At 41.0% G+C, this 576716-nt stretch overlaps 1 protein-coding gene across 1 annotated transcript; it reads right to left on the reverse strand.

The window, feature by feature from the left end:
• Nucleotides 1-1315: 1315 nt before the first annotated feature.
• KLHL1 (kelch like family member 1) lies at nt 1316-481357 on the reverse strand. The gene is given in 13 exon segments (XM_030566357.1): nt 1316-1425; nt 4688-4859; nt 11854-12066; nt 33915-34077; nt 81586-81810; nt 123830-124016; nt 190405-190617; nt 264630-264742; nt 264745-264781; nt 264783-264825; nt 309214-309369; nt 342119-342301; nt 480915-481357. Coding segments are annotated over 13 exon segments (2208 nt in total). The 3' UTR covers nt 1316-1365.
• Nucleotides 481358-576716: the final 95359 nt, after the last annotated feature.

Here is a 576716-nt window from a genome sequence, read left to right on the forward strand (position 1 = left end):
TGGGATCCTCACCCTCCATTAGGTTTTAAACTGATTCAACTGAGCAATTAGAAAATATGAAACTCAGCACTATTGCTGACTCAAAAGCATGATGTAGTTTTATTACTGTAGTTGATAAACCTTAACGGGAAGCACACAAGGGTCTAGTACATTTTCTATACAGAATGCATTAGCTCATGATGGTCTAATATTGTCTTATTCTACTTGCATACATTTCTAATCCATCCCTTACTTGCAATAACTTTCAGTAATAAAATGGAAGGGTTTTATGGCATCTAGAATCAGGTAAAGTTGAGTGTATGGTTTTGAGAAAAAGAAAAAACAATGACATTTTTATCCCTCTTTTCTATCTGCAATGAGGCTTCTGTCAAACTTAGCCAAATGAAATTTCCATTGCCGAGTCATGTTTCATCTATTAAATGATAGAATAGAATAGAAGTAGCTGTTTTCCAGGCTTCCAGAGGCTTCTACATGCAGAAGATGAATAAAAAATTTAATGTGCCCAGAACCCACATGCTTTATTTGAATACAAGATTAAGGTAGATTTATGAGACAGGTCCTTGGACTCATATTTTTTGCAACAAAGTCTCAATGGGACTAAAAAGCTTGCTCTTCTTTCTGCATTGAGTTTGTGCTAATTCTCTGGATATGATTTCAGGGCAACCTCTGATTCTCAACTCTGACAAGGAGGGACAGTCCAACGTTACTGAAACAAGCATTGTGTTGTTTTAATTTTTTCATTTACTTTCCCTCAGACTGTAGAGAAACAGTTTAATCATTTTAAATGAGTAGGAGTGCTCACATATTCAGACCTTTCAACTTATCCTCTTTACTTTAATCAGAACTGATTCCCTCTTCTTGTCTAACCACATGTCTAAATGGGAAAGCCATGACCCCTTTGAAGATAAGATTTTGACAGAAAAACATCACGTTATGTCTACTTTTCCTATTAATAAAACCAAAGTTGAAAAAGGAAATGAATGTGCTGTGATGGTTCCACAGTCAAACCTCTTTGTTTCATGAAAACTGTTCTCCTATCCCTTCTGCTCCTTATGAAGAGCTAGCCCTGGGTGCTTCCAGTTATGCAGCTCTGCAGTACACATTCTCAAGAACAGTACCTGAACTTACTGCGGTACGTTTACACATTTGCTCCTACAACAGACTGATTTTTTCTTGTTCACTGACTGAACAGTTTCGAATGACTGGACAGGGAATAAATCCTTAATCTTTCCCATTTTCAAATTTCCTCAACTTTGTGATCAACAGAGTATGAAAATCCTTCTTTTCACAAAGTTATCATTCTTGTTGTCTGATAGAAAAATAAACATTTCACAGTCAGTAAAATCCAAAGCAGTGCTGACAAAGTCACGGTTGCTTGATGACTACGATGCAGGCACCAGCTCTTCCAATATTTAGGGAAGCCATCTGCATTAAAAAATATGCAAATTAACAGAAAATCACACAAGAAATGGCAGAAGTATTGTGGCACATATTATTCATGAACTGTCAACATTAATAGCAGCTGAACTACCAAAAGTAGACAGAACTCAGTGATATCGTAGTACTGTAATTTTCAAACTACTTGCTTTTATCATACAGTACTCAGCTAAAAGTATAAGGAGGATAGGGAGGCAGTATGGTTTTACGATTAGGCACTAGACTGGGACTCAAGAAGTCTGGGTTTGATTTTGAGCAAGCTTTTTGTCTGTTTTGTTGTAAATTCTTTGGAATAGGGATTATCTCTTATCTGTATATTGTACAGAGCCTCCGATCTCAGCTGGGAGCTATAGCCCCTACTATAATACAACTAATTCATTTTAAAAAAACTAGCATTTTGGGTTTAGGGGATAGCTCCCTTCCTGATTATTTTTGATTAACTGCTTTTCTCTTATTCTTGCATAGTATATAAAATATGTCATGAAATATTTTCCATGGAACTGACTTGCTTTCTATTGTTTTTGAAAGACATTTAACACAGTGTAGCAATGTTTACATTTCCCCACAGCTATCAAAACTGGTATTTGCAATACCAGTGTCCATTTATACTTAGGATGGAAAGTGATTGGGCTACTGCTGTGGTCTTTGCAAAAGTTACATTTTAATGGCAATAACTGCCAGATACAGTGATGACTCATAGCTTCTGCTACTATGTGCTTGCCACAAATTCTTGTAATAACACTATTTTGTCTCAATGATTTAAATGTTGTGGTATTTTAAGGTAACACTTGAGAGTCCACTTGAGGTGTTTTTCTGCCAGCTAAATTTATGTAACATACAAACCCCAACATTCCATGATGGAATACAGTGCTATGCAATATGTGTTAGATGGCAGAATCAGCTTTACCACTAAACAGACAAATAGCGGGAGAAAAGAAGTATTTTACATGTGAGGAACTGAGGTACAGTGAGAATAAGTAATTTGCTCAGGGTCACACAAGATGTCACAGCCTAGAGTTAAAGACAGACCTCTTGACTCTTAGTCCAGCACCTCAACAGCAAGACCATCTTTCTTAAACATGCATTTTAGGTCAGTCTGTGACACCAGAATTTTAAGGGACAATAATTACGAAGAAAGACGTGACACTATGCTGATTCGCTGTTCTTTTTTATAAGAACATAGTAAAGTCTATTCTCACCTCATTAATTAAGGACCAGATTCTACCGCTTTTCCTCATGTCTATTATACTTAGTAATCTCATTCAATGGAAAGATACTACACAGGATGAGGAAAGGTGGTAGAATTAAGGCCTAATGGATTTATGCCTGACATTCCCAAGAGGATTAGTGGGAAGTACCCGCATTAATCTTGTATCCATCAGTGGGAGACAATAAGATTTATTTTTAATTACACTAAAGCACAACAAAATCCTAAAGTATACAGTTCAATTCTTGTTTTATAATCTTTTAAAATCCAGAGTTAGAAAAAATTTCACTTTGACAAAAACAGGTGTCTGTGCACTGATATATGCACAGGCACACATATTTATCAGATTACTAGACTGTGCGATACTTCACTCATGCTTTCCATAGCAATTTGTGAAGACAACTTTTAACCAGGAAAAAGAATTCCCAAGATAACTATATCAATGTTCACATACATTGATTGTCCTCTGGGTGAAATTAACCCACAGTGCAGAGGGTTGAAGCAAGACTTCTGCAATACCTGATTCATTTGGTGAGGCTGCATGAGGTGTAGGATGAGAACAGTTGCTAAGCCTTCCATATTCTGAATACTGTGGAGAAAGTCTCCAGTCTGATCCCAAGCAGGCAGGAGCCAGATGTGTAAAAGTCAGGGTTACTAGTTTCAAAACCATGTGGCTCCAGTGTTCCTAACTTGACTCCTACTCTGTATGCAAGGATAATGGGGCTATTGCTTGCTATTTCAACCCATGAACAGAATTAGTTGCTGTAGGAGGGTGGGGCTGCAACGGCATGGCCTGTGGAAGATTAGGTGGTTCACTCATTGTTCTAGCACCATCATAATGGCTACTCCAGAAAAAACTAAAAATCAGAAAGCTTTCTTATTACTGAATTCTACAAAACCCAGTTGCTCAGACTTTTTTATGGGGACTGTTATACCTTTATGCCTTTTTGAAATTTTTCTTCCTCATTGGCCTGTCATATCACAGGATGCATAATCAATAAATCATATGCTGGTATTTTCATTAGCAATAAGTGATGACACAAAGAGACAGAGTGATAAGAAACAGAACTTTTCCAAAATATACTAGAAAGCCATTGCTATGTGTCTCCAAAATATTCAAGCATTCGTAAATCATGCCAGTCTATGTTTCTTCTGCCATCAGCTTAGTTCCACCCATCATACCACAGCTGTATATTCCATATTTCAAGTCACATTTTTTTATACTTCAGCATTCATTGTATTTCATAGTGTCCATTAAATTAAGACAATGGTAGGAGAGAGTGAATAGAAAACTCTACATGGTAAAAAAAATGGAACAAACTGCTTTCCCAGAAAGAAATCTGCATGACCTATGTGTCACCAAACAAAACACCAGAGCCATTTTTGACAACTACAGATTCAGTTTCAACCAGTATACTGAAAATTCAGACTGAAAATACCATTGCAACTGAAAATTAGACAGATTAAAAACTTTATTAAAAGCATAGCTAGATAATATTTTTAGCAACGATTTTATCTGTCTCTTCTTGGTTTCATAGGAGAGACTTTTTTCTTGTTTCTTCTGGGGAAACTTGTATCATAATAGGTGTTGACCTATTAGCAGGGCCGGCTCTACAGTTTTCACTGCCCCAAGCAGAGTGCTGAATTGCCCCCGCTGTCCGTGGGGGCAGTCCGTGTGCCCTTAGGCCGGCAGGCGCGTTTCCGCGGCGGCGGCAATTCAGTGGCAGCTTCTATATTTAGCTGAAGCCACCCTGGGCAGCTAAACATAGAAGCTGCTGCCAAATTGCCCTCACCACGGAAATGCGCCTGCCGCCCTAAGGGCACACGGATTGCCCCCACCCTCTGCAGCGGCAATTCGGCGTGCTGCTTGGGGGCAAAACAGGGACCGCCACCCCTTGCAGAATGCCGCCCCAAGCACCAGCTTGGAATGCTGGTGCCTGGAGCCGGTCCTGCTATTAGGCATAATTTTACAGCTATGGCAGTGTCAGCTACTTACGAACGTTAATTCATTGTGAAAAAAAAATAAAACAAGTTTAAAAGTACCAGCGTCCATTCATTAGTTTGAGGGTCATATGATTCCATAGTGTTCAGGTATGTCTGGCCATCATATCCACCCACTGCATATAATTTATCACCAAGAAGACAGACACCAACTGCATCTCGAGGCATACTCAATGGAGCCACCATTGTCCAAGTATCAGTTTTTGGATCATATCTGAACAAGAAAAAAGGAAGATGCAAGCTTAATGAAATTCTAGGTATTAGCTCATATCCATATTTACAAAAAATCTGTCCTTAAAAAACTTGTTTACAAGCATCTTATCATAAACAATCTTTTCAGCAGCAGAAAAAAAATAATTATGTGCTAGATTCTGATACTTTTATGTTGAATGGCAATTTATTCTGGGAGTAGTCCCTTGGAAATAAATGGTCTATTTGCAGAGTAAGATGCTGTTTAACATGACTATGACTAAGAATGGCAGAATCTGGCCCAATGTAAAAGAAACCCAAACTTGTTAAACTGTCCTTCTATAGTATAATGGAAACTACTTTTCCTAAAATTAGACTGAACTCTGCAGTAACTTCACTAAAGCCTGTCTGAGAAATCAAGAGATGTTTCATGCTGTATTGTGCCACTATTACTCATGTTAAGTAGCACTACTAAGAAGGAAAGAAAGAATGATCTAATGTAAAAAAAAATAGTGTTTATCCCAGTGTAATATGACTGGGTACGATGCTCAAAAGTACCTAAGAATTTAGAAGCCTAAGTCCAACCAAAAGTCAATAAGGGCTAGGTTCATAATAAGTCACTTAGCCATAGATTCACAAAGATACTTCGGTGGTGTGATGGTTTTATCTTTTAGGTGCCTAGAAAATCACAGAAATACAGTGATTCACAGAGCCTGAGTTAGGTGCTTATGCTCCCCTATACAATGAGTGGGGAGAGATAGGCAACTTAGAGTGGGATTCACAAAAACCAGCGCACTAGGTGAGGAGTCAGCTATACAGCCTATTGGCAATGTCAGAGAGAGGTGTGTGTCATAAGCCCTGCCCCACTCATGGAGATAATCACCTGAGCCTGTGCTGCAGGGAGGTGCCTGTCTCTATTTTTGATCCACAACCATGAACCTTTTTTGGAGTTAGGAACCTAAGGCAGTTTTTGCAAGAAGTCAGGGGACAGAGGTTGAGAAGATGAGAAGGAGGACCCCATACATTATCAATGTTAGACTGTGGTTTGGGTAGTCATCAAGGATGCAGAAGACATCCTTACACACACATACACTGTTGAGGAGACATGATTTAAACAAGACTCTACCACTCTCAGGTGAGTGCTCTAACAATTGGGCTTTGGAATACTGTAATGTGGGGCTCCCTCAGTCTCTCCTGTTGAAGCCATTGCACCTTGGAGAAATATTTAAAGTGTCATTTTGGCCAGAGAAAGAGAGAAACAGAGAGCACCAAACCATAAGAATGACTACCCAGGATCCTGTCCTTCTTCTCCAATGACTCTTTAATTATTTATCCAAAGGAAAACAGCTTCAGCAGAAAAGTTGAAGGGGGCCTCATAATAAAATATCCCATAGCCCAATGGATAGAGCACACACCTGAAAGGTGGCAGAGTCCTGTTCAAATCCCTTAATCTCATCAGGCAGAAGAGAACTTGAACTGGGTCTCCCACATGCCAGGTGACTTCCCTAACTATTGGGCTAGATGTTATGAGAGAGAGAGCTGCTGCCACCACTCTGTTTTGTGTGAACTCACCTAAGAGGTCGAATCCAGTAGGCAGTCTCTGAGTATGCATACTGGATTGGGTCCCACATGCAAGTTAGGCAGCCAATTTTTACCTGACTTGCGAATCATTGTGAAGCTTAGATGGGAGATAGTGGGGCAGCTGTGCACATGCCCAGTGACAAACACACGTGCACCTAGGGAACTTTTTATTGAAAAAATCTTAGATGCAGAATGAGTTTAGACACCTACAGATTTCAGTGGAAGTTATGTGAATTGAAGTAGTGCCTAAATCTGGGACTCAGGCACCTAAGCACAGACTTAAGTGCCTAAAAACTTTTATGAACTTAGGCCTTAGGCACTTCTGAAAAATGTATCCACTTATTATCTATGCCATTACTTCCACTAGGCTAGCTGTTTCTTCCACTTGCCTTTAGTTTGCTATGACAGACATTCTGGCACAGCCTGCTCAAACCTGCTTTAATCAAATCTCCATTTTCTCTGTCAAAACACAGACTTGCTTTTTTTTAAAAAAAAATCACTCTATGAAATTTATCAAAATCTGATGACATCAGCTTTGATGCTTCTATGTAATGATGTTAAATCCTGATGAGTAGAAACTGTGAATCAGACTTCCAATTTCAACTATCCTGATTTTGGTATGTATGTAAGGGCTTTTCCCAATCAATTTGATTGTTTTAGAGAAAAACAAAAAGCTATATTTCTTTGCGTATCTTTCCCAAATCTTCTGCAGATGGAAGTAATACTGCATATTATTATTTTATTAGCGGTGTAATAAAAATACCCAGTATTTTTCAGTTACCAATTATATTATTTGGGGGTTATTTTGACCATTTTTTAAAATAGCATTTACTCCCAAATAGGTGATGTTCAGGATATAATGCTGTTAAAAATATGAGCAAAAACTCAGTAGCTTCTCTCTTTGCCCTAAACTTGACAGCTTCCAAATTATTTATTTCTATATTTAGAAACTTTTACGGTATCCCCTCTCACCCTGGAGCACATGAAATTGCTACAAAGATGAAATGTACAGCTGTTTTTCACAGAAGAATGTAAGAAAATGTAAGCATTTTCCAGGCAATTACAAATAGGGAGCTCTTTTTTTCCAGTTGTGTTTTGTTGACAGAATTGAACTATAAGCATTCGATTTAGACCCTGATTACCTGTTTATAAAAAAAAAAAAACAGTGATGTTCTTTATTTTTAGCTTGCCTGTTTTTTCAACTACTCACCTTGACCCTTGCAGTCAGAAAGAGAATACTGTATCATAGAGTCTATTAAAGTTTATTGCCCTCTGGGAGGTGAAGACACAATGCACCCTTGGTAAAGCTGGTTGTAAAATGAACATTAGCTAGAGGCATATGGTGCTTTTGGAGGAAAAGTCATAAGAGTCTTTGATAAAATCCATTCAGAATTAACATTTTGGGCTTTACCATATGTGTATTTTCCCTTCCAGGTCTTCAGACATTATTATAATCCCCATCCTCCCATAATTAACAACAATTAGGATAATACTGGTAGATATAATAGATTTCTTGGTCTTTAGTCCTTTAAACATTCAGTCCTTTAAAAAAGATGGAGGAGGAAAAATGTATTATAGGAATATTTTAATTCTCAGCTAGACAGTACAAAAACCTGCTCAATTTACTTATCTGAGTAGTTCCAGTGAAGTCAATAGGATTAATAAAGTCAGTTAAGTGAATACATGTTAGCCCCAATTATATGTTTCACTTAAGAGACCAGTTTAATGAAGGTGAAAGTAAAGACAAATAATTCTTTTAACACCAAATTAGGAGAATATTATTATGAACTGCAAAGCAGTTAAGAGGGCACTAAAACCCTGTTAAAACATTTAACAAATATTTCACAAATTGCCATCTTTTAGGTACAGTATATGGGCTCTGGCACTATCTAAGTTACGTCCTTCTTAGAAAATACAGTTAACTGAGGATGACAGTATAGATGTGGATGAGACTTTTTTAAACAACTAACAAAATCATCCAAACCACTGGGCTTGGTGGTAACGGAAGACTTCAACTACCCAGGCATCTCTTGGGAAAATAATACAGCAGGGTACAGATTATTCAACAAATTCTTGGAATGCATTGGACACAACTTTTTATTACAGAATGTGGAGAAAGCGACTAGAAGAAAGGCTGTTCTAGATTTGATTCTGACAAATAGGGAGGAACTCGTGAAGGTTTGAAGATGGAAGGAAGCTTGGGTGAAAGTGATGATGAAATGATAGAGTTCATGATTCTAACGAAAGGTAGGAGGGAAAACAGCAAAATAAGAACAATGGATTTCAAGAAGGCAGACTTTAGCAAACTCAGAAAATTGTTAGGTAAATGGGAAGCAAATCTAAGGGGAAAAGAGTTCAGGAGAGTTGACTGAAGAGATCTCTGAGCCATTAATGACTATCTTTGAGAACTTATGGAGAATGGAAAAGATACTCAAGGAATGGAAAAGGGCAAATATAGTACCAATTGATAAAAAGGAGTATAAGGACAATCCAGAGAATAACAGACCAATCACCTTAACTTCAGTACCCAGAAAGAATAATGGAGCAAATAAACAATCAATTTGTAAGCACCTATAAGATAATAAGGTAAGTAACAGTTAACATGGATTTGTCAAGAACAAATCATGTCAAAGCAATCTAATATCCTTCTTTGACAGGATAACATGCCTTGTGACGGAAGGAAGAAGTAAATTTAATATATTTTGACTTTAGGAAGGCTCTTGATCCCATCTCCACATGACCTTCTCACAAGCAAAGGATGCATAGCCTAGATGATCATAATATAAGGTGATGGAAACTATATCCAGAGAGTAGTTATCAGTGGTTCACAGTCAAGCTGGAAAGCACAGTGAGTGAAATCCTTCAGGGATGCATCCTGGGTTTGGTTCTATTCAATGTCTTCATAACTGATTTGGATAATGGCTTATACACTTATGAAGTTTGTGGATGCGATCAAGGAGAGCGGATGCAAGCCCTTTGGAGGACAAATTAGAATTCAAAATGATCTTTACAAACTGAAGAAATGCCCTGAACTAAATAGGATGAAATTCAGTAAGGACAAATGTAACGTAATAGACTTGGATCTGGGTGTTATAATTAGGATGACCAGATGTCACATTTTTAAAGGAACAATCTCATTTTGGGACACTTTTTCTTATATAAGTGCCTATTATCCCTGACCCCCATCCTGTTTTTTCACAGTTGCTATCTGGTAACCCTAGTTATAATGGATCAAAATTAAATATGAATCAAGACTGTAATATTATGGGGAAAAAAACCAAAAATTATTCTGAGATGCAGGAATGCTATAATCAAGACATGAAAAGGAGTTCGAACAAATTGGAGAAAGTACAGATGAATGCAACAAGATTTAAAAATGGGTTGTTTAGTCCGGAGAAGAAAAGACTGGGAAACATGACAACAGTCTTTAAGTACATAAAAGGTTGATATAAAGAAGTGGTTGATAAATTGTTATCCTTATCCATTGAAGACACTACAAAGAGTAATGGTCTTAAATTGCAGCAAGGGAGATTTAGGCTAGACATTAGGAAAAATGTCCTAACTGTAATGGTAAAGCACTGGAACAAATTATACAGGGAGGTTGTAAAATCTTCATCATTGGAGGTTTTTAAGAAAAAGTTAGACAAACACATGTTAGGAATGATCTAGATAATACTTAGTGCTGCTTCAGCGTGGGGGACCGGACTAGATGATCTATCAAGATACCTTCCAGTCCTACATTTCTATGATTTTGTAATTCTTTGTGTCAGTGCCTTTGGGTCTAAAAAATGCTTAGAATCAAGTCTTGTGCAGGTTACATATGCAAATAAGTTTGGTGTACAATTATCAGTTTTTAGGCAACAAAAGTCTAGAACTACAAGAATGGAGATGTTGCAGGTCACAGTTATGTGGAGAAGATTCTAGAATACCTGTTTAAAATATGCTTGGCTCAAAGCAGTGCTCTAAATTCCTCACTTTCATGTGCACTAAATTAACCCACAACTTTTTTTGATATGGGTTTATTTAACATAAACAGTACGTGTATGTGAAATGACATAAAATACTATTAGATGTGCCCATATTTTTTTGAAGGAAAAGTGAATTAAAATTAACAGAGATTAGGTTGTGTCATATTTCAACACAAAAAAAGGAAGTACTACAATTTGTTTCCTCAACTTCTTTCATAATGCCTGGTTATTAGATAAGAGTAACATTTTATATAAAGTGACAAATTCAACCCTCAGTTACATGCTTACATTCCCATTGATTTCAGTGAGGGGAGAATTCAATCCAGAAATAAGGGAGTAACCAGAAACCATATGTGGCTGATAAAGAAATGAAGTTCACACACTTCTTTTTTTTCAGATTCCAAAGTAACGCTGCTCCTATATGACAGCCAATACAGATGTTAGAAAAGTAAAAGGTGTTCTATCAGTTTCACTCTCTGTTTTATCTAATTCATGAGCCTCAGGTAAATCTAGGGGTTTCATGTCCATGTCCACTTCTAAAGATTTTGATTAACTTTATCCTTGGAAAGGAGTGGCAGCTTTAACTCTGTATGTTCCCACTTTCCTGTTTAGTCCTCCATTTTAGCATTATAACTTTTGCATACCTTTGATATGTTAATTTTCTTAGTTTTTTTTTTAAACGATGTAAGTAACTAAAACCTCAATTAAATGTAGAAGCGTATCTGCAAATCAGGCAGGATAGATCTTAATAGCTCTAATAGTGCCCTGGTGTCCTATTAAACTCTCTTGATTCACAAAATATTTACTTGTGAAATGCAAAGTACTGGCTATATACTGTAAATACAGTGTCAGTCAATAACAGTCCTGCTGAAGGAACCACCATGGTGCAGTGTGCATCAGCATTACTTAAAGAGCTTTGTTTTATTACTTGCCTGACTATAATTTAAAAATTGATAAATCTAATTTGGTATTACAGGTTTGCTTTCATGCTGAGCTCTTGTCTCTTAAATAAGAAAATATTTCTGCCTTAGATACAGAAGTTTCCAGTGGAAATGTGAACAGACCTTAGTTCTGCTTCTGTGTTAGTGTGCTACTAATGCAGTGGTTCTCAAACTTTTATACTGGATGCAAAGCAGGGTTTGGGGTGGATGCTGACAGCTCACAACCCCCATGTAATAACCTCATGATCCCCTGAGGGGTCCCGATCCCCAGTTTGAGAACCCCTGTACTAATGAAACAAAACACCACAAGTATTGTTTTCTATAAGCCCACTTTTGTATGATAGTTGTTATTGTAATAGATTATATTTATCTTATTAAAGTAGTTATATATGGTTAACAACATTTTTTTGAGTTCACTTGTCATTTAGTTAAAAAAGCATACTTAACTCTTACAATTTTTAGGATACAGACAATTGTAACCTGTTTTGCATTCCAAAACAGCACATGTAATTGTACACTAAATGGATACCTTTCTACATAGTCCAGCAGTCGGGAACAGTGGTTAGAAGCAGGAGCATCATGGCCTCCAACTGCATAGAGAAAGCCATCACATGTGGCCACACCTACACCTCCTCTTCTCTTACACATCGGAGCACACATATTCCATTTATTTGTGTGAGGATCATAATACTCCATTGAACTCAAACAAGAACTTCCATCACGACCTCCCACTGAATATAACCTAAAAAACACAAAACCCAAAACATGCAAATTTCAGTACAAGGAGTTTGATAAGCAAAACTATAAACAGAGAAGCTTTGTTTGCTTTTCTCATCTGTCGTCTGAAATGAAGGGACTACGGAATACGTATTGTCAAATTTCAAGTTCACAGAAGTATGACAAACTGGAAAATACATTGATGTTAGTACTATTGCCAAATTCACATTCTTCTTTGTGTTCTGCCAACGCTCAGTGGAATGGAAGTTATTTCCTGATTAATCATTTGGGAATAGATGGTTTAATTCACAGCTCAAAATGCATACAACTTTCTTCTGCCTCATGGGCCAGAAATCTCAGGAGAACTTGCTTCTCCCACGATTTCCAAACCACAGAAGCAGGGTTGCTGCACAGTTGCCCACCATCTGCAGAGGGAAGGGAAAAGAGCAAGGAAAAGTGCAGGTGCTCAGTCATGCTCGGTAATCTAGGTCAAATAAGATCTGGGTAGACAGAGGAATGGGTAGAAATTGGTTTAGATGAGGACAGAAATAATCTGGCTGAAAACTACTGTACAAATTTTATAATTGCAGTTTTAGAACATAAGTGGAGGGAAAATGGATTTTTGAAATCATAGACATTTTTTTGTACAAGCTGCTGTGTACAATTTAGAAGAGGAAAAAGCAAATTATCCAGTCAGAAAGCAGAAAGAATATCACCATCTTCCCATACACAATCTATTCACCATTTTCTTGACTGTCCTCCTGTTCTCTGCCCTTGAACTCTAGTCTTAAATGGCTCCATAATAGGATTCCCTTCATCCAGCCTTCATATATGCCCATACCATCTCAGCATCCTCTCTTGTGGCTTTTCTCTGATGCAGCAGACCTAGGCCTCATTCCTGATGAGATCATTCCACAAGTGACCCAGCAATGGTCTTCTCAAGTGCCGCTCTTTTGTCCCTCATGTCTCCAATCCCAATAGAAGAGCTGTTATTACCATAGTTTTGTGTTGTTGTTCCATAAGTAGTTTCGGCATTTGTTGATCATAAATCATTCCACTTATCTTGTACCAGACTTCCCCCTAGTCAGCAGCCTTCCCTGAAGTTTGCTCTTGATTTGTCCATTTGTCAGTAACCAACCCTTTAGGAACTTAAACAAAGAAACCTGATTTAGGAACTGACCCTAATTGTTGATATTCAACTGTCTTGATTCCATGGGAGACCCCACCTGACTTCTGTGGTTTCTTTGCTCATTTTGAGACCATAGTTTGTTAGTTCTCTGTTCCAGGCATCACTTGACGAGTATTCATCACTATCAGCCATTAGCACAACATTGTCTACAAAGTTTAACTCTGTACCATATTCTATTTGGAATTGCTTACTTATGAAGCCTGTCACAATTATGAATAGTAATGGATAAGCACTGAACCTTGATGGAGCCCAACCTTCACCTCAGAACCCTTCATTGCACCTAAGGGTATCTGTACCTTTGTCATGGAACCATCCTACAAAACCATCACCTTCTGGACAAGGTCCTCCAGTACCCCACAGAATTTCAGTGGAGGCCTCAGCAGTCACTGAGGTAATTTGTCAACTGTTTTCTCCAAATTTAGGAAAGCCCACTCTGCTTGATGTTTACCTTCAGCTTCTTTTCGGCCAACTGTCTATTGATCAGCATATAATCTGTCATCCCTTTTCCTTTTCTAAAACCAAACCACTCCTTTCCTAAAATGGGCTCCACTATTCAACAAGTATGACTATGAATGATTCTCTCTAATAGTTTCATGCAGTGGGACAGGATTAATTGTTTGTTACTTTGAATAGTATTGTATGCAACCTTTTGTTTGTATATAGGTACCAGTATAGACTTTCTCCATTCTTCTGAAATTTTCTTCTCTTTCCAAACTGTGTCCATCAATGTCTCTCAAGTCTTTGATCATAGCTGCCACGACTTTATCTGGACCTGCTGATTTTCCAGGTGCCATTTTCAGAAATGCAGCCTTAACAGAAATGCTTCTGACAGGCCATTGATTATCAGTTCACACAACGGTAGCTTAGCACATAAAGGGTTCTTCTCACTAAGTATTTTGCCACCTTTTATGTGCCATGTTTCTTGTTACAAGCAGTCTGCCCCTGCATCCCTTACAAATGGCATCTTCCATCTTCCCTCCTTTTGCTTCTTCTCCACATGATCACATATCTTTTCTGTCTGGCAATCTGATTACCATTGTTCAACACATTATACAGCTCACCTAAAGTTAGGGTTCTCATCATTCTGATAGCTTGATTTGCTCCCTTGAAGGCTCTGTAGGCAGCAACTTTCTTCTGATGGATTACTTTCCATCACTTTATGACTTTTTCCTTATTTCTTACTCCTTTTTGCACTTCCTCATTCCACCAGCAGTTTTCATGAGATATCCTCACTGTTGAGCTTAAATCGACGATGAAGAGCATAATTTTTCTTATTATGTCTTAAATGTAGATATCTAAAATGTATGGTAAAGTCCTAGTTTGTTTTCATAGGCTTCTGATTGAACTGGTAGAGATTCTGGTCTATGTAATATGCCTAAGGGATAGTTTCAGGGAATAATACATGCAGGTACTGTTTGTTGATTTTGTTCAATGACACATGATGAATGTATCAGCAAGCAAGGGCTGATTTATGTGTGGAAGTCCTAGAAAAACTCTAAAATCTATTTTCAAATTCCAATTATGAAAATTCTGTTGAATTACATTTCAATTCTGCTTGTAACTGTTGTAGGCAAATGAAAATAATTTCCATCTCTTATAATGGTTCCTATGATGACATGATTCTGATTTCATTTTTCCAGTGTTACCCATGCTGCATACATTTTTATATGAATCCTTTTCCAGTCCACTGCCTGTTCTACAGTCCCCACAGATTAATTAATAGAAATGTGGGCTAGTTTAAAGTCGAAGCACTGAGCAATTTAGGATGCAAAAGTTTCCTGCAGTGAAACAATTATTCATTTGGAAGCTTTTATTGTTCTAAATACTCCATGAATTCCAAGCTCATTAAATGTTCATTTACTGTTATGTTTCTTTGGCACTGAAGTTGTTGTCCTGAACAAGGAAGCCCAATTCTACCACTAATCTTTAGTGAGTCCATAGAACTTTGAGGTATTGCCTCATAGACACCCTTGTACGGTAACACAAGTAGGCAAGGGAACTAGACTGCATTGATCTATCATGTGAAGCGGATGTCAAATAAAGCAACAAAGCAAAAGTATAAAGTAATTCTCTTACAAGAATGCCTGCAAACTCAGTCTTAAGACACTTCTCTTTTCATCTGATTTCTATTGTTCAAGGTACCTGAAGTCTGGGGTCACTATAAACTGATGTTTCCTGCACGGCTAGTATGTGCAATGCATTATACAGTAGTTCTGCAAAAGTTTGCATGCGGGGAAAAATTCCTTTTTGAAAGTGAAATGCATAATATAGATAATAATGTATTCACTCCCAATCTCTAATTCCATCATTGTAGCAAGACTATATTATAGTGAGCAACAGTAGGTCACAAAACACTTTCCACTATAGCCCTGTTTTCATATGCAAGTGCAGTTAAGGTATTTAGATGTCTACCTGATATTGGTAGTGGTAGAATTGGGCTTCCTTGTTCAGGACAACAGCTTCAGTGCCAAAGAGTGCAGGTAAATGAGATACTAAGCTTTAAATATCAGAACCAAGATTTTCAAAGGTGGGAGTCAAAACTTAGTGTGAAATCAAAGTGTTGCTTTAAAGCTCTACTTACAATGCTCCACTCTGGCTATGTCTAAGCAGCTCAGCTATCAGTTCTATGAATGCTTGATTGTGCATGACTCTGTCCTGACATGGAGAAGGGCGTAGAGAGAGCAAAAGAAATCACTCCTGTATTTGCATCCGCTAAGTTTAGTTATTTATATTGTGCTCATCTCCATGCTATCAAAACATCCCTGGGCACAATCACAGTCATTGTCATTATAAAGCTAGGCTCCCAAGATATTACTGAGGAGAGGACTGAGGTATTGGCTCTGCTCCTCCTTTGCATAATCTGGGTAGGTGAACGCATACTAAACTCAAATAAAGGGTAGTGCTCTGGCCGAATAATGGTGGTAACAGTGGCTGAACAATAAGAAAAAATCCTATTTGCAAATATTTTAATAAAAACAGTGTATAATTCAAAAATATTCATGAGTTGTTTTCTCAGCTTTATAAAATGAAAATATATACAGTCATTTTCACATTATCCTTAGCTTGTATTTTGGTAGCACCCAGATACTCCAGCAAAGGTTAAGGTTCCTTTGTGCCATACAGAGTACAGAGTAATATTCAGTCTCTGCCCCAAAGAATTTACAATCTAAGTACATAAAACAGCGAAAGTGTTATTATTGGTAAACCCAGGGTTGTGAGTTCAATCCTTGAGGGGGCCATTTAGGGATCTGGGACAAAAAATCTGTCTGGGGATAGGTCCTGCTTTGAGCAGGGGGTTGGACTAGATGACCTCATGAGGTCCCTTCCAACCCTGGTATTCTATGACAGTGTTCTATCCCCACTTTACAGATGGAGAACTGAGGCACAAAGTGAGTTGGTCACAGAGGAAGTCAGTGGCAAAATTAATATCTGATATCCTGTGTCTGAGTCCGATGCCTTAACTACAAGATGATATCATACTTTCAAGCCAGTCTAGGGTGATCAGATGTCCCAATTTTATGGGGACAGTCCCAATTTTGGGGTCTTTTTCTTATATAGACTCCCATTACCCCCCGCTCCCATCCCGATTTTTCACATTTGCTGTCTGGTCACTCTAAGCCAGTCATATATGCATAGTATGTATATGTGTCCAAACACACACATATTAGGCAGACTTGGATTGTGAAATATAGTTTAAGGGCTTCTAATTATAAAAATAGTTTATTTTCCTCTGAATAAAATTTGTTAATGGATCCTTGATAAGGTTTCTTTATTCTCACTCTGTTAATTATGCTTTAAACTGTTCTGTATTGGCTCATGCTGATTTTTATCCTTTGGTTGAGTTTATATTTTACAAATACTTTTTGAAAGTTATTCATGCTTTGCTGTGTTTGCCTCTTCCTCTGTATTTTATTTGCAAAGGAAAGAAAATAACCAGAATCAAATACTACAAATCTCTCAGCAATCTGATGTGCAGGAAATAGAGGATAAATTTTTAAAAGTTATTTTCATCAATAATTGCTTTTAAAAGCAAATATATCTATTCAATTTAACTGTGTAATTAAACATCTAATTATGCTCAAAATGCAACTCCACCTTAACTAGAAGGCTATGCCTCTAGCCTGACCCATTTGTTTCTGTTCTCTCATTATGGGATGCACTGATTTTCAGCTCTCCTGTGTCACATGCAAGCACATCTATCTGCTTGCCTAGTTATGCCAGATATTGAGGGCAAAATAGGGCACAAAAATCCTGCCCTGTGCTATGTGGATACATAATGGGAGAAGGAAGATCAGAAAGCCTCTTGAATTGCCAAATAGCAGCAGATAGAAGTTGCTTTCTACCATGCAAAAGATCACTGCAACTGACTGCTGCACCACCAAAGAGCAGCCAGCTTTGGGTCCGGTATATGCACCTTGTGTCCCTGCACACAGGCTCCAGTATGTGGCAGCTGTTAAACAATGGAAAACATTGTTCTTGTGTAAAAGGAGCAGTTGGTTGAGCCAACCTGCCCTGAGCCATTTTGCCTTGCAGTACCTGGCTGGCTGGTAATGCTTCACACTGAATAGAAAAGCAGGATTTTTCTCTCAATATGCATACTATTCTGCTAGAGCAAATATATATTTAGCTGGATAAAATATTAGAATTAAGCACTGAAATTATTCTTTTAATGTCAAATCACAATCTCAAAGTAATGAAACCACACAGACAAGGAGGCAACCAGAGCGTCCTAATGATTTCAAGGGTAAGAATGACAGGGCTGAAATCCCCATATGCAAAATGAAAACAGATGCAGCTGGATGGGAGAGACACATTATTTTTAAGCTTCTAAAAGCATAAAAACAAACAGAGAGAGGGAAAAATATATCGAACTATAACTAATTAATTGACAATAGATTCAGTCCTAACTCAGACAACACCTTCATCATTTCCACAGGAGCTTTGCCTGAGCAGAGACAGCAGGATTGGTTCCTAAAATAGCAGACACACTTTAGTCAGTAGAAGTTACAGGTTAATGGTTTTCTTGAGGGTTCCCATAGTTATTAGTCAAGTCACCCTGAAGAATTACTTGCTTTGAAATTTCCCTTTGAAGCAGGGTCGTGCTGCCAATATTTTAATAGGGGCTCCCACATAAGCATTTTCCACTAGCCTGTGATATAGCCGGTGTCTCAGGGATGCCTCTGTTTGCAGGAAAGAAGGGTGAAGAATTAAGAAATCTATTAATTTGTTTTCCCATTTAAACAGACGAGCAATCCTCAAGGGAGGCAACACCAGTGCAAACATATTCAATTGCATTTGCTAAGGGGAAAAAAATTGACTTGGTTTCTTTAAGAAGTGCAGTATGGGTTCCATAACACTGTATGGTCAACTCATATTGTTTGAAGCTGGGCCTGTGTGTGAAGCCCTTGTAGAGGAAGAACTGGGTCCTTTGGCATCTCTCCCTGGGAAATTTTATGAAAATACTTGACATTTTGTCCACTCCAAAGGGAAAGCATTTGCTCTTCAAAAGGATTTTTTAATAAGCTGAAGGGATAAATTGTGTCTGGCATGGAAGATTTAGCAGTATCCAGAGCATGAGTGAACTCCATCAGAGGAAGGGAAATTATCCCAACTTTCTCTTCAATATCATGACAGAATTTTAACATAGGGCTCCCAGGAGTTCCCCAGGAGTTCCATGCAGCATGATGCCTTCTACTCAGTGTCCAGGTAAGATTAGAGAATCATAGAATCATAGAATATCAAGGTTGGAAGGGACTTCAGAAGGTCGTCTAGTCCAACCCCCTGCTCAAAGCAGGACCAATCCCCAGACAGATTTTTACCCTAGTTCCCTAAATGGCCCCCTCAAGGAGAAGAGCACTTCACTTTTCAAAATTGTCTTTTTTATCTCTGCTGAAATACCTATTGAGACTGATTGTTTCAGTGGTTTTCAAAACTTCTTGTTTTGGTGCAATCACAAATAACTAAAAAGCATCTTGTTTTTATCCTTGATGAAATGGTGACTCAGCCACCTTCATTATTCATTAAATCATCTACCAAATGAATTCAGACTCCATTCAGACTATATTTGACTCCAGTTATTAATGTTTGTCATGCCTTGCATCAGTATGGCCAGAATTTTCACGAGTACTCAGCACCCATAATCAGGGCCAGATTTTCAAAAGAGTTCAGCTCCCATTTAAGTACCGAAATAAGCGGCCACATCTGCAAAAGAGCTTGGCATGATTGGTATATAAGACTTAAAAATTAAGTATCTAAATAGGTGTCAGGTTTACTGAAAATCTGGCCCCAGTGATGAGTTCTGAGGAACTGAACACCTGATTCTTAACCTCTTTTGAAAAATCTGTCCGTAAGGGCTTATCCAACAGTTAATGAGAGTAGGTCTTCAGCACTTTACAGGAATGAGATCTTATAGGTCATCTACTTACATTGGTTAAAACAAAATAATAAAATTCAGTAAATAATTTCACCTATAGAGGAAGATGATGGTCATGCTGAGGCCCACAAGAAGAGCTCTATAGCAATAATAAAATCATCATAAATATCATCATGAATATATTTGTATATACGTTTAATATCCAGCAGGATAAATTATCTCCACTACCGGATTCCACAGTTCATCCCATCTTTGATGTGTTTGATTTTTAGACTGTAAGATCTTAGAAGCAAGAGCTATCTATTATGCCCATTGGATAGCTTGAAGTATAATATCTGAACTAAACAACTGATAAGAAATAATAGCAATAGTAATATAAAATAATTGTAGTAATAAAAGTAACCACAATAGCTCATAATAACACTGCACTTCTTACAGGAAGCGGTGAGTAAACGACTGTAAAAGCATTTATTTTAACATGAGGTGATATATCGTTAGTTACAAAGAGCACACAAACAAATGACCTATCAATGTCCAACATCTTTTACTTACTCTCAAGGACAAACATTAAAAAGGAATAAAAATGTCACAAACCATACTTTTTTGCCAGTATTCTTCTTGGCCTTGATTCTCTGCCCATTGAATTTATTTATTTTTTTTTTGAGGGAAATAGTTGCCCTTGACTTCAATGGAGCAGTATCAGACTCTAAGATACATATTTTTTTTCTTTGACAGCAGTAATCTTTGCCTAGGGACCGTTTTACCTTGACCTCCTATTTATACAGAAATTAATCCTTCATTGTGCAAAACTAATCAGTCACAGTCTCTCCTTATTTAAAAGGAGACTGTGGAAAGGCTTTAGAATTTCTCCCTTTTCTGAATTTCTCTAATTTTTGGTTAATCTCTCATTTACATCCAAATTATAGTTGGTTTTTCTTTCCCCTCAGTATAAATGTAAAAGATTTAGCATGGCTTTAAATTTACTATTTGGACATTGCATTTTTATTATGATGGACTTTATTGGTGCTTTTTGGAGCTTATCTGCATTAGATTAGATTAATATCCTATGATTTTAATTCAATTTTAAAATTAGAAAGACATGATCCATGTACAAATAAAACTGAGGTGTGGGTACTTCTTCTGTTCCCTCATATCTCTTCATGGCCTTTGAGTATTTACAGGATTGCAAACTTTTCATTTTGGACCATGTATGCGACTTTTTATGTTTAAGGAATTTATGTGCTTACAAAGTGGATAGCATAGTATATGCTTCCGTAAAAAAAAAAATCTTTATTTTCTTAGCTGGGAAAAATCTCAGTGACAGTGCTTACTGAACTCATTTACTGGGGTATCATATTAGTAAGACCCAGGGAAATGGTCATTCCTTTTTCAAGCATTGATTGGTCGGAGCCACAAAGAAAAAACAAAGGAATCAGTCCTGAACGGCTTGATTTATGTCAATTAAAGTAGAAATGTTGCCTCAGTAAGGACTGTCTCAATGATTTATGCTCCATCCTATTCTAGTATTGTGATGAGAGATGAACTTAAATGAAAACCCAGTCTCAACGCCTCCCAAACTTTGGATCTTCGAAACTTCACTTAGCCTCATCTCTAAATTTTGAGGAGAACAGGGAATCCTAAAATCCCTCTCAAAATAGAAATGGACAGAAACTGCAAAGTAGCCTCTAAAATTGAAAAGTGTTAAGGAAAGTCATGACTGGTTACTTTGGAAGTTTTTACGTCAATTATGTAAAAGCAGCAAAGAATCCTGCGGCACCTTATAGACTAACAGACGTTTTGGAGCATGAGCTTTCGTGGGTGAATACCTATTTTGTCAGATGCACGTAGTGGAAATTTCCAGGGACAGGTATATGTATGCAAGCAAGCTAGAGATAAAAAGGTTAGTTCAATCAGAGAGGATGAGGCCCTGTTCTAGCAGTTGAGGTGTGAAAACCAAGGGAGGAGAAACTGATTTTGTAGTTGGCAAGCCATTCAGAGTCTTTGTTTAATCCTGAGCTGATGGTGTCAAATTTGCAGATGAACAGGAGCTTAGCAGTTTCTCTTTGAAGTCTGGTCTTGAAGTTTTTTTGCTAGTACCTACGTGGCCCTAGAATTTGAGTGAGGTGTAGGAAGCAAATATCCACCTTTGTCACATCCTCAGGCATGCCAAGAGATGCTCCGTTGCAGCTAAGAAAGGAACACGAATTCTCTGATGGTTGGACTATAGGACCAAGACAATTTATTAATGGTTATGCCAGTGTGCATTATTTGGGGTAATATTTCCTTTGTTTGGCAATGCAGTATAAGAATTAAAATGGATTAAATATACAAGAAGCTGGACAAAGAAAAGAAACCATTTTTTCTTAAAAGAATTATCCTGGCATCTAAGAAATATTTATTGATATTTTGCAAGCAATTCAGAGAGTGCTTTCCCATGCATAGTTGCATAGTTGCTTAGCACAGCTCATATGACTTGGGCCAAAGTTTAGTTCCTTTTGGTAAAAATAATTTCCTCTTGACAAGGAGTCCTGTTCAAAGCTCCATTGTAAAATGGGGAGAACACATACCTACCCTAAGACCGGTTAATGTACGAGGACTCCATTAACTGGAAAAGTCCGCTCCAATATCAGGTCAAAAGCTGGCCGACACAATGCTCAGCACTATCTCTATGAACAAATAATTTACTATAGAGTAAGAACATTTATTTACCCACTTATTTGTAAACAAACATACTTGGTGAGTCTGTCTTTTTTCTCAAGAGATCATTATCGAACTCACAAAATGGTTGTGTGCTAGGGAGTGCTATTATTTTAGTGATATTTATCTCCTCTGTCAGATCAGTCATTTTAGATGATAGCACTGTTCCTCCTCATTCTGGCTCAAGTTTATTGATCGTATGATTTTTTGTCTGAAACATTTTAAAATGCACATGTCTCCCTGAAAACTCTACAGCTAAGAAAGAAAATGTTCAAGGAGCATCTCCTCTTCTCTACAGCAAGAGGCTGATCAATTGTCCTTTTGAGGAGTGATAGTTTAATCAAAAGCTGGAGTCAAATACTCCATTTATAAAACATCAGTGGTTTTGATACTGTCATGAAAAGAAATGGAAATATCTGGCATATAGCATAGTAATAATGGAGAATAAAATAATGTGTTATCAATGAATCAGAGTTCATTTGATAAGCGTTCTCATTCTGATTAGTTATGAGCTAATTCTGCAATCCTTATTTAAGCTTTACTGAAACAAAAACTCTAATTGAGACCAGTAGGTTTTTTGCTTGAGAAAAGATAACTATTGTTCCCTATGTTGTGAGAATTAGTCAATATGGATAAAGCTCTTGAAATTGAATAGCACTCTAACACTGACTTTCTCCTCTTTCTAGTTTGGCAGGTAACCTGAGCCCCCCTACTGTAAATTGATTTGTGAAAGCAGGCAATATTTTGATACAGGAAACCATCATTGTATTTCAGCAACAGGAAAATATTTATAACATTCAGTAAAATATTCTTCATTTGTATGTCCTGAGAAATGTACTGGACAGAAATCATACAGCACAATACACACGCTGTCTCTCTCTTTGTGTGCCTGTGTACGAATTGGCCAGACTGTGTGGCAGTGTTTCTCTTGGTGCACATGGACTAAAGAAAAGAAAGATCAAAGAAATTGGTTCTTGAATAAAAGTGTAATAATTTCAAGACCAAACAAATAAGAAACAAAACTAATATAAGCAGCAAAGAATCCTGTGGCACCTTATAGACTAACAGACGTTTTGGAGCATGAGCTTTCGTGGGTGAATACCCACTTCTTCAGATGCATGACATCTGATATACTAAAACTAATACACACACACACACACACACACACACACACACACACACACACACACACACACACACACACTTATTCTAAAAAAAAAAAAATTGTGCAGACACATTTTCTGATTTTCCCAGTTCTAGTGAAATCATGAGGTGTTATTTTCCCTTTAAAGTTGCAATTACAGCATATTTATTTTAATAGTTTACTTGTAAAATAATGCAGCTTTGAGCAAGTTTCTCAGTGTTCACTGAAGTATGAAAATTAGCAGAGCATTGCAATTATATGGATGACTTGGAAAATGCCCTGAGTAATCATTTAGTCTGCGACCTTCACAGTGAATGAATCCATCTCAATTTACTCAGTAATGAAAATAAACTGAACACAAGTTGATCTAGCAGTTCAAAAGATATTTGATGTCACCCCAAATATAGAGAGTGTAGGGAAATTTATGGAGATCCCAAATTGGAGAAACAGAAATATTAAACACCAGCCAAGATGGTTGGGAAAATCCATTCACAGAATGTGGTAGATATTTCAGGCCTTCTGTAGGAGCTAGGTATAAATGAGACAAGTATTATATATCTATATTACTACTTCAGATTATAACCATGAAAGTGAATCTGTAGAAATTTGGATCAAGGTACACAAAGATGTAGTGATTAAGGAATAGAATTGGAAATCAGAAGATCTGCATCCAAATTCCTAGCTTTGTTGCAGACGTCATCTGTAACTTTTAAAGGGTCAGTCACCAAAGGCTGGGATTTCCAAGAGTGCTCACCTTCCAGTTAGGCACCATAATACATAAGTAGGGTTTAAAGAGTGTAGCAAATTAGAGGTCAAGCTCTTGAAAATTTGGCCTAAAATGCTACAAAGGAGTTGCTGGATTTTCTACACTTTTGAACATTTGGCCCCGGATGTAAGTGCTGAGAATCTGAAAAACTGGCCCTTAATCTGTCTGACCCTTACTTTCCCATAAGTAAAATGGTTCTACTTCCTTTCACACACACACATGCACACACACACATGCACACATCCTTGCCTATTTTTACTATTTAATGTGTTAGTTTTTTGGAGCAGGGATTGTCTTTTGCTTTGTGTTTTTACAGCATCTAGCACAGGGGTCAGCAACCTCTGACACATGGCTCACCAGGTCAGTTTGTTTACCTGCTATGTCAGCAGGTTTGGCCAACCACGGCTCCCACTGGCCGCGGTTCGCCATCCCAGGCGAATGGAGGCTGAGGGAAGCGGCACGGGCTGATGAATGCACTGGCCGAGACTTCCCGCCACCCCCATTGGCCTGGGACGGCAAACCACAGCCAGTGGGAGCCGTGGTCAACCGAATCTGCCGACGCAGCATGTGAACAAACTGGCCCGGCTTGCCAGGGTGCTTACCCTGGCGAGCCACATGCCAGAGGCTGCCGACCCCTGGCCTAGCACAATGCAGCCTGAATCTCAGTGAAGGTCTTTGTACTCTAATGCAATACAATTAATAAATCAACTAGATTATTGATCTCTCTGTAATTGATTGCTGTTGATTACTGAAGACCTTTATTATTTAGAAGTAACTGAGATAGTCCAAATGTGTAATCTCTTCTAAAGAAGCATACGGATGTTTTCAAGGGAGTATTCCTTCCCCCTTCCTTCTGTGAGCAGCATATCTGTTTTTGGCCTGACCAACAAAGAGCACTCCCCTTACCTGATGAGGCTGGGGGAGGCATTTCCCAAACATGAGCTTTCCCACACCTTTCCTTCTGGGAACAGTACATTCTCCCTACAATCTAACCAAATGTTTCATCCACTAAAATGGGGAAGGGTACTTAAAATGTTCCAGGGAGGCTATTTATGCTATGCTTGGCATGGTGTGTCATGTAAAGAGCGTCACACACTTTGGATGTCTTGTTTAAATGACTTGATATCTGTATTTTGTCCAGTGATTGACAAACCTCAGAGCTTTGATTCAACTTAGATATGGCCACAAAAAGTTTGAACGTTGTGAAATGTACTGAATCATTTCAGGTGTAATCTTATCTCTCCTTCTTTGTGTCCTCACTTTTTTCTTCTCAGCTCATTCCTTTTTTTCCCTACATCTGGGCAACTACAGTCCACTCTGTAGCTAATTCACCCTGAACTTAATCTAGTGACTGTTCCCCCACATTGTTTTTTTTTCTTTCCCCCAACAGACACCATGTCTTTGCTAATATCATGACAAAGATGTTGGTAGGGAATCTGTTAGAGGATTTATGTTCTTTATATCTTATGTATGCTTGGAACCAGAGCTGGGGAACCAGAGCTGGAGAACCAGTAATATAAGAATCTAAAGGGACTTCATTATCCATTTTAGCATGTACCTAAAAAGGAATTGCATACTGAGGACAAACTCTTTCCATTAATGGTAGGAGCTGAATGGTGGAGTGGTGCAGCTAAAAAGTAGAGTAGTGTCAACTGTGTATAGAATGTGGTCCAAGAAACAGCTTGCTCATGCAAGGTGATATGGTGAGGGATGAGAACTGCTTGATGGTACCCAATTTGCAAGTACTTTGAAAAGGGGCATCACTGACTGTTGAAATATATACACATTGTAACACATGAGCTATACAGTTGGGGGCCTGATTGACACACTTGAAGACAGGCCATGCTCCCTTGGGATTGCAGTGTACCAGTGAGTGTGGCGGTTGGACACCCCTTTGAGCTATCTCAAAGTCTAGTAGGAAGTCTCCTCTGCTGTATGCATAAGTGTGCTAGGATGGAAGAGAAGGTGCCCCTTTACCTCCTCTCCCCATTCTAACACATATTTAAATAATTTTATCCTCAATTTACATAATTTTACATCCCTTCCTTTAAAGTTCCCATGTATTTATCTGACTTTCATCTCCTCTTAAATGTATGGTTTGATTAGTCTTTAGCTGGCTAGATGTAACACACCAAGTTAAATCTGACTTAGGAACTGATCAGTTTTAAAGTTCTAAAAATCAAATAAAGAAACCCCCCCAATGCACATTGTATTATACATCCACTGAGCTATATGGGAGCTTTATGCAAGAAATGTGGATTTGTGTGCAAAAGCACAAGAGATCAGGTTAGAGCACTGAATTAGTAATGAGCCCTAATTATTCTGCTAAGAGTAAATAACAGATTCTTTACTGTGTGATGCATGAAAGGCAGAAAAATAGAACTCCTTGAGAAGGCTGAAATCAACCATACAATCAGCAAAGGTAGGTGGAGATATCACATTCATATGTTGCTAATTTTCTTGGGCCAAGTATTGAATCACCATTAAGGACTTCGTGACGTCAATTAGCAATGAATATGTCATAACATAAAATGGCTAACCCCAAACAAAGTTAGGTCAGCATAAAAATCAATTAGCAAAGCTACAGCCCGAACAATGAATGTGATTGCATATTATATGAAAAATGCTTGTCTTTCTGACAACAAAAGTTGAGGATGTTAATTAGGAAATGAATTAGTAAAAGTACTAAAGATTCAGAAATGTACTAGCTACATAATGAGATTTATTCAGTTAAAGCTATTTCCAGGTACACTGACTCAACATTGGTCTAAATATCATGGATGAGATCCTGGCCCCATTGAAGTCAATGGAAAATTTGCCACTGACATTAATCAGGCCAAGATTTCACTGGTGAAATCTAGGGCCAGATGCTCTTCGACAGATCAGCTCACAGAGGGAAGCAAAAGCTTTTGGAAACTGGGTGGGAGATCTGCAAGATGGAGAAACAGGGGCTTTAATACACATTCTCATCCTTTCTAGAGCGTGAAGAAACCAGTCCTCAGTCAGGGCAGTTGTGGCTTTGCAGATTACAAGGCAGCATTGGAATTCAAGAGGGTAGAGTTAGGGAGAAGTGATTTTCCTGGGATTGCATCACTCCTAATGCAGAGAATTTCCAGGAGGAAATCTATATGCTGCAGATACGACCATGTAAGGGACACATTCTTCTATGGAGGACCCAGAAAGCTGTATGCACAGGACTGCTCTTCATGCAAGATGCCCAGCTAATCTCTAGGAATTCAAGAAGGCCCTGAGAATTTCTGGGCCACACTCTCCCCTCCCCTTTCCCCATCCCATGATTTCAAGAATGCTCCCTCAAAGAAAGCAGAATAGAAGGGAATTCTATGAGCAAATCTTTAGTTCCCAGCTCACTTTTCCCCAAAGCACAGGTTTTGTTTTGTTTTGTTTTGTTTTAAGAAGAAACAATTGGCCTCTCTACTAAATAGCTTTCCCTTCCAAAGCACTAAAGTATTCAGCAGCCTTACATAGATGCGTCTTGTACTCCCACACCAATTCAAAAGATTTATATGGGAAACCCTCTTTCTTGTCTGGAAGGACCGTTAGGCCAAGCGGTCTCATTCTATAGCAATAACTTTTATTTTACAGGTAATGGTTTATAAACTAATGCAAAGACCCAAAAACAAAAAGTAAAGCTGCAGTCAGCAAAAGGTGTTTTCCTCAAGGGATAAGAAAATAAACAAGAAAGGATAATAAACTAATCTATAATATTTGGAGTGTCCATACTCCACTCCATAAGCAGAAAAGTAAACAGAAAACTCCAGTTAGGGCTTCAGGCCATTCCTCTAATTCTGAATATGGCACTATACTTTCCCAAAGGCATTCTCTCTTTGCCTTCAGAGAGCCACTTATACCCCTTCACCTGACCACCTGTGCAAGGGACTTGTGGAGGAGAAGCTTTTTTGAAGTTAACCCTTTGTCCCCAGGATCCAAGGGAACACTTCTACACTTTATCAAACATTTATTATAGGTGGCACGGTTAGTGATATCTATTGTTAAGTTTGCTCAATACTTTCCATTAGTTCCCCTCCACCGTTTTCAGTTGCTTATAACTTTCCCAAACTTAAACCATTAGAGCTGAAATTCCCCCTAATCCCCTCCACACAAACACCCACACATAAATAGCTGAAAATTTGCACCAAGACAATGATCAAATTTGTGGAAACCTAGTAATAAATGAATCCATCTAATGTCAATCTCCCAGAACTGAATAAACCTAGCCAAATGTATACAAAACCCCAAATGATTTAAATCAGTCACTAAACCCTTGTCCACAAAACAGTGATTTGTTAGAGTACTCAAAAATACATTTGCAAAATAAGAGTGGAGTAGACAGATAATGGAGAAATGATTTTTTTTGTAATGCATCATTATGTTCTACTTTTGTGATTCTTTCAGCAAAATTAATGGGACGTGGAAGCTACACCAAATTCAATTTACTGCAACCGAACATCAGAGAAAAGAATTGCTCATAGACAGTCTGATCATGAGTGTTCTCATGATTTTGGCAAATACAAACTCACAGATTTATGTTGGACAGCCTCTTTAGGTGAAAAACACAAGTGAGAAATAATTCAAATATAAAAATATTAGGTTAACCAGAGCAGTCAAAGGCTTAAAGTGGGATCTGAAAGGGACAAGGGTTAAATCTGTGATGCAAAGGAATAATAAATATTCAGACTTGAGATGCCAAATGAAAATGCTTTTGGAACTAATTTATGATATCTATCATGAGGAAGTGGAAGGATGTGGCATTGGATTAGGACTCAGTAAATGTGGTCAGTGCCGCCCAGAGATTCAGGGGGCCTGGGGTAAAGCAATCTTGGGGGCCCCTTCCATAAAAAAGGAGTTGCAATACTATAGAATACTATATTCTCATGGGGCCCCTGCGGGGTCCGGGACCTGGGGTAAATTGCCCTACTTCCCCCCCCCCCCCGAGGCAGCCCTGATCTGGGCTCAATTCCATGCTTCTGCCACAGGCTTCTTGTGTGACTATAGGCAAGTCATTTTCTCTATGTGCCACAGTTTCCCATCCCATGTATAAAATGAGGCTAGTAACAGTGGTTCCTTATATTTTGGCTGCACATTCCTTGGGGCTATTACTATGTGTATTGTGCAGTGCCAAGAATACGAGGTTCTGATCTCAGTTGGGGTCTTCAGGCGCTCCTTTAATAGAAATAATAATAATGGATTGCTACTTCTGTGTCAGAAGAACAGGGTAAAAACAGCTGAACATGAATAGGGAATATTATTCACCTACAACACTCTTGATGGCTCTTTAATTCTTCTTCAAGCAAAGCAAATCCTCAAAAGAAAGTCCAAATGCAAAGGTCTATTTTTTTCTGAACCCCAGGGGAATTAAAGGGGATTTGAAAAGAAAGTAAAAAAGTAGTTTTACTCTTAAAAGTTAAGATTAAAAGATTCCTCACTTTTCTTTGTTTGTCTGTGATCAATAATAGTCTGTGATATTTGATATAAACAACACCAGCAGGTGCAACTGTAAAGTCCTCTAAAGCACATCTTTGAGTATGAAGTAATCAATAAAGGGCAGAGGTTTTTCTCCTCAGTTCTGGAAGACTGTTACTGTGGGTGGGTGTTGGTTCCTGTGGTGTGCTGAAGTCATTACTCATGACACTCAGCTTGGTATACCTCTGTGATGTTCTGCGATTGTCAATCAGCATATCCTGTTAGCAGCTGCGTATTTTCACTTATGCAGAATATTTATTATTGATGCCCCATTAAAGACACACATAATTAAAGGTCAGTCTTTTTTTTTTTAAATGTGAAATACATAGTTGTTTAACAAGTGTAATGCAGAATGAATAGATTCCAAAATACGGTTCAGAAATCAGGAATAATTTTGAAAGGGCAATTTTAAAAGCTACAATAAAGCAGGAAAGTCTATTTGACTTTCATTTGCAACTGTGTCATACAATTGTTTGGAATATCATAAATCTCTTTGACATACGTAGTCTAATAATAAAATATCTCAGCAGAAAATGTATTGTCTTAATCTTTTTACTTTTATTATCCCTCTCACCATAATATTTGTTCTGTTATGAAATGTGTAAGTTAAGTGTTCTTGGATCATCTGTATTTCAAATAGTAAAGACTTCTTTAACAGCAAATAAATAAATAGCTAATATGGACTGGAAGGCAAACACATAGTAACCCACTGAAAGGTACAGAGAAAGGCAACAAAAATGATTAGGGGTATGGAACTGCTTCCATACAAGCACATATAAAGAAGAATGGAACTGTTCAGTTAAAAAGAGATGACTAAGTGGGGATTTGATGGTGATCTATACAGTCATGAATGGCATGGAGAAAGTGAATAGGGAAATGCTATTTACCCCTTCATATAACACAAGAATTAGGAGTCACGCAATGACATTAATAGGCAGGTTTAAAAACAAACTAACAAAAGTACTTCTTCACACAACACACAGTCTATCTGTGGGACTTGTTGCCATGTGATGTTGTAAAGGCCAAAAGTATAACTGAGTTCAAAAAAGAATTAGATACATTCGTGGAGGATAGACCCATCAATGGGTATTAACCAAGATGGTCAGGAACACAGTCACATTCTCCAGCTATTCCTAAATCTTCAACTGCCAGAAGCTGAGAATGGACAGCAGAGGATGGATTACTCAATCGCCATGTCCTGGTCATTCCCTCTGAAGTATTTGGCACTGGCCACTGACAGAAGACAGGATACTGGGTTAGATGGACCATTGGTGTGGTCCAGTACGGCCATTTTTTTGTTCTTTGATGTCAATCAGGATATTGATGTGTGCATATGCATGCTATTTTCTCTCCACAGCATCACAAGGATCTGCAGAGTACTGAGAAAATCTGCCAAGTGGAGAAATTGGATTGATTCTCTCTTGTTTCCAGGCAATTTTCTCATGTTTCTGGAGATGGTTTCAGAGGATTGAAATAATCTAAAATGGTCCTGGTAACCTGTCATAGTTAATACTCATGCCACAACAGCAGTTTTCTGCTTCCTCTCTGATGATTGGGCAAAACCCATAGATGGCATTTTTACCAAGGTGTTTCTCCAGTAACACTATAAGTAGGGCTCTACCAAATTTACGGTTCATTTTAGTCAATTTCACAGTCATAGGATTTTAAAAATTGTAAATTTAATGATTTCAGCTATTTAAATCTGAAATGTCATGCTGTTGTAATTGTAGGTGTCCTGACCCGAAAAGTAGTTGCGGCAGAATGTGTGTGTGTGCAAGGGCAGTACTGCTACCCTTACTTCTGTGCTGCTGCATGTGGCAGCACTGCCTTCAGAGCTGGGCAGCTGGAGAGTGGTGGATGCTAGCTGGGAGCACAGCTCTGAAAGCAGAACCACTGCCAGCAGCAGTACAAAAGTAAGGATGACACAATATGGTATTGCCATCCTTACTTCTGCACTGCTACCTGCAGAGCTGGGCCTCAGACAGCAGCCGCCACTCTCCAGCCACCCAGCTCTTAAGACAACAGTGCAAAAATCAGGGTGGCAATACCATGAGCCCCCTAAAATAATCTTATGACTCCCCTGCACTCCTTTTTGGGTCAGGACTCCCAATTTGAGAAACATTGGTTCCCCTGTGAAATCTGTACACTATAGGGTAAAAGCACACAGAAGATGAGATTTCATGGGGAACAGGGGGGAAAAAAATCAGATTTCACAATCTGTGATGCATTTTTCAGAGCTGTGAATTTGTTAGTGCTCTAACTATACGGAGAAACATCACCTGCCTCAAAGGAAAGATGGTACTGTGTTGAGTGCAACTTCTGAAGAGTAATCAGAAGCTGGACAAGGGTGAAGGCTCTGATCCAATAAAGGTTCTTTTTAGAAAATTGCTGTCAGCTGGATGCATTAAGCTCAGCCAGACACAATGATCTCTTAGACCACATCATGAGCAGGGGAGATTTTTGACTCTACATCAGGCTCTCCTTGGCTGGATTTGGAAATAAGAGCTATCGAACTCAAGAGTGGAACCCTGCATTGGTAGCAGGGAAGCTTGGAAATATGCTTCACCATAAACTTCTGCAGGCAAAAGATAAACTGGGGTCTCCCTGCTGAAGTTAGCAGTCAGCATAATAAAGTTCTGCTTTGTGATAGGTGTATGCCTTTGTCACTCAAGTGGAGAATTGTTGCTCACTGGTTCAGACTGGGGTAGGAGGTTATGACAAGAAACTATCCACATTAGGAGATAATGTGTGTTATGTCAGAACATCAAGAATTTAGGAGGTTGGGAAGTGATCAGCGAATCACTGATTTATTTTTGAGAGCTTGGATAATTCCCCTATTCTTCTTTTAGAACACCCTCATTTAGACAGAAATGTAAGTGGGTAGTTCCTTTATTTTTAAGTGTAATTCAGGGTACCATTATCTTATGATTCAAGAAGACAATCAAATGGTATTACATTAGCAATTCGCATTATAGATTTTAAAGGAGTTCTGTTATGTTTTTAAATTTGGCTTAAACTGTAGGAAGGGAAACCCTGTTTTCAAATATAAATGGATCCTTGTTTGATTTAATAAGAGTCAATCTTTGACTCCATAACATCTGACACTACTGCTACCAATTGACTGAATTATGGCTACAATGTTTACTAGTGTAGATGCAAAAAAATGTGCAAATTTGTTAAAAATGACAAAATGGGGCAAAGGGTAATAATTGGGTGTGAACCTTTTAAACACTCAATGTTTCCTTACATAGTTTATTCCTAAGCGAAGGTTAGTGTGATGTATAAAATAACCAAAGCATAAACCAATCCTGAGTTTCTTTGATGTATCAGTTATTCAAAAGTAGTCACCAAATACTTTAGATGAACCATTTTCACACTAAAAGATGCTTGTGAACTGTTCACTTCAACTATTCTTTATTTGCTTTATTTATGGTGCATATCTAATCACATACTAGTAGTAAATTCTGCAAATTAGTTTTTACTTACTGACTGGAGGACTGAAAGTTTGTAAATAGGCAAATGACTAACCATAAACAGTAAATAACATCTAGAACTATTCAATCAGCTCTTATTAGTGCCCTACATTTGTCCAATCAAGAAAGAAACAAAACCAAAGAGGGGAAGATCCTACAGGTGGTGCTTAGAATGTGAGCAGATTTTGTGACCTCCACAAATGGCAGGTTTAGTGCACACAACAAGAGACAGCTGACACAGCGAGAGGCACTTTTCCCTTTGGTTCACCTGCTAGAGCTGCTGCCTTCAGACCACAAAGGTCATGTGGTTTAGTTTTTGACTGCCATAATATGCAGAATGCATATAAAGCAAGTCCAGCTACTAGGGAAATGACAGTAGCAACTGGGTAAGTTGACTCTGCTGAATAGAACTAGCACACACAACACGTAAAGATCAGCTTAGCGAACTCACGGTGTGTCCTGGCCAGCACTTTAAAAATGTTCCCCTGTACCTCCTGGAATTATAATATACACAGTTTGACTTCAGCTCTATGTTCTCAGATCTTTAATGTAAATCATGAACTTATTACTTAAAGACACATTGAGATAATATATTTTAATTTGCATGTGCATATGGCAACAACCCTGTGTCTAGATTTACTTCCAATGATGCCCTCTAAGGTAATACACCAAAAGATATTTACTGCTGTGCAACAGTTACTCATCCTATAGAAAAATGTGTTTTAAACAGAACAAGAATACCCTACTCACTTGCCATTTAATGCTGCCACTCCAACAGTGCTTCTGGCAATTGACATACTTGCCACAAATGTCCACTGCTGACTTTGTGGATCCCACCTCTCAACCGTGTTCAAATAGCTCCAGCCATCATGGCCACCCACTGCATAAATAGGCCCTTCAAGTACTGTAACACCTAAAATTAAAGAGAGTGAGAGAGAGAGAAGATAAACATAGATTATCTTACACTACATTCTTAAATAAATATTTACCATAACAAAGGTACCAAGTAAATATTTATATTCCCATATACTCCTGGTTGAATAAGAGGCATAGCAATCATCTCACTCCTTATCTCCCTCCACTCACACTGCATTGTTTTTCTTGTTAACTGGCAAATGGGCTGAGTCCTTAACATGACCTCAAAAGAATATAGAGGCTAGAGTGGTTCAGAAAATGGGTTTATTTTTCTTCCATGGAAAAGGTCTACATTTTATTGAAAAAGTTTTTTGATAAAATGTTGAAATTTTCTGTGGAAAATAAGAAAATAATTTAGCTAAAAGCCCAGTTTCCACTGAAGAACAGTTTTGATGGAAAAATTTAAACCAGCCTCGAGTTAGTGTTCAATGTCACAACCCCTCTCCTGAGAATTGAATCGATTGGTAACTTAAAAGCAATAACACAGCAAACTTCAGCCTAAGTTTCCTCACCAGTATTGCTTGTTCCTATGTAGAACTGATAAATGAAATTGTTTTTAATTGTTCACTTTATTAATGTAACTTCTGTTCATCATTCACTACACTTGCCTACACTGTAACTTCTGTTCCATATTGTAATTCAAACCCCATTTTAAAACACTCACTCCATTTTGTAAAAGCTTCCTCCAACCTTCATTTTTGCAAACCCTGCTGTAATCTTATTAGTTTAGTTTAGATGTGTGAATGAGGTATGTGTGGATGACGGAATCAACCTCCAGCCCCAGCCTGTCCTGATGAGATAAAGTTCAAATACCAACGGCTGAAGACCTAGACAACAGCCCTAAACAAAGTAAGAAGCATCCACCCTAAAAAGAAAAGGACAACAGAACAACAGAAGGAAGATCAAAGCCGGGTTCAAGGCTGAAAGTCACGCCTGCAATTGATGGGTGATCAATCTAAACCCAGAGGCAGCGTGACACAGCAAGACCTATAGACTTAGGCCATGTCTACATCTAAAATTTTGCAGCGCTGGTTGTTACAGCTGTATTAGTACAGCTGTATAGGGCCAGCGCTGCAGAGTGGCCACACTTACAGCAACCAGCGCTGCAAGTGGTGTTAGATGTGGCCACACTGCAGCGCTGTTGGGCGGCTTCAAGGGGGGTTCGGGGAACGCGAGAGCAAACCGGGAAAGGAGACCAGCTTCGCCGCGGTTTGCTCTCGCGTTCCCCGAACCACCCTGCAAACCGCAGGGAAGGAGACCTGCTTGCTCGGGGAACGCGAGAGCAAACTGCGGCGAAGCTGGTCTCCTTTCCCGGTTTGCTCTCGCGTTCCCCGAACCACCCTGCAAACCGCAGGGAAGGAGACCTGCTTGCTCGGGGGTTCGGGGAACGAGAGAGCAAACCGGGAAAGGAGACCAGCTTTGCCGCGGTTTGCTCTCGTGTTCCCCGAACCACCCTGAAAACCGCAGGGAAGGAGACCTGCTTGCTCGGGGAACGCGAGAGCAAACCGCGGCGAAGCTGGTCTCCTTTCCCGGTTTGCTCTCGCGTTCCCCGAACCACCCTGCAAACCGCAGGGAAGGAGACCTGCTTGCTCGGGGGTTCGGGGAACGAGAGAGCAAACCGGGAAAGGAGACCAGCTTCGCCGCGGTTTGCTCTCGCGTTCCCCGAACCACCATGCAAACCGCAGGGAAGGAGACCTGCTTGCTCGGGGTTCCGGGAACGCGAGAGCAAGCCGGGGAAGGAGACCAGCTTGATTACCAGAGGCTTCCTCCTTCCACGGAGGTCAAGAAAAGCGCTGGTAAGTGTCTACATTGGATTACCAGCGCTGGATCACCAGCGCTGGATCCTCTACACCCGAGACAAAACGGGAGTACGGCCAGCGCTGCAAACAGGGAGTTGCAGCGCTGGTGATGCCCTGCAGATGTGTACACCTTCAAAGTTGCAGCGCTGTAACTCCCTCACCAGCGCTGCAACTTTCTGATGTAGACAAGCCCTTAGAATCCAAACTAAAAGCCTTTAAAAAAGAAGAGTGAGTTGAGAGACTTTGGGTAACATTCTGCTGCCAACATGGAAGGACATCAGTGCCTGTCCAACAGAGATCCAGCTTGTCCTTGTGCCTGGCTTTCCTGGCCAGTTAGCCACCACAAGCTACGTACCCAAGCTACAAAATCAAGCTATGAACTTAAGCTATCTTCAGGACTGGTAACTATGCAGCAGCTGCAGAACATCTGATGGATGTGTGTGTGTGAATGTGTGAATGTGTGTGTGTGTGTGTATAGGTATTAGGTATAATGTGTGTGTATAAGAATTAAGATATTAGTTATTAGTCATAAATCAAATTGTTATCATAATAAATGTGGCATCTTTGCCCTGTCCCCTTTAATAAGATCCTGCTGGTTTTTACTGGTCTAATATAATTGGTATAACACCTAGAGTTTTCCTCTGGGATTTCCTCTATCCTAGCTCCCCAATTTCATCTGGTCCAAAGAGACTCTGGTACCATTTCTACATCGTGGCTTGACCCACATGCCAGCATGACTCGGCAGTAGTGTCCCTAACTCTTAATATAGATAACACAAGAACATGGACCATCCAGTATGGCATTTCCTATCTAGTCCAATATTCTGATGGTGGCTAGCATCAGATGCTTCAGAAGCAGGTGAAAAACACTTTACACTAGTTAGGATAAAATCTTATTGGGAGCAGATTATCCTAATCCCTAATAGATTGCTTTAGGACACCAAACATGGGATATTTATCCCTTCCAAACTTTTTGTTACACTTACTATAACAATTCTGGATATGCCATGTATTTCTCTTGATAAAGATATGATCCATCTTTGAATCTTGCTAAATTCTTTGCCTCAACAACATCCTGTGACAACAAATTCCACAGTCTAATTACACATTATGTGAAAAACAAGTAGCTTTTATCCATTTTGAAACTTTTCCCTTTTGATTTTACTGAATGACTCCTTGCTCTAGTCTTGTGAGCCAGAGAGAACAGTGGTTCCTCGTCAATTTTCTCTTTATTTTATATACTTTTTATGGTTATATACTAACCATTCATTGTATATACTTTTATCATGTCCCTTTTTATTCATCTCCTTTCTAAGATAAACAATTCCAATTCTTTTCAATCATTCTTCATATATTGTCCTTCTCTGAACTTCTTCAAATTCTGTAATCTTGTTTGAGAAATAGTCACTAGTACTGTACATAGTATTACAGACGTTTACTGAACAGAAAATTTCAGTGAGTTCTCTACAGTGATGACCAGGACCCTTTCCTGAATTGATACAGATAAGTTGGACCCCTACAGAATGGATGAGTAATGGGTTCCCTGCAGGGCCCTCCTGGCTCCTGTCCCCATTGAACTGAGAAAGTCACACACAGACCTTTCGGTGCAGTGCTCACCTGGTGCTTTTATTTACAGGCTGTGCTCCCACCACCTTTCCACTATATACGTAGTCCCCTTCTTACAGTCCATCAACAGGAGAGAGGGGGCAAGCTATCTCTCTCTGCTTCCCCTCTCTGCCTTTCCGCTACTGCAGCTTCCTTCTGTCCAGCTCCTTCCTTCCCCGGGGGCTCTTATCCAGCCCCAGCCTGATGAGACAGCAGATGTTCCAGCTTCCCTAATCAGAGCCAGGTGATCTACCCAGCAACAATTCACCTCCCTTAACTGAAGCTGGACTGACACAGGGTTGGCTAAGCAGTCTTCTGCTTAGCACCCTGTCACAATGAGTAATACATATTTTCCCTCCAATATGCTTTACTTTGTATTATCAACATAGTACTTCATCTGGCATCGTGTTGCCCATTCACCTCACTTTGTTAGGATGTTCTGACATTGCTCAGTCTTCTTTGAACTTGACTAACCTAAATAATTTGTTCCATCTGTGAATTTTGATACGTCAGTGCCCACTCCATTTTCCAGAGCATTATTAATATCTATCAAATGAACTCAATAAAAAAATTCTATATTCGCATCTGCCACCCCGTTACATTTACATTTGAAACAACCCCCTCTTTGCAAAGCATCAAATGCTCTCATTCTCCCTGTAATTCCTTCTCAAAACAGTCAGTCCAGTTCTTGCCCATTGCATTTTAAAATATTGAACAAAGAAAACTATGGAGTGTAGAATTTCAACCCGTTGTTGTACAGTGATGAAAGTGTACACTGCAAAAAATTATTCGTTTAAACATTTTGAAAGATATATTCATATCTCCTGACCAGCTCATTAGTAACAAACAAAATCCAAGATTTATTAATTCAGACTGATTCTGATTTGTGTTCTACTGGGGTGAATGGGTGTGATACTAATTGAGCAACAGATTCTGCCAACCCTGTTCACAGTGAGTAGTGATTTACTCCACAAATATTCCCATGGATATTATTGGCTAGCACTACTGTGTGTATAAATAACTTGAGCTCAATAGAACTATTCATGGAGTATGTTATTAGTCAACATGAGTAAGGCTGGCAGAATTGTGTGACCAGTAAATTTACACAATGCTTTATTTAGGTAGCTATTTTTTCCATTTTAGGCTGTCAGTGGGAGAAAAGTAGAAACATGTAATACTGGGGCTGTGTAATATATCTTGAAACTGGAAATACAACAGCCTTCAGCAAAAATGAGTCATCATAGTATTTGTAGTGATTTTTATATTTTCCTAACCCATCAATATTTTAGTTATGCTTTTTTTTCCATGTGGTTTTTAATCATACTGGAATAAAATCAGAAAGCTGCAACAGCTAGCATTTCCATGGAACACTTCAACAAGTGCTATCTTCTGACTGCAGGAAAAAAATCCCATGCATTCTGATTATTTGCCTTTCTCCAAATCATCAGGACACTATGACAAACCAAGTACTAGTATAATTTGTGAACTGAGTAAATCATATCTGATAGATAGAACATTTCACATATCACTGATTTGTCTGCGCTCATACGAATTATTCCAGGTATTGCTTTTATATTACTTCCATACATGGCAATTTGAGGGACTGCATATGTTGCATGCAAATGTGTGGGGAGAAGGGGTTGGTGGGTTTATTTGGTTTGGTTTTCAAATTAAGAAAGAGTGCTTAATATAAATCTGTTTTGCATAAATAAGCAGATGGAAGAAGCAATGGAACAATCAATGTGAAAATAAATTGTAGACCTTTCTAAGAACACAGTAAGCCATATCTTTGCTTGGATGAAAATGAAAAAAAAAAAGAGGGCTAAATTCTGCCTTTTAGGCCAGAAATTTGTGCATCCAAGGTAGCAGCATGTAGCCAACACCTGTCTAATACAAGAGACACCCTGCAGTCACATTGGACTGGCACACTGTAGGGTACTTTTTTCTGCATTTGTCAGTGAAAACAGTATGCACTCTAATAAGTGCTGGCACAGCTTGCTACGCTGTTGGCAGCATATGGGAAAAATTCAGAAAAGAACAAGAATTACTGACAATCTGGAAAACCTGCTTTACAGTGAGATATTTAACATCCACATAGCTTACCCAGGGTGTGTATCCAAGAGGTGATTTGATCATAGTTTACAAGTATGACAGACTGACAATGTCCTGGACAAACCTTAAGGAATGGAATTAAGGAATTAAGTTAAAATTTACTGAATTAAGTTAAACCTTATTGAGTTAGAATTAATAACTTTGGATACATTATGTTAAAATGCAATTGTGTATTTCTTATTGTGGAATTGTATTTACCTCCTCTAGGAGGTGAAGGATGCTAACGTAATTTCTCTGGTTATCAGTCCTTTGAAGCCTCTCCCACCTCCCCTGAGAGGTTTACACTGGATTCTCCAGGGACCAACAGACAAAGAAAGGATAAATAAATAAATAAATAAGATAAGATAAGATAAATCAAATTTTGGATAAATAGCCTGATTTTCAACAGGCTACCGACCTTCTTCCTTGTCCAGCAAATAGACAGGACCCCTGTCAAGGTTCCTTCCCCACTCTGAACTTTAGGGAAAAGATGTGGGGACCTGCATGGAAACTTCTAAGCTTAATTACCATCTTAGATCTGGTATCACTGCCACCACCCCCAAGCACTACTTTTCTTCCCTACGTAGTCTTGAGAGACTTCACCAATTTCCTGGTGAACTCAGATCCAAACCCCTTGGATCTTGTAACAAGGAGAAATTAACCATCCCCCCTCCTTTCTCCCACCAGCTCCTGGTGGATCCAGATCCAACCCCCTTGGATCTAAAAACAAGGAAAACATCAATCAGGTATTAAGAAAAAGGCTTTTAATTAAAGAAAAGAAAGGTAGAAGAAAACTCTCTGGAAGAGATTAGCATACCAGCTATTCTCATAGACAACAGATTCAAAACACAGAGGATGTTCCCCTGGGCAAAAATATTAATACACACAAGAATACCCAAATTTGATAATTCCCTTAATGGTACCAAGAAAATAAACATAAACCTATTTATCCCTTTCTAAAACTTACTACTCTGATAAAAGGCTGGTTCCTTGATCTTTTTCACTCCGGCTGAAACTGAAACTCTAAACAAAAGAAAACTTCCCTCCTTCCTTTTGAAACATCTTGTTCCCTCATTGGTTCCTCTGGTCAGGTGTCAGCTAGGCTAGGTGAACTTCTTAACCCTTTACAGGTAAAAGAGGCATTAACCCTTTACTATCTATTTATGACAACCCCGGGTCCACATAAGGCCCAATCCTTTGAGAAGGATTGGAAGGACTGGGCCTACTGAGGGCCCATACGACTGCAGGCATGTTATGAGCTGAAACTGTGATTAACTTGTAACCACAAGAAACCCCATGGGTGAAGTGCTGAAGGACTGCTGTGGGAGCAGATCCCATGTTAGGATTAGTAGATGTGTAGGCTCTTTTATCATTTTTATTATGTTGTCTTTCTAGTGCTTTTACCTGAGAATAAAATAGGCTTGCATTGGAAGAATTGTGTGATAACTTATAACTGTGGGCAGACCCACAGATCTCAGTCTCTGAAGAGAAAGCAGGCCCATCTGTTTAGGCAAACTGCTGGGAATAACACAGGGAAGGCAGGGAACTGTTTGGCTTGCAAACAGGCCAGGAAGGAGTGAGATGTGTGTATCCACCCAAGAAAGATAACAGCCAGGGAATGAGAAGCCTGAGAGTGGTGCCCTTGCTGAAGCACTCTGTATTTAAGAGGAAATACAGGTGCAGTTGCTCTGACGGGGCAAGAAGTAGCTACATGGGGAGAATATATCTGATCAACAGGACTCTTGAACCTGGTTGATAAAGGCATACCAAGATTCAGTGGCTAGAATCTACAACTTGATGAATTCAGACTAGAAATATGGCTCATTTTTTCAATATTGAGGATAATTAAGCACTGGAATGGTTTACCAAGGGTTGTGGTGGATTCGGACACTTGAAAACTTTCAATTTTTAGAATTATTGGGTGAAAATCTATAGTCTGTGTTATGCAGGAAGTCAGATTAGATGATCATAATGGTCCCTTCTGGCCCTAAAATTTATGAATCGGTATGCATTTGCCAAATTGCAGCTTCTAAGCCACACTTCCTTTGACTACGGTGCCTTAAACACTAGAATATGGGGTAGTCTGAGATGGGTCTTCTGCAATATCTTCTGTTGAAATTGTTCCACTTTGTGTGAACAGCTTTATAGTAACTGACTAACAGCATCTACAAGAACGACTCTATAGTTCAATGGTTAGGACATGTACCTGAGATGTGGGAGACTCAAGTGCAAGTCGTGCTCTACTGGCTTAGTCATGAGATAGGCACCAAGTGTTAGGACAGAGGAATAAGTGCACACGCCGAGCTGCAAAATCTTAGGTGTCTAGAGGACTTTAACAGCAGAAATATAGGTGCCAGGGATGTTAGGCAGCAGCTGAGCAGTAGTTTTGAGGATCTCAGTGGTGTTTAAATGTTGGATTTAGTTGCTGACAATAACAGTTATGTGCCTATATCCTTTTATGCAAATCTGGGCCCTAGGGACTTTAGGCACCTGTAGGGTTAGCCAACACCTGAGTGGAGTTTTTGAGGATCTAAATTTTGGATTTAGGCACTGAAAATCACAATAAGGCACCTAAATCCCTTTGTTGATCTAGCTCACACTGAACACTGCCCTTTTACTCAAGTTGTGCCAGATTTGTTTGGACCAACCACGCTTTTTGAACCCTTCCAGTCACTGGAGAGCAGGCTATAAACAAAAAGTACTACCTCCCACTGTTAAACTAACAAATATCACCACCAGGTTAGAGATGCAAGACAACCTACTATTTCCAGTTTAGTATGACTGTGAAGTAATGATAATTTTCACTATTTTTCTTTCTGATTAATATGTTGTAAAATGTCCTCTTTTTTCCCCCTGAATACGGATTATTTAGCCAATAAAAAAGTGACAATTTCTTCTTTAAATAATCAATTAGATACAGAATTCTATGGAGATAATTGAGTAGACATATCAGTCTGATTTGATTCTAAGCTACTCTGAGATATCAAAGATTGCTTTATAGTATATTTTGAAAAATATTGGATCCCCATTGTGCAGAAGCAAACTCTTCTGGATTTATTCAGTACACCTCAACAAGATGCCCATAGAATCAAGAAAGAGCTTCTTCCAAACATATAACAATGTAAGTATGAATTATTACTCCTAAGGTAAGGAATTTTCATAAAGTTGAAATAGACTAAGAAATTCCCTGTTAATAAATGTACATATATTGGTCTAAGAAGGGTCCACAAGTAATTGAAATACATGTGAAGATCATGAAAACAAAAAAATTAACTGAAACAATGGCACTGCCAGGGGGGTACAGAATCTTCTCTTCATACTCTGGCAATGATGGCACAGTTCTAAAATGTGTAGCTAAAGGTAAATGAGTATTAGTTGAAATTACATTTCTCAGTTACAACATGAAACATTTACTAGCTGGATTAAACAACTTTAGAATTATACTGGAGATATTATACCTTAGTCAACATACTTGGCTCCTGAAGACGTTACTACAAAGAGGCTGCAGTGTTTGCTGTTGAATAGAATGAATGTACATTTTTGCTATTAAGGGAGCAGACCTACTCTAATAGAGAAATAGAGTTTGTGTAACTAGAATTGATTGGTCAACAAACACTCTGCTTGCCTAATTGGTGTCCTTATTCCCTTAAATAACCAACAATTTTCCTTAAGAGCCATGAATAAAATGCACATCCTCAATCACAGATAAACAGTTTTGTAAATTGACCTGATGGAACTTTTTGTAAAATCTAATCAATGAATCTTGCAGGCTGTTACATCTACAATTTCAATAAAAGGCTTTTGTTCCCTCTTTGCTATGTAATGAGTTACACTATTAATTACTATTAAACAATCATTTATATAGCTGTAGAATTGCAAACAGCACTTTAGCTAAAAATACTCCCCTAACCCCACCCCAGATGAAACAAAATGCCCAGCCTCAAAGAGCCTCCATCCTTAAGACATAAATAGCAATAGCACAATCAAATCAAAGGTGGCATGAGGATTTTGTCACAGGTAGGCCTTGAGCATAGCTGAGTTTCAGATGTGATCTGAAGAAGGAGAGGGATTTGCATACATTAAATTGGGAAGCCACTTATTTCATACAGAGAGGACTGCTAACAGTTATGAACATTTAAAATGGTTGATGTTATTAGGGTACCTATAGCCAGATATGGGGGATGTAGACTCTTCTGTACTTAGGACTCAGACTATTAATTTTTATTATTATTATTTCAGAAATGTAGCTTTCCCTAATTCTTTCAGCTACCCAAACAATTCTATATATTTTCTTCTGCAATTATTGCAAATAATGTGGAGATGCTACATTGTGTACTGCTTAAAAAACAAATACAGCAATTCCTAAAACATACTGGCATAATCATTAAAGGCAGAGTCTGCCAATGACTATATATGCAAAGGACCATATACCAGCTAGGGATAGTCAAAGCACAGCAGTTTTACCTACTCTCTTTCCTCCATGGCATGCCCCCTCCTCCAGGGACTTCAGGAACAAAGCTGGTTATGCTGATTCTGCACCTGCTGGGGACTCCTTCGTCTTGGAGAAATACCCAACAAGGGAATTGCAAGTGTTTCAGACTCCTGAACAGAACTATCTGCCCCAAAGTATAGATTGTGGACTCTTGTCTTTAGACTCGTTTTGTGCAGCCCTCCAGCTGAAAAGGGTGGACACCTTTCTATTAAATGGTTACATTTTAAAGGTTCCCTGGGCTTGGACCACTTTCCCTTCCTCTTTTCCACCCTTTCAGCAACCGTTCGTTTTCCATTAGCCACACTTTCTTTCTAATGTAATATATTACACTGGGAATACTGAACAGATACCAGTTTAATTGTCACAAGAGAAAGTGGGTTGAAAGTGCTTAGAGGGCCATTAAATGTTGCTGGTCTCTCTCCGGATCATTCTGCAAGCTCCATCGCTTCTTTTCTTGCTTCTTTTTACTATCAGCCTGCTTCTATTCTCTTTTCCCCACCCATTCAATATGAGGAGGATAGAGATTCTTTCCTGTGAAACACTGGGAGATGGTGCCCGGACATGTCAATCAAAAGCACCCAACCAGCCAATCAGAACATGGGTCTGATGTTCATTAAAGTCAATGCATATACATCAGTTTAAAAACAGTGAATTGTCAGAACTAGGCCTCTTGAATTTGGCAAGATCAGCATCTCAGATATAGTGTTGCATTAAATTTAGTTTTTGCACAGAATACACTTATGACTAGAGTGCAGCATGGACATTACAGGTAAATAAACTTAATCTGATTTTAACTGAGATTGTATTCTTTAGGCTGTAATTATACAGCTTCCAGAGCAAAACTATATTTGTGGTAGGGAGTAGTGCAGCACCTTAACAATGACATTTGTTTAAGAAAACACATCTGTTCTATGTATCAGCAACAACTGACTGCAGATACTGAAGTGTCATTAATAAGGAATATAGTCATTTGTGCAAGGCCTGTAAATATACTGTACTGCAGGCCATGAATATGAATAAAATGTGTTAATCAATTACCTTCATCAAATTATGGAGCAAGTTATTAAAACGCACAATTAAAACAGACAAAAAAGTCTTCTAGCAATAATCACTGCTCTAGTGCCATCTGAGCCCATTCTTGTGTCTTCTCTTAAAAGCAAAAGCAAATAAAAATTGAAAAATAATACTCTCCCAAGAGCAATTTTCCTTTCCTCCTTGTCCTAACTATAGATCCCCATTTCCTCTTCAGCCCCCATGGTCTGGCTTTTTCTTTCTCCTCCCCTCCCCTCAAATTAAAAGACCAGTTCTGCAAGGTGCTAAGCATCTCCTGAGACGTACTGAGTGCCATCCATTCTCACTGAAATTAACTGCTTGGATCCAGTTCTGCAAACATGGACTTGAGTAAAGTTGCACATGTGCGTAAAAGTGTTTTTAAAATCAGGCCCTTAGACTGTAAACTCCTAGGGGCAGAGAGCTTATTTTCTTTCTTGTCAGTAAGGAGCTGTGAATACCTATGAAACCAAATAGATTAATAATAATAATAATTTTATAGTAACTAAAAGTGGGAAAAGCTTTCTGCTAATCCTGACTGTAACTCCTATAGAAAACTCATTTCACACGCAAGCATTCCCAATCCTTTTGGTTTGTTCTCAGAACTTAGATGACGTATTTGTATCAGAACAAGATGTCACTGGTACTAGAAGGTCTCCAAATCTACCATACCTTCTGGGACACCTTTTACAATTTAACAGGCCCTCACACAGCACACAAAGCAAAATATTTTCAAAGAAAATTGACAATAGTCTAGTCTCCTGACATTTTTGGTTAATTTGTTTTAATATACAGAACTCAATTTATTTTTAAATAGTTTGTAGTGAAATGTCAGAACATCATTTCTACCAGCACACTGAATAACTTCTGCTCAAAGAGCAAAGGTGATAAATTCCATACAAATTTTATTTTTCTTCTTAGTGCTCCTGATTTCAGGGCAGTTTCTTGGGATTAGGATATGTTTGCTGCCTTACTTGATGCTATCTGGTTACACAATACTAAGGAATTTCTCATTTTATCTGTTTGTAAACAAGGCATTGAACAGATATGTTAGAAAATCAATTGCCAGAGCTACTTTCTGAAACCAGTTATACACTATTTCATGCCCACTACATGATTCCTGCGGTAATGTAGCATCAGAAATTTTTTTGGAGTGTTCTATATACACTAGTGCATCTAAGATAATAAACATTCCTGTGTAATTTACTGAGGCTGACTGGAGATCAAGAAGTTCTTCACATATACTAGGTAGAGAAAAAAATTACCCACATCCAAAAGGGGCATGAATCGCTGAGATGAATTGAGGGAAATAATTCCCATGTAGTGCATACCTGAGGTCCTATTGATGCTGTGATGGACTGCCAGGGGGGGCAATTTGGAACTGGGGTACTGCTGACATACCAATCTGATTTACTAGCATGGACTTCCTCTCACACAGTTCTGCTGTGATGAGCTGCAGGCCACTCCCGGTCCCCTGCACTGACACAAACCTTTACACGGGGAATGACACACTCAGCTACAGTTACATGAAGGCTTCTCCTCAGCCACTCATGAACTAACAATAGAGAGATTCCAACTGGCTCACCCCACCCTCAGCTCCCCAGCTTAGGACCCCAGAGCTGTACTGTCTTGCCCTGGTCAAAAGCCTGATCAGTATAAGTTTATTACTCAGTTCGTCCCTCCCTCAAAGTGGAGAGGACAATGCACCAATTTTTGCTCCTCAGCAGATTCTCCAAGCACTTCTAGCAAAACACACTTTTTTAGGTTAAAAAAAAACCAAGACAAATGTATTACCTACAGAAAGATAGATTTAAAGTGATTATAAGTAGTGAGTGTACAGATCAAGGCAGATTACTAAAGAAATAAAACAAAACTGAAATCTAAGATTTTTAAATTAGATATGATTTGAATCAAGCACTGTCAGCTAGTACAAGCAGGTTACAGCTTTGTCATACACAGGCAGAAATTCTTCTGTCCCACCTGGGACCCCCTTCTGCAGTTCAGTCTTTGTTCCTCCGGTGTTTTCACGTGTTGTGTTGTAGGGAGAGTGATGATGTCCCTTCCCTCTTTTATAGCTTCGTCCATGTGGAGGGAACTTCATTGCCCAAACAAAGCCCCCAGCACTGTTTGTGAAAAAGTGCAGGCACCAAAATGGAGTCCAATATCACATGATTTAGCCACATGTCCTCACATGGTTTGATGAAGGAAGGGATCTCCTTCCTTAGAAGTTTTTAAGGTCAAGCTTGACAAAGCCCTGGCTGGGATGATTTAGTTGGAGTGGACTAGATGACCTTCTGAGGTCCCTTCTCACCTTGAGATTCTATGATTCTATGAGTCATGGCAGGGATTACCCATACTTTGGCTGTAGCATCCACGAAAAAGTTTGTCAGGTGAGGCTAAGCTTTACCCATAACCCACTGTTTTCACTGATGGGTCATTATAGCCCTTTACAATGTGCTGGCTAGACTGGATGTAAACTAGTTTGTACGTGTTACCCAGGAACAAATACATTGGAAATATAGATGCATGGGCAATATTCATAACTCCAGATACAAAAATTATACATGCATACAAGTTGGATAATCATATTCAGCAAATTATTACTTTTCCAATGACACCTCACATGATATATCTTGAACAAGATGCATCATAATTACATCATAATCATATCAGTATGGTGAATATGGGGTGCAGAGTGTTACTTTGGGCACAGAGTATCACAGATGCATACAGGGATGCACCCAGAAATAGTGTGGTATACTGTCATCTCTTTGAGGCACTAAGGGGGAGGGAGGAGCACTAATATGAAAGAATTGTGCCATATTTTCTCCATATGTAATATTTTCATACTAGAGGAATAATAAAACATAAATAAGGCAGTTATTTGATTTACACTACTCAACAGGTCATAAGAGGTATTGTATACTTTATCAGATCCAAGGATGTTAATATATGGTGTCTGATGATGGTACTGTGGTAATGAGGTGAGTTAATGTTATTTTATGTTTAGGTTTGTGGAAAGTAAATCTTGTGGTTGGACATGAGCCAGTGATTTAACATCTGAAGACTCTGAAAAGGCCTGTTCAAGTGCTAGTAGTTGAGCGAGGACTGGTGGAAGGGAAAGTTGATATTTGCTGATTAGAAATGGATTTCTCCAGCACCTGGTGTGACAATCAGGATCCAGACACCCCAAGAAAAGAGCACAGGATCTGAACCCCAAAGAATAAGCAATTTAATCAATTTATTGTATATAATGTTATTGTGTATAAAATAAGTTGAGTAAAGTCTTTTATGAAAGCTTGTAATATTCTGAAGTTGATGGTCATTCTGAGATATGCATAAATACTATAGTTATGAATCTATTAATATAGAAAATTGTGCTCGTAACCCATACAATTTCAAACACAAATCACAGCAAGGAGGTGAACCTCCCACACTGGGCATTTACACAAAACCAGATGCCAGAGAAAGGCAACAATGGGCCAAAAATGTTACCTGAAAGATATTTATAATAGGAGATTTCCCCACTTTGAAAACCAATGGTGACTTGAGGAAAAAAAATCCTGAAAAAAAAACATTTAAAATGGAAGTGAAGTGAAAGGCATCCAGAAACTCAGGGGTAGACAGTTGGCGAGTATGTCTGTGAAACACTGAGTCCCATCCAGAGCCAGGGGTATACTGGGAAACTGTTCAGATGGAACAGGTAATTTGTCTTAGAAAAGGGAGTTAATCTAATTTGGAAGTGTAAAGCCTGAGGTTGTGTCTTTATGTTTGTTTTCTTTGTAATGTTTGCTTCCTTTATTATTTCATCTTTGAGTCTGTGGTTTTTCTATTAAATAAACTTTTGGGAAGTTTAGGTTTTTTGTTTTCTTTTTTTCACCCAAGCAGGTCTCTGTTGTGCAGACTATGTGGACTGTGGGCGGCAAAGTGAGCCGATAACCAGAGGGCTCATTGCACACCTTCTGGGGAGACAAACCAGAAGGGAAGAATGGATTTGGGGAGACTTGAGATTTGAGGGGTGTTGGTTTCACTCTGCAAGAAGTAATGAGGCTGGTGGAAGGCAGTGTCAGACCTTGTGCTTAAGGGCACGCTACTGGTGTCAGGGCTCTGAACCAAAGCTGCAAAATATAAAGGCTCCCAAGGTTACAGGGCAGGAAGAGACAGAACCCCTTACCAGTCCAGGTGATTCCTGAAACATCACAGTTGACTGAAGTTTCCTGAAATAGGCTCTCAAGACATCAGAGACTAGTTCATTTGGGACTGTGTGCATCCAGGTTACCAGGAAGGAAGGACACAACATGTGGCTGGTGAAATGAAGACAGTCTGAGAGCTAGGTCATGGGCACTTGTGAGCATGGGGTGAGCTGCTCAATAAATGGGCTGAAGAAAAGATTTGTGCAGGGCCTGCCCAGGTAAAAGCTGCAGAGTCTGTTAACAAACTGAGAGAATCAGGTAAGAGTCAGGGTCAGGCTGGGCCAGGTTCTTGCACAAGGGTCAGCAATGGTCCTAAGCTGAAGACAGTAAACCAAGATCAGGGTTGGGAGCTGGGTCGAGGTAGGGAGCCTGGGATTCAGATGAGTTGGAGAGAGTATACACCACACAAAAACACCCCAGAGCTCTGCATTGCCAGTCAGACAAATCCTAGAAATGCCCCCCTGGTTTATATGAAGAGTGCTAGTCAATCAGAAAATCATGGAGGGCTGTCGCTCATGCCCCTTAGGGCAGTCCTTCCTGCAGAGCTTAGACTCTGAGTACTTCTCAGTGGCAATTCCGCATGGGCCCTGATGGTGATGAGAGAGCAACACTTGTTACAAATCCTGGTTCTAGATGCATAGGTTATTGCTGGGAGAAACAGGAAGGGGTTTTTGTTTTTCATTTTTTTTCTCTTAATTTCCGGGTATTCTACAAGGAAAAACCCACAGTGGGAGGAAAACAGCATGTCACCAGACCACTGCTAGTTCTTCCTCTGCCTCCATCAGAGGGGCCCTTGCCAGACAGGCATCTTGACTATGGTGGCTTCTAATCAAGTTCTGATCTTGATTTGGTGGGAATGTAACCTGCATGTCCCCTCTGACAAAAGTCAGCCACCTGGTTTGAAAGACGTCTGTTGGTGGAGTCCCTCAAGAAGCAGGTAAGAGATCTGCAGGAGGAGGTGTGTCTTTTGCATAGCATTTGAGAGTTCCAGGACTTAACTGATAGGATGCACAAAGAAACATCTGGGATGGAGGATGCTAGTTAACTACAGATGACCACAGCAACACCATAGGAGGAAGAACTGGCTGCTCTATGGGGAGAATACTGGCTGCTGGCCACCTGTGGCAGTAGACATTTCACCATCGCCTCCCAGGTCACCCTATCCATCATGCTCCAGAATCAGTACACTGTACTGGCAACATAAGATGAGGAGCAGAACTCAATGGTTGAGGAGGAGGATCCATCTGCCCTCAAGGGGCTCACAAGCACTACACCCAAAAGGAGTCATAAGGAGCTGGTGGTCAGGATCTCCCTTCTGAGATGGACAAAAGCATCCATCTGCTGATTTGACATGATGTCTCGGGAGGTGTGCTGCTTACTTGGAGCCCATATCTGAGACAGAAAGGTTGTCTAGGGTCATCTATCTCTCTGAGACCTACCCTATGCCGTTCATCCATTTGGGTACTAATGATACTGCCTGAGCAGATCCATTGTGACTACAGAGCTCTGGGAGTGAGGGTAAAGGAGTCATGGACACAGGTTTTGTTGTTGTCCATCATCTCAGTTGAGGGTAAGGCTGCAGGCAGGGACACACATATGCTGGAGATTAATCCATGGCTGCCCAGATGGTGTTGGTGGGAGGGCTTCACCTGCCTCAACCATGGGATCCAGTTCCAGGTGGGAAAACTCCCGGAAAGAGATGGAGTTCATCTGACCAACAGGTGGAAGAGCATCTTCATGCACTGGCTCACCAACCTAGTGAAGAGTGCTTTAAATTAGGTTCAACAGGAGCAAATGACAAAAGCCCACAAGTAAGCATAAAAAAGACAACCTTAACAGAGAACTCATTTTGGAGGGGACATGGAAAATTAAAATAGTGTCATAGGAGCAACAAGAGGTAAATTAATTGGGGAATCTACTCAACTTCCTAGATGTTACACAAACTAGGGAAAGATAGCCTAGAGGAACCTACTGCTAGGAGGGTGCACAATTGGTTGGAAAACGGTACTCAAAGAATAGTTATCAAAGGTTCACAGTCAAGCTGGAAGGGCATATCAAATGAGCTCCCACAGGGATCTCAGTCTGGTTCTATTCAATATTTTCATAAATGGTTTAGATAATGAAATAGAAAGTACATTTATAATGTTTGTGGCACATACCAAGCTGGAAAGGGGTTGCAAGCACTATGGAGGACAGGAGTAGAATTCAGAATGATCTCGACAAACTGGAGAAATGGTCTGAAATAAATAGGATGAAATTCAATACAGACAAATGCAAAGCACTACACTTAGGAAGCAATAATCAATTACACAAACAAAAAATAGGAAATGATTGCCTGGGAAGGATTACTGCAGAAAAGGACATCATTCTGGGATGTAGTAGAAGGAGTGTTTTAAGTAAGATTTGAGAAGTAATTCTTCCACTCTGCTCTTCAATGACAAGGCCTCAAATGGAGTACTGTGTCCAGCACTAGGTACCCCACTTCAGGAAAGATGTGTACAAAGTGGAGAAAGTCCAGAGGAGAGCAACAAAAATGATTAAAGGTCTGGAAAACATGACCCAGGAGGAAAGATTGAGAAAAAAGGATTTTTTTTTGTTTTACATACAATTTTCATGTATGTAAAAGATCATTATAAAGTGGAGGTTGATAAGTTGTTCTTAACCACTGAGGACAGGACAAGTAATGGGAAATTTAGGTTAGGCATCAGGAAAAGCTTCCTAACTTTACGGATAGTTAAGCACTGGAACAAATCACTAGGGAAGTTCTGGAATCTCCATCATTGGTTTTTAAGAATAGATTAGACAAATACTTGTCAGGGATGGTCTAGATAATAATTAGTCCTGCCTTAGTACAAGGGACTGGACTAGATGACCTATCAAGGTTCCTTCCAGTCCTATATTTCTATTATTTCTACATCTATATACAAATGCATGGACTGGAAGTATAAGTCCATTAGATAATTATGACTTAATTGATATCACAGAGACTTGGTGGAATACATCTCATGACTGAAATACTGGTATAGAGGGATACAGTTTGTGCAGCGAGGACAGGCAGAGAAAAAAAGGAGGAGGTTTTACATTATACATCAAAAATATACATACCTAGAGGACAAAGTTATAAGGAATATCCAGAATGGATTTTTCAAGAACAAATTATGAAAAATAAATCTAATTTCCTTTTTTGACAGTTACTGGCTTAATGGATGAGGGGAAGCAGTCCATGTGATATATATTTGTATTAGTAGGGCTTTTGACAAGTCTGACATGACATTCTCATTAGCAAACTGTGGAAATGTGTTTTAGATGAAATTATTATAAGGTGGGTTCACAGCTGGTTAGGTAGTACTCAAAGAGTAGTTATCAGTGATTCGCTGTCAAATTGGGAAAGTTTATCTAGTGGGTTCCCGCGGGGTTCAGTCATGGGTTTGTCTGTATTCAATATTTTCATCGGTAGCTTGAATAATGGAGTGGAGAATATTCTTATAAAATGTATGAATGATACCAAGCAGGGAGGAGTTGCAAGCCCTTTGGAGGACAGGAATTAGAATTTCAAATGACATTCTCAATTTAGAGAATCAGTCTGAAGTCAACAAGATGAAATTCAATAAAGACAAGTGCAAAGTACTTCACATAGGAAGAGAAAATCAAATGCATAACTACAAAATGGGTTATAACTGGATAGATGTTAGTACTGCTGATAAGGATATGAGGGTTAAAGTGTATCACAGATTGAATGGGTCAACAATATGATGCAGTTGCAAAAAAGGCTAATATCATTCTTGGGTATATTAACAAGAGTGTCATATGTAACACATGGGAGGTAATTGTCCCACTGTACTTGGCTCTGGGAAGGTCTCAGCTGGAGTATTCTGTCCAGTTCATATTTTAGGAAAGATGTGGACAAACTAGAGAGAGTCTACAGGAGAGAAACAAAAATGATCAAAGTTTTAGGAAATCTGACCTATGGTCAAAGGTAAAAAAAAATGGACATGTTTAGTCTTCAGAAAAAGATGACGGAGGGAGGATCTGATAACAATCTTCAAATATGTTAAAGTCAGTTATAAAGAGGATGGTAATCAGTTATTTTCCATGTTCACTGAACATAGTACAAGAAGTAATGGGCTTAATCTGAAGCAAGGAAAATTTAGATTAGCTATTGGAAACCCTTTCTAAATATAAGGGTATTTGAACTCTGGAATAGGCTTACAAGGGATGTTTACCTGACCATCTGCAGGTATGGCTGCTGGCAGCTCCCAGCAGCTTCAGTTCACCATTCCTGGCCAATGGGAGCTGTGAGAAGTGGCATGGGCCAGGCCATCACGTCCCACAGCTTCCAATGGCCAGGAACGGCAAACCGTGGCCACTGGAGCTGCGAGTGGCCGTACCTGCGGATACGCAAATAAACAAAGTTTCTCGCGGCCCACCAGGGGCTTACCCTGAACAAACCATGAACCAAGTTTGGGAACCCTTGCTTTAGATGAACAGTGAATGAGTTCATTCATGCATTGACTTGTAATAAATATAGTAAGAGTTTGTTAATTGAGTCTAGAGTGAAGCTATGGTGACTGGGATTTTCTGCAGTGCAGCACTTACTATTTTTATCAGTGAGCACCCTGCTCCCAGGAACAGGTACCTTGGACTAAGGAATAGCATGAGGAATGACATGACATGACATGAGATAACATGACTTTCCAAGTTCAAAGCTTGGTGGTGGTAGCAGTTACTTGAGTGTAGGAAAGCTGGAGACATGACTGGTTCAGTAAATATTTTTTTTATATCTATGAATTTTGTAACAAACAAAATTAAGGCCTGAATTGTAATGTTTAATCTCACTGAAAATAAGAGCTAAGAAATTAATAAAACCATGTGCACTGAATAAAGAGAGAATGCAAATTTAAATTTTGTTTTGAATATGATCAAAAGCTTAATAAACCCATGTTTGTTCCCTCTTCAGGCAAGCAAAAGTCAGTAACTACCTGTCTCTTTTGTCTCCTGAAATGAATGCCTTTTCTAGGGAAAATATGTTCCATTACATAAAAATATAGTTTTAATCCAACTCAATTATAGCTCAGCATTGTGCTGTTTAAGAAAATCATCAAAAGGATTTAAAATTGACATATCCTTGAATTGGAGGAAAATTTGAAATGAATAAAGGAAACGGTACACAGAGGGGGAGAAAAAATGGTGGAAGGAAGTATGATGATGAATTACAGAGTTTCTTCCATTTTCTTATTTCCTAACAAGAATGAGATGTTTCTGAAAAAAAGATGCCTCCTTCTCCACCTCTATCACTTAGCTGTTAGTCTTTCAAAGGGCAAACTGTGCTATTTTTCAAGTAAACAAGAGCTAAAAGTAAACACTGTTCAATGGGAGGTCACTTGTACTTTCCCTTTGATTATTAATGTTACCTTCAGGGAGCCATTGATGTAAAGCATGAAGGGAAATTCTATTATGTTTAATTAGCTGATGAGGTCTATATGGCCTAATTATTTATATTGGGAAATTAGAATGGGATTTTTAAAATGTTTTTTCTGAAGATGTCAAAAAGTAGAGCATTTGTATCTTTTACTTGCTCTTGATTTCACATATTTGTTGGTCAGATTGAAAGACTCACATCATGTGAACATTTACAAAGCTTAATTATAGACTGCAAAAGTCCACATTCCTGACTGGACAGGCAGCTGGCTGTAGGCAAGTTGAAGGAGTTTGACTTGAAGGGTTAGGGCAAATATTGTTTTTATCCTGATTCTTTTATAGGTACCTGTGAATGCTAAAAGACAAAGAAATAATTCTCTCTAAAGTTAGATCTGCTATGGCCTGCTGCAATGCCATCTCTGACAGAGAATCTTAAATGGGACGAATTACCTTCTGCCCAGGTAAAGTACCACTGTTTCTGGGGTGAATTCCAGTAACTATTTAACACAACAGAGGAACACTAGGCAACTGTTAGTCAGGACAACACAAAGAATATTGATGTATGTTATTCAAACATCTGTCTTGAGATAAAACTGCCCAAGCTTCACTCCCATATTTTTATTTTCAAATATAAGTTTCTGCTCTTTCCAATATTTTACTGATTTTTCACTAATGACCTCCCCCAATTCCCAGCCTTCATCCTGGCCCTTTTACATCTCAAGCCATCTCTCTGGCATAATAGCTGTCGGGAACATGCTGAAAAACAGTAAATTGTGGCTTGCTTCAAATTATACAAAAGAAGCATGGTTAATGGATGTGTAATTTGTACAAAACATGACCTTAAAAGGCATAAAATATTCAGAGAGACCCTGTGTAATTTTTGGAGCACTACAGACTCGATCTCTGCAAGAGGCCTGCACACTGAACTCCCCCTGGCCTCAAGGCGTGTTTGATGTGCTCAAGGATTGGAGGATCAAGCCTAAAATGCCCTTTTAGTAAGCATTCATTAAGATGTTGTTGAAAATGCTTTGTCCTGAGGGAGGTGTTGAGATTTGTCCCGAAAAAGGGTTTGAAGCTGATTAAATGGGTTATGAAAACACCCACCTGCTTCTCAGGGGCCAGTAGACCCTGTACAGCTATGTTAATGGAGCAGAGATTTACAGCAGTGCCTCTTTATCTTCAGTTCAGTTTTGTCAATGAGAAACCAGATGCTCATCTGTGACACAATATTACCCTGGGAACCTGGCTCAGAATTTTTTATAATGGATATTGTTATGATTAGTTGGTCTTTAGTGAATTTGAACATGATCTACTACTTAACAAGGGTGCAAATAACAATGAAAAGGTACTTTATGATTCAGAGAAATAGTTCTTCAAAACTTGTGCTGATGTAAAAAAGCTGAAGTAAAAATCTAGTACACAAACAAATCAATATTTCAGAGAAAATATGTTAAAAGGAGTAAAGCTAGAAATGAAATATTTCTCTTGTGACTTTGGCATAAAAATACAGCAATAATTTAACAAGTATCTTTTTGCTGCTATGAAAACACAGAGATACATAACACTACTGAAAAGCACAATGTCTCCAGCAACATCCTGACTCCCAAAAAATCTAAAGGAAAGAGATGCCCATAAAATAAGCCCTGCTACCTTGACAGATGCTTCTCCCCCTTCCTCTGTGTCTGACCATTTTGATACCTGGTGAAGTGAACTTTTGCAGGAGATTCATGGTGAACTGATTTAATTTAAGAGTAGAGATTTTAAGGATGGAGTTTGCCAGATTAGCATGATTCTGTTCGTGCAGCTGGGGAGATTTTGTATTTATATGTAATAAGTAAATATGAGTGTGCATGTGTGTTAAATGTGCTCCTGAAGACACAGGCTGCTAACTGCTCATTACACACACCATTTTCTTTTAGAATTGGCAAAGCCCCATAAAGTCACATTGGTTGCACTGCTTTGGGTTGACTTTATTTTTCTGATGGTGCTTTGTCATTTTACATTGAAAAGAAAGCATGTTTAATGAACACCTAGCAGTCCCCCTTTATGCACTCACAAACAGCCCAGTGGAATGAGCAAAGTTCCCTTCATGAAATGCTCTGTTACTTTTTTAACATGACTGAAGTTTCATTAGTTGAAAAAGTAGCAATGACAAACTCTCTCAGAGATTTATCATTACATCCGCTTTCTTTTTTAGAGTTCTTTTATTTCCAAATAGCTGATGTACATCACACTCTGAACATTACATTCAAATTAACCCAAAACAACTTTAGTTTTATTATTGGCCATTTGATCAGTCTCTTTGGAGGTATTAGTGTAAACTTTGTCCTTCTGAGTTCAATGATACTTGTTCCTGTAGCATCTCTTCTGTGACTTCCAGTCCCTAAGGACTATCTTAGCCTCTCCATTGCTCTTTATATCTTCTTTTCTCTCGTTTATTGGGTTTTTGAAATGGACTGCACTACCGCCTCTCGGGCTTGGCGGAGATAACGGCTATTTATCTGCAGGCATTTACTCAAGCTATGTTAGTAGGCCTAGATAGGAACAAGCTGTTTACTAAGCCAGCTCTGTAGTTCTTTAATTCCACTGTTCAGATTCTACATCACTGCATCTTGTGGTACATTTAAAAGCTGGAGCTGCTTTGCTGTGTGACCAAGTATTGTTGCCCCTTTTTGACCAGAGTGGCTAGTCAGAGTTTGGGGCCTAGGAATGTTCCCGTTGGGAGTAGAGACTAATGATGGAGTCTGGTATTATCTTTGATGCAATCTTGTTTATTTACAAGGAATGTACAAAGATCTGCTTCAGCAAATGGTAGAGCAGGGATTGGCAACCTTTGGCATGTGGCCCGCCAGGGTAAGCATCCTGGCAGGCCGGGCCAGTTTGTTTACCTGCTGTGTCCACAGGTTCGGCCGATCGCAGTTCCCACTGCCCGCGGTTCATCGCTCCAGGCCGATGGGGGCTGCGGGAAGCGACAGCCAGCACATCCCTTGGCCTGCATCGCTTCCTGCAGCCCCCATTGGTCTACAGCGGCGAACCACAGCCAATGGGAGCAGCGATTGGCCGAATCTGCGGATGCAGCAGGTAAACAAACCAGCCCGGCCCACCAGGCTGCTTACCCTGGCAAGTCGCGTGCCAAAGGTTGCTGATCCCTGTGGTAGAGGAACCAAAGGTAACTAGGAGTAGTTTCTTAGCTTACAACCCCAAGCCTCTTTAGCCAGCCCAGACCCAAAGTGCCCTCTTTAACTTCCTCTAGGGCCACACAGTGCTTACAGGCTCACTCTCTGGTTCTGTGTTCACAGACACACAACACCCTTATCCAGAACAATACTCAGCAAAACCTATTTGTTCACACAATCCAAAATTCCTGGCCGGGTTCACATGACCCTTTTAGTCTTTGATGGTGATTTATGATTAATTTAACCTGAAAGTTATGGTAACTGAATAGGGTTGCCAACATTTCTAATCGCACAAAACCAAACACCCTAGCTCTGCCCCTTCCCTGAGGGCCCGGCCCCCACTCACTACATTCCCTCTCTAAATGGAGGTGCGGACTCTGGGGTGGGGCCAGAAATGAGGGGCTCAGAGTGTGGGAGGGGGATGTGGGCTGGGGCAGGGTGTTGGAGTGTGGGAGGGGCTGAGGGATTCAGAATGTGGGGCTGCAGGTTGAGGCAGGGGGTTGGGGTATAGGAGGGAGTACAGGCTCTGGGCTGGGGGTGAAGGCTCAGATAGGGCCAGAGATGAGGGGTTTGGGATGCAGGAGGGAGTGCCAGGCTGGGGGGTGGGGCCAAGAGATTTGGAGTGTGGGTGGGGGCTGCGGGTTGAGGCATGGCGTTGGGCTGCAGGAGTGGGTGAGGGCTCTGGCTGGGCTGGGAGTGTGAGCTCTGCGGTGCATGAGGGAACTCTGGGTTGTGGGGGGCTCAGGGATGGGGGTTGGGCAAAGGATGTGTGGTGCAGGCGAGGGATGTGCTGGCCGCGGCTTCCCCTGACCCCCATTGGCCTGGGACGGCGAACCGCGGCCAGTGGAAGCCACAGTCCGCCGAACCTGCCGATGCAGCAGGTAAACAAACTGGCCCGGCCTGCCAGGGTGCTTACCCTGGCAAGCCACATGCCAGAGGTTGCTTACTCCTGCTATAGTATCATGATCAGTGGAACTGAAGTCAGATGGACCATATTCGCTGGAGGGACTGTTTTGGATGAGACACCAGTGGAATAGCAAATGTGGGGAGTTATACTTGAAGGAACTCAGCCACATGGACAGAGTAGTCCACAGAGTTTAATAAAGTTTCACCTTTTCAACTTAACCTGCATTCAGTATCACTCTTTGCTAATGGAACATTGAGACATGATGAGAGCTGGGAATTCTATGAAGTGCAGTGGAACACATGCTTACCACGAAAGAAAATGCCAGTGGCACTATGTAGTCCAGTTAGCAAGAAGCTCAAATGTCTGCAAATCAGGGGAATCATAGCACCCGTCGAGGCTAGTACAGCCTGAATAAGAAGCATGAATCATAGATTATTAGGGTTGGAAGGGATCTCAGGAGATCATCTAGTCCAACCCCATGCTCAAAGCAGGACCAATCCCCAAATCCCTAAATGGCCCCCTCAAGGATTGAACTCACAAACCTGGGTTTAGCAGGCCAATGCTCAAACCACTGAGCTGTTGTTGAAAAGATATCACTCTTCAAAGCCCACAACTGATGACATCTACCAGAACTTTCCAAAGCCAAAATCTTATGGTCTGCAATGTGATGAATGAGGTTTGGCACATAAGCCTGGAAAAAGAGTCGAGCATGCTGGCAACTTTGGCGGTACCATTTGGTCGCTACAGATGGCTTCATATTCCAATGGGCTTAAGCCCAGCACCAGACGCGCTCCAGAGAAGACTCATCAAAGTACATGAAACGCTGCCTGGGCTGAAAATAATTGCAGTTGACATCCTCATTGTAGGTGAAAGGAGCAATGATCCAGAAGCTGAATGAAACCATGACAGAAAACAACAAGCTTTTCTACATCAATGCAGGGACGTGAACATAAAGCCAAACTCAAACAGTGTGAGTTGACATACATTGAACATGTACTTGCAGCAGAGGGACTGAAGGAGGCACTGTCATAAACAGATAGCTAAGGGTTAATGTCTCTTTCACCTGGAAAGAAGTAACCTGAAACACCTGACCAGAGGACCAATCAGGAAACAAGACTTTTTCAAATCTGGGTGGAGGGAAGTTTGTGTGTGAGTCCTTTGTTCTTGGTCTTCTGCCTCTCCCTCTCTCGGCTATGAGAGGATCTCTGTTTCCTGCCTTTCTAATCTCCTGTTTCCCAGTTGTAAGTACAAAAGATCAGATAGGGATTTATATGTTTTTTGTATTTACGTGTGTAGTTGCTGGAGTGTTTTGAATTGTATTCTTTGTGGATAAGGCTGTTTATTCATATTTCTTTTAAGCAATTGACCCTGTATTTGTCACCTTAATACAGAGAGACCATTTTTATGTACTTTTTCTTTCTTTTTATATAAAGCTTTCTTTTTAAGACCTGTTGGAGTTTTTCTTTAGTGGGGAACTCCAGGGAATTGAGTCTGTGCTCACCAGGGAATTGGTGGGAGGAAGAAGTAAGGGGGAAATCTGTGTGTGTTAGATTTACTAGCCTGACTTTGCATACCCTCTGGGTGAAGAGGGAAGTACTTCTGTTTCCAGGACTGGAAATAGAGAGGGTGGAATCCCTCTGTTTAGATTCACGGAGCTTGCTTCTATGTATCTCTCCAGGAACACCTGGAGGGGGGAAGGGAAATGGTTTATTACCCTTTGTTGTGAGACTCAAGGGATTTGGGTCTTGGGGTCCCCAGGGAAGGTTTTTGGGGGGACCAGAGTGCCCCAAAACACTCTAATTTTTTGGGTGGTGGCAGCTTTACCAGGTCCAAGATGGTAATTAAGCTTGGAGGTTTTCATGCTAACCCCCATATTTTGGACGCTAAAGTCCAAATCTGGGACTAGGTTATGACAGGAACCCAGCAAAATGAAGGCAGTTAGAGATATGCCAGCTCCATTGGATGTTGACAGGAGTTTAGTGATTCATAGAAATGATATATTTTCTGTCCAAATTCTGTTCACACCTGGCTGCAGCAGCAGAACCCATACATCAGTTCACAAGGTAGGATATTGAATGGGATTGGGCAGGTTCCCAGTACAAGTATTTGACATGTTGAAATAAATAATAATGAATGCTCCTGTCCTCAAGCACTACTAGTCAGGAAAGGCAGACAGTCCAGTGTGAATCATCATAAAAAGGGCTGATTGAGCTCTTTTGCAGGAGCAGCTCATTGCTTATGCTAGTAGAGCCTGTCAAAGACTGAACAGGATATTCACCCAAAGAGAAAAAGAGCATCTGACTGTGGTACACCCATGGCCACCCAGTGATAATGCAATCAGACCCCAAACCCCTTGACACAATCATGGCAAAGCTCCATCTTAGTGCTCCAAACAAATGACAGCACTTGTTGTGCCTCCTGTGCTACCAGGAGGCACAGATCAGATATTGTCCAGGGTTTCCTGGTGTTTGCTGACACCCTGGGCAGGAGATATATAGCTAGTCTCAGAAAGTTAGGGGAAGGGGGTCAGATATTGAATTCATCCGTATACTGCACTCTCTCCCAGTTTCAACATAAAGTTAATGGGTGGCCAAATGACAAATACCAGTAAGAACAGAACCATATTTTCAAATGAAAGATGAGCTGAGTGTGCGGGGTAGAATCATATTTCAAGGACAGAGAGCTGTTGTCCCTGCCTCATTATCTAAGCACATTGTAACAAATTTTGCATGCAATATCTTCGGGGACCATACTGCATTAAGTTTACAAATGGTTTATATCACTGTGAGCTAGGGACTGTAATCCATTCCATGGGAGAACGTTATCACACCTCCTCCAAGAACCAAAAGCAGTGGAAGGAGATTAAGGTGAATAATTCATGTTGTAAACATCTCCAGAGAGGAACCACTCCCTGGAAAGGCTGACCTATACTGTTTCAAACTGGATTTTCCAGAGACCAACTGATAAAGAAAGTGCTTTTGAAATGAGTTTAAACTGACTCAGGCCTCCTTGTGGATTCAGCAAATGGACACAAACTTCTTTCTGAGGGGGTCCCCAATCCCTGCAGAAGGGTTGGAGAGACCTTGGCCTACTAAGGTCCCATAAGACTGGTAAGCTTTTAACATTCCTCTAGGAACTACTGCTATATTATGTTTTCTGTTTAGTGCTTTTACTTTAAGAATAAATGTACTTTATTTAAAAGAGTTGTGTGGTAACTGCTGCCAGTACACTGTTCATAGACCTCAGAGAGAAAGACAGCAAAGCACAGGTGCTGGCTTTAGGCAACCTGACTTGCTGGGGATATTGCAGTATAAGTCATGCAGTTGTGCAACCTTGAAAGCCCTTGGTCACAATGAAGTGGGAGAAAAATGCCTAACAGAAATAGGTGATGGCTGGAGACCTGAGACCTGACTAGAGATTCTTGGATTGGCCCCCAGAGGTGTGGATACAGGTGCAGTTAACCTGAAAATGTGACAGATTACATGCCAGCAATATATGCCTCAAATCAGGCCACTGACAGCTGTTTTATAAGCACTCAATAGTGTGTTCACAGGCTGGAAATCAATACATTTCTGCTTCATGATATAAGGGTTTGACAACTGCCAGTTATGTGATAGCCGCTAGCAGAGAGAGACTTACTACATGAGCTTCCCTCCTGATCATGGGAAAAGATGGGAGCAGACTTATTTACTGTGAATGAAAAGCAATACTTGATTATATTCACTTACTATTCAGATTTCTGGGAGGTCAATAACCCTACCTGACTGGTAAACTAAGACCCATTTTGTGAGATATTGCATTCCAGACATTAGATCACTAACAACAGATCCTAATTTGCACTGGAAGAATTCAAGGCATTTACACATAAATGGGAGATTGACTACCCCACATTCTTCCCAATATACCCACAGAATAATGATACGGTGGAACCCGCTGTGAAAACAGCTAAGTGATTGTTACACAAGGCTGTTTCTTTTGGTTCTGACTGATTGGTAGAATTTTTGGTGCACAGAATTATCCCATCACTGGGGTGCCAAAGCAATCCAGCACAGGCACTGATAGGATGAAGGACCAAAACGTTGCTGCCAATGGGAAAGACCTGTTGAAGCCAGAAGGATAGAGATAGTACCAAGAGTAGATGGTCAACAATTATAGAAAGTAGGCCCTAGAGTGTAACAGATCAGCCAAGGCCCTACCAATCTTGCAGACAGGCACTCCTGTGAGGTGTCCATCATTAGAGAGACACCTGAAGGAGTGGACTAAAGTCACAAGAAGTGATATGAAGGGACAGTGCAAGGGGGACAAGTGATCCAAAGGAGCAGGAGACACTTACAAATCAAAAGAAAGAGCATCCAGAGAGAGTCGATAGAGATCATCAAACAGAGAGATACAGAACCATCCAGAACTCGACAGCACAGGGAGGGGAGAAGTTCCACAGTGAGAAAGTTTGCTAGCTTTGGAGACAGGGAGACAGAGAAAGGTCACTCCTTGTGCGGTTGCCTGATGTAGGAGTCAAAGTCTCTCAAAATCTATGTACCCTGGCTGAGTCTGTGGTAAAGATGAGACTCCAATTCAAATATGTGCTAGCAACCTCTGGCTGAAGGGACATAGGGTGGGGGTCATTATTGTGTTTTTTTTTAAGTTTATATTAAAATGTTTGTCCAGTAGGGAAGATGCATCATGATCAGTGGCACTGGAGTCCAAAGTACCAAATTCCCTAGAGGAACCATTATTAATGGGACACCAAGGGAACTGGAAAGCTGTTTAGCCACATGGACAACACAATCCTCAGGGTTTAATAAAATGCTACTGGTTCAACTTAACCTGCAATCGATATCATTCTTTGTGAATGAAACAACGGTGAGAACCACATGGGAGCAGGTGTGCACACACATGGTATTAATGCAGGAGCAAGGCATTTATTTAGATTTGCTTTTCTGCTTTCCAATGCTTTGTGCTTTGCCTAAGGATACTCTGGACTTACTGTCATGATAAAAATTAAAGATAAAATAAAATCTAAGTTTATTTCCCTTCTGGGTAGATTGTGAACTCTCTGATTAAGGCCTATGACAGGAATCGACAACCTTTGGCACATGGCTTGCAAGGGTAAGCCCCCTGGCGGGCCGGGCCGGGCCAGATTGTTTACTGACCTCATCCAAAGGTTCGGCCAATCGCGGCTCCCATTGGCCGTGGTTCACCATCCCAGGCCAACGGGGGCAGCAGAAAGCAGTGGTCAGCACATCTATCAGCCCGTGCTGCTTCCTGCAGCCCATTGGCCTGGAGCAGCGAACCGCAGCCAGTGGGAGCCATGATCGGCCAAATTTGCGGATGCGGCCGGTAAAGAAACCAGCCCAGCCCGCCAGGATGCTTACCCTGGCAGGTCGCAGGCCAAAAGTTGCCAATCCCTGGCCTACGATTATATTTGAGTCTTGGACAGTCCCTAACTCATTTTCATTGCTTAACAAGTATGGCTAAAGTTGCTAAAATAGAAGCCTAAAGTTAGGTTACCATTAGCCTCAAAGTCACCCTTCCCCCTAGGTCCAATGAGCATTAGTACTGATCTTGCAGTGTTCACTACTGGATAAGCAATGTCTTTCAACTGCCAGAAAAATGGTTTTCCTAAGTTACCACTTTTCTTATCTGCTATATCTGTGGAGCTCATTGACTTTGTGTTATTTCTGCTGAATATTTTACTAAAAATGTGTCTCACTGAACCTAGTTCTTCATAAGGTTGCATAGAGTAAAGATTCTTTCCCGTAAGATTTATTAAGTAGAACAGTGTCCATATTCACCCCATAAATTGCATTTTTACTTTGCATAATTCCCATGTTCAATCAGTTCCTCATTATAGCCTCTCATTATCAAACTGTTTGAGATCTTTGGCTTGAGCGTTACCTGTTTCAGTATGTTCTAGTCTGTTTTTGCTCCAGTAGACAGCTTTACTGGAATTTCTATATCTATCTTTTTATTAGTTGAACAGTAGGAGTGGTTACATTATTAGTTGTGAATTTTGGCATTTAGTCATAAAATAATAATTTAAAAATAAAGGGTGTTTTTCTTTTCATTTCACCAAACAGTTGTGTTTTAAAAATTCTTTCATTCATAATACATTTTTTTCTGGTGGCCAGAAGTAACTAATTTATTGTTATTTTGACTTTATTTCCCTGATTGAATTTATGATAATTTCCACTAAGGCTTAATGCCGGATTAACAGATAATAATATGCTGATGTTGAATAGTAATATTTTGTTTTTCCACTTGTCTTAAATCTTTAGAATTAATAAATAAAATTGAAACCTCTATCTTGTCTTTATCTAAATGATGACTTTGTTTTGAGTCTTATACTCTATTTTGTATTTTTCACATGACCTCTTGAATAGACAAAATAGTTTTAGATGTTTCCAAAGTGTATAAATAAAAATAAAAAAATGCGCCAATGATTTATTCTTTTATTTTTAACCTCCAATCATACATACACATCATAACATCCAATCATCACATACAACGGGGTTGGCAACCTCTGGCACGCGGCTCGCCAGGGTAAGCACACTGGCGGGCCAGGCCAGTTTGTTTGCCTGCCACGTCAGCAGGTTTGGCCAATCGTGGCTCCCAGTGGCCACGGTTCACCATCCCAGGCCAATGGGAGGGGGGCGTGAAGCGGTGCAGGTGAGGGATGTGCTGGCTGCGGCTTCCCGCCACTCCCATTGGCCTGGGACAGTGAACCGCAGCCACTGGGAGCCACGATCGGCCGAACTTGCTGACGCGGCAGGTAAACAAACTGGCCCAGCCTGCCAGGGTGCTTACCCTGGTGAGCTGCGTGCCAGAGGTTGCTGACCCCTGCTCTAGAAAGATCTAAGTTACCTCAGCATTAATAAAAAGTTGCAGCTGTTCATTCTGATTCCTCTCCATAAAGAAATCTGTTTTAATTGAATAGTGGAGTTAATATGAGAAATAAAATCTGCATCTAAAAGTTGTGGACTTTTTTCAAATGTTTGAAAATTAGCATTTCTAAAATGCACTTCCATCTCCTGCTTACAACCTAAAAACTCTCTCAGAAGGGAAAAAAAAGCATTTTGCCTCTTTTTCCCTCAAGTGCCCCCCTCTTCTTTTTAAGACTGGTTTTAAATAGGACTATACTGAAATTTCTATTCAAATCAGTAGTGGGCTGAATTTCAACCAAAATTGCAGTATTTGGCTTGAAGTACTTTAAGTCTATTAGGTAGGAAGAGATCTCGGATCTCAATGCAATGCCTGTGCTATGCCTGATTTTGACACGTATACTCTTTACTTCGTGGCTAGAGATGATGGTGCTCCAGGTTAGCAAGAAGATTTGTCCCACTTCCAGAGGACCAGGCACTTATTTTCCCTTTCTTCTCTGTGCCAGTTCATTTCACATTACCTCATTCTATTCTGTCCACTTTTGTATTCCAATCCATCGCTATGGTATATGACTCCGGCTGCTTCTCACTGTTTTTCCTTTCCCACTCATCTTCCCAGAAACAGAACTCTTTGCTGCTTATGAATGAAATCAGGAACACTGGCAAAATGCAGGTTTGAGGTCTACCCTACAGCCTGCAGGCACTTCTCATCTCAGCCACAATTCAAGAAACCATCCCTGTTCAGCAAAATACTTAAGCATGTGCTTGAATATGCAGTTAACTTTAAGCATGTGCTTGAGTCCCATTAAAGTAGATGGGATCCATCTACTTTAATGGGACTCAAGCATATGCTTAAAGTTAATCAAACATGTGCCTAAGTGCTTTCATGAAGTGAGGCCCTCTCACTGTATTCCATACTTAAAATTCTTTTTTCTCACTATCAGTAACTTTCCTTAAAAGCAGATATGAATCTCGTAGGGAGACTTATTAATATTATCTTAACCCTATATGTCAACAGTATAAGCAAATACGTTTTTGAAGTGCAGTCTTCAAGCTTTCCAGTGTGTATCAGCCTACTGTCTATTTTAGAAACAGAAACAATATCATTTAATAAGAGAAAAAGTTTTATTTTCAGAATAGAATTGTCACAATATCTTTATAGAAAATGGAAATACCAAAGTTAATTATGATTAGGGGTAGAGCAGGAGTTGGCAACCTCTGGCACGCAGCTCACCAAGGTAAGTACCCTGGCGGGCCAGGCCAGTTTGTTTACCTGCCGTGTTGGCAGGTTCAGCTGATCGCGGCTCCCACTGGCCATGGTTCGCCATCCCAGGCCAATGAGGGTGGTGGGAAGCAGCGGGGGCGAGGAATGTGCTGGCTGCGGCTTCCCGCCACACCCATTGGCCTAGGACAGTGAACCGCGGCCAGTGGGAGCTGCGATTGGCCGAACCTGCCCACGCGGCAGGTAAACAAACTGGCCCCACCTGCCAGGGTACTTACCCTGGTGAGCCGCGTGCCAGAGGTTGCCGACCCCTGGGGTAGAGTAACATTTTCATCAACCTGTTTAATCAAGAGCACATTCTTCATCTTAAGTGTAGCTATTTGCTCCAAAATCTTATGATTACAACAGCAAAGATTTTTTTAAAATCCTGTAGTGTAGTGGGTTGGGAGAAACGTAATTGAAGTGGGTGGGTGTAATCACTGGCGTTCATTTAAGATAGCTATAAGAAACAATTAAGCAACTTTCCAGCAGCTCCCATCTAAAACATAAACATATTAGAGTTTGCCCAGGAAGTAGAACTATGTGGGTGGAAGTCTTCATTGGGTATTTTTGGGGGGGAAAGAGAAAGTGAGAGAAGCACCAAAAAACAGACACAGAAAGAAGGCCCAGAGTCAGCAGACAAACATCGCATGAGGCCCTGGGAGAAGCCTAGAGAGAGTTTTGGGGTTAGGTGCTGTCTGAGCCCACGTCCAGACTACCCCGCCGTATCGGCGGGTTAAAATAGATTGCTCGGGGATCGATATATCACGTCTAGTCTAGACGCGATATATCGATCCCCGAGCGCGCTTACATCGATTCCGGAACTCCATCAACCCGAACGGAGTTCCGGAATCGACACGAAGAGCCGCGGACATCGATCCCGCGCCATCTGGACGGGTGAGTAATTCGATCTTAGATATTCGACTTCAGTTACGTTATTCACGTAGCTGAAGTTGCGTATCTAAGATCAATTTTCCTCCCCTAGTCTGGACGAGGCCTGAAAGAGGTTGGGAGCTGAGAGCAAGAAAAAAACTATAGATCTCCTGTTTTATTCCTCCTATGTTCAGGAGAACAGAACTTAGTGCATTCATCAGACATAAACAAAGTGACATCAAAGAAATACCTGGCTCAATCACCAACTGATGCAACCTACAAGACCCCAAATTTCTAGGTAGCCACTTGGGTCCAAAGGGGTTACAAAAGGAAAGCTAGTACGTAACATTTTCAATGAGTCTAAATGACTTAGGAGCCAACTTCCCATTTTCAAAAGGGATTTAGGCAGTTAGGACCCTAATGTGAGATTTTTAAAGGTATTTAGGCACCTAACAAAGCAGGTAGATATGTGATGGGATTTTTAAAAACACCTCAGTACCTAACTTGCATTGATTTCAATTGAAGGTAGTCACGTAGGTGCTTCTGCAAATCCCACTAGGTTCCCATGGGCTTCTGTAGGAGTGTAAATACTTTTGAAAATATGGCCCTGAAATCCCACTGCATTTCAAGTAGACTTAGACTCCTAAATACCTAAATCATTTTTTGAAGTTGGAGACTTTAGCGATTTTGGGAAAAAAAAGGTACCCCTGTCTAATTAGTATGTTCGGTTTCATGAGGATGTCTACCTGTGGGAATTTGTTCTTTTATTAAAAAGTGGTAATAGTACTAACATTCTGCAGCACTAATAATCAAATACATGTGGCTATATCATTCACTGCTCTATCAGCTCTTCAACTTCTCATTTAGCTTTGGCTGTATCTCTGACACTGGCAGACCAGGTGCCAGCTAATGCCAAGGCCCTTAGGCCTCAACTGAACATTGACCAATGAATAGCTGGAATCCAGTCTGGCTCACCTCTGTTTTAGTATTGGTAAAATATGTATCAGAGTTATAAAAAATGTGTTTAGTGTTTAAACTATATAAAATGCTTGTAAATTGCTAATCTCATGTATAATATCTGTATCCTATGTTATACCGTAATATTTAAGTGTTTGCTCTGAAACTGTAAACTCACACTGTCAGGAGAGAAGCATTAACAAGTGTGAAATATTAGTTTGCCACAGGAAGTGCCAACAAAAGAAGACCCATAGACACCAGGCAAACTATTGTGGAACATCAGAGGACAAAAGACTTTGATGATTGCTCCTCCCACACCCATGTAGAGGAGACATGCACAAGGACTCATTTCACATCTTGAACTCTGGGGAAAGAGGACAAAAATCCCTGACAAGAAGGAACGGATCTCTATGCTGCTGGAACTTTCAAAAGGCTAGATTTCTAAGCATAAGCAACGAACGACCAGCTACGTAGCTTGGACCTCTAGAGGACATATAGAGCTTGCATATTATAGCAGCCTCTATTACCTTTTGAGCCTAAGACTATAACTTGTGTTGTGTGTGTGTATTTATCTGCAAATAATGCTCTTATTTCTCTTTCTTAGTTAATAAATCTTTAGTTAATTTATTATATGATTGGCTACAAGCACTATCTTTGGTGTAAGATCTAAAGTACAATTGATCTGGGATAAGTGTCTGGTCCTTTGGGACTGGGAGTAATCTGAATTTTGTTGTGATTTTTGGTGTAAGGGTCCAAGGGGCCATCTATCACAAAGTCAAGCTAACCTGGGTGGCAAGGTAGACTGGAGTACACAAGAGTACTGTCTGTGACTCCATGTTAAAGCTGTTATAGTGCCTGTGGAATTCACACTTTATCATTCATTGGTGAAATGTAACTAGAACTCACAAACAATTTGGGGTGTGTGCCCTGCTTCTTAACAGTCTGTCCTAAGGTTAGCACTCATATTTCTGAGACTCTCCAGAGAGCTTGATGATATATATTAGCAGTTATTCAGAATTTTGCTGAATACTAATAGATAATTTGTTATGAGTGACATTCATCACTGTGCATAGTACCAGCACCAGGTCTAAGTGCGACTTAAGATCTCAAAATGAGTCTTAACTAGAAAATAAGGGGCGCATAGGACTTCTGTGGGCCTTTTGTATATAGGGTGATTTTTACCCTTACTACCTAATGTATAACAGCATTGGCCTCAAACCCATAAACAGTTATGCACATGCATAACTTTAGCATATATGTAAACCCAATAGAAGTTCTCATATGTGTAAAGTAAAGCTTATGCATCAGTTTTTGCAGGATTGGAGCCTTAATGTGTAACCATAGGCTTGGTCAACACTACATACTTCAGTATAACTACATCATTCAGGGGTGTGAAAAATCCACACCCTGGAGTGACATAGTTACATCGAGCTTAAGTTCCCGGGTTGACAGCGCTATGTTGATGGGAGAACTTATCCTGCTGACATGGCTACTGCCTCTTGCGGAGGTGGAATTATGGAGCCTACAGGAGAGCTCTCTCCCACTGGCTTAGAGCAGGGGTCGGCAACCTCTGGCATGTGGCTCGCCAAGGTAAGCATCTGGATGGGCTGGGCCAATTTGTTTACCTGCCACGTCCTGGGACGGCGAACCGCAGCCAGTGGGAGCCACGATCGGCCAAACCTGCCAACACGGCAGGTAAACAAACTGCCCCGGCCCTCCAGGGTGCTTACCCTGCCGAGCCGCGTGCCAGAGGTTGCCAATCCCTGGCTTAGAACATCTTCATTACAGCGGTGCAGTTGTGCCAATGTAAATTTGTAGTATAGGACTGCCTTTAGTTTCATTTAGAACTTAGCTGGGTGCAATGTTTGCGCGTGGTGGTGGTGGTGAGTTAATGTTCATGCCTCTCTTTTTTAATTCAGAGTCTTAGTCTAAATACCTTTGTATTAGGTAACTCACTTTAAAAATACATTGCATTAAAATATATTTATTACAGAATATTCAAAATATTCTGCGAGAAGTACTTTTACATAGGCATGAACATAAAAAGAGAGAACATTTATAAGTAAATAATTATACTTCCTTTGTAGTTTTTTACATATCACTTGCTATTATTGATAATTTTTATGTCTTACTATAAGCTGCCTAACTTGAAGTCCAACTTTTCTTACTGTTTGGTGGTACAATTAACTCATAATCCAAATTTCACTAGTTCTTTAGAAAAGATTCTGAAATCAAAAATTAAATACAGCAGAGTATGCATATGTGATGGGTTATAGAAGGACATAAATGCAATGTGCACTTTCCTTTATTCAGGGAAAAGTTACCAAGGGCAGTTGGATATGGGTGAGTGCTGAGAAGAGAAGGAGCCTTTATTAAATATCTGGGCCCTGAGGGTTTTCAAAATAAATTAAAGAAACTTCTGAATTCCTGGGAGAATGATAACATTGCAGACATGTAAAATTTGCCTAATAATTCGCTTTATTCAGTAATACTGTGATTGTATTTTGAGTAACAGAGTCTCCCTAATTCTATCTGTACCTTTATCTCAGAGTTTGCCTAATGGTACTGTTTATAAATTAATATACATTATGGGATCCCACAATGAGCCAAGTCAGAGACCTATTCCAAAGAATCTGTGGGGAGCAGGGGCAGTGTGTGTGTGTGTGGGGAGAAATAAAGATAAATCCTCCTCCTCTTCTTCCCTCCTTTTACCACTGCCCATTGTTGTAATGACTATTCTAGAAATTAGTTACATTTTTCTGAAAAGCCAGTTTATGCTATGTGGTTGTCTGAAAGCAAAGATGGGAAACTTTAAACTGTGCAATTTCAGTGGATCAAGCCAAGCATTTAGCAGACTCCCCTCCATTAGGGGGTTGGTTCCACACCATGGCTTCCTCAGCCCCTGCTTATTACTCTGGTGACAAAGCCAGTAACACAGGCCTTTCAGCCAAAAAAAAAAATCCTAAAGCACATAAACCCCAGGCAAAACTCTGCCTTCCGTGCATCTGTGTGATAGATGAGAAAGAAACAGCATAGCGGCACAGCACATTACAACCTATTGCTCAAAGGATTGTTATTATGGAAGACTAGCTGCTATGCTTGCTTATCCACCGTAGTTCCAGGAAGCAAACTGGAGCATGGTTAGATTCTTGATCCCCTTGAATTTATGCGGTGGTGGCAACATGAACCCACAGAAGTTGCAAGATGATTCTTCTCAAAGCAAGTGTTACGTATGCCTCACTATGCATTTTCCCTTGGCCACTATGGACCGTTCTGTTCTGCAGTAACAAGATTGCATGGGTGCCTACAGTGAAAATGACCTCTTACCCCTCCACTCCTTGTGTGACTCAGTAAATAGCATCAGGACATTGCTGTAGATAAAACAATGATTTCACCCACCCCTGAAATTTACTCTTCTACAGTGAGGCATATCAACTATTCAACAATGTAGTTAACTATTTAACTACAACAATACACACCAGTTTACTAGGGTTGGAAATGAACCATAATTTCACATATTGAAATTAAAGAGAAAAACTTTAGATATCCAGAAATAGCTTTTAGCCAAAACACCTAGCGATGTCACCTCTGCTCTTGTTGACAGTCCCCAAGATGGTCATTAGAGATGTCAGGATGTTGGCTTTATGTTTCATCTGATTGACAACACTTCTAGAGGCACAGTGCCTCCAACTGACTCAAAGGAGTAGATGCCATCCTTGTCATGATTTCCTATAGCGAGCGGGTTTTCACTGGACATTTCCTTTCAAAGTATAGACTATGACAAGCCCTGTGTTACATATGGGGTATGACATTCTCCTGATGCTGTGAAATCCCTCCATACTCCCAAATGCTTCAGGTTCCCAAGGATATGTTTTCCTTCCTGGCCTCTGAACAATTTCCATTTTCGTTATTACTTGCATATTTGAACCTCATCTCTTCGTGAAGTGAGTGACCTGTGGTTGCTAGCAATTATGTTACCTAATATTAAATTAAAAAACAGCAAACAAACAAAAGCAGATTTATTCTAAACTACTGAGGAGTTTATGAACATATAATGGACTGCAATAAGGGCTCTCTTCAAATTAGACGGCAGCAGTGCAACCATACTTAATCAATAAAAATGACTAGAATGGCTACTAGAATGAACTCTGTGACCCGGTCAAGTGCAGTAAACCAAACCAGGTCTACTCACTATGTTAAACACACCCTGAAGTGTCTTCCACTGTGAAAATGGTTCTTAAAAATGAATGAAAAAGTGAAAATGTATGTTAAAGAAAAAGTCTGCTGAAAATAAAAATCATTGTCATTTAATCTTAAATATATGTTTTTTACAGTTTCAGAGACCTGGGATGATACAGTAACTTCTCACTTAACGTTGTAGTTATGTTCCTGAAAAATGCAACTTTAAGTGAAATGATGTTAAACTAATCCAATTTCCTCATAAGAATTAATGTAAATGAGGGGGTTAGGTTCCAGGGAAATTTTTTTCACCAGACAAAAGACTATATATATATACACACGAAGTATGTTTTAAACAAAATGGTACACAGTGATCATGATTGTTAAGTTTGGTTGAGGTGGAGGAATCAGAGGGTGGGATATTTCCTTTACTGCTAACTCAGGGGTTGACAATCTCTGGCACACAGCTCACCAGGGTAAGCACGATGGTGGGTCAGGCCAGTTTGTTTACCTGTTGCGTCGGCAGGTTTGGCGGTTCGACGTCCCAGGCCAATGGGGGCTGCGGAAAGAGGCACAGGTGAGGGATGTGCTGGCCATGGCTTCCCGCTGCCCCCATTGGCCTGGGACGGCGAACCATGGCCAGTAGGAGCCACGATCGGCCAAACCTGCCGACGCGGCAGATAAACAAACTGGCCTGGCCAGCCAGGGTGTTTACCTTGGCGAGCTGCATGCCAGAGGTTGTTGACCCCTGTGCTAAATGATGAACTAGCAATTGGCTGAGCCCTCAAGGATTAACTCTCTCACTCTACAAGGCAGCAGCAATGGAGGGAGATATGAGCATTTCTCCTTTAAGTACACTGCCTTATTAATTAGATTATCTTGCTGAGACCACAGCTGCTAGAAGCTTCCTCCATCCTGAGCCCTGGTGTGTCCCCTCTGCTCTATGGAAGACGGAGTAAGTGGGGTGCAGGACCAGGGGTGAGGGGGACACCCTGACATTAGCCCCCCTCTTCCTTCCCTTGCCCCGTGCAGCAATCAGGAGTCTCGCGGAGCAGCTACATAACAATGAAACAACTTTAACCTGGACAACTTTAAGTTAGGAGTTACTGTACTGTACTTTAGTGGTCTCACTCTACCTCAAAGTGGGCACTGGACACATTGCAAACAACCAGTTTGACACCATAGCCAGGGTCTCAATAGTGGCCTTGTCTACATTGGGAAAATTAGAGGTATAATAAATCCTTTGGTTGAGAAAGATCAGCTAACAAGTTTTTATATACTGTTGACTTTGTCTACAACTAAGTGCCAAGTGCTATTTAATTAACAAGTCTTTGCTAGCTCATTTGATAAATACACTTTGTTTTTCAAATATGGATAAGGCATGTGTGTCCTTGTATGTGTTAGGACAATCTGAACTACCATAGTAGGTTTTTTTTTCTTCTTTTTAAGCTTCTGCTTAAAATTCATTGCAAGCAGCAACATGGGAGGTGGGAAGCCATACTTTACCAATGCCAGTCAAGCTCCAATCTTGCTCTCTATGAGTTCCTACAGACCAGCAGGCAGGCAAACAAGCCATGGAGCAACCAGAGTGTCTCTCTTCCCTTCCCTGAAAGGCAACAGGTGGGAGTAGGGGTGTTGCTGAGTAGTTGCAAGAGAGAAAGGAATGGAGCTGCTCAGAGTACTCTCAGCTCACAGTAGGTCGGCAATTCACCTCAGACAAGCACCTTTGAGGCACAGGTCCTCAGGGGCTTCTTGTTCTTGGAGGTTAAGGGGGCAAGGGGAGGAGAAAGGAGGAAGACAGGAGGGAATAATCTGCTACATCCCTATTACAGGCCACAACATTTTTTCTAAAACAGATGGACAGATATCAAAACATTCTTGTTCAGAAATATCTAAGTGGACTGAAACATTTTAAGAGCTACCCAATACATGGTTTCTACCTTCATATTCAGTGTGGTTTAAAGGTTCTCTAATTCATCACTAGCTGCATTATAGATTTTTTAAATATGTAAATTTTTTTATGAGACTTGTCAAATAGCAAGAGTAAAAGTAAAGCCAATAGGAACGAATTACATAAGCGAATCAATGTTTTGTCATTTCACACTGATGAAAACATAAGGTTAAAATTACATCATTTTGCTCATGCTCACAATGTTTTCTTGTTGATTCAGCATAAGGAGCAAGTGTCATCCACATGTATAGCAGTGAATGCTGCTGAGCTCTTTAAACAATTGGTGATAAAGAAATAAATGATTAGACTATGTTCTCACAGCATGCAGATTTAATCCAGTGCAAACACTGACAGACTTCCTATCATACTGTTATGGACTGTGATTACAATAATAAAAAAGGAACAAGAAAATTGCTAACAGCCATTAAGAACTTGATTTAATATGTAATAAGCATTTCTTGGAAGAGAATGAAAGGATCATTACAATTATCTACTACCAATTAACTGAAATAGACATAAAATATAGGAATTTATGCCAAAGGAATGTGCACTATGCTAGAATTGCCACAAAATATTGAAACAACAAGGGAAAAAATTGCTTTCCAGGGGGCTGATTCATCTGAGACCAGTAGAAAATATTTAAATTAACAAAATTTTCCCTGCTAGGAATCAACTGAAGATTTCTGCATAATGAACCTGATGAACAAGCTTCTTAAACCTGTTTCATAAGACTCATTTTCCTTTAGTTGTTAGGGAAAAGAGATGTTCTCATCTCTAGAGAGGGTATCAACACTAATTTTATCAGGTGGAATTAAAATGCCCTGCCTATCTAACATTTTAAAAGTGTTCTCCAGCTAAACCATATCCATAGCAACACACAGTGATGAGACTACTCTTTACCAAGCCTAATCATAATATTATATATACACAAACATTACAGTTTGAGTCTTACATTTCTAACACCCCCAAAACTACCAGAGAGTTCAGTTTTTAATTGGCTGGATCCTCAGCTGGTGTAAATCAATTGAGGTTAATGAAGCTAGGTTGGCTCATGCCAGCTGAGTCTCTGGCTCTAAGTATTTGAATAAAAACAGCTGAGTTCATTAATTATGTAGAAACACAGAAATTGCCCAGCAGGATCAGACTAGCATTCAGATCCATAAATGGGATCTGGACTCAGTGTTGCAATACCTATCTTTTAGGCATGCTGCCACCTAGGAGAATCTACCAAGTCAGGTGCCCAAAATCCCTATACAATTCATAAGAAGAGTTCGGAGCCTAGAAGTAAATGCTGAGGGGAGGATTTAGGGACTGGATCCACAAGAGACTTAGGTGGTGTGGTGGTGCCCATCTTATAACTTTTAGCTCCCTGATTACAATACTTATTGAGGATGTGGGGGAAAAAATCCCCCCTTTGGCCTGAGAGGAAGAAAGAATTTCAATAGGGGTCTCTCACAAGAGTGTGCTAACTGCTGCTCTATGAGATATTCTGATGGGCGACTCCCTCAGTCTCTCCTGCTAAAGCTGTTCCTCTGTACACTGGTACAGAGAGAGTGAGAATGACACTATATTCCAGTGATTAGGCACCCACTAGGAAGTGGAAGATCTAGGGTCAAGTCCCCCTGCTCAGGAAAAGTCACTGTAGATAGTAAATGTTCTCTAGATCATTTCCATAGATATGTCTATACTTAATATAGAGACAAGATGGGCAAGGTACTGTCTTTTATTAGACCAACTTGTGTTGGTGAGAGAGAGAAGCTATTAAGTTTACAGAGACCTCTTCTTCAAGTCTGGGAACCTGAAAAAAAGCTCTGTGTAAGCTCGAAAGCTTGTCTCCCTCACTAACACAAGTTGGTCCAATAAAATATATTATCTCACCCACCTTGTCTCTGTCATATCCTGGGACCGACAACACTGCATATAACTTAATAGAGCTTTTTTTCTATTGTAAATATATTATTTTATCCAGAAATTATTTATTACTAATAGAATAATTGTCAGTTTACCCAGAATGCTGATGGCATCATTCACAGGCGCAGACTTTTCAAACTGCAGGGGGATGCTCAACCTCTGGCTCTGCTCCATGCCCCGCCCCCACTCTGCCCTGCCTCTTCCTGCTCCCGCCCCACACCAACCTCTTCCCGCTCCACCTCCGGCCCGCCTCGTCCTGCCCATTTCTGCCCCCTCCTCTGAGTGTGCCACATCTGTACTCCTCCCTCTGCCTCCCAGCCTCCCTCCACGATGCAAAACAACTTTTTGTGCTGAACAGGAGGTGCGGAGAGGAATGGGGGAGGTGCTGATCCACAGGGTCGCTGGTAGGCGGAAGGCGGCATGGGAGCAGGAACGGATGGGGGGCTGCCAGTGGGTGCAAAGCACCCGCCATTTTTTCCCCATGGGTGCTCCAGCCCCAGGGCACCCACGGAGTCGGTGCCTATGGCATCATTAGATATTCTGTACAGTGGTTCTCTAAAACACAGAGCCTACATTCAGCCATATTCTCATATTAATATATTATAGGACAAATTGTCATTGCTATATACTATGGCTTAGCCAGTCAATTTCTAATATTCGTAGGACCAATTTCTGTTCTATTACACAGGTGTAAATCTGGAGTAACTCCATTGAAGTAAATGGACTCACTTGAGATCCACACCTTTCAGAGAGTATTTTTCCCTTTGTGAGAGTTGTCCATCATATCTATGTCTCAAGGCATTCAATACACCTCTAAACTCCTCTATTTTCTGGTCCAGTGTAATACAATAATGTTCTCATTTACTAACAGATTATCTTCAGTGGAGGTCAACTACTGATTATTTCAGAAAATTAGTAATATGACATTTTGAAATGGATATCATCTGCTCAGAGGTAATGTGCACAGGTAGTCAGCCTATGCTCAGCCTGTAGCATCAGATTATACACATATATTCTAACTAAAAAGCACTAGGAAACCATTGCATAGTCATTTAAAAAAATAAGATGATAAAGAAGAAAAAGCTGTACACAGAACACAAAGTTCAAAAGTAATGCAAAAAGAAAGACAGTAGTACAACTTGTAATTCAGAGGGATGGACAAGCTGACCTAACAGGTCTTTTCCATTTCTAGATTTCATGATTCTATAAAGATTCTATCAAACTGGGCAACTTTACCAGAACACAGTACAGAAAGGTCAGTTTTCCCATAATTTATATGTTATATTCTGGTGGCGAATGTCCTCTGGACTCTAAATTGCTCTAAGAGAAAAAATCCTTTGCTTAATAGCAGAGAATTAAAATTAAAGGATATTTTTGAAGCTTACTTTAAAATGTTGTAGCCTTTTTTGATCCCTTTTGTTTCTCAAGCAGAGTTAACTTACACTATTTCAAAAGTTGTGTGTAATCCCATTTATATCATCAATGTAGCTGAAGTCCAAAAACAAAACTAATTGGAATGAGATCAGGATACATTGCTTTCCATTAGGAAAAAAATCAATATTTGCCAATGGAAACCAGTAAACTTAGAAATATATTTTATTTTACAGATGAATATACATTTTTGCATATAATTATTCCAAAGGATTACTAATAAATTAAAATAAAAACTCAAACTTTTTTTTTTAAAGTATTCAGTAGTTTTGTCTTAATTTCACTCCAGGAAGGGCAACATGTCACCCATCTCCTGCCAACTACTAATACTGACAAAAAATAAAAATATAATAAAACAGTGTTAAGGTAAACTGGGGATGAGGTGGCTCAAATAAATGGCAACCTTCTACCTATAACTCACAAATCCAGATCCAGCTCAGTCATTACTATGTGACAACTCTATGTTAGCCTTCATCCAGCTCCCAGTGGAGAAGTGCATATAACACAAAACCATCAGCGTGGTTGGCATACTTCCTGACAGTGTCAGGAGAAAGGTAAGGGATTCAATAGACAAGAAAACAATTATCCGTTCACATCTATAAGGTGGATAGAAAGCTGGCTAGACCATCACTCTCAATGGGTAGTGATCAATGGCTACATGTCTAATTGGCAGCCAGTATCAAGTGGAGTGCCACAAGGGTCCGTCCTAGGCTGGTTTTGTTCAATATCTTCTTTAATGATCTGGAGGATGGTGTGGATTGTACCCTCAGCAAGGTTGCAGATGACACTAAATTGGGAGAACTGGCAGATATGCTGGAGGGTAGGGATAGGATATAGAGGGACCTACACAAATTAGAGGACTGGGCCAAAAGAAATCTGATGAGGTTCAACAAGGTCAAGTACAGAGTCCTGCACTTAGGACAGAAAAATCCCATGGACAGCTACAGACTAGGGCCTGAGTGATGACGCAGCAGTTCTGCAGAAAAGGACCTAGGGGTTACAGTGGATGAGAAGCTGGATATGAGTCAACAGTATGCCCTTGTTGCCAAGAAGGCTAACAGCATTTTGGGCTGTATAAGTAGGGGCACTGGCAGCAAATCGAAGAATGTGATCATTCCCCTCTATTCAGCATTGGTGAGGGCTCATCTGGATTTCTGTGTCCAGTTTTGGGCCCCACAGTACAAGAAGGAAAAATTGGAAAGAGTCCAGCGGACGGCAACAAAAATGATTAGGGGGCTGGAGCACATGACTAATGAGGAGAGGCTGAGGAAACTGGGATTATTTAGTCTGCAGTAGAGAAGAATGTGGGGGATTTGATAGCTGCTTTCATCTATCTGAAAGGAGGTTCCAAAGGGGATAGATCTAGACTGTTCTCAGTGGTACCAGGTGATAGAACAAGGAGTAATGGCCTCAAGTTGTAGTGGGGGAAGTTTAGGTTGGATATTAGGAAAAACTTTTTCACTAGGAGGGTGGTGAAGCACTGGAATGTGTTACCAAAGAAGGTGGTGGAATCTCCTTCCTTAGAAGTTTTTATAGTCAGGCTTGACGAAGCCCTGGATAGGATAATTTAGATGCTTTGAGAAGGGGGTTTGACTAGATGCCCTCCTGAGGTCCCTTCCAACTCTGATATTCTATGATTTTATGATCTATGGTTATTTCAGGGAAATATAACTTGTGCTAATGATGCCTATATTTTACTATACAGAAGAACCTCAGAGTTATGAACACCAGAGTTACGAACTGACTAGTCAACCATACCCCTCATTTGGAACCACAAGTACACAATCAGGCAGCAGCAGAGACAAAAAAAAAAGAAAAGAAAAAAAAGGAAATATAGTAAAATATGTGTTAAATGTAAACTACTAAAAATAAATTGAAAGCAGCATTTTTCTTCTGCATAGTAAAGTTTAAAAGTTGTATTAAGTCAATGTTCAGTTGTAAACTTTCAAAAGAACAACCATAATGTTTTATTCAGCGTTACAAACATTTCAGAGTTATGAAGAACCTCCCTTCCCGAGGTGTTTGTCACTCTGAGGTTCTACTGTACCTACTCTGTGGATAAAGAGAGGACTTCAATCTTCCAGGTAGCCAATCTATCAATCTTCACATAATATTATGGGCTAGTTTCATTCTTCAGTTTCAATAAAGAGTAACTCTAACAATCTCCTGGAGTTACTCTGATATAAGACAGATGTGAAAGGAGAAAGAGGTCCCGGATCTATATGCTACTGAACATAATGGGCCTAATTTTGACCTTTCATCAGTTGTACAATGGTGTAATATCATTGACTTCCACTGAGATGAGAATATGTAATACATAATATATAATGTAATATACCATATTCTCACATCAGTGGATATAAAAGGAGTTACATTGACAGAAGTCAAAATTAGGCCCAGTATTTTCAACAGTATACATAGATGCACATATAACTAGAAAATATGCTCTCTCTCTCTCTCTCTCTCTCTCTCTCACACACACACACACACAAACACACATTTTGATAATCTAGATGTTTAAAGGGATATCCGAAGTCTTCAGATAATTGGAATTTCAGAAAACCAAAATTTGGCTCGTATACAGATTTTGAATTCTGGTGAATTTTTTTTTTTTTTAGTGAGGATTCAGATAATCAGAGTTTACTTTTCTATATAATTATTGATGGATTGTGAAGGGTTTCCATGAAGCAGGAATGTGACTGTAAGCACTCTGGAGTGCAAAGGCTTGTGCAAGCACTAATCCCCCCCAGTAACACTTATCCGAGAGAGTCATGCAGTGCTTGCTACACATGCTACAGGTGCTATTACTGCTGATGAATGCCACTCTTGCAGGTGCTTATAAAGTTATAAGCCTTTCGCCATTGCTACTAAGCTGATGTACCTCCCATCCGTATCGTCTATCATAGCTGGGGCTCTCCTAAGACATGAGAGAATGCAGTGTATTTTGACTGTTTGATCAAACACAAAAAATAATTCAGGATGTCAGTGACTACACTTCAGGGTCAATCTTTGCAAGTTTCAGTTTCCTTTTCTTCTCCTTACTCCATCCAAAATTGTGTTTGGTTATTATTTTTTTAATTTTAGAATTCCATATCCAATTTTTATTTTTCATATATAAGCACACCACAGAGTGACTGAATATTGTTTTTAAATCTGCATACGAAACATTTTGGCAAATTACATTTCTTTTGCATTGCTGCAATTCCTGGCAACATCCACCAAACACACATCATTACTTATTGCATTGTTCCTTTAGCTCAAAAATACTGAGGTTTGCAGAACAAATTATACATTTCTAAAACAAATTATATCTCTTTAAAACTTAAATTTCTTACCTAAACCATGTCTATGTGTTGACATTGGGGGTAAGACAGTCCAAGCCTTGGTTTTTGGATTGTAACATTCAACAGTGTTTAATGTCTTTAAACCATCCCGGCCTCCAATAACAAAGAGTTTGTCATCAATGACAGCCACACCAAACTGCAGCCTCCTGCCATTCATCACTCCAGCCTGGATCCATATATTTGTCCTGAGATCATACTTCTCTATAGTTGTAGCACCTGATGAGACATATTAATGGGATAATGTATTTACTGTATATGGCTTCAAATACCCCACCGCTTCCAAAAGGTGAGAGCTTCGCTGTAGCTGTCAGCTTGTTTCATGAGTCTTATCAAACTTTTTCTGTTTATTTAGAGCTGTTCATAAAATGCCCATGAATGAGTGACTGACGCATCTTTTCTTGGAAGTGAAAGAGGACCAATTCTGGCCAGTCCAGAATTAGAGTATCATTAGTTTGAATAACATTATGTACTAGCTTTATGATCTCGTTTACAGTTTGCTGATATATCTCCTTAAGATCACTAACATCATTACATTTGTTCAGTAGCCTACATAAAAAACCCTGTGAAATTAAGTATTATTTTCATTAGAGATGGGAAGTTAGTATTACGATCTAGGTCTATATCTCCTTAGATTTTTTTAGTTCAGATCTATTTTTTTGTTTGTTTCAGACCAGCTATGAAACCACTGAGTGTCACCTAGAGACTTACAAGTAACGGAGTTAAAGCAGATTTATTTATACGTCCAACAACTTTTCCTTCTGAATATGGTTATTTGTTTTACTTACACATCTGACACCAGAAGCTGCAAAGAGCAAAACATGTAAAATAATTAGAAATCTTGTCATGATTAGCTGGTAAGTTAAGAAGCTCCTGCTGCTAAAAGTAACTTGTACATAACAAGGAAAGATGAGAAATGCAATAAACTTGGTTATAAGAAACACAGAGATAAAGGGGGCATAATTAACTTAAACAAGTACCAGTCTAACAGAATAATGCATTCCATTAATTTAAATATGCATATAGGAGAGGTTAATCTAAATCTAAATCACAAATATCAAAATGACAGATGGTTTTAAAGTAATCCACAGGAAAGTTCATAATAATTAATATAATCTGTACACCTTCAGTGTTTTATTTTTGTACACATTTGCACATCTAACAATGATTCATCACTAATGATTAAATATCCCTAGATAGAAAATCAACATCATTACCCTCTTCAGTTAAGCTTCACTATACTATTTTATTTGAACTGTAATAAAAGGTTACAATTCTTTGGAAAACAATTCTTTCAGGAGTCATTCCTTCTTTGGAACAGAAGAAGCAATAAACAAAACAAAAACAAACATTGTGGAAGCAGTAGTTTTGTTAATTGAACTAAAACAGATGTGATTTAAATTCTGTTTGTATCCAAGTTTAATAGAGCAATAATAATGTGGATGCTCAACTGGATATATTAAATCCCCTGTTAGTTTTCTGAAGCTATAAAAAATATGAACTAATTTCCACAATCAATTAACTCAGGGTCAGTTTTTTATTTCTGCAGACCTTAATTTAAAATTGTGAGTTGCATAAATAAATTACACTAAAGATCAGAGAGAACTTTAATATAGTTGTTTGGTGATATTGCATGGAATATTAACATAATACACATTGCTGATGTTGTTATAACAAATTCTTGTGTTTGCATTACTAAAAAGTGTTTTATATGCTGCAGGTATTGATTTTATAACTGACATGGCACTCTAATGTACAGGTTTTCTATCTAGCAGTTAAAAAATACAGTTGAGATATTTTGCAATTTTGATGGCAGCTAATACCAAGTAAATATTTTTACATTATGGTCAGTTGCACAGTTTCCTATTTTCTAATCTTAGCTGAGTTTTAAAGTTTGACACAATATTTTATTTAAATTCTAATTTGAGTGTTTGATTCTACAAGTGTTTCATGAATGGTTGGTTAACTGACATTTTTCAAGCAAATTCATACAGAAGCTAGCCAAAGGCCAGCCATAAGATCATCTGATTGAAGCTAATATCCTAGACCCAAAATACTCTGGAGTCAGGACAGGGTATGGGATGGAAACAGCTTTAGTTAACCTATGAATGATCTCCATCTCTACATGGGTGTTGGGTAGACATCCGTTCTCATCCTCCTGGATCTCTCTACAGCATTTGACTTTGCTGACCTGGAGACATTGCTTTCCCACCTGAGAGGTGGCAGAGGTCCAGAAGAATGTATTTAAAATGGCTTACATCCTTCCTGCAGAAACACACTCTCAGAGAAGTGATGGGGAACTGCACTTCTGCCATTAGCCTGCTTCCTGTGGAGTCTCACAAGAATAAATTCTCTCTCTTGTACTGTTCAACACTGACATGCAGCTACTAGGTGAACTGGTCAGATGACATAATCTCAAAAGCCAGGAATATGCAAATGACATACTGCTCTTTCTATCCTTCATAATATATGTCCATACCACTATTACCAAGATGGTTGGGTGCTTGGATGAGGTCTTCTCATGGACAAAGGACAGATGGTTGAAGTTGAACCTGAGTAAGACAGAGGTTTTTCTGGTAGGCAGAGGAAAACTCTTTGTGAAATGTGCAGCTATGGTGCAGTCAACTCTGGTTGAAGGTACACACCTGATTGTCAGTTCAGTCCATAATTTAGGGATGCTCCTAGATTTCTCACTGATGCTAAGCTCCCACATTGTAGCATTTGTGAGTAATGCTTTTTGCCATCTTTGCAGTCTCTGACCCATCCTGGCACACAAAGTCCTGTTCTTCAATATAAAACAAGAGATCCCAAACTTGGTTCATGGTTTGTTCAGGGTAAGCCCCTAGCAGGCCACAAGACACTTTGTTTACCTGGACATCCGCAGGTACGGCTGGTCACAGCTCCCAAGGCCGCAGTTTGCCATTCCAGGCCAATGGGAGCTGTGGGAAGTGGCCCACAGGCTGGAAACTTACTCTGAACAAGCTACATACCAAGTTTGGGAACCCCTGATATAAAGGCATTTGCAATGCAGTGCAATCTGGGCATGAAGCCATCAGCTCTTAGGAAACTCCAACTACTAGAGCAGAGGTCGGCAACCTCTGGCATGTGGCTTGCCAGTGTAAGCACCCTGGTGGGCCAGGCCAGGGTGTTTACCTGCCGTGTCGGGAGGTTTGGCCAATAGCGGCTCACAATGGCTGCGGTTCGCCGTCCCAGGCCAATGGGGGCTGTGGGAAGTGGTGCAGGCGAGGGATGTGCTGGCCGCAACTTCCCGCTGCTCCCATTGGCCTGAGACGGCAAACCGCGGCCAGTGGGAGCTGCGATTGGCAGAACCTCCCGACACGGCATGTAAACAAACTGGCCCGGACCACCAGGGTGCTTACCCTGGCGAGCCGCATGACAGAGGTTGCTGACCCCTGATTTAATTTACTTACGAAGCACCAATATTCTATGGTGGTGGGTCCTATAGGCCAAATCTTCAGATCAATAAATATACAGCATTATTGATTTTTTTTCTCTTAGTGTTCAGACATTTTTAAGGTCTGCTGTGCAACTATTCTAGAAATCAAGAGTTTTTATAACAGTTCAAGTGACAACACAACAAAAATGTTGAGTGGATTTTATAATTTTGGCAGAACTAAGCAAACGCAGAACAGAACTCTCAATGTCTCATTGTGATAATTACACACTGGCAGCTTTGTGAAATGAACTGTAGGCAACATTTTGTACTTAAAACCTCCAAAATAAAATCTTTCTATGAAAATCTTAGCTTGAGTTCTCATTAGCTTGACGATTGGAGTTTTAAAATTAATTATTCGTGCTTAATTTCTCCAAACTACTACTATGCAGACTACTACTTTATTGAATAGAAATGAATACTGATTAGTGTCTCTAAAAACCTTCTTATGTCTCTAACTCTTCCTCTCTCCTTTCGGTTAATCCTCATTGTAGATATATATGGATCCTCTTTCCGTCAACACTCTCTGCTCTTGACTTCCTTATTTTTATTCATTTTTTCATGTTCCTCACCAATGCTCATGGCCACTCCACTGAACTCATCATGAGCAATGCCCTTTCTGCCTAATCTTATCTAGACCAGCCATGTGTTAATTATATTTGAACAATTTTGCTGTTGACCACTCCTTTGAAAACTTACTATCTCCTCTAAACCTACTATTCAGATTCTCAAGGATGATTTACTTTCTTGGTTCCCCCTTTCTGTCAGTGATTTGCATACAATGCCCTTAAACAACTTGCTTCATGGTAGGGGCAATGCAACTTGTTAAATTCACATATACCAAACTGCGTGCTAGATATCTGAAAAGTACTATCTCAGGATATTAGGGCTTTAGATGGAAGACTCTGCCTTTCAACGGTACTTTCTATTATGTTTTATTTTACATGAATTGACAAAATAACACAAATGTTTTATCTTATGTAATTACTCTTTTGTAGTATTTCTATGCCTCAATTAGCCATCTGTAAAATGTTGCTATTATCCCCCTCCTCCTTATTACAAAGTGGAACTCCTATTGATATCAGTGAGTCAATGGGACAAACAAATATCATGGTGCATAATAAGCAAGGTAAGACAGAGTTACGTTAAAATGAACATTTGTATAAACTTTTGCTTTGATGGAAGTTTCAGCTCTTTACTGCTAGTAATATTTTGATAGCAATAGATAGGTTTTCTCTCAGTCATTCTTAAATTCTTTTATTTTTTGAAGAAATGCCCCCTTCCCTTAGTGCTATCATGCCAGCTGCCAAGCCTGCTCTCTAGAAACTGATAAAATATTTACATGACCTGCAATGGAGGCAGTGTGCAGATTCCTTGTAGCAGCTGTTATGATGATTGGAAGGAGGTAGGAGACCGGAAACAGACAGAGTACAATAGGGACTTTATCCAGTATCTCTCCAGTAAGAGTTTTCATCCAAATCACTGAAGAAATCATAATTAGCTCTCTATAACTTCCAACAATAGAAAAGTTTTCTGCTGCATGATTTTATCACAGAGGTATTTTTTCACATACAGTGAAGCTAATTAATGTAGTCACATGTACAAGTGCTGGCATGCTTGGAAGCAGAGCAAACATGTTTGCACCCTCTCTCAGAGGTGACACATTGGAGGGATGCACATGGGGTCACGTTGCCCCCACATTTTTGGCTGTACCCCTGCAACTGGGACAGGCTGCGTGGCCCGCTGAGATGAATCAGGGGTGGAGGTTGCGCTTCCTTGCTGTGCCCCACCAGGCGGGGTTGACCCCATTGAGCAGGCCTGGCCCCAGAACTGACATCTGTATTTAGGGGACCTCAGACTTAATAAAAATATTTGTGGGCAGAGAATATGGAAGTTAGACACACAAGTGTGTGTACGGGAAAAGGTTGTACATTCACCCAATCAGAGAACAGAGGCAATGTGGTATGATTTATCTGCCCATTCATTACTAAATAACACATCTTGATATTTGTATTTTGGGCAATCCAGAATGCAAACATTATGACAAGGTATCTGTTGAATAAATTTGAGGAAATTATGATCTGCCTCTCTACAGCCCACGAACAGGAAAACATGGCTCCACTTGCTGAATAAGTTATTCACTCAACTCTATTTAAAATCAGAAGTTTGAAGTGGAATAGACATATCGTGTTATCATGTTTATCCCCTATCAGACCAGAATCATGACCATATTCCAGTACATTCTTGTGTTCTTTATCTAGTCCAATTTCTTGATAGGTAGGGCTCTTATCATTGCATTTTGGGCACTATTCAGCAGTGTAAAAGGCCTCTCGATTCACCTCAAATTTCCCTTTGCTCAGTTTCACCCCATAAATCTTAGTTGTAGTTCACTAGCATTACCCTCATTCAGCCAATCTCAAATTTGATCCACTGACCTTTTCCTGGCAGCCCTCAGCACAAAGCATTTGAGGGGATTGAGCAGTTAGGAGTGCAGGTCCTTAGAGGCATCTATTTTGTATGAAGTTGTGCACTTAATGAAAGAGCTGGAAAACCTGCTGTAAACAACATGTTGTGAGAGACAAATCTCAGATAGTTCAGTTCAGATATTAATCCAAACTTTTTTGTTTTACAGGATCATACTAGAAATTTCATAACAACAAGATTTGTGGTGCTTTCTGATTGGTTAGAAATACTGCAAGAACAATCTTTCTCCCACAATTATTTTGTAATTTCTGTTTCAGGTTCCAGCCACAGCCTGGAACTCAGAGGGGAAAAAATGGAAAATAGAGGGAAATAAAAAGAAAATGTTAATCAATCCTTAAAAAAGCTCTATAGCAGCAGAACTGGACAAATTGAATTTTTTGGTTTGGTTTCCAAAAGCAAACATTTCATTTCAGCTCCAATGAAAGGAAACATTTTATTCCTGTATGGGGTGTTTTATTAACTTCCTTCCTTTTTTTTTTTTTTTTTAAATTTAGCTAAATTTTTAGACAGAACATCACCTTAGAAGCAAAAAAGCCAAGAGGCCCCCGGAGAAAGAGAGAAGAATTTCATTGGCCTTCAACAGGGACAGCAGCAGAGTCTGTTCTCCGAGTGATCATATCCCCTACATAATCCCCCCAAGGTGTTTGTCTGCAGCTTATTGGCCAGAGGCTTCCCCTCCAGGTTCTGGGCAATAGTGTCCCCACTCAGGGCAGCGATGTCACTCCTGCCACGGGGCTGGCACCATGCTGGGGGCAGCTTGCGGCCAAGCTTTCCCTTTGCTCTTGGTCCTGAGCTGCAGCAGCTGCTCTCCTGTGAGTCCCCAGGGTCCTGCCTGGAGTTACCAGGGAGGCTCTGACCACCCAATCCTTGTGAGGAAGTTTCAGTGGCCTTTAGATGCCCCTCCCGCTTTCCCAGGAGTTTGCCTGGATACACTCCAAGTGGCACTTGGGGATGCAGGGGAGCAGGAGCCCCCAGCTAGGGGAGGGAGCCCCTGGAGACCTGGCTGAATCTTATTTTAAGCATGTGAAGAATCAGATTGAATATCCACTAAGCAGAGTCACACAATGATTTTCTGCAGTGCCACAGCATATTCCCCAAAGTGACTCTCTAGTTTGAGATTTTTTTAGTATTAATAATTCAAGGTTTCCATAATTATCATGCTTTGCAGACTTCCATTCTAATTTATGAAATAACCACAGTGACTGACCAGTAATATTTCCTGTTGAGCACTTTTAACAGCTGTCTTCTAATGATGCTCTCCCTAATGATGCTACTGTAAATGAACCATCCTTTGCAAAACAATACAGCCTTTAAAGATAGATCTAAACAATTGTAAGAAGAGATACTTACACACTTTAGAAAATTGAAAACCTCCTGAGTATGGTCATAGTCTACTTGCTATAGTATCATCTCCAAATGCATGCACTGAGGTAGCCAAGGGCTAAGCAATGAGCTATTTGTTCATGTTCATCCTTAGTACCTCAAAAGACAACAAAATTGCTGCTATTATTGTTTATATAGCATTAAGCATTTGCTAGGTGCTTTACATACAAATATGAAAAGAAAATTCCTACCCTGGAAAACTAACAATCTAAATAGATTTGGATTTATCTAAATTTGCCATCTGGACGGTGGATAAAAAAAATTCCCAAGTTTGGGTCTCTTCAGTTTGCCAATGATCTGTTATAACATAATTTAAGGAATTAGATTTTGGTGCTTTGTAAATCATTTGAAAGTCCCTTCATTTTAAAGTGTTCAGAGGGTACTACATGATGGTTTTACTCTGTACTTGTATGACCTTAGGTAAACACTGGTTTGAACATTTCTTAAAAATATACTAACATAAAATTTCCATAGCCACCATATGGAATGTTTCACAGCTACTGACCCACAGCTGTATGGCAATTTTTAAAGTTATGCAAATCCCTGTGGCTTGATTAATTACTGGACTCAGAACTCCACATTAATATGCCTTTGCCAAACATGGCTACCTTTCTCTCTCCCCATCTGTTTCCCTACATGCTCTGCTTCTCTAAGCTCCTCTCAGCCTCTTTGCAATTACTGTTTGCTCACAAAAAAAGCTGATCTCTCCACCACTAGAAAGAGTAAATTATTTTGGAATTAAATAACATTTTCCCCCAAAAGCTCTTTTCCATCTCTCTTTGATAACAGCAACATTGACCACCATTCAGCTTTTTTTATAAATTTACAGAAGAATTTGGGGAGGGAAGAAAATAGTGGTTAGAGAAAGGAGATGAGAGAGAGCAGAGAAAGGGAAGCAAGAGGGAGCAAGGAAGGCATCAGAGAGAAAATGGGGAAGAGGAAAAAACATGGGTCTGGCAGGTATTGGGGAAATAGTAGGGATTGCATGAAAGGAAAAAAAAGATCATATTTCACTGTTATAACCTGAGTTTGACCCCCTGTTAACTTGGTAATAACTGTATTTTATTGGAGGAGGAGATTAAGGATGCTCAAGTAGTTAGAGGGTTAGCCTGGATTTGGGCGACCTGGGTTCAAATCCCTACTATGCCACAGACTTCCTGTGTGACCCTAGACAAGTAAGTTAGTGTCTCTCTGCCTCAGCTTCCCTATCTGTAAAATGGGGATAATAGTACTTCTGGGCCTCCTGAAGGTGCTATGAGGATAAATGCATTGAAGATTATGAGGAGCTCAGATCATGATGAGGGCAATAGAAGTCCCTAAGACATACATTAGCCTTGCGATTCATTTTCCTATAAGCACCTCAGCTTTCTGGCATTGAGTTTAGATCGCTCAGGATATTGTTGCAGCTTCATAGAGGAAGTACTCTTCAGTTATCTCAATTAATATATATGAGCAAGAATTTTGAAGATAGGGATCTGCCCCGAAACGTCCATATTTCTAAGCACTGTAAGTATTCTCAGCAGTGCTAACTTTTGTAGGCAGAATGAAAAATAGAACAATAATCTGAAATATTAAGGAAAGAGGTCTGATACTATTCTCTCAACTTCCAGCCATACACTATCATGTAAAGAATATGGAAACATATTTTACTTTTTGCTTACAATACTCTTAAACTATTGAACAAAAATCTATCACAAAAAAGAAAAGAAAAAAATAGCAACAACTCTAGACTCACAATCAGAAAACTTCTAAATTCAAGCTAAACCCCAAAGTTATTGAAGGGTGGACTGATGTTAACTACACTTTTGGGGTAAAGTACAAAACAAATAATACATGGAACCATAAATACAAGGATTTCATATATTTCGTGTTCCCAGTAAACAGTCTATGAATGTAAATCCAAAGCTTATGACATTTTCACAAAGAAGTATTGTATCCACATTTAAAAAAAGAAAAGCTGGCAAGAGAAAACTTTTGTAAACAGATTTGTTTCAACTTGTTATATTTTTAAAAGTCTCTGGATACAAATAAACTGTTCTTGCTCAATATTTATTATTGTTTTTCTTGTATTAAAATAAGAACTGCAAAGACCTCAATAAATAGATGGAACATGTGTCTAGTTACTGTAGCTTCTGCAAATCCTGCTATTTAATAGGATCCATTGTGAATTGGTTCCTGGACCTATGCTATTTAACAGTGATATGGAAGAAATCATAAAATCATCATGGCAACTTTTCAGATGAGATAAAGATTGCAGGAGTGCTAAATAATGAAGAGGACATAGATACTGAGCATGCTGAATCGATTAATAAGCAAAGAATACGTAACAAGCCTTGTGGATAGGGGGAAGTGGTAGACGTGGTATATCTTGATTTTGATAATATTTTTGTTACTGACACGTATGACCTTCTCATAAATAAACTAGGAAAATGCAATCTAAATGGAGCTACTATAAGGTGGGTGCAAAACTGGTTGGAAAACCATTCCCAGAGAGTAGTTATCAGTGGTTCACAATCATGCTGGAAGGGCATAACGAGTGGTGTTCCGCAGAGATCAGTTCTTGGTTCTATTCTGTTCAATATTGTCATCAATTATTTAGATAATAGCGTACAGAGTCAGGACTGGCGCCAAGGTTTCTCGCGCCCTAGGTGCACGGCCATTTCGCCGCCCCCTGCGCTGATCCCGCAGCTCCGGTGGAGCTGCTGCAGGCATGCCTGCGGAGGGTGCTTTGGTCCGTGGCTCCGGTGGAGCTGCCACAGACATGCCTGCGGGAGGTCCACCGGAACCACAGGAGCAGCCGACCATCTGCAGGGATGACTGCGGCAGCTCCACCGGAGCCATGGACCAACGGACCCTCTGCAGACATACCTGCAGCAGGTCGACTGGAGCCGCCTGCCCGCCTGCCCCCCTCCCCGGCAAAATGCCGCCCCCTCAATAATTCTGGCACCCTAGGCGATTGCCTAGGCTGCCTAAATCATAGTGCCGGCCCTGTACAGAGTATACTTATAAGGTTTGCGGATAATACCAAGCTGGGAGGTATGGCAAGTGCTTTGGAAGATAGGACTAAAATTCTAAATAATCTTGACAAACTGGAGAAATGAACTGAAGTAAATAGGATGAAATTCAATAAGGACAAATGCAAAGTACTCTACTTAGGAAGGAACAATCAGTTGCACAGATACAAAATGGGAAATGACTGCTTAGGAAGGAGTACTGCTTCCATATGTGGGGGTTATACTGGAGCACAAGCTAAATATGAGTCAATGGTATAACGCTGCTTCAAAAAAAGTGAACATCATTCTGGGATGCATTAGCAGGAGTGTTGTAAGCAAGACACGAGAAGTAATTCTTACGCTCTGATTAGGCCTCAGCTGGAGTATTGTATGCAGTTCTAAGTGTTACATTTCAGGAAAGATACGGACAAATTGGAGAAAGTCCAAAAAATAGCAACAAAAATGATTAAATGTCTATAAAACATGACCTATGAGGGAAAATTGAAAAAAATGGATTTGTTTAGTCTGGAAAAGAGAAGACTAAGAGGGGGCATGATAACAGTTTTCAAGTATGTAAAGGGTTATTACAAGGAGGAGGAATAAAATTTGTTTTTCTTAACCTCTGATGATAGGACAAGAAGCAATGGGTTTAAATTGCAGCAAGGGAGGATTAGGTTGGACAATACGACAAATTTCCCAACTGTCAGGGTGTTTAAGAACTGGAATAAATTGCCTAGGGAGGTTGTGGATTCTCCATCACTGGAGATTTTTAAGAACAGGTTAGACCAGGAGTCGGCAACTGCTCGCACGTGGCTAGCCAGGGGAAGCAGCTTGGCTGGCCAGGCCAGTTTGTTTACGTGCCGTGTCAGCAGGTTCAGTCAATAGTGGCTCCCACTGGCCATGATTCGCCATCCCAATCCAATGGCGGCAGCGGGAAGCGGCGAGGTATGTGCTGTCTGTGGCTTCCCGCCAGCCCCATTGGCCTGGGACAGCGAACCATGGCCAGTGGGAGCTGCAATCAGCCGAACCTGCTGATGCAGCAGATAAACAAACTGGCTTGGCCCACCAGGTTGCTGACCCCTGGGTTAGACAAACACCTTTCAGGAATGGTCTAGGTAATTAGTCCTAAGGGCTGGGGACTGGACTAGATGCCCTCTCGAGGTCCCTTCCAGTTCTATGATTCTATAATTCTATGTACTTTAATATAGCCAATGTAAGGTCAGACATATAGAACAAGGAATGTAGGCAACGCTTACAGAGTGGGGGACTCTATCTTGGGAATCAGTGACTGAGAAAGACTAGGGAGATATGATGGATAATCAACTGAACATCGGTTCCCAGTGTGACACTGTGGCCAAAAGGGCTAATGTAAAAATGGGGGAATCACAGGCACGAATAGGGCATTTATATTATCTTTTTATTTGGTAATGAAGCCAGTACTACTGGAAACCTGCATCCAGTTCCGGTGTCCACAATTCAAGAAAGATATTGACAAATTGGGTAGGGTTCAGAGAAGAGCCGTAAGAACGACTTACAGTTATATACTGAAGGAGCTCTATATATTTAGTTTAATAAAAGAGACAGTTAAGGGGTGACTGGATTACAGAACAAAAGTTTGATAGAGGGCTCTTCAATCTAGCAGAGAAAGGTAACACGTGATCTAATGGCTTGAAGTTGAAGGGTTTTGGTGGATTCTCCATCTCTGGCAATTTTTAAATCAAGATTGATTGTTTTTTCCTAAAAGATGTGCTGGAATTGTTTTTCTTGTTCACTAGCATTCAATTTTCTAATATTAGCAGATGATACCAGTTCAACTTCACTTTACACTGGGCCTTATCCTGTAGTCTCTGCCTAGGCAAAAGTACCATTGAGAACAATACTAAAAGAAGATTGCCACCATTGATGTTGAGATTTCTAAAACTCCCAACTAGCACATTTTCAGTAAAATTCCAATCATCTGGTTGAATCTCGTGGGAATTTGATCTGCCTTTGACTAGAGAAGCCAGCCTGGGAGTCTATTCCATGACTTGGAAGTCCAGGCCAGGTTTTATAGAGATTTATAGGCAACACATGGTATGCTAGTCAGTCTTTGCCTGGTGACAAAATAGTTGCCTATGCATTCTTACAAGGAGACATAGGTGGTGGTGGAACTAGGGTTCTGGGGGTGCTGTCCAGGCTTGAAGTCGTTTCCATCATATACAAGGTTTACAGTATGGTTCAATGGCTCTCAGCACCCCCACTACAGAAATTGTTCCAGCTCCCTTGCAAGGAGCTTTGCTTCAGCAGCACTAATTAATTCAGGAAAGAAAAAAATAGATCTAGTGTGAAAATTCCTTGTGTCAATTGAATGTAAATTCCCATGGATTAAATTAAGCCCCCTCCCTAACATTTTCCAACAATTTAATTATCTTATTATAATATCTGAGATTATTATTATAGTGAGGCTATATTTTGTAATATGTCTTTTAGTAGTAGTTGTCTCCTTGATTCAATATAAATTTGTTCCTGAAAATATTATCTAGGGCATCATAGATATATAAATTAAAAAATAAAATTCTATTACTAAATATTGTTTAAACTACTTCCATTTTGTGATTCCCTCATCCCTGCTAAAAATCTATTTTATTTATAGACTGCATTAAAAAGGCTTCTGAAACACTTCTAAAGGTTTTTTTTCTAATGGGTGGATAGACAACAGACATAAAGGAAACCAGACATTGAGCTTGTTATCAACTACAGTAGCTACTTATCTATGTTTACATTTGAAGGAAGCATACACTTTACAAGGGACCATTCCAGGTCATCTGCTCCATTTGAAAAAGTGACAGAAGTAGTACTTTCAGAGGTTAACTATAAAACAAAAAAGTCATCAGAAATGAAATGTAAACTAGGCTTTAAGAAACTATCTGCAGGCATTACAAGCTGGCATTTTTTGTTCAGAAAGCCATATTTTAATCAAAGTACTGTACTGTAACTGTTAAATGGCCTATGAGAGTGAATGTAAGAAAACATATTAAAACTCACATGAGTGAAAAGAAGCCATTAATAATGTTAATGGTCATGGGGAACTAAATGAGAAGGGGATTTTAAAGTAATTTATACATTTAATTAACTCATCAGTCATTAACAAGTGTATTTCATATTCCTATGGTGAAGTAATTAACCAAGATCTACCTCATTGTGCAATAATGGCACCAATATTATATCATTAATTGTGATTAATCTCTACTGAACATTATCTTGCCAGCCAAATAAAACATACATATATGCTTCAGCTATTCTAAGGCTTAATTAGACTTTCATATAATAGAGTACATCAGATAAAACATTATGTTACTAGCAAAAAAAAATCACAAAACACACATAATATTTAATGGTTCCAAGTAGAATCTCATGAATTAGATAAATTATATTTCTTGGACACATACTAAAAAGAATGAAACTATACTTCCATACAACAGATATTCTAAGACTTCTAAAAGTAACTGTCTCAGTTTCTATATAAAAAGAGCTGATGGCTGAATTTTAACAAGCAGCTACATTTATATCTGTTTCAACTGGAGTGTCTTCAGAGATGAGTTGGGCTGTGCCTTTAAACTACAATTTGTAGAGAACCACCAATCTACTTCACTTATACTTTCAAGATCAAAGAAAGAGGGAGGCCACAGGGAAAAACAATCAGCAGGGGGTGTTCTGTTTATGAAAAAAAAATAAGGAACTGTCCTGACATGTCTAAGAGTACCAAAAGATACCCTTCATCCTTCACTATGGTGATAAGTAGAGAACTTGTTTCATGGAAAATAGATCACAGCCTACTTGGTGAGCTATACTATCAGACATGACAATAACAAGTTAAGTAAGTCTAGGTTCTAAGGTCCATGTTATTATTTTATTTTACATGTAATATAACCATTTGTTTCCAATACTTATCATTTAAATCTATACCCTTTCTTAAATAAAATTTTAGTTGGTTTCACTGTAAGCATATCTAAGTGATGTATGTTAAATGGAGTGATGATCCAGAGGTGAAAGAGGTAAGGTGGTATGTACTGCTTCTTTGGAAGTAGCAGGTTTGTGAATTCCAGTGGATCAGCTCTTGCTCACTTCATGGGGAATCCCAGGGTGGTTGAATTTACAGGAGTTTTTAAACTAAGAGCTGAGGAAAAGTTGACAGGTGTGGAAGAGCACGCAGTTCTGACAAAGACACCCCTTACAGAAAGATATATTAAAGATATATTATTTACCATATCCAATAAAGAATAGAGGATAGAAGATCATAAAGTACAGGTAGGAACTGAAGAGACAGTCAGATGAAAAAGAGCCCCATTCAATTGCATCACATGATGCAACTAAATATTGACACATTTTATAAGTTGCTTGTATACAAATGCTACAAGTCTAAATATTAAGATGGGTGAACTTGAGTGCCTGGTATTAAATAATGATATTTATATAATAGATGTCAGAAACTTGATGGGATTTTTATAATCAATAGGACACCATGATATCAGATTACAAAAGATATAGGAAAGACAGAGTATAATCACACTGGTGGGGGAGTAGCGTGGTATGTAAAAGAAAGCATAGAGTCAAATGTAGGAAAAATCTTAAATGAATCAAACTGTACCATAGGATAGACATTCTATGATTGAATATTAAGAGTATAGCAGTAGGAATATATTACTGACCACCTGACCAGCATGGTGATGGTGATTGTGAAATGCTCAAGGAGATTAGAGAGGCTACAGACAGAGAAAACTCAGTACTAACAAGGGATTTCAACTATGCCCATATTTCCTGGGTACATGTCACCTCAGGACAGGATGCAGATGTAAATTTTCTAAACACCATTATTAATGACTGCTTCTTGGAGCTGCTAGTCCTGATACCCACAAGGGGTGAGGCATTTCTTGTTTTAGTCCTAAATGGAGCACAGGATCCAGGAGATGAATATAGCTGAACTGCTAAGTAATAGTGATCCTAAAATAATTAAATTTAAAATATTTGTAGGAGGGAAAATACCAAAGAAACCCATCTCATTGGTATCATAATGGCACTATATAAATCCATGGTAGTTCTAGTTGCCCCATCTCAAAAAAAGATATATTAGAATTGGACAAGATACAGAGAGGGGCAATGGAAATGATTCGAGGTATGGAACATTTTCTTTATGATGAGAGATTAACAAACTGGACACTTCATCTTAGAAAAGAAATGACTAAGGAAGGATATGATAGAGGTCTATAAAATCATGAATAGTGTGGAAAAAGTGAATCAGGAAGTGTTATTTACCCCTTCACATAACGCAAGAACAAGGGGTTATCCCATGAAATTCATAGGCCGCAGGTTTAAATCAAACAAAAGGAAGTACTTCTTCACATACCACATAGTGAACCCATGAAATTCATTGCCATGGGATGTTGTGAAGGCCATATATAAAGCTGGGTTAAAAAAAAGAATTGGATAAATTCAAGGAGATTAGGTCCATCATTGGCTATTAACCAACGTGGTCAGGAATGCAACGTCATGTTCCAGGTGTCCCTAAACCTCTGAGTGTCACACGCTGGGACTGGATGACAGGGGATTGGTCAGTTGATAATTGTCCTGTGCTATTAATTCCCTCTGAAGCATTTGCCACTGACTAGCTACACCACTTGTCTGATGCAGTATGGCAATTCTTATGAGTGTTGGAGTATGCCTATTGTTAACTTGCAGTGGGACAGCGGAGCCTGTGTAGGCTGGGAGAGGAGTGCTTGTGTTGCCTGTGGAATCAGAGAACTCGCCCTCATCAGGCACAGAAAAGGCTTCCTCACACTAACGGCAGGTCGTTGCAGGACTCCTCTCAATCTTGGGTACCCTGGGAAGTGTTATATTCATCACTTGTCTTGAGAGTCTATTCCAAAGATATTAAATCTCACCTGTAAATCTCATTGTTCCTGATATCCACTCCAAACTCTATATTTTCCTTTTAGTTCAATCCATTACTTCTAATTATGCAGCCTTTACAATTGTAATTTAACTATAAAATTGGAGTTTAGGTAGTGTGCCCTTAGTTGTGGTGCACCTGATAGATGATCTCCTTTTTGCTATATACTATCTCAGTTCTATGTCCTGGCCTGAAGTCTGGGCAGACCAGTCTCTAAACTACAGAAGCAGTCTCTAGGCTACAGTAGCTTAGGCAGAACTGGAATGACCTTTGCTGAGCTTTTCAGATAACTTGCCCAGGAAATTAGAGGCATGATACTGCACGGTAGCTGGAGAGGTTGGTTGCATTGAGTGATACTTTCTTAAGTACTGGCCAGACTATAGCAAGCTGGGTTTGGGAGTTGAGTGGAGGCATTTTGGGTTAACAAGGAGATTCACAGTCTGAAATAGTTCAGTGGCACACAATTTAGCAGCAGTTGTATCAGAAAAGAACCTCTGTGTCTGGAATAGTCTTAAATCCAGTGTACAATGTTCTCTTTCTAGTCATGCTGATACTTCCTGAAAACCCACTTCTTCGGTGAGAACCACAAATGCACACAATCATTCTTCATGAAAAGAAAAGTTACATCCAACTTCCCTGTTGTCTTTGTCTTCTCTTTAATCATTAAAATATTTGTTTTTAAGTAAGCTTCAAAAAACCTACTGTAACACGCATGAAGGAGAATGGCCATGCAAATCGAATTCTGTTTAGCTCTCTCCCTCCAAGCTATTGCTAAAAATAATAATGCATCTGACTTTGCTGAACCCAACCAGAAAGTAAGAACTCTATTTTTCTCCAACAATGTGGGGGCTCGTCCGGGATGGCAACACCTAGTGAGACAACGGCAGCTGCTGCAGACTGTTGCCCTTCGAACCCCATGACACCACAATAGAGGTAGGAGACCTTTTAAAATCTCTGTTGGGGTGTCGGAGGAGGACTGTCCGTGGTGCCATCTGTCCCTGTTGGGCTTACGCCATCCAAACTTGTTGACTGTGCAGCAAGATCAGATGCAGAGCAGTGCTGAGGAACTGTTTTGCTGCCCCAATAAAGTTAGTTTAAAGTGGCACTAAGGATTTAGTTTGCCACCCTCAATAAGGTAGTTGTATGAGATACTGGGGACAATAGTTTGGCTGCACCCAATAAGGTTAATGCATAAAGTTAATGCATACGGTTAAGGCACCAGTGCTGAGGGGTTTTACCGCCTCAAGAGGGGTTCTAACTGCCTCAAATAAGAAAAAAGAGTATTCAGTCTGGACATAAGGTAAAGATCCATCATGGTATTTAGAAATAGAGGCCTTGGTGTGTGTGTATGTACACAAATGTGAATAAGAGTTGCCAAAAGACGCCCAGAGTTTTCTGCGAAGCTGGTGGGATCATGACCAAAAATGCTCTAAAGCAAGTCTGGTGACTCCACCTAGTGGATCGGTAAAAGATCCGACCCAAGGTGGGCTGCCTCTGCCTGGCATCGTCTGGTGAGGGGCCTGCCTGGGTCTAGGGTTGTGTGAACCCATCTTCCCTCCCCATTTCCTCTCCATGTGAGCCTCTGACTGGTCTGACCATCTCATTGGAAGCAATGAAAGTAAGTGGCGCTGTCTCTTTGAGACTAGTCGACGCTCTTTGCTGAAGGGAGGTGTAGAAGGTTGCGGCCATCCTTGTTAACCTTTCCTGTGTGAGTGATCTGTGGTGTGATACCCTTAATTTATGGGCCGCTAGCAGGCAGGGTGCCCTCCTTGTGTGTGTGATTGGGAAATGGGGGGGCTGGATGCAGTCTAAGCATTTACCCTCACCCTCTAAGGGTACCCCAGCATATTACATGTATGTACATTATGGTCCCTGAACCTGCAGGTATTTAAAAAATTGGAATTTTTGCATGTGTAATAATCCATCTAAATAATGTCCATTAGAAGGTACCTTTGATTTAAATAAACTCACATACCTCAGAGGAACCTTTATATCACCAAAAGCCTCTGACACACAGTGGAAGCAATTTGTCTATATCATCCAGATGCCTCCCTACCCAAACCATTTTATTAACTCCCTTGGCTTCTTTATATCCCCAAGTAAGGTAGGGCTAAAAGCAAAAAGGAAAAAAAATGGGTTAATTTAAAAAATCACCTTAGCCCAAAAATTAAAAAAAAGCTTCTCTGCGTTCAAGGTCAAGAATCAACACAAACCATGCCAAGTACAAAAAAAAATGCTTTCAGCCCCAGCTGGCTGTAAAAAATAAAAATAAAGGTAAACCAAAGGAAATACAAGTTATAGGACTAAAATTACATTTGCAAAGCTTGGCTGCCCAGTAAGACCCGCAGTCTGCATTTGCAATCCTGGAGCCGATATGGTTTGGGGATGCTAAATAAGCCACAATCAGCCGGCCTGGACTGGAATACCGAGCTAAGAGTCTCTGAAAGAGATGCCCCAGGAGACCCCAGGGCATAAAAAACCAGCCCTCCCAAGAGTGAAAGCAAGTTGGAGATTGCACAGCGCCTTCTCTGGACATTATACACAGACATGGCCAGTCTGGACGTATGTGTGTGAGTATGAAAGTGGCTTAGGGCTTGGGGCATTAACGTTTTTCTTCCCCTGAGTGATGTGGGAATGTTCCCAATATTCTCTGTTGTTATTTTATTATTTTATTAATGAAGCTTTGAGATTCAGTCATATGGTGTGTTTTCTTCACCTTCCCCCAAAGATCCTGAGGTGTCAGCCTAATCACCTGATACGAGGAATAGATTGGTAACAGGAATCTGTCACAGTTTTGGTGCACACCATCTATTTGTTTTGCCCTTGTTATTTTATGTTTGCTTTGCTTGATATTGTTGGTATTATATGTTAAGAATTGCATAATTAAAGGTTTGTTCTCTCTCAGCCACAGTAGGTCTGGGAACCGGAGAGGGGTTAGCAGTCCTCTCTCCACTCCAGTTGACGGGGAAGGGTGGCAGGTGGATTTATCCCCGGTTGTAGCAGGATTGGAAAATAAAGGAGTTGAGGAATAAGGAAAAAGATGTGTAGCTGACAGTTAGAGAGAAAATTGAACAGTTAAAAGCCAATTGGCTGTGCATTCTGTCCAGGTGGCAAGCCTCACAGGGAATAATTCGGGTGACCCATGTAAATAATATTGTTAAAAAAAATAACAGGAAGGGTAGGGGCTAGTCAAAAAGCCCATCCTTTTTGCTAAGTTGGTAATGAAACAAGCCTGAGCCCCTGGGAAGAAACGATTCAACAAAAAAAATAATAATTGGGCCCAAAAAGCAGACAAGCAACAAAAAAATAAGTTAACTCTGTAGTTGCTGAAAAAAATCAAGCAGTAAAACTTGGCAGGAATGTCTGTAAGTAATCCAGGCAAAAGGTAATTTAAGTGAAATCATTCAACTATAAATAAGTTAGTTGAATTTGCTGAAGAACACTCCTGCTGTGTACAATCTGTGCTTTATAAGTTTAAAATGAATTGGAATTTTTTTAAAGTTGCAAAACTAAGAATACTTTTGCCAAACACAGGAAACTAGTGTTGTTTAATGTGGTATTTAGCATTTAATCCTAAAGGTGACTTAATGCTTTACAAAATGTAAAATGTTTTAAATAGAGACCAAAGGTTGTGTCTGCAGCAGGGTAGCCAAAACCAAAACAAATAAAAACAATTAAATTTGTTTTTGGGTAACAAAATAGAAAATAAAAAATCTGGTAAAAAAAAAAAAAAGGACAGTGCCCCTGGCTCTGTGTGGTTGTGCTGTCACTTTACTGGGAGTGCATGGAGATTTTGTAAGCACAATAAAAATCAGTTATACCTTGTGTAAAAAATTAATGTGACTGGTGTTATAAAAGTTAAATTATGAAGGAAATGTGCATTTTCCCCAGAACATGTGCAGTGTATATTGTAGCAAAAGTAAAAAAAAAAAAATGCAAACCTACTATGCTATTTAAATAAAATCATATTAGAACTCCAAAGGGAGCCACAATAGGTTGTGTTGTCTTGTTCAGATCACTGTGTATTTAGAAACAAAAGTTAAAAATTATAACTTTGATCCAAACGCAAGCCGAGAATGTCTGTGTTAATGCAAATTACCTAAATAAAAATAAAAGCCATTGAAACATGGGCTGCCTATACATCAAATACAAAAAAGTATGTGTAATTCCTCTGTTTTACCTTCAATTAATAAGAGTATTTGTATAAAAAGAAAATGTTTTAAGCAATAACTGACTGCCCCAGAAGGCAGTCTTTCCTTTTGTCTTTCAAAAAACCAAAAAAAACTGATGCCAGCTAAAGAGCAATCAACATACCATGCATTTACTGGCACAATAGAAATTACGTTCTGTGTTCTATGTCCTGTCTTGTGGTATTTGTCTTGTGGCCAAAATTGTTGTGTTTAAAATTTTCATAGAACAGTCTAGTTCAAAATTAAATAAAAAGTTTAAATCAAAATGCAAATAATTGTTTTATTGAATTTGGAATACAAAATGTTTAAATAATATATTAAAAATATAATATACTGAAGTCTAATACATTTGCTTAAGGAAAATAAAAAGACTTCATTGTCCAGATCTTTTAATTAACAATTTTTGTTAAAATTTTGTATACCAACAGTCTTTGGAAGCAAGGACATGACAGCTTAACCCACTACCCATATTGCACATGAAATCCTTCTGGCTACCTCAAATTTCTAGCCAGAGGGCTGGGGAGGAACGAAAGCTATTGGACACCAGAGGTTATACCAAGTAAACTCCTCAAAAGTGGGTGTGATTGTCCTGGCTTATTGCTCCAAAGCTCGTTAATAAAGTTATTTTACTGGAAGGGTGAAAGTAGTGTACATTAAATAATAAGACTAAAGTACTGTATAATGGCAATATGTATGTGTTCATTGTGAAAAAAAAGGTGTGTGAGTGAAAAGTAGAAGTTTCCTTTGTAGGTTAAAAAAGCCAAAAACAAACAAACAAACAAAAAAACAAAACAGTCCAGAGATAAGATGCTGGTCCCATTCACGGACACTGCTCACGGCTGGGACTTGGCTCGAACCAACAAAAGGGGTGGGGGGTGTGCTTGAATGTGCCCAAGCAGCTGTAAAATCTGCAAACACTGCCAGGCATTAATGAAATGTGTCAGGTTTCTTTTCTCACAGGTAAAAGAAGCGTTACCTAAAGACCCTAGCAGCCCAGCCATCTACTGAAACCAAAAGACTGAATCTAAGTAAGGTCCATCAGTGAAAGACTTCTCTGGCTCCACACTGGAAAGGCCCGTACCAAGTCCTGCTAACTACCAACACTGCTGACTGCCTGGACTCACGCTTCTCACTGCAAAAAAGCCCCCTGCACCTCAAGATAATTCCACTCCTACTATTGATCAGCCTGTCTCTTCTTTTGGTATTTCTTTTCCTCCTTCTAAACAGCAGGAGAAAAGGAAAAGGTGATGTGCTGGCAACCTCTCTCTGTCCATTGACAGAGCTAACCTGCTGTCATAAACAGATAGTTAAGTGTTAATGCCTCTTTTACCTGTAAAGGGTTAAGAAGTTCACCTAGCCTACCTGACACCTGACCAGAGGAACCAATGGGGGAACAAGATGTTTCAGAAGGAAGGAGGGAAGTTTCCTTTGTTTAGAGTCAATTTCAGTTTCAGCCAGAGTGAAAAAAATCAAGGAACTAGCCTCTTATCAGAATAGTAAGTTTTAGAAAGGAATAAATAGGTTTATGTTTATTTCTTTGTAACCTGTCTTGTGCAATTAGAAGTAGAATCAAATTGGGTATTTGGGTATTTTTTGGTGTAACTAAGGTTTTGCCCAGAGGAACATCCTCTGTGTTTGGAATCTGTTGTCTGTGAGAGTAGCTGGTATGCTAATCTCTCCCAGAGGGTTTTCTTTTACCTTTCTTTTCTTTAATTAAAAGCCTTCTTTTAAAAACCTGATTGATTTTTCCTTGTTTTAAGATCCAAGGGGATTGGATCTGGACTCACCAGGAATTGGGTGGGGGGAGAGGAAGGGAGATGGTTAAATTCTCCTTGTTTTAAGATCAAAGGGATTTGGATCAGTGTCCACCAGTGAATTGGTGGACGAGTCTCTCAAGGCTACCCAGGGAAGGGAGTGCTTGAGGTGGTGGCAGCCAGACCAGTTCTAAGCTGTTAATTGAGCTTAGAGCTTCTCACGCAGGTCCTCCATATCTGTACCGTAAAGTTCAGAGTAGGGAAGGAACCTTGACACCTGCATTCAGTATTTGCTACAAAATACAAAGCACAACAGGGTGATGTGCTGATACCCTCTCCCGTGTATAATGCTAAGCCACAATTGCTTCAAAAAATATATATATATACTCGTTCCACTGAAATTCTCAAAATCCAGTAATTCCTAAATACAAAACACATTAAAAACTAACCCTGGTTAAAAAAAAAAGAATTATACACTGGGAGAAAAAAACTTGTGGGACCCATGCTTGGGAATGTGGTATTAATTGGATTTTGGGATTTATTCTACAGGCTGCGCCCTGTGTTTTTGGATGAGTACCTTCAGCCTGCACTGCCCTCCCTAATTGGCTTCCAAATAATGACTATCAAAAGCACCTTGCTACTACAAAAAATTACCCCCACCAGCGTCTTGACCCTTGCCACCACCACTGTAATTTACCCAAATACAAACAATACTGTAAATACTAATCTAACCCATCGGCCAAGGTCTTCACATCTTAGTGATTTATTAAAATTTTGTTCAAAAAAAATTATTCTTTAAGGTTCAGAATAGGTTGTATAAGCAAATAATAAAGTAAAAAACCCATACATCGGTAAAAATAAAAATATATGATATCACTACAAATAAACCCAAAAAATCTGTAATTAAAATTAATGGGTTCTAGAGCAAAGTAAATATGATGGCTGTTCCTGAAGTTTGTAATGTGTTACATAAAAAGGGCCCTTATTGTTATTTAGTCACCCAATTACTAAATAATCAAACAAATACCCAAAGAGTTTGTTCTGCCACTGGGAACTTTATCTGTAAAAAAACTATTCCAGTAATTAATAATGTAACCTGTACCTTATTACAATATACCCCCTCTTATGACATTAATATTAACTCCCAAAAGTACATAAAGGTGTACAATCAACAAATGTAGTATAGTACTACACTCCAAAAAATGTATTAAAATATCAATGGACTGTAATTTATACACTAGGGACTGTCAAATTTGCATTGCTCTTATCCATTTTTCAGATCACCTCCACATACCCAAACTGCTCACGGGGGGCTGCCATTAAATTAGCGCAACAGAGGACCTGGGTTATTTCCTCTAAAAAGAAGAAGGACTTGACTGAATCCCTATGGGATGGGGCCAATAGCGCAGCAGCAATTTGAAATATTTTTAAAAGCCAAGAACATAATGAAAAATCAGGGCAACTAAAAATGGCTACTGGCCTTATTTCTGGAGTGCAGCTAACCCAAGTACAGGCTGGAGTTGGTGAGTTACATGTTATTTCCACCCTTAAAGTTACTGACAGAGATGGTATTGAATATCACTGAGGCTGGGAAGGCATTGCAGTAGGATGTAGCATGTTCAGAAATTCAGAATTTCCTGAATGACCAGCTAATGGCCATTTGGAGTAATCTAGAGCACCACATGTGACCAACTGCCATTACAGACACTTCAAGAGTACCATCTGATCTGTGGGCATAAAGACATACCTGGAGATTTTCTAAGTGGAAGTGTGGATGTTCACAGTGCTCCTTCCAAGCCAGTTAGTGGGGTGTGGGATCCCACATACCGAATCCTGTAAGGGTTCATGGGGAGGATGCATGTGGGACTGGGTAGTTCACCAAGATATTTGGGAAATTAAACTACCTGGTATGCCTAATCAATTTCTAGTCAGTGCTCCTGGAATAACACCTAACATTTGAATGGGGTTAGGGAGTCAATGGACATTTTGGCCGTCAGAACCTCCACAGATTCAATGTATACGTAAACTGAAGCCAGGAAAATTTGTCACTATTCATGAGAACATTTGCTGAAAGGGTAAAGGACAAGGAACTACCCTAACAGGACACCGACTTTTTCAAGCTATTAATAGCTATGTGTATGTTGAAGGCACCACATTGTGTAATATACATTTTAAACTCACTACTGCTGCAGGCAGTCATATTGTTTACTAACCTGTGAATAAAATTTTATAAGTAGCCCTTAGGTTTCAAATACCTTTCAGCTGAATTAGTTTAGTACCTAATCAGTTTCAAAATTTGCTTTCACTATTACCAGAGAGTCAAAGAATTTCTGAATTATAAGGGCAAATTCATATGCTTCAAACTATATATCAAGTTAAAAAAAATGCCTGTCATACAGCTTATAGCAGGGTTTCTCAAACAGGGGTCATTGCTTGTGTATGGAAAGCCCCTGTTGGGCCGGGCTGGTGTGTTTACTTGCCCCATCCGTAGGTCTGGCTGATCACAGCTCCCACTGGCCTCGGATCACTGCTTCGGGCCAATGGGAGCTGCTGGAAGCAGTGTGGGCTGAGGGACTTACTGGTCGACACTTCCAGCAGCTCCCATTGACTCAGAGCAGCGATCCATGGCCAGTGGGACCCCCGATCCGCCAGACCTGCGGATGGGACAGGTAAACATATCGGCCTGGCCAGCCAAGGGCTTTCCCTACACAAACGGCGATCCCTGTTTGAAAAACCCTGGCTTATTGAGTGTCTACTTTATGTACTAAGTATAATGTATTATGCTTTGTGACTAAAATTGTACAACAACCCCATCATATTATTACCATGGAAATGTTACTGTTTGTATTGTTGTTATTTAGTTTAGAATTATGTTATTGTTGTAAAGGATGTAATAATAGTAATACCGCTTCATGTCCATGCTAATCATGGATTGTCATTGCATCCAATCAAAACCCCTAAAGTTGAAGCATTTAATGTAAAATTTGAAATCCAAGGCTTAATGCAAATAGAGGTTTAAAGATGTTAGTTGTGCTGGAAGCACAAAAGGCAGGGATGTAAAAGTGAAAAAAGAACTGACAGGGATTTAAAGGGGATTTCAATGCTAACAGTTCCCTCTGTGAGCAATTGTCAGGTTAAGCTGTAACCCTAACATTCGTAGAACCAAAAATTGTGTAAGGCAAGTGGAAAAGAACTGTGTAAAAAGTTGTTGAAAACTTAAGTCAAATAAGTATGGAATGTAAACTATAGTTTAAATTAATAAAAACAATAAAATATCAAAATGACCTATGTATAAACAAAATGCAGCTATTGCACATTATTGTTTGTAACAAAAGGTATAAATGCTTGCTGTAATTGTTTGTCAGGGAGATACCTGATTAACTCTCTACCTCCAAGCAATTGCTAAAAATAATAAAGTATCTGACTTTGTTGCACCCCACCAGAAAGTAAGAACTCTGTTTTTCTCCGACACATCTGAGGATCTCAAAGTGCTTGTTAGAGAAGAGTGGTTGTGAGGCTAATGTAATATGATTACAATTACTTTACAGATAGACTAGGATGCAGAAGGGATGGGGACTTGCCTAAATCACTGACAAAGGCTGGACCCAGGAGTCCTGTGTTCCAGAACTCTGCACTAATCACTAGACAACAACTCTGCTAGAATGAGAAGCAGACATTCAATATAAATATTAAGGGAAAGGTCAAATCAATAACCACTTCATGCAAGACAGACAGCCACCATGCTTGAATGGAAAAGCAGCAGCACAAGAGTGAATCTAGAGGAGATTAAAATACATTTAAATTAGACAGTATTCATTCTTCTGTGTACAGCGAGCCGTACATGAGTTCTAAATCATTCAAAACAAACATTTATATGAAAGGTGAGAGATGTGGTTCAACGAGCTTCTTTTTTTTACCATCCTCCTTTTGTTTGCACTAAACTGAAACAATATCTTCCTGAATAGGCATTTTATAATTGACCCACAGAGAAATGAGATTTTCTGTTACAGTTTAAAAACATGATATTTAGCAAAGGTATTATTGATCTTACAACACTTTTCTGAACATTTAATACATAAAATTGTGGTAAATTGATGGCATTTTCAGGGAATTAAAACATATCAATTTTGCATTCATTCAAATGCATTTAAACCTTCTGCTTCTCCTCAAGAAATGCTTTGTTTTGAAATATGTCTAAAATTAAAGAAGGGTTAACTTGTACTTCTGTAACAGTTGAAGTAATAAACAACTCGTATAGATACAGGCCAGCAATATGACGCATAAAAGACAGTGGGCTTAGATTTCGGTATCTAACTCTCAAGGACTATTCTTGTCCACATCTAGAACAACTGATTCATTTCTCCTGATAAGCCATTTTCAGCCCCCACACTTTTGAGATCTTTCTAGTAAGTTATGTTTATGACAGCAGGTTTTTTTAAAGATAAAACAAAACTCTTCCAAATTTTTTAATTCTTCACAAAGTAATGTCATGACACTTAACTAACAATATATGCAGAAGACAATCTATAATTAAACCTTCCCTAGCCAGGAGCTGATGTACACACTGGCTCATGCAACAGCGTGAACAGAAATAAGCACTCCGGTTCTTTCCATTCAGAAGCTTGTTACAATATCTTACCATACTGGAGACTTAATCTTTGAGAGGAAGGCCTCAGTAATAAGGGGAACATAAATAAATAATTTATAGTGAAAGTGTGTCTTTCTATAAAGGCCAAAAATAATAGGTCACCTCGGAGAGGTGGTCTGTAACTAGAGTTTGAACTAAATTGTGCTGGAAACCTTAAAGCTATTTTAAAACTGGTAGCTTAAGACAGGATATGCCTACTGGATGTGGTCCTTAGGACAGGTTTCACTATATGTATAGTATGTTAATATAAGCACTATACATTCAAACTTTACATACAAGATATCCACCAATGCACACTTTTATGAGTACCTGACTTAAGGACTGCATCCTGCATTTTCAACAAAAATGTGAAATAAAAAAGAGTTAAGATGAAAAACTAGAATTTTCCTTTATGTTAGCTAAACACTTCAAATTATGGGAAATGAGGATTATCCATCAAAACTGTTTTATGTATTTGATGATGGAGTGGTTTGTAATGATCACTATGAACAAAATCTTGGGGGTCCTTATACATTTTTTTTCAGGCAAACTCTAACTGAAATCAATGTAAAGGAAATAGATTTTCAAGGTGTGATCTCATCAGGCAATTCAGAAGGAGGACACAAAAGGACATAAGATCCAGTCCTGCAAACAAGAAACTTTAGTTAGACAAGCAGTCCCAGCAGACTTCAAAAGGACTACACGGAGTAGTATGACCAAAATATTGTCTGGTTCCAGAATAATTTACAAAGTTTGTCGACATGGTTACAAAAGAAAAGTTACAAGGTCAAAAGGTCTGAATGAAAAGTATAGTATATGTTTCATATATAGAACAATTCAAAATACTGCCTTTTTAAAAAAAACCTTGAAATCTCAGACCATGATAAAATCCTTATGATGTCATGCCAGATAACAGAACTGTAAAATTATTGCAGAGAAAAATATACCTTAAAATGAAAAGGGATTAATAATTTAAAAGTGTGATAGAAAAGGCAGAATACTGCCTATGGGAATTTGCTAAGTAAGATCTGAGTACAAAGTGATTTCAGGATATCAGTCTATATGGCTACATTTGGAATTTCAAAGCGCTGCCGCGGCAGCGTTTTGAAGTGTGAGTGTAGTCAGAGTGGCAGCGCTGGGAGAGAGCTCTCCCAGCGCTGCATGTAAACCACATCCCTTACGGATGTAGCGCTGCTGCCCTGATTACACTGAGGCTTTACAGCGCTGTATCTTGCAGCGCTCAGGGGGCTGTTTTTTCACACCCCAGTTGCAGCGCTGTAAAGTGTGAGTGTATCTTCAGACTTGATATCAAAGACTTGTATAATTGTCCGATACAGATAGTAATGGAAGAACTCTTTTTTTCTAACTTAGGCTGATACACACTGATAATGCATTTTATATGCCTGCCCATCAAAAAGTAATTTTGTTGATAGTTTTTGCATTTGATCACCAGATTAAGTGAAAAGATAAATTTGAAATAATTGTTTCAATAGATCAACTTTTATCTCTCTCCATGATTAACCTGTCTAGTTTGTACAGGAATGTTTCTTGACTGAGTTATTTTTAAGTTTGTCTTTCCTTGTGTTGCTTCAAGACTATGATTCACTAAAGATTGAGCTAACCCCAAACTTTAGGTCCAAGAGTTATACATATCTATGCATTTCAACCACAATTCCTCTGACAGTATTACCTTTTTTTTTCCTGTGGCTTAGCAGAGTCCCTTGGTATTCTACTTGCTGGAACAAATGAGGTACATTAGAAAACTTGATGATTGATCAATAAGTATTCTATTTTTTCTATAACAATATTCAATTATTTATAGTATCTCCTTTTACTCAGAAAGGATATTTTCCTCATAATAATCTCACAATATACTCGCTGACATAATATACCATCTAAGTATTGTTCTGCATTTGAGATTCCAAGACGTCTATAAGAAGTCAATATTTTCATTCTTCTAAAGAGACACAGGCTACCTCTTCTACTCAGACCTATTTATTTCAGTCTTGCATCTCCTGTTCACATGAACCTAGACAATAATGAGCCCTAATCTTGCTAGCCTGACTCACAAAAGGCAATGTAACTATTTGTGGTTAAGGTGTATGAAATTAGGTCCTATTCATGTCCCTAAGATTCATGTTACTTTTTTTGATTACATTGATGTGCCCAATGATACTGAATTTAAATTTTCCTTCAAAGACAAACTATTGCTTCTCAATTTCATACATGTATATGGGCTTTTCATTCAAAGCTGAAAAAAATCTTTTTTTAGATTAAGATTATGAGAAAAGAAAATTTTTTTACACTACAGAGAGCTAAAAATTTACAATAAAATGAATTTGCTCCTATTGATTTTGTAAAACTATTTCTGTGCTGTAGGAATATTGATTTATTGTTTAAGACATCATAATACCAGTCACTTGCTAATAGGGTTTAATGTTCTGTTCCTATGAGGAAGAAAATAATTGCAGCAGGGATTTCAAAATGAAGTTGTCTTATCACACTACACTATTGTTATATGATCTCCAATGTAACCTTAAAATAATTTCATAATATCTAGCACCAACCTCCTGCCTTATGTGCTAGGTACTGAATTGCTAACTTGCTTAGCACATCTAATTCTTTTACATAATAGTTTTCCTCCAGAAATGAAACAACAGCTGGTATTATAAAGTACATATTTGTGAACAAGCAGTACACTATTCCATTCATATATTTTCATGAGGAAAGTGGAAGAAAAGATCAGTATAACTTCCACACATAAACCTTTGATAGGGTGAAAATACATTGATAGCATCATCATACGGATGAAAGGGTAAGAGTCACTTTATGAATTCACAGCAATTGTTCAAAACACACAACCTTCTCAAATATTTACATGCCTTGATGCCACTTCCACTCTTTTTCACCTTTTCCTCAATGTTCTTTTATGTAGTCATAAACACAAAACAAACAGGTCTGTACAGCAAACCAACAGATACGCAGTTGTACCTTACCTAGCCTTCATGCCATCCCCACCACACCAAATAGTTATTTATAGCCAAGCTCTTAGATAAGTTTCCAGCAGTGAGGAAATCTTCAACAAGCACTATGACAGTTAAGCTGGCACAGGTTACACCAGGGGTCGGCAATCTTTCATAAGTGGTGTGCTGAGTCTTCATTTATTCACTCTAATTTAAGGTTTTGCATGCCAGTCATATATTTTAACATTTTTAAGTAGGTCTCTTTCTATAAGTCTATAATATATAACTAAACTATTGTTGTATGTAAAATAAATAAGGTTTTTAAAATGTTTGAGAAGCTTCATTTTAAAATTAAATTAAAATGCAGAGCCCCCCAGACCAGTGGCCAGGACCTGGCAGTGTGAGTGCCACTGAAAATCAGCTCACGTGCCGCCTTTGGCACATGTGCCATAGGTTGCCTACCCCTGGATTACACCGTAAAAGTTACATGACAAGAAATCAACATACATTCTGAATTGCCCAGAAGAATACTTGTAATGGAAAACTATCAATATGCAACATAGTAAATTTGCTGTGGATTTACATCCTGCAATTCCTTTATATACACACACACACACACACACACACACACACACAAAATCAAAGCATACCTGATAACACCTAATTAGAGATGAGATCCAAAAGATCATTTCAAAACTACCTCTGATTTCCTATTACCAAATACCAAGTGACTGGAGATGATTGATGATACCCAGGGCCGTCCTTAGGATTTATGGGGCCCTACGCAGTATTATTAAACTGGTGCCCCTATGCCAGATGGCAGCCCAAGCTCACAGCCTGGTGGGGGAGGGGGAGGAGGAGGAGGGACTTGACAGCAAAGGATAATGAGATGCCCAGCCTGCCTCATGGTGGCGGAGAGTCACAGTTCCCCGCAGAGACTTCCATGCCTTCTCCCTCATGCAGAATGGACATGAAGAAAGTACCTAATTAAAAGCACTAAAATTTGGGAATAAAAAATGTCAATCACAGGTTTTTTGATATGCCCTGAAGTTTGTCAGAGATTTATTTGCAAAAACTTCATAGTAAGGGTGAGTCAGCTGTCCTGCTGAATACAACATTACATATAATGGAATACATGATACAGCTCTTTTCTGTTTTACATTTTCTTCATCAGTATTTCTAAGTTGAATTTACATTTTAAATGTACTCAAATATTAAGCCAGCATTCCAGATTACTACATATTTAACTCACTGAAACAAAGACGTTCTTTTAAATTAATCAGAGAGCTTTAGTGTGTTCATAACAATGTTCATTGCTTTTAGAAAAAGGGAACAGTAATTTACGTTGTGTGATCTCCATAACAAGAGACATGGTTATGAACTTTCACCAACTTTAAAAAATATATGTTTCCAAAGATTTTAGGTATAACAAGGATTTTGTCTTACTACGGTACTGATTTTGCTGGAGGGTTCTTTTAAAACTAGTTTGTTGGATAGTCAGAAGTAAAGAAAGGGAACTCTTTGTCCAGCTATCTGGAAGGGAAGGACTGTTGTCCCTTTGAGGGCTCTCTTCACTGGGGAGTGGGGGGAGAGGTGGTGAAGGGATGGACAGAAAGGACAGGAAGACTTGGAAGCAATTTTTTTTAACTATGGTTATTAAAATGTGTATTTTAGATAAGGGAGGTCTTTTGAAGGATTTATTTAAAAAACTATGTCTGAAGATCCAGGCATTTAAGGCTAAAGATGATTGTGCATCTAAAACTCTATGCAAGCATTTTTTAGAAATGTGATTTTATAATCTTCACCAGCTCACTAATGAAATATTTTTAAAGCAAATTTTAAACTAAGGTCATGTAGACCGACATGTTCTGTGAAAATATTACATTAATGCACAACTGTTTTTGTCAGTAAAGTCAGAAACTGACAGTATAAAAATTTATTTGGGCATAAGCTTTCGTGGACATCTGATGAAATGGGTTCTAGTCCACAAAAGCTTATGCCCAAATAATTTGTTAGTCTTTGAGGTGACACAAGGACTCGTCCTTGTTTTTGCTGATACAGACTAACAGGACTACCACTCTGAAACCTGTCAGTATATACCTTGGGGTTGGCAAATGCCTGTTAAATGGCTTTATTACCCCTTGAATGTCTCTTTAACAGTTTCAGTGTTGTGCTAATAGGTCTGGCAGGCTGGAGGTTTTTTCACTTTTAACTACTAGATTCCCTCCCAAGGAAGACTCGCCAGGCTAGAGCAGCCATCTGTGGGAGCCTGCAGGAAGAGTCAGAACAGGGATAGGAAAACAAGAGGGTGGACACTAAGACCCAGTGGTGCCCCAAATTTTCAGGTGCCCTACGCAGCTGCCTATGTTGCCTATGTCTAAGGACGGCCCTGATGATACCTGTCCACAGTGTACCAGTGACACCACATCCTGAAGTACCTGAATTTCAAGGAAGCTCAAATCATAGGCAGGTGCACCCTCATCTGAATTCCATAAGATCCTCCAAAATAAGCCCTGAATGTTAATGGTGCTACTAATCTCTAGACTGACCCACTATCAATCATCAGCCAAGAGTCAGTTCAGATCCCTTGTTGGCTCCTAGGGCTCAGTTTAGAAATTTGTCCACAAAGTGTGGAAATGCCATTATTAATCCCAGGCACACGCTTAGCAATAAAGGTGTTATAAATTAAACAGCACAACACAAAGGCCCATTTTTCTGCTTAAGCCCTGTGTGATCCACAAACCAGGTAAAAAGAGGAGCTCCCTTGCCTATCTTGCCTATGGGGGCCCAACCCAATAGACATGCTGACATAACCTTATTCCCAGATTTGGACCTTAGCGTCCAAAATATGGGGGTTAGCATGAAAGCCTCCAAGCTTAGTTACCAGCTTGGACCTGGTACTTGCTGCCACCACCCAAAAAATTAGAGTGTTTTGGGGCACTCTGGTCCCCCTGAAAAACCTTCCCTGGGGACCCCAAGACCCAAAATCCCTTGAGTCTCACAACAAAGGGAAATAATCCTTTTTCCCTTCCCCCCTCCAGATGCTCCTGGAGAGATACCCAGACACAAACTCTGTGAAACTACGCAGAGTGATTCCCCCTCTCCGTTCCCAATCCTGGAACAAAAGCACTTTCCTCTTCACCCAGAGGAAATGCAAAATCAGGCTAGCAATCCAACACACAGCTCTCCCCTTGATTTCTTCCTCCCACCAATTCCCTGGTGAGTACAGACTCAATTTCCCTGAAGTAAAGAAAAACTCCAACAGGTCTTAAAAGAAAGCTTTATATAAAAAGAAAGAAAAAATACAAATGTTCTCTCTGTATTCAGATGACACAACACAGGGCAATTTCTTAAAAGAATTTGAATAAACAGCCTTATTCAAAAAGAATACAAATTAAAGCACTCCAGCACTTACATTCATGCAAATACCAAAGAAAAGAAACCATAGAACTTACTATCTGATCTCTTTGTCCTTACACTTAGAAACAGAAGACTAGAAAATAAAAAGTACTTCTCCAAAGCTCAGAGAAGCAGGCAGACAAAAGACTCAGACACCCACTTCCCTCCACCCAAAGTTGAAAAAAATCCGGTTTCCTGATTGGTTTTCTGGTCAGGTGTTTCAGGTGAAAGAGACATTAACCCTTAGCTATCTGTTTATGACACGCCCCCCAAATTGCAGACAGTGGGGAAGCTCACTGGCGGCAATTTCCTTCTAGAACTTGAAAATAAACAGATTAATACAACACATGCACCTTTACATATACTACTAAGTATATAACTAACAGACTTTTACATTTTAAGAACACTTTTTAACTACTGGATTCTGGGAAACTCTCACGGGAGAGTGCATCAGCAACTTTGTTAGAAGCTCCTGTGATGTGTTGAATTTCAAAATCAAAATTTTGGAGAGCTAAACTCCACCGAAGAAGTTTCTTGTTGTTCCCCTTGGCAGTATGAAGCCACTTTAGTGCAGCATAGTCAGTTTGTAGTTGGAACCGCCGTCCCCAAACATATGGGCGTAGCTTTTCCAGGGCGTACACAATGGCATAGCATTCCTTTTCACTGACTGACCAGTGACTTTCCCTCTCAGACAGTTTCTTGCTGAGAAACACGACAGGATGGAAGTTGTGATCTGTTGCTTCCTGCATGAGCACTGCTCCTATACCACGCTCAGATGCATCTGTGGTTACTAGGAATGGCTTGTCAAAATCCGGGGCCCTGAGCACAGGGTCAGACATGAGTGTTGCCTTAAGTTGGGTAAAGGCTTTTTGACACTCATCAGTCCACTTAACGGCATTTGGCTGGGTCTTTTTGGTCAGGTCGGTCAATGGGGCAGCGATTTGGCTGTAGTGTGGTACAAATCGCCTGTAGTATCCGGCCAAGCCTAAGAAGGATTGGACCTGTTTCTTTGACCTTGGGACAGGCCACCTTTGGATAGCATCCACCTTGGCCTGTAGGGGGTTTATGGTTCCTCGACCCACCTGGTGCCCCAGGTAAGTCACTCTGTTTTGGCCTATTTGACACTTTTTGGCCTTAACAGTTAGTCCTGCCTGCCTGATGCGCTCAAAGACCTTTTCCAGGTGTAGTAGGTGTTCGGGCCAGGAGTCTGAAAAAAATGGCCACATCATCGAGGTAGGCAACTGCAAATTCTCCCAGTCCAGCTAGTAGACCGTCTACCAGCCTCTGGAAGGTGGCGGGTGCATTTCGAAGGCCGAAAGGAAGGACATTGAATTCATACACCCCCGCATGGGTGACGAATGCTGACCTCTCCTTGGCAGGTTCATCTAGCGGTACTTGCCAGTACCCCTTGGTTAAGTCTATTGTAGAGATGAACTGGGCACGTCCCAACTTTTCCAATAACTCATCGGTACGTGGCATTGGATAGTTGTCCGGACGAGTTACAGCATTTAGCTTACGGTAGTCCACGCAAAAGCGTATTTCCCCATCTGGTTTGGGTACCAGAACCACTGGAGATGCCCATGCACTGGTAGATGGGCGGATTATACCCATCTGTAGCATGTTCTGGATCTCCCGTTCTATAGCAGCTTGGGCATGAGGAGACACCCGGTAGGGTGGGGTTCTGATTGGGTGAGCATTACCTGTATCAATGGAGTGGTATGCCCGTTCAGTCCGTCCTGGGGTGGCTGAGAACAATGGGGCGAAGCTAGTGCACAGCTCCTTGATTTGTTGCCGCTGCAGACGTTCCAGGGTGGTTGAGAGGTTCACCTCTTCCACGCCACCGTCTTTTTTTCCATCGTAGTAGACACCGTCAGGCCACTCAGCATCATCTCCCTGGACTGTAAACTGACAAACCTGTAAGTCTCTGGAATAGAAAGGCTTGAGAGAATTAACATGGTACACTTTAGGCTTTAGTGAGGAATTGGGAAATGCTATGAGGTAGTTTACAGCTCCCAGGCGCTCTTGGACCGTGAATGGCCCTTCCCATGATGCTTCCATCTTATGGGCCTGTTGCGCCTTCAAGACCATAACCTGGTCTCCTACCTTAAAGGAACGTTCTCTGGCATGTCTGTCATACCAGGCCTTTTGCTCTTCTTGAGCATCCTTTAGGTTCTCTCTAGCAAGGGCTAAAGAGTGTCGGAGGGTGCTTTGTAGGTTGCTTACAAAGTCCAGAATGTTAGTTCCTGGAGAAGGCGTAAACCCCTCCCATTGCTGCTTTACCAACTGTAATGGCCCCTTAACCTCGTGACCATACACAAGTTCAAATGGTGAAAACCCTAAACTGGGATGTGGTACAGCCCTGTAGGCAAACAGCAACTGCTGCAACACTAGGTCCCAATTATTGGAGAATTCGTTGATGAATTTTCTTATCATGGCCCCCAAAGTTCCATTGAACCTTTCCACCAGGCCATTGGTTTGATGGTGGTACGGGGTGGCAACCAAGTGATTCACCCCATGAGTTTCCCACAGTTTTTCCATGGTCCCTGCCAGGAAATTAGACCCTGAATCTGTAAGGATGTCAGAGGGCCAACCTACCCTGGCAAAGATGTCTGTTAGGGCCAGGCATACAGTGTTAGCCCTGGTGTTGCCTAGAGCTACTGCTTCTGGCCATCGGGTAGCAAAGTCCACTAAAGTCAGTACGTACTGCTTTCCTCTGGGCGTCTTTTTTGGAAAAGGGCCCAGAATATCCACAGCTACTCGCTGAAATGGGACCTCAATTATGGGGAGTGGCTGGAGAGGGGCCTTGACCTGGTCTTGAGGCTTACCTACTCTTTGGCATACCTCACAAGACCGGACATACTTGGCAACATCCTTGCCCATCCCCTCCCAGTGGAAGGACTTCCCCAACCGGTCCTTGGTTCTGTTCACCCCAGCATGGCCACTGGGATGATCATGGGCTAAGCTTAAGAGCTTCTCCCGGTACTTAGTTGGAACCACCAACTGTTTTTGCGGCTGCCATTCTTCCCGGTGTCCACCAGAAAGAATTTCCTTGTATAAAAGTCCTTGGTCTATAACAAACCGGGATCGATTTGAAGAGCTGAGAGGCGGTGGGGTGCTCCGTGCCGCCGCCCACGCTTTCTGAAGGCTGTCATCTGCTTCCTGCTCAGCCTGGAACTGTTCCCTTGAGGCTGGGGTCACCAGTTTTTCCTCAGACTGTGGACTTGGGCTTGGTCCCTCTGGAAGCGATGTAGGTGATGGGGTTGTTTCCGTTGCTGGTGAACCGCTCTCCGCTGGTGCACCTGAGGGTATTTCAGGCTCTGGCTGAGCCTTTTGGGTATGGCTGTCTTTTGCTTCTGCCAGTTCTGGCTTGCTGGCGCCCTCTGGCGTTGAGTTTGAAGATGTGGTTGCACTTGCTGGTGCTGGTTGCTGTTCCAGTTCCGGGCCTGGGACTGGAGATGCTGTGGCTGTTTCAGTGGTAGGCATGGAATCCGGGTCCACTGCCTCTGTCTGGGTCTCTGGTAACACAGACGGGGCTTCTGTGGACGGCTCAGGAACAGGAATGGGTCTGGAAGCTTGCCTGGTTTGGCTACGGGTAACCATTCCCACTCTCTTGGCCCGCCTCACCTGGTTGGCCAAGTCTTCCCCCAGTAGCATGGGGATAGGATAAATGTCATAGACTGCAAAAGTCCACATTCCTGACCAGCCTTTGTACTGGACAGGCAGTTGAGCTGTAGGCAAGTCTACAGCTTGTGACATGAAGGGGTAAATTGTAACTTTGGCCTTTGGGTTGATGAATTTGGGGTCAACGAAGGATTGGTGGATAGCTGACACTTGTGCCCCCGTGTCTCTCCACGCAGTAACCTTCTTTCCGCCCACTCTCAAATTTTCCCTTCGCTCCAAGGGTATTTGAGAGGCATCTGGGCCTGGGGATCTTTGGGGTGATGGTGGTGTAATGAATTGCACTCGCATGGTGTTCTTGGGACAGTTGGCCTTGATATGTCCCAGTTCATTACACTTAAAGCATCTTCCATCTGATGGGTCACTGGGCCGAGGTGAGTTACTGGAGACTGGTGAGGTTGAAGAGTAGGGTATTTGTGGCTTTACTTGGGTGGTATGTAGGGTCTTTGGCTGTCCTCGGTTGTAGGGTTTATGGTCTGTGTGCCCCCTGGGGTAATTGTTCCCCTTGACAGTAGCTTTTTTGCTTTCTGCCAGTTCCATCCATTTGGCTCCAATTTCCCCCGCCTCAGCGATAGTTTTGGGATTTCTATCTTGTATGTACCGTGTGATGTCTTCAGGAACACCATCCAAGAACTGCTCCATTTGTATGAGGAGGTTCACTTCTTCCAAGGTTTGAATGTTGTTTCCTGTTAACCAGGCCTCATAGTTTTTTGCAATGTAGTAGGCGTGTTTGGGAAATGACACCTCTGGTTTCCATTTTTGGGTTCTGAAGCGCCGACGGGCATGATCTGGGGTTATCCCCATCCTGTATCTGGCCTTGGTTTGAAAAAGTTTATAGTCATTCATTTGCGGCTTGGGCATTTCAGCTGCCACCTCTGCTAAAGGTCCACTGAGGTGTGGCCTTAATTCTACCATGTACTGGTCTTCGGGGATGCTGTACCCAAGACAGGCTCTTTCAAAATTTTCCAAGAAGGCCTCGGTGTCATCACCTGCCTTGTAGGTGGGAAATTTCCTGTGCTGTGGAGCAATAGTTGGCGCCGGGTTGTTAGGGTTGGCTGGCACATGCAGCCCAGCTTTTGCCATCTCCAGTTCATGTTTTCTCTGTTTTTCCTTCTCTTCATTCTCTTTTTGTTGTTTTTCCATTTCTTTTTGTTGTTTTTCCATTTCTCGGCGGTGGGCCACCTCTTCTTCTTCTAGTTTTCTTTTGTGTGCTGCCTCTTGGGCTGCCTGTTCTCTTTGGAAGGCTGCCAGTTTGAGGCTTTCTTCCTTTTCTTTCATCTCCATCTGTCGCCTGTGTTCAGCGTCTTTGATTTGTTCTTCGGCGTCAATCCTTGCCTTAGAAGTCATGGTTCCTGTTTTCTTGTGTTGGGGTGCCCTCCGGTGTTTATCTTCTGAACTGCAGGCTCTCTGTTGCCTCCTGAAGTCTGCCTAGCAACAGTGCTTTTTTCCTTTTCTCTCTCTAGCTAATGTTCAATTAAGGGAAACCAGAAAAACCACTTTATCTGCATGCATATAAGTGCTGGTATTTGCCTCCTAATGGGAGGGCTATTGCATGACAAAAGACCCTTAACAGTCTTCTCGCTTAATATGCAAACCACAAACTGCTAGAGAGCAGAAAAAAAAAATTCTCTCTGGTTCCCTTTTAAAACCAAACTGTTTCTCTCTGCTAAAAAGCCCTTAGCAGAGAAAAGAAAAATATAATATTCCTACTGGCTTCTGGATTCTGTCTATATCCCGCCGCTGCTACACCATGACATAACCTTATTCCCAGATTTGGACCTTAGCGTCCAAAATATGGGGGTTAGCATGAAAGCCTCCAAGCTTAGTTACCAGCTTGGACCTGGTACTTGCTGCCACCACCCAAAAAATTAGAGTGTTTTGGGGCACTCTGGTCCCCCTGAAAAACCTTCCCTGGGGACCCCAAGACCCAAAATCCCTTGAGTCTCACAACAAAGGGAAATAATCCTTTTTCCCTTCCCCCCTCCAGATGCTCCTGGAGAGATACCCAGACACAAACTCTGTGAAACTACGCAGAGTGATTCCCCCTCTCCGTTCCCAATCCTGGAACAAAAGCACTTTCCTCTTCACCCAGAGGAAATGCAAAATCAGGCTAGCAATCCAACACACAGCTCTCCCCTTGATTTCTTCCTCCCACCAATTCCCTGGTGAGTACAGACTCAATTTCCCTGAAGTAAAGAAAAACTCCAACAGGTCTTAAAAGAAAGCTTTATATAAAAAGAAAGAAAAAATACAAATGTTCTCTCTGTATTCAGATGACACAACACAGGGCAATTTCTTAAAAGAATTTTGAATAAACAGCCTTATTCAAAAAGAATACAAATTAAAGCACTCCAGCACTTACATTCATGCAAATACCAAAGAAAAGAAACCATAGAACTTACTATCTGATCTCTTTGTCCTTACACTTAGAAACAGAAGACTAGAAAATAAAAAGTACTTCTCCAAAGCTCAGAGAAGCAGGCAGACAAAAGACTCAGACACCCACTTCCCTCCACCCAAAGTTGAAAAAAATCCGGTTTCCTGATTGGTTTTCTGGTCAGGTGTTTCAGGTGAAAGAGACATTAACCCTTAGCTATCTGTTTATGACACATGCTCAGAGCATGGCTACCAGATTGGGCCCCATTCAAAATCTAGCCTCAATGTCTCCTGTTGAAACTGTTCCACTTTGGACAAACACATTGTGGATCCCGGCCTCAGTGTGCTATATGTTCTATAACATGGCTTTGAGAACACTGGTTTCCCTATGCATATACACACACACTCACTCCTTCAGTTCATGCTGCTGAAGATGCAGGACTCACTTGTGACCAAGGGATTAGATGAAAGCTAGGTTTCCACCCCCATATACAGAACAAAGAGATAATATCTTGCAGTGGAGGCAGGGGCACTTGCAATTTGTCTCTAAAATTAAAAAAGGCCCCCATACCTAACAAAAAAAAATCATGGCATGGGCAGCATGAAAAAAAACATAACGATGAGATTTAAGTAGCTGACAGAGATTATACTGAAGTTGCTGATTTTTTTAACTTTACTATATAATGTACTGTACATTCCAATATCCTCAGAGTTCTAATCAGAATTCTTAGCATAATATCAAACTTGTAACATACCATAGATGATTACCATGCAAATCATGGGAGATGTACAAGAATTTATGCTTATTTTCTTTCAAATGATCAATGTCTGGCCCACTTTAAGTTCTCAAGCTTCATTAGCAACAGTGCTTTAGTATTTTTTTTCCAGATTAACTCTAATCTGTTGCATACTCATAGTCTGTGAATATAGACTTTATTGATGGTGCTTTTATATATGGGGCAAAATTGTTTTGTGTGTGTGTTTTTCCATAGGTGTAAGCCAGTGGTCTGAATGAGCTGTCTCCTGTCATCTATTGATAAATTGGGGGAAAAGATCTCAGAAGCAATTAGAGCCCCACAAATCTGTGGATATCTATTTCATACCCACAAATATTCATGGACCATATCTGCATATCATGGATTGGATGCGGATACAAATTTTGTATCTGCACAGGGCTCTATAAACCATACTTGCATGGAGTACTTTGCTAAGGTGATTAGCAGACCTGCTTTGCCAGGTTGATCAATTTTGATCATTTTGGGTTAAAATTCACTTGTCTTGGCTGCAGGGGTAATGAAATGTTGTGATCCTTATTGTATGACTGCAGGGCTCTAATATGCCCTAACTGAGAAGTCACCCTAATTTTAAATGTCACTTGCTAAGTGTAGAGTAGCAAAGTGAAAGTCAGAGGAGGTGGGAACAGGTGTTCCAACTGCATTGTGAGGATTATGTTTTAAGAATTCTAGATGCTATTTGAACCTCTCACTCCAGTACTTAAAGACAGAACTGATTAGATTCAGTTGAGACCTTTTGTTCCTTCTCAGAGATCACCAGAGCTGAAATCAGAGCTATGTTTGTCTAGAGAGCTGAGTCTTAGGCCTGGTATAGAGACAGTGTTCCAGTGAAAAATAACATGGAGGGGACAGGAACAGTGAGGTGTGCTCCCTCTCCTCTTAACAAAACTTTTATTTTTGTTATATGCATACTCAGTATGTGTGAGTGGGGAAGTACTGCCTATTAAAGGCACAAAGGAGAAATATTTACTTTTTCCAGATTTCTGAGTGGAGGGTCAAGCCATTTTTGTTTTGTAAATTTAAGAACCTCTAGATACTGAACCTGACTCTTGTTGCTTCTAACAGGGTTACATATGACTGGAGAAGAGTTACATATGACTAAAAGAAACTTGATGAAATTAGAAGCTGTGTAGCTATTTAAAAACACTGGACACTTCCAGGGTTTCACAGAAAATGTTCAAACGTTATACAGAATACCAGTAGCCATAATGCGTGATTCATTTTATTATACAATCCCATGGAAGTATGACTTATCAGTACTGAAGGAATGGTCCTATTTACAGTATATACACTTGTGACAGTGAATGTACATTCCAAGAGTTTAGATGTGAATTGTGAAAGGCATATATTTTATCTTATATTTAAACATTTTCTTTATTGACTGTACTAGAACTGATGTCCGAAGATATGATCTTCAGCCTAAAGGCTGGCATGAAAGCGGAGGATACTGTGGGTTTGTCATTAGTGAGCCTTTAGAAATGCAAGGAAAGCCTGTCTCATTATAAAATCTCATTATAAGGCTCTATAACACCATTTTAGTGCAATCATTTCCTTAGTTTCAAAATAATTAGATCACTTTGATTCCTTTACTGATTTTAAGGATACAAAAGTAATATTCTTAAAATGTTCACCACAAAGACCGCTTCAATTTTCATTGCTTTCTAATTTCTCCACTTTAAATGATTCCTGGCAAATATAATCCTTATAATGAGGCAAGGCAGCAAAGCTTCAATTTATTTTCTCAATTAACAAGTAATTTTATCTTCATAAAATTAAGTATTGTAAAAATGGTGATAACATTTTATTAGCCCCATAAATGAAAAAATAGAAAAGATTTGTAAGTAGTACCTTCTAAAAGGGGAGGAAACCATCTTGATGATGTTAGGGCAAGTAATTCTCAAAGAATACTCAGTGGAATCCCAAATATCATGTGATATTTATTAGCATAAATTTAGGTGCATTTCAAGACTCAGTTGTTGGGAATGAGTCATTCCCCATCTGTTAGAGAGAGAATAATCCCATCTGATAGCCACATTTTGCCTCTGAAAACTAGTGGAGTTTCTATAAGCCAATAGCCTTAAAAGTTACTTCTGGTTGGATTAGACCCCAAAAACCTTTGAACAGAAAATTATTTCATTATTTGTCTTCAGACAAATTATAGTCACAGATGCGAAACATATCCTGTTTAAAGAAAAAAAAACAACAATCATCTAATACCTTTGTTGTTGTCCATTCCTCCAACAGCATACAATGTTCCAACTGTAGATTTTCTAGGTTTAGTCCTTGGACTTTGCATCAGAGTTCTTCTTTCTGGTAAAAGATGGTATTTCATAGCTTCCAGAATTAGCTTCTGACATTCCAAGTCATCCTTAAAAAGTGCATGATTTTCTAGGTCAGCCAATATCTGTGAATGACACAATCATGAATCAATAATGATACAGTACTCCTGGATAATTAGTACTATGCAAAGGGAAAGCCACCAGAAAATTAACAATATTGATTACAAAAGTAACACTAAATGTATCATCTTGTTGCAGGCAAGATTCTGTCAAGCTTATTCATTTCAAAACCTATTATACAAGAAACGGGCAATGCTTTGTGGATAACGAAAAAACATTTGGAATAGTTACTTCCCCACAGCATATGAGATATAGGAGGTATTTACTATTCAGAATTTTGGGAAACACTCTTGAACACCACAGCATGGTAATCGGATAAATGTTGATTTTTAATGGCTCCCATTATAGGTAAAAACATTCATATTTAAATGATCACAAATATACTAATTAGTCAGAGTCCTTTGTTAACTTTCTACAGTATTTCACATAGTGGTTTACAGAAATGTACTCTAATTGTTTTCAAATATATTATTTAGCTATTCATTTGAAAGTTTCTCATGGCTTTTCTGAATTATTTCAGCTTCAGCTGTGTATGTTAGCTGCAATCTGATTTCACACTGCAGACACAGATGAACACTTATGCCACTTTCAGCTAAATTTACAGTAATAAAATGACTGCATCTCTTGAAACTGGCACAGGAGTTGTAATCAATATTAATGGGATATAGGTGCCTGATGAACTAGGTTACCCAAATCAATAAGAAAATTTAAAAAGAAGTTATAGCATGGTAGGATCTGTAAATGTTTAGAAGGGCAGGCATTGAGTTGAACACTTGAAATATCTGTTGCCTTGAGTTGAACACTTGAAATATCTTAGTTATCTCCATGGTGCCTTTCACTATGATTATGTCAGAACCAAAAGATGCACTAGAAGAAGAAAAAATAGTTAATTGAGAATACAAATAAACACAACTAAACACAGGTAAAATCCAATTATTTGAATGTCTAAACACATAAACCTCTGATTATTGGAGAACCAGACAAAGGAAATTTGATTCCTATAAACACTTCAGATTTAGGGAATAGAAACAATTTTTAGAAATCTGAAATTTGGATAATCCAGGTTTACCTTATATTTACTTGGTGCTTGCATATTACTATTTGTGTGGATGGATTTTGTGGGCACCATTTAGGTATTTCTAAATATATGAGTATATGAACTAATTTAATTTTACTAAACAGTTATACTAAGAGTAAGTTTTGACTGTTTGGTCCAAGAGCATTAGAAGTGTTGTAACCCTGGACAATGGGTATGTGGCCACAGAGAAGGTAACAAACTACTAAATCTTTGGAATTCATTTTATGTTTCCATTTATTGACAATGTCACTCAATGAATGAGTATTAGGCAAGGAAAGCCTCACTACATACACTCATTACTAATGTATGTTTTATTTTTACATGTAGCAAGCTCCTGGGGCTGTATCAAATTACTTGCCTTTCACACACAAATATCCTGCTTGATATGTCAACACTTTTTTTAAAAGTTGACTATTACATGCTGTATATCACAGCCACTTTCCTCTTGTCTTCTTTTTGCCCTCTCAAAGAGTAACAGAAACATATCTGTATATCAAAGTTAAAAGCTAGTAATTTAGGGAGAACAGACTATTAAAATTGGTTAGAAATAATGGATCAAGTACATAAAAAGAGCTCTGGATAATAAAAATATTTATGCAAACAGGAACAGTAAGCTATTTTTTGTTCAAGATGATAATTTTAAAAGAATTGGAAAATCAAGAGGTTAAAACTGAGTGAAATGAGAGGGGGAAATAAGGACACTGGACACGTCTGTCTTTGAACTTCAGAAAAATCAACATAAACCCCAAAAGGAAGCTGGAGTAATCAGGTGAATGCAAATTTAATTTCTCTCCTTTTTAATAAAGAGAGAACAGAAGAGTTCCACTGACATTGGTAGGAAAGAAAACCTATTTGTTCACCCTTTTAAATATAAGAGGGAATCAGATAAATATAATTGGAGAGTGGGGAGGAAAGTTTGGGAGAGATTCAGTTTCCAGGGGCAGATCCTCAGCTCATGTAAATAAAAAAAGCTGTGCCAGCTGAAAATCTTCCTCCATGAGTCTGTTATTTTGATCCAGTTTGGGGCTCCCCACTTAAGAAAGTTTGTGGACAAATTGGAGAGAGTCTAGCAGAGGACAATGAAAATGATAAGGGGCACATGACTTATGAGGAGAGGCTGAGAGAACTGGGCTTATTTAGTCTGCAGAAGAGAAGAGTTGAGTGGGGGATTTAATAGCAGCCTTCAACTACCTGAAAGGGGGTTCCAAAGAGGATGGAGCTAGGTTGTTCTCAGTGGTGGCAGATGACAGATGAAGGAGCAATGGTCTCAAGTTGTAGTGGGGGTGGTCTAGGTTGGATATTAGGAAAAAGTACTTCACTAGAAGGGTGGTGAAGCACTGGAATGGGTTGCCTAGGGAGGTGGTGAATTTCCATCCTTAGAGGTTTTTAAGGCTCTGCTTGACAAAGCCCTCGCTGGGATGATTTAGTTGGGGTTGGTCCTTCTTTGAGCAGGGGATTGGACTAAATGATCTCATGAGGTCTCTTCCAACCGTAATCTTCTATGATTCTGTGATCTAAAAAGCAATAAAAGTATCTCCATAAAACCAGAGAAGGAACATATAATTTGAACCTGAACAAGCTGTAAACTAAGCTTGGGAACCCCTGGTCTAACCTATATCTCCTCAAAGCCACTCTGTGAGATAGAGCAGTGTTGTTATCCCCATTGTACAGATGGGGCACTGAGGCACAGAGAGACTAAGGGCTAGATTTTCATAGGCATGTAGGCACCAGTGGAATTTTCAAGAGAGTCTAGAAGGTTAGGTGCTTTGTGAACTCCACTAGATGCCAAGCTGCATCTTTGAGTGACTAAAAACCTTTGAAACTCTGTCACTAGTCTGAGATCATACAGGAAGTCCATAGGGGAAGAAGGGAAATGAACTCAGGTCTTTCAGGGCTAGCACCCTCTCCACTGGACCAGCCTTTCTGCTGCATACTGCATAAATAGAGGGCTCTGATAGATGGAAGAAAAACCAAAGAGGCCAGTTCTCTGAGACTTTTAGGCAGTTGGCAAGGATGTCATGGTTGACATCATAAAAAGAAGCACAGAGGTCAAAAAGGATGGAGAAAGAGAGAGAATGAGAGTCAGATCACTTAACCCCCAAGGGATGGCAGGTTCTGCCTCATGCTGAGTTGTAAAGCAATGGCTGATATGTAATTTTACATTTTAACTGAAAACTGTTTTGCTTTGTCAATTTTTGTTCTGAGTTTGAGAAAAGTAAGAAAGGAGAACATGCCATATGAGTATCCGATGTGTTTATGCCTCAAATTCTTAGGGTTTCAGATGTACCCAGGCCAATTCCAGAACAAAGAACAGAAATTGCATGTACAGTGTCCATAAAGTCAGTGATCATGGTCATGATTTGTATTATTCACTGGGCACTATCTGTGTGTTCAGCACAATTCAGAATATGCCAGAAAATGTAGTCCCTGAGCCAATGCATAGAAGATGTGTAGCCAGGAGTTTCATCTTGCTACTCTTCAGAAAGCACAAAGCAATGCTGGCAAGGCTGTGCTTCATGGCTGGGGAGCTGATTAGGTGATCAGCTCCCCTATCATGAAGCAGAGCCCCTGCTAGTAGCACAAGCCTCTTCCTGGTGTGGGAGCTGAGAGGGGCCTTAGTTCCCTCCTCCCTGTCATAACATTTCTTCCCAGATCTGGACCTTAGCGTCCAAAATATGGGTGTTAGCATGAAAACCTCCAAGCTTAGTTACCAGCTTGGACCTGGTATTGCTGCCACCAGCTAGGAATTATACAGTGCCTAGCTCACTGTGGTGTCCCCAAAACCTTCCCTGGGGGACCCCCAGACTCAGATGCCTTGAGTCTTACAACAAAGGGAAATAACTCCCCTTGTTTCCTTGTTACTGCCTCCCAGGCTCCCCTCCCTGGATGACCCTAGGAGATTCCCTGCTTCCAGTCCTGGAAACACAAGTACCGAGAGATCTAATCTCTCTTCCCCCTCACCCAGAGGGTATGCAAAGTCAGGCTTAGTAAATCTAACACAAAGAGATTTTCCCCGACTTGGTTGTTAGGATTGGCTGGAGCATGCTGCCCAGCCTGTGCTAACTTCAGTTCATGTTTTCTCTGTTTTTCCCTCTCTTCACTTTCTTTTTGTTGTTTTTCCATTTTTCGGCAGTAGGCTGCCTCTTCTTTTGTTTGTTTTATTTTGTGGGCCACCTCTTCTTCTTGTAGTACTTTTTTGTGGGCTGCCTCTTCTTTTTCTTGTTTCCTTCTGTGGGCCACCTCTTCTTCTTGTTGTTTTTTTGTGGGCTGCCTCTTCCTTGGCTAGTTCTGCATTAATTATCTCCATCCGTCTTTTATGTTTATTTTCTTTGTCCATGGCTTGTTGCCGTGCTCGCTCCTGTCTCAGGCTTTCCTTGGAACTCATGGTTCCTGCTTTCTTGTGCCGAGGTGCCCTCTGGTGTTTACTGCCTGAAATGCAGGTTTTCTGTTGCCTCCTGGGGTCTGCCTAGCAACAGTGCCTTTTTTTTCCTCTAGCTAATCTTTTAAATGTAAAGTAAACCAGAAAAACCACTTTATTTGCATGTGTATTGTGCTGGGTACTTGACTCTCAATGGGAGTGCTATGTTTAACAAAAGACCCTTAATCACAGCTTGATAGTTCCTTGCTTAATATGCAAGCTACTGCCAGGAGAGAACAGAAAAAAAATCTTTCTGGTTCCTTTTAAAACCAAACCTCTTTTCTCTCTGCTTAAAAGCCCTAGCAGAGAAAAAGAAAATAATATTCCTACTGGCTTCTGGATTCTTCTATCTATCCCACTGCTCCCACCATGTCATAACATTTCTTCCCAGATCTGGACCTTAGCGTCCAAATTATGGGTGTTAGCATGAAAACCTCCAAGCTTAGTTACCAGCTTGGACCTGGTATTGCTGCCACTAGCTAGGAATTATACAGTACCTAGCTCACTGTGGTCTCCCCAAAACCTTCCCTGGGGGACTCCCAGACTCCGATGATTTTCCCCCTGACTTCTTCCTCTCACCAATTCCCTGGTGATCTGCAGACTCAATTCCCTGGAGTCCCCACTAAAGAAAAACTTCAACAGGTCTTAAAAAGAAAGCTTTATATAAAAAGAATGAAAAAAGGACATAAAAGGATCTCAGTATTAGGGGGACAATATACAGGGTCAATTGCTTAAAGGAAAAAAAATGAATAAACAGCCTTATCCAAAAATAATACAATTTAACACATTCCAGCAACTACACACATGTAAATACAAAAAAAACCAATATAAACCTATTGTCTTACTATCCTTGTATTTACAACTCGGAAACAGAAGATTAGGAAGCCTGGAGATTCCTGTGGTCACTCTCAGAGCCGAGAGAGAGAACAGACCAAGAATAAAGGACTCACACCCAAAACTTCCCTCCACCCAGATTTGAAAAAGTCTTGTTTCCTGATTGGTCCTCTGGTTAGGTGTTTGGTTCCCTGTGTTAACCCTTTACAGGTAAAAGAACATTAACCCTTAGCTATCTGTTTATGTCTCTCCCCTCCTTGCCACAAGGCTTGGTCCCTTTCAGAGGACCTGCCCCTGCTCCTCCACTCTCCCCTGAGGCCCCACCTCCTGGCCAGTCCAGAAGCCAGAGCTGGACCATGGAAAGAGCCACTCAGTGAACCTGAGTCACTGTGGGGATACCCCGACCCTCCACCTGTCCTGGGCAGAATGCCCTGGTGGGCACAGACATGGGCTGGGGGCTGCTTTCAGGCATCCTGGCTCCCCTGCCCAGGGCAGGTGGAGGGGCCAGGGCTACCCACAGTAGCCTGGGCTCCCTGGGCAGCTCTTACCATGGCTCAGCTCTGGCTTCCATCCAGGCACGGAGTTGGGCCTCAGGGGAAGAAGAGCAAAGGGTAGGGCCAAAGAGAGGGACAGGCCTTGTAACTCTGCACGTCTACCCAGTTTCTGGTGCTCTTGTGTGTAGCCCTGGACAAGATGGCGCAGCTATTTCATCATGAAGTGTATCGTTATTGAGCATATGCTAATATCTGTTAGTGGAGGCACTGACAGAAATGGAAATTTTATCTGATTAAGGACCAGAAGATTTGACCCTCTTTTTTTTCGAGAGGAAGAGCTGCCCAGAGCTCCTATGCCTGTTTATTTTCCCTTCCTGCATGCACTGGCCCTGATGTACCTCAGAAGACTAATTTTTTCCCCCTTAACTTTAAAACATGCAATTTTCATGGTGTTTGGTTTTAAATATTCTCCTGTGGGAACTGTAAGTCAATCATTGTAGTGTTGTGTTTAAGAGTGTTCTGGCCCAAGTAGGTGCAGTATAAACTCACAAGTCCTTTTCCTAGTAAGATGTTTCTAAAAGTTAAATGATCTATTCCGAGTTTGGTGAACTGCAAAAAGTAATCTAGATTGTTCTACAATTGTTTCAATTGTTGTATTCAAGAGTTAGTTAGTAACAAAGTAAGAATATATATTAAAAATTTAAACCTAACTAGTGGCCCTTAAGTGACTTGCCACCAGATGTCAGAACATGTTAGTATTAAAGCTGTTTATAATATTTATTTAATTTTCTTCATGTATATAGGAATTAGATACAGTGCTCCAGTCAGCTAATTTCTAAGTTAATATCTGAAAAACAATCAATCAGAAAAAACTCTACAGTTTCAGTTGCCTAAGTAGCCCCTAGAATCACAGTTAAAGTTCGTCTCCCCTTCCCTTCCTCCCCCACCAAAAAAAAAAAAAATCTGAAATGGTGCCTCTGAGATTGAATGGCCTAACTTGCCTTATGCATGTCTAACTTCTATTATTCCAATGTTTCTCAAACTGGGGTCGCTGCTTGTGTAGGGAAAGCCCCTGGAGGACGGGGCAAGTTTGTTTACCTGCCCCGTCTGCACGTCCGGCCGATTGCGGCTCCCACTAGCTGTGGTTTGCTGCTCCAGGCCAATGGGAGCTGCTGGAAGCAGCATAGGCCGAGGGACTTACTGGCCACTGCTTCCAGCAGCTCCCATTGGCTTGCAGCGACGAACTCTGGCCAGTGGGAGCTGCAATCGGCCGGACCTGAGGATGGGGCTGGTAAACAAACCAGGGGCTTTCCCTACTCAGGTGGCAACTCCAGTTTGAGAAACACTGTATTATTCTGTTCAGTATATTCTCCATTATTGTTACAGCAAAAGTGTAAATGAAATTCCAATTAAAGATCACTGATTTAAATGCTTGATATGAAAATCTCTAAAGGAAAGGTTAAAACATGTCCTGACCCCAAGGGTCCCATGAGGGCTGGCTAAAGCAGCTGTACCTGAAAGTTTGTTAAGAGTGAAATTGTGTGGATTAAATACCCTCTTTTGTCTGGAAGGGCACTAGCAGAGGGATCAACCACAGAAGACATCAGGCTTTCTAAAATTCCTTTGTGTTAAAAGCAGCTGCAAAAAGAAGTGTTATCACTCATGTCTACCTGACTTAAGCCATGTTTAGCTTTGGAACACAAGTGCCATTTAGCCAAATGCTAGTGACATTAGGCTAAGTGGATGGCTATTTGAAAAGTACAGGGCATAGATAGGAGAAGAACAGACAGCATGCAAAAAGCAGAGCAAAAGCAATGTTTTCTGATGATAGGACTTGATTCAGGTGTTTCATCAGGGCTTTCTTCAAGTTGAATTGCTGATATGCAGACTTGTTTAATTACACTAGAAAACACCCTGATTTTGTTTTAACAATGTATCTTCCCTCAAGCAACTGGTTTGCTGTCCCAAAATCTGCTAAGAGGCAACAGTATTGTAATTTCTTCCGAAAGCACATCAATGTTCATATGACATTGGAATATTTGTCCAGTTAGACCACAGGGGGCTTTAAATGAAATTGAAAGGCAGCATATTTAAAACAGGTCAGAGAAAATACTGTTTTAATTACACAGTACTGTATTCGAAACAGCTGGACTCAAAACAGAATTTGAAAATTATATAGAAATTGAGGGCCATCTATTATTACATTAGCTCGGATATTACACACAGACACATGCACACAAGACCTACTATTTAAGCGTGTAAGTCAACTACAAATTGATGAGGATTAGAAAGAGGCTTCCCTAATAGGCAAGTTATTCCATAGTTATCCATTATGGGGAGTTTTGTAACTGTAAGAGGTGGATGTTGGACTAGATGGACACTGGTCTCATTCAGTAATGTTTTTGGGGTTTTTTGTTTTGTTTTGGTGTTTTTGTTACCATAGAGTTCGATTTTTATAAGTGCTGAATACTGTCCACTCCAAATGAAGTCTCAGGGAACTATTGGCGTTCATAACTCTGAAATAAGACCATCACATAAATTAAAAGCAAATTTGACCTTTAAAAGAATGAATGGTTCTTCTGTTTGTTAACACTAAAGGAAATAATATATTTCTGTAATATATCAAGTTAGGCGGTTACTGCTTTACAGATTCTGTGCATTTCATTTTGATAAAAATGATGTTGGAGCTTTAAAACCACATAAAACTTTCAGAATGAGTCTGTCATAGAAAGTAAACTGCAGTAATTACTCACTAAGACAGCAGTTAAAAAGAAAAATATGTCTTCTCTTGCTAAATGCTTTATTATCCAATCAGAACAACTAGACCAACCATTCCCCTCAACCCTTTTCACTTACCAGAAATGAACCACAACAAATTTAAATACCAGTCTATCAACTTTTTCCTCCATATGAAATCTGAGATAGCTGTATTAATATAATTTTCAATGATTTATTAAGATCTACTATAATTAATATCAAGCTTTTTTCCATTTTAAAAATGATATAGACACATCATAACAAATATATCATGTGCTAGGTAATAGAAAAAAGTATATCACAACTGTATAGGAATCCAATTTTCAAATCTAGTCACCTCAAAAAAGATACCGAATTTTTACATTTTTGGTGCTAGGATCTGCACTACAACAACCACCTGAGTACTTAAGTGCTGACTTGAGCACCCAAATATGGAATTAGCTGTCTTAATATAGAAAAAATCTTATTTATAGGATTTGGTGTATCATTTCTTCCTCCACATGTCTGCCTTGTCTTTAGGTGTGTTATGTAGATAAAATCCCAACCACAACAATTTCTATAAATCTGTGAGTCAATGATCTACTTACAGTATTTATCCTCATTATCATGTTATTTGAGCATCTTAAAAGTTCATAACATCCGCAATAACTTTAAGAACTATTGAGTTTTGTCTTTTTTCTCTTTCCTCTTGTGTTGTAGTAAGAGGATCATCATCTTCTTTACCATATATGTTACTTTCATTTATTTATTTATTTATGTGGGATGGACAGAGAAGGAGATACTGCTTTATCAATATAAAAGCAGACCAAAATATATTAAAACGACAGAAAGCAAATAGGTTTCCCAGCATTGCTAATCAGTTGAGTGAGTTGGATGAGACAGAGGAGGGGAGAGACTGGGTGTGTGAGTTAATCACAGGCTGACTATGAGGCACCAATGTAATGTGGATATGAAAAAGGCAAATGGGATCCTCGGCTGTATTAGACGAGGCATTTCCAGTAAGGAAAGTATTGATGCTCATTGTACAAGACATTGGTAAGACCCCATTTGGAATACTGTGTATAATTCTAGTGACCTATGTTCAAGAAAGATGAATTTAAACGAGAACAGGTGCAGACAAGAGCTATTAGAATGACTATGATGATTATGAGAGGGGACTGAAAGAGCTTGGCTTGTTTAGTCTTGCAAAAGGAAGGCAGAGAGGAAATATAATTTTTTTCTCTATAAATACATTAGAAGGAATATACCAGGGAGGGTGAAGAGTTATTTTAGCTAAAGGACAATTTTGGCACATGAACCAATAGATTTATACTGGTCATGAACAAATTCAGATTGGAAATTAACCATTAACTGATGATCAGAGGTCTGAGGTTCTGGAACAGCCTAAAAATACCAGTTGTGGGGGCAAATGACTTAATTAGTTTTAAGAGAGAGATGGACAAATTTATTAGGACAGCTGTATGACAGCTGTATGTGATGGTGTGGGCTGGACTCACTAGCCCTGGGACTCACTTGTGGTTTACAAGCAAGCCCCTTTATTTTCAGTATAAAACGACTTTTACCGGAAAAAAAAATCCAGATTTTACAAAAAAAAATTATTCATTTTTTCTGATGTTCATCTTACTTTTGTATCATTCAAATATATATAAAAACTTGTTTCATTAGGAAAATACAATACAATGTGTGATGTTGCACTCCATATGCCTTACAAAAATATTCTTGGTATGTGAATGTAATGTAACTGGAATATCCTTTATTCAAAAGGTCTCTTGTAAGGTATCATTGCAAAGTTTATGATCTACTGAGTGTGTTCATCCTTTTTGTATATATGTATATCATTCTTGTATCTAAAACTAGAAATATGAAGTTAACTCTGAGGTCCTATTGTAATTATGCAAAATGTGGGCCATTAATGGTGGTTTAGAATCTTGATGGCACCCATTTACTAGCACAATTGGCTGTAGATGGTTTATTGACCTGCAAGCTTTCTTGTGGACATGGGGGCCAGCCTGTGGGTAATGAAGAATGAAGTCTTACAGTGACATGTGGCCATGTCACCTGATACTGGAATCCATCTTAAATGTGGTGCTTTTCCATTTAGAGGGAGGGGTGGGAACCCAGAGAAACAAAAGATTCCCGCCTTGGGCCAAAACTATAAAAGGGGATGAAAGAGAACAAAGGGGGCAACCAGTCATGAGAAATCCCCTAGTTACCACCTAAGTTGGAACAAGAATTGTACCAGGGTAAGGGATTGGGCCCAGACTAGGACAGAGTCTAGTCTGTGAAAGAAGCTTATTGGAACATCTCTGAGGGTGAGATTTACCTGTATTCAGTTTCTTAAATGTATTAGGCTTAGACTTCTGTGTTTTGTTTTATTTTGCTGGGTAAATTACTTTGCTCTGTCTGTTATTACTTGGAACCATTTAAATACTACTTTTTATTCTTAATAAAATCACTCTTGTTTATTATTGAACCCAGACTAAGTGATTAATATCCGGGGGAGCAAAGAGTTGTGCATCTCTCTCTATCAGTGTTATAGAGGGTGAACAATTTATGAGTTTACCCTTTGTAAGCTTTAGTTTGGATCCCATTCAGAGTTGGGTGTCTGGGTGCTGGAAACAGGAGTACCTGATGAGTGGTTTTCAGTTAAAGCCTGCAGCTTTGGGAACATGGTTCAGACCCTGGGTCTGTGTTGCAGCAGGCTTGCATGTCTGGCTCAACAAGATGGGGTTCTGGAGTCTCAAGCTGACAGGGAAAAATGGGCTCAGAAGTAGTTTCAGTACATCAGGTGACAGTCCCAAGGGGGTCTCTGTGACTGAACCCATCACACAATGTATGAGATATATGTATTATGATAATACATTAGACTGTGTGTATATGCAAAGCTGCCTGTTGATGTAAGGCTATGTATTAGTCTAAAAGATGCACACAATAAACAAACAGGCACGCACACAAGCTCTGAAGTCCATGCACATCTCAATGTATTGATGAATCTCACACCCACTATGTATATATTTCAAGCTGTTAGCAGATAATGGTTTAAAGATATGACACACTAAAATGGGAAGAAAATGAAAATTTGATTCAGAATACGTTTCAGAACACAAGGAAGTATTCAAAAGTTTAAAAAAGAAAAAAAACAGGAGAAAGGGATGAAATTGAGTGTATGTGCTGTGAATGATGTGGCCCAATTATTAAATGTAAATATTTGTAGAATAATAGTTCTAAGTGTACAAGAGTAAACTGTTTATTAAAATGAAAAAGTTTTATTTGGGGATTACAGATATATTGTTTACAGATATTGTGTTTTGAGTTCTGTTTTAGTTCTGCAGCAAATCACACAGAATTCCATTCACCAACGCATTAATCTATTGAATATCTTCCCCACTTCCCCTCTGTCCATCAAAATAAAGCCTGATATTTAGCCAGAAAAATTATTAATATTTTTTCTACAGAGTTTCACCTGTTTTTGTTGTAGCAGTAATAAACAGTGATAAATTCCCAGGAACAATTAAATAAAACAAAAACAGAAAATGAAGGACCCTATTTATAACTTATGTTGCTTATGACTTCAATTTATAACATGTTTCTATCCCTGCCTGTAGGTATATGGGATCTTGAGGAGCAATTACCACACAGGTGGGGTGCCAATTAATTTCTTTATTAAAGGAAAAAAGAAGTGGTGGGAATTTAATGATGAAATACGATGGGATGGGGAGTATAGGGTGTTTACAATAGACACTGATGGGGGGGTTCTTATTGAACAGTGTAGGGAGTTCTAACAGTGGAGCACAGTAAGTGGGGTTCAGCACAATGGGATACAGTACAGTCAATAAGCGTATCAAAAGAAATTCAAAATAAAATGGTAGTTTCTATATAAAATGGTCAACAATCTTAGATAGAATGTATTAAGTGGTTAGTGGCCTTATACACAATGTAACACAATGGTATCAATGCAAATACAAAGTATATCAGAAAAGTGGAAGCAACCAATGGGGTTTTATAATTACAAGTAAAATGTGAATCACAGTGCAATAATACAATATGGGTGATAAGTGAAATTATGCAATGTAACGGTATAAAAGAAAATTAATGACTTCTGGGTCAAGGAACAGGAGGGGGGAGGGGAGTGAATGATTAGTGGCAACTGATGAGAGGAGAATGCGGCTGGAAGCAGCGAGAGACTCTGAAGCCCTGCAGGGTAAGGACAATGGAGCAGTGTGATGGTGATCTTCGGTAGGGGAGGGGCAGTGGAGAAGTGTAAAGAAGGGCTAGAGAGAGGTTTAAGCAACAAGCGGACACCAAAAACAAAGGAAAAAAAGCAGCAAAGGGTTTGGGAAGTTTCACAGGGGGAGAAGCAGCAAGGGGTTTGGGAAGTTCGGAGGGTGATGCAGACGCGGGGGGGGAGCAGCAAGGAGTTGGGAAGTTCGGAGGGAGTGCAGATGCGGGGGAAAAAGCAGCAAAGGGTTATAATAGGGAGACACGGAGAAGCACACAGAGGGGGAGATTGGAGTGGGGGAAAAACAGACACGGGAAAGTTCAGGGAGAGATCGGGACAGCAGGAAGACGAATTTAAGCAGCAAAAACCTTATCTATAGACATGCAGAAGTACACAGAGGGGGAGATTGGAGCAGGGGAAAAACAGACACGGGAAAGTTCAGGGAGAGATCGGGACAGCGGGAAGACAAATTTAAGCAGCAAAAATCTTATCTATCTTAACCAACGACTAAGCAAAACAACAAATATCACAATTCTAAGCAAAACTATAACAAGTAACTATACGGAGCAACAAAACAGTAAACTATAACAAGGCAGGTGAACTTACAAGCTCTACAACCTTAACAAACTATGACTTATTAAACTAAAAAAACCAAAACCTATGGTGCACCTTATGCTATGGGGAAGTCACAGAGGGCAGAGGGGTATGTGCCCAGGATACAGCTCCCAAGGCAGCCCCCAAGGAAGCCAAGGGATGGTGGCTACAGCAATGGATACAGCTGAAAGCAGGGAGCAGAGCTTAGCAGTGGCACAAGCTTATTTTTAGCGGCAAAGCGCCGCGGAGTTTAAGAGAGGTTTTTTAAGACACAGACCAAGGTTTAGCTTGAGTCTGTGTGCTGGGGAAACAGAGCCAGCAGCTAAAATAATAAAATAAAAATAGGGAAAGTTTCACAGAGGGATTCTTACCAGTCCCCAAGGCAGCAGCAAAGGCAGAAGCAGCAGCAACATCAGAAGAAGCTAGGAGGGCTCGGTATAGTCTCAATAATCAGGAGATCTCTCAGGTAGCAATTCGTTCTTTGTGGGGGGGGGTGTTAAAAAACCGTGGGTACACTCAAAAATAAAACGAGAGCGGAGAAAGGACCCCCCAAAACCCCTGGCTGATCAGACCAGTCAGCAATGCAGGAACCTTTCTGATGTTTGTTTCAAAAATGTCTGTTTTTAAAGGCAAACTCAGGCAGTTTCCCGCCAGTGATCCTGATAGGCTCCCTCTTTCACAGGGGAGGAGGCACAGAGAAAAACTGCAGGTTAAGCACAGAAACATGTCTGGGCAGAGTCCTGTACAATAGGTGACTCAAAAGCACATGAGGCCTATGACTCATGCCCAGGATCTTAAAAACACATTAGGTCTTGCAGCTCTGGACATTGCCTGCCCTACACCAAGCCCAGGTTCAACGAGGTGATAACAGGACTAACCCTTTGAACAGGACAGTAGTCCCATTTAGCACGCAGCACAAGTGGCCATCCCTTTGAGAAGGGCAATGTCTCTTGTTAAATAACTTAAGGGGCCCTCCCTTTGAGAAGGGCAGTGGCCCTGGTAAACAACTTAACAGCCAGGGAAGGGCGGCCACAGAAGGAGAACAAAAACAAAACGGAGTATGGGGACAGCTGTAAGAAACAATATGGAATAGGGGGATAGCTGTAACAGACAGTTTCAAGGTTTCAGCCAGCCACCTGCAGGGTCAGGAAGGGATCTCCCTGCCTCTAAGGTAATCTGAGCCGTTTTTCTTATTTCCTTTCTCTGAAGCATCAGGGATGACCAAGGCACTGAGAAGTCTCTCTCTCAGGTGCTTGGCTGGCTGGTTCTTGCTCACATACTCAGGGTATAACTGATCACCATATATGGGCTGGGAAGGAATTCCACCCCACATCATATTAAGAACATAAAAATGGGCATAATGGGTCAAACCAAAGGTCCATCTAGCCCAGTATCCTGTCTACTGATAGTGGCCAATGCCAGGTGCCCCAGAGGGAATGAACAGAAAAGGTAATCATCAAGTGATGTATCCCCTGTTGCCCACTCCCAGTTTCTAGCAAACAGAGGCTAAGGACACCGTCCCTGCCCATCCTGGCTCATAGCTATTGATGGACCTATCCTCCATGAATTTATCTAGTTCTTTTTTGAATCTTGTTATAGTCTTGGCATTCACAATATCCTCTGGCAAGACATTCCACAGGCGCATTGTGTGAAGTAATACTTCCTTTTGTTTGTTTTAAACCTGTTCCCTATTAATTTCATTTGCTGGCCCCTAGATCTTGTGTTATGAGAAGGAGTAAATAACACTTCCTTATTTACTTTCGCCACACCAGTCATGATTTTATAGACCTCTATCATATCCCCTCTTAGTCATCTCTTTTCCAGGATAAAAAGTCCCAGTCTTATTAATCTCTTCTTATAGGAAGCCATTCCAGACACCTAATCATTTTTGTTGCCTTTTCTGAATCTTTTCCAATTCCAATATAGATTGGAGGTGACCTGGGGGCAGAGTTCATTTTCCCCTGCAACATGTGGGTGTACATCACTGGCCAGAATTATCTGAATATATATCACTTAATCTTACTGGCCATTGCAGGGGTCTCTAATACTGGTGCACTATGGTTCTTCCTGTTCTTTGCCTGTGGCAGATAATAGTCCAATCTCCTTTGGTTCTCATTTACTTTGGTCTTATTTGCTTTGATGGGGTTACTATGTGGGTGATGGGTGGTGTTGTGGGCTTGCGATATAAAAAGGTCACACTAGATCATCTAGTGGTCCCTTCTGGCCTTAAAATTTATGTCTCTATAAAAGATTTTTGCTTATTCTACAATAATGTATCGCATTACCAAAATGGTCTATAACTCAGCATTCCCTGGGATAAAGAGGTCTGCAAGGAAATGTCTTCAAATTAATTGTGTCTGAGACATATTTATGGTCTAGAGCAGAAAGTTCCTTATAGATCAAAAGCAAAGTTGTAAAAATTATAGCACTGGTTTTATGGTAAAGAAACTGAGATCCAACCAACAAAGTGTTATATTGAGGGCTGAGAAACAGATGGGAAAGTAAGCCTGTGTGTCCCAATGGTGTATAGCTTTGAAAAACTGAGAGCCACTAAATCATTAGATTAGATCACTTTTATGGTCCCTTCTAACCTTATAATTCTGTGATGAAATAGAGTAACAGAGATCCACAAAATAATCCTTGTATGATTCACTGACATTGTGTTGTGACAGCTGTCTCTTTATGATGATGAGTTATTGTGATTTAACATCATGACATGCTGGTACACCACAATATTATGTCAGGATTCTGTGTTGTGATTAGTCTACAGCTTTCTGTCTGCTGTGTACTATATCCCCTTTGTTATCTCTTTCTCTCTTCCCCCATAACTAATTGCTTTGAGAGGATTTTCTCTTCTCTTCGCTTCCAAAACTTCCTTCCTGGCCACTTTTAGGAATGTAAGGCAATCCATTACTCAAACCATCCATCATGAGACCAGGTAGCATGAGAGGAAATCTCATAAAATTCATATGATCTGCTCATTTAACCACAGGAAGACTTGCGGTCAGAATATTTGGGTTTGGTTCTGGATTTGACACTGACTCCCAGTATGACCTTGACTGACTAAAGAACTGTTCGTGCGCAAGTTCTTGTTTGCCATTTTTTGGCTTGTGTATTTCCTCATGCCAGCTGAGGAATGAATGTGTCTCTGAAGGTAATAGGGCTTTTCTATTTTTGCATTCAAAAATCTTTGTCTCTGAATCTACGGATTTTATTTATTTTTGCTTCCTGGTTTATAGCTTGGTCCTGTTGGTGTCACTAAGCATAACCCTACGTAACTCGGGAGGGTGGAAGGCCACAAAAGTATGGAGCCTTCCTGGTTTTAGGCCTCAGCAGACAAGAGTTCCTCCATGTTTGAACTTTAATCGACCTAAAAGGCCAGGTGTAACAGCCGTTATCAGTTGCAACAGTTCTAACTGGTCTAAAGCAGAAATAATGAGGCCTGTGCACCTTTAGCAGAAGGACAAGATAACTTGCAGAAGGAAAACTTACTAACGAGCTGCCGCGGCCAAGACTACTTAATGCACCTGCGCTTACGTAATTTCTACAGGGGGAGGAAGGAGAAGGAGGGAGGGGGAAGACAAAGAAGTGTGTGTGAGAAAAGAATGCTGCAGCCGGACAGAAGAGGGAGGGGAAACGGGGGATTGCTAGTCAGTGAGAAAAGTTCTCATGGATATAAAGGAACAGACTGCTTGTTTTAGGTGTGCTTGATCTGAGTCAATCTCCCTGCACCGCTTTGAGATCTCAAATAAACTTGGTTTGCTTCTCCACCCTGGTGTGTTTATTGGCGTGGCACACCAGGCGACGGACCCCCCCGCTGTTGCTTCGGCCTCAGGCAGTTATCTGCCGGCAACAGTCCTGTCTTCTGTAAGTCACATGTTCATACGTAAGTTTGAGTAGTTTATGCAGAAATGCCTTTCTCTGAATCTGAAGAGAGAATCAACTTCTATGTCTACACTACAAGTGCTACAGCAGCATAGCTGCACTGGTGCCACTGTGCCACTCTAGCACATGTAGTGTAGGCACTCCAACACTGATGGAAGGGGTTTTGCAATCAGTGTAATGAATTCACTTCTTCAGGATGGTAGCTGGGCCAAAGGAAGAATTCTTCCATTGGCCTATCTGCATTCATACTGGGGTCAATCTAGTTTTTAAATGTTGAGCAGGCCTAAGTTATAAGGCAAAGTCACAGTAAAAGAGTTGCAACAATTAATTGGAATCACTCCTAATTCTAGAGCAGTTACTCAAGCACTCCAGCAGAGGGATTGGCATCACCTCGGAGTTAGAGGTCACAAAATAAATGTTATGTTCTATCTTCAAAGTGTGGGGGAAACAGGTGGAAAACACTGGATTGATAGAGCAGATACATACAGGGGAGGAAATAAGAATCCTATGAACTACATTAACTTATTTATCATGTCATGGTATTTTACTAGTATTTATTTTGATGCTGTTCTTATAGTATAAGAACACAAAGAATAATGGTGCAACAAAGGAACGGACACAAATATCACCTTTTTTTGTTATCATTTGGCCAAACTTTGTAGTAGAATATTTGCAAATGGCAGAAGCATAGAACACACGTGTTAATAAATTCTTCATGTAAAATGTGTAAAGTACTTACATAGTTTAGATACAATGTATTTTAAAGAAAAAAATGGAGCATTTTTTCCACTTTACTTCGACAGTTTGCTTGTTTAAAGAACCTAACACTGTAATGGATCACGCTTTATTATTAGGCCATCTTTTAAAAAAGCATTTTTAGATGTATTTTTATTGGTTTTCTCCTAATTGTAATATTCATCTTCTTGTAAAATCGAGTAAATATTTCAGAGTCCATGTCCTGGCCTTGGCAGTGGCATTTGAAAGGGCAAGGGTGAGTCACAGAAACTACAAAGACATACATGCAACATCCCTTTAGGGCTACAAAAATAGCCATACACTATGTATTAAGCCCAGGGTAGCAAGTTGGTTGCTGTTTTCCCCTTCCTCCTTGGGAGGATGAATGCTTTTCCTAGCACAGCTCACCCTCCTCTGAGCCAGCTCAGCTGTGCTGGCCGCTGCAGTCAGAGGTGGGAAGTGGAGTAAAGGCTTTACGCACTCTCTGTCCCTGACTGCACACTACCTGTGCACCACCGCAAGTGATGGATGTGGAAGTATTCCCTTTGCCCCACCCCACTCTTTTCTGCGAGTGCATAGACTGGTTTCTGACTGAGCCTGCATATCCTAATTCTATTAGGTTAAATCTCTTAAGTACAATACTATTAATCACACTACTTAGGAATGGTAAAAAATACTGTTGAGAAAACAAAATGCATATCAGGCCATTTAGGAATTTATGTTCTCTAAGTTCCAGTATTCTACTCCTTTCTGTACTTTCTTACCTCTCCTCTGTGACAACAAGATAGACAGTACACTTCCACTGAATCAGGATGTACTTGATCAGGTAATCCCGTTAATCAGGATGTTTCTCACGGAAGGAAATTAAGCTCAGTGATACTTAATGTTTAGGACTTCTGCTTAATTAGGATTCTAATTTATTCACACCGAAATAAGGATTTCTGACCTTTGTCACACTCAGAAGCTCATGGTGCTTTGTCTCCTCTCAAAGGACCACTGCCAGTACAGCTTAGTAAAGCAAAACTGTGTATTGCTTTCCAGACATTGCTTACACTTTTCAGAATGGCAGTATCATGAGATTTCTCAGCTATTTTATGATACTGTATTTCTCTATTTCAATTCCTTTCAGATTAAATTTGAGCCAAACCACCAAGCTTTTTTTCACTTACAGTTCTAAGTTCCCTTTACTGCAACTCTGTAGTGAGTCAATAGGTTTAATGTGAATGAAAGAAAGCAATCTGAGAACTTCACTGAAAGTCACTCCCATACTTCTGAGAGGTAAGTCTAGAGGAAGACTAGAAGGTAAGAACTCCACTGTTACTACTGTGTGGTTTTAGAAAATCATTTTGCAACATTTTACTTCCTAGATGGCTGAAGTTAGCACGTTAAAGATGTGGCCTGAAATTCATGCCATCACCTTAGACACCTAAATAGGAATTTAGTAGCCTATCTTTAGGAACCTAGGGTTTACATTTTGGGCCTTAATCTCATTACTGACCAATCTTACTTCCAACAAGTCAGATGGATTTTTTGCCATTGATTTTGATGGGAGCAGGTTTGAGCCCATTATCTCCATTTTCTTACCTTCAAAATGGGATTATTACTAATTTCTACTTCCCATGGATACTCTGAGGAATAATTAATTGCTTGTTCAGCTCTTTAAATATTACATGAGATAAATATTACTATTTCAAAAGGGCACCCTCCCAGATCTCATTTTCTCCCTATGTTAAACAGGGATAATGGGATGTAGCTTGCCTGTTAAAAATTTGTTTTGGAAAACTCAAACAATTTACCTATCTATGAATTTTCACACCCATAACCTCAAAATGTACATTTAGTGACAAGTTTAATTTTATTGCACCATCTTTCAGAAGCAGAATACTGCCTTTTTATATGCTTACAAATATTCTCTGCTCTTATGAAAATATTGAAAAAAGGATTCAAGTGGAAGTTACAATATGCAGAATGTGCATAGATGAAATTATTTTAAATGCACAGTAAATTAGCCCTGTAGTGTCAGTTGTATTTAAAGTCTTCTAATTACTCATAAATCTAGAAATCCCTCATGGGAAAAATCAAAGGTAGACATGAATTACAGCAGTACAAAATCCAGTTCAGTTGTCACTAACAAGTAGTATCAGATGGGCTTCTTTTCTGTGCTTCAGCCTCTTTGATTGTGCTGTTATTCAGCTCTGCTTGTCCTGTTAGATGTCAATTATTTTTCATCTTAAAACCATCAGTGTTTCGTTTATTTAGAAGAAGAGTAATAAACCTATGCCCTCTTCCATAGATTTTCTTTCCATCTTCAACTTCTCTGAGCTCCTTAATGAAAATCTTTTCTTTACCTTTGATGAAGTATTTAACTATGGAAAGAATACTTGTCTGTCAATATTTATTTAAACGTTGTTGGCACTTAACACGATGTGTAATACTAAAATATACTGACAATTACAGCTGGGCAACTTATTCATAGCAAATGTTATATTTGATGTATTTCTCTCGCATTTCTGTTCCTGAGTTGTTCAGGAACAGTCTTATATGTAGTAATTTGTTATTCAGCTTATTTGACAAATGTTTCAAGTGAACATATTTCAACCAATAGATTTCTCACACACTGTGTTCACCATGTGCATTCACTATTTGTTATTCATTACTATTACTCTGATGTCACTATAGGCGGTTGGTCGTAAACATTCCCTTATTTTGAATAAGTGTAATTGCAGTGACATTGGGAAAGGCATGATCAATTAGTGAGACTTTGATTCTCTCACACAGAGCATGAGAGATGTTTTTGGAGATAGGAAGTGATAGGCCTAAAGGATAAGAGAATTTTAATACTTTAGATCCCCTTCAGTCAAATCTTTGCTGAGACACTAATTACAAGAAAAAAAAGATGCTATTGTTATATTATGTTTATTTTGACTCTGTATAATATATATTTAGTGGATTCTTTCAGCATGCACTTCACAATTATGCATTGTTTGTTATGTGTGCAAATTGAATCTGTACGTCAATGTTTTTAATGAACACTAAGGGTAATGAAATATATGTGAATCAGCTTAATTCATCTCTTTCACACTTTTTAATTACAATATTTTATGTAATTTTCATTAATACAATATTAATCAAACAAATGCATGTTAAACAACATTATTATATGGGGATTTCATATGGTTTCTCTTCTTTTTCTTCAATAAATTTTAAGAGTCCTGAATGCTAAAATCTGTTATGTGGTGAAAGCATAAAATCCAATATGGTGCTAATCAAATAGAAGCTTGCAGGTGCAATGTATGCTGAAAGGAAATAGAGTAGACTATGTTTTTTTCTTGTTAGTTCACTCTTAGACTTAGAATGATCAAGGGGAGCATATAATATTCCACTCCACTGGAAAGAAGAACCCAGAAGAGGACATAAAGCTACGAGAAGACAACCTTTGCCCCTCTCTGCAAATCATCTCCCCTCCTGTAAATATCTTCTCTATACATGCCCCCTCCCCACAACTTACTCCTCTATAACCAGTCTCTGAGCAGGTGCTCCCATTTTGCAGAAACAGCATCCTGCAGGTAAGGCCCGACCAAATGGTCTTCCTTGAACAGATATTGGTCTTTCAGAGGTAGACTGCATGCCTTCTAATGATAAGAAGTAGCAGCAGCTTATCTTAATGCTGGCTTACCCCTGTGGTGAGCTCAGTCTGGTCAAGGTGTCAAAATGCTTATCAAAAATCTTATCCCCTGCAACATTTATTTAAATTTGGCCTACACAGGCCTTTCTTCCGTAACAAACCCTTCCATCCCTGTCCTTCCTTGATCTAGTGTTTCCCTCTCTGCACTGCCTTCTACCCATTTTCCCTCACTCATTCAACAAATCATCACTTTAGTATTTCTCTCCAAAACCAAAGGATAATATTTAAATTAGATATTTAAACAACTGTAGGGATACCACATAATAAAATTCTGCTTAGGTTACATAGTGAGGCTTGAGACTGAAGGTAAATGAGTTCAACTACTTTAGAAATTATATTAGATTTGATCACCACATATCTGAGTTTCTTAATAGTAATATAAAATGCCACTTTTTTTTACTCTTTCAGTTATAAACAATTTTTATTTACATACTGGTCCTCACAATTCCAAGCCATGGTAAGACATCTATAATGTACTGTATCTAGATGCATTCTTGTTTTTGTTAATTGCTTTTTATAATTATATAATTAATATAATATAACATAAATGAATATAATTAATTTATAATTCATTTAGACTACCTGTACAATTGACTGTTAATAGGATACACTAATGAAAAGGACAGCATGACACTACCTACACCATTGGCATCAAGAAGTTAAAGACTCTAATGTGTGCAGTAGGAAGCACATTCACTCTAATGAAAAATATGTAAAGTGTGTAGGTGTTTTCAGTAAATCTAATTACACTAGCTTTTTCCTTCTAGTCAAAGATTTCAGACTTACTAACAAGCAAAGAAAACAGTTTTTTTAATAATAATCTTAGATTTATATGTTATCTTTTATCTCCAAATTATCCCAATATATTTTACAGATTGTATATCACTACTCCCACCACTGAAATTCAACCACCTCTGGAACGGAATGTGGCAGACACCACACAATAGTTTCTTGGGAAATGAAATGAGGAATACATTTTTCATTTGAAACTATAAGGGGGATTTCAGGTAGGCATAGCTGTATTATTCAGAATGGAATTTATCTAGAAAACCAGGTAAACATATTCACCGTTGTGAAAAATACTATTTAAACCTTAGTGTCCATGAAAGCTGTGAATCACAATTTAATGTCTCATCTGAAAGATGGCGTCTCCATCAGCACAATCACACTGGGACATTGGTTTAGCAGTGTGCCCTTGTTGCCAAGAAGGCCAATGGCATATTGGGTTGTATTAGTAGGAGTGAAGTGATTATTCCCCTCTATTCGGCACTGGTGGGGCCACATCTGGAGTACTGAGTCCAGTTTTGCTCCCCCTTCTACAGAAGGGATGTGGACAAATTGGAAAAAGTCCAGGAGAAGGACAACAAAAATAATTATCGGGCTGAGGCACGACTTACGAGGAGATGCTGAGGGAACTGGTTTTATTTAGTCTGCAGAAGAGAAGAGTGAGGGGGGATTTGATAGTAACCTTCAACTACCTGAAGGGGGATTCCAAAGAGGATAGAGCTAGGCTGTTCTCAGTGGTGCTAGATGACAGAACAAGGAACAATGGTCTCAAGTTGCAGTGGGGGAGGTCTAGGTTGGATATTAGGAAACACTATTTCCTAATATGTCAGATGTCAATAATTTTTCATCTTAAAACCATCAGTGTTTCGTTTATTTAGAAGAAGAGTAATAAACCTATGCCCTCTTCCATAGAGGGCATATGTCAGATGTGAGGGTGGTGAAGTAATGGAATGGGTTACCTAGGGAGGTGGTGGAATCTCCATCCTTAGAGGTTTTTAAGGCCTATCTTGACAAAGCCCTGCCTGGGATGACTTAGTTGGCCCTGCTTTGAGATGGCCCTGCTTTGAGCAGGAATTTGGACTAGGTGACCTCCTGAGATCTCTTCCAACCCTAATATTTTATTATTCTAATTTTAAGAAAAAACTACCACCTACTAAAGCAACATCACTTTCTGAAGAAGCTATGCTTTCCATTGAAATCTCCCAGACAAGGACTCACATTTGAGATCATGAGATCTGATAAAGGTAGATCTGGTTGAAAAATGAAACATTCTGTCTCACAATGAAACCATTTTAATTTTGAAGTATTCAAAACTAAACATTGTTAAATTATTTTGATGCATTGTTGTGATTTCCCTCCTAAAAAAAATTGTACTGAAAGAATTCTCAAAATTGTTAGATTAATCACATTAGAGTTTTATTTCTTGTAGTCAGTTGTTGTTAGGGATAATCATACTGCAGGAGCTAAAAATTCCAGAGGAGCCTAGAGAGGGGAAAGTACATTATTGGGTACTTCATACAAATGGAAATGAAGAGTCAAAAATCCATTGGTCCATACTTTTAACAGGCTCGGACTCACCCCGTGGCGCCTCCTGCTGGTGACTTCTGGGAATTAGCTCAATCCTAGCCAGGAGCACCCTCTGCAGGCCCATGATCTACCTGTCCTCTTGTCCCTGTGTCCCTCCTTGGACCCCAGTGCCCTTTTAACTAAGGTGCTGCCCCTGGCAGTACCCCACCAATCTGGGTCTCCCCTCCCTGGGGAACCCCCAACCCACTATCCCCACTTTGCCTCTGTTTTGGCTACTGCCCAGTCTCCATCAAGCCCCCAACCACTGGGGCAGACTGAAGTATCAGCCACTCATCATAGGCAAAGGGATTTGGACCTATTGCCTTTGCCTACCCCTGGGCTGCCCCCTGCAATCCCCAGTACTTCTTGGCCTTACCCTAGGGCTTTCCAGGAAGAAGCTCTCTGCTCCTATGCCTTTCCCCAGCGCTGCTTCACTCAGATACCATGTGTCTAGCTCTCTTCAACCAGGCCCTTCTCCCTCCCCACAAACAGAGAGAGACTGTTTGCTCCTGGCTTCCTTGGCCTTTTTATACAGGCCAGCTGTGGCTTGATTAGGGTGTGGCCCAACTGCAGCCACTTCCCCAATCAGGCCAGCTTTTAGAGCTGCAGCTTTCAAGCCCTCCCAGGCCACTTTTTAAACCCTTCAGGGCAAGAGCGGGTAACCACCCCGCTACAATATTATTCTCAGGGGCCCCTGCCCCGTAGGCCCGACCGCCCCCCCCGACCCTTCTCCGCAAGCCGGCTGCACAACCTGCAGCCGGTCCGTTTCCAAGCCGCGCCAAGGGAATAGCTCTACACGCTCGTGCTCTACACCCTTCACTTCCTCACCCTCGTGTCCCGCCCTGATACGAAGTGGCGGGACCTCCTGCCACCTCTGGAGGGTGAGGAGCCCCGGTGGGCCAGCCTCTACTCCACCCTGGTCCCAAGGCCCACTGGGGATATCAGTTGGCAGCTCCTCCATGGGGCCGTGAGCACGGGCGTGTACTTGGCGCGGTTTACCCCTGTCCCGGACACCTGCCCCTTCTGCGGCGTGAGGGAGACCCTGGCGCATGTTTACTTAGAGTGCGCCAGGTTGCAGCCCCTACACCGGCTCCTCACAGCCATCCTCTTACGTTTCTGGTTACACTTTTCCCCTCACCTCCTTTTGTATGCACTCCCTATCCGTGGCCCCACGAAGTCCCGGGACCTCCTGGTCGACCTCCTCCTCGCCCTGGCGAAAAAGGCCATCCACGCGACCAGGGAGGGGAGGTTGGCCGATAGAGATTCCGGTGACTGTGGGGCTTGCTTCCGCTCCATGGTCCGATCACGCATCCGGGCGGAGTTCCTCTGGGCAGCGTCCACTGGCTCCCTTGACGCCTTCGAGGAGCAGTGGGCGCTGTCCGGGGTTCTCTGCTCAGTGTCCCCGTTAGGTTCCCTCCTTCTGACCCTTTGACCTCACTCCTGTCCCTGTTCTTTTATTAGTTGTCCCCCTACCTCAGTGGGTTCTGTGGTGCTGTGGTTCCTCCTCTTAGGTTGGGGGGGATCCTTTAGCAGTGGGCTTCGCCCGCCCATTCCCAGACACCCAATAGATACAATACTATTCTCAGGAAAATATGATAGTGGACTGATATACATCCCATGTTTAAAGCTGAACAGTATACGTGTGTTATTCAAGCCTATTAGAAGTACTGTCTACATCTATGGACAAGGCCGTTATTAGAAAACATCCTTTTCATAGCTGATAAAGAAAGGCAAAAGATAATGTTTTGCATCATTCTCATCTCATTTTGTTGACCTTTAAATAAAAGCATTTTGATTTGTCTAATGTACTGGAAGGAATCAGTTAACTAACATTTTATATTTTTTAATAGCAAGAAATTGCAATGACTATATAATTGAAGATTACAACTTTCTTCAGATTTACTCTGATCAAAGCCTGACACATTTCTTGTGAGAACTGTCAGTTAAATAGACTTTACTGCAAACATGAAGAAGAATAGGGTCTTGCATATTAATGAAGGTTTTTAAAAATTCTCTGGGGCAAACCTCTCTCTGTTGGGTACAAACCAACCAGCTATAAAGTATAGATCTTTAAAAATCTCTTTACGCATACCATCTTTACCTAATCTCATCTAAACTTGTTTAGGTAAACAAAGTAGAGAGATTCTAAAAGCAGTGAGTTTAGTTACTCCTGTTCTGGATATGTGTCAGCTTAAGTGTTTGATAAAATGTTCCCTTTTAGCCAATATTTCCCCTGTTCTTCCCTCTAAAACAGTATACTTGCTTGACCTTTCTCAGCAAAAATTCAGTCTGATCAGCTAGTTTCCAATTATATTTTTCATAGGTTAATTGGGTAGATATCTTATTATCTGGAGGACAGCCTATGTATTTGATCCAACTCTGCAATGCATTTTAAACAGTTATTTGTTTTTCCTTCTCCCACAACAGCCTGATGCAAAAGCTTAAGTATGTTCACCTCAGTCAGACCTTACAGCTATAGCACACAATGCTAAGAGTATACTGAATAGTTATCCCCCTGCAGGAATAAATGTATAGATGCTTCAATTAATTCAAAATTCTGCCCAAAACAAAATATCAGTGTCTCATCTCAGAAATAAAAAATTGTCCAATATGAATAAGACTTCTGGGTACAGTCAACAGTTAATACATAATCATTGGCCACTGTTAAAGACAGATAAAAATTGATGAATGATCATTTAAATTCTAGTCTCAGGAAGACTGATTAAGTGAAAAATTATATGCAAATATTGTGAAATATTTAGCTTTCACAGTTAAGGAATCAATATCTAGTTAATAAGCTAAGGTAACTAACTTTGGGCCCCATCTCAAGAACTGATGAAGGCTCAGAGTTCTCAGTGAAAGTTCCATAGAAGCTATGGGTACTCTGCATGTCACAGGGTTTGTCCTTTACTATGAGATCACAGAAAGGTTTACCACAATAGTTACCTGTACGAACATTAATTTCAGTATTTGAATCTCTGCCAAAAATTTACATTTTCTGTTGAAAATTTAGATTTTGTTTTTATTTTTTGAGTCACATTTTTTTTCTGGGGAAACCTCCTTTCTCCCACTTTTTGTCCAGCTCTAACACCACCCTCAGACCTGCAGATCCTCTCTTTACAGTGTTTGTATGCAGCAGCCTCTGAACTTGAAAGAATGAATGGAAGCATGACACAGAACCAACACATCCCCTCTTTCTATAAGTTAAAGGACTCATTTGTTTCTTTATCCTCTCGCTTGGCTTATGGTAAGAGAGAGGTAATTATGAACTTAGTAACAGAAAAGCACTTGGATTTTGGAGCTAAAATATGTCTTGTCTTTTTCAACCTCCTTTTAACTTTGCCTCTTATATGATTAAGCAGTGATTTTTTTCCCCCACAGCACTTATATCAGAAAGGAACATATTTTAATAAGATAGAATTATGGCTCTCTTGACAACATGATTTATTCATTTAACATTCTGTATTATAGCCTTACATGGTTTCCACTAATCACATAGATTTTCTGATATTCTTAGAAAAAATGAGCAAGACATTTCAGTTACCAAGTTTATAACAGGTCCTTATGTCATTTATTGATTCTAAACAAAATAAGCACCTCCTTAGGTTTAAACAGATTATGTTATGATTAGATTTACTTGTACTTTTTGCTTAGCTAAGGAAAATGCACCATATGATTTGGTTTTCAAATACATCAAAGTAATGATCACTGTAAAAGAATAGGAAAGACAGTGGAAGCATTTATGTCAACAACTATAAGTTTGCAGCGCTTACATGCAAAATGGACAGCAAATTATACTGTTGGCTAAGTATGTGCTTCTGACCAGAAATAATACAAATATTTTATGTTTATATAATAGCTGTTATCCCAAAAGCCATCAAAGTTCTTTAGAAATTCAAACTACATACAGGAATCACTTTACTTGTAACCAGCTCTTGGATGAAATGTTGCAACAGTTTAGCTCTATTTTATTGCTTAAGAAAGAGCATCAAGAATGCTGTATGATCTGAAATCAGCACAGATGATAGTTAGATAGGCCTCCTAGACCTTAGCATCACACACAATGGGATATTGTCTTAGGCATGTATAGTACATTTATCATCAGAGTCTCTGCCTTGTAAGAATATGTTTAAAAATTACAAAAGCCAGTTTGAAATATTCAGATTTGTCTATTTTTAAAACGTCAACAACAACAAATGTATCATCATTTCAGAAACAGAATATTTACCTCCAATTCCTGTTCTCAGAAGACATATCACTGTTTTTTTTTCGGTTGCCATTCCTTACACATAACCTGTGGTGTAAAAGCCTCCAAGATTTTAACTGAAGTTATCAAAACCCTAAAGCACTCTCTTGCTCTTTCTTTTTGGTCTTTCTCCTGATTTGCCATGTCTATTTGAGCCCATCCTTGAATTTAAAGATCTCACAATACATAATTACTCACAAACTGATTATATATACAGCTGAGGTGCAAATTCCATTCCAAAATCCATTTTATCCAACACCAGCCTTATCCATAAAGGCCTCTTAGTTTTGCCAGCAAAGTAATATATTGGGCTAAATCCAATCTAATCATCTCCAATTTCCATCTTAATCTATCATAATGAGAAGCCACACATGCTTAAACTGAATTTTAATAGATAGTTTAAATCTGGTTTATCTTGTTATCCTTGGATTTTTTAATGTAATAGTTTTCATATATGGTCTCAGTTAAAAGTGAAACTGTGGAAAATATTAGTGAATCATTTGACTAATTTAGATTTTTTTTCAGCAGGCAGAAGTGTCTATAAAGTGATTGTGATTCTTTCTTTCTTATTCACATTTTATCAAGCATTTCAACTAACCTATTTTAGCATAGGGATTACTTCCAAGCCCTTTGCTCCACTGAAAGCATTCAACATATGAAATTCAATATTTCTGTTGCTGGTGACTTAAGTCACATAATATTGTTTCTATTCTATGGCTGGATGACTAGCTCTTCAACTAGAATAACATCAATACATCTCTTTAGATTTTGATAGTCTCAGGGAGAGGATGGGTGCACTTTAGGGAAAGGAAACAAGAGACAAGCAGATTTAGGGAATTTTAGGAAATTTAAAATATTTGCCTTTAAGGGGCATTAGAGGCTTCATATGACGGTTATCATTTCTTCAAAAATTAGGTTGCAGTAAGATTTATTATCTGGGGGTAATAAGCAACCTAATTGCCCATAAAGAGAGATTTTTTATTAATAATTATTATTATTATTTTTTTATGAAAGCATTCAATGCTGCAGAACTATTTGGCTACACACTCCTGGAATATCCTGTCCTGTGCAACAGACTGTTGTCAGACTGTCATGAATTGGCACTGTATGTGATACTATGTTGCAAAGACAGCAATCAGATCTCAGTAATAATCAAGAATCTGGACAGAAATTTTGGAAACAAATTGGTTCTTCTGTTATGATTATCCAGTCCCTTACAAAATATATCTATTGCACTCTTGCGTCTACCCATCTATTATTTTCTGTAATCACAGTAATTGACAGAGAAAGAAAATGCATCTAACTGTATGCCAGGGTCAGATGTCAGTAATGTAGCTTTTATTCTAGGACTTTTGCAAAAAGTTTTGTGAACAAGACTGGAATATAAAGCATACCAAATATATTGTTGCGTCTATATCATGCATAACATTGGTTCAAAACAATTATGCATAACTCTAGCTCAGGAACCAATCCATGCAACAAACCTCGATGCCAACTCTGCCCACATATCTACACCAGCGACACCATCACAGGACCTAACCAGATCAGCCACACCATCACCGGTTCATTCACCTGCATGTACACCAATGTAATATAAGCCGTCATATGTCAGCAATGCCCCTCTGCTATGTACATCGGCCAAACTGGACAGTCGCTACGGAAAAGGATAAACAGACACAAATCAGATATTAGGAATGGCAATATACAAAAACCTGTAGGAGAACACTTCAACCTCTCTGGCCACACTATAGCAGACCTTAAGGTGGCCCTCCTGCAGCAAAAAAACTTCAGGACCAGACTTCAAAGAGAAACTGCTGAGCTTCAGTTTATTTGCAAATTTGACACCATCAGCTCAGGATTAAACAAAGACTGTGAATGGTTTGCCAATTACAAAACCAATTTCTCCTCCCTTGGTTTTCACACCTCAACTGCTAGAACATGGCCTCATCCTCCCTGATTGAACTACCTCATTATCTCTAGCTTGCCTACATATATATACCTGCCCCTGGAAATTTCCACTACGTGCATCTGACAAAGTGGGTGTTTACCCACGAAAGCTCATGCTCCAAAACGTCTGTTGGTCTATAAGATGCCACAGGATTCTTTGCTGCTTTTACAGATCCAGACTAACACGGCTACCCCTCTGATACAATTCCCTGAAAATTTATACTTTCTTTAAATGCTTTAAGAAAATAAACTCCGTGCACCCTAAAATTAAGTGCAGCAAAGTGCAATACACTGTCACAGTGTCTTTGGCAAACTGTATCATGCTTATGCTTTATAATACAGAAAGGTAGTTACATTGTAGTTATGTTCCTGATGCATGTATTTGCTATTACAGTTTACTTAACTGACTGGTTAAGTACACGGTGGAGAGTAAACACATAACTGAATTCCGAAAAACAAAAACAAACAAACAAAAAACCATGTATTGAAGAGATAATTGAGACCCAAGATCCCCCCCAAAGAGAACTGGCAAGTGGGTTACAAGAATTTCCTGATTCTGGTATGTACACTCTGGTTCATCAAAGAAAGTCATGTAAGGTCTTCAGTGAAATATATGTACAGATACTATATAAAGATTTGCATATGTATACTGAAAATATGTTCTTAAATTCCTCATCACAGAAGAGGTGGAGAAATGGGTTTCCTGTTGGACAAAATATGTTTATTCACCTATCTTTCTTTGTTGGCATGTAAATTCAGCATTGTAAGCTAACCCAATGGAGACACATTTAAGTGTGCAGCAGAGAGATATGAAGTCAACAATGAAGTGCACACAGTGGGGGAGGAGAACCTAAGCTTGAGATATACTTTAAAGGTTTGCTGGACTATATTTGGGGAATAAAGAAGATACCCATCATCCTGCACCTACGAAATAAGTGGGCAGTGCATTTGCATCCATGAAAACAGGATCACCATCAGCTTTGGTTGAAAATACTCCAAAAGGCTTTGAGTGAGATTAACTTCATTAGACAGAAGGTTAACCTAACAGTTAAGTTTAATCTCCAGGAAGTGTGTTATAATCTTGTTTTATATATAAGACTTTTGTTTCCATTTTCCTTACTCACTGTCTCTCGAATCTTTGATAATAAACTTGTTGTTGGGTTTCACTATAAATATATTTTAGCACTGTGGTACTGTACAAGGAGCTGATTCTGAGTTGAATCATACAAACTGGTGTATACTATGGTCCCTTGAGGACAGCAGGCCTGATATTTCTGTGCGTGTTCAGGCGCTGGACACTAGAGGGGAATACTTCTAAGGGACTCAGGGACTGGTGTCCACCGGTTGTTAACCTGCAAGGCAAAGTAAGGGCTGACACAGCCCAGATGAGAGTGTTTGAGAGGATAACAGGTTGGTGGCATCAGCAAGCTGACATCTAGTTAAGCAAAAGCAAGTCTTCCTCATACCTGAGGCCTGGAGGTAACAACGTGACTCACGGTCCTGGGTATCCTGAGAACAGTCACAGTAATATGCAGCCATTTTATAATGAAGTTAATTTTCCAGTTATATGAATGAATGGTAATTACTTATCAAACAGCATAACCACAGTGTAATTTCAGTTCAGCTACAGTGTAATTTCAGTCACAGCATTATAAAGTTATTATCATCACTATTTATTAGTATTATATTGCAGGAACACCTAAAGATGACAACCTGGTTGGACCTCACAACATTTTCTTGATCAGAAAAGACAGTCTCAAGAATATGTCTTTTAAACCAGAACACAATGTACCAGTTTATCCCTTATCTTTACACGGAAGATACCTTCTGTGTAGGCTAGTTGCTCCCCATAGTTAATTTTGATGTTTTATTAACCTTATGACATATTTAATATGCGTAGCATCTCAATGAACTGTCATTTCAAATCTTTTTGCCACATGTCAAGAATATCACCCATATTTATAGCAGTTCTTAACTCCAAAAAAAAAAAAAAAAAAAGAAGAGCAGTTTATCATCCTGGGTTCAAAATACAGTGGTTAGAGGTAGAAACCAATCTGGTGGAAGCTGAAGTTTGGTGCTGTTAACCCTCCATTAGAGCAGAAAAAGCTTTGGTTGAGGTTTTCCATTTACTGTGTAAAAATGAAAAAAAATGATTTTTTTCCCCCAGCTGAATAAGCTAACTATTGGAATTGAGAATATTCATTTGTAGTATATGTGAAAAGTAATTAAATGGTGGTGTTGAAACCATTTCCACAATATTAACACTTCTCTAAAGATTATAATTTAATGAGCCCATCTACTAAAATCCTCAGTATTATTTTGTACAACTGGTGCCCTGTTGTACTTTACCATACAGTTTAAACTTCAATTTAACTTAATTCCTAAATATGTCCACACTTCTTGGCAACCAGTGAATTTCCCTGGGCTAATGAGTACTGTTGGGCATATCTTTGATAATGGTACTACTGATGATTTTGACCAATTTATTTATTGTCCAGATGCATCAGTAATTCACACTGATTCAAGAGAACAGTATTACTTGAATCTTTAATTGATAGTACACCATCTGCATACAGTGGCACCCTCTGGCAACTGTTTTATAGCTAAGTTCCTTTAACATTTGTTTTAGATTTAATTACAAATAGTAAAGATTGTCATGTCATAGCAAACATCACTAGTTGAAAGTGAAACATCCATATAGTGTGAAACTGCAGATCTTGGTTGGGCTTCAAATTAATATCAGCATAACATGAAGCCATGTAAGAGATAAAAGTTCAGATCCCAAACTCAATTTCTCAGTCCTCAAGCTGTCAAGAACAGAAAGCAGTGTGGAGGAAGTATACACAGCCTTTTGGGAAAGAACCCCTCAGGTAGCTCTCAAGAGTCCTCTGTAATATGCTGTAAATAATAAAATGTTCCCATTGCAGGGTCTTTGAAACAAAAAGAGTTTGCACTTCTAAATGTTATTACTTACACACATTTTGACTCCATCAACTGCACTCTCAGATGCCAGTGTTTCAACGTGGTGTGTGTGTGGGGGGGTGTCTTTTCCGTATATAAATCTCCTATTAGTTACAAGATGCCTTTAGGTGAAGTTCTATATCAGTCCCTACACTATAAGATGTCCTCAAGCGAAGGCCCTGAAGAGCTAAAGAAGCATAAGAAGACCACTACGGCAGCAGGTTTCAGTGGCTCTTGTTATGATCTGGTTTTTTGGGGGGCAAAGCAATGGGCTGATTTTATATGAATTGCTTTCAGCATAGACTAGTAGGCTATGTCTACACTGCACGCTTCACTCAGGCTCTTAGCCAGGTTTTATCCTTAACCCCCATACCGTCCCCTCAGAAAGCCTCTGTCCATGGTTTATAGGTTATTCAAGGGTGGAATAATTTGTCTGGCTGAAGTTGTAGTGTGAAGTGGATTAGAACCCACACTGCACCTTAACTCAGGCTGGAATCCACCCACTTTGCAGTGAGAATTAGACTAAATTAGTTGAGCGCTGATGGGGTTCCAATGCCCTTCCCAGAATTGCCCCCAAAGGACAGAATAAATTTCTCACAACTGATACAGAAAAAATCCTAGAGCATAAAGAATCAATGGAAATGCCTCTTAGACAGTGAAAGCACAATAATGCCAGTCTGACTTTACTGTAGGACTGCATGGGAGAGGCGCTAGGCAAAGCTGGGTGCCCACACTCAAGTACCAATCACCCAGGTTAACTGTGCAGAATTTTTTATTCAAACAAGTAAATTAATCAAAATAAGAGACTAAACGAAAGTATTAGCAAATACTAACTAATGAAGTGTAAATGTTGCTTATATGAGTAACAAATTATAATCTACATTTGTAAGTTACACCTTTATTCAAATGAACTTTAGTTTTCAAAAAAATATTGCTACTTTGAGATAACTTCTATAAAGAAAGTGGGTGAAAAGATATGCCACTTCACAGGCACACTTTTCTCCAAATAATGTCCCTACTACCTCAAATATAATTCTAACATTTTAAAAATATTAAAGATAAAAATATTGGAAGCAAAGAAAAATGGAAACATTTGTAACTTATAACACATTTTCATAATGCCATGTTCAGATGGGGAACTGTTAAGTATACATGGAGCGGAGATTTTTCTTGTAGTACATTTAGGTTCTCTGAAATGTAAATGGTACATTGTAATGCAAAATAGGGTAGGAAAACTAAATGTACTGGATCATGTGCTCCTCCCATAGGGGAAAATCTACATGGCATGAAGTGTACAAAAAACTCCATATGCATGCACCCTTCAAGGGAAGAAGGGAGAAGGCAGGAACTGGAGACCCTGTTTGGCACCAGGTTACATACAGAACTCGAGCTCCATCAGCAAAGACTCTGGAATGGTATGAGGGAAAACCAATCTCTGTATAATGCCTTCCAAGGATAAATTTCAAAAGCAACTCTTTTTAGATCAAAAAGTTATTGAGTATAAATCATAAAGCTGTATCTAGTTGAGGCTCCCTAGTTTCTTCCCTAATTTTCTTGTTCATTGCAAGAAAGTGACAGCTGTTATGGGCTAATTACATTTATTTCCAATATGCTCAGAGAATAAACAAGTGACTGTATATTGATGATTAGGCCATTAGCTACTTTGAAGAAACTGCTTAAACCTATAAGGGATGTTGGTGCCAACTGTGGGCTCCATGTTAGACTACCACAGATGGAAGGCTGGTGGTACCTTGCTCGTAGTGGATTCCACACTCCTGTTTTTCTATTCTGAGTGACGAGACAGCATGCCCTTACAATTGTAGTCTTTCCAGACAAGAGCCATCATGGATGGGATTTTGCAAAGTGACCTCAAGGTAAAAAGTGTCTAATTTAATTGTATCCAGAGTGTATGGACCACCTAATTAGCCCCAGAACTATGAGTGTGGAGTTGTAAAACAGAGTAAGTGGAATTTGGCTCCGTAAGAATGAAAACCATGTGGAAGCCTGTGTGCTCTCTCAGCTCACCAACTTCATCAGAAGCAAGCACCCTTCTGAGGTCCCTTGGGCAGGCTATCCCTAGACAGAAGAGATACAAACCTCAGTTATCTGCTATTCCAGAATGACCGATCTACTACTAACCAACAGTCCCATTCTAGCATCAGACACCTTGCCCTGCTATTCTATCACGTGATTCCAGTAACTGTAGCTAAAACAGTGTAATATGTGAGACAAAGATCACAAGATAAAAAGCAGAAGACCTTCAAACTCTTTTTCTCTATTGTTTTATTGGGTAGATAAATTCCCCATTAACTTTTTCTCTACTACTTTTGAAGTGTGAATTCAGAGAGTGTGTGATAATTGTACTATTTAATTCCCTATTAGCTTACTGAAATTTTTCACAGTTTATCCTTAGAATATGTTCATTCAACTTTTAATAAATGCTTTCTTATTCTTTTGAATAAAAGTAATAAAAAGTACACCAAACAAATTTATTTTTTCAAATATCAACATCTCAGATTACGAAAACTGAGTCAAATTAGCTAAATTACCTGAAGACCAATTGGTTCTCTCTGTAAACTAATTTTTTTCTCTCTCACACTAGATATCATGGTGACTGGAGTCTTGCAATAAATAATAAAGTGGGTATTTTCAGGACAAATAAATCTGTGGATTCCAGATACTGCCCTATTTGTCTCACTCTCCCTTCTCATTAATGTTACCCAGATGGGGTAAGTTAGGGAGAGAATAATATCAAGTAACATTTTCTAGGTCAACTAATTGTTTGCTAAACAAAGGCCCAGTGACTCCACCAGTGTTTCAAACTCTCAGCCAAACCCAATGTGACATTAAAAGTGGCAGAATTGCATCCTGCTTGAGCATCGGTCCATAACATATATTTTTTTAGTGGGGATGAGAATTCTGACTTCGCCAGTTGAAACTGTAGGTAGAATTTACAGTAGGTAGGAGACTATTATAATTGCCCAAGGTGGAAGTTAGACCTCTTCTACTCTTGAGACACGTGCCACAAGACATTTGACACAAAAGTGGTTTTACATCTCATCCAAAAAAGAGAAAATTAATATAAATATTTAAAATCACATACTGTATTTTGTACTCTCAAACTATGTATTATTCTACTGGGAGTAGTTTGCAAGTCTTTCAAAATGATCTCATTTAAAGTGCTCCAGAAAGAAATGAAATAGTATCCTTGCTTTTATTCTGCTAGCTAGTGTTCCCATACTAGATATCAGCCTCTGATATCTAAAGCAAGACAAAAATGTTCAGTATGCGCACAGCTGGCTAGTGGGACAAAAATATTTTTAACTTGAGTATTTCTGTAAGTGAATAATTTATTAGACATTAACTTAGTACTAATCACATAGTTAAAAATGTATTTTAAATTACTTTGGTTTCTAAAAAGTTACTCTAGTTGCTGATGTTGCCCTTTCCTGAACTGTATTATTTGAAGAAAGATTTATTTTTAAATGTATGCATGTGTTAAAGAGAGTACGCATGACCAGCTGGGATGAGGGAGCACAATTTTATTTTTTATATACTAGGGATGACCTCAGAATCACCAAGTTGTGCATTGTGCTACATCCCGATTCCTCCACAATGGCTTCATCCTAGAAACGCAGGCAAACTTAGGAAATTTTATTCAGAGCCCACAGCAATTTCCCCAATACACTGGAGCTGTCTTTATTTTTTAAACATCAAAGCAACTCTTCATGCTTTTGGAGAGATGATTACTAATGAATGAATTATCTATTAAAGCTAAATATCTAAATCATCATACCAAGGTTCATCAGATTGTAAGCTCCTTTGAGAATCAAGTTTTTGTCCTTTGTAGAGCATCAAAAATATTGTCAATGCCAATTAATAAATAAATATATGAGGCCAATATGTTATGTTCATAGAACTTAAATAGCACCAGAGGCCAGATTTTAAAGGCATTTAGGTGCCTAAAGATAGGTGCCTAGGGATTTTCCAACATGCCCAGATGCCTAATTCCCACTGGGTTCCTAGGTAACTATTGTTTTTTTTTCAAAGTAGTTATCTGCATCTTTAGGACCCAAAAATAAATGTTAGACCCAAAACCTTAATTCACGTAAGTTGTCTCACTGCTGCTCAGCTGGAACCTGATCCAACACCCAGTGAAGTCAATGGAAGACTTTTCATTAACTGCCATAAGATTGGGCTCAGGCTGTAAAAGAGACATTTTCAACACCATTGCTTTATATATCACATTTATTGTTTCATCAGACATAGGCTATTTGTAAACCATTGTGTTCTGTTAGGGGACAGAATGTATAGATGCCAGTCTTCAATGCTTATTTATAACATATTGTAATAATATTCCAATATTTAGAATGATTCAGTAGATGAAAATCAAACTCTTAGTCATCTGGTATAATTAGTAACTGGATCCTCAGTTTCTTAAGGAGCACAAAACAAACTAATGGTTCACCTCAACAGGAATGGGATATACCCTCACTTCATATCAAGGCTCCAGAAGGCTGCAGACTCAGTGTTTGGATCAGCTCAAATATTGGGTCAACTGGGAGTTTAGATTAATCTAAAGCTGAAGGGCATCACATGGTTCCTGGGGTTCTAAGACACTAACTTACTATGTCAACCAAAAAAGACTAATAGCAAATTCTATCACAAACACATGGAATTTCCTCAACTATGATTAACCTTAAAAAACAGTAAACCAATTTTCTTCAGTCTTGGCTTATTCCTTTTCTATTAGATGTGCAAAACAAGACAGATTTGAACAAAATGAACTCAACCAGGGATATGTATTCAAAATTCTTTGAAGATTTTTGTTTTGGTTTTGTTTGTTTAAATGGACTAAGAAATAAAAATAGTGGAATTGATGTTACTCAGACTTTTCACATTAAAAACAGATCAGTGTCTGCATAGAGACCAATCCTGGAATCTTTTAGCCAATGATATATTTATTTATGAAATTTATGAGCACCTGAAAAAATTGTAGGTTAATTTTTGACCAACACACAAATACAGTAAACTTGAGTATTGGATGTTGGGCAAGAACTACTGTAAATAAAACTAATTCAATATCCAGCTTAATCCTTTGGAATAGACATGCTTACAGGCATCCATTCAACTTCAATGCTCTCTGAATAGTCTTCTGTGAAATCAAAGCATATGTGCCTTATAGAGTACAGAAAACATTGAGTATTCAGAAAATGTATGACAAGGAAGTGTTTTCTACATATACTCTGTGACTTCTTTATTTTAATAGAAAATATTTTTTATTATGTTGGTCAAGCACCCAACCCTTTTATAATTATTTGAATAAGGAAAATCTCAGTGGGTTTAGTAGGGACTTCACACAAATCACAGTGAGAGAAAAATCATACTAAAGCTCCCATGGCAACACATATGAGTGTGTCATTTCATTTTCAGCTTCATGAAATTTTTCTTTTATATGTTAATACTTGATTGGTTTGTCCTAAAAAATCTTTCCGTTGCATTCTGAATATTGTTTGATATCCTATTACACAGAGAGTGACTATAGTGCCAAGATTATTACTGCATCTTGAAATTGAAATGAAGTATCTTAAAACACAAGCTACAAACTTAAACCTTCATTTTAAAAGGATCTCAGTACAATCTTTTAAATTTGGGAATAACCTGGAGGGTTTATGCTTTGCTTTTTAAAGAGATGGTTCGAAAGAAAGGAATCTGAATCTACTCCCTCAAAGTTCTCTGATTAGCCCTTAATGTTGACCTTGCTCCTCCCCAGAGGGCTTTTCAGTGGGATTAAAATGATATGGTGCTTTATTTGACTGATATCATTGTATATTAAAATCTCAGTAGGTAAATTTTCAGCTCCTTGGTAATAAAAAGAAAGTATCATTCTCCTCCAGCCTCAACCCCTTATATATAATCTTTTGTGTGTTAATTTTTATCTTAACTTTCATTTGGAAGTAATTGCTATGTACGTCTTGAAGGAATTTGTTAGGCTATGTCTGTACTACCACCTATGTTGGCAAAACTTATTTCGCTCAGAGGTGTGCATATTCCACCCCCCTGACTGACACAAGTTACACCGACATAAGCAATAGTGTGCACAGCAGTATGTTGGCTGGACAGCTTCCCCCACTGACACAGCTTATGCTGCTCATAGGGGTGTTTTTTTTTATTCTGATAGGAGAGATCTCTCCCATGGCACAGAGCGTCTTCACCAGAAGTGACTACTAGTATAGCTGTCCCGCTGTTGCGCTATACGTGTAGACATGGCCTTAGCATTAAACAAATATTTATCGTATGCACAACTTAGAGATACCAATGAACATCTACAACTTCAAAGTAGTGGTTCATAGTGCAAGAATAGGTTCTTGATTAGATGATGTGATCTTAAATATGGAAAATTAGCAAAATATAAATTTAAAATAATCCTTCTTGAGACTCCTTTCAAGAATATTATGAATCAGTACTATGATTCTTCCTATTATAAGCTCAGTTGATAAATCCTGTCTCATAACAACCCCAAAAGCAACCTGGTGGGTGAGGTAATATCTTTTGTTGGATCAACTTCTGTTGATGAAAGAGCCAAATTCTTCCTCAGCTTGCTGTAAATCGAAAGCTTGTGTCCCTCATCAACTGATGTTAGCCCAATAAAAGATACTTCCTCACCCACCTTATCTCTCTAATATCCTGGGACCAACATAGCTACAACAACACACATACAAAAAGAAACCTGTTATCTGGAACTTTTAGTGCTGCATTTCAATCCAAGGTAGAGGTTTTGTGGGAAGTCTGGTAAAATCAGAACAGGAGTTTTAAAGTAATTGTGCTTTGAAAATGTATCTAATGCTTACTTGGCCTACAAAGTTCAAATGGGAAAAATGGTGGAAACTTGGATAGATGAGGGGTAACATAGTAAGTTCATCCCTTGAAAGCTTACATTTCATAGGGATGGGTGCTAAATGAATACAAAGAGATTAAAAGCCAGATTTTCAGAAGCTAGAATTCAAAATTGCAAACAGGAGGTGCCGGGTGCTAACCTATTTTGAAATTCTGGCTCTAAATTTAGATGGTAGAACAGTTCAATAAATATTTTTGTTCTGTATTTGGGGGAAAAACAGATGATACAGTCTCCTCATATGGTGATGATGACACTCTTTCCATTCCACTAGTATCTTTGGAGAATGTTAAACATAAGCTACAGAAGTTAGGCATTTTAAAATCAGCAGGTCCAGATAACTTGTATCTAACAGTTTTTAAAGAGCTGGCTGAGGATCTCACTGGACAGTTAATGTTGATTTTCAATAAATCTTGGACTACTGGAGAAGTTCCAAAAGACTGGAAGAAAGCAAATGTTGTGCCAATATCTACCTGGGGATGATCCAGGTAAATAAAGGAGGGTAATGTAACTAATGCAAATTAACATGGATTTAAGGAAATCCTGTCAAACTAACTTGATATCTTTTGATGATATTACTAATTTAGTTGATAAAGGTAATGTTGTTTAAGTAATATACTTAGACTTCTCCACACAACATTTTGATTAAGAAACTAGAACAACATAAAATTAACATGGCACATATTAAATGGATTGAAAAAATGGCTATCTAATAGGTCTCAAAATGTAATTGTAAAGACAATAATACCCGAGTGGGTGTGTTTCCAGAGAGGTTCCACAGGGATCGCCTCTTGGTCCTATGCTATTTAACATTTTTATCAATGACATCGAAGAAAACATAAAATCATCAAAAATGTTTTTCTAGATGACATAAAAATTTGTAGAGTAGTAAGTAATGAAGAGGACTGGCCACTGATTTAGAGAGATCCAGATCACTTGGTAACATAGATACAAACAATATGCATTTTAATATTGCTAACTGTAATGTATACATCTAGGAACAAAGAATGTAGGAATATTTACAGGATGGACAATTCTATCCTGAGAAGTAGTGACTGAAAAAAAAAGGGTGGGTGGGGTATGGCAAACATAAACTCTCAGTTCAAAGCTGTGGCCATAAAGGAATGCAACAACAGGGATCTCAAATAGGAGCAGAGAGGTTTTTTACATCTATGTTTGGAACTGGTGTGTCCATTGCTGGCATACTGTGCCCAGTTATGTGTCCAAAATTCAAATAGGATGTTGAGTAATCGGAGAGTTCAGAGAAAAAAAACATAACAATGACTAAAGGATTAGAAAACATGCCTTATATTGATAGGCTTAAAGAGCTCTTAGTTTAACAAAGAGAAGGTTAAGGGGTGACTTGACTACAGTCTAAGTATTTGCATGGGGAACAAATATGTAATAATGTGCTCCTCAGTCTAGCAGAGGAAGGTTTAACATGATCCACTGCTAGCAGCTGAAGCTAGACAAATTCAGACTGGAAATAAAGCGTACATTTTTAACAGTAAGAGTAATTACCACTGAAACAATTTACCAAGGGCCAGGATGGATTCTCCATCACTGACAATTTTTAAATCAAGATAGTTTTTTTTTGTTTTTTTTTTTATTTTGTTTTTGTTTTCTGAGAGATCTGCTCTAGGAATTATTTTTGGGAAGTTCTAGGATCTATGTTAGAGATCAAATTAGATGATCACAGTAGTCCCTTCTGGCCTTGGAATCTATGAATCTATTATCTGATCTACACACAAGCCTGAGAGCCAGGAAAAAGCCTGATCCTGGCTGTCTATCCAATTATGGTCCTGATCCTAACTCAAATAGCGCTGAGTAAATCACATTGAACCAGATCCTGTAAACACTCAAACATATGTTCCACTTTACTCACATGAATAGATCCACTGAATTAATTCCTTAGTGCCACATCTTATGGCCACTAATGTCAAAGGGTGTGGTGTTCTTGTTGTCAACTGGGGAAGGATCAGGCCTGTTAACAAGACAGCCTCATCTCTCCATCTGTAAAGTATCAATAATAATATTTACGTGCCATGTGAGGTTGTTATGAGTGTAGCCGGATGTTCCCCCACCCCCCTTTGCCCTTTCAAGTGCAGTCTGCACAGCTTTCTGTTATGCTGTTACAAAGCCACAAGCAGCGGAAGCTCCCCAATGATGTTATATGCTTGCTTAAAGCTGCATTGTTCTATATTACCAATTGTATTCATGCTTATGACTATGTAATCAATTAATGTAAGAAATGAGTGAGATAGTGTGAGTGACAGCCAATGGCATAACAAAGAGGCAAATATTGCCTTTTATGGAAACATGGTGCAGGTATAAATCTCGAGACAGGCGGCGAGGACGGGTGTACCAACAAGGAAATGTAACTATGCTAAACTTGTGACTGGACTGGAAGCAAGAGAGCCCTCATGCAAATCCAAAGGGACTTCGGGGATTCTCGTTGCCTTGTGGCCAATCTCCTGACAGCTGTCACCTGGCCTGGCTCAGCTTCCTGTGAAATTGAAAGCCATCAATGCCCACGCCTGCAGCTTGCCAGCACGAATGTCTTGTATGTGAGAGTATAATTGCACAAGTAAGGGATGACAATAAATCAACCCTCAGTGCTGTTCAGGTTCAGCCTTTGTCTGTGTTTATTTCTAGGCTGGTTCCAAGAATGCGTACCATTAAATGGTGGAGAATGCAGGCAGTAAAGGGTTAAATTGAACTCGAGCTGCATTTCATGAACTACCTTGGTGTTGGACTGACTATCACACAGGTGGGCCGGCAATCTCAGATAGTATCGGCTCCCTCCTCAGTCCCCCAAGTACCACAGTGGGTTGGTTGACATATCCTGGGTAGTCTCTGTGGAAGGGGAAAAGTGGTGCCATGCCGATGTTAGGAACGGACAAGTGTGAGAAAGATAAGATGGAAAAATGTGAGTGGGGTGCGGTCAGTCACCCCTTGCCCTTTTTGACATGGCTGCAGAATTTAGGCACAGATCCCTGGAGTCCCAGGGTGATCTTGGTAGGGCACACAATTCCAGACTTGGAAAATAATTATGAGAAGGATTTAGTGTTGTACAAACCTGATAAAAGGAGGCAGACATGTGGCAAACATGTTCGGTTTGGCAAGCCATTAAAGTGAAGTGCGCCAGAGAATTGGAGGCTCTCTGCCAGGACCTAATGGAGGTTTGGAGGGAACAAGACCCATGGAAAGCTCAGGCTCAGACAGCCTCGGTGACTGCAGTCTCCACTGCCATATCCGCAGCAAAATTGGAAGATAGTCATGTTAGATCCCAGGAATTGCAGGAAGAAAATAGGAATCTAGAGGCACATGTTACCCTTTTTAAAGATTTGGTGGGGGACCTGATGCCCCATAAATGGACTCTGGTAAGGAAGGGGGGAAGGGAGGGGAGAACTACAATATCACTTTTCTGTCTCCTTTATGAAGGTCACATGTTGGAGGCCTTCTGGCACTGCTGAATGGCTCAGTGTTCACCCCAGAAATCCTCCAAGCAGCGGTGTCCACATGGACTTACTGCTCCTGGGATCAATTCTGCATGGCGATCCAATGCAGATTTGGTGGGAGGGACAAGTATCCCAAATGAGCAGTGGTTCTTTCCCCTTCGGGTCTGGCAGGACCCCAATCTGGACTGGGATTTCAGCCACAGCCCTTCATGGACCTCAACAGGGCCAAGGCAACGTTTGCTCCACTTACAAATTCAGGATGGTACCAAACCAGCTACCATCTCTTCCTGGCTAGTTGAAACCCCTTGGCTGGTGACGGACCAGTTATGGCTCACCCTTAGAACTCAATCCCATTGGACTCTGGCTTTAATACACTTCACCCACTCTGTTCACTGCTTGCAGGTTAAATTGGGTTTTTGGGTCTGCCTACCTGGCTCGATGCTCCAGGATGCCTGCTTCTCTGAGTTAAACCCCAAGGAGGAAGGCTCTGTGTTTTCCTACCATTGCAAAATAGGGTATCTGTCATCTATGTGTGTAACAACCTCATGCAAAAATGTTTCTTGCCAATGGTTGCCCTCTGGACAAGAATGTAATTTTACCAATAACCATCAATTTATCCAGTGTTCTAGTCAATAGTATGTATCATAGCACATGGGTGCCGTCCCCACTCCAAAGCGTTGATGTTTTGGCTCCCACACCTGGACTACCCATTCCCCCCTCCCAGAACTGATCTATTTGGACCAAGCTCGTAAACAAGTATCAGAGGGGTAGCCGTGTTAGTCTGGATCTGTAAAAGCAGCAAAGAATCCTGTGGCACCTTATAGACTAACAGACATTTTGGAGCATGAGCTTTCGTGGGTGAATACCCACTTCGTCAGATGCATGTAGTGGAAATTTTCAGGGGCAGGTATATATATGCAGGCAAGCTAGAGATAATGAGGTAGTTCAGTCAGGGAGGATGAGGCCCTGTTCTAGCAGTTGAGGTGTGAAAACCAAGGGAGGAGAAACTGGTTTTGTAATTGGCAAGCCATTCACAGCCTTTGTTTAATCCTGAGCTGATGGTGTCAAATTTGCAGATAAACTGAAGCTCAGCAGTTTCTCTTTGAAGTCTGGTCCTGAAGTTTTTTTGCTGCAGGATGGCCACCTTAAGGTCTGCTATAGTGTGGCCAGAGAGTTTGAAGTGTTCTCCTACAGGTTTTTGTATATTGCCATTCCTAATATCCGATTTGTGTCCGTTTATCCTTTTCCGTAGCGACTGTCCAGTTTGGCCAGTGTACATAGCAGAGAGGCATTGCTGGCATATGATGGCGTATATTACATTGGTGGACGTGCAGGTGAATGAACCGGTGATGGTGTGGCTGATCTGGTTAGGTCCTGTGATGGTGTCGCTGGTGTAGATATGTGGGCAGAGTTGGCATCGAGGTTTGTTGCATGGATTGGTTCCTGAGCTAGAGTTCCTATGGTGCGGTGTGCAGTTACTGGTGAGAATATGTTTCAGGTTCGCAAGTTGCCTGTGGGCGAGGACTGGTGTGCCACCCAAGGCCTGTGAAAGTGTGGGATCATTGTCCAGGACGGGTTGTAGATGATGCGTTGGAGAGGTTTTAGCTGGGGACTGTATGTGATGGCCAGTGGAGTCCTGTTGGTTTCTTTCTTGGGTTTGTCTTGCAGTAGGAGGCTTCTGGGTACACGTCTGGCTCTGTTGATCTGTTTCCTTATTTCCTCGTGCGGATATTGTAGTTTTGAGAATGCTTGGTGGAAATTTTGTAGGTGTTGGTCTCTGTCTGAGGGGTTAGAGCAGATGCGGCTGTACCTCAGTGCTTGGCTGTAGACAATGGATCGTGTGATGTGCCCAGGATGGAAGCTGGAAGCATGAAGGTAGGCATAGCGGTCGGTAGGTTTTCGATATAGGGTGGTGGTAATGTGACCATCACTTATTTGCACCGTGGTGTCCAGGAAGTGGACCTCCCATGTAGATTGGTCCAGGCTGAGGTTGATGGTGGGGTGGAAGCTGTTGAAATCGTGGTGGAATTTTTCCAGAGTCTCCTTCCCATAGGTCCAGATGATGAAAATGTCATCAATGTAGCATAGTAGAGAAGGGGCGTGAATGGACGAGAGCTGAGGAAGCGTTGTTCCACATCAGCCATAACAATATTGGCATATTGTGGGGCCATGCAGGTGCCAATAGCGGTGCCACTGATCTGGAGATATATATTGTCATCAAATTTGAAATAGTTGTGTGTGAGGATAAAGGCACAGAGCTCAGCAGCCAGTTTGCTGTGGCATCATCAGGGATACTGTTCCTGACTGCTTGTATTCCATCTGTGTGTGGGATGTTTGTGTAGAGAGCCTCTACATCCATGGTGGCTAGGATGGTGTTTTCTGGAAGGTCACCAATGCATTGTAGTTTCCTCAGGAAATCAGTGGTGTCACGGAGATAGCTGGGAGTGCTGGTGGCATAGGGTCTGAGTAGAGAGTCCATATATCCAGACAGTCCTTCAGTGAGAGTGCCAATGCCCGAGATGATGGGGCGTCCAGGATTTCTGGGTTTGTGGATCTTGGGTAGTAGATAGAATAACCCTGGTCGGGGCTCTAAGGGTATGTTGATTTGTTCCGGTGATAATGTAGGAAGTGTCCTGAGTACATGTCGCAGTTTCTTAGTGTATTCCTCAGTGGGAACCTCTCCAATGCATCATCAGGGATCTACAACCCATCCTGGACAATGATCCCACACTTTCACAGGCCTTGGGTGGCACGCCAGTCCTCGCCCACAGGCAACTTGCCAACCTGAAACATATTCTCACCAGTAACTGCACACCGCACCATAGGAACTCTAGCTCAGGAACCAATCCATGCAACAAACCTCGATGCCAACTCTGCCCACATATCTACATCAGCGATACCATCACAGGACCTAACCAGATCAGCCACACCATCACCGGTTCATTCACCTGCACGTCCACCAATGTAATATACGCCATCATATGCCTGTAATGCCCCTCTGCTATGTACATCGGCCAAACTGGACAGTCACTATGGAAAAGGATAAACAGACACAAATCGGATATTAGGAATGGCAACATACAATAACCTGTAGGAGAACACTTCAACCTCCCTGACCACACTATAGCAGACCTTAAGGTGGTCATCCTGCAGCAAAAAAACTTCAGGACCAGACTTCAAAGAGAAACTGCTGAGCTTCAGTTTATCTGCAAATTTGACACCATCAGCTCAGGATTAAACAAAGGCTGTGAATGGCTTGCCAATTACAAAACCAGTTTCTCCTCCCTTGGTTTTCACACCTCAACTGCTAGAACAGGGCCTCATCCTCCCTGATTGAACCACCTCATTATCTCTAGCTTGCCTGCATAAAGATACCTGCCCCTGGAAATTTCCACTACATGCATCTGACGAAGTGGGTATTCACCCACAAAAGCTCATGCTCCAAAACGTCTGTTAGTCTATAAGGATTCTTTGCTGCTCTTAAACAAGAGTTCCAACTTGGCCCAATGGGCCTGACTAGCGGCCCAGTCCACAATCCCACATTTGTGTGTTGGCTTTGTTTTGCTTGGTAGCTTGCTTTGTTCTGTCTCTTGTTACTTGAAGTCACTTGAATCCTACTTCTTATACTTGGTAAAATCACTTTTGTTTACCAGTATATCCAAAGTAAGTGATTAATACCTGGGGGAGCAAGCAGCTGTGAACAATTTATGAGTTTACCCTGTATAAGTTTTATGCAGAGTAGAACAGATTTATTTTGGGTTTGGAACCCATTTGGAGCTCGGTTTCCGGGTGGTGGAGGCAGGTAACCTGCTAAGCTGTTTTCAGCTAAGTCTTCAGCTTTGGGGGCGGGGACCGAATCCTGGGTCTGTGTTGCAGCAGGCTAGCATGTCTGGCTCAACTAGACAGGGGTCTGGAGTCTCAAGCTGTCATAACCTTAGTCCCAGATTTGGACCTTAGCGTCCAAAATATGGGGGTTAGCATGAAAACCTCCAAGCTTAGTTACCAGCTTGGACCTGGTACTTGCTGCCACCACCCAAAAAATTAGAGTGTTTTGGGGCACTCTGGTCCCCCTGAAAAACCTTCCCTGGGGACCCCAAGACCCAAATCCCTTGAGTCTCACAACAAAGGGAAATAATCCTTTTTCCCTTCCCCCCTCCAGGTGCTCCTGGAGAGATACACAGACACAAGCTCTGTGAAACTACACAGAGTGACTCCCCCTCTCTGTTCCCAGTCCTGGAAACAAAAGTACTTTCCTCTTCACCCAGAGGGAATGCAAAATCAGGCTAGCAAATCCAACACACACAGATCTCCCCCCCTGATTTCTTCCTCCCACCAATTCCCTGGTGAGTACAGACTCAATTTCCCTGAAATTTCCCAGTAAAGAAAACTTCAACAGGTCTTAAAAGAAAGCTTTATATAAAAAAAAAGAAAAATACATACAAATGGTCTCTCTGTATTAAGGTGACACAATACAGGGTCAATTGCTTAAAAGAATATTGAATAAACAGCCTTATTCAAAAAGAATACAAATTAAAGCACTCCAGCACTTATATTCATGCAAATACCAAAGAAAAGAAACCATATAACTTACTATCTGATCTCTTTGTCCTTACACTTAGAAACAGAAGATTAGAAAACAGAACTACTTCTCCAAAGCTCAGAGAAAGCAGGCAGACAGAAAACAAAGACTCAGACACAAAATTCCCTCCACCCAAAGTTGAAAAAATCCGGTTTCCTGATTGGTCCTCTGGTCAGGTGCTTCAGGTGAAAGACATTAACCCTTAGCTATCTGTTTATGACACAAGCTGGCAGGGAAAAAGGGCTCAGAGGTAATTTCAACACATCAGGTGACAGTCCCAAGGGGGTCTCTGTGTCCGAACCCTCACAGTGGCGTAGTCTAACAGGATTTCTGCATGGCTGGCTGCTTTGAAACACTGGTATTGATTTTAGTGAGTTTTAACTGTGCTGGCTGGAGAACAGACAAAGTGGTTCCTGGTTTGTTGTTTTCTTAATGCACCCCATTGTTGTCTTATTAATTATTCTTGGTATAATTTTCATTCTATTTTTATACTTATGTTATACCTGGTCATTGGTTCAGTGAGTCATCAAGCTCTATCAGCTGTTTTGGGGGTCCTCTGTCCGACAATCCTTGTTGTGATCCATTGATCAAGGGGGAGTGGCCAGAATGTAGCCAGATGCTCTCCCCCCTCACCCCATTTGCTCTTTTGAGTGCTGTCTGCACAGTTTCCTGTTATGCTGTTACAAAGCCACAAGCAGTGGAAGCTCCCCAGTGATGTTAGATGCTTGCTTAAAGCTGCATTGCTCTATATTAGCAATTGTATTCATGCTCATGACTATGTAATCAATTAATGTAAGAAGTGAGTGAGATAGTATGATTGACAGCCCATGGCAAAACAAAGAGGCAAATATTGCCTTTTATGGAACCATGGTATTATCTTGGTGAAGGCATAAATCTTGAGACGGGAGGCCAGGATAGGGTTACCAACAAGGAAATGTAACAGTACACTAAACTCGGGACTGGACTGGAGGCAGTAGAGCCTTCTCATGGATCCGAAGGGACTTCGGGGACTCTTGTCGCCTCACAGCCGATATCCCGGTATCTGTCGCCTGGCCAGCCTCAGCCACCTGTGAAGTTGGAACCAACATCCACGCCTGCAGCCTGCCAGCATGAATTGTGGATGTGTTGTGTGTGTGAGTATAATTGCACAAGTAAGGGATGCCAACAAATCAACCTTCAGTGCTGCTCTAGTTCAACCATTGTTTGTGGTTATTTGTTGGCTGGTTCCCAGGACAGGTAATAATGAGATCTGGTTACTGTTTGCAAAGTGCTTGGAAAATGAACTGCTGTAAAAGTACAAAGTATTATGCACTCATAGATTTGTCTGCATTGTGCAGAGAGATTATAAAAATGAACAGTCTACATTTATGACAGATGAACCTTGAAATATGTCATCCTTGATAGTGTTCCCTTTATCCCAAATTTTAAGTTGGAAAGTAAAAAAAAAAACCTCACTATGCAACAGTTTATAAATCTTGGTATTGTGATTTATGATTGTTCTTTTTATATTTATATTCCGCTTGCTTTTTCCTTGAGTCCTTTAGTAATGGCTATATTTTTTCCGCTGAATAGAGACCTTTCAGTATCAATGTCTGGTCATGTAGTGAACTGCTACTGTATAGCAAGGCTGAAAATATTTCTCACTTAATACTCCTTCCCACATTCCCTGGATGAAGTACAGATACTGACTCCCTTTGTAAAGTGCTTTGAGATCTATTGATGAAAAAGTATTATATAAGAGCTCTAATTAATACATAGTATTATTATCAGTGAAACAATATCACTACTTATTCATGTCATATAGATAATTAAAAAGCTAGTATTAATACTTAAGGGTGGAAGGGCTGGTTTTAGATTTTGATTCAAAAATCCCAACTTCACAATGTTTCAAAATGCTTGACAATAATATCCAAAGTCACACTGTCAGGTTTAAAACAACATTTTTTTTAAAAAAAGAGAGGAACAAAACAGAAAAAGAAAAAGACTTGTCTTTGCTTATGGCCTATTGTGGAGTCAGGAGCTCCTCAATCCCCAACAGACTACACTGTCCATCATTTATACTCTTTCCTCCCAGTTTGTAGCACATGAGGGTTTTCTGAGTCAAATAAACAGGCAAAAGAAAAGTCCATCCCACCCCTGTTTTCTGATGACAGAGAGGAATCTGGGTGAAAACAAAGAAAAGCAAAGGTGGCCTGTCTCTCAGGCAATCTTTCTGGATTCAGCTTTATTAGCTTGATCTAGCAGTCTGTTGCCCCTTAGTGGGGCCAAAATCCCACCTTCCTCTTGGGGTGTACTGCAGTCCCACTAGCAGGGTTATATTTGCACTCTTTCCCCCTTGGACTGCTCCTGATCTGAGGGGAGGTCAGACCATCTGGGAGGACTCTCTCAAGATTGGGCATCTCACAGGTCCCTCACCATCCCATCCTCTGCCCTGCCAATGTCTTGAGTGATTCTGCCACTAGTGATCCTTCAGCTTCTACGAAGTCCTCCATTAGCCTAGCCACTTCACATAATGTCCCTGGGCGCTGCCGTAGTACCAACTCCCTGCCTTTCACGGGTAACAGCTTTATAAATTATTCTGTCACAATGGCCTCGATCACTTGAGCCCCTGATCTTTCCTCTGGGTGGAAACACTTCCAGCAGCGTTCTCTTACCCATTGCACTACCATTCAAGGTTTTGTCCTCATGGGGCAGTTCTCAGATCTAAAGCACTGATGGTGGGACTCTTCGGAAATATCCAAATAGTCCAAAATGACAGAGTGCACTTGCTTGTAATCTTTGGCCTTCTCCAAATCCAGATTATGATAGGCCACCTGTGTCAGACCCGCCAAGTATAAGGCTAGAATCAAAGGCCATTGTTTTAGGGGCCACCAGGCCGCTATCACCACCCTCTCAAATGTAACTGAAAAGGCTTCAGGATCATTGTCCAGATCCATCTTAGTTAGCTTCACTGGTACAGGCAGAGGCAGGGGCGGCTCTAGGCATTTTGCTGCCCCAAGCACGGCAGGCAGGCTGCCTTTGGTGGCCTGCCTGTGGAGGGTCCACTGGTCCTGTGGCTTTGGTGGACTTCCCGCAGGCCTGCAGAAGGTCCACAGAAGCTGTGGGACCAGCGGACCTCCACAGGCAAGCCCCTGAAGGCAGTCTGCCTGCCGACTTCACAGCGCCGGCAGAGCGCCCCCCATGGCTTGCCGCCCCAAGCACACGCTTGGCGTGCTGGGGCCGCCCCTGGGCAAAGGAAACATCTCAGTGGAAGCACAATCTGCTAGTATTCCCTGGGGGAATAGGGATAGTACCATCTGTTATAGCATTTCCTTTTGCTACTCCTGCTGCTGGGATATCAGTTCTCTCAGCAGCTGTTGTTGTTGTGTGGTCTGGTTTTGCTGCTCAGTAGTTCACCATTGCAACAATTGCTGTTGGAACTCCAGTTGCTGAGCAACTTGCTGCTGCTGCTGCATCTCCACTAACAACTTATAGCACTATTCCGGTTCCATCTGGCATAGGGCAGCTGAGTTCTATCCTCTCTAAGGCTTCTTATCCCCTTGCATCAGGCATAATTATGCCCAAATTCTCCATCATTTTGTGGGGGGCAGAGGCTCCCTTAATCCTCTCCAGACCTGATTATCCCTCATGTATACTGTCTTTCCCCCTCCCCGCCAGTATGTAGCACATGAAGTGTTCCCTGTGTCAAACAAACAGGCAAAAGAAAGGTCCTCTCCCCTCTCTTTCCCTGATGAGAAAGGGGAATCTTGGTGAAAATACAGAAAGGCAATGGTGGCCTGTATCTCAGGCATTTTTTCTTGATTCAGCTTTATGACTTGGTCTATCAAAGTCTCTTAGTGGAGCCTACATCCATCTCCTCCTCTTGGGGCATACTCTGTACAGCTTTGGAAGCAGTGTAGCCTGTGACTGCCTCTTTCTCAGCTGACCGGTCTCTGTTGTCAGCAGACTCTGAGGTGGAGTAACCATCTTTCTGTTCACTTTCCCTTCCTGTGGCAGGTTTCCATTTTTAAGCTTCTCCCACTCGAGGCAGAATAAGCCTTGCAGGTGCACCTCATTAGTGCTGAACAGGCCCAGAAGAGCTCCTTAGTCTCCTCTCCACCAAAGTGTGGGTGCATCCCTTTACACTTGTGTTATCCTTTCTATCTCCTTGCGATGAATGAATAAATCTCTGCCTATCCAGGGACAGAGGATGCATGTAAAAGGGTAGCTGACCCCTTACATGAAATTGGGCTTTGTTCTCCTGTTCCAGTCCTGGTGCTCCCAACTGGGCCAATTAAGGGGGAGGAGCAGCACTTGGGGGCTATAAGAAGTCAATCAGGAGTCACAGCACACGGAGTCAGTCAGGAGGAGAGCACGAGCTGAGAGCTGCCAGACACAGAAGCTTGTTCCTGGTAGACGCTTGAATGCAGGAGAGCAGCAAGTGGGATTTGCTGGCTGGTGTCCAAGCCAGAGACCCAGAAGGCTGAAGTTAGGAGGAGCAGCAGAGGGAGATGCCTACTGGCTTTAGGGAGGAGAGCTGGAGCCAAGGGTCACAGATGACTGAATGGGGGTGGGGGGCAGCAGAAAGGCTTGCTGGAGAGTTGGATCCCAAGGAACAGTGAGGGCCCAGGGGAGTGAGGGATGTTTTCCTGACAAGAGGTTTCCACCAGAGAGGCTGCGGGAGTTCCTGCTGGAAAGAGTATGGTGGGTTCCCAGAAAGAAGTGCTGGAATGGCTGTCCTGGCAGGGGGATTCCAGTGTGGCAGAAGACAGAGGGGCATGGTGAAAACAAAGCCAGGTTTTAAGGACTACATATACCGGGGATGACATGGACTATGTTTTGGGACTTCTGTTATAGACTTGTTGAACTATGTTTTCTTAAAAACTTGTGCTGGCAGACTAGAGGACAAACTTGAATGGAGTTACTGGGGATCCAAGAGGGAACATGAGGTGAGAGGCCACCTTCAAGGTTTCCCTGAGGCCAAGGGGTGTTCCTGGGAGGAGGAGATGTGTTTACAGTTTAGAACAGTGGTGCCCAAACTTTTCCTGTCAGACCCCGCCCTTACCAGTAATGGAATCTAACCAGGCCTCCCCTCCATTACAGTTGGCTACGCAGAGGAGCTTGGGCTGAAGAAGGAGTTGGGGGAAGAACTGGGGATAGGGGAGGAGCTGGGGCTAGAGACAAAGCTGGCCTGGGGGCAGAGAGGGAATTAGGGCAGAGTTGGGCTTGGAGAGGAGAAGGGGATGGAGTGGAGTTGTGGCTGGGGCAGGAACTGTGCCTGGCAGTAGGGTTACCAATTTCAGTTGGACGTATTCCTGGAGGTTTCATCACATGACATAATCTTTAATTAAAAATTAATCTTTAATTGCTAGAAACTCCAGGACAACCCTAGCTGGGCATGGAGTGGAGCTGCGGCTTGGGCCAGAGCTGGGTTGGGTTGGGTGGTGCCCCCTTCTCTCCCATGTGGGGGTTGGCCTGAATCCTGTCACACGCCCCCTGAATGTTCCTCTGTTCTCTCCTAGGGGGAGCCCACCCCCACAGTTTGGGGCCCACTGGTTTCATTCCCTCATTTCTCATTCACCTGAGGCACATTCTGTGCAGGGTCATCTCTGTTAGACCTCCAAGCAACATTGTTCCTAAATAGAACAATGTGAAGAAACCACACTGCTGAGATATGCAGTGTAACTGTAGCTCTGTTAGTTGAGGGAGACAAGATGGATGAGGTAATATATTTTATTGGACCAACTTCTGTTGGTGAGAGAGACAAGCTTTCGAGTCACACAGAGCTTTTTTATCTGACCTATCAGTCCTCATCTTCAAAGGAAACCAGCACAAAACTTTCAAAAGACAAGACTGGGAGCTTAAATTCATTACTCTGCTAGATACCAAAAATCATTGACCGAACCGAGACACTGGATTTATGGCTTATTACAACAATCTGTAACCAACTAACACACACACACACACACACACACACACACACACACTTTTGTCCTATGAGTACAGAGGAGTTTATGGGCCATCTACCTTGAATATGTGCTAATGTCTTAGGTTAAACAATCTGCTCCACCTTGCATTTTGCTGTAAAGCTGGGAGCTCCATTCTCAGACCTAAAGAGTTCTGTGTGGCTCAAAAGCTTGTCTCTCACCAACAGAAGTTGATCCAATAAAAGATGTTACCTCACTCATCTTTTCATACCGCTGAGAAATCGGTTTCCTTATTTCTATATGGGAACAGTGCACATGTGGGATGATACTCTCCTGTACTATTAAAACACACAAAGTGTGGATATGGGGTTATTTCTAAATAGCCCTCTTACTTATTAGATATTTCTTAACCTTCATATTGGACCAAAAATCAGCCAACTATTTCCATACTGGGGTCTTCGAGACCTCAAGTATGTTAAAATTGGAAAAAGGGATGCATTAAAAAACTGACTTTATTGTAACCAGTGAAATATAAAACTATGAACTAGTTAAAACATTCCTAGATTGAAAAGCACACTACTCAGTACTTGTGTTGGGGTCTAACTGACCCCATGATCAAACACTTTTTTTTATAAAAGCTACACACTATGTAAGCTGTTAGGGTCTAACTGACCCCATGTTTAGACAGTGAAAATAGATAGCAACAGCAAAAATATAAAAAGGCACAAACACAGCAATGTGATGGTAAATGGCATCACTACTGTGAACAAATAGAGTAAAAAGGTGACAGGTTTTGAACATATCAGCTTTTATACTTTGCACATTTTAGATGTGTTTTCTGTCTCATACTCTAGAGCAGATGTAACCTCCTTAGGCTCTGGATCAGTACCTAGCACACTAGACACTACTTCCCTAGTAGACTGAGGCAAGCCTGAAGTGTTCCTTTCTTGCACTGGTGATTTCATCATATCTGAACCCAGGCCTCTGAGGAACATACTTCTCTTACTCAAAGATTAGGACAAGTACAATTCAACAAAATCCAAACAACATACACATTCAGACATACAATGTGTATGTTCAATGCAACAATGAGTATTTGCCAAAGTAACAGTGTCCATCAAGTGTAGAATTGCAAGGAAATGTACCCCATAATTGTGAGTTTCCCAGAAACTCTGCCTAGGAAGTCTAGGCATCCAAGAAAATCATTTTGAAAGTATTATCTTCAAGAAAACTCAATTTCCTGGACAATTGCAATGATACATGAGGCAAATGTTATCTTGGGTCTCACTGACCCCCAAAGTCCTTTTAGTGCCTTAAGACAAAACCCACTAAGTCTATGATGATAAAAAATGCTAAGAGGTTCATATAATCATATCAGAACTGCTGCCTCAGAATGAAAAACAAACAATCTGATTCTTGAATACTTGCATAATTAATTTGGGATCTAGCTGACCCAAATACTTTGAGTGACTTTAACTACAATAAAACCACAAGTATGCAGACAAAACCAATGCTAACAGCTTTTTCTCAACATATTCTGAGAATACTTAAAGAAAGAAAAGGCAGAGGTTTGCCTCGTGTTTTATTTACATTTTTGCAAATGTTTGGGGTCCAAGAGACCCTCAAAAATCTTGGAAATGTAGTACTTTCATTTTCCCCATTGATCCCACAACGTTAGTCAAACTGACCCCATTACCTTTTTAGTTACTTTTTTAGCTACCAAAAAATCAGAACAGGTAGGATGATTAAACCAATGCAGAAAGATGGATGTCATCCTAGTTTGAAGATACTTAATGTATCACCAAAAGCTCTTACACAAAGTAAGCTGCCACAAGATAAGAGGGAAGGTGCTCTCATGATTTGGTAACTGGTTATAAGATAGGAAACAAAGGGTAGGTATAAATGACCAGTTTTCAGAATGGAGAGAGGTAAATAATGGTGTCATAGAATATCAGGGTTGGAGGGGACCTCAGGAGGTCATCTAGTCCAACCCCCAGCTCAAAGCAGGACCAATCCCCAAGGGTCTGTTCTGGAGCCAGTCCTATTCAATATATTCATAAATGATCTGGAAAAAGGGGTAAACAGTGAAGTGGCAAAATTTCCAGATCATACAAAATTACTAAAGATAGTTAAGACCAAGGCACACTGCGAAGAGCTACAAAAGGATCTCTCAAAGCTAGATGACAGGGCAACAAAACGGCAGATGAAATTTAATGTTAATAAATGCAAAGTAATGCATATTGGAAAGCATAATCCCAACTATTCATAAAAATGATGGATTATAAATTAGCTGTTACCACTCAAGAAAGAGATCTTGGAGTCATTGGGGATAGTTCTCTGAAAACATCCATTCAATGTGCAGCAGGAGTCAAGAAAGCAAACAGAATGCTGGGAATAATTAAGAAGGGGATAGAAAATACGACAGAAAATATCATGTTGCCGCTATATACATCCATGGTATGCCCACATCTTGAATACTGTGTGCAGATGTGATTGTCCCATCTCAAAAAAGATATACTGGAATTGCAAAAGTTTCTGAAAAGGGCAACAAAAATTATTAGGGGTATGGATCAGCTTCTGTATGAGGAGAGATTAATAAGGCTGGGACTTTTCAACTTGGAAAACAGACATCTAAGGGGAGATATGATTGAAATCTTTAAAATCATGACTGATGTAGAGAAGTAGATAAGGAAGTGTTGTTTACTATTTCTCATAATACAAGAACTAGGGGTCACCAAATGAATTTAATAGGCAGTGGGTTTAAAACAAACAAAAGGACGTATTTCTCCACAGTCAACCTGTGGAACTCCTTGCCAGAGGATGTTGTCAAGGCCCAGACCATAACTAGGTTCAAAAAAGAACTAGATAAATTCATGGAGAATAGTTCCATCAATGGCTATTAGCCAGGATGGGCAGGAATAGTGTCCCTAGACTCTGTTTGCCAGAAGCTGGGAATGAGCGATAGGGGATGGATCACTTGATTATCTGTTCTGGTCATTCCCTCTGCAGCACCTGGCATTGACCACTGTCAGTAGACAGGATACTGGGCTAGATGGACCTTTGGTCTGACCCAGTAGGGCCATTCTTATGTTTTTAATATAAACAGGCTTGGCATGAACATTTCTATTAAGATTTTAGTGTGGGTTGGGGTCAGAGAGACTCCAAAACAACATTAGGAGGGTTAAATATATTCTAAGTTATATCTTTGATGATTTTACTAGAGACTGTGAGATGGATCCTTTTTTGGCCAATGCATTGTCAACAGCAATGGTAAGTTACAGCTGTTTATTACTGGTTATGAGTACAGCCAGTTGAGAATATTCTGTCCAAATGATTTTTTGATGAAAAGTAAAATTTCTGCAGAAAAAAAAATAAATTTTGCCAAACTCCTTTGATTTTCCATTTCAAGTTGGTTTGTCCCAAGTCTAAACATTTCAGTTTGTTGAACTCAACCAAAAGAGAAAGTTACTCATCTTGCAGTAACTGAGGTTCTTCGAGATGTGTGTCCCTGTCGGTGCTCCACTCCAGGTGACAGTGCGTCCTGGCGCCATTGATCGGAGATTTTCGGTAGCAGTGCCTGGCTGGGAAGCACGCACTCAGTTGGTATCTCCCGTCTCGTTGGAATCTTCCTGAGTGTGTGCACCCCACACCCTCCTCAGTTTCTTCTTTACCATGGAGAATCATACTAGTACTCCAAAGTAGAGGGGAGGAGGGCAAGGAGTGAAGCACCCATAGGGACACACATCTCGAAGAACCTCATTTACTGCAAGGTGAGTAACTTTCTCTTCTTCTTCGAGTGCTGTCCCTGTGGGTGCTCCACTCTAGGTGAATGTGTAGCAGTACCCACTATGGTTGGTGGGACTTTGGAGATGCGGCAGTGAGTACTGTAGATAGTACTGTATGGTCTACTATGGTGTCTGCCGTGGTGTCTTGAGTGAGGGCATAGCATTTTGCAAACTTGTGTTCAGATGACCCTATAGCCGCTGTGCGGATGTCAGGAATGGGAACATTGTGTAGGAAGGCAACGGATGTCAACATGGCTATAGTGGAATGAGTTCTAATGCCTTCGGGCGGTTGAAGATTTTGTGCATGGTAACAAGATCTGATGCAGTCAGAGATCCACTTGGATAGACGTTGTTTAGAGATAGCTGTATCTTTCGATCTTTCGGTAATGGAAACAAAGAGTCGTGAGAACTTACAAAATGGTTGAGTCCTGTCTAAATAAAAGGCGATTGCTTGCCTGACATCGAGAGTATGCAAGGTTGCCTCTTGCGGAGTCTTGTGAGGTTTGGGATAGAAAGTAGGTAAGTATACAGGTTGGTTGAGATGGAAGGTCAATACCACCTTAGGAAGAAATTTAAGATGTGGTCTCAAAGTGACTTTGTCTTTGAAGAAGATCATGTAGGGAGGGTGGGCCATTAGGATGCTCATTTCACCAACTCTCCCTGCTGATGTTATGGCAACTAAGAAAACCACCTTCATGGACATATGGAGATGAGAGGAGGTAGCCAAGGCCTCAAATGGAGGTTTCATGAGAGCATGAAGAAAGAGGTTAAGATTCCATGTAGCCGCTGTTGGGTAAATTTCAGGGTACAGATTTTGCAGGCCTGTGAGAAAGCGTTTTATGGTGGGGTGGGTAAAGAATGAATAGCCGTCTAATAGGTCATGGAAGGTGGTAAGCGCTGCCAGGTACACTTTGATGGAGCTGAGAGAAAGTCCGTCCTGTTTTAGTTTCAGGAGGTAGTCTAGAATGTTAGGGAGCGTCACGTTATTGGGTGCTAAGTGATTACGTGAGCACCAAAGGGCGAAACGCTTCCACTTTTGCAGGTAGGTTTTACGAGTGGAGTCTTTCCTACTGGGCAGGAGGACATATTGGACTTGTTCGGAACAGGCTAGTTCATGGGTTTGGAATCATGAAAGAACTAGGCTGTGAGGTGGAGCTTTTGGAGCTGGAGTGAAGAACCCATCCATTGTCCTGGGAAATGTCATCTGGCCTGTTGCGGAGAGCCCATGGATGACGGGAGGACATGCAGAGTACGTAGGGATACCACATCTGTCTTGGCCAAGCCGGGGCAATAAGGATGACTCGGGCCTTGTCATCCGCAATCTTCTGAAGAACCCTGTGTAACAGAGGGATTGGTGGAAGGCGTACAGGAGGGAGTTGTTCCATGGGATGAAGAACGCATCTCCTAAGGATGCAGTCCTGAGTCCTGCTCTGGAGCAAAACGGAACATTTTCGATTCTGGGTCATGACAAAGAGATCTATTGACAGGGTGCCCCAGTGGGAGAAGAGCTGTTGGAGTACTGTGGGGTGCAGTTCCAATTCGCGTTGTGTCAAGAAGTGCCTGCTGAGTGCGTCGACAGTAGTGATGTGGCAGCCTGGTAGGTAGGTAGCGATGACTTGTATTCGATGTCGTATGCACCAATCCATAGTTGAATGGCTTCCATGCAAAGGGAATGTGATCGGGCTTCCCCTTGTCTGTTTATGTAGTACATGAATGCTATGTTGTCTTTTAAGGCCCGAAGAAATTTGTTCTTTATGAGGGGAAGAAAGTGAAGGTATGTTCTCCCCATTGCTCTGAGCTCTAAGAGATTTATGTGTAGGTGCGTCTCTGATGCGGACCATCAGCCCTGTGGACCGTAGGTGCGCTCGCCAACCGATTAGGGAAGTGTACGTGGTGAGCATGAGCATTGGGGAACATTGCTGGAAGGAAACCCCTGTGCAGAGGTTTTCTGGACTTGTTTACCAATGTCAGGAAGCTATAACATTGGGAGGAGGAGTTAGCAGCATTCCTAAGGTGTATCTGTTGGGTTTGAAATTGGAATTGAGCCAGCCTGGAGACATCTCATGTGTAGCCTGGTGTGGTGAACCATGTGACCAAGGAGCTGTAGGCAGAGTCTTGCCTGTGTCCTGGGACGAATAGAGAGTGTGCGTTTGAGCTGCGTGATAGCAAGGAATCTGTGATATGGGAGCAAGGCCCTGCTCTGGATTGAGTCGAGATGAGCTCTGATGAACTCGATCTGTTATTTAGGTGTTAGGGTGGATTTTTGGATGTTTATTTGTAGGCCTAGGCTGTGAAAGAGGGAGATGGCGAAATGGGTAGCTTGAAGTGTCTCACCATAGGAGTTGCCCTTGATGAGGCAATCGTCCAAATAGGGGAACAGCGTGACTCCGTGTTTGCAGAGGTGTCATAAACAGATAGTTAAGGGTTAATGCCTCTTTTACCTATAAAGGGTTAAGAAGTTCACCTAGCCTAGCTGACACCTGACCAGAGGAACCAATGGGGGAACAAGATGTTTCAAAAGGAAGGAGAGTTTTTTCCTTTGTTAGTTTTCAGTTTCAGCCGGAGTGAAAAAGATCAAGGAACCAGCCTCTTATCAGAGTAGTAAGTTTTAGAAAGGAATAAATAGGTTTATGTTCATTTCTTTGTAACCTGTCTTGTGCAATTAGAGGTAGAAACTGAGTATTTGGGTATTTTCATTGGTGTACTAAGTTTCTGCCCAGGGGAACATCCTCTGTGTTTTGAATCTCCTGTCTGTAAGAGTAGCTGATATGCTAATCTCTCCCAGAGGGTTTTCTTTTACCTTTCTTTCCTTTAATTAAAAGTCTCTTAATACTTGATTGATTTTTCCTTGTTTTTAGATCCAAGTAGGTTGGATCTGGATCCACTAGGAGTTGGTGGGAGAAAGGAAGGGGGATGGTTAATTTCTCCTTGTTTTAAAATCCAAGGGGTTTGGATCTGTGTTCACCAGGAAATTGGTGAAGTTTCTCAAGGCTACCCAAGGAAGGGAGTGCTTGTGAATGGTGGCAGTCAGACTAGATCTAAGCTGGTAATTGAGCTTAGAGCTTCTCATGCAGGTCCCAGACATCTGTACCCTAAAGTTCAAAGTGGGGAAGGAACCTTGACAGGAGGTGAGCCACGACCACAGCTAGAGTATTGGGGGAAAAAAAAACTCTTGGTGCTGTGGTGGGTCCGAAAGGAAGAACTCTGTATTGAAAATGGTCGTGACCGATTGTGAATTGTAGGAAGCGTCTGTGAGCTGGTTGAATTGGTATATGAAAGTAAGCATCGTAGGTCGAGGGCTGTGTACCAGTCAACTTGATCCAGTGCAGGTATTATTGTGCCCAGTGTGACCATCTTGAATCTTTGTATGCTCACAAATTTGTTCAGTTGGCATAGATCTAGTATAGGCCTCCATCCTCGGGTCTTTTTCTGAGTTAGAAAGTAACGGGAGTAGAAACTTGTCCCTTGATTTTGCATCAGCACAGGTTCCACTGCACCTAGTTGTAGAAGATGCGCCACTTCTGTGCGAAGTAAGTGGTTGTGAGAAGGGTCCCTGAAGAGGAACGGGGAAGAGGGAAAGGTAGGAGGGTAGGAGAAAGTTTGTCATTGTCAAAAGAGAGATCCTCCACTTTGGTCTGCAGTTCTTTGGGGATGTTAGATGCAAAGAGCCATGAGGATCTGCGCATAACCACAGCAGTTGCAGTTGTATGGGCTGCTGTGTCTGCTGTGTCTAGAGATGCCTGTGGGGCCATTCTGGAAATCAGTTGGCCCTCAGTCAGGATTGATTTGAAGTCTGCTCTCCTATCCTTTGGAATGTAGGAGGCAAATTCAAAAGTTTATTGTAATTATCAAAGTCGTAACTGGCAAGGGGAGAAGAATAGTTTGCAATTCTGAATTGTAGTGTGGAGGACATATAAACCTTGCGGCCCAAGACGTCAAGGTGTCTAAGGTCCTTGACTTGCGGGGTGGGTTGATATTGTGACTGTTTCATTCTCTGTGCAACTGCATCCATGACAAGGGAGTTCGGTGGTGGATAAGAAAATAGGAAGTCAGCATCCTTAGCAGGGATATAGTATTTAGGTTGGCCTTTTTGCAAGTTGGTACTAAAGACGCTGGGGTTTGCCAGAGAGTGTCAGCCAGCTCCAGGAGTGCTTCGTTTATAGGGAGCGTGATTTTTGAGGGAGCAGACGGTTGAAGGATTCCAAGGAGTCTGTGCTGCGTCTCCTGAACCTTTTGAAAGAGGATATCTTGACTGAGTACCACTCTCCTGAAAAGTTCTTGAAATTGTTTACAGTTGTCCACGGCCTGTGGAAGCAGAGAGAGGAGGGCTCCGTCCAGGGCTAATGGAGAGTTAGGAGTCGATGAGTCAGGATATGGTGCGTAACTTCCATACTCAGGAGGAGGCTCAGGCACCTTGAAGAGGAAGGAGCAGGAGATTGAGGCACAGAAGGAGGATGATTGGTAGGAGGATGTTGCTAAGGGTACCACCGAGGCCAAGGCATAAGGTAGGAGAACGCAGGTGTTGCCCATGGGGGGGCAAAGTAGAGAAGCTGAGGCTGGTAGCCTTGAGCCATGACCTGAGGTGGCAGAGGTGCCTGTGGAGGAGAAGCAGGAGGGGAGAACTCCGCTTGCTACAGTAAATCAAGTTCACTGTCAGTGAAAACCAGTTCAGGTGGAGAGAGTGGCGGTTCAAAAAAATAAGCCCTGTGCATCTAGGAGCAGAGAGTGAGGCTCAGGTGGCACTGAAAGGTCACATTGAGTGAGAAACTGTTGCTCCTGTTCCCTGGGCTGAGCTGAGCCTGCTCTCTGCTCTAGCTCATTTGCAGGAGAAAGTGAAAGTGACATTAGTGCTGCAGACTGCTTGGAGGTGCACTGCAGGGGGTCTGCTACTGGTGCCCAGGTGGAAGATACGCTCAGTGCCAACGTTCTTCTCCCTGCAGGGGAGGATTGCGCTGGCGGCAGTATGGCCATTTTTCGTGCCAAGGAGCAGTGCGCTGCCGGCACCACTGCCGTTTGTGGTGCTGAGAAGCGCACTGCCGGCACGGTGGCCGTTTGCGGTGCCTAGGAGGCGCACGCTGCCGGCACCTCAGCCGTTTGCGGTGCCAAGGGGACCGGAGCCACAAGGACCTTCCTGACATGGGAGGTCAGGTCCCTGCCTCTGCGCTCTGTCGAAACCACGGCTGAGGCATTAGAAAAAGCTGAGGCACCTGCCTCAGCACAGAGGGTAGGGATCTTGCAAGAGACCCCTTACTCTTGTTAAAGTCTCTCCTGTGAGACTGTTCTGCTTCTTGCCTCTGCTCCAGGGAGGGTGAAGCAACACTGCCCACCAGTTCCGATCTGGCTGGGGAGCGTGTGGGAGCGGGTTTAACCTTTCCCATGTCTGAAAGTGGCTGTAAGGATTTTTCCATCATCAGCATTTTGAGCCGCAGATCCCTGTCGCAACGAGCTCCTGACTTGAGGCTCGCGCAATGGAGGCACTTCAGAGGGACGTGGGTGTCCCCGAGGCACTTCACACAGTATGAGGGCCCATATGTCCGTGGCATGGCCTAACAGGAAATACACCTTTTGAATTCTGAAGCTCCTGGCATTATGAATTAGATATGGCCGAGGAGAGTGTCTCAACGGGAGACAAGCCTGAGGGATTTTTTTTTTAACTAAGTAATTAACTATGTAACTACACTAAAGGAAGGGAAACAACTGGGATGTAATTAATAATTATTTATATGTTCTTTATTACTATTTCCTATAGAGACCAGGGAAGAAAAGGCAGCACTGCCCGAGTTCCATCTTTGGCTAATGATGGTTGAGAAGGAACTGAGGAGGGTGTGGGACGCATGCACTCAGGAAGATTCCAACGAGACGGGAGATACCAACTGAGTGCGTACGTCCCAACCAGGCACTGCTACCCGAAAATCTCCGATCAATGGCGCCGGGATGCACCGTCACGTAGAGTGGAGCACCCACAGGGACAGCACTCGAAGAAGAATAATTTGTTTCTGCCTATGGTACTAGGGTGCCTAGTGGGAGTTCTAGTTCAGGTGTCTCATGCCCTAATTCTTTCGTATAGACCATGCGCCTTGATTGGAATACATTTTCCATGAAGTGCTGCCTCCTCTCTGACTGAATCATGTAGTGCATTATGGGAGATGTAGTGTGACCAAGTAGCCAGGCTCTTAGGGAAGAATGAGGGGATAAGGCACCCAAACTAGAATTCCCCTGACGCACCACAGCACCTTAAGCCAATGTAGGTTAATGTCCAATTGACTTCAAACAAAAAGTTTCAACATTTCCAAATCAAAATTATTCTGAACGTTTCATTCTATGAAAAACATTGATATTTCACCTTTTTGTCCCGATGTGAGATGGAAACAAATGTTGAAATACTGGAATTTCCCACATGATGAAAATTCTGATTTTTGCTCAGTTCTAGTGATGAGGTGCAAACCATAATCTGTAAATTCATTTTCAGATCTCTGGGGTAATTTGCACAGCTGACAAACATCTTTCAACTCAAACTGAATTGCTTTAATATTCCATCATTGTGACATTAGATTTCAAAACAGAATTTGGAATAAAAAAATCTAACTTACTTTTCACTAATTATGCTAATTGTTTCCTTTTTGTATTCTTCTCTGCTCAGATAATTGAAATATACTATTTTATTTCTCTCCTTTTCCAATCAATTTAACTTCTGAGTTCTCATATAATGACATCAGGCTGCACTGACTGAATTATTATGCAAATGCTACAGGAATTTTAAAAAAATACAGTTCTATTGAAGTTTATACATTTCTATTGGCTTTTATGAACGTTTTCATTTTTTCCCCTTACATCTGGAGGCAAATTTGACATGAGAGTTTCCCTTTAAACACCAAACAGTTGTAAACAGAAAAGTAGTTTTAAACTGTTGTCTATATTCTTATTTTACACTCATTAGGTTCAACTGACCCTGTTTTATTTTCCACAAAACCTAACGCCTAATTTACTAAAATCATTCAACTACAAATTTATACTTCAGTCTTGAAAAAATGAGATAAAAAACATACTGGATTTTAAAAAGACCTTGATATTACATTATTCGGAGAGAGAAAAACATACATTCAGTCTAAAAAAATGCATTTACATTTTAATAAACCAACAACCACCATCAAAATACAGGTCTTTCCTCTGAGCAACTCTGAGAACAGAAAAGCTTTTATCTCTGTAGATGATCAGAAATTTAAAGGTATAGTACATATTATAGTTTCAAACAACATAGATTACCCCCAAAGTGTTCCAAAAACACTAGTCACTATATCCAGAAACTGTGAGTGTCTCCTTCCCTATTTCCTAGGGCTGCTTTCTGGCAGTAATACTCTATATTTTATTTTATTGAAACCTAATTAAAACTTTTTAGTAGACAAATATAGTAAAATACACCCAGAAAGATGGCATGATATTAAAATAATGTTCTAACAAGGCACAATGTCTGGTATGACCATAAGCTGCAGCTATTGACCCAAGCTGCCAGTAAACAGCAAAACATCCTCTAGTCACATGTTTAAAATATTCAGAATTCAACTACTTGGTAACAACTAACTAAAATATGCAGTTTCTTTACTCACTTCATATATTTGGCAGGTGGCTCCAAGAAATGAGACCAAACCAGTAAATTACATCACCAATACAGACATTCACCAACTTCTGTCTGAGTTTCAGGTGACATAATATTCTACATAAACACTTAGGATAGGATTAAGTATTTATGCACTGTGGAACAGCTTCAGCATATCCCATAGCTCAGTGATTAGAGAACTCTTCTGGGAGGTGAGAGGCCCAAGTACAAGTCCCTCCTCCATATCAGACAGAGGGAGGATTTGAATTCAGGTCTCCCACAAGCTGAGTGCTCTAACCACGGGGTATAGGTTATTAGGGGAGGGAGAAAGGCATCACTGACATTGTCATCTTCAGTTTGAGTTTAAACTTGCTCAAAGCATGCCTATCAGATTAGGCCTTGAAGGCAAGACAGGTGGGGAATGCTTAGTTTGTGCACTGTGTTGGGGCTGAGGCATAAGTGTAAATCAAGCACCAACTTCCTGAATGAAGTCAGAATTTAGACTGTTTTGAATGTGGCTAGCAAGAGAAATGTAGGCACCTTAGAGACTAACTGTGGAAACTATAAGGGACTATAGGTGCCTACAGGGTTAGTCAGCAGCTGAACAGGGTTTTGTGAAAGCCAGTGGCTCCCAAATGTTAGATTTAGGCAGCTACATACTCCTTGTGAATCCCACCAGTGAATCTCACAGTCTCTAGTAAAATCAGCAAATATATCACTTTGTAAGTAATCATTCTTAGGATAATCTAGTCTATCTGAATGGAGAATAGTCATTTAGAGATGATAAACACAAAGGAATTATCAGCAAACTATCTGTAAAATTTGAATTCCATGCCTTGAACTTTTTTGTTTTTAAACTATCAGAAAATTAAATAAAACATTTACTAGTTATGAATTGCTTTTTTTGTAATAACTAATTAACATGCCACTTCATAAAACAAACCAAAAAAAAAAAAAGAATGCATTACCTGTGGTGGAAGCAGTGGTAATCTGATATAGGCAAGCAGCATACTGAGGTCACTACATCTTCTCGGCACGTCATATTTAACCCACATCATTAAGGCATGGAAAATAGTCTCTTCATCAGGAACATTCACATCATCACTGGCAAGAAGTTTATGTAGTTCCTCAGCCGGCAATAGTAAAAACTCTTGATTTCTAATAACTTCCATTATGTTCTCCTACGTAGAGAGAAGTATTTCAGAGTAAGTCCTACTGGAAAATTAATTCAGCTGCTAAAGCTACAAAAACAATAACAGGATTAGTCAATGACCTTCACACTTATCCTAACAGGATCCTTGAGAAAAAACAGGATGTTAGGATGAAACAGCTATACTTGTAATTCAAATGGGAATATACTCAGGATACAAAGGGAGGGTTACACTATAAGGCTTTGTTATGAAGCCGGAGTGCAATAAACAACCTGAAATAGGGGAACAACTAGAAATGGAAAATTATCATCTGAGAATTAGTGAAGATCTGTGTGTCTGTTTAGACACGTATATGGGCCCCATCACTGTAGTAACTGAGCACATCAAGTATTGAAAGAAAGAATGAAAGAAAGAAAGAAAGAAAGAAAGAAAGATAATCACACCTTTCTCTATTTTTTTCTTCACAGTCTGCTTGGGAAATAGTTTAATTAGCTCAGGATTGTGTTACTTATTTATATTCATGACTGTGAGTGAGTGGGTGATGTTTTAGTGTGCGAAGAAAACTAGGGAAAAGGTATACAAAGGAACTGAGATGTGCAGTTATGTCTTGATTTTAGTGGGAATGTACTGTAGCAAGCCAAGCCAGTGCCAAGAACAGTATACGGTAATTTTAAAAAAGGAATAATAAAAGCAAAAGGCTCATAATAAAAACATTTATAATGACAAGGAAACAATCAGAACATGATTTTAGTTGGCTGAATCCTGAAGGTTTGATGGTGCCCTTTCACAAGAAAACTCAAAGGAAAAGGGCATGGAAGGAGGATGACATATGCAAGGCTTCCTCAGCAGACATTCCTCCAAATTCTTCCACTGAGGCAGAGTTTGCTAATTCAGAAAGAACTGAAAGTTTTCTTACAAAATTCTTGAGATTCACAAATTTTGAGGGTTATTCTGGAAGAACAGGGCCTTCTCATTGGTGAAAGACTTACCTAGATATGAAAGGGGATGGGAAGCTAGTGAAAAGGTTTAAAGAGGGGAGTGACATAGACAAGAAGGTGAGAAAGGATTGTGATTTTGGATACACCTAGAGTGAGATGAGGAGCAGGGCAGAAAAGAGAAGGAGATGAGAAATGATAAAGGTACAGACAAGGAATTTAAGAGGAAATAGGAAAAGAGGTAGGGACCCAATGGGGTGAGAATTAATTGTCTCCATATCCATTTACTTTTTGGGCTACATTTATACCAAGAGCTGGGAGTGTAATTCATGTTTTGAGTAGACTTCCTTATGCTAGCTCTCATCCAGGTAGCTGCGGTAGCATGGGAAGTGGAAAGCAGCAGCAAGGGTTAGCTGTCTTAAGTATGTATCAGCAGGGTCCAGGTTGATTTATATACAGGGCTGCTAGCCCACATTGCTGTTCATCACTGCCAGCGCTATCACAGTTACAATATTTTTAGTGTGCTAGCTCAATGAGAGTGAGCACAAGTATGTGTACTCAACTGGGGAATCACACCCCTAACTCCAAGGGTAGATATAGCCTCAGCCTATCAATGTAGTTTCAAGTTAGCACCAGTTACAATGGTTTGTTTTTAGGGAGACATGGACAACTGTCCACTGAGAATGGAAACCACCAACTTATTTTATGTAAGGTACCAAATTGTAATGACTTTGAGTCACTAGGGACTTAAATATGACAAAAGGATGAAAGGCTCTGCATTCCATTACTGTACCCTTGAGTCAGAGGCCCCAGGTATATTAAACATGTTCTATAACTGTGTATATGTATGTGCCTGAGAAAGAAAGGGAAAAAGACAGAGACTGATTGTGTGTATATGTGTGTGTGTATATATAAAATATACAGTGTACCCATACACACATATAGAGTGTATGACGTAGAGCTGATGTCTGTAGTAGAGGTTGTGAAATACTTTCCATTATAAACCCTTGTTTTTAATTATTTAAAACTTTTAAATATCTGCCTGTCTGTGTGTGTGCGTGTATATATATAGATATATATACACACACATATATACAGAGTCATAGGTTTATGAACATGATCCATATTAACTGCTTTATTTATTTAGCCATAAAAACTGCTGATTAGAACAAAGAACATTGACATTTTAAAACCTGCCCTGACTAAAGGTTATGAAGTACCTACAGAACCTATAAATTTTTGAGCCATTGCAGGAATTTAAGTCTTCAACTCCCATTAAAGGAAATTTATGTTTAATAGCTAAGATCCTGAGTAGTGATTTAAAAATGTTAAGGAAAAAGTTTTCAGGGGTTTAACCACAAGTTGGCTTTATTTTTTTTATTTTGTTTAATTACATCATAAAACTTGGAAAAATTAATTATATTTTCTCACTAAAATGATTCATAAGTCAATCTTAATTACAGTTTGGACTATGAAGAAAATTTGTCTATTTGCTAATATGAACCAACATCAAACTTTGCAATAATGTATGCGCCCAATGTCCTAACATTATTTAACTGTACAGAGGTGGTAGAACAACCCTTCATGAATTTATAAATTTGGAGTGTCCTTGGAGAACATTTGGTTGTAACTGAATATGTTTATCAAATAGTTAAGTTATTTGCTTGCTAGTATTCAACAAATTAGACAAAAATACTCTGAATTCAGAACAACACTTTTAGCCTCATTTTATTTTTCATATTTATTTAGTATTTTTCATACTTAATAATTACTCATTCCTTGGTATAAGTATTTGGTTTGTTGAGTTCCACCAATTATAATATCCTACCCTCAATGTAATGTAAATAATAACAATAATTTATAATCTAGCAATACCAGAAATGTAACTATTATTTCTCTAGGATTTCAAGTGAAATAGGCAAACACTAGTCAGACTCATGAACTCTAAGGCCGGAAAGGACCATCATAATCATCTAGTCTGACCACCTGCACATGGCAGGATACAGGATCTCCCCCACCCCATCCTAAAAACAGACTCATCACCTCTGGCTGAACTACTGAAGTCCTCAAATCATGATTTAAAGACTTCAAGCTTCAGATAATCTACCATTTACTCTAGTTTAAACCATCAATCACCTCATGCAATCATTCTAATAAGTCCTTCTCTGCACCTATTCCAGTTTGAATTCATCTTTCTTAAACATTGCAGACCAGAATTGCACACTGTATTCCAGATAAAATCTCATCAGTGTCTTGTAAAATGCTGCAGAGGAAGGTGAAACCTTTCCCCTCCTCACCCCCTTGGGTCTCTGCCAATCTAACCTGAGAGAAAATTCCTTCCCAGCCCCAAATAAGCATGATGGTAACACCCACCAGCCAGACACCTGGGAAAGAGTCTCTTTAGTAATTCAGTTCTCAACATCTAGTATCCCATCTCCAGCCACTGGGGATATTTGCTACTAGCAGTCACAGATGGGCCACATGCCACTGTAGGCAGTCTAATTATATTATCATCTCCATAAACTTATCCAGCTCAGTCTTGAAGCCTCCACTGCTCCCCTTGGAAGGTTGTTCCAGAAATTCACTCCTCTGGTGGTTGGAATTTTAAGCCTAAACTTGTTTCTGGCCAGTTTATATTGTGGCAAAGTACCTGCTTCTCTTCAGCTGGCTCAGTCCCTTTTTGCCTTGGAGACACAGGCTTGGGCAAAGCAAAGTCCTTCTCAGTCACACAGGGTCTGGCTGATCCTTTTTTCAGTCAGTCCCTTGCTCTGTTTTTCTCCCCTTCTGGGGACAGAGTGCAGTCTTTCTTGCTGGAAGCGTTCAGAGTCTTGCTGCATCTACTCACTGGCAGCTTCTCTCACTCCCCCCCGCTTCCCTGCTAGGGAGGGTTTAAAAAGGTCTCCAGCAATTGGGGACAGTTGAATCTAACTAGTTCCCTGGTAACTCCTGTTCCAGCTGAACCTTATTTCTCCATGGCTATCCCCCCTCAATGAATAGGGAGAGGCCTTTTAACCTCTCTGGGACTAATTACTACCCTTCCCTTGGTAGCTATTTGTCCTGGGTTTGCCACAATATCTATTTGTTGTTCTGTCAATATTGGTGTTTAACTTAAATAACTTCTCTGCCTCTCTAATATTTATTCCTTTGATGTATTTATAGAGAGTAATCATATCTCCCCTCCACTTCATTTGGTTAGGCTAAACAAGCCAAGCTTCTCAAGTCTTCACTTGCAAGATAGGTTTTCCATTTCGCTAATCATTCTAATAAGTCCTTCTCTGCACCTGTTCCAGTTTGAATTAATCTTTCTTAAACTTCACAGACCATAACTGCATACTGTATTCCAGATGAGATCTCACCAGTGCCTTGTAAAATGGCAATAAAACTTTTCTATCTCTGCTGATACTACCTTGCCTGATGCAACCTAGGATTGCATTAGCATTTTTCACTACTGCATCACACTGGTGGCATATACTCATCCTGTGATCAACCAATATAACCAGGTATTTCTCCTTTTAGGTTGCTTTCAACTGATACATCCCCAGATAAAAGTAAGCCTTTTTTGTAGCTAGTCCCTATGTGCATGACCTTGCACGCTGCACTATTAACATTGCATCTAATTTCTATTACTCCAGTTTTCAAAATCCTACAGATCTTTCATGATATCCAGTCCTCTTCCATTTTGGCAATTCCTCCCAATTTTGTGTCATTCACAAATTTTATTAGAACATTCCCATTTTTCATGCCAAGATCATGAATGAAAATGTTAAGATTGGTCTGAAGACTGATCCCTAAGGAACTCAGCTAGTAACCTTTGTCTAGTCTGATAGTGGACCTTTTAGTATGACCCACTGTAGTCTCCCCTCTAACCAGTCCCTTATCCAACTATCAGTTCTCCTATTAATCCTCATCTTCTTAACTAATAATTTCCTATGTGGAACTGTATCAAATGCCTTACTGAAAACTGGGTTGATTTGATCTACATTTCCTTTGTCTAAAATATCAGTTAACTTCTCAAAGAAAGAGATCAGGTTGGTCTGGTATGATCTGGTTGTTTGTTTGTTTGTTTTGTAAAATCATATTGCATTTTATCCCAATTACTGTTTATCTCTATGTATTTCATTAGCTACTTTATCTTTTAAAAATGTATTCCAAGGCCTTGCCTACAACTGAGGTCAAACTAACTAGTCACTTTCCCTCTCTGGTACTACTCCAATATGGTCTCATTTTATTTTTATATTCTGTTTTAACTGTCATTCATTTGCATTAAGATTATGTTTTAAACACTTGGTTTGTCATTTAATAACATTTTGTTATAAAAAGACCTATGGAGGAAACTAATGGTGAATTAGGGAATATTCAGTAATGATAGCCTCACATACACGTGATAGGCCTGATCCATACCCCCATTGAAATCAGAACTGAGAACTAGATCAGGCCCTTGTGAGACATACACCACCATCACCTAAGAGGAATTTGACTGAAAGTGTATTGGAGTGTGGATTTTACAGTCTGTGGACAGAAGCAGTCCTCTTTTCTGACCATAAGATAACATTACATAACTCTTAACCATATAGTTTTCTGTTTTAAGGATTTATCAAAGGGAGATTTTGAGTGCTGGCAAAAGTTCCAGATGATCATCCCCAAAAAATGAGCATCAGAAATCACAAAAATATACATTGCAAAATGATACTCCTGATGTATATTTCTTTGAAGAAAAGATTATGGCACATTACGGTACAGTAGCATGTTACTGTTAGAGGGAAAATGTGCTGCGATGTCCTAGCTCCTACTTACCACAGTGGGATTTGTGAGTATTCAGCCTGTCTGAAATTCTGGCCACTTTAATCTCAGTGCCTAAATATGGATATAGGATCCCAGCTTTAGGCACCTAGGTTCCATCTAGTTTGGTCATTAAATTCACTAATTTGTTAATATTTCTATAAAACCCAGTGTTCTAATATTGTCAAGGATTTCAATTGTAATATGTAAGGGCAAATCAATCCTCAGTAAAGAAGGGATAGTTAAAAAGACATGCAGATTGTCATATGCAGGTGAGGTAAATGTCCAAGACATCTGATTCATGATCCAGTGTGGAATTTTGTTACTTTCACCCAAATATTAATATTAATATTTCTATTATATCTGTCATCTGAGGTTTTCAAAGGGCTTACCAAGCATCAGTTAATTAAGCTACACAACTTCCCTATCAGTTAGGTAAGGCATAGAAAAATCATATTCACCACTCCACACAGACACATCCGGGTATAATTCAGCAGCACACAGTAATTTTCAGTAAAAGGAATACATAGAGGGAGGCCTTATGTCTTGGAGGATAGAATTAAGGAGCTAAAAGATCATTAGGCTGAAAACAGGAAGTCTGTGCTAAATCAGGGTGGGCAAACTATGGCCAGAAAGCCACATCCGGCCCTTCAGACTTTTTAATCCAGCCCTCAAGCTCCTGCTGGGGAGGGAGGTCAGAGGCTTGCCCCGCTCCAGTGCACCAGCTGGGGGCTTCCCCACCATGCACGTGCTGTGGCTCCACATGGCTCCTGGAAGCAGCGGTATGTCCCGCCTCTGGCTTCTATTGGTAGGGGCAGGCAGGGGACTTCGCATGCTGCCCTTGCCCCAAGTGCCATCCCTGCAGCTTCCTTTGGCTGGGAATCATGGCCAATAGGAGCTGCAGGGGTGGCGCCTAAGGATGAGACAGTGCGCTGAGCTTCCTGGCTGCGCCTCTGTTTAGGAGCAGGGGGGACGTGCCACTGCTTCTGAAAGCTGCTTGAAGTAAGCGCCACCTGGAGCCTGTGCCCCTTATCCCCTCCCACACCTCAACCCCCTGCTCCAGCTGTGATCCCTCTCCTGCCTTCCGAATCCCTTGGTCCCAGTCTGGAGCGCCCTCCTGCGCCCCCAACCCCTCACCCCTGCGCCACCTCAGAGCCCGTACCCGCAGCCAGAGCTCTCCCCCCACACCCCAACCCCTGCCCAGCGTGGAGCCCCTCCCCCCCCGAATTCCTCATTTCTGACCCCATCCCAGAACCCAAACCCCCAGCTGGAGCCTTCACCCCTCACTCACCCCAACTCCCAATTTTGTGACTATTCATGCCCCGGCATATAATTTCCAGATGTGGCCCTCAGGCTAAAAAGTTTTCCCAGCCCTGTGCTAAATAACATAAGTAAATAGGTCAATGGGCTAAAAAGACAGAATGTCTGAACCAGGGAGAATACCTAGAGAACCATTGGCTAACAATGGACAAGATACTTTAAGATTGCAGAGATGATTGCAAAGAGTAAGTTGAATGTGGACAATGCATGGACTGAGCATGCTGCACTGAGATCAGTTTCTGCAAAGTAACCAACACAATCCCAAAATGTGTGATGCAATATAATGTGTAAATGTATATAAAGGAAGAGGTTTTCTGTGTAAGTTTGGATATGTGGTATGCCCATGCCTATGCTTGAGACTGATCAACTCGGTTTAGATTTGTTGTACAACAAATAAAGGAACCTGACTAATGAAATCTGGGAGTCAAATTGACTTATTTTTGGATCCCAGAGAATTGGATGAAGTGTTCTCCCTAAAATGGAAAAGGTATTCTGGATACGCCAAAAAGGAAAGGTCTTGGAGAGAATCCCCCCAGAATATGCAAAACCATAACTTTTTTTATTAAAAAAAAAGCTTTATAAATAGCTAATCAATACTGTAATTAACATAATATCCAAATAGTAATTGGGAACTCAGCCACAACATTACAGAGAAATTGTCTTCATATTCCTGTACATTAAATTTCTGTCCATTAAATTTAAATTAAAAATAAGTAGCTATTAAAATAAAATGTATCTAATTAACCATAAGCAATCATATTATTATGGACTAATGCATGGTTCTATTGCACACACTTCCTTCTCTACAGAGATTTACATTTCTCCCTTTCTTCATTAGCCACCTCTCAAAATATATAGCCTGTATGCTTCAAAAATAACTGTTTCTGTTAGAGAATGTGCTTTAGTTAAGTTTTTATAAAAGCAGTAAAATGTTTAAAAAATATATTATGTTAATACATCAAGTTCTAAAATGATCACAATAGAAATGTATGAAAGAGTTAGCATTCATATTTCACTTATAGCACATCTTGGCGTAGAAAAGCATATATGTTCACAACTAGGAAGCACTTATAGGAAATACATTTCCAGTCATAAAGAGGATACATGCAGTACAGCAATAATGTGGCGCAGTTTGTTCTTCCTTTTACTTACACACACACACACACAAACACACACACACACACGCACACTGTAGAAACCCAGCATATTTCCTAATGTACATGCAGTATATTAGAAGCCTTAATAAGTGTCCCATGGCCCCACAGCATGCCAACATCTTTATGGCTGACTTAGAACGCTTCCTTAGCTCTCGTCCCCTAACGCCCCTACTTGTGCTACATTGATAACATCTTCACCATCTGGACCCATGGAAAAGAAGCCCTCGAGGAATTCCACCATGATTTTAACAGTTTCCATCCCACATCAACCTCAGCCTAGACCAATCTACACAAGCAGTCCACTTCCTAGTCACTACTGTGCTAATAAGTGATAGTCACATAAACACCACCCTATACAGGAAACCCACTGACCGCTATACTTACCTACATGCCTACAGCTTCCATCCAGGACACACCACACGATCCATTGTCTACAGCCAAGCTCTAAGATACAACTGCATTTACTTCAGTCCCTCAGACAGAGATAAATACCTGCAAGATCTCTATCAAGCATTCTTAAAACTATAACATCCACCTGCTGATGTGAAAAAAACAGATTGACAGAGCCAGAAGAGTACCCAGAAGCCACCTATTACAGGACAGGCCCAACAAAGAAAGTAACAGAACGGCACTTTCAGCCCCTAACTAAAACATCTCCAGCACATCATCAGAGATCTACAACCTATCCTGAAAGATGATCCCTCACTCTCACAGATCTTGGGAGACAAGCCAGTCCTCGCTTACAGACACCCGCCCAACTTGAAGCAAATACTTACCAGCAACCACACACCATACAGCATAAACACTAACCCAGGAACCTATCCTTGCAACAAAGCCTGATGTCAGCTCTGTCCACATATCTATTCAAGTGACACCATCATAGGATCTAATCACATCAGCCACACCATCAGGGGTTAGTTCACTTGCACATCTACCAACGTGATATATGCCATCATGTGCCAGCAATGCCACTCTGCCATGTACATTGGCCAAACCGGACAGTCTCTACGCAAAAGAATAAATGGACACAAATCTGACATCAGGAATCATAACATCCAAAAACCAGTTGGAGAACACTTCAACCTCTCTAACCACTCAGTGACAGACTTGAAGGTGGCAATTTTGCAACAAACAAACTTCAAAAACAGACTCCAAAGAGAAACTGCTGAACTTGAATTAATATGCAAATTAGATACAATCAACTTAGGTTTAAACAGAGACTGGTAATGGTTTGGTCATTGCACTAACTGAATCTATTTCCCGATGTTAAGTTCTCCTCACACCTTCTATTGGCCATCTCGATTATCACTTCAAAGTTTTTTTTTCTCCTGCTGATGATAGCTTGTCATAAACAGATGGTTAAGGGTTAATGCTTCTTTTACCTGCAAAAGGGTTTAAAAGTTCACCTCCCCTAGCTAACACCTGACCAGAGGAACCAATGGGGGAACAAGACATTTCAAAATGAAGGATGGAAGTTTTTCCTTTGTTCGAGAGTTTCAGTTTTCAGCCAGAGTGAAAAAGATCAAGGAACCAGCGTCTGATCAGAGTAGTAAGTTTTAGAAAGGGATAAATAGGTTTATGTTTATTTCTTTGTAGCCTGTTTTATGCAAATTGAGGTAGAATCAAATTGGGTATTTGAGTATTTTTTTGGTGTAACTAAATTTGTGCCCAGGAGAACATCCTCTGTGTTTTGAATCTGTTGTCTGTGAGAGTAGCTGGTATGCTAATCTCTCCCAGAGGGTTTTCTTTTACTTTTCTTTTCTTTAATTAAAAGCCTATTTTCTTAATACCTGATTGATTTTTCCGTGTTTTTTAGATCCAAAGGGATTGGATCTGGACTCACCAGGGATTGGTGGGGGGAAAGGAGGGGGGATGGTTAATTTCTTCTTGTTTTAAGATCCAAGGGGTTTGGATCTGTGTTCACCAGGAAATTGGTGAAGTCCCTCAAGACTACCCAGGGAAAAAGGGAATCCTTGGGGGTGGTGGCAGTGATACCAGATCTAAGCTAGTAATTAAGCTTAGAAGTGTCCATGCAGGTCCCCACATCTGTACCCTAAAGTTCTGAGTGGGGAAGGAACCTTGACATAGCTCATCTCAATTGATTGGCCTCTTATAGTTGGTATGGCTACTTCCACCTTTTCATATTCTCTGTATGTATAAATATCTTCTTTCTGTGTGTTCCATTCTATGCATTCAAAGAAGTGAGCTGTAGCCCAAGAAAGCTTATGCTGAAATAAATTTGTTAGTCTCTAAAGTGCCACAAGTACTCCTGTTCTTTTCCAATTAGAATGATTTCCCTATGACTCTAGGAAACAGAGGCTATATTCTAAATAAAAAAAAAGGCACACAAAAGAGAATTTGGGAGAAAAAATAATATTTTCCTAGTAGGGGGACTTCCAAAACTGCAATTTGGTAATTATTTCTTGGCAATATATAAAGACCTCAAGTACATTATTAAAAACAGATGTATTTTAAAGACAGTCTGCAATGACTTCTTTTTCTTGTTACACTAATTTTAATTAAGAATAGTCCCCCATCTTCCCCCTAAAAATGACCCTCATATTGGAGCAATCTTTTGCCATCAAAAGTCTTCTAAAAGATAAAAATAGTTTGTACAAAGACTTATAATACTCAACTTCCTATGTGGATTGTTAAAATGCAAGTCACTGAAAAGCTGTCACATTAAGCTATTATTCCCTGATGAAACACTTAAAAACTGATCAATGAATGCTGGAAATATATCAATGTACTATATGAAATCAGAAAGACAAATTTCACACTAAAGTGAGATTGCAAAACATTTGTCATAGTGTACATTACATTGATTAAACTGACAGATACTCTTGTTTTATCTGTTTTGTAAATTGGATATTCTGAGGGAATGCACATTATGCTCTACTTTGTCCAAGGTGTTGCATGGCAGTATCCAATAATCACATACTATCAACTAACTGTAACATGCAATAATTTGTCAATGTCAATTTTTTGTTGGGGGGGAGAAAAAGAGGGAACTCAAGCATTCTTATCTCATTGTTTGCTTTTCATTACCTGCTCTTTCTCAAGGCCCCATCTCACGCTGAATCATTTTATTCACTCCCTTTAAAATCCATCACCGTACTGTAACTCCTTTATTAATGGGAAGGATTGTCTTAAAAGCAAGGTGAGGCAGCAGTCTTTTGACCCCAACTAGAATTGCTGCAGCTGCACTGTCACTAGTCATTAGTCCCTGACATCACTTATTTACATTGCTGTAAATCAACAGAAGGATTTCTAGACTAATATTTGCTCCAGTAAAATTACACAAATTCTTTCCTCTTTTGCGCTTACAAACATTTTCAGTAACATAGAAGAAATAAAGAGGCTACAAAAGAGTCAGGATGCGGACCAGAGAAGTTGCTCTCTGCTGCAGTTGCAGTTTAGAGCAGAAGAGAAGCATGGACATTCTTTAAAATAAAGAATGAAAACACCTTGTACTTGGAATTTGCAAGAATGTTATGGGGAAACCCCAACACCGTTCAGGTTCACCTGCCCCTGCTTTCATCTCTCCACAATTTACAAGGTTAGTATGTTTTTCGCAGGAGCAGGGAGGAATATTTCAACTCAGAAAGACAAATGAGATTCATTCAAAAATATTAATAGTTATTCAGTTAAGCTGCCTTTAGTGCTGCTGGAAGAAGTTCTAGAGGAAGCCAACAAAATCCTGAAAGTCACAATGAAATATGTCAAATGATAGTAGAAAGCTCTGCAAATAAAATCTTTTGTTCTGACTAGACAGTAGCAAACATCTCCAGTATACAATATTATTAATAAGGCTATCTAAGTGGCCTGTAGCGCCAAACAAAGTAAATACGTTCGATTTCCAGCTGTAGCCATTTACTACCCAGTCCAACATGTGCTAGAAGTCCTACCAATCCACCACTCTCAGACTTTGCTTAGAGGGGGGAATGCTTCATATTATTGTGGAATGCATCTTGTATCTGAGCAAGGATGAGTGTTGATAAGCTCTGTTTTCTAATGGAGTTTCATTCAGACCTAGGAAGATCACTGAAAAACAATGAAGATGGGAGAACCATTGAGAATTAAAAGCAAAAGAACATCTCAGAGCATATAACTTATATATTAAGATGTGTATGTCTGCAGAATGTTCTCATAGAAGAGCAGAATGTTAGGAAGAGATGAATACATTCGTGCTCAGTACAAAATGGATTAATCAATGATAGGCTTCAACAATGACTGTCAAAAGTTAGCACCTGACTGAGTTTACTAGCATTTCACACCTCTCTGGGATTTCTTTCAGGATATTGGTATCGAGACTCAGGACAACCCTATTCTCGGTAACACATTGTCCTGTGAGTTATCTTCACATTAAGAAGAGGAAAAAGAATAAAAATCAAACTTAGATTTTGTACAGATGCAGCAAAATCTGTGACAAATCTGTAGGGAGACCCTACATCAGTGGTAGGTAACCTGTGGCCCACAGGCTGCATGTGGCCCATCAGGGTAATCTGATTGATGGCTGCAAGACAGTTTTTTTACAGGGACTATCCACAGCCCCGGCCCCCCACAGCTCCCAGTGATTGTGCTTCACCATTCCCAGCCAATCGGAGCTGCAGGGAGCTGTGCCTGCAGACAGTCAATGTCTGCAAAATGTCTCTTGGCCTGCAATCAGATTAGCCTGATGGGCCGCATGTGGCCTGCAGGGCACAGGTTGCCCACCACTGCCCTAAATTCTCAATCTGCAGATTTTCAATCCCTCCTGTTGGAATTAATATTGTCTCTGCTAATTAAAACTAATCTAAAATAAATCATTACTTTGGCACTTCATACATTTCAAAGGCATCACAGAATCAGATTTTCCCCAGCTTTCTTCCTTCTTCAACATTCATATAAACTTGAATCTCTGGAACATGAATTACATTTGATCATAGATTAGGATTTGGCTGGGCCAACAGGGTGACAGGGCCACCAAGTTACATTTGACTGATGGCCCAGCTTTCTCAGTAACTCTTACTCGTCTTCACAATGCACTCATTTTCATTCTTTTTCTTTCATTTTATATGCTCTTATTTGATCTACGTTGTACTGTTCTTCCTTGTGTCCCCTCTCCCAGATTCAGTAAACAAAGAAACAACATCCAAATTTTGGGAGATTGTTGCATGAAGATTAAATCAGTGACTACCAGCAAGTTCTTTTCTGATTTGCTCTAGTGCACATTTCCAAGGAAAATGAAAAAGTCCTTATTCTGTTTCTATTAGGTTATTTGCAGGGGAGAACTTAATTATTTTTGTACTAATACAAACCAGCAATTAAAAGTGCACACACTGAATACTGTAAGATTATAAAGCAATTCACAGGATCAATATTAGTAAAATGGCTTCTTTATGCTTTTTGTGAAAGCAAAATTATCAGTCAAATTATGAAATGTTTCTCCTTTAGATGAAGTGAGGGGCCAAAAGTTTAGTCATGAAAAAATGTTCTAGAAATCAAATGAATTGATGACTGAGGCCAATTCAATGGCTTGCCTCTTTTGGCTAAATTTGAAATATCTGTCATCATAAACCCACTTAAAATCTTGTGCACCAGGAGCTCAGTTCTGCCCTGAATGCAGCACCAGAGACCAAGAGGAAAATCAATGATCCTTTGCTATCCCAGGTCTATTGGGATCAGCTTCAGCCCCTGCTGCAGGTAAGGGCTGCCAGGGCACTATAGAGAGCAGTACCTGATGGTACTCTATCTTGCATTAGGCATCAAACCAGCCTGGGATAGCTGCAGGATGATGAAGGCACATTGCCTTCCCTTTCAGTCCCTCAAATCAGACTCAGAAGTGGGGAAGGAATGAAATCCCTCCACTGAATAAAATGGCCTCATGACCCCAGGCTGGATCTTCCTTTTTCTGACATCATTGGCTAATAGAAGCGAGAAGGAAATCCCAGTGGGCTGGATGGGAATTGTGCGGCAGCTCCTCATATGACACAGACTGCAGCTATGAGCAGGAGGGGTCATGGTTAGATAAGGGAAGAAGCTTTGAGGTGTGCTGAAAGACTAACAAGAAGCTGTGTAGTGCTGCTGCTGAGCCCCTTTCTTGCCAGGTCTCTTTCCTATTGCCCTTTTCCTTTGCCAGACACTAAATCTTTCTAATGTTGCCAACTTTCTAATTGCACAAAACCGAAAACTTTTGCCCTACCCCTACTCCTGAGGCTTCACTCCTGCACTGACCCTTTTCCTATGCCCTGCTCCCTGCTCACTCCACCCCCTCCCTTCGTCACTCACTCGCCCCCACCCTCACTCACTTTCACTGGCTGGGGCAGAAGGTTGGGGTGCTGTGGGGGGTGAGGGCTCCGGCTGGAGATGTGGGATGGGGACAAGGATGAGGGATTTGGAGTGCAGGATGGGGCTCTGGGGTGGAACCAAGGGGTTCAGAGTGCAGAAGGGAGCTCAGGACTAGGGCAGGAAGCTGGGGTGCAGGAGGGGACTTGGGGTGCAGGAGGGGGCTTGGGGTGCAGGCCCTGGCCAGGCAGTGCTTACCTGAGGCGGTTCCTGGAAGTAGCTGGAATGTCCGGCTCCTAGGTGCAGGGGCAGCCAAGCGGTTCTGTGTGCTGCCTGCACTTGCTTGCGCTGCCCCGTCAGCTCCCATTGTCCACAGTGCCTGGCCAAGGGGAGCTGTGGAGCCAGCTCTTGGGTGGGGGCAGCGTGCGGAGACACCTGGTTCCTGCACCTACGAGTGGGACATGATTTCCACTTCTGGGAGCTGCATGGAGCCAGGGTAGGCAAGGAGCCTGCCTTAGCCCCACTGAGCTGCTGACCGGACTTTTAGCAGCCCAGTCAGCAGATTGCTGACTATAGCCACCAGCGTCCCTTTTTGACTGGGTGTTCCAGTCAAAAACTGGACACCTAGAAACCCTAATTCTTTCTGGCAGTAGGTCCAGTATGGGAAGTGCACATCCCTCAGCCCAGGCCGCTTCTGGCAGCCCCTACTGGCTTGAGACAGCGAACAGTGGCCAATGGGAGCCGCTATCGGCCAAACCTGCGGACACGGCAGGTACACAAACTGGCCCAGCCTGCCAGGGGGCTTATCCTGGCGAGCCGCATGCCAGAGGCTGCCGATCCCTGCTCTATCATATCCCCCTTTAGTTGCCTCTTTTTGAGGCTGAAAAGTCCTATCATCTTTAATCTCTCCTCATATGGGACCCATTCCAAATCCCTAATCATTTTAGTTGCCCTTCTCTGAACTATTTCTAATGTCAGTATATCTTTTTTGATATGAGGAGACCACATCTGTATGCAGTACTCAAATGTGGGCGTACCATAGATTTATATAAGGACAATAAGATATTCTCTGTCTTATTCTCTATCCCTTTTTTAATGATTCCTAATATCCTGTTTGCTTTTTTGACTGCTGCTGCACACTGCGTGGATGTCTTCAGAGAACTATCCATGATGACTCCATCATATTGTATGCATAGTTGGGGTTATTTTTTAAAATGTACATTATTTACATTTATCCACATTAAATTTCATGTGCCATTTTGTTGCCCAATCACTTAGTTTTGTGAGATCTTTCTGAAGTTCGTCACAGTCTACTTTGGTCTTAACTATCTTGAGCAGTTTAGTATCATCTGCAAACTTTGCTACCTCTCTGTTTACCCCTTTCTGCAGATCATTTATGAATAAGTTGAATAGGACTGGTCCAAGGACTGACCCTTGGCGAACACCACTAGCTATCCCTCTCCATTCTGAAAATTTACCTTTTATTCCTACTCTTTGTTCCCTGTCTTTTAACCATTCTCAATCCATCAAAGAATCCTCCCTCTTATCCCATGACAACTTAATTTACATAAGAGCCTTTGGTGAAGGACCTTGTCAAAGGCTTTCTGGAAATCTAAGTACACTATGTCCTCTGGATCCCCCTTGTCCACATGTTTGTTGACTACTTCAAAAAAATCTAATAGATTAGTAAGACATGATTTCCCTTTACAGAAACCATGTTGACTTTTGCCCAACAATTTATGTTCTTTTATGTGTCTGATATTTTATTCTTTACTATTGTTTCAACTAATTTGCTCGGTACTGATGTTAGACTTACCAGTCTGTAATTGCCAAGATCACCTCTAGAGCCTTTTTTAAATATTGGTGTTACATTAGCTATCTTCCAGTCACTGAACACAGAAGCTGATTTAAAGGACAGGTTACAAACCATAGTTAATAGTTCTGCAAATTCACATTTGAGTTCTTTCAGAAATCTTGTGTGAATGCCATCTGGTCCCAGTGACTTGTTACTGTTAAGTTTATCAATTAATTCCAAAACGTCATCTAATGACACTTCAGTCCATGACAATTCCTCAGATTTGTCACCTACAAAGGATGGTCAGGTTTCAGAATCTTCCTAACATCCTCAGCTGTGAAGACTGAAACAAAGAATTCATTTAGTTTCTCTGCAATGACTTCATCGTCTTTAAGTGCTCCTTTTTTATCTCAGTTGTTCAGGATCCCCAATGGTTGTTTCACAGGCTTCCTGCTTCTGATGTACTTAACAAACTTTTTGTTATTACATTTTGATTTTTGGCTAGCCGTTCTTCAAACTTCTTTTTGGCTTTTCTTATTATATTTTTAAACTTAATTTGGCAGTGTTTATGCTCTTTTCTATTTGCCTCACTAGGATTTGACTTCCAATTTTTAAAAGATGCCTTTTTATCTCTCACTGCTTCTTTAAATAGTTGTAAAGTCACAGTGGATCTTTTAAAATTCTTTTATTGTTTTTTTTTAATTTGAGGTATACATATAAGTTGGGTCTCCATTATGGTGTCTTTGAAAAATGTTCATGCAGCTTGGAGGGATTTCACTCTAGTCATTGTACCTTTTAATTTCTGTTTAACTAAACTCCTCATTTTTGCAGAAAGTTCCCCTTTCTGAAATTAAATGCCACAGTGTTGAGTTGCTGAGGTTTTCTTTCCACCACAGGAATGTTAAATGTTATCATATTGTGGCCACTATTTCCAAGAGGTCTTGTTATATTTACCTCTTGGACCAGATCCTGCGCTCTACTCAGGACTAAGTCAATAATGTCCTCGCCCCTTGTGGGTTCCTGTACCAGCTGCTCCAAGAAGCAGTCATTTAAAGTATTGTGAAATTTTGTCTCTGCATTTCGTCCTGAAATGACATGTACCGAATCAATATGGGGATAATTGAAACCCCTACTATTATTGAGTTCTTTATTTTGATAGCCTCTCTATTCTTTCTTAGCATTTCATAGTCACTATCACTGTCCTGACTTCTTCAGATGCTGTCCGGTCAGGTGGTCAATAATAGATCCCTACTGTTATATTCTTATTAGAGCATGGAATTACTATCATAGAATTATAGACTTTAAGGTCAGAAGGGACCATTATGATCATCTGTAGCCTGTGCACAACACAGGCTACAGAATCTCACCCGCTCACTCCTGTATCAAACCTGTGTCTGAGCCACTGAAGTCCTCAAATCATGGTTTAAAGACTTCAAGATGCAGAAAATCTTCCAGAAAGTGACCCGAGTCCCATGCTGCAGAGGAAGGCGAAAAAAAAACCCCAGGGCGTCTGCCAATATTCCCTGGAGGAAAATTCTTTCCCAACCCCAAATATGGTGATCACCTAAACCCTGAGCATGTGTGCAAGACTCACCAGCCAGACACCCAGGAAAAAATTATCTGTAGTAATTCAGATCTCACCCCATCTAACGTCCCATCGCAAGCCAAAGGCATTTTTACCACTTATAGTCAAAGACCAATTAATTGCCAAAATTAGGCTATCCCCTCCATAAACTTATCAAGCTTAGTCTTGAAGCCAGATATGTCTTTTGCTCCCACTACTCTCATTGGAAGGCTGTTCCAAAACTTCAGTCCTCTGATGGTTAGAAACCTTCATCTAATTTCAAGTCTAAACTTCCTGATGGCCAGTTTATATACATTTGTTTTTGTGTCCACATTGGTACTGATCTTAAACAATTCCTCGCCCTCCTTGCTATTCATTCCTCTGATATATTTGTAGAGAGCAATCATATCTCCCCTCAGCCTTCTTTTTGTTAGGCTTAACAAGCCAAGCTCTTTGAGTTTCCTTTCATAAGACAGGCTTTCCATTCCTTGGATCATCCCAGTAGTCCTTCTCTGTACGTCAGGGGTCAGCAACCTCTGGCACGCAGCTCGCCAGGGTAAGCTGGCAAGCCACGTGCCAGACATTGTTGACCTCTGCTGTACCTGGTCCAGTTTGAATTCATCCTTCTTAAACATGGGAGACCAGAACTGCACACACACTATTCCAGATGAGGTCTCACCAATGCCTTGTATAACGGTATTAACACCTTCTTATCTCTCTTGGAAATCCCTCACCTGATGCATTCCAAGGCCGCATTAGCTTTTTTCACAGCCATATCACATTGGCCGCTCAGAGTCATTCTGTGATCGATCAATAGTCCAATGTTCCTTCTCCTCCTCTGTTAATATATGGAGATATACCTATCTCATAGAACTGGAAGGAACCCTGAAAGGTCATCAAGTCCAGCCCCCTGCCTTCACTAGCAGGACCAAGTTCTGATTTTTGCCCCAGATCCCTGAGTGGCCTCCTCAAGGATTGAACTCACAACCTTGGGTTTAGCAAGCCAATGCTCAGACCACTGAGCTAGCCCTCCCTTAGAGAGGACCTCAGGAGGTCATCAAACTCAACCCCCTGCTCGAAGCAGGACTAATTCCCAGATGGTTTTTTACCCAAGTTCCTGAAATGGCCCCTTCAAGGATTGAACTCACAACCATGGGTTTAACAGGCCAATGCTCAAACCACTGAGCTATCCCTCCACTTGATGCATCCCCACCTTATAACGATAATTCTTGTTATTAATCCCTAAATGCATGACCTTGCACTTTTCTCTATTAAATTTCATCCTATTACTATTACTCCAGTTTACAAGGTCATCCAGATCTTCCTATATGATATCCTAGTCTTTCTCTATATTGGCAATATCACAGCTTTGAGTCATCCGCAAACTTTATTATCACAGTCCCACTTTTTGTGCCAAGGTCAGTAATAAAAAGATTAAATAAGATTAGTCCCAAAACGGATCCCTGAGGAACTCCACTACTAATCTCCCACGAGCCTGACAGTTCACCTTTCAGTACAACTCATTGTAGCCTCCCCCTTAACCAGTTCCTTATCCACCTTGCAATTTTCACATTGATCCTAGTGATCAGCCGGACCTGCCGACAGAGCAGGTAAACACACTGGCCCGGCCTGCCAGGGCCTTTCCCTACACAAGCGGCAACCCCTGTTTGAAAAACCCTGATTTACCTTTTGTAAAATCATGTTGTAATTTGTCCCAATTACCATTGACCTCAATGTCCTTAACTACTTTCACCTTCAAAAATTTTTCCAAGACCTTGCATATTACAGACGTCAAACTAACAGGCCTATAGTTGCCCGGATCACTTTTTTCCCCGTTCCTAAATAAGGAACTATGTTAGTAATTCTCCAATCATACAGTACAACCCCTGAGTTTCCAGATTCATTAAAAATTCTTGTTAATGGACTTGTAATTTCATGTGCTAGTTCCTTTAATATTCTTGGATGAAGATTATCTGGACCCCCTGATTTAGTCCCATTAAACTGTTCGAGTTTGGCTTCTACCTCAGATGTGGTAATATCTACCTCCATATACTCATTCCTATTTGTAATCCTACCATTATCCCTAAGCTCCTCATGGAACATGTGGATTCATTTAAGATTTTTACTTCATTTGATTTTACATTTTCTTTCACATACAGTACCGGCCCCACCCCTCCGCATGACCTGTTCCGTCCTTCCGATATATTTTGTATCCCGGAATGATTATGTCCCATTGATTGTCCTCACTCCACCAGTTTTCTGAGATGCTTATTATATCAATATCCTCCTTTAGCACGAGGCACTCTAGTTCACCCATCTTATTATTTAGACTTCTAGCATTTGTGTATAAGCACTTTAAAAGCTTGTCACTGTTTATTTGTCTGCTTTTTTCTGATGTTTTCTTTTTTATGTGAATGTTTCTCATCTGATCTGGCCCATACTTTACCCTCTTCCATCTTCTCCTCCTGACTAAAACCTAGAGATTCTCTATCAATAGACTCTCCTCTAAGAAAAGTCTCTGTCCAATCCATGTGTTCCTCTGCAGCAATCAGCTTTCCCCCATCTCTTAGTTTAAAAACTCTTCTGCAACCTTTTTTATTTTAAGTGTCAACAGTCTGGATCCACTTTGATTTAGGTGGAGCCCATCCTTCCTCTGTAGGCTCCCCCTATCCCAAACATTTCCCCAGTTACTAATAAATCTAACTCCCTTCTCTCCATACCATTGTCTCATCCACGCATTGAGACTCTAAAGCTCTGCCTGCCTACCTGGCGCTGCACGTGGAACCGGGAGCATTTCTGACAATTCCACCATAGAGGTCCTGGATTTCAGTCTCCACTACCTCCATGTTTTTCTGCAAAAATGGGCAGATCTGGTTGGGTGCTTAGATAGGCACCTTCCTCTGGCTCAGAGCTAAGTGCCCGAGTTCCTTTGAGAGGCAGATCTTAGAACCCATCCCTCTCCTCCACAGTTCCCATGGGCTAGTTTAGGTGCATCCCCACACAGCTTGCTGGCTTTTGTGAATCCTATTATTAGGCATCTAAATCTTCATGTGCATTGAATAACAAGACTTGGCACTTGGGGATGTGCAGAGATGATGCATGGTGGGTTATGGGGGTCACTTGCCCCCCAGATTTATCCTGGGTAGCCCATGAGGTGAGTTAGGGGGTGCAGATAGTGCTTCCTTCCTGAGCCTTGCCAAATGAGGTTGGCTATAGCTGTTTGACATCGCTGCTTGCCCCCTACCCTCCAAATGTTCCTGTGCATCCCCTCCCCCAGGGAACATGCCCCAGTTTGAAAACCTCTGTTCTAGATCCATAGGTGATGTGTGGGGTGGGCATGTGCCTCTTCCCTGAACTTTTAAATTGTGCCCCTCACTATCAACAGTTATGTGTCACCTCTGAGGCTGTAGATGCCATTCAGGGCTAGTCTACACTAGAATCACTACATCAGCACAGCTGCACGGATTCAGCTCTGTTGCTGTAGCGCATCTGCTAAAGACACTCTATGCCAACGGGAGAGAGCTCTCCTGTCGATATAATCACTCCACCTCTGTGAGAGGCAGTAGCTATGTCAGCAGGAGACATCTCCTGGCACTTAGGTTGGTGTAACCTGCATTGCTCATGGGGGTGGCTTTTTCACACCCCTGAGTGACATAAGTTTTATCAACATAATCAGTAGTATAGATCTGCTCTGAGTGGCAGGATGCCTAAAATTAGATGTTGCGATGTTGAGCTTAACTCCCCTTTGTGGACCTAGCTCTAAGTCCCTGCAGGTTTGGGCCCTGACTTTGTAAGTTTCCTGTTTGCATGTTTTTTTCATACAGAAACAAGCAAAAGAAAAAATAATTTGAATAATCTAATCTTTTCTCTCCCCTCAACACATGCACATTAAAAAAGAATGTTAGCAGGGTTCAGCATTGGTGTAATGCCTGAAATTATGTTTAAGTAATTAAGATATCAAGTTGACAATGTCTCTTTAAGACTAAAGTTTTCATGTCAATTGTAAAACAAAAAAATCTAAGACTTAAAGCACAACAGAAGTGCTAAGTCTTATTATAATACAATTAAATATACTGCTCTACATATTTGAGCTGGTATTAATATGCACCTAATACTGCATTTGTACCAATGTATTTGTACTTGTAAATGTTGTACTTAGTTTTTATTGAAAACTTGTTTTGGAATTATCTTCCTCAAAAAGTTGCAGTAAAATTGTTCTACGAGGAATCGAGATAAACTTGTAAATAACAGAACCTACAGTCTTTTTTTTCCCCTAGTGTAACAAACAAGAACACTAATCAATCTCCAGAAAGGTTCTATAAAGCAGATAGTGCTTGCAAAACAAAAAACATTAAATAAAAATGCATAAAAAGTAGCATAAAAGCAATATAACCTCTGCTCAATTTGAGTATATTTATAAAAGTCTACAGTATTTCTTCATGCCAATTAACTGCCCTTATTTGCCAATTAATTAGACTGGTGCTTTCTCAGCATTTACTGGGCACATAGGGGCAGTTTATTACATGCTAAAAGAGAAAGGATCTTATTTCCCAAATACATTTTTTTTCCATGAAGACATTTGGCTAGTAGATGATTAAAAGAGAACACCAATTAAATCCCCCTCATCTTCATTACTGTATGTATCATTTTGCAATAAATCCAACAATGTCTCTATGTTTTACTGTCAGTGTCATTCTTATGAACAATGTATTAAACACAGCTAAGTATGCTTCAGCTTTTCCCGTCCCCTCAACACACACAGGGAAACAAACATCTTTAAAAACAAAAAATGCATATCTTAGACCAGGTGTTGGCAATTTTCAGAAGTGGTGTGCCGAGTCTTCATTTATTCACTCTAATTTAAGGTTTTGCGTGCTGGTAACACATTTTAATGTTTTTAGAAGATCTCTTTCTATAAGTCTGTAATATGTAACTAAACTATTGTTGTATGTAAAGTAAATAAGGTTTTTAAAATGTTTAAGAAACTTCATTCAAAATTAAATTAAAATGCAGAGCCCCCCAGACCGGTGGCTAGGACCTGGGCAGTGTGAGTGCCACTGAAAAGCAGCTCACGTGCCACCTTCGGCACCCGTGCCATAGGTTGCCTACCCCTCTCTTAGACTAAGCAGCAACAGACATAGACTTCCTGTGAGTTCTGGGGATGTTTTGTTTTCTCTTTTTTTTAAATTCCCTCTCCCACCAACATCTTTCTTCCTCACATTCACATAAGAAATGATTCATCTTCATCATCAAACAGTAAAGATTTCAAGAGCATACCCTGTCCGGCTCTTCCTCTAAAGTCAATGGAAGTTGTAGATAAAAGTACTTGACAGAATATGGCCTCAGGTGAATTACGTTAGAGAGAAAACAAGTAAAACTGACTTCTAGTTCTAGTGCAAAATGATTAAAAATGCCAAATAAATTGATAATCCAGAGTAATTCAGAAGGGGAGCAAACCCATAGATAAGCATAATATGCAAAGCAATATTACTTAGAGACAAATTCTCCCTTCTCATGTGCCCAGTTGACACCCTGTTTATTTCAACAGGAGTTGCTCATACATGTTCATAGCAGAATTGAGCCCTCAATGTTTTACAAACAAAAAGACTCCAAAAAAGAAAGTGAATTTTTGACCTGCTGCTGTTTTTGCCTTGCTGTTGTTGTTCGGTTTTTTGGTTTTTTGTTTTGTTTTGCATGAGGGGTGCAGGGAGAGATAGACAAAATGAAGGAAGTTGGGCCTGAAAGAAATATGTTCCCTACTCCTGGGAGTTACCAGGGGCTGAATTGTTCCCTGGCACATGTCAGAGTGGCCTCAGAGCTGCTTTAACTGACAGCGGTGCGTAACATCCCTTAAAGTACAGCTCTGCCGGGTGGAATCACTAGAGTGCACTGCATTCTGGCTCTCTACCCGACCTCTGATTTCCTTTAGTGGGGAAGCCAAAGAGAAGGTGGCCATCCTCCTGCTAGGGGAAGCCTCAGCTAGTGCCTTAAGAGGTTCTGAGGATCTGGCCCTATAAATGTATATCTCTGCTAACCACTGATCGTTAATTCCAGTATTTCAATGTCAGAGTACATATGCTACAAAAATTCCATGTAGGGGTGTGTGTGTGTGTGTGCAATGTACCCATCTCCACATACATAAAGAATAACAGCCTTTGGACCTGGCATGCTACAACATGGGAAACAATTAGTTACAATATTGTGCAATAGAAATGCATATAATTAAATTATGTGTTGATATCTGAACTCTGGATTAATTTATTTAAAAATGTAAAAGAAAAAGCAGTCAGTCACTTTCAGTGCTACTAAACCATGTTGCAATAGGTTCCGACTTGTTAGTCATTTAGCTCGCAGCCTGAAAATCACAGGTGTAGCTAGAACAACTATGGAGACTGCAGTAAGAAATGTGTAAGAAAATATTTTGGGAAAATGGAGAGCTGAATCTATTAAATTTTTCCTCACCTTTAGGAAGGCCTGAATAGTCAAGAAAAGCAATTTCCTTACCCATCATCTGACAGTGATGACAGCACCACAAGGGTCTGTTTCCAAGGAAGCTGTTCTTACTTCAACTGCAAACAACTTCTCTTTACTGACTTGCTCATAACTCTGTTCAAAGGGGTTGAAGGGTGAGATTGTTCTTTTATTAATATGAGCAGTGCACAGCAGTTCACCTTGTGAACAATTATATTGCTGTCAGGCACAAAACATTGTTCTTAGAGCAATAAAAAAAAAACTGACGGGGTTTAGGCTTACTCGAGGTTTTGCAATAGACTATGTTAATCCATCACCACTATGTGCACAATTCATTTTTGTGGAGCCATATATCTACACAAATGCTTTATGCAACAATACAGTTCTCCTTCAATTCCATTCATTAGTTAGCAAAGCACAAGCACTCAGATTGAAATAAATTGCATCAGTCAGCTAATTACTGTGAGTTATAAGATTTATATTAATATCACTGAACAGATTGTGTCCCCATATTCATGCATAGACGGAATAGGTCTCCCTAACCCTATTAACGTAATCCAGGGCCCTAAACAGACTACAGCACCTCTTGTGGCCCTGCTCCCCATTTGGAGTCAGAATTTAAGATCAGAAAGGCCCACCAGAACATTTCGTTTGACCTCTTGTATCACAGGCTGCCAAAACCACCACACCCATGCACATTAAACCCAACCACCAAAGTTAGACCAAGTATTACAGACTACACACAGGAGCTTAGACTGTCATGTGCCACAGGGAGTGAATAGGAGGGACTTAAGTTTACCAGAGCCCAAAGTCTCCACATGGCTTAAAAAATGCTTAATACTCATTAATCCTGGCAAATGATCCATACCACATGGGGCAGAAGAAGGCAAATAACCCCTAAGATTACTGTCAATATGACCTGGGGAAAATTGCTTCCTGATCCCACAAATGGTGATCGGTTAGATCTTGAGCATCTGAGTATGAACCAGCCAGTGAAGCACCTGAAAGACAGAATGCTCAAGTATCAGCTCAGAAGACTGGCCCTCCCCATCCAATGTCTTATCTCCAGCCATGACCATCCATGATGCCTTAGAGGAATATTAGAACAAAACAAAAGAAAACAAAACATAGAAACCCAGAATACATTGGGAGCAAGGCGGAACCCATTCTTGACTCCTGTTGGTGGCTGGCTGAAACCCTGAAACATGAGCTTCTAGGAATGTGGAATGATGATCCTCCTTCCCCTCCAGTATTAGCAGCAGGGCCCCTTCTTGTTCTCCAGACAGTCAAGCCAGGCAGCAAAGTACTCCACAGTACCTGCTCCAGAGGATAAGATGCATACGAAGAAGCAGGCAAGGCCCACTGCACTCTTCTCATGAAACACAGAAGGTCCTCTGGTGGGATGGTATTAGCAGGGCCTCCTCAGAGAAGTGGGTTTTGGAGTTAGCATCCTGTTCTGATGCATTAGTCAGCTCATACCTCAAAGATATTGTTTCAGACTCTCTGCAGACTCAGACATCAGTTATATTCTGTTCACATTGTCAAGGTTTTCTTTGTAACAGTATGAGAAAAATAACCTTTTTTTAAAAAACTGAGATTTTGATTCAATCAAATGAGTCCAGGAACTAAAAAGCATAGGCAGAATCAAAGGTCTCCCAAAGTGGATGAGATGACAGGATCTGGTACTGGAATTTACTTCAGCTCTGGGGGCCCTTCTCTTTGTAAAGGAATGGACAATTTCAGAGAATTCAAAACGGAATTTGGATTAATGACAAACAAACATAGAGGATGCAAAATTTGCTTTCTAGGCCTGCTGCACCAGTTTAAAAAACAACTATGGAATAAAACTCCTTTATTTGTCCACTTAAACACTATTTAATTTTGTGCAGTATCAGCTCCCAAAGCCTTTACACAATATGAAGTATTTACTTGACAATATCAAAAAGAAAAAAATACTGAAGAAAAACAACAGTAGTGGAAAGTGCTAAAGAGATTTATTTGGCAGTGCAGTCTCAGGTAAAACACTCCTAATTTTTTTGTTTTTGTTTTTTAAAGATCCCAGTCTGTCAAGATCAGAGAGAATGGAGAAGGGGAAAAAAAAACTTCTAAGAAAGGAATAGTTTACGGGTTCACTTTTATTTATTCATTCCGAGGATAAAGTGAACTAATGCACAATTATGTGGCTTGACTTTGTTTGTTAAGTAAACCCATAAGCCTCTTTCTTACAGCTTTTTCATTCTAGGTTACTCTTTGATCGGAAACCTTACTTTTCAGGGAAAATGTGCACATTTTTAAGATATATACAATTGCTATAGTAAAGAAAAATGACATTTCAGTGAATGAAAAATAAGATAAAACAGTAGTGGATCATTTTAGCTTTGTTACATGCTATGTACTGGTTAATATTTGTATGAATTTAGGATAGGATTATGAAAACATTATATAAAAGATAGCTATTTCCCTTTTTGTGAGAAATAACTATATCCTATACTAAACTAATTCACAGTCCCAAGGTCAATGTATTTGTTCACATAGTATATGGCTATTGCCAAGATATAGCTATATCATACATGATGATTAAAATATCCATCTTCCTTCTAAAAACAGGGATAGCAATTCTTCAGCCAAAATCTCAATGTTTTTAAACTTATCCATGGATGATTTCCTATGAAAAAAGTACCTTGACTACTTCAGTAATATGCTGTTCACTTACAAACTGATGCAATTGCTGAATGAATATTTAATCACAATAGCAAGTATAAAGCCATTACTTAGCCAGCTGTTGAAATCAGGATGAATTTCTTTGCCTACCTAACATTCGCTGGAGTACTTTAAACTTAATATCCGTATTTCAAAAAATGATCTTTTTTATTGGCACTTTTTCTAATATTAGTTGCCTGTTTTGATCAGTTTGCCATTCATAATTAATGATGTTCAGAATCTAAGAGTGAGATGAATAATCAAGTTACACAGTGTGATTATACTTGTTCAGACTATTACTGAGTTTTGCATTAGTTTAGTACATTATTGTAAAGTTGTGTTGCCTGCATTTGAAGAGATGGTCATCTTGAATATATTTAAATTGATGTTTCTTTAAAAAAATCCAGTTTCTGACAGAGCAGAATGTATATTAAATAGTATGTCCTGAAATTCTCTTAAATTTTAAACCAAATTTGTAAATATGTTTCTCTCATAGTGTTAGGGAGGTCTTTCATCAGGGAACAAAAGAGTGATGCTTATAAAACCACCAACTGTATTCTCTCCTTTCTCATTTTTCCTACACCCAAGTTTATGATCAGTCACAAAAACAGCATCACTGAGGTAAATCTTCCCAACTTCTAAACCCCTCAGTTGGAACTTGCAAATATTATTTCTTCCTGGCCTCATTCAGAGCTCCTGAGGAGTGAAGCAGGGGCTTCCCCAGCCACCCCTAGTTCCCGTTGCTTCAGGCTTCATGCAGAAGCACAAGAAAAAGAGAAAGGTTCCTGCCACCTTGCTCAGAGCAGTAGCACTTCTGCTGCTGTGCTACTGGTCAATATTTGATTACAAGGCAGGAGCCAGGAGGAAGACGTATAGGTCAGCTTCCTCTAAGAAAGAATGCGCATGAAGTTGGTGTCAACATGCTAGTGCATAAGAGAAAAAATCTGTCTAATCCAGATATTTACTCCTATACCATGCCCCTAACCATGTTTATGTGAGTGCCACTCAATTTATTTATCTGCTATTTCATTGATTATTTTCTATTCAAGGACCAGATTCTAACATAGTAAGCACAGTAAACATTACAGTATACTTTAGCTAATTTCATAAGTGTTTGTACAAGAATACTTCAAATATGATAAACTTTAGAATTATTTGTAGGGGTTTACTTAAATAGAAGAGAAATCAAACACTTTTTTGGGTTGGTCATGGCATAAATAGCAAATTTCGCAGATGTCACTACACAACCCTGATTCATCCTGCTGATTGAATGAGACAGCAGTCCTGCAGAAAAATAGAATGTAATCAGGTAAATTAAGACTGTATCATAATGAATAAGCATAACAGGGCAAATAAAGGTTGCCCACACAACTTTCATTCTGGCATTTTCTAACTTTTGAATGTTTGACTTTATAACCTTAGAGTTTATTCAGCATATTTTTTGTATGTAATTTCCTAGGTTATATTAAAAAAATAAACTGAAAAAAAGAGAAGTTCTTATTCTTGTTCTTGGAAATGTCTCACCCATTTTTGTTGAAAATTTCCAGAAATTACATCCACAATGAAGAAAAAGTCAAAGTTTGGTGAAGTTATAAGTTTATAAATAAGAAGCCCGGTGGGAATGTTGAGCAATCTTTATTATTGGTAGTACTAATGGCACCACCTTTAATAGATGTTACTACCAGCTCCACCTATAAAAAGATTGTGCTGCACTAAATTTGGAATTTTAAATAGTTGTATTTTTGCATGACAAGTTCTTATTTCATCTCTGAGTAACTGTATACCAGAGGTAGGCAACCTATGGCATGAGTGCCAAAGTCAGCACGTGAGCTGATTTTCAGTGGCACTGACACTACCCGGATCCTAGCCACCGGTCCGGAGGGCTCTGCATTTTAATTTAATTTTAAATGAAGCTTTTTAAACATTTTAAAAACCTTATTTACTTTACATACAACAATAGTTTAGTTACACGTTATAGACTTATAGAAAGAGACCTTCAAAAAAAGCTAAAATGTATGACTGGCACGCCAAACCTTAAATTAGAGTGAATAAATGAAGACTCAGCACAGCACTTCTGAAAGGTTGCCGACCCCTGCTGTATATATTATACTTATTGTATTATGCAAATATGATTATGAATACTGTATTTGGCAAGGCATGACTATGTCATGTTCAACCCAAACCAGTAAGGGGTTGTGTCACCACCTGCCCTGCAACTCTGGTTGCCTTAAATGTTATGCTACTGTGGCTCACAGCCCTGATATCAACAGCCAGCCAACAAGAATGCAGGTCACACCCCATCTTCCACCACCCAGTTACTTTTTGCAGGGTGATCCCAACACACACCCCAGTTCCCATATTCCCCAAACAGTCTGTCTCCCCCTGCAGCGTTCATCCCTCTCCTGGAACCCCCACAGAAATTATTCAGTTTGTTGCTTCTTTAAAGAGACAGTAAACAGCAGTTTGCTAATTTAGGCATGATTTCACACTCTATTTCAATCATAGCACTGAACTGGTATAAATGAAAAGTAAAACAAAAAGTTATCGGTTTAAGTGATATCAGTTGGAAGGAATAAGGATAGAAATGAGGTTACAAACACACAAAAGTAAAAATATGCTCCTAAGACTAAAACTTACAGCAAGTTACAGTCTTTGCCTAAGCAGGTTTGTCACCTATACTCAGTTCCCAGGGGCTGAACCCCTTTGGTTGAAGGATCCAAAGTTCTGTGGTTTCAAGAGCTCTGGGTCCTTTAGTCCCTCAAGTGATGGCTGCCAAAATGTCTTTTTCTCTCTCTTTGTATCTTCCCCAAGTTCATTCCCCCTGCTTCAAAAGCCAGGAAACCCTCCTGGGGTGCTGTGACCGCCAGGGAGCTGATGCCTTAATTTGTGCAGTCTTCTTCCCTCACCCCTAGTCATGATAGTTAAGAATCTATCTACCCTGCTCACTAGGTTGAGGGCTTTGTTTGCCTTTTATGTAAACATACCTTCATTGTCTTAGCCTGATGACCAGGCTGGTCAGGAAAGCAAATACATTCCTTTGTCTAGGGCAGACTGGGCTTATGTATTGCTTGCTAAACACATTTTAAAAATGTAACTCCAGACATATTTATAAGTCTTTGTACACACTCCAGATAATGCCACACAGTGACTTTTCAGGACTGGCATGTTATCAATTATCAATTTGCATATTATACCTTACAGGACTCTTTTTAGATACAGATTATGACAACAGTGTGTTTGTTAGGTATAGTGACTGTGTAGGCTGGCACAGAGTAGTGAACCCCCAGTGGGCCTCTCTGTCACACATGTACCTTAGTAGTGAAGACCTTCTTGACACACACAAGTTAAAACTAGATTTCAAAATTCTTAATGAGGACAAAATGACAAAATTTATTTTTTCAATGAAAAGAGAAAATTAAATGTAGGCTCTATCCAGGTGTCACAGATCCACTGAATCACTGCATGTACTTTTTGGTGGGGGAGGGTAGAAAGCGATGGGGCAGTTAAACATATAACAGGAAGAAAATGGACTTGATTTTAATTTTTTTTAACATTTGCTATTATGAGTTAAAATTGCAAATGCACCCTAGAGCAGGGGTCGGCAACCTCCGGCATGTAGTTCGTTAGGGTAAGCACCCTGGTGGGCTGGGACAGTTTGTTTACCTGCCACATTGGCAGGTTCGGCCGAACGCAACTCCCACTGGCCACTTTTTGCCATCCCAGGCCAATGGGGGTGGCGGGATGCCGCAGCCAGCACATCCCTTGGCCCATGCTGCTTCCCACTGCCCCCACGGCCAGTGGGAGCCGTGATCGGCTGAACCTGCTGATGTGGCAGGTAAACAAACTGGCCTGGCCCGCCAGGGTGTTTACTCTAGTGAGCCACATGCCAGAGGCTGCCGAACCCTGCCCTAGAGCCTTATATAGAAGCTGGACAAAAACAATTATAAACGGAATCACAAATGTATATATTAGTGTAATAATAAGCTAGACTTAACCACATTGAATTTAGTGCCATATAAATATTGCAACAGGATTATACCTTTTAAATAATACACTGCACATATTCTACACTTTATATAGTATTACATTTGTGGGTGGAGAGAGAAACTCTCCCCAGATAGTAAGATATATGGCAGTTTAATGCTTTAACATTTGAGATGAACCTCTCTGTAGTGCTGGCTCATATAAATATACTTTAGAAGACAAATATTTTATTAAAAAAGACAGAACTGATTTCTATTTTGTACGTTGTTATGTAATAAAATTGTGAGAGTTGTTCCTCATAGTGATTACCTGCCTCATAATCAATGTAATATACAAACAGTCTTATATTAGTTTCCACCTCAGGCAAGGACTGATTTGGCATGGTTCTTTTCAGTTGTAATTGAAGTTTCCATTCCTCCTCACTACTTATTAAGATATTGCTCTTTGTTACTGCTATGAGTACAAAAGCAGCAAAAAATCACCTCAAGAATAATCAAAACAAGGTTAATTTAAACACAAAATTTTGATACTATATAGCATATATAAATCTTACTTCACCAGCTTCAGAAAATATTAATGCTTTATTTCTTTAACACAACCATTATTTAATTGAGAACTAACTTTCTGCTAAAGGATTTAAGCCGCTCTTCTCGTTTATAAATGCAAATTCTTGCTTCATTTACAAATGGGAGGTTTGTTGTACTGAGTGGCCATGCAGGATGATGAAATTTGTGCCTACTATTCCTGCATGCTAGTGAAATTCATGCAAGTATGGTCTTTATAGGAAACTTGATCTACAAGGCAGAGTTAGTGCCTAACAAATGGAACTCTTTAAACTTAAGTGTACCGCTTTAAGGCGGAAACATATAGGTGGCACATTGAATTTTGTAAGTGCTGAAAGTGTCAGACTGGCAGTTTAACTCGAAGTGGAAGAAAAAGCAGAAGCACGATACATGCAACAAAATAAACAAATTGGGATTCAAAAAAAAAGGTGATACTCCTCATGAGCACAAGTTATCCCTAAAGCATTGCAGGGTCAGACTTCCTCATCAGTTCCAGGGCAATCACATGGAATCAATCTCTAATAAGCATTGGGCAAGGCTTCTAAGATGAAGACGTTTAAGGGAGGAAAACCAAGATGACAGAATCAACTAATTTGATCTTGAACTTGAAAGCAACAAGAAGGAGATGTGCTGATTCAGTATATCCTCGCTGAAAATGCTTCAGGCACAAGTTAGAGCTGTTCCCCCTGTGGAAAATCTGAAGAGATTGGCAGTGGTATCACCACATGCCCTTCTTTGATTGAATTCTTTGGAGTGAAAAGCATTAGATTGACACAGGGAGGTACAACTGCCATCTTACTGTGCCAACAATAGTGACTCTCTCTTCAGATGGTCTGTTCAGATTTTATTATATTTATCAGATTTTAATTTTTTTGTTTGTTCAGGAAACAATATATACCTTACTATACAATTAGAAGTGATTAATTGAAGATTAAAGTGATATTTTAACAAGATTTATCTCTGAGATTAATTTTATCTGTAAATAAGAACACATCTTTCTTTTTAAAATAGGGCTACACTTCTCATGAATTCACATATAAATGCCTATTGCAAATAGTAACTAGTTATCAGCCTGCACATGATACATGCAGAAGGTATGCATAAAGCCAGTTATTTCTACCTTTAAAAAAGTATAATTTTAAAATCACAATAATTTCTGAATAACCTGACCTTGAGAAAATTTTCTAAAACAAATTCAATTTTTTTTTAAATCACTGAATAATGGTGATGGTTTTAACTTACCAGAGCAGGAAATAGCATATTTAGACTGGCAGCACAGATTAATTACCGTCTGGTTTCTAAGGCTTCCCTTAAGTTTTTCATATCATTATTATTGCTGCAGCACCTAGGAGCCCCAGTCATGAATCATGACTCCATTGTGCTAGGTGCTGTACATACAAAACAAAGATGCTTAGTGCCCCATAATTTTGTCTTTTAAAGATTTCATCTTAAAATCTAGTTTTCTTTCAATTTTTACTTCATACACAATTTCTTGGATTAAGCATCCTACATATTTCTAACTTGTTTTTTAATCCACATCATGTTTCAAAAAATATTTTAATTCTTCAAATCACATTTTGCTCTCTCTAGACAGCATAATACTTTTAGGCCCTTTAAACTTCCTTCCAAGGTCTGGCAAAGAACCATCCAGGCAATAGGATGTTGGAGAACTTTTTGAATTCATGCAATGGAGTCTTTTGTCTTTGCCTAGGATCTGCATCTGTGGCAGTTAGACTGGGCAGGAAAGAAGGCCAGAAAGAAGTAAAATAAGAAAAAAAAAAGTACTTCCATAGCTATGCAGCAAAGGAGGAGCCTGGATCATTCCAGAAACATTAGTACACTGAATGTTACATATACAATTCAGAAATCCCATATTCTGGCACAGATTTAAGGTCTTCTTAAGTTTTATTAGTTCTACTGTTTTCTGCAGAATTTAAGCTTTAATTGAAAAGAAACATTTCTAATCCTTCTGGTGGTAAAAATATCTTCCTGAATGTGAGACAATGAAAGGTTGTCTTCCTGAGACTCGTTAGCTGTCCCTTTCTTCCCAGTGCTTCTCGGCTCTCTGAGCTAAGAGGTGAAAACATTATCTAAAAGTTGTATCTGTTCTTATCAGATTAATTCTGAAGCCTAATTGTACCAATTTGAATAGTCACTGATTATTTTAATAATGTTCCAAACAATGTTTTATCCATTTTGATGGATCATTTAGAAATACATTCCAGAGAAATAAGAATGTAAGATTTAAGGATGTAAATGGTCAAGTGTGTATCAAAACTCAGATGTGTGTCTGAGTGCGTGTGCAGATATGAACTTAATGGGAAACCTAGAATTTTGCCATGATCATACTAATCACTAAAACTCTATTTTTTCTTACATATTAATAGAACTTTGTATTTAAGATTCTTTCTGTGTATGTCTTGTGAGAAAACGTTTCAAGCTAAAGTTGTATCCAGAGTTGTTGTAGCCATGTCAGTCCCAGGATATTAGAGAGACCAGGGCCGGATTAACTTTTTGTGGGCCCAGCGCCAAACATATTTGTGGGTCCCCATTGGGAAAATAGAGCATGTGATGGGGGGCAGTCCACAGAGTGAGGGGCCGGTCGGGGGTAATGATACACAGCGCAGCAGGAGTGGCCCCACTCACACCAACATAAGGGCACTGTTTACAAACCCCAAACTGCTAGACGCACACTGGCCCACCCATCCCCGCACAGCCAGCGTGCCCCTTCCACACTGCCCCCCTGCCCAGTGCCCTGCTCTTATGCCCAGCACCCTGTCACCCAGAGACTTTCCCCACAGATCCCTATGCCCAGCACCCCCTGCCTAGAGACCCCTCCCGCTGACATCCCACCACAACTACACAGCACCCTGCACACCATACCCCCTGCCCAGCTCCCGCACCCACAGATCCCCTACTGTCCAGCACCTCCTTCACAGTCCCACCATCACAGCTGTACAGATCCCCATATTCCTGAGGGAATTCTGCATCAAATTCTGTGCATAATATTTTAAAATTCTGATTTTTTTTTTACAATAAATAAATGTAGAAGCTCCATCATGGCAGTGGGGAGCACATGCCACTTGCTGCATGGATGTGGGAGAATACCCTGCAGCCTCCCCTGCCCCCCAGGAAAGGGACTTGGTAGTGAGACTGAACCTGACCCTGACACAGTGCAAGGGCCAGGCCTGCCTTAGAAACACTCTGGGGCCCTGCCCCTTTTGTGCCAGGCACACCACATGTGGGCAGGGAGGCTCAGACCAGCAGCAGGATCCAAGTGCAGAGGGACTTAGTGTGGGGGTATCCAGATGTGGGTAAGAGGGTTCTGTGTAGGGGGTAAGATAGTTCTGTGGTGGGAAGTCTGGGTGCAGGCGGCTCAGTGGGGGATCTGGATTCACAGGGAAGTGCCAGGTGATGGGGCAATGGGACTCTGAAGGGGGAACCAAGTGAAAGTGGTTGGAGCTCAGCGGGGCAGGGGGGAGTCTAGGTGCAGGGGAGGTGGGGTTGTTGTACATAAAGTACTGCACGGGATCAGGGCTGGCTCCATAGTTTTTGCCACCCCCTGGAGGTGGCCCTGCACAGGATCTTTTCAGGGGGAATAAGGCAAACGCCACATTCATTGGCAATACATACATCAATCAACACTGTATCATATGCATATGATCTACATTATACTCATGCACTCACATACACACACACAAACAGACTCCATCTTGTTGTTGTTGTTACCAGCATGTTGCTCCCCTTAACTTCACTGGCCAGGTGAATTAGATAGGGGAGGGATGGAGCTGGGCGTCTGCCAATCTGGATCAATGCTCTGATGGTGACAGGACCCAGGGTCCTCTGCAAGACACATCATATTTATAGCAACTTCCCTCTCATGCAAATCTATATCAAATATAAAAGCTGTGTCCGTTGGTCCTTTGTGCTGCTTCCTTCTGGATGTTGTCCCAATACTGTTCAAAGAGGGTGTTTCCAAAAGAAGGTGCTTGATTCTAACCCACCCCCAAGGCCATCAATATGTCTGCTCTTCTTTAGTGAGCCCACTTGACAAGTTTGATTGTCCTTGGGTCTGGCTTCCATCCCCTCTCTAACTAGCTGTTTGGAGGTGCTTGCCTTCCACACCTTGCTTATTCACACCTCATTCATTCAGCATGTCAATTGATTAAGGGAGTGTGGGGTGGGGGAATCTTATTCTACTCCTAGCAAAAACACATTTTTCTTCTACTTTAACTATCCTTAGGGGCTATAACATTATACCAAGGCTTAACATAAAGTTTTCTATAAGTTTTTCTACATAGGGATCTGATAAAAAGTTCCTATAACAAAGGACTTGATATAAAGTTGTAAGAAAATAGCTTAATACAGGTTTATATGAACAGGCATAATACAAAGTCATATGAAAGTTAGAGGTTATAGATGAATAGGCTTAATATAAGGTTATAGAGAGAGGCATAATACAAAGTCATATGAAAGTTATGTGAAGATGCTTAATACAGAGATTTATTTACAAGGTTCACTTGGGTGGGGGTCTAGGTGTAGGTGGTTGGGGCTCAGTGGGGAGGGTGCCTGGGGGGGCTCATCTGGGTGGTACAGATGCAGGGGAAGTGGGACTTGTTAGGGTGAGGATTTGATGGGCCTGCTTAACAGGTGAGTCCCAGCTGCTGCCAAGGGGATCCACATGCTGGGCCCCCATTTTCCCTATCCCAGGGATCAGCAACCTTCGGCATGCGCCCACCAGGGTAAGCCCCCTGGCATTCTGGGCTGGTTTGTTTACTTGCTGCGTCCACAGGTTCGGCCGATTGCGGCTCCCACTGGCCATGGTTTGCCGCTCGAGGCCAAAGGGGGCTGCAAGAAGCCATGGCCAGCATATCCCTCGTCCTCCAGCCCCCCATTTGCCAGGAGCTGCGATCTGCGGAACCTGCCAATGTGGCAGGTAAACAAACTGGCCCTGCCCACCACAGGGCTTACCCTGGAGGGCCGCATGCCGAAGGTTGCCGATCCCTGCCCTATCCCCTTTTCTTGCCCATCCCATGCCCCTTCCCCACCACTCCATCTACTCCCCATCCCACCCCCTTTCTTCCCCCCTGCCTCTGTCCCCCTGCCCTGCCTGCCCCCCCATGGGCACTCGTTGTACAAGATGGATGGCTCCCAACACACAGAAGGAAGCTCAACCAGCACTAGGACCCAGGAGGTGGTGTCCAGCTGCAAAGTCACTGGAGCTGAGCTGCACCTTCTTTTTCAGCCTGGCCTTGAAGCTCTGCAGTCAGAGTAGGTATGCTTGTTCCACTCCTCTCCCCAAGTCCCCACTCTCGCTTCTTCTCTGCATCCCCTCCCCAGGTGAGCATGCTGCGGCTGTCTCCTTCCCCACCCTCCTGCCAGCAAACAGCTAATCAGCAAACAGCTGATCGGCAGCAGGGAGGGGGAGGGAGGGAACGGAGCAAGCTGTGAGAAGAGGCAGGAGAGTGGGAGCTTGGCTGCCCTACTGCAGCAGGAGCCTCACTGCCAGGAGCACCAAGCTTCTGCCCCCGGCAGGAGAGAGCGGGGGGCGCAGAAGAGTGGGCCTGGTCGGGGCCCCCTTGAAGTGTGGGCCCGGCCCCATGGCACCAGTGGCTCCATGGTAGATCCGCTACTGCGAGAGACAAAGTGTGTGAAGTAATATTTTTGTATTGGACCAACTTCTGCTGCAGAGGGAGATCAGCTTTGAGCCACACAGAGATCTGTCTTCCTCGTGTTGGCAGTTAGAGTGTCACAGCTAAATACAAGATTGTCACTGTGACACTCTAGCTACTGACCTCGGGAAGAGCTCTGTGTAGCTCGAAAGCTTCTCTCCCTCCCCAACAGAAGTTGGCCCAATAAATTACCTCACACACCCTTGTCTCTCCTAATTAAAGTGGTAAATCTACTAAACTGTCTCATTATTAAATGGCAGAAACCTGCCTTATTTGCAGAAAAGCCATATTAAACAACCTGAACTCTATTTCTCCATTTGATGATTAAGGAGCTGAATTGTGGGTTCTGGGTTTTTTGTTTGTTTATTTGTTGTTGTTTTTTTACTGTATTACTCATAAGAAAGCTAAAATGTAACTTTTTCTTTCAGCATCTTTTCTCTGTATTGTGTTTAGTCATGTTAATTCTTCAATTTTAAAGATTTTTTAGTTTATTCAATAAGCAGCCCACTTGGGCCTGTGACTCAGTGGAAAAACTTTATAGAGTTTACATAGTCAGAGATTACATACAACTCCCCATTGTAGGGTTCAGTGCAGTACTCTGACCTATAGGTGCACAACATTGCCTTTCTAAATGTTTTTTCCCTCTCTTCCTCATATATAGACACTGTTACTTCCTGCCTTCTAAGCACATGTGCAAGATGAGGAAAAACTGAGCAAAATAAACCTCTTGTTCACCCCAGACCATTGTGACTTCAACCTTTTACTCTGGAACATTACTTTCTTCTTTTACAGACCCCATGTATTTCTCTACGTTTATCAGAAAAGAATTTTGGTTTTCATGATCTTTCAGCAGGGAGAGTGAGCAATTTATTTTTTCTCTAATACTGAATTCTAATCCTGATTTATAAATTGGTACATAACAGCCAACACCACTCCATGCTTTAACAATAAGGAGAAAAAAAAGAATACTAGGACACCATATCATACTCTGTGCCTTGTCCCAGGTCCTTTTCAGAAATGTAGTATTGGCTGAAATTTACATTTTGGCTTTATATATACATTTTTACATTTCCTGTTACTCTGTACAAATTTTCAAATTCTAACAGCAGATATAAGCATGTCATTGTAATTGATAATTCTTTTATAGTGAAATATTGTACAATGCTATCCCTTCAAATGTGATACAGTGTGGTGGGAACAAGGACAGCAATTTTCAGGGTCTCACTGGAGCCATAAAACCCTAGTAGGAGTGATTGCTCACACTCACTTCTAAAGTCCTTTTATAGTTTAATTTTCATTTCCAAAAACCTATTTGAACATTACTGATTCTACTGCACTTTTGGTTTAAAATATGTTTCAAAATTAGCTGCAGAATCAATGCACCTAAGAAGGACAAAACCTAACATGATTGGAAGGATTTCGAGGCTCATGTAACATCATCTGCTACAGAAGGAACAAGTATGAGAACCATTTTCTCAACAAATGTAGATTAAAATAGTTTCATTTAAATCAATGGAGCTACAATAGTTTATGCTGGCTGAGAACCTGATCCTCATACCAGCTTATTTTTATATTAAACCCTCCACTCAAATGGTGGTACCAAAATAATCCACCAGTTTTTCCTTGGTGTAATGATGACATTATGCTAAGATGAATCCTAAAAATTGTGCCCTGGTGTGATGGTCACTCTGTGCTGTTCATGTGAATCCTGCATTTTTGTATGCTGTGTTGTTGTAGTCCTGTTGTTCCCAGGAAATTAGAGAGACAAGGTGAGTGAGGTAATATCTTTTATTGGAGCAACTTTTGTTCATGAAAGAGAGAGACGAGCTTTGGAGCTTTCACAGAGTTCTTCTTCCTGAAGAAGAATTCTGTGAAATCTCCAAAGCTTGTCTCTCTCACCAACAGAAGCTGGTACAATAAAAGATATTATCTCACCCACCTTTATTCTCTAATGTGAATCCTGTCATTATGGCCATGTTGGGTGCATCCTAATATACAGAGAGCATGAATCTTGGCCACTAGAGGTAGAGCGTATCTTGATACTAGTAGCCTACTGTTTAGATCTTACTCCACTCTGAGCCTGGGAGTTTTAATTTTGGCATGGGTACACATGCCAATCCATGAAGGCAGTGGAGTTTGTAAATAAGGTGAACGCAGGGCCGGCCTTACGGGTGGGTGCTGTGGTCAGGAGGGCACTGTGGTCAAAAGGTAAGGAGCAGGGTGGGCCTGGGGTACGAGACTATGGAAGGGACTAAAGTTTTTTGGTTTTGTTTTCATTTGTTCATACTATAATTATAGGGCTAGGATGTTAGTGAAGACAGCTTGTGTGTGCAATGATTTTAATATACTGTAATTCATGATGATGTAATTAGATAGTTCTTTACTATTTTAATGATTAAATTGTTAAGATGACAATGATAGTCACATTCAATAACTAGAATGTGAAAGAAGTGTATAAATATGCTGAAAATAGCCTCTCCCCAAAACTGGAAGAGGTGCTCGGAGGAGGGGGAAGAGAGGAGTGAGTGGTGGACAGGTAGGGGAAGGGGTGGAACAGGGGTGGGGCCTAAGGAGGCTAGGGAGGGGACAGAGCAGGGGTGAGGCCTAAGGAGGCACCCACTGGCAAAACCGAAAGTCAGCACCTTTGGTCCCCCATTAGGCAAGAGGCCACTGCAACAACCTCCGATCACAGTTTGGTATAATGATTTCAGCCTGCTTATCACCATGGCAAACACACCAATAAAAACATTTTAAACTTTTATAAAAAATACATCTTCTTCTTCTTTCCCCCACCAAGTGTCTTTCTTCAAGGATCCAAAAAGGGAGTGACTGGAATAGTTTGTCATTAGTTTCTCCACTAATTATGCCTAATATATGAAACCCCAAATTTAGTTAATTAATTTCTGGTTCCACATCTTCTATTTTTACCATGCATTACATGAAAATAGACCCTAATTTGTATCAGCATGGCCTTTTTTTGTTTGGACTAATTTAGTTCCTCTCTCTGGTTCTCTTGCTCCTGTTTATAATATTCATTACTGAAAGCAACTTCACCTACTTTACATCAATGTTTCTTATTACAGGTTATTGTAACATCTTATCATGTTCTATGCTTTTTACAAAAGAGCTTACAATTAGGGCAAATTTATAGACCTAATTATAACAATATGTCCTTGATGACTCCCTTGCAGGCCTAAAGCTCAGCCAGCATTGGCCTAAGTACCATTAACACGTCTTTTCCAACAAATTGTGACTACAGAGGTGAGCTATACGAATAACAGATTTTAAAACAAAATTTTACTTTTGATTTTTTTGAAGAGCTGAAAAAAATCAGATCAAATGAAATGTTTAGTTTGAGTTTTTAAATCATTACAAAAATTAAAATTAAGTTTGAAACAAAGTTGTTTCAAATAAAACTATATCAAAACAGTTTGTTTATAAAATATCAAAACAAAACATTTCAGAGTGTTTTATTTAGGTTTTTGTGTTGATTGAAAAAATTGAGCAAATGACGCAAATTCACAAAATTTTTCATCTGAGCCAAATCTTCATTTTTTGGCATAAAAGAACTTGTCTGAAAAATTTCACTAAAATCTTCACTGGTTGTTCTCAGTCTTTTTAAGCTCTGTGCTTTAATAAGAGACACCTCAATCTGTCAAAACCTATGGACTGATCAGGAGTGGTCTGCATTATGTATCTGTGCAACAAATTCACTTCCTCCCCAAATGTGTCTCTTTTCTTTTTATGGATCTAGAGGAACCAAGGGCCAACAGCAGAACTGACGTTCTACAGCTCTTCATGTCACCTGGGACTTCAGTTAGTATCACACATGGTAGACTACATTTCATCCATCTCTGTTCCAAGTCAGTTTGGGCCTTCTGTTGATTTGTGCAATTTCAAATTTATTCCAGAATTAAACATTGATTGTTTTTTTCAAATAATAATGCATGACTGAAAACTAAGGCATGAATTAAAAGGTCAAAATTATGTCATCTCTGTGTTTTTATTTCATCAAACTCCCTCTGAATTATTTAATGAAAATATTTTATTAATTGTTTAACAAAGATTCTGTGTAAAGGATATGATTCTAGAGGCTAATTTTGTGGGTTCCAGTATTTTGGGGGGTTCACTTTCATTGTTAACATTAATTTATCTGAAAAGATAAAGTCAGTCTCTAGGATTGTTTTGTTTATCATTTGAACAGACTTGAACAACTGATGCTGCAGTGGTCTAATTTTGCCCCTCTCACTTACTCATGAACTTCCACTGAGCAGAAACAGGTTAGTTCTGTGTGTAACTACTCTTCACAATAGGTAATGTTTGAAGAACACTATTCCTGATAAGTTTGAACATCTTGGGCTTAATCACACCAATTCAGCACAACCTCAGGCAAAAAGCAGTGCACTTGTATTGCCTCAAGGAGGCAGAATACCTCCCAAAAATCCTGTGTATGTGTGTGTGCATGCATGTACACACACACAAACTGCTACATCCTTTTAAGAGATGCAGCATGCTCCCACTCCACTATTACTCTAGCACAATTGCACAATTGGTCAGACTGCTGGGGTGGCATGGTGGGAGGTGGTCCACTGCCCATCTATGGAAACCTTGAACTGGTGAGTTTCATAATCATTGCAAGAGTATGTATGAGTATTATTCAATGAATAATATTTTATATTGAAAATATGCATTATGCCTTAGAGTAGAAATTAGTCATCATGATAATGTGTCTCGGTGAAGACTCATTGAAGCAAAAGGGAGTTTTCACCCCTCCCTATTGACCTGCTGAAATACTGCAAGTTCTATTGTCTACCCTTGCTGCATCCCTGAACAGTCAATCGAAAACCATCAAAGACAACCGCAAACAATCTAAGCCACTTGTAAGTGAAAAAGAACATAACAGGCAGGAGATCACCTTGGCTATGACAAAAGACTGTTTCAGTATGACACAGTGTAGGGGAAAGCACTCTGGATTCATCCATTCAGTGAGGAAATCCGTTAAAGCAGTGTGTCCCAAACTTGGGACACCGCTTGTGTAGGGAAAACCCCTGGCGGGCCGGGCTGGTTTGTTTACCTGCCACATCAGCAGGTCTGACTGATCGTGGCTCCCACTGGCTGCGGTTCACTGCCCCAGGCGAATGGGAGCTCCTGGAAGCAGCGCAGGCCAAGGGACGTGCTGGTTGCTGCTTCCAGCAGCTCTCATTGGCCTGGAACAGTGAACCGCGGCCAGTGGGAGCCACAATCAGCCAAACCTGTGGATACGGCAGGTAAATAAACCGGCCTGGCCCGCCAGGGGTTTTTCTTAAACAAGTGGCATCCCAAGTTTGGGAAACACTGCCTTAAAGATCTGGGAGCTTTCATGAATGCTTGGATCCTTGTTCTTGAGAAACTAGCCAGCTCTGCAACAGACTGAACGTTGGTGGGAAAACCTACTTCATTATATAGGAAAGTAACGATTGATAAGTGTAGACCCGGGTTCACATTTTATGATTTTGTTTAATGCTGTAACCATTTGCTTCTATCACTTTCTCTCTTTTCTAGTTAAATCTTTACCCTTTATTAAATAAACTTACTTTTGTTTTATCATAATTGCTCACAAGTGGTTTAAGGTAAAACAGGCGTACATTGCACCTTTGGATGCAGAGGAGCTACAATTTCTATATGTAGCTAGTGTCAGGGACTGAATATCACAGGGAAACTATTTTAAGGGACTCGGGGACTGCGGTTTACCTACTGTTAACCTGCAGTGCAAAGTTAGCACAGCCCAGAGGAGAGTGCTTGAATGGCTGAAAGTCTGGACGTGTTATGGAGATGACACCTAGACACCACAAAAAAGACTCCCTCCCATTGGAGGCAGAGAGTATCAAGGTGACTCACACACTCCAGGATGCCCTAAGAACTGTTACTGTTATGGCTTATTGGACCAACTTCTGTTGGTGAGAGAGACAAGCATTCAACCTATGCAGAGGTCTTCCTCAGACCTGAAAGAAGAAAGCAGAGGAATGGAAACAGCAGGCCAAAGTGACATTACATTTCACATTCTTTATGGAAATATGCTTATGATATAGATATGACATAACTGAGATCAGGGCTGGCTTTAGGCCAATTCGCCCAATTCCCCCGAATCGGGCCCCATGCCTTAGAGGGCCCCATGCCCGTGCCTTTTAACTTTTACTCACCCAGCGACACTTTGGGGGTCTACAGCGGCATTTCAGTGATGGGCCCTTGAGTTGCATGGAAGACCCGGAGTGAGTGAAGGACCCGCTGCTGAAGTGCCGCCGAAGACCTGGAGCACCGCTGGGTGAGTGCAAATTAGGCCGTGCACTTGTTAAAGCCAGCCGTGACTGAGATGTATTTTATGCAAGATGGCTCATGTAAGGTATCGTTGGAAAGGTTGTGATTTACTGAATGTGTTTATTCAATTTTTATGCATATATCATTTTTGTATCTGAAGCTGGGAATATTGACCATGTCTCTGTATTTCAGAGCTACACTGGATGAGGACAAACAATGTCCATGGCTTATTGAAGAAATGCACACAACCATAAGGATTATCCCAGGAACTGTGTGCAGTAGAAACCTCTCAGAGATAGCTCTACACAATGGAAACTGTTTGACCCAGGTCATAGCAGAAAAGCTTTCTAGCAAGGTGGGGGAAAGATAAAAGAGAGACAATGACAAAATGAGGGGTCTTCATTCTCCCTACAACAACACACCTGAAAAAAACCTGAGGAAAAAACACTGAACTGTGGGAAGTGATGATCCCAGGCTGGAAGGACTTTTAGCCTGTGTAAGAAAACCTGAGAAAGGCAAGGCAACTTATGCCTTAAGAATCTGCCAACCTGTTTATCACTCAGGGTGAGAATTTATTAATTTGTATCCTACCTATATAGTGTGTTAAGCTCAGTTTGCAGCTTTTGTTTATTTACTAAGGTAATCTGCTTTGTTCTGTTTGCTATCCCTTAAACCACTTACAATCTACCTTTTGTAGTTAATAAACTTATTTTGTTTATTATTAAACCCAATTTATGTAATTTCTAACTGGGGGGGGCAAGAAGTCGTGCACATCTCTCTTTACATTGAGGAAGAGGGCAGATTTTTATGAGCTAGCGCTGTGCAGATTTTTATATACAGTGCAAGGCAATATTATTTTGGGTTTATTTCTCAAAAGGGTACACACATGAGTGCTGGGGGAGTCATCTCACACAGAGCTGACTTCAGTCTGTGTCTGCAGTGGGGTGTGGCCCTACCTGTGTATGTGTGTGCTGCAAGAGGCCGGAGACCCTAATTCAGCAAAGCAGGGAGAGGGAACCCAGGCTGGTTGAGCAGGAGATGCTCAATGAAATCCCAGGGCATCAGGTGACATCCTAGAAGTGTGTGAGGGGACCAACCTGTCACAAAACTCACACTCCAGGATGCCCTAAGAACTATTACTGTTAAGTTTTATTGGACTAACTTCTGGTGGTGAGAGAGACAATCATTCAAACTACACAGAGCTCTTCTTCAGATCTGAAAGCAGAAAGCACAGAGGTGTAAGGTGGAAGCAGCAACCAAAAAAGGAGAGAAGGAAAGGGAAGCAACAGCTTAAGATTGAGAGAAAGATAGTGAGTACAAACTTAAAAGACTTGGAAATGCCAGGGCAGATTCCTCAGTCCACAGGTACCCCTCACCAGGGATCACATAGCTGGGACAAACTGTCTCTGTTATAGGGAGACTGATTGCACTGAAGAATATTTAACCATCTTTGAAAGCTTATCCAGTGTGTAAAAAATCCCTAATGACCAGAGAATGACTATCTTACTCTCTAAACTGACTGGTAAAGCTTTGTAAGTGTTTAATGATATGGATGTAAATGAGGCTATGAAGTTTTTAAAGGGTCTGTGTTCAGATGGTTTCAAATTATACCAGAAGCATGTCACTTAAAATTTAGAAGCCATGGAAAAGCTGGAAAAGTAAGTTGCAAGGACTGTGTTCATAAACTGAGGACATGGACAGAAAATTATAACAAGTTGGTAGATCAAATTGCTCAGGAGCAGTTCTTTGAGTCTGCTCAGCTGAAGCCAGAGCAACTGTGTGGGAGAAATCCTTAGCTTCTGCTGAAGAGGCAGCCAAGGCTGCTAACTCATACTTACTGGTAAGACCCTTCATAGAGTGCAGATTCCAAAGGGAAGGGCAAAAGCCTGTAGTAAATGGCAGCCTTCAGCTTGTTCCCGGGAAAGAGAAGAGGTAGCTAAGCCCACACCACCCCAATATCGGTCAACTCCTAGTAACTCTAATTATCGGACACCAGCCCAAGAGAAAGGCCCAGTAAAGTGTTATTTATGTTTGTCTCTTACACACATGAAAAAGCAATGGCCTAGGTATGTGGGATCCAAATACACTCCCCAGTCTCTCCAGCTAACATTGAGTCAGAAACTTCAGTGGCAGCCGAGGGAATTCTGATTAATTTTGTCAGGTCTGACCTGGGAGGTAGATAAAGAGGCCAAGGTAAATTGTAGAGGGTGCTAGGAGTTGAGAGACCCTGGAACATACTTTCTAGTCAGAAGACATACAACTAGGGAGAGTGACATGCTCCCAGGGGAGAGGGTAAAACTCCTTGAAGTAAGGAAATTTAAAACCACAGTGCCTTAAGCTTACATTGAATTAGAGTGGGAAGGTTTAAAGGGAATTTTGCATGTTTCTTTTTAAGAATTTTGGTTGGAAATGACATAATATAAGTGCTCAAAGCTGTTAATATTTTGACTTGTAACAAAAGGGAATCTGTCCACAAGATCGCAGAGGTAAACTCTCAGGAGGAAGAAACACCTGAAAGGGGAGAGGAAACCACTACACCCTTATCAGCAAAAAGTAGTGCTATGCCTAGCGGTGAGATGAGTAAGGAGTCATCCTCCCACACTGCTTGAGACAGCTCTCAGTGCAAGCAGAAGCCAAATGGAGTCTGTAGAACAACAGAATGCAGACCCCTCCCTAGAAAGCATAAGAGGACCATCTCAGTAATGCCTGGGATAAAAAGAACAAAGGAAGATTCTTTCTAGAAGAGGGAAAGATGGACAGGGAAGACCTCCTGGGGAAAAAATAAAAGTCCTGGGAAAGCCTACAAACAACTGATTGTGCCCTGAAAGCATCATGCAGAGTTAATGCTATTAGCTTACAAGTTCCCTTTGGTTGGTCACTTGAGATCAGAAGAGACATACGAAAGGTTAAAGAAAAACTTCCTTTGGTCCAATATTCAAAATGAAGTACAGGAATATTGCAGGACTTCTGACTTTTGCAAGAAGTGGAAAAAATGTTTAGGAAACCACAAGGCTCCGTTACACCCATTACCAGTATCCAAAAAACATTTTTCAAGGTGGCCAGGGATACCATAGTGCTGCTACCCTAGCCGATGAAGAGTGGAAAAATAATATTAGGTGTGATAAATTTTGTCACCAGTTACCCAAAGACAGTTGTCCTGTCTAATGTGGAAGCTGAAACAGTTGTTAAGGAACTTTTTTCTATATTTAGTAGGGAGGGCTTTGCAAAGGAAAAGTGTGTCAGATTTTACATCCCTGCTATTTAGTGAAATACAGAAGATGCGTGGGGTAAAGCAATTAAAGTCTGTCCCATATCACCCAGAGACAAATAGTTTTAGCTGAAAGGTTCAACAGGACCCTAAAATCTATGCCGACAACTCAAGTAAACAAGTTGGCAAGTGACTGGGATGTTATGTTACCTTACATGTTGTTTGTTTATCAAGAGGTGCCCCAATGGTTTGCTCCATTTGACCTCTTGTATGGAAGAAAGATCAAAGATCCACTGGATCTTATCAATGACTCCTGGGAGGGAAGCACTGAGGCAGAGGGGGAACCAGTGGCCGAATATATGCAAAGGTTTAGGAAGAATGTAAAGTTTATGATGGAAATGGTGCATCAAAACCTTACATGCATCCGACGAAGTGGGTATTCACCCACGAAAGCTCATGCTCCAAAACGTCTGTTAGTCTATCAGGTGCCACAGGATTCTTTGCTGCTTTTACAAAACCTTACAGAAAGCCACGCAGCCCATGAGGAATGGTATGACCGTGACACCTGTAACCAATCACTTGCTCTCAGAGATTTGGTACTGGTGTTACTCCCTGTAAAAAGGGTACAAAATGCAAAACTCAGGGGAGGATCCTTTTGAAGTGGTAGAAAGGGCTAATGATGTTGCCTACAATGTACAAAGGCCCCACAGAAGAGCTGCAACTAAAATTGTGCATATAAGCCTGTTAAAAGCATATTACAATCATGAAGCCACTCTAAACATCATATGCTGTGCAGAGACATATTGATTTGCTGACTGAATGTCATAGTGACCTTCCATCCTGCCCCTGCCACTAGAGAGTATGCACGTATGCGGAGTTATCACTAATGGAGAGGGAAGAGGCTATGCTGTCATGTCACCAGCAAGAATTTTCCATTAGAGCAGGCTTGACTCTCAAAATAGTCTACGAAATTAACATTTTAGGATCACAGCCTGCACCCAGCAAAAAAATTGCCTTTGTTACTGATTTGGAACTTTTTGAGTTCAAACTGTTGCCATTTGGATTAATTTATGCAGGAGCCACATTTCAAAGGCTCATTAATCAGATGTTAACTGGGCTGCAGGATTTTATACAGATCTGCATTGATGATATTGCAATCTTCAGCAAATCCTGATGAGATCATAAAAAATACTTGGGAAGAGTGGAGAGATTCAAAAATGCAGGTCTCCCTAATGCAAGTGTCCAAGTGTAAGATAGGGGCAGCTAAAAAAGTCAGTTACCCTGGTCACTTCATAGGAGCAGGAGCCAAATTTGCACAGATTCATTGAAAGTTGGATCCATTATTAACTGGCCTGTACCCCAAACCAAAAAGCAAGCTCAGTCTTTTATACACATGGCTAATTATTACTACAGGTCTCTGGGGGGTATTCGATGACATTGTATCTGTTACCACAAGCTTGGTTAATAAAGGTAATAGTGTTGATGTGATAGACTTCTGTAAGGCCTTTGACAGTACAGCACAACATTTTGATTAAAAAACTAGAATGATGTAAAATTAACATGGCGCACATTAAATGAATTAAGAACTGGCTAATTGATAGGTCTCAAAATGTAGCTGTCAATAGGGAATCATCATCAAGCAAATCCTGTTTCCTGCAAGGACCTCTTCTTGGCCCTATGCTGTTTAACATATTTATCAATGACAGCTGCAGCGGCAGGGGAGCCAGCAAATAGAGCGGCAAACAGGGGAGTTTGCAAGGGGAGTTTGTGGGGAAGACTAGGAGAACCAGGCAGAGGAATAGACAGGCTAGTGAAGGGAGTGTGTGGTGTTCTGGCAGTGTTTTGGTGCTCGATGGGGGCTTGTTTTGCTGTGAGTGGTGGTGTTTTGGTTTGGTTTGTGTTTCCCGGACTAACAGGATTACGTGGGAAGGCTATAACAGATACCAAGGCAGCAGTGGTAGTGACCAAGCAATGAAGACACAATGAATATGACTGGATGTGGAAGCTGCAACATGTACATGATCCTGGAGGGGATACCTGAAAAGAGTTTTGTCTGCATTAAGTGCTGCCTGATAGAGCTGATCGAAGAAAAGATCCGAGTATTGGAGATGCAGGTGGAAACTCTTGTTGAGTTTAGAAGGGAGTTTGAGCAGATGATGGAGCAAAGACACTAGGTGGCTGAACAGAAAAGCTCAGACTTGCAGATGGAAGCAGGACCAAAGAACTCTGAGGGGAGACTGCTGGGTGAGGAAAGTAGAGAGTGGAAGCATGTGACTAAGAGAACCAGACAGAGGAAAAGATGGGATAGTGAAGGAGAAATAGAGCTCAGGAACAGGTTTGCAGAGTTGGAAAATGAAGATGGCACAGCAGGTGGTCACTGAAGGTGAGAGAGGAAGGAAGAAGAGAAGAGCAGCTAGTTTTATAGGAAGAGGGGAAGAGTCAATGGACACAACAACACCAAATATGACTCCCAGGAGGATATGGGATGGGTTGCAGAGGATTGAAAGCGAGAATAGGAATTGAGAGGACTTGCAGCGAGAGGGAACAGGGGATTGACCGGAGAATCACACTGTCACCAGGAAAAGGCAGGTCTACGTGACTCGGGACTCCTTACTGAGAAGGATAGACCGGCCTGTAACTAGAGTTGATCCAGAGAACAGAAGGGTGTGCTGTCTTCCAGGTGCTAAGATACAGGATATGTACCTGAGGCTGAAGAGGATCCTAATGGGAGCAGGAAAGTATCCACTGATTGTCCATCACGTGGGAACAAATGATACGTCTAGATTCTCGCTGGAATGTATCAAGGGAAACTATGCCAGGCTGGGGAATATGCTTAAGACATAAATTGCCTACCAGATGCAAAGGTGGCAGACTTCTTGAGACATCTAGATAGACTTATATGCAGTACCAATGACATAGGGAAAGATATGACATAGGGAAAGATAGGCCAATTTTGTCTTATAGGTAAGAGATTAAAGTCCAGGATCTCTATGGTAACATTTTACGAAATGCTGCTAGTTCCAAATGCAGGGCCAGTTAAACGGACAGAACTGCAGAGTTTCAATGTGTGGATGACATAAGGATGTTCAGAGGAAGGGTTTTGGTTTATTAGGAATTGAGGAACCTGATGGGAAAAGAGGAGTCCATAAAGGAAGGATAGGTTCCACCTGAACGAAAATGGAACCAGATTGTTGGCATGTAAAATTAAAAGAAAAAAAAGATTGTAGAGGAGTTTCTAAACTAAGGGCTGGGAGAAAGCTGACAGGTGTGGAGGAATATACAGTTTGGACTTACTAATCCTTTAGGGGAGGTTTTATTAAAAGGGGATATATGCTATTTATCAAATACTAGTAAAGAAGAGAGGATAGAAGTTGATAAAGTATAGTTAGGAGCTGCAAAGAAATAGTCAAATGAAAAAGAGTCCCATTCAGTTACATCACATGAAGGCAGACAACTAAATATAGACAAATTTTATAAGTGCTTGTATACAAATGCAAGTAATCTAAATATTGAACTTGCATACCTGATATTAAATGAGGATATTGATATAACAGTCATCATAGAAACTTGTGGAATGATGATAATTAACAGGGCATGAGGATACTAGGTTGCAAAATATATAGGAATGACAGAGTAAAGTCACGCTGGTGGGGGAGAGGCTCTATATGTGAAAGAAAGCATGGAGTCAAATATAGTAAAACTCTTTAATGAATCAAACCATGGATAGAATTTTAATGCTTGAATAATAGGGTAGGAATATACAGACAACCTGACCAAGATGGTGGTGATGACTGTAAAGTGCTCGTGGAGATTAGAGAGGCAATAAAAACAGAAAACCCAATACAAATAGGGGACTTCAACTATCCTCATATTGACTGGGTACATATCACATCAGGACAGAATGCAGAAATAAAATGTCTAGACACCATTAACAATTCCTTCTTGAAGCAGCTAGCCCTGGAATTCATACGGGGAGAGGCAATTCTGGATTTAATCCTAAATAGCGCACAGGGTCTGGTTCAAGAGGTTAATACAGGTGAACAGCTTAGTAACAGTGATCATAATGTAATTAAATTTAACATAGTTGTAGGGGAGAAATTACTGAAGAAACTCACCACAGTAATATTTATCTTCAAAAAGGGGAACGACATAAAAATGAGGGAAGCTGTTTAAGTGAAAATTAAAAGGAACTGGCACAAGAGTGAAATGAGTGAAGGTGTAATGGAAACTATTTAAAAACAATGTAACAGAGGCTCAGACTAAACCCCAAATTAAATAAACAAACAAATCAATAATAGTAAGATGACAGAAAAAATGCCATCTAGGCTAAGCAGCAGAGTAAAAGAGGTGGTTGGAAGCAAAATGGCATCCTTTAAAAACTGGAAGTAAAATCCTACTGGGGAAAATAGAACGGACCATACACACTTGGTAAGTCAAGTATAAAAATATAAGTAGACAGGCCAAAAAGGAATTGAAGAGCAACTAGCAAATCACAAAAAAGTTACAAGAAATTTTAAGTATATCAGAAGCAGGAAGCCTACCAAAGAATCAATAAGAGCACTGGATGTTTAAAGTGCTAGAGGAGCACTCAGAGGAGACAAGGCCATTGCAGAGTAGCTAAATGAATTCTTTGCACCAGTCTTCATTGCAGAGGATGTGAGGAAGATTCCAACATGAGCCATTCTTTTTAAATGGCAGAACTGAGGAAATGTCCTAAAATACTCAGATTAGAGTTATATCCTACACTGAGTTTTAATAGAGGAGGTTTTGGAACAAATTGATACATTAAACAGTAATAAGTCTCCAGAACCAGATGGCATTCGACCAAGAGTTCTGAAGGAACTAAAATATGAAGTTGCAAAACTACTAACTGTGGTATGTAATGTATTGTTTAAATCAGCCTCCATACCAGATGACTGAAGGATAGCTAATGGGACACCACTTTTTAAAAAAGGCTCCAGAGGCTATACTGGAAATTAAAGGCAGATCAACCTAACTTCAGTATCAGGCTAACGGATTAAAATTATAGGAAAGAACAGAATTACTAGACAAATAAATGACCATAATATGTTGGGGAAGTCAACACGGCTTTTGTAAAGAGAAATCATGCCTCACCAATCTATCAGAATTCTTTGAGGAAGTCAAGAAATATGTGGACAAGGCTGATACAGTTGACACAGTGGATTTGAACTTTCAAGAAGCCTTCTACAAGGGCTCACACCAAGGCTCTTAAGCAAAGTAAGCAGGTCATGGGGTAAGAAGGAAGGTTCTTTCACAGATCGGTAACTGTTAAAGATAGGAAACAAAGGGAGGGAATAATGGTCAATTTCTCAAAGTGGAAAGATAGTAAAGGGGTAAAGAGTGAGGTGGCAAAATTTGCAGTGATACAAAGTTACTCAAGGTAGGGACGTCGAAACCTGAGTCTGAAAAGTTACAGTGGGACCTCACAAAAGTGGGTGACTGGGCTACACAATGGGAGATGAAATTCAATATTGATAAGTACAAAGTCATACACATTGGAAAACATAATACCAGCTATACATAGAAAATGCTGGATTTAAATTAGCTGTTTCCACTGAAGAAAGACAAGGTGAATAATTCTCTGAAAGCATTAACCCAGTGAGTAGCAGCAATCAAAAAGCTAAGTGAATGTTAGGAATCTTAGCAAAGGGATAGGTAATAAGACAGGAAATATCATACATCACTATATAAATCCATGGTACAACCACACATTAAATATTGGGTATAGTTTTGGTTGCCACATGTCAAAAAAGATATATTAGAGTTGGAAAGGGTACAGAGAAGGGCAACAAAAATAATTAGCAGTATGGAACAAATTCCGCATGAGGACAGATGAAAAAAACAGGGACAGATCATCTTAGAAAAGAGCCAATAAAGGGGGATATGATAGTGATTTATAAAATCATGAATGGTGTGGAGAAAGTGAAAAGGAAAGTGTTATTTACCTCTTCACATAACACAAAAACTAAAGGTCACCCAATGAAATTAATAGACAGCAGGTTTAAAACAACCATAAGGAAGTACATCACACAATGCACAGTCAACCTGTGGAACTCATTGCTGGGGGATGTTTTGAAGGCCAAAAGTATAAGTGGGTTCAAAAAGAATTAGATAAGTTCATGGAGGATAGGTCCATCAAGGACTATTTGCCAAGATTACCAGGGCCATAACTCTATTCTCTGAGCATCCCTAAACCTCTGACATCAGAAGTTGGGACTGGACAACAGTGTGGTTCACTTGATAATTACCCTGTTCTGTTCATTCCCTCTGAAGTATCTGGTACCGGCCACTGTCAGAAGATAGGATACTGAGCTAGATGGACCAGTGGTCTGACCCAATATGGTTGTTCTTACATTCCTATGGAGCACATGATGAGAAAGTTAGTGAGCATTAGCACAGTGAGCTACTGGCTACTTATGTTTCTGGAACAGCCTTTTCTACTACATCAGAGCTGCAGAAACTGCACATTTCTGTGTGCAGCATAAAAAACACTAAGGCTCAGATTAGAGTGATATCCCTGATGTATTTCCCCAGGAGTAATTCAGTCCCATTTTCTACCATATGAATCTATTTAGTGGAGTATAAGCAATAAAATGGCGGTTCCTGAAGATAAATCAGACTGCTGATTAATGTTCTGTGGACAATTTGCTTAACTATTTTCCTGTAGGTTTCACAGCAGTTTACTATTAGCAGTTGTCTTCTCCATTGCCTATTAATTGACTTGTTGTCCATATCATGGTTCTTAAATGTTTTTACTTTAACTTTTCTCCTACTTTGCATTGATGGAGAGGTACTATAATGTGTATCTCTAGAGTATCAGAGAAAGCATATGATGAAAAAATAGCACAGTTTGGTGTTAGTGATAATAATTCATTTCAAACAAGCATCTTCAAATCGTCTAAGTGTGAGAAATGACCTTCTCTTCTTGAGATGAAAGAAAGATATCAGAAGAAGATTCAGAGGAATCTGTTAATCTGAACAGTACAAAGAAACAACTTAACTGTTGTCTTTGGTACTGCACATACATTAAGGGAATATTATAATAAATCAACAGGAAAGTACTGTGTCTACCTACCTACCTACCTAAGCTTGATTACCTACAGAGTGTGTTATAATGGTTAGGTTTTGTTTTTGAAAATTAGATTATCTAGTAAACTATGGCATTTTGAGAGTATAGTCTATAATTGCACTATTTTCCACTCCTTTATACTTTGGTATATTTTTCCCATGGCCTTCGATAGCTATAATATAGCAAATACTAAGAAAATCACACTTGGAGGTACGTCACATGGGACATGTTTGAATCCGAACATACAGGGGAGGCTGTGGGGTTGTTTTTGTTTAACCTTCTTTGTGTGGCTAGTTTTCTTCGCTTTGTTTACCCTGGTTTCTTTTGGGGATTTTCACTACTGTTCCATTCTGTTTGTCCTATTGATGCCTGGGGTAAGAGAAGATGCCTAAAAAGAAACCTTCAATGTCAAAATAGCCACTTGCAAAATCAAAACTCAGTCAGGGAACTGAAGGGATTTTATTTCTGCTATCAGCTCGTCAACATAGGTGTCAAATGGTCCTAGCCAGAAAGACAGTCTAAACCTGATATCTCAGGGTAATGAGGCGATGAATCAAACTTTGGTCCCTTGAAGAGACTGACAGAGGGGAAGGAGGGACAATAAGAGGGAAAAATGAAACTTTTGGAGACAGGAGACCAGAATTTTTGTTATATCCATATGTCAAGGAGGTAGGGAATAGCACAGTGGTTTGAGCATTGGCCTGCTAAATCCAGGGTTGTGAGTTTAATCCTTGAGGTGGCCATTTGGGAAACTGGGGTAAAAATCTGGGGATTGGTCCTGCTTTGAGCAGGGGGTTGGACTAGATGACCTCCTGAGGTCCCTTCCAACCCTGATATTCTATGATTCTATGTCACAGAGCAGAAAATGGCTTAAAGTTCCCCTTTGCACACTCCTGCTGCTGCTCTGTGCAGATTAGGCTGCTCTAACATAGTACAGAATGACCCGAAGTTTGCTTTCTAACACAGGGCTGCAACAGCCACAGAAGGACAATAAGTAAACCAGTATAGTTCATGAAGGGTTTTGGCACCATCCTCTTCTCGTCGTACTGGCAAAAGGGATGACCCTTGGTATAAGAGTCCATGTGTCATCTCTATGACCATCTTGACATTGGCATGATCTCTGTGTTGGTTATAACAGATTTATGGCTAGAGTATGTACGTCAGTGAAGTATAATGTAGCCACAGCCACCAAGAGGCTCTAGCAGTCCAAGTTAGACCTCTACAGACACTTTCAGGGGCTGGGGGTGGGTATGATCTAAGATTACAGAATTTATAAAGAAGTATAGGAATAATTTTGAGTTTACAGAAAAAGAAGTTAAACCTAAGAACTTCAGCATGATGGGGTTTATGAGAACTTTAAAAAACAGACAGGACAGAAAGATTTCTTAAGAAATGACTCTCAAAAGCTTTATTATGTATTCCTCATGAGCAACTGCTATTTGGAGGTATCAGAAGCCATGGCTAAGAATTTCTGAGATTCAACAACAGAGTTGTGCTTATCACGTGACATGTTCTTTCATCACCACAAAAAACTGCTTAAAACCAATTCAGGTCAGGAGCAACATTATGTAGAGAAATCTTTGATGAGCTTAAATACAGAAAGGAAGATTACTAGAAGTGGAAACTTGGAACGACGATGAGGGAGGAGTATAAAAATACTGCCTGAGAATGCAGGAGTGTAATCAGGAAGGCTGAAGCACAATTGGAGTTGCATCTAGCAAGGGATGTGAAGGTTAATAAGAAGGTTTCTACAGGTATGTTAGCAGCAAGAAGAAGGTCGGGGAAAATGTGGGACCATTACTGAACGGGGGAGATGACAGATGATGACGACTCAATGCTTTTTTTGTCCCAGTCTTCACAGACAAGGTCAGCTCCCAGACTGCTGCACTGGGCAGCACCGTATGGGGAGGAGATGGACAGCCCTCAGTGGTGAAAGAACATGTTAAGGACTATTTAGAAGAGTTGGACATGCACAAGTCCATGCGGCCAGATCTAATGCATCCTAGGGTGCTGACGGTGTTGGCTGATGTGATTGCAGAGCCATTTCCCATTATCTTTGAAAACTCGTGGTGATCAGGGCAGGTCCAGATGATTGGAAAAAGGCAAATATAGTGCCCATCTTTTAAAAAGGAAAGAAGGAGAATATGGGGAACTACAGACTTGTCATCCTCACCTCAGTCCCTGGAAAAATCATGGATAAGGTCCTCAAAGAATCCATTTTGAAGCACTCAGAGGAGAGGAAGGTGATCAGGAACAGTCAACATGGTTTCACCAAGGGCAAGGCATGCCTGAGCAGCCTGATTGCCTTCTATAATGAGATAACTGGCTCTGTGAATATGGGGAGAGCGGTGGACATGACATATCTTTACTTTAGCAAAGCTTTTGATACGGTCTCCCACAGTATTCTTGCCAGCAAGATAAAAAAGTATGGACTGGATAAATGGACTATAAGGTAGATAGAAAGCTGGCTAGATCGTTGGGCTCAACGAGTAATGGTCAACGGCTCTATGTCTAGTTGGCAGCTGGTATAAAGTGGAGTGCGCAGTGGGTCTGTCCTGAGGCTGGTTATGTACAACATCTTCATTAATGATCTGGATGATCGGATGGATTTCACCCTCAGCAAGTTTGTGGGTGACGCTAAGTTGAGGGAAAAGGCAGATTCGCCGGAGGGTAGGGATAGGGTCCAGAGTGACCTAGATAAATGGGAGGATTGGGCAAAAAGGAATCTGACGAGGTTCAACAAGGACAAGTGCAGAGTCTTGCACTTAGAACGGAAGAATCCCATGCACTGCTACAGGTTGGGGATCAACTGGCTAAGCAGAAGTTCTGCAGAAAAGGACCTGGGGATTCAAGTGGGACAACAAGCTCTATATGAGTCAGTAGTGTGCTCTCGTTGCCAAGAAGGCTAACAGCATATTGGGCTATATTAGTAGAAGCATTGCCAGCAGATTGAGGGAAGTGATTATTCCCCTCTATTCAGCACTGGTGAGACCACATCTGGAGTATTTTATCCAGTTTTGGGCCACCACTACAGAAAGGATGTGGACAAATGGAGAGAGTCCAGCAGAAGGCAATGAAAATGATTAGGGAGCTGGGGCACATGACTTATGAGGAAAGGCTGAGGGAACTGGGCTTATTTAATCTGCAGAAGAAAAGAGTGATGGGGGATTTGATAGCAGCTTTCAACTACCTGAAGCAGGGTTCCAAAGAGCATGGAACAAGGCTGTTCTCAGTGGTGGCAGATGACAGAACAAGGAACAATGGTCTCAAGTTGCAGTGGGGAAGGTCTAGGTTGGATATGAGAGAAAAAACTATTTCACTAGGAGGGTGGTGAAACATTGGAATAGGTTACCTAGGGAGGTGGTGGAATCTCCACCCTTAGAGATTTTTAAGGCTCGGCTTGACAAAGCCCTGACTGGGATGATTTAATTGGGGTTGGTCCTTCTTTGAGCAGGGGGTTGAGGAGATGATCTCCTGTGGTCTCTTCCAACCCTAATCTTCTATGATTCTATGATGACTCAAATATGATAACTCAAACATGCTATATATGATTACTCAAATATGCTATTTTTTTCCATGTTACTCACACTGTCTTCTCAACAGATGGAAGACTGTCATGAATAAAAAGACTATCTGATTACACAAAGTTAGATTTAATACTTTGCTGGAAATCATTTCTGCACAAATGTCAAGTGTGGCTGCTGTTAGACTGCTCTCTCCCTCAGAAAGGTGTTTTTTACTGATTACTATAGCCTGAAATGAGGTAGATGTTAGTCATATACAAATTTCACCAATGAAGTCATTGATCTGTGCTCCTGATTTACTAAGGTGAGTTACTGAGGGTGATTTTTTTCCCTTCCTATGCCTTGCCTTCTCCACCCTCACTCTGATGTCCTGAGATCATAGTTTACATCAAACAAGCACATTAAGCTCTGGTTAAAATGCCCATAGATAAAATTTCTAATGAATTTGTAATATTAGCATATTTAGATTATGAGCTATGCTCAATAAGTGTATTTGAAACAGCTGATCCCAACAGAAATGTATGATATGGAGAACTAGGAAATATCTGTATTTTGTATGAATATTGTGCATGCCCCAGTGTGTTTTGGTTATGACAGGTTATTTGCTATGGAGTTAAATAAAAAGACACATGCTGAAAAAAAAAGGAGGAACGTTAAAACAATAATCTACATATGGAGCATCCTAGCAGGCACAAACACAATAGCCAGGTTTATGCCCATGAAGAGATGACTTATTAGACCCAATCCTAAGTCACATAGCTGTTTTGCCAAAGCTGAGAAACTGGAGATCAAAATACACTCTCTTGTTAAAAGATCCCACCTACAGAAAGGGAGGTGGAAAAAGGGTTGCCAGCTGCTATAGGATAACAGTAGGACATAGACAGCTGCAGCAGCACAGGAGCCAGCAAACAGAACTGTAAACAGGGGAATTTCATTAGGAGTTTGCAAAGGGAATTTCCGGGGGAGACTAGGAGAGCTAGGCAGAAGAATAGACAAGTTAGTGAAAGGAGTGTGTGGTGTTCTGCTGATGTTCTGGTGCCTGTTGGGGGTTTGTTTTGCTGTGGGTGGTGGTGGTTTGGTTTGTGTCTCCTGGACTAACAGGTTTTAGGTGGGAAGGCTATGACCGATACAGAGGCAGCAGTGGAAGACACAGTGCAGATGACTGGATGTAGAAGCTGTGGCATGTACATGATCCAGGAAGGGGTACCTGATAAGAGTTTCATCTGCATGAAGTAGCACCTGATAGAGGTGATGGAAGAAAAGATCTGAGGACTGGAGATGTCATAACTATAAAAGGAAGGAAACAGCCCTCCTGTGTATGATACTATAAAATCCCTTCTGGCCAGAGATACCAAAATCCTTTGTAAAGGGTTAAGAAGCTCAAGTAACCTGGCTGACACCTGACCCAAAGGACCTATAAGAGGACAAGAAACTTTCAAATCTCAGTGGGGGGGAAGGCTTTTGTTTGTGTGCTCTTTGTTTTGGTGTTGTTCACTCTTGGGACTAAGAGGGACCAGACATCTATCCAGGCTCTCCAAATCTTTCTGAACCAGTCTCTCATATGTCAAACTTGTAAGTAACAGCCAGGCAAGGCATGTTAGTTTTATCTTTGTTTTCTCAACTTGTAAATGTTCCTTTTTGCTAAGAGGATTTACCTCTGTTTGCTGTAACTTTTAACCTAAAGCTAGAGGGGGTTCCTCTGGGCTCTATGAATCTGATTACCCTGTAAAGTTATTTTCCATCCTGATTTTACAGAGATGATTTTTACCATTCTTTCTTTAATTAAAAGCCTTCTTTTTTTAGAACCTGACTGATTTTTCCTTGTTTTAAGATCCAAGAGGATTGGAACTGGACTCACCAGGAATTGGTGGGGGAAAGGAGGGAGATTAGTTAAATTCTCCTTGTGTTAAGATCCAAGGTGTTGAATCGGTGTTCATCAGGAACTTGGTGAAAAAGTCTCTCAAGACTATCCAGGGAAGAGAGTTAGTATTTGGCATTAGTGGCAGCAAAACCAAATCTAAGCTGGTAATTAAGCTTAGAGGTTCTCATGCAGGTCCTCATATCTGTACTCTAAAGTCCAGAGTGGGGAAAGAAGATGCAGGTGGAAACTCTGGTTGAGTTTAGAAGGGGATTCGAGCAGATGGTGGAGCAACGATATGAGAAGGCTGAAGCAGGGCCAGCGCTTCCATTTAGGTGACCTAGGTGGTCGCCTAGGGTGCCAGGATTTGGGAGGGCGGTAATTCGGCGGCAGGTGGTCCTTCCGAGCTCCGGGTCTTCGGTGGCAATTCTGCGGTGGGTCCTTCACTTGCTCCGGGACCCGCTGCCGAAGTGCCCCGAAGACTGGGAGCGTGGAAGGACAACCCCCCTAGCCGCAGAATTGCTGCCAACAACTGGGAGTGCGGAAGAAAGCCCCCCCACCGCAGAATTGCTGCCAACAACTGGGAGCGCGGAAGGACCCCCGCCTAGAGTGCCAAAAACCCTGGCGCCGCTCCTGGGCTGAAGGGAAAAACTCAGACTTGCAGATGGAAGCAGGACCAAAGAATTCTGAGGGGAGACTGCTGGGTGAGGAAAGTGGACAGTGGAAGTATGTGACTAAGAGAACCAGGCAGAGAAAAAGACGGGCTAGTGAAGGAGTAATAGAACTCAGGAACAGGTTTGCGGTGTTGGAAAATAAAGTGGCACAGCAGGTGGTCGCTGAAGGTGAGAGGGCAAGGAAGAAAAGAAGATCAGTTAGTCCTATAGGGAGAGGGGAAGAGTCAATGGATATAACAACACCAAATATGACCCCCAGGAGGATATGGGATGGGTTGCAGAGGATTGCAAGGGAGAATAGGAATCGAGAGGACTTGCAGCCAGAGGGAACAGGGGATAGACCAGAAAATCGCTCCATCACCAGGAAAAGGCAGGTCTACATGATTGAGGACTCCTTACTGAGAAGAATAGATAGGCCTGTAACTAGAGCTGATCCAGAGAACAGAAGAGTGTGCTGTCTTCCGGGTGCTAAGATACGGGATGTGGACCTTAGGCTGAAAAGGATCCTAACGGGAGCAGGAAAGAATCCGCTGATTGTCCTTCATGTGAGAACAAATGATACGGCTAGATTCTTGTTGGAATGTATCAAGGGAGACTATGCCAGGCTGGGGAAGACGCTTAAGGTGATCGAGGCTCAGGTGATCTTCAGTGGGATTCTGTCTGTTCCTAGAAAAGGGCAACAAAGGTGTGACAAGATTATGGCTACCAACAGTTTGGTCAGGCAGTGGTGGTATAAGGAGGGCTTTGGGATGTATGGCCACTGGGAAGCATTCATGGACAGAGGACTGTTCTTTCAGGATGGACTTCACCTGAGTAAGGAGGGAAATAGACTTCTAGGATGGAGGTTGGCACAACTGATTAAGAGAGCTTTAAACTAGGAATGTGGGGCAGATGATTGGGATATATCCAGGTAATCTCCATGCAGGAATTTAACATCAAGAGGAAAGAAAACAAAGTAAGAAAGGATACAGCCGTGGGTATGAGAATGGACATAAGGAGGAAAGGTAGTATAGATACCACTCTAATACGTGATACTGGTGGTAGAATGTCTATGCCTAATTGGGTAAAGAATGTCAGTGAAGCCAAACAGCAAAAATTAAGATGTTTGTACACTAAAGTGAGGAGCCTAGGTAACAAAATGGAGGAACTAGAGCTACTGGTGCAGGAAGTGAAACCGGATATTATAGGGACAACAGAAACATGGTGGAATAATAGTAATGACTAGAGTACAGGTATTGAAGGGTACGTGCTGTTTAGGAAAGACAGAAATAAAGGCAAAGGTGGTAGAGTAGCATTATATATCAATGATGAGGTAGACTGTAAAGAAATAACAAGTGATGGAATGGATAAGACAGAGTCTATCTGGGCAAAAATCACATTGAGAAAGAAAGCTACTAGAGCAGGGGTCGGCAACCTCTGGCATGCAGCTTGCCAGAGGAAGCACCCTGGAGGGCCAGGCCAGTTTGTTTATCTGCCACGTCGGCAGGTTCGGCCTACCGCAGCTCCCACTGGCCGCGGTTCGCCGTCCCAGACCCATGGGGGTGGCAGAAAGCCATGGCCAGTACGTCCCTCGGCCCGTGGTGCTTCCCGCCACCCCCATTGGCCTGGGATGGTGAACCGCAGCCAGTGGGAGCCGCGATCAGCTGACCCTGCTGACACAGCAGATAAACAAATGGGCCTGCCCCGCCAGGGTGCTTACCCTGGAAAGCTGCGTGCAAGAGGTTGCCGACCCCTGTACTAAAGCGCCCCTCTATCCCCGAGATAGTGCTTGCGGTGTGATACAGACTGCTGGGATCCAATTTGGATATGGATAGAGACATCATTAATGTTTTTAATGAAGTTAACACTAATGGGAATTGTGTGAACATGGGAGACTTTAACTCCCAGATATAGACTGGAGGACAAGTGTTAACAATAATAATAGGGTTCAGATTTTCCTGGATGCGATAGCTGATGGATTCCTTCACCAAGTAGTTGAAGAACCAACAAAACCAACAAGAGAGGATGCCATTTTAGATTTGGTTTTGGTGAGTAGTGAGGACTTCATAGAAGAAATGGTTGTATGGGACAACCTTGGTTCGAGTGATCATGAGCTAAATCAGTTCAAACTATATGGAAGGATAAACAAATATAGATCCAGGACTAGGATTTTTTTATTTCAAAAGGGCTATCTTTAAAGAATTAAGGAAATTAGTTAGGGAAGTGGATTGGACTGAAGAAGTTGTGGATCTAAAGGCGGAGGAGGCCTGGATTTACTTCAAGTCAAAGTCGCAGAAACTATCAGAAGCCTGCATTCCAAGACAGAGGAAAAAAATTCATAGGCAGGAGTTGTAGACCAAACTGGATGAGCAAGCATCTCAGAGAGGTGTTTATGAAAAAGCAGAAAGCCTACAAGGAGTGGAAGATAGGAGAGATTAGCAAGGAAAGCTACCTTATTGAGGTCAGAACATGTAGGGACAAAGTGAGAAAGGCTAAAAGCCATATAGAACTGGACCTTGCAAAGGGAATTAAAACCAATCGTAAAAGGTTCTATAGCCATATAAATAAGAAGAAAACAAAGAAAGAAGAAGTGGGACTGCTAAACACTGAGAATGGAGTGGGGGTTAAGGATAATCTAGGCATGGCCCAATATCTAAACAAATACTTTGTCTCAGTCTTTAATGAGGCTAATGAGAAGTTTAGGGATAATGGTAGGATGACAAATGGGAATAAGGATATGGAGGTAGATAGTACCAGATCCAAGGCAGAAGCCAAACTCGAACAGCTTAATGGGACTAAATGGGGGGGGGCAAATAATCTTCATCCAAGAATATTAAAGGAACTGGCACATGAAATTGAAAGCCCATTAGCAAGAATTTTTAATGAATCAGTAAACTCAGGGATTGTACCGTAAGACTTGAGAATTGCTAACATAGTTCCTATTTTTAAGAAAGGGGAAAAAAAGTGATCCGAGTAACTATAGGCCTGTTAGTTTGACATCGTAGTATGCAAGGTCTTGGAAAAAATTCTGAAGGAGAAAGTAGTTAAGGACATTGAGGTTAATGGTAATTGGGACAAAATACAACATGGTATTACAAAAGATGGATTGTGCCAAACCAATCTGATCTTCTTTGAGAAGGTAACAGATTTTTTAGACAAAGGAAATGCAGTGGATCTAATTTAACTCATTTTCAGTAAGGCATTTGATACAGTTCTACATGGGGAATTATTAGCTAAATTGGAAAAGATGGGGATCAATATGAAAATTGAAAGGTAAATAAGGAACTGGTTAAAGAGGAGACTATAACAGGTCATACTGAAAGGTGAACTGTCATGCTGGAAGGAGGTTACTAGTGGAGTTCCTCAGGGACTGGTTTTGGGACCAATCTTATTTAATCTTTGTGTTACCGATCTTGGCACAAAAAGTGGGAATGTGCTAATAAAGTTTGCAGATGACACAAAGCTGGGAGGTATTGCTAATACAGAGAAGGACCGCAATATCATACAGGAAGATCTGGTTGATCTTGTAAACTGGAGTAATAGTAATAGGATGAAATTTAATGCTGACAAGTGCAAGGTCATGAATTTAGGGATTAACAAGAATTTTCATTATAAATTGGGGACACATCAGTTGGAAGTAACAGAGGAGGAGTAGGACCTCAGAGTATTGGTTGATCACAGGATGACTATGAGCCATCAATGCGATATGGCCGTTATAAAAGCTAATGCGGTTTTAGGATGCATCAGGCAAGGTATTTCCAGTAAAGATAAGGAGGTGTTAGTACCATTATACAAGGCACTGGTGAGATCCATCTGGAATATGTGTGCGCAGTTCTGGTCTCCCATGTTTTAAGAAGGATGAATTCAAACTGCCCAGGTACAGAGAAGGGCTACTAGGATGATCTGAGGAATGGAAACCTGTTTATGAAAGGAGACTAAAAGAGCTTGTCTTGTTTAGCCTAACCGAAGAAGGCTGAGGGAAGATATGACTGCTCTTTATAAATATATCAGAGGGATAAATATCAGGGAGAGAGAGGAATTATTTAAGCTTAGTACCCAATGTGGACACAAGAACAATGGATATAAACTGGACAGTAGGAAGTTTAGACTTGAAATTAGATGAAGGTTTCTAACCCATTAGAGGAGTGAAGTTCTGGAATAGCCTTCCCAGGGGAGCAGTGGGGGCAAAAGAACATATCTGGCTTCAAGACTAAGGTTGATACATTTATGGAGGGGATGGTATGATGGGATAGCCTAATTTTGGCAATTAATCTATCTTTTTTATTATTAGCAGGTAAATATGTCCAATGGTCTGTGATGGGATGTTAGATGGGGTGGGATCTGAGTTACTAGAGAGAATTCTTTCCTGGGCGCTGGTTGGTGAGTCTTGCCCAGATGCTCAGGGTTTAACTGATCACCATATTTGGGGTCGGGAAGGAATTTTCCTTCAGGGCAGATTGGCAGAGGCCCTGGAGATTTTTCGCCTTCCTCTGCAGCATGGGGTATGGGTCACTTGCTGGAGGATTCTCTGCACCTTGAGGTCTTTAAACCACAATTTGAGGACTTCAATAACTCAGACATAGTTTAGAGGTTTGTTACAGGAGTTGGGGGGTGAGATTCTGTGGCCTGCGTTGTGCAGGACGTCAGACTAGATGATCATAATGGTCCCTTCTGACCTGAAAGTCTATGAGTCTGTGAGACAACAGGCTGATGGAGAGTCAGGAGTCTGCAGCAAGGATGCTGTAACTTGGTCCTTAAGAGACTTGGGACTATAAAGACTATGTCATGTCTGTGTACGGACTTGAGAGGAATGCCCAGGGTAGGTAAGACAGTATAGGTATAGATATAGGCCTTTGTTAGTTTAAAGTGATTTTCTCAGACTGCTCTGTGACTTTTGGCAAAATTAAGCATGCTCTGTTCTGAAGAAGCTGCTTCTGTGTCACTACGTATTGTTAATATGCACAGGCTGTGGAAGGGAAACTCATCTATGTCCCTACCTATTGGGTTTTCTAGGTATCACAGTTGGTGACCGAGATGTATAACCTGGAGACTCAGTTGGGGAGCTGCAGTTTCTCAACACCAAGACAAGTGGAGGCATGAGCCAGCCATATGAATGGGATGCACTTGTAAGACTGGAAAAGACCCTAAAATGGGGTGCTTACCCAGCAACTAACATATTTTGGGCAGCAGAATGTTCTTTCTAAGTAAAAAAATTAAAGAGTTCTGTTTTCCATATTGTATAATATGTTCTAAAGAAAATGATAAATAAAAAGTTACCTTTTTAAACAATACTTCATACAAAATAGTATTCTCTTTATTGTGTGCAGAGTTTTGAAAACACAATATATTACACATTTAGACAAACTCTGGTTCAGTAATGTGAGTTACATTCTAGGAAACATTATCTGTCACTATTTGAGAGGATTAATTTGTTTTCACAATTGCTAGAATTGTAGGATTTATTATGTTGTTAGTTTCTAGTTGGCTGGAGGAAAGTTTAAATAGGCATTTCAAAAACAACAATACAATACATAATAAAATGAATGGGATGAGTTCTGCTGCTGCTAAAAGTGCCTCAAGTCTTCTATGATGGACTATCTATACAAAGAAAAATATTATTACAGTTCGCCCATTTTGTGCAAGATGCCATAAAAGTTTCAACAGACACCTTGCAGTTCTATACCTGCTATTTACAGTACATATGGTACAATAATTTATTTTGTAAACACATTACTGACAGACAATAAGAACATCTAGAGAGTCACTGCATGCTTTAAAATACAAATGTGTTATTGCGAACACACTACTAATAGAAGTCACATCAAACTTAAAATGTAAGGCCTTGTCATCCCATTTGCTGCATGAAGAATAGTGTAAGGAGACCCGGCCCAGAAAAAAAAAACACACCAAAAGCAGAGCAACACAATACATACAAAAGAGGTAGCACTTTCACAATACATTGCCCCTGCATGCTATGCTGTACAGATCCTGAAGTTCTAGGGATGTTCAAATGAGATTCATCCATAAATAGGGCGTAGTATTCCAAAAGCCATAGTCTGAGTGAAAAGTACAGCATCTTATAACCCTTCTCAGAATTAAGCTGTCAAACACACATAAGTGAAGCATAAACTAAAGCTGTCCCAGATGTCTCTAAAGTAAGCTATATGGTGTGTGCTCAAAGATTTGAGGGTTAAAATGGTAAGAACAGAGACGAGTGGAGGCAGTCTAATGAGGGAAGAGGAAAGTCCAGCCAAAGGGGATGTAGAATAGATAAATCATCCTTCCAATGATGACTGGACTTTGAGTCCATAGGCATGAAAAGATGAAAGCAAGTTATGGGGTATGTGTGACACAGAGGCCCATTGGTTGTTCACTATGCTATGTCAGCAACTCTTGTCAGGCTTGATAGACTCAATACATTTAAAACACTGTTGTCATGATATATACCCAAAAGGTGGCATGTAGTTTATCATTGAAAAACTAATAACTCACTGATCATTAATATTCTTGTGTGCTGTATGTATGGGATGTGCATAAAGAGTTACATATATGTGCTATAGTTACTGGCTTAAAATGTGTTTGGTAAAAACTGAATAAGCCCAATCTGCCCTAGAAAAAAGATGCATATGTGCTAGTCTGATCAACCTGGTTGTCAAGCGGACACAATGAAGGTACATTTACATAAAAGGTAATAAAACCATCAACCAGGCAAGTGAGGGAGTTTGTTGTATATACTATTAATATATTATAAAAGGGTAACATCTTTTATAAAAGCCTGTGACACTCTGGTGATAAATATCATTGTAAAATGTACACATTGACATAATATGAGGAATTATGATACTCACTGCTACCATGCTTTAAAGTCTGTGACCAAACACAGGGAGAAACAGGCTTCCCCCAGACAGGAAGGAAAGGAGCTCTCTACCAGTCTCAAATATGAAGAGAACTTTATGGAATCAAAAAACAATGGAAGCCTCATTTACATATGAATCAGCAGATGGGAAGCCCACAGAAAGGGAAAAAGATAAAGAGGTCATCCTGCCTCTTGATACTGGGTCAATGAATTCTAAGAGATCTAAGGGATGTGACAGGGTCTGCTTACCCTGCACTATCCCAGACAGAGTTAAGCCCGTATTATTGACAGAGGAAGTCCCGCCTCCCTGGTGAGATTGGGCATGCTCCAAATGCTCTGGAGGCCGCAGGGAAAGGACCTGTCTGGGAAGCTCCTGCAGAGGGCCAATCACAGCTCCTGACAGCGCTGAAAATCAGAGCCACCCTGGGCCCACCAGCACCCCAGTGACTGGAGGAGCCATTGGAGGTGACCAACCCCACTGACACAGAGAACCTGACATCTCATGGGAGACCCCAACGCAAACTCTGGTAGGAAGTGACCCAGGGAAGGTGACAGAGTGGTACCTCCCACCCAGGAAACCTCAGCGTGTTTCAGTAGGACCCCCCCCCCATGCTGAGTCAGTGGAAACCACTACGCCACTGTTAGGGCCCTGGGTTGGGGCCCGGTGGAGTCGGGTAGGCCCAGGCCCCACTGGGGCCACAACACTCCTTAGTCAGTGCCCCGACTTTATAGACTCTGGCTGCTAGGCCACGCTGCCCTGCACTGAAGGATGGCTCTATAGACTCTGGCCGATAGGCCCCGCTGCCCTGCACCAAGGGTTGCTTCATAGACTTCGTCCGCTAGGCTGCACTGGCCCACACTGAAGGGCTGCTTTATAGACTGTGTTTTATAGCCCATGCTGCCTTTACCCTAGGTGTGTGGACCATCACAAGGAGAAAGAGAGCACCATTTTGGCATCTTTTACCTAGGAAAGGGAAATCAGCACCTTGTACTTCTGTGAAAGATCCTGACTGAGGGAAAGTCAGCCATGGCTGTAAAGAAGAAAGACTGGTAAGAAATCTACCTTGAATCAAGACTGTAGATTATTGAGTTAGGTCTCAGACACTGGAAAGCACATTTTACTTTTATTCGTTTCTAACCATTTTTATCTTTATCCCTTGTACTTGAATTCACTTAACAACTCTCTCTTCTTGTCAATAAACTTGTTTTACTTTTAATCTAAACCAATACAGTACTATGTTTGAATTGAAGCAATTGTTACTTATAAAAGTAATAAGCTGTGCTTTTCTCTCCTTAAAAAAGTAATGAACCTTATTGATCCCTGAGTGTTTCCAGAGAGGGCTAGACACTTCAGGGCAGATGGTGTAGGGGAAATTTGGGACTGGGGTGTGTTGGGTTCCCCTGCTAATAGTAACCAAGGCTGATGGAGACCAGGGTGCTGTTGTGTTGTGGTAAGCTACCAAAGACAGATTGCTGAACCAGAGTGCACAGCACACAGACTTTTGAGCACTGTGTGTTTGTCTGCTGGCTGTTTGTTGTCCAGGCTGTAAGCCACAACAGCAGAGCATTTAAGGCACCTAAGATTAAAGGGTAGGTGGTGACAAAACCTCTTACTGCTCTGGGTTGAACCTCAAAACATCACATTAGGATCACGGTGATCATGGTGTTTAGGATTAGACATGTAGTATTCAATGGGATGCAAACATTCTGTTGAGATATCCACATTCAGAAATACTCAAAAACTATGTTGAACAGGCAAGAGAAGAATGCACAAATTACTATGATGATGACACAAGCACTCCTACTTTTGCTCCCCACACCATCCACCACCTTATATGTGCACAAGTACACTCTCATTACACAATATGCCAGCAGTAGTGTGACTGAGGGTAAATGAAAGTAACCGGTTTACCCACTTTTCATTTGGGGAATATGGAGTTTAATTTACGTGATTTTACCCTTTTTTAAAAACCACTACACCACTACATGCCAGTGGTTGTAGAAGAAAAATACAATCAGATGGTCTTTCTGAAAAGAGAGAGTCCATGTAAAGCAAAAAGGATTGTTAACCTCTTCCTTTCTGATATTTATATTTTGCAGTTTGGAAGGAATAGTTGGAAATGGGTAAAAGGGGACAAGGGAAGAGTTCCTGTTGTGAAAAAATGTGTATTTAAAGATAGATTTCCTAGTATTCCAGGCATATTATTTAACATACACTACTTTCTGAAGTTAAATGCAACAGTTTCAAAATCATGTTTCAAAGTATTAATCTGATTACAAACAGAAAGTGAGTTCATTTGTTGAAGTCAGGATAGAATTTTGGCTAAAGTAATTTACATTGCAACAATTCATTTCATATTCAGAAGAGCAGGAAGCAGCCTTAGCTCATCCCGTGACCATACTGTTTGACCATATCACACTATTTGGAAATAAGCAAGTAACTTTTATGCATCCTCCAGAAAAAAACAAAACCACAAATTAACACACACAAAGACAAAAACCAAAACCAAAAACACCCACTAATCAAACCAAAGCTGCCTAACCATCTTGTGAACTCCCACTCCTGGGCATCTTTTAGGTACCTACATTTGAAAATCTGCTCCCAAAGTGCTTAATTCACTTTTGAAAAATTTGACTTTTTTGGCTTTTCTTCCTGGTTTGGGACAATATTGTTTTCCACAAAATCTCAGCAATTTTCACTCAAATTAAATGCCACAGTATTTCATTTTGTGAACACAAGCACATTCCTGCAGCTGGCATGTTTCAGTGTTTCTGAAATGAAATATGCTCCCCAAGCTCCCAGGGAGCCCACCAGGTGGGCTTCTGAGAGGCTGGATAGATGTTCAAGGAAGCTGGGTAAACACCAGGCAATTTTCCAACCTGCTTGATTTCCATTGAAAGTTTTGACAAAATGTCATGCTCCCATCAGAATGTTTCAATTTCAATAAATCAGCATTTTCTGGGAGAAAAATTATGCAGCAGAAAATTTCTGACCAGCTCTACTATTAACCATTATTAGTATGAAACCTCACTATAGCATTTTTAAATTAAATCTCTGATACAAAATAGGAAGATGATAGGTGTGGCATTGCGGGGTAGGGTGGGAATCAAACATAGTGATGAGCTTCTATATTGTTCTGATTTAACAGGAAAATGTATCAACATAATATCCTGAATGATCATTTGTAGTTATGAAAATTAAGGTCTAGCATTTAAGCACATGCTTAATCACTAGAGTAGTCCCCATTTATGCTTTTCTATGCACAAAGAGAAGCCATGTGTTTACAGACTGAATAACTTATTTTAGAACTAAATTAAAGTCTCTGTGAGGAGTGGGATGTGTGAGAACAAAATGTTGGTTGTTCCTGCAACATAGTCAGAATTCTTAGGAAATTAAAAGTTCAGTGTATAGAAAATAGACTTCACTGTGAGAACTCATCTGCTTAAAATTAAGCGTGTGCTTAGGTCCTTTGCTGGATTAGGAACAATGAGCCCAACTGTATGAAGTACTGTAAACCTCTTGAAAAATGTTGAGTGACTTCAACTCCCATTTCATACTATGGGAGTTGAAAGTGTTCTACACCACACATGCAATGAATACAGCTATGAAACTGACACCTTTGGTTTATGAGCACTTAACCTTTAAATATCTAAGAATTCTGATTGTGTTGCAGGGACAGCAGCCATGTTGTTCACACACATTATGCTTCTCATCAAAAATTTACTTCTGTTCTTATTAAAATAAATATTATTCATACTGAAAATATATATTTGACACATTGTCCAAGGGCAAGAGGGGAAAGAACAAGGCCCTGGACAGAGCTCTCTCTCCAATAAGACTAACAACAATTTAGAAATTTGCTGTATTTGAAACCTATATGCTGCTTTTGGTTTTGGATTGCCTGATTTTTACTAACTTTTATGCTTCTTATTTATTTTCCCCCATAGATGTTCTTGGTAACAACCCCCCCCACACACACACAGACGTTCTCTCCCATTTGGCTTTTGCATTACAAGCATGTAACAAATTTCTCACTGAAGACCAAGTAGAATAGAAAACACAAATGGCCTGATGTATCTATGTATGGAGAGGAGCCTATGCCTGTGAAAGTGGGATTTCTGCCTCTTTGGGATACTACCCATTTCATAGCAGTCCCTCCAGAAGGGCTCAGTGGTAGCTAAAAGAGAAGGGGCAAGGGGAAGAAGGGAGAGTATGAGATAGACAGCTGTGTTCCTCCAGATTCTCCTTTTCCAAACCATTGAGCATTAGGATCACATGTTAAAAACAGCACTATATTTTACCGACTTGCACTGCTTTTCATTCTCTTTGGAACCACGTCAACTACTAAGGGGTATCCCATAACAGTACAATACATGTAAGCTCTTGGAAGCATGTCTTCAGCAGAAGGCATGCTGCCATGCCTGGGAAAAGTTGGTGGGATTTAGTTTCAAGGTGGCTAGAAGGGCCGTCTATGCCAATGCACCCCAGCTCTTATGGTTCCTCCAGAATTCATGGCTGAAGAACAGTTGAAATTCCATCTTCTTTCATGACAGTGACTCCCATCTTTGTGACAGAAGAATGTGAAAAATAGAAGGACTGTCAATTCACAGAGTTCCTTCCCCCTATTGAGCTGTTGTCCAGTAGGGGAGAATGGAGTTTATAAAAACAAACTGATAAACTAGAGTTTATTGACATTTTCCCTCCATTTATAATAACAAATATATTACAATGAAAACTGAACAGTGACTGAGACCTAAATTAGTAATGAATTTATGAATCTTTAGGTGCAGCATGATATAATTTAAAAATAAAGTAAAAATGTATCATGTCACTATAGGGAAAACATGAGAGCAGAAATGGTCAACAGGGGGGTTATCACTTGGTGAATGTAATATTCAACAGATATAAGATAGTAGGAATGAGAATTTCTTGGTTCTATCTCAGTGTAAGAATGCTTTTATCTTTTGAAGACAATTTTTGGAATCATTTCATTTTGTGCCCTTATTCTTTGGCTGGTTGATATTTATGATCCATTAACAAAATATATTGTCTTTGGATTACCAGTTCTATATTCTCTAAGTGTCCATGTAGCCAGCTCTGATTCCCTACTCATTGGGTTGGTATAATATAATAATTTTAGTGATAAATATCCAGTCACAAGTACAATGTTTCTGAAGTTTAAAAAAAAAAAGTTTAAAAAATAATAAAAAACAACCCTGTTCTTTAACTTTTCAAAAACTTTTGAAGATCTGCAGTGTTTTACAAGTTTTCCCCTGTTTTTTTCCCCACTGTTTCCATTATGATATTCTGACAGCACTGTAGATCATATGAGAAATTATTTAGGTCTTGTAGTTAAAAAAATTAGTTAGAGAAAAATCAATTCACCTATTTCCATATTTTTTTCATATCTGAAATTACCTTTTGATTTCATAAAAAGCAAACACACTTGAATCTTGAAAATATGCATTCATTCATCCTTTCTATAGACTTGAAGTCAGAAACATTCATAAGGAATCATTATTTATTTGGTTGGCCCTCCAAAAATGTTCAACTTTTACAAGTAAAAATGTAATGTAAAACACTACAGCTAAGGGATTACAAATTAGTTATTATTCACAATAAAACTGATTTTGTAAAGATGCATAAATGTGACTCTGTAGTTCATGTATCAAATAATCAGACATGTATAGGATAAAAACTTCCGTGAGTTAGAGGATCATTTATGTACACAGAAAAATACACATACTTGTATGTGCACATATGCATATTTATCATGATTGCAAAGTCAGCCATGATAATGTAGCTATATATGCAATTACAATTAAACATACAACTTGGGTCTTGGTTTTGAATATCCAGCCTTCAAAATGTACTTCAAGAGTTTACCACCTAGACAAAGTAACTTAAGATAAAGGCCAACTTATTAGTTACAACTGGTTTCCTTGCTGGCCTACAGTCCTCGCTTGGGCAATTTTCCCATTGCATGAAATTCAATGTTTGCTTACCAGCTTGAAGATCAGGCCTCCTGTCTCCAAGCAACTGTGCATAAGCTACTCATATCTCAGAAACAGGTTCAAAATAAACACTGAAGTAAATTAGATATATCAGATATGACTAATCAATTCTGCTATAACAAAAAACTCCAAAATCAAACCAAATCAAGCAATGTAATGACCAAAAAAAATTGATAATGAAATGAATTTCATTTTCATATATTCAGCAGATCATTACAAGGGCCAATATCTGCACTAAATAAGTGCCAGATTCTTGACCTATGGAACTTACATTCTAAGGCACAGAGGTTTCAATACATATTTTGAAACTTCTATAATAGTATACGGATATTCACATGCATATAATGCCATCAGCATTAGTGGTCTGAAAACATGTGTTATTATATGGTACTTAATAATCATGCAATAGAATGTGTGCTTTTTAAAATGAAGAACTGGCTGGAGAAACCAAGCAGCTGCATCAAAAACTTTCCTATTACTTCACTAATAATTTCAATCTAGACCAGAAGGGACCATTATCTCTCTCGAGGTGATAGGTGATCCGGTCTCAACGTAAACCTAATCTCATGAGCCAGATGTTCTTAATTGCAGCAAACCGTGCAGAATTAAATTACTACAGATAGGTTTTTGGTATTTTAGTAGGCAACATTTCTTCTACATTGATTCCGATTAATTTCTAATAATGTTAATGTGATATCAGCCTGTGGGTGGTAGTGGGTATAATTTAAGTACTGTATGATATAGAACTGTAGCTCTTTTCTAAATGATAATTTTAATCCTTAATGTACATCGAAAGGGAAGAGAAAAGGGAAAAAACAAATACATTGAAGACATTTTGTTTTGCCTGTTCTCTTCCCCTTTCATGTGCATTAATGATTAAAATTATCATTTAAAAAAGAACTACAGATTTTATAATCATATAGACATTAAATGACATTCTAAATACACTGAAGATATCATTAAGTATAAAGCTCCCTATATCCAAAGCAGGCACAATAAAAACCCTTATTAAAAATATTTTGAGGCCTGAAGATTCATTTTCACAGTATAAACATTACTACTAAAACAGTATGCTACTGTGATTTACAGCACATTCCTGAACAGTGTCTTAGCAGTTAACTGCATTCACCATTCAGGGTGAGATTTTGATGACCTTATTCTAGTTCAGTACCACACTCCACGAGCAGCCCCACTGGCTTTTAGTAGGATCACTTGGGAGTATGGCACTATTCAGTAAGAGTAATGACAACAAATTGTTTCTCCAATGCTAGTGAGATACCTTTGAAAATAATATATGACGCACATTAGATAATTGAAATATACTGAAATTGCTTTACCATGGTGTAGCTGTGAGCCACCTTCATAAGATCTGTGCACCCTTGTGCATCAGCAAATGCTCGTATTCCCAAACAGTTGGATGGATGTAAAAGCTTCATTAGAAAATGGCAGAAACCTCTACTACTTGTGGGAGGTGAAGTAGGCAGGCAGCCTGCCAGATAGTTTTCAATGGTGTCCTCCTTCAATTCCAAGCACCTGAAAAAGAGATTAAGATACACATTAAGATACCAGATTACTTCCTGTATGTGTGTCTACATGAGAGAACAATTGCCCAATGGGAGTTAGCAAACAAGTTAGTAATAAATAAATGCTAAACTGCTGGATGATGGTCAGATGACATCCTTAACATCAACTTTATTACTGCCGAAGCCTGCCTTGGGGGCAAATGGGAATCAAGTTAACTCTCCATTGGCCATCAACAGCCAATTTGTAGGTAGTACAGAGCTGGATGGTTGCAGATGTGCAGAAGCAGGTCACACAATGGGATTTTTAAAAATTGTTTCTATACTTAAAATATGCCTATCAGGCAAATCAATGCTTGCACTTGTTTAGAGTCTTTCAGGCACTTATAGAACCTCAAGTTGGCCAAATGTAATTTTCAGATTAAAAATAACACAAAAAAGTGAGTGGGTATTTTTTAGGCCAGGCTGAATGGAGGACAGAAGAGGGTATGATATGGAGGACTTATGGAAGGTAATATTTTAACTGTTTTCATGCTCAGTCCTCAACTCTGAAACTAATGCCATGGAACTATTAAGTCTTCAAGAACACCTTCTAAGTTATATGCAGTCTTAACCTTTTAAAGCATCTTGTATTATTAAAATCTGATTTTCCAAATAATAATTATAATATTTTCTAAATCTATGTAAGCAAGGTTCTGAATGAGCTCTCCTTTGACAGCTACCTGGGGAATGGAAAAGGACTTCAGGAACAGAATTGTAGTTTACATGAACCACCTACTCTGCTAGATATCCAGCAGACAGAGCTTGTTGCCCAAAGTGATCAAGTTTGGCTGGTGTTGGGTCACAAATCACTTTAGTACCGAATGCAGAGGTTGTGAAATGTTGTTATCAATGTTATTTTTATTGTATGAGCAAAGGGGAGCAGAACTTGCTTAGCCTGTCCTGATTTAGGGGTCACCCTCAACTAAGAGGAACTAGCTAAGACAGGGGTTTGAATGCCAGACCCAGTGAAAATGGAGGGGCTGGCTGGTGAGTGACAGCAGTCAATGCTGGGAGGTGGGCTCTGTTGCAGAGCTCCAGGTATGGTTTAAACCTGGTCCTTCCCATGGTTAAAAGAACAGAACTACGTAAGGCTCCATTAGGAGTCTTTTGTTTTGTTAAATGCTTACTAAAGCTGAAATCACTTGTTGCTGGGAAGACATTTCTGCCCAGCCCGCTTAGTTCCTCACTGGTAGCTGGCAGTCCATGACACATCAAAATCACTAAGAGTTGAGGGAAAACCTCAAGAGACTGACCCTACAGAGGTCACAGTATAGAAGCAGGTGGTAGAAGGTGACTGTGTGCAGAGCAGTGGCTGGCAGGGCAGCCTGGGGAACGGAATGGTGGTTAACGGGGTGACCAGCCAAAGCAAGTGCTCAGATGATGGCGCAGACGATGATGCCTTCTCCCTGCACCAGGTGGGAGGTGAACTTGCACTATGCACCCCTGAACCCTGAGTTCTCACTGACCCAGGACAACCACTGTGAGTGGGGTGTGGTGATGGGAGGAGAGAGGGGCATAGTAAAGGAAAATTTTGGTTGCAGAACTCAAGAACATGAATCAGAAGACAGTGCTCCATGCACTCTGGGTGGTGTCCTGCTCATGGTTATAGTTTATGAATCCTGCTTACAGCATTTTCCCTATTCAAGGTTGGTGACTTCCTACACTCAGACTCTGTGCTTGTGAGAGGGGAAGTATTGCCTCGTAGAGGCATCTGGGCCAGTGTGCAACTTCCCAGGTTACTGGGTAGGGGCTCAAGCTGGTTCTATGTGTTGTATTGTTGAGAAGGAACCCCTAGATATTGAACCCAGCCCTGGTTACTGCTGATTCCATCTGGCAGAAGGTTTACACATATAAGTAACAAAAGATGATCGAGTTCAGAGTAACATTAGTGACAAGGATTTGAAATATGGATGGCATAGCCCCCCTTATACAATGCTCATGGTGATGACTTAAATGCCACAATTTATGAAATTACTAAAGACAAGGGGAAGCTGGTCTCCATGGGTGGGTGTCTCAAGGATTTCAAAAGCAGCAAAGAATCCTGTGGCACATTATAGACTAACAGACGTTTTGGAGCATGAGCTTTCGTGGGTGAATACCCACTTCGTCAGATTTCAGTGTTTCATCACTTAGATACAGTGACACATTTCATAAAAATATTATAGATGCATTTAGAAAAGAGAAGAAAAGTAAGATTCAGCATGAAAAGGGCTGAAGAAAGTGAAAACTTAGAAAATATTTTTGATATATTGGACTAAACATCTCTGTATCACAATGTCAAAGCTCCCATTGGCTTCAGTAGTACAGGATTGAGACTCTAGTTTATTATATGACTGTAAAGGCCTTGGTTCACTGGCTTCAATGGACAGCTCATAATACATGAGTATTTGCAGGAATGGAGTCCAAACCTCCAAATTTTTAATGTTTGTTCACAGCTATAATTAAAAAAGGCTTAACATGTGAGGACTTCAGGGTAAATTTCACTCAAGTTATAATATACAAGCATGGACATTTTAGATCATAAAGGTTTTGGGGGTAAAAAAGGCCAGATATTAAAACTGATACAACACTTGACATTAACCAAAAGGTCATAATTTCAATAATTATATTCCAGTTTTAGTTATCATTTCACAGTTCATGCTTTATCTTCTAGATTTAGTTATACATCTCAAACATCAATAAGTAGAAAACATTCAATGTTGCATCATCCTAATGAGAGTACCACAACAAAACATTACCTAAATTATAAAGATTACAAATTAGAGGTCATTGGGGAAGAAATAAATAGGAAACTATGGAAATTAATACATGCAAAAGTACAATACTTAAGGTACTTTCTGAAAAAGCATGCTAAGAAACTAGCACTTTGATTTTACTTTTCCTGTACTGAACAAAACATTTAAAAATATAAGGCAAAGATTAAAATGCATATTAATCTTGCTGTTCAAAGCAATAGAGTTTCACTATTAGATAACTTCATGTTTTTCCACATCCAAGTTTTATGTTCACTGTCATACTAAGGAAAACAAAATACAAGTCTTAAATCTATCGCCTATTATTGAACAATTCTGAAAAATGTCTTGGCATCTTAAAATAAAACAGCACTAGAATTATATTTAAAAGAAAACCCACCACTTTATCTTTTGATATAAAAAACAAAATGCATTAGCCATAGCATGGAATGTAAATTTCTGACCTTCTCTCCTTCTCTTTTCAAACAAAAAGGGTTTGATATAACAGGGAACTAAAACAATTGTTCTTCACTAGAATTAGTTAAAACGTATCCATCAAAAGCTCTGAAAATATGTAAAGATATTAAACAAATTCCAAAATAGGACTAACATCTAAAGACTAAAACCTTTGATCATTGCCCCAAATTCAAACAATTCTTCCCTTTTATGTGTAAAATAGTTAAAGTTTGGAAAAGTGAGCTCTACCAGACCGAAGTGGGGAGGCGCATTCCAGGTTGCAGGATCTCCATCTAGAATGAGCTGACACTAGACCTCTCACAATTAAATTAGAAAACTATCTGCTTGAATACCTCAGCCATTTCCAATTGTCATGACATCACACAACGAGAAAGCAGTCAATGAAATTCAAGGCATTTGTCATAAACAGATAAGTAAGAGTTAATAGAACAAAAGTGCTTCATATCTCTTTGCCTGGAAAGGGTTAACAAGAACAGTGAGCCTGCCTGTCACCTGACCAGAGGACCAATCAGGGGACAGGATACTTTCAAATCTTGAGGGAGAGAAGTTTTTGTGTGTGCTGTTAGTTTTTGGTTGTTGTTCACTGTGGGGGCTCAGAGGGACCAGACGTGCAACCAGGTTTCTCTCCAATCTCCCTGATACAGGTTCTTATAGATTCAAAATAGTGAGTACTAAGTAGATAAAGCGAGTTAGGCTTATGCTTGTTTTCTTTATTTGCAAATGTGTATTTGGTTGGAAGGAGTTCAAATGTGTATTTGGCTGAAAGGAGTTTAAACTGGTATTTTGCTGAAAGGATTTTAATTTGTACTTGAATACTTAGGCTGGGAGGGTATTCCCAGTGTCTATAGCTGAAAGACCCTGTACCTATTCCATCTTAAATTTACAAAGATAATTTTTACTGTTTTTTCCTTCTTTAATTAAAAGCTTTTCTTGTTTAAGAACCTGATTGTTTTTTTTATTCTGGTGAGACCCCAGGGGACTGGGTCTGGATCCACCAGGGAATTGGTGGGGAGAAAGGAGGGAAGGGGGAGAGAGAGGCTAATTTCTCTCTGTGTTAGGATTACTGTCTCTCTCAGGGATAGTCTGGGAGGGGGGGAGAGAAGGAGGGGGAAAGGTGGATTTTCCTCTCTGTTTTAAGATTCAAGGAGTTTGAATCACAGTGGTCTTCCAGGGTAACCCAGGGAGGGGAAGCCTGGGAGAGGCAACGGTGAGGGAAAGGGTTTACTTTCCTTGTGTTAAGATCCAGGGGGTCTGGGTCTTGGGGGTCCCTGGGCAAGGTTTTGGGGGGACCAGAGTGTACCAGGCACTGTAATTCCTGGTTGGTGGCAGCGCTACGGGTTCTAAGCTGGTAATTAAGCTTAGAGGAATTCATGCTGGTACCCCATCTTTTGGATGCTAAGGTACAGATTGGGGAATTATACCATGACAGCATTATACTAAAAAAACCCTGAACAAATTATTTAGAGCCAACAATTATTTGATCAATATAGCCATATTCTATTAAAACTATACATCAATAGGCTTTTTAAAAAATGTATATATTTATTACTCAAACGTATTCAACAAAGGATTTATATGAACATATTTCAGCTAAAGACTGATCATGAATAACTTGCTGCTACTATTGCTTCAAGTAGGTGCTATTCATAATTGCATTTTGTGAATGATCACCTAAGGAATATTGCATTGTTTGTGCTCCCTAACTGGATGACTTCTATACATAAAAACAGTTATCAAGAGACCAACACGAACACTTATGGTGTGAATGTTCATGCAACTATACATTCACATAAGTATTGGCATATGGACACATATGCATGTGAAACTTCCTTTACACAAGTATTTTAGAGAATGAAATTTTGCTCATATGAATATTTGCAAACACCAGTTAATGCAAACACCAAAGCAGCTGAACAAGGAGTCCCACAATTTGAGAGTTTTATCCCTGCTCATTTGCTAGCATCTTCTGACCTCCCAGAAGCAACCTCTGGTCCATGACCCACAGAAGCCATTCTGTAGTTCTCTATCAGTTCATTCCTCTTCTTCACTCACTTATGAATCATGAACAGAATAAGGAGGCAATTGCTGATCAGGGGAGTTATCCTTCTTCTGTTCAACAGTGGAACACTTCCAGATGGGTGCATGGCTCACACCCTCCTCATTTTCTCTAGGTAGAACACCATGCTGATGACTGAGTTAAAGACAGGCACATTCTGACTGTCTTCAGATGTAAAGTTCTCTCACAGCACCTACAGCAGGGGTAGGCAACTTATGGCATGCATGCCAAAGGTGGCACGCAAGCTGATGTTCAGTGGCACTCACACTATCCTGGTCCTGGCCACCAGTCCAGGGGGCTCTGCATTTTAATTTAATTTTAAAAGAAGCTTCTTAAACATTTTAAAAACCTTATTTACTTTACATACAACAATAGTTTAGTTATATATCAGGGGTCGGCAACCTATGACATGCGTGCCAAAGGTGGCACGCAAGCCGATTTTTGATGGCACACAGGGCAGGCTGAGCTGCTCAGCCCGACTCTGCTCTGAGGTTTCCACCACTGGCTCCTGCTAGCCGGGCTCCCACCGCCAGTCCCAGTCAGCCCGCCACCGCCCTGGGGTTCCCACTGCTGGCCCCTTGCCAGCCAGGTTCCCCCACCACCACCACAACCCCACTCAGCACCTGCTGCTGGACTGGGGGAAGGAACCCCAGGCTGGCAGCAGGCTGAGACCCCAGCTGGCAGGAGCTGGTGGTGGAAACCCCAGAGCAGTGGTGGGCTGATCTGCTCAGCCCACCGCTGCTCTGGGGTTCCCACTGCTGGCCCCTTGCCAGCCGGTCCCACTCAGCGTCCGCTGCTGGCCTGGGTGAAGGAACCCCAGGCTGGCAGTGATCTGAGACCCCATCTGGCAGGAGCTGGTGGCTGAAACCCCAGAGAGGGGCTGGTGGGGATGCTCAGCCCACCCCTGAAACCCCAGAGCTGGGCAGGCTGACCTGTTCAGCCCGCTGCCGCTCTGGGGTTACGGCTGCTGGCCCCTTATCAACCGGGATCCCCGCCACAGCCCCACTCACTTTGCTTCCAGCTCAAGCCCCCTGCCAGACAGGGTCCAGGCTTCCAGCCCTGCTCAGCCCTATCAGCCGCCAGTTCCACTCACCTCAGTTGCCGATCTGGGGTTCCAGCCACTGACCTCCTGCCAGCTGGTTATCAGCTTATAACTCAGACGCCTGTGTGCAGCTTAAAGTATCTAAATACGTACCACCAGACATTGGAAAACTCGGCAAGGATCACACTAAACGAATAAGATCTGCATTTTAATTTAATTTTAAATAAAGCTTCTGAAACATTTTGAAAACCTTGTTTATTTTACATATAACAGTAGTTTGGTTATATATGATAGACTTATAAAGAGACCTTCTAAAAAACGTTAAAACGTATTACCAGCACGAGAAGCCTTAAATTAGAGTGTACACATGAAGACTCGGCACACCACTGCTAAAAGGTTGCTGACCCCTAACCAACAGGAATGGAGGAAACTGAGGAATGTGGAACACAGTAGAGGAAAATGTACATAAGAACATAAGAACGGCCGTACCGGGTCAGACCAAAGGTCCATCTAGTCCAGTATCTGTCTACCGACAGTGGCCAATGCCAGGTGCTCCAGAGGGAGTGAAGCTAACAGGCAATGATCAAATGATCTCTCTCCTGCCATCAATCTCCATCCTCTGATGAACAGAGGCTAGGGACACCATTCTTTACCCTTCCTGGCTAATAGCCATTTATGGACTTAGCCATCATGAATTTATCCAGTTCCCTTTTAAACATTGTTATAATCCCAGCCTTCACAACCTCCTCAGGTAAGGAGTTCCACAAGTTGACTGTGTGCTGTGTGAAGAAGAACTTCCTTTTATTAGTTTTAAACCTGCTACCTATTAATTTCATTTGGTGACCCCTAGTTCTTGTATTATGGGAATAAGTAAATAACTTTTCCTTATCCACTTTCTCCACATCACTCATGATTTTATAGACCTCTATCATATCCCCCCTTAGTCTCCTCTTTTCCAAGCTGAAGAGGCCTAGCTTCTTTAATCTTTCCTCGTATGGGACCCTCTCCAAACCCCTAATCATTTTAGTTGCCCTTTTCTGAACCTTTTCTAGTGCTAGAATATCTTTTTTGAGGTGAGGAGACCACATCTGTACACAGTATTCGAGATGTGAGCGTACCATGGATTTATATAAGGGCAATAATATATTCTCAGTCTTATTCTCTATCCCCTTTTTAATCATTCGTAACATCCTGTTTGCTTTTTTGACCACCTCTGTGCACTGCGTGGACACCTTCAGAGAACTATCCACGATGACGCTGAGATCTTTTTCCTGACTCGTTGTAGCTAAATTAGCCCTCATCATATTGTATGTATAGTTGGGGTTATTTTTTCCAATGTGCATTACTTTACATTTATCCACATTAAATTTCATTTGCCATTTTGTTGCCCAATCACTTAGTTTTGTGAGATCTTTTTGAAGCTTTTCACAATCTGCTTTGGTCTTAACTATCTTGAGTAGTTTACTATTATGAAAGTTACTGGTAGCCCCCCTTAACAGCTTACAAGCAGCCAGTAGGGGAAAGCAGAAGCCTCATGTACACAGTAACCTGAGCTTTTGAACTATCTTTTCTCTTCTGCCTCAAAGCAGAGAAAACTTGCTTCAAACCAGTTTTTACTAATCAGATAACAGAAGTGCGGGGTTTGACACCTACCAATCAAGTGTTAACACGCAAGGATCTTTGTCTGAAAGTGTATAAAAAGTTTGTGAAATTTGTGTATGTCATAACTTTATTCCCAGATCTGGACCTTAGCGTCCAAAATATGGGGGTTAGCATGAAAACCTCCAAGCTTAGCTACCAGCTTGGACCTGGTACTTGCTGCCACCACCCAAAAAATTAGAGTGTTTTGGGGCACTCTAGTCCCCCTGAAAAACCTTCCCTGGGGACCCCAAGACCCAAATCCCTTGAGTCTCACAACAAAGGGAAATAATCCTTTTTCCCTTCCCCCCTCCAGGTGCTCCTGGAGAGATACACAGACACAAGCTCTGTGAATCCAAACAGAGTGACTCCCCCTCTCTGTTCCCAGTCCTGGAACAAAAAGTACTTTCCTCTTCACCCAGAGGGAATGCAAAATCAGGCTAGCCACTTCAACACACACAGATCTCCCCTGATTTCTTCCTCCCACCAATTCCCTGGTGAGTACAGACTCAATTTCCCTGAAGTTAAGAAAAACTCCAACAGGTCTTAAAAGAAAGCTTTATATAAAAAAAGAAAGAAAAAAATACATACAAATAGTCTCTCTGTATTAAGATGACACAATACAGGGCAATTTCTTAAAAGAATATTGAATAAACAGCCTTATTCAAAAAGAATACAAATCAAAGCACTCCAGCACTTATATTCATGCAAATACCAAAGAAAAGAAACCATATAACTTACTATCTGATCTCTTTGTCCTTACACTTAGAACAGAAGACTAGAAAGTAGAACTACTTCTCCAAAGCTCAGAGAAAACAGGCAGCCAGAAACAAAGACCTCAGACACACAATTCCCTCCACCCAAAGTTGAAAAAATCCGGTTTCCTGATTGGTCCTCTGGTCAGGTGCTCCAGGTGAAAGAGACATTAACCCTTAGCTATCTGTTTATGACACGCCCCCCCAAATTGCAGACAGTGGGGAAGCTCACTGGCGGCGATTTCCTTCTAGACTTGAAAATAAACAGATTAATACAACACATGCACCTTTACATATACCCCTAAGTATATAACTAACAGACTTCTACATTTAAGAACACTTTTTACTACTGGATTCTGGGAAACTCTCACGGGAGAGTGCATCAGCAACTTTGTTAGAAGCTCCTGTGATGTGTTGAATTTCAAAATCAAAATCTTGGAGAGCTAAACTCCAACGAAGAAGTGTCTTGTGTTCCCCTTGGCAGTATGAAGCCACTTTAGTGCAGCATGGTCAGTTTGTAGTTGAATCGCCGTCCCCAAACATATGGGCGTAGCTTTTCCAGGGCGTACCACATGGCATAGCATTCCTTTTCACTGACTGACCAGTGACTTTCCCTCTCAGACAGTTTTTTGCTGAGAAACACGACAGGATGGAAGTTGTGATCTGTTGCTTCCTGCATGAGCACTGCTCCTATACCACGCTCAGATGCATCTGTGGTTACTAGGAATGGCTTGTCAAAGTCCGGGGCCCTTAGCACAGGGTCAGACATGAGCATCGCCTTAAGCTGGGTAAAGGCCTTTTGAACTCATCAGTCCACTTAACGGCATTTGGCTGGGTCCTTTTTGGTCAGGTCGGTCAACGGGGCAGCGATTTGGCTGTAGTGTGGTACAAATCGCCGGTAGTATCCGGCCAAGCCTAAGAAGGATTGGACCTGTTTCTTTGACCTTGGGACAGGCCACTTTTGGATAGCATCCACTTTGGCCTGTAGGGGGTTATGGTTCCTCGACCCACCTGGTGCCCCAGGTAAGTCACTCTGCTTTGGCCTATTTGACACTTTTTGGCCTTAACAGTTAGTCCTGCCTGCCTGATGCGCTCAAAGACCTTTTCCAGGTGTAGTAGGTGTTTCGGGCCAGGAGTCTGAAAAAAAATGGCCACATCATCGAGGTAGGCAACTGCAAATTCTCCCAGTCCAGCTAGTAGACCATCTACCAGCCTCTGAAGGGGCGGGTGCATTTCTAAGGCCGAAAGGAAGGACATTGAATTCATACCCCCCCCGCATGGGTGACGAATGCTGACCTCTCCTTGGCAGGTTCATCTAGCGGTACTTGCCAGTACCCCTTGGTTAAGTCTATTGTAGAGATGAACTGGGGCACGTCCCAACTTTTCCAATAGCTCATCGGTGCGTGGCATGGGATAGTTGTCCGACGAGTTACGCATTTAGCTACGGTAGTCCACGCAAAGCGTATTTCCCCATTTGGTTTGGTACCAGAACCCCTGGAGATGCCCATGCACTGGTAGATGGGCGGATTATACCCATTGTAGCATGTTCTGGAGCGCCCGTTCTATAGCAGCTTGGGCATGAGGAGACACCCGTAGGGTGGGGTTCTGATTGGGTGAGCATTACCTGTATTAATGGAGTGGTATGCCCGTTCAGTCCGTCCTGGTGGCGGAGAACAATGGGGCGAAGCTAGTGCACAGCTCCTTAATTTGTTGCCGCTGCAGACGTTCCAGGGTGGTTGAGAGGTTCACCTCTTTCCACGCCACCGCTTTTTTTCCCGTCGTAGTAGACACCGTCAGGCCACTCAGCCTCATCTCCCTGGACTGTAAACTGACAACCCGTAAGTCTCTGGAATAGAAAGGCTTGAGAAGAATTAACATGGTACACTTTAGGCTTTAGTGAGGAAATTGGGAAATGCTATGAGGTAGTTTACAGTTCCCAGGGGCTCTTGGACCGTGAATGGCCCTTCCCATGATGCTTCCATCTTATGGGCCTGTTGCGCCTTCAAGACCATAACCTGGGTCTCCTACCCTGAAAGAACCATTCTCTGGCATGTCTGTCATACCAGGCCTTTTGCTCTTTCTTAGCATCCTTTAGGTTCTCTCTAGCAAGGGCTAAAGAGTGTTGGAGGGTGCTTTGTAGGTTGCTTACAAAGTCCAGAATGTTAGTTCCTGGAGAAGGCGTAAACCCCTCCCATTGCTGCTTCACCAACTGTAATGGCCCCTTAACCTTGGACCATACACAAGTTCAAATGGTGAAAACCCTAAACTGGGATGTGGTACAGCCCTGTAGGCAAACAGCAACTGCTGCAACACTAGGTCCCAATTATTGGAGAATTCGTTGATGAATTTTCGTATCATGCCCCCAAAGTTCCATTGAACCTTCCACCAGCCATTGGTTTGATGGTGGTACGGGGTGGCAACCAAGTGATTCAACCCCATGAGTTTCCCACAGTTTTTCCATGGTCCCTGCCAGGAAATTAGACCCTGAATCTGTAAGGATGTCAGAGGGCCAACCTACCCTGGCAAAGATGTCTGTTAGGGCCAGGCACACAGTGTTAGCTCTGGTGTTGCCTAGAGCTACTGCTTCTGGCCATCGGGTAGCAAAGTCCACTAAAGTCAGTATGTACTGCTTTCCTCTGGTCGTCTTTTTTGGGAAGGTCCCAGAATATCCACAGCTACTTGCTGAAATGGGACCTAATTATGGGGAGTGGCTGGAGAGGGCCTTGACCTGGTCTTGAGGCTTTCCCACTCTTTGGGCATACCTCACAAGACCGGACATACTTGGCAACATCCTTGCCCATCCCTCCCAGTGGAAGGACTTCCCAACCAGTCCTTGGTTCTGGTTCACCCCAGCATGGCCCACTGGGGATGATCATGGGCTAAGCTTAAGAGCTTCCCCGGTACTTAGTTGGAACCACCAACTGTTTTGCGGCTGCCCATTCTTCCCGGTGTCCACCAGAAAGAATTTCCTTGTATAAAAGTCCTTGGTCTATACAAACCGGGATCGATTAGAAGAGCTGAGAGGCGGTGGGGTGCTCCGTGCCGCCGCCCCACGCTTTCTGAGGCTGTCATCCTGCTTCCTGCTCAGTCTGGAACTGTCCCTTGAGGCTGGGGTCACCAGTTCTTCCTCAGACTGTGGACTTGGGCTTGGTCCCTCTGGAAGCGATGTAAGTATGATGGGGTTGTTTTCCGTGCTGGTGAACGGCTCTCTGCTGGTGCCCTGAGGGTATTTCAGGCTCTGGCTGAGCCTTTTGGGTATGGCTGTCTTGTGCTTCTGCCAGTTGTGGCTCGCTGGCACCCTCTGGCGTTGAGTTTGAAGATGTGGTTGCACTTGCTGGTGCTGGTTGCTGTTCCAGTCCGGGCCTGGGACTGGAGATGCTGTGGCTGTTTCAGTGGTAGGCATGGAATCCGGGTCCACTACCTCTGTCTGGGTCTCAGGTAACACAGACGGGGCCTCTGTGGACGGCTCAGGAACAGGAATGGGTCTGGAAGCTTGCCTGGTTTGGCTACGTGTAACCATTCCCACTTTCTTGGCCCGCCTCACCTGGTTGGCCAAGTCTTCCCCCAGTAGCATGGGGATAGGATAGTTGTCATAGACTGCAAAAGTCCACATTCCTGACCAGCCTTTGTACTGGACAGGCAGTTCAGCTGTAGGCAAGTCTACAGCTTGTGACATGAAGGGGGTAAATTGTAACTTTGGCCTTTGGGTTGATGAATTTGGGGTCAACGAAGGATTGGTGGATAGCTGACACTTGTGCCCCGTGTCTCTCCACGCTAGTAACCTTCTTCCGCCCACTCTCAAATTTTCCCTTCGCTCCAAGGGTATTTGAGAGGCATCCGGGCCTGGGGATCTTTGGTGTGATGGTGGTGTAATGAATTGCACTCGCATGGTGTTCTTTGGACAGTTGGCCTTGATATGTCCCAGTTCATTACACTTAAAGCATCTTCCATCTGATGGGTCACTGGGCCGAGGTGAGTTACTGGAGACTGGTGAGGTGGAAGGGTAGGGTGTCTGTGGCTTTACTTGGGTGGTATGTGGGGTCTTTGGCTGTCCTCGGTTGTAGGGTTTATGGTCTGTGTGCCCCCTGGGGTAATCGTTCCCCTTGACAGTAGCTTTCTTGCTTTCTGCCAGTTCCATCCATTTGGCTCCAATCTCCCCCGCCTCAGCAAGATCTTTGCGTTTTCCATCTTGTATGTACCGTGTGATGTCTTCAGGAACACCATCCAAGAACTGCTCCATTTGTATGAGGAGGTTCAGTTCTTCCAAGGTTTGAATGTTGTTTCCTGTTATCCAGGCCTCATAGTTTTTTGCAATGTAGTAGGCGTGTTTGGGAAATGACACCTTTGGTTTCCACTTTTGGGTTCTGAAACGCCGACGGGCATGATCTGGGGTTATCCCCATCCTGTATCTGGCCTTGGTTTGAAAAAGTTTATAGTCATTCATTTGCTGCTTAGGCATTTCAGCTGCCACCTCTGCTAAAGGTCCACTGAGCTGTGGCCTTAATTCTACCTTGTACTGGTCTTCGGGGATGTTGTACCCAAGACAGGCTCTTTCAAAATTTTCCAAGAAGGCCTCGGTGTCATCACCTGCCTTGTAGGTGGGAAATTTCCTGTGCTGTGGAGCAATAATTGGCGCCGGGTTGTTAGGGTTGGCTGGCACATGCAGCCCAGCTTTTGCCAACTCCAGTTCATGTTTTCTCTGTTTTTCCTTCTCTTCCATTTCTTTTTGGTGTTTTTCCATGTCTCGGCAGTGGGCCAACTCTTCTTCTGCTTGTTTCCTTCGGTAGGCCACCTCTTCTTCTTCTAGTTTTCTTTTGTGTGCTGCCTCTTGGATTTGTTCTTCTCTTTCTTTCATCTCCATTTGTCGCCTGTGTTCAGCTTCTTTGAATTGCTCTTCGGCCTTAATTTTTGCCTTAGAAGTCATGATTCCTGTTTTCTTGTGTTGGGGTGCCCTCCGGTGTTTCTCTTCTGAACTGCAGGCTCTCTGTTGCCTCCTGAAGTCTGCCTAGCAACAGTGCCTTTAGCTAATCTTCAATGTTAAGTAAACCTGAAAAACCACTTTATTTGCATTTATATAGTGCTGGTATGACTCTCAATGGGAGTGCTATTGTGTGACAAAAGACTCGTGATAGCCCTTAACGACTTCTTGCTTAACATGCAAGCCACAAACTGCCAGAGAGAGCAGAAAAAAAATTCTCTCTGGTTCCCTTTTAAAACCAAACTGTTTCTCTCTCTGCTAAAAAGCCCTTAGCAGAGAAAAGAAAAATATAATATTCCTACTGGCTTCTGGATTCTGTCTATCTCCCACCCGCTGCCACTCATGTCATAACTTTATTCCCAGATCTGGACCTTAGCGTCCAAAATATGGGGGTTAGCATGAAAACCTCCAAGCTTAGCTACCAGCTTGGACCTGGTACTTGCTGCCACCACCCAAAAAATTAGAGTGTTTTGGGGCACTCTGGTCCCCCTGAAAAACCTTCCCTGGGGACCCCAAGACCCAAATCCCTTGAGTCTCACAACAAAGGGAAATAATCCTTTTTCCCTTTCCCCCTCCAGGTGCTCCTGGAGAGATACACAGACACAAGCTCTGTGAATCCAAACAGAGTGACTCCCCCTCTCTGTTCCCAGTCCTGGAACAAAAAGTACTTTCCTCTTCACCCAGAGGGAATGCAAAATCAGGCTAGCCACTTCAACACACACAGATCTCCCCTGATTTCTTCCTCCCACCAATTCCCTGGTGAGTACAGACTCAATTTCCCTGAAGTAAAGAAAAACTCCAACAGGTCTTAAAAGAAAGCTTTATATAAAAAAAAAAGAAAGAAAAAATACATACAAATAGTCTCTCTCTATTAAGATGACACAATACAGGGCAATTTCTTAAAAGACTATTGAATAAACAGCCTTATTCAAAAAGAATACAAATCAAAGCACTCCAGCACTTATATTCATGCAAATACCAAAGAAAAGAAACCATATAACTTACTATCTGATCTCTTTGTCCTTACACTTAGAAACAGAAGACTAGAAAGTAGAACTACTTCTCCAAAGCTCAGAGAAAACAGGCAGCCAGAAAACAAAGACCTCAGACACACAATTCCCTCCACCCAAAGTTGAAAAAATCCGGTTTCCTGATTGGTCCTCTGGTCAGGTGCTCCAGGTGAAAGAGACATTAACCCTTAGCTATCTGTTTATGACAGTGTAAGGCAGAGTCTTTGTACCAAGGTGCCAGGATCTCCTTTCTTCTGCAGAATAAAGCATCTTTTCCTTATCCTTGTCAGGCTGTTATTGGCTCTCAGCTAGGCAGACCCGATATTTCGGTAACAGTATCATCTGCAAACTTTGCCACCTCACTGTTTACCCCTTTCTCCAGATCATTTATGAATAAATTGAATAGAATTGGTCCTAGGACTGACCTTTGGGGAACACCACTAGTTACCCCTCTCCATTCTGAGAATTTACCATTAATTCCTACCCTTTGTTCCCTGTCTTTTAACCAGTTCTCAGTCCATGAAAGGACCTTCCCTTTTATCCCGTGACAGCTTAATTTACGTAAGAGCCTTTGGTGAGGGACCTTGTCAAAGGCTTTCTGGAAATCTAAGTACACTATGTCCATTGGATCCCCCTTGTCGACGTTTGTTGACCCCTTCAAAGAACTCTAATAGATTAGTAAAACACAATTTCCCTTTACAGAAACCATGTTGACTATCGCTCAACAGTTTATGTTTTTCTATGTATCTGACAATTTTATTTTTAACTATTGTTTCAACTAATTTGCCCGGTACCGACGTTAGACTTACCGGTCTGTAATTGCCAGGATCACCTCTAGAGCCCTTTTTAAATATTGGCGTTACATTAGTTAACTTCCAGTCATTGGGTACCGAAGCCGATTTAAAGGACAGGTTACAAACCTTAGTTAATAGTTCCGCAACTTCAAATTTGAGTTCTTTCAGAACTCTTGGGTGAATGCCATCTGGTCCCGGTGACTTGTTAATGTTGAGTTTTTCAATTAATTCCAAAACCTCCTCTAGTGACACTTCAATCTGTGACAGTTCCTCAGATTTGTCACCTACAAAAGCCGGCTCAGGTTTGGGAATCTCCGTAACATCCTCAGCCGTGAAAGATTGAAGCAAAGAATCCATTTAGTTTCTCCGCAATGACTTTATTGTCTTTTAGCGCTCCTTTTGTATCTCGATCATCAAGGGGCCCCACAGGTTGTTTAGCAGGCTTCCTGCTTCTGATGTACTTAAAAAACATTTTGTTATTATCTTTGGAGTTTTTGGCTAGCTGTTCTTCAAACTCCTCTTTGGCTTTTCTTATTACACTCTTGCACTTAAGCTGGCAGTGTTTGTGCTCCTTTCTATTTGCCTCACTAGGATTTGACTTCCACTTTTTAAAGGAAGTCTTTTTATCTCTCACTGCTTCTTTTACATGGTTTTTAAGACACGGTGGCTCTTTTTTAGTTCTTTTACTGTGTTTCCTAATTTGGAGTATCCATTGAAGTTGGGCCTCTATTATGGTGTCTTTAAAAAGGGCCCATGCAACTTGCAGGGATTTCACTTTAGTCACTGTACCTTTTAACTTTTGTTTAACTAACCCCCTCATTTTTGTATAGTTCCCTTTTTTGAAATTAAATGCCACAGTGTTGGGCTGTTGAGGTGTTCTTCTCCTTACAGGGATGTTGAATGCTATTGTATTATGGTCACTATTTCCAAGCAGTCCTGCTATAGTTACATCTTGGACCAGCTTTTGCACTCCAGTCAGGATTAAATCTAGAGTTGCCTCTCCCCTTGTGGATTCCCGTACCAGCTGCTCCTAAATGAAGCAGTCATTTAGAAGTATCGAGAAATTTTATCTCTGCATTTTGTCCTGAAGTGAAATGTTCCGAGTCAATATGGGGATAATTGAAATCCCCCACTATTATTGGGTTCTTAATTTTGATAGCATCTCTAATTTCCCTTAGCATTTCATCATCACTATTACTGTCCTGGTCAGGTGGTCGATAATAGATCCCTAATGTTATATTTTTATTAGAGCATGGAATTTCTATCCATGCCGATTCTATGGAACATGTGGATTCGCTTAAGAATTTTACTTCATTTGAATCTACATTTTATTTCACATATAGTGCCATTCCTCCCCCTGCCCGACCTGTTCTGTCCTTCCGATATATTTTGTACCCTGGAATGATTGTGTCCCATTGATTGCTCTCAGTTCACCAGGTTTCTGTGATGCCTGTTATATCAATATCCTCCTTTATCACAAGGCATTCTAGTTCACCCATCTTGTTATTTAGATTTCTAGCATTTGTGTACAAGCACCTTAAAAACTTGTCCCTGTTTATTTGTCTGCCCTTTTCTGATGTGTCAGATTCTTTTTCATGTGACTGTTTATCATCTGATCCAGCCCTTACATTATCCTCTTCCATCCTCTGCTCCTGACTATAACCTGGAGATTCCCTATCATCAGAATCTCTCCTAAGAGAAGTCTGTGTCCAATCCACAAGCTCCTCTGCAGCAGTCGACTTTCCCCCATCTTCTAGTTAAAAAACTGCTATACAACCTTTTTAATGTTTAGTGCCAGCAGTCTGGTTCCACTTTGGTTTAGGTGGAGCCCATCTTTCCTGTATAGGCTCCTCCTATCCCAAAAGTTTCCCCAGTTCCTAAGAACGTAAACCCCTCCTCTCTACACCATCGTCTCATCCACGCATTGAGATTCTGAAGCTCTGCCTGCCTATCTGGTCCCCCTGTACAGGTTTGGAAAGGCATAAAGAAAGCAATATTAGAAAATTAAAGCCTAAATCTCCTTTTCTTATACAGTCTCCCTCCATCACTATGCAATAATATATTGAAGCCACTGTCTAAGACCTGGAAGCTTTGTGAACTGCAAGTCACAATCATCTAAGACAGTGCTTCCAAAACTTGGGATGCCACTAGTGTAGGGAAAGCCCCTGGTGGGCCGAGCTGGTTTGTTAACCTGCTGCATCTGGAGGTCCGGCCCATCATGGCTCCCACTGGCAATAGTTCACTGCTCCAGGCCAATGGGGGCTGTGGGAAGCGGTGCAGGCCAAGGGACGTACTGGCCGCCACTTCCAGCAGCTCCCATTGGCCTGGAGCAATGAACCACGGCCAGTGGGAGCCATGATTGGCAGAACATGCGGACACGGCAGGTAAACAAACTGGCCCAACCCACCAGAGGCTTTCCCTACACAAGCAGTGTCCCAAGTTTGGGAAACACTGCTTTAAGAGAAAGCTTTAGACAGAGTGATTTGAGAGATTCCTCTTGCCATAAAGATGCAATAGTGCTGCAGCTAGGCTTTTTTTGTTAGTGATTATGGCCTTTGTAAATGAACCCAAAGGCAACATTGAAGATAAATGATATTATTTCAGAACCGTTTACTTTGGGAAAGCAGACAAGGAAAGAATGACTTCTATCTCCCCCCCCCCCACTCCTCCTCCCCATTCACGGTAACAACTAAGACACTTGCAATAGCCATAAGGGACAACTTGGACATTAGTGGGATTAAAATAGGCTTGAGTGTGGACAAACTGATCTTGTTCAGAGATGATATATTACTTCACATAACTAACGTGGTCATTCTGCTGCAGCCCCCTAGGATTTTTTTTTTATGGCAGAGTATGAACAATTATGTGGCTTCAAGGTGAACCTATCAAGGAAACAGACAAATGGCTTTAGATACCAGGGGATATAGGTATGCTGAAGTTTGATAGCTCTTCTTAAAAACTAAATGCAGAGATGTCATCTCCGTGCTTAAGAATCTTATGATAAGGGCAAAAAAGTTATATGTGGCTAACTTTAAATGGGGAGCTGCTACTTCCAAATTGCAGATGTGACTGGGGGGGGCTCTTTTCCTTTTAAAAATGGACTTCAATTTGCTTTTTGTGCACAAATCTGATTATGGGAAGTGATGTAACCCTCTATGGCTTTGTTTTTATAAAGTGTTACCTTCAACAGGAGTTAGGCACTGCTTAGGAACTTTTCAACATCTGACTAGGTCCCCAAGTACTTTTGTAAAATTAACTCTAATTGACTAAGTCACTTTTTAAAATGGTAGTTAGGATCCTAGTTGTATTTAAAAAATTGCCCAATGTCAAATGCTTCAGGATGGTCAAAGAGGAAAAGCTGTAAAGAAGCTCAGTAAATACAAACTTTTAACACAAAAAAAATCTGCATTCTTTGATAATTTGATGCTGAAAATGAGACGATCGAAGCACTCAATCAAAATTTCTTAATGGGGCTATTCATTTTTAGTTACTGCTTCCTTTTTTCTCCCACCAGCTTTACAAAATGCAATAAGGCACCTGACCAAGAGCTGTAGTCTGGTCAAGAGGTTCAGAATCTCATTTTGTATTACATTAATTAAAATGAATAAAAAATGTATAGGAAACAATCAATAGAAAATTTAACGGATTTTAATTACTACTCTAAATTATAGTTCAATTTGTGTCAAATTTTATGCTCATTGATTTGGAGAAATAAAATGTCAGTCTGTAGGATGCATCCCTATAATGAATATTGATATAATTTGTATTACCTTGTTATGCAAGGCTTGAGGACTAAGGAATAAATATTCCCTAGACCCTTCTTTCCTTTGTTAGCCCTGTTCTCTGATAACTGTCATTGGTTTTAACATATTTTCTTCTCATATTCTTACCTTTTTAGGCCATGATCCTGAAAATACCTCTCAGGGAATAGGGGAACTCTTGTGGAGCCCCATTGACTTACATATGAGTCCACCTATGTGGAGTCGATTGCAAGATCAGAAATAGAATAAATCCCCTTTCATTTGGGTATGCAAGGATTGCAGCTCTTGACGCTTTATGTTTTAAATCTTCAGTTTCACTATAATGTAACCAATTATATTATAATTTTTCAAGAAATTCTGTTATGGTGAGCTGTTGATGCAATTGAGAGGTAATACAGGACTTCTAGTAAGTCTTTGATTTTCAGATTAAACAGAAAATGGTGTTCATCCACAATTACTCCCTTCTCCAATTTTATACATATCATTTCCTGTAGTCATTTCAACATAAGCTTTGAATTTACGTTTTTCATACTAGGAAACTACTTTTTCAAACTGTACTCGATTGGTCATTTCCTTCCGCTCCTATTCAAAACTGTTAAACAAATAAAAAATGTGTTATGATGCCCATATAAGATTTTTGCCCACCATGCATTACTCAGGGGCACATTCTGGGGAGTGTGTTAGATCCCCAACACCAGTTGGCTAGTATTATAACTGTTTCTTTTGAATGCTGTCTTTGTTATCATATTCCATGCCTTTGTCAACTCCTGGCCATGAGGAAATGTGCTTTACATAAGGCTATACTTTACATCAATCTAGAAACTTTAGTCAGTGTAGAATGCAATAATTTGCTTATTGGACTGTGCTTCATTGTGGCAACACGTGATCCATGATCTGCACTGTCTGTCTGTTTGCTTCTGATTGATTTTCATAGAATCATAGAACCGGAAGGGATCTTGAGAGATCATCTAGTCCAGTCTCCTGCACTCAAGGCAGGACTAAGTATTATCCAGACCAGGGTTCAGCAAACTTTCAGAAGCAGTGTGCCGAGTCTTCATTTATTCACTCTAATTTAAGGTTTTGTGTGCCAGTAATACATTTTAACATTTTTAGAAGCTCTCTTTCTCTAAGTCTATAATAAATAACTAAACTATTGTTGTATGTAAAATAAATAATGTTTTTAAAATGTTTCAGAAGCTTCTTTTAAAATTAAATTAAAATGCAGAGCTCCCCTGACCAGTGGCCAGGACCTGGGCAGTGTGAGTGCCACTGAAAATCAGCTCATGTGCCATAGGTTGCCTACCCCTGATCTAGACCATCCGAGACAGGTGTTTATCCAACTTGCTCTTAAAAAATCCTCAATGATGGAGATTTCACAACCTCTCTAGGCAATTTATTCCAGTGCTTAACCACTTTGACAGTTAGGACATTTTTCCTAATGTCCAACCTAAACCGCCCTTACTGCAATTTAAGCACAGTGCTTCTGTCCTATCCTCATAGGTTAAAAACAACATTTTTTCTCCCTCCTCCTTGTAACAACCTTTTATGTAATTGAAAACTGTTATCGAGTCCCCTCTCAGTCTTCTCTTCTCCAGACTAAACAAATCCAATTTTTTCAATCTTCCCGCATAGGTCATGTTTTCTAGACCTTTAATCATTTTTGCTGTCTTCCTTGGACTTTCTCCAATTTCTCCACTTCTTTCTTGAAATGTGGCACCCAGAAATGGACACAATACTCCATTTGAGGCCTACTCACTGCACAGTAGAGTAGAAGAATTCTTCTCGTGTCTTGCTTACAATATTCCTGCTAATACATCCCATTGCCTCTTGTTCTATCCTTAGAGGCTAAAATGAACAAGTTTTCTCCCTCCTCCTTATGACACCCTTTTAGACACCCTGAAAACTGCTATCATGTCCCCTCTCAGCCTTCCTTCATAGGTCATGTTCTCTAGACCTTTAATCATTCTTGTTGCTCTTCTCTGGACCCTCTCCAATTTCTCTACATCTTTCTTGAAATGCGGTGCCCAGAAGTGGACACAATATTCCAGTTGAGGCCTAACCAGTGCAGAGTAGAGCAGAAGAATGACTTCTCATGTCTTGCTCACAACACACCTTTCTCCTTACATACTTGTGTTATTTGTTTATATTCATCCTTTGTAGGTTGACCAAGTTTCCACTTTTTGTAGACCTCTTTTATTTTTTTTTAATTTTAGCTCATTGAAGATCTCCTGGTTAAGCCAAGGTGGTCTCTTGCCATACTTCCTATGTTTCCTACCCAGTGAGATAGTTTGTTTTTGTGCCCGTAATAATGTCTCTCTGAAAAACTGCCAACTGTCTTCAATTTTAAAGAGTTAGTTTTAACCTATAATGCTATAGATATCTTGAGACCTTTCTACAGGAGAGCTTGCAACTCCCTACGTGCCACCATGCTGCAGCTGTGATCATCTGGATACCTCTTGTGTTAAAAAAAGATGATGGTAGTAGTATATATGCAGTTCAGAGGTGCCTCAGTTCTGGATCAAATTCCCCTCTCTGGTCATCCTGTTCTTGTTGCGGATGGTGGGTTTTGCTGGATATTCAATTTGTGTGGAAAGGAAGGAATTCTGCGCTTTAGGTTTTATAGGGGGCTTAATATCTTTTGTAAGTCAGAGTTAAGCTTCTGTTTAATTTTTTTCCATTCTTGTAAGTGCTGTCAGAGGCATCTAGATATTTTGGATAGGGATCCTTTTTATTAATGTAAAAAAAAAATCCCAGTTAATTAATTAATTGAACGAAAACTAGTATAGTCAATATCCCACACAGATGGGTGGAACAATCAGCTGTATTTTTGGGAAAAAGAATTAAATTAATCACTCGTTGTTTTAGAAAGCTATTTATTCATTCACCATCAGTGTGTGTGTGTGGGGGGGAATCAGCACTCTCTGTCCTATATATGCACAGATGTGTATGCTTAGTGGCATTGATAGTGTAAGAGAATGCAAGACTTGAAGAAAATTGAAAGGAACACGGTTCCCTTTATCAAAACTATTCAAGAAACACTAGGATACAATTCTGTGCAGGGCATTTCAGTTCATCAGTTCATGGACTTTTGTAGTCAAGCATCTTTCTTAAGGCAATCTACTCTTCCTACTTCCAAGGGGAACATTAGTATAGACATTCAAAGTCCTTTCCAGCTCTACATTTGTATAATTCTATGATTACTGGATAAAACAGGTTCACATATTCTCTGTAATGAATAAGACATGGCTGCATCTGCATCTTATTCTAGTGAATACAGAAGGAAAATTAGAAGAATAAGTTACTGTAAATCATTAAGCTATATAATATTTGTTTCCCATTGTCACCTAAATACATTCACATTCAATTCCTAAATTTTTTTTCTAATTTATCAATTGAATGCTGGTTTGATATGAGTAAACCCCAAAGTCAACTAGAGCCCCCTATTTCTTAGCACAGCCTTTGTAACTAAACAAGATTCTTTCATTTAAATAACATTTCTACTTACTTTCCAGGGGGATCTCATTGTACAAAGCATTCTAAAGAATTAGTTATAAAATACAGTAATGTTGCAGTAAGAAGGCTACTACATTCAAAGGACCAAATTAATTCCTGTTTAAGACATGAAACTCCTATTGAAATCCAAAGTTGTTCTTGCTAATTTAGCCAGAGTTAAATTTGAACCATATATGTTCCCCTTCATTATAAATTTATATATTATATTTACCATTAAGGAGTTTACAAACAGATTACAGATTTTTAAAAAAATATATCAGGATCATCACTTGTTTTGGTATCCCTGAACCCCTTCATACAATGGATTAGCACTATCCTTCCCCTCTCCTGACTATTGTCAGAGACAGGATACTGAACTAGATAGAACATGTGTTAGGCAAACCCATAGCCAGATCAGGGCTCTTTGCTCAGCTTCTTCACAGCTCCAACAGAGCCTGCAATGACTCATCACTCAGGCATGCAGCAGCAACTCAGCTGCAGTGACTCAGCCTGTAAGCAGAGCCTGCAATGCCTCAGCCTTCAGACATGCTGCAGCAGCCTATCCATGGGCAGGGACTGGGTCAGATGACCTCCACGCACAGATATTTTACTGACCCTGCCAGAGCTGCAAGTTAATCTGTGCAACAGCACTACTTGGCCATGAGTCCTCCTGCTACCTCACATTGTGACAGATCAGCCTGCTTTTGGTCTGGTTCCTGTTCCTGCTCCAAGCCTTGCCTGGACCTTCTTCCAGCCCTCTTAGCCTTGTCCATGCCCCATCCTGACCAGTTCCAGCCCTGCACCCACCTCCTGATGCCCAGAGCCTTGAACTGACTTCAATCCATCTTCAACCTTTGGCCTGCTAACTGACTCTGACTATGATCCTGATTTGATTTGTCCACAGATTCTGACCCCAGTTCTAACATGTGGCCTGTCCCTGGATTCCAGGACTGGACACCTAAATCCCAGAGTGTGAAATCTTGGGTCTGATCTAGTACGGCAATTTTTATGTTCCAACTGAATCCAAAGACAATTCTTATAGGCTTCAACAGATCCTATATCTATCTCCGCTCGCATCTAAAATGTTTCAGCATTACTGAAAATGAAGAAAAACTTAGTTGTAAGGTCAAGAAAGGGCCAATACTACAGAAAATGAGGCTAAAGATAGCATTCTGCACACTGCTCAAATTGACCTGCAAGAGGATTGTAAATCATCATTAATTTTAACTGGATAACCGAACCAGAAGTTTCAGAGTGGTAGCTGTATTAGTCTGTATCAGCAAAAACAACGAAGAGTCCTTGTGGCACCTTAGAGACTAACAAATTTATGAAAGCTTAAGCCCAAATAAATTTGTTAGTCTCTAAGTTGCCACAAGGACTCCTCGTTGTTTTTGCTGAACCAGAAGTGGTTTGATTGGAGTGTGTTCTTTGCCCTAGGAGCTTTGTACAAACTAATTTTGTTTATCTACTAGTGTCAACTCCTAAATCCAAGAAGAGGCCCACTAAAACCACTGTGTGATACACAATGTAACATAAGAAGTCAATGAGTTGGATGCAGGATCTTGGCCTTACAAAGAAAAAAAATCCCCATAGATCAGAGTTCTCCTGTCGCTTGAAAAATGAGGTCTCATTTCTTGTACCTACTGCAAATAGATATTCACTCTGAGATTCCCCCAGTTATTGGCATCTATCACTTAATTCTATAATTTGGCTCAAATAAAAAATTCAGCCCAGGTATAAAAGGGGAAGCTTGTTTTCCTTAGATCAGAGTTCTGTTACATCAGAGATTAAATCTAGTCCATTGCAGTTTCAATGAACCACTGAACTACAGCAAACCTGCATGAAAGGACATGAACTCATTGAATGTTTGTGTTTCCTATTGGTCCAACACAACATTCACTGTGAGATTAGATTACTTTAAACACAAACCTTTTTGAACATTGGGATTGACATACTATAGAAATTAGATAAATGCACAATTTGGCAAGAACATTTTAAACCATACTTGTAGGTGTTCACAATGATTCTAGATAGACAAATTATTATGGCAATGTCATCTTTTTATTTAGAGATAGATGGCCAGCTATAAAAAATCCACAATGCTGCTTACAGGCAGTTGTCTGTGAAATAAAGACAATAAAGCCACAGGTAAATGGAGTAAAGGATGTATCTAAGGAAGTGCAGGTGGCCAGACTGTGTTTTCGTATCAGTTACAGAAACAGCAGATGTAGGATTAGAGCAAATACAAACTGCTTTATATTATAGGGAAATCAATTTAACTTTTTATTCCATGGTGTTCAATGCATTCTGACTTTTGGAGATTGTCTTGCAATATTCTGAAAAGTCACTGTGCTCCTATACCTTTCACAAAAATGCTAACAAATACTCATTTATAAAGATAACAGAAATTATTATGTAACAATACACATGTAACATGCAGATTATTTCCATATAATACATCTAAGATTTCCTTTTAAATACAATCAAAATATTTCTGGTATTTTCCTTAGTGACAAGTATTATCTTATAACAATTTAAACATTATGATGCTTTTAGGAGCCATGTTTTCCCACTACGTATGATTTTTTTCCCCATAAGTAATACAGTAAAACACATAGATTAAAAATTGCAAGCAATATAATATAAATCTACTGATTTGAAGACTGAGTAATTGGTATTCTAGAGAAAAAAAACCTGTAAATTACAGCAATACTTTACTAATGCATTTGCATAATACATATAATTTGAATTAAACTTGCAGTTCTAATGAAACTATAATTTAGTTTACTTTGTAATGAAAACTCTACTTATTTTAGATAATAAAATAATGTGTGATGATTCCATTATAAAAGAGAATTTCTTACAAAATTTATATAATTTATTCCATTACAAATGGTTGTTGGTGAAAAAATTACTCAATAAAAACATTATAGCTTATATCTGTACATATTTTTCATGCTTTCTGCACTGAACAAGTTCTATTTTAAGAATATATATTACATACTAAGATTTTAATTAATTTTGCTCCAGACATTGCTTGTTCACAGCAATATTAACACACTTCACTATAATTAAAGGTTTGTAGTTCGGCAGTTTAGTTTCCTACCCATCTTCCTAGCACTACTAGCTGGACAGCTTCCTTTATTTAAGCCATGCCCTTATCAGTTCTGTACAGAACTTGATGCTCTGCTGGTAATCTTGTAATTCTACCTTGCAATTTTTTTAGAACTCTATTTACTTATACATCAGTGAACATGGTACATTTTCACAGTATCTCATGATCCTAGTATCTGTCTATACAGGAGATTCACAAAAAAGATAATTTAATGATGACTTTTTTATTATAAACCAGCACTACAGTTATTTAAAATAAAACAATACATTAAAGAAAAAAATATATATTTAAACACATGTATAACTTTGTTCACATGAGTAGTCTAAAAGTTATGCAAATGTTGGCTTGAAGAACTGGAGTTATTTAGCCTCAGTTCTTCATTACTTACATACTGAAAGTTGTCTACAATGTCATTTGGAGTTTTAAGCATTTGAGGAAATAAGCATTATCCCTATTTTAGAAAATGGGGGGAGAAACAAAGAACTTGATGCTGTGAGATGCTATGTGCTTCCTATGAGTCAAAGGCAGTTGAGCATGCAGAGCACCTGGAAGGATTAAGCTCAAAGAGGTCGAGTGACTTACTGAACATCACACAGTGCACAAAGTAAAAATGCGGATTACTTGGAGGATGTGTAAAAGAGAAGTGATAATATGTTCATTTTAGTTAAATGAACATGGACCCATAATGAAAATAGACTCATAGACTCTAGAACTGGAAGGGACCTCGAGAGGTCATCGAGTCCAGTCCCCTGCCCTCATGGCAGGACCAAATACTGTCTAGACCATCCCTAATAGACATTTATCTAACCTACTCTTAAATATCTCCAGAGATGGAGATTCCACAACTTCCTAAGCAATATATTCCAGTGTTTAACTACCCTGACAGTTAGGAACTTTTTCCTAATGTCCAACCTAAATCTCCCTTGCTGCAGTTTAAGCCCATTGCTTCTTGTTCTATCATTGGAGGCTAAGTTGAACAAGTTTTCTCCCTCCTCCTGATGACACCCTTTTAGATACCTGAAAACTGCTATCATGTCCCCTCTCAATCTTCTCTTTTCCAAACTAAACAAACCCAATTCCTTCAGCCTTCCTTCATAGGTCATGTTCTCAAGACCTTTAATCATTCTTGTTGCTCTTCTCTGGACCCTCTCCAATTTCTCCACATCTTTCTTGAAATGTGGTGCCCAGAACTGGACACAATATTCCAGCTGAGGCCTAACCAGCGCAGAGTAAAGTGGAAGAATGACTTCTCGTGTCTTGTTTACAACACACCTGTTAATGCATCCCAGAATCACGTTTGCTTTTTTTGCAACAGTATCACACTGTTGACTCATATTAAGCTTGTGGTCTACTATGACCTCTAGATCTCTTTCTGCCATACTCCTTCCTAGACAGTCTCTTCCCATTCTGTATGTGTGAAACTGATTTTTCTTTCCTAGGTGGAGCACTTTGCATTTATCTTTATTGAACTTCATCCTGTTTACCTCAGACCATTTCTCCAATTTGTCCAGATCATTTTGAATTTTGACCCTGTCCTCCAAAGCAGTTGCAATCCCTCCCAGTTTGGTATCGTCCGCAAACTTAATAAGCGTACTTTCTATGCCAACATCTAAATCGTTGATGAAGATATTGAACAGAACCGGTCCCAAAACAGACCCCTGCGGAACCCCACTTGTTATACCTTTCCAGCAGGATTGGGAGCCATTAACAACTACTCTCTAAGTAAGGTTATCCAGCCAGTTATGCACCCACCTTATAGTAGCCCCATCTAAATTGTACTTTCCTAGTTTATCTATAAGAATATCATGCGAGACCGTATCAAATGCCTTACTAAAGTCTAGGTATATCACATCCACCGCTTCTCCCTTATCCACAAGGCTTGTTATCCTATCAAAGAATGCAATCAGATTAGTTTGACATGATTTGTTCTTTACAAATCCATGCTGGCTATTCCCTATCACCTTACCACCTTCCAAGTGTTTGCAGATAATTTCTTTGATTACCTGCTCCATTATCTTCCCTGGCACAGAAGTTAAACTAACTGGTCTGTAGTTTCCTGGGTTGTTTTTATTTCCCTTTTTATAGATGGGCACTATATTTGCCCCCTTCCAGTCTTCTGGAATCTCCCCCGTCTCCCATGATTTCCCAAAGATAATAGCTAGAGGCTCAGATACCTCTTCTATTAACTCCTTGAGAATTCTAGGATGCATTTCATCAGGCCCTGGTGACTTGCAGGCATCTAACTTTTCTAAGTGATTTTTTACTTGCTCTTTTTTTATTTTCTCTTCTAAACCTACCCTCTTCCCGTAAGCATTCACTATACTAGACATTCCTTCAGACTTCTCAGTGAAGACTGAAACAAAGAAGTCATTAAGCATCTCTGCCATTTCCAAGTCTCCTGTTACTGTTTCCCCCTCCTCATTGAGCAGTGGGCCTACCCTGTCCTTGGTCTTCCTCTTGCTTCTAATGTATTGATAAAAAGTCTTCTTGTTTCCCTTTATTCTCATAGCTAGTTTGAGTTCATTTTGTGCCTTTGCTTTTCTAATCTTGCCTCTGCATTCCTGTATTATTTGCCTATATTCATCCTTTGTAATCTGACCTAGTTTCCATTTTTTATATGACACCTTTTTATTTTGTAGGTCACGCAAGATCTCGTGGTTAAGCCAAGGTGGTCTATTGCCAAATTTTCTATCTTTCCTAACCATCGGAATAGCTTGCTTTTGGGCCCTTAATAGTGTCCCTTTGAAAAACTGCCAACTTTCTTCATTTGTTTTTCCCCTCAGTCTTAATTCCCATGGGACCTTACCTATCAGCTCTCTGAGCTTACCAAAATCAGCCTTCCTGAAATCCATTGTCTCTATTCTGCTGTACTCCCTTCTACCCTTCCTTAGAATTGCAAACTCTATGATTTCATGATCACTTTCACCCAAGCTTCCTTCTACTTTCAAATTCTCAACAAGTTCCTCCCTATTGGTTAAAATCAAGTCTAGAACAGCTTCCCCCCTAGTAGCTTTTTCAACTTTCTGAAATAAAAAGTTGTCTGCAATGCAGTCCAGGAACTTATTAGATAGTCTGTGCCCTGCAGTGTTATTTTCCCAACATATATCTGGATAGTTGAAGTCCCCCATCACCACCAAATCTTGGGCTTTGGATGATTTTGTTAGTTGTTTGAAAAAAGCCTCATCCACCTCTTCAGGTGGCCTGTAGTAGACTCCCAGCACGACATTACCCGTGTTTTTTACCCCTTTTAGCCTAACCCAGAGACTCTCCACCCTTCCGTCTCCTATGTCCATCTCCACCTCAGTCCAAGTGTGTACATTTTTAATATATAAGGCAACACCTCCTCCCTTTTTCCCCTGTCTATCCTTCCTGAGCAAACTATACCCATCCACACCAACATTCCAGTCGTGTGTATTATCCCACCAAGTTTCAGTAATGCCAATAATGTCATAGCTGTATTTAGTTATTAGCACTTCCAGTTCTTCCTGCTTATTACCCATACTTCTTGCATTTGTATATAGGCATCTAAGATACTGGTTTGATCTTGCCTCCCAGCTTTGCCCTGACCCTCCTTTCTCTCTGCCATTATAGCCCGTGCTCCCTCCTGTTTCCAACCCATCTCCCAGGTCTTGTTCCCCACTTACCTGTGGGGTTTGCTCACCTGTCCCCATCGAACCTAGTTTAAAGCCTTCCTTACTAGGTTAGCCAGTCTGTGTGCAAATAAGGCCTTTCCCCTCTTCAAAAGGTGAACGCCATCTGTTCCTAGCAGTCCTTCCTCGAATAGGAGAACCTGACACTTTTTCTGACGTGTCTTTCAGGTAATTTTGGTATTTTTACCTCTAGGTATTTAAATTTGGTAGGTGCCTAATATAGCTTAAAATCTTTTGGTAGGATCTGGTTTGCAAATACTACAATGAAGTGGCCACAGATTCATTTAAGTTAAGGAAGATGGGATAGCTTCCAGAAAATACAAAGTAGATCCTGAATCTGAGGTACAGCATTTTGGTTAGGGGTTAAATATATTAACAAGTCAAAGAATGAAATTTTATGTTCCTGGATTCCAACTTGACTCTAGAAAGTTTCCTTTATTAAAATTTTTAAAAATACTAAAAAGGGTACCTATTAATATGCTTTAGAAACCATCGGTATAACATGACAAATTATACATTAAAAGCTCAGTAATGCAATTCAGTATAATCTATCTCCTGCAAACCAGGCTCCAATCATAGAATCATAGGACTGGAAAGGAGCTCAAAAGGTCATCAAGTCCAGTCCCCCTCACTCATGGGAAGACTAAGTACTATCTTGACCATCCCTGACAGGTGTTTATCTAACCTTCTCTTAAAAATATCCAATGTTGGAGATTCCATAACCTCCTTAGGCAATTTATTCCAGTGCTCAAACACCCTAACAGTTAGGAAGATTTTCCTAATGTCCAACCTAAACCTTCCTTGATGCAATTTAAGCACAGTGCTTCTTGTCCTATCCTCAGAGGTTAAGAAGAACATTTTTTCTCCCTCCTCCTTGTAACAATCTTTTATGTACTTGAAAACTGTTATCATGTTGTTATAACCTTATTCCCAGATCTGGACCTTAGCGTCCAAAATATGGGGGTTAGCATGAAAACCTCCAAGCTTAGTTACCAGCTTGGACCTGGTACTTGCTGCCACCACCCAAAAAATTAGAGTGTTTTGGGGCACTCTGGTCCCACTGAAAACCTTCCCTGGGGACCCCAAGACCCAAATCCCTTGAGTCTCACAACAGAGGGAAATAATCCTTTTTCCCTCCCCCCCCCCCTCCAGGTGCTCCTGGAGAGATACACAGACACAAGCTCTGTGAATCCAAACAGAGTGACTCCCCCTCTCCCTTCCCGGTCCTGGAACAAAAGGACTTTCCTATTCCCCCAGAGGGAATGCAAAATCAGGCTAGCCACTTCAACACACACAGATCTCCCCTGATTTCTTCCTCCCACCAATTCCCTGGTGAGTACAGACTCAATTTCCCTGAAGTAAAGAAAAACTCCAACAGGTCTTAAAAGAAAGCTTTATATAAAAAGAAAGAAAAAATACAAATGGTCTCTCTGTATTAAGGTGATACAATACAGGGCTAATTGCTTAGAAGAATATTGAATAAACAGCCTTATTCAAAAAGAATACAAATCAAAGCACTCCAGCACTTATATTCATGCAAATACCAAAGAAAAGAAACCATATAACTTACTATCTGATCTCTTTGTCCTTACACTTAGAAACAGAAGATTAGAAAACAGAACTACTTCTCCAAAGCTCAGAGAAAGCAGGCAGCCAGAAAACAAAGACCCCAGACACACAATTCCCTCCACCCAAAGTTGAAAAAATCCGGTTTCCTGATTGGTCCTCTGGTCAGGTGCTCCAGGTGAAAGAGACATTAACCCTTAGCTATCTGTTTATGACACGCCCCCCAAATTGCAGACAGTGGGGAAGCTCACTGGCGGCGATTTCCTTCTAGAACTTGAAAATAAACAGATTAATACAACACATGCACCTTTACATATACCCCTAAGTATATAACTAACAGACTTCTACATTTTAAGAACACTTTTAACTACTGAATTCTGGGAAACTCTGACGGGAGAGTGCATCAGCTACTTTGTTAGAAGCTCCTGTGATGTGTTGAATTTGAAAATCAAAATGTTGAAGTTTCTTGTTGTTCCCCTTGGCAGTATGAAGCCACTTTAGTGCAGCATGGTCAGTTTGTAGTTTGAACCGCCGTCCCCAAACATATGGGCGTAGATTTTCCAGGGCGTACACAATGGCATAGCATTCCTTTTCACTGACTGACCAGTGACTTTCCCTCTCAGACAGTTTCTTGCTGAGAAACACGACAGGATGGAAGTTGTGATCTGTTGCTTCCTGCATGAGCACTGCTCCTATACCACGCTCAGATGCATCTGTGGTTACTAGGAATGGCTTGTCAAAGTCCGGGGCCCTGAGCACAGGGTCAGACATGAGCATCGCCTTAAGCTGGGTAAAGGCCTTTTGACACTCATCAGTCCACTTAACGGCATTTGGCTGGGACTTTTTGGTCAGGTCGGTCAACGGGGCAGCGATTTGGCTGTAGTGTGGTACAAATCGCCGGTAGTATCCGGCCAAGCCTAAGAAGGATTGGACCTGTTTCTTTGACCTTGGGACAGGCCACTTTTGGATAGCATCCACTTTGGCCTGTAGGGGGTTTATGGTTCCTCGACCCACCTGGTGCCCCAGGTAAGTCACTCTGCTTTGGCCTATTTGACACTTTTTGGCCTTAACAGTTAGTCCTGCCTGCCTGATGCGCTCAAAGACCTTTTCCAGGTGTAGTAGGTGTTCGGGCCAGGAGTCTGAAAAAATGGCCACATCATCGAGGTAGGCAACTGCAAATTCTCCCAGTCCAGCTAGTAGACCATCTACCAGCCTCTGGAAGGTGGCGGGTGCATTTCTAAGGCCGAAAGGAAGGACATTGAATTCATACACCCCCGCATGGGTTACGAATGCTGACCTCTCCTTGGCAGGTTCATCTAGCGGTACTTGCCAGTACCCCTTGGTTAAGTCTATTGTAGAGATGAACTGGGCACGTCCCAACTTTTCCAATAGCTCATCGGTGCGTGGCATCGGATAGTTGTCCGGACGAGTTACCGCATTTAGCTTACGGTAGTCCACGCAAAAGCGTATTTCCCCATCTGGTTTGGGTACCAGAACCACTGGAGATGCCCATGCACTGGTAGATGAGCGGATTATACCCATCTGTAGCATGTTCTGGATCTCCCGTTCTATAGCAGCTTGGGCATGAGGAGACACCCGGTAGGGTGGGGCTCTGATTGGGTGAGCATTACCTGTATCAATGGAGTGGTATGCCCGTTCAGTCCGTCCTGGGGTGGCTGAGAACAATGGGGCGAAGCTAGTGCACAGCTCCTTAATTTGTTGCTGCTGCAGACGTTCCAGGGTGGTTGAGAGGTTCACCTCTTCCACGCCACCGTCTTTTTTCCCGTCTTAGTAGACACCGTCAGGCCACTCAGCATCATCTCCCTGGACTGTAAACTGACAAACCTGTAAATCTCTGGAATAGAAAGGCTTGAGAGAATTAACATGGTACACTTTAGGCTTTAGTGAGGAATTGGGAAATGCTATGAGGTAGTTTACATTTACCAGGCGCTCTTGGACCGTGAATGGCCCTTCCCATGATGCTTCCATCTTATGGGCCAGTTGCGCCTTCAAGACCATAACCTGGTCTCCTACCCTGAAAGAACGTTCTCTGGCATGTCTGTCATACCAGGCCTTTTGCTCTTTCTTAGCATCCTTTAGGTTCTCTCTAGCAAGGGCTAAAGAGTGTTGGAGGGTGCTTTGTAGGTTGCTTACAAAGTCCAGAATGTTAGTTCCTGGAGAAGGCGTAAACCCCTCCCATTGCTGCTTCACCAACTGTAATGGCCCCTTAACCTCGTGACCATACACAAGTTCAAATGGTGAAAACCCTAAACTGGGATGTGGTACAGCCCTGTAGGCAAACAGCAACTGCTGCAACACTAGGTCCCAATTATTGGAGAATTCGTTGATGAATTTTCGTATCATGGCCCCCAAAGTTCCATTGAACCTTTTCACCAGGCCATTGGTTTGATGGTGGTACGGGGTGGCAACCAAGTGATTCACCCCATGAGTTTCCCACAGTTTTTCCATGGTTACTGCCAGGAAATTAGACCCTGAATCTGTAAGGATGTCAGAGGGCCAACCTACCCTGGCAAAGATAGTCCTGTTAGGGCCAGGCACACAGTGTTAGCCCTGGTGTTGCCTAGAGCTACTGCTTCTGGCCACGTGTAGCAAAGTCCACTAAAGTCAGTACGTACTGTTTTCCTCTGGGCGCTTTTTTTGGGAAAGGGCCCAGAATATTCCACAGCTACTCGCTGAAATGGGACCTCAATTATGGGGAGTGGCTGGAGAGAGGTCCTTGACCTGGTCTGAGGCTTTCCCACTCTTTGGCATACCTCACAAGACCGGACATACTTGGCAACATCCTTGCCCATCCCTCCCAGTGGAAGGACTTCCCCAACCGGTCCTTGGTTCTGTTCACCCCAGCATGGCCACTGGGATGATCATGGGCTAAGCTTAAGAGCTTCCCCCTGTACTTAGTTGGAACCACCAACTGTTTTTGCGGCTGCCATTCTTCCCGGTGTCCACCAGAAAGAAGTTCCTTGTATAAAAGTCCTTGGTCTATAACAAACCGGGATCGATTAGAAGAGCTGAGAGGCGGTGGGGTGCTCCGTGCCGCCGCCCAAGCTTTCTGAAGGCTGTCATCTGCTTCCTGCTCAGCCTGGAACTGTTCCCTTGATGCTGGGGTCACCAGTTCTTCCTCAGACTGTGGACTTGGGCTTGGTCCCTCTGGAAGCGATGTAGGTGATGGGGTTGTTTCCGTTGCTGGTGAACCGCTCTCACGCTGGTGCACCTGAGGGTATTTCAGCTCTGGCTGAGCCTTTTGGGTATGGCTGTCTGTTGCTTCTGCCAGTTCTGGCTCGCTGGCACCCTCTGGCGTTGAGTTTGAAGATGTGGTTGCACTTGCTGGTGCTGGTTGCTGTTCCAGTTCCGGGCCTGGGACTGGAGATGCTGTGGCTGTTTCAGTGGTAGGCATGGAATCCGGGTCCACTACCTCTGTCTGGGTCTCTGGTAACACAGACGGGGCGTCTGTGGACGGCTCAGGAACAGGAATGGGTCTGGAAGCTTGCCTGGTTTGGCTACATGTAACCATTCCCACTCTCTTGGCCCGCCTCACCTGGTTGGCCAAGTCTTCCCCTAGTAGCATGGGGATAGGATAATTGTCATAGACTGCAAAAGTCCACATCCTGACCAGCCTTTGTACTGGACAGGCAGTTGAGCTGTAGGCAAGTCTACAGCTTGTGACATGAAGGGGTAAATTGTAACTTTGGCCTTTGGGTTGATGAATTTGGGGTCTACGAAGGATTGGTGGAAGCTGACACTTGTGCCCCCGTGTCTCTCCACGCAGTAACCTTCTTTCCGCCCACTCTCAAATTTTCCCTTCGCTCCAAGGGTATTGAGAGGCATCCGGGCCTGGGGATCTTTGGTGTGATGGTGGTGTAATGAATTGCACTCGCATGGTGTTCTTGGGACAGTTGGCCTTGATATGTCCCAGTTCATTACACTTAAAGCATCTTCCATCTGATGGGGTCACTGGGCCGAGGTGAGTTACTGGAGGACTGGTGAGGTTGAAGGGTAGGGTATCTGTGGCTTTAACTTGGGTGGTATGTGGGGTCTTTGGCTGTCCTCGGTTGTAGGGTTTATGGTCTGTGTGCCCCCTGTGGTAATCGTTCCCCTTGACAGTAGCTTTCTTGCTTTCTGCCAGTTCCATCCATTTGGCTCCAATCTCCCCCGCCTCAGCGATATCTTTGGGATTTCCATCTTGTATGTACCGTGTGATGTCTTCAGGAACACCATCAAGAACTGCTCCATTGTATGAGGAGGTCAGTTCTTCCAAGGTTTGAATGTTGTTTCCTGTTATCCAGCCTCATAGTTTTTGCAATGTAGTAGGCGTTTTGGGAAATGACACCTCTGGTTTCCACTTTTGGTTCGAAACGCCGACGGGCATGATCTGGGGTTATCCCCATCCTGTATCTGTCCTGGTTTGAAAAAGTTTATAGTCCAGTCATTTGCTGCTTAGCATTTCAGCTGCCACCTCTGCTAAGGCCCACTGAGTTGTGGCCTTAATTCTACCATGTACTGTGCTTCGGGGATGCTGTACCCAAGAAGGCCTAATCAAGGTGGTCAATCACCTGCCTTGTAGGTGGAAATTGTCCTGTGCTGTGGAGCAATAATTGGCGCCGGGTTGTTAGGGTTGGCTGGCACATGCAGCCCAGCTTTTGCCAACTCCAGTTCATGTTTTCTCTGTTTGTTCCTTCTCTTCATACACTTTTGTTGTTTTCTTTTTTGTTTTTCCAATTTCTGTTTTGGTGTTTTTTTTTCCATTTCTTTTGGTGTTTTTCCATGTCTCGGCGGTGGGCCACCTCTTCTTCTTCTAGTTTTCTTTGTGTGCTGCCTCTCTTCTCTGTCTCTTATTTCCATCTCTGCTTGTTTTATTTCCAGTTGTCGCCTGTGTTCAGCTTCTCTGAATTGGACTTCGGCCTCCATTTTTGCCTTAGAAGTCATGATTCCTGTTTTCTTGTGTTGGGATGCCCTCCGGTGTTTATCTTCCAAACTGCAGGTTCTCTGTTGCCTCCTGAAGTCTGCCTAGCAACAGTGCCTTTAGCTAATCTTCAATGTCAAGTAAACCTGAAAAACCACTTTATTTGCATTTATATAGTGCTGGTATGACTCTCAATGGGAGTGCTATTGTGTGACAAAAGACCGTGATAGCCCTTAACGACTTCTTGCTTAACATGCAAGCCACAAACTGCCCAGAGAGAGCAGAAAAAAAATTCTCTCTGGTTCCCTTTTAAAACCAAACTGTTTCTCTCTGCTAAAAAGCCCTTAGCAGAGGAAAAGAAAATATAATATTCTACTGGCTTCTGGATTCTGTCTATCCCACCGGCTGCCACTCATGTTATAACCTTATTCCAGATCTGGACCTTAGCGTCCAAAATATGGGGGTTAGCATGAAAACCTCCAAGCTTAGCTACCAGCTTGGACCTGGTACTGCTGCCACCACCCAAAAAAATTAGAGTGTTTTGGGGCACTCTGGTCCCACTGAAAAACCTCCCTGGGGACCCCTAAGACCCAATCCCTTGAGTCTCACAACAGAGGGAAATAATCCTTTTTCCCTCCCCCCCCTCCAGGTGCTCCTGGAGAGATACACAGACACAAGCTCTGTGAATCCAAACAGAGTGACTCCCCCTCTCCCGTTCCCGGTCCTGGAACAAAAGGACTTTCCTATTCCCCCAGAGGGAATGCAAAATCAGGCTAGCCACTTCAACACACCAGATCTCCCCTGATTTCTTCCTCCCACCAATTCCCTGGTGAGTACAGACTCAATTTCCCTGAAGTAAAGAAAACTCCAACAGGTCTTAAAAGAAAGCTTTATATAAAAAAGAAAGAAAAAATACAAATGGTCTCTCTGTATTAAGGTGATACAATACGGGCTAATTGCTTAAAAGAATATTGAATAAACAGCCTTATTCAAAAGAATACAAATCAAAGCACTCCAGCACTTATATTCATGCAAATACCAAAGAAAAGAAACCATATAACTTACTATCTGATCTCTTTGTCCTTACACTTAGAAACAGAAGATTAGAAAACAGAACTACTTCTCCAAAGCTCAGAGAAGCAGGCAGCCAGAAAACAAAGACCCCAGACACACAATTTCCCTCCACCCAAAGTTGAAAAAATCCGTTTCCTGATTGTCCTCTGGTCAGGCTGCTCAGGTGAAAGAGACATTAACCCTTAGCTATCTGTTTATGACACATGTCCTCTCCAAATCTTCTCTTTTCCAGACTAAACAAATCATTTTTTTTCAATCTTCCTGTATAACTCATGTTTTCTAGCCCTTTAATCATTTTTGTTGTTCTTCTCTGGACTTTCTCCAATTTGTCCACATCTTTCCTGAATGTGATACCCAGAACTAGACACAAAATTCCAATTAGCACTAATCAGTGTGGAGTAGAACAGAAGAATTACTTCTCGTAACTTGCTTAGAATACTCCAGCTAACACATTCCAGAATGCTGTTTGCTTTTTTTTTTTTTGCAATAGTGTTACACGGTTGACCCCATATTTAGCTTGTGGTCCACTATGACACCCAGATCTCTTTCTGTAGTACTCCTTTCTAGCCAGTCATTTCCCATTTTCTATGTGTGCCAACTGATTGTTCCTTCCTAAGTGGAGTACTTCTTATTTGTCCCTATTTAATTTCATCCTATTTACTGCAAACCGTTTCTCCAGTTTGAATTATAATCCTATTCTCCAAAACACTTGCAACCCCTCCCATCTTGCAATGGTTCGCAAACTTTATAAGCATACTCTCTATGTCATTATCTAAATCATTGATGAGCATATTGACGAGAACAGAACCCAGAACCTGATCCCTGTGGGATGCCACTCGTTATGCCCTTCCAGAATGAGTGTGAACCACTGATAACTACTCTCTGGGAACAATTTTCCAACCAGTTATGCACGATCTTATAGTAAGTCCATCTAGGTTGCATTTCCCTATGAAACAGTCTCAAAAGTTTTACTAAAGTCAAGATATATCACATATGCCGCTTCCCCACATACACAAGGCTTCTTCCCCTCTCACAGAAAACTATCAGGTTGATTTGACATGACTTGTTCTGACAAATCCATGCCGACTGTCACTTATCACCTTATTATCTTCTAGATGTTTGCAAACTGATTGCTTAATTATTTGCTCCATTATCTTTCTGAGTACAGAAGTTAAGCTGACTGGTCTGCAATTCCCTGGGTTGTTCTTATTCCTCTTTTTATAGATTGGCATTATATTTTCCCTTTTCCAGTCTTCTGAAATCTCTTCCATCTCCCATGACTTTTTCAAAAATATTCACTAATGGCTCAGATATCTCCCCAGTCAGCTCCTTGAGTATTATAGGATGCATTTCATCAGCCCTGGTGACTTGAGGACATCTAACTTGTCTAAGAAATTTTTTAACTTGTTCTTTTCCTATTTTAGCCTGTGATCCTACCTCATTTCACTGGCAGTCCCTCTGTTAGATGTCGTCATTACCAACCTTCTTTGTGAAAACTGAAACAATGAAATCATTAAGCACCACCTCCATTTCCACATTTTCTGTTATTGTTTCCCATTCCCATATCTTCAAACAATTCCCCACTTTTATATTTCCCCTCCATTTTCAAATGGCTCAATAAATCAACAAACAAACAAACCTTGAAACATCCCTGAAGGTCACAGATTCAGGCTATTTTACACCGGGTGTAGTAAGGCAGAGTTGCCTCCACTGGACCTGAGAGGGAGCGACCATTACATGCCTTCTGCTGGGCAGAGCTAAACATGCCCTTCCTCCCATACCAGAAACACAGGAGCAGACAGAAAGTATAAAGGGAAGGACCTTTAGCTCAGTTTTTCCTGGGCCAGGGAAGGAGAGGGATGTCTGGATCCTCTGTGGGATCCCAGACCAATTGCTGAGCCATGCAGTGCCCTGCCAATGGAGGAGGCTGAGGGCATAGAGGATTTGCTAGGAGTTGACATTGGCCAATTATGGAGCAACAAGAGACATCTCGCTGCCAGCAGAGCAACGCTGGTGGAATGCATTAGAATGTAGCCCATGGGAACCAGACATTGATCCAGTTGCGCTGCCAGGAAAAGAGGCCGCATGTATAACTGGGTCAGCTGGGAAACAATCAAAACATGTGGCCTCTTTTCCTGGCAGCACAACTGGATCAATGTCTGGTTCCCATGGGCTACATTCTAATGCACTTCCACCAGCGTTGCTCTGCTGGCAGTAGGAAATGCTGAGGACAGTGATGTGGCCTAAGTCCCACCCCTGTTATGGAATTAGGTGCCTATCTCTCCTTGGGCTTCTGAGCCGTGAACCCTCTCCTGGAGTTAGATGCCTAAGTCATTTTGTTTTTTTGCAAGAAATGGTACTGTAATCACCCCCCACCTCATATCTTTTAGCCCAGTAGTTAAGAGACTCACCAAGGATGTTGGAAGTAGGGTTTTGAAATGGAATATCCCACCTCTAAGGAGAAGTGTCATAACCACTTGACCATAGGCTATTTTGATAAGGGTGCTCTCAGTGTCTCCTGTTGAACCTATTCCAACATGTATCAATAATTAAATAAATAAACCTGAATGGAAATAGTGAGAATGACTCTATAGTCCCATGGTTAGGGCACTCACTTGAGAGGTGGGAGACCAAATTCAAATTTCTTCTCCACATCAGACTTTAAGTGCCTACAGGGTTAGAGTGGGAATTAAGCTGGGATTTGCGGCATCTCTGCAGTGCCTAATGTTGGATGTCAGTATCTAATTTGCCACTTTAGGTGCTAAGCCCTTTTGTGGATCTAGACGCAGATAGATAGATAGATGAGGAAATCAAAAAAACAATGCAAAAGTTCAATGATTAATTCACATAATAAAGATGATAAAGAACAGCTTTGCTTTGTTCTCCTTCACAAGCTTAAAGAGCTCTGATTATACATTTATTCAATATTGTAACAGGTTAGATTTGATCAAAGAGACTAACCCATGTACAAAATTGGGGACCAATACTGAAAAATTCTAAAGTTGAAATAAATCTCCTAAAGAAGCCATTTGACTGTATCTACTGAGTCAAGATTTAGAATGAGTTCATGAGGTTTTTTTGACACTGCAGGAAGTAAATAAGGTTTTATTCTGCTTATATTGTTGCTGGTTGTCCAATGCTGTAGAAAGCGAGACTGATATGTATGAACTGAGAGAAGGAACAGTTTCATTTGAGTACACCCCAGCAAGGACTTTTGTGAAAGAATTTTTTGTACCCTCAAAAGAAGATGATAGAGAATTGTTGGTTTGAAGTAACTGGACATGTTGTGTAAGGTATGAGAAAAATTCTTATTTTTAGAAATAAGTTTCCTGATTTCAAAGTGCTGAGCACTCAGCAGCCCCCAGTGATTTAACTGCCCAAAGGACCATGCCCTTGTCAGAGTCGTAGAGAGTGCAGTTCCCATGAATGAGTTGGTATTATCAAAAACAGTGTTACTAGGAGCTGAAAATCTGTCGAGACACCAAAAAGGCTTGATGTTTAAGATGAAAGCATCTCTTTACCAATCACAGGATGCAGTAACTGATAGCTGTCCCCCTTTTGGATAGATGTGGCTATCAATCTCGGTGTCTGTGATAAACACACATTCACTCACTTTTGGGGGAGGTTCAGTTTTCAAGTGTTGTAACATGATTTTGTTTATTACTTTAATTGAAAAGAGCAGCCAGTGATTAATAAGGGGATGCATTTATCTCAATCTCTGATCTTTTATTTATAAATACAGATTTTCAGGCACCTATTAACACTGCTTACAATTTTAGTGTGCGATAAAGAGATAAAGATCAAATAATTTCATTAGACTCTAAAACCACTGTAAAACTGGCAGACAGGTTACAGTAATATAACAAGGGCATATAATTGCTTACACCTGTTTAAAACTGGTGGCAATGCTATACTGTCAGCACAGACGGTGAGCTCACTTTTTTCTGTTCTGATAGGTTTCTTCAAAAACTGCTATCAGCCCATAATCATCCTTGATTTACTGTAACCCTCAAGTAAAGATCTGGTCTCAGACAACAGCAATTAAATCTGAAATTAATGTAATTTTTGGTACCACATATACAGATATAATTATGGAAATTCCATTGTCTATTTCTGACAATAGAGTTAGTAAACTTAATTACTGCCTCTCTACAAACTGGAAACCTAACATGGGCATCCCACAGAAGAAATTTCTTTATGTTTATGAATGTAGATGTAAGGACACCAGCATGGTGGAAATCTGATAAAATACTGATGGCCTTTTTGCAGTCTCTTCTAAAAAGCTCACACTTCAGACTTTGCCCCAGCTCCTGTACTCAATAGCCCTTAACATATCAGTTTAAAGAATCAAGTTCATGGGAACTTTGGAAGTTAAACTGACTCAGACAATGAATGACCATTTGCCAGTATCTAACATAGTAATATCTAATTTTCTGAATGACCTAAGATGTACAGTTAGAATCCTGATTTATATACAAATTTCCACAAAGTTTGAGTGGGTTTAGAACCAAGGATGGACCCTGTGTATAGATGTGTGCCTAAGCCTCAAAGTTCAGATCCAGAGCTAAACTTAGCTAAAGTTTGAGAGGGTTTGGATCTGCCTTTCCACTCTTAGCTGATCTCTAATACATGAGTTTTATAGTCAGAGATAGTAGTACCTGTTATATTTATGTTTGCCTGACATGTCCTACTTCTTTGACAAATTTTCACTGTTCAGCTGCAATTTTCCATATCATAGACTCATATAAGATTAGGGTTGGAAGAGGACCTCAGGAGGTCATCTAGTCCAACACCCTACTCAAAGCAGGACCAACACCAACTAAATCATCCCAGCTAGGGCTTTGTCAAGCCTGGCATTAAAAACCTCATGTATTTTCCTCAGTTGAATTTTTCTAAAAAGCTAAACATTTCAGCTAAAATGTTTGAGTGGTTTCAGGTAATAATATAAGAGGAAAAATGTTTTACCCATCTCAAAAAATATTATTACAAAGTTTTATTGACCAGCGGTCTAGCAGCCCCAGCCTTTGGTGTGAGGTCTAGAAATGTGGTGCAGGGTTGCCTTTTTTGTCTGAATATGCCTTCTGCTGTTGTGAGACAAAAATGCACAATTTTGCTAAGTTATAAGCTCTCTGAAAATTTCAGTTTGCACACACTGGGTTGCAATTAACTTCAGAATATAAGAGAAGGACCAGGAAGACAACTTTATCCTGCAGCTAGGAGTAACTGGAGCGTGTGATTACATTCATGAAAATAGGATCACAACTAGCCCTAGGTTGAAACACTGCAGAAGACATTAGGGTGAGAAACTGATTTAGCTGGAGGTTGGCCTGTAAATTTAGTGTCTAGGGATCATGTTATGATTTTGTTTTATATGCAAACCCTTCTGTTTCAATCATCCTGCTCATAATCTCTTAAATCTTGATCTTTGGTAATAAACTGCGATTGTTTTCCCTATAACTATATCTCAGTGTGGTGATATGGCACAGGGGCTGATCCTGAGTTGAGTCATTCAAGCTGGTGTGCAGCTAATGTGGGTAGCTGTACACCTGTCGCCTATTCAGTAGACAAGGGGGTGAACTACAGGGTACACTTCAAAGAGGCTTAAAAAGTAGGGTACATCAATTTTTAACCTTCAAGACAAAGTAAAGGTTGACATAGCTCAGAGAAGATTGTTTGGGAGCGAGGCTACCAGGCTGAAGTGGAGGTGTCAAGTAGCTGACAGCCAGTTAAGCACAAGCAAGTCTCTCTCATGCTTGTGGCAGGGGGTACAAGGTGACTCAAGTCCTGGGTACCATGAGAACCATCACATAAAAGTTGCTATATATGCTAAGTATGCTGAAAAATCAGGGCGTACGTGTCTCATACTGCACACCCAAAAGTAGTGGACACTTTTGACCATAATCTTCTGTGTCTCACCTCCTCTTGTGTAAATTGGGGATAATATAATCCCTTGAATTTACATGAGTACTTTGAAATAATTCATTAATATTTGTGAAGCACTCAAATATTACAATGATGACAATGGGGGAAATAAAAGCCCATGATGAAATTAATAATTGTATAGTCTGAAAAGATTTGGAAACAGAGTGCAGTAAGTAGTGCCTGGGCTACACATTGAACAGTGAGGAAAAAACCCAAAACATTGAATAGCGGCTCATTCAGTCACCACCGTCCATGTTGTGGACTGAAGTGGGGCTGGTACATGTGGGGAAAAAAACAGTATGTGATCACATAATTAACGGCTGTATGCATGTTCATAGGAGCAAATTAAAGTTGCACAGACTACCTTAATTCTGATATTTCCTGTCTGTTGAGTGCTTGACTTTGCAACCTTAGCATTCTTTAATGTTGGTTTGTGCGTGAGATACAGATATACAATTTGACTTCACTCAGTAATAAAATACAGCAGCTGTTCAGAAAAGCACAGTTGTTCAGTAACATAGAGAAACACTACATAACAGATTGAAAGGCTAGAGCAGGAAGTGAACAAGACTGTATCCAATTCAAACTAAAACAGGATTTTTAAGAAAGTATAAAGTAAATGGAATTTGACCAGGATGTTAGAACACTCCTGTACTTCCAAAAAGTGCCATAGGTCCTGACCACATAAGGCCATTAAAGAACCTGTGTTTTAGGATTATCCAATACATGGTGCTTTTCTCAACAGAGATAGATAATACCATGTTAGATCACAACTGTCACATTAAGTAGAATGTCATTTATTGATTATCTAAAAAATGCCTTTTCCTGGACACTCCAAGTTCCCACCAAGCCAGATCCTATATAGCAGGGGTTGGCAACCTCTGGCATGTGGCTCACCCAGGGTAAGCACCCTGGTGGGCTGGGACAGTTTGTTTACCTGCCGTATCGGCAGGTTTGGCCGATCACGGCTCCCACTGGCGGTGGTTCACTGTCCAGGCCAAAGGGGCTGGTGGAAGCCACGGCCAGCACATCCCTCGCCTGTGCCACTTCCCACCACCCTCTACTGGCTGGGACGGCGAACCGTTGCCAGCCGGAGCCGCCATTGGCCAAACCTGCTGACGCAGCAGGTAAACAAACTGGTCCAGCCCGGTGCATGCCAGAGGTTGCCAACTCCTGCTATATAGGTTTTGGAGATTTGATGTTCACAGTCTAAGGTGCAGAATGATGATGGATAAAAAAATAAAATGACATTTAATATTCCAAACATGTATTAAATGAAGGCTTTTAAACTAATACTTATTAAGAAAAATACATAAGATATATCTCCAGTTAATTCATAGGAAACAAATAGCAATATCCTCCTTTCTGAGAAACACAATGAATATATTATAGTACCTGTGTATGCAAACTGAACAAGATCCCACAGCGCATTAGGGTCTATTCCTTCCATTTTGATCTCCTCTTGCTTGGCCTCACAAACATCACTTGTAAACATGGCAGCAAAGTAGTCAGAGACAGAACTGAGAATAAGCCTACAAAAAAGTGACATAGGTGTGAGTAAAATTACTGCATTTCCATTAGTTCTCTAAAATGATTACATTAAGAACACTCACAGATTTTTATTTATTAAAATGTTAAGTAGTATCTGTATTTTATTAATATCTGTAGATGGAGAGATATAAAATGACAAGTGGGCTAACACTTCTCATTATAATTTGTTTTTGCATCACAATGTAACTCAAGCAGTGCATAAGCACAGAAGTACAAAAGCAGAATAGACAAATTGGTTTATAGTCTTAGTTGCTGAGGCCCTATCATGTCAGTATCAGAAATAAGTCACTTTTGTTAAGATAACCACCACTTGGTGTCAAAGCCAGATTATCAGAAAAATTGGTACCATGGATCAGAGGTGCTCTTAATACCTTCCAAAAGGCCAGACTGTGGTACCTTTACTCACAGCAAACAGTATCTGAACTCCACCCATAGCAATTTAGATATCAGTGGGATAACTTACAGTGTAAGGCAGTGGTTCTCAAACTTGAGCCGCTGCTTGTGCAGGGAAAGCCCCTGGCAGGCCAGACTGGTTTGTTTACCCACTTCAATCCACAGGTTCAGCAGATCGCAGCTCCCACTGGACGTGGTTCGCCACTCCAGGCCAATGGGGGGTGCAGAAGAGAAGCCAGCACATCCCTCAGCCCTTGCCGCTTCCTGTAGATGCGGCAGGTAAACAAACAGTCCCCGGCCCAGCAGGGGATTTCCCTAAACAAGCAGCGGCCCAAGTTTGAGAACCACTGGTGTAAGGTACTATTAAACATGAGCAAAGACATCAAAATTTAGTGGAAACAAATTGTTTATTTAGGACACATTACCTATAGAAATTAATTGCTTAACTGCCACCATCTATGGCTGGTTTGTTTAGGGACATATTTGTATAAAACTAAGATACTGGGAAGAATATATATCAGGAATATCCTATTTCTTAAGACTCAAACATCAGATCTTTAAACTTTCATTCAAATGTCATCTTACAATAATGTGACTTTGTCCTTTGTCAGGAATGGATATTTATAGAAAATAATAGGATCAGAAAATGTTTGGGGGAACCTAAACATAGAATGAGTCCTACACACCATAATAAACCACAACAATAGTCCTCATCTTATATGCTCAGAACAGTCAATGCACAAGTGCATAGCTGCTAAAGCGGGCAGGAACAGCCCTGGGAGATGCTCACTCCCCTTGCATGAGGATGTGTATTCAGTTCCAGTCATCATGTCCAGATTCTGATACATTCACATACTTATTCAATTAGGCCTTTAATGACAATAAGAGAAAAACACATCACAATACATCACTCTAAAAAAAAATGACAATACCTTTATTAAGCTCTCAAGAGACTCCAAACTGATTCATGATCATAGTATTATTTAATACTTGGAAACATTCTGTTAGATAAAGCCTCTCTCAAGTAGTAGTTAGCAAGCCATTTTGTTTTAAATCTCACATCTAAGGCATGATCTTATTCCCATGTGACAAATGCTGTATTGTTTCTTATTTATTAATTATTGTATTGGATTTAATACCCTAACTGTAAATTAGACAATTAGACTTTAAAGTAATGGCTGATTAAAAAAACATCAAAGATTGGCTAAATTTCACAGAACTCTACTGCATTAAAATGCTATTCACAGATTTGTAGGCTTCCAATGGATAAAAATACTGTGTAAAAATGCACTGATTAAATAAGTTGAACAATATTCTTGAAAACAATTAAATACCCTTTCTCTAATTTTCACCATTTATAACATAGTCATACATTATTTATGTTATATTATAACATATCCAAATAAAGGGAGAATTCCTGACCTAATTCAGAGGTGCAGTGGATGGAAAAATTATCAATGAAGGACAGGAGTGCTTTCATGTCCCTTGCCAAGCCTCTCCAGGGCAAGCAAGGGGATTATGAAGAGGCTACTTGAACTAGCCTCTTCACACTAGTACAACCACACAAATGACCTAAGATTTTGGCTAGTGACTAGTTAGAATTTCTTTTAAAATAGTCTCCAGCAACATCTGGGTAACATGTTAACAATGAAAATAGCTGTATTAGTAATGGAAAAGACCAATAATTAATTCCACAACATTCTAAACTTTTTCCCTTGAATATTATTTATTAAACAAGTGAAATTCAGTTGAAAGACACCTCCTAATTATTTTTTTTCTGAAAGGTAACACTTTATTAAATCATACTTGTGCTTCACAAACATCCAATATTCAAATGGAATTTTAAAAAAAAGAGAAGATATCAAAGGGCTGGATTAATCTATAGTGATCTGCTGCTTTCTGCACTTCTCGAGGGTGCAAATAGTTGTAAATCTTGCCTGGAGGTATGCTGACCTATTCAACAGAAAGGTCAGTTGTCTCATGGATGTCATTTTCCCAACTTCTGTGCTGGCCATAGGAATATACTAATTCAGAGACTGGCAACCTTGGCACGCAGACTGCCGGGTAAGGCGGTTTTATACTTGCCGCGTCCTCAGGTTCGGCCAATTGCAGCTCCCACTGGTCAAAGATTGCCAATCCCTGCACTGATGATCTCTCTTCCTTTGAAGATCATTACATCCAGTTTCTTCACATAGGCTTCAGAGATGATTCATAGAGAGAAAAATAATTTGTGGGGGGAGAGGAATTTAATCCAGGTAGATTGACTTCTTAATATGCACCAATTGTGAGCTGGAATGGCAACCTGCTCCCTATAACCCCCAAAACTTTCCTGTTTCCATTGCAACATGTTACGTACTGGCAAGCTTTTCCTATTTTATTTCTGTCTGACTTCTTTCATAGTACAATGATGCCTTACAGTTTTCCCAGCAGTCTTGTGACAGCCTAAGCACCTATGATCACTCTGTTAGAAGGTTATAATATATTTGTACAAAGTACATCTTTTGAGTATCATTTGACAACTCAGTCTTCTGAACATTACTGTCCTGGTAAAATGTGTGTATCATCATTGTATGTACAATTATAAGATTCTACTCTATAACATGCTCCAGAGTTAGAAAGCAGGCCAAAACAGTTTTGCAGAGACAACAAACATTATCCAGCCGGGAGAAAGTGTGAACAAGAAATTTACATTCCATCACAGGATGACTCACACCCACAAGAGATTGTTTTTTCACCATGACTGAGCAAGGATGTCTCTAGTACAAGAAATTGAATTATAAAGAGGGAAGAAAAATTCTTGACCTCACCTCATCTCCTTCATCTCTGATTATGACATCAATGACTCCTAAATAACTGAACTTTGTGGGTGGTGGAGGGGAGGCAGAGAGATCCTGGCTGAAAAGAAACTCAGTTAGTGGACTGCAAAGCATCTGGAGAGAAAGATATTGTCTTTAGGTCCATTTTAGCTTGTTAAGTTAGATGTCAGTTGCATTTCAATCTTTTATTTATTTTGTAACCAATCCTCACTTTTATGCCTCTTTACTTGTAGTCACTTAAAATCTTACTTTTGTTCAGGTAGCTAAATTTTATCTTGTTTTATCTTAACCAATGTGTTTGGATTAAGTGGGTGGGAAACTCCATTTGGGATAGCAATGTTGGTCATATCATTTCCGGTGATGAAATGATGGACTTTATATGAGCTTGCACTGTTCAGTAGTGTGCTGGGAAATACAGGACACACATTTCTGGGGGAAAGTTTGGGACTAGAGAATCTTCTGGTGTTCTTCTACAGTGTGATTCATGACTGGCTAGCTAATAGCACTCAATGCTGTGTAACCAGGAGCAAGTTACAAGCTGGAGGCTGTGTGTAACTAGCCAGGAGTGGCTGTTCTTGAGTAAAGCAGTTGTAAAAGGCATCCAGAGTTGGAGAACTGAGGACATACAGCTATTCAGCAGTCCAGATGGTACCCTGGGTTATGTCACAAGTCTACATACAAATGTACAGTCATGCAGCAGGAAACAGTGAGAGGGTTCCTTACTGCATAAGAACATTTAGGGCCTGATTCTTCTCATACTCATTTATTCCATTGACTTCAGTGGAATTGCTCCACATTTACAGCAATGTTAATGAGAAGAGAAAGACATTAATGGTGTCTGATTCAGCATCTTAAGTCCTTTAATATTCAGAATATTTTACATTAAAAATTTGCCATTTTTCTGATGGTGAGACACAAAAGATACTTTACTTGATGCACTAATTCAGAATTACATAAAATACTTCATGTTATGGGTCTGCAGAAATGTCAATTTTAAATAGGCAACCTGGTTTGAATAAAAATAGAGCTGAACCTTCAGCAAAAATTACTGGCAAAGTCTTCCCTCAAGATCAAAATAATTTGATTACTTCTCTCAACCATTCATTCATTATTTGCTGTCTTTGGTACTTCATGGTTTCAACAGGTACTGGAAGCAGAAGAACAAAAATGAAGGCTACAGTAGGGGGAACTGTATCCTGGAAAGAATGATTGTGAAAATGAGTTAGTGCTCACAGTGGACAAAGAACAAAACATGAGGCTCCCAGGATGGCCAGAAGGGTTAATGCAGCCCCTGAATGTATAAATGGGTGAGTAGGAGTCCTTCAGGAGCTCGATCTGTTTAATGCATCAAAAAGAAGACTGAAAGGTGACTTGATCATAGGGTCTAAGTAGCTTCACAGGGAGAAATACTAAGTATTAATGTATTATCTTTAACCTAGTGAAGAAAGACATAACAAGAAGCATTGACTGGAAGTTGAAGGCCAACAAATTCAAATAAGAAATAAGGTGCATCTGTTTGACAGTGAGGGTGACTAGCCACTAGGATAAACTACCAAAGAAGTGGTGGATTCTCCATCTTATGATGTCTCCAACTCAAGATTGGATGCTTTTACTTAAACACAAGCTACTGACTCAATACAGGGTAACTGGGTGAAATTCTATTGCCTGTGTGTTATGCAGGAGGTCAGACAAGATGATCTAACAGTCCCCTCAACCTTAAAAAAAATTATGAATTTGATCTCTTTGAGCTGTGTTTTGCTGCCATGACAAGCAGGGGTGGCAGAATTGGGCATTTACTTTTTGCTAATAGATCTAAAATGGGTTGCCATATTTCCTTTTTGTATTTGCTGTAGCACCCACTTTTCATATAAATATATACAGGAAGATGTTTGCGGGGCAGAAAAGTTAGGATGAGAGAGCTAGGTTCACAAAGGAGTTGTGTGTTGCAATGCCTATTAAAAACTCACTGGGATGCACAAAGCTTGAGTAGGCACTCAGGTGTCCTACACAATCAGTGTAGGGAATGGGCACCTAAAAATGGGATTCACAAAAGCCAGCATGCTGAGCAGGGAGCCACCTAAGAGGGGTGTGTGTGTTAAGCATCACCCCTCTCAGGGAATTCAGTCTAGCACCTATCTCTGTTTGAGATTCTCAGCTTTGAGCCCTCTGCTGGAGTCAGTCACCTAATAATCCGGGGAGTGGAAGCAGGGGAGAGGAGCTCCTTCATTACTGTCAACCCGGAGGTTAGGGTACTCACCTCAGATGTGGAAGACTCCTAATTCAAGTCCCCCCTCCACCTGATAAGAAGAGATTTGAACAGTGATCTGCCACCTCTCAGATGAATGCTCTAACCACACTACCTAGTATGCTGTCTTTTGGGGATAACATTCTAATGTCTCTTTCATTTATTGTACAGGGAGCCTACACACGTAACTGAGGTGTTGTAGATCACATTGTTATTCCAGTGATTTTTTAGTTGTCTATAAAATATGATTTGGAACACTCAGTATTGCAAATGCTCAGTCCCTTTTTGGATCCAACCCTAAATTTCTGCTAGATTTTGTGAGAGAGGATGGTCTGCAGTCCCCTTGTCCGGGGCCCTGATCAGCTCCGCCCCAGCTTTGGATTCTTGATGCCCTGAAGAGAACTACACAGAGTCCGGGACAGAGGAGGCAGCTGACACCTCCACTCTCCAGAAAAAAGAGGGAGCCCATGCATGCTGGACATGGGTTGGCCCATATGGCCATTACTCTTTTGTTCTAAATTTGCTTCCTTGAGGTGAACATTTTGTATGAATGCCTTTTATTCTTCATTGCTTGTAGGCTGGTGAGTGCTTTCTCCATCTCTATAGACAGTTTTATTTTGATGACTATTAGCATTAACATGAGTCCTTCGTGGGCTATTACTGTCATAACAGTCATTAATTTGAGTACTTCCTAATATTGATTTTAGATCTTTGCCTATTTCTTTCTATATTATTTGATCACTGAGTAATTTGTCCATTTCTGATTGTATCCCAGAGAAATTCAGGCCTGCTCATTTCACTTTATAGGGCACTGTTTAGGAGTTTTAGGTGCAATATAATTTTAGAATGGTACATGTAGGGCTTTGTAAATTGGTTTATTATGTCTGCCTTTGTATGCTCACCCTGCATCATATTACCACAAAACTTTCTCGAGAGCTCTATTTGACTGTTTATCTATTCTCAGGAATTAGTAATGGAAATATTTTCATCAGATACATTTTATTTTAGCTTCAGTAATATAAGAGTCAGAATATGATCCAGTCGACATAGGGATGTAAGGCAAAGTAACACATCACTCAAATTAACTTCCCTGATTCTCTGCTGCACATTCAGGATGGGAAGCAGAAGCTATGTCTCCAGTACTTCTTCTTCCCCTCCATATTAGGGAGTGGGCAGAGGTGGGTGAGGAGTGGAAAGAGACACAGCTGTCCTTCCAATATACTGGGTAGCATAGCTGGGATATCATGACAGAAAAATAATCTGGACAAGGCCATTCTTAAAACCCTGGGTTTCAGCCTAGGCTACTCTTGCGGCAGTGCAGCTACGTGCCAGCCTGTACTCAGGGCTACTTCTAAATATATAATCTAGCCCTAGATGCACACTTTCAAGAAACATCTACTAAACCTTAGCAAAAACACAACAATGACATATTTTTAAAGTAATAATCAGTCAATAAACAAAGTCTATTCAAATCTTGCAGATGAAATGAACACAAAAATGAAAACAAAAACAAAAAACTGTTACCTTCCTTTCGTAACTGTTTTTCTTCAAGATGTGTTGTTCATGTCCAATCCATTCTAGGTGTGTGCATGCCCATGTGCACAATCAGGGCCAACTCCAGGGGTTTTGCCGTCCCAAGCAGCCAAAAAAAAATAAAGCCGCGATCGCGATCTGTGGCAATTCAGCAGGAAGTCTTTCGCTCCAAGCGGAAGTGAGGGACCCTCTGCCAATTTGCTGCCGAATCCCTGAAAGTGCCATCCCACTCCCAAGTTGCCACCACAAGCACCTGCTTGATAAGCTGGTTCCTGGAGCCAGCCCTGTGCACAATTGTCGGAGACTTTTGCCTTAGTGGTAGCCATAGGGCTGGCTGTGGTGCCCTCTGGAGTGCAGAGCTCACGCGGCAGTATATCAGGCGCCGTTGGCCCTATGTCCATTTGGTTCCTTCTTGCCAGCAACTCCGACAGAGGGGTAGGAGGATGGGTAATGGAATGGACATGAGCAACAAATCTCGAAGAACAACAGTTATGAAACGATGGTTAACCTTTTTTCTTCTTTGAGTCCTTGCTCCTGTTGATTCCATTCTAGGTGACTCAGAGTCAGTATCTATGGAGGTGGGCTCAGATTTCACTGCTTGGCGGCTTGCAGTACTGCTCTATCGAACACAACATTGTCCCTGGTGTGCTGGGTAAGTGCATAGTGGAATGTGAAGGTATGGACCAACGACCAGGTGGCCGCTCTACAGATGTCCTGAATAGGAACTTGTGCCAAAAAGGCTGCTGAAGAGGTCTGTGCCCTGGTAGAGTGGGCAGTGACGGTCGTGAGTGGAGTGGGGGCACTTTTGCATCATAACAGCAATAGCAAATGCAGGCAATGATCCAGGATGAAATTATATGAGAAGAAACACGGTGACCTTTCATCCTGTTGGCCACAGTGATGAATAAATGTGTCGGCTTACGGAATGGCTTGGTCCTTCTCACTGTAGAAGGCCAGAGCCCTCCTGACGTCCAGGGCATATAGCCTACACTCTTCCTCCAACTTATGCAGCTTCGGAAAGAAAACTGTTAAGTAAATGTCTTGGCTCAAATGGAACTGAGAGATTACCTTAGGCAGGAAAGCCGGGTGTGGTCTTAATTGGAGCTTGTCCTTGTGTAAGGCCAAGGTGGCACCTGAATCTTGGATACCTGGCAGCCTAACATCATCGACCAGGAACATAACCTTCCAGGAGACAAGGAGGAGAAGAGAGCAGGAAGCCAGAGGCTCAAAGGGAGGACCTGTGAACCATGACAGCACCAGTTTCAAGTCCCAAGGAGGAACAGGATCCCTGACATATGGGTAGAGGTGCTCCAGGCCCATAAGGAATCTGGCCATGATATCGTGAGTGAAAACCCACCTGCTTTCAAGTGGTGGGTGGAAGGCCAAGACGGCTGCTAGATGGACTTTGATGGATGAGAGTGACAAGCCCTGGAGCTTGAGGTGCAAGAGGTAGTCTAGAATGACCTGTAATGGGCTCACTTGGGACAGACCCCCTTATTTGCCATCCAGCAGGTGAATTGCTTCCATTGGCCATGTAAGTGGCCTTGGTGGAGGGCTTTCTACTGCCGAACATGATCGATGGACCTCGGACAAGCACTGCCATTCTTGCACATTTAGCCACGCAGCAGCCAAGCCGTCAGGGGAAGCACTGCCAGGTTCAGGTGCAGGAGACTGCCATGGTTCTCAGACAAAAGGTCTACCCTGAGTGGCAGCCAGAACAGCGTCACCACTGAGAGGTCCAGCAGAGTGCTGAACCAGTGTTGGCACAGCCATGCCGGCGCTATGAGGATGACCTTCACCCTTTCCTCTTTGATCTTCTTGAGGACCCTGAGCAGCAACAGCACCGGAGGGAAGGTATAGATCAGAGCCCCTGACCACAGGAGCAGGAAGGCATCTGACAGGGATCCCTTCTCCCTGCCCTGGAACCAGCAGAAGATGTGGTATTTTATGTTCTAACTGGACACAAATAGGTATACCTGGGGAGTTCCCCACCTGTGGAAGATAGAACTAACACCTTCTGGTGAAGGGCTCACTCGTGGTGAGACGAGAATGTCCTGCTAGACAGTCTGCCCAAGTGTTTTCTGGTCCTTGGGAGTGAGCGGCCAGAAGACAGATGCCATACCGCATACAGAAATCCCGGAGCTGGAGTGCTTCCTGACAGAGGGCAGATGACCTGGATTCCCCCTGTCTGTTGATGTAGAAGACCATGGCCATGTTGTCCCTTAGAATCTGAACCACCCTGCCTCGTATGTGAATCTGAAAGGCTTGGTCGGCTAGGCAAACCACCCTGATTTCCCTGATGTTGATGTGCAGGGACCAATCGTGACTGGACCAATGGCCTTGAGTACTGAGGTCACCAGGTGGACTCCCCAACTGAGGTCCGAAGCATTGGAGATGAGAGTCACCGACTAGACTGGGCCCGTGAAGGGGACTCCCTCCAGCAATGACACGGGATCTTGCCACTAGGTAAGAGACGACAGTACACTCTCTGGAATCCTGATCACCCTGTCCATACTGTGCCAGTTGGGGACATAGACTGATGCCAGCCATGCCTGTATGGGCCTGAGGCAGTCATATATGCTGGACCATGTAAGTGCATGCTGCCATGTGGCCCAACAGTCTTAGCCACATGAGGGTGATGGTGAGTGGATGAACACACAGAGATGAGATGAGGCTCACCCTGGCTCAGAACCAAGTCTCGGGGAGGAAGGCTCTGGCTCAAGTGGAATTGAGTACCACCCCCATTAATTCTATACATTGCACTGGAGTGAGGGTTGACTTTTTATCATTTATTATTTGGCCCAGGACACCGCAGGTGGAACAGACCAGATTGAGATGCCTCCGCACCTGATCTGAGGACCAGCTCCTTATCAACCAGTCATCGAGGTAAGCGTGGATTTGGACCCCCGACATTGCATATGAACGGCCTCTGGCTCTATTCACTTGGTGAACACTCTCAGAGCCAACGAGAGACGAAGGGCATTGCCGTGAATTGATAATGGCACTGGTCCAATGTGAAACAGAAGAAACCAGCCCCAAGAATATGGAAACATGGAAGTACACAGTCTTTTAAATTGAGGGTGGCATACCAGTCTCCCGGATCCAGGGATAGGATGATGACGGCCAGGGAGACTATATGAAGCTTCAACTTTTTGAGAGACTTGTTGAGATGACACAGGTCTAGAAGAGGTCTAAGGCCCCCTTTTGTCTTCAGAATGAGGAAGTAGCAGGAGTAAAATCCTCTTCCTTCCATGTCTTGCAGAAACTCTTTCGCTGCCTCTGGGTGCAGGAGGTTTTAACCTCCTGAACAAGGAGTTGCTTATGAGAAGGGTCACAGAAGAGGGACGAGGAAGGGGAATGGAAGGGTTGGTCAGCTACAAACTGCAGGGTATAGCCCAAGAAGACTTGTCGAGCACCCACCAGTCCGAGGTAATACGGGACCAGGCTGACTGGAAAGGGCGGAGGTGGTTGAGGAAGATGGGGAACAGATCCGGTGCAATGACTGGGGTATTATCCTCGGGCACACCCTCAAAATGACTGCTTTTGGCTGCTTTGGTCCCTGGAATGACCTGGCTGGGCAGGTGGATAAGATGACAACTGGCAGCATTGCTTAAAACCTCTGTCTTTGTCTTTCTTTTTGTAGGAGCTCGATCGAGGAGTACCTCAAGACATCAACAATGGCAGGGGCAGTGGGGTGTGGAACGTTTTTTTGGCCTGCTGAGGAGTATGTAGGCCCAAGGATCAGAGGGTGGCCTGGGAGTCTTTAAGGCCATGGAGCCTAGCTTCAGTTAGCTCCAAGAAGAGCCCCATTCCCTCAAAAGGGAGGTCCTGGAGTGTGGATTGCATGTCCTTGGACAGCACAGAGTTCTGTAACCAGGAGCTATGCCTCATGGCTACTGCAGAGGTGACCACCCTGTATGCCGAGTCTGTGGCATCCTAGGCCATCTGGAGGACACCCCTGGCCACCACCTTACCCACTTCTATCTTGTGGCGAACTTCTGCACCCGATCCTGTGGGAGGCTCTCTTTCAACTTGCCGACGGAGTCCCACAGGTTGACATTGTATTGGCCAAGGAGGGCCTGATGGTTAGTGACCCTAAATTGGAGGCTTGCTGTTGAATAAATATTTCTGCAAATTAATTCCAGCCTCTTAGCATCTTTATTTTTAGGAGTGTCACTCACCTGGCCCTGCCTGGCCCTTTCATTGACAGCGGACACGATCAGGAACCCCACAGGAGGGCGTTCATACAGGTATTCAAACCTCTTTGCTGGGACGTACTATTTCTTTTCTGTCTTATTGGATGTGGACAGAATGGAAGGTGGGGTCTGCCACACCAACATGGTGATCTTTAGGACCCCAGGGTGAATGGGCAATGTGACCCAGGCTGGGGCAGAGGAGGGAATGACATTGAATAAGTCATTGGGTTCCTCAGCTAGTTCCTCAACCTCCAAGTTCAGGTTGGCCACCATCCTTTTAAGTAGAGCTTGGTGTTCTCCAAAGTCATCGGGAGCACTACTGGTTTGCAAGGGCCCTGCCACTGCCTCATCTATAGAAGATGAGGTTGACTGCACTGCTGGACCCTGAGAGGCATCCCTTTGCTGCATCGGGGACTGCTCTTCAGCAGCCAGGGCCTCCCATGGAATCACCGCTTCAGATTCAGCCCTTTGCCCCAACACTGGTGCCGGCTGTGCCAGGCGTAGCTTGTTCAATGCAGCCTGAGAGGAGCAGTGGGAGTACAGTGCCGGCATAACAGGTACCTCCTCACAGATTCCAGTACTGCCAGTGAGACGGACATTGCCCTTGGCAGCGTGCTGGTGCTGAGGGTGCCTTGGTGGGCTCCCAGCTGGGAGACGATTCAAGAAGGACTGAACTGTCCCTCTGACCCAGAACATTGTTCTTCTGATGACAAGGGTGGAGCTGTGGAGGTCTGAGTCTGTAGACTGACTCATGTGGGTGACCAGTATGGGAAAGGCGGGGGCCAGTGCCTGCCCGAAGAATGGTACAGGGACCCCAGTGACTGGTGCTGTGACCAGGAATGGTCTTGTGTTGGATGGGACCAATGCCTAGCAGATCTATGAGGCAATGGTGACCAGCACCTTCGCGATCTCTGGTGGGAGGACCATTGGTACCGAGGGTACAGGGATCTGTGTCGTGAGAGCAGAGTCCCATGTCTTGTAGGCAGAGACTATGGTGTCAGAGATCTGGGCCTCCTGGCCGGAGACTGGGCTTGCAGTACTGTGATCCTTGGCCATGGCGAAGGGGAACAACACCAGTGGTCCGTGGACTGGGGGGCATTCCATTGCCTTTAGGGGTGGTCCAATCACTGACTTGGTAATTTGAGCTGGTGTCTTGGTGGGATCTGTCATGTGGCCAGGCGTCTGCAGTCCTGGTCAGTCTAACTGTTCTTTGGCCACTGGGCCCACCTCATGCAATGGGCCATGACCCCCTACCACTCCCCAGAGTCGAAGGCAGGTCCCTAGCTGGGCTAGGAGGTCCAACCACAGCAGTACCTCCGAGAGCCTCCGATGCAGGCCTAACTCAGATCCTTTGCCCGAAGGTCCCTTTAATGGTGCCTGTGGACCAGACAACTTTAACCACTTCTTCAGTACCAGCGAGGGTGAATGGTGCCACGCAGATCCCAGTGCCAGCGGTGCAATGCATCCTGACACTAAAGTACCACTGTGGACTCCGAGTGTGAGGGCTCCAATGCTGAGTGCAGAGCAGCCTCCATGAGGAGGGCACTTAACCGAATGTCCTGCTCTTTTTGAGTTTGGGGCCGAATGTTTTTGCAGATTCGGCATTTGTCTTTTCTATGGGAATCCTGCAGGCACTTCAGACAACTCTCATGAAGGTGGGCATCGGCCACCTGCACTCAGAAAATGGCTCAAAGCCTGGGGAGCGAGGGATGCCCCACTCCAGGACAAAGTCCCAACTAGGACTCTAACTACTAAACTACTACTAAAACACTTAACAGCTAATTAATCACTGACTAAATAACAAAGGAGAATGATCTGAACAATGAAGAACCACTATGCTCTTGCTAAGCCAGACCATGTGCTCCAACCAACCATCGTGAGCCTTAAGAAGGAACTGAAAGGTGGTAGGACCGGCAGCACCTGATATACTGTTGTGTGAGTGTGACACTCCAGAGGTCACCACAGCTGGCCCTACAGATACCGCTAAGGCAAAAGTCTCCAACAACTGTGCACATTGGCACGCACACCCCTAGAATAGAATCAACGTGAGCAAGCACTTGAAGAAGCACTTAAAATTTACCATTGAGACTGCTAAAGTGAAGTGTGATAGCAACTAGCTGACAGTACCTCCTGGTCTGAAGTGCATCTCCTTCTAATCCTGAGCCTCACACATCACCTCCCTTAGGAGTGGAGTTCCACTCCCTGGGCTGCAGGCCCCCATGATCAACCATGATTACCTCAGCAGTTCTTACTTAGCTTTAGTGCCATTCTGTTCCCTCCAGGAGAAATGACAGTGCTAACCAGTAAGCAGTCAGTCTTCTTATAGCAATGTATTCTTTATTTAGGACCAAGGTATTTAACAGAAAATGGATCTTAAAGCAGCCTGTACACATATCTGTCTGTCCCTAAGGTTTACTATTCCCTGGATCTGATCTGGGGGAAGGGCCAACTTCTTCAAACTCTCAGTAGATTCTCTTTCTGTGGAAAATCCCTAACAATTGACCTCAACATCTCTCTCAGGAGAGGAAAGAAACTGTTCATTGTCCTTTTCATCTCTAGGTTTTGCCAGGCCTGAAACAAGATTTTCATCTTTGTCAGAGGCAAGATTAGCTTCAGAGAGCCTATCTAGCCTTCTCCATTGTCTTTCAAATGTGATTATCTAGATCTACTGTGTTGCTTTCCCGTTTGTTCTTCCAGCAACTCTATATTAAGTTAGATCAATACATCCATACAGGAAATTCTAATAATTGACTATAATAATACAGTAATCTCACGTCACTCACCAGGTCCTTACAATGTTAATACCATTCTAACATATCACTATTCTTGGATTATATAGCAGCCCTCATCCATCACAAAGTCACAAAACTTTTGGAATTAAGCTTTTAGTCTCAAACTATCCTTATGCAAAGCTTCATATGAAACACTTACTATAACTCTATGTGATAGATTAGCAGCTCTGCTACAACCACTTTGTATTATTTAGACATGAAAAGGAGAGCTTAACCAAATCCACTCAGGCTTTCCCTGTTCAATGAGTCCCCAGGTAGCTTTGAGTTAATCCAGTTCTAATGCAGCCCTGCTCCTCAATCCTGGTATATGAGACATGTCCAGAAGTAGGAGGCATAGCTGGGACATCCCTAATGATTAGTGATCCTTAGCTGCTGAAATGGATCCTTTGGGGCTGTTAGCAGCTGACACAACTTTAAACAGCTGTGATTCTGCTCTACATTGCACATCGGGACCAGATTGGCAGCCACAAGATCAGGCAATTGGAAAGTGGCTAAAAGTCACCTTTGTGTTTCCCCATAACTCTGACATTATACTGAACATTAAAAGGCTGGCTCTGAGTATTAAGGTGTTTCAAAAAGAAACTATTCAATCCTCATTCACATTTGTGGGGTAATGTTGTACCGCACGAGCAAATATGCTGTGATAGCTCATGAACTAGTGGCCCTCCACTATGCTGTTTTAAGGCATTGTCACCTAGGCACATCTACAAAATTCAGGGGGAAAAAGGTATCAAAAACTTTTGTCTATATAAAAAAAATGTACCTCAGACATGTTGAACTGTTATCTTGTATTTTTAATGGCTCTGTCCTGTATTCTAACAGCATGTGCTAATTACTAATAGCAGTGACAGTGGTAGCAGAATACAGTCTCACCCTATGATAGAAGGTACTCCAGGGATGTTGGTCCCTTCAAATCCAGCCTTGTTAGCACCAGTTGACTTTGTGCTGAGGATGCCTGTCTTCCTTTGCCTAACATTCCTGAGGGGATGTTGTGCTCCAAACACTGAAAATGAAGAAGACTCTTGAGGGGATTTTCTGTGTTGTATAACTCAAGATGATGAATAAAAGGGCACATTATTCTGCTTCTCATCTTATAAAAATTATTCACAACTCTGAAAGCCAGTTGTTGTGTGATGACAATGTATTAGCTGATAAGTGACTTTGTGCCAGATTGTGTCAAGAGTTGCTCTGAGATGGAAGACCATGTTTCCATTGATTGTTCATCAAGCTTGTCTTCAGATAATGAGGAGCTTGTGTTCAACCTGGGTCTGAGATGGGAAGAAACAATTGGAGATAACTTCTTAACCAGTTTCAGCTTGCTGAAGATCTCCTCAATGAAAATTTCACCTATGTTCTAACAATATGACAAAACAAGCCAGATATGCATCTCAGTGAGATGCATCCGCATCACAGCACAGAAAATTGTCATCAGTGTTGGAGTTTGCTGGCCCACTCACCCTTGTTTCCTGCATTCCAAAGAAGGGCATACCAGCAATAATGCTATTGATGATTTAAAAGGAAACCAAAAAGAAACCCTACATATTATCCACTACAATGAAACTAAAGTGTTGCTGATAACATAGACCATCTTGAAATAATGTGCTTCTGTAGGTGCAAGATAAATAGGAGGCCAATGGCTCTTTTTCTTCAACATGTTTGATGTTGCTGGCATTGCAAGTTTCATCACTTGGTTTCACAACAATCCTGATTGACAGCAGACTCAACCAAGACAAAGAAGGCACTTGTTCCTTAATAATCTAGGAAAATGACTTATAGATGCATGTATAAAGAGAAAAATACTTGATATCTATCATCGCACCATGCTTATCAAAGCAGTATTCTCATCCCTTGGCTACCATCAAAAAACAGCCACAACAGGAGCACCTAGCAAACTCAGCAGTGGACACTGCCCCATTTACCCAGGGTCAGCTGCCCAGAAGTGATGTGAAGAATGCAGTGAATTTGTATGCTCCACATCAGTGTTGATGTGTGAAAACTGCATATAGGCTCACCCTGAATGAGACTTCTGCTGGTTCTTTCATTTTATTTTTCCTAACACTTAAAAAAAATGTTCTTTGTTTCTGAATGCATTTTGGGAACAAAAGTTCCCCATAATATAGTTAAAGACTTTTTTTGTGACACTGGATTTAAATAATTTTTTCTCTTAAAACATTAAAGAACTGTTCTTGGTTTCTAGAATGCATGTGGAGTCCAAACTATCCCCACAACACTATTCATGTAACTTTTTTCTTGACACTGGATGAAGCTTAAATATATTTCTTAAATGCAGAATATTTGAATAGTACATGTAATTAATTTCTATAATGAAGAAACCAAAAAAGCAAATTCAATGTATTGGGTTTTTTTTAATTTATTTATTTAATTTTAAAATATTATGTTCTAAAAAGATTTTTGGCAGAAATAATTACTATATCACAGCCTAAACTGCATCTTGAAGATTTGTGTGTGGAGCGGGGGAAGGGAGCAAGGTAATATAAAAGATCTTGGTCCTGTAAACATTTATGCCCATGAGGAGCTGCATTTAATGACTGAATTCAATTTGACTACACACATGAATAACAGCAGCAAAGAATCCTGTGGCACCTTATAGACTAACAGACGTTTTGGAGCATGAGCTTTCGTGGGTGAATACCCACTTCCTCAGATGCATGTCTGAGGAAGTGGGTATTCACCCACATGCATCTGAGGAAGTGGGTATTCACCCACGAAAGCTCATGCTCCAGAACCTCTGTTAGTCTATAAGGTGCCACAGGATTCTTTGCTGCTTTTACAGATCCAGACTAACACGGCTACCCCTCTGATACATGAATAACAATAAGCCATTTACTTTCAGCAAATACTGACACTGTAAATGAGTCTCCTTTAGCAGCATTTGCTCATCTTTGGAGTTTGGTTTCTATTTGCATTCTAACAAACGTTGTACTCATGAATGTTCAACTTTTCACTGAAAATAAATTCAGAATTTAATATTGCATTGTAAGATTAGAAATTCACAATGGTGTTAGTTACATAAAACTTCCAATGGGAAGGGGAGAGCTTTACTACATGATTTATTTGAATAACCCAAACTTCTTAAGTTTTTGCAGCCATCTGTAAACCATCAAGAATTATTCAGTGATTGCACTTGCATGCTTAAAAACAATCAGGAAAATTATCAGTTCACGAACAATTTACAAACAGAAAAAGATCTGACATTTAATGAAGTTTTTTGTACACCTCAAGTTACAATGTTGATTCCATTATAAATGATGAATATCTGCTCACATGCAGTACTCTTACAATTCCTGCTTTGTTTACATTTTCTTGTACATTGTTTTAACTAATTAGTTTGATTACTCCAACATCTGCTATTTTTACTGCTAACATTCATGCAATTTAAATCAGGCAGTTGTCATCCACATGTCCTGAAATACAGCACATGAATCAAAACATTAGCTAGTTACCCTGAATTACATTATAGTAAACAACTTCACAGGAAGGAGAGAAAGACAGCTTTTGCATTTTACTGCTATAAATGTACATCAAAAATATATGCAAATATATATAAAATAAATCAGAAAGTTATTGTAACCTTATATTTAGTAAAAGCAAACAAGCCAAATAGTGAATGTAGCATGTATATCTCTTAGTGTAGAATTTTCTAAGAATGATATTAATTATAAAAATATAATGTGAAACTTGTCTTTATACTGCTGCACACAGTAATGCTCTCAGGATATAAAGCTGACTGTGAAATACTGTTTTGTCTTGGATCATGGTGAATTCTATCATGGATGGATGAACTAGTATTGATAAAACAAAAGACATCTCAGCCTAAATCTGATTAAAAGAAGCCAGAAATGTCAGAGCAGTAAGTAAGAAGGAGGATCATAATATAAAGATGAGCCCAAGCTACTTAGGGTGCCAGCTCATTTTGGCCCTTCAAGGGCTTGGGAGACATCACTCCCCCACCACTCATCAAGCAGCCAAGCCTAAGGAGTATAGCAGAGCATCAGAGTCCCTCTCAAAGGACAGCCAAACTCAAGAAGCCCACTGGGGCATATGAGTCTCGGAAAAGGAAGGCAAACCCCAGGAGCCCAGCAGAGCACACAGGTGCATTTACTGAGACTGAGTTAAGCCCAGAAAGCATGCATGGTCATATTTTGAACCCCTGCTCAATTCACCATGTACAATGTCTCATGTGGGTGGTGTTTATTAAGTAAGTAGCGTTGGAAAATGCCACTACCTTTTTTTCCTAATTTCACTCTGGTTAAAAAAGTTCAGAAATATAACCTCTTCCTGTCCCCAGTAGACATGCCTTCATTAAAAGCACTGAAGGTCACTGTTGGAGTGGTTGCTGTCTGCCAATCTTACAAATTCCATGCCCCTCCCACTATCAAAGACACAGTGGTCTAATAGTGTTTTGAGAAAGGATAGTAAAATATCTTGGGAGGCTACCTTTCTCTTCCCTTGGGTTCATTTTGGACACAGAGACTTGCACTATAGAACCATGTGCTGCTGCTAAAGGTCATAAACAATTGAGAGTTGGCAGATTCTCAGCTGCAGCAGGTTTGCCTATCAATTGTTTTATAAATTGGATAAAGAGGAGAACAGTCAGTAAGGAGACTTTTTTTTCTTGGTTTTTCGTTTTTTTGTTGTTTTTTTTTGTAGGCATCATGCCAGAGCAGAGTTTTAAGGAGGGATGTGAAATAAGACAATGAGGTAACTTTGCAGATGTTTATGGGAAGATTTTCCTACGTATAAAGGCCAGCAAGGGAGAAAGTGCTATCGGAAAATATAATAAATGGGAAGCCAAGGCTAGCATCGTTGGCAGAGTGGAGGTCAGAGTTACCTGTTATTACTTATGATATTGATGAGTCAAGGTGGAGACAGGCCTTGAAGGACCTTAAAAGTGAAAAGTAGTCTTTGGCGTTTGATGTGATAGAGAAAAGAGAGCTAGTAGAAGCATGCAAAGAGAGGGGGAGGCAGCTGAAACAAAAAGTGAGTGGATCATCATCATCATCATCATCTTCCTCTCACAATTCCGGCGTTTAGGGCAGTGATGAAGCTCCTTCACTCCCATCTGTTTCTGGCAAGTCTTTCAACGGTTTCCCAGCTGTGCACCAGGTTTTTCAGCTCAGCTTCTACAGCTCTTCACCATGTTGTTTTCAGGCAGCCTCATTTTTACTTGCGTTCAGGTGTCCATCTTATTTCTACTCTGGTGATAGAATCAGTTTCCATCCGAAGCACATGACTTTTTCATCTCCAATGCCTCCTGGCAATGATGGTGCTCAGATCCTCTTGGCTGCACTGTGTCAATAGATCTTGGTTTGAGATTTTTCTGGGTCAAAAAAGATACAGAGGATGTTTCTGAGGCAGGCTGTATGGAATGAAGATAGTTTGGACATGGCATTCTTTTTAATTCCCCAGCATTCTGCACTGTAAAGTAGTGTTGAAAGTATGCAGCTCTGATAAATTTTGAGTTTGGTTTTGGTGTTGTATTTTGAAGATTTTCAGATTGTATTTAAGCTCCTAAAGGTGCTCCTGGCTTTATTGATTTTGTTGTTCCACCATCCTGGCTGATGTTGCTGCCTACGTATGTGAATGTTTCTACAGTGCTGAGAACATAATCCTCTATCCATACTGGTATTGATGAGGCAATATTAAAGGTCATGATATCTGTCTTATTGCAGTTGATTTTCAGTCTAATTTGCTGGCTGAATGAATTGAGTCGAGTGGATAAGTGAGATAAAACAGCATTTGTCAAGGACCCAAAAGAAAAGGCCACCATTGTCAATACGAGGTGATGAAGGCCCACAGAAGAATTATCATTGTATGGATAAGGAGGAAAAGCTGGATCTCAGAGATGTTGTGTATGAAGTAAAGGCAAGATCTAGCATGCAGTAGATGTGAGGGCCTAGTGAGAGCACTTAGTAGAAAATGATGCCCTGGTAATGGCCTGAGCAATGAGGATACTGATTGTTCTTCATTTGACTCAGAAAAGGGTGAGAGCTTGGGGGAACATAAAGAACTTTGCTCTGCCCATACTGAGAAGAAATCAGAAACAGAGCAGAGTTTTCAGTTTGAACAGAAAGATACATGTCTGGAAGTGGAGAGGTAGATATTTCAGCCATCAGCATAAATTATATTGAAGTTGTTGGCTTTTTTTAAAGAGGACATTAAATACTACAGAAGGGATCAGTAACCCTGGCAGGCCGGACCAGTTTGTTTACCTGCCATGTCTGCAGGTTTGGCCGATCGCAGCTTCCACTGGCCACGGTTCACCACTCCAGGCCAATGTGGGCAGCGGGAAGCGGTGGTCAGCACATCCCTCGGCCCGTGCCACTTCCTGCAGTCCCCATTGCCCTGGGACAGCGAACCACGGCCAGTAGGAGCCGCAATCAGCCGAACCTGCGGATGCAGCAGGTAAACAAACCAGCCCAGCCCACCAGAGTGCTTACCCTTGTGGGCTGCGGGCCAAAGGTTGCCAATCCCTGTACTAGAGTTATAGTCTCATTTAGTAACTACACTCTGCCTAGAGCGATTTCTCCTGAAGTTTCAAAGGACACTTTGTGTGTCCTAAAACATTGTGTAGGGTTGCTGTATTCTTGCTACCTGCTGATGTGTTCCTCCCACATGAGGCTGTACAGCCTAATGAACTTGAACTCACAGGAAAATTGTGACTCTTAGCTAATGTATGTAGCACATTTTAAATGGATAAAAGTATAATATATATTTAAAGACAATATCTTGTTTTATTTCATCACTTGCAATCTTATCAAATGAAAGAAGGCTTGACATAAGTTGCAGTGGACGACATGTTGGATAAAGGGTCCAGATCTGAGGAGGGGATTGTGAAAGGGAAAGGTAGCAACAGATGACTGGAAAAAAAATCGTGTTGAGGTAGACAAAAGAAAGGAGGAAGAAGGGTGTGGTGTGGACCAGAAAAGCAAAGAGGGGAAAAGAAAGGATGTGAAAAAAAGAACTCCAAATGTTCAGAAAAAAATCATAAGCATCCACACTTGCTGCGGTTCACACATAATTAATCTTATAACAACCTCAGTTCCTTCAGGGTTTATGTTATTGCTATTGACCTCATAACAAATCACTATTTAGTGAAAATCTTGTACATAACTTATTTTCAGGAAAACATTACTCCAGAAAAGGCTGCCACCTTTATCCTGCTAAGAGCTTGTGTGTGTTTTCCTATTTTCTACTCTGAGCTCTGTGGCAGAGTCCACTCACTCCTGCCTCTGCTCCAGTCCACAAATGGCCCAGAGACCTTTATGCTAGTAAAACACATGGTGCAGTTTATTTACAGCATCGGTTCCCACCATCCTGGTACACTATAAAGTCTTACTCCTACTGTTTTGCAAAGCCTTCTGCTCCTGAGGGAAGCAGGGAAGAACAATCTCTCTCTCCTCCTCCACCCCATGCTTAATTAGCCTTCCAGTTCTTCTCCACCCACCAATTAGGCACAGCTCTTCTTAACAAAGTCTGCTCTGCAGTGTTTAATTGGAGCTGCAGTGACCAAGAATCCTGGCTCAGTCAGGGCCAGTGCAACCATTTAGGCGACATAGGCGGTTGCCTAGGGCGCTGGGATTTGGAGAGCGCCATTTTCTTCAGCCACCCCGGTCACCGCTGGCATTTAGGCAGAGGGAGCTGGGGCAGGGGAGCGCGGGGAGGGCCTAAGTTGATTGGCGCTGCAAACCTGGAAGGCAGGAGAATTGAAGCAGTGACGGTGTGCTCGGGATGCTCGTGCTCGTGCTCGTGCGCGGAACAGGGGTGAGCTGGGGCAAGGGGGGGTGCCTCAAGGTGGAGGGTGGGAGCTGCCGCAAGGGGGGGCGCCTCAGGGGGAAGGGGGGGAACTGCCGTGGGGTGGGGGGGCTCAGGGCGGGGGCGCGGGGGGGCCCCAAGGTGGAAGTTTCACCTAGGGCGCGAAACAACCTTGCACCGTCCCCAGGCTCAGACACTGTTAACCAGCACTCTTGTCACAGGGTGCAAATGCAGACAATAAACCAGCAAAATATATCAGTTTTCTATGTTTGTTTCCAGAGTTCTGCTTTCTGGAGTGCTGCTTACACAGCTCTGAAAGACTGATTACTTTTGAAAATATGGATCATCTTTCTTAATTCAAATGACAGAAGACAATGTAGTTAAAAAATTTAGAATAATAAATTAATGTTCCTACTTGATGATGTTGAGCTCTTTGGGTTTCTACCAATGACAGTAACCAGACTAATTGAAACTCCTCTCTCTCCCACACAAATAAGTAAGTATACCCACATAGTCTAACACTATTATTCCACACATCTAACCTTAAATATGGAAAAGAATTCCAGAAATCCCATACTTGGTGGTCAAAGAAAGCAATATTTACTACCTACACTCTCTATTAATGTAGATTCCATGGTTACATTCATCATAATTAAAAAGAAGTGATTTGAAGTTAGCTTAGACCAGAGACATACAAAGCATGTCAAGAGACTCTGGCCACCTGTTAAGACAATTTCTGATATCAGTTTTCCTGAGAAAAGTTGTATAGTAAATATTCTGGCTGAAATTTTCAAAAATGGGTAGCTAGAGTTAGGCTTCTAAGTCCACATTTAGGCATCTACATAAGTGATACGATTTTCAAAAGTGTTGAGCACTAAGTAGCATCCATTGAAATCCTTTGGATTCTAATCAAACTACAGTTTTTGAACCAACTTTTTCAAAACAGGCCTCAAAATTTAGTGCATACTTTTGCATGCATAATCATGCACTAATATATTAGATAGGCAGTCATTAGGATGTCTACCCATTTTAAACATAGAGGTGCCATTTGTATATGAAGTTGCAAGATTTTACATGTGTAAAGAGGCACAAATGCAACATGGAAGGTTCACATTTGGAGGCTGGAGATGAGTGCCCTTTGAAAATATGTCCATTAATGCTATTAGGAACGATTATTCATGTATCGTCGCCCTTCAGCAATTGAGATTGTGATTATTTAAACTCATTGGTCAGATATACCTCCGAGATAGTCTCCCCTGAATGAATGAGTGGCTGGTTGGTTTCTCCTTGCTTGCCAAGTTTTCTTACTTGTTCTTCCCCTCCTGTGCTCTTTGTCCCCTTTCTGCCCTGGTCGATGCTCTATATAACTGTTTCCTTTCCCTCCTTATACTTGTCCCGTCCTTTCTCTCTTTACTGCTTAGTTGCTTGTACTAATAAGTTATTTAGGATTCTCCCTCTCTCCCCGCACCCAGCGCCTCACACATGAACTCTTCTTTACAATCTTTTTCTCTTCAGGCTCCCTGTCTTGTTCATTATTATTTACTGTAACACCCACAATGTGCTGGGCACTGTACAGACACAAAGGAAAAAACAGTTTCTGCCCTAAAGAGCTTTCAGTCTAAAGAGACAAAAGATTTGAGGAAAGAGACATAAACACAGTGATCAGGAAGATAGTAAGAATGCAGTTTTATTAAATTACTAGGGATGGCAGATCGGTGTGTGTGTGTGTGTGTGTGAGAGAGAGAGAGAGAGAGAGAGAGAAAGAACAAGAGAGAGAAATTTCTACTTGCAAACCCCAAACTTTTTGGCTGGAGAGAAAAAAATATCAGTTTTCAGAATTTTCTTTTAAAAAGTGGAATTTTTCTGTGGAAAGCAGATATTTTCCTTAAAAACATTTCTCTAATTGAAAACCCAATTTTCCACTGAAAAACAATTGATTAAAAATTTCTGATCAGCCCTAATACAAAGTTTCCTTTTTTTGACCAGCCCTACTTCAAAGATTCCCTTTTTAAGCTCAACTCAGCAAGTTCTTCCTTCCATCCTTTCTCCATCACTCAATCAGCACAGCTATCCCCAATGAAAGAGTTACATACCTCTTTAATATATGAAAAATCACAAGTATATTGTTCTCTGAATATACTGTAGAAAGTAAATACAAGTTTAGATTAAAGAAAAATAAATTCAGATTGACTTGAAGATTAAAGACTATGTAAATAAGAAGCTTTATTCCAGGGATTGACAACCTTTGGCACGTGGCCCATCAGGGAAAGCCGCTGGTGGGCCAGGATCGTTTGTTTACCTGCAGCATCGGCAGGTTTGGCTGATTGCAGTTCCCACTGGCTGTGGTTCACCATTCCAGGCTGACGGGAGCTGCGGGAAGGGGCAGCCAACACATCCCTCAGTTTATGAGACATAAGACTAACCACCCTCTTTCCTAAAAACAGTTATTGACTCTCCCTTAATTTAATTAATTTCCATTAATCAAGAAAATTATATTTACCACAAATACTATGAAGGCAAAGTTACTCTTGAGGGTCTGATTCTCTTCCCTGAGCATTACAGGAGTTTGTTCCTTTTACTGTAATCCCTCCATTTTGGTTTCAAGGACCTTCCTATTTGACTTTAAATGTGGATAGTGAATCCTATTTTCCTTGTAAATTCTTCCCATCCAATTTCCTTAATTGTGTGTGTTTTTGTATCATTTGAGTGCATTGTTCTTAGTCAAATTTGGTTGTTTCTTCACAATCATGACTAGCCTTACCCTTTTCAGTCTGCATTTAGAGCTGGCCACTGCATCAAAGCAGTTTTGATTAAAGCTTTTAATGACCTTTCCTTGGCAAATTCAAAAGGTCTATCACTAGTATTGATTTTGCTTAGACTTATTTGCAGCTTTTTAACAGAATTGACTATAGGAAGCTTATTTACTGGCTGTCTTCCGCATTTAGTATTCAGAAACATGCACTAAAGTGCTTGGAGTTTTATCAATCATTCTCAGTTATTTAAGGGGAAAATTATTTTTTATTTTATTTTATTCTTAATCCATGGGACCATTGCAAGATTTGGTTCAGGGTTTTTTCATTATCCTTGGAGCTAACTGGTGCTTTGCTTAACTTGCAATGCTTTTGAAAAATACTGTGATAGCCCTGTTAAGCAGGAGACTATGGGTATGTCTACACTATCCGGATCAGCGGGTAGTGATCGATCTATTGGGGATCAATTTATCATGTCTAGTATAGACGCAATAAAATTGATCCCCTATCACTCTGCCGTCGACTCCAGAACTCCACCATGCCGAGGGGCAGAAGCAGAGTTGAGGGGGGAGCAGCACAGATTGACTCGCTGCCATCCTCATGGTCAGGTAAATCGACTTAAGATACGCTGACTACAGCGTAGCTGAAGTTGCGCATCTTTGGTCAACTCCCCCCCAGTGTAGACTTAGCCTTAGATTACCATCAGTCCCATCCCATTTCTCCTGACCAGGCAGAAGGATCCTAACCCAGGATATGATTAGGCACTTCTGGGGAAGCATTGGATACTTGGAAGCCAAGAGCGACAGAGAAGCTCGATGCAGAGAGAAACACCGAAGAACTGGGTACACAGCAGGCAGTGCAGAAGCTGCAGAGCTGTAATCGGGAGCTGGGTATGACTGCCAGTGCAGATGGGCCCCAATGAGATATACCATTAACTGAGCCTGGCCTGGAAAGCTTCAAGCTCCTATTTGCTTGAAATAGAAGCTTGGACTGGGAAGAGCAACTGAAGAGCCCTAACCTTTTACTGGACTGTCCCTGACCACCACCAAGGGGCCTAAATAAGAACTACTATTGTTTCACTCAGTTATAACTCCTGAAACCTTTCCCTTTCTTACCAGCACTAATAAGACATCCCTTCACTTTAGCCATAAGTTTGAGTGGTTATTCGGACCAACCAGAGCTAGCACCTACAAGGTCTAGGGGCTGAAGTGCATTCAGCACTTGCATCCTAGTCATGGTACACCTGGCACACTACTAGTACCTTATGGCATGTCTACATGCCCAGGCTCAAGACAAAGCCCCCTTGCATCTACATTACAATTGCGTTAACTCAGGGCTTGGGATCAAGGGTCCCAGAATCCTGCAGGGCTGGAGAGTTCTAACTTGAGTGAAACTGGGGTCCAGAGTCCAAGCTCTATTGTTTTGCAGTGTAGACATAGGTCTACTTGACTTGGGTCCCAGGAGTCACCCGTCCAGAAGTATCCCACAATTCCTGGGGGGAAATTCTTTAGTCCTCTATGCCAACAATCTGCAATGCACTCTACTGAAAATGGAAGCTGCCTCTGTGATGCTCTGTATCTCAGAGGAACACCCAGCACCCCCATGTTCATCCTTGTAAAGTGATTGTGTGGTATCCAATGCAAAGTTTGTCATGTCGGGTGTCTTCAGAAGGCTCATGATGCGCTGAGCATTGTTGTTATAGTGATATTATAGTAATTGTTGCTAGAGTAATGTTATAGGTTATACTTTCATATATATAGTTATGAGCATGAAAATGTGTCTTCATAGCTTAAAATAAGTCCAGGCAAAAATTCTCCAAGACCATTGAGGCAGTTCACACCTTATCAGGGCATGTGTAGGACAAACCCAGCCCAACCTCACAGGAACAAAGGACACTGGCTTAGGCAGCAACAAAAGGATCTGATTCTGAAGGGGGTGGGGGGTAAAGCCACTAGGGAAGAAAGAACATGAGGAGAGATGCTTGCCATGCTCTTCCTCTCGCTCTTCCTCCTCCATTTACAGACATCATCACCCAGTGACTTAAGCACTGATCAAAGGGGAGAGACTTGCTGAAGGCAAACTATCAGAGATCCTCCTGGGTTTGCAATGTGCTTATGGCCCTGCACCAAAAACGGTGGTCTACATAGGGAGCATCAATGACTATGCCAATTATATTGAGCAGCATTTGCGAGGGAGAGTCTGCAGTGCCAGGGTACTACTCTTCTTCTGCCTCCTCCTCCTCCTGAAGATCCATCAGGAAATCCATCAGGTACTTTTGGTGGGATAGAAAATACTGCCAAAATGTCCACCATTTAGTTGAGGTGTAGATAAAATATTTGGGCCCAGATCCAGCAAAGCAATTATGCATGTTAGAACTTTACAGCTGCCTGAGAAACCAGAACAGTGAAAAGCAGTTATAACAAGAACAAGGATCAGTCAGCTATGTCTCCAAACAGAGAAGATTTTGTATTCTGACTCCATATTTTTTCCTCTTTGGAGAGTCAATACCCAAAGAATAGCCCTTGAAGCCATCCTCAGTCTATGGCAGACTTACATAACAGGCACTTACAGCATGAAGGCCTATTATTGGAAAATCTGGACAGTAGCAACAGCTTTCCCACCAAGTGAATAGTTATATTCAAAAAGAGTCTATAGTATATAATCAAGATAGAAAAATACGTTACCAGGAATAAAACACAAAACCATTCAGAGAATATCTAGAGTGGCCACTGTTTGAATTCAGAAAGATCAAGAATAAATCAATGCTAGGATCATTACTTTACACCTGCTTCATTTCATTTGGAGTAATGCATTCCTATGAGAACCTATTTTCATTCTGAATTCAATTAGTGCCACTGATGCTTTGTTTACTAAAAATCAGAAAAAAATAAAGATATAAAAATAATGTTTTGTTTTATTGTGGTTTGTCTAGATATGTGTAAGTTAGGGGGAAATGATGAAAAATATTGCTTTTACTTTAAAAACACACACACAAACAAGCCCTAATAAAAGTTCAGAATTCAAGGCATGCTATTTTATGCTGGCTCTCCAGGAGTCTGTTTTACAGTAGTATATTGCATTGGCTTGATTTGCTTTTTTATAAGGCAAAAAACAATAGATGGAGCAACCAATCACTTTACTTAATATTTATTAGAGAATAATTCTGAATATGTTTTTAACTTGTTGCAAAGTATATTTGCAACTTAGCATATCCAGCACGTGGCGTCGCTTGTAACCTGTTGAAAATTATCCAAAATAATTAAAACACAATTTCAGGCTGACTTTTTAGGGAGTATGTTTGTGTTTTATTTGGTATAGGGATGTACACCACACTTTAGGAATTTATAAACTCTACAGACTTGGAGAGATTTTAAGCTCTGCAATTACTGAGCACATAACATGATCTGCAAGCCTGTTTCTTACAGACATATATACACAAATGAGCCTGCTCACCTTATATATTGACTAGTATTAAAATAATTTTAACATACAAATCACTAATGGTTTGGCTGGTTTTAGTTTCTATGCTAAGGTAGTGTGTGTGCACATGAGTATATATATATGAGACTGTATTGTCAGACAATATGTATATTGAGTCTATAAGAAAGTGAGGTTTGCAATTGTCTGAATTTGTAAAACACTGCACTGTTATCTTGTACAACAAAACAAAGGGTTTCAAATGTTTTTGAAGGCCTGAACCTGTTCCCATTTTATTTAATAGTGGTTTTTGCCATTCATTTCAGGGGGAACAGATTTGGTCTTTTGACTGCAGACAACTGAGAAGCCAGAAACGATGTACAAGGTTGTCTGAAGCTTTCCTGATAAATCTAAACAAGATTTGGTTTTTATTTCATGGTCAATCTTATATTTATTAGAGTACTTTTCCAGTTCCAAAAGGATTTAGATATGCGTGTAGAATTGGGATGACACATGTAAAATCAAATTTACCACTAGCAAGTATGAATACAAATATGCACATCTGTCTTCAAAATAAATACAAGTAGAAAGATGGCACTGAACTAACTAAAGACCTTCTAGTGACAGACTCCTCTGTCAATCCATCTTTGTCATCTATTGAAGCATTTAAAATTGGCAAGAAAATGCAAGGAATGTTGTGACATTTGGGGTTCACTCAGGCCAGTAAGGGGTTCAGTCAATGCCTGCATTGTAACCCTAGGTGTCTTGTGAGCGTGCAGTTTGTTTCACAGCTCCAGATCCAACAGCCTGACAGGAGCCCACAAGCCTCACCCTGGATTTGCCCAACTTGAATACTCCTTGCAGGCAGACCTTAGTACTCTTCCAGCTCTGAATGTGCACTTCCTGCAGGGTCCAGTCACTCTCACTGGACTCTTACAGAAATGTATTAGGTTCACTGCCTCTACAGAGACAGTACAATAATATTCCAATACCAGAAGCAAATACTTTACTGAACTTACTCATCACTGATGATATATAATGAAAGCAAAATGAGTTTATTAACAAAAAACTATGGATTAAGTGATACCAAGTAAAAGAAAATAAAAGCAGAGATGGTTATCAGCAAGTGAAAATGAAAACGCTCATCTAAAAGTCTAAAACTTAATTTAGCAAGAAAATCTTTGTTCAAGATGTTTTTTTCTTTCACCCACAGTCTCCTTTGCAGCCTTTTACTGGTTGACCTGGCTAGGACCCATCACTAAAATCAAATTGCTTGGTTTGTCTACTTAAAGTGAAAGATAACTTAGGGGGTTACTTTCCCTCTCTTTATAGTTCTGTTAAATTTTAAATGTATACTGCTGAAGGGTACCCCCAGATACAGTTCATTAGTTCATGCTGAGTAAAGGAGCCGGGGGGTCTGAAAGATAAGGCTCCATGCTGGTTTCTCCCCCACTTGTAGTTGCTACTGTACAAATTATCTATTCTTATGGCAATCTCCGACACAAATGAAGAGTCTATTGCAGTGATTCTCAAACTTTAGCAACCCAACGGCCCCCATTTTTATTTAAATTTTTCAGGGACGTCCTGCTCAGCCTTTGTCCCCTCCCATCCCATCGGAGGGATAGCTCAGTGGTTTGAGCACTGGCCTGCTAACCCCAGGGTTGTGAGCCCAATCCTTGAGGGGATCATTTAGGGAACTGGGGTAAAAATCAATCTGGGGATTGGTCCTGCTTTGAGCACGGGGTTGGACTAGATGATCTCCCGAGGTCCCTTCCAACCGTGATATTCTATGATTCTGGGCTAGGAGTTTAGGTTTGGGAGGGGGTTTGGGCTCTGGGAAGGAGTATGGTTGAAGGACGGAGTGCAGGAGGGAGTTTGGTGCTGGAGGAGGCTCGAGATTGGGTGCAGGAAGGGGTGAGGGGGACAGCGTTTACTTTAGGTGGCTCCCACAAGTGACTGGCACATCCCTCTGGCAGCAGCTCCTAGGCAGGGGGGGCGCAGGGATCACCGCACGCTGCCCCTGCCTGCAGGAACTGCCCCTGCAGCTCCCATTGGCCGCAATTCCAAGCCAATGGGAGCTGCAGAGTCAATGCTTGGGCTGGGGACAGTGCATGGAGGTGCCTTTTTTCGTCCCAGCCCCCTGGGCTGCAGGGACGTGTTGGCTGCTTCCAGGAGCAGTGCAGTTCCAGATTCCCCACTCCTTCCCCTCCCTCCCAGGGCCTCCTTCAGGCCAAGGAACAGTTCCTTCAGGCCAGGGAACGCTTTCCTGGCCTGAAGGAGGACCTGGGAGGGGGGAGGAGTTGAGAGAGGGAGGGGGAAAGGAGTTGATCAGCAGGGCCCACAGAAACCCTGGAGTACCCTCGAGACCCCCAGTGGTCCACGGACCTCAGTTTGCGAAATTCTGTTCTATTGAAAAGGGAGCACACCTGGTCTGAGGTGTTGGCCTCCTTCCTTTGTTTATCAACTCCCCCGACATGCTTGGTTTAAACAGCTTTTAGGTCACAGACTTTAAAACACAGTACTAGTGACCATCCATACTTTTACATGTAGGATTGCTACATATATTTTACAATGATATTATTGACCAGTGTATTATCAGTTTTCAAATGATACCTCACAAGGCATATTCTGTACAAAATTATTGCAGTAGTGTGTGGGGTGTGAATACAGGGTGCCTTGGATCACAGATGTACTTAAAACAATTCAACTTATATCATGGCAAAAAATGAGAAAATATGGTACATGTACCTAACATACTTTTTTTGTTGTTTAATGCAATCTAATAATGTGGATTAAGCATTAGATGAGATTTTCCTCATCCATCTTATCCATGCGTGAAAGGTGGACAGTTAGGCACAAACCAACTAACTTTTAGAAAAGTAATAACCATAAAGGATTAAGGGTCTAATTCTCATTTACTCTAAAACCCTTTTTACACTGGTGAAAAGGGGTATTGAGGTGGGTGTAAGTTAGTGGGGTCTTAGTATAAATGATAACCAGTCTTTTAAGTATTATTCTGGGCCAGGATCTATGTATGAGTCCATCCCAGAGGACTGGAATCCAATACACACAGAGGAGATGGGAAGATTCATCTATGACCCTCCTTCTCCTCTCCCCATGTGGAACTTGCACCTACATGTGAAAGGAGTCTGGACAACCCAGCTATGTCTAAACACTACCATACTCACATCAGCTCAGAATGTCTGGTGGGTGGGAATGCTGGAGTTGAGCCAGTTAACAGGAAGGATAATGAGAGATAGTGGGATTGTCAGTTCAGTAGATAAAATTTTCGAGGAGTTTGCTTGCAACTGGCAAATGGGCTTGTGCATATATTGGAGGTTAGATGAACAGGAACCAGATTTTAAGAGGATGCTAAACAGGGGCATGGAAACGTGAAAGAGCACTGAGCAGGGGATGAAGAGTTCTGGTCCACTTCCACAATTGCTAATGGGGACCTAAATGGAGATTCTATTTCTGCATCATTTATAGGTACCTTGCATCTTAGTCCCTGGCATTTGTTCAGCATCTCATTTACTCAGATACTATGGTTATGATGGTAAAATAAAAACCTAAATGGAAAGAATATTTTTTCCTTAATACTTTGACAATCATTGCTCAGACTTTCCGAATCTTGCATATCCCTTGCATGGTTCTTGCATTTTTCTCAGTATGAGTAGTATAATTCACAGCTTTGTGGCACTACATAAGGAGACAATAACACCAGCGCACAGTCACTCCCTACAACCTGTACCTCTAGGCACTGTCCATGACAATTTAAAGTGATGAGGCATTCCTTGCAATGGCCCACAAATACCACAGGTTGATTACAGTCTGAATAAATGGCTCAAACAGAAATACACTAGTGCAGTGGGTCTCAAACTGTGGTCAGGATCCCAAAGTGGGTCATGACCCCATTTTAATGGGATCACCAGGGCTGGCATCAGACTTGCAGGGGCCCGTGGCCAAAGCCAAAGATTGAACCCACCACCTGAGGCCAAAGCTGAAGTCCTTGGACTTCAGTCCTAGGTAGCGGGGCTCAGGCTTCGTCTTTGGCCTCCCACACAGGACAGCGAGGCTTGGGGGCCTCAGGCTTTGGTTCCCCCGTCCTGGGTTCGTGTAGTAATTTCTATTGTCAGAAGAGGGCTGCAATGCAATGAAGTTTGAGAACCCCGAGGGTCTGCTTTTCAGAGGGTTCTCATGCCCGGTATTTCTCCCCACCATGAGAGCCATTTTACTGTCACAAAATCAGAGGTAATTTCTGAAATCAGGCCCTCAATGAAGAGGGAGTATTTTCAGGTGTAAATGAAAGCCATAACCTAAGAAAAGCATCATGTAGGTCTGCTGCCTCATACCAAGATGACCCTTTGCAATGAATTTATTTTTGTATTTTTTTACAAGTTTAATGGCATACATAATTATGATTAAAATGAGTTAGTAACATTTTTATTTTTAATGCATATTTTCTGCCTATGCAGGAACAGTTTAGGAGAAAGGCAGTATTGAGAATAATTCTTTTATGTGCATATTTTGGTTTAACTAATTGTTTTTAAATTTATACATGTTATAACTATTCATAAGCATAAATGTTACATACTGGGGGAAAGACACCTGTAAGGACTGATCTGCAGGTATTGACTTCTGTGAACATCCTCACTTGAGCAAACTTAGTTTTATGTGGATGTAAAACACTAAAATCAGAATGGTAGTCTTGCATCCACTTTGTACATGCATAAGTGACTTTTCAAGGTGCAGGTTGATAGATAATATGGATGTTTATTTTAATTGTTTCAACACCATGTTTTTATGCCCTACCTATGTGCAGGTATCCTACGGTTCCCAGCAATCAGGATAACATCACAGAGTTGCTGTTGCTTCAAGTAGCTTTCCATCTTTCTGAAGGTTTGTTCAGCATGGTGCACTGCCTGATAGAACTCCTCAGAGCTACTGGAGTCCATATCACATTGAGGTGTTAGGGGATGGCCTGCTGCTGACAACCTGTGAAACGCAAAAGAAAGGCAGTGTTGAAATGCCACCAATTATCTAATCTTAATCACAGACTTCTAGAGGGTGATAGAGAGAAATCAATGTATCTTTTCCTATTGTCACAGGAAGCACAAGACAGCAAAAAAAAAATTTCAGTCTAAAGAACCAGCTAACATATGTAACAGTGGTTTAGCAAAACTATTGTTATTTCTGGGACACTGAAAACAGAACAGGAGACATACTATTCTCCCCAAAGGAGTTTAGTTAGAATTTAATTAATGCATTTTTTTTAACAAGTGTCATCAGCATGGAAGCATGTTCTCTGGAATGGTGGCCAAAGCATGAAGGGGTGTATGAATGTTTAGCATATCTGGCACGTAAAAACTTTGCAATGCTGGCTACAAAAGTCCCACGCGAACGCCTATTCTCACTTTCTGGTGACATTGTAAATAAGATGTTGGCAGCATTATCTCCCAGAAATGTAAACAAACTGAACAAGAAGATGGACTGAGTGGACTTGTAAGTGCTAATGTCTTACATTGTTTTGTTTTTAGTGCCATTATGTAACAAAAAAATCTACATTTGTAAGATGCACTTTCAAGGTAAAGAGATTGTATTATAACACTTGTATGAGGGGAATTGAAAAATACTGTTTCTTTTGTTAATCATTCTTACAGTGCAAATACTTATAATAAAAAGTAATAATAAAAAGTGAGAAGTGTACATTTTTATTTTGTGCTGTAATTGAAATCAATATATTTGTTAATCTCTGCCATTCTGGTTTCGTGGTTTTTTTACATGCACTTTGCACAGGTGTATATAATGGCATAAAGCACCGGGCAATGGAGACCCAGACCTCAGATGTATTTAGTAAAAAAAGGCTGATAGTACGGTGGAGCTAAAAGAAAGACAATAGGAAAGAGGTGCCCAGGAGATATGGAGGGAAGTGGAGGGCTATGCTGTCAACTCTCTCTCTCTCTCTCTCTCTCGGGGAAAACTGAACAATTAAGTGGAGACAATGCAACCCTTGAGCTGCCAAGCCCCAAATATACAAACAGCAAACAGTAGCATTTAAAATGTATGGCTGACAAAGGCTCAAAATGAGCAGAAGAGAAAGACATTTGAAATAAAATATGATGTGTATTGGTACGGTTGGGCACTCCACTGCTTTGCACCCTGTGTAGACATTTACACCTCTGTAAAATGGGTGCTCAGATTTTATCGTGATAGAGCCACAGAAAAGGAAGAATGTAAAATGCCATCACTTTACACAGACAATAGATTATTGTCTATTTTATCTATCTAATTTGAATGCACTTTTCCGTTCAGTCACTGAAGGCCAGACCTTAAATGAGAAACTCTTAAATTGGGATATATCAGAGCATTTCATTGTTACTGGAACATGCAATTTGCCCTCTTGTATTTAACTTTTCTCAATTTATATAAAGGGATCAGCCATCCAGAAATCCAATTATCTGCCAGCTGTTTCACTGGGTATAAAATATGCTATACTTTAAGTCTTTATAATAAATATTTTATAGAAACAAAATATCTACAGTTCCTTAATAATATATATTAATATTCTACTCTTTATAACTGGCAAATAGGCACAAGAAATGTTCTACAAGCACAGACAAAAAATAATAATCTTCACATAATTTCTTCCCTAACCAGTGTTTAGTGTATACTTTGTGTTCATTAATCTGTGGTATTGCTGTTTCTAATCTAAAATAGTCTAAGGGTATGTCTACATCTACAATTTTGCAGCGCTGGTTGTTACAGCTGTATTAGTACAGCTGTATAGGGCCAGCGCTGCAGAGTGGCCACACTTACAGCAACCAGCGCTGCAAGTGGTGTTAGATGTGGCCACACTGCAGCGCTGTTGGGCGGCTTCAAGGGGGGTTCGGGAATGCGAGAGCAAACCGCGGGGAAGCAGGTCTCCTTCCCCGGTTTGCTCCAGTGTTCCCCGAACCCCCCCGCCCCGCAAGCAGATCTCCTTCCCCGCGGTTTGCTCTCGCGTTCCCCGAACCCCCCTGCAAACCGCGGGGAAGGAGACCTGCTTGCACGGGGGTTCGGGGAACGCGAGAGCACACCGCGGGGAAGGAGACCTGCTTGCACGGGGGTTCGGGGAACGTGAGAGCAAACCGCGGGGAAGGAGACCTGCTTGCACAGGGGTTCGGGGAACGCGAGAGCAAACCGCGGGGAAGGAGACCGCTTGCACGGGGGTTCGGGGAACGCGAGAGCAAACCGGGGAAGGAGACCTGCTTCCCCGCGGTTTGCTCTCGCGTTCCTCGAACCCCCCTGCAAACCGCGGGGAAGGAGACCCGCTTGGGGGGGGGATTCGGAGAACACCGGAGCAAACCACGGGGAAGGAGACCTGCTTGATTACCAGAGAGGTATCCTCAGGTATGCTGGGATACCTGCTTATTCCACGGAGGTCAAGAAAAGCGCTGGTAAGTGTCTACACTTAATTACCAGCGCTGGATCACCAGCGCTGGATCCTCTACACCCGAGACAAAACGGGAGTACGGCCAGCGCTGCAAACAGGGAGTTGCAGCGCTGGTGATGCCCTGCAGATGTGTACACCTCCTAAGTTGCAGCGCTGTAACCCCCTCACCAGCGCTGCAACTTTGTGATGTAGACAAGCCCTAAGAGTCATTGCCTATATCAGTGATCAACTTAAAATTCAAGAGAGAAAGAATTTTAGTGTTTCTCAACTCTTGCTTACAGTAACAGAGGATTGTGGTTTTGTTTGCAATCAAAGGTTTGGTTTCCAGTCAGCCACCAGCAATCAAAGTTGTAACTATATGCCCTACCAGCACTTTAGTCAGATTACTTGTCTTCAATTTATGTAATCACAATCAAGTTATCCAGAGTGCTAAATCAAAGTGAAATACAGTTCAAAGACTGTGTTACCTTTTTATTTATTTCAAGGATTTTTTTCACAATATTTTCACACACACACACACACACACACACACAAAATGAAGTCAAGTGCAGATCTACTTTTTAAGCTCACTGGTTGCACAAATCATCTGTTCCTTTCCTACAGCTAAATCTGTATAATGTATCATTGAAAACAGAATTTCATACAGGGACTAATTTGGGCCTCAATCCACTTGTAACCAAACTCATTTCTTAGACACCACGAGGCACCATTCATGCATTATGGCATCCAAGTACCTAGTCAAAATATACCTGATTGTCAGGCTATCCAAAAGGACAGGAGACACTTGATATGGTTTTAATCAGGCTGTGACTTTATTGTTAGATGTCTGGGACTGCACAGTGCAGGTAACCCATGTTCATTCAATAACTTCCTGGGGGGCTTCCATCAGCCCTCCCTCCCACCCCCCGCCATCCAGGTCCCACAGCCAAGCCACTGCTGGGACCTTACCATCCACATTCCTTTGTAGGAGGATTTAGGTGGGATATAAGAAAAGGGAGTTGGCTCCCTGCTGTACCAGTCATAGGAGCCCCAAACCACCCTCCCTCACATTCTGTTCTTTTAACCAACACCGCCTTTTAAGCCCTTAACCAAGCCATTTATCCGGTTACTGTATACCAGTGCAGTACCTGCACTGGCCATCAGCCCCACACTTACTTAATGAGTAACTAACTCCCTTCATATCTCATGTCAACAAAGTCCTCCCCGAGCCCACTGTGGGAAAGAAAAAAAAAACACTCCAACTAAGCTAATCTAGTGATGTGGGAAAAATTCCTTACCAGTTCCCCTAAAAAGGGGCAGATAGCACAAAGTCCAGAGCAGGTCTGGACCAAACGTGGTATATTGTCCCCTGAAGAGAGGGAGGGTGGGTGTTGCCTTGCCTGCTCCGTGGAAAAGGGCTTATCCCACCCATGCTTGCCTCTTTTCAACCCTCCTGCAATGAGTAAGCATTGCCACACTGAACCATCCCCCATTTTACAGTAGTCTGATCTCTCTTCCCCCGACACTTGTAAAGCACTGTTTCCTTTCCCTCGGCCAGCTGGACAACATCCCCCCAGTTTAAAGGTGCAGTGCAGTCAATCTGATGTTACATGTATGAAGTTTTCTCTGAGATCAAGGGGAGCTCCATATTCAAAATAGCATCAGAATGTTATTAACCTGAATAAAGAAAAAGAAAATGCCCCTTTTCCACAAGACTTATGAACATTAGGAATAGTCTACCTTAAAGAGTTGCTAACAGGCATCTCAAAATAAATCACTAAACATAAGGAGGAAAAATCATAACATTAACAGAATATTTAAATAAACATGATTCAATCACACTGCTTGTCAATGTTTCCCATTCCCATTTTTATGTTTGTGACTATTGAGATTGTAAACTCCTTGGGGTATAGATCTGACTTGCCTTCACATCTATCTGTAAAGTATCTAACATATGGTTGGCAATATGGAAACAATAATAAAATTAGATAAAAGCAGAAATAATATAGGAAAAAAATGGTCTTGTGCCTAAACCATTGGCCTGGGACTGTAGCAATCTGGGTCAATTCCTAGTTTGGATGCAGACTTGCAGTGTGACCTTGCACAAGTCACATGGTGTGGATTTTCAAGAGTTTAGGGCCAGATTTACAAGTGCTCAGCACCCACACTGGAGACAGATATTTAGAAGAGCTCATCTCCAGTCCCAGGGGCACTGGAATCTTTGTAGAAGTGTGGGGGTCAAAGCCAAAGTGCCCCCACTCTCTCTGCAGTTGGCTGCTCCACCGGTGAGCCAGCTGCCCTCTCTTCTGGTGTCCCAGAAGTCCCTGGTGGGTGAAAGGTGAATTGCAGCACCTCCCTGGCAGAATTTATTATTCTGAGGGGTGAGGGAGAATCTGCAGATGACACAAACTTTGCTCTTATGTTTATTTTGTTATGAGGTGAATGGCATGTCCCTCCTACTATTAAACATGTGGGACCATGGCCCCATGGTGCCCTCCAGTTCTGGTGCCAATGATGTAGACATCAAAAAGTGCTCTGACCTCAGTATCTCCCATTGTGACACTTATGGAAAGATTTTCAAAAGAGTTGAGATTTTTTGCTTCAAACCTCTGGCCCTTAATCTCTCCATGCCTTAATTCCTTATCACTAAAATGCTAACAAGTATGCTTTATTTTGTCACATGAGTGGTAAAGGAGCAATTAATTAGCACTGATGAAGAGCTCAGATACCTTCACTCTGGTGAAAGAGGATGCTCACAGACAAATTATAACACCTGTAATAATGACTGCAGGATTTAAAGTCTTAAATTGTGTGTGCAGTTTTTTTTTTAATAATTTTCTTGTTTCTGGATTATCTAAATCTAAGATAAGGCCATATATCTGTGAATATCTTATAAGACATGAGGTTTCTAATCTTGCAGCCAGTCCTGAAACTGAGCTTAGACTGTATAATTGTCTTTGAAAGGAATTAACACTTTCAGTAGAAACATTTCTAAAATACATGTTTTCTATAAAAATATTACACAAAGTTAAGAGTCATCTGCATAAGTATTATTTTATTTTAGATTTTATTATAATTAATGGCCAAAGCTCAGAAGCTTCATGGTAAGTTGCAGCTCAACAATTGCAGCATCCCACATAACAGCATCCCAAAAAGAAGGACACCCATCTGAGACAGATATATAGTGTTAATGAAGGTGGACCCACAGGAGAAGATATCATTGGGCAGCACCTTAAAAAGGTTGAGGTATGGCTATTGTCTCGCTAACAATATGAAAAGTTACTGAATATGTTGCTCAGTCCAAGAGTGTCCTGATTAACAGCTACAACAATGGAACTATACATTTCTGTTTGTACCATAGAATCTCTATGGATAGTACACCTCTACCTTGATATAACGCTGTCCTCAGGAGCCAAAAAATCTTACCACATTATAGTTGAAACCATGTCATATCAAATTGCTTTGATCCACTAGAGTGTGCAGCCCCGCCGCCCCGGAGCACTGCTTTACCGCGTTATATCCGAATTTGTGTTATATCGGGTCGTGTTATATTGAGATAGAGGTGTAATTCCATGCTTGAATAATAAGAATATAGCAGTAGGATATATTACCAGTCACCTAACAAGGATGTGATAGTGCCTGTGAAATGCTCACGGAGATTAGAAAGGCTATTAAAATGAAAAAATCCTAGTGAGGAAAATAGAAAGGAGCATAAACTCTGGCAAATGAAGTGTAAAAATATAATTAGGAAGGCCAAAAAAGAATCTGAAGAACAACTAGCCAAAGACTCAAAAAGTAATAGCAAAAAAAGTTTTAAGTATATCAGAAGCAGGAAGCCTGCTAAACAACCAGTGTGGTCAATGGACAATCAAGATGCTAAAGGAGCACTCCAGGATGATAAGCCTATTGTGGAGAAACTAAATGAATTCTTTGCATCCGTCTTCATGGATGAGGATGTGAAGGAGATTCCCAAACCTGAATTATTCTTTTTAGGTGAGAAATCTGAGGAATTGTCCCAGATTGAGGTATCGTTAGAGGAAGTTTTGGAACAAGTCGATAAACTAAACAGTAATAAGTCACCAATGGTATTCACCCAAGAGTTCTGAAGGAACTCAGATCTGAAATTGCATAACTACTAACTGTAGTCCAGAGGTCAGCAACCTCTAGCATGCAGCTCACAGGGTAAGCACTCTGGTGGACCGGGCCAGTTTGTTTACTTGCCACATCATTTTGAATATCTCTTGAGACATCTGACTAAATATTGGTATAATGAGATGACTAGTTTGTATATTTAACATGATTTTAGATGTTAATAATTAATAGTTAATAATTTGGCAGTAATCTTTTCCCTTCCCACCTGTCCATGTTGATAGATGATAACTGTTAGTTTAGTTAAAATGTTCTTATGTTTGTGTTCATGTGACCTTGTTATAGGAACACTTCTTCTAATGTACACATATACCTAATATTCATATAATGCCAGACGGTACGTTCATGATTTGTTTAAAATGAAATGACATTTAACTAAGAAAAGAGAGACAAAGAAACAATAAAAATATCAATGAGATATAGTAGTTCTATATAGTGGAAACTTATAATATGATCTATGTGGGCAAATCTAACCACTCAAAGTAAAGTGATGAATATATTAAATCAAAGACGCCCTTCTCATTGGTGGCCAGCACTGCAATATGGGTGAACATTGCCTCTGAATTAAAGGTAACCATTTTCTAATCCAGTTCAACCTAAATCAATCTAGTCTGCACTGCAATGAAGATAGCCAACAAAGATCAGTGCTCCTCCATTTAGAAGGGTACAGTGCAGGATCACTTGGTTGATAAGTGATCTCAGATAAAATAAAGTTTCTTCTGACCAGAATAATTCTTAATATTAGGGTATCACTAAATTTTGGTTTATTATTTTTTTTGTTCCCTTTATCTTACTCAGTTACAAACATAGGTGGTATGTCTAATTATAATTTACTAGATCAGTTACAAAGAGTTATTTGTTATTTTATTTCATAATGTAATTTATAACTGTGGAGCCAAATTTTACTCTTTTTTACACTTGAGGATCTCCACTGACTTCAAAGGGGTTATAGAGGATTAAATGTTAACGTTGCCTGTAATATTAATTTTAGTAAATAATTGTATGTAGGAAAGGTATTTGGCCAAGAGTTTCCATATCTGGAAGAGGTTTTGGAGTTATTTTTTCCTCTCTAAATGTGACAAATTCAATTGCTCTCAGCTGGTACACTTTTACAACAGGCGGTTGTGAGATCTGTTCATCCAATAGAAGACCTCCAGCAACAATAGTAGCACATACTCTGGACAAACATTATAGGATATTTTCCAGATGCTCTATAGATTTTGTTCTTCCCATTCACACTCAATTTAATTTTTAGTCAGAACATTAGTTGGCACACCTGTTTTGCAGCAAGTACATACCCAAATCTTACATCTCCACATACACATCACTCAAAGCACAGTTTGACATTATTAGCATTTTTAATCTGCATTTTCAGATTATATATATAATTAATTTGAACAGATTCTTTCCCAGATCTGGGAAACGTAATTAGATCTTTCTGTTTCTTTTTTTTCCAAACCAGAACACATTAAGGTGTTGAAGGCTGTCCTCAGAAGAAAATCCCATAATAGTGAAACTTGGTCTTATTGTTCTCCTTGGAACTGATTCCAGCATTTAAATGCTCCTCTTCTAAACTCATGGACCTCTACTACCCATTTTGCAAAAGTTCACGTCGTCTGCACAAACCCAGAGCACATTTTTTTTTCAGGGAGCAGAGCAGCTAGAGAAGTGGCTGTAGCCTGTGACAAATCCCTTACATGGGTGTTCTGTTGATTGAATTTGTGTAATTTCTGGATCAGCTAAGACATCCCATGCCATTGCCTCGTCCTACTCCTAAACAATCCTGTCTGCATTGCCTTGGAGTGGTGCTTCTCAATGAGAAAGCATTGCAGAGTTTCCCTGTTCGATTGCTCCAGCTTCCATGCACTGCTGACATAGGGTCCATTGCTCTTTCAACCTTGTTTGGGGCATATTGTTCCTATTATTCCAATTGAACCTAATATGACAAGATTCTTGCCATCTGTTTTATAGCTAATCTTTCTGCCAGTGTATTCACCATTGCACTCTGGTTATATTACACATGTAAACATATTAACCATTTATTGACTGTCACTGTAACTTATGTTTACTGGTACACTTAAATCCATTTCCTCATTAGCTTTCACTAGTTCATTCACATTTTTATTTAGACTTTTGTCTTTTTGGATCTCACCTAACACATTACTTTGCAAACAAATGTATTTTAATTCCTGAAGGGTATAGCAACAGAAAGCTTATAAATATATTATAAAGCACACAAGGCACTAGAGACCAAAGTTACACCCGCATAATATACCAGCTTTATGAAAAGAAAAAAACTGGATCTGGAGGAAAATGAGCCATTTGTGTTGAAAATGAGGCACATAGCCAGAAAACAGCATCCCAAGTCACAGGAGACTTCACTGTTTAAAACTGCTGGCACCTGAAAAGCAACATAGGAGCACAGCCAAACTTCCAAGTTAGAGAAGTGCCATCAGCAGACACTGGTGGAGGAATTTCAACCCTTTAAAGGAAACTGGACGTGGCTTCTTACAACAGAGAGAAACCCAGGTGAGCCCTCCTTTCCTGCCCTGTCCATGTCCAAGATCAGTAAAAAATTTCCTTTCACATTGGCAGGAACAGTCAAAAATACACACACTCCTGAGACAGCATGCTCTGGATAGGATGGGAAGAATGGCTGCTACTTGATCGGGGCAGCTCCAGACCCCAGCACGCCAAGCGCGTGCTTGGGGAGGCAAGCCACTGGGGGCACTCTGCCGGTCGCCGTGAGGGCAGCAGGCAGGATGCTTTCGGCTGCTTGCCTGTGGAGGGTCTGCTGGTCCCATGGCTTCATGCTTGGGGCGGCAAAATGCCTACAGCCGCCCCTGTACTTGATCTCCACAGGAGCGTTCCCCTCTGGTTACTTTTTGGTTTTGGACAATGAAGAATTTGGTCCCAAGTGAGTAAATAAATGTTGTGCCACTACATGAACACAATTCCCTTGTGTCTCTGCCAGAAATTGGCTTTTTTTTACTTCAGAAAACTGAAATCATTGAATTATGATCTTCATAACTTCTTAGTGCAAGCAAGTATATAAAACAGTCAAATAATTACAACTCGAGTTAAGAGGTTGGTAATACTTTTACAATACATTAATATTAGGGCTGTTGATTAATCACAGTTAACTCATGCAATTAACTAAAAAAATTGTGATAAAAATTAATTGTGATTAATCACAGTTTTAATTTCACAATAGAATACCAATTGAAATGTATTAAATATTTTGGATGTTTTTCTACTTTTTCAAATATATTGATTTCAATTACAATACAGAATACGAAGTGTACAGTACTCACTTTATATCATTTTGATTGCAAATATTTGCACTGAAAAATCATAAACAAAATAAATAGTATTTTTCAGTTCATCTGATACAAGTACCATAGTGCAATCTTTTTATTGTGAAGGCGTAACTTACAAATGTAGATTTTTTTTTGTTACATAACTGCATTTAAAAACAAAACAATGTAAAACTTTAGCGCCTACAAGTCAATTCTGTCCTACTTCTTGTACAGCCAATCCCTAAGAGAAACAAGTTTGTTTCCACTTACAGGAGATAATGCTGCCCACTTCTTATTTATAATGTCACCTGAAAGTGAGAACGGACATTCGCATGGAATTTTTTAACTGATATTGCAAGGTTTTACATGCCAGATTAGTAAGCATTCATATGCCCTTTCGTGCTTTGGCCACTATTCCAGAGGACATACTTCCATGCTAATGATGCTTGTTAAAAAAATAATAAGTTAAATAAATTTGTGACTGAAGTTCTGGGGGGAGAACTGTAGGTCTCCTTTTCTGTTTTACCCAAATTCTGCCATATATTTCATGTTATAGCACAGAGTTTCTCAAACAGGGGTCACCGCTTGTGTAGGGAAAGCCCCTGGTGGACCGGACCAGTGTGCTTACCTGCCCCGTCCACAGATCCAGCCGATCGCAGCTCCCACTGGTTGTGAATCGCTGCTCTGGGCCAATGGGAGCTGCTTGAAGCGGCACAGGCTTAGGGATTTACTGGCCGCCTCTTCCAGCAGCTCCTATTCGCCTGGAGCAGCAATTTGCAGCCAGTGGGAGCCGCGACTGGCCGAACCTGTGGACGGAGCAGGTAAACACAACTGGCCCAGTCCGCCCGGGCTTTCCCTACACAAGTGGAGAGTTCTATTTGAGAAACTCTGTTATAGAAGTCTCAGATGATGACCCAGCATGTTGTTCATTTTCAGAGCACTTTCATTGCAGATTTGAGAAAACACTAAAAAGGTACCAATGTGAGATTTCTAAAGATTGCTACAGCATTCAACCAAAAATTTAAGAATTTGAAGTGCTTTCCAAAATCTGATTGCGATGGGGTGTACAGCATGCTTTCAGAAGTCTTAAAAGAGCAACACTCTGATGCAGAAACTACAGAACCCAAACCACCAAAACAGAAAATCAGCCTTCTGCTGGTGACATCTGACTCAGATGACAAAAATGAAAATGAGTCAGTCTGCACTGCTTTGGACAGTTATCGAGCAGAATGCATCATCAGCATGGACGCATGTCCTCTGGAATGGTGGTTGAAGTATGAAGGGACATATGACTCTTTAGTGCTTCTGGGCCATAAATATCTTGCAATGCCGCTGTGATGGGTTCAATCACAGAAACCCCCTTGTGACTGTCACCTGGTGTGCTGAGACTACTTCTCAGCCTGTTTTCTCTGCTAGCTTGGGCCTCCAAAACCCTGTCTTGTTGAGCCAGACAGCCAGTCTGCTCCAAAATAGACCCAGAGTGTAAACCACGTACCCCAAAGCTGCAGACTTAACTGAAAGCAGCTTTAGAAGTGTTTCTGTCTCCAGCACCCAGAAAGCCAGGTCCCAATGGGATACAAACCCTAAATAAATCCATATTCCTCTGTATGAAGCTTATACAGGGTAAACTCATAAATTGTTCACTCTCTGTAACACTAATAGAGAGATATGCACAGCTGTTTGCTCCCCCAGGTATTAATTACTTACTCTGGTTAATTAATAAGCAAAAGTGATTTTATTAAAGTATAAAAAGTACGATTTAAGTGGTTCCAAGTAATAACAGACAGAACAAAGTACGTTACCAAGCAAAATAAAACAAAACATGCAAGTTTAAGCCAATACATTAAGAAACTGATTACAGATAAACTCTCACCCTCAGAGATGTTCCAATAAGCTTGTTTCACAAACTGGACTACTTCCTATTCTGGGTCCAATCCTTTCCTCTGATACAGTTCTTGTTAGCTCCAGCTCAGGTGGTAACTAGGGGATTTCTCATTACTGGAATCCCCTTTGTTCTGTTCCACTCCCTTGTATACCTTTGGCACAAGGCAGGAATATATTCTCTCTCTGGGTCCCCATCCCTCCTTCTAATGGAAAGTCACCAGGTTTAAGACGGATTTCAGTGCCAGGTGACATGGTCAAATGTCCTGTGAGACTCCAATCCTTCATTCTTCCTGGACTGACTCACAGGAAGCTTTGCAAGTAAACAGAGCCATTTACAACCAATTGTCTTAGCTGATGGTAGCCATCAAGATTCCAAACCACCATTAATGGCCCACACTTTGCATAATTACAATAGGACCTTAGAGTTATATTTCATATTTATAGTTTCAGATACAAGAATGATATATTAATACAAATAGGATAACCACACTCAGTAGATTATAAGCTTTGTAATGATATCTTACAAGAGACTTTTTGCATGAAGCATATTCCAGTTACATTATATTCACACTCATTAGCATATTTTCATAAAATCATGTGGACTGCAACATCACAGCCGGCTACAATAGTGCCATGCAAATGCCTGTTCTCACTTTCAGGTGACACTGTAAACAAGAAACGGTCAATATTATCTCCCACAAATGTAAACAAACTTGTTTGTCTGAGTGATTGGCTGAACAAGAAGTAGAACTGAGTGGACTTGTATGCTTCAAAGTATTGCATTGTTCTATTTTTGAATGCAGTTATTTTTTGTACATAATTCTACATTCGTAAGCTCAACTTTTATGATAGTGATTGCACTACAATACTTGTATCAAGTGAATTGATTTTTTTTACTTTTACAGTGCAAATATTTATGATAAAAATAAATATAAAGTGAACATTGTCTACTTTGTATTCTGTGTTGTAATTGAAATTAATATATTTGAAAATGTGGAAAAAAATCCAAAAATATGTATGTAAATATTATTCTATTATTGTTTAATAGTGCAATTAATTGTGATTAATTTTTTTGTAATCACTTCACAGCCCTAATTACTATTTTAAATAACCAATTGGTATTGTTGGAAAAACCCTTTCTGATTCACAGAACCTCCATCATAAAACACTTTTTTGATATATAGGTTATTTTTCATTATATTTGGTACTGTGTTTATACTATACAAAATACTGTATTGAGAGAACAATATTCAGGTGGCAGAGTTAGGAACTGAAAATTGAGGTTATGCCAAAACTCAATTGAATTTACACCTCCAACTCCACTCAATTGTACATTTTAATAGTCTTAATGACATGATCATCTAGGAACCATTTCTCAATATTTACAGTATAAAATCCAGTCTTTCTAAAGCCTTTACATATCCTGTAATAGTTTTTATTGTTGTATTTTATTTAACAATAATGGTCCAATCTACCTTTATAGACTCGGACTTCATACCTGTCAAATTCTGCACTCTCTAAGGCAGTGCCACTCAAGATGGTTTGTGAGGCAATATCCAGTGGATTGCATGTATCAACTGTAAAAAGTTTCTGAAAGTAGAGTGAGGAATGGATTGCTGGTCTTGCTATGAGAGGAGTGGAGCCAGTGTTGTTGGGTGGGATTTTTGTGGACAAGTGATACTAGTTGGAGGGTTGCTGGGTGGGAGGACAGGTATTGATGAGCAGGAGATTTGTGAGGCGGTACTGATGAGTGGTGGGTTGGAGGTATTGCTCCCTGTCTTACTCCATATATATAGTATTTGGATCGAAGGTATTTGGCCAAGGGTTTCCATACCTGAAAGAGGTTTTGGAGTTATTTTTTCCTCCTTAAATGTGATTAAGATGCTGCCCTGGCATCGGGTTGTGGGTAAGAGAAAGACCGAGCTGGGACTGAGGCAGCTGCAGCAACAAGAGGGAGAGGAGAGGGCTCCTTCCCGAGCATACCCTACCAGGCTCCCAGTGGGCCCTAGCAACACAAGGAATTCATGATACCAGGTGTCCATCATTAGCTGAGCTATGTTGATTTACACCAGATAAGGATCTGACCCCAAACCTTTTTAGTTTTCTGAGGAGGACTGACAAAACAGACTTAAAAGTTCTCCTACTGAATTGAAATAATTCTCTTAACCTTTGATGCTTCCTATTAGCCCAGTGTGTTGGCACTTCCTCTATAATAAATCCTTATTTTTACAGGTTTATAACTCAGCTGTAACAATGGACTGAAAGTTTGAGCCTGAAGATAAGGATGAATGGATATTGTTATGCATGATCTGCCTTAGTACCCTTTGTTAGAAGAAAAAGCTTGTGAGCTGCTGACAAGCCTATCTTTCCAGTTACTAGAAAAAGATTCAGGTCATGCAGTCGGTACCTGACCTGCTTAGCAGAAATAAAATTGCCAGTTTCCAGTACAATATTCTCACTCCCACCCTGCACTAGACATATACAGAAACAAAGGAGGGCATCAAGAGAGAACAGTGAAAAGGATGTTTATAAGCAGTGTTGTGGAATTTCTCCCAGCCAAACCTTATTTTAATAACAGACACATTAAAGATGCATCATTACAGATAGAGTGTCAGCAGCTCATATTTAATGGGTTTATATATGTCCAGATCCATATTCAATGCCCAGATCATATGGGTCTGTCAATGTAGGGATGCAAAAGGGTGCACCCCCCACCCACTCCTTATTGTAAAAACAGTCACTGGAGTCAGTATATACTGACCCCTGCTATCTGACCAGAACACAGCCTTTTGCAAGGGCAAGAGCATTTTCTAGGGAAATGACACTGAGCAATTAAGGAGACAGTGGAGAATTTCTGGAGGGAAGAGAGAGAGAGAGGTAAGAGAGAAAGGGAGACGGTAAGGCTGATATTATTTGGTTTTGAAGTTAATTAGGTGTCAAAAGATTATAGATAGTACACACAACTGAGTGTGTTTCATTTTTGTATATCAACATATGTGACCCTGTGGAAATCACAAAATTCAGAAACCTAGTAGTGTGGTCATAGGAGTCTAACATTCTTTGCATAGGATGGGGAATATCCTGCTTTTGTTGTTGTTGCAATTATCTTCTTCACACTATGCATTTAAGATATAAGTGGGAACAAGGGTAAGTATCACCCTATGAGAATAATTTGCCAGATTAATTTACCATGTATGTAATAATGCAGAACTACAGTGAGGCCAAATGTCATTGTGTATTATCCAGACATGCACACAAACATATGCTTGCATTTACTATTGAGAAACAACCAGTTTTGTTTTGTTTTTGCTTTTTAATATAGGAGACATAGTTAGGGACACTCAAAGGGGGAAAAAAGAAATCTGTTTATTTGCATTATTCCTTAATAGCTTTAGAATTGGATAATACACTCCTGTCTGTGCAACTGGCTTCCAAACAGAATGAAACATGAAGCATAGATAAAACCATCTGTTGGCCTTTGTGACACTATAGCAGATGCTGATCCTTTATAAACTCATTCAATGGAAGAGGAATGGACAGGGACCCTGTCTCAAAACTGACAGATTCAACAGCATGAACTTCAGGGTTTGGTAGCTAGTATTAACATGTTATTCAGGAACTATTATTTAGATGGAAGGGCGTAACATTTTATTGACACTAGTAATATAAAAAATAGCATTAGCAGGTACAACTAATTTGGGTTTGGTTAAATGAATCAGAGAGCCTGCTGAACATGTAAATATTAGCCGCCCAAAAGCAAGCTTTGTCCAGTATTTTTATTTTTATGATTTTCCTTGTTCAAATGTCTTTACTAGTGCATAAGAATTCCAGACTCAAAATATGGCAGTCCATAGAAGGAGGGAGAATAAAGAGGATATACACAAACAAATTTAAAAAATGGAAGTCACAAGCTTCCCTGCTAAATTAGTTCTGGAAAACATTTTAAAGGACATGTTATGACTGGAAATGCTAAATTAATGCACAAAAGTACCTGCATAGTGTTGCAGTTGCAGCCACTCTCCCTGTAGAATTCCCATTGGATTTAAATGTGCGTCTTTACATACAGCAGCTATGGCATTGAGCCAATAGCATAAAATATTCAAATATTATTTTTCTTTTCTTTTCTGTCTTATTTATACCAACAATTTGATATAATTAAGCTCTGCATTACAGTGAAAAGCAATGGCAGATTGCATCCAATGTGTTATATACAAATGCACTTTTCTATATGCCTAAATTCAGACCTTATGGAACTTTGAATAAAGAATTGTGTGTCCTTTTCTTTCATATTAATTGACCTTGTTGCCAAAGCCTGTCTATTCAGAGCAATTAAATAAAATCCATAGTAGATCCCAAAATATTCTGTTCAGCTAGTCCAATATGATGTGCAACTTCCAAAAATGAAAAAGCAAAACTTTTCCCCTAGTATTTTATAGAATAATAATTTGATCTATGAAACTCAAAATATTTTTTCATCTATTCCAAGAACATGATTGACATTTACACTAATACTGAACTGTGGTGGTATCTCAAAACACTCCAAATATCAAAGAATATCAACCTATTGACAGAAAATCACTTGATTTTCAAGATCCATTTCTGGTTTTCTTTTCTGTCATTTGTTTGGTCCTCCATGCAGCATTTGTTTGGTCCTCTTGCCCTTCTAGAGTAGATTATTCACTGCAACTCAGAAAGAGACCATTCTCTCTTATACATCTTTACACACACAAACAAAAAGCCTGGGAGGCAAGATAGCTCAAGGGAGTGGTAATGCATTGTGGAGCCTTTCACCTCTAGGTAATTTTTCTTCCAATCCAAATCATGGAAGTACTGACTGGAAATCATTATCAATGGCTGTTTGGCAGCCTGTGCTAAGTCTATTGTCTCAGAACAATTTCTAGATAAATCAATTGTCTATATAACAAAAATCACCACTACTATTGATACTACTATGTATCCTTTTAGAGGTGTCTGTAGTAAGGATAAGAACTGAATGGGCAGGGAAAATGAAACTTTGATTCCATCAGGTCATGTAGCTACAAGGGCTAGCTTTCACTCGTCACTTGTGTGCTCCCTGTTTTGTGGATAAATAGCAGACTTCAGAAAACAGGTCTGTCAATCTGGCAACTTTTACAAGTCTCAAAACTACAGTTAAAGAAAGAATCATATAGTGACAAATTTCCACAGCAAAATTTCCTAAAAAAAACTCTACAAACACCATTTCTGAACAAAGAAATCCCTATACTTGCACCCAAAGTTTGAGCAATTGCATGTGTAGATAAATGTAAAATTTTCCCACTGTATTAGTAAATTACATTTTTTTGTGGGTGCACCCAGTGTATCCTTGCTCTGAAAGCTTCTGCCCCAGCCACAGCCCTCTCCTGGGCTGTTTTAAGCCCTTCAGGGCAGAAGCAGGGGACCACCCTGCTACATGGAGTATTTAATTGTAAGTCATATTGCTCCTATCTTCCCACTAGGTGAAATTGACTTAGAGTGCAGAAGGCTGACACAAGGATGTCCATATCACTAAAGTTTCATACAGACATTGCACAGAAAAGAGGGTGGCAGGGTCAGTTGGCAAAGCAGTCATGCAACAAAACCCATACACTCCTGCAAGCCTCACAACTGGTCTCCATGCCATTTTATGAAGGCTGTAAAACATGAATTTGGTTCTGGTCCAGGGACTAAGACGGGTCAGCAACCTTTGGCACACAACTCGCCAGGGTAAGCACCCTGGTGGGCCAGGCCAGTTTGTTTACCTGCCACGTCGGCAGGTTTGGCGGAGTGCGGCTCCCACTGGCCGCTGTTCGTAGTCCCAGGCCAATGGGGGTGGCGGGAAGCTCTGTCCAGCACATCTGCCATTGAGAGCAGCAATCCGCCGAACCTGATGACACGGCAGGTAAACAAATTGGCCCAGCCCATGAAGGTGCTTACCCTGGCGAGCCACATGCCAGAGGTTGCCAACCCCTGGTCTAAGACAAGAATCCATATTTTCGTGAGTGCTATGCAGGTGGAGTGAATTTCACCCAGAATAAGTTTTCACACCAGCAGGAAAACCGCCCAAAAAACACATGATAGAAATAGCAATTTCCTGCAACATCCTGGACAAACCTTATTGAATTAAGTTGAAGTATTTTAAGAGCTCATTGTATTAAAAATGAAAATGATTGTATGTTATTCTGGGATTGTATGCAACTTATCTTGAAAACATGTATATCTTGGGCAGCATTATGCGTTTCAAATGACTCTCTTAAAACAATGGGCTAATGTCAGAATAAACTATTAATTGAGTATGTTCCTAGGAAATACCTAGGAGTAGGGCAATGCAAATGCCCATCTATGGACCTGATATTTTTATATTCCTCTGGGGAAGGCACTTTCATCAACAAATTACCTAGTCCAAGGAGCAAAAGGCCTAAAAGCCATAAAGAAGCAACTCCCAGTTTCATGAGCTTCTTGCTCTTAGCAAAAGAGGTTATGAACTTATAATTACAGAAAAATCTCTTGATGTTGTATGACAAAGCAGTTCAAGCTTTAGTGAAGATGGGGTGATCTCTGGTAAGCTTATTAGCATGTGTGTAAGTTCTATTGTTTTAATATATTTTCTCTATATTGCTTTTACCTTAAAAATAAGTGTGCTTGTTTAGAAAAGGCTGTGGAAACTTAACATTTAAAATGACTGTTTACTGTCTCTGAGGAGAAAAGTAAAACAGGCCTACTGAGGCAGTCTGACTTTGCTGGGCAATTCACAGTGTAAACAGGAAACTATTCAGCCTGGAAATACCCTAGTAAGGAAGGAAAGGGATGCATGTCTCTACCCAGATAGGTGATGTCTAGGGAGCCAGAAGCCCAAGAGTTGGTGCCCTTGATAGACCACAGAGGAGACTATAGACACAGTTTCCCTCAGTTGTAACAGGCATACATCCCATCCTAAACTGAGCACCGTGTAAGACCTGGGATGGATTTTCTGGTGACAGTATGTGGTTCTTCCAAAGATTTAGTCAGGATATTATAAGAGGCTTGATCATCACCTAAAAGATTTTTGATTTAAAGTATGTTGGGGGATCTGCAAGGTGACCCTTGTCCTAATTGTTACTGTGTTACTTTAGATGCTGTCACACTCACAATGCTATCACTTTTCACTTGCAACATTTCCAAGGCTTTCATGAGTTTAAATACAAAACCAATACACAGCCAATTCTATCACAGTGAGAGAAGAATAAGTGATTTGGGTTTGCTACTTTGCTGTACTAAAAAGCAAACCTAAATACACTATTTCAACATTTGAACTCAGGGCCTGATCATACACTTTTGATTTGAAAAATTTCTTCAGCTGAACTAGAGAAGAAGTGATTATTGTATTTGTAACTATGGATAACTACCCTCATAACTACGCTTTTAATTAAAATGACTAAAAATGCCATTATATTTTATGGCTGTGAAATTTATGAATGTCATTATTAAATATAGAATGCTGTAATTTGAAATGTTATTGTGTGTGTATAAAGTTAAAGGTTAAATTTAAAGCAGAATTCTGAACTATGTTCATTTATTTACCTCTCAAAGCAGAACAATTTCAGTGGCTAAGTCGCAAAACTAGCTGTAACAAAATACTCTTGTGCTTTAAAAGTGCTCATCTTGATAAAAGATATGACTACAGATCACTTATTCAAATACTTCCAGAGTTAACAAGAGTGCTGCATTTTATACGCTGAGATATTTTAGGTATTATGTTTGCTGAACCAAACAACACAAAGGAGCCTTCTCAGACACAAAGCACTGCGAAAAATCCGTGTCACCTTGTGATGTTGCTCATCTTTTGGCTAATTCATCTAAATATAAAATCAGGGACATTGGTGGTTCTGTGACACTCTAAGATTCTGAGTTTACTGAACAAAGTACAGATTGCTTTTATTCCTTTATGGTACCTATTGATTTTTTTCATCCAGATATAGTAGTAGTAGATTCATAGATTCTAAATTCAGAAGGAATTATTGTGATTATCTAGTCTGACCTTCTGTATAGCACGGAAGATGGAACTTATCAAAAACAATTCCTAGAGTATAGCTTTTACAAAAATAACAAATCTTGTTTTAAAAAGCTTAGTGAAGGATAACCCACTACAACCCTTAGTAAATTGTTCCAATGGCTAATTACTCTCACTGTTAAAAATGTACTCATTGTCAGTCTGAATTTTTCTAGTTTCAACTTTCAGCCTGTATAATTCATTCAGTATTTTACCCAGGTATAATGCAATTCAAGATACTAGCACACTGCTACATTTTCAAAGGGAGAGGTCTACTTGTGCAGTCAAAAGATTGTGTTGATGGCATGTAAATTACTAAAATTGCATATGCAAATGGAATACGTTTGCTGGCATAGTTACCAAATTTGTCCCTGAGTAACCCATGCTTCTGTCGCTATTCCTTTAAAGAGTAGTAGTCAGTTGTTTATTTGTGTGATGGGGCAGAGTGGCCCCCCACTGGTACTGCAGAGGTTAACTCTTCCCTCTGGTAGAGGAAGCCATACCCTGGAAGCTCTGCTGGACATGCTCCAACTGGAGTACAAGTATAAAAGCCTGTAGAGCTGCTCAGTCTGGGCTGACTGCCGAAGGAGAAAAAGGCACACTGCTAGCTCCTGAGGCGGCAGAGCACCAGGATCCGGAGGCCAGCCAAGCCAGGATGCACTCTGATACCCAGATGGAGGACGTCATAGGAGGGGAACAGACCAGAGGACCCCCCGAAGCCAAGAATCTGGCAGTTATGGTAGGAAGTGACCCAGGGGAACTTTAGAGGCAGTTATGGTAGGAAGTGACCCAGGGGAACGGCATTAGAGCCTCATAGGATTTTGCTGTGTTGCGGGTGGATACCCACTGAGCTGGTGGGAAGGGGAGCTTGTCACTACCAGGGCCCCAGGTCGGGACCTGGTGGAGCAGGCTGGCCCGGGTCCCCCTATACCGCTCCCCCCAAATGGTGGGAATCCTATGGACTCTGGCCCCATTTGTGAGGAGATGGTGTGGTGTCAAGCCTGCTACAGTTGTGTTTTTATATTGTTTTGTTTATTTGTTTTTTGCTTGTTTGCCAGAAGAGTGGAGCAGCTGTTCATTTACTCCAGCAAGTCTGGGACTATCAGAAAAAAAAAAGTTTATGATCCCTCAAACTTCATGCTCAGTACGGCACCTCGGGTGTTGGGGATGGAGCAATCCCCCTCCAACATTAAAAAAAGAGAAAAAAAATAGAAGAAGTGCCAGACTTCAGTGATTTCAGCCAGACCTAGAGGCAGAAAGCCATACCAGAGGAAGATGAAGATCTCTGCCTTGAGGGCTGGTGCTGAAAGGCCTGCATTTACTTAATGCATCAAGAAAATAACCATAAGGAGAAGGATACCAGCCTATTCAAAGAACTGGGAGCTTGCTGTTTTTCAGCTCAAGAGGGTGTAGTGACAACAATTCCAAATAGCAGCACATGTTTTACATGCATAGGATTTGTTACCTGTGTATCTTTTGGTCCTGGAGAAATCTGTATTTTTGATATTATTATTTTTGTTGCCATAGTATTTGTTGTTTTGTTGTAATGATAAGCTCATATTTAGATTTATGAAGAATCTTAATTAACACTCAAATTGTTTTCTTATAAACTGAAAGGGTTTTTTTTTGTTTTGTTTTTTGTATTTTTGTCCCAGTATTTTACTACATTGTGGTATCTATTTCAAACTGGAGCAACTCAGGTTACAGGCATCCCATGACTGTCCACATTTTCATATTAATCTTATGTGTTATTTTCTGCAGTTGGGAGTTCTGCTATCACAATACACTGAACCTGCTCACTATTCCTGCAGTAAAATGGAACTATAGTGCGAACTGTATAATCAAAATTTAGTGGGTTACATATGCATTCAAAATAATGTGTGTGTTTGCATGACTGTATTTTGTGGAAGGCTCTATGTTCCACTTTAAAAATGAGGCCTATAATCTATAGATAGACTTAATTTGATTTACTCTTTCGTTACATATATATGTACATCTTTACAAAAAGATGAGCATTCTGTTATATATGGCATGCCTCAGTAAAAATATAACTTTGTCACAGGATTCCCCATGCAGCATGTCACAATGTTGGTAGCATAGAATCATGGAAGAGACCTCAGCAGGTAATCTAGTCCAACCCCCTGCTCAAAGCTGGACCAACTCCAACTAAATAATCCCAGCCAGGGCTTTGTCAACTCGGACCTTAAAAACCACTAAGGATGGAGATTCCACCACCTCCCTAGGTAACCCATTCCAATGCTTCATCACCCTCCTAGTGAAATAGCTTTCCAATATCCAACCTAGACCTCCCCCACTGCAACTTGAGACCATTGTTCCTTGTTCTGTCATCTGCCACCACTGAGAACAGCCTAGCTCCATCCCCTTTGGAACTCCTCTTCAGATAGTTGAAGGCTGCTATCAAGTCTCTCCTCACTCTTCTCTTCTGCAGACTAAATAAGCCCAGTACCCTCAGCCTCTCCGCATAAGTCATGTGTCTCAACTCCCTAATCATTTTCATTGCCCTCTGCTGGACTCTCTCAAATTTGTCCACATCCTTTCTGTAGTGCAGGGCCCAAAACTGGACACAGTACTCCAAATGAGACCTCACCAATGTCGAATAGAGGGGAATCATCACTTCCCTCGATCTGCTGGCAATGCTCCTTACTAATGCAGCCCAATATACCATTAGCCTTCTTGGACTCAAGGGCACACTGTTGACTCATATCCAGCTTCTCGGCCACTGTAATCCCCAGGTCCTTTCCTGCAAAACTGCTGCTTAGCCAGTCAGTCTCCAGCCTGTAGCAGTGCATGGGATTCTTTCCGTCCTAAGTGCAGGACTCTGCACTTGTCCTTATTGAACCTCATCAGATGTCTTTTGACCCAATCCTCCAATTTGTCTAGGTCACTCTGGAACCTATCCCTACCCTCCAGTGTATCTACTTCCCTCCACAGCTTAGTGTTATCCACAGACTTGCTGAGGGTGCAATCCATCCCATCATCTAGATCATTAATAAAGATATTGAACAAAAACAGCCCCAGGACTGACCCTTGGGGCACTCCCTTGATACCGGCTGCCAGCTAGACATTGAGCCATTGATCACTACCCGTTGAGCTCAGGTGCTCAGTGGAATTACAATGATAACACCTTCTGGGCTATTCTTTTTTTACAGGAGATTTGGGACGAGGGCTGTAGAAATGAACTGGGGGAGGTGAGTGTCCAGCCTCCCATCCACCTTTCTTCTTCCCTGGGGCAAAACAGGAACCCTGCTTCCCACCAAACTTAACCCACTCTTAATCCATTTCTAATGGATGCTTGAGACTGCTCAAAAGTAGCAAGTTTTTCAAGTTTTCATTTTTTTTGTCCCATAGACACTGTTTCACATCATTATTACATATATTCAGAAAATGGTCCTGAGCAACATGAACACACATTTCTTCAAATCCTGTAATTCCCTTTCCCCTTACCCACTTATGCAGTAATCTCTCAGTTGGTTCACATATGCCACATTACTCATTCCAGACCCTCTCTGAAGGCTTCTAAATTTCACTCTAAATGTTTCAGTTGTAATCTGAAACTGTTTTAAAATCATTTCCTTGAATTTACAATAATTTGAAACATCATCGACTGGCATCTTATTGAATATATACAGAACTCTTCCTATATGCTTCCGAAGAAGTGAGCTGTAGCTCACGAAAGCTCATGCTGAAATAAATTTGTTAGTCTCTAAGGTGCCACAAGTACTTCTATTCTTTTTGCTGATACAGACTAACACGGCTGCTACTCTGAAAAAAGAAGTCTCCCAGACAACTTTGCACCCAAAGTAGTCATCTTTTGATCCTCAGGAATCTCATGGTGCACACACAGCCTCTCAAAAATGATGAAATATGCAGCAATGTCCTCTATCTCACTGTATGCAAGACACAACTGCTCCCATTTGTGGATTTTTAGAGAGGAGGGGCCCTCTGGTGTAAGGTTCTGTTTCCGCCTCTCAGTCAAGACCAGTTCATGCTGTCTCTCTTTTTCCTTCTGCTCCATGGCTAGCTTCTGGACATCAATGTCTTTGTCTTTCAGTTACAGAGCTTGCTTCTGGGCTTCCATGGCCCTCTCATGTGCTGTGTCTTGTCTGATATTTTCTGCTTCTTGTCTGGCACTCTCTGCTTCCAGTAATTCCATATGTCTTTTGTGTTCTTTTTCATTTTCTGCTGCCTGTAACTTGCAGAGCTCCAATTTCCTGATGTATGAGGGTACCACTGAGCCCACCTATTCCACCAGCCTGGGCTCCCAGGAATATCCATACTTACCATTCCATTGCTGTTCAATAAATAATTGTGCAACCAACTGGCAAAGTGTCTTTCTCTAAAACTGATTTAGATAGAATATAGCAGACTGTTATTCTATCTGTTTCTCCTTCAATTCAGTTTTAAAGGGTCTGTGTGGTAGATCTGAAGTTCATTGGTTCAAAACCTGGTAATGATCCATGTGGGAAAAAATAGTATGTGATCATGTAATTGAAGATTATCATGATGCATATCCACAAGGGGACAGTAATTCTGGTATTCCTAGTTTGTGAGTGCTTGACTTTGCAATATGAACATGAGATTTTCAAAAGAACTTAGGTTCGGCCTAAGTCTGCTTCCACTGAAGACAGTGAGAGCTTTATCACTGATTTCAATAGGAGCAGAGTTAGGTGAACACAGACTACTTTTAAAAATACTATCTTTACTGTTCTTTTAATAAAAATATTTTTAGCGTAACATGGCAATAGTACCCTCGTCTCATGTAAGCACTTTTGTGAGACTAGATGTCTCAAGGCAAGATTAGCGATGAGGACAGGCATGGGAAGCTTATCCTTATACTGTACTACAGAAAAACAAATGACTTCATTCACCAAGGGCTATCAAACTAATACCTTTCATGTGCACTAAATCCATTTTTAAGTTGCATTTTTGACAATATGCAAATTACTTGCAAACAGGCAAATTGACTTATTTGATTATTTGAATAAAAATGTCCTACAAAGCTGCACAAAATTTTGGAGCTATTTACTTAGTACTTGATTCTGCTGACAACATATTCACTAACTACCTGCACGTCCTCTTCTTCCTGCAGACCACAGTCACTGGAGGACATAATGTGGAGGGTGGTACATTATCTGGGCATATAAATTTTAGTACTTTAAGTCTTGCTATTTGTAAGGAACCCCTTACGCCCTCCTCCTTTTTTATATGTGGAGATATATCTACCTCATGGAACTGGAAGGGACCTTGAAAGGTCATTGAGTCCAGTCCCCTGCCTTCACAGCAGGCCCAAGAACCATCCCTGCAGATTTTTGCCCCAGATTCCTAAATGGCCCCCCTCAAGGACTGAACTCACAACCCTGGGTTTTGCAGGCCAATGCTAAAACCACTGAGCTATCTCCCCAAAATGTGTACACAGCACAGAAGATAGTCAATACTGTTTTTTATCAATATTTAATTTATGGCGGCAATAATCACTTACAGGATATGAAAATATATTGCAGGAATCACTTAGTAAGCCTTTTCCAGCTCCAAATGAGAGATATATTCTCATACAGATAGACTAAATACTGACCTTAACTGGCAAAATCTGAGTCCAACCAAAGCCTGTACATTACATACAGTTATGCATTACTAACAGGGAAAGAGAAGCACACAGTGTAATTTGTGCTTCATTTATGGTACAAGGGGATACAGTGTTTTGCAGTATCTTCTTATTTTCCTAAGAATTTCAGCCTTTAATTAACAGAATGACAAAGCACTAGTACTTTCCCAACTCAGTAAGCCATAATTGTTGATTCATATTACAAACTATGTATGTGAAAATTTTATGAAGACATTTAAAGGTTTATTCTTAATAAAGCAACAACTTTGATTTAAATTATATAAACAGTCAGTAAGTTTAAGTAACTTGTGGCAGTCAATCTAACTTGTTTATTTATTTATTTTGATTCCATGAAAGTTGCCTATGCACAGGAGCTGGGTGTCCTGCAATCATTTATAGCCAGTCATCTAAACATTCTAAACAGCTTAATGCCCTTATAAATTAACATCTCACCCTTTTACAAACCAGCAGTCCAAAAATATTATTTCTAGCCATACCTGTCTAATCTTTATCTAAGCATTTGTTGAGCCCACATCACCACTGAGTCCAGGTACTATATAAGATTTAGAAAAAACAGTGAGTTTGCTGCAAAGTAGAGTCCCAACAGGTAAGAATTTAAGCAAGTGTTCAATTTCAAACATGAGTTTAAATGTTTTCTGGAATAGGGACACATTTGTGACCTGAAACTTATGTTTCTTTTGTGCTGACGGGTTTTTTCTTCCTTTCTGCTTGTTTAGGGAATACCTTCAAGAAAAGGCTAAGTACCAAAGCATACACAGATAGAGCTAAACAAGGTACACGAACCAAGCTTTAAAGTAGCCGACAGATGGTAGTGTTAGGGGAACAGAATTCACCTATCTTTTATCTATTTTCTTTTATTCCCAGCAACCTCAAGGAATTAAAAAATAAAGCAGGAACTACATCATTCCACGTGATTGCACCGTAGCCATTTACTTTTACTTTTAGCCATTCCAACTTTCTAAAGGTAAACTCTGGAATCATGGAAAGTTTGACAGATATTTTCACACCCTTGGCCATTGTAAGGTGGGAGCAGCATCATTCTGTTAATCATATCTATTTTCCTCTGGTAGCATTAAGATTTAACCTGACACTACCCCTATGGCAACACTCAAAGGTTCTTATTGGGCATATTGATAGCCCTAGAGTCTTTCAAGCCATGTAATTTGCTGTCTGTTTGTTCAGCAAACAGTGCTAAGCCATGGAAGGGGAGGTCCTGGATGGACTGCTGAATCGACACTGACAAGCCTGACGATTGCAACGAGGATGCACGCCTCATGGAAATGGCCAAAGCCATGGTCAGAGTCCAATGAATCTGAGGCTGCTTGGTTGGCTACCCTGGCAACAGCTCTGCCCTCATCAAAAATATCCAGGAACTTCTTCCTGGGCTCCTCTGGCAGTGAGTCCGCAAACTTGGCCATGTACTGCAAAATGTTAAAATCAGCCAAGTAAGGCCTGATGTTTGGCCACTCTTAACTGGAGACTGGGCATAGAATAATTTTTTCCGCCAAAGAGATTGAGCCGCTTCGCTTCCTTATGCTTAGTGGTTGATCCTGGTTTGCACTGTCTATTGCACTCATTGGCTGCTGATATCACCAGTGAGTTAAGATCAGGGCAGTGGTGAGATAGAGCCGGTTCACACTGGTTCCCACGAACCGGTTGTTAAATTTAGGAGTGATTTTAGAACCGCTTGTTAACTAGCTTCCATACTAGGGAAGATTTGATGGGCTCTGGCTGGGAAGCATGTAATTCCTCCTTCAGGCCGCCGGGAGGCGCTGCGCTGCACAGAGGGAGCCATGTGAGCTGCCTCCTGGCCATGTTGCTGTTGCTCTTCGGACCTTTGGCGCTGGGGCTCCTGCTGCAGCCTGGTGGGTCCTCAGCTGCTCTGCTGGGCCTGGGCTGCGTCCTGCTGCTCGGGGTGCAGTCCCTGTGTGCGTACCCACCACGCTGCCCACAGCCAGCCCCTGCCGCACCACGCTGCCCACAGCCAGCCCCCGCGCACAGCCAGCCCCTGCCGCCCCACGCTGCCCGCAGGCAGCCCCTGCCGCACCACGCTGCCCACAGCCAGCCCCTGCCCGCAGCCAGCCCCTGCCGCACCACGCTGCCCGCAGCCACCCCCTGCCCGCAGCCAGCCCCTGCCGCACCACGCTGCCCGCAGCCACCCCCTGCCGCACCACGCTGCCCACAGCCAGACCCCGCGCACAGCCAGCTCCTGCCCGCAGCCAGCCCCTGGCGCACCACGCTGCCCACAGCCACCCCCTGCCTGCAGCCAGCCCCTGCCCACAGCCAGCCCCTGCCGCACCACCCTGCCCACAGCCACCCCCTGCCCGCAGCCCACCCCTGCCGCACCACTATGCTCACAGCCACCCCCTGCCCGCAGCCAGCCCCTGCGGCACCATGCTGCCCACAGCCACCCGCTGCCCACAGCCAGCCCCTGCCGCACCACGCTGCCCACAACCACCCCCTGCCCGCAGACAGCCCCTGGCGCACCACGCTGCCCGCAGCCACCCCCTGCCCGCAGACAGCCCCTGGCGCACCACGCTACCCACAGCCACTCCCCGCCCGCAGCCAGGCCCTGCTGTACCATGCTGCCCACAGCCAGCCCCTCCCCACAGCCAGCCACTGCTGCACCACGCTGCCCACAGCAACCCCCTGCCCGCAGCCAGCACCTGTTGCACCACGCTGCCCACAGCCACCCCCTGCCTGCAGCCAGCCCCTGCCGCACCACGCTGCCCGCAGCCAACCCCTGCTGCACCACATTGCCCACAGCCACCCCCTGCCCACAGCCAGCCCCTGCCCACAGCCAGCCCCCGCCGCACCACGCTGCCCACAGCCACCCCCTGCCTGCAGCCAGCCCCTGCCGCACCACGCTGCCCACAGCCACCCCCTGCCCGCAGCCAGCCCCTGCTAAACCACGCTGCCCACAGCCAGCCCCTGCTCACAGCCACCCGCTGTCCACAGCCAGCCCCTGCCGCATCACGCTGCCCACAGCAACCCCCTGCCTGCAGCCAGCACCTGCAGCACCATGCTTCCCACAGCCAGCCCCTGCCGCATCACGCTGCCCACAGCCATCCCCTGCCCACAGGCAGCCCTGCTCACAGCCAGCCCCTGCCGCATCAGGCTGCCCACAGCCACCCCCTGCCCGCAGCCAGCCCCTTCCGCACCACGCTGCCCAAAGCCACCCCCTGCCGCACCACGCTGCCCGCAGCCACCCCCTGCCCGCAGCCAGCCTCTACTGCACCACGCTGCCCGCAGCCACCCCCTGCCCGCAGCCAGCCTCTACTGCACCACGCTGCCCACAGCCACCCCCTGCCCGCTGCCAGCCCCTGCCGCACCACGCTGCCCAAAGCCACCCCCTGTCCGCAGCCAGCCCCTGCTGCACCACGCTGCCCGCAGCCACCCCCTGCCTGCAGCCAGCCCCTGCTGCACCACGTTGCCCACAGCCACCCCCTGCCCACAGCCAGCCCCTGCCGCACCATGCTGCCCACAGCCAGCCCCTGCCGCATCACACTGCCCACAGCCACCCCCTGCCCGCAGCCAGCCTCTGCTGCACCATGCTGCCCACAGCCACCCCCTGCCCACAGCCAGCCCCTGCCGCACCACACTGCCTGCAGCCACCCCCTGCCCGCAGCCAGCCCCTGCCGCACCACAATGCCCACCGCCACCCTCTGCCCACAGCCATCCCCTGTTGCATCCCCTGCCCACAACCAACCCGTGTTGCACCCCCTGCCTCCAGCTAGCCCTGCCCCACGCCCCTGTCTACAGCCAGCCCCATATCCATTGGTGCCCTACAGTTCCCAGGGCAGTAACCCTGCACACCTGCTTCAATGAGGGGGTCAGGGAGCAGCTGGGACCCACACATGTGCACACCCTAGGGTGACCAGACAGCAAGTGTGAAAAATTGGGATGGAGGTGGGGGCTAATAGGAGCCTATATAAGAAAAAGACCAAAAATCAAGATTGTCCCTATAAAATCGGGACATCTGATCACTCTAGCACACGCCCAGGGAGTGGTGGGGACCCACACATGTGAAACAGAGCTCATTTGTAGTTCAGGCCCATCTTTTTAAAAAAGAACTTTAGGTAGGGTTAACATATATCTGTATTTTCCTGGAGATGTCAGGATTTTTGGTTCTTAAATCGTTGTCTGGGCAGGAAAATACAGACATATGATAACCCTATTGGTACAAAAAATACATCCCTTACATCTGAACTTTTTATAGGGAACCGGTTGTTAAGATTTTAGCAGCTCATCACTGGATCACGGTGTGTATAAAAGTATTCAAATCCCTTAGCAGGAGCATAATACTTTCTGCCCACTTGTATATGGGGAGCAGGGAGGAGGGGGTTTGCCACAAGGCCTTGATCAGATTTACCAGTCCTTCGTGGAAGGACAGTGCCACCTTGGAAGGGGCTGCTGTGCTTAAAACATCAAACAGTGAGTCAGAGGTTCTGCCAATTCCTCTGTCTCCAATCTCAGATCAGATACCACCCTCTTTAAAAGCTCCTGGAAAGCCTCTACATTGTCCTGGGAAACAGGATGAGGAGGCAGGTATAGGCATGCCAACTCCGTAACCTTCGCCGGGGAGCTTCAGCTCAGGTTGGCTGACCTCATTCTGCTTCCAAGTCTAAGGGTGAGCGGGAGACTGTTGCCAACCATTTCTCAGATACCCCTGAGACTGATTGTTGGTTGGGGAAACCCCCAGGAGTGCCATAGCTGCCAGTGAGGTGGCTATTGGCCCTGGGGTCATGCGGTTACAGGTGGTCCAGATAGGAATGCTGATGCCTCCAGTTGGTGGCCTTGGCCTGCAGGCAGATCTTCCTCCTCACTATCCGAGACTGAGGAGGGAGAGACTCATCTGAGGGACCAGGACGGTACCAATGCCACCTATCTACCCCATTCCCGTTGGCGCTCTCTGCAGGTCTCCACCAGTGACCTGCACTGGAAAGACGGCTCTCAGTGCAGCACTTCCAGTGACTGCTGGCAGCATTTGGCAGATTGGTGATGGCACCCCAGTGACTGAGACTTCATGCTGTGAAAGCAGTGAAGCTCCGTGGACGAGGAGCAAGAGGATCGATGTTTTGGCTCAAGAGATCGTTGATGTGCCCCTGGGGCTCCATAGCAGCAAACCGGAGACCTCTGGCATCTCAACTCTCTGGAGTGGTGCTGTGAGTTTGGAGACTGACTCAGCATCTTCAGGGTCCGGTGCTGGGACTCTGGGGACTGGTGATACACCTCCACAGGTCTCCACCCAAAAGCCAGTGATTGGCACCAGGATCCTGGGAATGCTTCCTAGAATCTGCAGAACAATGCCGGGAACTCTGACAGGTAAGCCAACCCATATCCAGGGGCTGGAGGCACTTCTGAGATGTGTGCTGGCAGGGCACCCCCTGCATCGGGGAGTGGTACTGCACAGATGGGGGCTGCTGGAAAAGGCCCAGGGGCACCTCACTGATCAGCATGGGCGGCATGTCCTTAGTGGCCTGAAAGGCTTCCAGCATGGATGGCACCTGCAGGTGCCAAGTGCCTCTTCCACTTCCTGGGGTGGTGGGCTTGTCTCAGAGGGGCTTGACAGCTCAACTGGTGCTGGAGCCTGGCCATCCTCTGGGGGGAGGAGTTATCCCGTGTGGATCTTTGCTCTCCTCTATCTCTCTCCTTCCCGTTACGGGACGTAAAAGAATGCCCTCTTCCGGCCTTTCTTTGCTTTTTAGCCAGTGCCGGGTATAGGGATCCATGCTGGTTGGAGGCTGGTGCTGGTGGCATGCTCTGCACTGATTCTGCGGTGCTTGAAGCAGAGTCAGATCTACCTGGCTCCAAGACCAGTTCTAGGGCTGACTACATAAGGAGTGCTCTAAGTCGAATGTTCCATTCCTTTTTGGTTTGCAGCTTGAAACTTTTACAAATGCGACACTTGTGGCTCACTCACGTGGGTTTCCCCTCACCACTACAGACAGCTCTGATGGGGATCACTGTCTGGCATAGGTTTTTTGCAGTGGTCACAAGGCTTGAAGCCCGGGGATTGGGGCATCCTCAGGCTAAGTCCTGTAGGGGACTAACTACCTATGTCTAACTTATGCACTAAGGGAACTAATAAACTATACAAACTTTCTGAGAACTATATCCAAGAGATTCACAACTAGGTACAGTTGAGAAGGAAAGCTTGTCAAGGCAAAGAGATGTTCCAGCACCATCACTGGTGCTAAGAAGGAATGGAGGGATGGGGGAGACAGCGGCTCCCCTTATACTGGCGCATATGCCACCACTCCAGAGGGTGCCAGAGCCTATCCCCTACGGATACCACTGAGGGAAAAACTTCTGGCACCAGTGCATGTTGTGAGCACACACACCAGCAATGGAATGGACATGACCAATCACTCGAAGAAGAACCAAATTTCAAGAGCTTTCAGAGAAATTCTGTTACATGGTGCATGAAACTCCTATATAGCACTGTGAAGAGCAATCAGTTGCATAATTAAGACAAAATCAGTTAGGATCAGTATCTATGAAAAAGTGTGCTTCAAAAGAAAGTCTGAATGCCAGTATAATTAATAATTAAAAATAATTCCTGGAGTGACATGACTTGTTAAAACGAAGTAAATGTGCCAGACATTTGTGATAAAATACTGTATGATTGTATATCATGAATTTTCTTCTAAACCACAGCTGTATGCATTAAATAGGATTAATCTTATTTTATCCAATTATAATGACTTCAAAGATAACCAGTGCACTGTGGATATTCTGATTTATTAGTCTCCCTTGACTCATCCTAATGATGTTCTTTGGAAAGGTGAAGATCAATATGGAAAGCAGTAGGACACAAGTGCAGTTCCAATCAAGCAACTTAAAAACAAAAAAAATCTATATAGCAGCCTACACCTCTATTTTAAAAAAAAATTGACTTGCATTAAATTTTAGTCATGCTTCAGATAAAATGCTACCATTTTAATACCCCCAAAATACCCCCAAATTAAGTGCTTTAGCATAATCAGATACTTAGCAGGACAGGTCAAAATTCAACCTAAATTCTCTTACAAAGCAAAAATAATACAAACATACATTAGTTGATTTAAATAGAATATTTTAAAGCAGCTTTAGGTTAATATAGACTAGATGCAGATAAATGACGTATAACAGATATTTCAGTTCTGCTGCTTCACCTGAAGCAGCATCTGTGATGAAACTGTGCCTTCTAGGAGTAGTATGCCTTAATGCATGTGCCCTTCCTTCACAGGGAGCTATTCAGAATTATTTTCTCGGCATATGAAGCCAGAGTCAGAACAGAGAGCAACAGAATAGCAGTTAAAGAAGCTTCCTCCTGATTGTTGTTTGGATTCATTTCTGGATTGTTTTCCCACATTTGTTTATTTTAGTTATAGACTGTTTATGTCTACTCAATTGAATAGCCTTTTCTACAACTGCTACAACATTTCAAAAAGTTCTAATTATAAATAACTGTTATAAATATAGAATGTAGAAATATTTCTAAAATTATGATGGTTATTAAATTCAAACAGGATATTCTGTAGAACAGGATACCCAAAGAAAAATTCTATATAAATTGTGTATAGTTGTATAGTTCATTCAGTCACTTCAAATCTCATCACAGCGTAGACATAATGGGACCACAAAACTATGAACAATTACCTTATGTATCTGAGCAATGAAACTAATCATAAATGCAATAAGAACAATAGAGCCATGATCCTCAGATCTGGCCATACCTTGGTTGGCACAAGACCCAAGGGGAGTGGGACAATGGTGACATTATAACATCTCTGTGCTCCCACAATTCCTGGGGCCAGCTCACCTCCCAACAGCATGCTTTAATTGTTGACAACCTGTAATGGTTCCCGCGGGACCACTTTAGCACTCAGGGATGGACAGAAAACAGTGAACTCCAGACATGTCTTTTCCCTATGTTGGGCAACAGTGGGAGGGTAGCAAAGAACACTAGGAGATTCTTTATGGCAGGGAATCCCTAAGCTGCTGCTTAGTCTACCTTAAAAGAGCCTTATTGGTGATGAAGGATGTGCCCAAATATTATGTTTCCTATATAATTTTGTTCTATTTTTGTATTTGTTCCATAACATATACAATATCACCTACTTCAAATGTTTCCTTGCAATTACTTTAATTTGGTTCAGGTTATCTTGCCAGAAAGTCTACCATTTCCAGTCTTGACTACGTATTTTCATAGGCATTTCTGGCCACTCTAAGACAAGTGGAAATAAGATATTAATGCCAGAATTATTAACTTACCACGAAGAAAAAACACAAAAATTCTACATTAGCGAAACTGATGTTGGATTTAGTAGTTTACATACTGTATCGTTATAAGTTCTTGGTAGTGAAATTAATTATGTTTTATTGTCATTGAAAAAAAGCTGTTTCCCCCTAAAGGCCTTTGCAATTTGAATATATCAAATTATATTACAAATTGTTCAGGACAGCCTGGTGACAATTGGACAATATTACAGCTTAGTTGGTTGGCCTTAGATGTCCGTTGACTGAGACATTTTCATTTTCAGCTTTCTTTCCAGACTTCAGCCTCTGACTTACACAAACTTAATAGATAAATCCATGCCTCTGAGGATGCTTTGTGGTTTATTAAGAGTGTTTTTCAAAAGTGCAAATGTTTTCTATGGTCTTTTTATAGGGTAGATGTTATTCATCTCTCAAAATACTAAGAAAAACTAGAGAAGACAAAGGTAACTATTCAGTACTTTATACAGTGCAGTAATTTTTCAACACCTGAAGTTATATTAAAGAGAAACAATTCATACCAAGCTTAACATACCACTCCTTAATACCCAGACACTGATTTGAATTTTCTGCCTGTGCAACACTCAAGGAACTTTAACTCTGCTCCATAACAGCAAAATCTGATCTTCCCTTCTCAGCTTCTTAAATACCAAACAATGCCTCCGTAATAAAGCATCTAAGCATAAAGATTAAGGCAGTGTGAAGTGTATGTAACTTTACATTTTAAACCAGAGTATGACTTAGGCTTATGAAGATATCAGAGCTCTATATTTATAGATGAGTGTAAATGATGATATGGCAATTACATTTCCATTTACATAGCACAGTAATGCACACATTAGGAACACTGACAGTAGTAGACAGATACACTTTTCATAGAGAATGAAGAATTAAATTCTTTATGCTGTTTATCTAGTTAGGAATTTATGTTATTTATGCAGACTGTGTATAAGCCATAAGGAAAGGCAGCATTTGCTCAAGCATTGTATTCAGGAGTAAGACAGCCAAGTGTTTATGGTTGTTGACGTGATGAAATCATTACCCATTGATGGATATGACTGTCTCAGAGATTTGGTGCATCTGTTAGGCTTAGCTGTGAGGCAGAGTTAAAGCTGGCTGTATATTGAGAATGTATACCATCACATTGGTTTCCAAACCATTGTGTGGACCGTCAGTGGTACAAGAAGTCCTTACTGTTTATCCACAAAAAAAAATGACTGCCCACATGTTGCTGACTCTTTCTCCTAAAGTCTCTATCTTGTGCCCGAAATAATCCATCCTCTTTGTCATATCAAATAGCATTTTTTTTTAATTCTACAGAGATACAAACCCCCTCTCTTCTGTTTCTTCTTCAGTCATAGTATATAACAATCACCTATTAGAACCCAATCTTTCCTGCCTGGTACCTTGAGTGTTCACCCATGCAAACCAATAGCACTAAACAGAGATGCTATTGAAATTAACTTTGTGGCAGACATTCCTTTTTCTCAATAAAACACTACCCTATTTTACGAGTTTTCAGTAGGCCATAACTCTCGTACTTCCTTTGCAATAGTTTGTCATTAATACTGAGATCAGATATTAGATCATCTCAATTGACTAACTCTTAATTTCCAATTCTTTTGCTTGTTAGTATGCTGTTTTCTAGATGCAAACATGGTTCTATCCACTCCAAGTACTGTCATTTTAATTATTTTCTTAAAATTCGGGAGTATTAGGTTTATCAGTAATACCTGTTATCAGGTAAGTATAACATAACATAACATAGCAAGAAAACCTTTTTTATACTTTTAACTTTCAAAACTGCTCCCATGCAACACACTATCCCAGTGGTGGGCAACCTGTGGCCCGTGGACCTGACGTGGCCCATCAGGGTAATCCACTGGTGGGCTGTGAGACAGTGTTCACATTGACTGTCTGCAGGCACAGCTGCCTGCAGCTCCTGTGGCTGCAGTTCACCATTCTCATCCAATGGGAGCTGTGGGAAGCCACAGCTAGCCAGTTCCTGCAGCCCATGCCACTTCCCAAAGCTCCCATTGGACAGGACCAGCGAACCGTGGCCACTGGAAGCTGCAGGCAGCCATTACTGCAGACGGTCAATGTAAACACTATCTCGCAGCCCGCCAGCAGATTACCCTGACAGGCCACAAGGTGCCCAGCGCTGCACTAACCCATAGATTTAAAAATGGGAAACCCTCAAAGTACTGTTTTCCTGTATATGCAGTTTTGCTGTAGCTGTGTTGGTCCTAGGATATTAGAGAGACAAGGTGAGTGAGGTAATGTCTTTTATTGGACCAACAAGCTTTTGAACTTTCCGAGAGCTCTTCTGACCTCTGGGTAAGCTCAAAAGATTGTCTCTCTCACAAAGAGAAGCTGGTCCAATAAAAGGTATTACCTCACTGTCAAGGTTCTTCCCCACTCTGAACTTTAGGGTGCAGATGTGGGGACCTGCATGGACACTTCTAAGCTTAATTACCAGCTTAAATCTGGTATCGCTGCCACCACCCCGAAGCACTACTTTTCTTCCCTGGGTAGCCTTGAGATAATTCACCAATTTCCTGGTAAACACAGATCCAAACCCCTTGGATCTTAATACAAGGAGAAATTAACCATCCCCCCTCCTTTCTCCCACCAACTCGTGGATCCAGATCCAACCCCCTTGGATCTAAACATAAGGGAAAAATCAATTAGGTAATTATAAAGAAGGCTTTTAATTAAAGAAAAGAAAGGTAAAAGAAAACCCTCTGGGAGAGATTAGCATACCAGCTACTCTCACAGACCACAGATTCCAAACACAGAGGATGTTCCCCTGGCCAAAAACTTAATACACACAAGAATACCCAAATTTGATAATTCCCTTAATGGTACCAAGACAAGTTTCAAAGGAAATAAACATAAACCTATTTATCCCTTTCTAAAACTTACTACTGTGATAAAGAGGCTGGTTTCTTGATCTTTTTCACTCCAGCTGAAACTGAATACTGACTAAACAAAGGAAACTTCCCTCCTTCCTTTTGAAACATCTTGTTCCCCCATTGGTTCCTCTGGTCAGGTGTCAGCTGGGATAGATGAACTTCTTAACCCTTTACAGGTAAAAGAGGCATTAACCCTTAACTGACTTTTTATGACACTCACCCTCCATTTTTCCCTGTGGCACTTTTGCTGCAATTGGTGTTCTAATATTTAGAAAATAGTTGCAGAGAAAGGAAGGGGAAAACCTATTGTGTATTGCACTATTTCATAAATTTTGAGCACACAGGAAGAAATTCTGCAGGGGACATTTACTCTCTGGATTAAGAAAAGTGTGAAATTCTAAGTAAAAGCTTTCTCCCTTCAGATTTAACTCAGAGTTTATGGGCAGCTATTCTGTAAGTAGGCCCCTGCGTGTATCACTTCTTGACAGCAAGATCAAATCATGAATTAAACAATAGTCAGTAATGTAAATGTTACATGTTATTATTATATAACAGGGGTCGGCAATCTCTGGCTCGCGGCTCACCAGTGTAAGCACCTTGGCGGGCCAGGCTAGTTTGTTTACGTGCCGCGTCGGTAGGTTCAGTGGACTGCGGCTCCCACTGGCTGCGGTTCGCCATCTCAGGCCAATGGGGGTGGCGGGAAGCCACAGCCAGGACATCCCTCATCCGTGCCACTTCCCGCCTCCCCCATTGGCCTGGGATGGTGAATCGCAGCCAGTGGGAGCCGCAGTCTGCTGAACTTGCTGACACAGAATGTAAACAAACTGGCCCGGCCTGCCAGGGTGCTTACCCTGGCGAGCCACTTGCCAGAGGTTGCCGACCCCTGTTATATACGCACATCACAAGTTCACTCTCACACTCCTGACCTTATAAAAGCAGCAAAGAGTCCTGTGGCACCTTATAGACTAACAGACGTATTGGAGCATGAGCTTTCGTGGGTGAATACCCACTTCGTCAGATGCATTCACCCACAAAAGCTCATGCTCCAATATGTCTGTTAGTCTATAAGGTGCCACAGGACTCCTTGCTGCTTTTACAGATCCAGACTAACATTGCTACCCCTCTGATTTCTGACTTTATATTACTGGTTGTCAGATGTGAATTGTCGTCATTTCAAATCTTAAATGTATTAAATAGTTGCAGTGTTCACAGATATTTTGGTCTGAACATTAAAATACATTTTTTATTTTAGTTTAAAGGAATAGTGATTCTGAAAATATATTCTGAGTTTTTGAAAAATAATTGAGAAATACTTTTACTTGGGAGAAGGAAAAACCTAGTTTTCATCATGAAATTCACGTGGGATATTGCACAGTAAAAAAGTACATTATTTCACCCTGTTCAGCTATAATAACTTGATAAAATTACAAATTGTAAGCCAACAAATAGCACCGAATTCACTGTTGTGAGAAATCTAATTTTTAAATAGGTAGGAATGAAGAATGTAATTTTCATGGCAAGAAACTGCTGCCATGTGAATACTTATGATAAAAAACAGTAAAAATTTATTTGTCCACAAGCAACAATTTATTAAGAATGATACAATGATAAGCTAGTTCAGAGGCCTTTGAAAGATCTATTGATTTTGCCAGTCAGATATCCTCTCCCCATGTTGGGAAGAATATATTTTGACTTCTTTGTAATGCAGTGGTAGTAAAAAGAGTAACCTACAGGGTTGATTGATAAGCTTGTAATACACAATGTTATCAAGATTAGTCAGCAGCTGACAGGAAACACTATATTGCTTTATTTTATATATTTATGAAATAAAAATATTAATACTGAGTTCATTTTTACCTGCTCTCATTAACAGCATAATTGAACAGTACTAGGAAAAATCAGATGTCCAGAGGTTATTGATAATATCTTTTTATTAAAAATAAATTAAGAAAATATTATATTGTATCTTAGAAATTTAGCTGGAGATACCATTAAAAGTGTTTGGTTTGGTGATCTGCCTCTTTCTCCCCCCTTATAAGAAATAGGATTCAGTTATTACCATTATTTAAGCTTACTGAGTGATACCGTACTTGTTCAGCATATGTGAAGTCGTTGAAACCTCATTTTGAAGTTCACAGATTATCAAATCCAATGAGCACCATTACCAAATAGTTATTTACCATATTCTGGTATTTAACTTTACTGCAGTTTTGCAATTTTCTCTCTACTCAGAATGGGAAATACTGAGGTAAAGTCCCATTTTTAACAATGCCAATAAGCACCAGCTGTTTTCAAATGCTCAGTTAGAAGTTAAAAATTGAAAACTATTCCTAAGTAGACAGTTATTTTAAAATCCCAACTGTATCTTATTGGTCTTTTTGAATAGAATCCTATGCTTAATATTAAAAGTATCCATCTTACTTAAGTCTCAGAAAATTCTATTAACATAGGCCCAGGTCTACTCCCACATCCAACACTAATTTGGCCTCATTTTCCCTACAACCCACATGAAAAAGAGGGAGTTTAGCCATTCCAAGGCAATCACTCCCGCCTAATGGCTAAGTGGGCTCTGCAGCCTTAGTAACAACCCCATGGAGTCAGAAGCAGAGGACAGGGGACCAGCATGTCAGAAGATCACCAAAGCCTTACACCTGTCCCTAAAGAATTTCTATACACAGCTGGGCCATGCTCTGTGACACTCACAAGAAGGTATCTGACCTCATGCATGATCTCCCTGCATCCTGACCTACCTACAACATAACTACAGTGGCTCCACAGCAGCCTATGAGAGAACAAGATTTGGGTCTGTTTTATCAAAGCAAATATGTATCCTAAACCCTGATATTATTTTTGGGAGCTTGCATAAGTACATGTTTTGTATTAAATAGCAAAATAAGAAAATACTTCTTACAATGTAGCAGTCACTCTGATATAAGAGAGAGAAAAACAGGGGAGAAAATATAACTACAGTTAATATTTATCAGCTGAAGGAAGAGGAGATACAACAAACAACAGTTAAGCTATAAAATGGTCACATAAGGGCTACAGCTACTTGTCTGTGTCAAATTTAAAGGGTCAGTCCCAGGAAAGGCATGTTGGGAGAAATGTTCTTGTAATAATAGAAGGTCTTAGGAAGAAGAACGTTATAAAGAAAGGCATGCTTGTTACCAGGCTCTTCAGTCAGTAGTTAGCAATTAATATGTATGTATTTTATATACATATTTGTATGTATTTTACACACACATTTAATTAAAAAGAAATTCATGTACATTAAATAATTAAAGCAAGTAAATATAATCATAAACCAGTACTTTTTTTCCAGGACAATGCACATTTTTTCCTGTTTTCTTTTAAATGAAGATTTTAGAGTGCAAGTCCAAATGAATGTTGATCAAAATCTACTGCAATAAGGGAAACACATACTTAGACATAAGTGCGGGGGGGGCGGGTGGACCCCCCCCCATTCAGGGAGGCTAGCTGCACCCCTTCTGCATTAGGTCCCATCCCCTGTGGCTGAAGCCCTGAGCCCCCTTTCCTCCCCCTCTCCCCTCTGCCTTTCCACAGCCAGAGAAGCCACAGGCCAGCCAGAGCACCGAGCTGCCCCTTCCTTCCCCTGCTGCCAGAGGAGCTTCAGCCGGCCAACTGACCTGAGCCCCAGCCCGGGAAGCCTCAGTCGCACCATCGGACCCAGGGCTGGAGCAGCAGCAGCCGATTGGCCCAGAGTTGGAGCAGCCCCAGTCCAGTGTCCCGTGGCAGTAGCTGCAGCCAGGGAAAGCAGAGCCTTTGCTGGTCTGTTATATCCACTGCCCACAGACATAAGAACAATTTAAAACAAAAACTGGTCCCATAGTTTTACATGGAAGGTATTGATATGAGATAAGACAGTGTTTTCTAATGGTTACAGAAAAGGATAAGGAATCAAGACTCCTTCGTTCTAATTGCAACTGTAGCACAGACTTGCTGAAAGACTTTGTGTTGTATTATAAAGTTCCATATAGAGTGCATTGCTACAATTAAACCAGGATGTCATAAAGAGAAATGATCACAGCCTCCTTACTACAGTAAGTATAGGTGAAAAACAACACTTGGCCACTGAGCCTGTAAGTGAATCCAAGACCAGCTGGATACTAACAACACTCTAAATTGCAAGGCTCTTGGATAAACAGTGGACATATTTTTCTGCAGCAGTCAGGGCAGTCACCATCCCTACTATGCTCTGTAGATGTATTCCACAACTCACTAACACCATTTCAGACAGCTTATTCTCGTCAAAGTTCCAGTCATTGTCAAGTACTATGTGACACCCACATACTAGTGACGTAAAAAAAAATAGTTTCATTGTCTGGCAAACAGACTTAAATATATTTGAACAGAAGAGGTGACAGACTAGAATCCTACAGAACTGCAGGACATATTATTTAGGGCAGTTAAGCAATTGTAAGTTTCTTACAAAGGAAAAAAGTTAAGAACCAAATTACTGCACAGTGATACCATCTACCACAACAATGATCTACACGCATTCAACAAAACAAAATGGAAATAGTATGAAAGCTATAAGCTGGAAATGTATCAGTTGGAAGAGACAGGATAAGAACTTATTGATTGATCACAGGATGACTATGACTATGATCACAGGATAACACCAATATGATGCAGCCATGAAAAAGACTAATACAATCCTAGGATGCATGAGGTGATGTATTTTCAGTAGAGATAGAGAAGTGTTAGTACCAATATGCAAGGCACTGGTGAGACCTCATCTGGAATACTGTGTGCAATTCTGGTCTCCCATGTTTAAGAAAGATTAATTCAAACTGGAAGAGGTGCAGAGAAGAGCTTCTAGGATGATCCAAGAAATGGAAAACCTGCCTTATGAAAGGAGACTAAATGAGCTTCGCTTGTTTAGCCTAACCAAAAGAAGGCTGAGGGGAGATATGATTACTCTCTATAAATACATCAAAGGGAAAAATACCTGGAAGGGAAAGAAGTTATTTAAGTTAAGCACCAATGTGGACAGAAGAACAAATGGATTTAAACTGGCTATCGAGTTAGGCTTGAAATTAGACAAAGTTTTCCAACCATCAGAGGAGTGAAGTTCTGGAAGAGCCTTCCAAGGGAAGCAGTGATCAGAAAAAAAACCTAACTGGCTTGAAGACAGAGCTTGATACGTTTATGGATGCAATGGTATGAGGAGATTGCCTAGAATGGCATGCAGCCAATCTGCAATTGTAGCAGCAAATATCTTCAATGGCTAATGGTGGGACACTAGATGTGGGGGCTCTGAGTTACTAGAGAGAATGTATCTGGCTGGTGAGTCTTACCCACATGCTCAAGGTCTAACTGACTGTCATATCTGGAGTCAGTAAGGAATTTTCCACCAAGTCAGATTGACAGCGACCCTGTGGGGGGGGGGTTCACCTTCCTCTGCTGCATGGAGCACAGGTCACTTGCAGGTTTAAACTAGTGTAAATGGTGGATTCTCTGTAACTTGACGTCTTTAAATCATGATTTGAGGACTTCAGTAACTTAGCCAGAGGATAGGCTTCTATTACAGGAGGGGGTAGGTGAGGTTCTGTGGCCTGGAATGTTGAGAAAGTCAGATGATCATGGTGGTCCCTTGTGACCTTAAAGTCTACGATTCTATGAAACAGATAAAAAAGAATTAGAGTGAGCACCTGATCTTTCACCATTTCTAGGATATGGGTAACAATTACTTAACATAAGTAAAGTCTCCATGAATATCTATGGCAAAGGCCAGGCTGAGAGAGAGATTTGGGAAATCAAAGGAATCAAACAATTGAAGTTGCAATGATCTAACCTTCTCAAACTTTCCCAACAATTGGCACATATACACAAAGGGAGTTAGGCTGTGTGAGGTTGAGGATTGGAACCCCTAACTTTTAGGCACCCAGAAAATCACTGGAATCCACATAGCCTTAATTAGACATATAGGCTTCCTATATAATGCATGGGGAAAGACAGGCGCTAAAGAATGGGATCCACAAAACCCAGAATGCTAGGCAGTGCTCTATCTAAGCTAACCAATAGCAAATGACAAAAAGTGGGGTGTGTCCTAAGTGCCACACATCTCAGGAAGTTGGACACTTAAGTCCAGGCTGGAGGAGATGTCTATCTGCAATTGGGATCTGGGAACAGCTGGGAACCCTCTACTGGAAATAGGCATCTAAGCTGTTTCTTGCAAGAAATGCCAAAGCAGGACAAGGTGCGATGTCTCATAACTAGGGCTCCGTGTTTGACACTGAGGTTGCGTAAGTCATGTATTCCATGACTTTCCGTGACCTCCCTGACTTCTGCGGCATCCAATGTGGCTGTCCTCAGGGCTGCCCAAGTAGCTGGCTCTGAGGCGAGCTGCTCAGATGGCCCTGGGGACAGCCCACCAGCCACTGCTGGAGTGGCCCCAGGCCAGTCACACTGACCACTGCTCGGTTGGCCCTGGGCAGGTGGCTCCAGGAATCGCCCGAGCAGTAGCCAGTGTGGCTGGTCCCGGGGACAATCTAAGCAATAGCCAGTGAACCTGGCCCCAGGGACCTCCTGAGCAGTGGTCCCTGGGTAGCGGGAGCAGCCATTGTCTGCGGCCCCCGACAGCGGTCCTGGAGTGGCTGGAGCAGGCACTGTCAATGGCTCACAGCAGCGGTCCCAGGACAGCCAGAGCAGTGGCTGCTCAGCGGCCACTGGCAATGGTCCCAGGGTGGCAGGAGCAGCCCTGCTCAGCAGCCCTTGCAGCTGGTGCCACTGGCCCTAGCCCCTCCCAGCCATGGCCCCACAAGGCACCCCACCCAACAGTGACCCCCACCCCTCCCCCCAGATTTAGTCAGGGTTATTTATAGCATGTCACGGACAGGTCAGTCTGTGATTTTTTGTTTATTGTCCGTGATTTGTCCATGACTTTTACTAAAAATATCTGTGAGTAAATCATAGCCCTACTCATAACTTTTAGGCCATTGGTTAGAGCACCTGCCTGGGATGTGAAAGACAGAAGTTCAGTCCCCTCCCCCCCATGCATGATGGGGCAAACAGATTTGAACATGAGTCTTCTACCTCTCAGCAGGGTATTCTAACTACTGAGCAATGGAATAGCCTGATGTGAGACTCTCTTCTGTTGAAGCTGTTCCATTCTGGATTAAATAATTAAATACTGAGTGGAGCTGGGGCACTGGATCTTTGGTCTCCCAGATGAGTGCCCTTATCACCACCCTGGCACCATATCAGGCCCTAGAGGTGACCTAGGCAGAGGGTGTCTATTTTCACCCAGTATGAGCATCCTGCTAGGGCTCATGGTGAGATTAGCATCTGGACACCTAAAATGAGGCATTGTGTGCATGTCCAGCAGCATAAATGTAGACGTTTGGGGGACTTTTAGAGTGAAAATATATGTGCCAAGGCATTTTAGGCATCTACAGAGTTAGGCAGTAGCCAAGCAAAGTTTTTGAGGATTTCAGTAGTGCCTAAATTTTGGACTTTGGTGCCTACTCGGGTGCTAGGCACCTGGGCCGGGGTGAAAATTGGTGAGGCAGGAGACGGGTTCCTGACCATGACCCTGACAACTGTATGCCCTGTCCTAGGAAATTAATTGTTATTTCAAACAACAGTGGACCCGTCAATTTAAATAGCTGGGAGGCCATGCTTTAACTTAGCCATACCAGCTGTGATGATCCATCTGACCATAATAAACACATTCCTTTGACTCCTAAAATCATAAATTCCAATTGAAACAACATGGTTCTCTTAGCAGTCATGCGTTCTGAGAAAACACAAAACTATCAATCACATAGACACTGAAATTCCCCAAAGAAGAAGTCTTATGAGAGATCTGGAAAAGAATAAAGTCATAGAGAATATATCTGAGGAATGTGTACCAGGAGAAGAAGTGAGATGAGCAGCTTCAGGGTCACAGGGAAAATGGCTCAATGTGTTAATGGATATAAATCACCAGGACCAGACAATGTTCATTCTGTGGTGCTGCAAGAATTAAGTATAGATTTAGCATAGTGCTTGGCATGTCTCAGAAATACTGCTCAGGGAAGGCACATGGGGAATAGAAGATTACTGTCATTGTGCCAGTTTTTAACAAAGGGAAGCATGGAATTATAGACCTGTAAGTCAAATTTCAATTACAAAAATTTTTTTAGAATTATTTAAAAGACATGAGCCGGAGAGTTTACTAATAGAGAGTGGTAGTCTAAGCAATAGCTAATACGAGTATATGAGGGGAAAAAATCATGTCAAAATGATCTAATAAATGTCTTTGAACAGAGCATACAAAACTGAAGAAGGAAAGGGGATGGATGTCTTCAAATCAATTAATAAATTATTCCACGAGAAAATACATAGTATTAGAGATTTGGGGATCAATGCTAAATTCACACACTGGATAGTAATTTACAAATGCAGATATTGTGGTGAAGGACTTAAATTAAACTTCACTGAATTAAATTTAAGTTCTTGAGGAGTCTCTTGTATTGAAAATGTAAATGTTTGTATACTACTTATATAGAACTTCTTCAAGAGGAAGACAGGATTGTTGCAATATCTGGAAGATATTAAGAACTTTAAAGGACTTTGGGAAAAATACATGTGAAGTTGATTTCCTAGGAAACAACTGGGGATGAGCAGAATGCAAAGGACCCACCTCACATTCAACTTTTTTAACTTTCACTTTGAGCAGAGACCTATTGTCTGGCTTATTACCTATTCATGGACTTCTCAAAGAGTCAAAATGGATAAATGAGTGTTACTCATGAGTGTTTTTCAGAGCGAAGGGCATGATGAACTTGAAAGCACAAGAAAGTCCTGGGTTAGGTTTGAAGGACTGCTCCTGCCACAGCCCATATTGCAGATTGGGTGAGCTCTGGTAAGCTTCTATTAGCATATGTATAGGTTCTTTTATTATTTTTAGTATGTTTTCTCTACACTGCTTTTACCTTACGAATAAAATATGCTTGCTTAGAAAGAACTGTGTGGTAACTTACAACTGGGGCAATTACACTATGACCATCTCTGAGGAGAAAAGCAAAGCAGGCCTGTTTAGGCAGACTGTCCTTTGCTGGGAATAATATAGTGAGAGCAAAGAATTGTTCAGCCTTGAAATACCCCAGAAGGGAGAAAGATGCAGGTCTCCACCAAGAGAGGCGACTTCTAGGCCTAGCAGGGGGCCTTTGTTGGACCACAGCGGTAGAGCACAGATTCAGCTACCCTGAACTGTGACAATGGGAACTACAGAAAATCCTAAAAATGATAGATAACCCCTTTATGGGCCAAATGAACGTGGGGCATGTACATTCTACCATAGGGCAACTCAGAATTTGATACACAGACTCATCCTGTTTAATGTGTATAAATCCTATATTTCAATGCAAGAAATACATTAATGTAGAAATCAGAACATAAATACACAAAATTCAGGAAGTTTAAAGGTTAATGACAATCTGATTACTGACTATCATATAGCAGCAGAACTTATTAGGGCTCAAATGTAAAATAAGAAGGAAAGAATCAAGGTTGTCACCAAGACTATAAGCCTGATAAAAAGGTAGTGAGAAAAGTAGACAGGTTTTATGTTTTATAGCTTTTGTGCTTTTGTTAATCATTTCTGCATTCTGGTTTAAATATTCACCAAGAAAAACTCAGCATGAGTTTATTAATTAACTAATTAGTTTTGTGTTATGGTATTGCCTAAAGGCCCTAATCAGGGAGCAGAGCCCCATTATGCTAAGCACTGTACACCCACATAATAAAATGATGGTCTCTGCCTTTGCTATACATAATTATCTATGTGCACTGACAGCAGTCCTATTGACTTCGATGGGACTACCCACAGAGGGCTCGATCCTGCTGCTGCATGGATCGCAGGGTACCAGTGAGTACATGGAGCCTGGTGAGCACACTGAAGAATGACATGTGATCCAAAGCCTGCTTGTGCAGCAAGGAATAGGCTCCAGTGCAGAGGCAGTGCACATGCTGCAGAGAAGCACATGACTCTGTAACAGTGCATAGAAGGGTCACTCTCTCTGGCTTGCTAAATGCTGGCCATCCTTCAGACTTTTCCAGCAGGTCTGCCTGTGTTCAAGAGCATGGAGCTTATGGTGTGGCCATCAGGTCCATGCAGCTTCCTGCCTGGTGCCCCTGTCTGTGCAGATGGTCCCTATGCCTGAAGCCAGTAGGCATAGGGCAATTTGGTGTGTATGTGTGTGGTGGGGAGGGGACATCTTCTGAGCACACCCACTGCCTCCTGGATCCCATGTCTACAGAGGGTGTGACATGCCAGACCCATCAACAGACCCATTGTGCCATCTGTGCAGTTCTGTGAGGCTCAGTGTGTGCAGACCATCTCTGCTATGTGGCAGCATGTGTGCATAGCTCTCAACACTGGGAGCAACTGAGGACTGGCACTAGTGCATTGACTATGCTGTGCCCAGCACTGATCCAGATCCCAATTGTTATGATAATTGGACCTATACATTTACCCTAATTATGAGCTCAACTGTAAAAAGTATAAGTTTATAAGATATCACAATAACCAGTCACAATAAATGTTGATGGGAACATGTGCAAAATGGAGACAGACTGAATTAGTCCATACAAAAAGGCCTACTGATATAGCTCAAGGTCTTTGTTAAGAACATGCCTAGTAAACAAACAGTGCAAGTCCAAAAATCAATGAACCAAAATTGGTGTGCTGGAAATTAGGCCTACTATTTCCTTCACTCCTTTTTGAGATCCTTAAAGACAGAGGCTGTGGGGAAAAAAAACTGGCTACTGAAGTGAGCTTCACATAAGTACCAGTCCCACCACCTCCTGGGACCCTGGACTTTCTTCATCCTATTCCCAAGAGAAGTCCAGACCAGAGATGATACCACCACTTACATCGACTCCATCTAAATCAAATACCACCTGGGATGTGAGATGTTTTCTTTCCCACTCCCAATGTGTCCTTTTCTTTCCCCACATTATTTCTTTTAGTTTCTACTCCCTCTTTTTTCCTTCTGACTAATAAGTATCTGGTTTAGCCAGCCAGGACTGCATATTTTTTACCAGCACTGTTAACCTGTGACCAGAAAAAGGCAACTAAAAGCAATGTCCTAAACAGCCCCTGCTGTACCAGTTTGCCAGGTATTGACAGGCTAAGACAAGACCTGGGCCTATTTTTCTCCAGCAGTGAGGTGTAAGTGAAAGTCAACACCAGAGACAGAAACTGCACTATCTATCATTGCCATTATTTTACTCTTCCCTTTTGTGTGTGTCTTGTTTTGTCTTCTAGGAAACAGGATCAGACTTTAACAATGACAGCAATGACAGGTCCAGCCCATCTCAACCAACATTGTCTCTTTTCTTCAAAAGAATAGTTATTACCATCTTTCATGCCATCAAAAAGACTCTCAAACAATGGTTCTCCCCACTCACCCTTCTAAAAACTCTCTTCAGTTAAAGAGAAAGGGAACATGGGATATGGTTAAAATGAAAGCCTTACTTCATACTTCACATTTCAAATGCTTTAACTGTTTCTGCTTCTTTTCTGTATCTTTAATAAAAGGTTTAAAAGGATTTTCAATAGTGTGTTTGCCATGGTACTCTGCAGGCAGAGGTCTCTGTACACCAGACCCCAAAGCTTAAGTGATTTATTATCTGTATATAATTAATAATTGAAACATCCAAGGAAAAAGGGACCACATACTATGATACCACTTTTAAACAAACTGTCTGGGGGCATTGTGAGGGATTCCCAGGGTACAACCTGAAACTGGGGTACTGCTCTGCCCAGGCTGGGCTGTCTCTCACAATGCTTTGCTAGTGACAAGCACCAAACCCCTCCAGGCACTGCTATCACTCAGTACAACATCGAAGTTGCATGAATGCTCCCTGAGCCACTCACAAATGACACAGAAAAAGGCACCAGCAAATCTCCCAAGCCCACAGCCTTGTACCCCTGGAATATACCATCTTGCCTGGTCAGAAGCCTGACCAGTGTAAATTCATTACCCTCAATGTGGAGAGGACACACACTATCCTTTGTAAACTGAGCTGAAATTTCCCAAGCACTTCAACCAAAACACACTGTTTTAGGTAAAATATAAAAAGATATTTATTAACTACAGAAAGATAGATTTTAAGTGATTATAAGTGGTGAGCACAAAATGTCAGAGAAGGTTACCAAAGAAAATAAAAGGAATCATGCAGTCTAAATCTTAAACCTTATTAGATTAGGTAGTATTTGGATCAAGCAGTTCTTCTCACCCCACTGGATGTTATAGGTAGGTCACAGCTCTTAATACACAGGCTCCCCCTTTAATCTTGGTCCCAGCCTCCTCAGCTGAAATCTTTGTCTTCCAAGCATTCTTGTTGATTCCAGTGTGTGTGGGGGGGTGGGGGGGAGAAAGGTAAAAGCATGATGCCACTTTCTCCTGTTTTATATTTTTAGTCAAAGTAGCTCGAAAACACTAGCACAGACATATCCTGGTGGGCTTTGCTTAGTCACAGAGTTCAGCAAACCCCATTGTGTAATGCTTGCACAACTCTAGTACAGAATTGTAGATCCCTTGTTTACAGCTTCACTGCTGATTAATGGTTGTTTAAAACCTGCCTGGGTGTGGATGAACACCTTTGCTGTTACTGAAGAAGGAGCAGTGGGCAACTCCCAAATCTACAACATATTTCAACTACAACCATACAGCAGAATCTCATAGTTTCATACACACTAACGATATACATATTTTGACAGAATAATAGCAGATCATGGTCTTTCATATGATATCTTACATGGCATTACATGGCATGTTTTGTATGAAATGTCACAACCATATGAATGATGAACATGGGGGTTACAGGTACAGTATGTCACATCTCCTCCCTTTGTTTGCTGCAGGAGTGTTAGTAACAGACTAATGCGGAGGCAGTGGGCCCAACATCCTTTTTCAGTTTTGACCAGAAAACTCCGAAGTGTTGCTAAACATTGTAGTGCTACCCACACATGTGCTTGCACAGTTCTATGTTCCTCTTAATACTTTGTGAATCAGTCTGATAATTTCAAAAGTTAGCAAGTGTGTCTTATCTGGGTTGCTAGAAAACTTCTCTTTGTAGCTGTGCAGCATTGTTAATCACTTTGCTTTTCCAGCTGGTGTTAACTCAATGCAGATATTACGGTTTTCTAGACTGTAGGTATCTTGGAATTTAGCCATCAATGCCATGAGGTGGTGTGCCTCAGTTTCCCCTTCCACACAACAGATCAGGTTTATTATGGTTTCTCTGTTGTGCCAAGCTTCAAGCCTGTTTGTAGGTATTAGCTGAGAAGCAGCCTCACCATAGGGTTTCTTAACACAGGGTGTGTTCTTAGTTACCACTCATAACGTGCAAAAGCTTTTCCCAAAAATTGTGTATACTGTACCTTTTCAAAGGATTTACCATCAGTACAGAATTTGTCATAAGGTTTACCATCAGCACCAAAGTCTTTATCATGAGACCTAGCAGTAACACCAAACCTTCCTCACAAATAGACATGTATAAGTACCTTGGTCATAATATGCCATCTGTATAGGTAGTCTGGTTTGTTTAATACTCATTGTGTCTTTCAACTCCTTCCTGAACCGCTACATCTGTTTAGTTACTGGTTTTTCTTTTCCTCCAGTGTTCCCTTCTGTGTCCCCTTCAGTATGGGTCCTCAATCCAATGGCAGCTTTGGGGCCTTGGTACACCAGGGTCTGGTGAGGTAAGCATGTAGGGGGGATTCTGTGGACGCTAGCCCCTGTGGAGCTGTCTCCCAACCCCTGGGTTGTGCTCATGCAAAAAATCCATCTCCCCTCCTGGGATTACCCTGTGATCCCAGCTCCCAGCACTGGGACCTGGATTGGGGTACCCTCTGTCACCCTTCTTTTTTTGTCCTGGGCATCCTCTCCCAGGTGACCACTGAGGATACATTCCTGTACCCCCACTATTCTTTCTCCAGCTTCCTTCTCTGGGACCCCCTCTGAGACACCTCCCTCTATGTTCTCTAGAGTGGGATCTGACCCTTGTTCATCTCCATTGTGCTGCCAGCTAACAATCCAGATAGTTTTCTCACTGACAGATGCTACACCCCCACTTCCTCCCTGAGGTGGTGTTGCCTCTAGTTGTGGTGCAGGAGCTGGTTTCAACTACCCCCACACCTGGAAGCATGTAGCTTTCCCCCTGCTGCAGAGGAATCAAAGAGACTCCCTCTCATTCCTTCAGCAGTTCCTGGGATTTTACCTTTCTCTCTGGGGTCCCGGCATAATTCTTGCTGCTTCTTGCTGCAAATAAATACTTTAACAATCTGAGCTAAATGAAAAAAATATCCTTCCCAGTTAGCATGTCCACCACAAAGTGTTCTATTATCCATGCACTCAAAGCATTTTCCAAATCTCCCCACACCACATAACTTCTAGCTAGTGGCATAGAGTATCTGGTTCCGCCCACATCTACAATTTCTGCCATTTTACCAGGTACTATGCTGGCATCTGGGGTCAAACTCTGCTTAACCAGAGAAATTGGAGCCCCCATTTCCCTCCATCCTAAACATTCCCTTCCATTAACCCTGATGACTGTACCATGCTCCACATCTGGTTCTGCAGATGTTAATCTCACACCAGTATGATAAATGACAGGTGCCTGAGTGGCTTCTGTGCTCAGGGCAATAGCATTCACATTGGCTATTTGCTGCCTGCTTCCTCCCAGCATATGGCATTTTATTCCTCTGGTGATCAGTGGAATTACAGTGATAGCTGAGAAGAACAAATCATATGTACATCTTCTGTAACTCTTACCCTATACCTTCCATCTCTTGTTTTTCTTTGCCTTCTGTATTTGTCACCCTCTTTTTAATACATATATAAAACATGTGAATTGTCAACAATTCTGTTTATCCTAGGTAAAAAATTAATAACTAAGCCAGTTCTGCCCATCTTGAAATGAACACATATAGCCCTAGGTAACAGGATGAAAGGGACATGCACTGTATAGAAGTAGATGGGTATGTACTAAAAATTCCCTTGTATTTATTCTATTAAGTAGTGATATTTATAATCATAATGTTTTTGTTCATTTAATGAAAAAACTAATACAAATTAAAATATAAAAAGTAGCCTATAAAACAGGAGTTTGGAATTGGATTATCTAATGGAATCTTAACTATGATGACACTATTTTGACCCTAAAACAGATTGTGTAAAATTTTCTAAAGCATTCAGCATTGGCCTAACTCTGCTCCCATTCAGTGCTTTTGAAAATCCCACTCACCAAATGTAAAGAGATATAAAATGCATGGAACTTGATTTACTACCAGATTAGTTCATTTGGAATCTATGGAGTTACACTGTCCTAAAGATGGAATTACACAATGGTAAATTAGTTCCAGGGAATCTAAGATTGCTAGTAAAAAGACAGGAGGAAATGTAGAACCAGTTATGCAAGAGCACAGAACTGAAAGGGGAATAAACAGACATGGAAGATGCATTGATATGCAAGGTCATGCATTCAGAGTACAGCTTGAAAAAGAACATATAAGCTTAATCAAAAAGAAATTGTAGCAATTAATTAGAAAGAGGAGTTGGGGATTGTAATAAATAAATACTATTAAATATTAAATTAATAAATTATATATAACAAGGTAAACTTTAGCAAACTCGGGGACTTGATAATTCAGATCCCACGGGAAGCAAATCAAAGAGGAAAAGCAGTTCAAGAGAGCTGGCAGTTTTCACTATTAAGGGCATGAGGAAACCATCCCACTGTGTAGGAAACATAGGAAGTATGGCAAGAGACCACCCTAGCTTAACCAGGAGATCTTCAATGATCTAAAAATTAAAAAAAATAAATAAAAAAAATAAAAAGAGTCCTACAAAAAGTGTAAACTAGCTCAAATTACAAAGGATGATTATAAACAAACACAAGTACATAGAGACAAAACTAGACAGGCCAAGGCACAAAACTACCTAGACACATAACTAGTTAGAGACATAAAGGGTAACAAGAAAATGTTCTATAAATACATAAGAATCAAGAGGAAAACCAAGGACAGGATAGGTCGATTACTCAGTGAGGGGGCAAAAAAAATAACAGAAAATTTGGAAATGACAGAAGAGCTAAATGACTTTTTTTTTTTCATTTTTCACCAGACAGGTTAGTAGAATTTGGACATCTAACATAGAGAAGGCCAATGAAAATGAGGTAGATCAGAGGCTAAAATAGGGAAAGAACAAGTTAAAAATTACTTATATAAGTTAGATGTCTTCAAGTCACCAGGGCCTGATGAAATACATCCTAAAGTACTCAAGGAGCTGACTGAGGAGATATCTGAGTCATTAGCAATTATCTTTGAAAAGTCAAGGAAGATGGGAAAGAATCCAGAGGACTGGAAAAGGACAAATACACTGTCAATCTATAAAAAAAAGAAATAAGGACAACCCAGGGAATTAAAGACTAGTCAACTTAATTTCAGTACCTAGAAAGATAATGGAGCAAATAATTAAGCAGTAAATTTACAGACACCTAGAAGATAATAAGGTGATAAGTAACCATCAGCATGAATTTGTCAAGAAGAAATCATATCAAATCAACCTAATAACTTTCTTTGACAGGCCCTGCGGATGGAGGGGAAGCAGTATGTGTTATATCTTGACTTTAGTAAGGCTTTTGATACTGTCTGACGTGACTTCCTCATAAACAAACTATGGAAATACAACCTAGATGGAGGTACTATAAGATGGGTGCATAACTGGTTGGAAAACCATTCCCAGAAAGTATCTTTCTATGGTTCAGAGTTGAGCTAGAAGGACATATTGATTGGGGTCCTGCAGGGATCAGTTCTTGATTGGGTTCTGTTCAATATCTTCATCAATTATTTAGATAATGGCAGAGATTACACTGATAAAGTTTGTGGACGATGCCGAGCTGCGAGGGGTTGCAAGTATTTTGAAGAATAGAATTAAAATTCAAAATGATATGGACACACTGGTGAAATGGTCTGAAGTAAATAGGATGAAATTGAAGAAGGACAAATGCAAAGGACTCCATTTCAGAAGGAGCAATCAGTTGCACACATAGAAAATGGGAAATGACTGCCTAGGAAGGAGTACTGCGGAAAGGGATCTGAGCATCATAGTGGATCACAAGTTAAACATGAGTCAACTGTGTAACACTGTGGCAAAAAAAGCAAACATCATTTTGGAATATATTAGCAGGAGTAAGCAAGACATGAGAAGTAATTCTTCTGCTCTTCTCTATTCTGATTAGGCCTCACCTAGAGTACTGTGTTGAGTTCTGGGTGCCACATTTCAGAGAAGAGCAACAAAACTGATTAAGGGTCTAGAAAACATGGCCTATGTAGGAAGATTGAAAAAAATGGGCTGGTAGTCTGGAGAACAGAAGACTGAGAGGGGACATATAATAGTTTTTGAGTACATAAAAGATTGTTACAAGGAAGAGGATAGACAAGAAGCAGTAGGCTTAAATTGCAGCAAGGTTTAGGTTGGACATTAGGAAAAACTTCCTAATTGTCAGGGTTCTTAAGCACTAGAATAAATTACCCAGGGAAGTTGAAGAATCTCCATCATTGGAGATTTTTAAGAGCAGGTTAGACAAACACCTGTCAGGGATGGTCTAGGTAATACTTGAGTGCAGGGGACTGGATTAGATGACCTCTCGAGGTCCCTTCCATTCCTATGATTCCAAGATTCTGTATTAAAGTTTTGGCCCAGTTTCTGGCAGCCAAAATGTAAGTAAGTAAAAGGCCAAATTCTCCTCTCAGTTACACCAGTACAATCTCATGGACTCTATGTGTTTGCTCCTCTGCATTAAGAAGGAATTTAGCCCAGGAGAGATGAATAGGATAATCGGTAAGCAGAAAGATAATTATTTAGACTTAGTGGGGCCACAACTAGAATACTGCAAGCAGGTTTAAGCACTATTCTCAGTATGTTGCTGTGGCGTATGGGGCACCTGTTTCAATTCTCCTGAAACAGAATTTTTTGAAAATGTCCATCCCACAGGAAATTTCACACATCCATTTTTTTGTCAAAATACAGAACTCCTCCCCCTGTCCTCCCTGAAAGGTGAATTGGGGGGGTGTGTGTGGAAATTCTGATTCCCAACAAGATCAAGTGTACCCATATATAATAAAAAGTTGACCCCCACATCCTTCCCCAAAGAAATTACATTTGAAGCATAAGTCAAGAGACGACAGGTGAATACAACAAACAGATTGGAGAGCACAAGGTAACAGTGAGATGATTTCTAGTCTAATAAGCACTAAGTGTTCATAGAATTGCTGAGTTACACATTCCAAGGATACCATATCCTTGCCATATGGCAGGGATCAGCAACCTTTGGCACACGGCTCACCAGGATAGGCACCTTGGTGGGCCGGGCCAGTTTGTTTACCTGCCATGTCTACAGGTTCGGCTGATCGCGGCTCCCACTGGCTGCAGTTCACTGCTCCAGGTCAATGGGGCTGTGGGAAGTGGCGGCCAACACATCCCTCAGCCTGTGCCCCTTTGGACCATGTGCCAAAGGTTACTGATCCCTGCCATATGACCTTTGATTGTTCCTGAAGTTTCAGGTGGCTTCAGTGGTCAAGAGTTTACATATGCAATTGGCATGATAATTGTGACCATTCCTATCTGAAGTAGACCCATTGTGACATCAAGACTCGATTACTGCATTTAGCTCCGCTTATAGACTCTAGGACTGGAAGGGACCTCGAGAGGTCATCGAGTCCAGTCCCCTGCCCTCATGGCAGGACCAAATACTGTCTAGACCATCCCTGATAGACATTTATCTAACCTACTCTTAAATATCTCCAGCGATGGAGATTCCACAACTTCCCTAGGCAATCTATTCCAGTGTTTAACTACCCTGACAGTTAGGAACTTTCCTAATGTCCAACCTAAATCTCCCTTGCTGCAGTTTAAGCCCATTGTTTCTTGTTCTATCATTAGAGGCTAAGGTGAACAAGTTTTCTCCCTCCTCCTGATGACACCCTTTTAGATACCTGAAAACTGCTATCAGGTCCCCTCTCAGTCTTCTCTTTTCCAAACTAAACAAACCCAATTCCTTCAGCCTTCCTTCATAGGTCATGTTCTCAAGACCTTTAATCATTCTTGTTGCTCTTCTCTGGACCCTCTCCAATTTCTCCACATCTTTCTTGAAATGCGGTGCCCAGAACTGGACACAATACTCCAGTTGAGGCCTAACCAGCGCAGAGTAAAGCGGAAGAATGACTTCTCGTGTCTTGTTTACAACACACCTGTTTATGCATCCCAGAATCACGTTTGCTTTTTTTGCAACAGTATCACACTGTTGACTCATATTAAGCTTGTGGTCCACTATGACCCCTAGATCTCTTTCTGCCATACTTCTTCCTAGACAGTCTCTTCCCATTCTGTATGTGTGAAACTGATTGTTCCTTCCTAAGTGGAGCACTTTGCATTTATCTTTATTGAACTTCATCCTGTTTACCTCAGACCATTTCTCCAACTTGTCCAGATCATTTTGAATTTTGACCCTGTCCTCCAAAGCAGTTGCAATCCCTCCCAGTTTGGTATCATCCGCAAACTTAATAAGCGTACTTTCTATGCCAACATCTAAATCGTTGATGAAGATATTGAACAGAACCGGCCCCAAAACAGACCCCTGCGGAACCCCACTTGTTATACCTTTCCAGCAGGATTGGGAGCCATTAACAACTACTCTCTGAGTACGGTTATCCAGCCAGTTATGCACCCACCTTATAGTAGCCCCATCTAAATTGTACTTTCCTAGCTTATCTATAAGAATATCATGCGAGACCGTATCAAATGCCTTACTAAAGTCTAGGTATATCACATCCACCGCTTCTCCCTTATCCACAAGGCTCATTATCCTATCAAAGAACGCTATCAGATTGGTTTGACACGATTTGTTCTTTACAAATCCATGCTGGCTATTCCCTATTACCTTACCACCTTCCAAGTGTTTGCAGATGATGCCTTTGATTACCTGCTCCATTATCTTCCCTGGCACAGAAGTTAAACTAACAGGTCTGTAGTTTCCTGGGTTGTTTTTATTTCCCTTTTTATAGATGGGCACTATATTTGCCCCCTTCCAGTCTTCTGGAATCTCCCCCGTCTCCCATGATTTCCCAAAGATAATAGCTAGAGGCTCAGATACCTCCTCTATTAACTCCTTGAGTATTCTAGGATGCATTTCATCAGGCCCTGGTGACTTGCAGGCATCTAACTTCTCTAAGTGATTTTTTACTTGCTCTTTCGTTATTTTCTCTTCTAAACCTACCCTCTTCTCGTAAGCATTCACTATACTAGACATTCCTTCAGACTTCTCAGTGAAGACCGAAACAAAGAAGTCATTAAGCATCTCTGCCATTTCCAAGTCTCCCGTTACTGTTCCCCCCTCCTCATTGAGCAGTGGGCCTACCCTGTCCTTAGTCTTCCTCTTGCTTCTAATGTATTGATAAAAAGTCTTCTTGTTTCCCTTTATTCCCATAGCTAGTTTGAGCTCATTTTGTGCCTTTGCTTGTCTAATCTTGCCTCTGCATTCCTGTGTTATTTGCCTATATTCATCCTTCGTGATCTGACCTAGTTTCCATTTCCTATATGACGCCTTTTTATTTTGTAGGTCACGCAAGATCTCAAGGGTAAGCCAAGGTGGTCTTTTGCCACATTTTCTATCTTTCCTAACCATCGGAATAACTTGCTTTTGGGCCCTTAATAGCGTCCCTTTGAAAAACTGCCAACTTTCCTCAGTTGTTTTTCCCCTCAGTCTTAATTCCCATGGGACCTTGCCTATCAGCTCTCTGAGCTTACCAAAATCCGCCTTCCTGAAATCCATGGTCTCTATTCTGCTGTACTCCCTTCTACCTTTCCTTAGAATTGCAAATTCTATGAGTTCGTGATCACTTTCACCTAAGCTTCCTTCTACTTTCAAATTCTCAACAAGTTCCTCCCTATTAGTTAAGATCAAGTCTAGAACAGCTTCCCCCCTAGTAGCTTTTTCAACTTTCTGAAATAAAAAGTTGTCTGCAATGCAGTCCAGGAACTTATTGGATTGTCTGTGCCCCGCGGTGTTATTTTCCCAACATATATCTGGGTAGTTGAAGTCCCCCATCACCACCAAATCTTGGGCTTTGGATGATTTTGTTAATTGTTTGAAAAAAGCCTCATCCACCTCTTCCGCCTGATTAGGTGGCCTGTAGTAGACTCCCAGCATGACATCACCTGTGTTTTTTACCCCTTTTAGCCTAACCCAGAGACTCTCCACCCTTCTGTCTCCTATGTCCATCTCCACCTCAGACCAAGTGTGTACATTTTTAATATACAAGGCAACACCTCCTCCCTTTTTCCCCTGTCTATCCTTCCTGAGCAAACTATACCCATCCACACCAACATTCCAGTCGTGTGTATTATCCCACCAAGTTTCAGTAATGCCAATAATGTCATAGTTGTATTTATTTATTAGCACTTCCAGTTCTTCCTGCTTATTACCCATACTTCTTGCATTTGTATAAAGGCATCTAAGATACTGGTTTGATCTCGCCTCCCAGCTTTGCCCTGACCCTCCTTCCTCTCTGCCATTATAGCCCATGCTCCCTCCTGTTTCCAACCCATCTCCCAGGTCTTGTTCCCCACTTACCTGTGGGCTTTGCTCACCTGTCCCCGTCGAACCTAGTTTAAAGCCCTCCTTACTAGATTAGCCAGTCTGTGCACAAATAAGGCCTTTCCCCGCTTCGAAAGGTGAACGCCATCTGTTCCTAGCAGTCCTTCCTCAAATAGCATCCCATGGTCGAGGAAGCCAAAGCCCTCCTGGCGACACCATCTTCGCAGCCAGGCATTCACCTCCACGATGCATCTGTTTCTGCCCGGACCCCTACCTTCAACAGGAAGAATCGAAGAGAATACCACCTGCGCTCCAAACTCCTTAACCCGTACTCCCAGAGCCCTGTAGTCACTCTTGATCTGCTCAGCATCACACCTCGCAGTATCATTTGTGCCTACATGGATGAGTAGCATAGGATAGTAGTCAGAAGGCCGGATAATCCTCGACAAAGCCTCTGTAACATCTCGGATACGGGCCCCTGGCAGACAGCATACCTCCCGGGATGAACGGTCAGGGTGACAGATGGGTGTCTCCGTCCCCTTCAGCAGAGAGTCTCCAACCACCACTACCCTACGTTTCTTAGCAGTGGTGGCAGCAGTCCTCCCAGCCTTGGGGGTACGAGGCTTCACCCCCTTAACTACTGGGGGTGATTTCTTCTCTCCTGTATCAAGAAGAGCATAATGGTTATCTTTTACCACAACAGGAGGGTTCGCAGCAGCGGTGGAGCACTGCCTGCTGCTAGAAGTAACCAGCTGGCTGTGTCCGCCCTGAGCCTCCTCCTCCACTGGAGTGTGAAGCATCTCCTCCACTGGAGTGTCAGTAGTCCTGTCAACTGGGACAGCACCATCAGCTGTCTCCACATGGATACTGTCCAGGAATTGCTCATGGACATGGATGTTCCTCAGCCTGGCCACCTCCTCCTGTAGCTCTCCCACCTGCTGCCTGAGAGATTCCACCAGCAGGCACCTTTCACATTGGATGCCACCCCCAGCCTGGATATCAGTAAGTGGAAATAGCAAATTACAGTCTTTGCAAGCCCACACCAGAATCTGGGTAAAAGCATCCATGCTTTGGTGCTCTGTCTGGCTACAGGCGCAGGTGGAGGAGACAGAAGTAGTGCTAGCACAGGTGTTGCGGGTCCTCCTCACCATTGTAAGCCTCCCTCTGTCAAACTCTCTCAAAGTCCTCTCTGCTGTAAACAGAAAGGTTTTCAATGTGGTCAGGTTATGGGTTCAGGGGACCAATGGGTCACAGATGAGACCGACAAGGGACACCCCCTCCCTTCCTACCCCTCTTCCAAACTCCCTTGCGAAACTCCCTGTTAGCAGCTCCTGTTCGCTAAGCTCCCTGGTCGCTTGTGCGCAGCTTTATAAAGCCCTGGCCTGAGTGAATGCCCCGCCCACTGGTTAAGGTTCAGCCAATTACCAGAGGCTTCTAGCTTTCAAACCTTCCTAGTAGCTCCACCTCCAACTGCCAGCTACAGCACACGGTCCTTCAAACAAACAAACCAAACAGACTGACAAACACAAGCTCAGCACACAGCAAGTAACCCCCAAACACACACACAAACCCAAACACTGCAGTGGACAAAAGCTTCTGATGATGCCAAACTGTATGGCCTGATTGCTTAGTGGACTATTCTGTCTTTCTATTTACTCCACTATCACTGTAGCTGAGATCAACTGATGAGCTCTTGCTAACAGTCCCTAGATTTTATTTTCAAGGGAGATGATGGCAGGGCACAGTCAATGGGTACCCCCCTCAGTTTTCAATTCACAACTCATGTTGAGCTGCTAACATTCTATGTATGGTGAAAAACTACTCTTTACTCACTTTTATCTGTGACAAAGCTACAATGCTTCTGTTTCTCCTCCCCCTTGCACCAGTTTTGACTCACAGGAATTACTTCTGATTTACACCTGTGTGACGGGATAATCAAGATTGTTCCTAAGGACATATTTATAAAGATATATTCCTAGTCTTGATTCTGGAGTGCCCTCGTGGAGTCAAACAGGAACACGCTGATAATATCTTGCAATATTACAAAAGTGGTACTCTACTACAATCCATACCTGAATTATATCTATTTAAAAATTACAGAAATCATAAGTAGAGAGGTGAAAGCATTCTTATTAGCCCTGTTCTTGCTTAGGATTATACTACAACAATGTTTCTCAAACTAGGGTTGCTACTTGTGTAGGGAAAGCCCCTGGTGGGCCAGGCTGGTTTGTTTACCTGCCCCGTCCGCAGGTTTGGCCACTCATGGCTCCCAGTGGCCGTGGTTCGCCGCTGCAGGCCAATGGGGGCTCCCATTGGCCTGGAGCAGCGAACCGCGGCCAGTGGTAGCCACGATCAGCCGGACCTGCAGACGAGGCAGATAAACAAACCAGCCCGGCCCACCAGGGGCTTTCCCTTCCCAAGCGGCAACCCCAGTTTGAGACTACTGGACTACAATGAATGAGGAAAAATCTACCACAGGTAAAGGTATGTGAATTTAATATTTGGCATACTGAACAAAAAGGAAAAAAAATACCTAAGGAACAGCAGCTAATCTATATAGCATACATCAGAGTCCTTCTTGGAAAATGCTTTCATTATTCTAAATCTTTGTATTCCTCCCTCATATGCAATTGTGATTGGTTAAACAGCTAGCTAGACATACTCAGAATTTAAAAAAAAAGATGGATATAGTGTATTTAATTTTTCAGAAAGCCTCTGACAAGGTCTCTCACCAAAGGCTATTGAGCAAAAGAAGCATTCATGGTATAAGAGGGAAGGTCCCCTCATGGATCGGTAACTGGTTAAAAGATAGGAAACAAAGGTTAGGAATAAATGGTAAGTTTTCAGAATGGAAAGAGGTAAATAGTGGTGTCCCCAGGGGTCTGTACAGGGTCCAGTCCTATTCAACATATTCATACATGATCTGGAAAAAGGGGTAAACAGTGAGGTGGCACAATTTGCAGATGATACAAAATTACTCAAGATAGTTAAGTCCCAGGCAGACTGTGAAGAGCTACAAAAGGATCTCTCAAAACTGGGTAAATGGACAAGAAAATGGCAGATGAAATTCAATGTTGAAAAATGCAAAGTAATGCACATTGGGAAACATAATCCCAACTATACATATAAAATGATGGGTTTTAAGTTAACTGTTACCACTCAAGAAAGAGATTTTGGAATGACTGTGGATAGTTCTCTAAAAACATCCACTCAGTGTGCTACAAGCAAATTAAGCAAAATGTAAAAGTTAGAACCATTTTTCTTGGTGATAGTTGATCGCAGCGTCCAGTTGCTGTGGTTCACCATTCCAGGCCAATGGGGGCTGCTGGCAGCGGCAGCCAGTACATCCCTCGGCCTGCGCCACTTCCTGCAGCCTCCATTGGCCTGGAATGGCAAACCGTGTCTAGTGGGAGCTGCAATCAGCCGAACCTGCGGACACTTCAGATAAACAAACTGTCCCAGATTTCCCTGATGAGCTGCATGCCAACTGTTGCCAATCATTGATATAACCTAAGAAATCAAAGAGGTGCTTTCAAATTTACATTTCTGTTTCCCATATAATCCATTTGTTTAAAAACATTCAAGTACTAACCAGACATGTTGGTCATGTAGAGTTTGATTCTCTGAAAATAAGAATTTGCCTAGGTAGATTATATTAATATTATATAATATTATAATAAATGGGTCCAGATCATCCCTTAAGATATCATTAACCAAGTGCTGGAATGTGGTGGAGGCATTACAGAGACCAAAAGACATAACAAGTTACTCAAAATGTCCACACTGAATACAAAATGCTGGTTTCCATTCATCACCCTCTTAGATGTGGACCAGGCTGTAGGTCAAGTTTAGTGAAAGTTTTAGCTGACCTGATCCTCATCACTGCATGTTGTTTAATCAGTCTCAAGTTCAGGGATGACTCATCACCTCACAATCAGTTATCAAAATAAGTATACAGGTTCTAATTTTCCCCTCAGATATGGGCACAACTTCATCTGAAATAGAAAGCATCTGTAAAAAAAAGTCCATTAATTCCAAATTAAAGTAAATAACATATGAGTTCTCAGTGAAAACAAAATCTGCTTTTACTAGGATTCTGCCTTTGATAACAGTCTAAAAATTCAGTTTTTAAAGTGATACGAACACTTCAGCAATAATGAAGATACTTAGAGACTGAAGATGAAGAGAGCATGTTGTTTTAGAGGTGTGACAGAATGTATCTTTCCATTCACACCCTAACATGATTGTAATAATCTTTGTACAACCTATGCCTTGCCAGGTATCTTTTGAAAACATAATTTGCTGATCATTATAATCCTGATAAATATTTCTGGCAACTTTCTATGTGAAGTTATAAGATTTCATTTTAGGGTGATGTTAACACACATTCCAAACTGAGGTCAGCAAAGAAGTCTGACCTAACTACAGGAATGTGTCCTATACGTTTAAGAGTTATAAGTCAGCAAGGGGAGATAAAGGAAGTTCAGATAGGTGAAAAACTACAGCAGGGAATATCCTCTTATATAGTCTCTTTGTCTCCTGAATCTCAGCATGCTTTCAGAAGTCTTAAAAGAGTGACACTAATGTGGAAACTACAGAACCCAAACCACCAAAACAAAAAAATCAACCTTTTGCTGGTGGCATCTGACTCAGATGATGAAAATGAACATGCGTTGGTATGCACTACTTTGGATTGTTATCAAGCAGCATCCGTCATCAGCATGGACACATGTCCTCTGGAATGGTGGTTGAAGCATGAAGGGACATATGAATCTTTAGTGCATCTGACATATAATTATCTTGCAATTCCGAATACAACAGTGCCATGCAAACACCTGTTCTCACTTTCAGGTGACACTCTAAACAAGAACCATGCAGCATTATCTTCTGCAAATGTAAACAAACTTGTTTGTCTGAGCAATTGGCTTAACAAGAAGTAGTACTGCTTGGACTTGTAGACTCTAAAATTTTAGATTATTTTATTTTTGAATGCAGGGATTTCTTTGTCCATAATTCCACATTTTTAAGTTCAACTTTCATGATAAAGAGATTGCACTACAGTACTTGTATTAGGTGAACTGAAAAATAATGTTTCTTTTGTTTTTACAGTGCAATTATTTGTAATAAAAATAAATATAAAGTGAGCACTACACTTTGTATTGTGTTGTAATTGAAATCAATATATTTGAAAATGTAGAAAACATCAAAAAATATTTAAATAAATGGTATTCTATTATTGTTTAACAGTGTGATTAATTGTATAATTAATCATTATTTTTTTAATCGCAGGATTAATCGTGGTAATTTTTTTTTATTTGCTTGACAGCCCTAGTACAAACCCAAAGGAGCAGAACCCAGACATGTCTTCATTACAGCTCCTCCTGGGATCATTCTTTGTAACAGTGTTATGAAAATATGAGATATCTCTGTTATCAAAGGCAGCCATTGTCATTACAACCAAGGTCTCCACAACTATGCAAATGAACTGAAGGGAGTGATTGATGACTGGCATGAGTATCTTAATGTCACAATGATACTGCTCAGGAAGCAACAGGAGCCAGCAAATGTGCAGTATGTGGGGGAAAGAATCAGGCTTTCTAAGGTTCCTATTCTCCTAAATTTCCTAAAAATGCTAATGACATACAAACACAAAGGACACATTGGAAATCATTATACACATATATATACTATTGGCTGAAATTTGGTTCAAATTCTGCATGGCATGTTGACAAAAAAGGATTCTGAAAAAAAGAGAGATGCTAACATACAGACTCTGTAAAACAGAAAAGTCTTAACTATGATGTCGCTGCTGCAAGACCATGATAATTTAATAGAATGATTTCTTAAGTGACATTCTGCAAACTTTTAGAAAGACAGGGAGAGATGAAATACATTATACCAGTAAGCTGGAAAAGGAGCATAAGAAAATAATAAAGGCTACTAGGGAAGTAGTAAGTACTGTTCAGAACTGATATTAGATATTAGTTTCATGCTGTATCAAAGAAAAGACAGTTGCTTTATTTCCTATTTTCTTTTGTAAATAGTTTTCAGTATATAAGAATACACTGAATATGAATATTAACTTTCCATTTTTTTCAATTTGCATATTAACCAATAATAGTCTCTATAAGAAAAGATAGATGTCTTGTTATATAATGTGCATATTTGCAAAAGTTCATTGCTCCATTTAAATAGACACAACTGCCAAGCTAAAGGGCATACTAAAATTCACTTCTAATAGATGAAATTCCTCTAGTATATTTTATCCCATATTTTAGGACCTACCCAACAAACATATGTATATAAAAGCTATTTAAATCAGAACAACAAATACCTTTGTGACATACCCGAGTACAATCTAGACAAATAAGCAGCTGTACCACACATTCCCTGCAACCTTGGGCACCTTATGATGCTTTGCTTAAGGAGTTCCTACCTGGGCTGCCCACAAAGAGCCTTCCAACATGAAAATTACACCCTGAGTGCTTGTGTGTAACTGCAGACACACTTGGGTTACACTCTGGCTCTAACCAGCCTTGGTTATACTTCAGGGTAACCCCCATACATCCCCAGTCTTAGATATCCCCCAGAAATGTATATCCCATAGTGCCCAGCACTCTTCTGGACAATACAAGTTTATATAAAGTCTCTTATTTCTTTAATACACAGCTTGCCACTCCAAATGGAATTTTGCACACGCTTTAATTTAAACACACTGGATTAGATAAAACACTGAAATAAGTTTATTAACTACAAAGAGTTAGATTTTAAGTGACTACAAATAATGAGGCATAAAAGTCAGAAATAGTTACAAGAAAAATAAAGATAAAATGCAAGTGGTGCCCAACTTAACAAATGATATTAGTTTCAAAGGAAAGTCTTCTCACTATATTCAGTGGTTTTACTTACCAACCTTCTTATGTCAGGACCCCTTCTCCCTATAAGCCAGCAAATGCTTTCTTGGTAGCTTCAGGTGCCTTCAGTGGGCAAAGGGGGGGCGGGTTGCTTGGGGTATTTGTCCATCCTGAACAGTTTGTATTCTATGTTGTAACTGAAATTGATATATTTGATAATGTAGAAAACATCAAAAATATTGAATAAATTTCAATTGGTATTCTGTTGTTTAACAGTGTGATTAACCATGATTAATTTTTAATCACAATTAATTTTTCTGAGTTAATAGCGTGAGTTAACTGTGATTAATCAACAGGCCTAGTTTGTACTAATGTAACTTACACTGTTTCTATTTAAAGGGTAAATGTTACTTTCCTCAAAAAGGATTAAATTAAAATAGGTTAATTTATGTACATTGTTTATAGACTTTTTACAAATTGGAGGACGTGACTTTCTGCATATTGACTTTTTTTTAGAAAAGCGATCAATAACAGAGCTGAGCCCCTTCTCAATTTGTGTTACACACTTTTGTCATTTCAAAGACGCAGTAAAACTGAAGTTGTAGTTAAGTAAAAAGAAACACCCCATGTTTTGTCTGAATGCAGTTTAATTTAATTAGTTTCAATATACTGGTCAACATTGCACAGAGTACTGAAATATGGAGCGTCACAAAGATAACATTGTCAATAAAATATACATGAAAAATAGCAACTATGTAAGTGATTTATTATTTAAATAACACACATATATTTTCTACTAAAAATGAAGCTAGGTGCCCTAACCATTGGACTATAGTGCAGGGCCGGCTCTGGCTTTTTTGCCGTCCCAAGCAAAAGAAAAAAAAGGGGGGGGGGGGGCGAGCGGCAAAGCCGGAGGGGGAAAAAAAACAAACCAAACCAAAAAAACCTGTGGCGCGGCCGGAGCAGCAAAGCCGAGGGGGGACACCTGCAGCGCCGCCGGAACGGCAAAGTAAACAAAACAAAAAAACTGTGGCGCGACCGGAGCGGCAAAGCAGGAGGGGAAAAAAACAACCAAACAAAAAAACCTGCGGCACTGCCGGAGCAGCGTGGGAGAGGGACCTGCAGCACGGCCGGAGTGGCAAAGCAGGGAGAAAAAAACCACCAAAAAAAAAACAAATGTTCAGGCAGCCGGAGCCAGGGTGCAGGGGGACTCCCTGTGCTGCAGACATGCAGCGGAGTGCGCACCCAGCCTAGCGGGGATGAAGGGGAGGGAGCAGGGGAGAGAGAGAGAGAGCAGGGGGGCAGCCAGGGCTTCAGTGGGGCCCTTGTCCTGCGGTCCCGACCACTGCGCCCTCTACAGGGCGGCCGGAGCGGCAAACCAAAACAAAACCAAACTAGCCGTGCTGCACTAGGATTGGGCAGAATGCTGCCCCATAGAATATGCCTCCCCAAGCACCAGCTTGCTCAGCTGATACCTGGAGCCAGCCCTGCTATAGTTTCATCCTTATATTCTCTCTGGCCCAATACATTTAAATTATTTATACTTCAGCAAGAAAGCTTGGGAATATCTCAAAGACCCATTCCTCACTTGGGAGGTAGAAATTTTATGTTTAAATCTTTGCTAAGCAAGCAGAAGCGGTAAGTGAACTGGGGGGGAGAGGGGGCAGGAGCTCTTTCATGTTTTCGGTGAGTTCCCTAACCACTGGTCTAACCATACCAAGATAAACTATTAGCTCTTATGCTTCTCCTCCTAGCAGTTTTGTGTGGAGCCAGGCATGTGCCACTGTTGTTCTGATAAGACATGGCTTAGACACCATTTCGAGGAAAGTGTTCATGACTGTGAATCCAAGCTGAGAGGCTGGCTTCATTTGTGTGCATTTAGGTGCCTAATTTACTGAGGGGGCACAGGTTAGAACTCACCCTTCTTGTCAGCTTCAGTTATTGGGTAGGTTAAGAGGCTTCCAGCCTAGCATCCTAGCTGTTGTGGATTCCATTTGTAGACTCCCAAGCATTGAGGATTCCATTTGGTGGCTATATAACTAAAGGTTAGGTGCTGCAATGCCTAAGTTCCTTTGTGGATTTGTGCCAATGTATCTAAATAAAGTAATATATATTTGCATATAATGTCAGAGAATCATAGAGTTAGAAGTGATTGCAAGGATCATCTAGTCTTGATTGGTGAACCCTCGATTTGAGGATGATCTCTACCATGGATTTACATATGGGTCCTGAGATGACTCAGGAATCTGATCCTGGAACTGCAAATCCATCCACAGTTGGTACAGACATTTTGTGGCAGGCCAGCGGCCTGCTAGGAGAAAGTTATTTCTTATCCCTTCATCCTCTCTCTCGTAAGCTTTGAGGGAAAGGCACTTCTCCTCAAACCAGGCCACTGCCTGCTGGAGGATATGGCACCACTGAAGTCAGTTGGTGGCTTGGTCTACCCAGCTTGTGATGACTAAATCAGTTTTATTAAGATAACTTTCAGGATTTTTTTTTGTAGTGTTTTCTCTGACCACCATAGGATCTCTGATCATGGGTGAGCTGAGTAGAGGACTTGTTTTGGGAGGCGAGAGTCTGGCATCCGCACACAATGTCCAGCCCAGCAAAGTTGGTGCATGAGGATCATTGATTCAATGCTTGTGACATTGGCTTCAATGAGGATGCTGGTGTTAGTGTGGTGATCTTGCCACTTGATGCAAAGGATCTTCCAGAGGTATCATTGGTGATGCCTCTCCAAACTCTTGAGGTGCTGTCGATAGGTCACACTGGTTCCTCATCCACAGAGGAGCGTAAGAACAAAAATTGTCTTATAGACCTGGATCTTGGTGCCCTGCCCTAGGTCACGGCTGTGAAAATGTGTCAGAGCAATTTTCCAAAGGAAGCACTTACACACTGGATTCTGTGTCAGATCTCACTGTCGATTTTTGGATTTTGAGAAAGTTAGCTACTGAGGTAGCAAAAGTGCTCAACTGTCTCCAATGTCTGACCCTCAGTGTGATTTGTGGTGGGTCATGTGCAAGGCCTGAAGCAGGTGACAGAGCACTTTAGTCTTCTCAATATTGAGTATTGAATATGATCTTTTTGTTGCTCGCCAAATCTGGGAAAAATCTTGAGAGCAAAATCAGGACCTGTATATGGCTTTCATAGATTTGACAAAGGCCTTTGACTCTGTCAGTCATGAAGCCCTGTGGAACGTGCTGGCCAGATTTGGCTGCACTCCAAAATTTATTAAGGTTCTAAGGCTTCTCCATGATTAGATGACTGCCACGGGTCTCTATAATGGCCTTGTTATCAAAACAGGGGTTAAGCAAGGATGTGTTGTTGCCCCAACTCTGTTTTCCATCTACTTAGCAGTCATGTTGGTCCTCGTTAAAGAGCACCTCCCCAATGGAGTTAACATTCAATATATAATGGATGGGTGTCTCTTTAATCTTCAACATCTCTGCTCATAGTCTAAAGTCTTCAGGGTGTCAGTTACTGATCTTCAGCTGATGATTGTGTCATCCTCACGCACACTGAGAATGACCTTCAGTCCATACTGGATTTTCTTGCATAAGTTTACCAAAGCCCAGGACTCTCATCTAGTCTAACCCTTGGTCAAGATGCAGGATTTGTTGTGTATAAATCATCCAAGACAAATGGCTATGCAGCCTCCTTTTGAAAACCTCCAGTAAAGGAGTTTGCACAACCTCCCTAGGCAGTCTGTTCCATTGTCCTACTGTTCTTACACTTAGGAATTTTTTCCTGAGATTTACTCTAAATCTGCTATACTGTAGTTTGAACCAATAGTCTCTTGACCTGCCCTCTGTGGAAAGAGAGAACAACCTTTCTCCATCTTTTTAATGGTATTTTCAAGTATATGAAGACCACTATCATGTCCCTCATTAATCTCCTCTTTTTTCAAACTAAACATACTCAGTTCCTTCAGCCTTTGCTCATATGACTTGCATTCCATCCCTTTGATCATCTTTGTCACTCAGCTCTGGATCCTCCCCAATTTCTCTACATCCTTTCTATATATTGTTGACCAAAACTGGACACAGTGCTCCAGCTGAGGCCTAACCAGCGCCGAATAGAGCAGTACTATCACTTTCCATGACTTGCATACTATGCTTCTTTTAATGAGACCTAAAATTGCATACACTTTTTCAACAGCATCGCATTGCTGACTCATGTTGAGGTTGTGATCCACTAGAACTCCCAGATCCTTCTCAGGAGTGCTGCTGCCAAGCCAGGTATCCCCCATTCTGTATTTATAGATTTGGTTTTTCTTCCCTAAGTGTAGCACTTTACATTTGTCTTTGTTGAATTTCATTTTGTTGTCTATAGCCCAGTTCTCCAATTTATCAAGATCGTTCCAAAGTTTAGCTGTATTCTCCAAAGTAATAGCAGCTCCCTCTAGCTTTGTGTCATCTGCAAATTTGATCAGTATGCTCTCTATAGTTACATCCAGTTAATTAATAACATGTTAAACAACACAAGCCCAGAACACAATCCTGTGGAACACCACTTGAAAACTCCCTCCAATCTGACATCATTCCATGAATAGTTACTCTTTGTTTGTAGTTGTTTAATGAATTATGTATTCACTTAATGGTAGGTCTGCCAAGCCCAAGTTTCTCCAACTTACTTATCAGAATTTTATGTGGGGCTGTGTCAAGAGACTTGTTGAAGTCCAAATTCCCCCTATCCAGCAAACCAGTTACCTTGTGAAAGAAGGAAATCAAGCTGGTTTGGCATGTTTTGTTCTTAGTAAATCCATGCGGGCTTCTATTGATTATCTCTTCATCCTCCAGGTATTCACAAATTGAATGTTTTATACATTGGTCTAGTACAGGGATCAGCAACCTTTAGCCCACGGCTTGCCAGGGTAAGCACTCTGGTGGGCCAGGCTGGTTTGTTCGTCCGTTCACTGGTCCCACTGGCCACGGTTTGCTGTCCCAGGCCAATGGGGGCTGTTGAAAGCAGTGCAGGCTGAGGGATGTGCTGGCCGCTGCTTCCTGCTGCCCCCATTGGCCTGGAGCAGCGAACCGCGGCCAGTGGGAGCTGCGATCGGCCGAACCTGTGGATACTGCAGGTAAACAAACCATCCTGGCCCAGCCCAGCCTGGCCCGTCAGGGTGCTTACCCTGGCGAGCGGCGTGCCAAAGGTTGCCAATCCCTTGTCCAGTGGCTTCCTAAGTATCAAAGTCAGGTTGATTGGTCTATAGATCATGATGCCTCCTTTTCAAATATGGGCACTACATTAGCTCTGCTCCAGGCCTCTCCTGTCAACCATGAGTTAGTAAATATCACTGCCAGTGGCTCCAAGTTTTCTTCAGCTAATTCCTTCAGTATTCTTGGGTGAATATCATCAGACCCTGCTGATCTGAATTCATTCAAGTTCATCAGAAGATCTTTGACATGTTCTTTACTTACCCCTTTCTGTATTCCCTCCCCTTTATTGGTGACTTTGGTAGTCACCCAGCCACATGTTACTTTTTGTGAGAAGAGTAAAGCAAAGTATTGAGCAGCTGCCTTCCTATCATCTTCATTATCAGCTCAGCTTCTCCACTGAACAGTGGACCACACTGTCCTTGATCTTTTTTTTTTTGTCTGAAATATTTGAAGAATCCTATCTTGTTATAGCTAACATCCCTTGCCAGCTGAATCTCATTCTTTGCCTTGGCTTTCCTGATTTTGTCCCTATATGCTCATACTATTTCCACGTGTACTTCCTTGATGACAGCCCTCTTCCATTTCTTATATATATCCTTTCAGTTTTTAGATAGCTAAAAAGCTCCTTGTGAAGCCACATTGGCTCTTCATATATTTTCTCTGCATTGGAATACCTTGATGTTGAGCTTCTAATATTACATCTTTTAGGAACTGCCAGCCCCCTTCAACTCCTTTTCTTCCTAATGGGCCTTTCCATGGAAGCTTGCCTACTATTTCTCTAAGTTGCGTGAAATCTGCCTTTCTGAAGTCCAGTGTCCTTGTTTTGCTGTTCCCATGCCTCCTTTTCATAGGATCTTGACTTCTATCAGATCATGATCACTTCCTCTCAAGTTCCCAACCACCTGCATGTTGGCATCCTTGTAGGTCAAAACCAGAACCAAAATGGATGTCCTATAGTTGTTCCCTCACCTTTCTTAATCAAAAAGTTCCTCCCTACACATGCCAAGAACTTGAAAGACATATTATGTTTTACTGAAATAGTCTTCCAGCAGATATTAGGAAAGTTAAAATCCCCCATTAATACTAACTCATGTGTGTTAGCTAATTGTGTTACGTGCTTGCAGAATGACTCGTCCATTTCCTCTTTCTGATTTGATTGTTAAATCCCCACCACAACACTGCTACTGTTCTTTTCCTTTTTTAGCCTCTCCCAGAGACTCTCAATAGGTCTGTCACTCAATTCCTCTTGGACTTCAGAGCAAGTATATGCATTCTTGACAAACAGTGAAATACCTCCTCCTTTTTTCCCATATTGATCCTTTCAGATCAAACTATATCCCTCAATACTGGTACTCCAACCATGTGAGTTGTCCCACCAAGTCTGTGTAATGCCAATTAATTCATAATTTTCTTCGTATATCATGACTTCTAGTTCATCCTGCTTTTCCCCCATACTTCTTTCATTTGCATATATAGGCAATGAAGATATTTTGCAGAATGCCTTGTGCTTTTCTTCTTGCTTTTTAACACAGTTGTATAATCTCTTGAAAAAGAATGTGTTCAAGAATAAAACAAGGAACAGTATTTGCTTTGACTATATAATGTTTCTCTTACTATAATTTTATGAATTAATCTAGCAATTGTTGTTTGAACTTTAACATGCCATAAATGCATTAGTGACTTTTCCTGTCTAAAAACCTGTAGTAGCCAATAATGCAACCATGACACATAAAATCCTGAAGCCATCTGCTTCAGCTTGCTTTGAGAGGAAAATCAAGAGTTTTTACTGATAACTAGTTAAATTGTGTTGAAAGAGAGCTGTGTGTGTCTTGGACCGGGGTGTGTGTGTTTTAAGAAACAGGATTAGTGTCTAACTCAGAGGTCGGCAACCTCTGGCACGTGGCTTGCCAGGGTAAACACCCTGGCGGGCTGGGCCAGTTTGTTTACCTGCCACATCGGCAGGTTCGGTGGACCGCAGCTCCCACTGGCTGCGGTTTCCCATCCCAGGCCAATGGGGATGGCGGGAAGCTGAGACCAGCACATACCTCAGCCTGCAGCGCTTCTCGCTGCCCCCATTGGCCTGGGATGGCCAATCTCAGCCAGCGGTCTGCCGAACCTGCCAACACGGCAGGTAAACAAATTGGCCCGGCCCGCTAGGGTGCTTACCCTGGTGAGCCACATGCCAGAGGTTACCGACCCCTGGTCTAACCTGTCTCTGATATTATATATTCTTGTAAATCCACATGCTTGAAAATCACGGCAGATTTGTACCACATTATAGACAAAATAATTTAGAATGTGCAGGCACATTTTTAAAAGTGTAATTTCATTAGGGCAGGGGGTAAGTTTAAAAATAATAACATCTACACTATCTTACCTTTAGATAGAAACAATGAAGAATTTTACATTAGCTCATTGCCCTTACATTAGAAAATAATACAATTATTTTATTGAATCTGTCCCAATAGTTATGTGTGTTTTATATTTCTTTTTAGGCAAATGATAATGCATGTGTTCATCTTCCCATGCAGGGAGCCTCTCTGTCAGGCAGAGAGGAGGAAAGAAAACCGTGGCCATCAGTAAGAGGAAGAAAGGCTCTTGACACTCAAATAGGTTATAACATGAGTGCACTCAAGAAGTCCTGGCTCCCAATCCAAGAGACAGTCTTAGTCACCAGCATTCATGTATCAACCAGAACACGATGATGTGTGTTCTCCATAGAGTATGAAGAGCAATACAATGGCTGAATCAGGAGAAATTTTTGAAAGGCCACAGAAGGAGAATACAAACAGGCATATATAAAGTGTCAAGCTATAGTGTCATATTATAAAATGTCAAATCACATTTTGGGCACCAAACACATTATAACAATCGTAGAAATCACAATTAAGAACACATTCACCTGTTTTCCTGGAATGTCTCTTTCTGAGATTAAACACACTGACTTTTTTTCTCCATGCTGATTTTAAACTGTGTGGACATGCAGCCTTGACCCTAAGTGGACTGGGGTTTACTTTCCCAAACCTTTTGATGTGATTTTAATAGATGTTTTTCTTGGATGTTCATTTTATACATAGAGATGAGTTGTATGTATTAAGTGCTTCAGGCCTTTATTCACAATTACTCTCATAAAGCTCTATTAGCTGTTTAGAAACATTTCATCATTAAAAATCATTGAATTAACCAATTAATCAAACTCTGCTTAGGAAAGACACATTTAATGTTAAATGTAATGCACATATTTAAACATTCTTTAATCTCTCTTAACCATACACATATAGTTCCATTACTTTTCTTCAGTGTTTTCTGCCACGTAACAGATGTAGTTTTAGTGTTTACTTGCACAGCTACTACTTGAATTGCATTTTTTAAAAATGCCCTAAATTAAAGTGATTATTACTGGTAATTAACCATTTCAAAAACTTAAGAGGCAGAGAACACAGTGAAAAAAACTCATAATACTTATATATTACAATAATAGATGCTATGGAAAATAATAAAATAGATTACTATGGTAGGTTATGAACAGAGGATAGCATCACACTAACACCAACATGTCATCTATGGCCAGAGTCAGACTAAAAATGCCGGTGGGAATGCCATGGTTACAAGGCTAACTGCTCCTCTGTCCACTTTGTAGTCTCTTTGAGTGCTTCCCCCCCTTCCCCACTTCCTGTGTCAAACCTTGTTCCTTTATCTATCTCAGGGTGGAATTCTGCAGCTATCCCACTCTCTGACCTGCCTCTTTGTAGCAATCATTCTTACCCAATAGGTTTGGCTGAGTTCAGATATCTATGGTTCTTCCCTTCAGGAGTGTGTGACCACTTCTATACAGTGACCAGACAGCCTTCTTAAACCAAAATATTGTTTATTCTAACAGCAGGAACAAAACAATTAGAGAAAAAGGATTTTAGAACAACAATCTATTCACATGTCTATTTTAAGACTTGCCATCCCTTGCAGCTGTCCAAGGGAGGCCTAGTCTCTTCAGAAACCCTCAGCAGGGAGCTGTGTCTCAGTCTGTGACCCTCAAACAATTCCATAAAACCTCCCTTGAAAGACTGACTTTTTTAAACCTCCCACAGTTCTTTTGATCTCCATTTGTGGGCCTCTTCCTGTCTTGACATTGTCTCAAATATTTGTAGAGAAGTGGATTATCTTGAGCCATTCTTTCCTTACCTGCTTGTCTTTCCTTAAAGTCCTCTATTAAACTAATGCAATATATTCATACAGTAAATATCTCCCAAAACAGGTCAAAATACAGTACTCGTAAATTATTTCAGAGCAGCTTCAATTCCATCTCAGAGAATTTAACAAGTGACCTCAATCATAGCTGCATCAGACTCCCAGTCTTTTTCATGTCTAAACAATATTATATCCTATTGTTTGATCTACATATTTTATATTTTCAAGTGAGGTGCAACTGGGTGCCTGGGATAAATCACACTCAAGGCAGACTGCAAGAAATAGGGCAGATAACCCCTCAAAACTGGTGGTTTATTTTATAATTAGATTTGCCAAGCCAGTAATAAAATAGCTCATGTGGTACCACACTGATTAACCAGAAGCCAAACACAGTCTTCTGTAGGCATTCTAGCCCTTGGTTCCCACACAGACAACCCAATCTAACATAATGAGGAGTTATTGAAACCCCATTTCACCATATGTGAGGTTCTTTCTAATCCTAAAGTATTAGACACATATCCTCAGGTCAATAATGAATCTTATATCTTACCAAATATCACGCTGTCAGCCAATCCTTACCAACTAACTAAAGATTTATTAATAAAGAAAAGAAGAGTTAAAATGGCTAGTAGCTCATATACATACAAATGGTTGCTAAGTCCTTATATCAGGTTTGTATACCAGTGATGGAATAGACTGGTGGCTTGCAAAGTCTCCCTAGTAGCTTTCAAAATGGAGATGTTCCACTACAATTTATATCCTCTGCCATGTGCATGGAAATGGCCCAAGATGGAGTCCAGAATCACATGTCCATATCACATGTCCTTACATGCTTTCCTGACTCAGAGGGCAGCCATTGCCCATATTCTTTCAGAGGAGTCGACAGGAAAGACTTACTGGCCCATTATGAGCAGAGTGTCCTTAAATGGCTATTAACACATAGCTGTCTAGCCCTGACACAAATCTATCAGAGGTAGTGTCATCCAGGAACATACACATGTATGTGTGTATGTGTATCTACAAATACAAAGAGGATACATGGATTTAATCAGGATAATCATATCTAATAGATTGTAACTTTTCCATTGACACCTTACACGATACACATTGTACAAGAGTTACTGCAACTTTGTAACAGTGGTGACTATATTAGTGTAACTAGCCATTTTTATGCAGCATCATATGAAGTTCTACTCAGTGTGTTGTGTTGTTGTCTGTGATTCAATCATAAGTAGTTCAAAGATGGTGAAACGTGGCAGAATGTCATTTTAACTTAAAAATGCATGGTGTAATACTGTTGCTCAAAAACCACAAACAGAGGTCAAAAATAGTGGGAATGAGTTTATTTGGAGTAAAAGAATGAGTGATTTCAAGATTTTCAAAACTTCTGATAAGGTTATAAAAATGCTATAGCAATAGACCAAAATCTTCTTAGATTAGAAAAGGGGAACTTATAGGGACTACTAAATATTTATACAGATTGGACAATTTCAGCTGGACATTTTAGACATTCCCAGTGCTTAAATTATTTCAGGGTTTCTCAGGGCTGAGTCCCAGCACTTCTAGGCATGGCAGTCCATAGCCCCCAGTACCTCTTGTCTTGCCATATCAGTTTATAAAAGTAAACCAGCATCTCTTCATTACAAATTAAGCATTGGACATTTCTATTTTGTGGAGTACTCAGCAATTTAAATAGAGAGCTTTAGAGCAGCCTCACAATGGTTGCCATTACCAGCATCACAACATAGTCACCCAACAATGTATGAGAATCAGATGTAGATCATCATATCACTGACTCTACTTTTTGCCAATACTGAAAATATATTTGAAGGTTCCACATGAGAGAGAATCAAATGCGTAATTATCTCCATTGCTGTATCCTGAGAAATCCTGTGATGTAAACCTAAGATTTCTGCTATTCAGCCATGCTCCTTCTCCACCGCCACCATCTTTTACCTATTTCCCATCTCTCTTTTTACCATGATAACAGTACAGCTTAACCAAACAGGGACAAATTGAAAATAGTTCCAAAACAGCTAAATATCAGTTATTATTGGCAGGTATCGTATTTCAGTAGTTCTAGAGGCTCCATGTGAGATTGGTCTCCAGTTGGTGCTAAGTCCTCAAATACCAAGAGTAGGAAATAGAACCTTGCCCTGAAGAGCTTACAAAATAATAGAAAAGCTAGACAAAGAAGCATCTTTACTTTTAGAATGAGAGTTGAAGCAAAGAGGTTTAAGTGACTTGCCCGAAAGTCTACAACAGGGCCAAGTATTCATCCTCAATACTCCTTTGTATTAGGCCAGTGTGATGTTGTTCTAATAGTTGCAGCTCAGACTAAGGCAGCAGGTTAATTCACTTACATGCTAATAGAAATTAAAGGGTATCAAAAGGCATTGTAATGTGATCAGGCCAATCACTTGAGTATTGGCAATAATTCAAAGGAAATGTGATGGTGCTGTCTTCACTTATCTGTAACCTGTTGAATGTCATTACATTACAATTTGCATTATATATCTACCTGTACTTGCTTAGCCCTAGATCAAAGGATGTATTAAACTTTCAGATGAGAATTTACTTAATGTGTAAAACTGCATGAAAAATTAATGAAGAATTGTTTTCTGTCTGTCACATTGTCAGGGAAACTAATCAAACAGTGTCCGGATGGCTGCAACTAAATATATTTTGTATGGTCATTGTTGCCCACTAACTGGTATTGAAGCCTTAGAACTGTAAATGAGAAGCATGCTAACTTCAGAGCACAGGTCATTGCGTTCACCAATGGTAAATCTACGGACCAGGCTGCTATGGAACATGTGCCAGACTGCTTCCGGGGAAGACAACTATAAGAATAAACCCTGGGAGCAATCCTATATCTCTGGACTGATGGATTCTGATGGGGGAATTATGAGCAATTGGACAGAGATTTCCACAGCCATTTTGGGTAGCCCTGAGAGACTTATGGAAACCAGCAGATTACTACAACTTTGCTAATTATTTGGATTTTACAAACTTTGACTCACCTGTAATGTATTTTACCTCCCTTAACCTATCAATAACTCTCATTTATTTTTTCTAGCAAATAAATCTTTAGTTAGTTTACTAGAAAAATTAGATACAATATTGTTTTTGGTGTGAGATCCTGAGTATCCATTGACCTGAGGTAAATGTCTAGCCCTCTGAGGTCAGGAGTAGCTTAATGTGTGGTGATTTTTGGTTTTAACAACCTTTCATCACAAAATCCAATTTGTCTGAGTGGTAAAGAGGGTCTGGAGAGATGAAGAAGACTGTGGCTCCATGGCAAGACATTTATACTGGTTTGGTGAAAACTAATAATAGAATATACAACCAGTTTAGGATGTGCCCTGTTTTTTAACAGACTGACCTGAGATTGGCACTCACAGCTGTGATCCACTCTAGACAGCCTGACAGCCAGTACTTTAACCACATGATTATCGTGCCTCTCTGCTATATTTTGCATCCCACAGAATGGCCAATAAAGTGGCCATAGACTGGAATTAAAAGAAGCCTATCCAAACATTTTCAAGAGCTAGAGCAGTAAAGTCAGTTTGTAATAGTGGCTAACTCTGTAATGGTTGTTTTATTGTGAGCATGGTCTTCTAGAAACTCAACAATATCATCAGAGAAAGACAACATGGACAAGGTAATATCTTTTATTGGAGCCAACTTCCTGTTGTGAGAGGGATAAGCTTTCGAGCTACACTGAGCTCTTCTTCATGTCCAGCTCGAAAGCTTGTCTCTGACCAAAAGAAATTGGTCCAATAAAGATATTACATTACATACGTTAGCTCTCTAATATCCTTGACCATCATGACTACAACACCCACCTCATACAAGCATCAGAAAAAGACATTTTTTGTAACATTTGTTATTCTTTTCTCTCTTCCACTGTCGTGTGTTTGTCTTGTTTTGTCTTAAGATGAAACAAAATCAGACTATACTAACAGACCTGAGAGCTACTACCTGAAACTTCTTTTTTCCCAACAGGGTTTTTGATGTAATTTAAGAGACTTCCAAGCAAAGCATTCCTTTCACAGACTGTACACCAATAGCAAGTGATGCAAAATGAGTATTCATTAAAAAATGAAGATGTATATGATTTATTTTTTAGTTTGAAAAGTTTCGTCCCCCATTTTCTTTACCTTCCATGTGTGTTTAAAGAACATTTTAAAGTACTTCTTGTTTGGCAGTGTACAATAAATGATATTAATTCCATTGTAGCAGAACCATAAACTGAAATTATTATTACCCATTGCCACAATAAGAAAAGAAACAATATTTTTTTTAAATTAAAGCATTTTATAAACCCTATCCAATGCATACCACAATGAATGCTCATTAAGAAACTCTGAACTAGTGAGCCCAAATTCAGCATGGTACAGCTAAGATTGTCCTTAAAAGTAAGCCTGAAAGTAGTTGCCTTAACTTTGATACTATGTAGGTAGTATGTAAATCAGCTTGTAACAGCAGTTTTATTCAAAAGGGAGTTATTTGCCAATCATACCCTGCAATTATTCCAGGGAAAGATAAAAAAGATAAATGTATGTTGTCTTGCAACTTCCTTTTTGATTTATATTACTGCAAAATTGAAATGTTTACTTTATCTTATTCTGTTATTAGGGTAATCGTTAAGATGTTATAATATGAAAAGAGCAAACCTGGAGATTAGTTAATATACAATTGATACAGTGGTATCTGGATCATGTTAGTTTACATGTGTGCAAATAGAAAGACATCACTGTGCATTATCTTTGCTTTACTGGATGCATTATAATTGAAGCTGTGCTCACTTCAGTGGGAACACTCTCTTGAATAATATTAACCAGGGGGATATACAGATGAGAACAAAAATTAAATTATCAGAAGACAATAAATAAGAGTACTTGGAACAAAAGAGAACATGTAAAAATTATCAGAGGAGAACAAGACCATTGGCTGAATACTAAGAGCAAATTCACTGAAGTCACTGAATGAGAAGACAGTTGTTACGGACAGCAACAGAATAACATAAATGAAAAGTTGTGTTGTGTGTGTTGTGTGACAGGGTGAGGCCAGATGGCTACAGGAGAGTCTTAGAAGACAGATATATTAGTCCCAGATTAAGTAGATCCCTTTTCCCTGGGTAAGGTAACAGGAGCAGTTCCAGAACAAGCAAGAACTTGCTGGAACCAAGTAAGGCAGGCAGGCTAGTTAGGACACCTGGAGCCAATTAAGAAGAAACTGCTAGAATCAATTAGGACAGGCTGGTTAATCAGGGCACCTGAGTTAAAAAGGACCTCACATCAGTTTGTAGCATGCATGTGAGGAAAGCAAGCAGTAGGATGTACAAAGGCAGATGATGTACAGAATGGGGTGACCTGAACTTCATAAGTTGCCATTAATTTATCAGGGATGAGAAGGAAAAAGTAGATTAATGCTAAAAGGCACAAGGTAAGAGGTACAAAGTTGGCTCTGTTAAAGGAAAACTTCAGGTTTGTTTGTTTTGTATAAAATACAATTTTGCATCAAACTGCATCCTGTATAGGTAATTGGATACAGGTTTATAGTATGACACAAATAAATACTATCTATTTTGAAATTTGTATGGCAGTAAATGTCTCTAAACTTATTTCATGGTCCTACAAACTCTCTCTGTCAAGAGGTTAACTGATGGAAAGAATCTTCATGTTGACTTTGGTGGGAAAAGCACTTGGCATTCGGTATTATTAGGAATTGTCAGCATAAGCTCAATGTTGTTGATTGCTGCTGTTTGTTTCAAATAAATTGTTACTTTCTGAAAACAGAAGTTCTGCATATTTTTTTCCCTCCGTTCTTGCCTCACTTTCTCTTTGTCTTTCTCCTTTCCTCCTCTCCCATTATATATCTTTCTGTTCCTCCCAGATTCCTCTCTACCTCTTTTTTCTTTCTTTTAACTTCTGTCTCTAAGTTCCCTCCACAGTCTCTTTTTCGGTTCTCTTCCTCTGTCTCTCACCATTTCAGATCTCTCTGCTGCTTTTATTCTTTTCTCTTTCCCTCTTTTTCTGGGAAATTCTGTGCTTCCCTTTTCACAAGAGGAGCTCATGATGAGAGGAGGGGAAGAACATATTCTTTCACATAATTGTGCTGCCTGTGAGTTGTACTGGGAACATAAAAGAGATAGTATGAAGAGAAGTCAGGTGAACATCTTAAAACAAGCCAGCAGCTGCTCTCTACTTCCTATCTTCATCAACAGATAGGAAGTTATCCTGCAGTGGGAATAATTCTGCAGATGTATGGTAGCTTTCCCACACCCATTGCTCCTTTCCCTCTGCTGGCATCTCTTGCTACTTTTCCCTCCCTGACTTCTGTCTCACAGGGAGCATTCAGAGAAAGGGGCAGTCTTTGGAGCTCAAGGGCTCCTTTTTTTCCCCTTCTCTGTATAGATGGAATAATTGACTTACTTCTCCAAGGGGTAGATGGAATAATTGACTTACATCTCCAAGGGGTGGATTCCCCAAGGTAGAAACCACACAAAATAAGCTTGTTTGATAGTTTCAGTGAGATCTCTGGAAAACATTAAATGAAGAAAGCTCTGCCTGCTAGATAAACCTTTCACACTACCATTTGTAGTAATAACAAATATGAAAATAGAGATAGACAGACATACACATTTGAAGTCACTTTTCTGAGTCTAAATTAATACAGACCTCACCTGGAGTAAAGTGCCTTAAGCCACGTCAGCCATACATATAGCCAACAGGGAACTGAGCTGTCAAAACTTATCTGATATTATTACACCCAAGAGCAGATTAGGGATTGTTTTCACTTGCCCCACCACCATATTTTCCGAGATCCATTAAATGTGTCTAAAGGAAATTAGGTAGTAGTTGTAAGGTAGATTTAATTACAGTGAGTATTTTTTTCAGAATTGAAATTTCCAAAACTTCTGAATCAACATTTTGAAAAAAATATGCAAAACAGCATTGACAAATTCTCCTGAGAATTTTTCTTTGGTTTTTTCACCAGCTAAATAGCTATTCAAAAATGTATGAATTTCAAAACAGGAGGAAGACACTTATAAAAATATTAATTCCCCTGATTTTTTTATCATCTGCAGTTCTAATACTGTTTCTCTGAACAGCCTAGACAAGGATGAACTATTATATAAAACTCCTTTTTAAAAAAATGCTTTATCTATAAGCTGAAAACTATACCAATTTTGCAAAACACAAGTTCTTCCCTGTCTACACAAAGGGACTCTGTGTAGTAAACCCTATATGTTTAATAAAACTCTGTGTTAAAATAGCCAACAACATAATGTAGTTTTGAGACACTCTGTAGTATCCGGAATTCGGAAATAAACAATTGGATAACCCTGATCCACATTTTTTCTTCTGCGGCAGATACTGTACAATAAGAGGAGGTTACTCACCTGTGCAGTAACTGATGTTCTTTGAGATGAGTGTCTCTGTGGGTGCCCCACTACAGGTGCTGGTGCGTCCCTGTGCCTTCGCTAGGAGATCTTGACAGTAGTACTCATGCTGGTCGCTCACACGCAGGACCTGTCCTCTCTTCCTTCCCACCCCTGCCACATCCTGAAGTGTACCTTAATAGTACATGTGAGCAACTGGTCTCCTCAGTTCCTTCACCACCATGGAGGCTACTCCAACTCCGAAGTAGAGGGGAAGAGGGTGGGTAGTGGAGCACCCACAGGGTCACTCTTGAATGTTAGTTACTGCACAGGTAAGTAACCTCTTCTTCTTTGAGAGATGTCCCTGTGGGTGCTCTACTCCAGTGACTGAAAAGTAGTGTATGTCAAGGAGGTAGGGACTTCGGATCTGGTAGGAATGCAGTAGATAATACAGCTCTGCCTAATCATGTACAGATGTCAGTGAGAGGAATGTTGTGTAAAAAAGCCACGGAGGTAGCCACAGATCTAATGGAGTGAGTTCTGATGCCAGCTGGAGGTGTAACTTCTTTACCTGATAGCACACTTAAAGATCCAGTTTGAAAGTCTCTGGATAGAAATAGGTGTCCCTTTGGAGCACTCCACAATGGAGATAAAGAGTCTAGAGGAGTTCCTAAAGGGCTTGGTTCTGTCCAAATAGAAGGACAAAGCCCTGTGTACATCTAACACATGCATTGTGGATTCAAAAGAGTTTGTATGTGGTTTAGGAAACAAGGCTAGTAGGTGTATCGACTCATTGATGTGGAATGATGAATGCACCTTTGGAAGAAATTTGGGGTGTAGTCAGAAGGTAACCTTATCCTTTAAAAATAGCACCTACGGTGGGTCCACCATGCTATTTCTGTTGCCAGTCTGGTGGAGGTGATTGGCACCAAGAATGCTGTTTTCATAGAGAGATGTAAGAGGGAGCAAGTCGCTAGGAGCTCGAATGGTGGTTGAGTTAAGCAGGTTAATACCAAGTGAATGTCCCACGGAGGGGTAAGAGGTTTAATGTGTGACTATAGGAATTGGAGCCCTTTGAGAAAAGGCTTGGTGATTGGATGAGTGAAAACAGAGGTATTGTTGATCTTGTCATGAAAAGTTGTAATTGCAGCTAAGTGGACTTTAATGGAGCTGATTGCTTAAGGTGTAATAGGTAGTCAAGTATGGGCAGAAGAGGTGCAGAAGTAGGATGAATTCATTCAGCTGAGCAACAGTGTGTGAGTCGCTTCACCTTTCAGAGATAGGTGATGTGAGTAGACTGTGTCCTGTGTAGGAGCACTCTTTGAACCTGCGCACAGCATTTTAGTTCAGTTTGGGAGAACCATGTAGGAACCAAGCTTTGAGGTGAAGCATGAACAGGTTGGGGTGAAGAAATTGGCTGTGTTGCTGCAATAGGCGGTTCAGAGTGAGGGGCAATGAAATCAGTGGATGAATTGACATTCTGGTGAGGAACAGAAACCATGGTTGTCTGGGCCACAACCGGGGAATCAGAATTACCATGGCATGATCTGTTCATATCTTTGTCAGAACTCTGTGGAGAACTGGTATTGGGGGAAATGCATATAGTAAGTCCTAATCCCATGAGAACATGAACTCATCTCCTAGGGAATATTTTCCCAGTCCCACTCTGGAGCAAAATTCAGGACATTTAATGTTTTTTGCAGTTGTGAAAAGGTCTATGGTTGGGTAGCCCTAAATGTGGAATATGTTGTGAATGATCATCTCGTTTATCTCCCTTTTGTGACCCCAGGAAAAGCATCTGCTTAATTCATCCACTTTGGTATTCAGAGCTCTGGGAAAATAGGTGGCTGACATCTGGATGTTGTTAGCAATGCACCAGTTCCAGAGCTTCATAGCTTCTGTGCAAAGCGAGTGAGAGCGAACTCCTCTCTTCCCTGTTTACATAGAACATACAGGCGATGTCATTATCCGTATATGTTGGTTTTGGATCAATGGGAGGAAGTGATGGCAGGTGTTGCGTATGGCTCGAAGTTCTAGGACATTTATGTGTGGGGAGGTTTCGGCTGAAGACCATAACCCATGGACTGTGTGGTGGGACATGTGTGCATAGGTAGTCATTTTGAGGGATGGAGCATCCTGGAGAAAGGGAACTCCTGAGCAGAGGTTGGAGGGAACTGTCCACCATAGCAGAGAGTCTTTGACTCTGAAAGGTATGGATAGAGGCTTGTTTAGAGCATGTACATTCCCCCTGTAAACTGTGGCTAACCAAGCTTGGAAGCACCTCATGTATAATCACGCATTTTTGACCTAATAGTTGTAGACATTCTCAAGCAGTGACCTGAGGACTGTTGCGAAGTTTTGCGGTAAGGAGTTTTATGGTGTTGAAGTGGTCAGGCGGGAGAGATGCTATTCCCGTCCAGGAATCGAGATGTGCTCCTATGGACTCCAGGTGCTGGGTAGGAGATAATGTGAACTTGTTTTTGTTTATTTGTAGGTTGAGGGATAATAAGGCCTGGTCTACCCTAGGGGGGCGGGGTCGATGTAAGATATGCAACTTCAGCTACGCTATTCACGTAGCTGAAGTCGAAGTATCTTATTTCGACTTACCTCCTATTCTCATGGCGTGGGATCAACGGCTGCAGCTCCCCCTGTTGACTCCGCTAGCGCCGCTCGCTCTGGTGGAGTTCTGGAGTTGACCGGAGCGAGTTCGGTGATTAATATATCGCATCTAGATGAGACACGATATATCGATCCCCGACAAACCGATCGCTACCCGCCAATCCGGCAGGTAGTGTAGACATACCCTAAGAAAGCGACATTGAACTGTGTGAATTGAAGCGCTTCGTCAAGCTTTGAGGAGACATTATCGAGGTAAGGAAATATTATGACCCCTTGTTTCCTGAGATAGACGACTATGGCTAGGAGCTTGGAAAAAACACAGGGAGCGATGGATAGGCCGAAGGGTAGCACCCTGTATTGAAAGTGTGTCAAGCCAAGGGTAACAAAAGGAAACGTCTGTGGGCCAGATGTATAGTCACGTGAAAATAGGTGTCCTGTAGGTCAAGGGCTGAAAACCAATTGTCCTGCTCCAGTGCTGGGATTATGGTGGTGAGGGCAACCGTTCTGAACTTTTGCTTTTTGATAAATTCATTGAGCCGCCTGAGATCAAGGATCAGTCACCATCCCCCAGTTTTCTTTTCTGTTAAGAAATAATGGGAATAAAAACCCATCTCTCTGTTGTTTGGGCACAACTTCCACTGTTCCCAATTGAAGGAGATGTTGTATTTCTTGGAGGAGCAGTTGCTCATGAGAGGGGCCCTGAAGAGGGACAGGGAGGGTGGGTGGGTAGGAGGCAAGGGTAGGAAAAGAATGGAATTGCCAATTGTGACAACCTCTATAACCCATTTGTCTGTGGTAATATTCTGCCATTGATGGGAAAATGATTGTAGGCAATGTCCAAAAATAGGTCCAAGCGCTGAAGTGGGAACGTTGTGTTCTATACTCTCGACCAAGGCTTCAAATCTGCTTATTAGTGGGAGTGGATTGAGATGCTGCTGAGGAATTGGGACAGTGGCGCTGGTATCTGGGTCTCTGGTGTTGCTGCTGCTGCTGTTGTTGCTCATGTGATCTATGGAATTGCTGGGTGTATGTGGGGTAGCATGGACACTGGAAAGGTTGATATCTATGTTGTCGCCTTCTCATCATAGGGGTTTGAATTCCTAGGGACCGGAGAGTTGCCCTTGAGTCCTTCATTGAATGAAGTACGTCTTTCACCATGGAGGCAAAGAGTTTGTCACCGTTGAAGGGAAGATCTTCAATGGTACTCTGGACCTCTTGAGGAAAGGAATAAGAAGAGAGCCATGAACCTTGGCGCATCACAACTGCTGTAGTAGTGCATCTTGCTGCAGTATTGGCTGCATCAAGGACCACTAGAAGAGTGGTACGTGAGATGATTTGTCCCTCAGAAACTAGAGCCATAAATTGTTGCTTCTTTTCTTCCAGAATGTCATTAATAAAGTCCATGAATTTATTGTAATTTTTGTGGTCATATTTTGCCAGAATGACAGTATAACGTCAGTGGTAGGTTCATCAACTGAAGGCGCTAGGCATGTGTCGTGCCTGGCTGTGGTGGCATAGCAAGTGTGGTCTCAAGGATAAGATGCCCATGGAGTCCAATATTGCCACCAGGGCCAGCTCCAGGCATCAGCTTAGCAAGCGTTTGGGAAGGCCACTCCAGAGAGGGGGCAGCACGTCCAGCTATTCAGCGGCAATTTGGCCGAGGGTCCCTCACTCCCACTCGGAGCGAAGGACCTCCCACTGAATTGCCACAGATCGCGATTGTGACCTTGTTTTGGCTGCTTGGGGTGGCAAAACCCCTGGAGCTGGCCGTGATTGCCAGTGTGGCAGTAAGGGCATCGGTGGTGCCATCCAGGACTTTACACACCCTGGGGCAGGATCCTGAGAGTAGGACGAGGTAATTTTTCTATGACCTCTATTGATTGGGGACGGAAGATCTGATATGGTGAAAATTTCCCCTTGCAGTCCAGATTCCTCATCACCGGAGGAGGGCTGTCCAGACCCTGACTGAGCATTTGGAGAGAAGTAAGCATTAAGTAGGGGTGACTGCAGGATAGATGACACCAGCAGGTACCTTGACTGCATAAATTGTGGTGCTGGAGCCCCTCTGTGAGGTGAGGGTTGTGCAAGAAGAATCTGTTGTGAAGAAAGGTTCCTCTGCACCAGTGTCCTGAGCTTTGTTTCACTGCAGTCCAGCTCAGCAGGTGCTGGTGCCAGGAGTGCAGTAATACCCAAACCCCCGCAGGCTATGTCAACATGCCATGAGAGAGGTGCCATGAGAGAAGCAGGCAACTGGAAGCCTGAAGCCTCAGCACCGGAGCTTCGTGTTACCACTGCAGCCACAGGCGGGTTTCATGCGGTGTCAGAGGAGCCCGGCATGTCAAAAGTCTTCTCCTGTGAAGTACCCTTTGCGTATGAGAGAGGGTGCTGCGTTTTTTAAGTTTTCTTTTCTTTCTCTGAGGCAGGGGGGCTGCGGTGTGCAGCAGAGTCAGCACCCGGGTCGGAAGCTGACCCTAAGGACTTCTGGAGGAGAAGCAGTTTTAATCTCAGGTCCCTGTCCTTACAAGCCCTGGATTTTAGCTTGCTGCAGTGGGCACATTTTAGGGGGATGTGGGACTCCCCCAAGCATTTTACACATTTTGAATGGCCATCTGAGAGAGTGATAGCATCATTGCAGGTAGAGGAGCGCTTAAAGCCTGGGGAGCCAGGCATGTTGGAAGCGGCTGCCGCTAACAGGAACAAAAAGGGGGTTTTGTTGTTGTTGTTTAGAGAGAAATAAAGATAGGAGAAATGGTATCTAAGTACTTCTGGGGGAAAAAACTAAGAAGGAAGGTATTTAACAAAGGGAGAGAAAAGTCTCTAACAAGTCTACTGACCTTCACCTCAGGATGGGGATGGTAGAGAAGGAACTGAGGAGACCAGTAGTGCACACATACTATTAAGGTACACTTCTTGGGGTGGGGGTCAGGCTCTACATATGCGCGACCGGTATGAGTACTGCTGTCAAAATCTCAGAGCGAAGGCACAGGGACGCACCAACACCTGGAGTGAAACACCCACAGGGACATCTCTCAAAGAAAAGCATTCTTATTATGCACCAGTCTCAGAACTTAGAATCATCGTTCAGCTGAACATTAGAAACCATGAACTTAACAAAGACACTGCTTTTATAGCTCATTACAATGATTTGTAACATCCCTTAGTGCCTGATAACCCTTCACTTGCCACTTCATTTTAAGTGGTCTCCTACACCACATGTGCAATCCTTATGCTTACCAATTTGTCCAATCTTGTATTTAGCTCAGACACTCTGGTTACCTTCTCCAGACCTGAGGAAGAGCTCTGTGATGCTCAAAAGTCTGTCCTTTGCAGCAGCAGAAGTTGGTCCAATAAAAAATACTGCCTCACCCCTGCCCCATCTCTCTCCTATCCTGCAGACTACATAGCTGCAACAACCTGCAATCGGAAATCCACGAGTGAGAAGGGGAGGAAAAGGAATGGAAATTGCTCATACACAATGAAAGAAGGGATTCTTTAACTAATCTGTGGTATTTACAATGCCCCCTTCACTATAGTATCTAAGCATTGAATAAATAACTACAATTTGCATAAAGTTTTTTTGTTTACACCATTTGCAGATTTGGAGAAAAATTATCATTATATTTCAAATTGCAAATACAGCAGCAAGACAATATGTAGAGTAAGAATTGATACAGAAGTAGAATTTTAATATCCTCCAAATCCATTAATTCCATGTATTACTGCTAGAGAGATTGAAGACTGTTTTGTATAGTCAGGTCTTAATAGTTAGGACCTCAAAGAACAAGGGGCTTAATTCTCTTCTTAAATATAGTGTCCACATTTCCTAACCTGCATGTTTGTGTATTTAGACTGAAACCCCTCAGGGAGCAGAATGTATCGTTTGTTTGTATATTACCCAACATAATACAGGCTTATGAGCACTATTATAATATATTTATTACTGCTACTAAATAGTAACAAATACTCATTTTACACACAGCTGTAACTCCATTGACTTCAGTGAAGTTACTTCTGATAAGTAAGTAAAGAATGAGGACCATGTCCTTTAATGCCTGATTTTCTTTTTTTTTTTTCACCACAGGTTACAGCATTTTCTGACATGTAAAAGGAATGACACACCTTTCCCCCCACTCAAATAACTGAAAAGCATGTCCTCCATTCAGATTGCATGAAAATCAGAACACTGAATCTGTTAGATGTTCCAAAGCTCTTATACTTTGATTCACATAGGTTCTCCAAAATGTTCAGCCTAGTGTCCTATTACTTCCATAGAGGAAAAAAAATGATTATAACTAGAAAACAAATCAGATTTAAAAAAAATCTTAATTTTGTCCCCCAAAATAATACCTTGTTTCCTTAAGAGGCTGGATTTGTTGCAGTACAAAATCATACACACCTACGGTGCTTAGGTATTTCAGGTAATGAAATCCACTTCTGTTTTAGTTATTTCAGCATTAGTTACCAAATGAAATATATTAGTTTTAGCCAAATATGCATTTAATTATACATGAAAACTATTGTCTGAGTAATTTGTATATTTTTACTCTCCCGTTTTCCCTTGTTAGATTAAAGCAGTATCTGTTCTTTTTTCCGTATTCCTCGGTGATTTTATCTACAGTCTGCTACACTCGAATGACTCTAACAGTTAGTAATAAATGGACTCACTGGTAACTTTAGTGTTTGAAAATTATAACTGGAGTGACTTGTTTCAGGTAAAGATGCTAGAAGGTATAAGGAGAGCCTCTTCTAAAGAAAGAACTCACTGGTAAGATGAACAGACTAAGCACTGAACTTCAGAGGAGATTTGACAGTTTAGGCAAAATCGTGTAAAATTTCATGAGAAAATAGTTTGTTAAAAGAGAGAATATGAAAATTAAAATTTAATCTGTGCTGAGAATTATTCTATATAAAAAAAGTCTGGGATTTTTAGAATATTCATGTTTGCATTAAGGAATAATATTCTTTATTAAAAGAGTGGACCTAACTTTTCTATTTCTTAAAATGGGGTTTAATGACTATATTGCTGTTACATGAGTGTAAACAGGACACAGTTTGGCCAAGCCACTTTATTCAAAATGCCTACTCTATAATAAAGTTTAGCCTCCCTTTGATATGCCTATGGGGCTTCCATTAGCATCAGTGGTTACTGTGTAAACAAAAGGGCCGTTGCATCTTTAAATCTGTATTATACCACGAGTGAAAATTTTAACGTAGAAATGATAAAACATGTAGTGATAATTTCATAATACAAAATGTATCTTCTTCTAACACTCGAGAACACTGCTTTGAATATGCTAACCACTGTTTTAAAATTAGCTGTGTTACAGCAGTCACCATTTTAAAAAAAAAAAAGTAAATTCTTAACTACCGTTGTTGCACAGTGGTAACTGAGATAAGTTATATCCTACAAAAAGCATATGGAAATAATGTGGTCTCTTGCACATCACCATGTGGACTCTGGGTAAATGTTGACCTTTTAAGCAAGATTGTATTAGAAGTTCAGTACTAATGCTCTTTGGTTGAAAAGTGACAACAATAAATCCTACCAGAGTGGCAATATACTTTGGGTATTTAATTCCATTGAATAAAAGACTAGTGAAGTTATTCTTTTTTTTTTTGAAGCTTCCTACTGGAGCTGTATCAACTAGAAGACACCTAGATATATTAATGTTTGGCTGTCAGAGGGATCTTGTAGACTGTATAGTTGATTAAGCACCATAGCATGCCTTTCTGAGCTCATGCTTCAGGAGAGAGTTAACCCTTGAGGGCTCAACCAATTGCTAGTTCATCATTCAGCAGTAAGGGAAATATCCCATCCTCTGACTCCTCCACCTCAACCAAGCTTCACAATCATCATCACTGTGTACCACTATTAAATTGTTTGTTTGTAATATAGTCTTTTGCCTAGTGAAAAAAAATTTCCCTGGAACCTAACCCCCTCATTTACATTAATTCTTATGGGGAAATTGGATTCGCTTAACATCCTTTCACTTAAAGTCGCATTTTTCAGGAACGTAACTACAACGTTAAGTGAGGAGTTATTGTATTATGAAACAAACTGAATTGTCAACCGTCTCCCTTTAAAATGTTCTCTCTTTGTTTCTTCTTTCTACTGAACATTTTTGTACCTACTTTGTTCAATCTGTTTTTTTCTAGGTTTGTATAACATTGTATGTTTATGAAAAATATTAAAATATTATTTATGGCATAAAACATAGAAGCTTCCTGAACACGAAGAAGCCAACCACATCAAAATAATTTGGGTAAATTGTGTACTCTTAAGGGTCAGCCCCTACACTGAAGGCAAGGTGGAAACAAACCAAGATGGGAGAAAGGATGGTCTAGTTCAGTGGTTTTCAACCTGTGGACCACAGACCCCTGGATGTCCACAGACTATGTTTGAAAGAAAGAACAGGGTCTGCAGATTTCCAAAGGGGTCTGCATTTCCAGTTGAAATTTCTGAGGGGGTCTACAAGTGAAAAATGGTTGAAACCCACTTCTATAGTTGTTAAAACACTGAACAGGGACTCAAAACAATTGCAGATACTGAGAACAATTATAGATTCTGCCTTAAGCTTCTTGCATTCCCTTGCACAAGTCACTAAATCTCACTTTCTCATTTGTAAAAGGGGACAATACTACTTCTCTACTTCTTAGGGCTGTTTCTGGGATAAAATTACTAATGTCTGTTGGATGTTCAGACACCATAACAATTGGGGCCGCACAAGTCCCTAGACAGGTAGTGGTGGGCAGGCATGACATCCTCTGGGACTCTTGGGAACAAAGAAGGAGCACAGTTGCTGTACTGACCTGTTACAAAGAATAACACAACCTTCCCTCGTGCAATGATGGTGAATATGTGTGGGGAGTGGAGGCATAGGTTATGTCTATACTTCAATATAAACCCAGGGCTCAACCTACCCCCCTATCATCTGCACCCAAATGGCAGTAGGGTCTCAGGACTTCATGGGGGTGGAGGATTAAAGCCTGAGCCAAGCCAGGTCCCAGGTTTCAAACCCCCCTGCTTTGCAGTGTAGACACAGCCCCATTGGACTCATGCTCAGGGGATCCACCAAAAGCATCACACAATCCCATGGGTTGACTTTCTTTGTCCTCTGCACACTGTAGTTTTCCTACATTGCAGCATGAACAAAATGTGGCTAGAGCGGCCACATTTTGGGAACCTGTTAGGAAAACTGGGATATAGGTGGTTGACTCAAGCCTGCATAATGCAGTACAGATGCTGGAGTCCCAGTTGGGACCCAGGGTTCAACAATTCCTAACTCGAGGTTACAAATGAGAATAGATGCTCAAATCCCAGGTTAACAAACTCAGAGTTTAGTGACTTGAATTCTACTAACTCTGGTCTTACATTGCAGTCTAAACATAACCATAGCGGCCAATCCTGCTCATGTTTAAATCAATAGCAAAACTGTCATTGACTTCACAGGGACAGGAGGAAGCCTTCAGTATCTGAGATATCACAGTATTTCACTGTTCTTATCACAGATAATAGTTGTGGTTTTGTAACTACTACTGTGTAATAACTGAGTAACTGTTGACTTTTCAATGGAAACTACTGTACATCTTAGCACAGAAATTAACCTTTAGTATGTACAGGTACAGATGAATGTTACACAAAAATTATTTAGTTTCATAATTATTACCATTGGTTTCAACCAAAAATATAGGGCCAGATTCTTGGAGCTCTGCTGATTTAAACCAGCTGAGAATCCAGCCCTTGTATTTGTTTATCTGTGCCACGAAAAAGATCAGTTTATGAGACAATGCACAACTGTTCTCAATATGTATGCTGTCTGTCCTCTCACTTCAACTTGGCAAATCTACAGTGTTGGGTAAAAAAACCCCAAACATAAGTAGTTTGCTCTTCATGAACTGTTTTCTACATTATCATAGAAAACAATGGTATTTAACAAGTATTAGATAATTCACTGCAGATATTTTGTGCTAAGTTCCAAAACCTCTTCTATATTTTTGAGTAAGAAGTGGGCACTACACAGTCTTACAAGGATATGTTTTATGCACTTCCTTACACATTAAATGTTTTATGACTTCTAGAGATATTTGAAGTAAAGTAGGTTCTGCCGACAAAGATGAAAAAAATGGATAGCAAAAATATTCTTAGTGCTACACTTAAAACAATGAAATGTAACTGACCAAGAAATTAAATGAAATTGTCTATTTGTCAAGATATTTAAAATGCTATGAAAACTCATATGCTGCATCCTATTATTTTTTTCATATACATTCCTTTTATTTTCCTTTTAAAGGTACAGCAATCATAGTTTAATTTTTGAACATATTGAGTAAGAGTCTGATCTCAGTTACTGTGAGTTACTCTGTGTTGACTTTATTGTAACTGAGATTGAAATGTGGTCATGTAGTCCAAATCTTGACCTCTTTTTCCAAGCAAAACTTATACTTTTGCCAGGTTTAGGGCATGTGTGTTTTTCACAGGATTTCAGAAACTGATAACAAGCTTTTGGTTATCATTTTAATGAAATGTTAGTGAGTGTACACATGACAAGATGGTCAAAAAAAGGGGTGTAGGGGTGGGCAAAGAAATGTTCATGAAAGTGTCTGCATTTTTTCACTAAAAAAATACTGTGACAGAAATATCCTGAGCTAGCTCTAGTTTATGCATTACAGCAGCTTGGATTTGATTTCCTCAACTTTTCACTGAAGTTGAGTTTTGTCCATCATCTTTATTTACATTCTTATGCAACAGTCAACTACATCTCAAATTTTCATACACATAAGTTACATTCCACAATGGCAATAAGTCTATTCTGTTAGAATGGGAAAATTGGTTGTCTCATCTTTTATGATACTTAAAACACATCATGAGAATTAGTTTGATGGGATTTAACTGATCTGGTGAGTTCTCCCTCCTGACCTGTGTTCTATTCCCAGCTCTGACTTTGATTCACTGCGTGTTCTCTGATAAGTCATTACTGGTAACTTCTCTGAACCCACCCAGTCTGTCCAGCCTTAAAATGGAGCTCCATTATTATGTCTGAATACAGTGGAGCTAGAGCGGGTTCCACTATGTGATGAGGAGGCAGCCTGCACAGCTTCTGTGCACAGTGTGTCTGCAGTCTAGAGTACAATTTTTTGGTGATCTCCAGAGCACATTCACAGAAGAGACTTTGGGAACAGGGTGAAAAAGAAAAAGGATAGGGCTATGGAGTTCGCATGTTTGTAGGGACTGCACATGTTTACTTCAACCCATTTATTTAGGGCCATTGTCATTACTGTATATAATAACTTAAACGTAATCTTAATAAAATCATAACACGATATGATGTAGAAAGAAAGAAAAAATCAGGGTATTATTTCAAAAACATTTTCTTTGCTTTACCTACTAAACTAGAGGCTTAGTACACAGGTGACTGCTACGTCCTGTATTGTGCTTTGTTGTAAATTACAATAGACCAAACTCATCATACATTTACAATTTGTTGAATATAGCAAAAACAAGCTTATCAAATTTCTAACCCATTGTTCAACATCAGACAACGGTCTTAGCCTTCAACATGTGAGATCTTATGGTGCTAAAATAGCTTTAAAAGAGCAAGGTTACAGTCAGGGTAGAAGTTGGAAATACTGAAATATATTTCAAATAGACATGTAGAGTAGATAGGAGTTAAAATTAATTTCAAATAATCTTTCCTTTCTAGGACCCTTTCCAAAAATGTGCATTGTAACTCCTCAACATCCAATACAGATCAATTAAGAAAGTTATCCTCTACCACAAAGGAAATTCTGTTTAGCTCACATTCAATAAAACCTCTGCCCATCTTCATAAGGGATATGTTGTGCCTTTTGGTGGCAGCCCAGAATTGGAAACAATTTGGAGTAACCCCACCATTCAACCTTAATGCGGCATTGTAGAACTGATAAATGAAATTGTTTTTAATTGTTCATTTTATTAATGTAACTTCTGTTCACCATTCACTACACTTGCCTACACTGTAACTTCTGTTCCATATTGTAATTCAAACCCCATTTTAAAACACTCACTCCATTTTGTAAAAGCTTCCTCCAGCCTTCATTTTTGCAAACCCTGCTGTAATCTTATTAGTTTAGTTTAGATGTGTGAATGAGATATGTATGAATGATGGAATCAACCTCCAGCCCCAGCCTGTCCTGATGAGATAAAGTTCAAATACCAACGGCTGAAGACCTAGACAACAGCCCTAAACAAAGTAAGAAGCATCCACCCTAAAAAGAAAGGACAACAGAACAACAGAAGGAAGATCAAAGCCAGGTCCAAGGCTGAAAGTCACGCCTGCAATTGATGGGTGATCAATCTAACCCAGAGGCAGCGTGACACAGCAAGACCTATAGACTTGAATCCAAACTAAAAGCCTATAAAAAAAGAAGGGTGAGATGACAGACTCTGGGTAACATTCTGCTGCCAACATGGAAGGACATCGGTGCCTGCCCAACAGAGATCCACTCAGCCTTGTGCTCAGCTCTCCTGGCCAGTTAGCTGCCACAAGCTACGAACCCAAGCTGCTAAATCAAGCCATGAACTTAAGCTATCTTCAGGATTGGTAACTATGCAGCAGCTGCAGAACACCTGATGAATGTGTGTGTGTGTGTGTGTGAATGTGTGTATGTGTGTGTGTATAGGTATTAGGTATTATAATATGAGTGTGTGTGTGTGTGTGTGTATAGGTAATAGGTAAAATGTGTGTGTAAGAGATTAAGATATTAGTTATTACTCATAAATTGTTATAATAATAAATGTGACATCTTTGCCTTGTCCCCTTTAATAAGATCCTGCTGATTTTTATTGGTCTAATATAATTGGTACAACAGCATAATCACTCCAGGAGCTCACTGGCATGCATATTGTGTGACTGCTGCAATACCTCTTAAAGGTCTCTGATTGCCCAAATGGATGGAGGGGAAGATCCATGTTCTTACTCAGAAAACATTGTAGAGGGCAATACCAGGAATGCAGCATGTTTCATAAAATTGTATTTATAATAACATCTATATGACACAGAGCAGTGGTTCAGGAGACCCCTCTTTCCATTTTAATTTTGTGTGGGCAAATTCTGACTGCACTACCGATATAACTTTATTTGATACCTTCCTTCACATCCCAGTTAAGAAAGGTGTGAAACAAGGAGACACAGTTTCACCTAAACTCTTCACAACCTGCCTTGAAATGGTAATGAGGCAGAAGAATTGGAAGGGTGGAATCAAAATCAATGGAGAGCAGTTAAACCACCTCAGATTCATGGATGGTGCTGATCACCGAAAATATTACAGAAAATACTGTGAGAACTCAACATAAAAAGCAGCCAAGTCAGACTGAAAATTAACCACTCCAAAACAAAATTTATGCATTCTGTCACCTTGCCAAAAGCCCAAATAACAATCAAGGGAGAACAAATAGAAGAAGCTGAGCAATATGTTTATTTGGGCCAAGAAATTAACATGCACCATGATCATCAACAAGGCAACATGTGCCAGCCTCTTCAACTCAACAGTACTACCAGCAATGTTGTACGGCAGCAAAACATGGGTGCTGATGAAGACAGAGGAGGAGCAACTGGAGAGGTCAATGGAAAGAAGAATTCTGGGAATTTCAATCAGCAATCGAGTCCCCAGTGAAATGATCAGACAGCAGAGTGGAGTGCGGGACATTGTTGTTGAGAGCAGGTTTAGTAAAATGCGATGGGCTGGGCATATAGAGAGGCTCACTGACTGCAACTGTCACAGAGCGGTACCCATGGGAACTGAAACAACTCTTTGGATGAGGAGGTGGGAAGATTTTATTGTGAAAAGACATGCCCGCACATGAAGAAGGAAGGCCTGGATACAAGAAGAATGGAAGACATGCTGTGATCAGCACAATCTATACGAGGGCTGAAGGACCGATTGATCAAGGTCATCAAGGTTGGCTTGAGTACAATGAGTTCTGCCAAAAACAAACTAAAACCCTGTGAAAAACCACGGTTTAACCCTGGATTCAAGTACTATTATAAAATGTTCATGCAGCTATAACAACACGAGGCTGAAATCTCCTTCATGAATAGTAGCAGGCTTGGTCACCAGTAAATGAACAAAAGTGAAAACAAAAATTAAAGATCATGTCTTATTTTTTTGCAAATTATATCATTCTACTAATAAAAATATTTATCATAGAGGTCAAAATGCTTTACAATGGCAAGTAATATCATTATCCTGATTTTCACGTGGGGAAAACTGGGGCACAGAGAGGGGACATCACTGTTGGTTCAAGGTTACAAAGCCTGAGGTCCACTGTAGGCTGGGAACAGAACTGACTTCTAACTCCATGACACGCCACAGAGCCATCTCTGGAGTGGAGGGTAACCCAATTAAACCATGTTAGAGGAACAAGTTTTAAACACAGTGTTCAAATAATTTTGCTGCATCCCCACCAGCCAGTCAAAATCTCAGCCCACTTTTAAAGTAATTTAAACTGGTTTCAGATATTGCAGTTCAATTCCCACATGTGAAATATGCTATACGAGATCTTTCTTACTACAAAAATACTTTATTGAAATTTTCTCCTCTCCATCTGCTTTTATAATCTTTCCATAGGATGAATGCATCTTAGTACTACTCATATTTTAATTTATCACAGAGGCATAGATATTAAAAACAAAGGCGAGCAAGGATTTCACATATTTCTGTGTTTGGGTATTAGTGGAGATAACCCTTTCCCAAAGGGGTATACTCAATCTTCTGATGGTCTTTGTACCAAAAAGTTGAAGGTTTTCATTGAAACTGGTTCTTGTTACATGAAATATTCACAAATGATTCCAATGCTTTCTTCTCTAATACTTAAGAAACCTTTTCAAACCTTTCGTATTCAGCTTCTGCTGATATATTACTTTTATCCTCAAGTTAACTTTATATGGTTAAGGTTATAAAATATTAACACAAGGGTTGAGGGTTCTGCTATGTACAGTTTAAAAGAGCACATATATCTACCAAAATGAAAAATGCAGTCTTTACCACAACTTTGCTTTACAATCTCGCTCATTCTGTTCTTTTCTTTAAAAGCCAACTGTTGTTTTGTTTTGGTAAATGCATGAAGTAATAAAAGAAAAAAAAAAACCTGAATGATCTATGAGTTGTAATGAATTTATACTGTTCAAGCTTTCTTAAGGATCTTTCAATTGGAAACTATAATCTAATGGTGAAATCACAAAACAGAGTCAGGATATCTAAGTTCTATTTGAGATTTGATGTCTGACAATCACATTCAGCCACTGATTTGGGGTGCCTCGAGGTATGTTCTCCACTTCAGATATAATGGGATTGATTTTCAGAAGTACTTATCACCTGCAGCACCCACTGTAACGTGAAGGGGCTCAGAACTCTGACAAAAATGTAAGGTGCTGTTTTTGTATCTCAGTTCCCCCATATGTTAAAGAAAAGGAACTTTTACTTACCTTATTTCACAGATAAGTAAATGCCTTATATTGCTAACAATACTTTCAATTATTAAAACAAACAAAAAATACTCATATACATTTTATTATTTACATTTTGCATTTCTTGCATCTTGCACAGTAAAATCAGTTTTCCTATAGTTTCTAATTACTTTCACTATAGAGTTCTAACTGTTGCAATGTTTAGGTTCAAATACTGCAAATACGTCTGTCTTTGATTAAGCAGGTGATGACAACATAATATGTCTGTCAAGGTTCCTTCCCCACTCTGAACTTTAGGGTACAGATGTGGGGACCTGCATGAACACTTCTAAGCTTAATTACTAGCTCAGATCTGGTACCACTGCCACCATCCAGAATTTCAGTGTCTGGATCACTCCCTGTCCCCCCAAAACCTTCCCCTCCCTGGGTAGCCTTGAGAGACTCCTTCACCAGTTCCCTGGTGAGTCCAGTTCCAATCCCTTGGATCTTAAAACAAGGAGAAATTAACCATCTGCCCTCCTTTCTCCCACCAATCCCTGGTGAGTCCAGATCCAATCCCCTTGGATCTAAAAACAAGGAAAAATCAATCAGGTATTAAGAAAAAGGCTTTTAATTAAAGAAAAGAAAGGTAAAAGAAGACCCTGGGAGAGATTAGCATACCAGCTACTCTCACAGACAACAGATTTAAAACACAGAGGATGTTCCCCTGGGCACAAATTTAGTTACACACAAAAAATACCCAAATACCCAATTTTGATAATTGCCTAATGGTACCAAGAAAAGTTACAAAGAAAATAAACATAAACCTATTTATTCCTTTCTAAAACTTACTACTCTGATAAGAGGCTGGTTCCTTGATCTTTTTCACTCCGGCTGAAACTGAAACTCTAAACAAAGGAAAAACTTCCCTCCTTCCTTTTGAAACATCTTGTTCCCCCATTGGTTCCTCTGGTCAGGTGTTAGCTAGGCTAGGTGAACTTTTTAAACCTTTACAGGTAAAAGAGGCATTAACCCTTAACCATCTGTTTGTGACAATGTCAGAATTTTTTTCAAGAACAATTACAAACACCTAACCTCTTAATTAAATAGTAGACAACAATGATTTTCCCCTTTTTTACAAGATGTTTACTGTGTGTGTGCATTTGAAATTATTTTATGTATAGTCAGGTTTGTTATTTTCACTTTAGAGTTTAACTATTTAATTTTCCTTCTTGTATGTGTGGGCCGTTCACACACCAACAGAAGAGAAAAAGCATTTGACAACATAGGGAATATGTGAATATGAAACTAAAAATTGGCCTACGATTTCAGGGCTACGTAGTAGTACAAGTAGCAGCTTCTTGTAACTTCTTTTTCTTTTTTTATTTTTTTTTCTTAAGTTTACTATGTTTCATGCTGATGGAACTGTTTTTGTTTGTTTGTTTTTGTTTTTTTTACAACTGTTCCTGCAGGATTTCTTTTCTTTTTTTTATTCTTTTATCATAGACTCATTTCTCTGTTTAAGTAAAATCTAAATTATCTCCCAACTTAAAGTTAAAAGTGTTCACTTATTTCAGTAATACTTGTAAGGCACATTGAAAATAATGAATGAGGGTGCAAATATTTCTATTGTTATTAATTACATTGTTATTATAATGATGGTAATGTTAGAAAGAGGTAAATTCTTTCCATCAAACCATCACAAAGAACTGTAATGGCAATCAACTGATTCCTTTCACTCTGGTATATTGGCCATTGTGCTAGAGCAGGGCCTAGACTCTGCCTTTCCATCTCCACCCCGTTCCAAACCTTCCCACCCACCTGTGTGTGAAAGTGAGATGTACTGGGTCTGCTTAGCCTGCTTCCTCTCCTATGTTACTACCTGTGATGTAGGTACCTGTCACAGTTCCATTGTTCTATGATGCTAACCAAACCACAATTTGATCCAAAAAGATCAACACCTCTCCACACCCCTGAACTTTCAAACATACCAAATATGACAGAAACAATTGAAATCTGTGCCAAATAACCATTATGTGGAATATTTACAGATTACATTAACTTCACATGGAGCTGCAGATGTTGAGCACTTCTGAAGTATCCACATTTTGGTGAAAAGGTGGGCAAGCTCATTACAGCCATAAAATATATTTATGACTCACACAGCAAGAAAACATTTTTCAAAATGTAATCTATTGTAAGCGTAAAACATAATCTGTCACTTGTAATTCATGGTTTAATAAGCAAGAAAACACATGTGCTTCACTCAGGGCCGGTTCTGGCTTTTTTGCCGCCCCAAGCAAATAAAAAAGGGAGGGGGCCGAGCGGCAAAGCAGGAGGGGAAAAAAATCAAACCAAAACAAAAAAACCTATGGCGCGGCCGGAGCAGCAAAGTCGGGGGGGGGGGGGGGTACACATGCAGCGCCGCCGGAACTGCAAAGAAAACAAAACAAAAAAACTTGTGGCGCGACCGGAGCGGCAAAGCAGGAAGGGAAAAAAACCACCAAACAAAAAAAACCTGCGGCACTGCCGGAGCAGCGTGGGGGAGGGACCTGCAGCACGGCCGGAGTGGCAAAGCAGGGGGAAAAAAACCACCACCAAAAAAAAAACAAAACTGCCAGGCAGTCGGAGCCAGGGTGCAGGGAGACTCCCTCTGCTGCACACGTGCAGCAGAGTGCGCACCCAGCCTAGCGGGGATGAAGGGGAGTGGGTGGGGGGGAGAGAAAGCAGGGGGGCGGCCAGCGCTTCAGCAGAGCCCTTGTCCCGCGGTCCCGACCACTGCGCCCTCTACAGGGCAGCCGGAGCAGCAAAACAAAACCGAAACAAAAACAAAACTGGCCGTGCCGCCCCATAGAATATGCCGCCCCAAGCACCAGCTTGCTCAACTGGTACCTGGAGCTGGCCCTGGCTTCACTCTTCGTCCATGTAGGGCTCAGGTATGAGGAAGTGGAGGGTCCTTCCCTTACTGTGGAAAAATATCAGCCCAACGGCCTCCACCATGTGTAAACTCCCCTCAGCTCCTGGGCATCTCCCCTTCTTCCCTCACCTGCCTTTCTCAGCATTTTTGAGGCACTCAGAATAGAGATCAGCATCTCTTCCTCCCATCAGTAAGCTAGCTATGAACCTCACAGTTCATTCAGTCTTCGTCAGCTTCTAGAGAAAGTGTGATTCTATTTTTTGCTTCCAGCTAGTACAATTAAAAAATTATCATTTATGTAATATTTTAGTACTATGCATGTTTTACATAGTGTAAAAATATGTCTATTTGCTTAAATATAATCTGAAAGTAGCGACTGACTACACCTAAGAAAAATATGCTTGGAGACAGACTTAAGGAAAAAAAGATTTTACTAGAGACATGCTCAGCTTTTTTTTTTAAAGTGCATCACAACAAAAAGCACTTTTTTCAAAAGCTAATTCCAAGCATTCAGATAAATAGAGCTAACAAGATCTTCTGAAGTAGTGTCATCTAGCGATTCCTAGTAATGCTACATCTTCGTACTTTCTATGGAAACAACAATTAGTTTACAATCATAAGTATAGAAATTTGCCTTAACCAAACATTTCTGAACATTGCCATTTTAAATTTAAAATTTAGGCATTAATTTTATGAAAAATATTACTAAATCTCAGATGATTTTACAATATGGCCAGCAGGGGTAATGGAAGAGTAGGGGGATTTAGTAATTCATGAGACTTTGCCACTACACATGCTGCCTCCTCTTTAGGTTTGGATTTCAGCTGGGCTTGTGCCTTGCATGTGCTACAAAGTGTTTACTGTTTTATTTGAACACAGAGGGAAGGAAGGCTTTTGCTCCACCTTTTACCTTTGAAGCACTGTATGCCTCTAGTGGAATGGGAAAGAAGTAAGAGTAGAAGTACTGAAATTCTGGTTAGTCCTTAAGTAGGCCCCTTCCCATTCTGGGCTACCATATAAGGACCAAATAATGTCTGGACCACAGTGCCTTTCATCAGAGGATCTCAAAATATTTCATGCCTTAAAAAGCTTTGCCATTCAAAGTTACATTAAGAACCAAATAATTATTACTAACTAAATAATCCAAAGGACAGAGTTTAAGTTTGGTACTGTGATTTTTCCCCCTCCTCCCCTCAGTGTAAATTATAATTAAAATTCATGAAAATAAAAATACTGAAAAAAAAATTCTCTGTTTCAGCATTTGAATTATTCATATACCGCCCCACTCAGTAAGCTGAAAAGAGATATTAGAAAACACAGAAGATTTTCATTTAGGTATCTTACAAAATAGCAGACATGTCAAGTCAATTGTGCTGAATGGTAAAGCAAAAACCAGTAGATATATGCCTTTCAATTGATGGTGATAGGAATGTTATGCAATTTTTAAAGATTTAAAAGTAAAAGCTGTGACAAAGTTAGACGTGACAGTTATAAGAGTGGTGAAGGGTAGATATATCAGTCCTAAAATGGCAAAGACCCTTTTCCCTGTGAGCTGAAAAGAGGGTATCTCAGGTTACTTAGAAACACCTGAGTCCTATTAAGGGCTGCTGGTGACTTTTATAAACCCCCTTTCTGGTGAAAGACAGGGATGAGGGATGAGAAACATGCTGCAGTAAGGTTAGGGGCAGCAAGGAGAAAAGGCTTCTCCTAGGTGGAAGGCTGTTCTTTTCCTATAATAGAAATAATCAAGTGTACTGCTGTTTGGGGAAGGACTGGAAACCAGAAGCCAGTGTGATAAGGAAACACCCTGGGGAGGGGGCAAGGAAATATATTCCTTTTCTGTTGTGAGTTTGTGGTTCACTTAAAAGAAATACCTAGGCCTACTCTGTAAACATTTAAAAAATAAAGCAAAGAATTGGTCTGATTAACTCAGTCCCTCATCCTGCACTGCTTCCAGCAGCTCCCATTGGCCTGGAGCAGGGAACCGCAGCCAGTGGGAGCCACAATGGGCTGGACCTGCAGATGTGGCAGGTAAAAAAAACAGCCTGGCCAGCCAGAGACTTTCCCTACACAAGTGGTGTCCCAAGTTTGTTAACCACTGAGCTAAGTAATAAATGTATCATACCATAACTACTCTGGAAAAGATGAAAAACAAACTGTATTTAGGTGTTGTGCAGTAGTTTTCATGCATTGACATCTCAGCCCCAAGTTCTGCAATGAATGTAACAGACCCACATGATACCTCACAGTTAATGCTGCGAGTTTGTCTCAGAGGTCATGGAAATCATGGATTTTGTGACTTTCTGTGACCTCTGTGACTTCTACAGCAGCCAGTGCTAGGACACTGTCGGGCCACTGCATCCCCCCTAGCAGCATCAGCAGCAGTTTGGGTAGTGGCTCAGCGCCACCCCCACCCAGCACCAGCAGGGCTCCTGGGCTGCTCCCACCTAAGCATTCACGGCACCCCTCAGCTTGCCTCCCAGCATCTGCGCCCCCCCATGCAACTGTGGTGCTCCCCAGGACACTCCCCCCTCATGCACTCTTGGATCCCCCTGGTCCATGCCCTCCCTCAGCACCCACGGCGCTCCCCTTGGCCACTCCCCTCAAGCACTTGCAGCCTCCCCAGCACCAGCAGTGCCCCCCAGGTTTCCTCCACCCCTCCTCTGGATTCCCCCACCACTACCACAAGCACACGCAGCACTCCCAAGATTTAGTTAGGGATATAGTACAAATCATGGGCAGGTCATGGGCCGTGAATCTTTGTTTACTGCCTGTGACCTATCCATAACTTTTACTAAAAATAACCATAACTAAAACATAGCCTTACTTATTGTGTAACACTTTGTAGCAGATAGTTTCAAAGGCACAGTTGGCAGTTAAGCACCTCAAGCTTTATCTACAGTACAAAATTAGGTTAACTTAAGCCGCCTTGCATAGACCTAGTTGTGCATGTATCTACACTTAAATTTGTCTCGCACAGACCTAGGCTCTCCATTATGCCAACATTGTAACACCATCTTCCTGAGCAGTGTTGAGCCATGGTTGATGTACTGAGCTCAACACAGCATGAATGTAGACACTGCATTAGCTGTGTCAACCCCAACAGTCCTCCAATAGCTCTCCCATAATGCCTGACGCTGACCAAAATTATGAGCTCCACTGCCCAGGGATCACAGAGACCAGAAGGCCTCCTCATCTACAAAGCCCTGCAAATTTTTGAAATGCCTTTTCCTGAGTGCCCAGCTTGGCAAGCATACCTAGTAGCTCTCTACTGTTGTGCACAAGTGCCCAGCTGACCACGCCAGCTACACACTCCAGACGTGCTCCACTTTGGAGCACACTGGAGATTAGCTCTCCTAGGTCTTCGGGGAGAAGTGGCTGTGCAAGCACAGTTACAGACCAGTAAAAGAAAAGTACACATTTATGAGCAGATTCCACAGGGCATGCAGGAGAAGGAGTATGGACAGGGATCAACAGCAATGCTGTGTGAAAGCAAAGGAACTGCATCAGGCATACCAGAAGGGCAGAGGGTCAACATCTGATCCGGTGCCGATCTGCCACTTTTACAAAGAGCTGCAAGCTATATTTGGCAGAGACTCCATCACCCTTCATATAACCATGGATCTGTCTGAGAAGCCGGAATCACAGGTCCCTAGCATGAATAAGGTGGAGGTGGATGTGTGATCGGAGGGTCCAGCTATGCCCCAAGCCAGGACTCTGTTTGAGACTTCACCACAGTTGAGTTTGTCCTGGCAGTTTTGCGGGTGACCCCAATGCAGGAGAAGATACCTCGAATAAGTGTGTAAATATATTCCCCATTACAGTGATGGCACCCTCAATTTAGCAGAACACAGCTATTGAGTTTTACTTAAATTTACTCATACTAGAAGAGATATTAACTCTACCTCTTTTTTGTACTTCAGTCTGCTTTTCATTTCCCTGTAGAGTTAGGCAGGGTGGCATGGGGATGTTAGGAGGGCATATGGAGCAGTTTGTTTATGCACACAGAGATGCCCCCTGAATCCTCCAGAGAGATCTTGATGCAAATTTCATGGAGGTATTCTGCAATCCTCTCCCAAAAGTTTCTAGGGATGGCAGCCTTATTTCTTCCTTCATGGTAGGACACATTTCCATGCCAGCTGACAATAACTTCAGCAGTCATCATTTCAGTAAACAGGTTAGCAGCATATGGGCCCCTTTCTGACTTTATTACCCTCAGGAGTGAGCTATCAGGAGGAAAATGGTCCCAGTATTCAGTACCATTGCCCTATATTTTCATAAAATCAAGCAGTTCTATTTTATTTCCTGCACCACTCGCAAGCCATGCACACCAGGGGTGGAACTGTGAGTGGTGCCATGCACAAACACTCTGAAACAGAAATGTCAATAAGCATGTCCTGTTTAAAACTTTAGGAACGCAAGGAAAGGGAATTCTGAATCTTTATTTTTGCTTTCCATTGTGACTGCACTGACATTAGTATATCTGCGTGGTTTATCTGTAGCTACTGACTTTGCAGCCTTGAGGAATCCCCTCCCCCAAACCTATGGTACACCTAAGCCAGATCAGGAGAAAGAAGAAGATTTAGAATCCTACAAGCCACTGCTGCATCAGACCATGATCAAAGGGGCCTGGAGGATTAATATTGCAGCCTGTTTGGAGAATGACACAGCAGACAGGAGAATGACTCTTGGGCCTGAGAAGGAAATGCACTAGGACATAATGGGGCTTCTTAGGCAGCAAATAGATGTTGCAGACTTTTGTGCACTAACAAGTTCGACAATCCTGAGTTCCCCTTCTTTTGCAGCCCATGGAGAACTCCAGAAATGAATTGTTTAGAGAAAGAAAAGTCACATTCATGATTAGCTACAGTGAAAAATATATTTTACAATAACTTAAAACCAGAAACATATTTCAGAAGCAAGACATCATCAACAGAATACCATTACTAATGCAACAGGCAATACAATCAAATGCAGAGCATTACAATGTATCCATCAGAGAAATACCAATCATAGATAAGATAAATTGTCTCAATGGTCAACCTCTAAGTAGATGGAATCTTTATAGAATCCTACACTCCCAGGTGGTAAAAAGTTGCCAGGCCAACATGAAGAGGAGAGGCAGGGTATGTACCAGAGTTGGGACATATAAGTGACAGAGAAAGATGGAAGAGAGGGTTGAGGGAGTAATAGTGTTCTGTAGCCTTTCAATCTAAGCACTGTTAGACTGACACCTTAAAAGCAGAGGGTTTCACATTTTATTAAAATACACCTTTTGAGGAGCAAAATGTGGCTCTTTTGGATGCCTGCAATAGAAATATTGAGGGCATGCAAATCTAAAATGTACACTTCTGGAGCATTACAGAATAGCAACAGATTATGACTTAAAACAGTCCCTATATAAATTAATTTACAACACTTTTCTGAGATCCACAGCTGGGGTTTAAAGGCATATTTTGCTCCTAAGATTGCAAGTCAAATTCATAAAACACCAACTCATTTTAGTTTACAGTAGAATAAGGTGTTAAAAAAAACAACAACTACAGATGATTTCTTTCTATCACAAAGAGGTATAGCAATCAACTGCGGATAATGCTATATTAGACCTAATTTTCACAGATAAACATGAATTGATCACTGAACTAAAAACTGATGATTGTCTATGTGAAACCAGTCTAATTTCATTTTCTTTGAGCAAAGAAATTATAGTCCCAATATAAATAAATATACTTGGTGCTTTAGGAAAGGCCTCTTTTGCAAAGCTGAAAACAATTATGAGTGAACTGACTGGGAAGAAATATTTAAACATAAATATGTGAATGATGATTGAGAATTGTTTAAGAATGCTTTATTAGATGCCCCAAAATACATAACTGAAATTTTTATTGGTTTAAAAAAAATCCTGGTTAAGAGAAGAAGTAAATAAATAAAAATAAACAAATGATGATGCTGATACCAATGACTAGAAATTGGCAGTTATGAAGAGAATTTATAAGGAAAGCAGAATATAACAGGGAAAAAAAATCTATGGCTAGTAGGTTTAAGGAAGGAATTATTTAAATATATCAGAAACAAACAAAATCCTTACAATATAGTGTACATCTGATACCAGACAAGGTAGATAAAATTATCAGTAATGATGCAGAAAAGTCAAAAGCATTCAATAAATATCCTGTTCTGTATCTGGAAAGAACTGAGATGATGTATTTATATCTTAAAGTAATCATGAAATACCTCTATTCCATCAGTCAGTAGGCAGGATGTGAAACAGGAACTACTACATTTAAATATTTTTAAATCTGCAGTACTGGATAACTTGTACCCAAACATAGTAAAGAAATTGGCTAAGGATCTCTCTGAAACATTAATACAGATTTTTAATAAATCTTGGAATATTGGGGCTGACTCAGGTAACTGTAGATCTGTTAACCTGACAGCGATAATGGGCAAAATTATGGAAAAGTTGGTATTTGACAAAAATCTCTAACAATTTAAAGAATGGTAATGTAATTATTGACAATCAACATGATTTTATGAAAAAATGATTTTGTCAAACAAACTCATTTTTTGATGAGATCACAAGTTTGATCGTTAAAGGTAACTGTTGACATAATATACTTAGACTTCTATCAGACATTTGACTTTGACAAGAAAATATAAAATTATTGCTGGAAAAATGTGCAGATAACACAAAAATTAATGAAATGGTAAATAACAACAGGAACAAGTCACTTAGTCAGACCAAACAAAATCACTTGGTATAGTGGGCTCATCTGATAAGCAAGATTATACACCTATGGAACAAATAACGGAGACAAACACTTATAATATGGGGGTGGGGCTGTATTCTGGAAAGCAGTCTCACTGAAAAATTGCTTATGGATCAATATTTTAATTAATGACTTGAATAATGGAGTGGAGAGTGTGATGCTTTGCCCCATATTCTTCATAGAAATATTGTTATAATATGATTATATCTAAGATATATTTAATGAAAGATGGGTCTTGTGAGATATCATTGGAAAGATTATGATGTGTTGAATATGATTATCCTATTTGCACATATAATTTCTGAACAAGTCACTTAGTCAGACCAAACAAAATCACTTGGTATAGTGGGCTCATCTGATAAGCAAGATTATACACCTATGGAACAAATAACGGAGACAAACACTTATAATATGGGGGTGGGGCTGTATTCTGGAAAGCAGTCTCACTGAAAAATTGCTTATGGATCAATATTTTAATTAATGACTTGAATAATGGAGTGGAGAGTGTGATGCTTTGCCCCATATTCTTCATAGAAATATTGTTATAATATGATTATATCTAAGATATATTTAATGAAAGATGGGTCTTGTGAGATATCATTGGAAAGATTATGATGTGTTGAATATGATTATCCTATTTGCACATATAATTTCTGTATCTGAAGTAAGAAATATTGACTATGTATCAATTACAAAAGAATGCAATCAGTCTGGATGGGCCATTAAGGACAATAAGGTTTTGAAGATGCTAATCTCCCACCTTCCTGAGAAGCTTCCTGGAATGCTACAAACAACATTTGACTCATGGCTGCTTTGACACTGCAGGGTCATATGATTAAGTCACCTGGCTCTTTTTCCACCGGGGGGACGGGAGCCACATTGGCAAACAAAGGGTTCTCACTGTACAGGGAGACTTTTGCAAACCAGTTATGTGCCTGAAACCACAATGGCTTATTGTTAAAGGCAGCCTAGTCAGCAAGCTGTAAATTGGCCATTCAGCAGTCTCAGCTTGACCAAGGCAGGAGGGAGTGGAGTTTTGGGGTGCCACAGAAAGGGCAGTTTGACCCCACGTCCTTCCTGATAAGAATTGTGTTGAAGTTGCTGATACATGCATTTTAAAAGAGCAAGATGTGTCTCAGGAATGTCTATTGGGGTGCCAAGACTGCAAACTCTGGAAGAACCCACCCCTGGTTAATCAATAATCAGAAGGAACCTCTTGCTTGCCCATTCGAACTGCTTGCTTTACAAGTTTTCTTTAAGGGACATGTCATTATACTGCTAATGTACAAATAAGGGGGAAAAACTTGAGATAGTTTGACTTGTTTGGGGACTCTTTTTGGACTCTCCCTCTGCATAGATCTTGCTGTCATATGGCAGCATTTTACAGCATTATCCATTCTTGAAATCTAGATCCACTCTGAGATGTCTGCATGAATGAATTATTAAAATAGGTTGTAAACTATTTTCTTAGTCAAAGAATTTAGGGATGGTCTTGGTCCTGCCTCATGTGGTGGTTGGACTTGATGACCTCTGAAGGTCCCTTGCAGCCTTACATTCCAATGATTCTATAATTCTGTATGAATTACTTTGCAAAATACTAGAAGGTGACTTATACAAAAAACAACACAATGTTTGTAAAATGAATATAAATTAGAAATTTAAGAGACCCACTAAAAGATTATATACAGTAATAATTAGATTACAGAAGAAATATATAGTCTTCATAGGTTTCAGAGTAGCCACAGTGTTAGTCTGTATCAGTAGGAGTACTTGTGGCACCTGCTGTAAACTTATATCCTTGCATCCACTCTAACACCATTTACCTGAATTAAACCTTTCCAATTGTACCTAATCTTAAAGAATACTTCAAGGCCCAGAAACTAGCTTTGCAATGTTTATTTAAATGGATTTCCATGCAATGTAGAGATTTGCAAGGAAATGCCATTTGAAGAGGTCAAACAGTGGCAGAACATAGCATGTATCTAAAGGTTTAGCAGAAGAGTAATACTGACCTTTGGCCCCTATTAAAGTCTTTTAACTGTGATGGTATTTTTGATGTAAGACTACTATGGCTCAATTCCCAATGGCACTAAATCCTATTAAGGAAGTACAGAAGAAAAAGAGTATGAGGTCAAAATATGTTCATAGAAGACCATAAAAATTCTCATTCAAAAATAATTAAGTCTACTTGTTAAGAGGTCACTGATTAGTGTATATTTTATCCATCTAAAGTTGATTATTGTTCTTTAAACCCCTCGCTGCTGTCACAGGTAATTAGAATGCGAGCAAATACAGTACTAATTAATCTGTCACACAATAAGGCAACCATATTATAAAAAAAAATTATGACAAAAATATATACCAATTTAAATAACATTCAGTCAGATAGTGGCACAATTGGACAAAGGCCAAGAAATGTAATTTTCAGATTAACAACAAAGCACACTCCACTGACTGTGTGTGTGCTCTGCAAAACACTCATCATGTTCTAGGCTGACAACTCCCCCCAGTGAATTAATCATGTGAAAACAGGATTTTTTTTTCCAAGTAACCACCTTCTAGCTATGGGCAACATTTGCATTCTTCTTCCTTTTAGCACATTCTTCTCTCCATTTAATTCCCAAGTTAGCCAACTGAAATTGCTAAACTGGTCAAGTTAAAGCCTAAGGTTTAACTAGGCAAGTACAGCTTCTCCATGTACTTAGTACAGTACTACTACTGCCTCAAGAATGTGTATGCACAGTGGAGAAAAATGGAACAGAAAGGTTTTGTTTAAGACTCCAGCAGTCTTATTATGTGGTGGATCTTTTCCTCTGGAGCAAGAAGAAGTGAACTAATATTAAGAACTTTATAAGAAAAAGGTAGGTAGAAGCTTACATTATTTTTCCAGTGTTTATAAAAAGCAGTTTACAACATCACATTTAAATTCAAGATGTCTATTTTGAAGTTTCTTAAAATCCAAAATTACAGTGAAGAATAAGTTGTATTTTTTTAAATTTTTGAGGCTAAAATTAAAACAGCAAGTGAGAGAATAAAAAGTTTCACCCTCCTTAACAGATACAGTAACTCCTCACTTAAAGTGGTAGTTATGTTCTTGAAAGATGCGACTTTAAGCGAAACGATGTTAAGTGAATCCAATTTCCCCATAAGAATTCATGTAAATAAGAGAGTTAGGTTCCAGGAAATTATTTTCACTAGACAAACTGATACACAAAGTATAAGTTTTAAACAAACAATTTAATACTGGTACACAGTGATGATGATTGTGAAGTTTGGTTGAGGTGGACGAGTCAGAGGGTAGGATATTTCCCAGGGAATGCCTTACTGTTAAATGATGAACTAGCAATTGGCTGAGCCCTTAAGGGTTAACTCTCACACTCTACAAGACAGCAGGAATGGAGGGAGGGGAGACAGCATCACAGACAGAGACACACACCGTGTGTATGAGTGAGAGAGATGCACATTTCACCTTTAAGTACACTGCCTTGTTAATTAGATCAGCTTGCTGAGATGCAGCTGCTGCCAGCAAGCTCCCTCTGTCCTGACCCCCGTCGTGTGTTTTCCCCCCCGCCACTCTATGGAAGCGGGGTGCAGAAGCAGGGAGGATGGGGACACCCTGACATTAGCCCACTCTTCCTCCCCTCCCCCCACCCCAGCAAGCAGGAGTCTTGGGAAGCAGCTCCAAGGCAGAGGGCAGGAGCAGCACATGGCAGTGGGGGGAGGGACAGCTGCAATTGCTAGCCTGCTGGGCAGCTGCTGTTCAGGGAATTTAGGGGAGTGGGGAGCTGATAGGGGGGCTACCGGTCCACCCTGGTTCCAAGCCCCCACCAGCTAGCTGCAATAGGCTGCTCTTCCTGCAAGCAGTGGACAAAGCAGGCGGCTGCCAAACAACTTTAGAAGGGAGCATTGCAGAACTTTAAACAAGCATGTTCCCTAATTGATCAGCAACGTAACAATGAAACATCGTTAACCAGGATGACTTTAAGAGATGAGTTACTGTACACTTATGGATCCTGTGATTCAAATATTCCAGAATTGTACAGAAAATATTACTGCTTTGGACTTTAAGATGTCAACTCAATTATTCAGAGAAGCTAATTAGGAATTTACACAAAATTGTAGACAGCTGTGAAGATATGATTACCTTTGTGTTTGTTTTAAAGAGGTGTTCTCTAATAAACTCTTCCATAGTGTTTTGGATATATATGTGATGTGTTTTCATTTGTTATAGTGCACTTGAAACTTTCACCTTTGAGATGAAATTTTCCAGGCTCAGTATCTGCCCCAAAATGATTTTTTTTTTCAAGTTGGAATAGAAATAATTTTGCTAGTTTTGAGTCTGAATGAAGAGAATGAAAATTATACATTTTTCTAATTCAAAATAATTCTTGCAACCTTTTCTTAAAAAGTCCTACAGCTAAAAAAGGGTAGGGTTTGATATTTTGAAATCTGATATTTCATATGAAAATTGCAAATGTTGGGAATAAGTGCTTTTGCATGTTCCTATGTAACCTGGCTTTCATTATATCAAGTTATGACTCACTGAAAATAGTACACTGTGCATGTGCAGCATATTTTGATAAAGGCTTTTTTTCTCAACTCATAGACAATGTAGTTTGCCCTGTAAAACTAAATGATGACATAGTTGCATAGTGAAAAAATGTACTCAAAGTAGAAAGGGATAGGGGAGGTTTGATACTTTGTAAATTATGCAGGATCTCAGTCCTTTTAAATATTTTAAGACATAAAGAGGTCTGAGAGGGATGCTGTATATCAGTGGTTCTCAAACTTTTGTACTGGTGACCCCTTTCACACAACAAGCCTCTGAGTGTGACCCCTCTTATAAATTAAAAACACTTTTTAATATATTTAACACTATTGTAAATGCTGGAGGTAAAGTGGGGTTTGGGGTGGAGGTTGACAGCTCACGACCCCCCATGTAATAACCTCATGACCCCTGAGGGGTCCCGACCCCTAGTTTGAGAACCCCTGCTGTATATCATACAAGAAAGGTAAAGAATCACAGAAAGATTTGTTTTCTTCTTACACTGGATAAGGAATTTTATGAGGAAGGAAACTCTCTTCACTACAGCACTTTTGCTTGCTGTCTTCCTCTTCACTGACCCATTGACTGTACACTTACTTATAGAAAGTCAACGGCACTTGAGCACCTAAATACTTTTGAATATGGGATTTACAGGCCTAAGTTCCTTAGGCATTTTTGAAATGTTACCAAGTGTTCCTTCCCAAGATTCATAGCTCCTAGGAAGCACAGAACACATACCATGTTCTGCATATCTCCTAGGTCTTCCTATGCAGACTTCCTGGGATCATAGAAGATTAGGTTTGGAAAAGACCTCAGGAGGTCATCTAGTCCAATCCCCTGCTCAAAGGAAGACCAACCCCAACTAAATCATTGGATTGGACAATGTGCAGGTAGTCTGGCCTAGCAGTCATAGCTGTGCCACAACCTGACTACCGGGGAACAGGATTCACCAGGCACAGCTGACTGTAGTTAGGTACCATTGAAACAGTATTTTAAAGAAATTTTCCTTTATTGCGCTAGACTGAGGTTGCTGGTCCTCTTTTCCAGATCAAACACCATTCCTCTGGACTGATTTGTCTATCCACATCCTTCTTCCAGCATGCCATATATGGACACTTTTTTATTAGAAAAACTATCTGCAAAGATGGATATAAATTAGTTATAAGTTTTTGTTTCGTAATTCACCTGACATTGTCACTTCTATTAAAGTTAGTTTTCAGTATAAATCATTTTTTTTCCAGAAAGTTGAGAAATATAGGGCTTGCTTGAAAGTACTGGTACCAGGGGAGAGTGGGCCAGTCAAAGTTAGTTTTGATCTCTAAATAAATTAGATAAGATTCTTTACTAAAAATCTGGTCAACTGTGTGTATTTTGTGGCTCTCCCAATCTTAGCTTCAATGACTTTGAGAGTACAACTCCTTTTTTAAAGTGTATTTTTAATATCTTGTTTCTTATTAAAAAAAACTGAGAAATTATGTGAAAGAACTATGTTAGAAAAACCTAATGTATACATGTTTAAAAACTCACAAGTCGTGAAATACCATAGTTAAGGTTGAATACACATTAACTCTGCAGTACAGACTGTAATTACATGATTATGCATTATTTTTCAAATGATAAAATATAATCATGCATTTTTATACAACTTTATGTATTCCTGTTTACCATTATGTAGAACTAGTTACTATTCTGTGTATGCAAGACACAGTCTGTTGAAGTCATGAATGTGAAAACTAATCAGTAAACCATAAGTACACAACATACAACAGACTAGATACAATAAACAGAATAATAAAATTTGATGACATAAATAAGCATCTAATTTTCAGATGAGTTACTGTTGCCTCACAGATAAGTTTCTCAGCTTTGTACTGGACTGAAGAAATCTAAGAAAGCCTGTTCTGAACCTGTGTGCATAGTTAAATTAAGTTTGCAGTAATTGCTTCATCCCATGAATTACATGTGAGGAAGACTGAGGTGCTGGTTTAAATGAGCGGTGACAAAATTATTAAAATGTACACATTTGAAAAAGAAAGAACATATCATATAAAACTGCATGGCCAAAATTTTCCTAAAGTCATGATCCTGATTTCATATTTTCTTATTTCAACTTTTCATCACTTTTATAAAAACTGATTACAGTTTTCATAATTGCTGATTTTGTTATCGTTTATTATAAACATTGTTTATTGATTATTTTCTTTTGGGAAGTGACTGTCTTCCATATTCTGTTTGTACAATAGAGACCTGATCTTAGTTCATACTTCTAGGAACGATCAGAATATAAATAAATAAACAAACAAATAATAATAATCAGTTAATAATACTCTTTCTTGCTCATTATTCTTTCATTTGTATATTTTATTACTGCATTCTTTGACCAAAAAAACTGACACATTGAAATGTTTAATGTTTCTTTTATATCAAAATATATTTCCACGGTCTATTCATCTCCTAAACTATTTGCAAACTGATAATATATAGCTGATAATATATAGCTGATAATAACAAGGTGAAGATAAGATACATATGAGTGGGGAAAGAAAATCACAGTATGTAACTCTAACAAACATAGTTTTGTTAACTATTTCTTAAGGGTTTTCATAAATGTTGGAAGCTTCCATTTGTACGATGCCACTTGAGCAGATGTCGACCAAGCAGATCAGATGATGATTAGGCAGATGGTATTTGAGAGGCCTAGTTCTGTTTTCAGCCTTTATTTCTTCATTAAATTTAAGATAAAGTACAGTATTTAAAACAATAAGTAAGCAGTCAACAGTGGAACATCATTTATCCAAATACAATAAGCAACATGAAATTGATTTGGTTAAATGAGGGCTTTTCAGTTGAGATTTTGGAATAAAAGGGGGATCAAATAGACAAGTCCCTCCTCTTTTGTGAGAATGGTGGGTAAAAAATTACTTTAGTACAATATTTATTTTAGAAGGAGATAGAAAGTATGTGGTTTTGATTAAGGCACTGACCCTGAACTCAGGACATCTGGATTCAAGGTTGATTCTGCAACAGTCTACTTGTGTGATCTTTGGCGGTCTTTTAATACCTTTGTTCCTCAATTCCTCCTTTATGGTATGGGGTAATACTTGCTTACACTTCTCCTTCATATTGTCTATTTAGACTGCAAGTTCTTCAAGGCAGTTCTTCAAGTTCTTCTCTGAGTATGTATGTGTACAGTACCCAGCACCATGGGGCCTGATTTCAGTTGGGGCCTTTAGGAGCTACTCTAATATAAACCATTGATAGTGATAGGGAAAAAAAGGATTATGCATAAAAAGACAAATGTCAAGGCTCATATTTTGGTTTAAATAAGAGATGTTTTTGTGAATTACACTGCAGTTATCTGAAATAAACTGAAATGAACTAAACTGAATAAACTGAGAGGAGGGTTTTTCTTCTGTTCTACCAGCTGTGAATTTTATTACCATAAAATGATAGTGGTCATAAAAAAAAGAATATATTTGAAAAATAACTGAAATATTAATAAATCTTGTCATTCATCATGTGAAGCTTATGTGTTTTATTTTAAACCTGGTCCTCATAACTTGTAGCAAGCCTTTTATTACATTCTGTTGGATGAACATTGTGCAAAAGTGGTCTCTTGCACCTACTTTCCTATTCTTTCATATTTTTAAACACAAATCCTTAATCTTTTACATTAAAATAATTAAAAGGCAATCAATGTGCAATCAAAATCCTTAAAATCCTTAAACATAACCAAATATATCCTCAATATATTCATAATGAACAAAACACTTAGAACTGAACTCTTTTTTGGATTTAAAGTGTTCTGGAATTAAGAACTACCATATATGCAGAAGTTGTTAAGGTATAAGTACTGTACTCCATAGATACAAAAGAAAACTGACAATTTTTAAAAAATGTTTTCATGGAAAGGTCAAGGACTGTTTATTCTACATTTATGTTTTTTAAAAAAACTGTATAGTCTGAAGTTGTGCTGCCCACCTCTAGTACTGTGTTTGTATTAAATAAATAAACAGAATAAAAAACTAAAACTGAAAATCTCTAACCAAATAAACTAATTAAACATTTAAAGTAGAAGGGCCCCAGACACTATGGGTGATGAGTGGCAGTACAAAATCCAATATTTTAGAGATCACAAACATAATATCTCAAAGGAAAGTCAGTTATACTAGGTCTATAATAATACATTTAAATCAGACTTTTTTTAACTATCATGAAATCAATATTCAAATTTTCTTCCTACTTGGATAGTTATAACTTGTACTAAATCTTACTCTCATAAACACAGAGAATGTTTCAAATGATATCAGCTGATACAATATATTCAATAAAGTTATCTGAGGTAAATATGAAGTGTTATCTTGTATAGCTGGGCAAATTACTCCAAACCTGGTGTGTATTTTCCAAAAGTAAATAAACATCTGTGTTCAGATTTTTTCACAAAACCTTTCTCTCAGCCCCACTACATCCATAACGAAACTTTCTACAATTTTAAGACAGCATAAACACATTGATCCTTTCTCCATATCTGACTGACACTTCCTGAATTCCTTCATTAACAGGGTTCACCACAGTACACCACTCCAGGCCAATGAAGGAGGCGGAAAGTGGCAGCCAGCACATCCCTCGACCCACACCTCTTCCCGCAGCCCCCACTGGCCTGGGACGGCAAACCACAGCCAGTGAAAGCCATGATCGGCCGAACCTGTGGACGCAGCAGGTAAACAAACCAGCCCGGCCAGCCAGGGAGCTTATCCTGGCGGGCCGTGGGCCATAGGTTGCCGATCCCTGGGTTAAAGTCTGCAGCTTTGGGGGTGTGGACCAAGCCTAGTATTGTGTTGCAACAGGCTAGCATGTCTAGCTCAAAAAGGCAGGGTTCTGGAGTCCCAAGCTGGCAGGGAAAACAGGCTCAAAGGTAATTCCAGCACGTCAGGTGACAGTCCCAGGGGGGTCTCTGTGACCAAACCCCTCACAGTGGGTGCATAACCAGTTGAAAGACCATACTCAAAGAGCAGTTGTCAATGGTTCACTGTTAGACTGAGAGGACAAAAATAGTAGGGTCCTGCAGGAGTCAGTCCTTGGTCTGGTAATATTTTTATTAATTACTTGGATAACAGGGTGGACAGTATGCTTACAAAATCTGTAGATGACACCAAACTGGGAGGGATTGAAAGCATTTTTAAAGGACAGAATTAGAACTCAAAAGGACCCGGACAAATTAGAGAACTAGACTGAATTCAACAAAATGAAATTCAATAAAGATAAGTGAAAAATACTTCAGATAGGAAGGAAAAATCAAACAAAGAGCTACAAAATGGTGAATAAGTGGCCAGGTGGTAGCAGTCAACAATGTGATGCAGTTGTGAAAAGGGCTAATATCATTCTGATTTTATTAACTAGTGTGTCATATGTAAAGCACGGGAGTAAATTGTCCCACTCTATTTGGCACTGATGAGGCCTCAGCTGGAGTTCTGTGTCCAGTTTTTGGTACCACACTTTAAGAGAGATGGGGAAAAATTGGCGAGTCTTCAGAGGAGAGCAACAAAAATGATAAAAGATTTAGAAAATCTGAAATATGAGGAAAGGTTTAAAAAACTGGTCATGTTTAATCTTGGGGAAAAAAGACTGAGGGGAAACTTGGTCACAGCCTTCATATATGTTAGGGCTGTTAAAAAGATGATTACATTACATTACATGCATCTGAGGAAGTGGGTATTCACCCACGAAAGCTCATGCTCCAAAACGTCTGTTAGTCTATAAGGTGCCACAGGATTCTTTGCTGCTCAAAAAGATGATAGTGATCAATTGTTCTTCAGGCCCACTGAAAATAGGACAAGAAGTAAAGTGCTTAATATTCAACAAAGAAGATTTAGGTTAGATATTAGCAAACCCTTTCTAACTATAAGTGTAGTTAAGCTCTGAAACAGGCTTCCAAGGGAGTCTGTGAAATCCTCATCACTGGAGGCTTTCAAGAACAGGGATGGTCATGCTTCAGCATCATGGGCTGGACTTGATGATCTCTCAAGGTCCCTTCCAGCCCTTGCAACAAAGCCTGATGCCAGCTCTGCCAACATATCTATTCAAGTATGCCATCATGTGCCAGCAATGCCCCTCTGCCATGTACATTGGCCAAACGGGACAGTCTCTATGCAAAAGAATAAATAGACACAAATCTGACATCAGGAATCATAACATTCAAAAACCAGTGGGAGAACACTTCAACTTCTTTAACCACTCAGTGACAGACTTGAAGGTGGCAATTCTGCAACAAAAAAACTTCAAAAACAGACTCCAAGGAGAGACTGCTGAACTTTAATTAATATGCAAATTAGATACAATTAACTCAGGCCTAAACAGAGACTGGGAATGGTTGGGTCATTACACTAATTAAATCTATTTCCCCATGTTAAGTTCTCCTCACACCTTCTATGGGTCATCTCAATTATCACTTCAAAGGTTTTTTTTCTCCTGCTCATGATAGCTCATCTCAATTGATTGGACTCTTCCAGTTGGTATGCATACTTCCACCTTTTCATGTTCTCTGGATGTATGAATATCTTGCCTGTGTGTTCCATTCTATGCACCTGAAGAAGTGAGCTGTAGCCCACGAAAGCTTATGCTGAAATAAATTTGTTAGTCTCTAAGGTGCCACAAGTACTCTTGTTCTTTTTGCAGATACAGACTAACACAGCTGCTAATCTGAAACCTGTCACTATGTGTTATGACTCTGTGAGCATCTCCAGGCCTTGGGCACCTTCGCTTGAAAGAATCTGTTACAAGCCCAGTGAACCCAGGAGTGACAATACAACACAGGGACTAAGGTACACAGCTTTGAGCCTGGGGACCGGGTTCTATTATTATTTCCCTCTACTGAGTCAAAGCTATTAGCCAAGTGGCAAGGCCCCATTGAGGTGTCTCACCAGGTAGGACAAGTAGATTATGAGATCAAGTTGCTGGGGCAATGGAAACAAGTATATACATATCACATGAACTTGTTGAAAGCCTGGAAGGACAAAGAGGCCTTATTCATTGCACCTTCAGCCCCAGAACCAGAACTGGGTCCCCTTGTGGGAGAACCTCTGGAACCAAAGCCGGTGGTAATGGGAGAAGGCCTTGGCCTTGCACAACAGAAACCATTACAACATCGCGTACAGGACAACCTGGATGTCCTGTCAACAATCCCAGGGCAGACTGATATCATAAGCCATCACATTGCAACAATTCCAGGACAGAGGGTGAGGAATGACTGTTGGCCCCTCCCCAGGAAGATGTGGAATACTCTCCACCAGGATTTGGAGACGATGCTTGAGATGGGAGTGGTGGAAGAACCTCGAAGTGAATGGTGAAGCGTTATCGTACTGGTCCCTAAACCAGACAGGGCCATGCCTTAGAAGTGGGATTAGGGGCCGTCCTATCCCAGGAAATCAATGCAGAAGAACACCCCATTTTATATCTGAGCCATAAACTGTTCCCCAAGGAGACATAGCATTCAATGATCAAGAAGGAGAACTTGGCAGTAAAGTGGGCTATCAATACCCTATGCTACTATCTGCTTGGTAGCACCATCACACTGATTACCAATCCTGCACCCCTCTGGTGGTTACACAGTATGAAGGACACCAGCCCCAGGATTATGTGTTGGTACCTCTCCCTCTATCTGATTTCTGCGTGTCATCGACCTGGTAAAGTTCATGCCAACGCGGACTTCTTCTACAGGCCGAGAGGAGAGCAGAGGGAAATGAACCACCCACCGGGGTCCCTCTTAAGGGATGTCTGTGTGATGGGATGTACATAGCATGCACTGGGCAAGATGAGTTAACCCCACAATATGGGTGGCAGAAGTCCTGCCTCTCAGACCGTGCTGGGCATGCTCCAACTGCTGCCGAAGTATAAAAGGGAGTAGCCCAGCTCATTCTAGGCTGACTGCCAGAGAGGACCTTTGGGGGGAGGCTCCAGCTGAAGAGCTGTAACAGCCCTTGCCTGTGGGAGCTGGAGATCCTGAGATTCATATTGGAGATCTGTGGCCAACAGAGCCAAAAGGAATTATCTGCGCTGGGGAGCCTGGCAACCACAATGCCCTATGGACTGCAGGTTCTGGAACCACAGTAGGAAATGACGCAGGGAGGGTGAGCAAGTGGCATCTCCCACCTGTGTGAGGTTAGCATGTTTTGGTGTGATTCCCCACTGACTTAGTGGTGGACCACTCCACCACTATTAGGGTCTTGGGTCAGGGCCCCCCGACCTGGGCCATCATCCCCCTGATGGCAGCCCCTCAGATACTGGCTACTAGGCTGCACTGCCCTGTGCCTGAGGGCTGTTATATTGACCCTGGCTGCTAGGCCATACTGCCCTGAATGCAGGGCCACTGTAACTGACTCCGGTCACTAAGCTGCATGAGCCTGTATCAGAGGGAGGTTGCACTGACTCTGGCCACTAGGCTACACCGCCCAAAACAGAAGGGCCATTGTAATTGTCTCTGGCAGCTAAAGCACACTGCCCTGTCCCCAAGGACTGCCATATTGACTCTGGGTTGTGCTGCTTTCAACCTAAGGACAATCTTATAGACTGCAAATGCAGTGGTATCACAACCTCATCCTGCCCCGAAGGAGGACAGGGTCTGCATACCACATGACACTCATCCCCAAACATGCCACAAACTGAATTTTGGATTTAACTGAAGCCATGGTATGTTGAACATTTAAGCACATATGTAAGTGCTTTCCAGAAAAAGAATACTTTCCTGACTTAGGTTTTATTCATTTATGAAAAAAAAAATATTTCAAGCATAATTTCACATTTCCAGCACTGCCTTTACTTCCTAACCATCTGCCAACATTTCAAAGCTATAAATAGGGACTTTTCAGGGCTAAAATAGACGCACCTTCACTTCATTATTACCAAAAATATTTGTATGTATTTAATTTCACTAGTAACATTCAACTTTCCATTGAAAATTTGTTTAAAGTTTATCAGTAACTATGTTACTTGTGTATATTGTCCACATATACCATCATGTATTGGTCCAGAGTATCCTGGAACATGGCTTTAATAAAATACTGAAATGTGGCAGTCATTGGTTAAACCAAGAGCCATTATGATGTATTAAAAATGTCCCCAGCGGATTCAAAATGTGGTCTATCTTACCTTTATCCCCAGTTCTAATATGTACTAAGTTATATGCCTCTCTGAGGTCTGATTTTGTGTATATCTGAACAGCCTTTTATGACATTATCCAGGAGGCGAACTGGACAGATGGACAGCTGTGTCCCCTCAATTTTCCAGCCTGGGGTGCCTCTTATACTGCTTTACTGTGAGAGCAATCATTCCTCCTTCCAGTGTATAAATCAAGCCTAGCTATATTGTATCAGTGCTATAGCTAGACACTCATGAATTACATTGCATGGCAACAAAAGCAAACTCCCAGTCCCAGAATTTCCCCCAGATGCGTGCATCTTGTACTGCTTAGAATCCTCCTGGACAATACCAGCTCATATAAAGTCTGTGATTTCATTAATAGAAAATGATATGCATGAATGCTATTATCTCAAATGGAGTTTCCCAAACACTTCAATCCAAACACACACTGGTTTAGATAAAACAATAAAACAAGTTTATTAACTACAGAAAGATAGATTTTAAGTTATTACAAGTAATATACATAAAAGTCAGAATTGGTTACAAAGAAGTAAAACATAAACAACAACTAATATCTAACTGAAAAAGTTAAATGAAGTCAAAGAAAAGGTTTCTTTGCCAAAATGTATATTTCTTCCTCACACCCTTTATCATGATGAAGAATGTCCACTTAACCAGGTGATAGGCCATTTGATTTTGCTGACTCCTGGCTGAGGCATCAGTTTGTCTTTTGTTTTTGAGGAACTGGTTTGTGCATGCTTTTCTAAACTTGGAACATGTCTCAATAATGTTATACAATAGAATCTTATAACTTTACATACAATATTGCTACACATATTGCACAGCACAGCCAGTTCAGGTTCAGACTAGGAGCGTAGCTGAGGGGGAGCAGCCGCTCTCCCTGAGTACATTATCCAAAATGCCTTAGGCTGGAGCACCCACGGGGAAAATTTGGTGGGTGCTCCCTGCCGTGCCCACTAGCCCCAGCTCACCTCCGCTCCACCTCCTCCCCTGAACACTCCGCCCTGCTTCTTCCCCTCTCCACCGCTTCCCGTGAATCAGCTGTTCGCGCGTGAAGCCTGGGAGGGCGGAGAAGCAGTGCAGAGGCTTCGTGCTCAGGCCCAGCGAGGTGGAGATGGAGCCGAGGTGAGCTGGGTCGGGGGGCGCCCGCACTGTAGCAGGTAACCTAGGGGGCAGGACACGCAGGGAAACTGCTCCCTGTCCCAGCTCACCTCCACTCTACCTCGCCAGGCCTGAGCGCAAAGCCGCCCATATTGCTTCTCCGCCCTCCCAGGCTTCCCACGTGAACAGCTGATTCGCAGAAAGTGGGGGCCTGCGAGCACAGCTTGACCCGGTGCTCCAGGTGCTGTGCGGCGGCAGCGAGGCCTGGCTCCAGCTGAGCAGCGTGGCTGTAGTGCTGCCAGCCACCTCCAGGCAGCACGGTAAGTGGGTTGGGGAGGTTGGATAGAGCGCAGGGGAGTTTGGGAGGATGGTCGGGGTTGGGGGACTGGATAGGGGTCAGGGCAGTCAAAGGGCAGGGAACAGGGGAGTTGACTGGGAGCAGGGGGCCCAGGGGAGCAGTCAGGAAGGAGGGGAGGTTGGATGGGGCAGCAGGGGGCAGTCAGCGACAGGGGTTCCTGGGGTGGTCAGGGGACAGGGAGAAGGGGTGGTTGGATGGGGCAGGGGTTCCGGAGGGCCATCAGGAATGAGAGGAGGGGTTGGACGGGGCAGCGGGGGACAGTCAGGGGACAGGGAAGGGGGGTGGATAGGGCAGGGGTTCCGGGGGCGGGGGTCAAGGAACATGGAGGGTTGGATAATTGACAATGCTGCTGTGGGAGAGCCTGATCTGTGTACCTGTGCAGGAAAGCAAGCTCTGCTGTACTGCTGGGGAACTGAGCCTGTACATGGAACTGCCTGGAGAGGATTGATCATGGGGACAGTCCCAGCCCTGCAACTGCACCCACTGGCAGCTACCTCCCTGGCTGGACTCTAAGGACTGGTAGCAGGAGTGGGGCTGTGTGGCCCCCAAGCAGAGACATGGGTAAGCTCTGTCCACCAAGATGAACCCTGGATCTGCTGAGTCAGCCCTTAGCCTATAGCAGTGATTCTCAAACTTTTGTACTGGTGACCCCTTTCACATAGCAAGCCTCTGAATGCGACCCCCTCTTATAGATTAAAAACACTTTAAAAAATATATTTAACACCATTATAAAGGCTGAATGCAAAGCAGGGTTTGGGGTGGAGGCTGACAGATCATGACCCCCTCCCATATAGTAACCTTGTGACCTCCTGAGGAGTCCTGACACCCCGTTTGAGAACCTCTGGCCTATAGCACCAGCTGGGCTCTGCTCAATATGTGCTGGCCACATGGGCAGGAACCTATGTACAGCTTTTGTGTAGCACCTTTTTTATTTACCTTCTTGCTTTTACCAAGCTGTGTGATCCTGGGGCGCGGGGGCAGGATAAGGGCTGAGAGCCCCCCTTTGTCACTGCCATGGCAGTGCCACCCCTTAGCAGCACCCTCCCCTGTTCCTCCCAGCCTAGGGCCCAGCAGAGACTGCTGAGTTCATGTAGGGGAAGGAGCTCCCCTGATTGAGCCTGTCATAAACAGATAAGTAAGAGTTAATAGAACAAAAGTGCTTCATATCTCTTTTGCCTGGAAAGGGTTAACAAGAACAGTGAGCCTGGCTGTCACCTGACCAGAGGACCAATCAGGAGACAGGATACTTTCAAATCTTGAGGGAGGGAAGTTTTTGTACTGTGCTGTGAGTTTGGTTGTTGTTCACTCTGGGGGCTCAGAGGGATCAGATGTGCAACCAGGTTTCTCTCCAATCTCTCCAATACAGGCTCTTATAGATTCAGAATAGTGAGTACTAGGTAGATAAAGCAAGTTAGGCTTATGGTTGTTTTCTTTATTTGCAAATGTGTATTTGGTTGGAAGAAGTTCAAATGTGTATTTGGCTGAAAGGAGTTCAAATTGGTATTTTGCTGAAAAGATTTTAATCTGTACTTGTATACTTAGGCTGGGAGGCTGTTCCCAGTGTCTATAGCTGAAAGACCCTGTACCTATTCCATTTTTTTTTTAAATTTACCACGATAATTTTTACTGTTTTTTCTTTCTTTAATTAAAAGCTTTTCTTGTTTAAGAACCTGATTTTTTTTTATTCCGGTGAGACCTCAGGGGACTGGGTCTGGATCCACCAGGGAATTGGTGGGGGAGAAAGGAGGGAAGGGGGAGAGAAAGGTTAATTTCTCTCTGTGTCAGGATTACTTTCTCTCTCAGGGAGAATCTGGGAGGGAGAGAAAGAAGGAGGGGGAAAGGTGCATTTTCCTCTCTGTTTAAGATTCAAAGAGTTTGAATCACAATAATCTTCCAGGGTAACCCAGGGAGGGGAAGCCTTGGAGAGGCAACGGTGAAGGAAAGGGTTTACTTTCCTTGTGTTAAGATCCAGAGGGTCTGGGTCTTGGGGGTCCCCGGGCAAGGTTTTGTGGGGACCAGAGTGTACCAGGCACTGGAATTCCTGGTTGGTGGCAGCGCTACAGGTTCTAAGCTGGTAATTAAGCTTAGAGGAATTCATGCTGGTACTCCATCTTTTGGATGCTAAGGTTCAGAGTGGGGAATTGTACCATGACACAGCCCTTCCTCCCTTAGGCAGAGGAAGCCCAGCTTTGCAGGGGAATAGGAGAATTCAGGAAAGATGCTGCTCTCCAGACCTTGTTTCTGCTCTTACCCCCGCCCCGCCACCTTCCCAGTTGGGACCTGGTACCATCCACAGAGCCTGTGTCCTGGGTCCTCTGTCATTCTGCATCTTGATTTTTCCAGTTTCAGCTCTCTTCTCTGACTGCTGCAGAGATGCCCACAGAGGGCATCACTGAGTTGCACTGTGCTGGGTGCTGTCTGCAGCCTGGACCCTTGATAGGTTGGCTTTAGTTTTGAAGGTGTTTTTTTAAATGTTTTCAAGCTGCCTTCCCTTCCTGCAACATGCAGTGCCTGGGAGGGGTGGGAAGGGAAGGGCTGGGTCCTTTCTGCTGCCTCAAGATGTTTTTAAAAGCCTTTGGGGCCTTTATTTTTTGTCTACATTTGCTACCTTTAGAAAAAGTCTGGTCTCCCCTGTTCCTACTGGAAGTCTCCTTGGAGGAGCACAGAGTTGGGTGGGAGGGGAGGGTGTGGCTTCTGCCTGCTGATGAGGGAGGGCATGCTGGGGCCTTGCACAGACCTCTTCCACCTTGAGTGTCTGGCAAAGCCTTGGGTTCTGCACCAATCCCTTCCTATCCAAAGGGCTGTGGCTCTTGCTCTCCGATGTCACAATACTGCTAGACCCCAAGCCCTTCAGAATCCTCCAGCTCAGGATGGCTAGCCCCTTGCACCACTCTGGCTCCGTTTCTATTTTTAGCACACTAGCTTGATCAGCACTAGCATGAGTACGTCTACACAAGCATGAAATTACACCTCCCTTTTCCAGTGTAATTCCCAGATCATGAGGATACTTCCTTTTGTCCACTCTCTGTATATATGGGGAGGGAAATTACTGACCTTGTGCATATGTAATGGTGTTAAGTGTTTGTAAGACAAGGTATAATAATCACACTTCCAAATTGCAATGAACTGTGAAAAAGTTCCTGTTTGGTGTGAGAGATGTTACTTATACCTAGATGCACTCCCCTTCCCCACCCCCAGCCCTACAAATTCTGGCTTGGGAATATCACTGCTGTAGTATCAGCTTTTAAGACACTTTTCACATGCACCACTTTTAGTATTACTGTAAATTAAAACAAGCTACAGTATACTGGGACATTAATACTCTATTACAGTGTTTGCATTAGCATATTAAAAGCAATAACACTCAACAGACCAGTATATCCAGGACAATACTAGCACATTTTTCCCCCACCGATACATAGTAGTTGCACTGTCATCTCCCATAGCTACTTATGTTGCAGCTTTTTTTTGTTAAAACTAAATTGGGAAGAAAGACTACTGATTCAGAACTTGTTTAATGGTTACTTTATTGCTAAAGCATGTAGTGGGGTGTAGGCTTGGAAGGAGGAAGGTTTCTATGATGTAGTCAAGATCAGGTGTTTTATCCAAAACCAGAATAAGAATGAGCAGCAAAGAGTCCTGTGGCACCTTATAGATAACAGACAGACATATTGGAGCATGAGCTTTCGTGGGTGAATACCCACTTTGTCGGATGCAGTGTATTCATCCACAAAAGCTCAGGCTCCAATACATCTGTTAGTCTATAAGGTGCCACAGGACTCTGCTGCTTTAACAGATCCAGACTAATACAGCTATCCCTCTGATACCAGAATATGAATGGTACTGGTCTTCTTGGTGGCTGGCTGACCTTGAATTATTGTCAAAAGTTAGAGGGTGTACTCTTCTCCTTCCTCACATTTTGGTTGAGGATTCCATTGATAAAGGGATTGGCCTCAAATACCTAGTTGTAGGACTCTTCCATGGTGTAGTTTTCATCTTGAGTGGCCTGGTCCTAATTATATTAAAGCATGTACTTTAATCTTTGTAATTATCTGTTATAACTCTGTTGCCTTTTATGAAGGCAGGATTAAAATAAAAGTAGTTGTAATAGTTTCATAGTTAACTAAAACTGAAAATTTACATAATTTAAATCAGACTCCTAATCTTAATTTTTGCTTCAAATAAATCCATAAGAAAACTCTGTTCGGAAACAACCAGAGTTTACTTAGAAAGTGCACTTCTCCTACATAGGTCATAAGGATCCTATCTGTCTGAATACTGGCTGCTCTTTCTTTCCTTGATCTGCAGAGTGACTGATGCTTTTCAGATATCAGTTGTGGGTATAGGAGGGTTTCATTGCATCTTCTTTCTTGGCTCCAGCTACTGTTCTCCCTTCTTGCTGCACTGATAGTGGGTGGGTGTCTCTCGCCTTTTTTTTTTTAAATCATATATGCTAGAGACAGTCTTGTCCTCTTCTATCTTGATGTCAGTATAGATGCGGGCAGTGCAAAATGTACTACAGTCATATAGTTTCTCAAATGCAAAGCTGCATTTCTCTGATCTGAGATTTGATGAACAATGTGGAACTAGCTATTTTGCTAGATGTTTAGATTTCATTCCTGTAGTAACAGAACTGGTGATAGGATAGCAGGAAGAGGGGTGTGTGTGTGTGTGTGTGTGTGTGTGTGTGTGTGTGTGTGTGTGTGTGTGTGTGTGTGTGTGTGTGTGTGTGTGTGTGTGTGTGTGTTGGTTAAAAACCCAAACTTTCAGTACTCAATGTTTCAAAATTGTTAAACTGCCAACCTGTGTCATAGACATGTCTTTTGTTTTTGAAAAAAACGCATTAATAAAGCTCCTTCAAGGGAAATTACTGCTTTGTCCAACCCCAAAAAGCTATGATATCTTTGCTCACCAATTCTCATAAAACTTGTATTTGTCATGCGTTTTTGGTGGCTTTAGTATTATGATCTATTATAAATAAAGTGCATTTCATTGATTGATTTTACTATGAAATTAGTAACTGGAAAAAATGGCCAGTAATTTTTTAAACCTGTGACAGTTATAAACTCCTGTATTCTGTCATTTACTTTCTAGAATCTAAATTATATCTAAGTATAATCTAAAGTTCTCCTGTGAAATGCTGGCTGTGCAAACCGTTCTGTGGCTGGATCAGTCTTGTGTTTTTATTTTAAGTACAAATAAATATGTATAACAAATTTAAAATAATGTAATTAGTAATTTGATATGTCGGATGGTGCCTTTTTTTTTTTATGTGTTTGCTCCCCCTGATGTTAGAACCTGGCTACGCCACTGGTTCAGACATGGCATAAATGCAACTGAATGAAATTTTTATTCCCGGTTGCAATCTAATTGGGTAGTCATGATCCTTATGCAAGAATAGGATGTCTGCACTCTTTTTTCAAATCCACCAGCAAAGTCAAGGTACTTGGGTGGAAGTGGCAGCAAGTCAAGTCTGTCAGACAAAGTACCTTGGCTTGTGACTGTCAGTGCTCTGCAGTGCATTCTCTGCTTCCTGGGATAAGGCAGTACTGTTGGTAGAATTCTGAAGAGAAGCTGATGTTTAGTTCTTGCAGTGAATGAGAGGGTTATAGAAGGTCATTCAAGAAATACCTAGGGTCAGAGGAAAATGAGGGGAGAGAATGTCACAGAATTGCAGCATCTCTTGATGCCCTTAGATGGTGATCTCTAGGAGCACAGACCCCATGGCCACTGACCCAGAGCACAGAGGGGACCCATCAATTGTCTCTCATAGATCTGTAACAGGCTTGGCCATTAGGGGAATCTGCAGGATCCAGGCCACATCCAGGTCAGCAAAGTTATCCACTGCATTCAAATCAATTAGGGCTTGCTGCAGAGCGACTGAAAGGGAGCACTCTAGGATATACAGAACTATTAGTATTTGCAAATGTGGTACTGGTCAAGGACATTCAGCATGCATTCTGGATTGGACCATGACATCATCTCTTGGCCTCACTCCTCACACAAGGGACAAAGACTGAACTGAAGGACGTCCTGGTCCCAGGCTTAAGGAATTTCTAGCCTGTGGACTGGTGGACTGCATGTATCATCTGTCAGGGTGAGATATTACTAATTCAAATCCTATCTAGTATATTAGGGTAATTTGTGTATTTTTTTTATTTGCTAGGTAATTTGCTTTAATCTGTTTGTTATCACTTATAATCACCTAAAATCTATCTTCCTGTATCTTGTTTTATGTGTTATCTTAACTAGTGCATTTTGAGTGAAGTGTATGGGAAAATCTTAGTTTGAGTAACACAGGCTTGTTCCATATCTTTCTCACATTGAGGGGGAAGTGAACTATATTAATGAGTTTGCGTTGTACAGATCCTTGTGGTATAATTCTTGGTTTTTACTCCAGCAGGGGTGCAAGGCTTGGAAGATGGAAAATTGGCTAGAGCTCCATTATTAATCTATGAGTGGGTTAGATCAAGCACTCAGGTAATTCATTTTGGTGGGTGGCACCACTTGCTATCGTGTTGAGTGATAACAGGGGCTAGAGAGGCTGGCTCAGTCCCTAGCAGAGCAGTTTAAGGTAGGTCAACTCAGCTAAATGGTTAGAGGGCACAGCAGTTCCAACAGCTCCCAGGGATGACAACCCGTCACAGCCACATCATGGAATTTCTGTTTTCTCAGTTTGCTCTTTTTTTTTAAGAAAAACAGGAAATTATACATAAAGAACTATATTAAATGAACATTATTATGGCTGCAAAGGCAAGTGCTCCAAAGTTAGGAAAAACCACAATTAAGGTTGCCTGTGCAATGCAGAGCTGAGTCTAAGTGACCTTTGTAGATATAGTCCAGAGGTCCTATGCGATGACAGACACCTCATTTAAACCAAACTTTTCATAGGTGCTCACTAGGTATATATTTCTCATTTTCTGAGTGCTCAACTGTCTCTGATTCGCAAAAGTGCTGAGCACTCACAGCTGCAACAGAAGTTAATGGGAACTGTGTTTTGATATATGATGTTAAATGCAGGGGCGGCTCTAGGCACCAACTAAACAAGCAGGTGCCTAGGGCGGCCAAATATAGGGGGCGGCATAAGGCTGGGACCCCAGCTCATACCAGAAGCAGTGTCCAAGGCTGGATCCTGACGGCCCAGGGGTAGTAACCAGCCTGTTCTGCCACCGGGTGCAGTGGGGCAGGGAGCCGACTAAGTGGGGAGCATGTCCCCGCTGCTCTCCCGGAGGCAGCAGCCACCCCGGACCCCTCAGGCATGAGCCGATAGCACGGCCCTTCCCCGGCTGCAGAGCATGGTCCGCTCCTCCTCGGCTTGTACCCGCCGCTGCGAGCTGACTAGCGGCCCATCCTCTGCAGCCAAGGCAGGGCCGCGCTACCGGCTCCCGCTTGATTGAACAAAAAAATCAGCCAGCTTTAGTTGTAACCACACAGACTTCTGTATGCTCCTTATGCCTAACCTGAGTGGTCCACTGGCCTGAGTTCAGACTCATAGGGGGCACCTGCTAAATATGGCTTGCTTACTTTAACTCTCAGCTTCTCACCCAGCCTCTGTCCCAGTGTCTAGATATCTGGCTGAAACTGTTACTTTTGCTGGATGGCATGAGCACATTCCTCCTTGTCACCTATAACTGGGCAAAGAAGAAAAATAGTGTATTTCTGCTCTTCAGATTAACCACAAGATATTCTACATTATTTTAGCCAAGTATGTACTTGGCCTGCGTTCTACGGCTCAGTCATGTGCAGGTAGGTGAAATAGTGGGTGAAAACCTGGTTGAAGGACAATAATCAAGGAATGGTTATCAATGATACACTTTCAAAGTGGGGAAATGTGTCCAGCAGGTCCTACAGGGGTCCAGCACTATTCAATATTTTCATAAATCAACTGGATAATGGAGTTGAAAGTTCACTTAGGCAATTTGCAAATGACACCAGGCTGGGAGGGGTTGAAAGCACTTTGAAGGACAGGACTAGAATTTGAAATGCCCTTGACAAATTGGAGGATTGGTCTGAAATCAGCAGATGAAATTCAATAAAAACAAGTGCAAAGTACTACACTTAGGAATGAAAAATCAAATGCATAGCTACAAAATTGGGAATAACTAGCTAGGCAATAGTACTGCTGGAAAGGATCTGGGGATTACAGTGAATCACAAAGTGAATGTGTCAACACTATGATGCAGCTACAAAAGAGACTAATATCATACTGGTTGTTATGACATATGATGCCACCTTGTGCAGTATCTCTGGGGATACATACTGTATTAAGCTTATGAATGGTTTATGTATCACTGTGGGCCAGGGACTGTATGCAACTTGGGGCAGTGGAGGAGAGTGAGGGGGAATGATATCAGAGCTCCTCCAGGAACTAAAAGCAGTGGATGGTGATTTAAACTGAATCACTCAGGTTGTAAAGACCTCCAGAGAGATACCATGCCTGGGGATGCTTGCATAAACCAGTTCAAACTAGGTTTTCCAGAGACCGACTGACTAAGAAAGGATGTTTGGCATAAAAAGTCTACATTTAAATTGACTCAGGGCCTTCTTTTGATTCAGCAAGCAGACAAGTCCTTCTGACCAAAAATGCAACCCTTCCAAAAGGGCTGGAAGAACTTTGGCTTACTAGGGCCCCCATCAGATTGAGCAGTGACATCTGATAAGCTTTTAGAGTGTGTCATAAACATACAGTCAAGGGTGAATTCCTCTTTTGCCTATAAAGGGTTAAGAAGATCACATAACCTAGCTGACACCTGACCAACAGGACCAATAAGGAGACAAGATACTTTCAAATCTCGGAGGGAGGAAAGTCTTTGTCTGTTGTTGTGTGTGCTTTTGCCAGAGACGATCAAGGAGGCAAGGCATCTAATTCCATTAAAATTCAAAAGTTTTGGATTTTTTTTAAGCACAATTTTTTTTATTGTTTCTTTAAACAATCAAGCACAGCAAGTAGCAAATATTTGGCCACACACTTCTGAAACCCCAAATCATGTTCAGGTTTTGGCAGACTTATTTCAGCTTTTTCAATTAGAAAAACCACAACAAATTTTGAAAGAAGGCAGACATTGTCTGTGATTTTTTTCTGCTTTTTAAAAACCCCTAGCTTTCGATCCAAAAAAAGTTTTGATGGAAAATATTTGCACAACCTTTTTAATGACCTTTACTTCCTTTTAGCACTAGCTGATGCTGAGAACCAGTGATACCTTGTAAAGGTGGCTTGAAAAGAAATTTTCTCAAAACTGGGTTTGTGCTGAGATGCAGAAGGTTTTTAAATGTTTATTTTTCACAGGGCCACAGGGGGGTGGGGGAAGTGTGGCAATTTTCCCTGGGCCCCACAGGGGCCCCAACAAGAATACAGTATTCTAATAGTATTGCAACTTTTTTATGGAAGGGGCCCCCAAAATTGCTTTTCCCCAGGCCCCCTGAATCCTCTGGGTGGCCCTGGTTCATGCCACTGCAAGCTGAGGAGCAGCCTGTCCTCTGCAGCTGGGCAGAGCCACGCTACCGACTCCCACCTGGGGAGTGGGGATGGCCGCTGACCACGGGAGAGTGGTGCAAACAAGCTGAGGAGCAGCCCATCCTCTGCAGCCAGGGCAGGGCTGCATTACCGGCTCCGCCTTGGGGGTGGTGGCCGCTGACCGCAGAAGAGCGGCAGGAGGCGGTAGCATGGCCCTACTCGGCTGCAGAGGATGGGCCGCTCCTCCTCAGCTGGTCCCCGCCGCTATCCTGCAGGCAGCGGCCACCCCCCAGGCGGGAGCCGATAGTGTGTCCCTGCTCTGTCTGCAGAGGACGGGAGGGACATGACGCCCGGGCGGGCCACTCCTCCTTGTCTTGTCCCCGCCTCCTCCTCCCCTCTGCACCACCTCCTGCCAGAGGAGGGGAGACGGGAGCAGAGCGGCAGCCTGGGCTGAGCCCAGCTCATGCTAGGGCCAAGGTGAAGACCAAGGATGAGCGGGGCTGGGATCCAGCAGCAGCCCAACCACTGGCCCTGGGAGCGGTGGTGACGGGAGCTGAAACCGCCTCAGGCCAGATCCACAGCAAAGTAAGAGTTGGCCAGGCAGGAAGGTTTTGTTAAAATTAAATGTTACAATTACATTAGTAGGAAATGGTTTTGTTTCACTAACTACAGATTCTCTGTTTTCATTTTTTTTATTTTAAATGGTCAAAACAAAACTGCAAAGTGTAAATGTGTAAAAGCAAAAAAAATTTGGGGGGGGGAGCCAAAAATTCTTTTGCTTGGGGCAGCAAAAAACCTAGAGCCATCCCTGGTTAAATGCTCTGCAAAATCATGTCCTAGGAGTCTCAAATTGCACTCAAAACTAGCGAATATGTTTGACGTTTATCTCTCTGTTTCTCAGTTCCTCACTTGTAAAACAGGGATAACAACACCCTCACCTCACAGAGGTGTTATGAAGACAAATTAATTAATATTTTTTAAGCAGTTAGATACTCTAGTGACTGGAACAAAAGATAATCCTGTGAGGAAATTGATAATTCTGTCTTCAGAGCAAGGTTTCAATACTTTGCTTTAAGTAAGGTCTGGGGCCATACATTGAACAATGAGGATAAAACAAAATATTGAATAACTGCTGATTAATTGCATATCTTGTGCACTGCATGAGGCAGGAAAAACTAGTATGTGAACATACAATTAAAGACTGTATCATAAAATATATGCCCATGAGAGCTGAATTAAGATTGCTCAGGCAACATTACGTCCTAAATTCTAAGTGGTTGACTTTGCAATTTTAACTATGTTCTTTTAATGAGGTTTTTGTGTATGTCAATAAGTATAGCTGATATTTTTTCCTATCTGTTGTTATCTCTAGGTTGCCTATCAAATCTTTAAATCTAAACTAAATCAAACAATCAACTGTCAACTATTTTAGCACTATATATTGTGACAGACCCAGGCCAGTAGGGTACAGGAGTCTGGTAGAGGGCAAATATACTGGTCACTGTATGAGTAGTTTTCTGTTCCCTGAGTGACCTGAGCAGGGGCTGCACTAGAGTAATCAGGAACCTGCTAGAACCAATTCGGGCAGACAGGCTGATTAGAACACCTGCAGCCAATCAAGGCAGGCTAATCAGGGCACCTGGGTTTAAAAAGGAGCTCACTCCAGTCAGGCAAGGGGGAGTCAGAGGAGAGGAAGTGCGTGTGAGGAGCTGGGAGCAAAAGGTGCAAGGAGCTGAGAGTGAGAGGGTGTGCTGCTGGAGGACTAAGGAGTACAAGCGTTATCAGACACCAGGATGAAAATCCTGTCGTGAGGATAAAAAAGGTGTTTGGAGGAGGCCATGGGGAAGTAGCCCAGGGAGTTGTAGCTGTCATGCAGCTGTTACAAGAGGCACTACAGACAGCTGCAATCCACAGAGCCCTGGGCTGGAACCCGGAGTAGAGGGCGGCCCGGGTTCCCCTCAAACCTCCCAACTCCTGATCAGACACACGAGAAGTTGACCGAGACTGTGGGGAAGATCACTGAGGTGAGCAAATCTGCCAATAAGTGCAGGACCCACCAAGGTAGAGGAGGAACTTTGTCACAATATATGCACAGGTTTTAACTATTTAATTAAATTAAAGTGTTTAATAGTAGCAATAAAAGAGGCAGAAAATTATGAGGGTACTCTACCTGATATGATGCCCTATCCTGCAAAAAGTGATGTGTATGAGCATCTTTATGTGTGCAAGTAGTATCGTTGGTATCAATGGCACTGTTAATACAACTGTATGCCAGTGCATACATGTTTGTGGGATTTGATCCACATAGCTCTTTGCAAAATCAGTTTGACATAGCAAAATGTGCCTTTTATGATTCAATTAAACTGACATTTGTATAATACTCTTCATAAAATGTATTCCACACTATTTTAGAGAATAGTAAAGTCAAACTTAAGAGTTAAAGTAATTAAGAACAAACAGCTAAATTGTTAGCTCAGATCTAAATACTGAGCCTGTGTCAAGAGTCATGAACCACCAAAGGAAGGAAGTTCCACCTATAAGGTGTGCTGTTGTTAAAAGCTGTCAGCACAAAGTTATTGCATCAATAGATGGGAATTGTGACAGACTGACAAAAGCCTGTAATATCCTGGACAAACCTTATGGAATAAAGATAAAATGTGTTGAATTAAATTAATCCTTACTGAATTAGGTTTAATATCATTGAGGTTCATTGTATTAAAATGCAATTTTTGTGTGTGCTATTGTAGATTTGTATGTACCTTCTCTAGTAGGAGGTGTATGCTAATGTATCCCCTTCATTAACTACCCTGTGAAGCCACCCCCTTGGAAAGGTACACATATACTAGTTCAAACTGGACTCTGCAAGGACCAACATAAAAGAAAAGATTTTTTTGATAAATAGCCTGGTTTTAAACTGGGTCGGTGCCTTCTTCCTGATCCAGCAAATGGACAGGATCCCTGGTCCATGGTGAGTCCCAATCCATAGAGATGGGTTGGAAGAACTTGGCCTGTTGAGATCTGTAACACTGGATGCTAATTCTGAGTTGCGAATCTTATGAACTTGTGACCACAGAAGAAAATCTTTTATGGGGTTTTGAAGACCTGCTCCTTCCAGAGCCCATGTTAGAGTTGGAGTGATGTCTGGTAAGCTTATTAGCATGTATGTAGGTTCTTTTATTGTTCTTAATCAGTTTTCTGAACACAGCTTTTACCTTAAAAATAAAATAGGCTTGCATAAAAAGAGCTGTGTGGCATCTATAAACATGGGCCATCACACTATTAACAATCTCTGAAGTGAAAGCAAGCAGGTGTGCTTGGGCAACCAGACTCTACTGGAAATAACATAGTGAAAGCTGGGAAATGATTAGCCTGGAAACACCCCAGTCAAAAGGGACCAAGATGTGGGTCTTTCTCTACCCAAGAAAGACAACAGCTGGGGAGCTGGAAGCCTGGGATTGTGTGCCCTTACTGGACCACTGAGGTGAAATAAAGTTGCACTTGCCCTGAACAATGACAGGAATTCCAATAACTGTCTGGCCTGGACATGAACATGCAGATCAGAACCTAAGGAAAGACATGAATAAGATTCATACTCATAGAAATTGGAATCATATATTTAGGCCCTCCCATGAAAACATTGCCTTCCTATACCTCTTACAGTGTTTGATTACATGCACAAGGAACTCACGTTATTCCGTATTGTGTTTATGTTAAGAACACATCATCCATCAGCAAAATAAATTCTACAATTTGTTCATGCTTATGAGGTATTTATTTAAAATTTTAAACATGAAAATGTGTTAAAATTGCTGTTATGAAAAAGATAACATTCATCAAAGAAATTAAAAATTATTTACTTTCTTTTCTGGAAAGGATTTTTACTGTATATACTGTGGATTTATATTTCCTATATACAGTTATATTATCATACTAAAGTACATCATTTTAGGAATAACTTCTATTATCTTCAGTTTATCATAATATCAAAAGATATACCAACAATTTCAATGTATGGATGGAATCTGAAATCTTACAGGACTTCCAGTTTTGTAGTAAACAAGTTTGCTGTTTTAGTTCCCAGAATCAAAAGCGTTTGAAGTGTTACCACAGTCTTAAACCACATATCAAAATATGGGAAACCAAAGCTCCAAGACTTGAACAATTTCATACTCAGTGGGCCGAATACACTGGTATATGGTTAGCAGCTTTGCACTTGTGCCATTGATTTAGATAGAATTAGGCTGTCATTCAATAATGAACCATGGATCATATATCTTACAGAAACAATGATGTAAACAAGCAGTGAAGCTGATACTACATTTCAGCAATCATAGTTACTATAGAAAGCAAAATAAAAGTGGTCAGGGCATAGAGAAGATTGTTGGCAGCACACGGTAGCTGTCATCAGGTGTTAAACAGTAAGACGGAATGTCAGTTATTTTGAATGTATAAGTATACTCAACTCACTGTGCTGAACAGTACATGTCAGAAGGATAAAGATGATGATGCTCTATCACAGAAAAGCAATTATTTCAATACTTTATACCCTCACATCATGGCACTGAAAACTGAAATAGTTAAATTGGAATTATCATCGAAAAATCTTCTATATTATAAAACTATTTTAATCAATACATTTTTCTTTTTGAAAAAGAGGTTGTTTTCTTTTTTACCAATAAAACTGTTTTCTTTTCATTAACCATTTTAACTACTCAAAAATTAATATATGAATTTAACAAAACAATAGCAATAATAGATGGCTCTGTACATTACTGAAGTAACAATGAATTCAAAGCATTAAACCAATGCAGTCTGAAAAACTAAGAACACACATAACCCATTAAACACAACTCATGTCAGAAAGTACATTTCTAATTATCATACCTAGCCTCATGGATAAAGGCTGGAAAGTATTTTTTTTTCTTTTGTCAATATGCAGCATCTGTTAGGATCCTTAAATCAATGATGTGCCCAACAATAAATGTGTGCATAGAAAATTTATATGAACTATAAATGCTTTTATTATGAACTGCCTATGGTTTTCCTTATATATACATTGCAAATATTTGTATCTTTAATTCTATGTTAAACACCCAATTCATTCTGAAAATAATCTCCAGAGTACATCAAATTTCAGCACCATTAACAAAGTACTCTAACTCACGCCTTGGATGGTCCACATTTGTTTAAACAAGGTAGCTACTGTGAAATGAACTACACTAATTGATAAAAAATGTTAAAAGCCTTTTTCAAATAGATTAAATATGTTTTCGGTCCCCCTGTGAAAGCTTTTACATACTCTAGAGTGGCTTCTGTCAAATGAAGTTTGATCTTCAATTAGGTGAATCCCAGAGAACGTATACAATAAAAATATGTGTTATTTGCAATACAGCAAACAGAGTACCAGGACTTGCCTTTCTGTTTAAAAATAAAACTGAAATTTTACTTACGAAGGAAAACATAACTATAGAGCAAAAGAAATGCAATGAAAGTTATTAATGTAATGAGTAAAGCAGGGGAAACAGACACTGATGCAGTGTTGATGGACCTCAGGGATCTATTCTTCAGTTTCACTTGCATCAAAAAGTCTTGTCCCCTCTAAATTACCCTCCATTTTTTTAATGAATATACTATTAATTTAACTTTTCGTTTCTTTTTACCCTAAGACGTTAGAAAAATAACTGAATAACGGGGGAGGGGGAGAGAGGTCTGAAAAACACATGCCTGAAATCACCTTTCTCACTGTCTTAACTTGTAGTTTCTCAGGTATCTCCTTTCCTCTTTGAGCTGGACAGTTCACCATTTTAAAGTTAGGTTCTCATTGTCCTAAATATTATATTGTTTCTGAACTTGCCTATGCAGTGTAAAGGAAATTGATTTGAGGAGAGAGAAAATGCTGAGCCACCATCTTTTAGGATTTAGGTAACAAATTTGAAAAAAAAAAAGTGTCACATCTTCAGTTCATCTTTTTCTCTCAAATTTTAGGGTTTTGATGCTTTTACTAAGTCTTTTCCATTTAAAACGTCCATAGTGACATTTTTAGTAAACTTTTTTTTCAAGTTACCATTTTTTCCCCTGATGTGTAGTAGCTAGTCATGACACCAGCAATTTACGGGGGGGAGCCTGATAGCAGACATGTCCTGCCCATGGCTGTAAAGAGCTAGAGGAAGGTCGAGAGTACTTAGTAGAAGCCAGCCACCCTTTCCCCCGTGCAATCCCGGTGGCAAAAAAGCAATGACTTAAGTCCCCAGGCTGATGAGCCTTGTGGAGCTGAGCTCCCTCCTGCCGGGAGGGCCCACTTGCTAGCCCAACTAAAGTTGGTCACAACAAACCAACCAACAAGAAGCCTCCAAAGTTGAGGCTGGCTTGGCCGTGAACACGGACACCGTCTGGGGAGCGTCAAACCTCAGATCCTCTCTTCCCCTTAACCTGACCCCCACGGATGGGGTGCGCCGCGCGGGTCACTGTACCTGTGTCCACATCCTTCACCTGTTGCTTGGCTGCTGCAGTCCGAACAGTCCGCCGGCTCCTCCTTCATCTCCTGCAGCACCAGCGACTTCTCCTGCTCTCGGGTAAGCTCCAGCCCGCCGCGCACCTCCTCCTCCTCCTCCAGGGTCTCCACGTAGAAGACGGTCCTGGGCGACGGCCGCTGGCCCAGCCCATGCCTGGTGGCGGGCAGCAGGGTCCCGTTCAGCGGGCTGGAGGAAGAGGATTTCTTCCAGAAGGCGCTGCTGCCCCTCTCCTGGTTCTTCAGCAGGCGGCTCTGGCTCGGGCCCCAGTGCTCGAAGCTGCCGTCCGGCTGCAAGCAGCCGCCCCCCACCGGCCCGGCCGGCGCCGATGGGTGGCTGAATAGTTTCCAACGAAGGCGCAAAATGTGCTTCACGTCAAAGTCCTTCCTGCCCGAGCCTGACATGCTGCTGCTGCTGCTCTGGGCAAGCGGGGAAGAGCGAGAGGGGCTAAGAGCACCGCGCGGGGAGGAGGCTACAGCCGGGGAGGCGCGAGCGGCGCGACGCGCAGCCTGACACTGCAAAATGGCCCAGGCAGGAGGGCGCCCGCTGAGCTGCTGCGCCCAGCCCCGCGCGCGCTCGGCGATGGCCCCGCGGCTGCTGCGGAAAGTCCCGGCTCAGCAGCCCCCGCCTCTCCGAGCACAGCTGGGCATGCCGAGGGGCACGGCCGAGAGCGGTGGCGCGGGGCTGGAGACGCGCGGGGAGGACGGAGAATGGAGAGGCGCACCGAGCTGGAGAGCGAGCAAGGCAAAGCGGGGGAGAGAGGCAGAGGCAGCGCTCAGGAAAGAGAGAGAGGCTTGCGAAGGAGAGGGGATGAGGGAGGCTGCTCAGGAAGCACTAAGCTGATTCACAGACTCAAGTCGAGCGCTGGCTCAGCCGCCGCCGCCAGGGTTATAACGCCGGGGGCTCTTCCTCCCCCTCGCATTGCTCAGTGGCAGAGCAGAAGGGGAGAATAAAGTCACCCACCCACCCTCAGGCTCTCAGGGGAGTCTCCTGCTTGCACTTATCTGGGCAAGCAAAGCCCGGGAGCTGGCGAAGGGAGCAAGCGAGGCTTCTTTTATGTACATCACGAGGCGGGGGGGACACCTGCTCCCCGCCTGCGAAGCTGTCAGGATCCTCACTGTACAATTTTCCATCTGCTTCCTCAGCGCCTCCCTCCGAGCCGCCCCCTCCCAGGCTGTAAGTGACGCAGATGTGCACTGGAGCCTTCATAGAGGAGAGACAGATGTATGCTTCAATCTTTTTCAGGCATGTAAGTCTGCAGGTCTAACTGTCCTCGTCCCCGCTCTTCCCCGCGCCGTGCAGGTCTGGTCGCCTTTTAATGTTGGTTAAAACCGCTGCGTGGCCCTAAGAGTAAAAGGACGTCAACAAATCAGCAGCAGCAGCAGCAGCAGTAAACAAAAGAGAGTGAATCACAAGAGTGTGCAAACTTCATAGACTGCGATCGGGTTGCAGGTTAACGACTAGCTGCCTTCATTAGCCTCCTGCCTTTGTGTTCTTGTAGTAGTTAGAAAATACTTTAGATAGAGGGCCACCACCCATTTAATTCTTACCGTTTGTCTCTGCCGTTAATGCAGTCAGACAGTAAGCCCAAGGGATGTTCAGTCACAGCAGAGACATTTTCTTAGGGATAGTTAAGCATTTGGGAGGGGTGTTATAAAGGCCACGGTGCAAATGGGACATAATCACAGAATGAAAGGTTTCATGGTGACAAGGCAAGGAGAGGAATACAGTGGCAAAACTGTATTGGATGGCCTCACCTTCTATCTCATAAATCATCATATGCATGATGGAAGGCTGTAGTAGGCAATACAGTGATACATACAGCACTTGAAAAACACTTCCTTGTCTGAAATTAGTTGTTTGGAGGAGGAAAGAGGGCTTTTCTCACTAAAAAATTGATAAGAAGCTCATGTTTTCCTCAGGATACTTCACTACTTTTACCCTGCTTTAGTGTGCCATTAAAAGTGTTACACCAAGCCCTTTGTGAATGCAAATAGAAGAGGGTGAGAGATGATTTCCCTAATGCAATAAGAGACAGCTTGAATAATTGTTGAGAAGAGTACAGAAGTCAAACATTAGCAGTTCTATTACTGTTCTTTTATACCATTGTTGAGCTAGTAAAATCTAGTTATAAGTCAATATTAGAGTTTGTATTCTAGCCTAGACAGTTGTGTGTTTTAATAGAACAAGAAATTCAGGACACAAAGTCCTTCTTTCAACGGAAGAAAAATCACTATTGTGCATTTAAAATATTGATTTATGCCATGACAGCTGAACTGCAAAGTCCCCTGTGCATTGATTTTGCTCTCAGTATTCAGTGATAAAAAAAGATTTAAAAACCCTTTAAAGAGAACAGCCGAGACAACTCATTTTTATCAAAAACTTAACTGTGTACACGAGTCCCATTTGGGAGATTAGTGAAGGAAAGTGTAAACCAAAAACTGGGCAGAAAAAACTTTGTCACTTTAGAAACTTGAATGTCACACCTTATTGTATCAAAACTATACACAATAAGGTGTGACCAGTGTTAAATGTATGTTCCCCATATAGCCTCAACATGTGGTAACATGCCTTAGAAGACTGAAATATAAATGTGCAGTTAGTTTCAGATATTTTTCTGTATTTAATCCTTTTTTAAAATATTCTCTAAAGTTTGAAAAAAAATCACTGGTGAGCTGAGTAGGATTGTATGTCACCAAATATGTTACAAAGTTCAGTGACAGGAATTTGGCATCTGGTAATTAATATCTATCTGATTGTTGCTATGTAAACAGTTGATGTGTTTTAAAACATTACCATCTCAAGTCCACTGTAATATTTTTTATATGGTTATTACTTTTGGATACATCAATAAATATAATTGATAGCATATTTAAAAAAAACTAGCCAAATTATCAGATGTTATTCTAACTAGTGCTTACTGTCTAACTAACTAAAGCATAACTCGACAAAAAAAAATGATTTAGCCAAAAAATTCTATCAGCGTTTGAATAAAATTATGTGAAAAATTCTAAAGCAATTTTTAAGCAAAGTGACACTGACTTTGAACTCAGAAGTGAAATATGAAGTTCTTGCAATTCTGTCTTTCTTGTAACTAAATCATCAATATTTTGCTTACAGAATTGGATGATAGCTTTAATGTTAGTTGAATCACCTGCTCATCAAGACACAAGTGTTGGCTGCAAATCAGGATGTGTTGTCTTTTGTCTTGTTATCTAATAGCATATAGTTCACCATACAGATCAGTGTGTATTTAAAATATGAACATAGAGAAACACATTTTTACCATATAGATATGGAAATCCCCCACAGGTTTGCTACTTTGCTCCATAGTCATCAATGTAAAATTTATCTCTATCACTATGTAGTAAGCAGGAACCACAACAAAGAAGTAGCTAATGTCATAATACAGGAACAAGTTAATTTTTTAGCACAAAGTATAAAAACTACCTCAGAACAGTTTGCTTTACTTATGTCTTTGAGTTTTTGCTGTTGATGCTTCTGCTGTACCTTTAGAAACTCTCATGCGGGGTTGAGGGAGGACACGTATATCTTCATGACTACAAAATACATTTAAAGTATATTTGTGTAGATGAAACTACTGGGCAGAAAATAACTTATAACAACCAGTTAGTCTGTAGACTTAGTGTTGTAAGGAGGAAACCTACCAAAAAGTAAAAGGTGAGGAATCCATTTATGTTCTGTTCCAAAGACCTAGAGATATGATACCAGGGATGAATAATAGGAGTCTTCACATATTAAAGGAGTCAGTCATGCTTTACATTGACCATAAATACTTTTGTTAATGAACAAAAGAAACAAGAAAAGACAGGGATGCCTGTTATTGAAGGAAAGCATCTCTGTGCCTAATACATTGGAGAAATTGTTAAAAAACAGTTCATCCTTGCAAAAACATGCACCATGAAAAGCTCGCAAGGTCATTGTAAGCTTCAGTTATCTGCCAGGTATTGTAAATGTTGGCTGTGCAAGTTTAACATGCATATGTTATGTTTTTCATTCATTAAACTACATCTGTACTTGATTATCCCAATGCCGTTAAATTAGTTAATCTTCTCTACACTTTCTGGCTTACACATAATCACACATGTTGGATGAGTATCCCAGGCCTCAACTACGCCTTGTTAATTCACACCATTTTAATTTAGTTTTCATGGAAGTGGCACATAGCTAATTTTTTTCATGCATATTGCATGAAAATATATAATAAAAGGGTCAAGACTTAGGGGTCTCTTTTGCATTCAGATTCATACTATCTTCTATTTTCTGTCTGTCTATCCAAGTGTTGTGCTGGTGAACTAAATCAGCATGACAGGGTCCCTCATGGAATCTTCTGACTGTGTTCCTTCCCTGTTTATTGGAAACTCTACCTGTATTCTTTTCATAACTCATTCCACTTATGGTGGGAAGGTATTATCAGAGAGGGTTATATTGTATTAACTTCATCTCTTCTGGGAGTTCATTCCACTATAAACCCCCTTGACTGTGTTTGTGAATTATTTATTTCTAGGTTTCATGTGCTTCATCTTGGGCTTTACAATTTGTATTGTCCTAGATGAGTACATCTGTTATGGTAGGTCATGAACCAAGGCCGTAAACAGCAACTGAAGCAGACTGTGAACCAGTGGAGGGATCGTAGCACAAGCATATGTGCAGTTATATTGTGTATGAGTCTCTGCATTGCAGTCACATTCAATCTCAGATATAGTGAGTTGCAGCTATTTGTTCTGGAGGTGTTGAACACGTGGACCACTGTGGCTAGATCCTTATTGGGGAGGAAGGGGTGATGTTTCCTAGCAAGCTGCAGATGGAAGATATTTTTTAGCCAATGATATTACATGATATTGTAGTCTTAGTTTTGAATCTAGCAGTACTCCATACCTTCCTGTTATTTTGATACACAGCAGCCGGATGCCTTTGAAGGTAGAGTGGAAAGAGGGGACATTGTCTTGGCTACAATAGAGCAGGCTAGATTAAATGGCACCTAAAGAAATCTCTGTCAGGGAGGTTATTTCAGGTACCTCATCCAAAATGAAATCGTGAAGAATATTGATTTTGTTGATGGCTGACCTTGCATTCAACAAGAAGAACGTGAGGCTGTGTAATGGGGTTGGCATCTGCATCTCATGTGTGCCCCCTTTTCCCTGGCTGATAGCACCTGCAAACACAGTCTTTTCATGGGGCGGGAGGAGCACCCACCTGTCATGGATGGCTCCCTTTCTCTCGAGTAGGTGTGCGCCTGCTTTTCTTTTTTGGTCTTATATCAGGGTGGTGCCTGCCTCTCGCAAGCACCCTCCAGCCGCTGGTTTGGCTAGTCTTCGGCAGCTCAGCCTTCCAGCTGAGCTGCACATGCTGTCCCTCCTTCCAGGGTATACAGTCCAAGTTCTTTCTTGGACCTGGCATGGGTCTGTAGCTCAAAGGCTTCTTCTCCAGTGCACTGCCTTCTTCAAACACCCAGCTGGGGCCCATCTTGGTACTCTCAGCTATTGTCCTTTTCAGCAGCCCTCCCTGGGCTCAGTCTACTACCAGACTGGCAGGGCCCATCTCGGTACCCTCATCTGGTCAGGTCCTGGGCTCAGTCCCCTGGTCTCAGCCTGCTCACCCTGACCTTTTCATGGCCCTGCTGCTACTCTATCCAGCCAACCAGGCATCTGGTCTTTGGCAGCCTTCCCAGGGGTCAGTTCTGCCTGATGAGCTCTCTGCAGTGAGCTGCCCATGGCCTGCTGCTCATTTAGCCAGCCAGGCACCCAGTCCTCCCTCATTAAGCTCCACGAAGCAACTGCAGGCTCTGCTCTGCTGCTTGCCTTTTATCTGGCATTTCTGGCCCCTTATTGGTCACTCCAGCAGCACCTCTGATTGGCCATTCTTCTGCAGCCACTGTAGGCTGCCTGAGGCCTTCTCGCTGCTCTGTTCTGGGACAGGGTGTGGCAGGGCCACAAGGCCTCCAGCAGGGGCCTCCAGACCTAGTCCACCCTGCCACAGGCTGCTATCAGTGAGCCAGCTGAACCATATATAGAAAAGCATGTTACTGGAGACAATAGAATGAGAAATTGGTGGGACTAGACAGGCCATAGGACTACTTGAAAAGTCATAAATTGCTGAGTAAATGCCACTGTAATATGTGGCAAAGGAATATACATTACATTAAAGACATCTGTCTTTCAAACTTTCTAATTGTGCTCAAACATCTATAAACAGTAAAGTAATTTGTGCTACATGTAGATGTACATAGTTTGGTAGATTATTGAAAACTGCATAACTCTTTTTGGTGGAAAATAAAGTGACTGATAATATCGGGAATAAAAAATATCAGATAGATGGTATCAGATTTCTCATAAATATTTTATGTTTGATATGTTAATATAATTAAGCTTAGGGTACAATACAGAAGCATACAGCTAATGATCTTCCAAATACATCTTGGGGTGGATGCAGTGCCAAAGAGTGGCCACAACTTTTTCCATATCTGGCAGCCTACAGGGGACCAGCAGCATTCCACAAGAAGTGGTTGGCTTAGGCCACATAGGGAATATAGCCAAAGTAAGCATTGATTCAGCATAACCCATGAGAAGCATCCACCAGGGACACCTCTGGAATCTCTGAACTAGTATAAAATTGCCCTTTATAAGCAGACACTTTGGAGGGCAATTTGGGATGTGGCAACGGGAACATAGGAAAGTTATGGAATATGGGGGAAAGAAGTTGTGTGGTGGAGATAAGAGAGAAACCAGTTCAATTTTTTTGCTTGGAGCACATCCACAATTCATTAAAATCCTGGGAATTCTGTTCTCATGGTTTATATGAATGTGTTGTGTTAAGACAGTGGTATTTTTGTTACCTCTGCATTCCTAAATGGATGAAGTGGAGCTCTTGGATTGTTTTGTTTTGTTCTGTTGTAAGATTTGTAAATATTCTAATTGTACATCCCCTACCTACGGTGATGTACAGACACATTAGTTTAAATATATATATATATATATACACATATATACATATACATATATATACACAGAGAGAGAGAGAGACACTGAATTATTTAACTTTTTTTAATCTAGTTTGTGTGTGTATATATATATATACACACATATATTTAAATTTATGGATGACAAGCTTTGTAAAGTGTTTTCTGACACAATATGTGAAGGACACTATATAAAATTAAATTATGTTATGGGCTACTTCATTCTGAGGGACAGTTAAATGCCTATCAGTTTGTTGCTCCTTTACCTTAGACCTTAGTCCATCCCCTGCTTTGCTGCACATCGGGCTACCCATATTTGCCATTCTTGCCTGTCAACTACCCTTCTCTCCAAATCTTCCCATTTCTTGTTGAGGTGATTGATGTTGTTCAGAACTGTTCATTTCCATGTTATTTGTAGTCTTCCTCTCTTTCTTCTTGGGTTTTCTGGCTTCCATTCAAGGGCGGTATTTGGTAAGTGTTCTTTTTCCATTCTCAGCACATGTCCAAGCCACTGATGTCTTGTTTTGTAGATTATTTGTGAGAGGGTACCTTGTTCAGTAATTTTTCTGACTTCTGCATTCGTCTTCCTATCTCTATATGTTATTCCCAATATTCTTCTCAGACATTTGTAATGGAATGCATCCAGCTTTTGCATATCTTTCTTGGTAAGTTGCCATGTCTCACTGCTATATGTTATGATGGCGATAACAATTGTTTTGTACACATTCAGTTTTGTCTTGAGGGAGATGTTTTTAAGTTGCCAGATGTTTTTGAGTCTTCCGAATACAATGTTTGTCTTCCCGATCCTTCTTCTTATTTCCTCAGAACTAGTACCATCTTGGCTGATAGTACTTAAAAGATACGTAAAATTGTCAACCTTCTCCAGTTTCTCTTCTTCAATTTTGATTTCTGTCCCTATAATCGCCATTAACAAGACTTTACATTCTTTGCATTGTGTCTCAAATCTGTCTTCTCCATTACTTCTTTTACTTGATTTGTGCATTTTTGTAGTCCATTGACATCTTCACTGATAAGAGCGATGTGGTCAGGTCCTTTAGGTTAGGTGAAATAAAGTTCAGAGAGCTTGTAATAATGTCTTCAGTCTTAAAATGCAATTATTTTCTTTGTACTATGTATTTTGTAGTTTTTTGAAAAATAATATGAAGAACAAAGTGCACAAACAGCAAGCCTTTTGTTAATAGCCTGTGTGTTTCTAAATGCTCTTTTTCTTCTGCAATTTACTGTTATATTAAAATATGTTAAAACATTAAGCAAGTACCATCAAATAACTTCTAATCAACTGCTAGAAAAACACGGGCTTTTATTTTCCCTTACTGTTGCAAAGTATGAACTAGATTGATATAATGAAATTCTGTAAAGTTAAAATGAATGGGATGAATGTGCCCTGAATATTAGACACACAAAAATGATTAGGAGAAGGAAATAAGTTTCGCACATCTCCTAAATGCCTGAGCACTTAGCAGGATGGGGTGTTGAATTGGCCACATGAAGATAAAGCTTTCTTCACTTTCTTCTTTTCCTCCTCACATTTCCTTTTGGGCACAGTGTCCTTTGGGCCTCAGGTTTTGGCCATACTGCATCCAAGTGCAGAGATGTTTAGTCAGGACTGGACACATTCCTCTTGTGCATTCCTGTCACTTCTTTACCTTTGGAGGGAATGCAACAGGTGCTTATCATTAGCTGCATGTCCCCCTTCCTAGTGAAGGTGTATTCCCCCCCATCTTTTCATGAGGCATTATTCAGCAACAGAAATCTACCCCGCTGCACTTCACTTTTTATTTTTCAGTTGGCGCTTGAATTCTGGGCTATGGAGGGCTGTAGATAATAGCTCTTTGACAATAGGCAGATACTTTTTCCTCAAGAGAAAATTGTCCAGAAGTTCATGGGTTTGTTTTGTTTTTCCACTTCCTTTCAGCAGCTAAATAATATTGTTTGTGTTTGGTTGGTTGGTTTTTTATTGTTTGTTTGTTTTGTCACTGATTTGTACCTGAACAGGATATGTATGTCCAACCAGCAACACACTAGCCAATTTAGGAAGGCTGCTTGGAACTGTCTTTGTTTGTGTTTTTTGTTTGTTTGTTTGGGGGGGGGAGAGTTCCAGTCAACCCTATGTGTATGAAACACCTAATCCTCATATGAGGAAGTGGTAAAAAGTGATTTATGTTGCAGAGCCTAATGTCTTCTTGTTATTGTTATGATTTATTATATTGATGAAGGGAGCAGAGGGCTAGGAAATGTCCCCAGCTCTAGTCAATGAACAGAGGGCTATCATGTTGTGTGAGGGTCTAATAGCAGAATCCCACACTGGCTATTTCTGATGGGTAGTGATGAGAGGATTTAATTTGTAATGTTGATTGGCTATTAATAAAGTTGTATTCTTAATTTAACAACATATATGGTTGTCTTGTGTCTTATATCTCAGGATGCCAAAGACAAGCAATTTATTTACAGCTTGAACAAGAGTTAACTTGTTCCTGGAGAACTATTACTTTTAGAGAAACCCTCAGTGCACACACAGCACAGTGCAACAAAGTTCTCTCAGAGTGTCTATTTCCCAGTCAGACAGAAAACATAAAGTTTTGATATAAATTGAATGTATGATACTTCAGATATCTAATCCTTCATATGTTTACAATAAATGCCTATTTATTAAATCAAATAAAAGCAGATTTTATATATATATATAAATGCTTGTTTTTCAACTTATTTACACCTGAAATTATTTCAGTTGAATGTCCAAGCATGCAAATATATTCAGATATATACATTCAGAGAATATTTCATGCCACTTACATGGAGCATAGGTAATGAGAAAGACACTTTAATGTGAAAAATATCTGAGAGATATTTTTCCATAATAAACTGAATGATTTTTTTGTCACTTAAATGTCACTAATTGATTGAGCCATTTTGGGGGGATGACTTTCTACCTAAATGCCATCCCACTTACAATAATAAATGTTAATATTAAAGTTTGAGATCACAATTTGTTCCAGTTTCTATTGTCTGACTATTTCACATAATGACAAACATGAAATCTCCAGTAATGTATTTTTTCTGATTCTTTTCATTGTGATATTTTTGAGAGAAATTGGTGAAACTGGTGGGGTTTGAGATTTTACGAGCCTGTAACTCTTTTTTTATATTCAAAAAGATTTCATAATTATTATGGGTTCACAAATGTTATTTAGTTATGTTAACTACATTATAGTTTTATTAACTGGGCCTAAATCTTCAACACTGATGTAGTCTGATAGATTTCAGTACAGTGAAAGCAGAATTTGTAACTGAATTTTAGTTATCATTTTCACACATTTTCACACACTTATCACAAAATCCTGTACATTAAGTATGCTGCAGTTACTTTGCAGTTAGAATTTACATAAAAATAACTTGTATGGAGTATCTGTTTTGTTTGCTGCAATGTTCGCAGTTGTACAAATGGGCGCACAAATACCTTTACTCAATGAATAGTCCATCTGACATCAGTAGAACTATTCATAAATAAAGTTACTTACATTTAGGTGTTCTAACTCAGTAGTTTTCAAGCAAATCATGGTGGTTGGTTTGATAAGCCTGCTAACTCTAAGATCATGTCAAGACATTTTCTGGGAGGTGAATTTGCTACATCAGCAGCTTCTGTTAACTAGGAGATTGGCAAAGCTTTTTCTCTGCATATTCACCAGTTTTGTTTAAATTTGGCTGTTAGATCTGTGTCAAGATGTGGTTTAGAACAAAAATAATGTCAGTGTTCAACAGATACATATATTTGGAGATATTCCTGATGGTTTAAGGTTCTTAGAGTGGAGATCTATTACAATAGAAACTTTGTAAGTTCTTAATTTAAGAATATGCTGTTATATTGTGATATCTCACCAATCACCTGCTTTCTCTTAAAGTTTAGGGATTCAGTCATCTCCTTATCTTCTTTGTAATCATGGGAGTATTTTTACCATGGTGGTGGTCAGGGTCTCCCTCCTAAGGGGAACTGAGTCATCTATCTGCCATCCCAACTGGGAAAACTGAGAAGTGTGCTGTTTGCCAGGAGCTAGGATTCACAATGTGACGGAGAGACTGCCGAGACTTCCCAGGCCCTTGGATCGTTACCCCTTCCTGCTTCTCCATGTGGGCACCAATGATACTGCCAAGAATGACCTTAAGCGGATCACTGCAGACTACATGGTGCTGGAAAGAAGGATAAAGGAGTTTGAGGCGAAAGTGATATTCTCATCCGTCCTCCCTGTGGAAGGAAAAGGCCCAGGTAGAGACCATTGAATCCTGGAAGTCAACGAATGGCTATGCGGGTGATATCGGAGAGAAGGCTTTGGATTCCTTGACCATGGGATGGTGTTCCAAGAAGAAGAATTGCAAGGCAGAGACGGGTTCCACCTAACAAATAGAGGGAAGAGCATCTTCTCAAGCAGGCTGGCTAACCTAGTGAGGAGGGCTTTAAACTAGGTTCACCGGAGGAAGGAGACCAAAGCCTTGAGGTAAGTGGGGAAGTTGGATACCAGGAGTAAGCACAAGCAGGAGAGCGCAAGAGGGGAGGACTCCTGCCTCATACTGAGAAAGCAGGGCAATCAGCAAGTTATCTTAAATGCCTATATACAAATGCAAGAAGCCTGGGAAACAAGCAAGGAGAACTTGAAGTCCTGGCACAGTCAAGGAATTATAATGTGATTGGAATAACAGACTTAGTGGGATAAGTCACATTACTAATGTCATGGATGGATATAAACTGTTCAGGAAGGACAGGCAGGGCAGAAAAAGTGGGGGAGTTGCATTGTATGTAAGAGAGCAGTATAACTGCTCAGAGCTTCAGTATGAAACTGCAGAAAAATCTGAAGAGTTTCTGAGTTAAGTTTAGAAGTGTGAGCAACAAGGGTGATGTGCTGGGAGTCTGCGATAGATCACCAGACCAGGGGGATGAGGTGGACGAGGCTTTCTTCAGGCAGCTACAGAAATTACTAGATCACAGGCCCTGGTTCTCATGGGGGACATGCTGATATATGCTAGGAGAACAATACAGCAGTGCACAGACAATCCAAGAAGCTTTTGGAATGTGTAGGGGACAATTTCTAACTAGGGGCCGAGCTCTTCTTGATCTGCTGCTCACAGACAGGGAAGAATTAGTAGGGAAAACAAAAGTGGATAGTATCAGAGGGGTAGCCATGTTAGTCTGGATCTGTAAAAGCAGCAAAGAGTCCTGTGGCACCTTATAGACTAGCAGACATATTGGAGCATGAGCTTTTGTGGGTGAATACCTGCTTCATCGGATACAAGTGGGTATTCACCCACGAAAGCTCATGCTCCGTCTATTAGTCTATAAAGTGCCACAGGACACTTTGCTGCTTTTACAAAAGTGGATGGGAACCTGGGAGGCAGTGACCATGAGATGGTCGAGTTCAGGATCCTGACAAAAGGAAGAAAGGAGAGCAGCAAAATATGGACCCTGAATTTCAGAAAAGCAGACTTTGACTTTCTCAGGGAACTGATGGGCAGGATTCCCTGGGAGAATAACATGATGGGGAAAGAAGTCCAGGAAACCTGGCTGTATTTTAAAGAATCCTTATTGAGGTTGCAGGAACAAACCATCTTGATGTGTAGAAAGAATAGCAAATATTGCAGGCGACCACCTTGGCTTAACAGTGAAATCCTTGCTGGTCTTAAACTCAAAAAAAGAAGCTTACAAGAAGTGGGAGCTTGGATAGATGACCAGGGAGGAGTATAAAAATATTGCTCTGGCATGCAGGAGTGAAATCAGGAAAGCCAAATCACAACTGAAGTTGCAGCTAGCAAGGGATGTTAAGAGTAACAAGAAGGGTTTACAGGTAAGTTAGCAACAAGAAGAAGGTCAGGAAAAATGTGGACCCTTTATTGAATGGAGGAGGCAACCTAGTGACAAAGGATTTGGAAAAAGCTAATGTACTCAGTGTGTTTTTTGCCTCTGTCTTCATGAACAAGGTCAGCTCCCATGCTACTGTGCTGAGCAGCACAGTATGGGGAGGAGGTGAGCAGCCCTCTGTGGAGAAAGAAGTGGTTCAGGACTATTTAGAAAGGCTGGATGAGTGCAAATCCATGGTACCAGATGCACTGCATCCAAGGGTGCTAAAGAAGTTGGCGGATATGATTGCAGAGCCATTGGCCATTATCTTTGAAAACCCATGGTGATCGGGGGAGATCCCGGATGACTGGAAAAAGGCTACTGTAGTGCCCATCTTTTAAAAAGGGGAGAAGGAAGATCCAAGGAATGACAAGCCAGTCAGCCTCACTTCAGACCCTGGAAAAATCATGGAGCAAGGTCCTCAAGGAATCAGTTTTGAAGCACTTGAAGAGAGGGTCAGGGAACTGGGATTATTTAATCTGCAGAAGAGAAGAAGTATGAGGGGGGATTTGATAGCTGCTTTCAGCTACCTGAAAGGGAGTAACAAAGAGGATGGAACTAGATTGTTCTCAGTGGTAGTAGATGGCAGAACAAGGAGTAATGGTCTCAAATTGCAGTGGGGGAGGTTTAGGTTGGATATTAGGAAAAAAAACTTTTTCACTAGGAGGGTAGTGAAGCACTGGAATGGGTTACCTAGGGAGGTGGTAGAATCTCCTTCCTTAGAGGTTTTTAAGGCCCAGCTTGACAAAGCCCTGGCTGGTATGATTTAGTTGGAGATTGGTCCTGCTTTGAGCAGGGGGTTGGACTAGGTGAGCTCCTGAGGTCCCTTCCAACCCTGATATTCTATGATTCTATGATTCACTCACAACATCTCTGTAAATTGGGTAAATTAATAAGTGATGAAAATAAGGCAGAGAGATACGAAGTGGACTGACAAAAGAACTGACATTTCATGCACCTTAAAGTAATCTCACCTCTTTAAGACTCCAGCCGGATTTCGTGATTTTGAAGTGACAGACTGAGAGACAAAAAGGATCTGAATTTGCCTCTTGTGTACATCATGGTGTATATTTATTTGTATGAATCATCCAGTTGAAGATTGTAACATGGGTAAGTGCTCACCAACATGAGTATAGGTCACATAATTGGTCCCTGAAAGAAAGATTAAAAGGGGATAAAGCATATTTACACATCACTTAATAATAGCATGTGGTTGACTATATATCATTGTATAATCACCACATAGGTTTCAGAGTTTGGTTTATCTTTGCTCATTAAAAATTCAGTATGTTTAAAAGAATACAAAAAGAATACACTTACAAACCTGAATTAAGTATGGAGCACACAACATGTAACAGTAATATTCCTTTGAAAATATTTATTGAGTGGCATAAAAATTAATTTTACATAATCTCACCTAAAGAATGTAAGCAGCAAATTACAGTGGTGTTATTTAATTTTCTGGTTAATTGTTTATCATAAAAATGAACAGGTTGTATGATCTTACTTCAAAACCAAAATTAGTTATTATAAAAGAAATGGCTGCAGATCAGTACCTTTGCTCGTATGTCACTCAACTAAAATTCAGTAATTTAAAGTTGGAATATTTTCAGTTTCTGGGCCATCTCACTGGAGACAATCATCCCTGTGAGATGATCACATCGCACTGAAGCTTGCTGGTATATTCTGGTTATGTGATGCATGCATGCTTTGAATATCAGTACATACCCTGTTCTTGTCAAAACAGAATATCACATACCAGTTTGGTGCAACAGCTCCCACACTAATCTCATTGACACTGACATTAATGTTGCTCCCAGGATTGTAAGTGGCTCTCAAATCAGTGCCAATACTATGGCTCCCAGTTTTTGCAGGCATTGTACCAGCTCAAATCAGGCAAGATTCTGACATGGTCCAAGAGTATAACAAGATCCTGGCCACTCCGAACTTGCCAAAACACCAACCTCAATTTATTGCCATTCTCCCGACTCAAATCCAGGAAGCCTTTCTTGATATATACATCAATGCTACAGACCACTCGAAAAGATGCCAGCACTTGCTGGCTCAAACTGTGAGCTGCTTGTGTCATCTCAAATAAAGACCTGATTGAAGAGCCAACAAAAGAAATCTTGTAATTCCGCCTTCACCATAGGCTGTAGACTGCACTCAGCTCCATTAGTACAATGTTTGGAAGGTGTGGCTATCTCCTCCATAAATGGAAAATCAAAGAATCACCAAATTGTGACTGTGATGAGGTACAAACCATGTGACACATCAAGAATAGCTGCCCCGGTTCGTGCTTACAGTGGTGGAACAAAGGGGATCCATCTAGCTACCCCAAAAGCATTAGAATGGCTTTTGAATCTCAAGATTTAAGTATAATCCCAGCATATTGATTTACAAATGCCTTATGAAAGAAGTTATACCATGTGACGAAACTAAAACTCAGTACAAAATGTTGTGATAATTTAAGAAAGAAGAGCTTTTTCTCTTCAGATAAACTGATAAAATAAGAAAATAGATGTTTTCAGTTAGGGAAACATTATACCAGATAAATAAAAAAGCCAAGGGGGTGGTATGTGTGTGCACAAGACATAATTAATATCAACAGGTATTTTTTAGAGAAAAATATTCAGAAGGACATCCACAAACTTATTTTTTCATTTCTTAAAAATGATTATTTTATATCTGCATTTGGATAGTTTGGGGGCTCTCATCCAATTTCCTCCTCTTTTTCTAGGAAGAAGACTCCTTATCAGCAGAAGGAGGCAGCAGCACAACAGAGCAGTACATGGTGCATTGAGACAGAAGACAGGCTGCTGCTACTATTTTGTTGCAGACTACAGCAATGACCTAAGAATGTTTTATATATGTGGGTGTGGGTGTGTGTATATACATGAGGCAACTGTAAACATGAAAATGCAACCCTTCTGCCCCTCTGAGTTGGCAGCAACAAGGGCCGGGTTCAGTATCCAGGAGTTCCATTTCAATAACACAATACATAACCGGCTCGAGCCCCCACCCAGTGACCTGGGACACTTACATACCACCCTCCATAGGCGCCTCTAGGAGGCAATACTTCCCCTCTTGCAAGCACGGAGTCTGAGTGTAGCAAAATCCTTTTAATAAAGGAGGGAAACAATGAGGCATCCCATTGAAGAAACACCACAAACAGGATTATAACACAAACCATAAGCAAAAACCCACCTCCAAGTACATTTGGCAATGTCCTTTCCCCCTTAGGGTCTTCAGTCCAATCTCCCCAAAGTCCAACAACCAGAAAGTCTCTGGTTAGTGCCACCCCAGAGTTCAAAAGTTTATCTGCAGAGTTTTACTCCCCCCCCCAGCCTGGGTGGAAATGGGAGGGGAAGCCCACACAGAGTGTTAAGGGGCACCTTACGTGGGCCAAGGCCAACTGCTCCACCTCTCCATGGAATTCTGCTGCAGCCTTCACCACGACCAGTTCCACTATACCAGCTGTGCCGCTCCTCCAGCTGACCCGTGAGCCACTCCAGCCTACCCTGCAAACCGCTCCACTCTGCTCACTGTTCCATGAGCTGCTCCAACATGCTGCAAACTGCTCTGCTCTGCCAGTTGCTTAGCGATAGGTCTTCAGGCTCCCCCACTAGTTAACACATTACTCAGTTATTTCAGCTCTTAGTAGGGGAGCCCTGGTGCTGGTGCACCATTGGCCCAACATGAATTCAGCTCAGCAGCCTTTAGATGGACCTCTAATGGAATCAAAATTAGCTCTACTCTTTAACAGTGGAGAGAGGAGGATGTGCAATTAATGTTCCAGGCCCTCAAAAGGGGCCCATACCATCAGGTACACACACCAGTCCCCAACCTCTCTCAATTCACTAGGTTTTGGAACCCATGTCCCTTGTCTAGCAAGTACTACTTAATTTAGATTGAGTCATTTCTGTCCTAAAACAGTCTCATAGTTCCTCATTCACATAATCGGGATAACACCACTTTTTTTTCATCCTGCCCCAATAACAAAGAAATTGGGGATCCCAGAGCTGTCAAAATAACCATCCCAGGCTGCTGTGGGCTATGCTAGGTGGGGTCGGTGTGCCAATGCAAATACCTGAAATTCCTTTCCCCAATCCCTGAAATTCACCACCAGATGTCAGGGTAGAGCTCATCCTGACTCTGCTTACATATATATGTTTTATATATATATATGAGCAACTGAATTGATAAAAAATCCTCATAGCTTACTCGCATTACAGATCTGCTCCTAGAAACAGTAATAGTTTGTGAGTTACTGGGTTGCCATATTTCTGGCCTCCCAAAAAGAGGGAAAAAAATTGAGAGAGGGATAGGGAGTATTCATGGATACCCCAGTGGAAGTGTACATAGTGAAGCCAACCCATTGAGCACTATCTTCCCAGCTTCCAAACTGTTCACTTACCTCAATTTTCCTTCCTGCCAGCCTTAAGTTTTGCCTTGAAGAGAAAGGCATAGAAAGTGGGGCTGTCTCCTAATCCAGGCATGCCATTGTCTCCACCAGTACCCTCACTGAGCATGGGATGTCAATCTCTTTTCTTTTTCTGAGGTTACATGTACCAGCTGACTTATATATATATATATGTATATATGCATTTCTTGCCTAGGAATGTCAAGCCAGTCTGCAACATTCATATTAAAAAGGATATTTCTGGGTTGCAATTTAGGAGGAGTATACCTCTCCAATTCTAGGGGACAGCAGTCACTTATTCCTAGTCCTTATAAAAGCATATACTGGACCAACCATAGAGATATTTGTTATTGTAACTAACCTTGTTTCTACCCATTTGTGTAATCATTTGCCCATGAGGACACTGCCAGACAGCATGTCAGCAAACATTTAAAACATTTAGGAATTGGTTTTCATCCTTACACAATGCATCACAAAGCAAATGATCCCATTACAAAAGTGCTTCTATCCAACTCAAACCGCTAATTTATTTTGATAAAAAATTCTTCTTTTGAACAATATGGCTCAAACCAGAAAACAACATAATTGCAGGACATACACATAAATAATAGTTTATGGTTCTTCCTGAGATTTTCAACACATTCCATCAAACTAACTGATTTTTATCTTTGTATACTTATATACAATGCAAACCAGATTATCTGATAACTGGTTAACTAAAATGTGACATCCGCTGATGGAAGTAAGTCCCATACTTTGCATCCTCACTTATCTTGTATTTCTGAAATTTACTGGAAAACAGAGATTTTACCTTTTGTTGTAATCTGATTTTCTTTCTCTATTTTTAAGAAATCTAGTTTTTACTGAGACTACTTTTGTCTTAGACAGCATTGGGATGTTCTTATGAGGATTCCAAGTACATAGAAAAGAAGTCAGGAAGAAAATATCGTATTTACCTAGAGTTCCTGGCCACTCAGTTACTATCAGTACATACAGGGAAACTTATAAATATATGGAAAGCTGTTTCACCATGTCGAGTGGCAGGAACAAGGAACCAAATGTGACACACTGTATCTGTATTTTTGTTATGGTCTCTGTCATCTTTATTTTAATTATATTTCTGTTAGTTACTTACGTTAAAATATGAAATAAGACTTATCAGAGGGGTAGCCATGTTAGTGTGGATCTGTAAAAAGCAACAAAGAGTCCTGTGGTACCTTATAGACTAACAGACGTATTGGAGCATCAGCTTTCATGGGTGACTACTCACTTTGTTAGACGCATCTGACGAGTCTGACGAAGTGGGTATTCACCCACAGAAGCTTATGCTCCAATACGTCTGTTAGTCTATACATAAGGTACCACCGAACTCTTTGTTGCTTTTTACAAATAAGACGTATTTAGAAAAAGGGTCCATGGACATGGAAAATTGACTTTATGAAATTGTAAAGCTGTAAAATATAGAGTAGAACATTGTTGACAGGAACATTGCTAAACAAGTCATGCACATCAGATTTCAAATTTGTAACTGCTGATATAATCCTAAATAGGATATAGTTCCTCATTGCAGAAGTGATAACAGTGATTTTATTGATCTAGAGAGAGGTCAAAGTAAGACTATTCTGAATTTATTACTAAAACTTAGTACCATGAAGACATTTTCTATTCCTCCTTTTAATGAGAAGAGAGTATTTTAGCTTCTGAGAATCACTGAGAATATAGTGATATAGTAATTTAGTAATTTCAGGAAATAAGATGGAACTGTAAATAATTTACAAGCATACATTGCTTCTACTAATATCTGTTAACAAAATCAAGTTAATTTTACAAACTGAAGTTCAGCTGCTGCTAAGCCAAGAATCCTTGTATGCATCCCTTTAAAGGCCAGAGAATGCAAGCCCTGTTCACTGTACTCCACTGAAAGACTGTAAAATCAATCCCTAAGTGAGACAAAAACAAAGGGCCACATTTTTGAAAAGTGCTTAGTGCCCACTGTTGGGATGGGATATTCTAAAGAGCTCAAGTCCATTTGAGGGTAATATTCTGTGCTGCACCACAGAAGAGGCACAACACTGAACTCACAGTCCAAGGGAAGCCATATTTAGGCCCTCCCAATTCCAGGCTAACTTATGGCAGTCTGTCCTCAGCAGCCTGTGGATGGCAGCTACATAATGCAGATTCATCCTCAGCACACCCCCTATGCTTAGGCTTGTGAAGGAATCCTCAGAGGACAGCTGTCCTGCATCTGTCTTCCTCATTTACTGAACCAGGTGAATTCTACCCTGGATGGATCCAGAGCTTTTAGGATACTTTTATTCCATTCCAGCCTTTCTACCTGGAGAAAAGCCTCTGGAGTGAAGGTGAAAATCTCACTATAAGCAAAAAAAAAAAAAAAAAGAAATGGACAGAGTTTCAGAATTGTTCAGGACTCCCTTGTTCTTAATTTTTTCTGGGAAAGGCTTTTAAAATACAGTTAGAAAATAATCTGGCAGGCAGCTACGATAAAGTGCAAAAAAGATTACTGAGTAAAATACAAATATCAGGCAAATTTTTACCTAGTGTAACTTGATTGATGTTAATGGCATTGGGTGAGAGGAATAGCTCAGTGGTTTGAGGATGGGCTGGTTAAACACAGAGTTGAGAGTTCAATCCTTGAGGGGACTACTTAAGGATTTGGGGCAAAATCAGTATTTGGTCCTGCCGGTAAAGGCAGGGGCTAGATTCAATGTCCCTTCCAGTTCTAGGAAATAGGTGTACCTCCATTATTATACCAAGACTGAATTTGGACTGGCATGCCTATGTAAGCCACTATGTTTAAATAGTACCAACTAATCCTTAATTATGTGTTCTTCTTTCTATTGTATTAAATAGAAAAGCAAAGTAATAAAGAAAGATTGCTTTACATTTATACAATTTTATTCATATCATACCTGATGCCGTACCACTATGTCCTGTCTTGTTTTTCATGCCTACTTGTTTCCTTATGCTATGACATATTTAGACATCCCTCCTATCAAATTCTAGTTACATGGTAAAAATAAATACAGTCATCTATTAAAATCTTTCTCCATGGAGAAAAGTTCAGTAGGAAAGGTTTATGTCTAACCTCAATCATCAGATTTGTGTATAAACTTCTGTTAACCACACAATCAAATCTGACCTCTTATGATTTATTATGGTTTAACCATAAAAGTCATTTGAAATGCAATGGCAGTTAAAAAGTCTGTCCAGAATTAATTAATTTTTCAAAATATCATATAGATCTGCATTCTGATACAGTTTCCTGCCATGAGAAATCATGTAATTAGAGAGGAAAACAACACTTTTAATCTGACACAATGATATATAAGAAACTTGAAGAGGGGATGTTCCGTCAGCATGAGGGCTGTAAATGGAAAGAAAAAATTAGTTATCTTAAAAATCTTCTTAAAAGTAGGCTATAGTGGGTATATTGAAAAAGTTCATTACAATGTTAGTGGTATTGCTGGTTCCATTTGTAATCTCCATTTTAACTATAGGGAATATTGCTGGAGTTGGTATTTCTTCTGAATCCCAAAACGGATCTATCCATTGTAGCTATATGTTACATTTTGTAGCTTATCTCTGAAGAAAAATGTTTGCGGTTGTCATAAACAGATAGTTAAGGGTTAATGTTTCTTTTACCTGTGAAGGGTTAAGAAGCTCAGTAAACCTGGCTGACACCTGATCAGAGGACCAATCGGGGGACAAGATACTTTCAAATCTCAGTGGAGGGAAGTCTTTGTTTGTGTTTTTTGTTTTGCGGGTTGTTCGCTCTTGGGGCTAAGAGGGACCAGACTTACACCCAGGTTTTCTCCAATCTTTCTGAATCAGTCTCTCATGTTTCAAAACAGTAAGTATAGCCAGGAAAGGCAGATTAGTCTTATGTTTGTTTTCTTAACTTGTAAATGTGTATTTTGCTGGAAGGATTTTTACCTCTGTTTGCTGTAACTTTGAATCTCAGGCTAGTGGCGGGGAAGTCCCTCTAGTCTATATGAATCTGAATACCCTGTAAGCATTTACCATCCTGATTTTACAGAGATAATTTTTACTTTTTCTTCCTTTAATTAAAAACTTTCTTTTTTAAGAACCTGTTTGATTTCCGCCCCTGTTTAAGACCCATGGGGATTGGGTCTGAACTCACCAGGGACTGGTGGGGGAAAAGGGGGGGGGGAAGGTTAATTCCTTTTTGTTTTAAGATCCAATGAGTTTGGATCAGTGTAGCCTCTCAGGCAACCTGGGTGGGGGGGGAAGGAGGAGGAATGGTTTATTTCTCCTTGTTTTAAGACCCAAGGGGTTTGGGTCTTGGGTTCCCCAGGGAAGGTTTTGGGGGAACAGAAAGTGTGCCAAACTCTATATTTTGGCTGGTGGCAGCGTTATCAGATCTAAGCTAAGAATTAAGCTTAGAAGGGTCCATGCAGGTCCCCACTTTTTGGACGCTAAAGTTCAAAGTGGGGAAAAAACCTTGACAGTGGTCTTGCCTTCCTATTTGTGCAATTGGTTCCAAAAGTTCTTCAGATTTAAAAAAAAATGTATTTTTCTTAACAACATGATAAATTTGAGGCTCATTAGAGTTAATGAGTCATGTGGAGACACAGTGGCTAAGTGCATAAAACAGGTCACCTGAGCCACTCAGTTATATTGTTTTGTGGCACGAGAGAACCTAATGTATGCTGGTTTATGAATCTCAAAAGCAGTTATAGGTTTTGAAAAGGCCTATGCACTTTAAGGAATGTGGGTGGGCAGGAGAAAGGAGTGGACATGGGGAATATTTAGCATCAGAAGGCATGGGAGGAGGAAGTACTACATATATCCAGGAACCTTGCCACATAATTTAGGTCTCATATGCCATTTCAACATAGGGTCAGGCCTTTCACTGACAAAGATTTACAATTCTTACTTCTCTACTACAACTATTAATTTAGTTTTAAGAGTGCAGTTCAATTTACAGAATTTTTAGCTAAAAGGTTTCAGAAATCTAAAGTGGAGTCCTTTTTTAATTAGAAACTTATAATAACAGCTGAAAATATGTTACCCTGGCATTTAATAAGCTGACAAAGATGCATTAAAATGTATCCATGTCTAAAAGTGAAGAAAATTTTATTTCTTAAGCAGCCTGGAGATTTACTGTGCCCAAATGCAAATTTGACATAGCTAGCTGGTTAGATAGCTAGATAGCTTGTTGTCATATAATTTCTCATTGTTATTTTCCCATTTAAAACAGGACTACATTAATGTGAACTAGTTACCTTGGAAAGTGCACCAGTAGGGTCTACATGGGATAGCCAAACCATAATATGTTAGATTGCTTTATAAATCACATCTCTATAGTGTGCTTTGCATGTGCCATGTAAACAAGTCCTCCATGTCACTGCACTAGATTTTGGTATAGTCCCTTCCACAAGGATGCTTATTAATCTGTGGAATAGTCTTCAGACCTCATCTACTTGTTAAATTTAAAGTCAGACTGGACAAAATAATTATATATATACAATTCTCCATTGGCAAAGACATAAATTAGATGACTCAATGGGTCTTTTTCATTGCTAGAATTTGTGGTTGAAATCTTGGCCCTATTCTACATTCTACGTGGTTTGAGACAGATGGTGAGAGGCAGATTTTGGGTACTAAAATGAAGAGAAGCAGGAGGAATTCCATGCAGCTAGAAGTTACAGATCTATACCAGGTCCTCCACATGCAAACTGTGGAAGATACCTCTCAAAATCCAGCAGGTCCAAGGACATGGGTATATGGGGCATGTGTAACTGGTGATTTGGCACAGATTGACTTACAACTGTCCAAGGAAAACAGATAAGCTTTGTTGAAGATTCAATACTCATCAGAATTGAAAGAACATTTTGCAAGGAATGGGAAGACAATAGGACAATGTGCTGCCTTCCCAGAGCCAAGACATGAGATGTGACTCCATGAGTAGACGTGCTTCTGAAGTCAATGGGCAAGGATCCATTGATGATGGTTCATATCAGCACTAATGATACGGGATCATGAGGTACCTCACAGAAAATAGATGATTTCAGATCAGAGCTGTACTGAAGAAAAATACCCAAGGAAGTTTTGCTGAGATACTTCCTGTCCGATTAACAAAAGCAGACAGAAGGAACAAAATTGTGGAAGTGAATCACTGGGTAAGTAAATGGTATAGGGTGGAACATTGGTTCACCTTCTACAGGGAGAGGAGGCTGTATACTTTGGATGGCCTCCATCTTAGTAGAATGGGAACCAATTTCCTTGGGGATAGGCTGTCTTGAGTTGTCAGGAGGGGCTAAAACTAATAGCAAAAGGGGAGGTAAAAAGAGGGAAGATATGAGCACTCAGCCTAAAAATCAAGATGGTGAGATCAAAATTAATCAAGAAACCAAAGAACACGAAGAGAAGAAATTTGTGAAATGCCTATACAGTAATGCTAGTTACCTGGGTAATAAAATAGAGCAGCGTTTCCCAAACTTGGGACACCATTTGTTTAGGGAAAACCGCTGGAGGGCCGGGCTGGTTTATTTACCTGCTGCGTCCGCAGGTCTGTCCAATCGCGGCTCCCACTGGCCATGGTTTGCTGCTCCAAGCCAATGGGAGTTGCTGAAAGTGGCGTGGGCCGAGGGACATACTGGCTGCTGCTTCCAGCAGCTCCCATTGGCCTGGAGCAGTGAACCACAGCCAGTGGAAACCGCAATCGGCTGAATCTGTGGACGCGGCAGGTAAACAAACCGCCCGGCCCACCAGGGGCTTTCCCTAAACAAGGGGTGTGTCATAAACAGATAGTTAAGGGTTAATGTCTCTTTTACCTGTAAAGGGTTAACAAACAGTGAACCTGAAACACCTGACCAGAGGACCAATCAGGAAACAAGATACTTTCAAATCTCGGTGGAGGGAAGCCTTTGTTTGTTTTTTAGGGGTTTTGCTTTGTTCTCTCTGGGTCCTGGAAGGGACTAGACGTGCAACCAGGTTTCTTGCCAATCTCCCTGCTACAGTCTCTTATATAGTCAGAATAGTGAGTATTAAGTAGAAAAGGCGGTTATAGTCTTTTGATTGTTTTTTGTATTTGCAAATGTGTATTTTGCTGGACGGGTTTTGATTGGTATTTGTGCTGGGAGGAGACTTCTTTCTAGTGTTTATAAGCGGAAAGACCCTGTAATATTCCATCTTGATTTTACAGAGATTTCTTACTTTCTTCTTTCTTTTATTAAAAGTGTCTTTTTAAAAGACCTGACTAATTTTTTCCCCTTGTTAAGGCTCAAAGGAACTGAGTCTGTACTCACCAGGGAATTGGTGGGAGAAGGGAGGGAAGAGTGGGGGAGGAAAGGTGAATTTCCTCTGTGTTTTAGATTCACGGAGCTTGAATCTGTCTATCTCTCCCGGATAGCCCAGGGAGGGAAAGCCTGGGAGGGGGAGAGAAGGGGCAGAAAAAACCTGATTTCTCTGTGTTGTGGTTCAAGGAGTTTGAATCACGGTGATCTCCTAGTGTACCCAGGACGGGAAAGATCTGGGAGGAAGAAAGGAGGGGGAGGGGAAATGGATTATTTCCCTTTGTTGTGAGACTCAAGGAATTTGGGTCTTGGGGTCCCCAGGGAAGGTTTTTTGGGGGAACCAGAGTGCCCCAAAACACTATATTTTTGGGTGGTGGCAGCCTATCAGATCTAAGCTGGTAATTAAGCTTAGAGGAATTCATGCTGGTATCCCTCTTTTGGACTCTAAGGTTCAGATTGGGGAATTATACCATGACATGGTGTCCCAAGTTTGGGAAACACTGAAATAGAGGAACTGGAATTGATCATTTATTATCATAAATTTGATCTAGTTAGTATTTCTGAAATGTGTTGGGATGATTTGCACCACTGGAATGTTAAAAACAATAGTTATCATCTATTTAGGAAGAATTTTGTGGGCAAGAGGAAAGTGGGAGTGGCACTCTATGTCAAAAATTGTATTACCTGTTTGAGAGTCACTGATAACTTGGAAGGAAATTATTTTGAATGTTTATGGATCAATGTCCTGATACACAAAATGGGGTACTAGTTGGTGCCTCCTGTGAACCACAGAATCATACTAGGGAACAGAATGACTGCTACCTTATGCACCTAACCATAAGGTGTAGAGGAAAAAAATTGGATGAGCATGGGTGACTTCAATTTGAGTGACATATTCTGGAAATCTTATACTGCCAGTACTAAAACATCCTGGGAATTTCTAAACTTTATTGATGACAGTTTACTAACTAAAAAAGAGTTGCAGCCAACAAGGGAGAATTCTATATTAGACCTTTTCCTAATAGGTGAAGAGGAATTGGTCATAGAGCTAGAAGTTAATGGTAGCTTAGGTACAACTGATTATTTCACATGTGGAAGTGGAAAAAAGTCCAGACCAGTAATATATATACTTGCTGCTTTAATAGGGCCAATTTTACAAAGCTGAAAGCAATTATGAGCCAAATCAACTGGGAGGAAGAATTTAATCAGAAAAAATGTGAATGATAATTGGGAATAATTTAAGAACACATTATAGCCCCCAAAAGCTGCAATTCCACAATTAAGGATGAAGGTCAGGCTGGTTGAAAAAACAAAACAAAACAAAAATCAGCCTGGTTTACAGGGGAAGTGAAGGCAGCCATAAAAATAATAATATACAACAAATGGAAGGAAAAATATATACAACAAATGGGAAGCTGGTAGTAATGAATAGAAATCAGAAGTTAGGAATTGTAGAAAATTGATAAGAGAAGCCAAGGGACATAATGAGAAATCTATTGACTGCAGATTTAAGGACAATAATAAGGAATATTTAAAATATATTAGGAACAAAAAGACACCTAACAGTGGTATTGGTTCATAACTAGTTGTAAACAGCAGAATTATCAGTAATAATGCAGGAAAAGCAGAAATATTCAATAAATATTTTTGTTCAGTATGATATAGTCTTATCTTATGATTGATAACACTCTTTCCATTCCACTAGTATCTCTGGGGGATATTAAACATCAGCTACTACAGTCAGATATTTTTAAATCAGCAAGTTTAGCTTACATCCAAGAATTTTAAAAGAGCTAGCTAAGGATCTTGCTGGAACATTGGTGTTGATTTTCAATAAGTCTTGGAGCACTGGGGAGTTCCAGAAGACAGGAAGAAAGCTAATGTTGTGTCAGTTTTTGAAAAGGGTAAACAGAATGACCTGGTTAGTTATTGGCTTGTCAGCCTGACATTGGTTTTGCACAAGATAATGAATGGAAGGGCTGATATGAGACTCGATTAATAAAGACCTAAAATAGGATAATGTAATTAATGCAAATCAACATGTGTTTATGGATAGTAGACCCTGCCAAATTAGCTTGATATCTTTTTTGATGAGATTAAAAGTTTGGTTGATAAAAGTAATGATGTTGACATAATATAATTTGACTTCTGTAAGGCATTTGTCTTGGTGCTGCATGACATTTTGATTAAAAAAAACTAGAATGATATAAAAATAAGATGTCACACATTAAATGGATTAAAAACTGGCTAACTGATCCTTCTCAAAATGTAACTATAATTGGGGAACATCATCAAATGGGTCTATTCCTAGTGGGGTCGCTCTGGGATCAGTTCTTGACCCTAAACTATTTAACATTTTATCAATGACCTGGAAGAAAATATAAATCAATACTATTAATATTTGCAGATGACAGGAAAATTAGGGGAGTGTTAAATAATGAAGAGGATAAGTCACTGATCTGGAGAAAACTGAGCACAAGGAAACAATATAGCTGAATGTAAAAGTGTACATCTAGATACAAAGAATTCAGGTCAGTCTTAACAGAGTAAGAATGCCATACTGTGTCAAGTCATTGGTCCATCTAGTCCAGTATCCTGTCTTCTGACAGTAGCTGATGCCAGATTTTTCAGAAGGAATGAAAAGAACAGGGCAATTATCAAGTGATCCATCTCCTGTCACCCAATCCCAGCTTCCCGCAGAACACACAGAGCATGGGATTATAGCCCTGACCATTTTGGCTAATAACCATTGGTGGACCTAGTCTCCATGAATTTATATAATTCTTTTTGAATGCAGTTATACTTTTGGCCTTCACAACATCCCCTGGCATCGAGTTCCACATGTTGATTGTACATTGTGGTAAGAAGTACTTCCTTATGTTTATTTTAAACCTACTGCTTATTAATTTCATGGCTTGACACCCTCCCCCCCCCCAGCCAGTTCTTGCATAATGTGAAAGGATGAATAACACTTCCTTATTCACTGTCTCCACACCATTCATGACCTCTCTCATATCCCCCTTTAGTCATCCCTTTTCTAAGCTGAACTGTCCCAGACCTTTTCATCTCTCCTCATATGGAAGCTGCTCCATACTTCCAATCATTTTGTTACACTTCTCTGGACTTTTTCCTATTCTAATATATCATTTTTTTATGATGGAGTAACCAGAAGATCATGCAATATTGAACATGTGGGCATACAATGGATTTATGTAGTAGCATTAGGATATTTTCTGCCTTATTATCTATCCCATTTCTAATGGTTCCTAATGTTCTGTTAGTTTTTGGCAGTCTCTGCACATTGCGCAGATGTTTTCAGAGAACTATCCACAATGACATCACGATCTCTTTCTTGAGTGGTAACAGCTAATTTAGACCCAATCATTTTGTATGTATAGATGGGATTATTTTTTACATTGCATGTTACTTTGCCATTATTAACACTGAATTTCATCAGCCATTTTGTTTCCTAGTCACCCAGTTTTGGAGATCCCTTTATAAATCTTCACAGTCACAATGGGGAACTTTATCCTGGGAAGTAGTGACTCAAGAAGATTTCGTGGTCATAATGGATAATCAGCTGAACATGAACTTCCAGTGTGACTAAAAGAACTAATATGATCCTGGGATGCATAAATGGGAATCTTGAGTAAGAGAACAGAAATTATTTTACCTCTGTATTTGGTGCTGGTGCAAATGCTGCTGGAATACTCTGTCCAGTTCTGGTGCCAATGATTCAAGAAGGATGTTGGTAAATTGGACAGGGTTCATAGAAGAGCCAGGAGAATAAAGAAAAGATTAGAAAACATACCTCATAGTGGGGGTCGGCAACCTTCATCATGCAGCCCACTAGTGTAATCTGCTGGTGGGCCGCAAGACATTTTGTTTACGTTGACCATCTGGAGGCTTGGCCCCCCACAGCTCTCAGTGGACCTTCAGGAAACAGCAGCCAGCATGACAAAGGTTGCCAACCCCTGCCTTATAGAATCAAGAAGCTCAATCTATTTATCTTAATAAAGAGAAGGTTAAGGGGTGACTTGATTGCAGTCTGTAAGTATCTTCGTGGGGAACAAATATTTAATTATGAGCTCTTCATTTTAGCAGAGAAACATGCTCCAATGGCTGGAAATTGAAGGTAGACCAGGGATTGGCAAACTTTGGCATGTGGCCCATCAGAGAAATCCGCTGGCAGGCCGGGACAGTTTGTTTACCTGCAGCGTCCGCAGATTCGGCCAACTGCAGCTCTCAATGGCCACAGTTCACCATTCCAGGCCAATGGGGGCTGTGGAAAGCAGCACAGGCCAAGGGATGTGCTGGCTACCACTTCTCACTGGCCACCATTTGCCACTCCAGGCCAATGGCAGCTGTGGGAAGCGGCGCTGGCCAAGGGATGTGCTGGCCACGGCTTCCTGACACCCCCATTGGCCTGGAGCAGTGAACTGCAGCCAGTGGGAGCCGCGATCGGCCAAACTTGTAGATGCAGCAGGTAAACAAACTGGCCCTGCCAGGGTGCTTACCCTGGTGAGCCACGTGCCAGAGATTGCCGACCCCTGGACTAGATGATCCCAATGCTTCCTTTCGGGTTTTGAATTAATGAAGTCAATGGAAAAACCACTGATTTCAGTCTGGCCAGGAATTCACCTTGTCCCCTCATGTGTTTATTTTATTTACAAGTGAAATATTTAATACATGTATTAGCATGAACAACTGTTGAGCTGAGTATTGCCTACAATACAAAATATTTGTTTTCATGTTCACTTGTCCCCTCCACCCCACTTCTCTGTTTCACCCACCCAAGTGCGAGGTTAGGTGATATTGTGGAGGCTCACTATGAATATGAGGGTAGAGTGGTAAGAGGGGGCACTACTGCTATTTGGTGGTGGGGAGGGGAGGGTATCCAGCTCCAGGCTGGGAAGTTCCTTGGCAGCTCTACCTGGTGCCCTGTGCCTGCCCAAGCAGCTGGCACAATGTGAGTGCTGATGCCTCCCTGCTCAGATGCTGGTCCTCTGTCCCCCACCCTAGCTGCTGACACAAGTGGTCTTGTCCTTCTACTGGTCTGTGTGTCTCCATCAGGATCATCTATGGCTGGAAAGTGGAGTGATGAGAGCTGTTCCCACCTGCTCCCTGGCAACCAGTGTGATCTTGGGTCTATGGTGACCACTCCAGCCTCACCTTCAGATCCCACTTTCCTTCACATCCTTCTCCTCAGGCTCTTGCCTCTGCACACACATGCACCCCTTCATCAGAAACATTGCCAGGTCCTGTTCTCACCTCTGTGAGATATTTGGGAATAGAAAATATTGGGGGGGGCGGGCAGATAGAAATATACAGTAGTCCCCGCAGTATTTCCATTGAGGGGGCACTGCTCCCCCAGCCCTCTTTCTTTGCCCCTGCATCCACTAGTTGTGTCTTGGATTTGCAGAAGAGGCTGTCTTTCTGTTTGTACTGTGCCTAGGACAGGGACATGCTAATTTTTTATTATAGGTGCTACTGAAATACAAATATAATAATCATCATCATCATCATCATCATCATGTAAAATATCACCAGTGTTTCTTTTTAACCAAAAACTATTTTACAAGTGTAAAATAGTGCCTGGGCCGGCTCTAGCCATTTCGCCGCCCCAAGCACGGCAGCCTGCCATGGGGGGCACTCTGCCACTCGCCGGTCCCGCGGCTCTGGTGGACCTCCCGCAGGAGTGCCTGCAGATGCTCCACCGGAGCTGCCTGCCACTCTCCCGGTAACCGGCAGAATGCCCCCCACGACATGCTGCCCCAAGCACATGCTTGGCCTGCTGGGGCCTGGAGCCAGCCCTGAGTAATGCACTCTAGGGTGTGCGCAATCCTGAAATTCACATTTTTTGACATATGAAAGGCATTTTGGTTGTTCTTTCATATATAGAAATGCTCCCAGTATGATTGTTTACTGTCCAATAAGTAAACATAAATTTTGATATTTTTTTGCTTATTTTAAAACTGCTTAACACACATAGATAGATAGATAGATAGATAGATAGATAGATAGATAGATAGATATGTTTAATGATCAAACAATATATCTTCTAAATTGCTGTTCGACATTTCGAAAGATGCCTTCACTCATATATCCTTACTGCTGCTCACATATTAAAGAAATGATCTTTTTTAGTCTGATCTGCTAAAGTCAGTGGGAATTCGGAAGTAATTAGCATGTTATTCCCTAAAACATGAACAGTTAGTAAACATATCTTTCAAATGTGCTGTGTAACTTCCCATAGCTGATTCAGCATTGCCAGTGTTTATTAGTACCCAACGTAAACTCACTTTGTAATAGGATATATCTAGTATAGTTTGTGTCCATATTTTTTTTAAAAAATGCATTATTTTAGTCTCTCAGTTTATCAATCCCTGAATATGGAACATGGGAAAAGTATGAATAAGTATATATATGTAACCCTTCTGCCAGGTGGAGCTGGCGGCATCCAGAGCTGGGTTCAATCTCTAGGGGATCCTTTTTAATAATAGAATACAGAAGCAAGCCCCCACCCAGTAAATTGAGAACATTACATACCACCCCTGGGCACCTCTGAGAGGCAATACTTCTCCACTCACAAGCACAGAGTCTGAATGTAGCAAAGACATTTTTAATGAAAGGAGAGAAGCCACACAACATTAATTAGGGAAAATATGGCAAGCAGGATTCATAAACATAAAACTGTGAGCAGGACACCCACCTCCAGAGTGTGTGGGGCAGAGTCTTCTGACTCATGTTCTTGAGTTCTACAACCAAAAGTTCTTTTACCATGCCCCCCTCTGCTCCCTCACTATGCCCCACTCACAGTGGTTGTCCTTGATCAGTGAGGATCCTGGATTCAGAATTGCATCTGTGTGAGCACCTCCCATCTGGGAAAAAGGCACCCTGGCTTGCTCCACCAGCTGATCACTTGCTCTGACTGTCCATCTCGCCAGCTCCTGTTCCTCTCTGCTGGCCTCCCCACCACCCGACTGCTTGCCACTTTTGTTGGCCATCCATCAGTCACATTCTGCTGCCACCTGCCTCTCTGCTGTGACCCCTGTAGGTCAGTCTCTTAGTGAATTTTAGCTCTTAGCGGGCTGGGCAGAAACACTGCCCCATCACATGTGATTTCAGCTCCTATTGAGTACTTAAAATAACAAAAGGCTTCTAATGAAATTTATTTAGCTCTATCTTTGAATGATGGGGAGGAACAAGTTAAGCCATACTGGGGATCGTTAGAGAAAATCCACACCTTCTGGCTGGGACACCTGTCCACACTTTCACAGAGCTCTGGCTTAGCAAGTTCCTTTCAACTAAGGGAGACCCCTCAAAAGGGACAAGCTCAGCACAGTTCTCCTCTTCTTTAGTAATACAATGAAGATAACAACATTGATAACAACATTTCACTACCTCCTGCATTCTGTTATAATGTGATTTTTAACCCAACACCAACCAAAGCTGATCACTTGTAGCTACATAGCTTCTGTGTGCTTGATACCTGTGCATAGTATGTGAGTTATTTTAAATACAGTTGCTCCTGAAGTCTCTCCCCCGCCCCAATTAGCTGTCAGGGGAGAGTTCATTCAGACCCTACTTACATATATATGATTATTAACTATGGTCCAGAGATTATATTTTGTCCTCACATGAGGGTGCAGAAGAAGCCTAACATGTCCCATATAACTGTCAGGGCCAGTGCCGTAGGGGGCATAAGCCATACCTAATGTAGCAGTCTAGAGGTGAGCTAACTGTCCCTGCAGACTGGGAGCTCAGAGAGGCAGAATTTTTCCTCATCTCCACTAGTGCATAAGTGGCATAATTTATCCCTGTCCTAATAATTATTAGTAAACTCGTGGCCTTGTCCAGTGCCCACAGAAATAAATGAAAAGACTCCTAGTGATGTTGATGGGTTCTTGATCTGGTTCTATACTTACAACAGTTAAGATATTTCAGTATAAACTAATTCAATAAACTTGATATAAATTGAAATGTCCAGTAGTTGAAAAATACTTCAGACCATTTATTTGACTTATCAGTGACAAGTTTATTGGTAAAGGCATTGGATTTCTTTGGCTGGGTCTAATTAATAGTGAAATAAGTACCTAGAGGCAAAATAGCTCTAATTCACTGAACTTAGATGCAATCAAAGAGTTTACCTGACCTTGTCAAACTAATGGTTAATTTATTTTTATTCTTGCCCATGAAAATCAGTATGATGTAGCAATTTGATACTAAAAACAAATAAAAGGAACAAATGATCTAAATGATCTTAAAATATTCTTGCTACAAAATGTTTACTGGCTACAAAGTTACTTTAAGGATTCTTGAAGGCTATTTGATCACTCACTATTTCAAAAATTACTTATCAAGTGACAAGGGATTTAGAGTAGCTTTTTAAAACATGGTAGCTTGTTTTAGCCACTGTCATTTGTTCCATAGCAATTACATTTTAACATGCTGGCCTATTTCTCAGTCACTCAAAAATTTTATATTAGTTAGAAGTTATGGTTCTTCTTTCTCTTACCAAAATAGATTTCTGTTCATTTTCACTTGTGAAATACAGAATAATATTCATCTCCCTGTTTTAGCTCGCATTTATTAACTTGCACAATTATTAACCTCTAACATGTGTGAGCGGTAAATGTGAATGTTCTATTTTTAAGGGCACTGTAAGTTCACCCATTGAGGTTAATAGCTCATCACCTAAAGAGTAAGAGGTTAATTACTAGTGCCAATAATTATGTATAAACTTAAACAATGTAAAATATACTGGAGCAAATTCATCCCTGGTGAATATCCATTATTTCAGTAGAGTTATACTAGGGATGAATTTGGCCCATTGTATCTACATTATTTTAAAATGAGTAAAACAATGCATTATTCATAGACAGTAGCACTTGTAGACTACAAGGGATTCAAAGAAAAACTACAGCTCAGATAATGATGTTGTTGGCTGACTGTCTTGTTTATATGGTTAGGATGTAGTGATAGTTCATTATAAGATTAACAAAATATGACAGCCACTATGTTTTTCTGTGGCAGTACCAGTTTTGAAACTGCCATATGTTCACTGGACTTTATGCTGTGTTGTGCTTAATAATGTACTTGTAAGTATAAACAACATGTTGTGTTTCTAATTAGTCCATGATAAATGCATGTCCAAATCAGATTTCAATGATATAAAATTAGTCTAATTCAGTCTATTTGCTGGCTTTGCTTACCAATGGCAGAAATAGAGCTATTGTTATTTTCTCATCTATTTACATACTGTAATATTGACCATACTTCCCATATTGTTCCTTTTTTGCAAATTCAGAGAAAGTAATCTATTTTGAGTAGGGCTTTTGATTAATCACAGTTAACTCACACAATTAACTAAAAAATTAATCGTGATTAAAAATAATGAATTGTGATTAATCAACAGTTTTAATCACATTGTTAATTTATTAAATAATTTGGATGTTTTTCTACATTTTCATATACATTGTATTCTGTGTTGTAACTTAACTCAAAGTGTATATTATTTTATTACTAATATTTGCACTGTAACTTTATAAACAAAAGAAATAATATTTTTTAATTCAACTCATACAAGTACTGTAGTGCAATTTCTGTCACGAAAGTGCAATTTACAAATGTTTGCTTTTTTGTTACATAACTGCACTCAAAAACAAAACAATGTAAAACTTCAGAGCTTACAAGTCCACTCAGTCCTACTTGTTCAGCCAATTGCTAAGACAAACAAGTTTGTTTACATTTACAGGAAATAATGCTGCCCTTTTCTTATTTACAATGTCACCACAAAGTGAGAACAGGCATTTGCAGGGCACTTTTGTAGCTGACATTGCAAAGTATTTATGTGCCAGATATGCTAAATATTCATATGCCCCTTTATGCTTTGGCCACCATTCTATGCTGATGATGCTCGTTAAAAAAATAATACATTAATTACATTTGTGACTGAACTCCTTGAGGGAGAACTGTATGTCCCCTGCTCTGTTTTACCTGCATTCTGCCAAATATTTCATGCTAGAGCAGTCTCTGATGATGACCCGACACGTTTTTCATTTTAAGAACACTTTCACTGTGGATTCAACAAAACACAAAGAAGATACCAATCTGAGATTTCTAAAGATAGCTACAGCACTCAACCCAAGGTTTAAGAATCTGAAGTGCCTTTCAAAATCTGAGAGGGACGTTGTGAGGAGCATGCCTTCAGAAGTCTTAAAAGAGCAACATTCTGATGCAGAAAATACAGAACCCAAAGCACCAAAAAAGAAAATCGACCTTCTGCTAGTGGCATCTCACTCAGAAAATGAAAAAGAACATGTTTTGTTTCACACTACTTTGGATTGTTATCGAGCAGAACCTGTCATCCTCATGGATGCATGCCCTCTGGAATGGTGGTTGAAACATGAATCTTTATGAATTTTTAGAGAATCTAGCACTTCCCATTATAACACCTTATTTTCAATTGCTTGTAACTTTCCTAAACTGTAACCATTCAAACTGAAATTTTTCATGCTGAGTGGCTGCCTCAGACTAAATTGTATTGGAAAATTTCAGCCAAAACCACTTTTTTTCTGAGAATCAAACTAGGGTTATATGCTGTTTTCCTATGTTAAAACAATTTTGGTGGCTTTTTCTTAGAACAGCTCTAGTGCCTCCATGCTTTGGAATAGGGATTTTAAATCTGGCAGGCCTGGATGTCAGTGATGTGACTTTTGCTGTCCCTGTGAACATCCACCCAAATTTGACCAAGTAATCAGACTTTGAAAAATCACAGTCCTCTTGAGAACTTGGAATGTAACCCGAGATTCACGAGTCTCACCATACCTCAGCTGTCCACAAACGTTAGTAAAAACCACTGGCAAAGTGTCTCATCCCATCTAGTGTTGGTCCACATAGAGGTTGACAACCTACTCTCACTATCAGTTACTCTATTAGCTCAAGTGGCAGACGTCTGTGCACTGGATCTAAAAGTCCAACCTTTCTGATACGCTGTCAGTAAGTGTCAGCAGGATGCCAGCTGATACCATTTCTGAATTAGATTTTTTTCAGTTTGATTTTTTAAAAAACTACAAAATTGCAGACAAAAACTCCTTTAAAAGTATATTATTGTGGTTGCAAAGTCAAGTGCTCAGAAGTTAGGAAAAGCCAGAATTTAAGGTTGCCTATGCAACCTTCATTCAGCCTACATGTGTATATGCATTAGAATATTACCTTTAATTATATGAGCACATACTATTCTTGTCCGCAGGACCCCTAACTCAGTCAGTACACAGGAAGAGACAGAGAGATCTCTTCTCATCAGAAGGGGTTTAAACCCTTACCCATGGGATCTGAGCTTTCCTCATTGAGGGTTTCAGAGGGTATTTATACTTAATTTGAAAAGCTATAACACTTCAGAGGCAAATTGAAAGAGCTGGTTAGTATAGTGTACAATGTAGATATGTGAATATATAGAAGATGCAGAAAATGCAAGCTTTCTGGAGCTTGAGAAAGAATAATAAAATGGAACATCTGCTGTCCTTTTCTATGCTGGAAAGTAAAGAGCACTGCAATCACCTTGAAACTCTGGAGAAAAGCCAACCAAAAAAAAATATGATACACTGCCCTTGAGTGTGTGTAAGAAAGAAAAAATTAAAAGGGAAACTAGGACTGACAAAACTATTGTTAAAATTCTACATTGCAAGACAATGACAGATGACTGCATGGTGTTCTCCCCAAATCTGTATGTGAAAAGGTCCTTACTCTACTGACAGTTACAATGAGTATTTGGCACAACAACTTATTTCTGTTCTTCTATATACTCAAAGTAACATTTTGGAAGAATAATGAACTTCATTTTTTAAAGATTATTGAATAGATATATGTCCTAGTAAATGCAGTTATATTTACCTCATGCCAAACAGTTACTGTTATTAAGACTTGTATTGTTATCTCAGAAAAATGGAAGGTTTAATTCCCTGTGTCAGACCACAGTTCTGACAACGCTTGAGGACTGTAGTCCATTTACATGTTTACATATAGACACTCATTTCCTTCTCTCTGCATGAGCTAATACAAGTTATGTATCAGATGGGTAGCCGTGTTAGTCTGGATCTCTAAAAGCAGCAAAGAATCCTGTGGCACCTTATAGACTAACAGATGTTTTGGAGCATGAGCTTTCTTGGGTGAATACCCACTTCATCGGATGTATGTAGTGGAAATTTCCAGGGCAGGTATATATATATGCAAGCAAGAAGCAGGCTAGAGATAATGAGGTTAGTTCAATCAGGGAGGATGAGGCCCTGTTCTAGCAGTTGAGGTGTGAAAACCAAGGGAGGAGAAACTGGTTTTGTAGTTGGCAAGCCATTCACAGTCTTTGTTTAATCCTGAGCTGATGGTGTCAAATTTGCAGATGAACTGAAGCTCAGCAGTTTCTCTTTGAAGTCTGATCCTGAAGCTTTTTTGCTGCTGGATAGCCACTTAAGGTCTGCTATTGTGTGGCCAGGGAGGTTGAAGTGTTCTCCTACAGGTTTTTGTATATTGCCATTCCTAATATCTGATTTGTGTCCATTTATCCTTTTCCGTAGAGACTGTCCAGTTTGGCCGATGTACATAGCAGAGGGGCATTGCTGGCATATGTTGGCATATATTACATTGGTAGATGTGCAGGGGAATGAACCGGTGAAGGTGTGGCTGATCTGGTTAGGTCCTGTGATGGTGTCGCTGGTGTAGATATGTAGGCAGCATTGGCATCGAGGTTTGTTGCATGGATAGGTTCCTGAGCTATAGTTACTATGGCGCGGTGTGCAGTTACTGGTGAGAATATGCTTCAGCTTCGCAGGTTGTCTGTGGGCGAGGACTGGCCTGCCGCCCAAGGCCTGTGAAAGTGTGGGATCATTGTCCAGGATGGGTTGTAGATCCCTGATGATGCGTTGGAGGGGTTTTAGCTGGGGACTGCATGTGATGGCCAGTGGAGTCCTGTTGGTTTCTTTCTTGAGTTTGTCTTGCAGTAGGAGGCTTCTGGGTACACGTCTGGCTCTATTGATCTGTTTCCTTATCTCCTCGTGGGGGTATTGTAGTTTTGAGAATGCTTGGTGGAGATTTTGTAGGTATTAGTCTCTGTCTGAGGGGTTAGAGCATATGCTGTTGCACCTCAGTGCTTGACTGTAGACAATGGATCGTGTGGTGTGCCCGGGATGGAAGCTGGAGGCATGAAGGTGTCTGTTACAGCTATCCACTATTCCATTTTGTTTCTTACAGCTATCCCCAGACTCCATTTTGTTTTCTGTTCTCCTGTGGCCGCCCTTCCCTGGCTGTTAAGTTGTTTACCAGGGCCACTGCCCTTCTCAAAGGGAGAGCCCCTTAAGTTGTTTAACAAGAGCCATTGCCCTTCTCAAAGGGATGGCCACTTGTGCTGCGTGCTAAGTGGGACCACTGCCCTGTTCAAAGGGTTAGTCCTGTTATCACCTCGTTGAGCCTGGGCTTGATGTAGGGTAGGCAATGTCCAGAGTTGCAAGACCTAATGTGTTTTTAAGATCCTGGGCATGAGTCATAGGCCTCATGTGCTCTTGAGTCACCTATTGCACAGGACTATGTCCTGGCATGTCTCTGGGCTTACCTTCAGTTTTTTCCCTGTGCCCCCTCCCCTGTGACAGAGGGAGCCTATCAGGATTACTGGCGGGAAACTGCCCAAGTTTTCCTTTAAAACCAGACATTTTTGAAACACACCTCAGAAAGGTTCCTGCATTGCTGCCTGGTCTGATCAGCCAGGGGTTCTGGGGGGTCCTTTCTCCGCTCTCGTTTTATTTTTGAGCGTACCCCCGTTTTTTGAATGCCCCCCCCACGAAGAACGAATTGCTACCTGAGAGATCTCCTGATTATTGAGACTGTACCGAGCCCTCCTTGCCTCTTCTGATGTTGCTGCTGCTTCTGCCTTTGCTGCTGCCTTGGGGACTGGTAAGAATCCCTCTGTACAACTTTCTATACTTTTATTTTATTATTTTAGCTGCTGGCTCTGTTTCCCCAGCACACAGACTCAAGCTAAACCTTGGTCTGTGTCTTAAAACCTCTCTTAAACTCCAGGGCTCTTTGCCGCTAAAAATAAGTTTGTGCCGCTGCTAAGCTCTGCTCCTGTGGGCTTTGCCTTGGGGCTCTCTGCTTTCAGCTGTATCCACCGCTGTAGCCACCATCCCTTGGCTTCCTTGGGAGCTGGGTCCTGGACACATACCACTCTGCCCTCTGTAATCTCCCCATAGCATAAGGTGCACCATAGGTCTTGTTTTTTTCAGTTTAATAAGTCATAGTTTGTTAAGATTGTAGAGCTTGTAAGTTTCAACTGCCTTGTTATAGTTTACTGTTTTGTTGCTCCGTATACTTGCTTGTTATAGCTTTGCTTAGAATTGTGATATTTGTTGTTTTGCCTAGTCGTTGGTTAAGATAGATAAGGTTTTTTGCTGCTTAAATTCGCCTTCCTGCTGTCCCGATCTCTCCCTGAACTTTCCCGTGTCTGTTTTTCCCCCGCTCCAATCTCCCCCTCTGTGTGCTCCTCCGTGTCTCCCTGTTATAACCCTTTGCTGCTTTTCCCCCGCATTTGCACTCCCTCCGAACTTCCCAACTCCTTGCTGCTTCCCCCCCTGCGTCTGCATCACCCTCCGAACTTCCCAAACCGCTTGCTGCTTCTCCCCCTGTGAAACTTCCCAAACCCTTTGCTGTTTTTTTTTTACCTTTGTTTTTGGTGTCCGCTTGTTGCTTAAACCTCTCTCTAGCCCTTCTTTACACTTCTCCGCTGCCCCTCCCCTACCGAAGATCACCATCACACTGCTCCGTTGCCCTTGCCCTGCAGGGCTTCAGAGTCTCTCACTGCTTCCAGCCGCTCGTCTGCATACCACTAATCACTCACTCCCCCCCCTCCTGTTTCTTGACTCAGCCTTTATATTGATATTGTATTGTTGTACTGTAACTCACATTTTACTTGTAATTATAACACCCCATTGGTTGCCTCCACTTTTCTGATATACTTTGTATTTACATTGATGCCACTGTGTTACATTGTGTATCTAGCTATTAACTCATATAGAAGCTACCATTTTATTTTGCATTTCTTTTGGGTACGCTTTGCATTTCCACACTGTATCTAGAGTTGCTTATTGACTGTACTGTATCCCATTGTGCTGAACCCCACTTGCTGTAGCCCACTATTAGAACTCCCTACACTGTTCAATAAGAAGAACCCCCCCATCGTTGTCTATTGTAAACACCCTATACACCCCATCCCATCGTATTTCATTATTAGATTCCCACCACTTCTTTTTTTCCTTTAATAAAGAAATTAATTGGAACCCCAGCTGTGTGGTAATTGCTCCCCAAGATCCCATATACCTGGAGGCAGGGACAGAAGGTAGGCATAGCGGTCGGTAAGTTTTCGGTATAGGATGGTGTTAATGTGACCATCACTTATTTGCACCGTGGTGTCTAGGAAGTGGACCTCCCGTGTAGATTGGTCCAGGCTGAGGTTGATGGTGAGATGGAAGCTGTTGAAATCATGGTGGAATTTTTCCAGAGTCTCCTTCCCATGGGTCCAGATGATGAAAATGTCATCAATGTAGCGTACGTAGAGAAGGGGCGTGAGTGGACGAGATCTGAGGAAGCGTTGCTCCAGGTCGGCCATAAAAATATTGGCATATTGTGGGGTCATGCGGGTGCCTATAGCAGTGCCACTGATCTGAAGATAGATATTGTCATGAAATTTGAAATAGTTGTGTGTGAAGATAAAGGCACAGAGCTCAGCAACCAGTTGTGCTGTGTCACCATCAGGGATACTGTTCCTGACAGCTTGTATTCCCTCTGTGTGTGTGGAATGTTTGTGTAGAGAGCTTCTACATCCATGGTGGCTAGGATGGTGGTTTCTGGAAGGTCACCAATGCATAGTAGTTTCCTCAGGAAATCAGTGGTGTCATGGAGATAGCTGGGAGTGCTGGTGGCATAGGGTCTGAGTAGAGAGTCCACATATCCAGACAGTCCTTCAGTGAGAGTGCCAATGCCTGAGATGATGGGGAGTCCAGGATTTCCAGGTTTGTGGATCTTGTGGAACACTTCAAGCTCCCTGGCCACACAATAGCAGACCTTAAGGTGGCCATCCAGCGGCAAAAAAACTTCAGGACCAGACTTCAAAGAGAAACTGCTGAGCTTCAGTTCATCTGCAAATTTGACACCATCAGCTCAGGATTAAACAAAGACCGTGAATGGCTCGCCAACTACAAAACCAGTTTCTCCTCCCTTGGTTTTCACACCTCAACTGCTAGAAGAGGGCCTCATCCTCCCTGATTGAACTAACCTCATTATCTCTAGCTTGCTTCTTGCTTGCATATATATATACCTGCCCCTGGAAATTTCCACTACATACATCTGATGAAGTGGGTATTCACCCACAAAAGCTCATGCTCCAAAACGTCTGTTAGTCTATAAGGTGCCACAGGATTCTTTGCTGCTAATACGAGTTATATCTTTTATATTCAAGAGGGTATTTATTTACTATATAGCTCTTTATTCATACTAATCACCAAAGCATTTTGGAGGAAGATAATGATGCCAATCTGCAAAGCAAGAATTACTTCTTAATGGATGGCAATATACTCATTCAGACATTGAATGAACCCGATGGGAGTGTGCATACCAACTTGCATTTCTGCTACATAATCACAGTTCTTCAAGTAGATGCAACTATATATTCTATGTTAGTGTGCGCACGCCCGGTGCACCAGAGACAGAGAATTTTTCCTAGCATTACCCATAGAGTGGTGGCACTCATGCCTCGTGGCCATACCCTTTCCCCTGGCTACATGAGGTAGCTCTGACTCACTCCTCAATTCCTTCTTACTGCCTGTGGCTGGAGTCAGAGTTCATTGTGGTTCTTAATGGCACATTCTCACACTGTTTCCTAGAGTCTGTTTCTAGATGTATCTAGTTAATAGGCTTGGTCTACACTACATAGTTAAGTCGATATAAGGCAGTTTACCTAAACCTAATTCTGTCAGTGTACACACTACAGCCTTGTCCTGCCAATGTAAGTACTCTACTACACTGACATAATAACTCCACCTCCATGAGAGGCATAGGGCTTATGTGGGTGTAATTAGAGTGACACAGTGTCTGTGTAGACCAGGGCTGGGCAACCTGCTGCCCATGGGCCACACATGAACCATCAGGGTAATCCGCTGGTGAGTCACAAGACAACATTTACATTGACTATCTGCAGGTACAGCTGCAGTTCACCGTTCTTTGCCAATGGGAGCTACAGGAAGTGGCACGAGCTTCAGGGATGGTCAATGTAAACACTGTCTCGCAGCCCGCCAGTGGATTACCCTGATGGGCCACGTGCAGCCCACGGGTCGCAGGATACCCACCACTGCTGTAGACACTGCATTGCTTACATCAGCTGTTGGCTGTCTCGTCAGTTTCAGGGCTCCATGCTGGAGCCATGAAAAGACAAGGAAGTCAAGCAGCTAGAGCCCGGGTGCCTCAGCCTATATCCAGGTCATCAAATACTTTCTGCATCTACAGTCATGAGGCCTTGTGCTTAGCTCATTCAGGATATATCTGTTGGTGATTTCAGAATTTCATCCATCCATCATTCATGGAAGACTAGTCTTTTCCAGTACTATGGTAGCAAGAGTCTTAAAAGGGCTTCTTCATCTCCATCCTCTGGTCCAAGAGCCTGTTCCTCTATGGGAACTTCACACAGTCCTGGTGGCATTAATGGGACCTCTGCTCAAGCTTCTGCCTTTCAAGCCATCTTGGCCCTTTCCACTGCTTTCCTGGTTGTGATAACATCTGCAAGTAGAGTCTCTGATTTGTTGACTCTGATGGCAGACCTTCCTTATACACCAGGGGTTGGCAACCTCTGGCACGAGGCTCTACAGAGTAAGCACCCTGGCAGGCCAGGTCAGTTTCTTTACCTGCAGAGTTGGCAGGTTCAGCCGATCGCAGCTCCCACTGGCTGCGGTTCACTGTCCCAGGCAATGGGGGTGGAGGGAAGCATCGCAGGCTGAGGGATGTGCTGGCCGTGGCTTCCTGCCACCCCCATTGGCTTGGGACGGTGAACCACGCCCAGTGGGAGCTGCGTTCAGCCGAACCTGCTGACACGGCAGGTAAACAAACTGGCTCGGCCCTCCAGGGTGCTTACCCTGGTGAGACGCGTGCCAGAGGTTGCCGACCCCTGTTATACACAGTTCTCCAAGGACAAAGTAACTTTACAGCTGAACCCAAAATTTTTGTCTCAAGTGGTCTTCCAATTTCATTTGAACTAGGAGGTATATTTATCTGTGTTTTTCATAAGTCACATTCATCTCTGGAGGAGAAACATCTCCATACATTGGATGCCAGGCGATGTCTAGCCTTATAGGACTAAACCGTGTTGTGCTTCACCTCATTTGTTTGTGTTATTTGTGGAACATACAAAAGGGAAAGAGGTCTCTTCACAAACGATCTCCAAATGGATAACATCCTGTATCAAGTCTGCATATGAAATAGCTTTGAATACTCGTCCTGGGTGGGTGTGAGCTAATTCTACAATAGCACAAGCTATGTCAACAGTGTTCCTCAGTGACCTCTCAATACTGGACATTTGCAGGGCCACCACATGGTCATCCATCCATACATTTACAAACCATTATGGCATTACTGCATCTTCTAGAGACGATGATTGCGGTCCTGCAATACTTGTTTAGATATAACCTGAGTCCCGTCTCCTGTTGATATTGCTTGTGAGTCACCTAAGTGAAATATTTGGCTCCATTTACTCAAAGAAGAAGAAACAGTTGCTTACTGTAGCTGTGATTCTTCAAGATGTGATGCAGACGTGTATTCTTTGACCCACTCTCAGTCCTCTCTGCATTGGAGTCTAGTCCAGGGATTGGCAAACTTTGGCACATGGCCCACCAGGGTAAGCACCCTGGCGAACTGGGCCAGTTTGTTTACCTGCCACACCTGCAGGTTCAGCTGATCGCGGCTCCCATTGGCCATGGTTCATCTCTCCAGGCCAATGGGGGCAGTGGGAAGCAGTGGCCAGCACGTTCCTCGGCCCGCGCCACTTCCCGCAGTCCCCATTGGCCAGTGGTAGCCACAATCGGCTGAACCTGCATATGTGTTAGGTAAACAAACTGGCCGGGCCCACCGGGTTGTTTACCCTGGTGGGCAAGCATGCCAAAGGTTTCCGATCCCTGGTCTAGTCTCTGGGCATTTGGTGTGAAGAAACTGAGGGGGTTAGCGTGGTGCTGCCTCATATTAGCCATGAGGTGCAAGCGGCACTCTTTTATGAGTACTGCTATGTAAAATTCTCCAGCTTTGACATGCTGGGCACGCACACAACTAAGAGGAATACACATCTCTATCACATTTTGAAGAACTACAGTTACAGTAAGTAACCATTTTTTTACCTGATCTTGACATAAGAGAATGGAAATCAATGATCCAAAAAAGCAACGGAAGCAGAAAGTAACCAGACATAAGTTCTTATGTACTACACACTCTGTCTGCTTATAATGGCTTCTTATCAACATCCATCTTTAATTTTACTATGGTCATCTGGTTTGGAGGATTGCTGCTTCTTGATTCTGTATTATGTTTAAAAACACCATTGTCTCATAAAGTCGCCTTTAGTACTTGCAAATATACCCCCAGTGTTAGTGAACTAAATCCGTCTTTCATAATGGGGTCAACTTGTGCTTATTTTGGCCTCCACATGCAGTCATTTGGGGAGACTGTGCCTGAAAATGGGAAAATTTCATGATAGATCATGACTGAATGGGTGAAAGGGAAGAAAAGTTTGGACTCCAGGAGATGAAAAGTTAAATCGAAATTAGTGACCATTGGCCATTTCTGCCCTGATTTAAAATTTCACACAAGCCCATTGATTGCCTCTGGTATAAATCATGGTAGAATTTAGCCATATATATCAGAATATTTTAAGAAGGGGTATAGTGATTTAAGTTCCTACCATCTTTGCCTATGAAAGAAGCTTAACACTAAAGCAGTTGTATTAACATTGATCTCATTTATGATGCTTAGTTTTGTCACTAGTATTTTTGACATTTTGTGGAAAGCTGATGTATGAAGGGCACAAGACCAAACCAGATAGTTTCCACAAGGTTAAGGCCAAAAACTGTTTGGAGCATTCAGTGCTGTGTACCCTTCTCTAAACAAAGTGGATGACATGAAGGAGAGCCATAATAAGGAACCGTGTCTTGTCTAGCTGTCCAGAAATTTGTTACAATACAAACATTTATGACTCAGAGAATTCCAGTATTAAAATGGCTCCTTTCTATAGATTTAGTCTGCTTGTGCCAAGCCACACTCAGGGGAGACAGCCGGTACCAGAGGAAGCACCCATGCTTCCAGGAGAGAATAGTCAGCCCCTGCGGAGAAATATAGGGCTTCCCTGGGTAATCCAAGAGCTGCACTGATCTCAGGTAATCCACTGATTTAAAGGCCCACATCCTCTACTCACTACATGGAGGGACAAAACTATAAACCATCTCAACCCAGGAAACAACAGAGAAGAAATCACGAGTCAAAATTCACAGAATCTGTTTCTCCAAATCCTTGATCCTGGTATAGTTCTGTACACTTAAGTAAATCACAAAATGATAGTGATTTACATTCACTTTGGACAGCTGTAAATGATTGCACATAATGCAAGGCAATGGAGAATTGGTCCCACAGATTCCATACATTTCCCCACATAGGAGAAAATATGGCCCCTATTGTTAGATTGATTTCTAAGCACTTTTCAGGTTCCCTGCTTCCTTTTTAACAGTAGTCTTTCAAAATTCTTAGTGAAAGTCTCACTCTTTTCTTGGTTGTTTGTTGAAGCAAATTGACATTTCTAGAAGCAGTGCTTCCAGAAAGACTACTTGAGCTTTTCATATAAATTGTGTTTATTTTTTACATCAATGAGCAGGTTAAATTAAGGTCTTATACCAAAGATGACTAAAGAATGTTTTAATTTTTTTAAATGTGCCCTATTTATTATTGAAATATAATGCTGGAGATGTGTGAGGAGATAGATGTGTGAGTGTGTGTGTGTGTGTGTGCATGTATGAATATATATATATATGAATAAAACTGAAGTCCTTTCAAAAACCTAAAAGAAAACAATTTTAAATGTTGAACATAAAGTTAACATATCCTGCTGTGTTAGCAATCAGTCTTTTTGATTGCTAGTTGCTATATTAGTAGTAGAAGGCCAGATCCTCAGTTGGTGTAGATTGGTGTAGTTGCATTGACTTCAGTGGAGTTATGCCCATTTACATCAGCTGCGGATCGGACCCAGTTTCTAGGCCAATCCCTTGCAAAACTGAGTTATTTTTTAATGCTAATCTTGCTGATATTAAGTATAATATATATTTTTATTATGTTCCTGTTCCTTCTATCTCGTAATAGTTTTCATCATCTTTTTGCTCCCACACATTTCTTTTTTAAGGTTCTGTCAGTGACTAAGGAAGGAAAATATCCCTGATTCTGTCAAGGAATGGATGAGACTGTCCTTGATGAAAGCATCTAGTTTTCTGTCACTCTATGTTTGCAGAATTTTCTGCAGCATGAATGAACAATTTTCTAATCTAATACAATGTTCATTCTTCTTGTTTCAGTCTTCTTCATTGGCATGATTCTGTTTGGAAGTTAGAGTAAGACTGTTTTTTCATGAGACTCTTCTGTGCCTCTTCCATCCTTTCAGGATGCTGTAAACTACATTTGGAACAGGATGGCTCCATGACTGAGCGAGCAAAAAGGTAAATAAAAGTCTGATTTTCAAAGGTATTGGTTATCTGCAATTCCCGTTTACTTCAAAGGATTTGTGAATGCTCAGCATGTCTCAAAAATAGGTAAATTTTTCTTAGGAGCCTCATTTTAGAATTGAAAATATTTGAAAATTGTGGGATATAGAATTACTTTTAGGATACATTTTTGTGTGGTTCTTTTGAAAGAAGAGATTTGGGGACTGCTAATTAGCAAAATATTGTTAAAAAAGTTGAAAGTGAAAATAATTTTGAAAACAGTATTTCCAACACCCTCTTGAATGCATTATTTGTTTTGCAGCACTGAAAATAGGTTATAATAAGTTCCCGAATCCATAATATTAGAAGTTAAAAAAAACCCATAAAGCTTCTTCTAACACTATTACCTTCTCCACATTACAACTTTTTTGTAGTTTTGTAGCTAAGCAGTAACATGGACCATGTCTGGACTAGAAAAATAGGGTCTTTAAAAAAATGTTAACAAACATGTTTAACATGAGCTATCGGTGTGACTGTGTAGCTAAAAGGTCTAATGTTCTTAGATGAATAAGCAGAGGAATCTCAAGTAGAAGTACAGAGATTATTTTACCTCTGTATTTGGCTCTGGTGCAACTACTGCTGGAATACTGTGTCCAGTTCTGGAGTCCATAATTCAAGAAGGATGTTGATAAATTGCAGAGGGTTCAGAGAAGAACAATGAGAATGACTAATGGATTGGAAACATGTCTTGTAGTGAAGATTCAAGGAGGTCAATCTGTATAGCGTAACAAAAAAAAGAAGATTAAGGAGTGATTTATTACAGTATAGAAGTATCTACATGGGGAACAAATATTTAATAATGTGCTCTTCAGTCTAGCAGAGAAATGTAAACATGATTGGATGGCTGGAAGCTAAAGCTAGACAAATTTAGGCTGGGAAATAAGGGGTACATTTTTAATGGTGAGAGTAATTAGCCATTGAAACAATTAACCAAGGTTTATAGTGGATTCTTCATCACTCGCAATTTTTAAATCAAGATTAGACTTTTTTTTTCTAAAAGATATGTTCCAGTTATTATTCTGGGGCAAGTTCTGTGGCCTCTGTTGTACTGGGAGTCAGACTAGATGATCACAGTGGTTCCTTCTGAATTTGGAATCTATGAATCTATAACTGACACAATTATGAACAAGCTCTGCTACCTAGTATAGATAGTGCAACTTTTGTTTGAAAACACTTTAGTTGGTTAACTCTGCACTTCTTTCCTCTGTCTACGGTAGGTGGACAATATTGTTTAACATGGTAGTTAACATATTTTAAAATAGACCTGTTTGTCTTGTCTAGACTTTAGCATGATCATCTGTGATGGGGCTTAACCCCATCACCTGCAAGCCAAGCCAATGCACCCAAGTAGTCATGCTCTGCACCTGGGTGGCTGAGTAGCCAATCGGCTCCCAGTCAGAGGTGGTGGAGCTAAGCCACAAGAAGTAGCCTGAAGGAGGTCAATTGGGGGACAGACCACAGAGGAGACAGGTCTCTCTGGCTGAGAGAACCCCAGGGTGTGGGTAAGAGACAAATGTAACGGAGGCAGCATACTACAGGGGACCTAAGGCCAGAGGTAGACAACCAACAGGAGGTGCTGTAGCCTAGGATCCCAGTAACATTACACCCAGACACAAGGGGGCACCCCAAGCATGAATGTGTGCCCCATATAATCTCTAAACATGGTTAGTGTCTTCACACAACATGGTTCGTAACTATGGCAATTAACTGTGTTGGCTTCCACCAGCAGCCTAGGCTAGCACATAATTTTCTTCCTGTAACCATGCAGTGTGCTTATTTTTGCAAGCTGGACAGGACCTCCTACTGTTTAAGCAGTTTTGCTGGTTCTCCTTTCTCCCTGCTGTCTGTGTGGCAGGACAGAACATGGTGCATTGCCTCATATACTGCTTGTGGTGTTTTTTGAATATAAACTTGAGGCAATCTGTCAAGGGCTGAAGCAGTATGAGTAGAGCTAGTCAAAATATTTTTCTACAATATTTTTAAAAATAATGTCCCTTTTTCATAAAATAATTCAAAATGCTAATTTGTTTAGCTCAACTGTAAATATGGGATACCTGCCTAAATTTTATCAGAATGCATTGATTCTCACGTGGTTAGGTATGGTAACCATGGAAGTGTGAAGGTGGGCCAGTTCCTGTTCCAAGGCAGAAGAGCTGCCATATGGACCCAAATGATCAATGTTTGTTGTAACAGGGTCGGAGGAGAGCGTCACAAATGGGTTACAGCAAAATGGTTGACTTGCAATATGCATAAGGCATAAAGGGTAACATGATATGTGAAGATTTAGCCACACAACACCATCCCCATGGATTGTACTGAAATATATCCAAAAAATATAATTGCAGTTTACTGGTATGGCAACAAAAAAGGGTGTCATGATAAAAATCAAGGAGAAAATCTCATATTTGAGAGCCATAGAGATTCTCTATACATTTTAATTTGTCAGAAAGGATCACAGAACTATCTGTGATATGAATTAGAAAGACTATGTGAATGGGCAGGGGTGAGCTTCTTATGCTACACATAAATAAGAAAGTTCCATGCCTAATTCCCATTAGTAATGATCAAGAGAGAAATAAAAATTATTATTTTAATAGGCTCTTCCCCCCCAAATTTCACAGCTGTTCTCATTCTGAAGTAGTAATATCAATAATAACTTTTCCAGGTTAACACTTTACTCATTAAATATACTACAACCCTAGAGATAGGGACATTTACATGGCAGCTCTTAAATGATTTTACTTTCTAATTCTGCAAGTAAAATCAGATGATCTCCCAAATGGAGAGGACTAATTAAAAATTAGATGTCTTCCCAACTTCTTTAATTTAGAATAAAAGATTCAAAACTAGGGTGTCACACTCATTCTGTGGGGATGGCTGAATAGCTCTTTTAATTAGGGTCTGTAGTGGGGTGGACTACCCCACTCCCTGGGAGGATGGGCTGTGGCAGGCCAGGGAGCCTGCGCAGCCCAGGAGCCAATCAGAAAACGGCTTATGGGGAGCCAACAGGGCCAGGCTCACCCATATACAAAGGCTGCCCAGAGCAGGAGCAGTCAGTCTGTTCCAGGCCTTCATCAGGGGAAGGTCACTCTCCAAGGGGGAGACTAGTACTACGGACAGTGCAGTGCAGTGCAGTGCTGGGCAGGCTCAGGGAGGCTAGAAGGCTGTAGCCCATAGCTGCCAGGCTGGAGGCCCTGAGGGGAAGGGCCTAGTGGGCGCAAGGGGCCATAGGGGAAGTGGCCCAGGGGAACAGACAGAGGAGGGGAAAGAAAGAGGACAGAGAGGCTGATGCCAGAGGGTCCCTGGGCCGGGAGCCAGAGTAGAGGGTGGGCCTGGGTTCCCCCCTTCCTCCTTGCAGTACACCCAGCCATTAGCTATAGGGAGCGGCCATTATAGACTATGCCCGATCCCTGACAAGAGGGATTAGACTTTGGGGTGTGTGGTTGCATATGGTGGCTGGAATGTCGGACTGCTGATCATCGATCCCTGGAAGGGGATCCAGAAGGACTAAGGGACACTGCCGGAGGGCAGTGGCCTCGAAGAGGACGCTGCCAAGCAGGAAGCAACACGAGTCCAGCGACAGCAGTGGAGAACAGAGGGCAGAACAACAGATGGGATACCACCAGGAGGGGGCGCTCCACTGGAATCGAGCTAATTCCCAGAGTCACCAGCAGGAGACGCCGCGGGTGGTGAGTCACAACTCGTTTACAGGGTCCATGAGCTGTTGGTCCACAAACTTAGCGCTGTCATTCTATAGCATAAATCTAACTGATGTAAATAGGAATTTTGCAAGAAAATGTAGGAAAGTCCATTCACCCTCTATCTTCATCCTTTCCTGGAAATTGTCTGGTTATACCGTAAGAAGGACAGAAGACTTGTTATGGGTGTAATCAGGCCGCAACTTTATTATATAGATGTCTGGGACTACCCAGCAGATAAAGTGTACAGTGCAGGCAAATCCATGCTTATTTAAACCAATTCTCTGGGGCCTTTACCAGCCCCTGCCCCCCCCTTTGTTTAATCCATGTTTATTTAACTCAGTTTTCCGGGGCTTTCACCAGCCCCCTTTTGTTTCCATCCAGGTGCCCCAGGTGACCATGGCTTGGATCTTACCATCCACGAGCCTCGTAAGAGGGTTAAGGAAGGTTATGAGAACAGAAGGGTTTGGCTCCTTGCCATACCAAACATAGGAGTCACCGAAACCCCTGCCTCCTCCCCAATCCCACCGGGTTCCCAGACATCTGCAAATGGGGTCTTGCTTAGCAGCCCTGCAGTCATGTGTGATCGTCGAAGAGCATCAGCAGCTGCATTGTCCTTGATCTGGAACTGCAGCAACTGCCCTCAACAGAGGGCCACATATGTGATCCATTCTCCAGATCCTTGTATTGACAAGACTCCTTAAAAGAAAGCAAAATATACAACTTGTAAGCTGGGGACAAAATTTTGCATTTCCCCAACCGCATGACATTCCGAGGTTCCAGAGAGCCCGTGGCTTCCGTAACTGGGCAAGCTGGAAATGAGACAACATATCTGCTGTGCCATTATCCATGCCCAGCATGCGCTTGGAAGAAAAAAATAGATGTTGAAGGTTAAGCATTGGAAAACAAATGCCCTTACCATCTTTCCAGTGCTGTGCGATCTGGAAGTTTGGTGGTTGATAACCTGTACCACTGCTATATTGTTGCACCAAAGCATACATGTATATTAGCCCCAAATTAATAACCATTTGTACCTCCACAATGATACCCCCTTAAATTGACTTGGAAAACTTTTCCACACCCACAAATCTTACTACATCTGTGTAGTGACTCATATGTAATTGTGTGGTCTGGCTATGCCAACAGTTGCCACTGCCAGCTGGGCACAAAAAACGCATCCCAGGGCAACAACCCGGCAAGCAAAGTACAGCTGACAGCCCAGGTAGGTTAATGTAGTGAAAGGGCCTTCTGTTTTGCCCTTCGCTAGGGGTTTCCCCAACTATTTAGCCAGGGCCTGAAATGTGTACAATAGGTGAAAACACTCATTTGACCCAGCTCGCCCTGAGAACAAAAATTTTTCAAATAATGAATTATTTGATTTAGTCCCACTGACTGCACTGCTGCCCAGTGAAATATTTTATGAAATTTCTGAAAAGCTGCACAAGATACTGAACAGCCCATGGGCATAGCCTTGCCGAAATAAAATTGTCAGTAGTAGGCGTCTTGCAAACATGCCTGTATTTACAGGGGTTGCAAAAACAACCACCATTATTAAATGTCCAGAAATTACTATTACGTGCCTGGGGCCCCTTTCGTGCTTGTTGCGGTATGAACAAACCTCTGATGCCCTTGGTGTTATGCCCTTCAACTGCAGTGTGTGGTGCCACTTTAATACAGTTTGTGTAGCTCCCCTTAATGGAGACTGCTTATGACATGCTATTATAACCTTAGTCCCAGATTTGGACCTTAGCGTCCAAAATATGGGGGTTAGCATGAAAACCTTCAAGCTTAGTTACCAGCTTGGACCTGGTACTTGCTGCCACCACCCAAAAAATTAGAGTGTTTTGGGGCACTCTGGTCCCCCTGAAAAACCTTCCCTGGGGACCCCAAGACCCAAATCCCTTGAGCCTCACAACAAAGGGAAATAATCCTTTTTTCCTTCCTCCCTCCAGGTGCTCCTGGAGAGATACACAGACACAAGCTTTGTGAAACTACACAGAGTGACTCCCCCTCTCTGTTCCCAGTCCTGGAAACAAAAAGTACTTTCCTCTTTACCCAGAGGGAATGCAAAATCAGGCTAGCAAATCCAACACACACAGATCTCCCCCCCGATTTCTTCCTCCCACCAATTCCCTGGTGAGTACAGACTCAATTTCCCTGAAGTAAAGAAAAACTCCAACAGGTCTTAAAAGAAAGCTTTATATAAAAAGAAAGAAAAATACATACAAATGGTCTCTCTGTATTAAGGTGACGAAATACAGGGTCAATTGCTTAAAAGAATATTGAATAAACAGCCTTATTTAAAAAGAATACAAATCAAAGCACTCCAGCACTTATATTTATGCAAATACCAAAGAAAAGAAACTATATAACTTACTATCTGATCTCTTTGTCCTTACACTTAGAAACAGAAGATTAGAAAACAGAAACTACTTCTTCAAAGCTCAGAGAAAGCAGGCAGCCAGAAAACAAAGACTCAGACACAAACTTCCCTCCACCCAAAGTTGAAAAAATCCGGTTTCCTGACTGGTCCTCTGGTCAGGTGCTTCAGGTGAAAGAGACATTAACCCTTAGCTATCTGTTTATGACACGCCCCCCAAATTGCAGACAGTGGGGAAGCTCACTGGCGGCGATTTTTTTCTAGAACTTTAAAATAAACAGATTACTACAACACATGCACCTTTACATATACTACTAAATATATAACTAACAGACTTCTGCATTTTAAGAACACTTTTTAACTACTGAATTTTGGGAAACTCTTACGGGAGAGTGCATCAGCAACTTTGTTAGAAGCTCCTGTGATGTGTTGAATTTTAAAATTAAAATTTTGGAGAGCTAAACTCCAACGAAGAAGTTTTTTGTTGTTCCCCTTGGCAGTATGAAGCCACTTTAGTGCAGCATGGTCAGTTTGTAGTTGGAACCGCCGTCCCCAAACATATGGGCGTAGCTTTTCCAGGGCGTACACAATGGCATAGCATTTCTTTTCACTGACTGACCAGTGAATTTCCCTCTCAGACAGTTTTTTGCTGAGAAACACGACAGGATGGAAGTTGTGATCTGTTGCTTGCTGCATGAGCACTGCTCCTATACCACGCTCAGATGCATCTGTGGTTACTAGGAATGGCTTGTCAAAGTCCGGGGCCCTGAGCACAGGGTCAGACATGAGCATCGCCTTAAGCTGGGTAAAGGCCTTTTGACACTTATTAGTCCACTTAACGGCATTTGGCTGGGTCTTTTTGGTCAGGTCGGTCAATGGGGCAGCGATTTGCCTGTAGTGTGGTACAAATCGCCTGTAGTATCCGGCCAAGCCTAAGAAGGATTGGACCTGTTTCTTTGACCTTGGGACAGGCCACTTTTGGATAGCATCCACCTTGGCCTGTAGGGGGTTTATGGTTCCTCGACCCACCTGGTGCCCCAGGTAAGTCACTTTGTTTTGGCCTATTTGACACTTTTTGGCCTTAACAGTTAGTCCTGCCTGCCTGATGCGCTTAAAGACCTTTTTCAGGTGTAGTAGGTGTTCGGGCCAGGAGTCTGAAAAAATGGCCACATCATTGAGGTAGGCAACTGCAAATTCTCCCAGTCCAGCTAGTAGACCATCTACCAGCCCCTGGAAGGTGGCGGGTGCATTTCAAAGGCCGAAAGGAAGGACATTGAATTCATACACCCCCGCATGGGTGACGAATGCTGACCTCTTCTTGGCAGGTTTATCCAGCGGTACTTGCCAGTACCCCTTGGTTAAGTCTATGGTAGAGATGAACTGGGCACGTTCCAACTTCTCCAATAGCTCATCGGTGCGTGGCATTGGATAGTTGTCCGGACGAGTTACCGCATTTAGCTTACGGTAGTCCACGCAAAAGCGTATTTCCCCATCCGGTTTGGGTACCAGAACCACTGGAGATGCCCATGCACTGGTAGATGAGCGGATTATACCCATCTGTAGCATGTTCTGGATTTCCCGTTCTATAGCAGCTTGGGCATGAGCAGACACCCGGTAGGGTGGGGTTCTGATTGGGTGAGCATTACCTGTATCAATGGAGTGGTATGCCCATTCAGTCCGTCCTGGGGTGGCTGAGAACAATGGGGCGAAGCTAGTGCACAGCTCCTTGATTTGTCGCCGCTGCAGACGTTCCAGGGTGGTTGAGAGGTCCACCTCTTCCACGCCACTGTTTTTTTTTCCCGTCGTAGTAGACACCGTCAGGCCACTCAGCATCATCTCCCTGGACAGTAAACTGACAAACCTGTAAGTCTCTGGAATAGAAAGGCTTGAGAGAATTAACATGGTACACTTTAGGCTTTAGTGAGGAATTGGGAAATGCTATGAGGTAGTTTACAGTTCCCAGGCGCTCTTGGACCGTGAATGGCCCTTTCCATGATGCTTCCATCTTATGGGCCTGTTGCGCCTTCAAGACCATAACCTGGTCTCCTACCTTGAAAGAACGTTCTCTGGCATGTCTGTTATACCAGGCCTTTTGCTCTTCCTGAGCATCCTTTAGGTTCTCTCTAGCAAGGGCTAAAGAGTGTTGGAGGGTGCTTTGTAGGTTGCTTACAAAGTCCAGAATGTTAGTTCCTGGAGAAGGCGTAAACCCCTCCCATTGCTGCTTCACCAACTGTAATGGCCCCTTAACCTTGTGACCATACACAAGTTCAAACGGTGAAAACCCTAAACTGGTATGTGGTACAGCCCTGTAGGCAAACAGCAACTGCTGCAACACTAGGTCCCAATTATTGGAGAATTCGTTGATGAATTTTCGTATCATGGCCCCCAAAGTTCCATTGAACCTTTCCACCAGGCCATTGGTTTGATGGTGGTACGGGGTGGCAACCAAGTGATTCACCCCATGAGTTTTCCAGTTTTTTCATTTCTTTTTGTTGTTTTTCCATTTCTTTTTGTTGTTTTTCCATGTCTCGGCGGTGGGCCGCCTCTTCTTCTTCTTGCTTCCTTCTGTGGGCCAACTTTTCTTCTGCTTGCTTCCTTCGGTGGGCCACCTCTTCTTCTTCTAGTTTTCTTTTGTGTGCTGCCTCTTTGGCTGCCTGTTCTCTTTCGTAGGCTGCCTGTTCTCTTTCGTAGGCTGCCTGTTCTCTTTGGTAGGCTGCCTCTCTGATCTGTTCTTCTCTTTCTTTCATCTCCATCTCTTTTTGTTTTATTTCCAGTTGTCGCCTGTGTTCAGCTTCTCTAAATTGTTCTTCAGCCTCAATTTTTGCCTTAGAAGTCATGATTCCTGTTTTCTTGTGTTGGGGTGCCCTCTGGTGTTTATTTTCAGAACTGCAGGTTCTCTGTTGCCTCCTGAAGTCTGCCTAGCAAAAATGCTTTTTTCCCTTTCTCTCTCTAGCTAGTGTTCAATGAAAGGAAACCAGAAAAACCACTTTATTTGCATGTATATAGTGCTGGTAATGACTCCTAATGGGAGTGCTATTGCATGACAAAAGACCTGTAACAGCTCCTTAATGGCTTCTTGCTTAACGTGCAAGCCACAAACTGCCAGAGAGAGCAGAAAAAAAATTCTCTCTGGTTCCCTTTTAAAGCCAACTGTTTCTCTCTGCTAAAAAGCCCTTAGCAGAGAAAAGAAAAATATAATATTCCTACTGGCTTCTGGATTCTGTCTATATCCCAACCGCTGCTACTCATATCATAACCTTAGTCCCAGATTTGGACCTTAGCATCCAAAATATGGGGGTTAGCATGAAAACCTCCAAGCTTAGTTACCAGCTTGGACCTGGTACTTGCTGCCACCACCCAAAAAATTAGAGTGTTTTGGGGCACTCTGGTCCCCCTGAAAAACCTTCCCTGGGGACCCCAAGACCCAAATCCCTTGAGCCTCACAACAAAGGGAAATAATCCTTTTTCCCTTCCCCCCTCCAGGTGCTCCTGGAGAGATACACAGACACAAGCTTTGTGAAACTACACAGAGTGACTCCCCCTCTCTGTTCCCAGTCCTGGAAACAAAAAGTACTTTCCTCTTCACCCAGAGGGAACGCAAAATCACGCTAGCAAATCCAACACACACAGATCTCCCCCCCTGATTTCTTCCTCCCACCAATTCCCTGGTGAGTACAGACGCAATTTCCCTGAAGTAAAGAAAAACTCCAACAGGTCTTAAAAGAAAGCTTTATATAAAAAGAAAGAAAAATACATACAAATGGTCTCTCTGTATTAAGGTGACGAAATACAGGGTCAATTGCTTAAACGAATATTGAATAAACAGCCTTATTCAAAAAGAATACAAATCAAAGCACTCCAGCACTTATATTCATGCAAATACCAAAGAAAAGAAACCATATAACTTACTATCTGATCTCTTTGTCCTTACACTTAGAAACAGAAGATTAGAAAACAGAAACTACTTCTTCAAAGCCCAGAGAAAGCAGGCAGCCAGAAAACAAAGACTCAGACACAAACTTCCCTCCACCCAAAGTTGAAAAAATCCGGTTTCCTGATTGGTCCTCTGGTCAGGTGCTTCAGGTGAAAGAGACATTAACCCTTAGCTATCTGTTTATGACACATGCCCCCAAACCTACTGTGTGCCTGCTTAATTATATCTGCATAATTAACAAAGGCAGCGCTGCCATCTGGATAGGCCTGTACCATAACACCCGTATAGATGATGAGGGCTGCCTCCCAAATTTATTCATGTTCTAGGCACAGTTGGCCTCTTGGGCAGTTTGCTATATTTTGCTTGCCTTGCCCATATTTACTGTTTGTTCACACCTCCCTGTGCGATAGGGATAATATAGATGAGGAAGGCAGCCTTCCCATTTTGTATATCCTGTAGGCACCCATGGCCTTCTGGGTAGTTTGCTCTTTTTCTTGTCTTGTCCATGTTTACTGTCTGTGAACACCTTCCTGTGCCATAGGAATATTATATCCAGTAATTGGCCTGTGAGGATTTTATATTTAGTTGCACTGAGTAGGTGAATTCCCAACAAGCAAGCTACCCTGGTATAACCATACAGCCCCCTGGAGTCTGTACTCTGTTTCACGTGGTTACATGCCCTGATGGCCGATGAGCTCCCATGTGCCCTTCACTGTCCTGCTGCCCAAACTTGAGCCCATGCTGGGCTTACCCCTGTCACCCTGTGCAGATCCCACATATATATATCTGCTGTAGTAAATGCAAATGAGCTTGCTGCAGCTGTGTAATACCATCAGTGCCCCCCACTGTCTTCTGGACATTGCACTGCTGGGCCCAGAGTATTTAATTCCATAATGGGCTGACTTGTTCCCCTTAGGTGAACTTACTCAATGGCTGGTTGAGCACAGCTCTGCACCTGGCTGTGGCCCCTGCAACTGTCACCCCATGCCAGCTTGGAAGGACAGATACCCTTTTGTCACCCATTCCCCCAACCTCTGTGTGGTTTAGCTTACACTCACCCCTGGGGTCAGCATTACTGCCATCCCTATTGTTTGGTGGAAGAGAACATCCTGGCTCTAGGTGACCTTGTGCCCTCTGAAGCGCTGTAATGTTGTGGAGAAAACCTCAGAAACGATGTCACTGACCATTTGCTGCACAGCTTAGCTGACTACCCCCTTTAATGCACACATCCTGCTCATCTGAATGTGTGGACTCTTTCCTTTGATCATTTGCCTCTCTTAATCCACGAGGCTTCCCTCGGTTATGCCTTGTGTTGTTACACACACCACCCTGGGCAGTAGCAGTACACGTACTTGTGAGCCCCCTGCCCCTGCTGCAATACTGTGTGTCTTGGGTTCCCTTTCAGTTCATTAGGTGAACCGTGGCCAGTGGGAGCTGCGATTGGCCAAACCCGCCGACGCAGCAGATAAACAAACTGGCGCGGCCCGCCAGCGTGCTTACCCTGGCAAGCCGCATGCCAGAGGTTGCCGACCCCTGATATAGACAGATGAGCAGCAACCAGCACACATCCAGAAAGAAGTATGGCTGGCACATGAAAAAAAATTAGCCCTTCCCTATCCCTTTTCCCCTCCCTGTGCACGTTGATTGTTTGAGACTTTGACCAGTGTCCTTGCCAATTCCCCTTCCCCGATTGCAGCATGCAGCCTGTCAACTGAAGAATTAGACTTCGACTCCCTTGCCTTGCTTCCTCCCCCTCCTCATGCACAAAGCAGAGCTGCCCTTCTCTGGGTAAGCCCAGATAAATGTTGCCCCACGTTTAGTTGTGGTGCAGTCATCCTCAGGGATTCAATAACTGAGAGAGAGAAAGGACAGTGTATGGGGCGTCTCACATTTATAGCAGTGCATTTTTTTAAAAGAATAGAGCCAGAGATCTTCAACAGCTATATGTGCCACTGAGTTCAGCAACAATGGATAATTACATCAGATACATCCCAGTGGTGTCCATAGGAGGCCCCACTATGCTAGATGACAGGCTGAGGTTTCTGGGGTCCATTCCTAGCTATGATTCAAAGGCAGTTTAAGGATGCACTTCTAGGTTGGCTGTAGTGAGGTACAAATGAGACTACATGGATTGAGCTTTAAAGAAGGGTTTGCTGTCAGAGGAGGAATAGATAAGAGTGTTCTTTTGACTAGTAGCCAGTAAAAGGAGCTTTGGAGAAGTATTTGAGCTATGCTGCATGAGTCTGTTTTGTACTTTTTTAAGTATGCAGCTTTTAGAATTTTAGGGAGGGAATGAAGCTTTTGCCAAATGGTGTTTATTAGGATTAATTCAAAGTTCTTACAATAAGACTCTACACAGTGAGGGTGATTTGTGTTAAAATAAGAGCCTGCCTTGAATTTTTCTCTTCCATTTTTCTGCACTGGACATGTGGCATATAGTCATTTTCCCATCTGCAAATAGGTGTAAAATGTTACAATCCTCACTTTGCTCAAGAGCAAATGTCTCCAAAATGTACAAAGCAGTGGAGGATAAGGGTCAACATCTGTATTTTGTTTTAAAATTAACATTTAATTGTTATGCTGTCATCACTAGTTTTCAGAGTCAACACCTATTGAGCTACACAGGACAGTTTACACCTCTTAAACCTATTGTTTCAGATTGGACGTCTGTATGCTAAGAAAGACAGTACTATCTGGATCCATATTCAGAAAGATATAACTTACTTAATCAAAAGATGTGTAAACAATCCACATATAATCTTTTTGGGCAACCATACAGCCACAATTAAAATGAACAATATTTGGAATGAATAGTAATTATGAATAAATTGGTTCCAATTTTACCCCATATGCATGGTCACAATTCCCAGTAGTTGCATCCATGTAAACGAGAGCAGAAGTGAGACTATGTGTAAGAGACAAATAAAGAAACATTGCAATAATGTTTGGAGATATAGTTTATACCTATTCCATTCATTGTCAGTGTCTGTATTTTCTGACACTTAACATAGTCTATCGTATTACTTCAACTCATTCCCAGAGTAATTAATTTAGTTTATGCTTGCTAGTGTTTACAATTATCATGCTACATGCTAATAAATACACATGATTACATTTTCATATTGCAATATAGTTTTATATGTTAATAGTGTTATTAGCATGCACATTTGGAATGAATATTTTATCCTAAAATATATAAAAATATGTTGGAAAAATATTAACACAAAGGATCCATTTGAGTTTTTAAACATTTAAAATTAAACTATATGTTTCTATCTATTTATCTATCTATACTCACAAAATGATGTTAAAGTTTACAAAACACAACCAGGATCAACCAGAAATACTAAGCGGAATGATTCTGGTATCCCTAATCATCTGGCATACAGTACAAATCAGGAGGAGACCTAATTTAACACAACTCGGGTTAATTTTATACCAGGCACCATGACATATAAAAAATATAAACATCCTTTCCCATGGTAGTTTCAGGTTAGAATATCTCATCACTCAAGTAAGAATGATTTTGAAGAAACCTTAACACTTTGAGTGCTATGCACTTGAATATTTGGTATTCAGAAAATTACGTTGTTTTAAAACCAAACAAGCCACAGAGAACTAGAACCCCGTATGTGAGCTCAGGTTTTTGCATTTCATACCCAGATTTTGTGGTGGTTTGGGGTAGCTTTATACTGCTGTTTGCTGCTAAAGCAGTCCTAAAGCTGGTTTAATTGGCCACAAGAGGATTTCGCCCAGTACTGGGAATCTTTGAGTGGTATAGTTATGGTAGTATTGTCTCTCTGGGCTTCAAAGTCTGAGCTCCAGCCCAAACTGCAACTTAAGAGTGTTGCCTATTCAGCTCTTTTGAGCTTGCTAGTGCGAGCCTCAGAGATCCGAGTCTGGCAACCCAGACTGGAAGGCTCAAGTCAAAATGCTGTGTAGTCATACCCTAAGTGACTGAGTGTACCACACTACTCAGCATCTGTAATAATAACACGATAAACTAAAAAGGCTGGTAGTTGGGAATGTGTAACTGTTATGTTTCACTCACTCAGTGGTAGAAGTGCTGTAGAAAAGTGTGCTCTGAAAAAGAGAGCCGATAGTAAATCCACCAGAAAACTCGTCCCCAGCCTACGTATCTTTGGACAGACATGTCTATGATTTCTCCCTCTATATTTGATTCCAGTGCTCCCTTATGCCATTCATCTGTCCACATTACGACCATTTTGGTTTCATAACTGTACTGCCTTTGCTGCTCTTTCTTTCATTCAAACTGTCCAAATAATAACATAAAATACAGGCTTTCCAATATTTTCATCAGAGAGCAGGCACTATCATAGAGTACATTATCTCTGGAAAAGAAAAAAATAAAATGGAAATATAACTTGGCTAATTTTGCAAGCGTTTTATCCAGACTCCAATGAAACTACCCTGTTTACACCATCTGGATCTGGTCCATCAGCTTTTGAATTGAGAGACATCACTTTTTTGCAGGTACTCTTCTAAATCAAAGCTTGATATGCCAATGTAAATAATTTAAAATCCCATTACAACCAAAGAAGCAAACTGTATGCACCTTTAATATATACTCAAAACCATATCAAGAAGAAAAAAATGGCAAAATGATTACCACAGTACCTGCTTTTCTACAACATTTATTGTGAGGTGTTAGAGAGGATTTGAGTTATATTTGCTCTGGCATTTGTTTGCCACTATAAGCATCCCAATGTGACCCATGAAAAGGAAAAAAAATACACTACTCATTTAATTTACTGGTGTTGCTATACATTTTGAATACCTTATTTTATGGGCCCTTTGGGTAACATAATATGTTACAGCATCTTCATGTCCAATGACACAACATACAACTTATGCTCCTTTTGGTGATTTGTTTTGTATTAAAATAAGGACCTAGTTTATTAACCCCTTCATCCAGATTTACTCCTGTGACAAAGACAATCTGACTGCAAAGAATTTGCAGGCATGAGGAAAGTTAGTTGGCAAAAAAGAACATAGTTTGGTCAGATCTGTTCCCTGATTGTTGACAGTAGAGCATATCTTAACTATCCCAATAGTGTCAGTTTTCAAATTTGAAGTGGGACTGCTCAGCACAGAATTCAGCTCCTGAAGAAGCCCTGTTGCTATTGGCTAAGAATGCTGTGTTTCTACTAGATTGCCTTCTCTGGGTGCAGGTGTATAGCTGAGTTAAGGCTGCCTCCAGTACCATTAATTTAGATATAGATAATTGCCACCTATCGAGGACAGCAACTCAGGAGAGTGACTCCTGCCTCTCCCAAGCCTTCACCTGAAAATACTATATAGCCTGATTCCCATTCAGGTTTAGAGATGGCACTTTCGAGTTCTTGGCAAGTCTAGGGATGATACTGGGTTCTCTAACTGCTCCCCACCAGGCAGATTTGCTAAAACTCAGTCCCATCCAGTCACATAAGTGGGGAGCAGATCTCTTTACAAATGTTTTTCCCCCCTGGGACACCAAGGTCCTGATTTCTCCCCTGCTCACACCTCACTCTCTCCCTGCAACAGGGCACATCAATGGGAGTTACTCACATCATGTGGTGGGTGAATGTGAAGAAACCAGGTCCCAGTGCTTTAATGGCAAGTATATATAGACCCGACCCAACCCACATCGAAGTCAACGGGAACCTTTCTTTTGACTAAAAAGGAAGTTTGACTGGGCCTAAAACAGTACTTTTGACTTAATGACTCTTTTTCTTTGAAAATAAATTATTTCTACAGAAAAATATTTCTTAATTATGTATTAAAACATGGTAACTGTCTGCATTTGTTTTAAAAAAATAATAGAATAAGCCACTTGCCCTTATTTTAGATGGACAACTCTGTTGAATCAATGGTGAAAAAAGCAGAAATTCTTTAAATAAACCATACCTCTTTTTTGGAACAAAGACAATGAGAGTTATCTACCAGCTGATCAGTGAGAGGGTGAGAATGGAGCTTTTTGGACTCTCACGTTGTCATGGTACAGTTCCCCACTCTGAACCTTAGCGTCCCAAAGATGGGGTACCAGCATGAATTCCTCTAAGCTCAATTACCAGCTTAGAACCTGTAGCGCTGCCACCAACCAGGAATTACAGTGCCTGGTACACTCTGGTCTCCTCAAAACCTTGCCCGGGGACCCCCAAGACCCAGACCCTCTGGATTTTAACACAAGGAAAGTAAACCCTTTCCCTCACCATTGCCTCTCCCAGGCTTCCCCTCCCTGGGTTACCCTGGAAGATCACTGTGATTCAAACTCCTTGAATCTTAAAACAGAGAGGAAAATGCACCTTCCCCCCTCCTTCTCTCTTCCCCTCCCAGACTCTCCCCGAGAGAGACAGTAATCCTGACACAGAGAGAAATTAGCCTCTCTCTCCCCCTTCCCTCCTTCCTCCCCACCAATTCCCTGGTGAATCCAGACCCCATCCCCTGGGATCTCACACCAGAATAAAAAAACAATCAGGTTCTTAAACAAGAAACTTTTAATTAAAGAGAGAAAAACAGTAAAAATTCTTTGTAAATTTAAAATGGAATAGGTACAGGGTCTTTCAGCTATAAACACTGGGAACACCCTTCCAGCCAAAGTATTCAAGTACAAATTAAAATCCTTCCAGCCAAATACACATTTGCAGATAAAGGAAACAAGCATAAGCCTAACTCGCCTTAGCACCTAGTACTCACTATTTTGAATCTATAAGAACCTGTATCAGGGAGATTGGAGAGAAACCTGGTTGCACGTCTGGTCCCTCTGAGCCCCCAGAGTGAACAACAACCAAACACTAACAGCACACTCACAAACTTCCCTCCCTCAAGATTTGAAAGTATCCTGTCCTCTGACTGGTCCTCTGGTCAGGTGACAGCCAGGCTCACTGTTCTTGTTAACCCTTTCCAGGCAAAAGAGATATGAAGCACTTTTGTTCTATTAACTCTTACTTATCTGTTTATGACACAAATATTATAAAGATCATACATTAAATAAAACAATGAAATACATATAAAATAAAAATATCCTTGAAATTTACTCCTTCAAAAAAATTACTTACAAGACATATATCAATAAAGTACCTTAACTTAGTATTCTAATATTGTGTGTCCTTTTTATATATGAATATTAATAGCTGAAAATATGACAGGATGCAATCTTGCCACCCTACTCTTTTGAGGAAATAATTCACTTTTAGCCCCATTGAAGACAAAGGCCCTGTACTGTGAGATGTTTCTTAGGGCACAAACAAGGCTGTGCCATCTCTGTCTTTCCTGTGCTGCTCTTTGCGTGCCATCTGTATTGTTAAGTCCCATATGTCTGCGCTCTCTGAATAGTGTTTGATGGACGGATTCTTTTGGTCAGCCTCTTCTACTTATTCCTTTCAGCAGCCCAACAGCATGCCTGTCATGGCAAACACTCTGGCTTCATTCTTAACATATGACGCATATATTTTCCTCTCCTTTTCTGGATATCTTTAGAGATATGGGGTTGTTGAATTTGCCGACAAATCTTGGTATTTGTTATAAATCCATTCTATTTGATGATGCATCATATGTTTCTCAGGCATTTGCTTTCCAAGGCATTTAGACATCTGTATATACCTCTGGTATAGTGGCATTGTTGTCTGATAATTAAAGGCCCACCTCTTCCCTCCATTGATGTGGGTAAAGTGCCTGGAGATAAGGTAAACAGCCTGGAAGAAGAGGAAGCAGTTCAACATGCCTTCTGCTTCTTAGGAAATCACAAAATCCTCTCTGTCCCCACTGTGCAGGGCCAGGAAGATGCATGTTGGGGTTTGGAAAGAGTAGGCGCAAGGATTAGCCACTATCCTCAGGCAAATATTTGTGTGGCAGGCAATGCTGATTCTCAACGGTACCCCTTTAGAGTGAGTTTTATTGCTGAAGTGTGGCTGGGGAAGCCATGCGGCTGGGCATGGGTAGTGCTGTGGCAAATAAGCCCTCCCCTTTGGTGGTGTTGTGTTTAATATTATTTGTATCCAGGTAATGCCTAGGTGCCACAGTCATGGACTAGACCCCCGTTTTAGTAGTTGCTGTACAGATATACAATAAAAAGATGGCCTCTGCACCAAATATAATCTAAATAACTGGCACAGTAAATGACAAGAGAGTATGCTTATAAAGTTTGTGGATGATACCAAGCTGGGAGAGATTGCAAGTGCTTTGGAGGACAAGATTAGAATTCAAAATGATCTTGACAACCTGGAGAAATGATCTGAAGTAAAGAAGATGAAATTCAATAAGCACAAATGTAAAGTATTAAACTTAGGAAGGAACAATTAACTGTGCACATACAAAATGGAAATGACTGTTTAGGAATGAGTACTGAGGAAAAGGATCTGAGGGCTATAGTGGATCACAAACTAAAAATATGAGTCAACAATCTAATGCTGTTGCAAAAAAAGCAAACATTCTGCTATGCGTTTGCAGGATGTGAGATGTGAGAAGTAATTCTTTCAATCTACTTGGCACTGGTAAGGCCTCAACTGGAGTACTGTGTCCAGTTCTGGGTACCACACTTTGGGAAAGATATGGTCAAATTGGAGAAAGTTCAGAGGAGAGCAAAATAATGATTAAACTTCTAGAAAAAATGACTTCTGAGAAAGAATGAAAAAAATTGGATTTGTATAATCTGGAGATGAGAAGCCTGAGGGGGGACATGGTATCAGTCTTCAAGTACATAAATAGCTGTTATAAAGAAGATGATAATACACTGTCCCCCTTAACCACTGAGGATAGAACAAGTGATGGGCTTTGTAGCAAGGCGGTGCGATACCCCACAGCCCTGTGGAGGGATGAGCCTCCCCTAGCACCAACTTGGGCAGAGCCAGCGGGTCTGCGCCCGCCCCCCAGAGGGCAGGGCACAGGACAGGAAGTAGAAAAGCCCAACTAGAGAGCTCATTTGAATGCCAGCCACCGGAGAGGCCAGATGCCTGTGGCCTAGCTCTGGGTTGGGACATGCTGGCAGGCTGTGACTGAAACGAGGACTGGCCGGGCCAGCCAAGCCTACCCCTGGCCAGCTACCCCGAGGAGCAGCTCAGCCTACCCCTTGCCACCTACCCTGAGGAGCAGCTGATCGTATCCCTTGCCTGTTACCTGGACGAACCAATGGTGTTGGAAAACTCTGGGGACACTACCCTAACCCAGGTACCCTACAAAGGGGAATCCAGAAGTAGCCAGAGGCAGTCGACCGTGGTCTGGCTGCAGCCCAACTAGAACCCACGTCACTGTGTTGCAGTCAGGATCTCCACTGACACAGTAGCGAGTCTCCTGCCACTGCTAGGGCCCCGGGCAGGGATTCAGTGGAGTGGGTGGGCCTGCATCCTCCCTGCCACCCCACTCACGGGTAGCAGTCTCTCTCTCGCACCAGACACTCAGAAGGCTGAGCTCCAGACTGTTTGCTGCCCCGCCCTGACCCAGGGCCTGGGCTTCTATTGAACTATTGGCTCAGTCCCTGCCTAAGGGTCTGAGGTTCAGACTGTTTGTTTGCTGGCCTGCCCTGACCCAGGGCCAGGGCCCATAGTGAACTATTGTGAGGCAGTAGGATACTCCACAGCCCTGAGGAGGGACGAGCCTTGGCCAAGCCCTTCTACAGGTTTAAATTACACTAAGGGAGATTTAGGTCAGATATTAAGAAAAATGTCCTAACTCTAAGGGTAATTAAGCACTGGAACAAATTACCCAAAAAGACTGTGGAATCGCCATCATTTGAAGTTTTTAAGGACAGGCTAGACAAACACCTGTCAGGGATGGTCTAGATAATACTTAGTCCTGCTGCAGTAGAAGGGGTTAGAGTAGATGACCTATTAAGTTCCTTTCCAGTCCTAGATTTCTATAATTCTAACTTAGAGTGCTTCTTTCCCTACTGAAGCATGCAACCTGTTTCTCCAAAACTCTTTTGAGAGGAACATTTTTAGCGAATACTCTGAGATTAAGTCTGTGGAGTTTCATGAACTCTTTATCCCTTTCCTGTCAGTTTTTCTATAGGAGGGTATAATATGTCCCTGATGACTTTTTTTTTCCCTTACAGATTTCATCTAGCAAATTTGTTTATATTGTGGATTTTGAACAGTGGTCTACATCATGTTGTGATGAATAACTGAAATCTGTATTTTCTTTCAGTACAGTGGCACCTCAGAGTTATGAAAACCTCTGGAATAGTCGTTGTTTGTAACTCTGAAATGTCGGTAACTCTTTCAAAAGTTAACAACTGAACATTGATTTAATACAGCTTTGAAACTTTACTGTGCAGAAGAAGAATGCTGCTTTCCCTTTAGTTTTTTAATAGTTTATATTTAACACATTTCTGTACTGTATATCCATCTTCTTCTTCTTCTTTTTTTTTTTTTTTTTGTCTCTGCTGCTGCCTGGTTGTGTACTTCCGGTTCCAAATGTTGACTGGTCATTTTGTAAAATTGATGTTTGTAACTCTGAGGTTCTACTGTAGTAGAATAAGATTTTGTAAAAAATATTTTACAAAGATTGTCTTACTTTTTTAACGTTTCACAGAAATTCATGTCTTCATGATCATTCATTGTGAACTCATATAAACATTTGATGAAATATGTATGAAGATTTACAATCTTAATTCAGAAACATCTAATTTTATGTTTAAGAAAAGTCATGGTATACAGATCCATAACATTTTATAGGAATTTTAGTGACGGTTAAGAATATGGCTTTGCAAACTTTCATATAGCATTTATGAATATTTAAAGATTATGTAGCATATTTAAAGATTATGCACTATGAAATGCAGCAATTGTGCATGCTCAGTCTGCTATTTCTCAAACTTTAATATCTTGACCTTTTTTATATATATAAGCTGTGTCCACAGGAGGCCTGATACTGAGGAAGTACAGGTCTGCTCTTTGCATATCTGCTGTGTGCTGAAGCAGCCTGCTTGCACAAAAAGGTGGTTAGTAAATAGGGACCCAGTTGTAGCAGTGGCTACTCCAACAGGTGCACTCAGTTGCAGAGAGCTTGTTCACCCTACAGAACAGAAAAAGGAAATGGGGTCAGATAGTTGGGGAATCAAGGCAATAGTAGGGGTATTTTGTATGTTGAATACCAAACTGCCTGTTGAGCCCTGAAGTAAGTGCCTTCAAATAATTGCTCCAAAAGATACACTTTTTCTGCTAGATCTTAGCCCCATCCAATCCATTACAAAAGAGTCCATACAACCAACTTGGAGAAAGTACATTGCTGAATTGGGGTCATAATAAGCAAGTGGAAGTACCCCTCTGAAGAGAGTACAATTTTGTAGGTTTTTTGTGAATCTGCAGAAGTCATGAAGGTAAATTTACATTATTACATTGGAGAGAGCCCAAAATGAGATCTATAAAATATTAATTCCATTGTACATGAGAGAGGGAAGTTGAATCTTTTGCTTGCAAATAGCCTATTCTTTCAGGTAATCTGTTTCTGGTACACATTGCTCTTTTCTGACTACCTTGACAGATTGTTGTTCTTTCTTTTTTCAGTTTAAACTTTTGTTTACTAACCATATGAACATACCCATCTTTGTGTTTGCTACTTATTCTATGTGCCTGTCACACAATTGTAATAAAATCTGTTTATTGGAGTTTAAATAGTTATTAAATTTATGTGATATTTCCTGAGGATTGGGAATTAGTTATTTCTGCTGGCTCTTTAGATTTTTCCAACTTAATTTTCTCTAGACCAATTCTCTTTGACAAACTGTAACCTATTTTCTTTAACCTTCTTTCTATGAGACAATATTCAGTCAAGCAATTAGAGAGACTGTTAATATACTTTACATTCAAATAGACGTTGAAATTATGCCATTGAAACATAAATTATAAGTCCAGAATTGACCATGGTAATCATATAGTCTGATATCCTGCATAACAGAGGCCATAGAACCTCCCCCCCAAAAATTCCCTTTTGAACGAGAGCATAATTTTTCAAAAAACATCTAATCATGATTTAAATATTTTCAGCGATGTAGAATCCACCACTTCCCATGGTAAATAGTTCCAATGGTTAATTACCCTCACTCTTAAAAAATCACACCTTATTTCCATTGGATTTTTTCTCTGACTTCAAATTCCAGCCATTGGATCTGTTATACCTTTGTCTGCTAGACTGAAGAGCCCATTGTCATATTTTGTTCTCCACAGAGGTTCTTATAAATTATAATCAAGTAACTCCTTACTGTTCTGTTTGTGAAGCTAAATAGATTGTGCTTCTTGAGTCTATCATTATAAGATTTGTTTTCCAATTCTTTAACCATTGTTGCTTTTCTCTGAACCCTCTCCAATTTATCAACATCCTTCTTGAACCATGTACACCAGATCTGGATATAATATTCCAGTAGTGGTTTGACCAGTGCAAAATGCAGAGGTAGTATAACCTCCCTATTCCTAACTAAGTTCAACAAGGGTCAGCAAGAGAGCAGATGACACAGAGGTGAGGGGAGTCATGGGAATTCAGGATCACATTAGCCCTTTTGGCCACAGTGTCACACTGGGAGTTGATATTCAGATTATTTTTCCATCATGATCTCCAAATCTTTCTCCGAAACCCTGTTTCCCAGGAAAGAGTTCCCCATCCTGTATGGCCTATGTTCTTTGTTCCTACATGTATAACTTTACATTTGGTCTTATTAAAATACATATTGTTTGATTGCACTCAGCTTGCCTGGCAGTCTAGATCACTTTGTAACAGTGACCTGTCCTCTTCATTATTTACCATTCCCTACCACATAAGGTTTGAGGGAATGGTAAATAATGAAGAGGACAGGTCACTGATACAAAGTGATCTAGACTGCTAGATAAGCTAAGGGCGAGCAAACAATATGTATTTTAATAAGACCAAATGCAAAGTTATACATGTAGGAACAAGGTCAGTGATTATTTTGTTATTTTTCCAGATAATTTTATGGTTTTCTTTCCAGATCATTGATAAAAATGTTAAATAGGGTAGGACCAATAATTGATCCCATGGGACCTCACTAGAAAAACTGACACAGGATGATGATTCCATGTTTACAATTACATTTTCAGACCTGTCAGTTAGCCTATTATTAGTCCATTTAATATATGCCATTTTATTTTTTATTTTTAATCTTTCCTGGCTTTTTAATCAAAATTTTGTGGGGTGCCAAGTCAAATGCTTTACAGAAGTCTCAGTATATTAGATCAGTAGTATTACCTGTATCAACTGAACTTCTAATCTCAACAAAACATATCAGTCTATTTTAATAGGATTTATTTTTCATCATATTGATTGGCATTTGTTCTATTACTCTTTAAATTCTTTATTAATCAAATCCTGCATAAGCCATTCCACTGTTTTGCCTAGCAATTTAGAAATGTCAAACTTTACTAGCTGCTGTTTAAAAACCTCCTGAGTTATTATTGGAATGGGAAGTGTTTCATCATCATATGATATTATTTCATCATCTATAGTTCCCCCCATCCCAATACAGAACTGAAATATTTATTGAACATTTCTGCCTTTTCAGTATTACTGACAAGTCTATTACTTCCATTTAGTAATGGACTAATACCATTGTTAGGATACATTTTGTTCCTAATATACTTTAAAAAAAACCACCTTCTTTTCTCCTGTAGCTATGTCCTTTTGATTCTCTGATCAATTTTCTACAATTTCTAGCTTTTGACTTATCTTCAGTATTATCAGTTTCCTCTTTCTTCCATTTATTATATCTGCCTCTATGTCCTATCTAGGACTGGATTTTTAACCTGTGTGGCTTTTTTTCTTCATTGTAATAAAATGTTCTTTAACAATTCCCAATTATCATTCACATTTTTCTGTTTAAACTCTTTCTTCAAACTGATTTGTCTCATAATTGCTTTCAGCTTTGAAAATAAAATGTAAGCTTGTGCTTAATATTAAGCACATTCCTAACACGGTGCAACTCTTAGGCACAAACTGTATAATTGCTCAGACTAGTTTTATAAAGGAACGGTTGACTATACCCTTGGCCTTCTAAAGAGAGGGACAAGTTCTTTCCTGGATGGCTGGCTGGCTGTCAACTAGGAAAGGAATGTTAAAGGTAATAAAGAGCCCAAAGTGAATATGTCTTAATGCTCTGTTCTGGAAGTCATTCACAAAGAAGAGAAGAGCCCATTGGGTCAGAGCTCCCTAACAAGCAGAAGATGTTCAGGGAAGGAAGCCTTCCAACTACTCTTAGCAGATCACAGGGAGATAGGCATCCCACCTCACCAGGAGCCAGATATTTTTTAATGAATTATAGGACAAACAGACCTAATCTTCTTCCCCTTTTGGAGTTACTCAGCTGGTGTTCCTTGCAGAGTGTGAAGCCACAGCTCTGGGAAAAATAGATATAGGATAAGCATTTGTAGTACAAATGAGGTGGGAAGATCATTTATAAGAACTGTCTTTCCTAGGGGCTTTCCCAATCTGCAAAATATTTTTTGACTGTCTCTGGTAGTCTGAACTTTTCCCCTGGATCGATCAGCCCACTCCGCAACTAGACAGCTGCAGATAACTTTAACTATTACTTTATACCCAGTTAGAGTTCTGATGTAAAGATCCATAGTTAAATTTGAAAACTGGGAAACAATGAATAAAATTATTATTCCATAGCCCTTGGCTGCATGATGGTGTAATATGGTGTGACCCATCTCAAAATATCAGTCTTGTAAATCACTTAATTATCAGCCAGCTCTACAAAATGCATTGTAAAAGAAACTGTGTGCTCTGTAATTGCAGTATGCATATTATGGTTAAAGTAAAAATGTCTTAATTCATCTAGAGTGGAATATACAGCACCATGAAACCAGTTATTCATATAAATAATAAAAATGGACATTTATTATAGGTATCGGCTAAACAGGTTCAATATAATTAAGGTGCCTCCATATAATGGAGTATTCAGATGCCAGAAAATATTTTGCTACCACCTCCTTCTAAGAGATATGCACATTGCCAGGATTTTAATTTTACTCCTGGAAGTACCTCTCCCAACAGATTAGTTTTAAATGTCAATGTTCCACTCTGCAACCAATTACATTAAGAGTGCAGCAAATGAAAATGTGATTATATGAGGTGTGATGACTGTACAGCATCCATAATACATTAATTGAGGTTGCACTTTAACATTTCTTGCTTACAATATCTAGGCAGGGCTCTAAGGCTCAGTAGTTCTTTTGTCAGTTGCTAATCATTAAAGTCAGAATGTTTATTTGTTTTGGTTGTTAATTCTTTAAGGTCTTCACACCAGAGCAAGCCTTAGTATATTTTGGTGAGTCTACAAAATATTTCCACTGTGATCACATCACTATGCACAGGGCTGGGAATTTTGGGGAAGGGCTAGTGAAATAATTCTATGGCATATACTGCAATTTGCCCCTTCACATCTCTGTTCCACCCTGCTTATCCACTCATATCTTTTTATTATATCGTATCACCCCTCGGCTCCACAAATCATGTCAGCCTCACACCCCATTTGTCCTTTTGTCTCACCAATCTTACCACTTTCATCCATGCCATACCTTAAACATAGAGTTCCCTGAATTGATTCATAAGGACCCCACACTCTTCTTATTCCCAGGATTAACTCCTACTATGATACTGACGAAGATTTTAGCCAGGTTGGCTGATGTCAAGAGCTTAGTCTAAACCCAGTTGGCAATAGTTCAAAATTACAGAAAAAAAGTTGATTTCTGGTTTTTTTCCCTTCAACTCTACCCTGAAATTCTTGCTTAGTTTCTCAGACTGTGCATTCTTCAGGTCAGTGACTGTGTGTTACCACCTGTTTGGACTATACCTAATATATTGTGGGCACTTACACAATTTATATAATAAATTATTAAAAAATACATGTATATAATATAAGTATGCTGGGATTTTGAGATCCTACGCTTCCGCCCCCAGTTTTTTACTGTAGAAGTGAAGCTTAGCTGTTCTTATAGAGTCTGTACAGAGTTGTCAACAATGAGAAAGATTTGCAAGCCACAGTTTCCCATATAAGAGAGTGGACTGCTAGGTCCCCAGCCACTGGAGGTATGTGTGCATTTTGGTGAGCTTAAAACTCCCCCCATATCCTAGTTCTAATTACTCACCCACTTCTTATCATTCTCACTCTCCCTATCATTATATTAAATGAATATTGAATAAAGGAGAACTATAAATTGATTTAAATTATGCTTGTCACTCTTATCACCTTGCTTCCATGTTGCACTTCTTCCCTCCACTTTTATTTCTGTTATCTTTCTGTTTAGAATGTTAGCACTTCAAGGAAGGGAATTTGACTTCCTGGGCATCTGTACAGCACCTAGCACAGTTGGGGCCTTAATCTACCAGGGCCATTTGAGAAGTACCACAATATGAAGGAATAATAATTAGCAGAGTAAATTATAAGCAAATACTGTAATGCTGTATTTGTGGATGTGTGTCTTGGAGATATATCAATTTAGACAAAGATGCATTCATTGCATATAAAGAGGGTGTATATTGAGCTTTCTGGTTTATAAGAAGTTGGTTTGAGATGCTGTGTGGACAAGATGCTGTATACAGTGTGTGGTTTTGATCATAATGGGAAGATGATAAGCAGGCACAAGTTTTGTAGTGTCATAGGCAGAATATTGATATTGGTGGCTTATAAATGTAAACTTAACTGGAGGAGAAACTGTAGACTGTATGAAGTGAGCAGGAGGCGATTAGATAGATAGATAGAAGCTCATAGGAAATTTAAGTGAGGTTATTGTTTATGTTTAAAATACAGAAGTAGATGTAGTGATATAGTAAATGAGAAATCATGGAGTGGACTATTAGAGTAAGATTTTTAAAGGTATTGAGTTATGTAAAGAGGCAGATAGGCATCTATTGGGAGTTTGAAAAGTGCTTAGACTCCTTTCTGCATTTTTAGACGCTTAAATACATTTAAAAATATGGCCTTTAATTATTTTTTTGTATAAACTTAACTCCAAATTTCCTCATTTTCAAATTAGAGACACAGTGGATTGAACCAACTTCTGTAGGTGAAAAGAGACGAGCTTTCAAGCTTACACCAAACTCTAAGCTTGAAAGCTTATCTCTTCACCAACAGAAGTTGGTTCAATAAAAGATATCACCTCACCGACCATGTCTTTCTAATATCCTGGAACTAACACAGCTACAACAACACTGCAAACTCACTTTCATATGTTATTTATAAAACTAACAGTTTAATATTACTTTGTAGTAATGAATATCTATTTACAAATGTAACTCTGTTTTAGGGTTCATTTGTCTGAAAATATTTAGTGTTTACAATACTATGAAAACAATAACAACAAATAAACCAACAAACCAGTGTTCCTGCAATGTCTTTCCATCAGTTCACTGGAGGCAATGTTCTTGAGCCCTTTCCATCAGCACTGACCATGTTACCCTCATACTAAATCAAAATATTGTTCATGATCAAGATAGACTTCTTAAGACATATGAACTAAAGAATCTAGTCATCAACATATATATTTCTATCATTTTGCCTTAAGCAAAAGTCCCACACACTCATCAATTCCAGTCCCTGAAGAATCAAATTCAGCAATTCAACTACTCTCTCATTCTTACTTATTGCTGCAGCACTCAGCAGGAAAGTTCTGATAGTAACCTATTAATTCTGGCATCAACAAATCATAAGAAAAGATGAAGCATTTACAAAATAAAAGAAACAAGATTATTTTTTTCTCCTATAGCACAGTGTGTTATATATATTTTTTTATGCACCTAAAGGCAAGTTTTTATAGTGCTTATTAGTTCAGATAGCTAGATTGCTAAACATTATTGAAAGCTGTGATAAACTTAAAGAGCCAGACTCTTATTTAAACTAAGACCTTTACATCACTCTGGAATTAAAAAGAGGCATTAAAGTGGGAGTTGATTATATTTACATTCACTTTAAGGACCCTTCACACTGCCGGAGTGATGCAAAGGGACCTAGTATTTTCTTTTGGGATCAAGCAGTCCCGAAATTTCAAAGTGAAACTTGACCAAAACTGTAATAAAACTATGTCACTCAGGAGTCCCAATAAAGGATTGACTGCATGTCTTTGATCTGGTCACATGATGTAAATCAAGTTAAAAAAGGTTGCAGTCCAGTTGTGTGGCAGGAGCCAGTATCCACTGACTTCATTGACAACTGATACAGGCCTCCCCGGCCCCCCAAAAAAACACCCAATAGAGAGTAGGGGGGGAGACAGAGAGAGACAGAGAGAGAGAGAACCATCTTAACCATGAAAGTTATTTACCGCCAGATAATAACCATAAAAGGGGAGCCAAACAAACAAAATAGTTATTATATTATATAATATTTAATCTAACTTAAATTTGATTACAAAAGACAGGTTTAGAAACGATAACTGATCACACAAGTCAGGGTCCAAAGGCTATACCTAAAGAGAGAGATTTAGGTTTGCACTACTGTGTGAAGCTTGAATTGATCAGGGTTCCCAGGTGGTGGTCATAGCTGAGGGTCTGGAGTGCTGAAGACAGGCAGAGCCCCCAGCAAAATCAGTCAGGAGAAGGTGAAGTCTCAGTGGAACTGGTGCAGATTTTGGATTCAGGCATCAGAGCACTTACTTGAGCATGGGTAGGGTGTTTTGTAGAGAAAGAACAATGGTTCAAAAGAGAGCACTAGATTTGTTTATGGGTAAACTGATGGCGCAAGGGAGTATACCAAAGTTGTTTTGTTCAGGCTAGACAATAGGAACTGACCTATGGGCAGTGTTCCTACGAGGGAGCTCACAATGAAATTAGGCAGCCTCAGTATTTTGGATACCAATAAAGGATTTATTACAGGAATTGGTCTGATAACCACTGAGCTAGGGGTGTGAGGCGTGTGTTCATTAACATCTGGAGCAGAGAGTTCCCATCATGCAGTACTTTCCTGCTTTTCTGGTGCCAGAGTTCAGTGTGGTTCTTGCCTTGGAATTTCTATTCTCCATTCTGTATGCTAATGGAGATGCTTCTCTTTGATGCAAATGAGGCTAGGGGAGTTTCCTTAATCCTGTCAGCCTTGTCCAGAGGGTTTTAGGTGTGTCGCCCACTGCCTTTTCTTTGCTTTTCGTAAGTCTTTCTTTTATTTCAAACAGAGTCTGTGGGGAGGGGAGGTCTTTCATGGGTCAGACAGGCTGGATACTGCACCCTGGTCCTCCAAGAACACAGAGCTGATAGGTAACACCAGACACTGGATTCTATGATGGTTGGTACTGACGAGCAATTCCATCAAACGTAGGGTTCTACTAATGCCAAGTGATCAGTCACATAGCCGGGTCAATATATAACCCAGATCTTTCCCAATAATTGTGCTTATGCCAATCCTTTAACGAACAAAACTAAACATTTAACAATAAAAGAAAGAATAAGAAAGTTAATAATAGTTAATAGATCATATACATACCATGTTCCTATATCAGGTTTCTAGTAGTGATGGCATAGACTGCTAGCTTATAAATTCTCTCTGGTAACTTTCAGAAGATTGGAAGGTTCTGAGGCCATTGTTCAAAATGCTCCTTTTTGTTGTAAATCCACTGTCCAGAGAATCAGGGCAGGAAAAAGGCAAAATGGAGATATCTCAGGGGTCTTTTATATCCATACATCCTTTGCCATGTGCTTGTAAATTTACTGTCTCCGTGGAAAGTTACTGGCCTAAGATGGAGTACAGAATCACAGGAGCATATCACATGTCCTTACGTGATTTGATGACTTACAGGGGCAGCCATTACCCATATTTTTAATGAACTGTCCACAGGAAGGCTTACTGGACAGGATGAGTTTCTTCTATGGCCCAGAGTTAAGTGTCCTTAATATGTTATCAACACATAGCTGTCTAGCCTTGGTGTAAATCGTATCTGGTGAGTGTTCCCCGCAGGATGTAGCTTATGTGTAAGATACAAAAACATAGCCAGTATCCATAACTTCAGATACAAAGATGATTCATGCATATAAACATGATAATCACAATTAGCAAATCATAACTTTTCCATTGACATCTTACATGATATACTTTGTACAAGATTTGTTGCAATTGTGTAACTGTGGCAATATCAATTGTATAAATGGATATATTTAATCATACAGCATCATACTCTGGTTCAGAAAGAGTAGTAAGTGTAAATAGCCTGTACCAGCACCTCCTAGTACACATCTCCTGTATCCATGGCAAGACCCATACCTCACTGTAGAAGTTGAGCTGGAGGTTTGGGGTCAGAGAGCTTGACTAGGTGTCCTAGTGGTGAAGGGTGTGCCTTCTCCCACAGTTCTGGCAAGAGGCTGGGTGGGTTTCTCAGCCCCTTGTACACCAGGGGCTAGAACAGCCCAGGCCCTGGAGAATCCATGATCTACTAGGAAAGGAAGCAAAGTGGCTAGGATCCAAGGTAATGATGGCAAAAGGAGACTGAGGAAGAACACTATATTCTCTGAGGCCTAAGGGATCAGCTTAGGAAGTGCCAATAGGAGTTCAACAGGAGTTAAGCTACTCACAGTGAAAACCTGGCCCAGGTTCAGGAGGGAGCCGAGAGGCAGAATAAGCAATGCTTGGCCCTGCAGGAAATATTGGCCATGAGCCTGATGGAGGAAACTCAGCAGGGTAGAGCAGAGACCCAGGCAGAGTCTCAAGAGCAGCAGGTTACTGTGGGAACCTAGCCTGAACTGTCCATTGAATAAGCTAGCATGGGGACTCAGACAGAACCATTCCAACAGGTAAAGGCCCAAATAAGGGGCCAAGGCTGAAAACAGGACTTCATTGCAGGAAAAGAGATAGCGTGGACCTAAGGGCCGATGAGCTTGCAAAGTGATAAGAGTCAGCAGAAAGCAAGTTGTAGGACCTTGAGTTTCAGAAGGATCAACTGTCTACAAGTCTTCACCTCATGGAGGAAGAAAGAGAATATTTACTCTGAATGGTTCATAAACTTGAGACTAAAGTAGAAATTCTGCAGGCAGAGGCAGAAAAGTCTAGCATGCAGCAACCCTGAAGACCAGGAGATGGAGATGAGACTATGTAGATATGGTGTCCAGTTGGCCTGAGTATGTGACCATGGCCACATTGCATATAACTCAGGGTAACTGGGATCCAGAATTTGTGCACATGGATGAGACGACCTGGCTATGCTCACGAGGACTCAGGGAACACTTGGTGACTGAAAGGGGCTTGTAGGAAATAAGGGTTGAAATGTTAGTATTATGTTAAACGATTAAGGGGGGTAATTTTGGTTGGTTTAAGGAAAAAACGTGATCCCTGAAATGATGTAATGACTGACAAAGCAGAATGCAGAACGTTGGGGTGGAAAGGGTTTTTAGCATTGAGAGGGTGAAAGTAGCCCTGGGAGGCACTTCACAAGAAGAAAATTATATATATATATATAAATATTTCTCCTGGAAAAGGGGGGGTGGGTATGTAAAAGGGTAGCTGGTATCTGTGGATAGTTTAAGCCCAGTGCCCCTGAACAAGAGCAGGCAGATCCAATCCAGCCAATTAAAAAGGGCTGGACTACACCTGAGCCTATAGAGGGCCGCGCTAGGCAGCTGGAGAGGAAGGACTGAGACAGGCTGAGTCCTGGAAAGGGAATGCCACAGTAGAGTGGAGCAGAGCTAGCTACTGTGATGGGTCCCTGGAGCCTCAGGGAAGCAGCCCTGTGACTGCTGCTCCAGAAAGGGAGCAAAGCTAGCATTACAGGCCACATTTCTAAACTGATACAAAGGGAAACTAAGGCAAGTCTGTTACCAAATGCCTGGCCATGAGGGGGCGCATTAAAGGGTGGGAGGCCTGACAACAGTGTGGAAAAGCTAGTTTAGATCATGTTTACAGATTCCTATAATTTATTACTTACATTTTTTTCTTTGTCTCCACTCGGAATTTACAAGTAGACTCATAGTACTAAGAGAACCTGATTTTGTAGATGGAGGGAGATGAATATCGGTACTGATAAAAATTGTAAAATTCTTAAAAACATGTCTAAAATAGTAGGGGACAGCTTTCCTTTTTTTTTTCCTTTTAAACTGTGCAGCACATATGTAACAGTGATGTATTAAAGTTTTAACTTGAATTCATTTCAGATGACATGTATAATGTGGCCATCACAAACTCATGCCAATAAATCCTTTTTACATCACCATGTATTCTTTATTTAGCATGGAACACTTTTATTAAATGAAGAGATGGTCAAGTTTTTAACATGATTTATGCAAACAGACATCTCAATAACTGTTGCAACATAGTGCAGTTCTCCAGCCTTGTTAGTTCTATTATAACTGCCAGACTGGTGCTTACTTCCACTAAGGTAAATTATATGCAGTTTATTTAAAAAGATCCATCTCACAATAATAAAGCTGCATGGGTCCAAAGATCAGCCTTAATAGGAGATGGCACTACAGCTACAGGGAAAAAAATGCTGCTTCTTTTCTCTCAAAGTGTAAAATGTTCCCCAGACTTTGTCATAAATGTTCATGAATTGATACATCTTGTATGTTACATATGGTACCAGGGTGCACTGGATATTCATTTTGATATTATGAATAGAATAGTTTCTGTTAGATCATGAAATACTACATCTTATTTCTCCTCATTCTAGATGTATTCAGTTGTGATGAATGGCTTCATGCTGTTATTGAGTGCATGCATGGGTATAGGGACAGAGCCTATACCGTGACTTCTGAAAGCATAGCAGAGGAGGTTCTGTTCAGGTGAAGGCAAGGTGATTTTAATCCACCTTTGCTGTGACTTATGCTTCTTGATAGGTAACCTAAGCCACTTCTTTAGGGACCTTCTGGTTGTATACCTAAATTTAGAGCAGTGTCCTCCCCTTAATCTCTAGGGTGTGCTCAGAATCCCCTTAACATCGAATGTGATGGACACATGTCCTTTCCCCCTGATCCCATGACCTTATATCAGCCCTGTGCTGCTCCTGTGCTGGGAAAGTTGTCGCTTGTTGAACTGTGGCTCCTTTACTGTTCCTATACACTACCAGAATGGCCTATGGAGGCTCAGGTAGGGGCCAGAATTGACCCTATAATTTTCTATTAAGAGTAGCTGTATGATCATCATGTAGCAGGTGCTATTTTTGATTCCTCATTTAGGTAGTACACAGGTCATTGCTCTTATAAAGAATCACTTGAATGATCAAAAGCTAAATTCTAAAGCAGAATTAAATTAAAAAAGGGCCCCACATCACTTGAAATATGTAACTAGTTACATCATATGTGCATTTATTGAAAAATACCTTCCTTGCATGTGTTATGAGCCATGAACCAAAGCCAACTGGTTTTAACTGTCTAAGGTAAGCAGTTATTTTGTAATTGTTCACTGAAATGTGATATTGCAGTTATAAAATAGTATATTAAAATATTAAAATGAATACATTTGTATTATGAAGTAGATTTACACTTTGCTTTAAAAATACGATTAATCTGGAATAAGTTTTGTTTGGTGCTGTTATTGAGCAGAGATAGACTTTCAATATATCACAGCAAGACCTCTTAACTTCAGTGTCAGTATAATACTTTGGATCAGTAACAAATGAAGCAGTTCAGAAATATCCTCCTGTGAAAATACTTTGCAAATCCTTGTGCAGAGTTGTTACAAACAGTGACAGAGATATCGAAAACTAAAGTAGCAAATACTAAAACTGTGTTACTATCATCAAAGTCTTAGCAGGGTATGGGGTTGTGAGAATGAGATAACCAAAATGAGATACAAAACAGATTAGATTCAAGAAAATTAAAAAAAATAATCCTAAAAGTTATTTCAATGTTGGTGTGAAGATTCTTTCCCCCCCTGCACAAGATTGCCAGTGAAAACTGTCACTTCCTGGAATGACTCAGCATTGCAAACGATCTGAATCCTAAATTTAGCATTTAAAATAAAAGTTTAAAAATAAATCATAACTACAAGGCAAACAGAACTATTTAAAGCTCTGTGAACTATAGATAGACAAAATATTGCCAGTGACTGGCATGATATTGTTTAATAGGTTTGTTTAAAAGTTCTGATTTTCCTTCTAGAGATCTTATAGGGAACTGGATTACTAAAATGGTAATCTCACTTCAGATGAATTACATTCTTGTCATGTTCTTGCTAGTTCTGCCTATACATGTCTTCAACTCCTCTAATCATATTTCCTTTTTGTACTGATGAACACATATCCACACACATACACGTATCTTCCACTACATTGCTGTACTTAAACAGACAGCCTCATATTTACACTTAGACTAACTTATTATTAACATGAAGATATCTATCTAATGTAATCTATTGGAGTTGCTTAACATAATCGTATTTTCATGTACTTGAGTTGTCTAATAATTGTGTGAAAATGGGTAAAAACGAATAGCAAATTGGGTAAAACCTGGGAATTTTTTTGTTAAATATCAGTTAAAAACTGAAAATGAAGGTCCCTTGCTTATTTTCTACAAGCATTACCTGTCTTTAGACAAGGCATAAGTGGGATCTTTAAACCTAGCAAAACTGAAACTCACTCCATACCTTACTAAATCCCTGCTTCACTGGACCTAGACATTGTAGTGGAACAGCTTTCCCTGAACCTAGACAAGACTGGGACATAGATGGGAGAAATTGTCCTCATGACAGTCTGTAGACGTACTCATGTGGGGCCAGAAGGATGAGCATTCTCAGTGAAGGGCCCATGACTGTAATGTACTTCTCAACCTGACTTGACAAAGCCAGAGTTTGTTGACCTTCAGAGCATGATGAAAGATTAATTTATTTTCCAAGGCTGGGATTTTCAAAAGTGTTTAATTTTAGCCTAAGTGATCCCATTGAACCACTGACTTTGATACCAAGAAGACTTAAGCCAAGGGCTTTTTTGGTTTGGTGGGCTTCATACTTTCATTACTGTGATTAACATGGAATTAATAGTTCATTGAGGTTGTTGTTTTTATCATGGATTGTAAGTGGACATAGAGGTTAATGAGTGCATTCTATAAAAGAATAAAATACATAAGAAAATTGAATCAATGGGTGAGTCAGGAACCCTTGCTGCAAGAGAATTTGTGGAAAAGTTTATTGGAGTTCATAAGTGTGCAGAACTTTGAGAAGACTGGGACTTCAGAAGCCCAAGACATTTTTTCTTTGTAGAAAGGAATTTTCTTAAATCACTTTTCTTAAATCTCATTTCACTGTTTAGAACTTTTCTGTAGCACATGTTTAATATTGCAAATTTTAGTACAAAAAAGATGGCTTATTGAGTTTTCTATTTAAGCCATTTCTGAATACCTAAACTCTTGAGATAACAAATGATTTTCTATTAATTATATTAAACCCGATAAAATAAATTGTCAGAATATTAAATATTAAAAGAGGAGAGCAAAGTTAAAGCTAGAAAAGCTAGAAGAACCACCAAGAGGTTGTTATGGAATGTCTCCTTCACTTGGCCATGCTTCCTATCCCAGCCATGTGAAGCGCACAGAAGACACTATGGTAGCTCTCCATGAACCAAAGATTCCATTATACTGGGATGAGCCTCCTGTGACCAATTAAACTGACTTTAGGGCAGTATTCCACCAAAGGAGTGATGAAAAACTTCTCTAAAGAGGTAGTATTTAGCCTTATGCATATAAATGTCATTAATTCCTTTCCTGGACTAGCATCTCGACATGATAAATATTATTGTCCAGAGTCTGGGATGACAAATTAATGTCTTTGTAATGCTGGAGAAGCTGGTTGGGAAGCTGAATAGTCACTGAGAATAACATTCATACATTCATTTCATGCTGTTTCCAGGTGAAAAAAATTATAAATATATTCTAATTGGTTTCTTGTATAAGATCTCTATGCAGAGATCTTCAATTACAGTGATACCTTTTTATCCCAACAGCAGCTCACTTGACATTTACAGGTCTGGCAACAGCATACTTTCCTTGCTGTTACCCGGTATAGCAATTTTACAATCAATGTGAATAGGTGACCTTTGCAACTAAATTCAGATCTTCAGCATTTCTTATAAAAATAATAGAAATGCCTTATAAAGTGGAGCATTGTGCTGCACATCATTCAGTCAAAGAGAGATCTGAAACTGGTGCTGGGGCTAACATCACAAGCATGGGACTGATGCTTGGTAGGCTCTGTCCTGGGTAAGCTGCCCATGTGGGAAAGAAAAATTGTCCAAATCCACGAAGTGATTTGGATGCTGCAACTTTAAAGTATCTAGCCACCCAGAGGAAGCCACAAGCCCTGAGCTGGGAGCCTAGGCTCCCTATACAATGCATGGGAAGAGAGGGACCTAGAGCCACAAAAGGCAGAAAACTGAATGTGGAGCTGCCTGAGCTAGCCAATAGCAAATGTCCAGAGTTTGACACCTAAGTCCCGGCAGGAGGGAGATGACAATTTCTACTTGGGATAAACAGCCAGGAACCCTCTCCTGTAATCAAATGCCTAAGCTGTTTCTTGCAAGAAATGTGGTAGCCTACACCTAACTCCACTTGAGTTGAGCCTGGGTGGGAGAAGAAGGTCTCCCTTATATCCTTTACCCCTGTTGTTAGGGAAGGAACCCAGGAAGAGGGATACCCAGGTTTAATTCCCCCTGCTGCCTGATGAATAGAAGGGATTATGATCATCTAAAGGAAAGCTAAATTGAAGAAATGAGATTGGAAGAGAGTTCTCAACGTTGTTAGTTTTCTGTGGTCATCTTATCTCTTAACGGAATGAGTTCCACAGTGCAAGCCCAGCTTCAGGAAAAGTTCTGTCCCTTCAATTCATGAGCCTCCCCATATTGGTCAATAGTTTTATTGTTTCCTGGAATAATGCAGTTTTGGCTAGACAGAGTCATTGTGGGGAAAGTGATCTTTCTGGTAGCAGGGCATTGGGGGCCTCGTGAGGGACGGAGTGGAGAAGAGGAGGGACGTGGGAAGCAGTGAGCAGTGGGAGGAAGGGGAGAGGAGAGGAGGAATGCGGCGAGTGCATCCACATAGCTAAAACTCTTGTTCAAGCTCTCATCCTCTCTCGTCTTGATTACTGCTACATCTTTCTTTCTGGCCTTGACAAGTGCAGTCTTGCTATGCCCACATCATTCAGAATGCTGTTGCTAAAGTCATTTTCTTAGCCTGTCATTTCGACTGTAACTATGTCCCTCCACTGATTCCCTTTTCTCTATCGCATCAAGCATAAGCTGTCTGTATTCTCTGTGAAGGCCCTTCATAATCAATTCCAACCCGACCTAACATCTCTCATTCACTGTAAGGCTGTTGATGATCACTCTGATTAGCCCACAATGCCTGCTTGCACTACTCACTTGTTAAACTATCAAACTCCTTCATATTTTCTCACATACTACCCCACACGGTTGAGAGGCAGGTGCTCCATGTGAAACCCACACAGCTACCTCGTTATCCACCTTCAGCCCCTCCTCAAAACTCTACCTTCTGTGATGCCTACAAAGAGCCTGACAATGGTCAGTCTGCTAAAGTGCAGAGTCCACTGCCTTATCATGCTGACCATTATTGTCTCATTGTTTACTTGTACTTCCTCATCTGTCTATGTCGATCTTCCTCTTGTCTTAGACTACAAGCTCTTTGTGGCAGTGTCTTTTTGTTCTTTGTATGGTACCAACCATAATGGGGTCTTGTTCATGACAAAAGCCACTGGGCACTATATTAATACTACTATATAATAATACTAGTGGCTTTACCTGCCAATCCCATCCTCCTTCTATCAAGAGGTATATGTAATCAAAAATAGCTATGTCATGGTATAATTCCCCACTCTGAACCTTAGCGTTCAAAAGATGGAGTACCAGCATGAATTCCCCTAAGCTCAATTACCAGCTTAGTACTTGTAGCGCTGCCACCAACCAGGAATTCCAGTGCCTGGTACACTCTGGTCCCCCCCAAACCTTGCCTGGGGACCCCCAAGACCCAGTCCCTCTGGATCTTGACACAAGGAAAGTAAACCCTTTCCCTCACCCTTGCCTCTCCCAGGCTTCCCCTCCCTGGGTTACCCTGGAAGATCACTATGATTCAAACTCCTTGAATCTTAACACAGAGAGGAAAATCCACCTTCCCCCCTCCTTCTCTCTCCCCCTCCCAGACTCTCCCTGAGAGAGAAAGTAATCCTAACACAGAGAGAAAATTAACCTTTCTCTCCCCCTTCCCAGCTTTCTCCCCACCAATTCCCTGGTGAATCCAGACCCAGTCCCCTGGGGTCTCACCAGAATAAAAAAAAAACAATCAGGTTCTTAAACAAGAAAAGCTTTTAAAGAAAGAAAGAAAAACAGTAAAAAATATCTTTGTAAATTTAAAATGGAATATGTTACAAGGTCTTTCAGCTCTAGACACTGGGAATACCCTCCTAGCCTAAGTATACAACTACAAATTAAAATCCTTTCAGCAAAATACAAATTTGAACTCCTTTCAGCCAAATACACATTTGCAAATAAAGAAAACAACCATAAGCCTAACTCGCCTTATCTACCTAGTACTCACTATTCTGGACATGTAAGAGACTGTATCAAAGAGATTGGAGAGAAACCTGGTTGCACGTCTGGTCACTCTCAGAACCCAGAGAGAACAACAACCAAAAACTAACAGCACACACAAGACTTCCCTCCCTCAAGATTTGAAAGTATCCTGTCCCCTGATTGGTCCTCTGGTCAGGTGACAGCCAGGCTCACTGATTTTGCTAACCCTTTACAGGCAAAAGAGATATGAAATACTTCTGTTCTATTAACTCTTACTTATCTGTTTATGACAAGCTATAGTATTGAACCTTTAGTAGAGACTGTAGAATACTGTCAATCCATGCTGCCTTGGAGGAGGATCCCCATGGATTTCCCTGCAGATGCACTATTTACTCAGGGATGTGCTGATGGTATTTGAACTAGAGGCTTTCATAAAAATTTTACTCCTTAGACTGTACATATGCTTGCAGAGAAGATGGTGGGATCTATACATTTGTTTTTTTTTCATTTAAACTAAAATGCTTTCTGATAACCATAACCAAGGAAGATAGAAATATTCGTGGAAAAGAAACTGTTATGAAATTGTTCTTTGCTGCAAATGTTTATATTTTGTTCCTGAAAAACTATACTTAGTATATTGATACTATAGCCCAGTGCCCATCCCATGTAATTTGAAGTGTGGCATGTGGTAAAACTTTTTAGGAGTTCTGTAGGTATCTTCTTTTGTTGTTTGCTTGTTGTTGTTTTTGCAGATACCTTTAATTTGATACAATCTCATCCATTTCAATTACAAAGAATTTGCTCTTCAGAAGTATTTTTTTTCTTTCTGAGTCCCAGGGATAAGCACTCTCATGTTGGAATTGCAGTGCAGCATGGTTAGGATGCATGACATGGCTAAGATTTTGGCAGTTGTATTTTTAGTAAAAGTCACAGACAGAATGTTAGCAATAAACAATAAATCATGGAAGTCTGAACCCTGCCATTCAGGGCTGGAGCTGGAGCTCCACTGCCTCTGGCTGATAGCCTGACCCCAGCCACCACTACTGAAGCCCAAGCCCAGTTGCCTGAGGCTGAAGAAGAAGCCCCATGAGGCTGAAGTCGCAGAGGCCACGGAATCTGTGACCAACTGGTAGCGTTAAGCTTGAGCACAAAATTTTGAGTGAGGAGGTCTTGAGTTCTATTTGTGGCTTTATTGCCATTCACTTTGTGGTCTCAGGTAAGCTGCTTATGATTTCATGTCAGTTGCCGCATCTGTAAAATGGAACAATAATACTTACCTGCCAGCCTCCAAGCATGTTTTAAGTATAAATTAGTTAGCTGCTGTTGTCATAAACAGATAGCTAAGGGTTAATGTCTCTTACACCTGGAAAGAGGTGACCTGAAGCACCTGACCAGAGGACCAATCAGGAAACCAGACTTTTTCAGGTCTGGGTGGAGGGAAGTTTGTGTCTGAGTTCTTTGTCTTGTGCCTGTCTCTCTCTCGGCTATGGGAGGATTTCTGTCTCTTGCTTTCTAATCTTCTGTTTCCCAGTTGTAAGTACAAAAGATCAGATAGTGATTTATATGTTTTTTTGTATTTTACATGTGTGTAGTTGCTGGAGTGTTTTAAATTGTATTCTTTTTAAATAAGGCTGTTTATTCATATTTCTTTTAAGCAATTGACCCTGTATTTGTCACCTTAATACAGAGAGACCATTTTTATGTATTTTTTTTTCTTTTTTTTACATAAAGCTTTTTCTTTAAGACCTGTTGGAGTTTTTCTTTAGTGGGGAACTCCAGGGAATTGAGTCTGTGCTCACCAGGGAATTGGTGGGAGGAAGAAGTCAGGGGGAAATCTGTGTGTGTTAGATTTACTAGCCTGGATTTGCATTCCCTCTGGGTGAGGGGGGAAGAGAGATTAGCTCTCGGTATTTCTGTTTTCCAAGGCTGGAAACGGGAAGGGTGGAATCCCTCTGTTTAGATTCACGAAGCTTGCTTCTGTGTGTCTCTCCAGGAACACCTGGAGGGGGGAAGGGAAAAGGTTTATTTCCCTTTCTTGTGAGACTCAAGGAATTTGGGTCTTGGGGTCCCCAGGGAAGGTTTTTGGGGGGGACCAGAGTGCCCCAAAACACTCTAATTTTTTGGGTGGTGGCAGCTTTACCAGGTCCAAGCTGGTAACTAAGCTTGGAGGTTTTCATGCTAACCCCCATATTTTGGACGCTAAGGTCCAAATCTGGGACTAGGTTATGATAGGTGTATAGTGCTCTGAATTTAAAACTGCTTAGTACTATGATTTAGCATCCGGAAAGGGATTGAGCTCCACCAGCAAAAAGGCAGTCATCCAACATCCCCTTTAACTGGCTGGTTGAATTTTAATTAGAGGATGCAGGAAACTCCTAAGTATCCCCTCCAGCACATCTGCATGGAAGAGAATGTATGATTTGTGGTATTGCTGAATGACTGGTTGGTTGAGGAGAGTATGTGGTTTATCTGGTAAGTTTTATAAATATTTGTATTGTTCTGGTGCGCACAGCATTAGATGGGAATATAAATAAATAAATAAATAATCTTCATAAACACAAACAGCCCAAAGATATTTACATGATTAATCTTTCTCTCTAATTTCTTCAAATGAATTTGTGTTAGGACTTATTTATCATAATGTCTACAATTCTTTTTTTACTCTATAACATTAGGGTGTTGGACAGTGTGTAGAGTGAATGTATTAGAATTTTCCATTTGAAGACCAAGATTCACTGTTATTTAAAACAGAAGTAAACATGATTTTAATTCTCTCAACCTCATCTTGTGCACATGCTTCCTCATATTATTAAACTGCCACACAGCTTAGTACTAGATCCTCAGCTGGTGTAAATTGGCATAAATTAATTTCCGTTAAAGGAACTACACAGCACTTAGAGCGTGGGAGTCACAAGAGATTGTGGTCCAGACAAACGATAACTAAAAATCAAGCCAGATCACTGAGGGGTGCACTTTAAGCACTGTTTGCTCCCAGGTTATGATAGACTCACCACTTTTTTCAGACTACTTTAAGCACTGGAACTACATTAATTTACCCAAGAATCTTGGTACAGCAAAGAACCTGCACATGTGCTTAACTTTATGTACATGAGCAGTCACTGATTTCAATTGATGCAGGTTTCAAAGCTTTGCTGGACTGGGACCAATTGGAGGAAGGCTGTTGTCTGCTAGGGCCAGATTTTCAAAGGTATTTAGGCAACAAAAGATGTAGCTAGGTAGCTAGTGGGGGTTACAGAAGTGCCTATGCACTCCTTAGCTGGCTTCTGCAAATCTCTTTCTTCGGCATCTAAGGTCAGGTCTACTCTACCCCACAATTCAAACTAAGAGAGTGTGAATAGTGCTGCAACTTCCCCTTGTAGATGTTGTGTGCATGATCTTAAAAGTCCATGTACATGCAGTGCTGTAGTTGTGTTGGTCCCAGAATATTGTAGAAACAAAGTGGGTGAGGTAAAATCTTTTATTGGATTAATTTCTTTTGATGAGAGAGACAAGCTTTCAGGCTGCACAGAGCTCTTCTTCAGGTCTCTCAGTATCAGGACCAGCTCTGGCTTTTTTGCTGCCCCAAGCAAAAAAAAAAAGGCATTCGAGGGAATGCTGCCCCTTGGAATCTGCCGCCCCAAGCACGACCTTGCTCGGCTGGTGCCTGGAGCCAGCCCTGCTTAGAGTCTTCTCACCCACCTTGTCTCTCATGTATTGTACAGGGAGCCTGGGTGACTAACTCACGGCTGAGGATTTCACCAGGCAGCAGGGCACCTAAAAGTCCTTTTGTGAAGTTAGCCCTAACCTCTTAGGAGAGGCCCTGGGCTGAATTAGGAGGAATATTTTAGTGAGTCTAGTACTGATGCTGTTGGTAGAAATGGGTGGGGAAACTTGCCCAGGACTTTCACATCTTGCCCCTGTTTCTACCTAGAATTATTAGTCCTTCACTTTCGATCATTTCAAATACAACTTCACAGTTTATTTTGTCAAACATTTGGAACTCCAGGTGTCCAAAGGTGTGTGTTTGAAGTTATTCTTTAGATTTTTTCCCTAAAAAATTGCAGTGGAAATTTTTTCATTGCTCATCTTTTCCCCTCCCATCCCCCCTTGGTAGAGTGTTTCAATATTAAATGGCATGGAGGTGTTCAGGAGCTGCACCCTGTATAATTAAATCAATTATTCACATAATTTTCAACAATCCTGACTTACCCTGAATACTGGTTTCAGCTAAACATTTTGCAGTAAGTTTTCACAGTGCTGTGCAAGAAGTTACTCTATGAAATAGAACTTGTGTGTGAAATATTTCCAAGACTCACTCTCTATATGGCATATATAGAGATTTGCAGTCTATATAAATAAGATGAAATGCATAATGTAACGAACTAATGCAGAAGCCCCTGAATACCGTGGACTATGAAATATGCCTGGCCTACATGAGTAAGGAGGGGGGCATAAGGAGCTTTTTCCCTCCATCCTGGCATCTATGCAGCAGTCAGCCATGAATTGCTTGGCTACGCATGGATGTACAAAAGCCAGAGACAGCTAATGCAGATGGCAGTGCTTAGTGGCAGAGAAGGAGGTGTGTTTGGATGAGAGCATGGCCATTGCTTCACTCTCATCCCTATGCATTGGATAGTGCCAGCAAGGATTACTTTGGGGAGTGATGTGGCAAACATTACAGCATAGCATGCTCTCCCCTGGATCCAGGGCTGGCTGTAGGCCAATTCCCCTGATTCCTCGGAATCGGGCCCTGCACTTAAAAGGGCCCTGTGCCCGCACCTTAGGTGCCTTTTTATTTTTTAATATTTTTTTACATACCTGGCAGCGGTCCAGGTCTTTGATGGCACTTCAATGGTGGGGTGTCCTTCAGTTGCTCCGGGTCTTTGGTGGCATTTCAGCGGTGGGGGGGTCCGTCAGTGCCACGGAACACACAGAGTGAGTGAAGGTCCCCCTGCCACCCAAGAGCCACCAAAGACCTGGACCGCTGCCGGGTATTCGAATTGGACACCACAGTTCCTAAAGCCGGCCCTGCCTGAATCAATATCCAGGAGGTTTTATGCCAATTAGAGGTACAACACCTCTTGCTGTCAATACTAGAGGAATTCCTATCACCATCTTAGCTTTTTGAAGGCAGTCATTTCTATAATTTTGCCCCAACATTCTTGAAAGCTTGCCTCGCTCTGCAGTTCTTATTGAATCTAGGCCTGTATTAGTTTCAAAATTTGTTCCAACCTGTCACAATTTAAGTGTGTGAAAGTATGAGAAACCTTGGCTTTGAAAATGTGAATAATATTAGACATATTTAATCCGTATACACGGAGGAAAGCATTCTTTTTCTGTTTATCAACATAATATAGTAGCTACATTCAATTCACCTGGTATTATTAATTAATTTTGAAGTTTCAGGGTAATTTGCATTAAAGGTAGTATTGTGTGTACAATGAACATGATTCGCATTGGTGCCAATGATGTTTATAGTCATTGGTGCATTATTATCACAGTTATTGAATCTATTATAGTTATTTGCACATTATTGCTATTATGCATGGAAACAATAATGCTGGATTAGCAAATAAAATGCACATTTGATTTTTACATAATTCTTCATGGTGGTCATCATCTTTGAAATATCTCTTATCAGTATCTGTAAAGTCAGACAGATGGTAGAGCAGAGAACCTGCCAGTCAGGAAACACAACAAACAAAAAATGAAGAAATTCTCCAAGGATGTTGCATCAGTACAAGGAAACTATTAATTAAACCTGAAGAATAACTCAATGCTAAAATTTCTGGATGAAGAACATAAACAAGAGACCTAACTGATGAGTATGCTACAAGGTATTGTTCTAATTAGCATAATTTCCAGCATGAGGCAAGTATTATTTTTATTGTAAATCTTTTTAAAGAGCACAAAATTCTGGATGAATGCACTTATTTTCCTATGTATGAGTTTAAAATAACTATCTATCATTATAATAGACATAGTAAACCTTGACATTTTGGGAAAAATGTTTTAAAGGTTAATTATATTAGTAAATACTTTACATGTGCTAATTTATTATGTTGTTAAACTAACACATTCAGAGAAAAAGGAAAATGTTGCCATGGCATCCAGTTGTTTCTAATAACTAACACACATTATATATGACTATATAATAGTACGTTTGACCGTGAGCCCATGAGAATGAAAACCTCCAATGGAATGCAGAGCACCCTCAGCTTCTGTAATGGGCTTAGTACTGAAAGGTGCTGAGCATTCCCATTCTCCTCTATGAGCCAGTTTATCCAGCTGAACTATATCTCACATGAGGCTTTATGGACAGGGACTCCCATGAAACACCACCTCTCCGCTTCAAGAGAGAAGACCATGATGGTGCATTTGTTGTTTAGTTGACATTTTTTTATAAGAAAAAATTGTTTTTGAACAGCTTTACTCTACTATGTCAGTTCTTATTTGTCTTTAATTCTAATCTTTTTTAATCTCTTCTCATGTAAAGTCTTCTCTACAATTCTAATTATTTTCATAATGTTTCTTTTTATTGTCTCTTTTTCTTTTATTCTTATTTGTGATGGGCATGACGAGTGTGGAAACAAAAGTGACCACTATTCAAGGTTGACGTAGGAATAAGTTATAAAATGGTATTAGAATATTTTGAGCATTTCCCATTCTTAATATAGCCCAACAATCTGTGTGGGGTTTTTTTGTTTGTTTTTGTTTTGTTTTTGTGCTATCGGTGTGTTGAGCAGATGTTTACATTGACTTATCCACAATGATCCCTGTGTTGTTTCTCTGAGGAAATTTACACTCCATTAATTTGTATGAGTAATTCAGTTGTTCCTTGCAAAGTGCATTTTCTTGTGCTTGTCTCATCTACTCTTTGGTTGTTCAATTTCTTAGCTAAGCTTTTCACAATTCCTTTTTAGCTGTGACTAAGCTAAATTGTTTTGTGATCTGTAAATTTTGCCCTTCTTTAAAATCACACATAATCAATGGGAGATCATTGGCACATCCCACTATTAGCCTCTTTGGATATTAAAAATTGGTCATTTTTTATCTCCCTCTTTTTTTCCCCTCTAAATCTTCTTATAATGTCTTCATAACCCTTCATAGAGTTTTCCCCGCTTACCTCATGACTATTTACTTCTCTGTGTATCTCCTTGAACAGAACATTATCAATCACTTTTGGAAAGTTATAAACCTACCCAGTTTCTTTATTCATTGTTTTATGGACTTTTTCATTTCCTTCAAAAATGTTGGATGAATATCATTCGCTCCTGGTAACTTAATGCAGTTTAGATTCTCATTTTATTCTTTCAGTTCTTCTTTTGAAACTTCAATCTCTGACAACGTCTCATCTTAATTTTATGCAAGGAGTAACTCTGGATTAGATGGCGGAGGGCATGGTACATCTCAATTGAAAGGGTACAAAGTCCCTTAACTATCTGTGTGCTCCCAAGATCCTGGGACATCTGTGTGCCAGGCTGGTCACCACACAGTACTACTGGGGAAGTCTGCTTAAAGTTTCCCTTGGCTTTGTATGATCCAAAAGGCTTTTGTGGAAGCCAGACACAGGTGGGTCATAAAGGAGCTGAGGATCCGCTGAGGCTTGCTAAGCCAATTTTTAGGCCACTGTACATCATTATAGCAGCACAAAAAGCCCTCATACAGAGGTGGGGAACGGACCACTGTTTACATTAGCAGACAACTAGTCTGGACAAAGCACAAGATTCCTATTCCTCATGCATCTGAGGAAGTGGGTATTCACCCACGAAAGCTCATGCTCCAAAACGTCTGTTAGTCTATAAGGTGCCACAGGATTCTTTGCTGCTTTTAAGATTCCTATTGTTACATAGAGATCTAAAGTACTTTAAACATTTAGCAAAGAAGAGCATTAAGGTTTCCTCAATCCCTATCAGTCTGGGTTTAAGCCTGAATATAGCACTGAGATGATACTAATCTGGCTGAAGATTGATCTCCATGTAATGATACACAATGGTTAGATGTTCATATTGATGCATCTCATCTATCAACAGATTTTGTTCTACTGGCTGGGAGGTCTTGTTAAGTCACCTGCAGGCCATCCATTTGAAAAGATGACATTACTGTCGGATAGTTCTGTGTACAGCTGGTCAGAAACTGGAATATCTGTTCTGACATTTCATATTATTTTTCATTCCAGATCAGAACAAAATGCTAAAATGTTGCATTTTCCCTTGAAATAAAATCCCCTCCCCTCAAAAAAATTGACTTGGAACCACTGAAATGTTTCATTTTAATAATATTGAATCCATTCCTTTTGATAGAGTAAAAATGATTCTTTTTGACTAATTTTTTATTTATTTCATTTTGATTTTCATAGTAAATTATAACATATCATATATTAAATATTATTTCAAATAGTATATTATACCAAATATGTTATAAATATAATAAAATAATCTATATATGTAGAAAAGTTAAAACAGAACATTTAGCTTGTTGAAATGACTTTTCAACAATCAAAATGAAATATTTTGACATTATAAAAACAAAGCAATTAAGTCAAAACTATTTATGTTCCCATTGAAAATTTCATCAGAATTGACACATTCCTTTGAAACGTTTTAATTTTGACCAGAAATGTGTTCTGTCAAAATATTTTTGACCAGCTTTAGTTCTGTGCTTGCCTGGTGGTTCAGGGCAATTGCTCATCTGCCCTGAGGATTCTGTCATGTGGGATTCCACAAAGTTCTCTTTTGTCATCCCCTTCCTGTACTATATGTGTGAATGATCACAGGCAGAGAGAATGAGGAAATTTAGGCTATGGTTTCTCCTTTTTATGTAATTAAATGGTGTTTTTATGTCATTTTATTAATTAATTCATTTCCTGACTGAAACTGAGGTATCTGAAGTTTAAGCCAGATCAGGTAATTAAGGGAAGAATCTTGAGGACTGGGCAGTGGTGCTTCTATCTCTATTACTGAGGGAGTTTACTCACCTTTGCCCATGGGGTTTGTACTCTCAGACCTGCTTCTCGAAACCAAATGACCAAGAATCTCTATTTACATCCATTTCTTGTTAGGAGTCTGAAATCCTTTCTTTCAAATCCAGATCTCAGTATCGGAATCATCAACTTTATGACTTCTAGATAGGATTACTACAATGCAGTCTTCATGGAGCTATGTTTAGAGACCACTCAGAAGCTTCGGCTGGTGCAGAATATGGCTGCCTATGTTATAAGCAGAATCTTCAGGATGTGACATTTTACACTCATCCTTTTTGCTTCTGAGAGCAGTTTATTGTGTTGACTTTGATCTGTAGGCCCTGCTTCTTATGGCTAACAAAAAAGCATGTGCTGCCAAGGCTCTGGAGATTGGTCCGAGTGCTTGAGCTAGCAGGCTACAGATTTTACATTTCTGGGGGTTGGTGACCTGGCATTCTCAACAGAAGGGCATCAACTCTGGAATTCACTTATCCCACCGATCTAAAATAACCTGTGTCCATTCAGAGTCTCAGTCTGGTGGCAGGCCGTTTTTTGCTCTCTCAGGTATTATGCAAAGGAGTCGATGAGATGGAAGGGGAATTGTTTATTTGAATCTCTCATGGGGAATATCACTTCCTTTTTTAATGTTTGGGAGCAAAAATTATGGATTAGATTAAGCCAGGGTCTGTTCTGACTTCTGCTGCCATACAATCTGTGACAGAGACATTGCAGTGGGAATTCTTCTGTGACAAGAAAATGTGGCAGTACAAGGCAGCTGTAACTTGCCCTCTACTGGAATGCCTGTAGTCAGCCTACATAGTCCAAACAATGAGTAGCCCAGTCATGAAGTGTGGCAACAAAGGCCAAGGGATCTACTGATTCAGAGCTCGATCCAGCACTTCTTATAGTTAATGGCAATGCTCCCAATGACGTCAATGGCTAAGGATCAGACCTTCATTGCATTGCTGGTGGAGGGGCTTTGCAGCCCACAGTAGAGATTAATACTTTATCCTCCCACCCCACAGAAATCTTGAAGGAGAGCAGCTGATGTGAATTCCCTTGGCACTCAGTGAACTAGCTTGGTGTATAAAGTTGCAGTTTGTAAAAGAAGGAATATCCCTAAGATGTTTTACTTTAGAAGTCAAGTTGGGAAGATATGTTTTTAACTAGTATTTAAAGTAAATATAAAATGGTAAAATAAAAGGGATGTAATGGATTCTCCATTACTGATCATTTAAAAATCAATATTGGATGGAGTTTTTTTCCCCTAAGGAATGGTCTAGGAACTATTTTGGGTAAGTCCTAAGGTTTGTGGTGTACAGGATGCAGCCTAGATGATCACAACGGTTCCTTCTGGCATTGGAATTTCTGAAACAATTAAGGCTCCTGCCTAAGTTCCACAATCTAACCTATACAGTAAGTTCAGTGCTTTGGGATTGTTTTGCATGAAAGGTGCTATAAAGAGCTACACTCCGGTTATTATATTGGATAAATAAACAATAACACTGACTATGAAAAAGTTTTGCAAACAAATGTTCTGAAAAAGGCTGTGTTAGATATTACGAAAAAGAAGGAAGATACCTAAAATATTTTACTTTAGAAGTCAAGTTAAATAGACCTGTTTTTAATTAGTTTTTAAAAGTAAATATAAACTAGTAATACTGTACATTCTGCATAATTGGTGCATACATGGTTCAAGCTTCCAACTCCAGGTTGATAGACATATCACTGGGATATTAAATTGATTATTAGAAGTGGAATTTGTTGCCCTGAGGAGATGTAGCCAAATAATAATTCAGTCAAATAGAGCAATTTGTACAAGGCAATAATGCCAATCACAAAAGCTTTTTGGCAGGCAAGTAACTGTTGAGAACTAGCAGGACAGAGGAGAATATGTCTCTGCTTTTTGGCTCTTAAAAAAATCTTGCTACAGCAACTTGTACTATGTGCTAATTGCTGA

The sequence above is a fragment of the Gopherus evgoodei genome, chromosome 1, assembly GCF_007399415.2.
Source record: "Gopherus evgoodei ecotype Sinaloan lineage chromosome 1, rGopEvg1_v1.p, whole genome shotgun sequence".
NCBI lineage: Eukaryota > Metazoa > Chordata > Testudines > Testudinidae > Gopherus > Gopherus evgoodei.